This window comes from Pelmatolapia mariae, linkage group LG1, assembly GCF_036321145.2.
Source record: "Pelmatolapia mariae isolate MD_Pm_ZW linkage group LG1, Pm_UMD_F_2, whole genome shotgun sequence".
Classification (NCBI taxonomy): domain Eukaryota; kingdom Metazoa; phylum Chordata; class Actinopteri; order Cichliformes; family Cichlidae; genus Pelmatolapia; species Pelmatolapia mariae.
Genome location: NC_086227.1, coordinates 8,087,151 through 8,546,598, shown reverse-complemented (window position 1 = coordinate 8,546,598; position 459,448 = coordinate 8,087,151). Strand labels below are relative to the sequence as shown.

The 459,448-nt window shown below is 39.6% G+C and overlaps 1 protein-coding gene and 1 long non-coding RNA gene across 2 annotated transcripts; one reads left to right on the top strand and one right to left on the bottom strand.

Moving 5' to 3' along the window:
- Positions 1-51,445: 51,445 nt before the first annotated feature.
- LOC134625773 (protein kinase C-binding protein NELL1-like) lies at positions 51,446-331,749 on the bottom strand. The gene is made up of 20 exons (XM_063471060.1): positions 331,537-331,749; positions 330,949-331,077; positions 292,122-292,272; positions 274,598-274,768; positions 241,306-241,402; positions 232,085-232,157; positions 231,417-231,499; positions 226,580-226,714; positions 225,347-225,449; positions 223,142-223,215; positions 219,133-219,232; positions 215,967-216,095; positions 143,856-143,981; positions 115,472-115,594; positions 91,211-91,306; positions 77,121-77,261; positions 68,026-68,219; positions 59,135-59,311; positions 58,519-58,743; positions 51,446-56,452 (listed from the first exon to the last, which is right to left on the bottom strand). Exons 1-20 carry the CDS (start codon positions 331,583-331,585, stop codon positions 56,402-56,404), a joined length of 2,427 nt encoding a protein of 808 aa, XP_063327130.1. The 5' UTR covers positions 331,586-331,749; the 3' UTR covers positions 51,446-56,401.
- A 99,347-nt stretch (positions 331,750-431,096) lies between these two features.
- On the top strand, positions 431,097-431,819 carry LOC135933513 (uncharacterized). The gene is made up of 3 exons (XR_010573781.1): positions 431,097-431,209; positions 431,367-431,519; positions 431,800-431,819. It is a non-coding gene; the product is annotated as an uncharacterized LOC135933513 (long non-coding RNA).
- The last annotated feature ends 27,629 nt before the right edge of the window (positions 431,820-459,448 follow it).

Here is a 459,448-nt window from a genome sequence, read left to right as displayed (position 1 = left end):
TTGTTTATACCACCTCAGGAAAATGCAACTAAAATAGGCTGATATTTAGCAGGCTGTGTTCTGCCATGATTCCTGCTCACAGACACGCCATTTATTTTCATAAAGCTTATGCCTTTTGGCAAACTAAAACCATGAGAGCATGCTCTGAGATCATAAAGAGGCTTGCAGAAACACTGCAGCATGTCGCTGCCTGGGAACCGTGTCGTGTCGGTTGTATTTTTATGGCGAGATCTGCTAAAAGAAAGCTTGTGCACACATGACTTTCTGTGCATCACGTGCCGTGGTGAAGGCAGACAGGTGATGGGGGAGTTTGGAGGTGTTAAGTTACATGTTTGCTGCCAGAAAAGGATTTCTTCTTCTTTCTTTTTTTTTAAACAAATGTGTTCCAGCATAGATGCACTGAAAAATGTGTAGTGTAAACTGAGTATGGAGGTAAATTTAAACACTCTCAAAGTGAACAGGTAGATTAAAGCAGCAGGGCGGACATGGAGAAGACACACGGCTGAGATTTCTTACAGGTATAAGGATGTCTGTTTATAAACTGACTAGGAGCTCTAAGTCCATATCTCAGCAGAGAGGATGATGAGACAAAGGAGTTTAGAAATCTGTGAAATCTACACCTATCAAATGCAGGTAGAGGTTTGTTGAGATGGCCAGCTCCAGATAAGCCAGCAGCTGTTTTTAGGCCAGAGATGTGAAGTGGGCAGTTGAGGGAGCCTGGGAAACTGGAGTATTCCCAGGAAATTCTGAATTTGAGAGCAGCCAAATTGAAAGGAACTGACTGTAAGTATCTTAAATAGCACAAGGGGTGGGAATGGCACTTCCCAGAAGCGAGAGAAATACTGGGACACAGTATTTTGTAGCACTCATTGCTTTTTGTACCTCTTAAAGAGATTTCAAAGCTAATCTGATTCACACTCAAGCAAACTGGTCCAGTTCTCTCAGGTTTAAAGCTTGTCTATTTGTTTTGTTTTTTAATAGATGTTCCAATGAACTAAGATCAGGAGTTTTCAAATCCTGCCTTGAGTGCTTTTATATGCACAGCTGGAACAAAATCTTTATGAACTCAGTGGAATGACCTGGATTTCTCATTTGTCACAGAATGTGGTCAGATGTGGTCTTTTAGACAAATACAGTGATGCCAAGTTGGAATCACTGTATTTGTGTAAAAGCCCACCAACACATGTTCTTTTCATATCTTTGTTGAAAAAAATTGAGAACAAGTAGTTTTAGCTGAATTTCTTCCTTCCTAATTTTGTCCTCTCATCTATTTTCTTACCACTTTTATATCACCTTCCTCCACCTTTTCCTCACTCTCTTACTGGGGCTGCGGTCCCTCCTCCCACACTTCTCCAAGGTTAATGCTAGCAACAGTAGCTCCTGTGATTGCAAGGCATAGTTATTTGTTGTTTCTGGTACAACTGTTCACGGTGCAGCAGCAGCAGCTCCAACTGCTAACCTGTCGGTTAATTTGACACATTTTGCCGCAGTTATTTATTTATTTTTATTTTGCTTTCTAACCTTTTCAGCTGCACGAGCGTGCAGCGAAAGGACAGCGCCCAGTTGTGTTAAGAGATTTGATTGGGCAATCCAGTGCTAGTTATGAAAATGAACCAATGGGCTGCTGTCAGTGCTTGTAGGGCCGGTGCGCTGGGGCCTGCTTGTGAGTAATTTCAAACTGGATTTCTATCATGACCGTGGCTGACCTTCAGTACCTTTACGGCCCACCAGGGGGCCCTGTCCGACACTTAGTGAGTCAGTGATTTACAGTATTAAAACACACATTACCTGCATCCTTTTGTCCCTAACAACTCTGATGAACCCTTTGATTTTTCTAAGTGTGGCTGACTGCAGTTCTTTGCAGTGTTTTGGTTTCTGTCACATTTTTGACTTTTTTCACTATTTATGTTATATTTGTTTCTATTTATTCAACTTCTGTTGTTTTGGGTTTTTTTAAAAATTCAGTTTGTGTTTTGTTTTGTGTGTTTTTGCAGCATTTCTCTCTTTGCTGGTGTTTTGCATTTGACCTCTCAGGGTTACTGTAGCAAACACTCATGTGGCATGGTGAAAAAGAAAAGAAAGTTTAACCTTGAATTTAGTGGAACCTCTTGGCAGCATTTACCTCCATCTGGCGTTTCATGCAGCTGCTCGTGAGTCTTGGACAATAATGAAAAGTGTTTTTGAAGCATTCCTCTGTTTCAAATGGTTTCATTGATTAATATTACTGGGAGAGTCTTGAATGAGCAGCACTTGTCAGGTGATGTCACAGCATCTCATCTGGGTTAAGATCAGGACCTAGAGAAGTAGGAGCACAATGATTTTCTTTATGCTGTCCTTTCAATAACACTATTTTCAATTTTTCCTATGGTGGCTACAAGAACAAAGATTTAGGCAGTTTGAGGAGATTTCTGTAGGTGTGTTGCTGTTGGATTCATCAACTCTTTTATTGATTTCCAAAGAGCCACAAATTGCATTTGTAACCTTTACTAGCTTCGAGACATAGCTCACTGTGGCTTGACTTTCTTGAGCAGAGCAGACTTTGTCAGTAACCTGACTTTGTAGGATTTTATTTATAGACACACCTCTAAAAACCAGAGAATAAATACTTAACTGGAAGAGTAGCTTAAACAGCAGTCATTAGTGTAAAGGTTTTTACATCCTGGGCTGTGAGTGTTTACTAAGTGACAATAAGGAACCGAGCTCAGACCTTTATGTGTCACTCCAGACTTCCTTGATAAACTTTATTGTGTCCGGCACAGATTAGAGGGAATCTTTGTCAGACGCACAAAGAAACCCTACAAGTTAACTGAGTTTCCTTCATAGAGGTGCTTTGTTTTTTTTCTTTTAAAAGCATTTTTCCCCTTCTGTGAGCAAATCTGATGCGCTTTACCAGAAACGCTGAAGTTTTGTTTCATTTGTATAAAAGACATTTTCCCAGAAGCATTGTGACTTGTCACCAAGCATTGTAGTAAACTTCCTTTGCACTGTTCGCTTTCAAAGTCGGGTGTTACTGTGTGACTTTGATTCAGAACGCAGCTCATGATGCTGCACAGCTTGATCTTGGAGTTCAGCTTGTATCTATTTCAAATTTTCTTTGCTGTCCTCTACCATTCAGACTACCCCTGATTCAGTCTGGGGTCAGATCGCTTTACTCCAAGTGAAGTGGCTAAGATCCTACAGTAACCTACAGGAAATTTCCTAACAATGTTAGGTAACAGGAACATAAGGAGATGGAGATGCCCTTATGCCCTTTATCTTGACCACACTTGCCAAGTGTTTTTTCTATTCTGATTCCCTTGCTCATGTTCAGCGTGGCAACAGTTTTTGGTTATACCTGTATCTATCACAGAAATCCACATAAGGAGGAGAAGCAGTCAGTGAAACCGCTCAGCAACGTCGCTGGAGATTTGAATGTTGTATAGATGTAAGCTTCAGTCAGATCCAGGCTGACATTAACCTTCCTGGCTGTCCCCTTTCCCGCTCAGAGGTCTGTCCGTGATGGATGACCTCTCCTTCACACACAACACACGGATTTCTCACAGCTCATGCCCATTAAGAGCATATCCTTATAACGGGATTAGAGGGCCAGTAATGGAAACTCAGGGAACCTGGTCCCGTAATCTCCTGCTTGATACGTTTCGCTCTGATCAATCTTTGTTTGGGTGCCTGGGAGGTAGTTGAGAAATGTCATTGGCTGCAGTTTGAGAGGTGAGGGCGTGTGCAAGTGTGTTGTTGTGGATATTCAGTGTCACATGTCGGATTCATTTGTCTAACTTGTTGGGCGTAGATTCATATTGTGCTCTGGCTTGGGGTGTCGAGAGGAGTCATTAGTTATTATCTGTGAAGGGTGTTGCATCCATGATTTATTCGGTGCCGCAGCAGAGATTGTGCAGGTGCATTATGCCATCATTATAGCTTCAAGCGTGACCCAAATTTCCTCTGCCCCTCTCGCTTTGCCCTCCTCTCCTCCTTCTTGTGCCCCCACCCTCCTTCAGTGGTGCCTTCTGAATCCAGATGGGGAGCAGACTGTGACTGCAGCTTGTTATGAGCCACGCTGTGAGACCAGACCAGGCGGAGGGAAGGCAAGACAGAACAAGAGAGGAGTAACTGGGAGAAAAGCAAGTGGATCTGCACAGCACCAAATCTCAGAACGTGCATGAGTCCAATATTGTTTACTGCTGTGAATGTAAGGAAATAGCAGAATTTTAACAAATCACACTGGAACAGTTTAGCAGCCACATAATATGTACAGCTGTATGTACACACACAAAGACACACACAGTTGCTGCACATGATATGAATCTCCTGTTCCACCAGGAGCTTTGTGACATAGTGTGTGGCATGCAGGCAACAGAAGATGAGCACATTGTGGTTATAAAGGGATTGGCATGGTCAGCAACAATATTCAAGCAGGCTTTGTCATTTAAATGATGCTGAGTCAGTACTAAGTGGCCTAAAGTTTTCCCCACACTATTACAGCACCACCAGTCAGACCCTGCCGTCTGAATGTCGCAGGAGAAATGGAGACACATCAGACCAGAAAACAATTTTCCAGTCTCTTATTGTCTGATTTTGGTGAGCCCATGCAAATTGTAGACTCGGTTCTTAGGTGACAGAAGTTGCATCTGGTTAAGTCCATTTGTTGGTCAGGGGTAGTCTTTTGCCACTTTAGCCCATCTGCTTCGATGTTTGATGTGTTGAGCACACTTACTGGACAGTTTTTCTTTTTCAGACCGTTCTCTGAAAACCCCGGGGATGGCTTAGTGGGAAAATCCCAGTAGATCAGCAATCTCTGAAATACTCAAACCAGTAAATTTGGCTGCTCCCTTACTCACAAGGAGTGATTCACAGTCAGTCTGCATGTTTGATTTGTCAGAGTTTTACACAGAATACCATTCCTGTCACAATCCTGAAGGATTTGTGCCTCTTCCTAGGATCGAGCTGGAGCTCTTTAAGAGATACATGTGTAAACACTACGCTACAGAGCCACTGGAAACAACCGTGCAACATTCAAAGTCACTGAAATCACCTTTTCTCCCCATTTTGATGCTCGATTTGAACCTCAGCAGGTGTCCTTGACCACGTCCACATATCTAAATGCATTGAGTTGATACCATATGATTGGCTGAATAAATATTTCTGTAAACAAGCAGCTGAACCGGTGTAATGTAAAAAATTTAAAAAAAGACAGTTCAACAACAAAAAAATTTGCTCAACAAACAGACCTAACTAAATGCAAGAGCAATGAAGCTATATCAAAGACGCTATAATTAAAGTCAATACAGCAGATGGGTTGGTCCATTGTTAGGTGACTGTACTTCAACTAGCTTCCTTTGCTCTCTCTTTTGCTTAAGCTAACAAGAAATGCAAGCAATTTAAACAACTTGTCTAAATCAGTGTCACAACAACAGTGTCACAACGTGACAAATGAACTAAACCAAATGAATTGTATACTTTCATAGGTCAGTGACTTCAGCAAAAAAAAGTCTCTCAAATGTGAAGCAAGAAACCTGCAGTATGTATTAGTGTAATGCTGTATTTTTTGTGTGTAATATTTAATTTAACTGTGTGACTGTGAATGAGGCTTTCACAGTGAAAAGGGATGAAAAGTTATACAGGGGAAGGCAGCAGTTTTCTCTGGTCTTATCTGACCCTTACTGACTTATTCAACTACCTGCACCATCTTACCTTTTCCGCCAATCATTCACGCACACACACACACACACACACACACACACACACACACACACACACACACACACACACACACACACACACACACACACACACACACACACACACACACACACTCACAATGCGTCATGTTGTCAGATCGCTGCACTACCTATTGTTACACAGCACCACAGTCCTGCTGTGCTGCTGCCTACCTGATATCCTAACATAGTCTCTTGGCATTTTTTCTTTCTTTGACTCCCTGCTCTGTGTCCTAAGCTTTTTCACGTCCTTGGTTTCTCAAGGTCAGTCCCCGGCACAAACAGCAGCGGCGGGAGCCCTCAGCTCAGTCTGGTTGCCATCTCTCAGCACTTTCATGCCATGCTGGTGACCTGGGAAACATCCAGCCAGGCACGTCTGACTTAAACAAAGACTTTGCAGTCAGGATCAAGGTTGTGGGCTCTAACGAACTCTGCTTTACTGTGAAAGTGTGTTGGTACTTCAAAAGATGTTACCACTTTGGTGTTTTGATGATGATGACAATGCGCTCTCTGAAACAGTTAAAATCTTACATAGGTGTTCAACTGTGTTGAGATCAGGCCACTGTGGCAGGTTTCATATGATTTTCACAGTTTCCTTTTTGCCCCATGGATGCAGGCAGTGTCACTGGGACTGAAAGCTTTTATTATGTGATAACGGTGACTCCGAAGAACTTGTGTTGATTTAAAATGACCCTTCACTCTACAGGCCAAGTGGACCATAATCATGTTAGTGAAATGCTCCTCACAGCGTAACAGAGTCATCAGATTCACTCACTGCAGGTTCAGGCTTTCCTTTTAGTTTGTCACCTATGTGTACTGTCCACAGTTTATTTCCAATAAAAACACATTAAATTCCCCTCTTGGCAATGTGCAACAGAACTGTATCACGAAAAAAAAAAAACACCAGTGAAGGTGGCTCAGTTAGATGTATATCATTCAGTCATCGGTCTCTTGAGCTGCACGGTATGCATCAGAGAGCCTCTATAGAGTGAGGCTTGTTATAGGAAAGGTTCAGAGAAAGCACTGTGACTCTGATTCATCTACTCATCAGAAGGTTGGTGGGTCGATCCCTGATTCCTCTGGACTATGTGCTGAATTATCTTTGAGCAAGATACTGAGTTTGAATGTAGGTTGAAATGTTAGAATGCACGTACGCATAGATAAAGGCGCTGTGTGATCAGGTGAATGAGACCATTTACCATTTAACCAAGAAGCACTCATATATTTAGAATCACCATATACAGGTATCCATCCATCCGCTTCCGCTTATCCTTTTCAGGGTCGCGGGGGGCGCTGGAGCCTATCCCTGCTGTCATAGGGCGAGAGGCGGGGTACACTCTGGACAAGTCGCCATTCTAACACACAGGGACAGACAACCATTCGCGCTCACATTCACACCTATGGGCAATTTGGATTAATCAATTAACCACAAACTGCATGTCTTTGGTGGGAGGAAGCCGGAGTACCCGGAGGGAACCCATGCACCATCAGACCATGGCCTGATGGTGGAATTGAACTCAGGACCTTCTTGCTGTGCGGCAACAGTGCTAACCACCGTGCCACCATGCCACCATGCCACCTATATACAGGTACTATTGCCTAAATGCTCCCAATACAAACAAAGACAGCCGAATTTTCATTATATTTTTAAAGATAAGAGGAAAGTTTGACCTTATTTGACCTTGAAGAAGAGGTCAGAGGTCTAAAGTAATGCGATATTTAGAATCCCCATATATCCTTTCTTATATGTCATTGTTTTCAGTACAAACAATGGCAGTAAGAAACATAGTTTTAAATAGCTCTGTATAGAAATATTATTACTTTGACTTTTAGATCAATGTATTGACCTTGAAGGAGAGGTCAGATGTGACATGATACTTGAAATTTTTACACATCTTTCTACATGTTGACAATACATACACAGGTGTGAGAATCAAGTTCTAAGGCCTGCTGTCAATTTTGGACCAATACCTCTTTGAGCTGACCTTGAAGACCTTTGTGGATGTAAGCCAAACTTTAATGGATTGTTAACATGAGTCCACTCTACACCATTACAAAGTTTTTATCAGAATTCATTCTACAAGCTGTCGTGTTTACAGACAGAATGACACATATGCTTGCAAATGGTACCAAAATCATAACCTCTGTGGTGGAGATATAATAGTGTAACACTGACTACCTCTTATACTGACAATAAATCACAGATTCATTACATCACCCGACAATACTGGCCTCCTATAGCAAGGTTAGTTTATTGTCTGAACAAAAAATGACAATGAGTGACAATCTTCATTTGTGGGCCTCACTGAAGCTGTAAACACAGAGCTCTATTCCATCCTGTGTCCATGCAAAAGATCCCCCGTTTGAGACCAGGAGGAGACGTGAATCCCTGGGAGTGTTCAGGAAGGGCAACCGAGTAAGAATCGTCCAGATTAGAATATACACACTGATTAGCTGTAATGATCTCTTGCAAGTGAGGGAGAAGCCAACAGAAGGTAATGAACCTGTAAACATGCCATTATTTCTATCACCCAAGGTAATATGGCTGATAACACAGGGGTGTTTTTTTTAATACAATTTAAGCCCAAAGAGTCATGCTCATTAAATAAAACACAGTTTCTTTCTCATGTAGTAAAACTGAGACGTCACATGCTGTTGAAATTGCACTTGGTTTCTCCCACTGATCTATCGCAGGGATTAAATGTGCAGATAAACTTCTTTACACTGACATAGACCAAAGTGCGTTGCATGTGGCCTGTTGTATGTAAAATGAGTTTGACATCCCGTCACTACCACATCCCTCAAATACGAAACCAAATCATCATTAACATGAACCTATTGTATTTAATATTTTGTCTTATTTTCAGAGCAGTTTTCTTCTAGTTTCAGTTAACGCTCCTCTTTACTCACTAGCTAGTTGCTTATTTTGCTGTTTTGCCTTAGGTTTGAGTGGGTAATTATGCTGGAACTGGAACTAGGTGAACCAAAGCAGTAAATAACGATAAAAACAATAAACTGAAAGAGCCTGCAGTACTCTATGGAGCTGAATGAACTATAAAGCCAGGTGATGGTTTCACTACTTTCACTACTTGTAATTAGAGAGTATTCATTTAGCCCGCTTAATCTTTTTGGAATCCACCCTCAGACATGATATATACTCCAAATTATTATAATCACAGTCCGATAATGCAGGTGACCCACCTTAGCATTTTCATTGGACCACTGTATTGTCTGTTTCTTTAGAGTTTTTAAGTAGATTGGATTGGAGATCTTATGGGGGGAAGGTCATAGACACGGGGAATTAAAATAGATTTGCCCACTGCAGTGATAATTTAAAGAGGCAGGCTGAAATTACCAGCCACAATATCCACTTAAATACATCATATATCTTTTTTTCTTGTTTAAAAATGGATTTGTTTGGGAAGATAGCTCTCAGTCCGGGACAGGCAAGAGCTGGTCAGCCCTATGGGTTTTCATGACATAGCGATCACAGAGCTGTCGAAGAGGCCAGGTGAAAAACAGGCAAGGATATTGAGATTCCTAAAATGTGCCAGTGTGAAATGAATATTACACAAAGGATTTCATTTTATTTTTCAATCTCTTGGTTCAATTGCGTTCTTTCATTCGGAGTTTCCAGGTGCAGACGCTGAGTGATTAGAAGGAAGTGAAGTCAAACTGCAGGTGTGTTTGGTCTCTTTTCCTACATCTTCTTTTTAAACCCTGCGGGGACACTCCAGCACTCTCGCTCTCTCTCTCCCTCTTTCTTTAAGCCCCCCACATCCAGATGAATCATCACTTCAGAGAGAGGATTATCTCTCTGAGTCACACACGCTGCTAATATCACACCTTCATGAGGCTGCAGTGCGTCTTACAAGGCATTGTAAGAAAGTGCACGCCGCATTTTTCCGTGAACAAAAGAGCTGCCATGAAGTTCAAGGTCAAAACAAGCTGAAGTATTTTGAAAGAATGGAAAAGCGTTTTTCTAAGAATTAGATCCAAGGTTGTGGATTTTTTTTCTTTTTTCATACAAGCTGAAGTCTTTAACTACTAGAGAATAAAGATGGACTAAGTACTGTATTTGAACAAGAGAAAAAGTTGGGAAGACCTTTCTCTGAAAAAACCCCCCAAAACCATTGTGTACCTCCAAAGGGGGCATGACAGCTTTTAGTGGGCAACTGGTTATTTCTGCTGACCATATATCGGGCAAACATGCAGAGTTGCCTGCTAGAAAGTCGACTGTTTTTTGTTCGGTTTGGAGGTGAGCGTTCCTGTCCTTCGGCCTTGGTTGAGAATACAGAGCAGGTTGTTGTGAGTCAGTGGGGAAACACAGGTAACTTTTTTAGTGTCCAGAATAAGAGAGAGAGAAGGAGCCTTCCCCCAGCCAGGCAGCTACAACATTAAAGTGAATGATGACTTTAAGCAGTATATTTGATGCCATCTGGGCTGAACTGCTGAGCTTGGCAGTGAGATGTGCTCAGATGAAGCTGCCCTGACCTGACTGTCAATAAGAATGAGCTCTCCAGCTTGAGATGCCAGACCTTCACAGAAGAATTGAACTGCTCTGACAGAGGGAAACATGGTGAAAGCCGATACACGCAATTCACTCAGATGCTATATAGAGCATTGTGTGGTCTTCTTTCTGATGATTTATTTATTTATTGTACTGCGATCGTGCAAATGCATATGCAATGGCATATGACTGGTGGAATGGCTCGATTTTTTTTTTCCAGTGACAATATTAAGTACGCTAAATAGTACAAAATGACTGTGTGGTGGTTGTACTTTTCAAACCACAGCGAGGAAGAATCCCTATCCTGCCACAACAGCCTGCATTCCTCTGAAAAGGCTTTCTGAAGGATTTTTGATCTTGGCGGTAGGGATTTACTCCCAGTCGGTCCCAGAAGCATTAGTTAGGGCGGACAGTGATGTTGCACATTAAAGCCAGCCTCACAGTTGGCGTTCTAGTTCATCCTAAAGGAGCTGGATTGGGTTTGGAGCAGGGCTCTGTGCAGGCTAGTTCTAATGCTTCCACACCAGAGTGGGAGTACAATTTCTTTTTGGACCTGGTTCTGTGCATGGCTGGGATGTTAAACAAGAAAACAGGCAAATAAGGTGAATAAATTAACCATTTTATGAAGTAAGTGAAAGAAAGACTGTGGCTTAACAGAAGAACGCCATTTCTTTTTTTGTACGTCTCCTTATTAAGTCAGAGTGAAATTACTGAGAAGTGACCCTCATGTGTTGTTTCGCGTTGTTTTGTTGAGGGATACTGGCGTTTATTAACAGGATTGTCTAAAAGGCATACATTTCAAAATTTTGTATAATTACGTAAGGATTTGATCCAGCATAGACATGTTTAACCCATGTTATTCTTAAAAATGACCCTAAGAAGTCTGAGGACAATGCTCTGTCAAACTCTATTCTGTCGTTATCACTTTCTTGCCAGCCCTCTGCGAGCCAGTCAGCCTCTGTCCTGTGTGCTTTAAATATTAGCTCTTCTGTCATTCGTCCAAACCCACCAATTCTCCATCTTCATCTCATTCTGGCCAGAGCGAGGTCCTTGTCCAAGTCTCCACCTGCTTCATCTCTGCCACCACTAGCATCTAAACTCCAGGGGGGGGGGTCCAATCTGACGATAAGTGAGCTACTGGAACAAGGATTAGGCATAAGCAGACAAAACATGAGCTACTAAGTCAGGGGTAGGCAACCTTTCTGATGGCGAGTGCCATTTAAAATTTCCTCCGAAGTCAGAGTGCCATATGATTGCATTAGCAATAAATTTAATAACGCTCTATATGAACAGTTACACAATATATAGAACCACTTTATAGAATTATATTTGTTTGCAGATGTTGGCAGCTATCAGCGAATAGTTATCAGCTATTTTGAAACAAAAAAAGACACTTTTTATCCATAACAAGAACTCCATAACAGCAAATGGACTGTACAACAGAAAATACAAATGCTATTTATGGTCTCCTCACAACAATGATAAGAAAAATAAACTCAGCCAATATGGCATGTTTGTTAATACAGAGACACACATGTTAATGTGATCACTGGTCTCCCACTCAGAGACACAGGTCTCCGAGTGTCCAGCATTCAAGCGGCTACCTGAGGACACTCATGTGAGAGAAAATCTGCTCACACAGATATGTAGAGCCAAATACTGTCAATAAGGCCTCTGCAATGTTCTGAAGACAGTTAAACTTGTCAGGTAGTGATGTCCAGCAGGTGAAAATGCAAGCTCCATGAACACGCACAGCTGTGGATTCCAGCTGCTTCGATGTTGCATTAACTGGCATTAACTCAGCCAGCATTTTGACTAAAGACCGGCCCACCAGGTATTAAAGCCATAAAGCCTTTGAATGAAAACAAACACTGTTGTGACAGTGATGTACGCTGTCTTGTTGGTATATGTATGATTTCTATACATTTTACATCAGATAAAAACTTTGGTTGTAAGCTTCAGATAATTATTTAATAACAGCCAGACATTTTAAATGAGAATAAGAAAGTATTTCTTTGTGCCCCCCTTTCCCTGTTAATGCCCTACCTGGCCCCCCTGGCAAAACTTTGCTAGACCCGCCCCTGCACACTTACCAGCCGTCAGCTACTTAGAAAAGGCTCCTGGTGTTATTTGTCTCTCAGAAACAGTTCATAACTTCCCTTCAACTCATTCATGTCACCTAAAAGGTAAACCTGTTTCTCCATCACCTGTTCAGCTCTGATGATTAAGTAAGGACATCTCCTGGTTTCATCTTCATGTTTCCCTCTCACCAGATATACAAACCGATATCATGACCAGCAGGTTTTACAGCTGTGGCTCCAGCAAACATCAGCTGATACTAGAAATTAATATTAAATAAATTCTAACAACAGCTGATCAAGCTTAAACGTGCTGCTGTTGTTTAGCGCGGTTTCCTCTTTCTGGCGCAAAGTGGGCGATAAACAAACAAGAGAGAAAAGCCGATCAGCTGATCATTGATCAGTTTCATGATTAAAGTAGCAACAGGAGAGAGAATGAGAGAAGAAGAATCAGCTGTGCAGCGTAACGACAGAATAAATCCACCTTTGTGTCTTTTTCCATCCTAGCTGAAGTCCTGGCCAAACTGCGTCCCTTCTCAGCTCAACACGAAACGCGTAATAATTTCTCTGAATGCGGGACGATTGCGTCTTTTTACGGGATGGTTGGCAACTCTACGAACTAACCTTATGAATAAAATAACTATCAATTACTATCAGTAACATCATAGCACTCACCCAGCTGTATAGAAACTCTGTCATGCTAGCTAGCACCAGTACGAGTTATTGTAACTGACTGTAAAAAGTCAGCACAACGAAATTAAACTCCACCTAAACTTGGTTTATATCTGACCCAGATAGACTGCAGGTCATAACTTCTTACCTGAAGTTCAGTTCACCTGACACTCGGACCAGCCCTGCCTGGGGTCTCTCCTCCTCCTGCCTCCCTTCTCCCTCATCCACCTGCTGGCCTCCACCACTTGCTAATGTTACTGAATCTGTGGAAGCTCCACCATAGACAACACCAAACAATTGAGTTATTTTTTACACACCGGCCAACATCTGGCCAATCCACCACCTTTCATTGTTCATACCGTTACAAAAAAAAATAATAAAAAAATCATCGGGCCACCGAGCAAATGCCCGGTATGCCCGATGGCCAGTCCAGCTATGGTCGTGCCATCAGTTAACCCTTCGCGTGCCACTAGGGTTGCCGACCCCTGTACTAAGTGATAGAAACGTCAGGATCAAGGAACACAAGAAGATTGAGAATATATCTATACGCATTCTCTGAGCATTTTCCTTTGTTCTTAGGTCATTTTGATTACTTTCAGTTCTGCTGATGAAAACTAGATTATCATCTACTGAACTCCATATCAACAGCCCGGGCAAACATCAGGGAACATAAGACTGCAAAATGAGAAACAATGGAATTTCTTTAACCTTTAGTTAGTCTTGTGATCCCTTTCTTGGTGTCTTGTAGTAATACTGTACTGCTACAAGTAGCAGCCTCTTTGTCCTCTGCCTCCACTTTTATCTCCACTCTTTATAGCTGTCTGTCCACTTTTTGTCCCTTATATTTCTTTCCATGTCAGCCCTTCAGCTAAGTATCTTTAGACATACAGTTAGGCTCTTTGAGTGCTCTGTGGGTCTTCAGGTGTGTCTCATTGGCTTTGTATACAGTTGTGGGTCCATTTTATACACACACCATGTAACTGTACACCTGGGTTTTGACTGCGTATTTTATAAAAAACCTTTTTGTTACTCCCGTGGCTCTGGCAAATGGGGCCAAAAATTATGCATTTTTTCTATGGTTATGCTAAAACAATACATCCAGGTTACAATCAGCACATTAACCTCCTAGGGCCTGCCGTCCACATATGTGGACATCACATTTTTGGTTATTTTGACCAAAATACTCAATTTTGCTCTACATGGGCTGATATCCACTTACGAGGACATTATACTGCTACTGTTCTATCAAAATTTTAAATGAATATCCTCATTTGTGTCTCATATTTGTCTTAAAAACAAAAATAAGGTAAAAAAAAAAATCTGGAAATTCTTTGTTTTTACATTCATCGGGCCCCAATATGCCCAAATATCAAAGAGAAATTAGAAATGCATGTCGTGGAAGAGTTCGGGCCTTAGGAGGTTAAGGCATCACTGGGTGCTAGGAGTGTACAACTGGCCACTGTTTTATATGAAAACAAGAGTCTGATGCTGGCAGTGTGTTTAGCGTTTATTCCCAGTATTCAGGTTTGTAAAAGTGAGTTTCTTTCCTCAGCATTAAACTTTCCATGCCAATTAACCCCTAAGCCCTAAGTAGAAGATGCAAAATCAAAACCCCAAATTAAAAGTCCTGATTACAGGCTCTGATAACAGGTCCATAAAAATCAAAGGTCCAAGGTCATCTTCTCAGGAATGTCTAGACAACTTCCAGCACAGCTGCTATTTTGAGATAAGAGATATTTTGAGACTGCTTCCTTTAAGTACTGCTCTGATTGCCTCAAATACGTGCAGAGTAAACATCAACTTGTCTTTTAAACCAAAATTCCACATGAACGATCATTGGTGGTGATGATAGCTTGGTCTCCGCCTACAGCTGAGCACCAAAGACAGTGTGACAGCTGTGGCAGAATGCTTGTCATCTTTCCTTCAATATCCATGCTTGGTTCGAAATGCCATTTGTCAGCAACTTCAAGCAGGCGGTGTGAGCAGCTGCATTAAAAATAGGTGAGTCTAAAAAATGTTTTTAATGGGCAAAACATTCTCACAGATTTGCTCACAGAGCTGCTTAGAGTGTCCCCTCGGTAACCTGAACCTAGATAAACTGCAGAGAATGGCTAGATGGATTGCTAATGTTGTTGCTAGCAAAATATCTGACTGTGATTACTTAATCATTTATTGTTGTCCATAATGTTTACTGTGTTATCTCAAAGGGGTTTATTTTTATTAAAAAATAAATGAAAAAAATATATATAATGGCAAAGACGTATGACTCAACAGCTGCTTGCTAGCTAGCAACTAGCCAAAAGTGCTCTAAGGGGTGGAGGGCTATGGCTAGCTGTAACTTAGCTTAACCACTAATATTACCCTCAACTTTGTTGCCATTATATAAATAACATAGTAAAACATTTTTAAACACATGGGAAAGATGTCAGCTACGGTATAAACAAAAAACTACAGCTCTGAGTGTTTTTTTTAAAAAAAAATAATTTTAATAATACTTTAATTTTTAAAATATATATCTACCTACTCAACCCTCATAGCATTGGTCTCATATTGAATATGTCTGACAGAGAAAACCTCATATCACCTTATGACAACTGGTTCAAGGCCTCTGTGATAATTATGACAGCTGACAGCTGTGATAGCTGTGACAGTTAACGTGAAAAGGATATTTTTTCCAACTGAGCTTTCTCAGCGCCCGAATGCTTCTTTCATCTGGGTCTCAGACCGAAGGGCAACGTCACCTTCATCTATAAAGACAGTAAGGTTGGCTGCAGGCCATGGCTTAGCTTCTCCTCTATCATCCTCCTCCTTTAAAGTTTAGTTTAGTTCAGAGTCCCAACATTTTTCTTTTTTCTTCCTCGACGTGGTCGCCATTTCCATGGTCTACATATTTCATGACAGTCTGAGCTCACCTAAATCCACATGTATCATATACAGCTGACAACTAATGATGCATCCTTTATTTTTTTGTTTGTTCGATTTTTTTTTTTTTTGCACTGACATTGTTTCTGACCCGCAGCAGAATTTACAATATTACAGTTGCTTTCCTTTTTTGGTCGTGTTTCCCCCCCCCCCCCTTGCAGGAAATATCTGGCTGTTTCATTCTCTTTGCCAGCTGGTTGCCTCTTTTGTTAGAGGCTATTACTCAAAATGAGTCTGTTTTGAATGAACAAAAACAGTAGAGTTAAAGACTTTTCACATAATCCTTGACTGTCTGTCACGCACCTCTCTGCCTTTCACGTACCTCTCTGCCTTTCACGTAAAATGGCAGCAGAAATATCTTGACTCCTGGGGGTGAGACTAAGCAACAGCACAGCAAACAACCCACGTCTGAACAAATGCACGCTCCATTCTTTTCAAAGTCAAGTCAGAAAAACATTATTTATCCCCAAGGGGCAATTAAGATAGATGATAGCTTGCCGACCATACATACAATACACAAACCTCACATTGGGGAGACAGGTCAGGCTAGGTAGCACTGGCCAGTCGACCACACAAGCAGCGACCCGAACAGAAACCATAGAAAATGCACAACAGGAGGAAAGACGAGGAGAAAAAAACAACTCTCCCCAGACTGAGCTCCAACAGGGAGATCAGTTTGAGAACAGAAAAAAAAACACCTCAGCACATAGCACATGAATCATCACATCTCACAACATAGAAGACATAAGCTTCGAAATTACAATAATTTTATCACAACACTGGCAATATACAAATCAGCAACATTCCCGAGACGGTGAATTTGTCACCATCCAACTTGCCATCATCTCAGTGTTAGAACTTGCTAGGAGATGATGGTGAAAACAGACTGTAAAAATGAATGATTTTTGTTCCTGTGAACTGTTTGTGTGGGCCCGAGTGCTGCCACTCTTTCCAAATTTGTAAACTTAACGTTACAGAATATATTGTCAAACAAAATCGCTGCACAAATAAATCAGCTATAGCTTATGTCCCTTAAATGTTAATATGTACATTATGAAGCTGTGACGGATATCACCTCCAAAATTCAGTTATCTCTCATCTAGTTGTCTTGAGTTACAGCTTGATTCTGTTTTAGCCCTGCCCCCCCCCAGGTTAAAAGATATATATTTTATCTTGAACTTTTGCATTCTGATTAGAGCTACAAAATCTTTGACTTTTTTTACTCAGTGCTAAATGAACAGAAAAAATGTAGCTCTGGCTCTTAAAATCTACATTTTACTTGCCCCACTGGGTCCTTGCAAATTTAAATTACTTGGCATGAAATTACAGTCGAGAACTAAGACAGTTGTTTGTCTTGATAATCTCAGAGAGGAACAAGAATATTGTAAAAACTTTGTGGAGAGTAGCCAATGGTCTCATCTGTTATTCTCCCCTTGTCTAGCCATGATAAAACATGAATTATTCTGACCTGCTGTCAGATGTGCGCCGTCTTTCAAACTGCCACAGTAGTGTGCAGTTTGCTTCACATATTTCCCTTCATCTTGTCTAAGCTCTCCTCTGGGACAGCGAGACAGATTTCATGTGCTGGACATGATTCACTGTACATCTTGCTTCTTTGGCTGCGGAGATTCTCTCGGGGTGAAAAATTGTTGAAGTGACAGCACTTCTTCTCACAGCTGGAGCTGACAGAAAAGAGTTAGCCGTACTTCAAGTTATCAAGTAATAGATTTTTCTTGTGTATTAATATCTGGTAGCTGATAATATAGTAATAAAGTGTATAAGATAGAAAGTATTTTTAATCTGTCTCTCATTTGTAATAATAATTTGTAACTGCACCCGCAAGTACAGCGTGAACAAATCAGTACAAATCCTTCAAAATTAAAGCAAGTCACAGACCACCCCTACCTTCATCTTAATTCTCCTTTTTTCTTTGTAGAAAGTTATTTCCCCTGTGTGCACTGTGTTTTTAGAATGGTGGATAATGTATTGTAATGTGCGTGATATGCAGTTTTTCCATCATTTTTAATTGAATGTGGTGCAAACTGTCGAGAAATCGCAAGTGACACATATACAACTGAAGGCAGATATAGCCTTAGGCAGATCTAAGTCTACAAAAATACAAAAGACTTTTTGACTTGATTTGAACTCGAACTTTGCAAGACAGTTGATCCCATTTCCAAATCCAAAGGGGAAGGATATTGCCTGGAAGAGCAGCTATTGCAGACACAGAGTTAAACTTCCACACCAGTGTTCAAATTGTTGAACTTCTTGCAGCTTGGCTGCCCTGCCCTTGCCCTTGTTTTGACATTCTGTTGAATGAATTACTCTTGCAAAACAATTGGTGCCATGTCTGCAGTGATGAATGTGGTGTACCAAACTGTGTTTGTGAGTGGAGAGCTCAAGTGGAGAGTCTCAATTTATCAGTATCTGTTCTGCACTGACTCTGGCTTCAAACAAACAGAGTGAAATTGTAAAATGTAAAAGGCCAAAACTTGTTTGAGTTGTAGATTATGTGCTCTCATCCATGGGGAGCTCAGAGTATCCGTGCAGCTTATCTAAACTTGAATGTGGTGGTTTGGTATCTAGCAGGAGACAAGTGGATGGAACTGAAAACAGTGGGATAATGTATGAAAATCCAGGGATGGGATTTCTTGGGATTTCCTGAGGGATCCTGGAGGTTGCAGCTTAAATAAAGGACATTTGGACAAGCTGTTGCCAAAACTATCTATGTATGGTGTCATACAATGGATGGATGAATTGTAACTGAATAGGAACTCAGTTGACTTGAATATGACCTTCCATGAACGAGAGAGGGAAGACACGAGTTAGAGCAAAATGAGAGCTTACACTGATATCCTTTACCTGACAGCACACTTAAGGTTTGCTGTCTCATTGCATTGTTAGAGTTATAATGGGATTTGGGGCAGAAAAAGTTCAATGCAAACAGTATGAACTTAAACAGGACTTTCTTTTCAATCCACCTGACAGGTTCCTGTCACCTCATTGATTACAAAGAGTACGTGAACTAATAACTCCACCAGTGGCTTTTCCTAAATGCAAGCAGGTGGGGTTTGGTGTCTGCACGCAGTCTGTGTGTCAGAGCTGCCAGTCTGATTCTACCACTGGCCTCATTTTTGCAGAAAAAAAAATGGTAACAGTCATCAGTGCTGTGACCTCCTGTCACCAACAAGGTAATAACGGTACATGAGTGTATTATTTGTAAGGAGCTTATGTATATATTTGACATTACCGCAGTCTGAGACACTATAGATCACAATTTCTTCTTAGAGTCTGCAAACTCCCAGAAAAGCTTTATTAAAAGGAGTGATTTATCTAATCTGGAGGAAGGAGTGATGATGTGTGAAACCATGAGAGATGATTAAACCTCTCTAGTGTCAGGGAGATGGTGCCTGTCATATTCTGTTCCTCGTCAGAATTTAAGACCCCGTTGCAGTGACATGTCGTCCTCTAAACTCCGCACTCGCTTTCCTTTATTCTACCCTTTGTTCTTTAATCCCCAGTTGATGTGGCAGAAACACAGATCCATGAAATTAATTGCTGTAACGATTCACCTCGCAATGGGCTAAAGTGTCAGTTAGGGTAACTTTTTTTCCCCAAACTTTTCCATCAGTGGTACTTATTAGAAATGGTGCTCATTCAAAGACAACAAATTAACTGACCGATTATTAATTCAATTCAATTCAATTCAATTCAATTCAATTTTATTTATATAGCGCCAAATCACAACAAAAGTCGCCTCAAGGCGCTTTATTTTGTACAGTAGATAGCACAATAATAAATACAGAGAAAAACCCAACAATCATATCATATGACCCCCTATGAGCAAGCACTTTGGCGACAGTGGGAAGGAAAAACTCCCTTTTAACAGGAAGAAACCTCCGGCAGAACCAGGCTCAGGGAGGGGCGGCCATCTGCTGCGACCGGTTGGGGTGAAAGAAGGAAAACAGGATGAAAGACATGCTGTGGAAGAGAGACAGAGATTAATAACAGATATGATTCGATGCAGAGAGGTCTATTAACACATAGTGAGTGAGAAGGTGACTGGAAAGGAAAAACTCAATGCATCATGGGAATCCCCGGCAGCCTACGTCTATTGCAGCATAACTAAGGGAGGATTCAGGGTCACCTGGTCCAGCCCTAACTATATGCTTTAGCAAAAAGGAAAGTTTTAAGCCTAACCTTGAAAGTAGAGATAGTGTCTGTCTCCTGAATCCAAACTGGAAGCTGGTTCCACAGAAGAGGGGCCTGAAAACTGAAGGCTCTCCCTCCCATTCTACTTTTAAATACTCTAGGAACAACAAGTAAGCCTGCAGAGCGAGAGCGAAGTGCTCTAATAGGGTGATATGGTACTACAAGGTCATTAAGATAAGATGGGGCCTGATTATTTAAGACCTTGTATGTGAGGAGCAGGATTTTGAATTCAATTCTGGATTTAACAGGAAGCCAATGAAGGGAAGCCAAAACAGGAGAAATATGCTCTCTCTTCCTAGTCCCTGTCAGTACTCTTGCTGCAGCATTTTGGATTAACTGAAGACTTTTCAGGGAGTTTTTAGGACATCCTGATAATAATGAGTTACAGTAGTCCAGCCTGGAAGTAATGAAGGCATGAACTAGTTTTTCAGCATCACTCTGAGACAGGATATTTCTAATTTTAGAGATGTTGCGCAAATGGAAGAAAGCAGTCTTACATATTTGTTTAATATGTGCCTTGAAGGACATGTCCTGGTCAAAAATGACTCCAAGGTTCCTCACAGCATTACTGGAGGCCAAGGTAATGCCATCCAGAGTAAGGATCTGCTTAGATACCATATTTCTAAGATTTTCAGGGCCGAGTACAATAACCTCAGTTTTATCTGAATTAAGAAGCAGGAAGTTAACTAGCTTTAATGTGCCAGTTGACTAAATATCAGGCTTGGGAGGCAGCAAACAAAGATTCTGCTGAACGAATGAGCCAAACTGACCTTCAAGGGGTCGATTCATCCAAATAACACATTTTCTTACTTACCTATTGATCCCGTTAAAGTTCGTGATAGGAATTTTTTGAGGACTGTTTTTGTATTAGCTCACCAAGTTATGTAAAGTTTTTTAAATTTGTCAGACACAAGTCTGCACTAAAGGAGATAGTTCACTGGTTCTTTCACCAATGTCTGACAAGTTAAACTATAGATTAGACATGGACTTCAGCCTTGGGATGACATAGCAGTGAGATAATGACTATAACCATGGCTGGGGTTTTGCTATAATTCTAGCTGTGACACATTCAGCATTTTACATAAGAAGACTGGCTAAATGTCCTTTCAAACTCCTATTTTTCGGAACCTCTGCAATGTCTTAGTAACAGTAGGTCATAATGACAGCTGGAAACATTTGGGTAAAAAAGAAAAAGAAAAAAGAATTTAAAAGTATTTCAGGCCAGATGGAGACATGTTGGTATTAAATGCAGCTCAGCGATGACATGGAATCATGTAGACCGCCAAACAATATGATTTGTGGCAACAGATTAAAAATACTATTAGAATTACCACGCGCTGAACTAGCCAACGTTGTCTTAGCATTTTAAAATGAGTAAGGACTAGAGTTGTCACACTACCTGAATATTAATTTCAGATTTGATGCTGTTACACAGGAATGTACTTGACACCGCGAGTTGAAAACAGAGAAAGAGTGGCATTAAACTACATTTGGCTGCTCCCTTGCCAAAAGGGGTCACCACAGCGGGTATCTCCACGTGTTTGTTTTACGCCCGACGCCCTTGACACAACCCAAAACAGATTTGTGTGGTCAGCTGGAATCAAACCAGTGACCTTCTGCTTGCCAAGTGAATGCATTGACCTCTAAGAAGCAATTAAATAAAATAAATATTAGAACAATACAAAAACTAATATCAGTGACAGAACTGCTTTTAGGTTGTCTGTCATAGTAAAAGAAAAATACAGTAACATAAAGTATTTTGCATTATTTGTGAAGTGATTGAGAAGTTTGTCTAAAGGGTACAGGTTACTATGCGATAGCAGTATCTTCAAGTAATATTGTGAGATTTTATTCTCATTACTGACAACAAAACATTTCATATTTATTTGTTTTTCCATCTGTATTTTTTATTTTTACTGAATAATCAATTTTAAAGTCTAAAAGAATGGCAGAGAAGGTGATGAGTGGGTCTTGGACTGCTCACAGGTAAGCAACAATATTTTAGAGAAACACAAAAATAAAAGGGTGCCAGGATATCCTATCTGACATCATATCCATACAAAATATGTTTCTTTGTCTTAGCATGTGTGCGTGCATAATCAGGGCAAAATGCTGATCCCAGCATGAAGAAAGCAGGATTCTTTGTATAAATAATACAGCCCAGTGAGATTTCCATTTTCTCCCTGATTGACTCTGAATTGGAAAAAGCTTTCTTTGAACACTGCTGAGGTGTGACATCACACTGGAAGGCAGATTGCACAGTGAGAAGATATATTGAAGAGATCCAGCTATCCATCCATTTCTTAGACTGCTTGTATTGCTCAGAGCTGGAAGCCACTGAAGTCTACTCCGACAAGCATTGGATGAGAGGTGGGGATACACTCCTGGCAAATCAAGTACAGTCGACAGTAGAGGTATACGTTTACGGTGCTCACACTCACTCCTATGGGCAGTGAAACTGGCTCCAAAAACTGGTCACAGCTGAGCTGGAATATATTTAATCAGCGATGGGAATTGCTGCATTCTTATCAAGAGAACTAGAAACCATATTACTCATCCATAATGTATGAATAAACAATGACATTTAAACCCAACTTTAATGATTGCGGCATTTAAATTGCTGTGACTTATTTTTCTAGGGTAATCAGAGATGACAGATTGAGTGATTAAAAATAAGACACAGTCAAGTGAGTGTTTCTAAGGTCAAACTGGAGGTTTGGATAGGTTTCCTGTGGGTCATTTGAACATTATACAAACTTTTAGGCCAAATGACACTTGTAAACTTCTCTGAAAACACAATAGTGTAATCACTTATCCCACACTGGAGCAAATGTGAAAGCAGGCCAGCTTTAAGAGACTTGTCTAGTATTTTATCTTACATTGCCTAACGTTGCAATGTGAAACCTCAAAGTGATCCATGATATCCATAAATCATGGAAATTAAGATAGAAAAAAGTTCTTTGTGGCTGTACCCCAGAACGTGAATGTCCTCGATTTGGTACAAAGTAAATATGTCGACTCTTAAATATTTGGTGAGTCTGAGCTCCCAGATTAGTCGTTTGTTCAGCGCAATTAAAGTCTGAGGCAAGATCAGTGACAACACTGCTTTGGTCACGTCTGAAATATCTGAAGAGCTGACTGAAACAAATGGTTCCCAGAAGAGAATTGTAAAAAAAAGCAAAAAAACCAAAGAACAAAAGACAAAACTGGAGACATCTGTTAGACTGATTGGAACAGGGGCCTTTCTGTTTGGCTTTTGCATGTTCTCACTGTTCATCTCAGATCACAGATGTGATGGTTTATTATATATTTAAATAAGTGGAAGTAAGAAAAGTGACTTTTGAGCAAGACCTTATATAAACATTAGAAACAATAGCCTTTTTTTTTTTTTTTTTTTTTTACCACTGCATGTGAGATATCCTGCAAGGGATATGGTCTGGCCTACATTTAGTGAATCTCACACTGAAAATTAAATTTTTTATAGCAGCACATTTGCATATTAATCATTAAGTGCTAAAGTAAATCTTTTATCTGCTGATCAACAAAGGATGTGACTATCTTAGCCATCCTCTTTGATGTGGCACAACAAACAAATATCCCACTGCCTTAGTTGTATCACTGTATCACTAATTATAGATCATTCAGCTGTGAGCGTTAATATGTTGTCGATATACAGTGTGCCTTTGTGAGGTGAAAACAACATGAAGGGAAATTACAGTGGTCTCCACACCTTAGCGTGACCCCATGTGTTCATACATTTTAGTACCTGTTTGGTACCAGAGGTGTGTGCATGTACTTTCTTTGTGTGTTCATGAGTGTGTAGTCTCAGTTATAACATATTGGCCCATGGAGCGAGTCAGAGGATTGAAACCAGCAGGAACATAGCCTCCAGTCTTAACCAACAACAACCTGCACTTACAGTTGCTTCTTTACTGGAGAGTCTCTGTGCTTCAAATAGTGGGTAAAAAAAGGAGCAGGTGAAACAACAATATGACAGAGTAAAATTTATGTTAATACATGGAAAGTGAAAGAAGTGAGATATTAAGAAAATTTTCAGAAATGCATCAAATGAAACTACACTACATTTAATCTGTGTCTACAGAAATAAAATAAATGAGTTTAATTTTCAAACTCCAGTCCAGCTTTGGAGCCCTGCACTGGCTGCATATCCTATTTAATCAGATCAGTAATGAAGCTGATTGCGATCGTTTTAAATTTATTTTGTCTATAAAAATGGCTATTTTGAGCATTTCTTGCCTCTTCTTGCCATTTCTTTTTTTTTTTACAGTGCGCTGGCTTTATATATTTAGTTGATTTCTCATTCATAGGCTCCACCATCTATCAACTCAACACGTTTTAGGTCAGGTAAGATAATATTCTGTCCACTGATGACTCTGGTAGACCCAGAAGTCTTCAGTGTAATTGGCCAAAACCCTGTTGTTGAATAATGTAAGTTACATTTGAAAATAATACACAATGATTTCATTAATAAGGTTCCTCAGGGTGATACAGTTTCTTACCTGAGGTACTGAAAGACTCAGTTATGGGCATTGAATGCTTAATGGAAGGTTTTTGGATGGATATATGTACTTACACATCATAATATGTATCTACATCTAGTAGACCATATTAACATTCATTTAAAGCCACATTTATGGTCACTTCAGAAGTACCACTCCATATAGTGCTGTTTCAGAGTAAATTCTGTTCATGTGCTTCTTGATGCTTCTCTGTGTTCACCCTCATGTTTAGCTTTGCCATTTGGTGATGGGAAGTTAGTGTACAGCTGAGTAAGTGTACAAAAGAAATGCGTAAAAAATATGGTAATATGTACTGTTTTAAAATAAGGGAATTTACTCTATAAATTTTTCAAGGTTATTTTTTCCAGTATTTTTATTTATTTATTTAATTTTTTTTTTTTTTTTTTTTTACCACAAATTGAATTTGACCATTTACTCTTTACCATTTACAGAAGCCACAGTTAAATTGATAATGTACTGGCAGGAAATTACCAAACATGTTCTCCTTTTTTTTTTTAACACAGCTGTTTTTTCTTTTGTTTTTTGTTTTTTTTTACAGTGCTGCTTAACTGAAACTAGCCTGCCTTTGCTTTTAGTAACATTTCTGATGAATAATCACAATGATCCCAAACCATGGAGGCTTAAAACCCAAATGCTTCAGCTCAAAAATGCAAAAATATGTCATAAAGCTGAACTGCAGAGACAAAACAGAGATTATCTGTGGTTCTATAAGAACAACTGCTTTCACACTGTCATCTAACTGTTTGTTAGTGTATATAAATGACATGCCGAAGCATTTGCTCAATCAGCATCCTCTTCACTTACTGCTTATTTTCAAAGGGATCTTACTTGTTTTAAAACTGTCTCACTTATTTGAGACAAACAAAGTTACAAGTGCACAACAAGTGTTTGGTGCTTTGCCAGTTACTGAAGGAGTTTCTTAAGTTTTTGGATAACCTCGTTTGGTTTTGAATTTTGCCTCTCTACATCACCGCACTGGATTTTAAAACAATCAAAGGCTACCCTCTTAGTGAATGTTGCTGCGTGTGAAGATTACTGTCCTCTGACTGCATCAGGATCTCTGAAACGCACACAGAGAGAAGACTATTGTCATATCCGATATCCAAGGTGACCAGTGACCCCAGTAATGATCCTGGTGGTATCCCATTTTTTGCAAGCCTTTATAGTGACATGTCATTGTCCCAAACTCAATTTGACAAACAGGATTTCACCCAGTTGAATGCTCTAAGTGGTAATTTGAATGTTTATTGCGTGATTGGCTGTATCAGAGACCTTACTTGAATCCAAATCCCACTCCCCATTGTTTATCTAAATTAGGCCTTAAAATTTGGGTGAGCTAGCCTAGTGCCATTTTAATAGTATCTTAAGAAGTAAAACTTGATCCTTAACATTTGTAGAAACCTTGTAGAAATAGTATTCTCCACAATGTCAACTCAATGTTGAGCCTCTTGTGCTCAACAAAATATTGTAGTTAGTAAAAATATTGCAGTCAAAATGCCTTAATTTTAAAACATACATTTTTCTCACGTTCTATTGCTCCATATAGAGGGATTTTTTTGCCAGTTAGTTTGGGAATGGTTTTCCAAAGGTGGTTGGTGTCTCGTTTTTTAAGGCCCTTATATACTAGTTGATCTATTACAGCCTTGACATTGACATTTCAAGCATTGCATCTCAAGACTATAATTGAACCAGAGTAAGTGTCATGGTCCCCGTGCCTGCCCAGCCGGCCTCACAAGGCTACACTTGTGTTTTTGCTTTCTCTCTCTCTCTCCCCTACCTCTCTGCCTGGGCGGAGCTCACTGCTGGCCCCGCCCGTGGCTCACACACCTGTTGGCGATCAGCTGATTCCCGACTACTATTTGAGGCTGGGCCACAGATCTTCTCATCGCTGGATGATTGTGCTACTGACTTTACCTTCCCGGACCTGTGACCTCCCAGCTGTACGAACGTGTGTGAGTTGGATGTGAGGACGTGAGCGAGCGTGAGAGAGAGAGCCTTCCCTAATCCCTTGGAACCCTGGATTTTCCCCCGTCACTGTATATATTATCGCACTGGTGTGTAAATAAACGGTGCTCTGAGACGCCAACCTGTTCTGCGCTTGAGTCCCTGCTTTCAGATTGTGACAGTAAGAGCATGTTTATTTTGCGCTTTAGGGGTGTTATTTTAAAAAATGGTTTAATTTACAGCATCCTGCCATACAATTGCATTTGTCCCTAACCATCAGGAACCCTCACGTTAACTTTTATCGAGTGGAAAAAAGTTAGCGTTCGTACTCCAACTTCACTGTGTTTATATTATGCCAACCATAGCTGTGTAGCTAGCCACCACGCAGCACATCATTATATACCAGCTAGCCCAACTTCAGTAACCTGCTGTTTAGTTTTCTGTCTTCATTCATGTCGGAAGTGATAGCAGAGCTGTACATTTTAATTTATGCTGTGGCGGTTAAGCTGCCATCATGTGGTGGCCTCGCTGGATCCGCTGTCAACCCGCTGTGTGATGACCTTCCTCCAGGATCCCCCCACCATGGGAAATACACCGCTCTCAAGGCCCTGCTGCTGCGGCGCTGCTCCCTCTCTGATGGAGAGCGGGCCGAGACACTCTCGGGCCTGGGTGATGGTACCGCTCTCGAGCTCATGGAGAGCACGCTGTCCTTGCTAGGAACGGATGACGGTGGATTCCTCTTCACTCATGTCTTCCTCCGACAGTTGCCGGTGTGAGCTGGCCTCGCCAACTTCCAGCTGCTGGCCACAAAGGATTACCGCTCAATCGCAGAAGAAACGGATCGCATTCTTCCGGCTACCAGGAGCTTCAGCATCCAGGCGATAGTTCCCGACTCACCAATGGCATCTCCCGCGCCCCCACTGATTCTCCCAGGGGCCTCCGACTCATCGATGGTGGCTGGGATCGCGGCATGGTGGCACCGTGGCACTGCGGAAAAGGACTGTGGTTTTACCATCCCTTTTGAGATTAAAGTCAAAATTCCTGTTTTATAGAGCACTGATCAGCTGATCTTATCGAGATTACATTTGTGTTAAACTGTAAACGGCACATTTTGATTTTATTGTTAATAGTATTTCAAGTTTAATTTCAAATTTTCAACTGTATTTTCAGAAGGGAAAATTTTTTTTTTCTTAATGTGGCCCTAATACTCTTTCATAGTGTACAACACAATCATACCAAAGGACATTTTGGAAGAAAGCATGAAAATACTGCCAACGCATTCCAACATCTTTCCAGGATGTTGAATGCTTTCTTTAATGCAGGTCATAACCCGTGTATAACCTTGTATATTAAGGACTTGGGGGAGTTTTCAGAGTAAACAATGTTTCAGAGAGGCACAAATCCACATAAGAGTTTAAAAACTGTTCAGATTGTTCAGTCTTTGATACAACCCTCCTTGTTTTTAAATGTCAACAAAGGTTTTGCTTTGGTTATACTTTTGGGTCCCAGAGTACTCTTGTTTACATACCACTATTGCATGTCATTAACCTTTGTCTTCTCTCTTCCAAAGTTTGTGTTTTGTCCCATCTCTCTATGCTCTCCTTTTTCTTGTTTTCATTTTCCTTACCTCCTAACCATCATGGAAGATAGCAGCTCAGCTTCGAGCCTGGTTCTACTGGAGGTCTGTCCCTTGGTCATTAAAGTTTTGTCGTATATTGATACCTTGGGATCACTTTGGGACCACTGTTGTTGTTGGTGCTATGTAAATTAAATTGAATTGAATTTGGGTGGGATGATTTGGAGGTTTAAGAGGTTTAGTTATGTGTTGTCAAATGTTGCATAACAGGCATCGAAATAGTCTAGCTCATTTAAAGAGGGACTGCAAGAACTTCTAACCCACAGTCAGAATAGAAACCACAGTAAATAATGCCATGTACAGCTAAATGTGGTTCACTTTAACTGCCTTCAAACAACTCTTGCCAACAAGGAAGTGTAATCGTTACACTCCACCAGACTCTGCTAGTAATTTCACCTTGCAAAACACAGGACTTTTCATGTACTGCTTGTATTGATTGCTTAGTCCTTTTATTGTGGCATTTTATTGGGTGTGTTTGGATCCAAATTAACTCTTAAAACACAAACGTCACACAAGGTGACCAGCGATTTACTTTTAGATTTACCTTCTTGTTGCCACACATGCAGTTTTACCATTAATAGCTTTCTTTCAAACTTGAAGGAACTATTTGTGTCTCTCTTTATTGCAGGAGTGTCGGCGGGGCTGCATGAGTCAGAGAGTACAGTAACAGGAGGGCTGTAAACACTCGTACAGCTTTACTGAAGCTTTATTCCATGTAATAATATTTCTTGATCTCTTGGAAATATATTGATATATTTAAAAGAAATAAACAAACACCAACCTGGTGGCCCTGGTGACTGTTCTAGTAACAGAACTCTCACTATTGTTTTCATCTTTTCCACCTGATGATATTCATGTTTAATAATTATATATCTAGACTGTTGAAAATAACATGTTTATGCTACTGTTTGTTTTGTGTGTCTCTTGAGGTCTAGTTCTGCATTTTTACTAGTGCTGTGTCTTTGCATTAATCAGATTTTAACGTGAGTTATAAGAAGACATGTGGAGGGATTGCACTAAGTGCATTCAAAAGACTGTAATCCTTGAGATGTTACTGCAGAAGAACCTTCTTGTATCCTGAATATTGAACTCAAAATTGTTCTGTTCATATTATTTGCCATTACCAGACTGTGTGCTTTCTTCTGGTTCCTAGTGTATTTAAAAATAGAATGGGGGTCAGAGCCGTCTTTCAGGTCCCTCTACTGTGGAACCAGCTCCAGTTTGGAGACAAACACTCTTGCTACTTTTAAGATTAAGCTTAAACCTTTCTTTTTCCGTAAAGCATTTAGTTAAAGCTGGATCAGGTGACCCCGAAGCCTCCCTTGGTTATGCTACAATAGGCCTTGGCTGCTGGGGACTTTCCATGATGCACTAAACATTTCTTATCACTCACCTCTCTGTGTTTTTACACCACTCTGCATAAATCAGTAGTTATTATTAATCTCTGGCTGATTCTACTGCCTGTCTTTTGTCCATATAGTTGCCCCTCCCTGAGCCTGGTTTTACCAGAGGTTTCTTCCTGTTAAAAGGGAGTTTTTCGTTCCCATTGTTGCCAAGTGCTTGCTCATAGTGGGTCATCTGAATGTTGGGGTTTTCTCTGTATTACTTTAGGGTCTGTCACTGTAATTTGGTGCTATATACTATAAATGACATTGAATTGAAAATTGAATTGCTGTTCCTGTTTGGATCAAATTCGAGTCAAAACACTGTTTGACAGTCCAGCTGTATTTTCCAGTAAGTGGTCAACTGTTTCAGCTGTGCTGCCACAGTGTAGACACAGAAAATCTTTCCCACCTCATACCACAATACCTGCATTCATTTTAGATTTAAGCTCCTTATTGTATTATATCAGATTCAGATTTATTGAACTCTTAACTTTTTAGTATTTTCTATTTAACTCAGGTCCTTTTTTAGTGTATTTTTTTCTAATAATTCTCAGCTGTTTTGTTCTGTGAGTGTGTGTATATTTGTTTCAGTGAGCTAAGTTCTTGCTGTAACACATTAATTTCCCAGCTTTCCCGAGATAAATAAAAGATTTCTCATCATCTTGTCTAAATACATGTTTGAATTAAGCTAACAGAAAAGCTGATGAATCTTTTTGCGACAGACTTTTTACTCTGCCCACTGCACCAAATGAGGAGACTCTGGCTTGCTACCTGATTTCCTGCATGGGATATTTCTGCACATTTTTCTGGAAATACTCACTGTTTCTGCTTTACTGATTTCATATTTCATTTTAGATACAAAACAGCGTGTTACCCATTCCTAGTTACAAATATGAGCTGCAGCAAATGTTTCCCCGTAAATATACAACAGCCTGTATGCCAGGCTTGACCATATTTGTCATTGCCGAATTGGCAGTCCCATTGTTTTTAGCTGCTGGTAACGTATGTACCTCTCACTTTCAAGCTGGTAATGATCATGAACTCCTCTGCAAAATCGCATCATTAAACAGTGAGGTATTTATCAAGAGAAGAGTGCCCCTGTGGAGAGGGCAGACAACTTTTCATGGGGTGGCTGTTTTTTAAAACACTGGTTGCCAACTTGTCTTTGTCCAGTTCAGTGGAGTCATTTGACCTGAGCTGTTGAGCAAACAGCCTTGAGGTAATGGATAGGTCAGAGACTGAGTGCAAGGAGGAAGAAAAAAAGGTGTGAGATGAAGAGATCATTAATGCGTGCATGCATCTTGGATTAGAAAGCATTGATCTGAAAAGAAGATGTTGGCTTTGGCTGCCTCTGTTATTCTTGTCTTGGTGTGAAAGGGCTTTGGATGTTTTACCTTCAGTGTTCTGTTAGACACCCCGCAGAGTGATCACTTTTTCTCCTTTTTTTGTATCTTCTGCTCTTGTGATTAGTGTTAACCATTAGTTCTATCTTGTTTCTGTCTGCTTCTGCTCCTTTTTTCCGTGTCTTAGCAGCACAGCAGGGCAGTTTGTTATTTTGCTTAGTTATTTATCTCAGGCAAGTACTCTCGACTTTAAAAGGGCAGGTCACATCGCACTCGTGTTCAGAAAACACGGTTTACTCGGGCAGGCTATGACCTATGCCTCTAGCAAAGAAATGCATGCTGGGTGGAAGTTTCAGTGTGGGAGATATAGATCCAACTGGGTGCAAGTTGGCTCTAGGTGTATGTCCCAGTCGCACATCATTCACACTACTTTTTTGCATGAAGGATCTGCATTTTATAATGTATAAGGAGTGCTGGCAGTGTATTTCCCCGTCACTTAGGGTGCTTTCCAGAATAAGTCGGCTCAGCCCCACCTACCTGGCATTAACATCCGTTAATGCCATACATAAGTGTATTTGTGTCTTGCATAAGTTCTGTGCAGAGTGCTGACCAGGATCTAGCCATGAATGTGCTGCAGCGGAATTGGTAGTCCTACATGAATGTCTCTGGCTTTCTAAGGAGCATAACAAATCCTGTTTATTCTTGCTTTTCCTATTTTACTGCTGGAACCGTTCAACTTGGCATTGAGTTCTGACCTCCAGCTTCCGAGGTAACTGGAACCTCGGCGGCATAACTTCAGTTGTAATCCAGTACCTTCGATTCAGGTTCGATGAAGGGAGCATTTCCTCCCTTACTGCAGCTCTGGCCCAGCAGGGTTCATCTGTATATTTCCTTAGTTTTTACAGTTCTTGTGGTAACTTTTAGATTTTAGAAATGTGTTGATCTGTTTTTAAAGCCCTTTGTAGTAAAGTATTACTACAAATTTTAAACAGTTCTAAAGTTTTGAAATTACTCCACCTCTCTGGGAACATCTCAGGCTCTCCGAGGTATGGAGGCCTATCTCCCCCACCACACTCCCTGCCAGTGGCTGATGCCCTCAGACGTTGGTGTGTTGGTGGTTCTTGGTGTCTGGGGCTGGGCGCTCATGTATGCACCGACTCACTCCTGGTGGCCGGTTGACGGGGCCTGGCGCCTGTGGCCCGACTGGGCCCCTTCTGGGGGGTGGGGTGCCCTCAGGCCTCTGGCCTCTGGACCTGAGTCTCGGTCCTCTCTGGCACAGATGGCTGCCGGCAGAGCCCGCGGGCACGTCACTGCAACCCCCTCTGGCCTCTGCTCCGTGGCTACTGGGTGACCTCTCGTTTGGGGCTCTCCTCAGCTCTTCCCAGGACGGTGGCACGGTTGTCCCCCTGGTGGTCCTCCTTGGGTCCTCGTATTCTGGGGCCTCTGGGTGTCTGGGGCCTGGATCTCCTCCATACCTGCTTCATGCCCTGGGGGACGGGGCTATGGCTCCCCACACTCCCTAGCAGATCGCTACATGGAGAAACCTTTTGAATGCAAGCGTGCTGATCCACACAGGTGTGCACACAGGTGTACACACGAGTGTTCACAGTCACAAACTATACCTTTCTTGGCTGCACACACTGTGCGCCGTCGATCTTGCGTACTGCACAATAACATGTAATATTTAGTATCTACTGTTATCTACTGTTAGCTAGTTTATTGTGATGGTGTTGTATTTATTATGTTGCTCTTTTTTGTTTGTTTTCTCTTCTGTTTTTTCTTATCTCCATACAGGTGATCCAGGTGTTTTGTTTGTTTTTCTTTTTTTTTCTTCCCCCCTTTCTCGCCATCTCTTCTCCCCCCTATGTTTCTTTCTCTCCGTCTCTTTCTTTCATTCTTTCTCCCTGTCCTATCCCCCAGTCATGTCTGTCCCGTCTGTAACAACCGAAAATCAAATCAAATAAATACATAATTATAATAAAGGTAAGTTTTAATAATTACTATCAGCTCACAGTTCCTCGTAACGATGCTTGATCTAGAGCAGGGACATCAAACTCCTTTTACATTGTGGCCGACATGCAACCCACTTTGATCTTTAGTGGGCCGGACCAGTGAAACCCCCCTTTTATGTCAGTGTAAAGATATTTAATTAAACATCTAAAATCCCAGAGACAGATACAAAAATACAGTTAAAAGTCTAAAATCTATACCCCCTTTTAAATTTTTTCAAAGCCATCCAGTGGGCCAGGTTGGAGTCTTTGTCAGGCTAATACTTTCTTTAAAAACTGTATAAATGGACCAGCCTGTGTGCTCAGACCGGGTAGTGTGCTCAGCCTGCAGACACTAGGATAAGCGATGTTACCTTCATTAAAGGAAACCACACGACTGTGTGCTGCGCTATCAGGCACAGAAAGGCACGCCTGTTGTTCTGTAATTATGCAAAGCTCTGCACTCGAGCAGAAAGCCGTGGTAGTGTCCAAGGCTGCGCTGCCCTCTGTCTGTCTGCATGAATCCTCCCTCCTGGTGATGGCTGAAATGTCACCCTTGTATCAGGAGGAGAGTCATATCGCATGTCTTGCACACACTGTTGCACACAGTCAGACAACCTTTTTTCTCCCATTATGAATATGGATATTTTCCAGATTTCACACAAATGGGTTGGATTTGTTTCATGCCCTCACCCTCAGGCAGATTTAGCAGTGACTTGTCGGTGCGCAGGCCATTTTCAGTTTTTCATGAGATTGCCTCTCCCCCTGCCTCATTTCCTGCTCCCTCCTACTTCATGTTTTGTACTATATGCACTCACCAATCACAGAACCAAAACCTCTCTCTGGAAGTTATTTCCTTCTCCCTTTCTGTTCTTCCCACTGTAAATCAAAAGTGGCGTGCATCATCATTACTTTCGCGTTACAACGTCTGACAAAGAATGTGGCGGATGAGCGCTGTCATTCAATACGTTATGAGATGTATGACAAAGTGAAAATATGGTTGAAAACATAATTCTGAAGTGATGGGGTTGGAGGAAGCAATCTTTTATAAATTTTAAAACCTTTTTTTTTTTTTTAGCCCCGGGGCGTTGGCTGTTTGTAGCCATTTTAATTAATGCATACAGCCCAGTTCTGAAACTAATGAACGCTCCATTTACAAAAGAGATGTGAGCTATCTTAAGGAAACAACATGTGTCACTTTTTCCGCATTCAGACTTTGTTTTTGGTGTTACTGGTACAAAATACATTGGAAAAATATTTCTTTGTTCTGGGCAGCTTTCAAACTTTGCAAACCCATTGACTGAAACAGTTTGGACTCTTTGAAGGTCCACTTCTGCTGGCTGTGGGGCTGTATGTTTCACATCCATGTTCCAGCCTCTTAAAAAGGCTGACAAAGCTGGATCAATAGTGTTGATTTCATATTAGTCAGCTTATTGCCAAAAACAGCTCAAGCGAGCATTTATTTAATGTATGAGCCCTAATTAGCACTACTTAAACTACTTAATACATAAAAACATGCTAGAGTAAAAAAAAAAAGAAGAAGAAGCAATTAGTACTGTTTAATCAAGCGTCATTAGTGCTTGTTTTCACTTATGCACAGTAGCTGGCTGCTCTAATCTACCCTTTAAATAGGCAGTAAAGAAACCCATAATTATAATGTCAGACATCACTAACTGGCACCCCTCTGTGAGAAACTGCTAGGTGTACATGTCATGGTTCTTTCACTGTTGCTGCAACACATTTCTTTTTCTATCGTAGGGTTAAAACAAAGGGTAGAAGTTCTGGAGTTTAACTGTGAGGATAAAGAGATTTACAAAGTATTTTAGGGCAAGAGTCACCTCTGTTTTAGCTTCTGCGGCTTTTATCTTTATTTGGTAAAGGTGTCTCAACTGATTGTTGTTACACTTCTGTGTTAATATGTCTTCTTTCCCTGTAATCATGATATAAAGTCACAGAAATGGAAATGAAAATAAAGACCGTGTTGTATTAGTGTTGACTGATGTATTCACTGGCTCTGTATAAAGCCGCCTGTGTTGACACTGACCAGAAAGGCCTGCCTGTCCAAGATAAAGACTTTTCACTAGAAGTGCTGTTTGAATATTTAAATAAGTAGAAGTGTGCGAACAAAGTGAGAAGTTTGGGTCATTTCACAGAAAGAAATTATTATTGCATATGTTCTGTTTGATTTGTCTGTGGATTTTAAGTGACATATTCACTTTTTATATTACATCCCTGTGCAGCTTTCTTTCATTACTCGCTAACACATTGCGAAAATTCTTCACTCTGTGGTCATATCGCCATCGCTTTTTCATTTTAATATAAAGTATTTTTCTTCCATTTCATTTTGCCAGATAATACATATTTTTGAATACCCTGTTATTGTTTCCATTATGTTACCTAGATAAGTGAACACTGAGTCCGATTAACATAGAGCAGTGGCACATTTTTGTATTACACGTGGGCTGATTCCCAACATATTGTATTATCTTCTCTTGTGATACATTTATAGTCCTGTTTTTTGACTTTGCCGGCAACTTGAATAGCTAACTACCTGATTGGCAGATCACAATATGTGTGTCTGCACCTCTGTGTGTCAGACAGCGTGGTCAGCAACAATGGAGCCCTGCAGGAGACTGTCCTTTTTCTTTTCTTTTCACACTCTACACCATGGGCCTCAACTATCGCTCAGAGACCGCCCACCTTCAGAAGTTTTCTGATGACTCTGCAGTAGTCGGATGTATCAGAGGAGAGAGATGAGGAAGGCGGTGGTAATATGAGTAAAAGCCTGTGGTGGTAAACTTTAATACGCGGTGCTTGCAAGACCACGTAGTGTGGCAAAGACTAAGGAACCACCTGTGAACATGAAGCGGAGCAGAACTGTTTCCATTCATGGGGTCCATGTGAAGACAGTGGAGGGTTACGAAAACCTTGACACCGAACAATAAAGTGGACTTCAAGAAAGACTATGCTATGAACACCAACAGAGCCAAAAAACCCAGTAAAGTTGTGGTTGTTGAGATTGACTATGTGATGGAGGTGTCAGAAGGGAGCATGCTTATCCATACACACCCTCTCCATGACATGCTGATGACTCGATGACTACGATGCACCACACAACACCACAGGAAGTCACCTGACCATCAAGGCTTACAACTCGTGTCTATGACACCTGGATGTTTTTTCACTTAACATATCTTCTTGATATTGTACGTAGGACTGTTTAACACTTGAATATTTACTTTAACATATTGCAGCTTGATTGGAGCATCTTATTTTTATATTTTTCTGTCTTCCTATTTTTGTTTGAATTGAGTGTCTGTAACAAAGCATTGTCTCCCCTGCGATTCCAAAAGTATTCTGATTCCGATTTTGATATGCTGGCATGTAATGTTGATATTTTTGTTCTCTCTCTGTACTTAACACATGTGGCAGTTATGTGCCAACATAATCTAAAGCTGCTCTGGCACCCCATGAAGCTTAATTTCCTTCCAAATAGAAGGTCAGTCTTCTGTCTGTGCTGGTTCACTGTCCAGCGCTGTTAAGGATTGCAGGGTATTAAGAGGGATTCGGCCCACAGAAGGGGGCATGGTATTTACTAAGTGAGCGCAGAGGGCAAAGATGGACATAGCTCAAAATCTGAACCACACACCAACAGGGCACAGCAGCCAGTGCCTTAAAGAGGGGTATAATGTGTGTCTTTGTGCGCATGTAGAACAAATTGCCCAAATCCCAGTGGGTCGCATACATCGTCCAGTTCTATAAAACAATAAAATATTTTATTTTTTTATGGAACTGTTTTATATATTAAGCAGTGAAGCAGTCCTGCGCACTCGCACCTGCAAAGAAAGTGGTTAGTAAGTTTGTATCAATGCAGACTCAGGGTTTGGAGGGCTTCATAACCCCCTGACACTTAAGATTGTTTCAGTTGTGCTGCTGCTTTCCAGGCAAATACATTTGCATTTCAGGTCTCCAAAAACCCAATTAAAAAACCTGCAAAACTCCCATGGAGTTACAATAATGGTTCAAATATGATGAATAAATACAATATTATATTTAAAAAATTGATAGAATCATAATCAAAAGTAGAATAAAATCCAACAATTTAAATGTTTAAAATAAAAGAATGGAAAAAAAAATCTGATCATAACCATATAAACACCTGCAAAATACTGAAAAGTGTCTTTGTGGTAGGTTCTGCTTTATAACTGGTGTCTCATTTTTGTCATGCTCTCTCACATACATTTTCAGGATAAAAAAATACACTACCATTTTAAATTTGCATAAAAACACAAGGCTAATATTTGATTTGTATTCAAAATTATACAACTGAAATTAATAAATTCTGTAACCAGCCCACTAACATTAATATTGTGTACTGAATGCTCGAAATGAAAATGGACCAGAGCAGAAAGGGGAGACTAAAGCAAAAAATATGGTAGAAACCATGAATGTTTGGAGAGCGTTTTCATTTGGAACTAGTTGACAAGCTATTTTCAAACATGGAGCCCTGAACTTTTCTATCTGAAGCATATTAGAATGCAAATGTCCGAATCATTGGACATTACCCGGTTTATAACCTGCCAGCTCCATACAACAAAGTCCATATGGTGTGGGATTGTGCCGATGTGCTAATAGCGAGTCATTAGCTAGCGAGTGGTCATGTGCTGCCTCCAGGCAGCTACTTCAGCTAAACCACATTAAGTAGTGAAAAACACCCTGGACAAGGACAATTTCCTGGTGTGTGCATGTGAAAAAGAATAACTGTGGAAAATATGCCCACTTGATTTCCTCGAAATTTTAGCCTTGGGGCTATGCTAACAAGTGAGTAGAGGGCAACGCGAGGTCACTTTCTTTGCTAACTGCTTTGACAAATTTTTAAATGTAACATGGGGACATGTAACAAAATTTTATTTTGGAGATGTATTTGAATAATTTGGTGTAGGTATAAAATTCTATTTCTACTACTTTCTTTTTGGTGTTTTCTTTTTAAGGGAGAAATATAATGCAGAATGTTCTATGTCTACCACATGTTGAGCCTCAACTCAAGCGTAAGAAAATGCTCTTTTAAATGTGTGTGTGGGATTTCTGGCAGGTTCTTTCTTCAGTGGTCTTTCCTGCAGAGTGCCTGATAATGCAGCCAAAGGCCAGTAAATGTCAAATACTGTGGTCTCACTCCCTCTTCTCTTTCTTCCCATATCCTTCACTGCTGCACTGGCCTCTCTGAAGGTTTCATGCTGACTGAAGTCGTGCACTCATCCTGCTACATCCAACCAGTGTTACAGAGTGAGAGGGTAAAACAATCTTTAGGTAAACACACGAAACACAGAGTGGGACAAAATACCGAGCAGCAACAGTGTCTTAGCCCTTCTCGCTTCTGTAGATGGAGATTTGGGCTTACATCTACCCAGGTTTATCGAGACAACATTTCATGGATTTGGTGGTAATCAGTATTTGTTTTTGTTTTTTTGTTTTTTTTACAGGGAAATATCTGCGTAAATAAAGGACAGAATACCATCAAATTTGGTTGTATGAGAGGATGAATCCTGATGATTATTGATTTTTGTCTGGCACCATCAGTAGATTAAACTGACTGCTGGAAAACAAGTCTTACCCCACTTTTTCTAACTGCGATAGCCATGTATGATATGAGAGTGGACTAGAGTCAGTCTAAAGAGTGAAGAAAGTTAGTTACCCTTATGTGAGCCTCTGAGGGATTCTGCCGCGCTCTTTACACTGTCTCCTGCTGGGCAGTAGATTGTCTGTGAACCAGGCCACGGCATTTGCCATGGGCTTGAAGGGGGCACTCACAGACTGTGATGGGTTTGCACGATTGATGCCAGAAATATCGATGCAGATGGGTTGCTGAACAGTGTGGGGCTGACTGAAAAGATTCAAGTATCGAGTTACATGTCTCATTAGGAATAGAAGACAGCTGGGAAACAGGAAGAATAACATGACACAAAGGTGAGTCCAGCATAGTTTGTGAGAAACAACGCAGGCGTGAGTTTGAGCTGAAGATTCTCTTTCAAATGGAACAGGTTATTTGTTGAGGGTAAAGCTGTCAGCTGTAAATAGGCTGAAATGCATCATGCATGTGCTATTCTTTTCCTCCTGCTGTATTCACCCACCCATATCCAGGACACATTTTTAATTCAAAATATTCATGCTTGTTTCATATAATTGAAATTATCTCGGGGAAAATGGATTCCAACCTTTTTATCATGGAAAGCCGACATTATTCCTCAGGCTTCCCTTGCATGAAATCCAAAATTCAAGACAAGTTGATGTCTGGAAGCAAGTGCATTGCAACCCTCATCTATACAAGGTTAATTGACTCTTAGAATCCATTTTCAGTATTCGAATTTCTCTGTTGCCTGAGCCGTATAAATATCATTTCATTATTCCAGCAAACAAAACAGCCGTTCCAACATAACAAACCGTATAATAATGTTTGAACTCTCGTTGCTTGCAAGAACTTTGTCGAGACTGCATTGAGGTGTCATCGGTTTCTAAGGAGTGTACGGCATGTGTTCATTCAGATAGTATTCACTTTCATTTGTTTTGCAAGTAACACTTCCATCTTGCACTTCTGATATAATCTAAAGAAAAGAAAAGGAAAGGAAAGAAAAGACTAGGTTGTTGGAAACAAAAGTCCAAAGAGAGTTTCACCAGTCAGCCTTTGCTAAACCACTTGCATCTAGTGCATCTCTGCATAGAGGTAAAGTGAATGCACTCTGGTATATATTCAGGAGGGGGTTGTTAATCTTTCGGCAAACAAAAGTCAGATCAGAGGATAATGAAAAGGAAGAGAAATCACTCAGGCCTCTCAGCATTTCTGCCATGGGAGCTTTTATAAGCTACCATAACTTTCTTTCTAGAAGCCGTCCATATGTTGGAGCTCCCACTGTGGTATGCTGGCTCTCCTTTTATGAAAATGTGTCTTTTAATTAAAGTGGCTAGTGGAACAAATTGGAATCAGGGGTTAATGCTGGCGATGATCAATGTTGGCCAAGAAGTAGAGCTAAGCCACAATGAGGAGTAGCAGAGTGTTATTTTCAGACCTTTTTTCCACTTCCTGAGTCCTTGTTATCTATCATCCTGACTTTCAGGTACATCCATCTATCGTTGTGTGTGTGTGTGTGTGTGTGTGTGTGTGTGTGTGTGTGTGTGTGTGTGTGTGTGTGTGTGTGTGAGTGTTTGTTGGGAAGATGATGGTAGAGTTGGGTGCAGACAGGGTGGTTCCATTTCTACGGCCCATTGTCCTCCATCAGGCACGATGGGATGTTATCAGCCTCAGCCAGGCTCATGCTCCTACAATGCTTCATTACCTGTGTGTGCGCGAATGCATTTTCATCCTGCAAACAATGCTTCATTACATGTCTCTCTCAGGGCTCCCTGAACATTTCTTCCTGTCTCATTACCCAGCGTGAGTGGGCCACGTTATCTGTTCCAGTCATATTTACAGAGCAGACCTTTGCCTTCTAAGAAAGCGTTGCACACAGAGCTGTCGTGTTTGTTAGCAACATAATTGTGAAATACTTGTTTAGTTGTTTAGTTCTGTATGCAACATGAGACAATATAGAAATACAGCACTAAGAAAAGGTTATTCACTAAGTTTAAACTGAAGATCTGGACAGAGGTACTGGGCAGCCCACACATTACACCAACAGAAGCTGCTCTGCCACAGTAACCCATTTTTGAAGCTCCCAGTGCAGTTTTTCAGCTGATATTAATGCCAGAGGAGGTTTGGAAAGCTGCAGTTTGTGAGTCAGCAGCACATTGGCTCACTTCAGCACTATGCACCTCAGCACTTGGTGATCCTGCTCTTACAGTTACAGTACCATGCTCCTTTGACCATTCTGTCAGAAACATTTGTAAAGTTTTCGAGGGACTTCATGCATTCCTGTGAAGGATTAGGTACATAGTAATTAGAAAGGGTTAGTACCCAAGTGCTCCTAATCAAATGCACTTGATTTACTGATCATCTATAAGTGTAACTGCTTCTATAAAAGCAGATATTTTGGGAGTTTCTTGGTCTGGAGCATTCAGGTGTCTGCTAACACAATAGTGCTACAGTTTCCCAGTAGTGGACATCCCAGCAAATTCACTCCAAAGTCAGGCCATGCAATGCTCATAGAAATTGCAAAACCCTTCCAAGAACTAGTTACTACTACACTAGAAGTTAGCATGCTAAATATTCTTTTTTATGGCAGTAAAGGCAGAAAAAGTCTGAAGAAGCAGGGCTTGTTTGGAGAGGTTGCCAGGTTTATGTTTGCAGAGTTGCCTATGAACAAACTGCAAGACTTCTGGCCAGTATCACATTAGCCAAAATCAAACATAGAATATCAACATAAAAACCCCACACCAACTGCCAAGCACACCAGTGGTGTGATTATTGGACCTATTTTGGAGTATTGTGAAAGAAAATCATGAAATTCCAAATTTTTGGGATCCACACTTGTTGCATTTTTGTGACAAATTTATCATCAAAAAACGCATTGTGAAAAATAAACAGAGCATCATGAATGTCAACATCAAGCAATTATGAGCTGCTCCTGATGTCTGTAAACAAGAGAACTAAGAAACTGACATTCTGGGTTCATCCAATTCTGATGAAAAAGCAACAGCAGGGCGGATTTCATGATTTGATCCAGGAGTTGAAGCTGTGTCAGGATACAGGATATCAGTGGCGCAGTTAGAGCTCTTTGTGGCAGAGTTGGAATCATATCTGAAGGGGCAGCGAAATAATTTCAGAGCTGACTGACCCGAGTCAAAGTTTCCTAGTTACTTTGTTAAGTATTATATCAGCTGCCTGTTGCAGGTAGTGTCAAAACGCCTAAATATACAGTACCTTAAAGTTTTCGCAATACTCTTGATATTTATAATTATAATTTACATACAGTTGTGGTCAGAAGTTTACATGTCATGGTAATTTTCACGATCTCTATCAAATGTTTTCCTAGATGGAACGGTGTTACAGTATACATCTTTTATAGAAAAAAAAACAACAACAACAACAATTGGGCACAAAAGTGTGAAGAGACAGATATATCCATATCAGCTATATCTGCCTTTAAAGTGATTTAAATACCCCGGTGCAATGGGAAAATGGAATTTTCTCAAGGAAAGCAGGCCATTGTCAGCTGTAAGCGCCTCAAATGACATGTTATCCACCCTCTACATCTAGCTGGAGGTTGGAGTGAATATGCTGCGGTGACATATCCAAGCCTACATCCTTCTACTGTATGTGGAACTACAAATGCATCTGGTCTCAGTATCAATTGATGCATTTAATAGAAGTTACTCTTACCACTACTGACACATTCAGGAAATGAAGACTTCAGCAGAAAGGTGGTTTAGCTTGGATTCTGTCACAGTCTGCTTTCTTCAAACACAAATATTCAAAGTAAGTCAGAGCGAGCGCAGATGAATATGAAGGCAGGCCTGGAGGCTACATCCCATCACGTCTAATAAGACTCAGTCAGGTTATCATAGAAGGTGTATTGATCATCCATATTTGGCCCAGTTTCTCGCTTCAACCCACATTAAGGAATTCACTGCACACTCGATGGAAGACGAACAAAAACACAGAGAAATGGTGGGATGCAGAGAGTTGGGGGAACGTATAATTAGATGTAAATATTCAGCCTTATGTAATCAGGGTTTTTTTGGGTCATTTCAAGAAGCTGTGTGTCATGCTGGTGTAAAATACGCTTAATGTTTAAACGAGAAACAGCATCAGTTTAGCATCATTATGCAATTATATAATGCTGAATATTATTCAAATATGAACTTCAGGTCAGTATCCAGAAATGTAAACATTCCTACTTTATACACAGTAAATATGGTGGATGTGCTGTTACCCACAGTAACTGGTATTGTTTCCACCTTTTGACTCTGTGTGTCTGTGCATGTGTGTGTGTGGCATTATGGTAAAATGTAGTCCTGGAGAAACCTACTGTAGTGGGAAGTATCACACAATTCTGAGTCAGAGGATCACTATGAGTATTCAAATGATTTCTCTTTTTGTTTTGGGCCTATATGTAACGTCATGTTAATGTTAAGGTGAATGAAAACTTGTCTATTTACAGTTGCAAAAGTATTCGGCCCCCTTGAACTTTTCCACATTTTGTCACATTACAGCCACAAACATGAATCAATTTTATTGGAATTCTACGTGAAAGACCAATACAAAGTGGTGTACACGTGAGAAGTGGAACGAAAATCATACATGATTCCAAACATTTTTTACAAATAAATAACTGCAAAGTGGGGTGTGCGTAATTATTCAGCCCCCTGAGTCAATACTTTGTAGAACCACCTATTGCTGCAATTACAGCTGCCAGTCTTTTAGGGTATGTCTCTACCAGCTTTGCACATCTAGAGACTGAAATCCTTGCCCATTCTTCTTTGCAAAACAGCTCCAGCTCAGTCAGATTAGATGGACAGCGTTTGTGAACAGCAGTTTTCAGATCTTGCCACAGATTCTCGATTGGATTTAGATCTGGACTTTGACTGGGCCATTCTAACACATGGATATGTTTTGTGTTAAACCATTCCATTGTTGCCCTGGCTTTATGTTTAGGGTCGTTGTCCTGCTGGAAGGTGAACCTGCGCCCCAGTCTCAAGTCTTTTGCAGACTCCAAGAGGTTTTCTTCCAAGATTGCCCTGTATTTGGCTCCATCCATCTTCCCATCAACTCTGACCAGCTTCCCTGTCCCTGCTGAAGAGAAGTACCTGCAGAGCATGATGCTGCCACCACCATATTTGACGGTGGGGATGGTGTGTTCAGAGTGATGTGCAGTGTTAGTTTTCCGCCACACATAGCGTTTTGCATTTTGGCCAAAAAGTTCCATTCTGGTCTCATCTGACCAGAGCACCTTCTTCCACATGTTTGCTGTGTCCCCCACATGGCTTGTGGCAAACTGCAAACGGGACTTCTTATGGTTTTCTGTTAACAATGGCTTTCTTCTTGCCACTCTTCCATAAAGGCCAACTTTGTGCAGTGCACGACTAATAGTTGTCCTATGGACAGATTCCCCCACCTGAGCTGTAGATCTCTGCAGCTCGTCCAGAGTCACCATGGGCCTCTTAGCTGCATTTCTGATCAGCGCTCTCCTTGTTCGGCCTGTGAGTTTAGGTGGACGGCCTTGTCTTGGTAGGTTTACAGTTGTGCCATACTCCTTCCATTTCTGAATGATCGCTTGAACAGTGCTCCGTGGGATGTTCAAGGCTTGGGAAATCTTTTTGTAGCCTAAGCCTGCTTTAAATTTCTCAATAACTTTATCCCTGACCTGTCTGGTGTGTTCTTTGGACTTCATGGTGTTGTTGCTCCCAATATTCTCTTAGACAACCTCTGAGGCCGTCACAGAGCAGCTATATTTGTACTGACATTAGATTACACACAGGTGCACTCTATTTAGTCATTAGCACTCATCAGGCAATGTCTATGGGCAACTGGCTGAATAATTACGCACACCCCATTTTGCAGTTATTTATTTGTAAGAAATGTTTGGAATCATGTATGATTTTTGTTCCACTTCTCAAGTGTACACCACTTTGTATTGGTCTTTCACGTGGAATTCCAATAAAATTGATTCATGCTTGTGGCTGTAATGTGACAAAATGTGGGAAAGCTCAAGGGGGCCGAATACTTTTGCAAGCCACTGTAAATCAAATTATTTGGCCACTATTTTTCTTATTTACTTTCAAACACCATGTAAACACTGAACAAATAAAACAGTGAAAGACTTTCACACTATCTCTCAACTCTGAGGAACTTCTGGTTGGGCAACCAGGGAGGAAGGGTCTGATGGTCTTGCACTACCAGGGCAAGACCATGGTAGTTCCTTGGGGATGAGGAATTAAGGCCCAGGGGTCTTAATTATTCATTTCCTGTTTTCAGAATAGCTTTCAAGGCTTTTGTTCTCCTCTTCTTCCTCATTGTAATCCAATTCACCGATCAGACTGTGATCCTCTCCACTCTCGCAGCTAGTCTCAATATTTATGCAACTTGTCCAGGAATACTCCTGCCCTTGCCGTGTAGTTCACCAGAACACAGTTGATCCCAGTCTCTTGCCACCATATTTATTATGGGCCATACTTTTTACAGTGGTACTTATCAGAGTGGTTACCAGCCCCTCTGTCCATACTTCCAAGACCGTGGTCCACCACTTTATCCACCGTTAAATACCACTTTACTCTACACCACTGTTGGACTCGCCAGCCCTCCCTTGAGGGTGTCCTTGGAGCAATATATTTGGCCATTTCCAATTACATCAGTCACCTCATCCCTGTGGTGACCTTAATCCGTCCCTGGACTGACCTGTAGGAGATGATTAAAAAAATTGCTGCCGTGCCTTTAACACTGTGGTTTGTTAACTTTACTATTCAGACCAACTCTGCAGCGATGAATGCACTATCACAGTGAACCAGTCTTTCATTTATTTCCTAATGGGATAGTATACAAAAGATTTCTCCCTTGAAAGGGAAATCTTATTCTCAAGAGACTTCCTGGTTAGAAAGACATCTATACTAGCCCCAGGCCCAAGGCGCTATTTTACATTCTTCATCCTGTATTTAGTGGTGAATCAAACAAAATTCCTTTGAGGATACAAATTTGTGACTCTTAAGAACATGACATGTGAAATCAGCGTAAGAGAATGTAACAGTGCATTCACAGGGGGCATGTGCATGCATAATGCTACAATCATTTGTTTACTGGTGTCTTTTTGATATTAAAATGAAGACCAAGTTTGAAGGTGATGTTACTCACGAGTCCCAAGGGGCCATAATTGTGATACCGCAACTGGTATTATATTCACCTTGTCTGTTTTTGTGTTCCTCAAGATGCATGCTGTTGTGGAAAGCACCACTGAGTTGGTTGTTGTGTCCAGTGGTAGGTTTATATTTCTGGAAAGATATGCCAACACACTATCACAGCCATGCAAAAATCAGTCAGCTTTACAGGTGTGTAGTAGATGTTATGAAAGTAAAGGCCAAACTGGAACATACATGTGGTATATAAGTATTCATGTAGGTAATAACCTACAAGAACTAATGGATTGGAGCAATGAAGCAACTCTTTCTGTTTGCTTGTGATAAAGTACAACGAGACTGACTGAGGGGGTATTTCTCTCTTGGAATCTGTCTTTTCTCAAAACCTGCCACTGAGCGGTTAATGGAGCGGTTGAACAGCTGATTGTGAATTCATGTTTTTTTTTTAATAAGGACCAGCTGCTTGCTCGACATATTATCTGCATTCTCTAAACACAGTGATAAACAAGCACATTAGAGACGAGCACATCTGCTGTCACCTCCTGATATACAAGGTCTTTTCAAGAAATCGTTTATGTTGAGTTTTTTTCTAAACAGACTTGGCACACTCAGACGGCTGTGCTTCTGGGCTCTGTGCCCTCTCCGATTTAAATTTGTTTGCGTAATTGATGAATGTTATCACTTAATAAATTGTGACAGAAAATTAATGTGGCTGGTTGGGGCAGGTGTGTGAAGGTCGTGGTGAAAGCTGACGGTTGATGGTTTAATTGGGTTTTACTCAGCTCTCAAGTTGTTTCTAGTCACACATTGACCCTGCAGTCAGTACGCGGACAATTTTTTATGGTTTCAATGGACCAAATTAGTCAACAGACTGATGTGGCTTCAGATTTACTTTGTTAATGTAGTGTAATACAGCATCAGTAATCTGATGTGTTGGTCACATTTTTGTTGATATAAAGTGCTGCAATTTCAATATTACACATAAAGTTTTTTAGCTAAAGGTAGAGAAGAGCATTGAATTCTTATTTTTGACATGTAGAGGGCACACAGGGAGCGTGAAAACAATGTTGTAGCAAACATAAGACACATGTAACCACCAGAAGAAAGATTTAGCAGCTGAACAATCAGATACTTGATTTAGTCAGCAGTCAGGGATGAAATGCAAACTATAAAGGGACTGAGGGAAACTTTGAGGAAAAACTTGTCAAGTGAACCTTGAACCTAAATACTAATGCTGCTGTGTAAGGGGCCAAATCTTTGGTGACATGGCCAACAATAACACTTGCATTCTCATATCCTGTTAACCAGTAAGCTTACTCAAACTTACTTCAAGTACTCTATTATTATCACAGAAATATTCCATCCATCCATCTTCTTCTTATCCAATTCAGGGTCACGGGGCTGGATCTTATCCCAGCTGCCAAATATCGAGAGGCAGGGAACATCCTGAACAGGTTGCCAGACAAAACAACCATTCACATTCACATTGACCCAAATAACTGAATTACTTCATCTTTTAATAATCATATTAGCATTCGTAATGAAAGACCTAAATTCTTCAGTATAATCAATTAGTTAAAGCATTTAACTGGAGATCATTTATCTGATTTCAAGTGCAGGACCGCACCTGCATACAGTCTACACTTGATCTCTTCCTATAGAGTATATAACCCCCTGATGCTACAAGCTGTTTGTTCTCATTTCCACCCCACCCTCCTTCCCTTTTTTCATTCATTCACTTCTCATTAGTACATGGGGATCTGCCTGGCCTCGCAGCTATCTCCTGATCCCTCTGAGGCCTTCCTCAAACTGCAGCCTGGTGCCGTTATCTGCTAGAAGTGCTGTCAAACCTAAACGAGGATGTGGTCCCAGCTAGTGAAAGGAGCAGTTAAATGTTTAGCTGCACATGGTTCTCTATTTATAATCACCAAATTTTAACAAGTTGAATATAAAAAAAGCTCTAGTAACTTGTTATAATATTTATATTTTGTTTTATTTGCAAAAGAAGCTATGTGTAAAAAAAACAAAACACCTCTACTGTAGGTGAGTTGCCAGGTAGCAAGTAAGTGGGAAGGTATGTGAAAACCCCCAGAGACCAGAAACAGTCTGTGCAGAGTGTATCTTAACAATAAGCAGCAACGCACTTAAATAATGTGTATCCATGATGCTAAACATAACCTCTCAAAACACATTGCAATGTAAAGGTGTATGTATGTTTCCTTGTGATATCATCATTTTGTGCTTTTACAGTTAAGTCCATAACTTTTTGAGGCAATGACTGATTTTAAATAATTTGTCTCTATACACCGACACCATCGGAGTGGATTTAAATCAGGCAATCATGATGTAGCTGAAGCTCAGACCTTCAGCTTTACCTCAAGAGTTTGAAAAAAGAATTGCATTAATTGCTATATTTCTTTACACAGCCCCCTGTCACTGACATACACACAAACAAGCAGGACTGAATATCCATCTCATACAAGACGGACGAACAAAGAGGTGATGCGTGACGCGCTCAAGACGTCCTCACAGCCTCTGCTTTACAGTTCTCCGTATCTTTATTAGATCTTTCGCAGCTCCGTCTCATTTTTCCCCAACTTATTCATCCTTTCAGGAGCACTATGAAAAATTCATACTTGGGGATGGTGAACTGCCCGCTCTTATTTAAAAGAAACGATTCATTTTCACATCTGTTGGTATACTCAGACTACCTCTTTAGATCAAAATCTGCACTGCATAAAGAGGAGAAAAAGTTCTCTCAGTGAGGGAATAAATGACTCAAGGAGGCATTTCATTTGTATGCCGGTGCAGGCGTCTCCTACAGCGGGTTGTGGGCGCTAATACATTTGAAGCTCTTCGCTATGCTAACGAGCCTCTTGCTACAAGTAGAAAAAACTTCTGGTTTCTAAAGATCACTCTGGCTTGGACACAGAAAATTTGTATTTCTAATAATTAATATTGATCCCGTGCTGTGTTGTTGCGCTTTAAAAAAATTTATGCATGGATTTTGTAAAACTGCAAAACAGACGAGCAGGAAGGGTCAACAGGTCCTATACATAATACATTACATATGCAAACACATATGCGCCGTGACGGTGGTTTAAATAAACACTTAACTCTAGATCCATGCATGGGTCAGTAGTGACAGTGTGGCTCCACTTGTCACTAGCCCAGCTGCACTCTTTAATTATACACACATTGATTGGTCGGGATGTCGATAAGGCATTTAAGCGGCTTAATCCTTGTTGTTGTATTAACATGAGCAACATGCACATAGTTTATGTATTAATTCTCAGCCTGAGGTGGTGTACTTGTATTTTTTCTTCTTCTTTTTTGCTTCTTGCATTACAATTCAGCTGCCCCAGGTTTTTGTGAAATGTCAATAGAAAGAGGAGAAACTCATCGATTTGACTGCCGGTGGCAGGATGGGGAGGAGGAGGTGGCGGCGGTGGTGTTGTCGTGGCTGCTGAAGTTGCTAAACTGAAGCCAAACTCCGATGTTGTTCTCTCATGCTTAAAACCAACAAATCTATCAGAAAGAGCAACACATTAAAGACTTAGAGTTAGATTAGAGCCTATTGAAAAAGCAATTTTCAGTTCTGCACTGTTAAGTCAGTCCATTCATGGGTAAATACCTGCTCTAGCTATACAGTAGATTGTTGCAGCCCTCATGTACTGTATAGGCCCTCCATCCTCTCTGTGGTTACTTCCAGGTCTATTAACAGTAAATCCCTTTGGGTGGAGCTGTCCTCTGCTGAGGTGACCCGGGGCTGGGAGAGATAGGCCCACCATTGTTACCACTCACACTCGGCACAACACATAGCATAGAAAACAAAGCGCTTACTTTAGTGCTGACAGACAGCGGGCTAATTCACTGAATCTGCTCTAGTTCCCCACCAAGAGGCAACATGTAATATAAAGATGCTCAGACTGAACAGAGGCAAATGGAAATGTGCAGGGACTAATGATGGGATATTACTATATTATATTAAGAGTGTCTATGTGATAAGATTCTTTTCATTATCTCAGTGACAACCAACCTGTAGCAGACATGTTAGTCGCTTCTGTCGTATGTTATATATTTTAGGAACAACTTTGTTGGTCTAACGCACGCTCCTTTATCCACACACACACACACACACACACACACACACACACACACACACACACACACACACACACACACACACACACACACACACACAGTCCTGGGTTTGAATCCACCAGCCAGCTGCCTTTTTATGTGCAGTTTGCGTATTCTCCCCGTGTCTGTTTGAGTTCTCTCTGGGTTTCGGCCTCCTTCCACATGCCAAATATGGAAGTGTTCAATATATTTTGCTTCCAAAGAGCCAGAATTTCTTGTAACTTTTTGAACCAGTCCTGAGTAACACTTCTTTAGGCTTTCTGAAAGTCTTTCAAATGTTTTCTTTGGACATTAACTGCTTTTTCACTCATTTTCAGTGCAATCTTTGTACTCAACCATTACTGGAGAAACCATTTTTTTTATTTGTTAAGCCACTTAACACTGACCTATGAACCATCCAAGCATAAAAAAGACACAGGAAAAGCCCCATAAAAGGACCTGAATGTTAGAGACACAGGATCTGAGAGAAGCATCTGTCTTAATTTCTCAATTGGATAAATGGAAGAAACTGGATGGAGAATACTGTCAGAAATATTTCCTTTGTACACACACAGGAGAACGGAATTTTCAGCTATGCTATAGAAAGACATAATCGACACTCTGTTGTAAAGTTTACACAGAAAGAAATGGAATTTTTCAGTGGTGTTCCCATTCATGTAAATGGTGTTTTGAAAGTGTACAAGATGGATTGCCCACAAAACATCCTGTTGCTAGCAGTGAATGCACTAGACAGTTAGCAGCTCTGTGTCCACATAGTGAATTTCAGCGACACCTGGACTTTGCAGTTGGGAATTGGCAGGTTACAGAACCAAATCAGACATTAATATTCTCCTAAGCACCTCTGTTGGATGATGTCTAAGTTTAGGGCTCTGTAAAAACAGCATACGGTGGCAAATCCTCGAATGTTAAGACTGGAGCAAAGGTGGCTTTAAAAGCATAATAATCACGTTCTTTCTAAAACTGGCAGAGTAACCAAAATGTGGCAGAAAACCGTATTTTATGTTGAAATAAATGTGTTTGGGGAATAATTGCCTTTTAGGGACTTTGTGAATTTTGTACACTTTGTACACCTTGTGCCTGTGTTTTGTATTGATTGTGGTGTTGTAGCAAAAATATAAAACATTAGGTACGTTGTTCAACTTTAAGACTTTTTTTTCCCCCACAGCGTTGCTTCAAAAGCATCGCTGTACCGGCTCCTAGTGGCACAGCAGCGCTCCATTAAAGCATCAAAAGGATGTACTTATCTTTACTGCCACGCAGCCTTTCATACCTTTCCTGAAGGAAATAGAAAACAGCAGCGCTGATAAAAGTAGAAACATGAAAGACTTTTACAGGACTGTATCCTGATGCTGGGTTTGCTTTCATTTTTGAAAGCTCTGAAATCTTGCTTTCATTTACGGCGCCGGTGAATGACGTTGAGCTGTTTGGCCATCTGTCGTGATTGCCCCAAATATGAAATATATATTTATTTTTTAAAAACTTGACTCATCTACCTGAGATTGTAACGGTCGGCCATCATCACACTTTAAAGGCAAGTACTCAGAAGTAATAATGTAAACAACTAAAATGTTTATTAACCGAACTCATTTTTTTTTTCTTTTACAGCAAATTCTTATCACAACACAGTCTTCAAATGACACTTAACCCTTTGAGTACAATTAGGTTGGCCACTCTGATCTGAAGAGTAAGCAGTGAACAGACCAGGGGATTCCTCTGCCATAGTCCACTATAAAACATGAAGTGGCACATCAGGAGCTCGAAAGTCCTAAACTTGTGTTATTTTTTTTTTTAAAAAGTCAGACATAAAAGGATAAAACACAATGCCCCCCCCCATTCCTTCCTTCTTTCTTTCTTCTTTTTGTTTGTTTTTTTTTAGCAGAAACTGAAACAAGAACATTTTCAAGATTTTCAATTTTCTTTACATGTGTACATAGTTCTATGTTGTCTGATTCCCATGAAGTCATGTTTCACTTCAGATCATACAAACATGTTGGAGAAAAAAAAAAGCTAATGAATGCAGTGAGCAGCCTGTCCTGGCGCCTAGAAAATACGCTTATCTCTGCAGGTTCTGATTTCCGAGTCTGATTTCCACCTCTGCCGACTCTTAGTAAGGGACACCGATTAGAGATCAGAATATATACACACAGGCTAATCAAAACCGTGTTATTCTAAAACAGTGAAAAGACATGAATCTATGACGGATACAATACTAAACAGGTTAGAGCAAGAATAGAAAAATAAATAGTAAAAACAATAGAAATGTTGCTTCTCTCATATTCAGCTTGCAACGCTCAGTTCCAAAGAAGCTGTGGTAGTGAAAATTATCCTCATAGTCTTACTCTCTTTACAGTGACCTTCCCCTTTACACAGTATTTACAAGCAAAAACAGAGCCTATCCCACGAGATAAGAAATGTAGTCTACTAAAATGAATACATTTTTCATGAACACAATGAGAATTTTAAAAAAACTGCAGAGTTGTATCACATTGTCAGTATGTAAAAGCGCTTACACACAGTTTGCAAACAGTGGTTTTTAGTAGACATAGTTCATATCAAATCAGTCAACAGAGCAATCTGAAACTTTGTACAATTATCTGCTTTTGTTTCCTTTGATTTTTTTTGTTTTTGATGGGTACAGATAACATTTACATCATCTTTTTTCCCCTTCTGCATGTGTACTTTGTCCACAGTTGACAATTTCGGTATTAGAGTGTTTAGAGTGTAAGGAGAGGTGATACAAGGACAGCGTGGCTAAGGAGGACATGCTGTAATAATTGCTCTCAACTCCAAAAAGCGAGGTCATACCTAAAACTGTTTTAAATACCAGTTAAATTCCATAAAAGGTTTTTTTTAATATATATATATTAAAGCCAGTGCAGACTATAACAATTGTAACATGTCCCAATTTTACCATGAGTTGTCATATTGCTATGCAAGTGGGTTGCAGCTTCTGCATTCTTTTTTAATGGCAAACAAGGGGTGGGTCATCTTGTTGCAACACGCCTGATGGTTGTACAGAAATCTCTTTGAAAACAGCCCTCAGCTCAGTGAACATTTTATTGATGAGTTCATGGTTTTAATTGCTGGGTTTTGGTACAATACCTTGTCACTGAAAAGATTCCATATGAACTTATTGTATAGTATCTTTCGATTACAGGCAGATCCACTCCTCACTGACAGTTTAAAGAAAGCCAAGATGGCAAAGGTGGAAGAACTCACCAACAAAACTAATGACCTAGACCCTGAACCATCCCTTAGTTATGCTGCAGTAGGTTTAGACTTCTGGGGGTCAGGGCAGATGGCTGCCTCTCCCTGAGCCTGGTTCCGCTCGAGGTTTATTGCTGTTATGGGAGTTTTTCCTTCCCACGGTTGCCAAGTGTTTGCTCATTGGGGGCCACCTGATTGTTGGGGTTTCTCTGCATTATTGTAGGGTCTTTATCTTATAGTATAAAGTGCCTTGTTGTGACTTGGAGCAATATAAATAAAACTGAATCCCTCTGGTATTCTTTATAGTCTAGGATTTCTACAGAAAAATGCTTTTTTTTTTTTTAACTTGCCTAGAGAAGATCCTATGGATTGAAATGAAGCCTTTTCCAGGATCTCTTGCATTTGCAGCACTTGCAGTCATTTGCTCTTATCCTAAAGTTGTACAAATGAAAATGACAAGGCTGTTTTCTTTGGGTACAAGAGCCAATTTCATTATTATAGACTATGTACCTCTCCAATTTCTTGCCTTGGTGCCCTTTAGCCTCATTGGATTTTGTTCATTTCAGTCTCAGACCTGTTTACAAGCTGCTCCTCGATACCATCTTGTTTGCCGCTATGACAGAAATATGGTACAGCAAGCGGATTACTCATGACGATGGATTATTGTCTTGATAAGACAACTGCAGTAAAAGTTATGTATTTTGGACTAGGCTTTACACCTCCAACTTGGCAAATACAAGTAGATTTTTTGCAGCTCACCAACTGATTTCCATGTCCTCACATTTAAAAAAAAAATGAAAGTTTCATTTCCACTGTGAAGGATTATCTCAACCTGAAAGCTGTTTTTCATCCTGACACAGCGAATGGATTCTTCTGAAGGAGGAAAATGAGTCCTGATATCTGCACTGACTGAGTGCAGAAGAATCAAACACGAAGGAGAAATTGAGGGAGAAGGCCCTAACTGTCGGAACTTTGAAAAGAAACCCCAGTTATTATTACAGCTGCCAAAAATTAACTGAGTGGTAAGTTGATGCGCAACAAAGGATTACCTCATAACAATTTTTTTGCTTATTTGATCAGAGGGTGAACATGTCACATCAGATTTCTGTAGTTATATAACAATCATGTTATATAACTGCAGCATAAGTTGTGGCCTTGAAACTAATTTGCTTTTAGTACTCATTTAAAGAAAAAAGAAAAGAAAATAGTGTTGAAAATTTCCTCGGGGGGGGATACTGACTGACATAGGTCAACATTAACACTCTTGAGAAAAGCTTAAGGACAGTGCAGACAAGTGTGGATGAGGGCTGAGGGACAGGGTAGGGGAACAGGAGACTAGAGCATCCTTGTAGCTATGAACGTGTGAACTGTAGCAGTAAAGGAACCGGACTCTCCTGCCTTAATAAGCCTGGCTGTCTGTAAACAGATTCAGCACTTGGTGACCTTCTGGCATAATCAAATCCAGGCCTGCGTGACAATGCTTTAATTATCCGCATCCCTCTCCAGCGCTCACTTTTTGTGTCCCTGCCACCTCGGGTGTGCCATATGGTGCAGAGCCGAGGAGCCCGGAGAGACGCAGCAGAAGTCCAACCCTCCACGAGCTCAGATTTAATCAATGACTATGGCTGGCACTTGTTCTGGCCTGCAGGAATCCACTGTGCATCGCCACACACCTTTCAGATGCTTTTCATACCCTGACTGCCGTTTTTAAGTGTAGGCATCTGGCAGTCGTCCTCATTTGAAGACGAGATGCTGTGGTTGAGGGAGTGTTAGAAAACTGAAGTGGCTCAGAAGAACAGACATGTTGTCTGTCCCAGTTCAGAGCCTCAGGGATGCGGTTTAATATAGATGTGGCATTTATAGGGTTTGATGACTGAAAGCAGGACTGTTTTCCAGCTACATCTACCAGCAGTAATAAATACCTGTACCAAGCAGCCACGCTCAAAAGCGAGTCAACGTTATTGGTGGTGCACTGCATGTCATGGCTATTTCCGGAAAATCCTTTAAAATGGGACCGACGGTGTCAGAGAATTATAAATTAATACATAATCTCTGTAAACAGATACCTGCCTATCAGAGTCCGTAGGCAAGGGACAGTTTTTCTGGCTTCAGCTTGTAGTAGGTTGTACTTGCATCTGAGTTAAGAATCAGAATTACTGGCTATCATCTGAAAATTTATTGATTGATTTTTTTTTTACGTATTTTAAGTATTCATAAATGATGTTTGGCAAACAGGCACAGGAAGTTTTATCCGTTGGGTGTTATGCCCCAAGTCTACGTCAGCTGATTAGCTGACAGGTTTTTAGATTGTGAAATTATCAGTCTGCTCTAGACTCTCAAATATTGCAGATTTCAGTTTCTGGGTCCAGGGCCAGCTAGATGTTTTGATGAAACATTAACGATGTATGCAAAGCTAATGTGCACCACTGACATGGTTTATACTTCTACCTGTTTTGCCAAAGAACCACTCAAAAAATGTAAAGATGAAGATTCGTATATATTACGATGTGTTCAAGATGTGACTCTTGTCAAAGAAGAATGTAGTCCACAACTATTTGGGAAATATCAGTGATGGAAATCATGCTGACACCAGGACGTGAGGTCAACATGTTGTAAATTCATTTGGATTTCACACAAATCAGGACATCCAAAAGCTATTGCTAAGTTTTTAGCACAATATGGACAATATCCGTGACAGAAATAAAAAAACGCTACCCACAAAAAATCTGGTACTGAAATGAAAACTGACCCCACTTCATCATAACATTGTAACATGACACTGAACTACCTCCTGATTCAGTAACACAAAACACAGTAAAGTGGATGCATTCCTTTTGGTTACCAAAGTAATGGATGTTTAGTTTCCTGTAGGCGACCAAGCATTAAAGAGCCCGTGTTTAGGCAAATGTAGACAGACGGAGCCCCTCAGCATCCGTCTGGCTGTTTGTCTCTGGTTTCGGGTTTGAGACATTTAAAAAGGTTTCAAGACGTTTCGTGAAAGGATGGATTCGAACACAGAGACACAAACACAACACAGCGACTGTGGTGAGAGCAACTCGGGCCTCTGTCTCCTCCTGAGTCACGCACGCACACTCAGTCGCTGTTTGTCGACAGAGGTACAGCATAAAAGCACAGCCGCGACACCCCAGTCTGTCCAGTGTGTGTTTGCAAATTTTCTTTTTTTGTGCACACACTGGCATGCACATGTGCATGCGAGAGTCTGTCTGTCTGTCTGAGGGGAAGGGTCGTCAGATGGTTGAGGGGATGTGGCAGTCCCATAGTGAAAGGAGAAGAAGAGGACAGCACGTGGAGGAGGAGGAGGGAGGGCTTTAGTTGTTCTGAAGGCAGTCGAGATCCACCGAGCAGCAAACGTTTCCATTCTGAACAGAGAGGCATGACAAGATAGGAATGAAGAGAGAGCATTAAATAAGGTGAAATGTAATATACAGTTCCACACTGTGCATGGTAAAGCTAATAACTCACTTCACAGCCTAAATCACTTTTATCCACCTGACTTACAGAAGGATTTGGGGTGGTTAACCTCATGTCTCTAGTGTCATTACAGTGGTACCTAGTTATACAGTTTCAGCACTATCCCACTATACCTTTGAGATATCAGACTAATATCATGAGATTTATGCTTTCACTCTAGTAAGAATAAGAATAAGAATAAGAACAACTTTATTTATCCCGAGGGAAATTCTTTTGTCATGTACATGCTCAAAGCAGCAGGAGAGACAGAGGAACAGATGAATAAGATATAAGATATACAATATATACAATAAGAATAGTGTACAGTAATATACAGTAGGATAGTGCAAGACATAGTATCGGATAACTCTAACGAAGTAATATACATAGCTATATCCTGGAGAATAAATAACTTAACTATCAGTGCAGGCGATTCTAGAAAGTGACAAAGTATTGTGCAATAGAATAAAGGGAGTAGCAGCTTATGATGGGAGGATGAAACAAATATTCAATAAGTACTCTTGGGTAATATTGCACGGTCTGAAAGGGAACAGAATAACATTGGTAAAAGTCTCAGGAAAATCACCTACAGAGTGAGGAAGAGTTAAACAGTCTTATTGCCACCGGCACAAAGGATTTACTGTGACGGTCAGTTCTGCATTTCGGGGCAATGAGTCTTTTGCTACGTTTGCTCCGATGGTCATGGGGTGGGAGGGGTTGTCCATGATAGAAAGAAGCTTTTTTAGCATTCTCCTCTCAGACACCTCCTCCAGGTTCTCAAGTCTGACACCCAGGACAGAACCAGCCTTTTTAATCAGTTTGTTCAGCCTGTTGGCATCAGCTGTCTTCACCCCACTGCCCCAGCACACAGCTGCAAAGCACAGGCACGATGTGGCCACGTCCAAAAATCACATCAACGCAAAGACTGCTGCAAATATGTATCTAGTCTACTGATTCAGTTTATGTAACAACTATGGAAAAGTACAATGTAGATTAAGTTTTAGGTCTATGTATTTGATGTGCTCATTTCGCTCTTTTATGTATTCTGACTGCAAAGAAAACAAACCAATATAAAAAGCCAAAGTGAGGGGGCAGCAGCCTATCTTCACCTAATGAGTGGATCTGACGCGTTCCTGCTGCAGTCATTTGCATGTTCACTTCTTTTAAGGTAAAAATGCTCCTTACATCATCTCTGACAGTCATTTTTCTTTTATGCATTCATCTTCGAACACATATAAATAGACACTGCGTGCCCTCTAGCACACATTAGCTAAATTGATTATGCCACATTTTCAGTCTCAAAAATTTTCTGCTAACAGCCTGTAATGGCTGTCATTACTGGTAAAATTGTGATCTTTTGGAACAGTCTGACATTTTTACATCCAAAACCCACAAGTCTTATCCCATTTGCAGACCCCGGAAGAATATCAAACAGAGGTTTAGGGAAAGTGTTTTCAAGTTAGCGATCTCCTGTATACTTCAGCCTAGCATGTTTGCCATTATGGCGGCTCTTCTACGATCACGCTGGTTTATGTTGTGTCCGGCTGGCATACGTTTGTGCCTTGTAGAGCCGCCCCTAACCCTGCCAATCAGAACAACCCCTCTGGTTAGTTACTTTTTTACTCATTGTAATGGCTTTTTATTACAACACAGAGAGCTGACTGTTGGTCTTGGAGTTGGGGAAATTGGCTCATTTCTGTGTTTTCTCTCAGTCAGATGTGAAAACAATGATTTATGTCAGATCTTTTCCTAGACAGCAACACCGTGCTTGGCCTTCTTGCCCTGATGTACACTGTTTTTGTGGAACTCTGCCACAGAAAGTTAGCAGTCCCCATTACCCCTCAATAGCCTTAATAATAGCAATGCTGACAGGTTGAAATAAATTGAAATAGTCTCTTTACAAACAGGCAATTTGAAGCTCAAAAAGAGTTAAAAAAATCCACACAATTAGTTTGTTCATGCTGCATTGACCTACCTTGCACTTGCAAGTGGTGCAGGGTGATTTGGGCATATGCCATGTGTCTCCGCTGAGGCGGGCGATGCCTGCGGGGTCCTTGCATGTCTGCCGAATGTCATACGACAGGTTGTCAGCCAGGCAGGGGTCTGTGACGCAGCGTGGGCAACATTCGCCCTCTGCCACTGCCGTGTACTCGCACATCAACGTGGGGCAAACTAGAGGCCAGCAGTCGACCTCCCCTTCCTGCAGAGACACAGGCAGTGATGAAAAAAAGCACCAGAATTGCTATTGCGTGTGTGAATTTTCTTTTCTTTTCTTTTTTTAGTGTGTGTTTGTGTGTGAGACAGAGAGAGAATCCAGTTACAGATCTCACGCTGATCTGTTGCCACATCTCAAATTAGAGAGGTGGTAATTTTCTCAGCCCTCATACACAAACAGTTAACCAGCAGATCAGGGAGTGGTATAAAATAAAGCCCTGCTCTGAGCTTCATGTTGGAGAGGAGGGTTTTGTCTTTTTGATGTGATCTGTGTCTTCCAACAAAGCTCTTTACCACACTCAGCATGAATGCCTGCTTTTATTTAAAATGGACAATAGCTTCTGTGTGAATGTGTGTGTGTGTGTGTGTGTACAGACCATGCAGCGGCACTGCTGGCAGCCATACAGCCAAGATGCTCCGCTGCGGTAAAGTGTGCGTCCGCTCTGATCCAGACACTGGCTGCTGGGCCTGTTGTCACATCCAGGACAGCAGAACAGGTCCTCTTCTGGGTCTCCACAGTCACAAGGTCTCCGCCTGCAGTACGTCTGCCCATCCTAAACAACAAACGTCACACACATCAGGGTGCAAACTGGCTTAAATAATGTACGTAGCTTATCATCTCTGTATATTCTGGGTTGTAAAATACAATACCCAATACACAATAAAGGTGTCAATCAGTAAAACAAAGGGCTTCCAACTCACTGTGATTTATATAAAAATGAAATAATGGGTCTATAAACATGAAATATTACTGTGAACAAACACAGTTTGAGCACTTTCCTGAGGCAGATTTTTACTTTTGTGTAAATGATCCGTCATTGTCTTTGACAAATGGGAACACCCTGAAGTCGCCGTACCAAGGCACAGCCTTACAAACAATGCATTTTTTCTGACTTTCTCCTTTTCATATGTCTCCCACTCTCTCTCATCAATTTGCAAAACAATAACATGAACACAAAGCAGGCTTTTAAAGCATGTTATTTATTTTTTCTAAATTAAAATTTAATATCTGATTTATATAAATATGTCTGGCCTAAAATTAGTAACTTGTTAAGCACTTTTGACAACAAGTCTTGCTGACAGTCAACCAAACTGGGTGGGGGGCATTCTCTACTGAGAGCAGGTCTGGACCATGGATGATATAAAGCAGGTTTGAAAAGTGAGGATAATGCGAAAGTGCCTTGAACCTGCATTCTCTCTGAAGGCCACCGGATGGTAAAGCTGCAGTTGTAAAGACTTCTATGGGAAAGTCTATGGAAAAATTGCTACAGTATCTGTCTTGATCTCTGTAAAGAGTTTCCTGCTAGCTTCATGGCTCAGTCACTTGTTTCGGGTTCCATTTAATAAAGAATGACTTCTTTTTTATAGATCATGGTGAAACTCTGTTAAAAAATGAGGACTTGTCAGTCACAAGTCATTAACTAATGGGTTTCACAGTCAGACATGCTCCAGTTTGTTGAAACCAGAAGGGTGATGGTGAAAATGCTAATCTTGAGGCTTGAGTTCGAGACTTTAGAAATCAGTGGTTGATGTCATGGTAGATAAGCTCACCTTTTATACCGTCCATGGTCTACATCTGCATCTCTTTAACTTATCTTATTACCCATCTCAGCAAAGCCTCGCAAGAGCATGGTGCTTCCACCATCATCATCATCATGTTTGGTTGAAGGGATGCTATTGATTGGATGTTGATCAGTGTCTGGATTATTCCATTCCAGGTGTTTGGAATTGTCGCCACACTGTCCTTCTTTAACGTTCTCCCGCATTCACAAAGGAACTCTGGCTCTCAGTCAAAGTCACCAGTGGGTTCTTGGTTGCCTGTCTGTTATACAGGGTGGGCCATTTATATGGATACACCGTAATAAAATGGGAATGGTTGGTGATATTAAAGTCCTGTTTGTGGCACATTAGTATATGTGAGGGGGCAAACTCCTCAAGATGGGTGATGACCATGGTGGCCATTTAGAAGTCGGCCATCTTGGATACAACTTTTGTTTTTTCAATAGGAAGAGGGCCATGTGACACATCAAACTTATTGGTAATGTCACAAGAAAAACAATGGTGTGCTTGGTTTCAACGTAACTTTATTCTTTCATGAGTTATTTACAAGTCTCTCTTTGTTCACAGCCATTGACATGTCGAAGAGGTTAACACATGAGGAGCAGATCGAAATTGTGTTGATATCTGGTGAACACAGTAACCGGGTCATTGCAGCAGATTTCAATGCAAGACACCCTACGAGACCACCCATCTCCCATGCTACAGTTAGCAAACTGCTTGCTAAGTTTCATGAAACTGGTTCAGTGTTGGATTTGCCAAAATGTGGACGCAAGAAAACTGTCACTAATGAAGAAACATCAGTGGCTGCCCTAGCTTCATTCAGCAAGAGCCCACAGCGTAGCACTCGCCGCATGTCACTGGAGAGTGGCATTAGTCGAAGATCCCTTCAGCGGATATTAGCTACTCACAAATGGCACCCTTACAAACTCCAGCTACTGCAGCATCTCAACGAGGATGACCCAGATCGGCGCACAGAATTTGCAGAATGGGCAAAACAAAAATTGGAACAGGACCCTCAGTTCACGCAGAAGATTTTGTTCAGTGATGAGGCAAACTTTTATGTGAATGGTGAAGTTAACAAACAAAACCACCGCTATTGGTCTGACACTAACCCACATTGGATGGATCCCTCCAAGACTGTTGGAACAACAAAAGTGATGGTTTGGTGTGGTATATGGGGTACAACGATAGTGGGTCCATTCTTCATCAATGGAAACCTCAAGGCCACTGGATATTTGAAATTACTACATGATGATGTGTTTCCCTCTTTATGCACTGAAGCTGGCACGTTCCCTGAGTTTTTTCAGCAAGATGGTGCACCACCACATTATGGGTGCCAGGTCTGAGCATTCCTAGATGAACAGTTTCCTGGAAAGTGGATTGGTCGTCGTGGGCCAGTTGAATGGCCCCCAAGGTCTCCCGATCTGACCCCCTTACACTTTTATCTTTGTGGTCATCTGAAGGCAATTGTCTATGGTGTGAAGATACGAGATGTGCAGCACCTGAAACTATGGCTACTGGATGCCTGTGCTGGCATTTCTCCTGCGGTGTTGCTATCAGTGTGTGAAGAGTGGGAGACGAGGGTCGCATTGACAATCCAACACAATGGGCAGCACATTGAACACATTTTATAAGTGGTCAGAAACTTGTAAATAACTCATGAAAGAATAAAGTTACGTTGAAACCAAGCACACCATTGTTTTTCTTGTGACATTACCAATAAGTTTGATGTGTCACATGGCCCTCTTCCTATTGAAAAAACAAAAGTTGTATCCAAGATGGCCGACTTCTAAATGGCCACCATGGTCACCACCCATCTTGAGGAGTTTGCCCCCTCACATATACTAATGTGCCACAAACAGGACTTTAATATCACCAACCATTCCCATTTTATTACGGTGTATCCATATAAATGGCCCACCCTGTAGAATTGGCTGGGTGGACAGGTCTAGAAAGTCTGTTGGTGGCTGTCGAAAATTTTCAATCCTTCATCATCTCAGTAGATGATTCACACGACATATGGCTTGAGGTTCATACTGACTTGCACCAAAAACTTTGTAACTTCACTGACAGGGATTTACATTTCCTATTTATGTCCAGTTATTTCAGTTAGACACATTGTGTTCTAGTCAAGATATAAAAGCATCTCAAGTATCATTGATAGAAGTGGGACGCACCAGAGCTCAATAGTGTGTGTCATAACAAAGAGCCTGAAGAACAAAGAGCATAACAAAGAGCCTTTTTAACACTTTGATTAATAATTGAAAACATCTATAATAAAATCCTCTGGTGATGTTTGTCTTTCTTTTTCTTAAACTAAGTTTTTTTAATCTAATATAAGCATCAAGAGAACACTAAATGGCTAAAAGACACTAAAGATGTAGAAACATACCTATGGGTGATTTCATTGTCTTGTAACAAATTTTACATTTTCCCATTTTAAAAAAGCAATTTAATAGCGCTGTAAATGAGACTAGAAGGGGTTGGGCGGTAAAGTGAAATGCAGAAGAATCCGACTGATCTGCCTTTCCAGCCGCTGTGTCATTGGCTCCCTGTCTGTACCTGGAGAAAACTTTATGGTCCATTTTACTCAGCACAGCCAGCACTGTCTGGCCCCAGGACGGCAGTGTAATGGAGATGTAAAAATGTTACATAAAAAGGCTGTTAGAAAATGTATGAGGGCCATAAAGTCATTCTGCATACCATTAAAAGGGCAATACAGAGCCAATGTTTTATCGATGCATATTGTCCTGCTACAGTAACTTGTGAGTCCCGGGGTGCCGGTACTGATGGCCTTGGTCTTTACAGTTACAACCCTGGACTTGCTGGGGAAATTACTGCCAATTGTATCGCGCTGGCAGAAAATATGAATGCAGGCTGCTCTTTTTAGTACAAGGAATACGACCACGCCTGAATGCCAATGACATGCATTTGTGCCAATCAAAACAACTTTACTGCTTTTTTCAATAATAACTGTTTGATAAATTTGATGACTGCAGACAGCAGTCTTTCTTTTAAGGAGGTATGATATGTACAACATAGTCGTACAGAATTTTGTTTGAATTTTCTCAAATTAATTCACTTAGGGAGCTTGTTGATCTTTGTAGAACTTTATAGAACTCTAAAATGTTATTTATTTTTTTACTTAACTTGATTTTCTGTTTCATTTTTTTTATTTTGGTTTTTCAATCTGGATGACGCTGAATAAGGAAGATCTTTGGTTTTAAGTCTCACTTTCATTTCACATGGCAGTGTGTTTGCACAAATGTATTCCTCACTGCCATCTTTGGCTGTAGCTCAGGCGGAAGAGCAGGTCATCTACTGATTAGAAGGTTGGTGGTTTGATTCCTGGCTTCCCCTAGTCTGCATGCCAAATATTCTTGGGCAAGATATTAACCCCAAATTGCTCTCCGATGCATCCATAGGAGTATGAATGTGGGTGCGAATGTTAGTTAGAAAGCACTAAGAAAATGTGTGTGAATGTACAAGTTGTGTAAAGTGCTTTGAGTGCACAGAAAAGTAGAAAAGCACTATAAAAGAACCAGTCCATTTACCATCTTTCTAATTTGTGGCTTTTTCAGTCTGTTATTTCTGATATGTTCATCTTTAATTTCCCTCTCTTTTCACAGACTACACTAACTTTGTGGCTCCCCTACAGTCACAAGCGATTTTCATTGCTGGTCCCAAGACACCAGATCACTGCTTGCTTACATTCAGTGAGCATCCCATATCAAACTTCCCTTCAACACCCCTTCAACAGCTGGAATAAAAACCAACGTACCTGTGGATCCATAAGTAAGTGAAAGACTCTTTAGTATGTATATTTTAATCTTGTAGTAAAGCTTTTTCTTTTCTTTTTGTTTATGTCACTTATGGAACAGTCACACTACAGTAAAACTACAACAGTAAAGCCAATGATTTCCTGGGGATTGCATTGAATTATTTCACATCTGCAGCTGCTGATTGCACAATTGCAAGCATTTGGTTTTGGTTTGGTTTTCTGGCTCTGAATGTAAGATTTGTTAATTTGATGGTTTATCACAGTTAATCGCTACCAGACAAAGAGAGTTCAAAATGATCACCAGAGTGATTCTATTTCAGAAACATAAACAGGTAAAAACAGAGGCTTCAGTCCTGACAGTTCATCACTGCTTTTCCTACTTGTTGAAGTTCAGGTTCTGGCCGCTGGGCTGGGGTTGGCATGCACTCAACTATAAAATCACTCTGGGTTCTTGGCTAGCTTTCTGTTAGCATGCTGTCTGTGCAGATACTTGCAAAGACCTGCAGTTGTATTAGCATTAATCAGGTAGTTCTCTTTCAAACATTCGTTAGCTGTCTCGCCATTCCAAGCCAGCTATACCAAGCTTCCCTAACATGGCAGACTGCTGCCCAGCTGCCCAGAATTCCATCCCTGCGGTAGAAAAATCTCAGGTTCAGATACACATGACGCTTGTGTGATGTGCAACACGCCTAAGCGGCTGTTTCCACACCGGGTTCATGCGAACACTGCGCTCGCTTTACCCTGAAAAGCCTTTGTCAAAGGCTAGCCCACCAGGCTAGCCTGTCGAAGAAGAACCCAATGCTGTCTCCAGTCGTTGCACCGATGGAGCACATTGAGTCGGCCACGCAAGGCACCAGGACATCGTCCTCTTGCTGGTGGACGATGCCAAGGTCAGCTGCGAAAGCGATGTTGTCCTTTTCCCCCAAGGCTAACAATGAGCCACACAGTGAATTCTCTGATGGAGCATTGGAACATCTCATTTCGGACAAGGATGACAACATTTTCTTTGGCCCCTCTGGTTGGAATTCTGCAACACAAGGGGCCGATTGTGAGAACCTTGGCACACAGTCCCGCGGCATGGAGCTATTTGATGTTGTAAAACAGGCAGCTGAAAAGCTGCCAATCCCATGGCCCACTCCGCCATTTTCTTACTCCAAACACGAACTGAAATCAGTTGATTGCAACAGAAGGAAAAAAAAAAACATATTTGCCTGATGTTTAATTTTCTTTCTATCCCCTGCGTGTGCACATAACTGAAGAACCCTTGTAATGCAAATTATAATGTGATTACAGTAACGTACTCCCTTGTAACGCATTAATCCCAACACTGGCTGCATTATCACAAACATTTAGCTAATTTCCAACTTGACGCTAATTTGAAACGTAATGAAACATCATAACTTATAAGTACCAGAGAATGTTTACCCAAAGTTTTTAACGGGGCAGAAATTAGATATCCTAGTGGCAAACTTTAAAATATATAAGCTGATAAAGCATCGTTGAAACAACTGCTCTTAGCTGGTATTTCAGGCCAAATAACTCTCTGTCTGCTTTAGATTAATCTCACACTCCGATACTTTCTTCAAAAAGAAACATCTGATCAATATCCCACTTTCCTGCTGCAACAGTGCACCATCTCATTCTGGCTCCTGAGCACATAAAAGAGTCATTAAGATGCCAAAAATATTTGTCACACTGTAATGCAGGCTAATCATAAACAGATGGGAGAAGAGCGTGGGGATTTTTTTTGTATGAACGGTCAGAAATGTTTCATACTTTGTGTTTGTGTCATAACTTGGCATATATTAGCCAAATTAATCTACACACTTAATTGCTATGTGTACTAAATACTTAGGGAAGGTTTTGAGGTGTGTAGAAGGCACAATGTGTGGATGTTAAAGGGAATTTTTAAGTCTTATTTTTATAGTTTTGCCCATCCTTCTTATCAGTTGTTATAACACTGTAGCCACTAAGTTTATTGCTGATATCTCCACCTTTACAGCTTTGCTAATCTTTGATATGATTCCAATGGAGTTGTTTAGAGGATTTCGACAAACTGCCGGTAACAATGTAGCTTTGTTCCCAGATCTCAGCTTTTACTTAAGTATATTGTTGTTTTGTTACAAATAAAGGTTCTTTCAGACAGTGAATGATTACTGCTGGAATCAGCAGGATGCAACTTTGGCACAGGAACTCCTGGCTACTTCCTGTCCTACGAGCCTATAAAACACAGACTGATGCTGTCAAACTACTGCTCTGCATGCTGTTAAACAGAGCAGGTTATAGTGTGGAGTAGAGGAATTAAGCATAGAGATATAATTAATATATGCCTTGCCTACTGTTGTAAAATAATGAACCTTGTTTATAGATCCAGATGAGTAACAATAACAGACTTGACGCTGATGTTGCAAGCCTCTGTTATTGATCTGTCTGGCCTCTGCTGGCAAAGTTTTTATCATTCATTGAACCTCAGATACAGTAAAATTTCTCCAGGAGGTCAGAGACAAGATTATGGATGTCCAGCTGCATTGTTGTAAAGAGTGAGAGAGAGAAGCTGAAAAAGTTTAGCTGTCATGAACTCAGAATGCAGAGACAAAGCCAGCATGCATTAATGAGACTGGCTTCTGCTCTTCTCTTTGTTAACTCTCACCTGAGGAGCACAGTTGTGATAGAAATATTCAGAGTAAAAACAATGGAAGCACAGGAAACTGTGCGATAGGATCAGGCCAGCAAAAATTGCAAAACTAATTCACTGAAATTAAGAAAGAGGTTAAACTAATGGAAGAGGAGATTTTTCTGCGTTCCCTACTAACCCAACTCCACTTTCAGTGTTTACTGTTCGAGTTCACTGAACAGCCAGTGCACATGTTACTCATGTTGTGACTGTATTTTCAGTATTGTATTGCTCCCACGTTTATAAAGCCAGCTGCATTTCCAGTGCTCCTGTATTTTCTGGAATATCAAATGTATTTTATAGAATTACAATTTATTAAATTGATGAAATTTCATGAAAAATGACTGTCATGTCAATGATTTGATAAGTATCTGATGATAAGTGTCATTTTGTATTATTCGAATAGTAATTGTGGAATTCCACAGGGTGGTGTGCTGGGACCAATAATATTTACATTATACATGTTTCCCTTAGGCAGTATTACTGAAAGGCACAGCATACATTTTCACTGGCATGCAGATGATACCCAGCTTTATCTATCCATGAATCCAGATGACACACACCAATTAGCTAAACAGAAGGAATGTCTTAAATACATAAAAACATAAAAAATTAGAAACATCCTGTCTCAGAGTGATGCTGAAAACTAGTTCATGCATTTATCACATCTAGGCTGAACTGCTGTAATTCATTATTATTATTATTATTATTATTATTATTATTATTATTATTATTATTATTATTGTCTTTAAAGTGTCCTATAAAGCCTTCAGTTCCAAACTGCAGCAGTGAGAGTACTGACAGGGACTAGAAAGAAAGAGCATATTTCTCCCATATTAGCCTCTCTTCATCAGCTCCCTATTAAATCCAGAATCAAATTTAAAATCAATCTAGTCTGGGAGTCATTTCTCTATTATTATAGGGCTTTTACCTTCCAATATAAAGCTCCTTGAGGTGTAAGGATTTGGCACTGTATAAATAAAAATTGAACTGCATTGAATTGAATGTCAAACTATTGACTGGTGCTCACATGGTTTTATATCTTTTTTTTATTGTCCTTGGATGACCAAAAAGCTATGATCCACCCATAATACACCTGGTCATAATAAAAACTCATTCATGGGAGGTCAGAGACAAGATTATGGATCAGTTTCAGGTCCTGGTTGAAGTTAAAAAAAAAAAAAATAAATCCACTGTTAACAACAGTATTGCTTATTGCAATAAATGTGTATGCACGTGATCATGTTCTATACCTTGCAGGAGCATACAGCACAGCGATCAAAGCTGGGTTTCCAATCTTCTCCATTGCGCCTGATTCCTTCTTCCTGTGGGCAGTCACCACTGCAGCCTGGACCAGATGTGCACACACAGTCATAGCCTCCTGGGAGGTTCACACACACACTGTCATTCCAGCAGGTGTGTGTCTGCAAACTGCACTCGTCAATGTCTGGAAAACAGAGAGTAATCCATAGTAAATAAATACCGGTCTTCTGTTTAAAGTTAGTTCTGTGTGACTAACAGTAAGGGTTAATAAAAGATCAGTGGAAGAGAAAGAAACTGAGATCATAAAGTCATAAAACCAGTTAGGGATGGGGTGTGTTTGACTGAATTTACCAACTTCAGACGTTTTTGTTCGTGTTTCACTTTGGAAAGATGGACCTCATCACACCACATCTAAATACGACGATGTTTGTGAGAAGGCGCAGCAGTTTGGATAATGAAACCAGTGAAGTTCCCAATACACAAATGCCACCACCTCATTCATTTATTATATTTATTTCTCTGAAAGTGCAATTAAAGGCAGTTCTCTGTCTGAACTCTCAACGGTAATGATAATAATGAGGTAAACTTGGTCTAAAATCACAGGGATTATCTTGTTGATAAATCTGATTTCAAAGTATGCTAGTATTTACAGGTCTTCCATTCTTATTCAGCGAATATCCAAGCTTTTTTCCCCCTCACACATTAATCTTTATAATTCTGATTCTCTTTATTTTAGACTATCACACTCCTCTCGTGGGATGGTGTAATATTCCTTTTTCTTTGTCTTTTCTAACAGGACCATCTGCATACAAAAACAATATTATTTTGCTCTCTAATTATTTTTAAGATACATGACAAAGGGCATGTTTTGCTTCTAATCAAAATGCACTGTGCAAACTCTACTACTTTGCTTGTCTAAATTATAAATTTGCAGCCTTTCTTCGTGCCTGACACCTGTTAGTGGAAGCACAAGTACAAATCCAGTTTTGATTAATTACAATGAATGGATTATGTTCAAGATTAACCTTTTTTTTCCCCCGAAGAACAATCGTGTTCTTTTATCCGGTCCTTGATACCAAATGAAGCACATGTATTACAACACAAAATGCACTATTTTGCACATCTACACATGGGAATGTTTACCGTGTGGGGGATGTGGTGTACATGCACGTTCGATTTTTTTCCCCGCACATTATTGTGGATTCTGGAAAATATCTAATGTGACATTTATGATGTTTACAAATCTTTATTTTAACTCCCAAGTTATGCAGTCACTCCATCAAATTACAGCATTTAGTTATTTTAGTGGCAGCAACTGAATTGACAAGTTGTTGTGGTCAGTTAGGGAGGAGCAGCCAGAGTGCTGGCATCAGGCAGATTATACTATGCATACATACTGGAATCATAGCTTTAGCCACTTCGTTTATATTCTCTTAGCCGATTTGGCCGAATCATCAAAGGATCTGCTCAGTCAGCTTCTTTCCTACTTTTACCCACTAAAGATCAAATAAACTAATCATAACAGAGAGAGCGGATGGCATTTTTCTCTGCTTTTCTTTATCAGCATGGCACAGGAAGGAAGGTGCCAAATGTCTGTCCATAACTATTACCAAGCCCTATAATTTAACTCACTTTATCCCTACTAAATGTGAAGTAATCGGAGAAAAAAGGAAGAAAACAATTTTCTTTTAACAGCAGTTTGTTTTTTTCCCTCTTCCCTGCTAGCGCCTGCTGCCTGAAGTCATCAATCACACTCATTCGGTACTGGCCGCATGCTAGCAGTGTTACATGAGCAAATTGCAAAAGCAGAAAAAAAATTGAAACTACATTATAAGTAGTTAAATTGCTTCAATATATGTATATTGAAGCATTGTACTCCCACTGGGAGGAAAATAGTCAACAGGTCAATTTACATTCGACTCAAGGTGAGTGATGACCGTCAGCACGGTTAAGAAGACTGATTTCCACATCACCATGTTTCCTTGCTGATTCTTACTGTCCACATTTCCATCAGATGATTTTTGGGCATGCCAGACTGAGCTCTGCATGATAACACTGCCTCAGCTTTGTTTTTTAATTTGTATACAGTACTGTGAAAGTACTTGCCCCTTTGCTGATCTTATTTTTTTATTGTTTTGTTATCTTTTGTCACCTGTGTATGTTTCAGATCATCAAACGTATTGTAATATTAGACAAAGATAACACAGGTAAACACAAAATACAGTTTTTAAATGATTATTTTGTTTTTTGAGAGAAAAAAGCTATCCAAACACACCTGGAACCTATCTGAAAAAAAAAAAAAAAAGCCACAAGAAAGAGACTGGGCAAAAACGGCACCCCTGGGAGAGTAAAAGCCACCGCTGACCAAAAAGAGCACAAAAGCTTGTCTCCTATTTGCTAAAAAAAACACCTCTTGATCCCAAAATACTAGTTCCAAATAAAGGTTTTTGGAACTTTTTGTAAAGTTTGGCTCCTGTCACATCTGGCATAAAACTAACAACTAACACATCTTTAGAGTGGGGTACTCCGGCCTCAAATCCAATTGACGCATCAGTGGTAGGGAAGCATGTTATCATACACAACATCCAACATTTCACTATGTGACGGCTGTGGCTCAGAAGGTAGAGCAGGCTGTCTACTAATTGGAAGGGCAGCGATTTGAACTTCAGTGTCCTTGAGTGAGATCCCAAACCCCAAATTGTGCCTGAGTGTGATAATCAGAAAATACTTAAAGGCATAGACCAAAGTACTGTATGAATGCGGCTTGTAGTAAAACAGTGGTTTAAATGCTCAACTACAGTAGAACAAACATTTCTATAAATACCAGTCCACTTAATGTACAAATTCTTACATCTTACTTGCATTACTTTAACTATTTTCTGGTCTATAAAACCCTTTTTTTTGGTTCTGTCTCGATAGTAACCATCTGACTATGACTTTTCCTCACAAAAAGAAAGGTGGTTTCTATTCCATATCCAGAACTGTGTGCTTGAGATGACCATCATAGCAATATTTGCCCCCACTGACATCACAAGAGTAGAAAAAACTGTGTAAAACTAAGCATTTAGAAAATCTCAAGTTTTTCTTTTGCTTCATAGGAATTACATGTACAGAAAATGTAAGAAAGAAAATGTCGCCACGTGAATATTTCACGTGGCTCACTAGAGCCATGTCTTAATAAGGCCTTTAACTATTCCCATTTCCCCCAAATCAATAACAGACATCAACATCATGGTTCAAACAAGAAGGCATGTGCACAGTTTTAGACATGTCTTTAATAACACCAAGACACAGATGAATGGGGAGTTTTTAAAGCACAGATATTAAGAAGCTGACTGCAGTAAAGATCCCTTTATTGAGCTATAGCTTTGTGCATACTCACAAAAGTAAAGTTAGATGGTAAAGTGTCTCTTTCGCTCCTTGCCTCCAAATGGTCCTAAGCCAGGTTCTGCCAGAGGTTTCTTCCTGTTAAAAGGGAGTTTTTCCTTCCCACTGTTTGCAAGGGCTTGCTCATAGGGGATTTTCTGATTGTTGGGGTTTTTCTGTATTATTGTAGGGTCTTTACTTTACAGTATAATGCACCTTGAGGCAACTGTTGCTGTGATTTGGCATTGTATAAATAAAATTACATTGAATTGAATTGAAAAGGTATTTGTAGTGAGTGCCAGAGTGCATCTTAAATAATACAGCTGATCAGGGGCAGCTGTAAAGTTTGTACTGCTTTATGAATTGTGAGTGAAAAACACAGCCAAACAAATGTAAGGCGATTTATTGCTACCTCAATCAGTGCTTACAAGTTAATATTAACTTGCTATAAGAGTGTAATGTTATCAAAGGACACATTAAAGCAACAAAAACACATGACTTGTACCTTTGGAGTGCTACACTGACATTTTTAGCACCTCTGGCACAAGTTGCTCAGACTGTTAACACCATGCAACATATATTTATGTTACTGCTGGTGGAAAATGATGAGTGGTACCCAGCGGGCAGACCTGCTTTGTGTGGATACATGAATCTTGGCCAGTGCCTGTTGCCAAATCATCCCCAACAATGGTGACACTGCTTAATGTATAGCGCTCTAATTGGTTGCAGTATCAAGTTTGCACGATACAGAGAGATAGAGATCAGAAAGCGGCGCAGTCGGGAATTTATTGTGCCAGCAACAGACTATTTGCATACGCTAAATGAAATCCCCATCAGCCAGTCAGACACACTGTACCTCTGCTGGTGGAGGATTAATGCTCTTCATGCTACATTCGCCACATTCAGCCACAAGCTGCTGCTCACAGATGAAGCCTGTTCTCACATGTGGCCTACGAAAGATGACTAAATACAAAAAGCCCTTTAGAGTAACCATCTGAGCACAGCCAATCACATGTAGAACTTACACTCGCAGTTAAATGTGCTGTTACACATGAAAGCACTAATCCTGCGTATGTACATGATAACACACATTTACAACAAGCGCACAAATTACTAAATCCCTCTGACAGATGCTGGTAATTATAGAGCATCAGAAAGCTTGGGTATTTTAGTATTTACACTATTTTTCTTTGGTATGTCTCCAGGCAGTCCATATGGAAAAGGTCACGTACACCACAGAGGGAGGGAAAATGATGCAGAAACCCTGTCTTGCAGGGAGACAGTGCGAGTTTATGCGGTATTATCCTCATCTTTATTCACAATCTGTTTATTAAAGCCACCTGTCTCCCCCTAAAGCATTAGGCGTAATGAACGACTGTCAAAACGCAGCCCATGCAGCTTTCAGTCACAGCCTCACCACAGCAGAGTTGCGTGGCACAATGCAACACTATACAGTGTTTTGCCTGGGGCATCGCGACGTGGTGTAGCCAAGCCAACACACAGAACTAAGAATGCAGTGAAATCTATCGTGAGAAAACACAATATGACACAGAGAGGAAGGCAGACTATGCGGATGTGTTTGAAGCGCCTGTGTGACAGCTGATGAATGGCCCTCTCACGCCCAAACTGAGGCAGAGTGCACTTAGTGGCTTCACAAATAAAACACTCTTGTAGATCCATGTGTCACACAGCAGGATGCCCTCAGAGCAGCTGAGTCATTTGCTCTACGTTCAAAAACAGAAATTAATGCCAACGTTACAACAAAACACTTATTTATATAAAAAAAAGTGACACGTCCTTTTCATACAAGCCATTTTCACAGGGCACACATCCATCAACACTGTATAATTCCTTAATTTCCTTTTTTGCCAAAACACAGAATACTTCCGACTGATTACCACTTGAGTTATTTTTGCCACCACATAACCGGAACCTATTCCAGTTTATTTTAAAGTAATATGTTAAACTGAATTTATTTGAGTTTTAGATTTGTGTGTCCTAACCTCTTTGCCATATGCAATTACTTACACTTGTACAAAGAGTCTCTAATTCTTCTCCCTAGCCATCTCCTGCATGGCTGCAAGGGTGCAGGGTAGGGAACACCTCTGATATTTTTCCCTCCACATGTTTCCTGACTGTTTTGTTTGGCTAGGGTGAGTGTCAGTACTGGTGGCATGAGGGTGGCCTGAGGGCCCAACGTCCTCTAGTGGGCCCTGTGCTCACTGCCCGCCACCGTGGAGCCTGATTGGCATTTGCCGTAGAATATCAGAATTAGCACAGGTCCACCGCTGGCGACCTGTGTTTCTCACAGATGAGAGCAGGTTCACCCTGAGCACATGTGACAGACGTGAAAGGGTTGCACCATTTTTTCATTTTGATTTTTGGGGTGTCTTTGAATTCCGCCCTCTGTTGATCATTTCCATTTCCATCAAACAATGTAGCATCCTTTTGTTCCTATCACATTACTCAATCCATGTCAGTGTAGATATCATGAGTGTTTGTTTCCCTCCATTGAGCTCTGAAGTGTTTTCCAAGTGTTCCTTAACCCAATATAAGTAAAAGGACAGGATTTGGCATTTTATGCATAGATCTCAGTGGCTAGTGAAAAGAAAAACAAAAAACAAGTGAATGAGAAGCTATCCACATAGAAGCAGTTCTGTGTACGAAAATATGAGAGCAATCATATCTCATAGATATTCATTTAGGGAGGGTGCTGGTTCATCAAAAGTCTTTGAAGTTTTCCTTCTCCACAGTGTTGCTCCCACAAACCTTTATTGTTAATCTGTTGGATATTCTGTAAAAAAATAATGACGAGGAGTAACTCGCACAGGGTGTTTCATCCTGTGCGGTGGTGACACGCTCTTGGCAAACACAGAGCCAACAACGTAGTTAACTGACTAGTACTGCTGCTCCCTGCTTCGAGCTGGCTTTCTTATTACAAAATGCTACTTTATGTTCGGTTGACTCATGAAGGGCTGTTGGAGGGATATTGTGGAAGGGGGAAAATCCTGTTAAAATGTCATTTGTACTTATTTCCCCTGCCGGCTTCCAGCCTAATACTGTAAAGTGGGCGGAGAAAAGGTGGCGGATATACTATCTCTCCAACATGCACTCAAACGCATCAGACATGTACCATCCACATTTATGAAGCCTAGAAAGCAACACAAGTGCTTTCACTAATCACACCACTGCATACACCAAATTTCCAGTCATAAAGCCTCAGAACACAAGAAAGTTAACATCCAGTTAGACTTGCTTGAAGACTCATGACTGAATGTGCACATCAGAGTAACTAAAGACCATTAGATGAAGGCAATCAAACATATTTATGCATCATATTATCATAAAGACATCTCATTACACAGTGTTTTCTTGTTGTGCCACTAGACACTTGATCAAATAAGTACTACTTCTTCTGATAGAAGTACAAGAAAAATTATGACACCAAAAAAAGCGGTGCACTTAGGGAAGGAGCTTTGTGGAATGTGTTGAAATTAAGAACCAGAGTGGAGAAGTGGATTATATTGCAAGAAGGATTTTCTACAGCAGTTCCTGATGCTTTATTCACAACAACTCTGAAACCATCACGATCCACAGCAGCTGATGTGAGCTCTCTGCAGCTGCCAATATCCATGTAGAACCAAGCCACCATCATTTCAGAGCTGCAAGATTATATGGGCTGTATTTTTGATACCAAGCAGATAACTGTAGTCATTTTTTCCTTTAATATTACCACTGAGGGAAATAACACTTTCACTCCACTGTCTAAATACCTGGCAAAGGTATACAAAACTGCAAAAACCTGAAAAACTGGGTTTGAGATATTTCAAGTTTTTATTTGTATTTTTGAGACCAACATGAATTATATTTGCAGTCGGTGGTTGTGCTGACCTGCAAGTCACTGTGCATGAAAAGATTTAATCACTAATTGAATGAGCAAATAGGACATCATAATGGCAAAACATTTGTAGTGTGGCAATATGAGGTGGGTGTTCAGTCTGTGTGTTAATGTGATGCAAAGCTGTTGTCGGTTAAAGTCTGACATTTCTGGTACATCTCTCTTATCGCTTTCCTTCAGAACTGAGTTGAAGTGAAACCACTCTCTTGGAAGGGAATCTACTGAAATCATGCCTCTCTTCTTCAAGTAAATAAATCAAACCAGACTGCTGATGTTGCAATATGATTTAAAGGTTAAATCAAGGCAAAAGCATTTCACTCAGCCAAGCGATCCTGTCGCCACACCTATTACACACTGCAATGGTGCATGGGCAAAAAAAAAAGAAAAAAAAGCAAAGCAATGGCTTGAATTTTTTGAGAAATCTTTATCTGAGCTTCTGTTCTTGTAAAGGAAGAATGTGGGAAATAAACATAAAATGAGGCACTGATGTCACAGGATCAGGAATCAGCGAGCAGCTACTGTTTACTCGAGTTCTGTTGCTATTAACAAATGTGATCTTAATCAAATTAAACATTAGCTACATTATATTGCCAAAAGTCTTCAGTCAGCCATCCAAATCATTGAATTTATGTGTTCCAGTCACTTCCACGGGCACAGGTGTATAAAATTAAGCAACTAGGCATGCAGACTGCTTCTAAAAACATGTGTGAAAGAATTGGTCCCTCTCAGGAGCTCAGTAAATTCCAGTGTGGTATTGTGATAGGATGCCTCATCTGATAGATGAGGTACTTGTCTGACTGCACTGTGTAAAATCTAAAGTTTGGGGGGGTGGGTGGGGGGGTGGGGGGGGGGGGGGGGGTTGTGGTATGTTTCTTTTTTAAGTAGTTGTTCTCAGCCCCTTCCAGTGAAAAGAACTCTTAATGCTTCAGCATACCAAGATATTTTTGACAGTTTCATGCTCCCCAGTTTGGGGATGGCCCTGTCCTGTTCTAACATGTGCACCAGTGCACAAAGCAAGCTCCATAAAGACACAGATGACCAAGTTTGGTGTGGAAGAACTTGACTGGCCTGCACAGAGTCCTGTCCTCAACCCAACAGAAAACCTTAATTAAAGCAGAGACTGTGAGCCAGGCCTTCTCGTCCAACATCAGTGACTGACCTCATAAATCTGCTTCTGGAAGAACGGTCAAAAATTCCCATAAAGACACTCCTAAACCCTATGGATTAAGAATGGAATGTCAGTCAAGTCATATACATATGAAGGCAGATGAGCAAATACTTTTGGCAATGTAGTGTAAATCTGCTAAACACTAGCTCAAAGCAACCTTCTACATGAAATAGCCTCACAGTAACCTATGTAACCAAAGTGTGAGTCACACCCGGCCACTCAAAATTTAGGAAAAATAAACTTTTGTTTTTGTTCAGCCATGGGAAAAGCAAATAGCACAAAAAATGCCAATACTGTTTCTTGTTATTGGCTGGCGAAATTCCCCCAATGCAAAAACTATAACAATGGCACAAGGCCGACATGTGTTCCCATGAATAGCTCACACCAAGCGGTTGGATCTCGAGCTTTAAAGGTGACAAGACCTTTAATTAGACTGGTTGTCCCATAGAGGGCATGTTAAATCAAACAGAAATGTGCTAAACCAATACACAACATCGCATTCTGTGCTTAGGTTTAGAGATGGAAGATAGACAGTAACAGTATAATTAGACAGAGAAAAAGAGACGAGTCTACAGCTGCTAGGTGGCGGGCACACAGAAGCTGAGGAGGTGATGTTTCCAGTAGTGATAAGTTTCAATTCAGTGTATGCTCACCGATGCAGGAGCTCCCGTCGAGCAGGTAGGAGCCATTGTCATGGAAACCACTTCTGCATTCACAGTGGTACCAGCCAGGCAGGTTGACACAGCGGGAGTGGTTGTGGCACTCAATCAGGCCCTCTGCACACTCGTCAATATCTGAGGACACGAACACACGCAGCAACATCACTGTCAGTCAAAACATTTTCCTGGCAACAAGCGCGAACCTGAAACTTCAGCTCATTTTGTGTCATTTGATGTTCTGCCTGTTCTTTGATCTGCGCTGTGCAGCAGCGGCGGTTCAGCCAATCAGAACAAAACCACTGCCGCGACAGCAGAGCTGGGTCAGCGGATGCCCACATTAGACAGCCAAACACATCTCCAGCTTGTCTGCCGCAGCAGGGATCAAAGTCTCTTAGAAATCACACCATTTGGCTGCAGAGTTGTTTCCAGTTGCGCACTTTTTTTCTCCCCCTTTCTATTTCTTCTCCTTGCTCATTCACACTTTGTCTCTGGTGTGCAGCATGCATACAGAGGCTCAGCCCAGAGGTGTTAGGTCTTTGCACCTTCCTGGGAGAGTACATCTCTCTGATCCATTATTTACGGTGTGAGCACTGCACTGTAAAAATTAACAACCTAAATATCTTCCCAAGTCCAGCAGTGATATACAGTTGACTCGAGGAGGTACACACTATGTGACAACTCAAATGATTTACCAGTACATGACGATAATTACAGTTGGCAATATTTCTTGAAAAAAGAGAAACATATCTTTAGAAAAGAACCTGAGGCCCTGCATGTGGAGGAGCCGGGGACTGAGCAGCAGCTCTACTTCCTTAGCAACCGCTGCGTCACCTATATGTGCAAGTAATCTGAGTGAAAATGCTGGGGATTCCAAACTAACTTGCCTGTGTAGTGCATGTGGCAGAAAAGAGGCTTGTAATAGAAGTAAGTGGCAAATATACAGTGCTTCATCTTGCAGCTCTTGCTTGACTGTAAACTTGGATTTTGTTTCTTGCATGTCAATGCAAGAAACAGCTCCATGCATGACTTGTTGGTGTAGGGTAATATGATCAAAATAAGTCAATATCCACACTTTCTGAAATCTGCTGGGCTTTGTCTTGTTCAGCCTGATAGTGTTGCAGATTAAGCCTGTCATTAAGGGGAAGAGCAAAGTGCAAACAGTTATGCTCCATATAAGAGTGCCAGTGACAGGGCAATCCATTGTTCATGTATGTACTAAAACCGAGATACAGCAATTTTGTGACCACTGACGGGGAACTGAATAACTAATTATCTCTTGGCTCCTTTTAGTGGGTGGGATATTTTAGGGATCACGTGAACATTTAGTCCTCAGAGTTGATGTGTTAGAACCAGGAAAAATGGGCATGTGTAAGGATTCGAGTGAGTTTGACTAGGGAAAAATTGTAATGTTTAGCCAAATTGTAGATGTCTAAACTGCAGCTCTTGTCGGGGTGTTCCCATCTGCAGTGGATCCATCTGCCTGACACAGTTACACTGTGAAATGACATCTTGCCTATGATGATTTTTTTATAGCATTGTTGACTTCAGTATGCTGAAATACCACCAATCCCACCGTGCTTAAGGTTAATAGTTAACATGCTGTAACAAGAAAAACGGTATTAAAAAAAATTGATTTGGTATTTGAACAACGGTCATGTTTGCACTGCTCCAGCCCTGTTGTGAAAGTACACACCTTGCCCAGGACTTTAAACCACACACATATTTACTGGTGTATAAACACAAGGAGAGCTCAACACTGCAGCCTGGTGCGCTGTAGGTAATAAGACGTGACAGCTGCTGGGAGGGTTGCCCTCTGCCCGCCTCTCAGGTCAAAGAGCTGGTCAAAGTTACACCAAAAGATTCCCTCTCTGACATCTCACTTAAACAACCCAATATTAGAACTGACTGGTGGCTGAGAGAAGCAGACTCCTCCAACAAAAGAGCAGCACTGCGCAAGTACACGAGGGGGCATATGCTCAACGACTGTGTGTTGTCAAAACTAGGTAACTGCTTCATAATTATGCACATTGTTTTTGCATCCAGAAGGGATGAAAGAATGTCATATTTTTATTTACTGTAGACAGATATAGTTTAAGACCTGGCTTTGGTTAGTCAGTCAGAGTATAATCATTTGTCCAGATTTGTATTGTTTCCATTTTCCATTTTTCACTGAAAGCCATAAAAAACAAAGTCCACGCAGAGCCACCCAAGCACTCATATCATTTGCTTATACACACGCATAGCCACACTGATTAAAACAGACAGTTAATTTTCAAATTAAAGGCCCTTGGAAAAACACTGGAAAGAAAGTGTGAATTAGCATCACAGAAAGATTACTATTTGAAATCCATTTATGCTAAATACTCACATGTATAGTTTAGAACTCAGTATTCTGAATCATTAATACTGAAACTCATGGAATAGCCTTTATAGTTTTGCATTAGTAAACATGCTTATCTTCGTAATGGAAAAGGATTTGAAAAGATAATACTCTCTATGAAAAATCTACAGTACACAAATAACAGGCAAGAGTGCTGCCTGCTTTCTTAATAACAGTAATCCAGCATTGCTTACCAACATATTGCTCCATAATTGATGACAAAGGACGTATTCCAAAATGTCTTTCCACGCAACAAAAAATACTTCCAGTTACACTGTGAGTCATGTGAAGTCTTTTTTATTTCATCTTTGGCTAGAAATGTTCCCAATTCCCATATTTATTGTCTATTTAAATTTAAAAATGCATTCGAATAACAAAAAGCTCATTTTCTTCACAAGGTTACAAAAAAATATGATACCTAACTGTATTTTTTCATCTTGTTTTGGAAACGGAGCATGGAAACATGTCAGTCTCAAACAGTATTATGCCACCTAGTTTGAGTTTCTCTGCAGGGTAAGTATTTATACAGATATTGATTGTATGGTTTAAGAATGATGTATTTTAGGACAGCACAGCAGCAACACAGACATGGTAACTGGGGGCCAGTCAGTTGAATTTTCATGACATTAGTCATCTTGTCCAATACAAGCAATAAAGTCCTACATAGACATAGACAGAAAGAAAGTCCATATGGTGCAAGAAAAGTAGTTTGTACATAGTTATTGACATAGTTTTGTAATTTGGTAATGCAATGAATACTTGTGAGTTACACATCAACAGTGACAGAAACTGCTTTAGTGGATGTTGTGGTTCGCTCTGTTCCCTTAAAGGGCTGCACTTGATTTTATAATAAACACACTGTTTAGGTTATGTAATTATCATGGTTAAAAGAAACACCTTGAATCAGTGAATGCATCGCTGTCCAAAGTTTTGTTGACCTTCCCATCAACCCTCACCTCCTCCCGACATGGATTTTGTAAAGTATCATCTGTGACGTTCATTGGCTATGGCTATGAAGCTTAAATTTAACTCAGTGTTTCATTTGGAATCCAAAGTGCTGCAGCACACAGGGAGCACAGTCAGAAGTGACACAGAAGAAAGTGTCACTTCTGACTGTGCTGCATCAGTGAGCTATGCACTGAATAGGTCAGTGATTTTCAATGGGCAGACCATAATCTGGTAGTGGTCGTTGCAGGCTACAGGGCAAAGATGTTATTTGACAAAAGCTGACATCCGTTGCTAGAAGAGGAAGAAAAGTCTGAAAAAGTTTCTTAAATATTCTGCACTGATAGCAGTGTTGCTAGGAGAACTGATGGTATGCAAAAGAGTGCAAATAAGCAGATTCTTTAAAGGCTGAAAGATTGCTTTGGTACAGTATGCAGTGTAGTTTGGACACTAAAGCAATACTCGTCATCCATCTACTCTATTCACAGATCAGCCACAACAACAAACCACCTGCACTGTCTAGTGGAGCGATCCCATTTATGTCATCAAAGCAGCCCAGACACATTGGATTGTCTTGTAGTTTCTAGCTTGGAGGCCTGGGAGAGAATCCATCAGGTCATGTGGGTTGACTTATAATTGCAATGTGTCAGGGTGCAATATCCTGCTTCTTGGTAAGTTGGCAAATATGCATATCAATGTCAAGACCCAAGGTTTTCCAGTAGAATAAAATACAGAAAAAATAAAAGAAGATGACAAAAACCTCACATTGTCACCAGTAGGGACAAATATTTCTACAGTTTTAAAAGTCTCTTCAAGAGGTTATCTACACTGGGCTTTCTCTCTAAGAAGAGCAGAGTCAGATTTCGTAATATATGCACAGCGGTGCTGATTTGATCAAGGTCAAATCACATGCTCTCAACTCCTAATTGAGGTATTGTGCAAGAACAAAGGCACTGATCACAATCTGCTTCAGTTACATGACAAAGTCAGAGTCGGGATAAATGGCCATTGCATCAAGCTCGGTGACAATATGATTGGTTTTAATTTTTAAAAAAAAAACCAAACATACTATGAGCTAGGAGGAAGCAGGTTATATCTGAGGTTTCCTAGTTTATCACCCATAGCTGGAAGAAAGGATGGTAGTTTCATCACCGTTTGTTTGTAGACATAAAACCTGGGACAAGGGTCATCAGGAATGATCGAGTGTTTAATATGTTTTAAACTTGTGTTTTTTTTGGCTGAGCAATGAAACATAGTGCCCCAACCTCTCTGCTCAGGCCTCACTACACTTGCCGAACACATTTCTTGGTGAGGCTCGTTCCTACAATGACCTTGCTATGATAACAGAGTCACACGGCGTGTAAAACCCACTGCCTGTCACTCACTGCCGAGCACGTATTCTGCAAAATAACAAATGTTTGAGACTGAACGTGTCTCCAGATGTCTCACTGTCGCCAAGTTGAATATTTTATATGTTGTTTCTCCTTCTCTCTGTAATGTTTCAGTTTTCTCCTCTCACTGTGTCTTTCAGCAGCCCAACTTGAATTCACTGATGTGACTAAGGAACAAGTTTATTTTCAATTAAATGAAGGAATAAGCTCTGTCTTTCATTTTCTGTTATCTAAATAGCTAGGCCTGTATTTTGACATCTTTAGTGTAGGCATCATATCCTGTCAAATTACTCTCTGATTCTCTAATTCAATTCATGCCACCCAACACACGCAAACTCCTCAAATGTGTAGGGCTTTGGTTTTCACGATATGCACTAAGCTCATTATTTCCATATTTGACATTGTTGTTGTAAACAGACTCTCAACATCAAGGTGTGAAGAATGAGGAGGACACAAGAAGAACAGCAACAATGGGATAAAAGCTTTACTGCCATCATCACCTTTTCAAAAGCATGTGTGTTAGGACACTATTATTGTGTGTGTGTGTTTTTAATTCCAGGAAACAGGAAGAATGAACAAAATGATCACCAACTGACCACTACCCATCTAGACTGCATATTTTTTTCGGTCATCTCTGTTATATATATTGTCATGTGGAATGATTTAATTATTATTAGATTGGATTACAAAATTATTCCAAATGAATAAATACGATATCAACACTTTTATGGTAAGTACAATTATCAAATTCAGACACTAGAGTACAGGGAAGGTCAATTTGAAATGTACTTTATTTTTTATTTTGTTATCAGATTTGTAATTTCACTGTTTTCAACATCTTCACATTTAAAAATGACTGTAAAAATTATTTTCCCCTTGCTGCAGCATGGGAGAAATGTAAGCCTTATTTTTACATGGCAACGTCACATTTGGGTGTGAACACCCGAGTTTCTGAATACGATAACTCAAAAACAGGATTTTGAAATCGATATCCGAGGTGTAGCTAATAGGTGGCTGAGGGGCAGCATAGGCAGCCTCCAATATTTTTTATTATTGTCAGTGACAAATGTACAATTTTGGCTGGATGAGGACAGGCTATACTAATAATCAATAATGAAAAGTCAAGTTTATGGCTATGTTGTGTTTTTGAATTGATTCTTTTGTAAATTTGTATTTGGTTCTCTTGAGGACAAAATCTCCTTAAGCTGTTCCATCCATTTATCCATCCATCCATCTTCTGCTTATCTGGGTCCGGGTTGTGGGGGCAGCAGCCTAAGCAGAGAAGCCTAGACCTCCCTCTCCCCGGCCACCTCCCCAGCTTGTTCGGGGGAACACCAAGGCGTTCCTAGGCCAGCCGAGAGTTATAATTTCTCCAGCGTGTCCTGGGTCTGCCCCGGGGCCTTTTGTAAATTTGTATTTGCTTCTCTTGAGGACCAGATTTCCTTATGTTGCTTTCTGTATTGTGTCCTTTTGTCCTGCTAAGAATATTTCATCATGTGGCTTTCTGTTTTTTTTTCTATGTTGTTGTTCGTTTTTGTTTTTAACTTCCCTGTGTTCCCTTTCCCACCTATGTGATTGTTTTTACTCAGTTCACTCATGTCTCATTATCCCCCTCCCTGGTGTGTATATGTAGTCTGTGTTTCTTCATTCCCCTGGCTGCCCTGCCTTTGGTTTGCTCTTACTGTTTTGATTTTGCTAGTTTTTGGATCATTCTTTGTGATCTATTTTACTCCCTAGTTTGTTTATATGGCAAATACAAAAGAAGCCCTCACAGGCAGCACAAAGAGGCAGCTTTGAAATGAACTCTGCCAAAGTGGTTGAAGGACTTTCCTGAAAACTTTAAGGCCCAGCAAGTGTTAACCTCTGTTAACACCTCATAAATCTTTGTTATAGCCACAAAAAGGAAAAGAGAGCAGACTGCATTTCATGTTTCCTTCTGTTTCCTTCTATTACAATGCAAACAAGTTCACTTCTGCCCAGTGTGGATGTTCCCCGTGAGTAATGAGAACTTTATGACAACACAGATTGTGAAGAGCTGTGCACTTTAGCTCAGATAGAAAACTTGGAATTAACCCAAACATACTGTAGTTAAAATAATCCCAAAGCACTTGAGAGAATCCTCTGGCCTCTTGAGCTTTACATAATTACAGCTATTCCAGCCCTACTAACCTACTAACACAACATCATGGAAAATGTCACATGGCGCATTAACATTAATGTGTCCTTAGACAGAGACAGCAACCAGAGTTTGTGTTCATTGCTGCCTGATGGTCCGTGACCAGTAACGGTGCTTAAAGCTAACAGCATGTTGGATTAAGGGAGCAGTGGACTGACCACACAAGAGCTTAGCCTGTCACTTAAAGAACTGCTGTGTTGTAGTTTATATTCTGCAAGCCCGCGGGTTTGAGTAATATAAATTATGTGAACGTAGTGTGACTGCAAGGCTCAATGTAATCCCTGTTCATGCAGACACCACGCTACAATGGCATCAACTATACATCTGCTCTCCAGGGGAACTCCAGGTGAGGCAGGAAATAGCATAATAACAACAACTACTCATCCTTGGTGCTCACAGCTGTCCATGTGTGCACTTCTAAACAAGTTCATGTTCAGGTTACTTTATTTGTACCCGTTGGTAATTAGTTCTGTAGTCGTGAGTCAGCCAACCTAACATGCATAATACACAACAGATGATAAACAAGCATAGCACAAAATACCGAAAACAAGCACTAATAATGATCATGATTTTGAGCATGATGTCACCCATGAAGGCACAAAGTTATAATTTGCTCATCTGAGTGACGGCTGCTGGAATGAGGCTGTTTTTAAACCTTGTTGTTCTACACTTTGTGACCAGAAACCTTCACCCAGAAGGAACTAAAAGTCACTATGTAAAGGGTGCGAGGCGCTAAGGAAAAATCGAACCTGTCAACCGCTGGAACTGTCTGGTGTACAGGGGTGCAAGGTTCAGCAGTGGTTCAACAGTCAGGATACTCACCCAATTAAACTGTTAAGTGGTTTAACTTGCTAACTTTACATTGTCCTGTACTGCTACTGATACTGATACTTCTTAACTGTCAGACGTCAGCAATTTGGAAATGGTTGCATTTATTGTAGTTTTTTCTTCTTTTTTCCTGACTTCATTACAGCACACCCAGAAGCTACATTTAAATAAAATCACTGTAGTTATATATTACCTGCATGTCTACAGACTTGTCTTACTTAGATGCCAGCATCTTTTGATATTAAATGTACCGAAGGCAAAATGTGATTGCTCAGCAATGTCTGGCGATCATGAAGCATTCATTGCCAAAGTTGTTTCCTAAATAACATTTAAGTCTGAATCAATAATTTTGTGAAAACACTCCAGAAAAAGTCCTCATCATGTAATCATTACAGTGATTTATTCAAAATGAGGCTTCAGTATGAATGGCGGGGGTTCAGTTCTAGCTAATTTAACCTAATCTTCATGTGTTGTTTAGAGGTTAATGTAACGTTTAGGAGATATTGGACCATAAACCTTGAATAGTGACACTGGCATGGTTGGTTTTCACCCACGGCTGTTTCTGCTGCTTCTCTTATAAAGTCACACTGGTGACAACAGAAGTTGTCAGCTCTGTTCCAGCAGAACATACTCTAGTACATTACGTACTCAAACTATGCTATTTTTGACAATGAAGTTGAATATATATGAAGCGGGAGTTCATTCCTAGGTCGGCTGTTAAGTTTTTGACTCCTTTGGTGTAAAGACTTTCAGAAAGTAAAATCAGAGTGGTCCAAATGTGGATCAGTGGCAGCTATGTAAGCCCACTGGAGAAAGACAGGCAGCCCCGAAGAACACATCAACGTGGGAGAAGATGAAAAGATCAGCAGTAAGATCATCTCTTTTCCCGCTGGCTTTATATTTAGATGTTTTCAACCTCTCATTGAGCTACAGTATACAGATGAGTGTCAGTGGAGCAGCGTTATTGCACAGAAGGGGAGGGCAACAGAGAGCGAGATAGGAGTGGAGTCAGAAGATAGAGACAGATGTACATGAGAAACAGAGACAGATACTAAGAGAGTTCAACAGATGGGTAGACAGATTGAGAATGAAATGCAGCGACAGAGAATATGTCATGCACAGAGGTAAAACAAGAACCCTCTGCACTCCTCTTACACGTTGCCTATGGCAAGTCTTCTAGGGGAAACTCCAGCAACCCAGACAGCACTGTAAGGACATGAAAGTATTTTATCTCCATCTTTCCTCCCTACATCCACTGTTTCCATCTTTAAAAAAAAAATCATTTACAATAGCATATACTTAGTTTTGAGGCTGTGAAACTGTCGCAGAGGTGAATGGGGATACAGTTAAAGGAACAAACAGAACTGAAATAACAATATAATGTTGGAGATCAGAAAATACTTCACTCATTCTGAACGGCGAGATTGCAGCCGACACTTCTCACTCCTCTTGTCATTTACATTTAAGGTGTCTTCACATGGAAGATTAATTTCACAGCCTTTCAGCACTTAGACTTTAAGAGCTTCTTCAAATGTTTACCGATTCAACTTCAGCCGGAGTTTCAACTCAGAATATTTCTCTTATAAAAAATGCATTCAGAGATAATAATGAGCCTCAGACGCTGCAAACACTGCTTCACAAAAGGAGATTTTGTCAAGTAAGATGTAGTTCTTGAAAGCTGAATACTGGAAAGGCAGATAGCCTTTGCACAAACGTGCTCCAATGTTAATATTAAATGTTAATTGCAAGTTCTGTATCATGTTTTAAAAAAGTAACTAAGCAACTAAGTAATAAAGTAACTAATTACCTTTTTCAAGTAACTTGACCAACACTGTCTGTGACATTCTGAAGAAACTGGGCCGAAGGACAGTACTCCAACATGATAACAACCCCAAACACACCTCCAAAAAGACCAGTGCCTTGCTAAATAAACTGAGGGTAAAGGTACTTGACTGGCAAAGTATGCCTCCAGACTTAAACCCTATTAAGCATCTGTGGGGCATCCTCAAATGGAAGGTGGAGGAGTGCAAGGGCTCTAACATCCACCAGCTCCATGATGTCATCATGGAGGAGTGGAAGAGGATTGCAGTGTCACCCTGTGAAGCTCTAGTGAACTCCATGGCCAACAAAGTTAAGGCAGTGTTGGAAAATAATTGTTGCCAAACATTATTGTAGGGTCTCCCTTACAATATAAAGCGCCTTGAGGCGACTGTTGTTGTGATTTGGCGCTATATAAATAAAATTGAATTGAATTGAATTTAAAAAAAATTGACACTTTGGGCACAATTTGAACATTTTCACTTAGGGGTGTACTCACTTTTGTTTCCAACGGTTTAGACAGTAATGGCTGTATGTTGAGTTATTTTGAGGTGACAGCAAATTTACACTGTTATACAAGCTGTATACTGACTACATTGTATCAAAGTGTCATATCTTCAGCGTTGTCCCATGAAAAGATACAACAAAATATTTTAAAAAATGTGAGGGGTGTACTCACTTTTGTGAGATACTGTATAATATTGAATATAATATTGCATTCTTGGAGAACACGGCTGTGAAGCTTCACTGCCACGTTAATTAACTGATAGATATTTGATGCTGTTAATAGGGGAGTTAATTAGTTTCTGCCTGATTGCCTTTCAAAACATGTCCTGCATGCTAATGACTGCTGATTACCAAATCAATGATTCAACTCTGCAGAGCCAAGAATTACAGGAAATCGTATGATTTTTTTACCTCCTTAGCTACAAATTTAAGGAATTGGAAAATAAGTTAATAATTTTAATGAGATAAGTGGTGACTTTGTTTGCCGTTAACTCACTGAAGATGAAGATCTGAAGCTGAAGATTTGGCTGTGAGAGGAGTAAATTATAAGAAAAAAATGTGACTAAAAATGCGATAAAATCTGGAATATATCTCCTGATGCAAAAGCAGCAAGGGTTAATATAATAATTGTAATCAAACGAATTCCAGAAGAAGGAGCAGTGAATCAAAACTACACTGACTTAAGTCTTCAGCTCTATAAAGGAGAGAAATTTGGGCATAGACGAAGGTATTTTATTTCAAAATGCATTTGTAAAAATTTAAGGATGAATGACATGAACACAAAGTCAAAAAATTCAAGTTAAAGATGGACTGACTCTTTAAGCTCACAGAACAACACAGGCCAGTGCCAGTGATGGAAAATTAAAAATATGTAGCACAAAGCTAGAGACTCAAAAGGCCGAAACTGGGACGAAGCAAACTTTACACCCACACAGCTGAGGCTGGTGACAAAAAAAGCCCCATAAAAAACATTCAAAAGACTGCCAGGTTTTTATAACCTGCAGGTAGAGAACTGTCCTTATTATACAAAGATGAGCCTTTCTTCCCAAACCTTTTAGATAGAACAAACATTTTTATGCACTCAATTCTAAAGTCACACAATCCAGCTACCACCTTAGTCAATAAAAGCAAGAAGAATTTGTTCCAAATGAGAGCAAAGGTTTTTCTTTTTTTTTTTCTACCGCTTCCTGTTCGGGTACAGTATGATTATTTCATACTGTCTTTATATATTGCACATGGAGTGCAAGGATCTTCAGGGATAGCACTTTCAATGGACTTTGCATTTGTTCATGTTTTCTTAATATGAATACTATACGCAGAATCAACTAAAACTTAAAGGACGACCACTGGCGAGCTGCAAATTACCTGCACTGTTTTCACACAGGCACAAATCAGCACTGTTAGACATCACACAGACTTTGTCCTGGGGAGCTGGCAGGTTAAAGACCGTTAAACACTTTCCCCCTTGAACGCCTATTAGCATTGTTGTCAAATGTCGTCTTTATGGGGCAAAGAGTTCAACAGTCTTTAACCTGCCAGCCCCCCAGTACAACGTCTGTGTGATGTCTAATTGTGTTGATTTGTGCCTATTTGAGAACACTGCAAGTAATTTGCATCTCACGAGTGGTCGTCCTATGTCCTACCTCCTGCATGCTATCCCCCCCCCAAAAAGAAAAGCCTTCTCACGTGCACCTCCAATAGAACATTTAAATGACTCTACATAGAAAAATTGCATGTTTCAAACAATTCATCATGATATGAAACTAAATTAAAAACACTGATTTGATTAACAATTGAATATAATAGAGTCCATAGAGAAACTGAGTAAAGTTCAGTATTATAGAGACAAAATTATTCATGGTCAATACACTAAAATGTAGTGAAAATAAATCATGTTTCAGCATTTCGGACCTGCAAGACCTTTCATCCCATTAACCAGCTGTCCATTTCTGCATATCATCGAATGTGTGCCCAGCTACTTCCATATGCTCTTAAAGCCATTCTCTGCTCTTATAGCAGACGATGGATTAAGTGTGGAAACTTATATTACAGTAATTTTATGTAACATCGAAATCAGAGCTGATAAAAAACATGTTGCAGGCAATATTATTTGAATTTCAGTTTACATTCCTTTTCAGATCTGTGGTTAAGTCATAGAGATGAAGTAGGAAGTTATTCTTTTAGTAGATTGATGATTGCTATGAATTTGAGAGAAAAAAGTGGAGGATCATTCTGTGTCACGCAGTGATGTCTCTCTTTTGTGTAACTTACCTTCCAGTGCCTTTGCAACCCGAGTATCTGTATCTGCATGTTTTGATCCTGCATGTAGAAATTTAAGCCTGCCTTACATGTTTAATGAGGTCCAAACTGTAAGCTGTGGTACAGCGTATAGATGTATGACACAGCACAGTCCCCTTTCTCTCTAAACCCGGAAACACGTCTTGCCTCCTCTTGTTTGAACAAATGATTGGATGCTACACAGGTGTGTACTGAGACATTTGGCTCATAAAGTGTATGTGTTTTGGTTTTTTTTCATTTGATTCACAATCTTCAGGGAGTATCTGAGAATGATGTTGTGACCAAACAGTAAGGGTATACTCTGGATCAGAGCATCGCAGGGAGAGACGTGTCCTAAAAGAACATGGGATTGATTTTTAAGCTGGAAACAGCAGACCGGTCGTCACCAGGGGAGACCCAGTGCAGGAAACAAATTAAGCCTTTTTTCAATAGATAAAATGAACATTTGAAATCAAACCAATAGTGTCTCTGTCTTTGACGATTTCAAGCACGATACCTTTCTTCCTTGTCTGGTCTTGAAACTTTTATTTTTAATTGATTGGTTATCCTCGTGAGTAGCTGACTACAGTTTGGAGCCTGCAGAGCTAGGCTGCTTTCTGAGATTAGACTTGGAATGAGTTAAATTATCATGCCCATACATTTTTCCTTCCTAATGAAGATGTGCTATACAGCCTAATTAAGTCTGATCAGTTCAATACGCACAGTGTGGATTTAATTTCAAGACAGTGGTGCTGGTCTAAAATGTGTGATGAAGATAAGACACACACTCAATAAAACAGCAAAGAGAATCTTCCTCTGCATTACACTTACATATTAGGAGGCTGACTGACAGCAGCACAAATGATGTATTCAATATGTAAAAATATGAAGGTTTTGTCTGACCTACCTAAAGAGAAACCATGGCAACATGCTACAAATAGCTGACCCGTGACTCCTGTGCTCCATGTGAGCAGGTTGATCACTTCAGCGAAATTAGACCACAGAGACGGGAGGTTTAATGGCATAGGGAGGATGGGACAGGAGCGAGAGGAAGACAGAGGTTGTGTAAGTAGAGATAGATGGACAAGAGAGGTGAAGGAGTAAGCTGTGCGAGGAAGCTAACAGGAATAAAAAGAACAAGGGGAAAGCAAGAACAGAATCTGGGGAGAAAATGGAAGGGGGGGGGTAAAAAGAAAGACAAGGACAAGGGTGGAGGAGGAAAGGAGAAAATAAGCAAGCAGAGGAGAGCCAAGAAGAGGTCAGGGAAGGAGGGCAGAGGATGAAAGGAAGCAAAAGAGGTAAAGAGAAGTAGCTTATAAAACTGGAAAAAGACATAGGGAAGGAGAAACGAGAGAAGTTAGAAGACAAAGGAGGAGAAAATGAAAAGAAAGAAAAGAAAGGAGGAAGGACAACTGGGGGAAATGATGAGGAGAGGGAGAAAGGAAGAGGGAGGAAGGAAGGAGAGGAGGAGGGTAGGGAACAATTAGCTGACTCTTTCTATGACTCTCTTGGGAGCTTCAATCTCTGCAGTGTCCAATTTAAACAACACTTTAAAGCCAGAGCATGAAAGTGTGTGTGTGTGTGTGTGTGTGTGTGTAGAGTGAAGTAGGAAAAGAAAACATCTAATGACCATCCTGCCGATGTCATTCCTGAAAGTCAATAAAAACAATGTGATGCTCGTGTCGGATTTTAATTGGGACAGACAGCTGAACAAACTGGACAGATGAGAGGTGAGGGGTCAGGTGATGTCCTCAGGTCTTACCTGTCTCACAGTGGTGTCCCGTGAATCCCGAGGGACAGACACATGTGTTGGGAGACACACAGGTCCCGCCGCTTCGGCATCCCTCCTCACAGAAGGCTAGAAAGAGAAACCAAAAATTTATTAGTTCAGTTTTTTTTGTGTTTTTCCCCCTCTGTGGCCCGAATAGCACAGCCACAGAAAAGCCTTTGAAATCCTGCGGTTTGTGATGTTGTAAAAGCATTACACGCTACAAAAAGCTCCCCTGACTATCTTTACAAGATGCGTTAACAGTTCTGGGAGGGACTACTCACACTCACCATTCACACGGGCTTAGAAATGGTGGTTTTTATGCTGCAGTGTGTGTTCATTATAAAGAAGACAAAAAAAGACAGATCAAAACTGTAACCTTGCCTCAGATTTATATCTGATAGAAAAGTGTTCTTTCAAGTGGTCATGTAAAAGGCAGCTCATTTATAAAGCTGTAAAACTATCAAATTTCTGGGAGGATGGCTGAACATTGTGTTGCCTTTTTAAGGAGAAAGTTGCATGTTTTTGCAATTTGTTACGAGCAACGGATAAATGACTGTCTTTTGCTTTTTAAGCTTTACAGCACATTTACTGTACAGTTCAGAAAATCAGACCAAGTTAGTGACTGAGTAAAGTGAAACACGTTTAAAGAACCAGTAACCAGATGGCACTAAAAATTCTACTGTATTCTTCAGTGGATGTATGCACTTTTACTGACTATTGGACAGCAAAGGGACAAAATGCAGCAAGGCAAATATGTGTTCTTATCATGTGCGACTAGCAAATGGGGCCGATTTCATGTTAGCACATCTATCCACATAACAGCAGGAACACTTTACAGTTTCAACCACTCACACACACGGCAACTGTGCAAGGAGCTGACCTGCACATCAGGATGAGATCTGTGTCAAGGACAAAATGCAGCACCACCTGAGCTGCTGTTGTTCCCTACTTGAAAGAAATGTGATAAAATCCTAGCACGTGCTGAATTTCTGCCTCACTTCTTTTTTTTTTGTGCTTGGTCATTCTGATAAATTTTCCACCACGGTGCCAAGCAAGAATATAACACAAGTGCTTACATGAAAACTCTGATCATTTGCCGGTGCCTTGCAAAAAGATTGACACGACTGTTTCAAAAAAGCCCTGCTTGAATACTATACTTTCTTTAGATGTATAACACATTTTGGGGTCAACTTGAAAGAAAAGCAGACGTGAAATAGGAAAGTGAAGTCAGAGGCTAAACGTGACATGATATTTGGCAGCAAACTATAATGCTATGTTTATAATCCCCATATATCAGTATCATAAAACAAAGGCAGTAGGATTTTAAGTATAGTTTTAAAAATAAAAGACATTTTATGAGAATTTTGACCTCATTTGACCTTGGACAAGACATAGAGGTCCAAAGTAACGTGACATTTATTATCCCCATAAATCATTCCCTATATGCCTATATGTTATCAAAACCAAAGAAGATTATATATAAGATTATTATTATATTATCGTTGACCTTCAGCTCATGTATTTACCTTGAAGGAAAGGTCAGAGGTCAAATTTGACATGATATTTAAAATCTTTACATTGGTTCTTTCTATATGTTGGCAACACATACAAGTTATAAGGCTTTTTAAGTTGACCCTGAAGACCTTGATGGACGCAAGTCAAATTTTAATAGATTTCCTAATATGACCCCACTCTACACCCCTACATAGTTTCATCAGAATTTCCTTTAAAACTTTTTGAGCTATTCCATTTACAGACCAGTGACATGCAAAGACTACAAAAACACAACCTCCTTGACAGACGTCATAAGTTGCCGACACTTATTAAAGATATATGCAAACTTGTTACCTTCATTTAAGTTTGCGTCAGTTAAGGCAGCTTGTTCATTGTGAGGTGACAGCACTTTGAATGACTTGATTTTTCAGAGCGAGTCATACTAAATGAATTTGTTAATTATGTCATAAACGCCAGTTGAACTAATTCATTTAGTACTGCTTACTGGCACTCACAATGAACAGGTTGCCTGATTTAGCTATCTGAAGTAAACTGTTTTTAGTTCTTCTAATGCAGTGAGGTTGCATTTTTTAAAAACAATACTGGTAGCTTATTAGATTTTACAGTTCTTCCTGGCCTATACTGATAATATGGCTTTGTTTTCCATGAAAGGTCAGTACTAATGAAATGGTCTACTGTGGTCTGGGGTTATGTGGCGAGGCAATGTGAGAATTCACTGGTGTTCATCTGGTGTAGCTGATTCAGTTCAAATGAATTGAGTTTGGTCCAGGATGCTATTTGCTAGAATGCAATCCCAGCTATCATCAGATGTTTTAGCCTTTTATTAGATTTTTTTTAATTTTTTTATAATAAACCACCAGCATTTGTAAACAGTGATCAGTGGATTGAAAATTATTCTTGGCCTAATTAATTCTTGGTATATATCAGAGTAAGTTCCTGATTGATATTAGTATAACACTATCACACAGTTTAAAAGAGAGTCATTTTTTCACTAACACTAGAGGTCATCGGTCTGCAAACCATGTCCGCAAGGAAGAATCTAAAATAATTAAAGTAACTGCTCCTCATTTAGCAGTGATTTGGAAATCTCTCATGTGAGCGCATGTGTTCCCAACATTCTTACAGCCTTTTCCTAGAAGCAGGCTAGCAGCGGAAATGGCTATATTTTGTTCAACGAGTGTACACACTGTGAAGCACCAACACAAAGGAGAAGAGGATGTCTGAGGAGCGCTGGAAGAGAAATATCCTCCACAAAACAGACGTAAAGGGTGGGTGCAGGGAGAGAGAACAGTCAGTCAGTGCTTAAAGCGAGGATTAAACCAAAAAAGAGGGCAGACTTAATTGAGCAAGTTCATTAAGTATTTCTAAGCTTAATTAATGACACGATTAAAAAGATGAGCCTTAATGGGCAGGAAAAAAAAACTATTTAAAGTCACAGACATAGGGTATGTGAGTGTAATATCTGTGTGTAATCTGTGCAGCAGCTTGTCTCCATTTGGTTTATGAATACACAGAAAGCTCATTTGTCAGCACAAATGATCAACCCAGTGTTGGCCTAAATATACAAACAAATGCAGCAAATAAATAAAAGTAGATTCTACTGCCAGAAGCTATTAGAGCTATTAATCTGGTTGCACTATTTAAGAAGTTCTATCAGGCCCTCATTAGTAGCCTGATCGCCTCTGTACTAATAAACCTCACACTTAAAAATTAATTACACTTATATTGACTCAATCTATCTCCAGCTCTAATTATCATTTCACCGCCATCAGCATAATGCCGCCTGCCTGTCGAACTAATGACTTCCAAAGATGAGGGGGCTTCACTGGGGGTGGGCGTGCTGTATGACTGAAGGCAATAGTTTTCTTTCCAAAACACAAGCCTCGGTTTCAAGTTGCCTCCAGTATTTTAATTCCTGTCAAGAAATAGCTGGATGAATTAAGCCAACACTAAAACTTTTAATCCAGAACTTTTGCTCATGCTTACTGGTAATAGTGTGTTAATGAGTAAATGCGTGGAATCCAGTCCAACAGCTGAATGAAAATATGAAAAAAACCTATTGGACTTTAAAAAAAAAAAGCCTTTAAGCAGGACTGATAAAGTTAAATATACTGTAATAAACCGATATTATAACAAGAATAAGATTAGTGTAAGACTGCTGTCTTGAGTGAAACACAGTACCAGCCCCCCAAAATTAAAGCAATACCTGTCAGTGATTCCCATTTAAAAAAATGCAGTATAATAAAATGAGAAACCTCTGAGGCTGAAAAATTAAGTTGCTATGCAATTGCTGAAAACTACACTTCATCAAGTGACTACTTGAGGCACTAAATGTGACTCAATTACCATAAAGTACGTGTTAGAACGGCCACTTTTAGAGCACATGTTTATAGCCTATTATTAAAAAAAACTGTTACAGTCTCTACAGCTAATTATTTGCCTGTTCATGACAGCTGTATGGAAAGTGAAGTTTTACACAATTCATCCCTTTTAATTATATTGAGGCTTAACATTATGTATAATTAAGAACACAGCAGCTTTTAAGTGACAGGTGGGTGTGGTTTCATTTTCGGTATACTTGAGTACTAAAAGACAGTAAGGACTTGGCTGTATACTTTTCTCTGGAGGTACATCTTGCTCTAGGCCTTTTTTTTTCATTTGCCCTGATAGATCTTGTGGTGTCGGTACTCTCTGGAGGCGTTCTTTGAGATGAGAAGCCGGTTGTTTACAGCTCTTGTTGTTTTTCTACAAGCACCATACATATAAAGTATGGTACTGATGGTTTTCCATTTCCGAATAAGATTGAGAAAAGAATAGCAATGTGTCGCTCTTGTTCAACAAACAGCAGGGAACATCCCATTTCAATGGAATGGCATCATATAGAAGACAAAGAAGAGCAGTAGAATTGTATTGTACCCTGTGCCACCTCCTTAGATTGTGGTTGTAGAAAGTGATTCCCCTTTCCTCCCTTCTGACACCAAAACCTTATATTTACTGTTTGAAGGTTCAGATCTCAAGCCTCTAAAACTCTAGTCTCACTGCTGGCTTATACAAAGTATCTCACCAACACTTCACCTCTTTCCATAATCTCGCCCCCCCCTCCCCCCCCCCCTTTTTTAACATTCAATAAATTCTTCTTTTTTTTCCACTTTTCCACCTCTCCAGCTCTTCCCTTAATTGCCTCCTCTGCATTTCATTATGAGAACCCACCACAGCGACAAATAGACTGACCCAGAGCTCCAAGAAAGAAAGTGCCCTCCTTTAATTGTAAGTCTCTTGACCTCCTGCTAAACTATCTCATTGCTTAACTGAGCCTGTTGCTGACTCGTGACTTCTCAAGACATGCTTATACCCACAGATTTGCTATTTGAGTTTCCCATTACAGGCCTAGATTGCTTTCCAGTGGGTGGCAAGAATGAAATCATTCCACTCTGTGCCGTGGCTAACAGTCATATTCACGGTCGTTGGGTGTCCAAGGTTCCATCTCTGAATTAGGAGCAGGAATATCGTTGAGAAAGATGAATGCTCCACAAATTCAAGTAGGTGTGAACGGGAAAAGGCGACCTTTGGAATTCTATGATAGAAAAATTAAAACTGATAAGAACATTGTTAGCCTTTTGATAATGAAGTCATAGTAAGAAATTGCTAAATAAATATCAAATTTGAAATATCTAATTTTCAGTACTTTTAATTTTGCATGCTCCAATGCCGCATGTAAAGAGAAAGAGAATATAATTATATATGCATGCAACACAGGGCCTATGATCTGTGCCTGTGCCTCTTCAGATCCCTGAAGATGAGTTGGACTTTGCTCCAATCATTCATTGATTGCCCTCCGTCAGAGGGATGGGTAGGGGTGGGTATACTTGTATCCCCTTAGTTTGCTGCCTATATTTTGGGGTGTTCCCCACTGGATGGGAGGGTTGCTTCCCTACACCTTTAGGTGGGGTAATTGGCTCTGGCTCTTGTTCTGTCATTTACGCTTATGTGGAGAATGACAGTTCAGAGAACCCTGCCTTCTTGGATTTACCGAGTAGGGCACTGGAGAGTGCTCCACCGGGAGACTTGTGTTGGAGACACACACACAGGCCATAATATCGAGGCCTGGAAGGGCGCAATTGAGAAAAACAGCCTGTTTGATGTAGTCTCCGGTGTTGTTTTATTATTGTGCCTTTGTGCCAATCACAGTTTGTCCATAAGGGACACCTGATCAAGCATTAGGGTGTTTGTAAGTGCATTTGAGACCAGGACACCTTAGTTCACAGGTCAATCACTAATTTTGCATTTTCCCCCAGAGAACTGCCACTCACTGGATATTCTTCAGATTTGCGGCCACAAGCTTCGGACATTCGGGTGAAGTGAGGAAATGAGCTACCAACTGATCACCTGAGTTGGATATCAACTGAGTTGTATCAGTTGGTGGGGGAGGATACTGGACTTAGAGAGGTTGTGCTGGGAGCATCTGGTGCAGGTCCTGGTGAGCACTTCAATTCCCACCTCCAGCAGTAGTTCAATAAAATTTCAAGTGAGGCTGGGGCTATTGAGACTCAATGGACAATGTTCTCGATCTCCATATTAACCAAAGGGTGGTTGATGCTTGTTATGGTGATAATCACCAAACCTGAAGGTGGGCACCATAGCTGATGGGAGCCGTTAGCCTAAGAGAGCCTTATTGGGCTTGGTAAGTATTTGGGACTATGAAAGTGGGTTTAGGATGGAACAAGACTTTCAGTTGGCCACTAAGTGATTCTGGCAAATCATCAGGTGACTCAGGAAAGTGGTGCTCTGTTCAAATGGTGTACAGTGGAAGCTGGGTGCTACTGACTTCAGCTGACGATAAAGTTGGGTGGTAGACGAAATGCTATGAGGATCTCGTTAACCCCATTTACGTACCTTCCTTGGAGGAAGCGTCTTCAGAGACTGTTGTGCATTAAGAGCTGTTCTTCTGCACACCTTGATTGTAAGGAGAGGTCATTTGTTGTCTTCCTATCACCTCAAAGCAGCATGGCTTTTCTCCTCTGACTTCTGACATTAACAAAGAATTTTCTACCAGATAACATTATTTTTGGCCCATTCTCTGTAAACCCTAGACATTTACCTGCTTGTGCAGGTAAATCCCTGGAGATTAGTAGGTTGTGTAGTACTCACACCAACCTATCTGGCTCCAAGAATCATGCTACCTGCACAGAAGTCACTTAAAATCACCTTTCTTCCTCATTCTGATGCTCAGTTTGAGTAGTTTGTCTTGCACTGATCGTCTGCCATGTGATTGCCATATTAGGTGTTTGCACTGTAAAGCAGTTCAGTAGATGTTTCCAATGAAGTGGCCGGTGAGTGTGTTTAAAATGTTGAGTGGTCACTTAGAATAAGAAAACACTATATAAAAGTCATAATGTTCTCATGCTGCCAGAACTGAACTGTTATTGTTTCTTAACAGCTGTGACACAATACATGATGCAACATATCACTCATCAAGTTTAAGGAATAATGACATCACATACATTATTGATTATTAAAGGCTATTAATTATATTTTAAGTTTTTAAGGGTAATTAAACTACTAAAGATGCATTAATTATAAATTAACATATTTTTTTCAAGATCGTTACCAAAAAAGGGCCTTATAAGTAAAATCTTTCTTTTTACAGTTGGTTCAGTTAGCCACAGCTTCCAATCCACCTTATTCTTAGCATCCTCTTCAAAGATGTTGAACAGCTCTGGTCTGCAGCAATCAATCTATGCCCTGAAAGTTTTAAATGTAAACCTTAGCCTCCACTCTCAGATCCTTTCATATCTTCCAACAGGTGCTGATATCACAGAGGGAAAGAGATTATGCACAATATAAAGGAGCCTTCCTGAAAACAACATCTTCTATATTCTCTCTCTTCAACATCCTTATCTCATAGGAAGAAAAATGCCTCCTCCCTCTTTCTCCTGCTGCAGTGTGTGTGTGTGTGTGTGTGTGTACACACACTATCTGTCTTGCTCCCATTTATATGAACACACAGCAGCAGGCTTAAATGCAGAGTTAGAAGTCCACTGGCAGCCTGCAAGGAAGTGCTGAGCAGGCCAAAAATGCAGCTAAGAAGGAATTAATGCCAATCCATTTACTCATACAAATGCCTCACTTTACTATGCATCAGAGTAACAGTAGTTCACCCTTGGCTGTACTCTCTGTTGGGCATTTACTGAACATCACAGATAATGACTGCACTTACAAGACAATAAGGACTTGGGCCAGGCAGTCGGCATGGATTAAAGACACATTAAGGGAGATTTTTACTGCCATAATGTATCTGCAGAGGGTTGAAGGGGTGGTTGATCAATACTGCTGACACAACACTTAATTCTGCCAGGTGGTTCAGGAGATTCCACGCTCTGGAACGAGCCTCCTCACATTTCAGAATGCTCAGGGGTGGAGGAGTGTGAAAGATGGAGGTGAGTGACCAGCGATTTTAGGGAAACTTACAAAGCAGTTTTGGGGAAGGCAGGGGGGACCTGTCTACTATCTCACCGTGGATGTTGGGACGGTGAAAAGAAAGTCAGATACTTTCATTCACAATCATCATTACAAGCACGGCCTGATTAACCTTTCATTTCAGGCATGTTATAACTTGTCAGTCCTTACCTATCATTCTTGTGCATACCTAAGTGCACCTGTGAACACATGGCTAAAGTGTTTGAGCAAAGACAGTTTGAAAGGTTGCCTGCAGAAGCAGATGGCAGCAGAGGACTGAGCTAACGCAGAGGTGCCATTTGTTTATTCATCAGACAAGCAAAGAAAAAAACCCCCAAAACAAAAAAACCAAACCTCAAGCAAACTGACAAAGTTTTTTTTTGCCACATTTTCTAGATGTAAAACAGCTGTCAGCGCTTAAATGCTCCCCTGGGATTCTTGGTTTTCACTTTAAAAGCATTCAAAGCACTGTGTTCTCTCTCCAGGCATTACACTTCAGGCGCAGAAATACAACTCCATTTTCTTGTGTACACAGATATCCATTACCGCACGAGTCTGCATGATGCCACTATAAAATGAGCGGGTCCTTTACCCAAGATGCACGTCCACTTCCAGTCAACCCTAATACAGAGTCACACTTTTATAATATCCAAAAATAAGAGAGTGCTGTGAAAATATTTGCATTTGCTTTACCTTACACTCAGCTTTATACATGTACCTGATGAGATGCTGGGTTATGTACTCAGATTGAATAAGTATAAAAATGATATGCTCTTGTAATGGGTTTAAGTATGGATATAACTAATTATAGTACTTCTAAATGGGAAGAGTCAATTGAAATGAGAAAAAAAAGCTACAGGATATGAGATCTGAAAGTTAATCCCACAAAAGTGCTTATTTGAGACTAGAACAGACTAAGACGGTCGGGTATAATGCGAATAGTTTGTCAGGTGGGTGCAGACACATCTCCAGATGGATGATAGTGTCGCTGTGTCTCTGCCGGATTTTTAAATGAGCCAACGTTTGCTAAGAAATTAACAGGTGACGCTGTGTTGGTGTTGTCTTTTTAGCTCATTTCCACTTCTTACGAGTGGCTCAGAAACACACGTTTAAAGAAAGCTTTAAGCTTGTATTTAAAGCTGGGTTTTTAACATCCTTTTGCGTGGGTGAATACATTTATTAGGTACTGGCATAAAATTATGAAACTTATGTGCGATTCTTTAGGGTGATAACAAAGCCGGCAATTAGTATCAGTAATATTTTTTTTCTGCTTAGATGCTAGTGTGGGCGTAGTGATGACTGTATATTTACTTTATTTTTAAGTAGAAGCAAAGTCCAATATGAAGTTTGGGGAATACAAATAATAACCATGGTAAGGGAATTATCTCTGTTGTGTGAGTTTTGTCTGTTATACAGTTTCCTAAGTATTTTAAAAAAAATGCTATTGCTGAATACTGAATAAGTGAATAAGAAGCAAATAAAAATAGAAATATATTCAACTCACTGTCTGTGTTTCAACTGAATCAGTGTGTGGCAAACATTAACTGTCAGTTCACGCCATGTCTGGATGATTTTATCTATTTTCATCTGCTGAAGAGTCGTGGGGGCATGAACCTATCAGCACAGTGAGGGGGAGGGGAGGGGTGGGGAGCAGGGACGCCCTTGGCAGCTGGATGTGAGGAGCTTTCATAACAGAGGGCGGCACAGGATGTGCGACTCCCTGTATCTGAATCCATTACTGACACACACAGGTAGGCAGCTGACACCACTGTTTTCTCCAACCTCTGCTGCTGCCTCTGCCTCGCTGATAACATGACGCTTACTGCTGAGAGGCGAGATGTAGTGGCGGAATTACCCATGACCCATGCTGCTGGAAGCTGGAGGAGGGATGCATATCATATAGTGACGAATTCGATTTCACACAGAGGGCTGTGTTTAAAAAATTTCACTTATTTCAAATATGTCATTTTCTTCTCTCCTTTTTGTTTACATAACAATAAAAACGGACACTTTGCACTATAAGATCATTTCTTTTTAAAGTCCCACTCTTTTACAACACCAGAAACATCAAACACACACAAACTGATCGGTTTGAGATATGAGTCTTCATCCTCCACCCCACTGAAAGGCTGGGGTAGTATCCACATAAACTACGATCATTGGTTTAAAAAAGGTATATACATGAGACAATTATGCTGTCCCTAAACAAGAGAAATGAGATGAAATCCTGTACTTAGAATATTGTGCAAAACTCTAGAGCCGCTCCTCATTTCTTAACATTTTGTAGGAAAATAGGTAATAGCTGCAGTGGTTTATTGAAATGTGCAAAATGAATGGAAGTGCGTTATATATAATTCAGCAGTGGATCAAATAATTATTTTCCCTCTTCTTTGGATTATGGGTGCCTTCTTTACTATTCTTTGGCAAGATGAGCACACATGGCTTGAGGTCTGGGTTTTGGGGAAGCCAGTCCGTGACTGCTATTGTTCCATTGTATTCCTTATATCCTGGTATGCTTTTACTGCATTGGCAATGTGTTTACGATCGCTGACCTGCTGAAAAATGAAACTGTTGCCAATCATGGTGGTTTAGATGGATGGTGGATGGTTTTCACATGGTGCTGCATGGTCAGTCTGATGGTACTTTTCCCAACGTGAGTGGCTGAAATGCAACCCCAAACCATGATAGAGCCTCCACTCTGTTTTATGGCTGAAGGCATTCACTGCTGTGCGTCTGTCTGGATGCCTTCTGTACATAATGAAAATGATTTGAACCAAAAATTTCCAATTGATTCTATTTTCACACCAACTGGAAAAAGTGAGCTATGAGGATTGGACTGAAAGTGAGTGAAAAAGCAGCCAAAGTCCAATGAAAAACTCTGAAAGAGCTTAAGAAAGCCTGGAGAAATACTGCTAAAGACCACTTAACAAAATGACAGGGAAGTCTGATTGCTTCAAAGGAAGATATTAAAGAATTTGAGGCTTAAAATTTTTGCACAGTAGTAGTAGCAACTAGTTATGAGGATTAAAAAAAGGTGGGAAAAATAAGACCTCGCAAAAAAAGTAAATAATCAAATTTCAACCTAGGCGTTTGTACTTCAGGACTAGCTTATTGCAAAATCTTGACACTATGAAGATTTGCATGGCATCATTACTTTACAGTTGTTGTACAAAAAAGGTTTTAAAATCGAAATCTGTGAATTGCAAGGGGGCCGGGAGGGACTCACTTGCTGATTTTCATTGAATGACACATATGGAAGTAAAATCAAGGGAAACTTTAGTTATTAAGCTGTCAGTTGTAACTTTGTAGCACTGCTGAGCCATTTCCAACTCCATCCTACTGTACTCACTCGTGAAGTAAAATCAGTTTCAATACGTGTGGGACTTTTCGGTACTTCCTGCATCTTTATCGTCACTCCCCAAAAACTGGTTTGGAAAATTTGAGTAAGCTGTAGTTCTGTAGACAGAAACTGATTTAAAGTGTATCTGTATCTCTGCGCTGACTCACCACGAATACACTGAAAATGATAACAAGCAAAAAGTCTTACTGAGTAGTAGGCCTATCATCCTGACAGCACGTGGAATAGACAGATGATGGATTAGCAATGGGAAACAGATGATAAGACAAGAACGAGGAGAAGTAAGATGATTGAAGCGACAGCTTAGAAATCTGCACTGAAACAGACTGTGAATGAGACACTGATTTGGATGTGTGTGTGTGTGTGTGTGTGTGTGTGTGTGTGTGTGTGTGTGTGTGTTTGTGTGTGTGTGTGTGTGTGTGTGTGTGTGTGTGTGTGTGAGCCCCACAATGGTGAAAGACACATCAGGTAGAAGAGCAGCTGCTATTAAAAGCGAGTGAGGAGAACAGAAACGATCATATCATCCTCTAAGGAGATGGCTGCTGCTTTAATTCTTTCAGTTTGTCAAAAACAATGAGGTCTCAACTACATATCCATTCACTCCAGGTTTACCCCGTTTTTAATATGCTATCATAGCAGCATTGTATAGTGGGCCTGCATGTTGTTTGTGACTGAAGTATCTCTTCTTATAATGAATATCGTAGTCCAAAAACTCAAACAAACTTTTACACTTTGGGTTTATAACTTTTTTTTCCTTGTGTCCTGAGGATTCTGTCTGTAGAAAACATCCAATAATCAGTGTCTAAATCCAAGGCAAATATTCTTTGAAGCAACCCAGGGTATGCTATTTACCACTTCCAATATCATATGAATAAGAAAAAGACTGCTTTATTCTCCTTTAGATCCATTAAAGTGTGTGTGTGTGTGTGTGTGTGTGTGTGTGTGTGTGTGCGTGTGTTTGGCCTGCCAAATTTCCTGTTTGGCAAAAACACTGAATTAATTAGCTGAAGAAACCTGGAAAAACACAGACACACAAAAGCATGCACACACACACACACCACACCACATGTTGTCATACATCTATACACGGTGAATCCTGTCATCTGGACTGATGAACTATTGTCTGATTGTGTCTTTTACAAGTGCGCTTTTTTTTCTCTGAAAGGAGCAATAATTAGAACATACATGTGGTGTATAACATAAACAAATAACTAGTAGCAGGAATATAATTCATGGCTCCTTTTTCAGTAAATACATTTCCCTTATGGTAGGGACTGAAGCAGCGTTTGGCTTATTGACTTTTGTTTTCAGAATGCACCAGTGCACAATTAAAAGTGCACAGAACTAACACTTCTCAACAAGTAATTACAACTGAAGTACCTGTTTAAAGTAAAATCCACAGTAATAGCTGTGAGTAAGAGAAACAGCTACAGTCACACAGTATTCTCCCATTCAAATGCTTCCTCTACTTGTCTATTTGTTATTTGAGTGTGTGTGTGTGTGTGTGTGTGTGTGTGTGTGTGTGTGTGTGTGTGTGTGTGTGTGTGTGTGTGTGTACAAGTGAAGCCTGCAGTCTGCCATAAATCAGCCATGGCCTGCAGATTTGAACTAAAGTGTTTTGGAGCCTAGAGCCTCCGAGCTTTGTGCTTTTCAGTCCCAGATGAAATACTCTCTGTGTTTTAAAACAGCCTCTATTTTATGTACATATTTATTTATTTAAAATGTCAAAGCCACATACCCAGCAAATTTCTTAAGGCTATTAGAGCAGGTAGTAAAAAGTAACATACATACCTGCTATCTGAAGAGACCAGGATCAAACAGGATTTTTTTTTTTTGGGGGGGGGGTTAGTTAATATATAATATATATAATATATAATATATAATATAACATATAGCAGATTGTTTGCTTCCTTGGAGCGAACCTTGGATATGGTAGTTTGCATCTTAACAATAATGTGGGACAGGGTCTGGCTGAGAGTAAGCAACACAGCAGGTGTAAAGCTACAAAGGTGATCAAAGCTTCCCTATTAAAGACTGACTGACAATAACACAGTCATGCTGTTTTGAAGCAGAACTTGGTGGCTCTAAAATGTATATGCATAGTGGATCTCAAGTTATTATATAATCAATCAAAAAATTATATAAAATTATATAAAGAATTAATTGAGTATTTTTCTATTGGGCCAGTAGGTGTGCTTAAGGAATGCTAAGTGATGGTAAATTTTGCAACAGAAACCACAGTTGTCTCTTTCCTTCTCCCAGGTGTATTGGTATGCATTTTCCATATACAAACCTTTTACCTGGTGAAAATACAACTGCAAGCAGAAAATGTACCCAACATAAATTTTTTACTGTCTCTGAGCCACAGGGTTATTCTTTATTATGAACCTTAATTAGCTGAAATCTAAATGGAGACTTCAACAGCTTCAGAGCTACAGAGTGCCACACAGATCACTGCAGTTTACAGAAAAACAAAAACATAATGTCTATAAATTCAATCTGCACTTTGTGAGTAATTCAGTTTCTCTCTACATGTTCTGCTGTTGCTTTCCCACTGTTTGATTATTGGTGCTAAATGGCACTTTTAGAAAGACATCCATGTTGATTGACGGATTTGATTCTGACGCTGACGTTGTGCCATTTCGGGTTGCGTTGATCAGACGAAGATCAACATTAGAAACAGGAAAAATATATAGTTCTCTTTTCCTAATGTCAGCCCTCTCTCAGACACATCTCTGAAAATGTGTCAAGGAGAAGACGGGTTGTTAGACAAACTGGTGGCATAGTTATCAACACGGCATCAACCAGCACAGGATGAAGTCTGTTTGGGGTTTTTCATGCATTCATGAAAAACACTTCCTGCAGAGAAATTCTAATAAATGGTGTTACGGGATGTCCAGTCTGCTCAATCTTTAGTGGCTTAAGGCAGCAACCCTGATGGTTGTAGCCTTGTAAGTCTAGGCAAGTGAGGTAATAAGTAAGCGGGCTAATAAGTCCTCTACAGTGGCTTGCAAAAGTATTCGGCCCCCTTGAACTTTCCCACATTTTGTCACATTACAGCCACAAACATGAATCAATGTTATTGGAATTCCACGTGAAAGACCAATACAAAGTGGTGTACACGTGAGAAGTGGAAAGAAAATCATACATGATTCCAAACATTTTTTACAAATAAATAACTGCAAAGTGGGGTGTGCGTAATTATTCAGCCCCCTTTGGTCTGAATGCAGTCAGTTGCCCATAGACATTGCCTGATGAGTGCTAATGACTAAATAGAGTGTACCTGTGTGTAATCTAATGTCAGTACAAACACAGCTGCTCTGTGACGGCCTCAGAGGTTGTCTAAGAGAATATTGGGAGCAACAACACCATGAAGTCCAAAGAACACACCAGACAGGTCAGGGATAAAGTTATTGAGACATTTAAAGCAGGCTTAGGCTACAAAAAGATTTCCCAAGCCTTGAACATCCCATGGAGCACTGTTCAAGCGATCATTCAGAAATGGAAGGAGTATGGCACAACTGTAAACCTACCAAGACAAGGCCGTCCACCTAAACTCACAGGCCGAACAAGGAGAGCACTGGTCAGAAATGCAGCCAAGAGGCCCATGGTGACTCTGGACGAGCTGCAGAGATCTACAGCTCAGGTGGGGGAATCCGTCCATAGGACAACTATTAGTCGTGCACTGCACAAAATTTGCCTTTATGGAAGAGTGGCAAGAAGAAAGCCATTGTTAACAGAAAACCATAAGAAGTCCCTTTTGCACTTTGCCACAAGCCATGTGGGGGACACAGCAAACATGTGGAAGAAGGTGCTCTGGTCAGATGAGACCAAAATGGAACTTTTTGGTCAAAATGCAAAACGCTATGTTTGGTGGAAAACTAAAACTGCACATCACTCTGAACACACCATCCCCACTGTCAAATATGGTGGTGGCAGCATCATGCTCTCGGGGTGCTTCTCTTCAGCAGGGACAGGGAAGCTGGTCAGAGTTGATGGGAAGATGGATGGAGCCAAATACAGGGCAATCTTGGAAGAAAACCTCTTGGAGTCTGCAAAAGACTTGAGACTGGGGCGGAGGTTCACCTTCCAGCAGGACGACGACCCTAAACATAAAGCCAGGGCAACAATGGAATGGTTTAACACAAAACATATCCATGTGTTAGAATGGCCCAGTCAAAGTCCAGATCTAAATCCAATCGAGAATCTGTGGCAAGATCTGAAAACTGCTGTTCACAAACGCTGTCCATCTAATCTGACTGAGCTGGAGCTGTTTTGCAAAGAAGAATGGGCAAGGATTTCAGTCTCTAGATGTGCAAAGCTGGTAGAGACATACCCTAAAAGACTGGCAGCTGTAATTGCAGCAAAAGGTGGTTCTACAAAGTATTGACTCAGGGGGCTGAATAATTACGCACACCCCACTTTGCAGTTGAAAAAAAAAAATGTTTGGAATCATGTATGATTTTCGTTCCACTTCTCACGTGTACACCACTTTGTATTGGTCTTTCACGTGGAATTCCAATAAAATTGATTTATGTTTGTGGCTGTAATGTGACAAAATGTGGAAAAGTTCAAGGGGGACGAAAACAATTTTTAATCTTTGCTGTAAATATTGTTCATTCTGTTGGTTTAACATGGGACTTCACAGGCTTTGACTCGCTGTTGGAGACGCCCTCTGCAAGCATTCATTAGAAAAACTGCACTTCCACAAGTACTTCATTTGGGTTGCATGCCCCAAAACATACCCAATATCCACTTGCATGGGCTTGACTTGAGCAGATTGCTACCACAGTGAACCTGATAGGTTTCCCCTTATAGCTTCGTGTAACAGATGTGTAATGTGGCATCGGTGGGAATCTGACTGGATCTTTGCCTCGGTGATCTCAGGGGAGCTCGACTAGGCCAGGCACATTCACCACAATCACTCAGTCTACCACAGCTGACCTACTTCTCCTCTCTCACTGACTGAGTAGTGATTATACCTCACATCTTGCTTCTATTACAGGAGAGTAATTATGGCTAATATTGTTGCTACAGCAATGCTATGCCCCTTCGGGTGACTGTTAACGACACAATAGATTTGGCTGCTGCTGATATTATGAAAACACACAATAGAAGGAGAAGCGCAGCTATTGCTGCTATTTGTAGGTGCTGATTCTGCTCAGTCTTGCTGTGTTTACGGTTCAAAAACACAATTTAAGAACGCAGCTCAGGTGTTGATTTTGAAATGATTGTGTTCACTGTGGCTTGAAAGATTTTCTAATCTAAAATGCTACCTGCTACTACACTGGAAAACATTTGTGAAGCATACTTGCTATTTACATGCGAACATTTATTCTCAACTTTATACCTGATGAGACTTACAGCCTACCTGCAGCCACCCACCTTCCTGCCTAGTGCTACTGGGATGATTGCTGGAAACATACAAAAAGGCCTCCATCCCAGAGGCTCTATTTCAGTTCAACCAATTGCACAAACTGACTGTAAGAAAGAAGAAATGAAGGGTTAAGACTCCTTTTACCGTTACTTACTTTCTTTCCTCCACCCACTGCTCTGGTATTGTGGCTCTCTTGGGTTGACAAAGGGCTACCATTATGTCATCTCCCTTAGAGTCTAATAAATGGGCCACAATAGTTCAATCAAAGCACGGCAAAAGATTATAGATCAGCATTGTTCCCACTGCCAGCCTAATGATCAGCAGCCTATTGCAGAGCCTTTGTCAGCAGTAGAATGAGTGAGCTAATCTTGTTAATGGTCCGTTTCATTCCCTAGGACTGGTTTGTATAGACAAAGGGGCTTTAAATAGAGAGGATTTGAGTAGTGAGTCTAAACAGTGGCACAGAGGACAAAGGCACTGACTCGTGCTTTTCTCATTTTGCTATCGGACCTAATCGCAGAGGAACCATGTTGCAAGCAGCTAACAGCGAGCTGTAAACCCATGCTAATGTATTCTGGGAAATAGAGAATGGGGATGAGAGGGGGGATGAGAGGAAAAGAGAAATTGGGAGGGGGAAGGAGGGTACTTCAGTCTTCATTTCCTCTACAAGTATGAAGCATTTAATTTTCTGTTTACATAATTATTGCTCCCCTTCATCCTTTTTTGATAGGAACAACACATTTAGCAGTTTCTGCTGTGTAGTTGTGTGCTAGAGGGCACAGTGTTTTACAACATTTAATTGGCTGAAAACCACAGTATCTGAAGCTATGATTAATTGCAAATGTGGAAAAGAAAATTGTAACACGGAAAAGAAAAAAAAACAAACTCGCTACTTGTTTTTGAAGCTTTGTAGCAATTATCATTTGAGGCAATTATTTTTAGTCTGTGCCCCACTGTTAGATGTAGCAGCAAAGAGAGACCCCCCCCCCCCCCCGCCCAAAAACCCCCCCCTTGTGTTCAGCTCTATCACATCCACTCTTGTAATATAATTTAATGCACCAAGCGAAAATCCAGCATGCTGTCCTCATTCTATCATCTCTGTGATGTTTTTTTTGTCTTCAATCAGTCTTGTGCCGGTGGTACTCAACTATATTAAATCTGTGAAAAGTACTGTATACTCTTTGTTTAACAGATACTCTTGCTGGTAACGCAGAGTGCTATGCAGTAGAGCACACAGATGTGAACACGGACAAACGATGCTGATGCAGTTCTTTAATGTAAACTCTTTAATCTTTCCACCTCCCTGCCCCGGCAAGTGTAATTTTATTATGTAATATTATTGTGTGAGAATACAAATCTCTGCTTAGCAGGATCAGACACTGAACATACTTTCTCCTCTCAGCTCCCAGGCACAAAGCCCATGTACTGTCTGATTGCACCTATGTTAGAATATAGCAGGTAATTATCCAGTGAATTCACAGTGAGCAAATGGGAAGCATGTATAGTCTCCTGTGGTGTGCTGCAAGGAAGTAAGGGGACAGTCAGGTAATGGGTTAACTTTTCTGACTCTTCCCAAAATTGTCCAGAGTTTATGTGTGAAAACTCTTGGTCTCAGAAACCTACAGTCTTTAATGGGCATCTTGATTTTTGTCTATCTGTTAAGATTTATCCTCTGAAGAGATGTACTCAGATAAACGTAACCAGAAAATATACTCACTCTAGTTCTTAAGACGCAAAAAAAAGTTCAAATCTCAGTACATTTCCTCTTTTCAATTCAACATAGCAGAAAGCTTGCAATTAGGGCCCATTAGACAAACGGCCTATTGAATCACTTTCACACTGACTTGAATGCATCACCTGAAATAGCTCTTTTCCACAGAGTTTAATCCTTTAACTCTTTAATGATTCACACCCATTGAAATATTATCCTGTAAATATATCAAAAACCTTGTTTCACATATACAAGCTATGCAGTTAAGTCCATAAGTATTTGACAACAGCACAATTTTTGTAATTTTGCCTCTGTACATCACCATGGTGCATTTTAAACCAAACAAGCAAGATATGATTGAGGTGCTGGCTTTCAGCTTTAATTCAAGGAGTTTAACAAAAGTACTGAGTTAACTGTTTAGGAATTACAGTCATCTGAATACACAGTCCCCCATTTTTTCACGTGCAAGGCATGCAATTTTAAATTAAGGAAGCCATTATTAGGCTGAAACCAAAAATATCAAAGGACTATCAAAAGCTTTAGGATTTGCCAAATCAAAAAAACTGGTACATTCCCAAATGGACGGAACTGGCCAGCTCAGAAACACCAAAAGGCCTAAAAAAGAAAATTAAAAGATTGCAAACACTTCTCATGGGCATGAATGTTGTGGTAATTTTCCAGGGTGGAATGATTGTACACCATCTCCAATGACTTCAAAAAGAAAAAAAAGAATTGTTTTCAAGACTTTGAATTTATTTTGGATTTTCTCCAATCCAATGGAGTTGAAAGTACACATACAGGATCAAATATATACAGAAATTCTGGGGGTTCTACAATGTTTTTTAACCTGACAAAATCCAAGGCCTATTAACTTGAAGAGAAGTATAGATTTGGATAAGTTGGGAAAGTCTCTTGGAGCCATTTCTAAACAATCACCCATTCCAAGACCATCAGTTGAAAAAAACAACCAAAAAACCCAGAAAAAAAACAAATACTGAACTGAGAGGGTGTCGACTGAGAGTCAGTCCCCACTCCAAAATGACACTTTCAACATCGACTGAAATTTACAGCTGCCCACATGGACAAGCCAATTACCTTCTAGACGATAGTTTTCCGGTCAGATGAGACAAAGACTGAGCTATCTGGCCACAAAGAGATATGTTTGGAGGGGTAAAACTAATGTTTTGTACCAGCTCTCTGCTTGTTGGCAGTAGAATCATCCTCTGGCATTCTTTGTCTGTCAGTGATACTGGTAGACTGCACATAATGGATGGAATAATGAATGAGGACGACTACTTCCAAATGTTTCAACTTCATAAATTAATATCTAGATGACTGAAACTTGGACAAAATTGTGTGTTCTAACAGGACAATGGAGGCTTACATTTAGCCTCTGGCATCACCTTCCCAAAGCCCTGACCTCAACTCTACTGAACATTTCTGGACTACACTTAAAAGCCGGTTCTGTGGCAATAAACCAACCAATTTAAATGAACTCAACCAATTCTGCAAAGAAGAGTGATCAAATATCCAGCCAGAATTATGCCAGAAGGCTGTTGACAGCTACCAAAAGCATCTGGTCAAGGTACAGTTTGCTAAGGGACATTTAACCAACCAGTTTGGATTAGAAAAAATCCGAAATATATTCAAACTTGTGTACCCAATTCTTGCTTTATAAAGTCATTAAAGATGTATGCCGTACAATCATTCCACCCTGGGAAAACAACAGTTCAAAGCAGTCATTACAAGCCTAGAATGACCATGATATTCATGAGTGTGCGTAAACATCTGACCACCACTGTATAGAGATGTAATTGGCTGAAAACTAAGGTATTCACAAAAGTCTTGCCAATCTAATAATTAATGAAACATCACTTCATGACATCAAATGGGGTAAAAGAGGAGCTTTAATCTAAAGTCTAACAAAATGTGTGAGATTTTCAGTTCGGAAGTCACTGAGCATATAAACCTATACCTATAGCAGGTTTTACCATCCTCCAAGCCCTAACAAATAGTAAACGCCAAATTATACCTTTGCAAAAGAAAATGCTACCTCCTTGACAACAAATCCAAGAGAAGTTGTATTGTATATGTAAAAAGACATTAAATGTTGATGGGCACTTGTTGGCCGTTCCACCCCTCAGTTACCCATACATTTTCTGTCTCTGAAATGCAGTTTTGCACAGTCGGGTATGAACTCATTTCTCAAAGCAAGCTAAACTCACCTTTTTGCCTTATTAACATTAGCAGGGACAGGCTGAGGAGCTGCAGTCACACTCAGACTAATTCCCCTATTCCTAAGAGGGCAGTAGTGATGTATGAGGGGAATGAGATGGGAGGCACAGGTCGATTGGCCAACACTGTCACCATCACACAGTAATGAGATCTCAGGGGGAGGGGGAAAATAGAGAGAGATTCCTCAAACTCCCCTCTCACATAATATACTAATTGGCTTGCACAATATAGGTAAAATGCAGGAAGTTTTAATGACATTATTAAAACGAATTTCCCTACATGCCTCTGACAAATGTCATTAGTCAGCTGGATTGAGTGTCATGCATGGTCTCAGCATAATGACTGATCATGTATTAGCTACACAATGTGGGGTCTGGGTTAATTTCCCAGACTAGGAATATCTAGGCACTACATGAACTAGGTTTTTATTCTAGTTTGGTGAAGGAGTATTTGACCAGTTTGTTCAGAATCCTGATTTTAAACGTTTCCAGCAACTTTGGGGCAAATTTTAAAAAAGAAATCATCATTTAACAATAATGCCACACCTTCCTGTTGCAGCTAAAGTGGGTTTTTCCTTGCAGGAAATCTTTTGAAAGGATATTAGAGGAGTGCAGAATAAAGTCCACGGATGGAATTACATGTTCAGGAGCTAGATGCACATTTTTCATGTGCCTAAAAGTACCCATTTTTAATAAAGTGCATTTCTAATTCCAACATGAAAAAACAAAACAAAACCCACTATGTTAACTAATGTTTTCATATTTCATCATTTATATTCTAAACATTGTTTGATATATTCACCTCTCTGTTATATAAATTGCACATTGACCGTGACTTCTGGAGTGACAAATATGTAGGCTGTAGTTTAATTTTTATATTGTCCTCAAGCATTGTGTGCCTCTGTGTGTGTGTGTGCGTGCGTGTGTGTGTGTGTGTGTGTGTGTGTGTGTGTGTGTGTGTGTGTGTGTGTGTGTATGTGTGTGTGTGTGTGTGTGTGTCATGAGTCTGGAGACAATCCAGAGGCTGAAACTATGTGGAAGGCACTTTGCAAATTACATTGATCTCTCCCTGGACCTGCCTCCTACCTGCTGCTCATCCTAATGCCTGTTTTACAGATGGCTGAGTGAGTGGGGGTGGGTGACAACGACTTCTTTCCTTTTTTTTTTTTTATGTCTCCTGTTACTTTCTGGTTCTGTCACTGCATTTACCTCCTCTTTCACTCTCCTGCATTTGCTGCTTTTTGTTTCATCATTCACTTTCCCTACTTCTTGTCCATCACATACATGCAGATGTCAACCCACAGCACCATATGATACACTTACCCTCCCACTAATCATTTGTATTACTGACATGCTTTCCTCTGTCCTGTCCTAATTACAACATTATTAAGTTTCACGGTGATGAGCAGCAAGGCGGACGCAAAGTGTGGCTTCACTATGGAACACGGTGGGAAGGTCAAAATAAAGCATGGTTTTTAACCCTGAAAAATGATAGAGTAGATAGTAGTCCTGACATTCCCTGTTGATATTCGGCACTTTCAAGGAAATTACAGGAAAGCAAATAAAAGCCCACATCCTCACAGGCGGCATATATTGCCTTTTGGGGGGGATGTCAGCTTGTGCAGCAACAAATACATCCAACTGCAGCACATTTGCCAGAATTTTGTTGAGATCATGTTTAGGTAGGTTAGAATATCAAAGCGTAATTAGGCTTAATGACTCTCCCATCTCTTGGACAGCAGCCAAGCATATGCACACAGTCTAAAAAATTACACGAAAGCGCTCCATGCAAGCCCATGGGGTCTCTTTATTTACAAATCAAGCTGTAGACATGAGCAGGGCTGGGAGTTGAGCTGTATTTTAAGACTTGAGTTCAGAAGTACAGTATATTATGAGTAGGCAGCACCAAATCTGAGCAACAAAACACATTTTGAGAAATAAACCTCAAACCCTCAAACCCTTTATAATATAGAGCTCGTTATCTCCTACACATACACACAAAAAAATTTCAACCTGAGTGTTTTGCTCTTTGCTGATAAAAAAGGGACAAATTGAGCAATTAACTCTATTTTACCAAATCGCAAAAATACCCATAAAATGTAACAGGCAGAGTGCAACCTTAACACCCAGGCAAGATATACCTGCCATGTCTTTGTGTGTGACTAAAGATCTCTTATCAAACAGATACCGTAAATAAAAAATTTCCTGATTCCTCAGATTCTGAAATGTAGTATGTTTTCTTTCTCATTGACTGGTTGGCTAAAGTGAAAATCTGATGTTTCTGCAGCTCTGTTGGTGGATCCTAGCAATGTTTGTGGTATTTTGGTGACCTCAAGCCACAGCACTCCTCTGGACTGTAAAAGCTCTCAACCCTCTAACGAGCCTCTGCTGCTACGATTGCCCTGCATGGCCTAGAAATGGCTGCCCTGTTTCATCAGCCCTGAAAATATGCATTTCAGCAGAATTCATACTGCGCCTCGCTGATTGAACGCACGAACACGTCATCTACCCGTGAATAGGAGATTGATTTGACATAACAAAAAAGCACAAAGTCACTCTATTTGACCCACCACCGACTCCTGTTTTATACAATAAAATACGCAATATTCAAAATGTACACTGACTCTGACAACTTACTAAAATTAAGCATCTTACTAAGGTTAGACTGTTGGCAGGATCCTCCAAACTTAACATGTCTTAATACCTCTTTTTAAGACAAATGAGTCACAGTATATTTATAGTTAAAGAATACAGACCATATTTAAATATGGAGGTATCAATATCAAAGTGTCCTAACCAGAGAACCTTTCTAAGAGCCAACAGGAAGAAACTCCAGCAGCTGGATTGTAATCTCTCATCTCATTCAAGGAATACTTTCCTAATGCGCTTATTATCTTAACTTCTAGTTTCAGTTGCTATGATTGTGCAAGGTCCATTTTCTTTTTAGTAATATCCATGCCTGACCAAGATGCTAAACTCAAGACAACAAAACAGAACTTCACAAATTTCCCACAATTTTTGTAAAACGTGCTTTGCTTTGCTGACAAACATGTGCTACTGCAGACCAAGTAGTTGCAACTTGAGTCTTTGGTCTAATCTCTAGCAGCCAAACAACCATATCTTTAACATGCTTGCTGAAGTGAATGATCAACACTTCTAAGGTCTATGTGTAGATTTAATGGAGTCTATTATAAAGAATTGTAATTTTCATAGCTATAGATATGCAAAGGTTCTGATATTTTTTCCAAATGTTAATTTTTTGTGAACCTGAAAACAAAGCGTTTTCCTCTGTATGCTGTTCAATTGCTATTATATGCAGGCAAACCAGGAAACGTGCCTGGCAGGGCATCAGGTCAATGGGGAGCAGGGTGAGCAGCGAGGGGAAAGAAGCACACTTGGGCAAAAACTGGCTGAAAATGGTCCAGATTCAATTTTCACCATCTCTATGGCAGCTGCTGCCTGGTTAGAGGATATGAAGGAGGAGCGAACCATATGAACCGTGTTGTAATGAAGCATGCGACCTATCTTCAGAGGATGTGGGGCAAGGTTTTTGTTTCTGTGTCTGTGTGTCAGGTGGGATATTCCAGGTTCAGGAACTTACCTCTGCAGATGGTGCCATTGCCCACGTAGCCCGGCTTGCAGGTACACAGATGTCCCCTGATGGTGTTGGTGCAGATGGCGTTCTCATCACACAAATTCTGGCCGCTGGCGCACTCGTCATGCTCTGAGGGAGAAACCGACAGAGAGGAACTTCACATAGAGAATAGAGTGTGTGTGTGTTTGTGACTTTGCTGTGTGTGAAAGATGGAGGGGTCATTTCTTTTTGAGCCGAGAGGCCACCCAATCGCTACGCTCTGAGAGGACAGTCAACCAGCTGCTTGGCTCAGAATGAGAAGCCATAGCTGAGCCTTTCTTCTGTCAACAGCCACCTCTCTGAGCAACCATGTTTTCAAACACCAGTTATGCTTGGCATGCTCAAAATGGACTTGAAGTGGATTCTCGAAGGTGACTTCAAACAAACACACAAGCTCGCTTTCGTTCCAAGCCCGCTTTTACTTAAAAACTACCGCCCGTGGTGGAGAGGCAACAGCTGACACATGGCAGGTGTGCTGACTAATTACTGAGCATCAGAATTAATTAGCCTAATGATGTTGGCTTGGACACTGATGACTTGCTAGACACAATATCGAAAATATACCATCTCTTTACTTTAACATGTGAACACTTTGAGTTTTCCAGAAAGAGAATTCTTGACTCTACGAGTTGAATACAGTTGCTTAAAGTGTTGCAGTATTTGTACGCCAACATGGGGCAGAGTGATTAGACAGTAGGCTAACAGCATGGGCTGCTTCTGTTTTGTTCTCTTTCCCACTGCCAGAAGAGATTTTTTTTTTTATTATGAAGACAAAGCAGAAAGAAAAAAAGAAAAACAGTTTCCTTACCCACCCGTAAAAACTCTGCCAAAAACCTGCTCACTGCAATCAACGCTCTGCATCCCGGTAATGAGACAAGGTGAATGTCCCTACCGCTGAGTATGTGACAAATTCAGTACAAGAACATTATCACAGATAATGCGGGGAATATAATTAAAGCATGATATGGCCAGAACATATATAAGCCGTCTCGAGCAGGGCTGTCAGACTCATTGTAGTTCAAACAGAGCTCGGTTTGATCTTAAGTGGGCTGTCAGATTAAAACTGGGACAAAACAGCATGTTTTAAAAGTGTGCAGGAGTACAAGTACATTCTGAGAATGAACCAATTTAATCACTTTGTCTAAGTCTTGATTTTGATCTTATTTTTACTGCTGTTATTGCTTTATTGTTTTCATATTTATTAGTGGAGTTTGGAGGCCTATAATAGGACGTACCCCACCTCTTGTCCTATGACAGCTGGGATAAGCTTCAGCCTGCCCACAACTCTGAATTGGATTAGTGGAAGAAAATTCAATGGATGGCTGGATGTATAATTGAGTTTAGAGTTACAGCAGCCCTGCTTTGCAGAGAAACGTGAACCCTATGGCTCTCTAGGAGGTTTGGTTTGTGCACCTTTTCCACATTTTGTTTGACATGTGACATGGGATTGGGCTGTTTAGTGGGCTGTTTATGGCTTGAGGGCCAAATGTTTGACACTTGGATCTAGTACTTACAGTCGGGGTGACAAATCTAGTCCCTGATTGCGTTCAATATATCAGTTTAGAACAATATGAAGATATATTCATGATTGCAGTTTTTTTGTGATGTGCTCTAATTTGTCAAAACTATTTAACAATATGATGATCAAAACAATTGTCAGCTTAAATGTGTAGCTCTGAATGAACGAGTGGAGGTGCACTGATCCAATCACAACACAGAAAGTGGCCTTACAGCAGCTGATGATAATGACAGCAAGCATGATTTCTGTCATGTCAAACCCTTGAAAGAGAAATTATTGCCTTATTCACTCATTCTTTGACTCAAATAAAGGGGCAAACAATATTCTATGACCGCAAAACTGAGACAATTTTTTGTAATAGAAAACTGTGCAAGGTCAGCATTATGAAAATATGGACAGTTTTGTTAGAATCGTGAAATGATGACTTACTAATAAAATAGTAAGTGCTGCATGTAACGTACAATCTCAGGGTCGGTGTTTTATATTCTGCTGGGTACCATGAACTGCTCTCTTGACTTTTATATGTTTGCTCTTAGATAGAGGCCTGGGGGAAAAGGAAAGGGATTTAGTACCGCAGGCAGTGCATGATTAACCACCACTAAGAAACCTTCCACTAAACGGGAATTCCATTTCACTTCTCTGGCAACGTAGTTCAAATGTAACTGCATAGCCGAAGTTTAACTTTGGACTTTTCACATCTTTGATGGTTTGCTGCATTTGCTAAAGATAAAAAATATTTTTATATGATACAAAGTAACACAGGTAGCTTTTGTGGTAGCTTAGAAAATCGTAAATAGCAACTTGGATTTACAGCAAATTATGAATGCACCATATTTTATTGTAAAAAATGCTATTTTTTGGATCTGACTGAGCTACTATGGTAGTGATTTCTGTATTACAATGTAGGCTTTTCTGGTTTGTCGTCCTTTTTGACCCGAGTGACTAAAATGCAAGAAAAACAGAGCCCCATGGTATATTAAAGGCATGTGAAACTAGCTATTGCGACCTTAAACTCAACACCATGAGTTTACTTAGAGCGTAGTTCTCATCGGCCATAAAGACAAAGACTTCACCAATGAACAACAGCAAATTTGATTATGACACTATTAGTGGTTTTAAAACATTTACATTTGTTATTTTATGATCTGATGCACTGATCTTGGCAAGCCAGCCCCCTGGCAGTTTCTGTGCTTACTATGCATTTCCCTCTGGAATCAATACAATCTTCTCTTATTCTTATTTTTATTATTTTTTTAAGAACAGCTCAGCTGTAGTCCTCCAAAAGTAGGCTAACTTAACCACGTGCAGGATATTTTCAAACTTAAGCTGTATGCTAAGGAGAGATCATTTTTCTTTCAATTTGAAACAGAATATTTCTCCTTCTTTGTAATGTGTTTCATAGTAACCTGTGTGGCTCAGAGACCTGACAGGTTACCTCCATGATACTTGAAGACTAGAGCTTCTCTCAAATCCTAATAAAAAGGAGCATAATGAGGGAATACTTCCCAGTTTTCCCCCTGTTCCATTCACGACAGAGCTGACACCAGACCTGCTGGACTCACCAGTGTGCTGATGTATAACTGCCCATCGCTGCAAGTGGTCTTAGTTGGAAATCACAGCTAAGGCTGTTGTTTACAGCAAATCAAACTGCAACGTTTATTAGGACCTTTCACCCATACCTATTCTCCACAAATTAATAAACCTTGTGCGTAGCACACATAGAATATATTATTTAGGTTTATTTAAATTGCTGATATAACATTTATGCACACCGATGTGCTCAAAAATTCTAAAACTGAACCTAAAGTCACAGCACAGTTTTTTTTCAAAACACTATAGAAGATTTTTGTGTTCAGTTCTAAAGGAGCCAAAGGTGACACTTGTAACATTAAAAAAATGTTCAGGTGTCACAGTTAAGCCATTGCGTTATGATATTGAGGCAGCATAGACAGGTGAAAATGCACCAGAAAGCAGAAGCTTCTTACTACTATGAAATGTCAAAAGACCTACCGTGAAAAAAGGCATATATTTTTATCTCTGCTACTGAGGTGACAGATACATTTCTGCAACAGGAAAAAAATGTCTGATTGTCGTGTCACACTGTTAAAAGCAAATGAGCAACTGCTTGGATGAGCTCCTGTTTCTTTAAACCGCACCGGCATGCTGCAGCATTTTAAACGCCACAGAATTAACATGTTACACACATGTTACACACATGTTACACACATGTTACACTAACGAGACCCACTCTGACAGGCCTGTGTTACGGTTGACATTGGGGCATCATAACCCGGTGGTTGCTGTGTAGTTGAAAAGAACTAAATTATAACAACATGAAATGATAATCACAGGTGTCAAGTCAAGTCAAAAATCACACCAAAGTTCCTAAAACTGGGTGAAAGTAAGAAGCTCAAAGACCATGGTCACTGTCATACCCATGTAGAAGGTTGGGTTGCCCAAATAAAATAACTTCTTCATTTATGATCATGTATCTCTGAGAGTGTTCACCAGAGAACAGAAATAAAAACACTGATATTGATTTGTACTGGCAGATATAGCTGGAGATTACCTGGAACGCAGTGAAGTAGATGTGCTTTTTAAAAGTAAGTGCAGAAGGAAGCATAGGCTGATGAGGACAAATTTTTAGCCCCTGTATGAAATCTAAAGTTTTTGTCAGAATTCCTAAGCATTTTTTAAACAGTGTGGAGTGAGGAATTTTCAACGCAGCATTTCTGGACATAGTCATTTTGTATGAAAAGCATAAATTATATCTATTTGCACATTATAATTTCAGAGAAAAACAAAAAAACAAAAATTACCAGCTTCATATTATTAGCCACCTGAAAAACTGACCTTTTTATTGAACCATAACACAAACCACTGCTGTGCAATGATTTAACTTCAACTGTGTAATGCTCAAAGTTTCATCAAGTTAAAAATGAGGGTTATCTTCTGATTTACACACAGTATCATAACTTCAGCACGGATTTGAGCTGTCACTTGAGAAAGCATCATACCAAAAACAAAACCAGTTTAGACTTAAGAAAAAAGAATTGTTGATGCTCATAAAGAGGGAGATACGCAAAGTTATCACAGCGTTTCCAAGTGCCAAGAACTAGAGTGAGAAATTCAGAGAAAGCCAGACAGAACAAACCTGGCAGAGGTAGGAAGCAAAAGATTTCAAAGGCTCTGGAAAGGAAACTAGTGAGAGATGTGTCTAAAGACAATCACTACTGCGAGGTTGCAGACCAAAAAACCTCCACTTCTGCATAAGAGACATCTTTAAGCCAGACTGCAGTATGTTTAACATAACCTGGAGAAAGATTATCCATATGGGAAGAGGAAACCAGAGCTCTTTGCCTAGCTGCGAGGCATAGTGGCTGGAGCGACGAAGAGGCTGCTACACACCTAGCACTAGCATTGGAAAGAGATGCACTGCAGGTACTCCTTGACCTAGCCCCGTCAGAGCAGCATGAGCTCCAGTCCCTCACCATAGCACTCGAGAGGCGGTTTGGGCAGCGGCACTCCACTGATCAGAGCAGGGAGCAGCTGACCAACCGGAGCCGTCGGCCGGGGGAGAGCCTGGGCACCTTTGCAGCGGACGTGTTGCTGTATGCTCGTCGTGGCTACCCGGAGTTCCCAGCAGCGGCCCGTGAGGAGCTTAGCCTGCATGCTTTTCTGCGAGGACTTTTTCCAGAGTGACTGCGCCAACACGTCCGCCTGGCAATGCCTCAAACTCTCCGTGAGGCGCTCCTTGAGGCTGAAAGGGCCGAGCTGGTGCTCACCTCGCGACCTAACCAGCAGGTGTCCCCCCCAATCTACCCCCGAATCAGAGCCGCAGAGTACGACAGGGAGGGGGAGGTCCCGGAGATATGCCAGCTGCAGCCCTCGGTGCCCTAGAGGCGTCCCCGTCGACCAACCGACCGCTGCTACCGGTGCGATGAGCCTGGCCACGTGGCGCGCGACTGCCTGGCGCCCGCCCCGAAGACCAGAACTATGTGGCCTCAGGGAAATGAGAGGGGGAGCGGAGAAGCGAGGGGACCACCGCTCCAGCTTCCTGCCCCCCTCCAGGAACGATGCACGGTGGTGGGCCTAGTCGGGCGCCTCAAGGGACTCTACCTGAACTGCTGTGTTGAGGACCAGCCCTGCCGGGCCCTGGTGGACACGGGGTCCACCATTTCCCTAATACGACCTGGTGTGCTCCCTGGAACATCCGGGCCGCTTGTGATGGGTTGGTCGCCCACCGACACCCAGCTGATGACGGTGACAGGGGAGAGAACTGACATGTGGGAGAAGAAACCGTTGCGGATCCGAGTGAAGGATCTGGAGCTGGTGCACGACTTCTGGCTTGCTGACATCCAAGACCAGTGCATCATCGGCCTTGATCTGCTGACCCCCTGGGGGGCCTGCGTTGACACCGCGAAGCTGGCTATCACTCTTGGTACAGAGACTCTTTCCCTCCAGTGCGGTCAAAAGCAGGGAACAGAGGGAACCAGAGACAGACAAACCGGGCTTCAGGCAGCTGCCGCTCAACAGACTTCGGACGCCAGTGGCTCTGGACCAGTCTCTAGGCAAGACAAACCTCCTTCGACCAAGACAACCCAAGCTGTTGATGACCAGCGGCAGCGGTTGAGGTGCCTCCTGGACGAGAATGTGGACATCGTTGCCGCTAGTGATGAAGACTGCAGGCAGACGTGGCTGGTTCAGCGCACCATCGACACCGGCTCTGCTCAACCCATCCGTCTGCGCCCACACCGACTGCCCCTCTCGAAACGACAGGAGGAGCGGGCCCAGGAGGCACTGGGCCTGGCTACTGCTCAAGCCACAACTAGCAGAGGGGGATGGCTCCTGTTGACCATGCAGCAGCTGAAGTGGGAGCAGGAGTGTGACGTTGGTTCAGGTGGGGGCCTGGCTGGAGGTGGCACGACGCCCAGGCTGGACAGGGGTGTCGGGACAGGGGCTCGAAGTGAAGGCCTACTATTCCCAGTACAACAATCTGGAGACCCACGACGGCCTCCTATACCGGAGATGGTGGGCCCCCGGACAGGGCAAGGATCTCCTGCAGCTGTTGGTGCCTCAGTCGCTGCGGTCGCAGGTGCTCGAGCTTGTCCACGCCTCGGTGGGGGCCGGCTAACAGAAGTGGCGTACCGGATTTGCATGCCGGGCCTGGGGCGCACGGCGGTGTTGCACCAGGACAGACTCTCACCATACCGCCCGCCCGCTCCAGCAGCCGCCAGGGCAGGGGTAACGCTGGTGGCACCCCATGTTCTGATCCGAGTGACTCTTCCCCTGCTGGTAGAGAACAGCCTGCGCGCCGAAAGAAGACACATGGACATTTGCAGGACTTTGTGTTGGGTAATGGGGTTGTCGGGGACGACTGACCCCTTAGGTGGGGGCTATGTAGTGGGTCAGGGCTGTTCGGGGTTTTGTTATTGACAGTTATGTTCTGTTGTCATGTTGCCATGGTTACAGGTGACGCTCTCTCTGCGACTGGTGTTTCCGGGTGAGAGAGCGCCTTTTTTGTGTGTTCTAAGGAGCTTGGAAAGAAAAGCGTCTGGACTTCTTTGAGTTGCTTGAAGACGTTTCACCTCTCATCCGAGAAGCTTCTTCAGTTCTAAGGGTCAAATGGTGGAGAGTCCTAGATTTAAACCCAGTGAGAGTTTCCCCCCAAAGAGGGACAAAGAACCCCCTGATGATCCTCTACCTAATCACATGAGCCAAGGTGTGAAAGCGGGTGTGGGTCCCAATCAGCCAGGGTTTCGGGTGAGCTCGTTGTTAAACCTGGCCCCACCCTATCATGTGATTTCCTGAGGTCAGATGGCCCAGAATGTGAGTGGGCGTTAAGGCGTCTGGGAAGGGATCTCAAAACTGGATTATAGATGGCAGACAATTGGTGTCGTAAACCACCGCCTCTGTTCAAAGATGGTCGCTCACAGTGGACGTAAATGGCTTCTTTTACTCCTCTTTCAAACCATCTGTCCTCTCTGTCCAAAATGTGAACGTTGGCATCCTCGAAAGAGTGACCTTTGTCCTTTAGATGCAGATGTGTGTTTTTTGTGTTGTTGCGCTAGAGCTGCGCCGAGCGGTGGTGTTGGCGTTGTGTGCTCGTCTGCCGAATGCTAATAAACGGCTGTGCTCCCTGGCTAGCTCGCGGGAAGCAAGACCAAACGATACCTCTGTCTCCTCCTTGACTGAGCTCGCCACAATGTAACCTAAAGGTACTCCACAACTAACTGGGTACACAGATGCCAAATACTGTCCAAAATGGATAGAGAAACTCTTAACTGAGAAATATGACTTGCGCCATTTAAGGGCTTTCTCTCTAATTCCTACAACACAATTCAAAATGTGTCAGGAGAACGCCATGATCTACGTCGTCAAAAAGCATGATGGCAACAGAATTACTAGCATCAACAGTTAAAAGTGGGCCATTAAAAAAAATCATAAAAGGGCAGTTTCTGTGCTGCGTTATGAATTGTCGGAATGATGTCTGTCATTTATAAATGTGAGATTAATTAATCTTTGGCAACATGTTATTGATTTATGTCCTACTGCTGAGCTTATCACACTGATTAAGCTTTAGTAAATACATCTTCAGTTAGAATCTAACATGATTTAAGATGATTATAAACAATACATTAAAGAGCAGCCTGTGATGGTGCTGTGATGGGAATTTACAGCCCAGCTGCACTGCGAAAATATCTTTTTATATCAACTGTGTCTTTAAGTGCCAGTCAGTGCCCGGGGCTCACAGCACTCAAAAGATACACACTCCCTCAAACGCACTCCTCATTAATATGCAAACGCTTTGGTGGGAGTCATGACTAATACATTCCCCTTAATTAATGAGTGGTGCTCATAAAGCCCCAAAGCAAGTCGGCAAAATTATTTTGCTTTTCTCTTCCCAAGGATTTCCTCCTTAGGTTGAGCTGTAAAGTGGAGGTGAGTGTTAACAGTGCTTGTGGTATGTGTTAGAGTTTACGTGAAGGGATATGAAAAGTAGTCGACATTGATGGCAGGAAGAGTCGCGTGATTAAAAATTCAGGGTTCTAATAGCTGTGAGCTAATGGCGGTGAGAGCAACACAATCCAAACACTGATGGACACAGCTGCTTATTAAAGCTGTTTAATGTCTGCTGGCCAGTTTAAAATTATAAAGTGAAAGCCAACACTGACAGATAATGAGTAAGTGAAGAACTGACAAGCTGTAATAAATCCTAAAACACACTTAAAGGCTCTATTTTTGTGGCATTGGGATGGTGAGTTCGAGAAACCCTTCGACCTTTTGGGGGTTTCGTGGTCCTTAAATTTCACTTTGCCTGTCCTTGCAGTGTTTTTGTTCAACTCGAACAATGCTACAGGTAGGAAGGGAGGCCAAACAGATGGGAGGTTCATTCAAATGAGGCTGCGGAAAGCTAACTATTGGTGGAAATCATGCCAGAAATTGTGCTGAGAAAAGAAGCATGTCCTCTGGTGCGAATTCAATTTGCTTCCAATCTGATGATTGTATCAACAACAGCCAACAATAAATTGTGTATCAAAAGTATTTACATTTACAGCAAGAGTTGGACTCATTGTTGCACTTCCCTGCAAATCGAAAAAGTGATCACAGTTACCTGTTATTGACAGCATTTTTCTTTTTAAAATTCTAATTTAATTATTTAATATCTCATCTATGCTGGTTATGACGACTTTGTATTTATTCAACAATAAAACCCTGTGATCCTTTTCAACTTAACTGCTTCTGTTGCAGTCTGTGTCTAAAACAGCTGCTTCAGAAAGCCCACACAGTCTGTGCTTTGCACTTGTCGTTGCACTTACTGAAATAGAGCCTTTGCTCTTTAGATTTATTGTGCTTTTTTCCCCCCAAAACCTCGGGGACTTCTTTGTACAAGAGTACAGAGAGTAATGTCATATATATTTCTAGTGCCATTACACTGGAAAAATGTGGTTGCGGACCTTTGACTACCTTCTACTGCTATGGACTGGTACTTAAATAGTGATTTTCTAGTCTTCCCACTCAAAGTGCTTTTATACTACATTCACACAGTTTTTTTTTATTCTATTCACTTCTGTGCTTTTACCCATCGTGCACACTTATACACAATCATACACATCAGGGGCAATTCTGGGATTCAGTGTCTCAGCCAAGTACACTTTAACACGCAGACCTGGGGAGATGGGGGCTCAAACCACTGCTGCCCTCTAGCTGGGTGTGAGCGAGCATAAACAATTTTTGGTGTACATGAAAACAGCATTCCTGCATCCCAGATGGTCCAATTCGTTATACAGTTGGCAATGCTTTTGGCTTTTCTGTTTCCAAAATTTCTGGCAAGGTGACCATGTATATACCATATACAGTTAACAAGAGAACACTTGCAGTGTGTTGCTCATACCTGAGACATTTTACTGTAGTCAGAAGCAGCTCTAGTGTGGAAATAAAACCAGCAGGCAGTGGAAGCTGCTTATTTGCTGGGTCTTTTTGTCAGCAGGGGGATGAGCATGCACTGTTTTGAGGTCACAAGAGGCTATAAACCTGAACGGCTCACTCTGATCTCTGCTTTCTGAGTTATGGAGAAAGGACAGAAATGTGACCCTTTTGTGGGAAAACATTATTGTGTATAGAGTCCCCCTTTTACAGACTCAGTATAGGGTTTTGATGGCTAATGTTTAATTTTCTGAGTTCATGGAAAAAGAGTTCATGAAGAAATAAATGGTGATTTGTGCAAAGTTTGGGGTCTATTTTTTAACTGGCAAGACTATTTGGGGTTTCAACAATTTTAAAGTGGAAAAATGTAGAAGGGTGCCATTCAAAGAAATTTGACAGCCAAAGGGATTTCAGCTCTCAGGTAACTTTTACCAAAGTCACAGAAATTTAATAGGTTTGGACTTGGTGATTACAACTCCTATTAAACACTCCTCAAACCTTCTCTCAACAATCAGCAGCCACTTTATGCTCTGAAATTTGTAATTGTTGATGCCAACAAAGCAAAAGACCATAAAAAAGCAAGCACTTGGCAACAGTGGGAATGAAAAACTCCATTTTAACAGGAAGAAACTTCTGACAGAACCAGGCTCATCATCTGCCGCGACCGGCTGGAGGTGAAGGAGGAACCAATAAGAGTAACAATAACTGTAGGAAGTTTTGAACAAGACTGCTACAACTTTTGCATGGAAAGGCTCATACGTGCCGAGGTGTCAGTACCAGTTGTGTCTTACATTCCTCGAATGTTCTGTATATGCTTTGAATTTTATCATTGCACAGCTAGCCTATGTATCAGTCTTCACCAGCTTCTTCCATTTTTATTTATTTATTTTTTAATTGCAGGTATACCCTGCATGCCTCTTCACAAGTCAAGTCTATTTTCTTGTGACTTATGCATGTAACTACATGAATTGCATACTGAGCTATGAGTGCTGCCAAAAAGTGCTTGAGTGCACAGCAGGCCTCTGGATGAATGTTCTGTGTCAGATGCATGAATGACTTTTAACTGATGCTACTTTTGCTGCTGATGCTGCTTTCACTATGCAGCTGGTGTGGAGGTTTGAATCTTCTGTCTCGGCACTGCTACTTTTTTCTTGTGTCTGCCATCAAAAAGGAAAAAGTTAAAGTAGTAGATAAAAGTTTTTGGCAGCAGTTCACGACTTCATAAATACACCTTGCATTGAGTTACTACACAATAGAGTTCTTTAGACATCACTAACAAATATCACTGATTAGAAAGACGCTAAAATCCTCCAAGCACAATGGAGGGATCAAATAACAGAAAAAAGGATAACTTGAATTACTTTGGTAAAATTGTGTTCCATGTGCTCAATAAATCAACACCAAACAGTAAATGAACAACCGAATCTTGACTATCACACAGCACTCAAAATGGACATCCAAGGAAATACTTTTCATACTGGTTGTAATCAGCCTGGAAGCTCATAGTAGGCTGTTTTCTCCTGGGAAATCGTTTTGTGCATCTATTTCTAAATGTGGCGACACACAACCCTACCCTACCCTTTTGGACAGATTTTTGCGTTGCAGAAAAAGAACCCTGACAAAAAGAAAACACAAATGAATCCACAATGTATGAGAGTTCATATGATCTCCAAAGCATTGACTACTCTGCTACTGACTTAGAATCTTTTAAACTATTTATTAGCGATTAATTTAACTGCATTTTAATATAATTTCCAATGCTCCTATTTTGTTAAGCTAACACTGGCTAATATGGGAACTGTATTTTAATGTATTTACATCTAGCAGCTGTGGCAACTCTTATTCACTGATAACCATCAGTGGTCAGTTATAGTATCAGTTACAATATACAGTATCTGTATATAGTATTCGTTATAAAAGATCCATTAAGTTTCTTCAGTACAAGAATCTGTTCACTAATAAATGTTTCACTGGAACATCATAACACTGGTGTAGATACTTCAGTGATTCTCCAGGAGACAGCAGCTTAATATGAGCATGCTGCCCATCTATATCAGATTAATCTAATTAGTGATGATTATAGAGTGATGCGGTGTCAGATCTGGACATGCTGAGGTGACATCCCAAAGCACTGGGCTAATGATGCATAATAACTGATCATCAGAGCCACGGACAGTGGCCGCGGCACTCACTGCACTGTCAACAGACGCTAATAGGTGGATCAGAGGCAGAGGTTATTTTCTCATTTTGATGAGAAAATAACACGTTTTTCATCAAAACTAGAGTTATTTGAACAAAAAAAGTGAATGAGTCACAATGGCATGAACACTCAACATTTACGTTATTTTAAAAATCCACATGTAGAGTATTTCCTCTTACAAAGAAACAAATCTTCAGGGAGGCCTTTTTGAAAATGGAGACTGCCAAGTTAGAAACTTGGTGCGATAAACCTGAATACATCTGTGATCTAAACTTTATCATGCTCCACATAAAAAAGAAATATCAGAAATCTTATAATATGATTGTGTGACTTTAAAAAGATGGAAAAGACTAGTGGGGATATCATCTGAATTTCAGGAGTGGGACCACTCCTCCTTCACGCCCCCTCCGGCCTCAGGCTATAAAAACCCCCCCTCTCCAATACCTGCTGTTCTCATTTTCATGCCCCCCCTGCCCCCCCTTTTTCTTTCCTCTCTTCTCCTGTCCTCTCCTGTCTTCCTTTCCTCCCTTTATTTCTCGTTAGTACATGGGGTTCTGCCCGGCCCGAGAGCCATCGCCAGTCCCCTTCAAGGCCTTCCCCAAACCGCAGCACTATTCACACTCCTCATCCCTCATCGCCCATTGTTGCCAAGGATGTGGTCCCTGCTAGTGAAAGAGCAACTAAAAATCAGTGGATGCACAGCTGCAATGGTGATCAGGTAGAACAAGTTACAGGACTACAAATCACAGTTGTTGTCTGAAGGTGCTCTTTAGCACAAACTGCATGATGAAACTTTAAAAGGCCTGATGAATACATACTGGGGGCAGATTCCTTAGTCACTTGAGACCATGACACATTTGCTCAGCTTGGATCCATCCTGCTTACTGTCACTCTGGCCAGCACTCCAGTGAATGCATAGTCCTGACAGTGCAGGTGGGAGTATGATGAAATGGGGCAGCATAAGTACAAAAGGTGCTGGAGCGATGACATTTACAGATGGCACCATGAATGCCTGTTGGATGTACCAAAATGCTGGCTGACAAGTTGAGTCCCAATTTCGCCTTTGCAGAGGAAGAACATTCAAGCACGATAATGATCCAAAGCACACTGTCAAAATCACACAACAGTTTCTGAAAATGAAAAAAGGGAAACTGTGACATGGGCAGGTCTCATGACATAGATCCAGCACAATACCTTTGTGGTATTTTAGACCCCTCTGGCAAAAATGTCTGTGACTAATAGCAGAACATACATCTGAAATGTATGCAGTGTTTATACAGAATAAGGACTCACATACAGGAGACCTGGACAAGGCCGTAGATTGTCCCTAACCCATCAGCAGGACTGGTATCTGCTCCTTTGTGCAAGGAGGAACAGCATGAGTGCTGCCAGAGATACAGAATGACCTCCCACAGGCCACTGGTGTAACCCAACTAATCAAGCATTCAGAAACATGAGATGTCCTTTAGCAGGCTCTGTGCTTGTTCTCTGTTCTTGTTCTCACCATGCCGCCTGATTGGCATTTCCAATAGAATACCTGAACTGGCAGGACCACCACTGGCACTCTGTGCTTTTCACAGATGAGAGCAGGTTCACCCTGATTACGTGACAGACATGAAAGGGTCCGGAGAAGCTGTTAAGAACGTTGTGCTGCCTATAACATCTTTCAGCAGTGGTTCATCCTGGGGCATGACATTGCTTTCAACACCACAAGGTTGCACCTGAGACTGCCCGGGTGCTCAGTGATGGTATGGTCCAGATCTGATAGGAGATCCCCCAGGACACCATCCATTCTCTCGTTAGGAGCATGCCCCAACATTGTCAAGCCTTACAAACTACCGATTCTCATTTTAAGTTGCTACACTGTAATTTCAGTAACATGGCCTAGCCTGGTGAATCATTTTTTCACTCTGATTTTTGGGGTGTCTTTAAACTTCGCTCACTGTAAGTTGATAATTTTCATTTCCATCAGACAATGTGGCGTCTTTTCATTACCCAGTTCACATCAGGATAGATATTCAGCATGATCTTTTTCCCCCTTATTGTGATCTCATTGTGTTTTCTAAGTGTTCCAGTACTTTCGTACTTTCTTTTTTTCTTAGCAGTTTATATACACGATGAGCCACGTTGTTTCTTCAAGATCGAGTGGGCACTGTTCTGCTGCTATGATCTCCAGCATCAAAGACCTTAGACACACTCAGTTGTAATTAGTGTTCACGGTGAAGTGAAAGCCCACAGGCCCTGCTCAAAAAGCTCAACAAACTGACTAAAATTAAGGCTGGCAAACTGTAAGCAAACTAGATCAGGCGTAATGTCATTGAGTGTGCAGCACAGTTTTACCATATTTTCAAGATTTAAAGATGATTTTGTCACTTTGATAATCAGGTGAGAAGGTTTTCAAATGCGGACAATAGTAGAAATTAGAGCATATTGTTGTGTTGTTATTATTGAATAGACTCATAGCAGAAGCTGTAAATGAATGCCAAAAAGGCCATGAAAAAAACAAACAAACCCCAAACCCCAAAACGACTGAATTATCCCCCTTCATTTTTTTTTTCTTGTGTTAAGCCAGGCCATGATGGTGCTTAATGTAGCTTTCTCAAAAAATATGTTAAATGAATCCAAGGACTTCAGAGTGACGCAGCAGTGGATAAGTAAACATGCTTAATTACAGTTATTAAGGCAGTATACGCCAATGCATGTAATCCCGATGCATTTTTAACATATTTGCATTCTCATGTATGTTTTAATAATTACATTTCCTTTACTATAGCTCCATCAGCTGACTGAGTGGCATTTATGGAGAGCCTTTAAAAGCTCCCTTTTTCACTCTAATTGCTTAACCTCCAGTAAGTAAATACCACTGCAATCTTTACACCACCACTCAACTTTTTCTATGCTTTAAATGTTTACATGAAGGCCCATTTATCCTTGACTTTTGGTTTTCTTTTTTGTATTTTATATATTTAGTCTTTATCCTTCAAGCTCGAGTCCTGCACTAAACCCTTGCTGCTCCTAGGACTGCATGCTTCTGCACAGAGATCTCGGATGTTGTTCCTGGGATCTGCTGGAGCCACTCACCTAGCTTGGACTACTGTCCTAGTGTCCTATCTAAAAGTGTGCCTTCACCCTCCACATCTTCTCAAGCTCTTCTCTCAATTCAATTCAATTCAATTCAATTCAATTCAATTCAATTCAATTCAATTCAATTCAATTCAATTCAATTCAATTTTATTTATACAAATCACAACAGTTGCCTCAAGGTGCTTTATATTGTAAGGTAGACCCTACAATAATACATACAGAGAAAAACCCAACCCAATCATATGACCCCCTATGAGCAAGCACTTTGGTGACAGTGGGAAGAAAAAACTCCTTTTTAACCAGAAGAAACCTCTGGCAGAACCAGGCTCAGGGAGGGGCGGCCATCTGTAGCGACTGGTTGGGGTGAGAGAAGGATGACAGGACAACAGACATGCTGTGGAAAAAAGCCCTTGGTAGTTCTCAATCTTCTCATGTGCCTTCTTCCTGATGTTGCTATCACTTGTACATCTGTCATTTTCCTCTCATTGTACACCACTACTATGTCCGGTTGGTTAGCCATCACCAGTTTGCTTGTCTATATCTGGAAGTCCGACAGAATCTTAGCTTGGTCATTATCAACCACCCGAGGGGGCGTGTTTCTTCTCTCCGGCAGACAATGTCAATAGCAGCTGGATGGTGTAGTGGTAACACTACCCTTTGGTGGTGACCAGGGTGTCTGTATCCAGAAAGGGTGCCTAGGCTAGTAAAACTAACACCTCGTGATTCACTTTTACTTTACATAATAAATTTCTAAAACATGTCCTCATCTCTTAAGCTTCAATCGACACCTCGTTCAGTAATGTCACGCTGAACACTTCAGTAATGTGAAATTTAATGACCAGTGACAGGCCCATAAAACAGACCAGAGCATGGCAGAAATTTCAAGGGTTTTTTCATCTTTTTTTTTTCCTGGCAACACAAAGTCATCAAGCTCACTTTCCGCCTCAGCCTTGCTGCTCACCTTGACAAGATTCAAACTCAGCAGAGATCTGTTCCATGTCACAGGGGGAGAAATATTGACTGCCTGTCATAGCATTTAGCTTTGAAGGACATGGATTCCCTAAAATATGTTGCAGAAAATTCCTCACTTGTCTGTGGTATTCTACCTAGAGTTCAAGAGGCAGTTTACTTTTTAATTACACCTTTTGTTTTGATACTGCATGCAAGTCATATGTTTTTTGTTTAATGATTTCTTGGACTATTACTATTGTTATATTAAATGAAACAGTTTGTGCACCGTTCCCCTGCTTGGCCTTCATCAGGTTGGGAAATGATGCACAAATAATATTCTTTTACCATAACTTATTTTTTTTTAATGTTTTTTTTTCCATTTCCATTATACATTACATTCTAATATAAGACCGGTGATGCATTAGTAGTCCTGATCACTTATGTATTGCAGTATATTACAGTAATGGAAGTTGTACAACCTCCATCCCATTTTCTTTTCTGTCTGTCCTTGCTTCTTTCTCTTGTCTCTTTTCTTATTTTCTCTTGAGGCCAGGTCACTGTTTCCATCCTCTCAAACACAATCAGTATCAAAGTCACTAGACCATTGACCCCCTCTAATAAACAGGCTCCCTCCTTAGGGTCTAAGAGCTGTTTTCCTTTAGAGGAGGCATGCACTGGATCAGTTCCCCGTGTGTCTGGTCTAAAGTCATTAAAAACTGCACAACTGTTCTAAAAATCTAGATAGAAATCATGGTATATATTATAGTATACACTACAATGGAAACAAATGGGACACCTAAAACACAGCTGCTCAGCCACGGAAACGCCACGAAGCTCCTGGCACACAGTTTTTGTGCAGATGTTAATTTCAGAGGTCGTTTGGAACTCTGACTTTTATGCATTATGCAATGGGACTGAAAATACTGAATTTAAAGATCAAGAGGTGTGTCCCTGTACTCCCACGTCCATATAGTGTATCTTGCCCCCCCCCCCCAAAAAAAATACACCACTGGTACTTCACTATAATTAATGGGGCTTTAATTTTATTTTCACATCATATAATGTGTTATGCACCTAAGTTACATTTGCGTGCAATTATTGACCTCTTACTTTAAAACATAAGTGCCTCACATCATGCTGGATATAATATGTTTGTGTACACAATGCACCTGACCGCACAGTTTAAATCCTTTCTGTGCAATAGAGGCAGCTCATAATTGAAATACAACTCCTTTGCTACCCAATGAATTACACAGCTAAAGGCAATAAAGACATTCAGGTTGCAATTCACATTAATGAAAGCATGTTCCATTAATGTGTTCTGTCAGTAAACATCCCTCCCATGCATAGTCACAGTCACATATTACTCTACGCAGCTCAGTCTGTATTCAGCCAAGGGAACAGGAAGACAATGCATCAAAGAAGAAGAGACAGTCTTGGAGAAAAGGAGCGTAACATGATTACAGACATCACTTTGGATGGTTGTACAGTCTGGTGATGAGCAAGAAGAAACGCTCCTTACATTGAACCTTCACAGCAAAGCTAAATATAAACACCAGCTTTCTCAGAGGGAATTACAAATGGATGAAAGTGAGGAATATGGGAAACTTTTCTGGCCCCTTCCCTGCTTTCCCAAACTGCGTTTGATGGGCTTATTAAATTGGCTGGTGCCTGGCCAGTTTAACAGCATGACCCCTATTTTCGAACATTTAATGTATACAGGGAGAGTTGCCAAGGTTTTCAGGCTCGTCACACCTGGGCTGCACAATCATTAGATGTATAATTGGAATTCGATTTGATTAAATTTTCATTAAACATGTAATGCATCTTGGGGGGGGGGGATTTGACTTTTCCATTGCTGGCTTTAGAAGAATATATGTGGCAACTGATGCATGAAATTAATGGCAGCTTCTTTTGGTCAGCCATACAGCAACAACTGAGCAGATTATGAACAGCAGGATTTTTTAAAAAATCAAGTATTGATTATTAGAGTGCAGATGAGGACAGAAGAGAAATATACATGTCTTCATGTCACGGACCCTGCTCTGGAGGACTCGGGGGTCCGTGAGCAGGATGGATTACTGTCACGGACCCTGCTCTGGAGGACTCGGGGGTCCGTGAGCAGGATGGATTATTATTATTATTATTATTATTATTATTATTATTATTATTATTATTATTGGTGTTGTTGTTATTTGGGGATGTGTGTTTTTCTGCACTATGCTGTGTCGTTCGGTGTTCCACTCATATGTAGAGGCAGGGTGTGGGTGTGTACACGTGTGGCTGGAGGATGGAGAACAGCCACATGCAGGCCTGATGGGTGTGGCCCTGCAGGAGGACTGGCCACACCTGAAGTTCCTGCCACACACCTGTTGGTGATCAGGGCTCGTGGGGGGAGCTACTTAGGAGAGTGTTGGAGCTCCCACCGGCGTGGGATCATTGCGTTGTCATCCCAAGTTAGTGTGTGTGAGTGTAAGTCTGTTCGTGTGTGCCGCGGGGGTCAGTGTTGACGGCTGTTTCTGTGGTTTTCCTGCAGGAGGAAAAGTGGACCGGAAAGGCAGCACGCACGGGGTGTGCGGAAACACGACAGCGGGGAGCACGAGCACAGACGTCGGAGGGGAGCACACACACGGGAGTCAAGGGAGCGATGGGGAGTTATTGTGTTTACAGCCTTCACTGTAAATAAAGTGCACTGTTTGCATCGCAGAACCATGCGTTTTGGGTCCTCATTCCAACACTCCCCACGGAATGCCCTGGCATTCCGTGACACTTCATCAGCATGCTACTTAGCTGATGAAGCTTTTTTAATGTTATTTAAGTTAATAATGTAAAAATAGCACCACTTTTTATAAGCTGAAGGAGCAATAGGCTGACTAATGATATTGGTGTGGTTTGTTAAAAACATACTTATATTAAAAAACTGATAAAAATGTAACAATTTCAAGCTTGAAATCTTTCAAGACTGTGGAGATTTCTGTAAAGTGAAAATATTATGGTGCTTGCTCAAGGTCTGCCCTGATTGTTTTAATGTCATTCCAGGCACAGCTTACGCTTCTCAGAGCTGTCATTTCACTAGCTGGGCCTACGTCCTCATTTTGAGTTGGTCAGCGTTTTAGTAGGTAAAGGTGAATGCTTTGACATGAATTGAGCTGCGGTTTGGGGAAGGCCTCGAAGGGGACTGGCGATGGCTCCCGGGCCTGGCAGATCCCCATGTGCTAAATAGGAGTGAAGAAGTAAAAGAATGGAGAAGAAGGAGGGAGGGACGGTGGGGCATGTAAACGAGAATGAACAGATTGCAGAACTAGGTGAACCTATATAGATGGCTGCCGGAAGGAGCGTGATTGGAGGTGTGGTCCTGCTCCTGAAATTCAGATACATAATCTCCAATAGTGGAGATAAATGTTTTCAGATGAGAACAAACAACAAAAATTCATGTAATTTAAACAACAATATAATTTTTAACATAAAACTCATTGTTACAGCTGAATTTTACTTGCAGTCCTTTTTTTAAAAAACAAAACAAAAAAACAACAAAACAAACAAAACCCTTAAGTTATTGGATCTGCCATTATTTAGCTAACATAAGCTAATGTAAGTCAATTGATCGCAACTAACCAACCAACCTGGTGACATCAAGTTCTCTACTGGCATAAGAGCACACACTTCTAAAAACTTTAACTTAAATCCAGCTTCACAAAAACTTTTAAATCTTTGTCAGTTTTTGAGAGCAGGGCTCAATGGTGTAAATTGGCCTTTATACACGTACTGTTTCATGTCCACTGCGAGCCTTATCAGCACCTGCTTAATGCAGAAAGCAAATCATCTAACACCCAGAGATTATAAGTGCAAGTATAACATAATTATAAAGTGGTAAATCATAACATCCTTGTACTAGCAAAACATTTGACCTCTTGTTCACTTGTGAAGTTAAAACAAATTACCTTAACTATACTCGGTTTTGTTGTTTCATTTGATTCCATTAGTGCAGCTGGGGTAACAAAGGGATTAGCAGTCATCCATGTTACCAGGACAGAAACAAACCATAAGGACTATAATAACCAAAGCAGCCAATCTGTAGCCTAGAAGTGTCACTGCAATTAGCATGTTTGTGCTCACATTAACCAGCATACAAAAGCAAGGAATGAACATGCTGAGAGCTCACAATCAGAGGTGCCCTGAGGAAAAAAAAACACCACACTCACTTTCTAACTACCTGTTTGGTGTTATAATTACAGCAGGAAAGCCCCTGTTAGCTTAGCACTGAAAGAACATGAAAGTTACTAAAAAGCATAACAGAGACTACAAACAAGGCAACAAAGGGACATGCTCAAAGGAATGCCTAGGGTCAGTTATGTTTGTTTGTTTATTCATTTTTTTGCAAACTGAAAACTTGTGTGGTGATATAATACATGGCGGACACAAGTTAAGACTTTATTTGTGTGTATAAATATATGCTCACTGGCCACACACTGTAAAAAAATCCTAATATAAAAGTATTTTACTGTGCATTTTACAGTTTTGTTCTGTTCTTCTACAATATCATTAAATTTACATAAATAGACTGTGATTTCACATTTCAAATGTAAATTAACGTAAAATCACTGTAATGTAATAAAACATAATTTTCTTGTTTTTTAAATGTATTTGTCTGTACATATGCATATTTAGATTGTTAAAATATATTCACAAATGTATCATGATTTCACAAATATTTGTCTGTTATTTGAAAGATTGAACTGTTAAATTCAAATGTAATGCTATGGAAAAATATATAAAATGATTCTTATAAACTTTTTTGACATCAAATAATTATTATCATTATTGCTATTTAGGGCAATTGTGGCTCAAGAGTTGGCAGTTCGCCTTGTAATCAGAAGGTTGCCGGTTCGAGCCCCAGCTCGGACACTCTCAGTCGTTGTGTCCTTGGTCAAGACACTTCACCTACTGGTGATGGCCAGAGGGGCCGGTGGTGCGATATGGCAGCCTCGCCTCTGTCAGTCTGTCCCAGGGCATGCAATCCATTATTATTTAAACCAACTGTTAACTGTATATTTCTGTACATTTAAGTATTATTATTCATATTGCCACATTCATTGACCTTGTTTGTAGGTAATTTCATTGTTTAATCACATTAAAATGTTCCTAATTTAATGTTTAAAAGCACTTGAAAAAGGCAAAATCCCATGTAAAATTAGGGCAACAAACTGTATTGTCATTACTGAAAATAACCGTATTTTTATGAGAAAGTTATTTTCTGTTATTGTATGGTATTATTTTGGCGCCCCAGCTGCCGGAATATTACTGTTTTTTTAAGATGTTTTTTCAAACAGTGCAGTTGAGCAGGTACACTCGTTTAACTGACTGTTAATGCAAATATCTAAAGAGCCAGTCATAGAAAGTTCAAGGTGAGCATCATAATGGAGAAGAAAGGTCATTAAAGTGATTTTTAGTGTGGCATTGTTGTTAGTGCCAGATGGGTTGGACTCACATACTGATCTACTGGAACTTTCCGACATAACCATCTCTGGGTTTTACAGAGAATGGTATGAAAAAAAAATACATCATCCACTGCGGACCTGCTCTCTCAGTAAAAATGTTTGTTCATGTAAGAGGTCAGGTCAAGCTGGGAATAGGAAGGCACAGGTAACAACCACTCATTACGACTAAAGTATACATAAGAACATCTCTGAATGCACAACACTGGACAACAGGATTGGAAAAAACATAGTCTGGTCTGATGAGAATTTCTGCTGTGTCATTTGGATGCCAGGGGCAGAATTTGACATAACGAGAAAGTACGAATGGTTCAGGCGGCTGATGGTGCAATGGTGTGGGGAATATTCTCTTGACGCACTGAGCACACCACAGTCTACCTGAGATCATATCCATCCCATGGCCTTAATGTACCCGTCTTCCGATGACTGCGTTCACGAGTATAACACACCATGTCTTTAAGCTCACATCCTCTCAAACTGGTTTCCTGAACATGGAAATGGGTTCACTGTACTCAAACGACATCCAAAGTCACCAGATATCAATCCAATAGAGCATCTTTGGCAACTGGAAGTTCGCAGCATGGATGTGCAGCCAAGAAATCTGAAGCAACTCCATGATGCTATGCCGTGTCAAGTCAATACTGAAAAAAAATCTGTGACGAATGTTTCCAGCACCTTGTTGACAGGAAAAATTAAAGCAGTTTTTTAGTCAAACTTAGAATGTAGGGGCTGGTGAGTGTAAGTACCATGTTACAGCACAGAAACACTGCATACGATCCATGCAAGCAGGTGGGTTAGTGCGGGTACAGCACCTTTTTTAAAACATATGGTTTGACTGACAAGTGATCCCTAAGGTGGGGAGTGTGAACACCAGTGATAATAACAACATTATTTTACAAATCATGCACATATAATCCCTCCTACATCAAATGCCCTTTAAATAGGGACACCAGATGTTATTTTGAACATTCAGGCAGCAGGTAAACATCCCAGACTGCTTTAGGCTGAATACAAACTTCGAGAGGGGTACAGAAGTACAGAAGCCTCACACTTTCTGCCACCTCTCTTTCTCCCTCCATTCTTCCAGTGTTTCTGCAGAGCTGCTTGCTTACTTCTATAGAGGTGAAATCAAGTGGAACCCCAATTACCTTGGCCTCCTAGTGTTTATATGGTGCTGTTTTCACAAAGGACAATCCCCTCCACCAAGCAGGAGAGAGACAGCCGAGAAAAACTAAAGCAAAAGGTTATACATGCTGTGTAAGGGAACTATAGCCAGTGTTCCTCCAAGGAAGGAGCTGCTCATATTGTAATACTGAGGATGGGGCCTGTAGTAAAGTAAGCTTGTGGTCTGTGTGTGGAAGAAGTTGATAGATGCATCATGTCTGTTGAGACACATGTGATACATCCATGAACTCTGTCCAGAAGCAATGGCAGGAAGAAGCAAACAAACAAACATGCAAGAATGAAGGACATTTTTCATTTGCAGTCCCTCTCTGCTTCATTTCTGCTTGGAAAGTATATCTGGTAATTCCTTTTAGCATTTGTTTATTTTTCAATTCTTTCACCTTCCTGGGAGCTTGACAGCATCTGTAATTAACAGCTCAGTCACACTAGAGTAAAAACAGCAATGCAATCTCATTGTAACTACGAAAAAAATTCATGGATGCAACAACCGCTGGGCAACCACTTGCAACTGTGAGGTGACTGCATGACCTGCATGACTGGTGACTCGCATGACTCGTGTTTCCAGACTTGGTCAAACTTGGACTGGAATCACTTTCAGACAGATTGGAGAAGAACCACGGTTCCCAAGTAGCTAAACTGCCATCCTGCATCAACTACGCCATTACTTGCGGAGGGATTTTCCTGAGCGACTTCCTCACTAGCCAGACTGTATTCATGGTGGTCCTCAATATAATTCAGCTGCTTCTCTAAAAAGGAACACATCCACAAACTCTACCAAGCAACTGGTTAAAGCATTTGGCAATTTATCTATCTGCAAATATTTGAAATAATATTTGAAAAGGAGAAACGTATAAATGGTGAAAGTTTCTTGAAGAAAACTTGTGAGTGTACACAAAAGCAAGAGACATGCAAACCCCTATTACTCCACCCCACACAAACATAATCTGTGGGAAACACTGCTTCCATTATATTTAATAATTAAAGTTCCACAACTGCAAAGACTGAAGCTAATTTGCAGTTTACTGAAAAGCTTGGGTTCACTTTCTCCATGCTAATTGCCTGATAGAATAAGAGACAAGAAAAAAACTGGTTTCCAGTTTTGTGTCTCCTCCTCAATGCAGTTGCAACAATATCATTACCAAAAAACAATGCAGAATAACAATACAGATTCCAGCACAAGCAACCAATTACACTAGCTAAAGTGCAATTACATTAACATTGTGAAATATGAGCAGTCACCACCTTAAGCTGTGAACGCTAACTCTGTTTTACGTCCATGCACAAGATCTGACACCCTCGGGGAGAAGCTGAAGGAAAAGCAGGAAGTGGGAAAAGGGAGACAGCGAGACGATTTATCTCTCCCAGCAGATGCAGAGAGTGCTCCTTGGGCTCCCAGTCAGCTGCCAGGACAGTTTACAAGCTGCAAAATGGATTGATTGTCCATGGATCCTTGTCCCTGCGTTGCTGCCAACTGCGAGCTAATTAAAGAACACTTTCTCTGGAGGAACACCGAGCAGCAACCAAGCACATTCTATTTACTCTTAAGAAAACATGCTGCTCTAAACAAAAGGATCAATCTGTAGCCTGCAAGACACAAGTTACTAGAATGATTTTTTTTTACTTTGAAATCATGAATAAATATACATCTTTAAAACACAAAGCAATAGGAAAAACATTCGAGCGAACAGGGATGACACCCATTACCTCGGTATTGTCAGTCTGCCTTTGCAGGTGCATGTAAAACGCACAGGGCAATCTGTAACCTACCTAATGGAAAGAGAGGAAAATTTTAAGCAAGCTATGCTAGACCAGTAGTCAGTGCAATGTATACTGTAAAACAGCTTTAAATCTACAGATCTACATTTAAATGGAGCATTTGTGCTGTTAAACGTGGGCATATATTTTGCTGAAGCTGCTTCCATACTTTGTCCTGACATATACCTCTGAGAAGGTCGGGGAACAATGCTGTTATACATTTGTTCTTTTTAATCAAAAATATCTAGGGTAGAAAAGCCATTAAATGAATAAATGGCAGCAATCAGCCATTCTTATTCCATCACACGCTGAGCTTTAAAGCTTTAAAAAGACAACTGCTGAGGCATTTATCAGTTTGCATTCACTTCTGTGTATGCTTTAATTTCAGATAATGAAGTAAAAGTTTCAGCAGGACAGTTGCAAAGCAGCAGTGCCTGGTGGCTGATGGACACCAACATGTTTTTTTTTAAATGCATGTGAATCATTGGACCAGCAGCACGAGTCAGTGTGAAAGCTGCAGCAAATATTAAGAGCTACTGACACACATGTGAATCATAGTATTATCTGGACCCAATTACGAGAATCACTCCTTCATTTTTATTGTGTACTCTCCTCAAGAGCAAAATGTAAACAAGCGCCTTCACTAGGAGAGAGAGAAATCGAGCTGTTTCAATGTCCATGTCCAATTGGTAGATGGACATTGTCCTTTTCATTATATATATTTACCTGACAGCTACAGACCATTCCATTTTAGTCCTGCTTGACTTATCTGCAGCCTTTGATACTATTGATCATGCTACTTGTATTAACAAACAAAACTGGGTTGGCATCACTGGTAGTGCTCACAAATGATTTTCTTCTACTTATCAAACAGATACTTCAGAATTCATATTAATCAGCGTATGTCCTCATCTGCACTGCTAGTATGTGGAGTCCCCCAGGGCTCAGTCCTTGGACCAATTCCGTTTTCTTTATATGCGCCTATGGAATCTCCTACCATTGCTATGCAGATGATAAACATTATAGTTTGGCAGCCTCTCCTGCCTCAAAGAATGTATTCAAATTGCGTTCATCTCAATTCCTGTTAAACTGAGGTTCTAGTGCTTGGCCCAGACAATTTCTCTAAGGAGGTTAGTGATGTAATCATCACTCCCCTCACCAATAACATGAACCTTGGTATCTGTTAAAAACCTTGGCATCATCTTTGACCAACACCTGAATTTTGAAAACCAAAGGTCACACAGTCTTGTTTCCTTCATCTCAGAAATATTGTAAAAATCAAACCTTTACTGTCATTCAATCATCTTGAACTTTTTGTGCACACTTTAATTTTCTCCTTGATTATAATAATTCAATTTTCATGTGTGTCTCTCAGTCCTCCATAGCTCGTCTCCAATTAGCAGCCTTGCTGCTGCATTCTGCGCTAACAAAAACTAGCAGGCGGTCACATATTATACCTATCCTTGCAATCCTTCACTGGCTTGCAGTGAAATTTAGGATCCACTTTAAAATTCTGCTATTAACATATAAAGCTCTACATGGACAGGCCCCTGCTTATATAACAGAGCTTCTAAGACCTTTTCAGTGCAGCCGGCCTTTCCCATCGTCTAAACAGTGTCTCCTAAGTGTCATTCGCTTTGATTTTAAAACCAGAGATCATGCTTTTGAGGTTGTTGCGCCCACACTGCGGAACAGCTTTCCTCAGTGAATCGGTTTGGCTCACTCTGTTATTTCTTTTAAATGACTGCGGAAAACTCATTTTTATAGGTTAGCATTTCCTTAATCTTTCCCCCTTCATTTTTGGCCATAGTTTGCAACAGCTTGTTGGAATTCATGTCTGCCAGTATGGCTGATTATGTGTCTGTTTATGTGCCTGTATGTTTGAACATATACACTTATCTTAAATGTGTGGCTTTTATTTGAACTGTGAAGCCCTTAACTCTGTTTTGAAAAGTGCTTTACAAATAAAACTATAAAAAAAAGTAATACAATTATAGTTATTATCTGTTGTAGATTTATATTTCATGATTTCATGATTTTTCTGTTTATGGTTAAGAAAGAAGCTTTAACCTTTTTAACCGTTATGGATAAAATAACATTATAATAACATTATATGAATAATTTGGGACATTTTAATTCGTGGATCTCTTTCTGGGAGAGCCAAATTCAACAGATGTTACAGAGTCACGAGTACAGTCTGAGTCACCGTCATTAATTTTGTGTGTTGCTCTTTACTGTATCTTTGCAGCAGACAGACATGAAAAGGTGGTGAAACAGCCGATCGGACAGCTAGCTGCTTAGTTCAATATCCAGATTGGCAGCATAAACCCCTTGAAATATGGTATGTATTTTAACCATAGTCTATATACTAAATATAGACTGTGACAGCGACTGTGACATCAACCCATTTTTTTGAACTTGACAATGTGAAGCCTCAGCATTAATCTCACCACCACGTTAGTCTTTTGGATCCTGAGGCATGAAATTTAGATGAACAGGTGGATTTCTAAATTATCAGCTAATACTAACAAGCTTGGTTTGTAAGCGGCATTCTGCATGGTTCCAATGACACACTCATATCGGTTATTTAGTCCAGAGTAACATGCTAGTTAAATGCCAGAATTTCCATCACTTTTTGGGATTGGCCAAATTAAACAGCAGGTCATATTATTTGTCATATAATTTAACTTCCCAGAAAGGAACACACAGCACAGACACAGAATAGATGCAGTTCAGTGAGTCCAATTACCGGAGGTGAGGCCTAGCAGACAACACTCAGCTGTCTGTGTCGGGACATCTGCCAATCAAAGTGACATCCAAGTAGATGGTGAGGAATTTATGGATGAATTAGAAAAACAAAACAAAACAACTAAACATCCCCACTGTTGTTGTTATAAACTGGGAAACTATCCACAGAGGATAGTCTCTACCAGGCTGTAAACATGCTTTTTATAATGGTGCATTTTACCACGGGAGTGTATGGGACTCTACTCATTAGGTAAACCTAGCATACCACAAGTCAGCCAGTATTACAGCCAGGGGTAGGTACTGGGGTGGGTGGAAATGATTAGCACTGAGTGTATTACCATACATACGGATTTGCACTAAATACAATATCTAGTTAAGACTGAAAGTAAGGCGTATCTTGAGAGATATATATTTGCATATATCTGGTCGTAAAGAACTGCACTGAATACTCTCAGGATGATCAGTCATCCATAAGTTGCTGACACTGTAAACCAAAATGGCTGCCTGCTTGTGGTGCTAAGTGAAAGTTGCATGATTAGGGGAATTTCCTGGCTTCATCCTCTGGTTCCTTAGAATCCCTGTGCTAACTTTCAGGGCAATCTATCCAAATTTTCAATTAACAAAGCCAACAGACAACACAACATTGCCACAGATCCCATTGGCAAGACTGCAATAAATGAAAGAAAGTAGTAATAACCACTTACAACTTGCTATTCGCTACAGGTCAGGTGATTTTTTCCCTTTTGTCTCACAAGCCAAAGGAAAACTGTCAGCTAGCTCCAGTGCCATCGCACATTACACCCTGGATAACTCTTGTTTGATCCGTGCTCAACAAGTCAATTGCAAAGATGCTTTCATTTCTAAAACAAAAAACTTTCCTTATAACTCAGAAATTATGAAGTCATTAAACACCGGTACACTACTGGTCAGTTTTAATGACAATCCTTAATGTGAGTCAGTGACATATTTCCATGCATGCAGACGCACCGGTGCAAGAGTACTCGTCCACTCTGGTGAAGCCTGGTAGACAGTCACAGCGATGGCTGCCGGGCAGGTTGACGCACACTGTGTTGGACTGGCAGTAGTGCATCTGCGTCGCGCACTCATCAATATCTGAGGACAAAGAGAGAATATGCAGTGGGTTAATAATTCTTTAGGCTTCTTTAAAGACACACCTGCTCCTTTTGGAACTAACAAGTAAATTGCTTTTAATCACCTCACAAAGGAAAGGTGTCTGAGCCCCATCTTGATGCACAAGTTATTAATTAGAGTTTTGCACAACCAAAACTGCACCCACCGAAAAACCTCAGACAAACAAAGACACTTAAATTTAAGTATTGCTTGTATGGTTTAAATGGAACGGTCGTGCCCAGTACAATGGAGAGAGAGAGAGCGTGACAACTGACTGTGAATCGAGCACACCAGAAGCAATCACGACAAGGAGAAGAAAGGAAAGGAAAAGGCTGATGAGATAAGGACATATCAACTGAAGAGGACAGAGGAGAGCAGGGAGTAGAGCATCTTCGCTGACATCTATTATGTGGAGCTAATATCATGATATATTACGTCTTCTCTTCATACACACAGACTCTCTCCTCCTAATGTAGCTTGAAAGACATCGTATGAGCACTAAAACATGGAGCTCAGGGAAGTATTAGCAGAGCTGGATGACTGCTGATGAAATGGGATTGGAAACACACAAGGGAGGCGTTATGCAGAAGGGAGCCCTAAATTTGCGCGCGTGCGTTTGTACAGTGCCGAGTATTTATGCGGATGTGAGCAGAAGAGAACCGGTTTCCCGAGGCTAACAGGCCTTTCCACCACTTAAGGGAAGGAGAGAGTGAGGACAGCATTTCCATATCCTCTCCTTGGATAAATACATTCCAGCCTCGAGGTGTTCAGCTCACTCTTTCCCCTTACAATAGAATGAATGCGTATGAAGTATGTAATTGACTTACATGCAACACCCATTAGGTTTTTTTCTCGGTGAGTTTCATCCTTGGAGAGTGTACAGTAGGAGTGTTAAATTCCACAAAGAGAGGCCGATCATGTATTCAGGCATACAAAGGCTCGCCAGCCTTCGGTGTTAAAAAAAAAAAAAGCATTGATCTCCTGCATCAAAAACATGGAACTTATTTGAGCGCTTTGAGGCTGAGCGACAGCACCCGAATCTAATTTTCATTTTGTCCTGAAGCACTGCGCCGCCTAAAAAGCTTACTCATTTGATTAACCTTTATTGGCAAAAGGTGCCAAACTGTTGTTCAAAGGTTGATGACAGCCGACACGGAGACTCAATAACTCAAAGTCGAGCACTCACTGCTTTTGTTTCGCTTTCGCTTAAAGCAAGACGACCCTCTGGTGTCAAGCCTGAGGCCGTGGCAAGACTTTTCTGTTGTTTTAAGGCCCTGCATCCCCTGTGTTTGGAAAAGTCTGTGTGTGTATTCGCCCTCTGCTGCCTCCTCTGGGAGCATTGTTGCAGGTGAGGTCTGCTGACAGAACTGAAACTGTCATTTCACGGCGGGGGGATGGAGGAGAAGCGGTTCGTTTTTCTGTTCGTTTTTTGCCAGAGTGTGTGTGTGTGTGTATGTGTTTCTCTCTGCCTCTCTTCTCCCTCCACACACACCCATCTCTCTGCCCCAGACACCACACCCCACCTCCACCCTTCTCCTTCCCAATATGAGCTCACTTTCTTCATCTCTCTGCTGCTTTATTCATGCTGTGATGTAGGTCAGGGCTGGGTAGGGGAACAGCTAAAAATAAGGCAGGATAGGACTCTGTGCATGTATGAGTGTGCGCGTACTTGTTTACATTAGCTCATTTCTTTTTTGTGTACTTGTGTGTGTCTGGGAGAGAGATGGGTAAAAATGAGGGTGCTGTGTGCTTGGATGCTGTGAGACAGAAAGAGAGAAGAACCTTGTTCTTTTGCTGTTGTCTGTATAGTCTGTATATGTGTGCGCACTAGTACATTCATCACCTCTTACTGTAGGGGTCAATGGAAACAGCTTTCTATGTTACAACAATATTGTTTCTTGTTGATGGAAACTCCTTTATTTCCTTTACCCAGGTACTCACAGATCGTGTGAATGCATTACTGAGGGTGTCTGTAAATGCAAGCTTATAGGACTCAGCCACTGCAGCTGATCAGTCACCTTTATTTTCTCTGTTTGAAGTCCATGAGATGAAGCTGCTGCTACAGCCTCTGAATGAAACAGAGATGGAAATAAACTTTGAGATAAGTCCCTTTTGACTTCAAAAGTGACTGTCAGCAAATGTGAGACTTGCTTGATGCTTGGTGGAGAAAGTGCCCTTGTATGTGTGCTTCCAGTGAATGTTTTTCCAATGTTTTACATCCAGCAAACTTTGAATTGTTACTCAATTTAATTTTCAGGTTTGCATACTGACTATCACTCAGCACTAGGCCTTACATTTTTAAAGAGGGATAGAGTTCAGTTAAATGGGTTGCAAAGGATGAAAGGCCTTCTCAGGTATTGTTCTTTTAATCCAGATCACTGTTTAGCTAAGCAGTAATACAGCTTTTATGGAAAAACTCTTTATATCAAACAATTCACAACTTAAGTTCAACGTATAAATGGGGTATTTGGGTGAAAAACATTGTATTAGACTGGGTCCTTCATGTCATGTGGTTCATCTCACATTTGAACCATGCCCTATTACAGTCATGTGAAAAATAATGTTTTCAAAGAAGTCTATAAACTCCTGTGAAAAATGAAGCATACCCCATGATTCAATAACTTGTAGCAATAGAATGAAGTAATCGTTTTCAGTATGACTATCAGTCTCTCACATCATTGTGATGCAATTTTGGCCCACTCTTTTTCACAACGTTGCTTCAGTTCATTGAGGTTTGGGGGCATTGATTTATGCACAGCTCACTTGAAGGTTCAGTTGTATCATTTCAGTTGGGTTGAGCCTGGACTTTGGGCCATTGCAGCACTTTCATGTCTTTTTCAGCCATTCTTTTGCAGAGTTGCTTCCATGTTTGTGATCATTATGCTGTCATGTGACCGAGTTTCAACCAAGCATTAGCCGTCGGAAAAAAATCACCTCACATTCAACTCTAGGATATAAAGGAGCTTATTAAGTCAACTCAACGACTGCAAAGTGTCTAGGTCCCAAATCATCACCCCTCTGCCACCATGATCTTTAACATTTAACATGCTAACTGAGGTCTGTAGAGTCTGAGATGTAGTTTGTGGGGTTTTTTGCAGTTTATGTGAACATTGCACAGTCTGACCTTGGGGTGAATGTGCACGTCTGATTGTGGCATTATCTTAACTCACACCTGAACTCTCCAAACTGCCAAAATATCTCTTTCTATAAAAGGTGGCAACGCTGATGATCAGCTAACCAAGTGCATTTGATTATCAGCGCCTGGCTGCTACTTACTCTCTTACTCTTCCTGCAGAAGAAGAAAGGGTGTTCTCAGTTCTGATTCAAAAAGTATGTTTTCAAAGGCAGACCTGTGAAAACATTCTGACATTTTGACACCACTATATGTATATGTTTTGTATTTGAATCTGTACGTTGTTTACACTGTGTCCTTTATGTCATGTAGCTCAGCTCACATATGAACTTTGTGCTATTACAGTCGTGTGAAAAATAATATTTTCAAAGAAGTCTATGTATCATTTCATTTGTATTTCCTACTTTCCTGTCTTTTGATGCGAATGGAGGGTTAACTGTTCCTATTGTGAGCAGTTGTTTTGTGTTTATGCTTTATTTCAGATGGCACTAGCTAGCGCGAAACAGAATGACAAATGGAACAATGTTGTCATGTTTTGTGTTGAAGCTTTGCCAGAGAAAATCTAGAGAATTTTCTCCAACCCTTTTATCCCAGTGTACTTTATACCCAACCAAATAGATTAAAAAAAAAGTAGTGGTGAGGTGGCTAGTGTAGTGAGGAGTGCTTGGATCTCTACAGAGGAGAAACCAAACACACTCCACAAAATAGAGTTAATGCAACAGGACAAGCTGCACACTTGTACTCTTAAGGATGTCAATGTTCACATTTTGCCCCGAGAAGACTTGAAAGGTTTGAAAGAGGACTAAAAGAGGCCATCTATGTCCACTGCGAACGACCATCTTTAAACAGAGGTGGTGGCTTACAAGACCAGCTATCAGCCATCTTGAGAAACTTTCTTGGGTGTTTCAACCTCACATTCACACTTTTCCCTCTGTTGATCTTCTGTTGAATAGGCCACATTATAAGCTCTGGGGAGGCCTCACAGTGGTTTCAACCCTTAAGCCTGGGTAATAGTGATGACCAACACATCTTTTCACACCTTGGCTCATTTAATGACTCGCACTATCAGGTCATCGACCACCTCCAAAGGGGACAACCTCTGCTAAGGTCAAACACCTGGGTCTCTCAACCTTTTGTATTCCAAAACTGAAAAAGCCTCTTGAATAAGAGGTTACCCTTTTTCCAGCTCTTACAGCTTTATTTCAGTTTGTTTTATTGTTGTTTTTGAGGTTTTTTGTCTTAAAAGAAAATCAAAAAATATTGAGTCCAAAAAGAAGAAATTAATAATAAACATCTTACCACAGAAACAGAATTTAAGAGCAAATACAACAAAAGGAAAAATTGTATCAGTAACTCAATAAGTAAATAATAAAGTATATAAATGTAACTTAGAAAATTCTAATAAAATTATATTATTGTGTTTTGACACATGCCATTTTATCTCAGTTTTGCCAGTTTAGCTCTATAGATCAGCAACAATCATCTCCAGACATGGTTAGCAGTGTAATATCGACATGAATATATCCATAGATCCAAGTTACAGTTCAGACTATTCATGTCACCACTGATTCATGTGATCAACTTAAGAGCAAGAGCATTTTTTTAAATAACTTAATAAGAACTGTTTCCTTCCTTCCTTGAAATCATCATCCTTCTAGATAAACTCTCATCACTGTCTCAGCAGATTGCCTTCTTACACAATAACACACCTACATCTGCATTCCCCCGTTCTTTGACCTCTCTCTCATCCTCAATCTATTCTCTTCCACACCGAAGTGAATCTCAGTCTGCAATTACACACCATGATAATTGAGACTTGCACGGGGCTTTGCTTTCCGCACACAGACATGTGCTCAAACATTAAAAGGGATGTTTCGTTTATTTTTTCTATGATGCACTCTGTGTAAACAGCTAACCATTTTTTTTGTTAATTTTCACAGTGAGAAAATAAGGGTTTCCAACAATAGGCACTTTTACAGAAATTATTATGCTTGTATGCAAGTGTCAGTCACTGCACAGCACGTAGCTGCAATCAATTGAATGCATGAAATCAAATACATCAAAATCACAGCAACAGTTTCCAGCTTAAGAAAATACAAGAGTGCAAACAGTACCGCCTGTACTCATATAGCAGCAAGGTGATGACTTTTCTCAGTCATGCATAGCGTAAATCAGGACTAAGATTAAAACTCTCAAGTTATGCCAACAGTTTGGAGGCCAGCTCACTTGCTTGCTCGCTTGTTACTCACAGTTGGATGAGAGGATCATCATCCGTTTTGCCTCTGTGCAGGTCCAGATCAAGATCTGCTTGTTGTGCCATAAGAAAGAAAATTGCCCTCAACTCAGACAATAATTCCACACAAAAGCTAGTGTTACCTCAGACAGGTTGAGCCCTTGACACGTGTAAAGCAATTTGCCATGTTAAATACTGTTACGACAGACATGGTTTCATGTCTGTCTTCAAGTCTTACAATAAATATGAAGTTGTTAATATGAATAGTCCCTGCAGCCCACCAGGAAGTTCCCCATCTCCTCGAGTGTGACCCCTGTTCCTGTGACTCTCTGCTTCCATATGATAGGTCTGAACCCTTGTCCTGCCAACAGGAAGCTCCCCATCTCCTAGAGTGTGACCCCTGTTCCCATGACTATTCACTTTCTTTAACACTAATCTTTGTTGCTGTTGCTGGAGCCTGGTAACACATGGCCAGTGACCAGACTCTTTAGTGTCTTACCTTTTGTGCTTTATAATTATAGAATAATTATCAACCCTTCCACCAATCTCAGTTATTCCTGCTTGTAATCTTCTGCATAAATAGCATTCTTGTAGATGTCTCTGGGTTGCTTCATCTAATTACACCCACTCTTCTGTGACTGGAAACCCACCCAACATCAGGATACTTAATAAATACACCACCACAGCAAACTGAGAGACAGGCCTTGGAGTCATTTCTTCAACAGCTGCCAATCTCTTCCTGTGTGCATGCCCATTTGTACTTTAAATAAAAGCCGTTTCATGTTACAGATTAAATTCTGTCCCTCGTTTAAGCAGAAACATCATTCTGAATCAGACTTTACCATTCAACTGTTGTGTAGCTTACAAATACAAGTTGTTGCACCCACATACAGTATGCGCAGCAGACTGCAGAGCATCAGCAGTTACTGACACCCATTTGCAAATACAGAGAAACGCGTCTCTCCTGTATTGCAGCACTTTGAATAACGTGCTTCTGAACCTCAAGAAAAGTTTAGTTGAACTCGGAACCTTAATTTTTGCTACTTTGTTAGTGTATCGCGCAATAATCTGAATATTTATGAGCTGGGGTCATGTCTACATGGTGCCAACACAGACTCCATTACATTGCTCACTGATTTAGATACGCTCAGCTTGAGTGATGGCATGTCGTTGTTCAGCTTTAGTTGATGCTGTCTGAAACGTAACTTTCTTTTTCTCTACTTTTTCCCGGGGACATTTACTTTTTATTGTGTGTCAAGTGACAGACGGGTAGCATAGAATAATGTAATGCTTTTCGGATATGAAAACTCAGCACAAGAATACAACGATAAGGAAAAAACGTCCTCTTTCATTCCCGTGATGGACATTTATCCCTGTGTGAGCAATATATTTCACACTGTAAGTATAAATGGCACTAAAATGGCCTCCTCTGAAGAAAAAAACATAATCTCAGCCAGCAATTATGCACTACGATAATTGAGTCTTATGCACAGTATTGCTTTCCACAACTTCAACTTGTGAAGGAGGAAAGCGAGCCTGAATATCTCCCAATATGCTCCATTTTTCCCTTCTGCAGCAGGAACTTAGACCAGTGGCACAATCTTGAAAAGACCTGCATTGTCATCTTTCACCATGGACTGAAATTATTTTCCTCAAAGGGGGCATGCAGAGACCTCAGGTGGCTGAATTCAGTGACTAAAACCTGTTATCTATTTGTGGCGCAAACAAACCAAACACACAAAACAACAATCAACATGCAGCGCAGGACGGCACCTTTCTGATGCTGCCCGTCTCCTGTGGGTGTCAAAACTACCGGTGCATTTAATTAGAGCACCTTTAGAGAACAGCAGCCTTATCACAGAAGCCCTTGTCCTTCTAGAAGACGCACAGAGCAGGAAGCGCTCTGGCTGAGCAGATTAGAGCTTGTCCAGGAACATGCTGTTTGCATTGTCTGGCAGGGAACAGCTCGTGAGAAGGAGAACTGAATGGAAAGGTTCTCTATCAAAAGAAGGAAATGGTGTGAGAAAGGTGCTTTCATCTGTCTGTCATTCTGCAGCACCAACAAGAAGCTGCCACTCATTGAGCTGCACACTGACAAACTTTTAGACAGACACAGTGAAAACTGAAACTGTGACAGAGTCCTTCTCTTCTGTCAGACAGAGCAGAACAGTTTACCTAGATGACAGGTGCTGTGTGTGCGTGTGCAGGATGTTCTCACAGGTACACTTACTGCAAAGCTCAGAAAAGTACACCTGGGTGCCCGCTAACTGATATAAATCCATATCTCCGTCAGTAGGAGGCAGCGCAGTGTGTGCCTTCCCTTGCAGTTTAACAGATTACCGCACAGTTGAAGTCTTTTTTATTGCAAGTCAAATCAAAAAAGGAACACAGAAATTACTTTGTTGAAGCAGAGAGTTGTGCTGTATATATCACAGGGGACAAACAATCCACTGTGGTAGCCTTTTGATGTTTTATGATGACAGATTGGGTCCATCCAGGAATCAAACAATGCTCACCCAGTAAGTGCATCTGTAACAGGAAAATATTCTTTACTATTAACTATTAGTTTACTGAATATAAATAAAACCATGCATTTTTTAATCTAACATTTAATTAAGTAAAACATACAGTTTACAGTCTTTATAGTCTGCACAAAACTGCATATCCAGGGCAAAGACTTCCTTCAACTACTGCGAACAAGAAAAAGTCACAACATAAGTTCCCCAACCACTCTAAACATCCTATTTTTTTGGACAAAACAGAGTTTCCTCTCTTGGAACCACCATCCAGAAGAGATCCAAATTCAATCGCACATGCTGGGGAAAAAAGAAAAGATCCACTGAACTGTCCATGGACTCTATCTCAAATCCGGGGAGGAAGTCAGTCACATAAAACTCACATAAAAACTCTCACTTTTGGCTTTTTCTCAAAGCCCTCCCACCAACTGATGCAGATATAATATTGTGCACTTTAGATATTGAATCTTTGTATACTAATATTACCCAGGAGCAAGGCCTTGACATTTTCTTGACACTAGACCTACAAAATTACCATCTACCTCTTTCTTTATAACCTGGCTACTTTTGTTCTAAAGAGGAATTATTTTTTTTTTAACAACATACCATATCTCCAAATTTCTGGCACTGCAATGGGAAAAAATGGCACCAGTATGACCAGCAAAATAACCCTTTTCTACTACTTATTATGTCTTGGAAAATACATAGATGATGTATTTTTACTCTGGAAGGGGTCAGTTGCTACGTTACTGGAGTTTATTTTGTAGGCTTACGTTTTATCCTTAATTACAGCACTAAAGACATTAACTTCCTTGACATAAAAGTAACAAAAAAAGACAAATCTCTGTCCACCTCTCTGTACTCCAAACCTGCTGATCGGAATACATTACTTCGTGCTGGAAGTTTTCATCCTAGCCACCTCAAGAAAAGCTTACCTGTAAGCCAATTGATTAGACTTAAATGTATCTGTGAAATTCCAGAACAATACAATAAGAGCAAAGAAGAGATGCTGAAAAAATTATAAAGAGGACTGCCTAAGATCTGCAGAAAAGAAGCTATAGTCAAAAAGTAGGAATTTATACTGATGTGTTGCCACCTAATAAAGCTGTTCCCTAATACTTTGTCTTCACGTTATCAAGTCATCAACTACACACATAACATACCGACAAAAAATGCAATCATAGCCAAGTGAGCATTATACATATATGCTCTAAATAATGCATTCATATAACTACAAATATTTTCTCATAATCATAGGTCTTATATTTTATGTAAAAAACAAAAAAAAAAACCCAAAAAACCTATAACAACATTTAAAAAAGAAATAAATATTTGTGGATTTGTAGAAAAAATAGCTGCAAAGCAGGTAAAAAATGCTTGCTTGCACACTCCAGTCTGTAGAAAGTAGAAAGTAGTAGAAGTAGAAATATCTATAATATTAACTTTTTGTTATCTTTTTAGGACATATAAACTGAAAAAGCTTGAAAAATGCAGCATTTAAATGATAATTTTTCATATGATAAAGATACAAAATTCTACATTTGATGATTCCAACCCAAATCTCTGTAAACTTCATATCATCATCACGAACTCGTATAAAAAATTTTTTACTTGAAAATATTATTATGTTATGCAGGTAAACCCAACTTGGCCATTTGATTGTGGCTGACCTCTGATGCTACTGATGCTCACTAAATCAGTAGCTGGGCAGGATTCGTCAGTTTGGTCAAACAGAAAATGAAGGACAAACTTCTCATGAGGTTAAGATTAGGAAATCATGTATTTGAACCAAAATGATGATCTTTTCCAAAAACTAACCAAGTTGCTTGGTTATCTAAACCTAACCAAACACTGAGTTGAAATGAAATGTGAAAACATCAAAAACAGCATGAAAGTAAGTGGAAAAACAAAACTAATAATGATTTCTTGTTGGCATCACTTGTTGCAATTTTGTGCCATGACTTCCCAAGTCAACCTACTCAGAGGAAATTTGTCAGTCTTTTGAATTGTTAGGTCTTTTGTGGAGAGGGAAATAGATTTTCCTCACAAAACAAAAAAACCCAAAATTACTCACAATCCAGTTTATCGGTGTGTATTGAAAGCTGTTTTGTTGTACAGGAAATATGTTTCCCTCAAAATACAATGCACTTGAGAATAAGAATGCACTTTAGTTGTATGGGAACTAGGGCTGCCACAAACGATTATTTTGATAGTCGACTAGCCACCGATTATTTTTGCGATTAGTGGACTAATCAGATCATGCGTCCATTGGACGTACAACGTACAGCTTATTGCACCAGCATGCATCTGCTCTTATATAACTATCATTAGCTCACAGCTTTAAGTGTTTAAGGTATGTGCTAACTAAAAATAAAGACAAGATGATAGTTTATCGAATTTAAATGAAATTTGCAGATTGTTTCGGTGAAGTTTAATAAACTCAGCCCTCTGCTCCTTGCTATCTAAAATATAACAGGACACCGGAGTATATTCTCGAGCATCTCACACTTCTGATAATCAGTTGTCTGCTTGACGTTTATTCAGCTGTGTAAAAACTATAACTTTAATCTCAGCCAAACCGATTTACTGAGGAACAAATAAAATACTGAAAAAAGCCAAACAATAACATTTTTAAGTTATCTTAAGTTAGCTGGCATCCTTGTACATGCAGTGCTGCCATCTTCTGTTTCAGTCCGTTATTACACTTATTCCTGCGTCTTTTGGGATCTTACAAAGCTTCAAACGACGCATCGACTATTAAATTAGTCGTCGACGATTTTGATAGTCGACGTAATCGTGACTAGTCGACTAATCATGGCAGCCCTAATGGGAACATAATTTTGTTGAGCAGGCACATATCTGCACGGACACACACAAAATGTAGTCCTAGTGATACGATTATTAATGGGGAGTGGTGCAGATGCTGCTGTGTATGGACATGGTATTAGAAGGTAAGAGGTAAACACAGAAAATTGTGACAAAAGCTGCATGTAGTATATGTTCATGGCGTTACATTTGTTTATTTGTATTTATTTATTTGGTCCTGTAGACCAATACAATGCATGTAAAGTTGTCTGATGTTTCTAAATTGGCCATGGGTACTTGTTTTTCTCTAACGCCCAATATTTTTATATGAATGTGCCATAATAAAAAACAGCATACAAGTCAAAACTATGTCTTGCAACCTAAAGCAATAATTTATAGGTTTTTCATCAGCGCTTCCTAAAACAACCGGTTAAAAAAGCAATGCAAGGGTTTTCTGAGCTACCACGTGTGTACACCAATCTGAAAATGTTGCTCCTAAGACAAACCAAGCACTATTGTCAAGTGATATCTATTTACTGTGCAAAGATCATCTTAATGAGATCAATGTTCCTGGTTAGATAACCATCTCATTAGCACATATGCATGAGTACAGCATACTGATTCAGCAAGTAAAGTGACTACTAACAACTACTAAGTGGGAAAAAATCATGCTTAGGTTTCACCAGAGATATGTATAACCAGTATATGCACGCAGAGCATATATACCACACAACAACTTGGATTGCTATGTTTCATGCTTTAAACAAGGGACAAAGTAAAGCAATGACGTATAACACACCTACCATTGTGGGATGCTTTACAGCAGCATTGGCTATAATATTACTATACATTACCTGCAGCCAATTTGGGAATATTGCAAAATGATACACTTTATCCTGTAATTAATGAGCTTTTAAATCCTACTAGACACTGCTAGATGGGTACAAGGAGGCCAAATAGAAATTACCATAGTTAAATCAAACTGGTTTTACACTAACTATGCCTAATACTTGGTGGAGACATGGACAGCATTTTTTCTTATAAGGACAGCATTTCTTTCATAAGTACACACAGAATGTGCCCAAGCTACAATAAGATAAGGTAAATATTTACAAATGCAGTCAGTACAAAAATGTAACAACTATTGTACCAGGTAAACTGCAAAGTGCATTGTAGTAGATTTGGTTGATCTAAGGAATAAAGTGAATTTTTTTAACTGATTGAAAATACGGTATGATTTCAGTCAAACGAGATCACCTTTTGCTGCTACAGCCTTTGATCTACTTCCTATTCACCAGTGAAGTTTCAAGATGGCAAGCAAGAAAGGTAGTGCTAGCAGTATAATATAAAAATGCATCAGTTAAAACATACTAAAAGGAAAGCACTCTCTCTTTCCTTACATTTCAAACTGTTGCCTCCTTTAATTCAATAAATAAATGCCATGTTGTGGTTGCAACCTATAATTTCATTTTCATGGACATGTCCATCTCCCCTTTGGCGTTGGATAATCTGACCATATGAGCAAATTGCTCTGTAACATGTATTGTTTATTGATGGATTTGTCTTAGTTGATAACCCTGGCAAGCATGTATGCTGTAGAGGAATTATAGTGTAGTGTGAAGATGACTCCTTTAGCATGTTAGCACAAAAAGTCTTGATGATGGAGAGGAGACATCTATTCCTGCCATGTCCAGATAATTTAAACAGGCAGGTTGAAGAGGTGCAGACTGGAGGAAGCAAGTGCAGAAAGGTGATAATGTAGATGACGAGGTGCAGCATAAATAAAAGAATGGTCATCGGCTCTGCTTGCCCTTCTGTAAAAGTCACTGCTTGCAACTGCAGTTCACCTTATAAGTGATAGTAAAACAAAGCAGCACAAAGGTAAGTAAAAAGGGGTGGAGCTCTTGGTTTGGAGCACTTTTCGTTAGGATCAACAAAAACACTCACAAACAGCTTCTTCCCCTGGGCCATTCGCACTGTCAATAAACATTATCACCCCACCCCTGCCCACTCACCTCACTAACCTGGTCTGAGTGACAATAGGTCACTCGCATACGGACTGTACTCATACCAAGCCTTTTCTTTGCATTACTTCCAAGCACTTTGCCACTTGTTCTCTAATGTGTGCCTTTCTCTTATTTTTGCATACATTTTTCTTGTTTTTGTATATATCCCTCTTGTTTGTATATATTTCTCCTGTTTGCTATTTATTCCTGCTGTCTACCATTTATATGCTATTCCGGCACAGTTGGTGTGGAGCACCCACTATTTCGTTGTACATGTACAATGACAATAAAGGGCTATTCTATTCTATTCTATTGAGAGTTTCTGCATTTTATGAAAAATGACAAAGAAGTTGCAGAGCGACAGAATGACGCATCCAAACAGGAATGAAAGCAGACATTCACACAAGTGCAAGTGAAAATATAGACAAAAACCTAGACAAGAAAAAAAAAATACGTAGATGAAAAAAGATACAGGAACAAAAGGAAGACTGTGAGACACTGAAGATAAAACACTGCACTTGTTGTGCCTTCACCAGTGACAGGCAGTAATCATTTGACAGGCGAGCTGATATCGGGGTATAAATATTTGACAATGCAGTGTGGGAGAGCTTAATTAGCTTCACTGCTATTCTCATCCAGAGGCTGCTGCTACCTGGAGCCAACGCTGATACAACACACATAACACGGGTGCAAGTATACGCAGACATTAAATTAAGTTTATTTTCATATTATTTTTAATCTCAAGTTCATTTTTAATTTGATGAAAGTGGTGGTAGGTGTTAGAAAATTACTTATGTGATTAGTTGATGTTATTTACAAGTTAGTTTGAACTTGTGTGGGCGATCTGAGCAAGAAGGAAAAGAACTAATTTACTGCAAAAGTGATCACAGACTACATCACAAGTTACCGTGACGAGATATTGATGAATTCCACAGTCCATTTTAGATCAAATGCAATCATGTGAAGAGTTAAGATTAAATAAGATCAAATATTTCACACTAAAAAGGAAAAATCTGTCTTGTCTTACTTATACGATTCTTGCAAGGGTGGTGATCAGATTGATTTATTGAACTTGGTGAATTTAAAGTACAAAAGTAAAAATTACTTGCATCCACCAGTGCTACCCCTTCAGCCTCCTAGTAGATCTAGCATCTTTTTTGAATTATCGCGTTCATAAGACTTTCAGAAAACTTGACCTCTGAACTTGAAAAAGTGAACATGACATTAAAAGCACTGCCTATTATGCAGCAGCCTGTTAGACTGGTCAGTGGAACTGTCATGTGAGGAAAAATAAAGCAGCAAAATTTGGATAAAATTGGACCAAATTGGCATTTTGGCCAAATTTTTTCCAATTTTTTCTTTAGCTAGTCTAGAGACCAGATAACTTGCAAACATTTCCTTAATATTAATTACAAGGCACGGTATGCATAACACTATGAATGGGAGCTGAGCCCCTGTAAAGTTTCAACCTAGAATCTCCCCTGACTCCCAGTAACTCACCATGTTTGCAATGGATAAAGTTAACAGTCACTGAAACAAAATGTGATGCCTTCACTAAACATGTCAGCCTGAAGTTTACATTTAAATATCTCTTCAGCAGAAAAATAACGGCATTCATTAGAGTTTATTTTCATGTTGTTATGCACTCCTTCTATAAAAGTATACAAGGATATTATAATTGGCAGTGGTAAGCTCACGACATTAAACATGTTAGCTTAATCCAAGGTGACTGACGGCACAAAAACTGTTACAACAGGCGAATACAAGTCATTTTCTTTTTATTACACAATATGAAAATAACATAAACAACACACTGGCTCCTCTGCAGGTCAGATCCAATTATTAGATCTGACCTGTAGATGAGTCAGTATGTAAAGCACATGCACAGTGGGGCCATGTGTGTGCTTTATTTGCTGCCTTGTGCCAGGTTCATAATTGAACTCGTCTGCAAGCCCCAGCACACTCTGTGGTCTGCTTCTGAGGTGTATTTGTACCTCTGATCACATTAAGAGGCTGTGCAGTGGGGGAACCTGGGGGTAAGCTGTAGGACGCTTTCCCAGTCTGAAGTTAGAAACGACACTGGTATTTTCTGTGGCATCTTTCTAAACAAGTTAAAAGTCAAATAGCTATCTAACATTGCACAGTTTATCCAGAGTGGTTAAATAAAGCCACAGTTACAAGTGTGACAACATTAGCTGCAATAGATCAAGGACCAGCATCGCCCATTACCTGCCAACCTTTGTTTGCCTCACAAGATCACATGGCTAAACCTGCTCCATCCACTCTGGAAAGACCTGCTAATATGACTACTATGACCTTTAGCCACCATGAAGAGTGTTTTCTGAGACAGCAGTGTGATGCAAGTCCACGGCACAGCAGAAAAAATCTGCTACTTGACCACAAATCAGAAGGCAAACAAACTTAAATTTAGCTGCCTTATGATCAATGTTAATTCAATTCAATCTATTTATACACACCAAATCCCAAATAGAGAGATATTAGATCATAGATGGAGGGAAAACCCCAACAGATGACCCCCTATGAGTAAGCACTTGGTGACAGTGGGAAGGGAAAAAAACTGCCTTTTAGCAGGAAGAAACCTCCAGCAGAACAAGGCTCAGGGAGGGGCGGCCATCTGCCACACCCAGTTGAGGGAAGGGGGAGGGAGGCAGGACAAAAGACACACTGTTGAAGAAAGCGATCAATAATAATGATGTTGTTGGTTTTTTGTTAGTATGATTTTTTTTAAATACTTTTTTCTTCTTGCTTGTTATTCACAGTCACACACATCAAACCTTGTTCTTGCTGTATGGAGACCTTTATAGATATAATAATACTTTGGGGTCTTGAGTGTGTTGCTTACATGCAGGCGTCAATAACCCCCTAAATCATGTTATTTCAAGTTGTATCAGTTTGAATACACTGTATTAAATATAGAAGTATTAACACTTCATGCTAACTCATCAAAATATTTTTTAAGGTCCCTGGAACTGATTGACAATAATGACAAAGACTAGTCTGATGATTTTGTCGGTCTTATATGTGTCTGTCACAAAACCGCAAACACACTGAGGTAGTGACTAGCTGATGAAGCGTTCTCTCTGTATCGCTTTAGCTGCCACATTTGCTTTTACGAGGGATTCCACTAACGAATACCACAGCAGAACCAAAGAACGACTGAATACTGGATGACAATTCACCACAGACACAAATGAAATCTACTGTAACTCTTTGCGTTCTTGATAGGTAAATAGGCAACAGTTTACAAGCAAGTCGAGCATATTAATAAGTGGTTAATTACGGCCTGTTTTAATGCAGTTCCATCCATGCTGCTGCTCAACACAAAATAAAATAAAAGATTTTTACTTCACGCCTGCAGGAAGCCAGCAAAGCCACAAAAAAGCGAGCCTCGGGGGGGATAAACTCAGGAAAGTGAATATGTTTGCTTGAACGATTAGGCTCTTTCGTTCTTAGCATGAAATTGTACATAATTGAATCAAGATGTGGATGGAATAAGAGTTTATAATAAGTGTGTTTTAATATTTTAATTTATTATTTGGAGAAAGAGTTTTAATTTAAAGAAATACAGATTCAGCCAGTCGACCTCAAATGGGAATGAGAGCATGAACACTGAGTTGCTATATTAAGCAGACAACAATCATGTCATGATAGAACCCCCACCCTCTTCCACCAAGTACAACAAATACATTTTATAAATTGAGGCGTTTTTTTCAGAGGATTCTTCACAGACTCCTGCAATTTTAATTGAGTTTGTAAATGTTTTTACATTCCCCGCTGCCGCTGTGCCCCATTTTCCTGAAAGGTAGATGTGTCAGCATGTGGGCCCCAGCGGGAGAAATATTAAAGTGACGGTAGAGCAGCAGAGGAGGAGGCTGGAAGAAGCAGCTTTCACACACATGCACACTCAGGACTACTTGTCCATGTGCCCAGGACTGTTGGGAGGGCAATGGCAGCAGATGGTTTGCAATAGCTCTCATTGTCTCAGGATGTGGCAACAGGGACTGAGACATGTCCTGTTCGGCCCTGGCCTTGGAGACGCTATTGCCACGTCCTGCATCAGTGTCACATTCAACCTCTTCCCCATAATTAAGGCCAGCCCCTCTGGTTCCACCTGACAGCAGAGAGCAGCTGGAGGACAGAGGAAGAGGAGGAGAGGTCAAATCCTCCAGATAAACCACTTTACGTTCCAAGCACACACGCATGTCCCTCAGGGCGCATGAATAAGTCTTTGTTTCGCTACACTCGTCTGAAACTTCACAGCCTATATGTTCAGCACGTGACCCACAAATCTGAATCAAGTTCACATCCATAACCTTAAAATGTTCATCTTCACCCTAACCAGCACCAAACATGACTCCAGTCTTGTACAAAAAATGTTTTTAATCTTTACAGTTACAATTTTAAAATAACTGTAAAGTGGATGTTTTTCTTATAGCTCACTGGATTTTAGTAGCAGCCAAAATGCTAATCTTTTATATACAGTATTTGATTATCACATGGTTAAATACACTACCTCCACCACTTAAACTGGTGCTGACATCAAACAAATTGGTTTATACAGAAAACACAGTGCATACATCTAAACAACTTCAGGATGTTAATGTGTGGTCTCTTATTTCATTATGTTCATGGTGGCTCTAATTCCTGAGTTGGCCCCTTTCTTCTTATTGAAGTAATTTAATTGCAACCTCAAGAAACAAATAAAACAAACACTGTCCAAGCATAAAGAATCTTCAACAGAAATAATTAATACAACATAAGCTGTAATAGAACAGGTTGCATTTATAAATCTTGGTTACACAGGCCACAGATCATTAGCTAATGAAGCTCCATTACATTGACCATAGACATAGCTTCTGGGTTGGAAAAACAACGACAGTGCAAAAGTGCCTTAAACCTGTTCTCCATCTGCTGGCGACCAGATGGCGATCACTATCCTATAGAAGTCTGACTTGACCTTGTTTGTAAATGCTGTCTTATTGAGTTTGTTGTCAAAATAGAGGATTGTCTGTGGTATGAAAATGTACACTAATTGGCTGTCAAACTGTCAATCACAAGTCTTTAGCCAATGAGCATGAAGTTTCACTGTCAGATTCAACCTTCTTTGTCACATCCGTATTTTTACAACCAAGAGGATGATGGTAGAAATGCTAATCTCAGTGTGACTTTAGTAACCAGTTGGTATCGTCACACTAACTACGTCCATCTTTACCATCTATGTCTTTGACTGAACACACCAATGCATACATACAGAGGTGATGGCTCAAGCTTTATGAGTGGTTGTGTAATTAGTTTATTTTTGTATTTTCTCAGCAATCTCTCTGTTTTACTGACTGATTAAACCAGTTACCTAATGCTTCTCCATAAATGATCATTTTTTGGCATCTGTTGAAAAAAAGTTAAGAGCTGGCTAAGTTTAGAGAAATTTACCATTTTGAAAAAACATCTTAACTGCAACAGCTGTGACTAGATCACCAACACAAACTAAACTATGTGACAAATAAGAAGCGCTTCTGTCCTCATGACAGCTCAGTCTAATGGATATTTTCCTTCTGTACACTGCAGGGCTTCTTTTAAGACAAGATGCTGACAACCAACTTTAGGAACACATCATCCACACAGGAGACACCAAATCTGTTTCTGACAACATCCACGCCTGTCATGCGCTCTACCAGCTGCAGCACGGCCCGCTTTCAAAACTATACAGCAAAAGATGCATCATAAGCAGTCCTGTGCAGTTGGAGCATCGAAACCCACTAGTGACCCATGCATGTGAATAATATGTTGCAGATGCTCACACAACTCTGTGAGCAACTGCAACATATTATAAGAATTACGCTTGATAGGGGGAAAAAAATATTTATACACAATACAGAAGCTAATATATAAACATTTATCTCTTCATAAAAGCTAACTTCTGAAAGCTAATCTTAGCCTAGCAGCAGCATCTGGATTTTTCCTCACTTTATGTTACAGTCACACTAAATAGTGGCCAAGACTGTGATATGACCAAAATTATTGCCATGTGTGCAATGAATTTATAATTGTTGCCTCTGAAATGGTTGCTTCAAAGACAGGGACCAGGTCTGTGTCCACTCACAGTCAGTTCCCATCTTTGATGCGACTTCACTGTGGCAAAACTGCAACTGACTTCATTCAGTTTGCAACCAAATGAGGTCCAGTTAGTAATTACATGCAGTGTCTTTGTGATAATCTGGTGATTCAAGGTGATATGCTGTCCAATGACACAGATCACTGCCAACCATGCTTTTAGAATTGTCGAATCATTTTCTAAAACTTGAAACGAGGCCCCTATTGAAAAGCACGGTGTCGCAGACAGGTTTCGCACATCGGTGCAGACCGACTCGGATTGATTGCAATGTTTGGGCAATCTGTTTGTGGTTGTAAACTAGCTTGCAATTGTCTCCAGTGTATGGGACAGTGATTGCAGGTTTCTGAGCAGGACTGCATTTGCTTGGAAAACGACTGCCTTCCACCAGGCGACCTGTGTTTTGCAGTCAAAACTGGTTACCACAACAGCTGGTTGCTGACTGTGACAAAATTCAGTGCAACATTCCTAGCCGCAAGAAGGTTGCAATCGTATTTGTACTGTATTTGACTGAGTTATTATTGAAACTAATCCAATAATGTCTGCGTGAAGGGCAGGACTGTAATCTAAAATGGTTAGCAGTGATGTCAATTACTACAGAGGTAAATTATGGGCTAAAAATTATGAGCACCAATTTTGTGCTTGATATAGACTATGTAAAGATGAATAATAACTTTACAACTTATTTCAGTACACAGTAACCACCTCTTCTATTTTCTGCATCATATTTCTCATTAACGCCTCTCCCCACGTCCACAGTATCTGTTCTCGTTTATCTGGAGGTGAGTGCAGTCTGTCTTCGCTCACCCACCTGTGAGCTTGCCCTCCTTCCCAACCCAATCTGCCATGATGCTATCAGCTCCTGATTCACTGTAGCCAACTCAAAACTTATAATTGATACAGAATGCTGATGCCCCGAGCAGCTGACATTCAACACAATCTGAAGGGCAGCTAGGGAAATGAGGAGCGTATAATGGAATATGCCGCCAGCACAGGAGGAGGAAGAGCCACTTGTAATGTGATCTGCTCCAGCGCTTAAATATCAAGTGCAATTAAATGCCAGTGTTGGCGGCAGAGACGCGAGCTGCATGTGTGTGTCTGGAAACAAATTTGCTCTCAATTGGTGGCGACATCCTTTATACAGTCAGCTATCATTTACTGCGTGCAAGTGAAACAGCAGGACTGTTGCTGTCACTGTGGCAGTAGGAAAACATGAGGCCAAACTCAGAAAAAACACAACTATATCTTCTTTTTTTTGCCCAGACAGGTGACATTACTCTACCTGTACTGCATCAAGCATTAAGTGCAGCTGAAATCGCCTAACCTTGAAGAGTCTTTAGGTGTAGCGAAGTTGAGGTTTTCATTATAAACTTCATCAGCCTTGCTACAATAAATCTTACATCCTAATCATGAAGTACAAACTTGCCCATACATGTGCTTGAATATTCTTTCCATGTTGTATGTGTTTGGAACATTCCATCAAATCCAAGGTTATTTACAGGATATATGAAAGTGACCAACATCCTGGCTTTAACACGTTGCTGTGAAACACTCGAGCTATGCACAATGTGGTCACCAATTGCAGTGACTCTCCCTGCAAAAAGAAATTAAAATATAGATAAATAAATAAACATACCCAATTTAAATGTGAAGGATCTATCTTTCTCCTTTTCTTGCCCTTGTGCATATCTGGATCGTTCAAATCTGAGCAGTGACATTGAACACAATGCGTCCATTGTGTCAGTCTCATAATACTAACTGTGGTGGAAGTGGTCCAGAGATGCACAAGGACACAACCTCAGTGAGAAGATTGCCAACACACTTTGTAAATAAAGACTGTAGTTTTTGCTACTATTAATCAATTAATTTAATTATACAGAGTCAAATTTTTAATATCTGCCTGATTTTAAGAAAAACCCTGAACATCTAACGTAGAACGTAAATAGGCTCTAGGACAGTTCAGGAGATTAAGATGCTATATTCCCGCAATTAAACATTATTTCCAATGTTGTGAAATATTAAAGTTAGTGCTGCTCTGCTTTTGTCCTGTAGCTTTTATTTTTCTTACTCTCTAGCTGTAAACTCTGTACTTTTACTCGATTCTGTCCTTTCCTGTCCCCTGTCCTCAGCCCCACCAGTGAACTCTTGTCAGCCCCAGCAGGAGAGGTTGTCTCTGGGCAGGGCAGGGTAACACAGGGAGGGTACACTCAGCCGAGCACTAGGTCAGCCATTTCATACTCATCTATTTTTCATGTTCCAGAAGTTGTATGCTATAGGACCTTACCTGTGTGCGAGGGAGGTTTGAGGAAGTGTGTGAAGTGGCGCACGTGTGTCTGTGTGCGCGCGTGGGTGCATGAGAGTGTGTCTTCGCATGCGTGAGATCTTTTGACAAGGGCACAGAGCTCAGGAGGGTAGACAGAGATTAATGATAGGAGGTGACAACTCTTTCAATATTAAAGGGGAGGAAGTTGTGTCAATGTGTGGACAGGAGATGAGGACACAGAGAGAGCCCTGCAGAAGCAGAATTCACTCTTTACAGTTTTACACGCAACGGTACAGGAAGAGTGCAAACTCCACACCGAAGCTCATCAGAAGTGTAAAACCTCAAATCTTTTTGCTGTGATATGACAGTGTTTATAATTATGACTCCTAAACTATGATCAGTATTAAAAAACAAAACAGAACTACAATTCCCATGAAATGACATAATTGAACATGCTGCAAGTACAGAAGCGCCTCAGTCATGTGGAAAGTTATGGAAAAGACTTTACAACTTGTGTGAGACTTTTACTGTTCGCTAGCAAATTAATTTGGGGAGTTTGTGTCCCTCTGATATATCAAGAATCAGCACGCAAGATTCATTTCACCATGCAACACAAGGCTTTCATTTTGCATCTTAGGAAATGGAAAGTAGCAAGCACCCTTCTGGATTCTTTTGGAAAATAATATGGCTGACATCGAAACATTCAAAAACCTAGGTAAACAAAGCTCTTCACTTTCAGTTTGAGCATCAATTGTGAGTTTGTCAGTGCAAAAAACAACAGCAACAGCTCGAATTTTTATTTACTGTAACACTTTCCACTGATCAATATGTCATTATCACATTTGGAATGATTTCCTTATACTGCGCAAAAGTCTTGAGTCGGGTCCGTTTATATTTTGCTAAGAACATAGTGCAGTGATTTTTGAAAACGTGCAAACACTGACGGTACTTTTTTAAAATTCATAATTCCATCAGTTTGACAAACCATGAAAGAGCCTCCACCATGCTGTAGGCACTCACTGATGTATCCTTCCATGAAATTTACTTCATAAGACCTTTTGCCACAGATATTCAGTCCAGTTTTTGTGTAATTTGGCATACCTTAGCCTTTCCCTGCATTTTCCTTCATTAAGATCATGCATCAGGTCTTTGCTGGATTTATTTTCTGTTTTTTTAAGCACATATCCATATTTTTTTAAGACGAGCCACTTCTTTTGTCCTTCACTGATCCAGTTTCCTCAGATTTTTTAATCTGAGGAAACTGCACACTATGCTAAGATATTTTCAACTGCGAATAATGTATTTTTTCTGGTTGGCTGCTAGTAACAATGTGCCTCAATATAAAATATAAAGTGGCGCTTTGCAAATTGGTCTGTATTGTGTAGACACAACATTGATTTATCCCTTGAGTTAGGTTGCTTTTTGTGCTTAATTTGATTCATAGGTTGTGTTCAGTTGCTTAAAAAATGAAAATGTCAGGTACATAGACTGGACTGAAAATGAGTGAAAACGCAGCCGAAGTCCAAAGAAAAACTGAAAGTCCATTTTAAAGAATTACAAGAAAGTCCAGCTCCTTGGAGGAAAAATATAAAGAAATAAGAGGCTCAAGCCTTTTACACATTACCGTATGTGCTGCTACAACTTAGAATGTGTTTCAGTAATTTAGATGCAGTTAAAAAAAAGTGGTAGAGATGTTACTCACGGAGTTGGCTTTTTTTTTTTTAAGTTGCAGTTTGTTCTCACTTTTCCATCATCAGTCCATGCAATCCACTTACACTCCCCTCTAAAGTCATCTTTCCATCGTTTTGGCTCCTCTGTGTACATGAAATCATTTATAATAGTTTACATCCGCATCACTTGACAGATTTCATGTTTCTTATTTCTGAAACTGAATGATGATGGTCTCAATTTAATTCAGTTTGATCCAAGAACTCTGAGTAATCTTCCCAGAGGAAAGGACTAACACTATAGGCTGAATATGTTGCTCGTCATGCAGCGCAGCAGGAGAAAAGGGACTCGCATCACTCCGTTGTTAAATATTCATATTAACGATCCCTTTGGGGCAAATAACTTTCAGGTAAAACCCAAGCTGTTAAATGAAAAACTTTCTGCATGACGCAAGCACCTTCTTCCCAAGTTGTGCTCGATTGTGAAAAGGATGGGATAGCGTTTTGACATCCATCACCATGAACCTGCCAGATTCTTCTAATCACAGCCAGTATTGCTTGTCAGAAAAGACTTCCAGTGCAAATGACTAAAGTCTCCGGTATTCCCATAAGTAACATGTTTTTTTTTCACATAATTCACACAGTTTTTCTCTTTTAAGTACTGCTACTTGGATGCATTCAGTAAAAAAGTAAAAACAGTACAAAATTACAAATCTGCATTGAACGCCACAATTTATAGCATACAGAGTTGCTAATACTACCGAAAGTGGAACAACAGTAAAGACAATTTGTACTGAAAGAGTTTTCTCTTTGAAATTTTTATGTAAATGAGGTGGTTAGACTACAATTTCAGCTGAACTGCAATGTAGTCCATATGCAGTCAGATCGAGGGCTGTATCAGCACTGGAAATCCAAATCATCACAGGTATTGTTTGCCAGGCTACAGGGGGTAAAATTATGAATATTTAATGCAAAGAATATGTTTTTCCTGGTAGGGTAGTCCATGGGGGCTCTGATGTTTGAGTTATTTGTGGCTCACATGGGAGGCTGTGCTCCCTTCAGTTGTAATCATGTGGAGCAGCCTGGTCGTACATTGTTCTGTCTTTTTCCTGAATGCATTAATCTGGGTGCCAAACTTGTTTCCTGGCAACAGGGGTAAACAGCTGCCTTCACTGACAAAAGGATGCAGTGGCCTCTTCTATTCAACAGTAGTAATAAGGACCTTTTCAAGCTGACTGCGGTGGGGGTAGAGGGGGGGTCCAGTGGCGTGGGTACACAATCAACCTCTGATTTATGCTCTAACAAAACAAAACAAGACTGGAAACTTATCCGAGATCTAGAATACAAGTTTTAGATACATAAAACAGCACACTAATGATACTGGTAATATTATTCTAAGAACCCTGTTGCTACTGCAGGTGAGTGAATCTCAGTTTGGAGCAACATGGTACCCCTGAATAGAAACTGCATGCATTGGCAGTCATCTTTTATGACGGCCTGACCAGGACGCATACACTCAAAAAATATTTCTGCCCAAAATGTTGATTTTAATTAAAATTATTACATGTAATCCAATGAAATTTTACACTGAAATGTTACATTTCAAGGAATAATGTCAAATGAAATGTGCTTGATTTGTATACATTCAATTCATACCAACCATGTTTTCCTTAATGATCAATTATCTGAATAAATACACTTTGATTTTCTATATGTTAGTTGCTTTACTCAAAGTGATTGCTTCATATTTATTAGGACAAAGAATACTTTTTTGAAGTTCACATCAGAAAATGAGCCTACACATGTTATCATAGGCAAGACTTTATTTACCTAATGTACACTTACCATGAATTATTATAAGTATTCAAGAACACTGGATGGAAGCTAATCTGAATCAATATGGGTAACCTCCTGGAGACAATAAAAGTAAGGTTTTCATCAGTTTTAATCATTTTAATAATTTTGTTGTAACTTTAGCTATCAATACCATTATTTTCAATCAACTGAATAACTTATTGAATTGATCTGCACCATGAGTCCATAGACTGCAAGACTGTGTTTTGAAATTGCTTCTTTTGTCTGATCAGTGGCACAAAGTGGCTCCATTCCCAATGGCATAAAGCAAACAAACAAAAACATAATATAAAATTAAAAAAAGCAAATCAAGCAGGGAGCCAGAATGAATGAGTCATCCCTGATGGTTAAACCAAATTATCAATCCATTTTATTCAAATGGCTGATTTTTCTGACAGTTATTCAATGAAATAATGGGTGATATGAGCATTTAAATAAGAGCAGCAAATTTGAGTTTTAGACAGTTTTTGAAATTTTGGCCCAAGCATGAAGACAGTTAAAAGATTAAACGTCACCACCATCAGAAGGGAATATTATTTATAAAATAAAAATAAGCAAATCTTTGCATTTGAAAAAATACATAATTCGTTTACACATGACAGATTTGGTGTGATAGTAGTATGGCTCAAGGGTGAAAGCAAAACTAAACAAGAAAACAGCGAGTCATCTTCTGAGCTCTATCGGCTGCAGTGGTTTTTTAACAATCTGGTACAATTTTTGTGAGGCAGTATTTATGGCCAGTAGTCATAAAGATAACTTAGACCTAAGTGTTGTTCATAGTGATCAACCCACTCACAGAAAGGTCTTCTGCCTTTCACACAGAAGGGCAAAATACTTTTATATGGGTACTGTAAATTCACATTAGTGCTCCTGCCATTGCCCTTGCACCTGCCCTTGTCCAAGAAATAATTCCTGGCAGACTTATTTCAATCCCGAGGAGCTCAGGGCCCACTCTTATCCATACTCGGTACAAAGAGTTGTTGCTGAACACTCAACAGAGACATCACCTTCTCCACTTCAAGGTCATCCGCGGGTGGGATTCAGTATCAGGCAGATTTCAGCATTAAACCTCAACCTGCTTTTCCCTGGATGATTTCAGTTCAGCAGTCCATTCACACTCCATGTGTGTGTGTGTGGTCTCCATCACTGTGATGTCATGATGAATGGGTGGCCAACAAAGCGGAGAAGAGATGGGGAGAGGAAAAGTGATCTGTCCTCTGTCTTTTTATCGCTCTATTTCATCATGGAAATCACCTCATTTACTTTGAGCACTTCTCCATTCATCTCTTATTGTCACGGGCAAAACCCATTTTGTATGTGCTCCAACGGGGTGTATATGCAGAAGTGTGTGTGTGTGTGTGTGTCTGAGAGACAGAACAGGGGATAAAAACAGCAAGCTTAATACACGCGGCTGGGTTTGTATGTGAGCGGCTGCATTAATGGACTGCACAATCACCTGTTCCCATTAAGAACTTCAAACTTAAGTTTTGCAAGAGTGAATATTCCTTTCAATCCAGTGCTGTATAGTGAAATATCACATGTAGTCCATCTAGGATACTGACAAAAAACAAAGAATAAAAATAAGTTATTAAATAACTAATTAGGCCAAAAAATAAAGCTATTATTTGTGATGAAGTGTGGGCGGTGAAGTCAGTAATCTCCTAATGGAAGAAACTACTTTCAAATCTGGTGATATGGAAGGGGATACATTGCTTGTGAGATGTCATTAGGGAGAAGAGGCTGAGGCCGGGGTTGGTTTTATAATTTGCTGTCCTTTGGGCTCTGCACACACTGCTTGTAAGACGATACTTCCTAAGTTTCCTTTTCTCAGCTTTCTTTACTGTGGTGGGGAGATGTGATGACCATGACTGGTTCTCCATCAAAATTATTAACAGAAACCTTAAACCTTCTCCACCTTAGGTCAACTTATGTAAACACACACAGTTTTTTCATCAGCTTCTTAGTTTTTTTCGATGTTTAGCAGCAAGTTGACCTCTGTCCATTATGAGCGCCCATCATCATAACCCTGCCAGTGACAGCGGAGTCATCTGCAAAACTCACAATAGAGTCTTCTCTGCATATGGCAATGCAGTCATTGGTGTACAGGGTGAAAAGGAGGGGGCTGAGCACACAACCCTGGGGAACTCAAGTGCTGAGCACCAGAGTGGAGGAGATGTGACTGCCAATCTGAACTGAAAGGGTCTGTGTGTGACAAAGCCCAATTTCCAAATGCAGAGTGTAGTACTCAAGCCCAGAGTGCTATGTTTGCCAATCAGTTTCATGGGGGGATATTGAACTGAATGATGAGCTGAAATCAGCCAGGCTTTTGGCATGGTATGGCATGCCAAAACTCCAGACTAAATTTGCTCTCTTCCAGTCTCGGTGTAGTCAAGAACTACATCAAAAAGCGTGTGGATACTTACTATCTAAACAAGTCACTGCCAGTTCCTAGCAATTATGAAAATGTGTTTACTTTTTACAACTGAAACTAGGACCATAAATGTGAGCTAGAGGTGAAAAAAGGACAAAACCATCTGAAAGAAACAGTTTTTTTTTTTAAATGTTCTTCCCTTTCTCTAGCAGTTTTACCACTTTACTGTAAATTTTGCCTTAACCCCTCATTCAATTTCCAGCCAACAATTTCTTGGAAAATTGCACGGTTAATTAACCTCCTGCATCTGATAACGTGACTCTAATCATAGCCTACTCATTATCTAGTGTTTTTTCCTTAGAGGGTCAGCATCTGCTCATTTTCAACCATCAAAAAATGAAAGTGTATTTCACTGGCAAAGTGTGTAGTAGTTGGTCTCCACAGACCTTTGCAATCTTATTGTAATGTCTGCCTCTAAACTGTGCTTCCAGATCAGTTTGACCACAGATGCTAAAGTTTGCACAAAGGCAAGCACCAAATTACTAAAAATGTAAGTGTTAACAGACACTGAAACACAGCAACAATGTAAACTTGGATACTGTTGCAACTCAGGTTGCTATGGATACAGCTATGCAGCATTGTAAGCGGGGATGCTATATATGGCTGCAAATAAGATGCCTGAAGCTGATCTTCGAGAGGATGAATTAAGACCCTTGTGTAAATCTCTGAGCTTAATGAATGGGCCTGCATATATTACATATTCTGAATAATGTTCTTTCAGACAAAAAAAAAGAAGGACAATGACAGACACACTGATGTTGTGTTAAGCTGTGTTTTGAAAGGTGCCATAAAAATACGGCAGAAGGTTGGAGCTTCGTATGCTGAGAATCTAATCAGTGCCTTGCTGTTTCCATTCCAAGTCAAGCTAGGGGTCCTGTTCTAGGGAGGCTATGTGAGCTGGTTAATGACATGAATACAATTAATAATTCAAAACAAACCCTATGTGGGTCTAAACAGAAATGTTCCAGTGTGCTGGTACCTTCAGTGAATAGCAGGAGAGCAGCAGCATAGTTTATAGAGTAATCCAACATGACAGCATTCACCTCGGATGACAGAGAGTGGAAGACAACTATCAAAACGCTTATAAATATCTCATATAGCCACTGAGGAGCACAGGAGCAGTGGAGGAGGCAGGACTGGTGAGAAGGCTTTCAGATGTGCTGCAGCTCCTGCTGCAAAAGCAAATATCACGGTACACCCAAGGAAGACTACATTTATCAGTGTTTACTGTGTGTGCAATTATGTGTGTATGTAGCATAGCACAGTGAGCGATGTAAGCGGTGGATTCAGAAAAGCAGCTGGTAGAGGAAAAGTGTCTGTGCCTTGACAGCGGCACGGGCTCACAAATGGAAATAAGAAATTTCAATGCCTGGCTTTATGTTAGTCCGCATATATTAGTGTGTATAAGTGACCACGCTCTACACTGCAGGAGGATATGAGCTGTAGACAATAAGAAAATAATAAAACCTGAAAGTAGCAGTAGAGCGCCACAGCTAAATCTTTTTACCTCCTGGCATGAAAAAGTAACACAGCTAAATTCTTTTTTTTTTTTCCTATGAGTTGTAACATGGTCTCCCACAAAGAAAGCCCCAGGTCAGATATTATGAGAATACACAGGACTGCTCAGATATGAACACTTCACCCTCGAGTGTTGTACAACAAAAACCTGGAGCAAAACAACGGTTTCAGCCTCTGGTTGTGGGAGGTGGAAGAAAGGAGGTAATAAGGGTGAAGCATCAGAGGATAAGAGTAAAACTCTTGAGGGACCCACTCCCCCTCCCTTTCCTTTCTTTCTTTTTCTGTGTCTCAGTGTGTTTAGTAAAAGAAAACAAGTGGTTCAGGACAGAGCTACAGCTTTCTTTTCCCTTTTTGTACTGTAGCTGTGATCACTTGGGTTAGTCAAACAAAACTGGGCAACTGATCATCACAGAAATCATCACAGCCTTATTCCGTAATGGATTTGAATTAATTTGTCAACTAAAAATCCTATATACAATACCCCATAATTACATAATATATGAGAAATAATATGAATAATGACAAAAAATTAAACATGTACTCAGCCTTTGCCATGGGACACAAAATTGAGCTCAGGTGCATCCTGTTTCTACTGATCACCTGTCAGATGGTTCTGCATGTGACTAGAGTCCAGCTATAGTGAATTCAGTTGACTGGGCATGACTTGGAAAGGCAAACATTTGTTTATATATAGCCCTACAGTTGACAGTGCATATCAGTGTACACATCAAGCCATAAAATCCAAGGAACTGTCTGTCCTCCAAGACAAGATTGTATCGAGGCACGGATTTGGGAAGGTCCCAGTGAGCACAGTGGCCTCCATCATCCATAAATGGAAGAACTTAGGAACCAGAAGGACTCTCCCTAGAGCCGGCTAAAGCCCTTCTACCCCAAACAATTGGGGTAGAAGGGCCTTAATCAGGGACATGACAAGGAACCAGGTGGTCACACTGACACCAGTGTTGCTCTGTGAAGAGAGGATAACCTTCCAGAAGAACAACCATTTCTGCAGCACTCCATCAATTGGGTACGGTAGAGTGGCCAGACAGAATCCACTCCTAAGTAAAAAGCATGTGACAGCCAATCTGGAGTTCGTCAAAAGGCACCTGAAGGACTCTCAGACCATGAGAAACAAAATTCTCTGGTCTAATGAAACAAAGATTGAATTCTTTGGCCTGAATGCCAAATATCATTTCAGGAAGAAACCCGGCGCTGCTCATCACCTGGTCAATACCATCCCTATAGTGAAGCATGGTGGTGACAGCATTATGCTGTGGAGAAATTTTTGGGGCGCATGAAATGGCAGACTAGTAAGGGTCCAGGGAAAGATGAATGCAGCAATGCAGACATCCTTCATGTCCATCCTTGATTCTCCAGAGCACTCTGCGAATGTGCTGTAAGTGAGCCCAGACTTGATCCTGACTGCCCCCCCCCCCCCCCCCCCCCCCCCCCACCACCACCACCACCACCACCAGGTTCTGCAAAGGAGAAGGGGAGAAACTGCCCAAAAATATGTGTGCAAAACTTTTAGAATCACACTCAAAATTCCTGCAAAAGGTGCATTAACAAAGTATTGAGCAAAGGCTGTGAATATTTATGGATGTGTTATATTTAAATGTTTTATTTTTAATGCATTTGCAAGAATTTAAGCCAAACTTTTTTCACTTCATTATGGGGTATTGTGTGTAGAATTTTGAGGTGAAAAAATAATTTATTATATTTTGGAATAAGGCTGCAACATGACAAAATGTGGAACAAGTAAAGTGCTGTGAATACTTTCCAGATGCACTGTGTTTATATGTATCAACTGTTGGCAACTATCCTTTCAAAATTCTCTCTGATGAATAATTGGCATTATTTTGGTATTTTTGATCTACTCCCACCCTGTTATTTCATTAGTGCATTGCCACTGTTCATACAAACTCAACACTTCCTTTATCTGTTTCAAATGTCAAAGCCCTATAGTGTTTCAGTGGACAGAAACAAGGCAGGGTAAGGAATTTATTATAAACTGTGTACAGGAACATGCTGTGGAAAATGTTAAACATTAAGATTATCAGGCTAACAGGCTACAGCATTTACTCTTTGATAACTGCTTAATATTTGCGTGTTAGTCTACCACACCAGAGAGTAAGTGAGGGAGAGAAAAAATATCTAGGGAATAGCAGCAAGATGTGAGAGACAAACTACTCGCTGATCCAGGCTGTCAGACCGGCAGAGATGGAAAGGATGCCGGAGGGACAGATGAACTTTCCATAAATTCAATATAAAATTTCACTGTGTGGGCAGTTGTACTTGCCTAATATATGTAAACTTGCCACTGCTGGAAGAGTGGTTACATAACCTTTGTAAAGGCATTATGAGACAAATGTGTGATCTCAAGCTTGTGTGCATGTGCACATCTTTTGCCCCAGCCGCAAACGTCCTGGAAGCCTCAGCAGAATGTATAGAGGAAGTCTAAACTCAATTTAAAACCATCACAGCTCACTCTGTTTGCAGCCAATTGTTATGGGTTTTTTTGGTTTGCCATAGATAAATGTAATATAACTATGACTCCTCCTGAGCACTAATCCTGGTTTCTCTCGTGTCTTTTCCTAAACTAGGTTAGGCCTCTACAATCTAGGCGCGTGTGTTTACCATAATAGAATGGCCTTTCAGACTTTGATGCTACATCTCAGGATCAAACACCGACCAGCAGTGAGGGGATATGGCTCCTTTCTCTTTAAATCTCTCGTCTGCCAGATTTAAAGAGAAAGGCATAATGTGTCCGGACCAACCAGGCACATTATTGATCACAGGAGGTTTCCCCGCTCAGGCTAGAGCTTCATTTAAACTAGCTTCATTGTTTCCAGATAACACCCCTCGCAACAGCCTCCCGCTGACTGAATTTAATGCAAGCTGCTACTTTCAAAGCCCATGACTCTTGCTTCTGTCAATCCCTTGCACTTAGAAGCCTTTCTTCGTCTCTCACCAGCAGCCAAAGAAACCTGCAAATCAATCAGGTTCCCTCTCCTTCTCCCCTCTGCGTGAGAATTCCCAAACTTAATAGAACTAGATGAAAACCCTGAAAAGAGCGAGCATGCTATTGACGCACTCAAATCTCATCTGTTCAAATCTCAGATGTCATATGCATGCTGACAGAATCAGATTAGGTGAAGGGTTACAGCAGGACAGAGTGCACTCTAAGTATGATTAATGCAAAAAAAAAAAAAAGTTAAAACTCATATTCTGTGTAATATAATAAACAAGATGTAATCATTCGTAGACAGGATGGTTCTTAAATATCTACTAAACCAATGTGGACAAAACTGTTTTGGCCATATTACATTGAAGCCTAAAGAGTGGAATCTTTCCAGCCACAAGACGCAATGTTACCATCGCAATTTTAAGTAGGTTGCTATCTAAAATAGTGACATTATCTGTCCCACCACTGCTAAACACTGACTGTTCCCTCCATCACCATCTATATCCTACCCACACGATGATACCACAAGTCTTTACTGGGTCATGAAACTGTCATCTGTCCCCAGTCGACCTCCAAGTGAGTCAAAGCACCGGAACATAACGGGATCAAAGAGGAACGCATTTCAAACACACACCACCGCCTGTATCCACCACCCTGCTTTCTCAAGCCTTCTGCTTGATTAAAAGAATCGCAGCTTCCTTTCTGCTGTCAAGTGACAGTGCTTCATATTGTGATTGCCATCTAATCAGAAAGTGTGTCGACATGTCTGAGCAATGAAAACAACAACAGAGGTAACATGGTTGGGAAAAAAACAACAACCACAAAAAAATCCTTTATGAGAACAACGGAGCGGTGCGAAGAGCAAGAATCCAAACAAGCATGTGGAAACACAGGAATATGTGATGAATAAATAACAAGGACAGACTACTTACAATTATGTCTTTAAAATGAAGACAAAGGCAGCGAAGGAGAATTACAAATGCATTACCGAAACGGCGACATACAGTAGGAACAGCAGCAAAGCTGTTTGCCATTTTGCCAGATATAAAGGGCCATTTCAGTGTGGCTCACATGCCTGGGGCTATGTGAATTATACACAGTAATGTGCCTCTCACATTACTCTAAATGTACATTTCTACACTGGCTGATTGTTAGGTGCTATAGAGACTGACAAATCCATTTAGCATTGTTGGATAATTAGGGCCGAACGGAGCAATTACCTCAGATGCTCTCCAGGACAGCAGAGTGTGTGCAGCAGTGCACGAACATTACATGCTATTTCCTTCTGTGGCTTGGGGAGGTCGAGTCAAAGGGGACCCATCTGTTTCTTCAAACAATGGCACTCGATTTATGCTCTGAAAAAGGATCGCAGGCTGTAATTTTCACACGATTGCTTTAGCACTGATTTAATTTGGACTAATCCAATTGAACTATAGCATTATGCATACATTTCTGATTAACTTATAACACAGGCTATATCGTGTGTTCAAGGCAATGAAGACAATGAAGACCACATCTGAAAAAGCAAGAAGTACGTAGGTGGAATATTAACATGTTGACAAGTGTTGAGGCTGTGATCCCATCTCGTCTATTTTGTCTGTGATCCACACTTAAACCTGTAGTCATTTGAAGCACGTGTCTCTCGTGCGAATCAGGCAACTTGAACGTATAACATACTTGAATTTGTGTAAAAAGTATTTACAATGATAAACATTTTAGGAAATGTTAAAAAGGCATTAAAGCTTTTCGCTTGAGACATTTACTGATCCTGTCCTGTCCTACCTCTGACAGTGACATGACATTAGTGACATAAGCTGTGTATAGAAATAACCATGTGCAGAACATGTACCCTGTGATAACAGCAGTTAAAGTTGAACTGAAACAGCTTTCTCATTATGTAGTGAATCCACGTCTCATCGCAGCAGAAACAGTGGCTGTTTAAAAAAAAAAAAAATGCAGACGCTTTTCCTTTTTTGGTTGCTGTCAAAAAAGCTCAAGGTGCATTTGTCTTGATTTGCAAATGTAAGATTCAGCAAGAGAAGATAAAAATATGAGGCCAAGTGTATACATCACATTTCGATTTTCTTTGTAAGACCAACAGAGCTAGTGCTTTAAAAAATAATCCATATAACTCCATAAGCAAAGATTCATTCCAGTGTTTTTGTATCTTTTGGAATATAGAAGTCATTGAGGGAGTTTTGAATGGTGCTTTTCTACTTTGCTTGAGCACTGAAAGTATTACTACAAGTCTCATTCATCCAAGCACTTTTTTGTATTTCCAAAAAAAAAAAGAAAAAAAGAAAAAAAAGCATTCACACTAAGAGCAATTTAATGTTTAGTGCTCCATTTAAGTTGGTGGTTTGTGGTTTTTATCCACAAACCAACTTACCAGGCAACCGGCTCTAAGTCCTGAGCCACAGCCACCCTGGTCATGGGTAAAAGTAACTGGTTCAAGATGTCTTAAACTTCTCCAGTTTACAATTCCAATGATGTTTTAAGCCAGTCCGCTTATTCCTTGAGAATTTTTTTTTCAGAATAGCACGAGAGATTGCTTATCGGGCAAAAAAATAAAGAAGAAAGAAGAAAGAATAAAATCCAACAAAGCTGATTTTATAGAATTGAGCAAACAACTTGTGAACCGTCTCACTGGGATAACCATCTCCATACCATGTGTGATTGCTGCATTTTTCCACAATGCACTAATGATGCCCTGGGGCTAAAAATATGGCTGTAAATGGAGCATTCATTGAGCAGTCTTGCAGTGAACAAAATCCTTGTTCAATGAACTTTAAGTCCTTCCTATAGAAAACGATATTCACAGACAATTAGGCAATAACATCTTGACATGATGCATTCACACATTCACTACATAGAATAAGGAATATGCGCTGAACAGGCAAACATGCAATATATTGCATAACCACTGGATAAATAACAAGTGCTATAATTTATTCATATTTGTTCATATCTGGCATGAATGAAAAAACAAAACAACAAAATGGTGCATCTTTTTTCAATATCCAGGCTTTTCTAAAATGCAAACATATGGGACGGCAGCACTTCTGTTAACTAATTCATGTTCACCACATAGACAGTACTCTAAGTACTCTAAAGTGTACCTAACCTTTTTTGTATCTTTTAGCTTTTAAAGGACATTAAGATACATCGTGTGAGAATTAAACTGTGAACTTGTAAAGAAACAGCTAAATATAAAAGAGAGTGTAATTAGAACTGATGTTACATGCTTACATTCAAGGTTTACATTATCAATCCTAATGACCCTCATTTGGTTCTCTTCATAGATATATGTTCCTATCTATGTTTGTTCAAACAGAACAGGCAGGTTTAAGAAGAAAGGGTAAAAGTGCACTACTTCAGATCTGGTTGTTGCGCACACAGTCAGCTTAAAGCATAAACTGAATCGCCATTTGAGCCTTAGGGTTTCGCTCCAAGGGAGAAAACTGATAAGAAAAGTGGCCAGCTTGAACATTTAATGAGGTCCATGGCTGTTACCTTTGGAAGTGCTTTTATCTTCTATCGTGCTTTCTGTCAAACTGCAATGTGACATTTTTCCAAATTGCTCTATTCATGGTGAATCAAATACTGGTTGATCTTGCCAGTGAAGCAGGAGGATATTCACTACATGCTGATAACAACCCTGATTACAGTCCATAATCAAGTAAGGTCAGAAACTGGATGCGTCGCCACAAAATATTGGTTTAATATGATATTTCTGATAACACCCTACAGACTAAACGTAAATCAGTGTTAAAGCTGGAAGAATTTTTGTTTACTTATGACTGAAGGTGAAATGTGATCATCCATCCATCCATCCATCAATCCATTTTTAGTTATTTTAAAAGATAAAATTATGAGTTCAATTCAATTTTGTTCATATAGTGCCCAATGGATTCTATATCACCTCACAGTACTTTATATTATAAAGTAAATTTCCTACAATAATGCAGAGAAAACCCCAACAATCAGACTAGCCTCTCTGAGCAAATACTTGGAGACAGTGGGAAAGAAAAACTCCCTCCTAACCGGAAGAATTTTCAGGCAGAACCAGGCTCAGGGAGGGGCACCCATTTCTGAAGTACTGTTTTAAAGCACTGAGAATAGCAATTTCACCATTGCCGTCAAGTGATGTCTGAGAAACTGCTTGCTTATTGGCCGACAACAACAATCCAATCACAGATAAGCTTCAAGCCCATAAAAACACCAGGAAAGTTTTTACAGAGGTCAAAACAGAAAGCAACTTTCTCATAAACTTTTATTGGAATGGAAACCTTTTTGTATCTAAAGCTATTGCCATTTGGCGGCCTCAAGAAAGAATGCTAGTTCAAGGCACTTCTGCACTGGCTTCATTTTTCTAAGCTGAAAGCTGTCTTTTTCATGTTCATATCTACATATGGATCATACCATTAGTTCTGGCAGGAAATGACGTGAAGCTCTACCACAGGGGTGTCAAACACTAGGCAATTTTGTCCCTCTCACACTGGGAGGCTGCTTTCCTAACTGCAGATAGAAAATAATCTTCTATTGACAACAGTGGTTCTGACAGACCTATACTTCTGAAAACAGATTAGTAATGAAACAGAAGAATAATGAGATCACAGTACATGGAAACCATTGATTTAAACAACACTTGAAAGTACAAACCCTTCATCTGCAAGAAAATTGAGGCTAACTTGTTGAACACAGACTATGGAGCTGGCTGATATAATAGCAAGCCCGAGGTGTGCTACACAAGACGAGTGTGATCAGAAAGCGTTGAGAGCGGGATGCACGGAGAGCAAATGAGAAAATAGGGTAGAATAAAATAAAGATTGGTGTATGGATGAGCAGAAGGCTATGCAGCAGTGAGAGCACAAATCCTTGGAAGCCCAGAGTGCAGCAGATGTTGCCGACTTTGTCACAGTAGTCTGAATCATTCATTCTCCTTTAGTTTTTATGGGAATCACAGTAAACATCGGCCTTGTGGTGTGTCAAAGGAGTTGTTTTCTCCCACCACTTGTGAGTGCCGCTAAGAGATGATGGATGGTAAAGAACACTCCTTATCTGTGCTGCTGTGATCCTTCTGGATTTCTTTTAACCCTTTATCTCTTCGTCTTAGGCACGCCACCTCACTGTGGATCATGAAAGTTTTAGAGACTTGTCATGAAGGGATCATCATCATGAAACTCAGTCAAGCCTGTGTCTGCCGGCAGCTGAAAACAAGGGAAGGCTTCCAAATTGATGCAATATGCATTGCAGTATCTCCTAAATATACATTTCCTCTGAGGAAACAGCTATCAAGCCTGCACACACGTTACTTTTAGTTGTTCCACACGACTTAACAAAAGTACAAAGACAGCACAATTACTCTGATCCCTTTCTTTTCTTTTACTCCTTTAAAAAGAAAAAAAAAGTACAGCAGTCTGGGTTTCTCAAGGTCAATACCACAACACCAGTGATAGTGTAAATGATCCCCCTTTTTTATCCCCCAGTCTTAATACAATGTAGGCCTTTCTGTGATGACCCAGATGTAATCTACCATGACAATATTGCTTTCATTTCTTTAAATTTTTATTTATGTGTATCAATATATGATAAATGTATGTTTTTATACACGCATACAAATGAATATACCTCTTAATTGCTAATAAAATTCAAGGTCACAGGGAGGCTGGAGCCTATCCCAGCTGACATAAGGTGAAAGGTGGCGTACACCCTGCACAAGTCACCAATGTATCACAGGCTAACAGAGAGAGACAGACAACCGTTCACACTCATATTCACACCTACCCACAAATTAACCAAACATGGAGGTCTTTGGACTGTAAGAGGAAGTCAGTGCACCTGGAGATAACCCAAGCATGCTCAGGGAAAAACACACAGTATCCAAACAGAAAGGCCCCATTCAACCAGGTTGGAACCAAAACTCCTTTACCCTTTTCCTCCTTCACTCAATTAAGCATGGATGGAGGTTGTATCAGCACCTCAAACACCCCCTAAAACTCTCACAGAGGACTTGCGACATGTGTCATCGCCATCATTAACTCCTCCCACACAGACACACACACACCAACACCACCTCCTGTCAGCGGGGCTTAGAGAGCAGCACACAGAAGTGACATCTATAATGTGTATCACTTGGAGGCCCGTATTGTGGCTGCATCCATGTTTTATCCTGCAGCAGAGAGCACTGTTTTACATTTTCAAAAGCATGCAACATTAACACAATAAATGCTGAATCCGGGTCCTGAAGTAGTGCATTCATCTCTCTCTGTTGGAAAATGACAGAATTTGTTATATACTTCATGATTATCCATCTCTAACCACTCTACAGCAAACCCGATTGCAGCTTTTCTCATTTTCTCATAATGCTTCCTCCCAGTTGCAGATTTTGCCTGATTAACCATCATCTGCTGGGATTTCTGAGAACAATGTTATAACATAGCCACAATGTGTAAGAAAAGGTGAAAATCAAATGCACTGCCATGAGAAATTCTAAGAGGATCTGCGTTTGCTAAATGCTTGACAATCTCAAAACAATTAAGAACCATAGTGTTAGGGCCATTTTATACATTTCAACCAGTGAAGCACGGTGGCACAATTGTTAGCACTGTTGTCATGAGCTAGAAGGTCCTGGGTTTGAATCCACCACCAGGGCCTTTCTGTGGGGTGTTTGGATGTTCTCCCCGTGTCTGCGTCGGTTCTCTCTGGGTACCTTGGCTTCTCCCACAGTTTGAAGACATGCATTTAGTAGGTTTAGGTTAATTGCTGATTTTAAATTGGCCATAGTTGTGACTGTGAATGGTGGTCTGTCTCTTTATGTTAGCCATTCGACAGACTGACAATCTGTCCAGGATGTACTCCATCTCTTGTCCTAATGCAACGGAGATAGAGTCCACCCACCCACGACGCTGAAGCAGAAGCAAATGGATGAATGGATGAATACTTCCATCCAAATTCTATTCAAACTGGTTTAGATTAGTTTATGCTACAGGTGTTTCTGGAAAGAACTGGGCCTCCTGCTAACCCTCTGCATGGCAGAACTTCCATGTAGTTGATATAAATAAATAACGATGCACAACTTATAGTATCTTGGGACATGGGGCAATGAAAAACAAATTCACAGAAGGCAGAAATGTGAGTAAAATAGGACCTTTAAACAGAATCTGAACTCACAGCTATGACAGACTGAATAATTCAGGACCTGTTCATGACTCTGGCTGTAAACAGAACGCCCGAGTAGGTTTTACAAGCATTTGCCACTTGCACATTTTTGTGTTTGCCGTGTAATGAGAAACGTGGCAAAACCTTTATCAAACATGAAACTTTCAGGTCATATATTCTCATCTTAATTACACAAAATACAAACTATGATATTAAAAACTAAAACACCCTGCTCAAAAATACTTTAGTGCTTCTTTTCTCGGAAAAACGTTTGCAAAGGAAGCAGCCAAACCGTTTGACGATGACCTTCTAAACCTCATCACTTGGGCTTCCTCATTCAGTCCTTCAACACTGTCGAGAGAACCTGGATTTTAAGAGCGAGTGGGAGTTTATTCAGTCTCCTCACCGAGGCTAACACCACTGTCTTTGAGTTTTAATGGGGAAGGTGAAGCAAGGTCACTCAGTAGTTGGCTGGTCAGACTCACAGCAAATAACAGAGATGATTATGAGATCCCTGCACTTCCAAACACATTAGTGTAAGCTGCCTTGCCCACGCAGCTGACAAATCTGCTGTCTTAGATAATAGTAAGGCTGCTAAACTCACATATCAAATACTTACCCACCATGCTTTGCACTTTGCAAGGTAATAAAAAAAGCAACTACTCACTAGCATGAGAATGGAATTACATCTGATAGATGATGATTGTACCACACAAGATTAAAGCAATGTGGGCTGCTGAATGATGATATTTTCTATGTGTGGCTTATGGTCAACAAATTAATTGAGATCAACAGCATGCCTCACTTAGAATGATAATAACGTTAACAGCAACAATGAGCAGATTTTCATTTCTTCACAACATTGCATTTAGAAGAAAGCCTAATCATAATGAGTGATGAATGAATACAGGAAAGCTACCTAAGCGCACTAGCAGAGACTATAGATGTCTGTGCAAAGCTGATAAACGTTCTCATCCTGTGGCTGAAGAGATGAGGGATCCCGGGGATGCTAGATCCACATTTATGCCACAGTGCAACCATGAAGTCTATAGCAGTGCCATCAGAAGTTACACTGCATTCAATTTGTGATCGGTTTTCATGCCATCAGTGACACTTTTCTTTAGTCAGAGAAAACAACAAAAGATGAGTTTAATCAAACCTTCAGATAGCCAGTACTAAATACGCCTAACACCAACACCTGGGAATATCAGGAAAAGGTCCCACGATTCATCTTAAAATGACAGTGTTAAATAGCTCTATATAGCATTATTACTGAACTTCAGATCAATCTGTTGGCTTTGAATGAGGGATAAGAGGCCAAATGTGACAATATTTTAAATCCACCACATTTGTGAGAATCACAGTTTAAACAATAAATGATTAAGTTGACCTTGAATGCCTTGGTGTGTATAAGCCAAATTGTTATGGATTGTTAACATGACCCTGATGTACACCCCACAAAGTTTTATCAGAATTAATTCAAAACATTTTGAGTTACAGTGGTCTCTCGTTTTTCGCGGGAGTTACGTTCAAAAATTAACCCGTGATAGGTGAAATTCGCGAAGCAGCCAATTTTATTTTTTACAATTATTATAGATGTTTTAAGGCTGTAAAACCCCTCACTACACACTTTATACACTTTTCTAAGGCAGGCAAGAACATTTTCACACTTTTCTCTCGTTTAAACACCCTCAAAGTTCAAACCTTCGTAATAAAATAAGTCCAGTAACCGGTGCAAAACGTTTCGTCGACATTATTGTGTCTGTTGAGGAGAAAACTTACAAACTTACAGTACTGCAGTTCAGAGTGCAGTACTGTAAGTCACACTGCTCGAAGATTTATGTAAATCTGGCAAGTTGGACGCATTCTGTACTGTACAGGAGACACGGCACGAGATTGAGTGACAATGATCTACAGCCAATCAGGACCAGAACACAATACGCCGTAAAAAAACAACAACAAAAAATAACATGCAAAATTGCCCACAAAATAATCCGCGAAACAGCGAGGCCGCGGACCACTGTATTGTATTTATAGACAGAATGTAGACATGCAAACGCGGCCTAAAACATAACCTCCTATGGTGGAGGTGATTATTTTTTAAGAAGAGCACATCATACTCAAAGTATGGGTTCAATTCAATTCAATTCAATTCCATTTTATTTATATAGCGCCAAATCACAACAAAAGTCGCCTCAAGGCGCTTTATATTGTACAGTAGATAGCACAATATTAAATACAGAGAAAAACCCAACAATCATATCATATGACCCCCTATGAGCAAGCACTTTGGCGACAGTGGGAAGGAAAAACTCCCTTTTAACAGGAAGAAACCTCCGGCAGAACCAGGCTCAGGGAGGGGCGGCCATCTGCTGCGACCGGTTGGGGTGAAAGAAGGAAAACAGGATAAAGACATGCTGTGGAAGAGAGACAGAGATTAATAACAGACATGATTCGATGCAGAGAGGTCTATTAACACATAGTGAGTGAGAAGGTGAAAAGGAAAAACTCGATGCATCATGGGAATCCCCGGCAGCCTACGTCTATTGCAGCATAACTAAGGGAGGATTCAGGATTCATGGGTCACGTTAATATAGTTCTTCCTCACTCTTGCATCTCCAACTCTATCTTTGGGATAATGGACGAGGGGGAGTAGAGGTCTAATGTGGTATTACTGACATTAAATATGGTAGTAGGTCATTTTTGAAAAACAAATCATGTTTGTGAGGATTTTAAAAAATGCATTTTGTTAGTTTGATAAAAAATAAATAAATACATATATACACCAAAACGTGTTTCTTTTTTGTTTTTTAATAAACACTAGCCTACATATATTCAATCAAATAGGAACTGAATACAAGTGTTTATTCCTGAATTGATCCCACACTTTGCCGCGCTATAAATTGATTATCTTCGTCATGAAACCAATTCAAAGGATGCCATTTATTTATTTATTTGTTAAACAAAGGGTAAGAGTCGCAGGGACCTGCAGTTCATTAAGTTTATCAACCAATCCCAGCAGCGTGTCGTTACGCGAGCCAATCGAACTGTGTTTTCTTTTAACTATATGGTAAAAAGTAGGTGGGACATCTTGAGAGAGTGACCCCCGGGTAAAGAACGGGGTGTTTTTGTGTGTATGTGTGTCTGCTGAGTTGGGCGTCAGTTGAGTGTAAGGAACCTCTGGGGAAGGTAACTCACCGCTCAGACTTTCTTCCAGAAGGAGAATACTCCAAAGCGATGTTTCTTTCAGACTCTGACAATGAATTGGCACCACTCTCCTCAGAGCTGGACTCTGAGAGCGAGTATAGCGACTGCAGTCTCGACGAGGACTACATTCCAAGTGGTCATGCCCGGGGATCAAATAAGTGAGTACCAACACTCCGAGCTGGCTTCAGTCCAACAAATTGCCCCTGCTTACGCTATGTGTGACGCGTCGGGCACACATACTGTAGAGGTCATGGGCATCCCAAAGTGATAAGCAGAACAGGTACACCAGTACACTGCAGTGCTGTGCTCGTATGTACAGGCTGCCCTTTTGTCCCTGCTTTAAGCTGATACCGGTGGGCCAATCTGCAGCAATCACGCAGAGGCCACGTAGATATCACCCATTGTGCCTGCACATTGTTCGATATGAAGGTGTCTTTCATGCACCGCTCGCGCCGCACCGCTGCCGTAATAAGCGCGTGCAGCCAAGACACGGGGCGCGTGCACAACGCCACGCCATACAACTCTAACCACATATAGCTGCCATGAGAACAGATTGTCTTTGTATTACTCCCAGTGAGCAGTCATCTCTGAGGCTAAAACCGCAATTGTTTATAGTTTCGTGCCATATAGCATGGGCGGCCATAGGTTTTACAAGACAGTGCACCAGGGAAGGTCGGGGTGGGGTTTTTTTGCTGCACATTTACATATATTGGCTATACTTAATCAGTAAAGATGATAAAATGCTTGTAAGTAAGTTAAAAATACTGACTAACAAGGCACATGGAAGCGTGTTTCTGCCACTGAAGAAAAAAAAAATATCAAAATTTCAAGTTAGAATCAGAATCAGAGACACTTTATTTATCCCCAAGGGGCAATTAAGATACAACAGAACAGCATGACGTTAAAAATAAGGACAGGGCACAAACAGGCAATAAGAATGAGATACAAAATACTTAAAATATAAAATATATACTTAACACAGTTTTAAACTTAAAGTGACTGAATAAGTGAATAAATAACTTTAAGTGTATAAAGTGTCGGCAGTATAAAAAGAGTGTAGAGTAGTTTATGTTTATGGGTGTGGGAAATGGTCTTTTGGCTGGAGTTAAAAAGCAGAGTGGCTTTGGGGACAAAGGTGGCTCTCCTCCTCTTACAAGTTAAGTTGAAATTCTCACACAATAATAATATGAAATTTTGATAAACTAATAATTACGACTTATTTTCTCGAAATTTCAATTAATATGTTGAAATTTTGAGTTAGCTCCACCAGTCAGGAAGCTCAGTGAAGGGCATAATTTCTTTGTTAACTGGAAGCAGATGGTGCAGACACATGCACACTCAAAATCATATAGTGACAGCATCAGTGAGCCACCAACATATATCAAACATGAATAAAGTGGTGCCAGGTTTTTCAGCCCTTCTAGTGAATGATAACAGCACAAAAGGTATAGAATCAGTGTGTTTATGTTGAACTGTTGGACAGCTGATGCCTTCGCTTCTGGGTAAGGAGTTTTTGTGTTCGCTGTGTGCCAGCAGTTTTTAACCAGCAGGTGTACTGTGGCCTTAACAGAGCTTCCTGGTCGGCAGATCTCATTTGAAATCTTTACTTATTAACTTGAAATTTTGACATATCAGACTCGAAATTTCAAGTTATGGATGCCATTTTTTTTTCTCAGCGGCCGAAATGAGCTTCCATACTAAGCCACTAGTAATGTCAGGGCAACAAGTTCTAATGGGATTAATATGATTACATTGTTACAACTTTTATAATATAATTATTGAGGTGGCAGCACTTCAGTGAATAGCAGTACTATTATTTTAGTCTGGATAATAACCACTTTATTCACTGTTGTTTCACTCTGACTTGCTAGAAGAGTAGGGTTGCAAGTCATAATTATAGTAAGAGAAAATGCATCACCTCCAATTTTACTAACCCTTATCCATCTGCTTTATGTTTAGGGACGACATCACTGAGGAATCCAGTTCGGATGACGACTTGTATGTAAGGCCAAAGAAGCGAAGGGCTTCAAAGAGGCGATGCTCCTCTGTATCAACAGTATCATCACCGCTGAAATCTGCATCTAACAAATGGGAGCAGAGTCCCCTTCGTAAGAGGCTTCGCTATGCATCTACGCCCAAAAAAGACTCCTCCTTCTCCGGCCCCAAGACTCGCAAGACACCTTCCACACCACATAAGAATACTCCAAAAAGAAAGCAGCAAGCAGAAAGTCAGCAAGTGGAAGCAAACGGGGGTGAAGCAGACGATGGAGAAAAGTGGCGCAGTGTTGAAGAAGAAGACATTGAGCCTCCTCAGCCGCGGTTCAGACCCGGGAGATGCGCTGGGCCGCAGCTGAACAGAACAGCGCATTACACACCACTTGAACTGTTCCAGTTGTTCTTTTCTGCCACCGTCATTGATACCCTGGTGAAAAACACAAACGCCTATGGAAAAATCAAACACCAAGCCCAAAAGGAAAAGTGGGTTCCAGTCACAGCAGCAGACATGTACTCTTTCATCTGCCTTGTCCTCTACATGGGTCTTGTACCGCTGAAAACTCTGAAGGAGTTCTGGAGAGGATCTGAGCTCTTCCGCCTGCCATTTCCTGCCTCTGTTATGCCTTGCAGACGCTTCCTAGCCATTTCCCGCAGTCTACACATGAATGACCCTGCTGTGGAAGCGGCCAATGACCAGAAGAAGGGGACCCCCGGGTTTGACAAACTGTGCAAGATAAGGCCACTATATGAGCAGATTTTGGAGGCCTGCTGCACATTCTTTCACCCCCACCAGCATATCTCTATAGATGAACGGATGGTGGCGAGCAAAGCGAGGATAGGGTTAAAGCAGTACATCAGAAACAAGCCAACCAAATGGGGCTTTAAGCTTTTTGTGCTGGCAGACTCGGTGTGTGGCTACACCATTAACTTTTTTGTGTATGGTGGAAGAGAGAGTGAACCAACTGGGAAGGGTGCAGGCTACGACGCTGTTATGAGACTCCTGGACATCCCATTTCTTGGTAAAGGTTACAAGCTCTACGTGGATAACTATTACACTAGTCCTACTTTATTCCTTGATCTCCTCAAGAGAAAAATCTGGGCGTGTGGCACAGTTCGTTCAAATGTCAACGGTTTTCCCAAAACCAAGCGGGATAACGTGCCAGAGAAAACACCAAGGGGAACAATTAAATGGATCAGAAAGGGAGAGTTGTTGTTTGTTAGGTGGTTTGACACCCGGGAGGTAATGATGTGTTCCTCTATACATAAAGCGTACAACCATGACGTAGCAAAACGCAAAGTGAAAAACTCAGATGGACAGTGGACGGTGAAGCACGTGCCTATTCCGGGTTGCATCAAAGATTACAATCGTTACATGGGGGGTGTTGACTTGTCAGACGCGCTGATCGGCTACTACAACGTCCTTCATAAAACCCACAAGTGGTACAAGACTCTGTTTTACCACTTTGTGGACATAGCCACAGTGAATGCCTTCATCCTTCACAAGGAAATGTGCAAGCTGCAGAGCCGGCCTATGCTCACGCAGAAAAGGTTCCGGGAGCAGCTCATTTTGTTACTGGCTGAGATCGGTTCTGGACCAAACCGCGCGCCTCCTCACAATTACATGTTGCCTCCCTCTCCTTTTAAACTGACTGCTATTTCTCCACGTAAAGTCCCTGCTTCTCCAACCCCAGTGCCTCCTGTCTCCCCATCCAAAGTGGGCCAGTGCTCCTCAACCGATGCGCCGCTTACCTCCTGCCCTCCTGCACCCTGCGTTAACTCATCCCCTGGCTCATCTGCTCCTCTGTCTGCCGACACCCCACCTGCTAAAACCTCGTATTCTCTGGGGTTGGGTCATCTGCCCGCGTACTTTGTTGCGAAAATGAGCAACGTGGCTTCGAGGTATCGAGCCACTGTTGGCAGGAGAGTGTGCGTGGTCTGCAAAAAGAAGTCTCCAATCTATTGCAGCACCTGCCACAAAACACTGTGCATCACTTCTTTAAGAAATTGCTACTCCGAGTGGCACCGGAGCAATAACATCTGTGTGTGAGTGACTAGAATTACTGTGAAATACTCTGTCAACTGCATAAATATGTGCCTTTAATTGTCAATAGTGAAAGAAATGGCAATTTACATTTAGTTCAGGGGGTCTCGAACTCCGGTCCTTGAGGGCTGGTGTCCTGAAACTTTCCCATGTGTCCCTGTTGCAACACACCTGAATACAATTAGTAGGTCATTAGCAAGACTGTATAGAACTTGACTGCCTGCTGAGGTGGCAAATTCAGCCATTTGATTCATGTTACAGCAGCTCATGAGTGAATGAACATGGTGCAATAAAAGTACTTTTTAAAGTACATTTTTTCAAACACTTACATTTACTTAAATTTACTTGAGTAGGGTTAGGGTTGCCACTTCAGCATGTAGTCAAGTTCTGTACTGTTGCTAATGACCTACTAATTTTATTCAGGTGTGTTTCAACATGGACAGATGGAAAAGTTTCAGGACACCGGCCCTCGAGGACTGGAGTTCGAGACCCCTGATTTAGTTCCTTTGACAAACTACCTAGGTAGTCAGTTTTTTATAATATTAAACAGAGTATTTTACAGTTTTGCTAAAACGGTTTCTGAGTTGCATAAGATCAAATAGAATAGCATGTAGACTGAAAGATAAACTTGAAAGCCTGTGGTTCTATCTAGAAGAAGATGTAAATGTAGATAAAGGTTATCTTGATGGGGAGTATTAACCTCTCAAATGAAGGTATTGTCCTAAGTGCCACCTGCTAACGAGACTTTAGCAGGTGGCACCTTTGCAGTCAACACCCAGATACCTCAATCTGTGGTTTACAGCAGCGGTCCCCAACACCCGGGCCACGGACCGGGACCGAACCATGAGTCGTTTGGTACCAGGCCGCAAGAGTTGAGGCTCGGGTGTGAAATTTATGGTTTTCCGGATTTTTATCGGTTTTATCGTTAACTCGGTTTCCCTGGGTCTTTGCCCGTGTGTTATGAATAAATCTTCCTTTTTTTGGTACTGGTACTGGTTTTATATGTTGTATTTATCTGCAACACTCTAAAGGCCACTCTGTGAAAATATTGTCGGACATAAACCGGTCAGTGGTGCAAAAAAGGTTGGGGACCGCTGGTTTACAGTTTAAAACACCTGTGTTTGCCTCATGCTGGAACTTGTCACAGTACTACTGTGTTAACTTGAATTAGAGCCCATCATCAACTTTGCTCCAGCCAAGCAGAGGAGGAGATTTTGAACACTTCCACTTACCAGCTGTAGTAAGTTTTCTGCATCACAGTGACACTGAGTAAAATTGAACATAGTACTCTTCAGGAGTAGGTGCTGGACAATTTTATTCACAAATCTTATCCCAAAAATCACGTCTGTTCACACAAATTACCGTCTACAGAACTTTTTGGACTGAAAAGCGGACTGTCATCTGAACCATTATGAGATGATGTCTCGCACCCAGACTTAGTTGGGAATGAGTAGGTCTCATTTCTGTCTAGCTCTACCTCAAAAATGGATACAGGTTCTCATTTGATGTTTTTAAAATACAAGCTCTTTTCCTAAAATCACTGACACTTGAAATGACTTTGCTACCATCCCAGATTTCAGGAATGTCCTTTGTGTGATTTACAGCAGAGGAAGCTCTACATCAAAGGAGAAACGGGACTGACACTTGAATATAACATATGATTCAGAAGAGTTTACTTAGTCTGCCAATGAATGTGTTCAAATCAGTTTTGATATTTAGAAGATAACTAAAAGTTCAATTTGTTGTTGTTGTTTGCGTGGTAGATGCTTTTTTTTGACCATTTCAGTTATTTTGGCTGGATTCTGCTTCTTCAGCTTGATCTCCAGCATAACGTGGACCAACTTGATACACCAGCATAAACTACGTGCAGGCAGCTATAAGAAATCCATATGGGGTATTTTGATAACAAAGTGCTTAACAAAGAACTTGTCCTTTCCTTCACTATGTACCAACTTGCATTCCTGCAAACTTTGTACATTAACAGCACACTGAAGACACTCATGGGCTAGTTTCCTACTTGATCTAGAATTTACAATTGTTTATGCATATGTAAGAAGATCTGTGTTTGCTGAATTATTGAAGCTTTATGTGTCGCAAGATGAAAAAGAAGCGACCTTAGAGTCTCATTTTAATGTCCTTATTTTTGGAAAAGATATCGCACGCTGTCATCTGTGCCTTATATGAAGTCATTTCCAGTGTTAGTATCTAAACTGGTACAGACTACCCAAGTACCTATGAACGAATACTTTATGTAATTTCCATGTTGTCTATCGTTAACTGGACCTGTTTTGTCTTTTAAGAGTGCACTCTATTTGTATGTGGGATGTAGTAGGAATTTAGATGTGTTTTTCTACATGTCTTTTTTAAAATAAAAGTGACCAATTATTTTAAATATGTGGTTATTGTTTTGGAGTATAATTTGTGTTTGGGTAAGGGCCCATTATGTGATTAGATATGTATAAAGGTCATCTATAGCGCTGATTTTGGCATATTGGATGAATAACAGGATCCCATGCATGGGTCATTTTGGCACTTGGGAACAGATGTTTGAGAGACGAAGTGATCCTCATCCTCTGTTACAAAGCCAGCACTTTTTCATTACCATAAAAGCTTTTTTTGGATAGATTTGGACCTTTTCGAGATATTTGGCATAGCCTTTAGTGGAAAAATTACAACTCAAAGCCAGCATAAATTTCTAGATGTAATATTTTCATGGTGGAATGATGTAAATACAACCATTATGATACCAATATGACTAATTAATTAATTTCCATATACATACACACATATATATATGTGTGTGTGTGTGGAGAGAGAGCGAGAGAGATTGCCTTTATTGATTATTTGTGCCAAAAAAAATCCATAGCAATGTCACATACATTTACCTGGTCTGGTGAGTCAAGACTTGCGTGACATTCAGGTGGGAGGGTTAGAATTTGTCATGTATAACATGAAAGCTTTTATCCATCATGCCTTGAATGAACTGGTTGCAGTGGTGGTGTAATGCTGTGGAATATATTTTCTGTGCACAATTTGGGTACCAGCTGAGCATTGTTCAAGCACTACAGTATTACCGAATACTGTTGCTGATCAGTGTTCCTGGCTTTTTGTATAGTATCTTGCTATTTGCCCAAGTTACAAACCCCAAAGTTGATCTCCGATGCATCCATCGTTATGTGGATGTTAGACAGAAAGCACTTAAGCATAGGAAAAAATGCTTATATTGATTGGTGTGAAAGGATGAATGAGGCCTGTTGTGTAAAGCGCATTGAGTGCTCAGGTAGAATACAAAACCACTATATAACAGGCATTCCATTTACTATTGCCACTCCTTTATGACCAAAGTGTATCCTTCTGCTCCAAAGTCACCAGATCTCAGTCCAACAGAGCACATTTGGGATGTGGTGAAATGGTAGATTCACATCGTAGATGTGCAGCTGACAAATCTGCAACAACTGTATGATGCTATCATGTCAGTATGGACCAAATATTTGAGAAGTGTTCAAGCACCCTGTTGAATCTATGCCTTGAAGAATTAAGGCAGTTCTGAAGAACAAAGAGATTCCAGCCAGTACTAGCAAGGTGTACCCATTGAAGTGGCCAGTCAGTGTATGTCACTGCTGCTGTTCTAAAATTACAGGTTGGTGGAATCAGTCATCAGCAAAACATCTTGGCAATGACCTTTAAGAAACTAAGTAACCAGAGTCATTGAGTGTGTCCAATATTCCAGCAGGCTTTTGACCTGGAAGTTGGGTGGCAAGGCTTTTCAAAACTTTCCACCATTGCTGTTGTGATTAAAAAAGGCTTAAACCTGACACTGTGCTCTTTTTTTTCAAAGTAAAAATAACAAAACCAGTGGATTACTGTAATGAAGACCTCTCAATATTATACCAAAGGCCTTTTGAACCTGACTGAGAGGTAGGGGTGTAGAGGTTTGGGGTTGTTCGTTTCCAATGAAGATATGAAACACTGAGATTGACCACTGGTAGCAAGAGTTGCATAATTTAAATGGCAGGAAGGTTAATGTACTGTAATAACTACAGATTACACTGCACTGGTGATGCAAATAGTCGTGAGCTTTATAGAAAATCATTGACTCAAAAACCCAATTACTGTTAAACAACAGAATGGCCTGCGTATGCAAATGTTGCCCCTGACATTTTGCCCACAAATAAGATAAAGTGTGCATGTTCTCTTTAATAATAGCCGGGTGAAAAGAATAGAGAGATAGAAGGGGGGGTGAAAGCTGGGTTAAGCAATGCGAGTGAACCTTGAACTGATCCAGCTCTGCTGTTGATGGAAGCCGTTAGTGAACACATGCATTAACAGCCAGGTGGCAGCTACAGCACTGTGATTAATAGCCTGATAGCTACCCTTGCAGAAGGCCTCTGCAGACAGAGCATCCTCTCAGGCGGGGCGGGGCGGTGCGGCGCGAGCGTCACTGTGTGATTATATACCCTGCTTCTGCAGATAAGAGCCTGTTTAACCTCCTGCCAATCACAACCCCGGACATTATTTGGTTTTCTCCTGAACGTTAAATTGGGAGCAATTCTGCAGCCGCTGCACTGAACTGCATATCTCAGTCTATAAAGCAGAGACTTCAGGCAGGCAAACTTTTGTTTCCATTTCACAGAAGATTAAAAATGTTCGGCAAGGTAAAGCGAGCCCTGTCTGTGACAAAATTTAATGTCTGCAGACAAAATAGACTCTGAGCATTAATAACGCACACTGCATATTCAATCCTTTTGCTGTAGTTTGGAAATGGCTGTGAATATTTAGCGGTGGCACTGAAGCCGAGTACGGTAGTTATCGGCTATTGTGCACTCTGGGATGCGCTCCGAATCCAGTAACCGCCTGTTGCGATGACCCCTAAACTTAACGACAGCCTCCACCTTGGGGAGCTTATTTGAGATGCATGCCTGCGTGCAACAAAAACATAAACAAAGAACAGAGGGTCAGTGTGTTGCATTTATTACTGTTTCATTGAATGAGGAAGAACAAAAGTAAACAAAGGAGACTTAAAAAGAAGCGACGCAACATATCTGCAAAAACTTCAGTTCTCGGTTGTTACGCTGACATTATCCAGTGTTGTTTACAGTCAGCCTTAATGAGCGATGCCTGTGTTTGGACCAAGTGGATTCTAGGCAGTGTGTTACAGTAGCCATGGAGGACTTTGGGATATTTGCAGCCATGAAGAAACTATGCCCTTGGAAAGGTGGAGAGGGTCAAAAGTGGAAACCCGCACCTTGTCCATTGGATGCTATGATATAGCGTTATCCTCACATGACCTTGAAAGACAAAGGCTGTGGCAGAACTTGAATGAATGGAGCTTACTGTAGATGGACACCATACACCTTTACAATATACTGTGCCCTCTCATTATGTTAATGGTGGAAGGCATCAATGTCCTGCTGCTGGATTTTGACGGGAAAAGGCATTATCACATCATTACTGTTTGTATTGAAGTCAACAACTCCAAGCACAGGACACCCTGTCCACTGTGGGACTCATTAAATAAGCTCAAATGTGACTCACCCAGAAATCAATTATCCACTCATTCGACTGCCCTCACACCCGTTCACCTGATCCAAGTTTTCTGTTAGAAATTTTCCATTTGGCATTACAGCAATTCATCTCTGCCAGTATAAGCGAGGCACTCCAGGGGGAAAATAAACAACCCTGTCTCTAAAAACAAAAAGAAAGAAAAACTTGTTTCTGACCTCCTCGGTTATGAATTAGACTACAAACCTATCATGAATAGATAGGTCACAGCACTGTCATAAATGGAAAAGGTAAAAAATGATGAGCTGATAATGGGAAAAAAGAGGTTTCCCCTCTGAATGCTGGAGGATGAAGTTTGGTTGCATGGAAACGTAATTTCTCAATTTTCAGAAATGTGGTTCAAATAAATAATATCATGGTTTGTTATACGCTGAAAACCATTTCAGTTGAAGACACTCAGTACATAGGCTTAGCCAGACATCCTTATTTGTCCTCATTCATTTCTGTTTATTGCTGCCATTTACTCTTTGGGCAGAATCAGAATATAGATCTCATGCAGTGGCCAGTCATGAAGCTGGTTTATCACTGTTGACTCAGACCCAACACACAATAAAAGAAAAATGAATTTGCACTGTCTACATAGCATAATTAAAAAAATATTTTTAAGACTGCAAAATTCGTTACATCCAATTCATATGCTTCATTTTATTAGATTCATCCACCCAACCAAATTTCATCAGGTCAGCTACCTGATTTAGTATCTCTAACTTTGTGTGAAAGGGTCAATATGGGTCGCTAAGTCTGCTATAGTGGTTATCCGACAAACCTGTTTACAATGAAAGGATAACTCACTGTGTATGTGTGTGTCAAAAAAAATGCAGCGTAGCCGGACAGGCAACTTCCACTCATGAATGTCTTTCAATGCAGAGTGGACTCTTGCTTGGAGAAGGATTCTGTACTTTATAATGACCAAACGTGTACAGAAACACTCTACCAATGTGCGTGCATGTCTGTTCAGTAGCTGAGTGTGTATGCCATCCATCAGAGGAGTTACACACTTGTCATCAGGGGACTTCTTCTCTGCTCACACAGGACGTTCGTCAGATGAAGGTCACAGCGAAACTCCACCAGCGGCTCTTTATTTGCTCTCTATCTTTCAGTGCAGTCACCTCATGGCTATACAAATTTGAACACTTACCTTGACACCTGGTCTTTCACACACAATTTTTTTTTGAATAGTGTCACTCCTTTAATTAGCCAAAAGGACTTGTGGGGATTTTTAATACACTCATATGTTCTGTTAGATAATCTGAAACTGCAGACACACGTGATCATGGTCACACAACAGCTTTCAAGAACCGAAGCCCAAAGTTAGATGCATAAAGACCACGAGCAATATTATCTGATTACATTAAATTTAATTAACTAATTAAAGAAAAAAGATACATCTCCAAATTTTTTTTACATTGACGTATTAATAGCTTCAGAAGTTCAGAGATGAAACTCAGCAATTTTCTAATTAAGGGTCACACATTTAAAGTTTAAAGCCACATATTTAAAAAAAAATTCCAGTTAATGTGTATCATATTCATTAAAGGATTTTTCTACATATGTGAACAATCTTTTTATAAATGACTCAAAGCAGGGGACCACCAGGCACAGCTTTGGCAACCCAAAGGTTAATGTTCAAAACTGATAACAAAGCACTAGAATGTAATCCACCTGTTAAACAAATAAAGGCAGACTGAACCTCAACAGAGAGCAGTACACACACACACCCCTACATTACCAGAATCACTCTGTAGCTCTGAGATTCAAACCTATAATCTAACATGCGATATTCTGGGCCAACAGCGGTAACTGTGAGCCAACAAAAACTGTCAAATTTGTTTCAACTTGCAAATAACAAATGATTATCTCTCCTCCCCTACACCTGTTTCTTTCTGGACTCCATTAGTTGGCAAAGCTTGTGCTACACAACAGAAGAAAACCAAGATTTGCCTGAATTATAAATGATAACCCTGCCTCAGCTTTGATCATGGAAACATTGAATAAATCGATGAACTCTTTCCTCGTTGTGTCGGCAGCCTGAACTGCTGCACTTCAGCTAAACTACACTCCTCAAAGAAAGACTGAGTTGACATGCTTTGGGTTTCAGGTGCTGAGAGCTGAGGCCCTTTGTACTTTGAGCATCTGTATTATAGCTCGGAGCGCCTGGCAGATATTTTTGGGGAACCACTAGATGAGGCTCCCTCTGTTGCTATGAAACTGTTGAAAACCTCTTTGAAGCTTGGCACAGTTGAGTGCCACGCAGTTTCTTGCGCTTGGTGCTGTTGACACCAAAAATCATTCCAAGCATTTAGAAGTGAACAGATCCAGCACACAATGCTGTGTGCTCATACCATCAACATATCATGCAACATATCAACACAGAGACCGCAACAACAATGTTGCTAAAAAAATGAGAAGAGGCATATGAAACACATAAACAAGCAGGAGAAAAAAAGGATTACATGAGAACTTTTATTTCATCCAACAAGTGCTTATGCTAAAAGAATTCCTGCCATTTGTTCCTACAATCTTAAGTGACCAATGTATCAATGCATTGCTGAAATGATATAGGAGTGTTACCAGTTCAAACAAACAGGAAATCAACATTATGAGTCTACACCATACTTTATACCAGGATTACAAATTAGATTCTAAGTATGACCATTTATTTGGTTTTGACTCACATAAATTTGATGATCAGTGAAACACTAGAGCATCCAGCTCCAATCCATGACAATTTGTAGGATTTTGTTTAAAACTATGCAAAAAAATAAATTGGGGTTTAAACAGATAAACAAAAAAGGAAGAAATGGGTGGCTCAAGACTTTTGTATAGTACTTTATGGGGGAACAGTCTGGGTTCATGTCGATTGACAGCTAGCATTGTTAGCCATGCCCCAATTCCCTCAGGCAAGTCCCTAAAAAAAGTAACATTATGATTCTCCAGTTACTGTCGATATTAGATATCAAATTTAAGCTTTTAAAAAAATCTCCTTTAAAGACTCACAGGTTGATTTTTTTCTCGCTGTTTACAACAGTTGTTAACTTCAGGAAGAGCTCAATGGCCCACACCCTACTGCACATCAACGGAACTGCTGTTAAGATGGTCAACAGTGTGAAGTTCCTGGTTGTGCACATTTCACATGACCTCTCCTGGAACCTGAACACCACCACCATCATGAAGAAAGCACTTTCTTAGGAAACTGAAGAAAGCCAGTCTCCCTCCTCCCATCCTCTCATCATTTTACCAGGAAACCACTGAGAGCGTCCTCTGCTGCTACATCACCATCTGCTACGGGAACTGCCCCTTCGAAAAGAAATCTCTGCAGCGGATAGTGAGGACAGCAGAGAGGATCATTGGAGGCCCTCTCCCACCCATCTCCCAACTCTATGACAAACACATCATCCGACGTGCGAACAGCATAGTGAAGGACACTTTCCACCCCTCACATGCACTGTTCTCCGTCCTTCCATCTGGCAGACGGTTTCGCAGCATCAAAATCGCAACGGCCAGACACTGCAAGAGCTTTTCCCCCCAAGCAGTCAGAGCTCTCAACTCACTACCACCAAAGGACTAATAAACACAAAATATTTTACAAACACCTTACAATACTCACCAAAAGACTCAAAAACAACACAAACTTCCACAAATCTACTACAAACTGGAGCCTGGGAACAATATGCTTATTTGCACACCTCAGTCACATGGTTACTGAACACATCTAAATTATACTATATTTGCACATTTTGCATCTTGCACTTGTTTTTGTCCTGTCTTGTCTACAACGTCCTGACTCATAACTTGAACCTGGTATTCGATACCTACTACACAATCATCTCACTTTACTGTAATTGCACATGATCACTTCATATTGTCTCTGTCCTGTCTTGTTTATTGTACATAGATATAGTTAGTAATAGTACATTTTTATCTCTTAACTTTACCCAAATTTAGTGAGTTATTATTTATTTGTAGTTTCTAGTCTCATATCTCTTGGAGATATATCTTTTATATTGTTAAAATGCACCTCGGGGGGCTTGTGGTGAAAAGGCATTTTGGTATGCTGTATACTGTGTATATTGTTGTACTGACAATAAAGACCTTGAATATTGAATCCTGAATCTTGAACACAACTTCAGAAATCACCTTTTAAAATGTGCACTAGTGTGTTCCATCGGGTCTGAAGCAACTTTCAGTGTTATCAGCTGCCCTTCATCCTTGTGTACGCCTTTGCTCAACAGAAATGATGTGTGTGTGGCATCATCCTCACTTCCATATACTGTCACAGCTCATCTTGGCAGCACTGGAGCATTAAATTAGTGCTGTGACAGTTACAACGAAAGGTTGTTGGCGGGTTTAATTGTCAGCCGTTAAATATGGTGTGAATGTAAGGCAGCCTGGCAGAACATTCGGGTCATAAACCACTCTGAGGTGTCGCGCTTTGTGGAGCCGAGCAGAAAATCACTACTCCAAGGGAAAATCCTTGATGCCTAGTGTACTCTGGCAGATAAAATCAATTCGTGAACAAAGCTAAACTTCAGGATGAAATTTAGAGACTTGGCACACAACCCATCTTATCTTATCTTAAGAAAAAAAATAAATAAATAAGACTGAGCATAAGTATACATCACTCATTCATGACTTGATATGATGTTCTGATTTTCTGGGTTTTTTTTTTAATCAAAATTCCAGTATCCAGTGCTGCATTCACAGGATGCAGCACTGAATACTACATTTCATCTTTCAAAAAAGCCCTGTCAGTTAAGGAACTTTGTGCAAGATGGTAATTTAGTTCAATGACATTATGTCATTTGAGTTTTTGTCTTATTCAGTAGTCTCTGTGTGTATATGTGTGTGTCTGAAAGGCCAAGGACACTGAATGAGCTAATTGGAGATGACTGATATCCTCGGAGTTATAATTGTGTCATTACCACCCTGTGGAACATGATCATTAGTCCCTGCGGTCACTGTTGTAATTAACGGATTGGCAATGGCTAAAGGGAAGACTGAGGAGGAGTGACTGTCCATGTCCAGACTTGACTGAAGTCATGTCTTCACCTTCTGGCCAAAATATGTAGGAGATGTCTTTTTGTATTTCTAATTATCTGTATTCATATGACAGCTATGTGCTATTTCAAGAGCTGACCCCAAGCAGCCTGGCTACGTTATCCACTACTCCACTTGACAATAACAGGTTATTGTAACTTCTTCATAATCGTGATTAACTGGGCATACTACCAGTACTGACCACATCAGACTCAACAGAGTTGATAAATGTTGCAGATGTTTGCACAAGGTGTCTTTAGGCATGAGTACCTTGATGAGTACCTTGACACACATTTTAAGAGGTTGAAATTCCCATTTGGTGGTTAGAGTGGTGAGTAACTCAGGATTTTGTAAGCCAGGAGTGTGGTAGGTGGATTGCTCTTAGACAGGCAGAAATAAATTAAAAGCAAGATTTTTTTGCTGGTTATTCTTGAATGTAGAATATCCAGGAAAAAAACAGGCAGCAAACCCAAGAATCCAAAACTCACAGTACAGGGAATCCAAGCTCAGAAAATACACAGCAACGCAGACAACACAACAAAAGACAAAGAAAGATGGAGACACAAGATACACAAGAGGTGAAGAGGGAAGAGGAAACAGGTGGTAACACAACACAGGATGGTTAAGAGAGCAGAGACAGGAAGTAAAACTATTCAAGAAAAACAGAACCTGTAACATTAAAGACAGGAAGTAACTAAAGGGAACAGACACAGACCAGAACACACACACACAAACTCAAACTAAACAAAAGAAAAGACTGAACATGACACAATGAGACTACACGCTGAAGACAAGGGAACACTGCAAGACAAAGATAAGTAGAGATGAGCCATGAGAAACAAAAGGGAACAAACTAAATGAACCCTCAAAGTCACTGGTGACTAAATCTAAGAAACAAGGACCCAAGTAAACATAAATATCCCACACAAGGCATCAGATAATAAGACTTGACCACATCTAAAATATATGCATATGCTATAAATATCTAATGCACAGATTGATCTATTATCATTATCCAAAAATATCGCTTTTTGTAAAGTTTTTAATGTAAAATGTAAAAATTGTAAATTTTTTTACAATTTACAGTTGTAATGATGTAACAAGTTAAGAATGAGAGACACGCCTCACTATTTGCCATAACTCTGGGCTTCACATTGCTGACAACAAAGGACACATTGTACATATCTGTGAGATGCCTGTGGTTTTGGCAGTATTTAGTGCCCGAGGGAAAGAAAAAAAAAATCACTTCTTAAAGAGAATCCTAAAGATACAGTGATTCGGGTTTTGGTGAGGCTACATTTTCACTTTTTTATTAGAGGAAGCAGTAGCAGATTTAGGACAAAGACAGTGTTGCAAAGCACTGAGAGCTAGTTTGTAGTGAGCATGTTCTGACTACCTCTCTGCATTCATGCCTGCAGCACATTTGGCAACAGATTCAGCAAAAAATGACGCCAAAACGAACGCACGCCAGTCTCCACACTCAAGCTGCATCTGCAGTTAGAGTTCACTAATGTTTAGTTCTGCTTTTGCTTTAAGGATGTCCCTACACCAGAAAGCACTGTAACATTTATTTAACCAAAAAAAAAAAGTTTGAGTCCTACATCTTGCTGCAGAGCCAATTGCCTGCCAGGGCTCACTATAGTTGAAGTTGATTTTTTAAATTGAGTCGGCCCAATCTGCAACTGAGAGATAAGTTAAGATGTAAATGGCCTCAGCTTTAAAAAAAACTTGACACTTAAATTGAGAAATTCTTAGTAGAAGTTTTACAGTATTCCAGTGTAACTCTTGTTGTAATATAGCACAGTATAGATGTGACTTTTGGCTTGAAAAGAAAAGACTGCTCTCAACAGAGGAATAAGAATAGGAGAATACTGAGAGAAATAAAAGTATTGTACCCTCCCTTGTCTGAAGGCTGAGTAATTATGAGGCATTGATGTCACTTTGGCAGATGGCTTATTACACTGAGGGAAATGTGAAAATTCTGATCAATACATAAATAACTTCAAAAGGTAATTTAAGGCAAGTCCCCCAAACAAGGCAGACTTCATGTAAGAGCTAAAAGACAGACACACACACACACATGCACACACATGCTGAGACATGCCAATGAAAAAACAGACCTTTAGGTAATCTGAATTCGCTCCCATTAGAATGCTTAGAGAAAATAAGTTTTCAGGCTTGCACTGCAGCTTTCAGGCTCAATTCCAGCAGAAATTTGATCACTTTAGTCCACAGACCATACAGAGCAAGCAAGCCAGGAAACCCTTTGGCTCGAGGATTACCAACAGCCCGATCCCCAGCAGCTCAGAAATGGTCAGCAAATGGAACAGAAATAAGTGGGGGCTGACTACGGCGTTAGGAATGAGGCGACCGAAACTAGCCAAGGAGCCGAGGACGACGCTGGCTTGTGTTGGAACACACGCGGTCGGTGAAGTGCAGATGGCAGAGATGGATGCTACCCAGAAGAGAGTTTGAGAAGTGGGACGGGGAGCGAGAGGAGGGATTCAGGAGCAGCAGTACACTGACTCGCTGTAGACTGTTGTTGAGTGAAATAACTGTAATTCATTACAGGTCTTTCACTGGCCTTTTAGCAGAGTGCTCACCCACTGTGCCTCCAGCAGACCTCTGACAGCGCTACACGGTAGCCTGAGTCAATCCACTCGCTCGCACACAGACGAGCTCTCCTCACAGTCTCAGACTTTAAGCGTTATGGACAGAGCTTGGCAAGCAGTCCTGCTTTCACTTTCCAAGACTGTCCTCTCTTAGTCATTATCTCTGTCTCAGCAGCGAAAAAGAGCTTGAATCTTACCTCTCATTTCCTGTCTGTCTCTTTGATTGTCAGCAACAAGATGCTTTCCTCTAACCTTTATTTTAAAGGCTATCTGCATAATAACACTGTACACACCAAGTTAAGTGCAAAATTGGGCACCGATTTCCTCAAAAGGATTTGCTGAATGTCGAGGTTGGCCTGTAAACTATGATATTCCTACCTGTGTGCCTCTCCTTTGGTTTCTAAATACATTTTAGAGATCTGTCTGAAACTCACCACTGCCTCTCTGTTTGAGGGTTTTGTTGTTTTTTTGGCACAGCTGGACTTCTCAGATCTCTGCAATTAATTTGCCGAACAAAATGTTGTGACGGAAGATTTAAGCGGCAATAAAATTATTCTCTGCGAGCAATAGCAGCGCTCTTTTGTTCAAGAAGTTCACACTGACACATTTGCATAAAATCATACTTGGAAGCTGCCAGGCGTGTCTGCAGTCTTATTTGTAGGACACTGACTGACTCGGTGGAGCAGTTGTGAGTCAAGGGCACTTCAGCAGTGACGACAAGGGTGGAACAAGTGCCACTTCCTCTTTTTTTTCCAATTTATCCCACGAGTTAGGGGGGAGAACTAGCCCCATTCTGGATAGATTGGCAGACAAATGTCTCTTGACCCCCGGTTCAGCTGGTGAGACAAAAACGGTAGGATGATCAACGGTTGATGTTGTGCTTCTGAAACAGAGTTGAAAGAAAAATGTGAAAACACTGAATGAAAGGCAGTTCTTTGTAGGCACAAAGATGTTGTTCTAGATTCATCACTGAACCATTCTGTACAGGACGACAACTACTTATTCTTTTCTGTCCTGGATGGATGACAGCATCCGAAGAAATCTGACATCATCCTGCCTGCTAGCAGAAACCTCTACTATGTTTGTTGACCACATGGTTTTCTGGGGAAAGGAAGCACAGCAAAGTTTTACGAAGGCCACGGCTTCCATTAGTCTGCACTGCCGCCTTTTAGCTCATCCTTGTCTTTATAAACCCAACCTGCTGTCTGTTTGTCTTCCCATTTGCATTTTCTCCACTAATTCCACGTCAACTCTCTCTTTATACAACGTGCAAAAACAGAGGACGAGCAGACACAACTGCTCATTCATTCTCTTGCATTACACCCTTGTTTTAACACGGCCGAGGCGGCATTCCCACAGAAAAACCTGATTGATTCGCGCAAGTACAAACTCAGCCAATTACTCTTTAATGCCGCTGAGTGAGAGCCAATTCAGCCGGCAGCCCTCGCCAGTGCCACGAGAGACAAACGCATGCCGCTGCTTCCATCGTCGCAGCCTGAATAAGAACAAGTAAGGATTATCTGAACAGCTTCCAATCGATAAGTCACTTTCTTTTGCATTACGCATGTCAGCACACATCATAGAACAGCATTACACACCAGTGCAGTATAGCTTTAATGTCACCTTACAGTTATACCATTACTTCTAAGTTGAACAGTAATTTATTTGTTCATTTAAGTTTTACAAGATTAAAAATGCAAGGTCCACAGTAAGAACTCAGTGCAACACAGGCCAGGACGCCTCCTAATACGGAGACTGGTTTTCTTCTTCAGTACTTTGTAAGGTGACCTTTATAGAACACTGTCTCTTAATAAAGGGGTTCTGATTCCCTTTAAAACTCCAAAGCTAAGATTCAAGTCTGGAGAGTTGACCATTACGTGGTTTCCCTTTTTCCATCTTTGGTTCACAATACAATACTCATCTTCTGCAAAGCTTATGGAGACTAGGATATATCCTGTCAGCTAGTATTTTGGTGAATCCACAGGAATTCCTGGTGCGATCTGTAAATGTCATATCTCCAACAAATTCTTGAACTAATGCATCTCCACTTCATCACACTCCCACTACTGCTGTTAGAGTATTTGCTGATGTAGGCCTAGTCAGCTTGCAGCAAACATGCTGGAACGCATCTCAGGTATTTTTACTATTTAGCTCATGATCTCACCTGACTGAAGAATGTGCTCTCAGTGTGCATTCATCAGGTTTCTTGTTGTGTTCTTAAAGGGGACATAACATGCCAATTTCCAATGCCACATTCTTCTTCTTCTTATATTATTATTCACTAGCTGGGCCCACGCCCTCATTTTAAGTTTGACAGCATTTTAGTAGGTAAAATTGAATGCTTTGACATGAATTGAGCTGCGGTTTGGGGAAGGCCTTGAAGGGGACTGGCGATGGCTCCCGGGCCTGGCATATCCCCATGCACTAAATAGAAATGAAGAAGTTAAAGAATTGAGAACAAGGAGGGAGAGAGGGTGGGGCACGTAAATGAGAATGAACAGCTTGCAGAACTGCGGGAACCTATGTAGATGACAACCGGAAGGAGCCTGTTTGGAGGCGTGGCCCTGCTCCCGAAATTCCGATACATAATCTCCAATTCTTGGGCTCTACTGGAGTGGATATGCATAATTTACCAGTTTACACTATACTGGGCCTTGATGCAGACCCTCATTTCACACTTTTCTGAAACAAGCCACTTTAGCCCCTTTCCCCTCACTTTTAAGCCACTTTAATGGCAAAATATTAGCTCATTTTGAACGGGGAAAGGCTGTAAAAATAAGTGGTATCAAAATCAAACAACCAAAGGAATGTTTTGTAACTAATTACTTTAATTGGAAACAGGTCAGTGGCAGGATTGGGTATAAAAAGAGCATCTCAAAGAGGCAGTTTCTCAGAATTAGAAATTGGCAGAGGTTCATCAGTCTGTGAAAAAAAAAACCCAAAAGGCTACATCGATAATTTGTGGAACAACTTTAAACCAGTGTTCCTTAACATGAAATGAATGTCTCATCAGTTACAGAAATAGTATCATCAAAAGATTTTAGTAATCTTTTGATGATATTATGTCCGATACTGGTAAAAATACTGATAAAAATACTGATAAAAATATTCAATACTGGTGGCATTGCATTAAAAACAGTCATGATTCCGTTTTGGAAATCACTGCATGGGCTCACAAACACTTCGAGAAATTGCCACACAGTTCACTGTGTCACCCATAAATGCAGCTTAAAGCACTATCACGCAAACAATAAGTCATAAGTAAACATGATGCAGAAACACTGCCGTCTTCTCTGGGAAGTGAAATTCTAAATTCTTTTTGGCAAAACATGGATGCCACATCCTCCAGAATAAAGAGGGACCATCTGCCTTGTTATCAGCACTCAGTTCAAAAGACTACATCTCTGATGTTATTAGTATATTAGTGACTATGGAATTGGTAGCATGCATATCTGGAAAAACACCATCAATCCTGACAGGTAAATATAGTATACAGATATGCTCCCATCCAGGGGACTCTTTTTTTAAAGAAGATCTTGGACATTTAACTAATATAACACTAAACCACTTACTGCATTGATTACAACAGCATGGTTTCATAATAGAAGAGCTGAAGTATGGAACTGATCTGCAGTCCAAAACATTTTTATCAATGTAAAACATTTGTCATTGTCAGCAGACAAAGTCTGGGACAACATTCCCCTCCCAAAAGTCCAGAAACTGGTCTTATCAACTCCCAGATATTTGGACTTGTGCGTCAGACATTTGTTGCATTGTGTTTTAAATTTTGGATTTGTGTTTGTAACAAAGTCTTTTGCATTACTGTTAGGAAATGCTCTACTTTGAAATAACAGACTTACTGAGAATTTATTTATATTTATAAATCATTTGACATGTAAGAGAAACTGATTTAGGATGCACTTGGATGAAGTTCTCTATACTGTATCAGCTCATCAGTGCTACACTGAGAACAAGAAATGATCTGTAATACAAAATGGGAAAAACTTTTCAGGTAACGCACGTGTATATTGCCATATTTCCTGGGGCTGGGAAGTTGTTATGTGTGGTCATGCTCAGCGGGAAAAAGTAAACAAACTGTCAGGTTTTCAGTGGATTAGTTGTAGCACGTGGCAGGTGCTGCACTCTGGGTGGAGACGCACCGTGTTTTTCTGAGCTTATCTGAAAACCCAGGACAGCTTCACACACCACACACACACAAGCAGACCTGTACTCACACAGTCACACGCACACAAACATCTTCATTCCTACTGTGGAGCTCTGCAGGCAGCCGCTACCCTTCACTGGCTCATTTTCACTCTGAGGGTATGGTTCCTGCGGGTTTGAACTCCCAGTGATCTTTCTGTAGTGCTGTTTGTAGCTGCAATTTCCCATACTACCATGCAGCTCTTCCTCAATCTGACTGTCTGTTAGTCAGTTTACTGGTCTGCCCCATCCAAGCCAAATGCCCATCTCATCCCAGTTATTCTGCAAAAACATGATAACGGCGGCTCAGCAATGCAGACAGACAAGATGGGTAAAGTCCAGCACAAATAACTTCCTAAATCCTAATTCATCTGTCCCCCTGGTGTAGCACACAGATACACCTCGATGGTATGTGAACATCTCAGCAAGTAGGAGTCAAGACACGAGGCCACGCTATGTTCAGAACGCTGGAGGAGATAGTGAAACGACTGATCTAGTAACGCAGGAAGTCTTACAAACCACATTTCTTTAGACTTCGGCCACCGCGTCAAAAACCAGAGGCGAGACGATGAATTGTGGCCCCAACAGCAGTAAGAAAGAGAATGCTAAAAGTCACCATGAACTATTCTCACAAGAATTATTGCTACAAAGGAAATGATCTCTAAGGCTGTGATCCACTGCAGGGTCCACAGTATATTAGTAAGAGTGCAACGCTGTGTGTGTGGAAATATGTGATTCTCTTCACATTCTCGATTTATTTCAAGGTTTCACAGGTATCTGGGCAAAAATCTATTCACAGAAAACTCAAAAAGTTGTAGCTGTGAGCGAAAAAGGCAATTATTTCTGGCTATTATTTCATAGTTCAAGCTTTAAAGGGCTAATCTGGATACCTTCTTCTTTCAGAGATTGTGACACAGGGGCAAATAACGCCTACTTTCTGTTTCATTTTGTTAAACTGGAAAAGGAAGATTTAATTTCACGATCTTACAAATCTAAGCAAAAACATTTCACATGGTAGAATTTTCTTAAAAAAGACTAATCTCAGGCAGATCAGCTACATTCACTGGTAGCAGTGGTGTTTAGCCTCATTTGAAATGAGTCATCACCTAAGATGACGAATCAATATTATCCCAGCAATACCATTACCATAAGAATGACACAGATTTTCTTTTCATATGTGCAGTGAGGCCTTTTTCCCCCCCGTGCTCTTTATCAAAAGATTGCCTCTTTTTATAATAAAGTTCTTCATGATGCATGAAATGGGTAATACTAACACTTAGACTGATGTATCGCCTTTTTGTGCCAGCCAGAATCTGTCAAGAAATATGGCAACACATCAGCCGAAATGGTTGCACCAACTCCGGTGGCAGTAACTGTGACGCTATTAGCACCAAAGTCACACCATATTATCAGTAAGAGGTAAGAGCTAAGAGGTGAGAGATAAAGCAAAGGAAAAGATGAAGAGAGAAATGTGCTGTGGTGTCAGTGGAGATTGACTGGAGATCGGGGACATCATAAAAAATAGCTCCCAGGAGCCTGTTAGCTTAGGGGACACATCAGAGAGCAAGTCGGTGAGCCCGGGGAGTTTGGCTGTTCCAGTGCTAAATGAAAGCGAGCAGAACAAACAGAAATAGCCCTGTTAGGTTTGATGTGTCGGCCCCACGCTAATCTTATTACCCACAGCAGGAAGAAAAAAAAACTGCACCAAATAAAACACTAAAGAAAAACAAAATAAGCGAGCCAGTGACTGACAGCCATAAAAGACTTAGGAAATCACAATATAAATTCGATCGAGCGCTTGTTAATTACCCTAAACTGAACTTAGCAACTGAACTCTGACCACAAACGCCCAGCTGATGAGGTGGTGGAACAAATACACCTTTCTGTGTAAAGCAAGGAGCGAGTCGGTGTTTGAGCTGCACATAAGAGCCAGAGAAGAGTTACAGGGCACAGCAGGAGCTAATGCTGCCATTAATGTGGGCAGAGTGACCCACGAGGGCTCTTGACAGCAGGAGAATTCTCCACAACAACCTCCTGAGACCATTTCTATGGAAATAAGCTCCAGCTCCGCATATGTGAAAATCCTCGACTCGAATCGAGCGCCTTGCTAACTGCTCTGACTTTTCCCTGATGTGCTCACCCATAAACATTTCCAAGGACGCAGTGTGGCGATAGCGCCTTTAATTTGAAACATGAAAGAGGAAAGAAGTGCACAGAAAGGGCACTTGAGAGGCTGTAAAAAAAATGAAAGAAATGTATCCACTATCTAGGATGCACTTTTGTTCAGTATTGGGCGCATGCTGGGATTTCTTCTACCACACATACAGAGCAGACTCCTGGGGTAACAACAGGCCATTTGGAAGGAGGGTCCCTGCAGCACTCAGCCAGGAGAATGGGGAATCAAGTTGATTGTCCTTCGATGATGCAACTGCATTTCCACATCAGCATGTCTGCTTTATTTAGAGCGGATTCAAGCCAAAGTGTGTCAACAACACAGGAGATTTTTTAGGCTGCGATTAACAAGCTGTCAGCAAAACAACAGCAGCAGCGGCGTTAATGTTTGTATCCTCTGGAGCTGAGCAAGGATACAGTAGATCTACTGGGACTGTAAGAATATCACTGACAGCGTAAACAAGAGCTGATGAGGATAATAAGCCTTTGATAAGCCCATTAGCACAAACGTTAAAACACGCAGTGCGCTGAATGGAGGGGCATCATATGGTGTGACACACCAAGCAGCTAACAAAGCATGTGTAACGCAAAACGTAAGTCGTAGTTAGCATTTCTTATAAATGCAATTAGCATTTAAGCATCAGATTGAATTTATCTGACTATACCCTCGCCAATAACATCCCACTTCTGACTGAATGTATGTGAATGAGACATGCTGTGTAAAGCACTTTCAGTGCTCGGGTAGAAAAGTGTTACATAAAAACCTGTTCGCATATTGCCACATTTGGACCAGCAAATGGAAATTTCAGTTTCATCAAGTTATAATGGACTTAGATGCAAAGCTAGGAGATACATATGTTGTTACACAGGAAGAGGGAATCCTCAGTGCTCTTTATTTTCCTATTTTTCAGTGACTTATGTCACACATTTCTGAGTTTTAAGCTAAATCAATTAAATCAAGCCACATGTAACAATCATGAGTCATGTCATGTCAAACAGCAACAGTGCCTCTAGCCAGCTTACCAGTTTATTTCTTATTAATTTTTTGTGTAACTCCTGTCCTGTCTCATAGCTTTTGCAGTCACATTTATGATATGAATGCACAGTTGTGCCAAACACATTTTGCTTTTCCAAGATCAGCTCTATAAATTCTCTTCAGTTTATAGTTTTTACCTGTTGAGACAATCATTTAAAGGCCTGGTTGTTTTAGGTGGCCACTGGACACTGAGGTGACCTTAAAAATGGCCTTATCAAAAGAGATGTCACTCATCATCATTTCAACATTGTTTCTTTTATTTGTTTTATTACTAATTTTAGTCATTTGTTTTGGTGTCAGGTTACGTTGCTGTTTTCCAGCATGGTGTTCCCTCTGAATCACACATGATGAATGATGATGAATGAGTTTCATGAATATATATATATATCTCCTACATATAGAGTATTCATATTTTTGCATATTTTTACAGTTTTAAATCCTGCTTATTTACACTGGACCTTGGCCTTCAGTGCATCCAGTGTTTGTTACAAGCTGTTTTACCTGCCATCCACCTGTTAAACAGATGGCTGCAGCAGCAGGTGGGTGGGGCTTCTGTTCTATAACGATCCACTCTTAATGACATGCAGAGCCAAGAAGAGAAAAAACATGTGCTTTTGCCTCTACAGGGATTACTTGTACATATAGTCAAAGAATGTCCAAAAGGCTTACTTTAAGTCATCTGATTACATGTAAATGTTCCATGTATTTTGTTACGTGAGTAAAATGTGAAGCATTAAACTTCATGGAATCTGGTCAAATGAAATATACTTGATTTGTGTATATGTTGCTTAATGATTCATTATTTAAATATAAAAATCTTTTGATTTTATATTTTTTCAGTTTACTCCAAATTATTGCTTCACATTTAAGACGGCAAAGAATCAGTTGTTTGAGTGTATGCTGAACTCATTATCGGAAGGTTTGGTAATGTTTACTATGAGACTCTACCATTTTAACATTATGTATACAACAGAAAATAAAGACGAACACAGTAAATATACTGTAAGGTCAGAAAGCAACAATGCTTTGAGAAATTCTGGTTAAAATAAAAACATAAACTGGAGAACAGCGGTGTCGTGTGTAATGTTGTCATACTGGTCAGAGCTTGATGATGGAGGTAATGAAGGAAAACGTAAAGGTTTTTTAAGATAACAATGAGCAGACCCAGAGCAACATTTTCAAGTAGACCTGGATCTTTAATGCAGAAAGATATCAGTTCAAATGCAGTAATACATTTTAAAGTAAACAGCCACACAGGGACAGACCATCATCGGGGTGTGCCCATGTTTGCATTTCTATATATGTTCATAATGTGCCAAGTAGGTGCCTTCCTGTTTTTGCTTAGATTAGACATGTACCTTCAAATATTAACACATTCACCACCACTTTCTCGCTGGGTTTAGAAATCAGGTCTGTGTCACACATGCTTAAGGAGATACACAAAATATGCTCCAACTTCTTGAACTTCTATGCCTGAAAAAAGCATTTTCATTCAAAGAGATCCCCCTTTCTTCTCAGGACAGAACTTAATTTATTCTTTTTTTTAGTGAACTGCCCCTTCTCAGTTCAGATCTAACTTTTTTTCTTTCCCAGAAGAAAGCAGCAGCTAACTCGCTGACCTCAAAAAGCAGCTTTAAACCGGATTCTCGTATTGCCCAGAAATGGATGAGAAATGCGTTGAAACTCAAAAACTCATCTTCACAATTAGAGATTCAAACAATAGCCTTTCACTGAATGCTAAGACAAAAAGAGGAGTGCTTTGCCTTTGTCTGATCTTAGTGATCTCCAAAATCAAAAAGCTTGGATCTTTCTTGTTATATTTAGCCTGCAAGTCTAAAAAAAAGTAATTCTAACTTTTTACAGTTGTACAAAAGAAAATAGATTAGTTCAGTAACAAATTAACACTTTCCTGGGCAAGGAAGCATATTTGGTAACATGAACATGAAAAGAGTCCTCCACAGCCAATCAGCAAACATCAGGTTTTGTGACAGTCAGTGACATTACTGATTCTAACCAATCAGTAATGGTCTGGAGCATGTCAAATTTCAGTGTTATTCCTAAATCTGGGAAATTGGGTTTTTCACCCCTTCCTACTCCAACACTTGTGGTCATAACATCAAAACTAACTGGGGTAGGTTGATTAAACCCATACAGCACATAGTTCAAAAGTGTTGTGAAAGCAACACGTTCTGATCCCAAAACGTAACATACCAACGCTACGTGACAAATCGTTGGTATGTTACGGGTTCGGAAAAATGAGAACCGTTTGGAATGAATCTAGACATGTACATTTATTTTACTTTCTCATCATGAATCACTTTGGAAAACACTATCTAATATGATTGAGGTTGTGGTCAAGGTTAGGGATAAGGTTAATGTTAGAGTTAGGATTAAGGTCAGGGTTAGGGCTGGAATACACGGCTGGAATGAGTGTTACCGCTGGGCGCGTCATTCTATTGAATTCCATCCACAATCCGGCGCATGTCATAGGGATACGGAAGGTTACCTTTTGCGTTACTATGAGACGCCTCGGGACGTGACAAATCGTCGGTATGATACACGTTGGGAATGAGAACGGTCTGTGTGAAAGGTGGCGATTGTGTTCAATCAATCAATCAATCTTTATTTATAAAGCACTTTTCATACAAAACAAACTGTAGCACAAAGTGCTTTACATGGTTAAAAGCAGCCCACCCCACCCCACCCTCCCACTCATTCCCTGTGTTGACTTCTAGACATTTGATCCTACGCCCTACTCATCTAAAGCGCAAGGGATAATAAATTCATTTTTAGGCATGCACCAGATGCACCTAGTGAGCCATACTTGTGTTTAAAGAACCCTCTTGTAAATGTAGAGCACTGGTAAATAGGGTATTGGATGTTGCTACACCTTTGTATATCACGAAACAGTGATGCAGTGAGAAATTGATCCCATTTATAGACATAGTGAAATATGATGTTTTGTTTGTTTTACAACTTAATTAATACTTAATTTGCATCTGCTGGTGTTTATTTTGACTGTAATTCCTACTGCTAAAATTAATTTAGTAATCCAGTACTTTTAATTTATTTACTTTTGATTGAAATACATATAAGAAATAAACAAGAAGTCTCACCAGTAGTTATAATTCATAGAATGCTATTTTTTGTGTCTTGTTATAAATTTAAATCTTCTATATCAATACATTTATTTTCACTAGCTCTACATTACACTGTTGTTGACACTGTTATTTTCACTGGATAGTGACTTTTAAATGTATACTGTTTTTAGTTGTTTTTAGACACTTTTTGGAAAAATGAACACCCCCTAAACCACAGGTGTTGAACTCCAGGCCTCGAGAGCTGGTGTCCTGCAGGTTTTAGATGTGTCCTTGATCCAACACAGCTGATTTAAATGGCTAAATGACCTCCTCAACATGTCTTGAAGTTCTCCAGAGGCCTGGTAATGAACTAATCATCTGATTCAGGTGTGTTCTAAAACCTGCAGGACACCGGCCATCAAAGCCTGGAGTTTCGACACCCCTGCCCTAAACGATCGAGGAACCATGGACGGTCACTTCATTGACCTTTATGTGCACCATAAAAATGAAAACATTTGAAAAAAGTCACACAAGTTAAAAAAAAAAAAACGTCCTGTAATAGTCTCCAATAACACTTGTTATTAATAAAAAATGAACATCCATTTTAACAAGTGCCCCCTAAAGGGTTAAGTTATAGATTAATCAGTCATTACTCTGAGGCTACAAAATATTTATTGACTTGTTAGTTATTTAATGATATTTAAATGGAAAGAGAAGGTTAATGGAACACTTTACAACAGACAAGGTGTTTCAGTCAGAGTTTATCCAAAGTTGTGAGCCAAATATCAACAATTTCAGCTAAAAAAAAAAAAAGGACACGATAGATGACTGAATGCAAGCCAGAAGGCTCAAAAGCAGCTCTGCTTAAATCCTCTCATCCTTGCTCAAACAGCCCTCTGTTTGCAAGTAAATAATCTCATCTTCACTTATTCAGTGGCACATTAAATCATTTATGAGGATGTAACGGTCACATTTAATGACAGCTTAGTGCCACAGCTAGACACAATCTCATGTTTATAAAATACAAGTGGAGAAATTAATATGCTCTATAAAACAACTATTAGGACGTGAGGACACACCATTGCACTGTTGTGCTTTGATTATAACCCACATATAAAGATTCAATTACTCCAGTCTGCTTGGAAAAGGCATAAATCTAAGCCAATTTAAGTTGGGAGGTGATATTGAAGCCAAATCAAATATTACCGTGATGTACGTCTGGATCCCCGTTAATCCAGCAACAACAGAAATTTGCGATGCCTTCAGGGTATCGCAGGGATAATGCCGAGAGCCACGGCTCCACGATTTACATAGTTGATCTAACAATCAGCGTTTCCCAGCCTTTCCTCATACGGTGTGGGACTGTTTGTGGACTGAGTGGTGCTCTGGGTAAACCTCTTTACCATGCAGATCAAACAAAAGCAGACAGACTGGAGGGCTTGTGGCTACACAGCTCTCAGCACATTTAGTGGATTTAGTCTGTTGTGGCGGCGACCCAATGACAACTTCACCGAGCGCTGAGCAAATCCTTCAATCCACAGATTGACACTCCCGAGCCTCTCAGTCAAATAAGGCCATTAGTGCCATCGCAAGTAATCTGGGCCTCCAGCACCCACAGACTGAGCCTTTTGCTCCACCGAAAAAACCCACGCGGTGGAAGCGCCCCGATGACCGACTTTTTCCAGACGGGCTGGAAACCCCTGAAAATGAGCGAAGCGATGGCTCCAGACTCAGATGCCATGATTCACAGGGAAAGCCCAGCGTGCAGCGTAAGGCGGCAAAATCCTTCCAACAGCAAGCGAAGTTTACCAAAAAAGCTTGATTTTAGCAAAAGCTTGAAACTATCCTGAAAGGCTGTGTCAAAACTTCCTGTAAGTACATATTCCACCACTGTTGGCACATGGCTATCTTATTTTGTTTGTTATTGCCACCCTCTAATCATACTGACTGTATCACAATAAGCTCAAAACAGGAGTGCCAGAGCTCTATTGTCAAACTCCTATGAAAGAAGCAAATTACTTATAAGTTTAAAAAGAAAATCTATTTTAACACCAGCCCCAATAGCATAATCAAAGTCCCGAGCCTGGTTCATAGCTGCTCTTTAACCGAACAATCCTTGTTCTCTTTACAGCCAGTCATCATCATGTCATACCCAGAGCTCATAACAAATCTCAGTCTGCAGCCCACGGCCTTCATAAACACCCTCCTAAAACAGAACAATGAATTTAACGCTTCAACGCGCTGCCACCCATTCTGCTTTTAACATCCTGTGCTAATAGACATTATGAGAAAGCCACGCTGGCCCTGGCTCACCTGAGCTGGGGAAAAATATGGTCCTACCTTCACAGTAAGTAGAATCCCCGTGGATGGAGGCATAGCCACTCTTGCATTCACACTCTGCTTTAGTATTCCTGTTTTTACACTCTGAGTTTTCCCCACAAATGAGTCCCTCTGCGCAGAAGTCATAACCTGAAAGAAAGGAGCAAAGGAAACCTTAAAATCTGCTCACTCAAGGCTATAAAAAGTTGTGTACAGACACACAAACACACATGCACGCCCGTAACACAGAGATAAAAGCAGATAAATGCACAAAGGAGCAACCTTGTTCCTGTCACCTACAACACTGTGGATAACAGGGTGCCTGAAGTGTACGGTGAGTTTACAACTTTGAATAAATCTGGTGTATTAATGAAAGTTCTCATGCAAAAGTGCACGTGTTAACGAGACAAAACATGCAAATGCAGACACACACACACACACACACACACTCTGCTGATGTAGGAAGATCTCCAAGTCATCAATTTACTCGGCTGAGTGAGCCACGGTGCTCTTACGGTATTTGAAGACATCCTTTTAATGAAATTTCAATTTCTGAAAAACCACAACTACCACAACAGGTGGAGCACTGCATCAGTTATGCAGAATGGACAACTTTCAAAATTCAAAACACAAATACACACACATACACAAAACTGCAGTATAACAAGCTTTGCCATGTAATTAAAATATTGTAGAGTGTATTCTGTGTGTGCAGCTAAGATGCTATCTCAAGGCAACATGGAATAATTACAGCTGCGTTTACAGAAGAGTAGCAATCCTTTGTATAGAATTCAGCACTGAGGGAGTTCCTAATGGAGTGAAAACTTCCAAGTGCTGACTTCCCCAATGACCAGCTGTGTTTCAGTCCTAGAGGAAATTGTGCCCAGTAGTTTAACTCTTCTCCCCCTATCGCTGCTCCACCCAAGCAGCCACTGCCAGGGCTGAAAAATGAAGCCAAACGATGAAGTGCCAGTTCCTCAAATGGCCACTTGAGACTATCTACAAAAGCCAGTTAATCTCCACTGGGTACGCGTCAAAGTGCCCAACTTGCTAGGAGGAATAAACATGTTTATGCCTAGTACAAAAGAAGAAAAAGGTTCTGTCATGGTAACAGGTGGATTTCTATGTAAGTCACCCATTTAAATATTGAAGTCCTGCATGATAAAGGGGCCTCTTGGTTACAAGTAGATGCTGGCACAGGTGGCTGGAGCCGCTAGCTGCCTGCTAGACATTACCTCAGCTAACTGGAGTAGCTGAGCTGGACCTCTTGACTGTCCTTTTGTGGTGCTGGTGCTGTTTGGAATGTTTTGATGTGATTATCTGACAAATAACAGGGCTTGCTGTGAGGTTAATTGCACTGATGATATTGATGTTTTTTTTATTAATTTTTTCCCCTTTAGCAATAATTAACAAGTACCTAGTTGTAGCTAGTAGCTAGTTAGATGATAACTTCGAACTCTGGTCTCCTGCCTGTGTGTGATCATTTCTGCCTACGTAGATAGAGAACAGCTACATCTATCATTCATCTGTGCTCTGTGATCTGAACCAAGCCAGAGTGAGACTCATGCACATGCACAAAAATGTGACCCGACAGAGAGACAGACAGACAAAGAGACAGACAGACAGACAGACATAGATGATTGTCTCCTGCTCAGTAGGTATGAGTTGATATAGCCCATCATGTCCTGTAATGAGTGACAGACTGGCTGCACATAAAAGCCCTGCGAGGCAGGGAGCCCGGGGAGCTATTACCGAAGAAAGACTTGTGCCTGCATTATTCTTCCTCTCAGTCCTTACATCATCTGCAGCGGGTCCTCACAGGATCATGTGTACATGTTACAGAGAGACCAACTGTGATAGCGTGTTTATGTAAAAGGGGAGTTGTTGCTGGATTTTGATTTGCACTGCACTGCGCGCTTGCACGAGCCCCTCACACTGTGCAATTCTTTGTTTTCTTTTCCCGGTGAAATTCTACCTGGTATGAAGACTATGTGACAATTGTGTAATTACCAATTTAACAAAGCCAGCATGACTCCGAGGACTTTAACAGCGAGGTACAATTACATCTCAGAGTGGTGGTAAAGGACCAAGTCACGACGCGGTAAAAAGAGGCCTGGAGATGATTTGGAAACAATGATAATGAATAATGACCGACTTGGCTTTTTAGCAAGTGTGTGTGTGTGTGTGTGTCGGAGAGGTAAGAAAAGGTTTGGAGAGAAGAGGCACTGAGACTTTAATCTTTAATTGCTGCTCCTTACTGTATTAAATCTACTTTTCTGTTCTTCCTTCCTCAGCTATATTTCCCTTAATACTGCATAGCTTTCTTTTCTCTCCTTACTCTTTTCTCTTACTTTCCAACAAAAGGAGTTCAAGTCCTTTCCTTCCTTTACTCTTAAGTTCCTCTCCTGCTTTCTCTTTACTCTCTCTCTCCTCATTCTTTACCTAACACTCACAGTATTATCAGTATATCAGTTTGTAGTCGTCATCTCTTTTCCTTTCATTTCTTTTAAGTCCTCTTTTGCTGGCATGTGCGTTTTACCTTATTTACCTCCCATCTGCCCCCTTCCTTCTCTTCATCACAGCAAGTCTAAGACTTCATTTTACCTTCCCTTACCTCTCTGCTTTTTGCTGTCTTATGCTATACTCATTTATCTTTTCGCCTCCCTCTCTTTCTTATTCCCAAACATGTATTTTCCTTTCCATTTCATCCCCGTCCTGTGTGAATACAGTGAGTCTAAGAAATGCTAGCTTACCTAAACAAGAGCGCAATTTCCTTCACTCAGAACCTGCCCCGGGATTCTTTCATTATGTCTCTATAGATGGCAGCCTCCTGTAGTTTGTTTATTCAATGTATTTACTGAATTACCAGTGGCTATTTACCCCGTAGCACTTCCCTGCCAAAGCAGTGGGGTTCAGGCAAATAGGCATAGCAGGTGCTCTATGGCAGAAAGACCAATCTGCTCTGAAAGGTACACGGGCCAAAAAGCATTCACAGTGGATGGCAAGGGAGAGAGACTAAATTATTGCAGAGGCACAGCCTGAATCAGCACCGGGAAGACGGCTGTGTTTACTCCTCACAGCAACACAGTACCGGTGTGTGTACATGCAAAAAAAAAAGAAGAAGAAGAAAAAAAAGTAATTCATGCAACTGAGAAAAGTGCAGTGGGAAGTGGAAAGAAACATGTACCTCTGCAAACATTGCAGCATCTGCCATCTGGTAAGATCTGTTCACTGAGGGTGCAGTTTAGATCTGGACAGGTCTCTGTGACTTTCACCATCAGGCCATTCTGGAAGGACAGGACACAGGCAAGACATCATGATTTCAGAGATGGGGTCAGATGTGTGAAGGGCTATATATTAAGAGAGAATCAGTTTTCCACCAGTTATACAATCTGATCTCTTATAATATTTAAAACTGCAACCTCTCATTCACAGGACTGCTTCTTCAACCTTTAGGCCAACTTTTTTCTTATCAGTCCCATTTCCTGACTTTAAACACTTAAACCAGCTGTTTTTGAAAGGCCATACTGGGTATTGAGTAAAATCCACCAATAAGAAGCATAATCTGATGACTCATTTGGTGTCATTTTATGTGAACCTTTCCAAAATCTTAAAAAGGATATGATTTTTTCTGATGTTAAAAACGTCTGAAAAATGTTTTAAGATATCCGGACCGAGCCGCACTTCCATGACGACACACGCAAAAGCTGCATGTGCTACTCCCATTCAAAAGAACAGCATGTATACAGATAACAGTTAGGATGCAGATACCCAGCACCAAAGAAAGGAAACAAAGGCAGATACAACTTTGTGCCATCCTCCCCTGGGTCTTTAAAACAAACAGCAGCAGGCTGCCAGCATTCTGGTGGCCCCACAAACTCTCTCTAGGTTCAACAATCGACTTGAATCCCTGAGATGTCTTTGTCCTTCACATCTTTCCTCAATGTCATCCCTATCTAGGAACCATTTCAACTGCTTTCTCATGTCATCTGTAAATAGTCCAGTTTCTTGGTGAACCTCTCATCCTCTGTCTCACCATCTGATCGTGCTATTTTTCTAAAAATGTATTCTGTATTACAGTTAATTTATTAAAGCTGCACTATTTCTGCTCTACTGACTCAAACAGTAGACACATAAAAAAAATTGAATGAGGAAAAGCCTAAATGAGCCAAATAGATCATTTGTCTCTGAAGGAGCCAAAGGAACCATGGAAATAAAATGAATATTAGACTTTAAAACTTGAAAATTAATAATAATGTTGCTCTGTGTGTGACCAGGGTGGAAATAAATATATATATGGTAATATTTTAGCTAGCTTCATAAAACAATTACATATCTAACTGTTACAGCGTTGCCATCTGTCAAATAAATGAATATATTCATCACTAATTAATAAAACTACCAATTTGGCTTAAGCTTAGTCTGTTTGCTCAATCTGCAAAATCTCAGAAAATACCAATAAATGCCGAAAACCTTAAAACCACGTACTTTATTTTTGAAAAGCACTTTTTACTCTATTATTTTTAACATGCAACTATATGTTAATGGTTGTCAAATCAATTCTTTGAATACTGGCATTGTTTGGTGCCATCGACAGCTATGATGAGCTCAGCAACACCTTTGGCAGGAATACAGCCTGAAATATTTTTGTGTATGATGCTACAAGCTTTGCACATATATTTTTGGCATTTTCTCAAATTTTTCTTTGCAGAACTTCTCAGCCTCCATCAGGTTGGTTGGAGAGTAATTTTAAGCCATTTTCAGATCTCTCCAAAGATGTTCAATCGTATTGAAGTCTGGGTTCTGGCTCGATCACTCAAGGACATTCACAGAGTGGTCCTGAAGAACCTCCTTTGTTATGTTGGCTGTGTGTTTGGGGTTGTTGTTTTGTTGGAAGATGAACCTTCGCCCCAGTCCGAGGTCTAGAGTGCTCTGGAGCACCAAGGATGAACATCAAGGATATCTCTTTACATTGCTGCATTCATCTTACCCTCGACCCTGACTAGTCTCCCAGTTCCTGCATCCCAAAAAACATCTCCACAGCATAATCCTGCCACCAACATGCTTCACTGTATGGGTTTGCCCACTCTACCATACAGGCCAAGCTGGTGGAGTGCTGCAGAAATAGTTGTCCTTCTGGAAGGTTCTCTTTTCAAAGAGCAAAGCTGGAGCTCTGTCAAAGTGACCATCAGGTTCTTGGTCGCCTCCCTGAGTAAGGCCCTTCTACCCTAATCAATCGGATTAGCTTGACTGCAAGCTCTAGGATGAGTCCTGGTGGTTCCAAACTTCTTCCGTTTAGAGATGATAGAGGCCACTCTGCTCATTGGGACTTACAATGATGCAGAAATGTTTCTGTACCGTGTCCCAGATCTGTACCTCGATACAATCCTGCTTTAGAGGTCTACAGTTAAATCCTTAGACATCATGGCTGTCACGCACCGTCAACTTTGGGACCATATATAAACTTTGGGACCATATATAAACCAAATCATGTCCAGTCAACTGAATTCACCACAGCTGGACTCCAGTCACATGCAGAAACATCTGACAGATGATCAGTGGAAACAGGATGCACCTGAGCTCAATTTTGTGTGTACATGTTTTATTATCATCATTATTTTATTCAGTTGTTTCACTTTGTCATTGTGCGGTATTATGTGTAGAATTTTGAGGTGAAAAAATAATTTTTAAAAATGTATTTAATACATTTTGGAATAACATAACACAAAAACATTGTAAATTGTAGACTGAATACTTTCCGGACACACCGTTTTTAAGACTGTAGAGGCTGGAGGAGTGACAGGTTGTGTAGGGCAAGTAACTCGGATCCTGAATGCTGATGTTTTGGATTTTAAATTGTGTAAAAAAAAAGAAAAAAAGTTGAGGTAAACTAAAATGATCAGTACTGAAATTAGCCAGAAGTAATATAAAGAGATTAAAAAAAAGTTACTTATATTGAACGTATGATTTTCAAGTTAAAGGCTTCCTTATATGGCACTGCTGTATGCTGGATCGGTGAATACTAAAGAAATGGAAATTCTCTGTTTTTGTCGGTGACAATTTTATTTAGAGTCCCTAAGAGTTAATCACCCCTAGAGGTGACCTAGCTTTCAGTTGAAAGCAGTGGCTGGCTCAGAGGTCGTTAATCAAAGTAAAAAGTGATGACATGCTTTTGGCAAGTGATCAAACACACCGGATTTGTAGTCAGTGGACTTAAACATGTGAACACACTAACAGAGTTTTAAATGAACACTAATGGTTTGAAGCTGCCGAGCATAATGACTAATGTTACGCATCATAATACTTCATAATTTGGCCTAGAGTGGTCCTCTCTTTCCTTCTTTTCTCTTTCTTTTTGTGTTTGTGCCTCATGTTGTATGACACACATACAGATATGTCATTGCTTTTCCCCATTCTCCCCCTCCCAGGGTGAGAGGCCAGAGCAAAAATCTGAAGAAGGAGGGTTACAGATCAGATCAACGCTTCTAAATCTGAAATGTCACCACAAAAGAAAAAAAAAACATGCACATATTGACTTACACACATTAAAACTATCAGGCTGTCTTTGTGCCAAGAGGGCTAAAAAACAACAACACATTTTTAACCCCTTTTTAAATATAATATGCCTAAATTGGACTTTTAGCAGATCTTACGTCCAGGAGTAAATGTGATTGTAATTGCTTGAAACAAAGCTTCCAAACATTTGTTGTTTAATGATGTTTCAGGGTCTCTAAGGGCTAATAAAGAGTCCAGGAATCCAAATGTCTGGGTCTTTGTAAGCAATTAAATGCATAAAACACTAATTTTCTCCTTAAAATAGTGCCTTTAAAGATAAATGGCTTCTCAGTGGAGAAAGCCCACCTCTGTTCTATGCTGAACTGGAATAATGAGTTCAATTATAATCTACGCAATGATGAAGCTCTGATTCAAATCAGGCCTTTGTGTTGCCGTGTTCATAAGTTATTCTAATTACCTGGCTATCTAGCCATTAGAGCGGTGGGGAAAAAAAGGCAGATTGAACAGATTGCAGGAGGGTGGGAAAACTAATAAGGCCTGCTGGTTAATTGAATAACGCACCGAGCAGTCCACCGCACACATGAGCACTGCATGTTCAAGTTCCAAAGAAGCTCTGTCTGGTGGTTGCACGATAAAGACTAAACGCTGGGGAGAGGATGGAAAAATAAAAGACGAGTTACCTTGCATTCCCGGCAGCTCCTGGACAAAAACCGCTGTCCCTCAGAAAATGTCTGTTCCATGTAGGTACATTTTGCTGCAGGCAAAAAAAATAAATAAATAAACAACAAGACAGGACAATTTCTATATCACTTTGTTTGGGTAAGCACAAAAACTATAAAATACCAGAAATTGAATAAATTCTTCAGCTAACACTGAAAATTGGAGGTTGCCTGCAAAAAAAAAAGTTTCCAGGCTGAAGTTTTGCATAGTTAATTCCGTCTGAAACAAAGTTGTTCTTGGCTAGTGTGCACAAGCGGAAAGGAACTGTAACAGCGCATTAAGAATACAACAGAGGAAGGCTCTTCTGCATATTCCTCTGGTGATAAAGCAGAAATAGAAAGTGAAGCATATGATATGAAGTCCTGCTTTTTCTCCTCTCCGGGGTGCAGGACTGTGGAGCACTCAGTCGCAGCTCCGGAGCGCCGCTCCATCATTCGTTTGTGCCAGAGCTCTGATGTTCACAGGGGAGGAAGACGAGGAAGGAGTGAATGGAGGGAGAGGCAGAGGAGGCTGAAATTATTCAAAGGCTGTCTGTACTTTGGGGATTCAGTGTTTTTGCAGTATAGTAAGAGAGACACAGTTGTCTCTGAGCAGTAACCAGACCCCTGTGTGCTTTATACAGTGATTCCATTTCAGCTTCCATAAAAATCAGATGACTGTGATCTTCGCTCTCGGCCCATAGCTTACTCTGATTTCACTGTGTCAGAAGAACATTGCCCAGAAACAACAGCCCAGCCCAACACATTAAAAAAACAAAAGTTGCACCTATCTATCTGGTTAGATCTGGGGTAGGGAACTCCAGGCCTCGAGAGCCGGTGTCCTGCAGGTTTTAGATGTGTCCTTGATCCAGCAAAGCTGATTTAAATGGCTAAATTACCTGCTCAACATGTCTTGAACTTCTCCAGAGGCCTGGTAATGCACTAATCATTTGATTTAGGTGTGTTGACCCAGGGTGATATCTAAAACCTGCAGGACACCGGCTCTCGAGGCCTGGAGTTCCCTACCCCTGGTTTAGATGTGCAAAGTTTCTGCTTTGCTGATTTTGCTAATTTCGAGGTTTGTGTTGTTGGTTGGACCAAGTAAACACTGTGAATGCATCATATTTTCAAACAGACCTGCAGTAATCCTTGCTGCTTTCAATCATGGCTACAAAATTGCTTATTAGAAGCAAGCACCAAAGCTTTTGGTAAAAAAAACCCAAAAAAAGCATGAAAAAGCAACTTAACCAAGTCCACTGCTAACTCTTATAGCTACAAGTGCATCAGCATCACAGCCTGATACTGAAGCGACCAGTAGGCAACAACTGGTTTTCAAATTTAGCCCCTACTACTGAGTCAGTCTTTAGCTATCCATTACAGTGAATAGTGAGTCAATAAGGGGATTTTTTAAGGCACAACACTAGTTTATCTAACCTAAAAGCTATATTTTGTGGCTGTGCCAATTGCTGTCTCTCTCTAGCAAAGAACAGGAAGCAATGTGACATTGTTACACTGCTGCAAAAAGGCAACACCAGAAATCTTCTCTTGCTTTGGCACTTCAAAAGTAATGGTGTAGATGGTGTCGAAAGCATAAGATAGCAAGCTAAGAAGAGCTCATTCCAAAAACTGACAAATGAACAAAGCAAATCAGGCACTTCTCAGCCACTTATAGCCTAAAAGAGGTGGCAGATACAGGCCACGCCACGTTTTTCCTAATTTTGAACCCAATTAACATACAGTCTCGACTTCATAGATTTATAGGTGTTTTCTAATATCGAACATTACTGAAAATAATGAATGCTGCATGTAGACTCAGCAGTAGCTATTGCAAGTAGTTGAGATGCAATGGTAGACTGGATTTGAACCACTACTTAAATCTGCCAATTTAAAATAATAAATAGCTGAAAAAAATTCTATATGTCGATGAAGGATGTAGCTTCCTGGTTGGAAAAATGAAACAAATTCAGAACCCTTTAAACCAGCGCTCTATCCACCAGAGGGCAATAGCTGTGGATACAAAAAGACTTCCAGTCCTATAGAAGTCTATGTAAAAATGGCTCTTTTTCTTGACCTCTGTAAACACTTTGTTCCTGAGTCGTAGTCACTCATTTTGGATCATAATGACTACAAAATGAACAGAAAAATTAACTTCTGTTCACGGGCTTGGTTCTTACTCATTATACTTACGTCTGCATGTCTTGCAGCAATTTCCATCCACATGTACAGGCAACAAGTCTTCTGAGCAGTTTGCCAGAGGACAGAAAATCCTGCGACACTCGACCACACCGTTCTGTAAGAGCAGGTGATATTCTTTTAAATGAATAAAAACAAACATTACAAGGAAAAATCCAAAGCTCGGTGTGAACATAAGGGTCTTGCCTATGGCACTGCTGTAAAATTCACTTTGAATGTATGTCTCCTCCCTTCTGTGTCTCAGTATAGGATACATTTGCTTAAGTATTTATGTCATTTTAAATCTTTAGCTTGGGGGTTGGGGACTTTTTTTTTTTTTTTACCACTAAATCTGTAACACATATAGTGTGATATATGTTTTTATCCACTAAGGTTTGCAGTAGTTGAAATTTGTTGATTACACCTTATTTGCACCAATAGAGGACTTTTTTAACCTTAGCTAAGGTTTAAAGAGCTCTTCGCGACGTGTTCATACACACAGCAAAAGCAGCAAAGTTTTCATTCCAAGTGTCATATAAACCAGCTAAACTATTCATAACCCTATATTTAGAACTACTCTTAAACTGACAGCTGTGCTATTTAAAAATAATGAACAAACGATGATGCCATGTAATCTGAAAACAGATTATTCACACAGTAGAGACTGAATGAGGGTAGCCTGATGACAGTCGAGGTCCTGAAGGACTGTCTTAATTTTTGAGGCTGATACCTCTCTCTCTGCCATCGCCTCTTCATTTCAAGAGTCATCTGAAATGATTCCCTGGGACACCCTGGTTATCAGTTAATGGCATGTCCATGGGAGGAAACCAGACTGACTAAACTTCACCCTGTGCTTGATGTGCAATGATGCAGCAAGTCTAATTCTCCCAGGCCAGCGATGGCCTGATTCACTGCATTTTAAAATCTGGCTCCTATGTATGAGTGCAGGCAGTCAGGCTGATTAGGGGGCACTTATTAGGAGGCGGGCAGGAGGCAGAGAGAGATGATGCTCGGGCTGGGTGAATAGGAGGTCTGATGGGAAGGCAAGTTAAGAGAGCTAAGTGGCAGGTGTGGTGGTTGGAAAGACTGCATTAAAGAGAGAAAAAGGACCCTAAGATGCTGCTGCACTATTATGTGTCACCAGTGTGAGATTAAAGTGCTTGATAAGGAGGTTTTTAGGGTGTGATAATTGAAAGTAGATAACCAAAAGCCAAGGTCTCACTCTTTGAGGATGAGGTTGGCACTCACCTTGCATGCGCAGTTCCTGCAGTTCTCAGGTTCTACCCACAGCTCCTTATCCCGGTAGACCAGACCGTTGGCACTGCAGGTCCTCTCGCAATGACATCCTTCCAGCTGGGTCAGCCTAGACTCAGCATAGTTCAGCTGTACACAGAATCACCAGAGTCACAAAACGAAATCAGAAGTCTAAGTGCGCATGCTGGTTTTACCCCTCATCCCCTCCCCATAATCCCCCTGGCATGCCCTGGATGGTTTTCACCGAGAGGTGCTCCGCCGGGAGCCACTCATTAGTAGGGCACATAGAATAATAAGCCGTCATCATTCAGCTCATGCTTGAGACCTTAGGCTATAATCTACTGAGAAATGACAGGACTAACAGCTTCGATCCCACCTCACCCTTCTTATATTCCTACACACTGATCAGCCCCTTCTTCCTCAGCTTATTTCATGCTTGACACTCCTCACAGCTGTCTCTCAACACAAGTGAAGCATCTTTGACTGACAACTGTGTGGTGACGAGTGTCCCAGAGACAGGCACACGGGTTGAAGTAGACCAAAATCAGATTTTTTTTCTCTTTGAGATATTTTATTCCACTCAGTTAGCCTAGATTTTCGATTTTTTGGCTTGGGATTACCTGTACATTAACCCACTATCCTTAAGTCATTATTTGAAATTTGTTGGGTTTATGTGTATATTACATGCGCCTAAAAAATACAAAATATAAACACGCACACACACAAAATCTGAATTCTGTTTCATAGATGGGAAGTTGGAGAAATCTGAAAACTCCAACTGATCTGAGCACTCAGAAATTGTAAGGTCTACTTAGACGGTTTGCAACCCTGCCTTTTCACCACTTCACTCCTCCGAGAGCTGCCCAGGTCTCAGTGTCAAAAAGACAGGAGTAGCTGGGAAATGATAGACGCTTTTCAGGAAAAAAGAAAAAATGCTGGATGTCACAGAGGCTTTTTACTTCATTTAGAGAAGTCTCAGCTGGCTGCTGGAATGCTGTGCGAGTTATGAATAGTAGAGATATGTCCTGTCAAAGCCCAAAAACAAAATGTTTGAAAAGCAATTTCAAAGGCTCGGAGGCTGCCTTGAGGCACCGCAGAGGAATACCTTTCCTGTACAGTGTGAGCATCAAATGGTGCCGTGACGATGCATAAAGAAGTCACAGGTTAACAGGCATGGATCTCCTATGGTGGATACAACAGCCTGAGAGAGGTGTGAAATAAGGAAAAGTCCCAGCTAAACACAAAGTCGAAACACCGGAAGCCTCACATTATGATATTTACCTCATTCATCACTTGTTGCCATTCCTGCTTGTCTGAAAGATATGTCAAGCACGTAAAAGTTCAATCTTATCATATTCTGGGGACCAGTGAGTCTTGGGCCAATGAACATTTAATTAAATTTTGTTTGTAATCAAGATCTGAATTGTCTGTCGTTAAGCGCTTATCATATTTTAGTTGGAACAATGAAACAAACACACATTGGGATTTGGTTTGAAACTCAATGCATCAGTGCATCTATAATTCAAGTGATGGTAATGCTTTAGTACTTGGGATTACAGTAGTGACAGAAAAAAACCCACTTTGCAGAGGTTAATAAAGAGGATTTTCGCCACATTAAGCTGGTATTTAATTTGCTAAAGGGCTCATCTGCATATTTTAGTGAATTAGGAAGAAATTAATGAATTGTATTTTGGGTTTCCATAGATCATTATTCATATTAATAGTAAAGCCATTCTATTCTGCCAATTAACCTAACCCCATGGATGTCTTTGGACTGTAGGAGGAAGCCGAAGTAAACAGAGAGAACACTGAGAGAACATGTATATATTATAGAAATTTATATTAAAAAATAGTTATGCTTTGGATTTAATCTTCTAAAACTGCAGGATCAGACCACTGGGTTACGCTTACTAATAACAATATTAGTAGTGATATTTATAGCAATAGTTATTATTTAATGGTACTTATACACTAATTAAATTAACTTACAATGTAATTATTTCTTCTTTCCTGTAAAATACATTATGTTATGCACAACTTAAAGTTACTTAGATAGTACTTACAACAAAGTACCTACTTACAGAAAAATTTCTGCCTCCTTTTCTTTAAAATACCTGATGTTACGCAATACTTAAATTTACTCATGTACTATGTAAAATTACTTACATATACTTCAGTTTACTTACAGTATAATTATTTCTGTTCCCAGTAAAAACCTGACTCATTACCCCTTATTCTAGTATGCTTACCTTTAAGTATTTGTAGATATATAAATAAACATATTCAAATAGATTTGTATTATGAAAGTATAACTACTTTGTAATTTCAATAAATATGTACTTAAATTTATTTTAATTACAGGGCAATTGCTCCCTTAGTCACGGCCCATATTATAAAATGTTACCTATTAATATTATTATCATCATTTGGATTGTTTTAGTTGCCTCTGTGAAGCTTTGAAGCTGGCCCTGCGGTAATGCCCAAGCAACTTCAAGCAGTCAACTTTTTACTAAATCTATGTGAGCAAATGTTTTAAAGGGAATATTTATCTTAGCTTGAATGGTTCATTCACGATGCTTTATGATAAATAAAATAAAGAACATATATATGCTGCTCCACAAAATAAGGAATCTGTTTGAAAACTCAACCCAAAATGCAGAGATGTCTAATATCTGCCAACTTCAAGAACTGAAATGACATAGATGTGTGGATGCCAAAGGGTAGTTTGGATGTATCCGAGAAAACGTTTTTTTTTTTTCCTTCCTTTTTAGTAACTGGAGTGAATCAAAATTTTAAATATGGGGAAACAAAACTGGATCATTACTGATACTGCATGCTGTGGTATCACAAAACAAAGGTCCTGAGCTTTGTCTAGTATACTTTTTGGCACAAAGACATCCTCGGGCTCCATCTCAGGTGTAATGCATGCAAATGCGTTGTCATCTCACACCACCTTGACACTCCATGTCACACGCTCAGGACCAAGCAATTATTCACCTCATGCTGAATTCCTCTATTTTCTACATCACAGAGGCAGACAGCCATTTAGCAGTGGAGATGACTGCATTCTCCCTGCTGCGACTTGTACGTGCAGTGAGGTCACGTGGCAATAGGTTAGGCTGCGCTCATGTGAAGTAGGAGGTACCGACGCAGCGGTGGGGTAATGTTCTTCATCTCATCCTTATTTATGCCGAAAATGACTCTACAGCTCAACCACCCACCAAGACGTCTTTGTTTCATCCACTCTCACCTTATATCACTCACTCATGCAGTGTGCACGCACACACAAGTACACATTCATACGCATTCGTTTATGCAGATGTTCAGTCTTAGAAATGGGTCATGCTTTGGCTGTAAGGTTGAATGCATGCTGGCTGGTAACCTCTGATTGTACCAGTGCAGTCATCATTTCATGACACCTTTATGAACCCTGGTTCGCATGTCCGTTATGTGTGTGAAAAACCTAATATCAAACATGCTATCATGATGTAGAAAGCCTTTATACTGCTTAAACAGTTAGCTACTACTAAAAACAGTAAAGGTGTGGCATAGTGTGAGGCCTTTGTCCAGGGTGTAAAACACCAAGAAAAAGAACAGTACATTGGAAAGCAATAAATAAAGATCATTATCAAAATCATAATCTCATAGCTTCCAATGAATGCTACTGGTCAAAAAACACTGCCAGTGCTGCTGCCCTCAGCCTCCAAGCAGGTGATTTTCAGAAAAGTTGACCTCTGATGATTTTGAGACTGAAACTCGTACGGTATGAATTTGAAAATCCTAGGTGACATCTTTCTCGATTTATCGTGTTCATAAGATTTTCAAAAAAACGTGACCTACATTTGAACATGTCAGAGATTTTAGGAGATGCACTAATGGCATCAATTTGAAAAATCCTACAGCACCTTGTTCTCAAGATATTGTATTCATAAACTTGGTGGCATGGTGATGTGGTGCTAAGCAATGTCGTATAGCAAGAAAGATCTGGGTTAGGTATTTGATGACTTTGCTGGTTTCTCTTTTAAAGGTGCACATTTTATAGACAGCTCACTTTCATTTTTTGACCAAATCTAAATTTTGTTTAGACGCTGAACATTTGCTAAGTGGGATTAACTTTGTCCCTATGAGGTTTACCATCAACGTTTTTACTCTATAAACAGGTAATTTGCATGACCAAGGAGCTTCAACAAAGTGCGTGCATTCACATTTATTTCTATTGTTGTGGAGTAATTGAATTCAAAGTGAAAACTGTAAAAACAGAACGACCATTTGGGACAAAGTAACTGTCTGTTTTCTGTTTCCTTTCCCGTGCACATTATTATCTTTTGTATTTTTATTTTTAAAAACTGCTTCGATTCATGCTCGCAATAATAACAGACGGAATAATCATATTTTCTAAAGACAGATTATGGTTTCTTTTTTGTTTCCCTAACAATAACTTGTGTCTTTACTGGGCACCATGTTGCTGAAATTAAACAAAAACGAGACGCTGACTTCAGAAGAGACAGAACAATGTGCTTCAGTGAAAGTGGCAACAAAATCAAAGGGGCTGGATTTCTCCAGCTGCACTGAAGAAGGAAGTTATTTATTCATTTTCATTTATTTTTTTATTTACATGTCAGATTGCAACTTGAAAAAGGTATTAGTTGGTACCTTTATTCAAGTCTTTAAGACATGGTTGCCAGCATTTTGCAAATTGGCTGTTTCTTTTATCTGAAAAACCTCTCTTTACTGCGGTGGTACACCATACTGTACATTCTCCTAGGGTTCTAATTCTCTTGTGACTCAGTTATAGCAGTTTTCTGTGTGGGAGGTTATTCTTTGCTCGTACCTTCAAGGTCATCTTAGCCAGTAGTTCCTGAAGGTCCATGATGCCTTGCACCAGGCTCAGGAAATCACTGCAGGTGGGACAGGCTCAAGGGATGAACAGCAAGCACCAAAACAAAGAAGAGACAAAGAAAAGCAAAGCAACAGGAAAGCATTTAGATAGGAGATCAACAGAGGAGAAGACAGAAATCATTAGAATGACAACATTTATTTGGCCACAGTTCACCCAACAGTAAACAAAAGGGAAGCTTTACATAGCTGTAGACTCTTTGTCTTAGGATTGAGCCTGTTAGTAGTATCAGCAATAAAGCACCCAGGTGTGATTGCCTTATTGATCAAGTGACAGAGACAGTAGTGCAGCGGTGGCCCTGTATCTTAATCTGTTTTTTGACAGTAAACAGATGGAGGAGCCAAAGAAAGAGGAGGCTGCACTGAATCTGAAATACAGCACAATAAAGCCACGCTGCCAGAGCAGAGGAAGGAGACAAAAATGGAGAGAGGTTTTATCCGAGGAGACGGAGCCTCAAAGCTTTTCATAGAGGTGACCACCAGCTGACACACAGCCCATTACAGTTTTTTTTTTTTTAATAGCACACAGCAATGGGAAAAAGTTTTTTTTCTATCATGTTGTTAATACTCAATACTATGCATGAATGTAATCACGGTACTTACTACGGTTAAGGTTTGGACACTGTGTGATGTAGCCGTTGGGAGCAAAAATCAGCTTCACATCCTGAATAATGCCCTGGCAACAGAGAGGGAGGGTGAAGTGAAAAGAGAAAAGGAGACAATATAAATAAAGACATTATATTCATTTCCATCTCCACAATCACACTCTTGGGCTTGACTAGTGTAGCTTTCATGATTTAGACTTGGAAATAACCTCTAGTTATCTTACACTGGGCCTTAATGCAAACCCCGTCACTCCATCCACTGTATGAAACATGCCCTTATAGCCCTCTTCCCCTCCCAGCTATCTTCTGGTTAGCTGCCAGTGTTGTGCCAAAATTAATGTTTCTATGTGTTTTTTTATGTGAAATGTTTTTATATCGGTAAACAGAGTCATTCTACCCTTGTGACAGGAATGTTGATTGTGGCTCAGAATGACTTTTCATCATTCAAGGGAGATGGGTTTGACATATGTTTCACAGATTACAGGCCAACAAGTCATTTACAACAGTTTAAACACAGCCTATTGTTTTTTGGCAAATACCGGGACAGGAGATTTAAACAGTACAAAAAGTACTTCTGTTTAGCAGGTATATGTTTGATATTCACTATCGTCAATTACCACTAAAAACAAACAAAAAGAAAAAAAAGTAAATTTGGTCAATAAATAAAATAAATCCATTTAAAACTGTCAGTTATTTAGACTTTTCACTCAAAGCTCACACATGCAGCTCATGAACATCGGTTGGCTAGGCAGAGAAATTGAGCTGGAAAGGATGTGCAGCAGATTAAGGTGATTAAGGACAGAGATGAAGAGATGATGTGTTAATAAGTGAAGAGAGTGCTGAGAAGATGGAAGGACTACTTTGAGGACCTGATGAAGGATCAGTAATCAGGACATAAGGGCTATGATCAGGATGAAGATGTCTAGGAAAGAGGGCGATGGACTTTTTGACAAGATTGTTTAATATAATTTTGAAAAGTGAGACTATGCCTGAGAAATGATCTGCTGCAAACTCACAAATACTCTTTACAGATTCACCAACATTGCGACTCAGAGTCTAATAAACGTTGAACTTTAATTTGCTGCTGTTTGGTCATCGCCAAAATAATTATTACTCAATCTATAAGAATATAGGAGGAGTAATATTTCTACTAAAATTATGACTAACTATAAAATAGTTGTAGTTGGGACGTTTCACCTCTCATCCGAGAAGTTTCTTCAGTTCTAAGAGCAACTGGTGGAGAGTCTGTAAGAGACTAGGGCCACGTCCACACTAATGAGTTTTCATTTGAAAATGCATCGTTTTCTCTCCGTTTTGGCCTCCCGTCCACACTAAGACAGCGTTTTCCCTGAGGAAAAAGCAGCGTTTTGAAAACGCTCTCGTAAACCCATACATTTCAAAACGGAGCTGTCCCGTAGCAGTGTGGACACTCGAAAACAGACTTTCTGAAATGATGATGCATTTTAGTCATGTGATGCAGTCATGTGACCAATTAAACAAAGATAGCGGAGTGCATTATACAGCAGTTGTTTTGATTGCTCTCAATTTTGACAGCCCTAAAAAAGATTAATATCAGTTTGTACATGCTCCAGATAGCTTTTCTTCAAATTCTTAAGTCTCACTCGCTTTTGCGCATGCGCAGGACTGGAACGTAAGCGTTTTTGGCCGTTTCAATGTGGGCGCACAACTCGGTGAAAACGACTGAAAATACTAGTGTGGATGCGGAGCATTTTCAGACGAAAACGCCGTTTTCAAATCTATCCGGGCTATTGTGGACGTAGCCTAGGTTTCACAATGGGTTCACCTGAAACCTTGGCTGATTGTGACCTACACCCATTTTCACACCTTTGCTCGTGTGATTAGGCAGAGGATCAATAGGGGGTCCATGACCCTCTTGGGGACACTCCCATAGGGCTTAAAATCTGGGACTCTCCACCAATTGCTCTTAGAACTGAAGAAGCTTCTCAGATGAGAGGTGAAACATCTTCAAGAAACCTAGAGAAGTCCAGATGCTTTTCTTTCCAAGCTCTTTAGAATACCAAGGAAGAAATTCTACTTTATAGGAAAGGAAAGATATCTGCTTACAAATAACAAAAGGGTCTGTATTCTCATTCTATTGTTTCCAAGTGGAGTGTTTTCATTCCACACCTGAACCAAAGAGGACAGAGAGCTTCCTTGTTTGAAACCGCAATGTTAGAAACTATGTAGAACCAGCATTCAACTACAGACAGCAATTTAAAAACAAGCTTGGAACTGACTGCTGAAGAACCAGTGTCTACTATTTCAGAAATGGTCAGAATTCACAAGCGCAGCTGTTTAAAAACTAACTCTTGTACTTTACTTACAGCATCATTTTTAACTGAACTAGAGTAAAAGCCACACACAGGCAGTAGTATATGGCTTATAACTGAGAGTTCTGTCTTTTAAAATACTGGCTGTCAATCACTCTGAATGACAGGCTATCTCTAGAGGTGGACGACTGGTAAATAGAGGCTTCATGATGACCACAAGGAACAATCTTGGAAAAAAGGCACCCTCTCTAATGGAAAACCGAACTAGTGACACGCAGGTTTGCCCACACATACACGCACCACAGGGGGTAATATACTCTCTCCATTCCTTCGAAGTGGTGCCTGATAACACATGCTGGAAGGACATTAGAATTCTATACCGCAAGCACAATCTGCATCGTCCTCTCTGCTATTTGTGTGTGTCAAATCTATTTACAGTGCATTTGGTCTGGCCTGGTGATGCAAGCAACACCTGCCTTTATTTCACAGAGAGAAAGAGAGAGGGAGCCTCTAGGCAAACAGGATTGCAGCACAGAGTGAGGACACGCACACACACACACACACACACACACACACACACATACACACACACACACACACCCACACTTTCTCTCACACATACGGGCAGTGTGGGCAGTGGATGGTGAAGAAAAGATTGTCGGTGTCACATCGAATGGAAATGAAGGTGTAGATCACAGATGCCTGTCCCAGTGGTGTAATACAGCAGCTCTGACCGCACATCACTGTCAGTGATCAGTGAGCAATTTGAACAGAGGTCATAAAAACTCCCCTCTCTCTCACGTGCAGACATAAAACATACACGTATATAGTACATATGTTGCACTGTCAAACTTTGTGAATATGTTAGCATTAACAAATCATGTCCACACTCTCAGTGTTGCAGTATGAGAGCATCACACAGCTGTATTTTAAGCTGCAGACAGTATAGGACAGTGACACCTTTCTCTGTTTTTTATCTATGCACATTGGATTTGAAATGAATAAGTGGGGCAACTTAGCGGTGCAGCGGTTGACCTCTTGTCCGGGCATAATTCCCCGTGTTTGCAGGCGTGCTAGCAATAACTAATGACTGCAAACTGACTCACGCAAGTGGACGCATAAGTGTTTGTGTCTCAGCCCTTGATGGACTTGAGACAGATACCCTAGGCTTCTGAATGGCCTGCTGGTCACTGATTACAAATGCAGACATATTGAAAAGAGCTACAGTAATTAAACACTGATGGTAATTTTTTCCACTTCACTAAATGGATAAGTTAACAGTTTGTTAGGACTAGATTACCTTCATGATTTATCAGGACAGACAAACGCTATTAATATTTCGATTCAAAACTGAGGTAAAGACGAGTGCATATCAGACTGTGTGCTTTCAGCTTGAAAACATTGTCAACATCACATCAACAATGTTAATGAACAAGACGATACCACTGAGATATAGATATTTGCAGTGGGGTTTTCTTTGATACAATGTAATATTGAGAATAAAAGATTTCTATAAACAGAAAATAGAAAAGAAAATACTCTCTCAAAACATTTTTCAGCCTGTGACCTGCTTTAAATGTGTGAAGACTGGCCTGAGCTGACTCCAGATTGTAGGACTTAATTAGTATTTCAGCCTGGCCCTGAGTGCAGACTGGAGTTCCTACGCTGTTCATCTGATGTGAATGTTAACATCTTTCGAATAAAGCTGAAAATTGTCAGTTCAGCCGCATTGAAGTCAGTGTGCTTCACTATAGAGAGAAAGCAATTAAAAAATACAGTTAAGTTTGGTAATTTTTCTAAAGTATCACCTGTTCAATTATATTTGGTCCCTTGAATTAAAAAAGGGGTAATTCCTGAAGCCTTCCTCAATTTGGGTATAAAACTGTCCTCTAAAATACTGTTAAACCAAGGCAGGGAGTCCCCATGTCAAGCTCATACTCGTTCTGTGCCTGTAACTTAAATACTTTTGCAAATAATTTCAAATGTAAAAATGTGCAAATGTACTAAAAACATGCACAAACAAAAAAGGCCAGTTTCTAGAAATATATGGCTCAATCAGCATGCCCAAATAATTAAAGATGGCACACACAGACTGTGTGTGTGTGAGTTTTCTGCATTCCTGAGCAACCAGTGACTTTCCTGCAACCTTGGCTTTCTGGGCACCTTTAAGTTTTGGTTGGCCTTTGGGATTTGAATTCAAGGGAAGGATTGATTTAAAGTTTGGTTCTGACTAAGGATGGGGAAAAGGAACGAATATGGCTGATGAAAGTGGTTATAATGCTCATCCAGGTATGGAAGTATTTGTGTCTATGTGTCCGTTCAACAATTACTGCTATGAAATTACAGTGGAGAAAATAATTATTTGATCCCCTGCTCAATTTGTAAGTTTGTTCAATTCCAAAGAAATGAACAGTCTCTAATTTTTATAGTAGTTTTATTTTAACAGAGAGAGCCAGTATATCAACCAAAAAGTCCAGAAAAAACACATTACATAAAAGTGATGAACCGATTTGCATGTCATTGAGTGAAATAACTATTTTATATGCAAGCAAAATATGACTTAGTTCTTGGCAAGCACAGCGGTAAGATGGTTTTTGTAGTTGGTCATGAGGTTTGCACACATCTTATGAGGGATTTTTGGCCCACTCCTTTTTACTGAAACTCTCTAAATCCTTTAGGTTTACTGGCTGCTGCTTGTCATTCATGTCATTCATGACCCATCTTCAGTGTTCTGGCTGAGGGAAGGAGGTTGTCTTCAAAGATTTTATAGTACATGGCCGCTGTCCACTTGCTCCTCAATTAGAAGTCATTCTGTAGCAGAAAAACAGCCCCAAAGCATAATATTTCCACCTCCATGCTTGACTGTGTGGTTTGTGTTCTTTGGGTAATACCCAGCATTTCTCTTCCTTCAAACATGGCGTTCTTGGGGACTGTGGTCCGAAATGCCTTCAGATCATTAACAAGCTCCTCCTGTATAGTTTTGTCCCGTATTGTAATGCAAAATCTTTCATGGAGCTGTAGACTGAGGGCAATCGGTGGCCATTTCTTGCATCCCTGGATAATCCCTCTGACAGCTGTCACTTTCTCACCAAGCTTCTTGCTGATGGTCTTGTAGCCATTCCAGCCTGGTGTAGCTCTACAATCTTGTCCCTGACTACCTTTCATAGCTCTTTGGTCTTGCCTACAGTAGTGAAGATGTGGCAATGGAAGAAATTGATCCTGTAGACATGTGTGCTTTATATAGGAGTTGAGATCCAGAGTATCTGCAATTGACTGTCATTGATTGAGATTACAATCAGTCAGTCAATCAATCTGTGGGAGCCAAAATTCTAGCTGGGTTATAGAGTATCAAACACTTATTTCACTCAGTGACGCCCTAAAGGCCAGGTTGGCCAAAGCTTTGCCTTCAGGCAGCACTGACAGACGTTTATTATCCTGGAAGAGATTTTATTCAGCAGTACTTTTTCCTCCATTTGATCATGCACAACATGACATTTCTGTGTTCTATCGGGGTCTGAAGGCCATCAAATGTTATTAACTGTGTTTGTATTGACCTATCAAAAGGGCATAAAGGAACAGTAAAAACTTTGACCCCCATATGCAGACTTGAGAGACAGCTCATTGCACCCTGCTGTAATGCCACACATAGGTAAGTAAACAGTGGATTGTTCTGTTTTCGAGCAAAAAAACCCAACAACCCACATACACACACATGAACCTCTTATGCTGTGAGCACACACAATTTCTTCAGCTTCAATTTCAAACAATGATATTTGAAAAGTTTGCTTAGCTGTAAAAGTCGTCCAATTGCATGGAAAATTATTTTGCACTAGAACCTAATGGGAGCCCTCCTGATATACACACTCTGTGACATAACAAGGACGTTAACCTAAATTTAAGCACATAGAATCGTGTTTTAAGAGTTGAGAATTTATTTTATTTTATGCGCTTATGGTAAGGAAACTTTAGAAATGAATAATGGCAGAGTCTTATTTATCTGTCCAGCAACTAGTACTTTCGAAAAAATACAAATGATTCATACACTGATATAAAACTCTGTAAGCCCTAAACCCTACTCTTAAACTATGAACAAGGGAATGCAGAGCAACTACAAGGAAAACATAGAGGATTTTTTAAAGTTCAGCTCTTCAAAAAATTCAAATTTATTCCAAAATATGCAAATTTCCCGTTCATCCCAAGAGTTTCTTTTCCATTCTACTTAGGCTGAATTAACCCCAGCCTGTATTGTATTATTACTGTATTACCACTGATACTGGGTTGAAGAGAGCGAACATATCAAAGGATAAAATGGTAATGTTTGAGTGATGCACTGAAAAAGATGAGGTGCGTGAAGAAAAGATAAAGAAAGTAATTTAAACAACCGGGCAACAGAGGACAAAGTGAGACGCAGGTAAGGTAAAGGAGACGTTGACTCCTGAAACTTCACACTGCCTTATGTAATGCATTCAGGCTTTCCATCATTGTCCATACTAGATTCATTATTGTCCTGTAGTGCATGAAACACAGAGCATTTCACAAAAGCAGCGGTTCCAAACAAGCTTGCGGTGTCCCTGAGGAGTCAGCATCCTTGGCACAATGGATTCTAGATAAAGATAATTTATTACAGTTGCTCCCTCAGATGGAGAGGTTCCCTGGAGGAGGAGTGTTGAGAGGATGAAGAGCATCCCAAGCTACTGCAAGGGCTCAATATGCTTTATTTAAAGGCCTAGTTAGCCCGTCTTATCATTATCCCATTCCCGCACACTGAATGCGATAGATTACAGCTGCTGCTTTATTTCACCCCCTATCTCTATCTGCAGTGTTACTTCTATAGCTCTTGGCTATTTTTCTCTTCCCTTCACCTCTTGCCTCTTTATTTATTTTTTTTTCCTCTCCCGTTTCCCAACAAGCCCTTCTCAGCTTTAGACATGAGGAGACCTAAGTTTATCCCCTCGTCTTTAGCAGGTTAAAGGAAGGAGCAATAGGGAGTGTGTGAGGAAAATAGCAAAGTAGTTGGACAATGCCACATTTTCAAACTTTCTACATTCTCTTTGTGCACAGATTAAACTAATGACTTAGAGGTACTAATGGTGTATTGTTGGAGGCATGCTGTGTCCTTGTGCTTTAAATACAGGTATATAAATATTAAAGACTGGGGAATAAAAAAACAACAGCTTACAACTGGTATATTTAACCACATTTTCTTTTCCAACAACACAATCAAAGGAACAATAATTAAAAAGAAAAGGAGAAGTAGACAAAGTGGGTTTAAATGTAAGTAGGTAACTCGCCTCCTTTAGCAGGACCTTGGATGCTAATTGGAACACAAACCATTGTTACGATTTCAGAGGTTGCTTTATGAGCAACATGTGACCTGTATGCATGCAGGCAGGGAAAAATATACAAGGGCGTCTAACAGACCGGATCCAAATTCTCCTACATTTCTATGTAAGCCTGGAAGTAATCATACAGCTGGACATTTATAAGTAATAACAGTAAAATAAAGAACGCATCTCTGCATTATTTCAAAACCGCAAAACGCATTTGCGGCAGTGACCGTGTTAATTCCCTCAGACTAAAGGACACTTTTGAGCTGCATCCCTCACAGGAATTGCCTTCCGTTGACATGGATTTGACCTACCCGGCTTGTATAAAACTACATAAACTTGTAGCTATTGTTCATCTGCTAAAAATATGGCTGCACCTCAAGTTTCCAGCTAAAACGCTGCATACTAAGTAGCACTGTGATAGTGGGAAAGATAGCAGAAGAATTGAGGGGAAGTGTCATCAGTCGAGAGGGGTTTTCTAAGCGTGAAATTGTGGCTACACTGAAGTGTTCAAAGAGAGCAGCACAGGAAGCTAAGGATTCTTGACTTCATAAGAAGCTCTTTGGAACAACATGAACAAAAAAAAAAGTTGTACCGGTATGAGTTTGTGTGAATTCCATGCAATCAAAAAGAAAACAGGGTTTTGAATTGTTCATCTAATATTATCAACTGCAATGTAAAAAATAACAGCACTACATTTTAAAGAAAAGGTGAATAGCATCTGGAGGTCTCAGACATCTGAACGTCACTTTTCCTGTAACAACTAACGATGTGAACAGGAGGGGAAACGCACAGCTCTAAATAACCTTTATCATGCACAAAGCAGCAGGTCACTGATACAGTGAGCTACAACTTCACTTGTCAGACACGATCTCTCATCTTAAATTTGCGTCAGTCTGAAGGAAGAACTTCCTCATTCCCTCAGTCTCTTCACACAAGCTTTCGCTCTTCCACACTGTCTGTCTCGGCTGCTGACAAACACTTTTGAGTGCTCCCTGCACAAGGAAGGCACCGAGCTGACTGCAGGTAGGGAACTGCCTGATGGGGCTCTGTCTTTCAAGACCAGAGTCTTTGACTAAAAGAAGGAGTTCCTTGAAGTGTCGATGCAAGAAGGGATGAAGGAGGAGGTAAACGGAGAAGGAACGGTGCTCATGTGCAGCAGCGATAGTGTCAAAGCATGAAGAGGAGAAATAAATCACACCACAAAAGGGCCTATTGGCTAATCAGTGTTACAAAGAAAAAAAAGGCCCATTGATTGCATGACGGGTGGGCAGTAGAGGTAGGAATATCAAGGGAATGTGCACGTCCTCGTGATTCCCTGCCATCTCTGCTCCCTGCTCCGAATGCATGCAGAAGCTGGAGAAAACGAGCACAGATTAAAAATCGACATCATTGTGATGGGCTTGGAAACAAGGGAGGAAAAGCTCAAGCTGAGCTTTTTGCAGCTCCTCTGTAAGCCCTCCATACTTTACTCTTGCATCTTACAGCTGGCGTTCTTCCCCCACACAACCTACTGTAAATCTGCCCAATTACACCCGGCAATGTTGAATGTGAAACATGCTAAGGTGCATAAAGTGTACGTATTATCTGTGGAGTCTTACCTTAAACAGACCATGTCTGTGGCTATGCTGGCCAAGCCACACTCCACTGCCTGGGGTGAGCTCCATCTGGGGAGGGTCTATCACCCGCTCATAAATTCTGCAAAAAAACAAGAAAAAAAAAAAACAAGAAAAAAACATTTATAGTTTGATAACAACACAGATACAGAAAGGTTTCTCTTTTTGTCCTGGCCTGGCACGAGCACTGATCCAACACAACTGAATGGAAAAGTAAATCCGACAGAATATGTGTCCCTGCTCCTTCCCATACACCCCCTTCCTTTCATAGAAAGCAGACAGTGCAAAGCAACGGCTGCTCTCCTCAAGCATGACAGCCAGTCTCGCCCAACAGTTCTCAAACACGGCATTGATATCAGGACCTGGAATGTAGGCTGGATTAACCGCCCGACTCCTGACACAGACACAAACAGGCTTTGGCATTATCAAAGCAAACATCCTCAGTGTCATTCGGCACCATTTATTCCTTCCAGTAAGGTGGGCTTACAGATGCCAGTGAGCTGCAATGGGCCTCTTTGAGGATGTCAGAGAATAATTTGACAGCTTTTCCTTCCTCTTTCTCACAACAGGAGCCAATATGAGTAGAAAGCTGATTTCTTTATTGTGTTCTGTCTCAAATCTCATACTTCCATACTTAGACTTGCAGTTATGACTTCATACTTTAGTTCACATAGACAAGTGTGGGTGGCTACATGTAGCAAATGGTTCCAGTTAATTTTTTTAGCCACCCTGGTTATTTAGCGGGCAATGGAGTATCAGTCAAATTTTAAAACAACAAACAAGTCGTCAGCCTTGATGGCGACGCTAACGCTAGCTAGCTGCCTAACAGGATAAACTAGAACTTTAAAATTAGATGTGGACAAACGCCTGCCTAGTTATAAATGTTCACTACCCTACCGAAAGCAGTGGCAGTACACCAGCACTACTTACTAAGTATCCAAACTGACGCACCTTTGAACTTTCCTGAATGTTAGCCCACAGAGTTTACTGAAAGTAGTACCAATTGTGCTTTCTTTTTGGACCATATACTACACAACAACACTTCTGTAATAGAGGAGGTGGTATGCTGAGGACTCATCAAAATGAAAAGCAGATAAGTCATCACCCCAAATATAACTTTTTCATGTGTTGGAGAGTGTGTCCATAGCTGAGTACAAAACAAAAGTGACACCTGTGAGCTAGAAAGTTCAGTCGATGGACAAGCAATGACTGTGCCCATCACACTTTTATCAAGGCACAGTCATTTTTTAGTCCTTTGATTTATACTACAGGGTGGGCCATTTATATGGATACACCGTAATAACATGGGAATGGTTGGTGATATTAAAGTCCTGTTTGTGGCACATTAGTATATGTGAGGGGGCAAACTCCTCAAGATGGGTGGTGACCATGGTGGCCATTTAGAAGTCGGCCATCTTGGATACAACTTTTGTTTTTCAATAGGAAGAGGGCCATGGGACACATCAAACTTATTGGTAATGTCACAAGAAAAACAATGGTGTGCTTGATTTCAACGTAACTTCCTATTGAAAAAACAAAAGTTGTATCCAAGATGGCCACAAACCGGACTTTAATATCACCAACCATTCCCATGTTATTACGGTGTATCCATATAAATGGCCCACCCTGTACTATACCATACTACAGCAGCATTTTTGTGAAATGCCTGCTCGTTTGTGTCAAAAGATCATTACTACTCTTAATTCATGCAGCTTTGTAGTGTTAGCTCCTTATAATAAGCCAGTGTCAGCTCATCTACATTCCCTGGACAAAAGGAAGGTGAGATATTTAGCACAAAGCTAGCAAATTGTGGCTACGACAGCTTCTTGTGAAAAAAATAAAATAAAACATAAAACAAAATAAAAACCTAACATAGTGGGTAGATTAGCATTCATTGATTTTGTTAAATATATGTTGTTACATGAACACATATTTTGTTTTTTCCATGCTGGGGTAAAAGTGGTGCAGTATCTCAAGGCTATTTATACCATAGGTGTTTGATTTCCCACCTGCAGGGCAAGATGTTGCCGCAATACAGAATGTAGAGGTTATGTGATCATACCTTTTTTTTTTTTCTCAACCCAGCCTTTTCCCAACCTCCAACCTTTCTGTTTTTGGCTTCCCTCACCTTTTCCTATCAACAGCTCAGCAGCGATCAACACTGGGAGTTTCACACAAGGAACACTGGAGAACAGCAATGCCAATTAGAACAGTGATGTGCTCCCGGGTGTATTTGCAGTCTGGCTGCTGATTGTCACAGGACATACACTAGTTAGCATAGGGTAAAGTGTGATTAACGGTGCACGTCTCTCGCCAGGATTTCATGAAAACGGGTAAAGTTTTGTAGTCAAGCGCACAAAACACTTTAAGAATGAATAATTGCAGTGACTGTGTTTCTATATATTTATATATATTTACCATGGTGGTACCCAGCCATGCAGATGACTGTGGTTTAATTTGATCTAGAAATCATGATCATAAAAGGAAAGGTAAATGGAGGAAGAAAGGAATTTAGTATCCAAAAGTGTGAATTTTTTAGTATGTTGTTTCTTCCGTCTTTGATAACTCTATCCCTTTGGGCACCAGTTTAGTTCGCCAGATTCAGCAGACAACTCATATGCTTTAAAGCTATTGCGATGGCCTGGGTCTGAATCTGCGCTGAGCCATTTGCTCAAGGCTAAAAAAAAATACTCTAAAAAAACTCTGCATCGGTAGCATTATCAGAACTACATTCTGCAAGTGCATACTGAAAAAATTCCTGCAGCTTCTTACAGCTTACATTTTACAGTAGAAGTTTTCAGTGGGGTACATTCAGAAAGCTTTTACTGTGAAACAGTCACATGAGATTACCACTGAGACTGGCAAAAATGTATAGGGAAATAAAAAGAATCCTTAAACAGTCACTAGGACATGTTTTTTTAATGATTAGCTACAAGTATTGCAGGAAATATGTGAACACAAAAGGGCAAGAGTAAGCATATGAAGGGCTGCAGGCAACTCATCTTCAGCAGTGTAGCCAACTTCAGGCCATTCTGTCATGTACAAAACTACTTGCTATGTATGCTACATGTAATGTAGTTTTAGTTGTATATGGCATGATGGAAATAGGTTAATTATAACCCGAGGCCTTCATTTGCACAACACCAATCATCCATTCTCTACACAGATGTATTCTGACAAAGTAGTTGAACTTAACACCGCTACTAAACTCTAGTAGGGTTGCTTTGTATGATTCGATCCAAAGCGATCCTTAGTTATTTTCATGAACTGTGTGACTTCATGCAGTCCCTCATCCTTTGGCTGAAACATTTTAGCTCCCTACCCTTCTCATCAACTTTCCTCAGAGTGCCTTCCCTCCTGCAAATAAAACATTTGAGCAGAAGGTGGGCGAGGGTTCTGCACTCAAAGTCAGAGCTGTTTCCCTGACATGACCATGTGAATAATATCCACTCTCAGTGGCATTATTCACAGCCAAGTGTGAAGAGACCCCCCCCCCCCCCCCCCCACAGAATATCAGACAAAGTTTAGCAATAAATGGAAAAGGTCTTACATAGTGCTTTTGTACTTTACTTGAGCACTTTATACAGTTTATACAAAGTGCCTCATTTCCCCATTTACCTTTTCTCTACACCTAAGTCCTTTCTATCTAGCATTCACACTCCACTGGATGCATCAGAAAGCAATTTGGGGTTCAATAGCTTGCCCAAGGATACTTGCACACTGGAGCAGTCAGTAATCAAACTACCTACCTTCTGATTAGCAGATGAGCTGCTATACCTCCTGAGCCACAGCCATAACAGGACCCCATTCTAATTGTAGTTGCTGCTATGAGTTGTAACAGGTCTCCATTAGAGCTAGCTCACCACTTAATCCATAACCAGGAAGAATGTAACATAGCTCCAGTTAACCTTTATCATTGTCTGTCTATACATCACCAAGAGTTAAAATAAGAAAGAGTCACATATAGACATAGAAGAAAGAGTCAGGCAGCTGTGGAGTCACTCGCTATCATTCATGGTAATGGAGAGGCTGAGGTGAAGAGAAAATTCTGAAATGTGGAAAGTACCACCTTATGGCCTGCTGGAAGTGTGGAAGCACCGTATGGCAGGCTGTATATATCTACGTCGTACCGCAAAGCACATATTTTGTTGACAGTCAATTTCAATAAGCTGCCAGACCGCCTCATTTTCAACGATTTACTGACTGAACTGAATAAAGTACATGTAATCTTGGGCAGTCAGGATTTCAGCAATACTGGTTTACTGCATCCAAAGTTCGTATTCAATACTGATAAAAGTAAATATAAAGAAATATTAGGCCACAAAGGCTAAGAAAAAGTCGCGTCTGTCTGCCTTCACAATCAAAAATCAATAAAGCAAAAGAAAAAAAAAATCCAAAAAAGATAGTTTCTTTCTTCAAAATTTAGACAATCTATTTAGGTCTGACAGCCTTCATGGCTTTACTTCAAAAGAACAGTCTCAATCACAGCCATCACTTTTGCGCCGCCAATATCTGCCAACCACACTAAACTCCAGACCACTTTCAATTTTCCACTATTTGAGCCTGAGACATTTTCTGTCATGTTTGTGTCTTTCTTCTGGCAGAGAGATGAAGTCCGAAATTGGGAGTTAATGTCCCTTTTGAATCACTTGACTCACCATGGGACATAATTCTCAAAGCTCTCAGTTTATCCCCTGCCAAAAGCACAAGCTGGGAAATGCCAAGTCACTGAAGGCGGGTGGCAGATTACTGGTGACTGTTGCAGGCAACTAAAAAAGAAAAAAGAAAAAAAAAACTACAAAAAGTTCCCAGTGTGTATGTGTAACCTAGATTGGGTTTCAGGGTGCTTATCATATTATAGTCCAGTGTATAAGTCCAGGGAGCGCACGAAACCTTATGAAACCTGATTTTTCTTTTTAAAACAACCACGAGAAAACAGCTTTCATAACAAACGTGTTCAGACTGAAAATGTGTTTTCTAGGTGATCATATATCTACATGTTTGTTTTGTACTTCCAATTGTACCATAAATGAGTCTACTGCTGCTGCGAATAGATTTTCACTTTTGTTGGAATCTCAACCATTTCATGTTGTACTTTTTACCCCATTTTTATTTTTATTTTTTTTCAAAGAATAGAGCCAGAATCCATTGATCAGCCAGAATCTTTTGGTGAAGCTGCATTCCTGATGGTTGTAGATGGTGTTTGTAGCACCAGTCACACCAGGAGAATCTTTCTAAATTTAGGCACTGTAAGACTTTGTTCATAAAACCGTTTCAGTGGGCAAGCTGTGGCACTCTTTCACATTCCAATGAACGACTGTTTTGGAATCACAACCAAATACATTCAGTATATACAATATACACAAATGATGACCAACATTACAGTCTACACCCAATCTAAGAAGTCCTTGAGACAATCTGTATGTTGCTACTCAGAACGAATTGTCTAGAATGTGCAATGTTCTGTGTGAGCCAAGCCTACACATTCATCCTGCTATCATGCTAGACTACAGGTGTATTACACAATCCACATCACAGTCTATGTGGACAGGGAAAAGGGGATATATTGTGAGCAAAATGTATATGAATTACCACGAGACAACCCTTCCTTTGTGAATACAAATTATGCCCTACTAACTGTAATGTGCTCATAATAATTGGGATGATTCTCAGTTACAGTCCATTTACTCTGATTGGATATGAATTCCAGCTCATTTACATGTGGATTTCTACTGTGCTGTGCAAGAAGAGCTCTGCAATCAGCACTTTTCTACATGCCAGTGTACTGTATGTTCCATAGATATGCTTGTAGCTGTGTGTAAAATTACAATAACTGTAGCTGACCCCCCTACAATTTGCATTACAGTTCACATAAAACATTTCCTTTAGCTATAGGCAGAAAAAACGGTTGTCTTCCTCCTTTATATACAGTGCTTAGGATGCTTCAGAATAGAGAGCCTGGCATCAGAAGGGAATGATTATGTGACTTTATCTCTCAGTAACACCTCTGTGACAGCAGTGATTCTAGGTGCTAAGCTGTATTGACTGTCTCACACAGCGTATCATTGTCTCTACTATACATACACATAAAGTGAGAAAGTGACAAAATTTGCATGTCTGTCCCTTTGGAGGCATCACTTTGCAAAACCTCTGTAGGAATTTTCTTTTCAAAATTTCAAAATTTTCCAATTTGGGAAACAATACATACACATATACTTGTAAATAATTTTCCTGTAATTTGAAGTAATCTGCCACTCAACTGCCCACTGTCACGCTCACCCACTTCTCCTCTGCTAGAGGTTATGTCTGGAAAAACAGATGCTTGAATCTCATGTGGTTTGTTGTAGCAGAACTGCTGTCAACCAACATAGGAAGCATTAAAAAAGCATGCACACACACACACACACATGCACACACACCAAAAACATACACACCGGTCATGAAGCTGCTATATTGTCAATATGCCTTCCACACAATGACAAATTCTGGTCATGCTGAGGAATTACACTGATCTGACGGCACAGCAGCTGTAATTTATTTATGCAGACACATGGACATGTAAGATACTCCTATAAAGACATAAAAATAATGGAAGTAAAATTCTTTCATGCATGGTGCTTTCATTCATTTAGGTACCAACCTGAATGAAGGTGTTTGGTTGTTTGTATTGTATCCCTACGCTTCTCTGCCTGTGTACTGTCAGTTTGATATTTCTGGCATTTTATTTTTAATTCTGTGTACTTTTATTTTTTAAAGTGTAAAGATTTTTTTAAACGGTACACCATTACCTGTCCACCTTTCTTTCAGTTTCTCAAACTTTTATGTCCAGAATACACCCTACTGTCTTTTTTTTAATATTTAAAAATATATCAACATATATTTGTTTTTTATGTTTGTGGACTACAGGCTAAATGTCTGGATTAGTTTGACATGTGCAATTTTGGGGGTAAATTGCATTGAATTGGCATCTACACACAGGCAAACATTATTCTGCATTTTTTATTAATATTTTAACCACATCAGGAGTCTAAGTTAAGGTAAATGATCAACTAATGACCCAAAAATATTCAGGAATATTCAGGAAATATTTTCCTTTAATTTGTAATTTTTTTATGGTGCTGTTTTTTCATGCATTTAATAGACTTTGAGAACCGAACTGACCAATACATTGACTACATGTAATACAGGAGGCTCAGGATGCAAAAACATTTTTTTAAATGTCATTAATATGAAATTCAACTGCTACAATAAGAAAATATAAATACAGGCTCTATCAAAAACAATCATCTGACTTTAAAAAGGCTATTTAAAAAAAACATTGGACATAGAAACTTACAGTAAATTTCAAAATACATGGCTGAAAATCGTTTGTTACACACAAAATGTCCAATGTTCACATGTAACATGTCCATATGATAGTGAAAGTCATCTCATACTTTTGCAAACACGTCTGGAGTCACTGCAGCCACTGCTGTTGCTACCTACCAGCACCCATGTGAAAGTCCGCTCTTTCTAATAGACTGTTTTAATCATTACCAGTGGGCAACTGTGGAATTACAGCATTTTGAAATACTTTTTGATACACCCAATATATCATATCCTCTGCATCACTGGTCCGCGGTGGTGTGAGGATGGTGAATTGGGCTGTGATATAACGTGCTGGTTTTCTTTCTTGTTTCCCAGTTTTTCTTTTTACTTCAGTGAAAGTACTGCTGCAACTTTGGGCAGCTGTCATTGCAGCCTCTACTTCTAAAAGGGCATCTGTAAGTTTCTCTCATGCCTCTTAAGTGCTGAAAATGAACTGAACTTTACCAGCTCAGACTGGAGCTCTGCCACCCACAGTGGTTGAAAGATGCTGCCATTATGCTCTGTGATGGCAGACATGTGATTTGAATCGATATTCCCATTCGCTTTTAAATCCAGGCCAAGTAATCTTCCCGCAGGAACGAAAGAGTCAGAAAACCTTAAGGGAAGAAAGAGGATTCTTTTAACAGTGTTTTTGATTTTTGTTTTTTTTAACGTGTACAAAAAAAAAAGAGAAAAAAGGGAGAAGTGGAGAGGGTAAAACTAAATGAAAAGGACTGGAGCATCTTCCCTGAAAAAGGAAACTGCTACCATGAAACTAGAACATATCCTCACAAGATGGCAGATGTATCATGTTTAATGGATAAAACGACCCAAATTCTTTTACCTCCCTGTTGGTGTGTGTGTGGGGGGATACGACTGGTTTTACCTACAAGTATGTATATGAAGATAGAGTCTAATCTAGCATTGTCACCCAGTTCCCAGAGGAAACACATGCCTGCGACCATGCTGTCAGATATCTATAATTACTTCACCTCAACAATGACCTTATCTGGTGATAGAACCTTGTGTCCTTTTGTGATAAGGCACTACTACTGTACTGTATCTGCAGATATACTTTAAAAAAAAGAAAGAAACTAAGATGGCGAGGATGGTAAGATGTGGATGTATGGCTGTGTGCGTGTCCCCTGGGTCTCACTGGAGTACAAAGCTCCTCTTCTCTTCCTCGTCCTCACCACCAGGGGTCTGAGCCTGACCACCTGCCTGAAGGAGGTGTGTTGGACCCTGCTGAGCTCAACAGAGGAAGGCTGCAGTAATGACACACTCCATCACACTGGACACAAAACAACGGTGAACTTCAAACAAGAAAACTACTGGGAGAACTAACAGCCTCATATCTGTCCCTGAAAACAAAGCCAAATATTTGAGTGACAACACTTTTCATTGCACAGGCCATGACGGCTGCATGTAGATATATCCATCATATAAAAGCAGACAAAAAATATGGCATCAGCAGCTTCGAATATTAAGCAGGAGTACAAAGAAATAACGAAACAAGGAGAAAGCTTCCAGTGTCCTGATGATTTCCTTTTAGCATAGTTTACATTGGCTCACACTTACAAAAAGAAAAGGAGTTAATGATCCGTAGTAGCCCTGTGAGCTGTGTCAGTCCTGTGATAAACTAGCGATCTGTCCAGATTGTACTCTCACCCTATGTCAACAAGGATAGGCTCTGGCCCGTCCACGACCCTGAATTGGAAAAGCAGTTAAGAAAATGGATGGCTGGAAGGAGATAATGATGTTCAGAGGATTAAAGTGGCATGCTATCTTGTTCTAGGCAAAAACAAATGATTAATATGAGGATCAACATGTAAACTCGCAAGGGGTAGCACATTAGTGAAGAGTGGGTCATACCAGGGGCCTGATGAAGATACAAAACAGCATTGCTTTTCTGCAGGCATTAGCTGTTTGTAATTTTACAGGCTATACAGTATATGTTTTTGCATTGAGCTTCAAATGTATTGTTTTAAACAGGACTCACTTTAATGTGAAAACAATGTCAACAGAAGCAATATCATGTTCCTACTAATCAATGAACTTTCTGTCTTTGTTGTTAGAGTAGATATCAGATTAGCCTGCACACCACATTGTTACTGTGCACAGTGAACTTGCTACTTTGTTGCCTTTGAAATGGTTGCTTTGGAGATGGGGATCAGGTCTGCGACTACTCGCTGTCAGTTGCTGTTTTAAAACCCACTTTGGTCAAGATGGCAATGAAAGACAGTAAGATGGAGTCAGTCTGCTATCAGTTTGCTAGAATGAGGTCAACTTGAGAACTACAGTGCATACAATCTGTTGATAATATAGTGATAACTTGACAAAAAAAAATCTGTAGGTGTCAACATAGACAGAAATTCACATTAAAAATAAATTCATATGAACTATTGATATCCACATTCCAGCCCAAACCGATTTGAAACAACATTTCCTCCAGAAATACTGTAGTGACGGAATTGCTGCAGGACAGAGATTTAGCTGTAAAATGATGTAGCTGCTCATCAACCTCTATATAAACTCAATACAACCAGTGGAGTGCGCTCATCTGTGCAGACTGACTCAGGTTGGTTGCAATTTGTTGTCTTTTCTTTTTAGCTCAAACTTGCTAAGTACATCTAGCAGGTAATTCGGGTTGAGGTCTGGTCAAGTTCACACCATAAACATTCATTTGGAACTAGACCGAAACAACCTACTCCAAAGGGTCTTGGAAAAAAAAAACAAGAGTTTGATTTAAATGGACTCAACACAGCAGGTGTGAAAACACCCTAAACTATTATCTTTTGATGTCAGTCAGTTTTAAAACTTTCCTCCCAGTTTATGTAACGCACTAGAATTCTGGCTTCCACAGATTGGCTGTGTGCCCATGAAAATAAGTCATAAAACACACCTATCCACTAGTGCTGGGCGATATGGAAAAAATATTTATCATGATATGAATTATTTTATATCACGATAACGATATATATCACGATATACGACCTGACCTGTGGTCATCTAGGTACGCAGTCTGTAAACAGCGAGTGCCGAAGGTGCAGTCTTTGTTTTGAGTTACCGTAAAGTATGTGGCAAATCCGGGTGCACGTACAGCAGCACCAGCTCGCAAACCACGAGACGGAGTTTCTTTGCGAAAAATATATATTTTTTTTATACTTTATTTTTTCTTGCATAAAGTTAAGAGCATGTATAGTGAGAAGACAACACTAATATATTTGCCACAGGCTATTTAACCCTTTAAGACCTACCATAGAACCAAGTCCGCCAGAGCTTATCTTTATGTTTTTACATGCTGTAGTGCCACTTGTGGGAGTATTTCAAGTTTCCATATATCAATACAACCGTTTTAGCCCAAATTCTAATAATATGTATGCATTAAGTCCATAGTAACTACATAAATTGCAAAAACTTGCAGTGCAATAAACTACAAAAAAATTGAAAATCGTTTTTGTTTTGTTTTTTACATATATTTCTAGTTTAAAAAAAATTTAAGAGGTGTATCCCTCAAAACTGTAAATACAAAAGTTTCCAACCACGAGAAATTTATTTTGAGTGTCTTCATAGTTTTATTTTTGAGATACACTAATTTTTATATACTACAGGAAAAATGAAAATAAATATTATAATGCATCAAAATAAACTATTTCCAACAGTGTAATTTGAGTTCTAAGCATCCCAGAAACGATACAGAAAAGCATAAAGTCAAACATGTCTTTTAAAAACACCAACATAGGCTTATAAGGCCCTTTCGCGAAAATGTCGTCACTTCCGGTTTCGGGCAGGTAATGGCGGACATGCGATAGTTCGCGCTGACGTATATGCCAACGTAGGAAGTCTTATGAACGTCGGCAAAGCGTGTTTCTGGAATATTATGTTTTTGTTGCAGCAAGTGCTTCTTATGCAATTTTTGCAAAGTTATATGTGGAAGGAAACCGTGACCTTGGACAAGCTAATGGCATTAGATGTAAGTACAACTCCTCCGGTTTCACATGCAAAAAAAAAAAATATTGCACTACCTTACGTGGTTCCAGTTCTACAGGGGTTTAAAAATAGTTAGGTAAAACGGAGTGTGCCTGCTCTGACCGGTTGTAAAGGGTTAATTATATATTTTATGTAATAATTTATAAAATTTGGGTTAGTACGATATAAACGATAGAAGACAAATGGCACGATAGACACTTTTCTATCGTCCACACGATATATATCGTCATATCGCCCAGCACTACTATCCACAGAATCAGGTTCTTCCATTCCAACCTCTCCACCACCAAGGGCAGGACCAAAGAGCTGACAGTGGATGCCAGGGACAAGACTGTAGACCTGACCAAGGTTGGAATGGCCTACAAGACCATTAGCATGAAGCTTAGTGAGAAGGATTATTATTAGAAAAGGGAATGACCATTGATGTCCCTTTGTCTGGAGCTTCATGCGTGATCTTGCCTCGTGGGGGTGAGGACGATCATGAGAAAGGCAGTTGGGACCAACATTAGTAACATACTATGCCATAATGGGTTTGCCCTGCTCAAGTGTGCAAACCTGGTTACCAACTACAAAAAAATACCTTACAACTTTTCATCTGGATTTTTCATGGATTTTCTGTCTCTCTCATTAAAATGAAATCAGAAACTGTTCATTTCTTTGGAAGCGAGCAAACTTACAAATTCAGCAGGGGATCGAATAATTGTACCAACACCGACACGTATGATTAAAGGATTTTTCTGATTAAAAATTTAGATCAGGGGGAAATAGTTTTGATGCAAGCAGCACCACAAAAAAGCTGATCAGCACCAGATTCATACACATCAGGACTGCTAGTTTACCAGTTCACGCCTTAAATTAATTTCAAGTGCGCCCAGAGGGAAAATAATTCGCTTTTAACAGTTGCGTCATTTGAATGGCTGGATTGCAACACTGATTGAAAATCCCAGTCGGATGTTAGAGATGGCTCTATGTAGCCTGACTCACATGGAGAGCACACTGCAGAAAATCAAATGAAGAAAAGGCTTTACAACCACCACCACCACTTCATTGACATTTAAAAATTTCCTTCATTAGCTTGCCAAGTGCAGGAGGAGTAATTACTCAGAGGTTTGTGCGAGCTGCTGCCCTGGAAGAACAGCCACCCATGATCTAAACGCATTTTATTTTGCTGGAGATACCCTGTTGATTAAAGAACCAAAGGCCACATATAATTTCCTATCTGCTTTCACTGTGTGTCCTATGAAGCTGGGACAATACACCAGCGCAGTCAAACAAAAGAGCTTTCCTGTCAGAGATGCTGTGTCTCCAGCGGAAACCTTGCCAACGACAAGGTCATCAGTGCCAAGGTTACGGGTTACAGACAGCGTCATGTAGCATTATTAACCTGATTTTAACTCATTATTATTCTTGGCAGAGTACCCTCCTCTTAGCTGGGGCGTCAATGATCAGGTAATAAAGTAATGAATGGTTGCTGCTCTGCTGAGCGGCACTGCCCTTCACAGGAAATTAAAAAGGTATACCTGAATTCCTCATTTGGAGTAACATTTATATTCTTTCTCGCTTTTAATATAAGAAGGGCTTGGCTATCATTTAAAACCTGTATAATTTATATAGAAACATCACACTGCAATATTTGGGAAATACAAAAGGAAACAAAACCATATTTTCATAAGAAGTTAGCTTCCTTGCACCTCTGTCATTAACCTAATGTTCCATTCCACTCTAACGGATTTTTTTCCCACCCTTATCCTAATGATAGTTTTGGCTGGGCAGATGAACTGCTTAACAGGTAAGAAAAAAACCCTTCCAGCTCACTGGCTTCTTTAATGAGCAAAGCAGAATGTCATTTTCTGGCTGCTGGACACAAAAATATCATATTATTATGAGATCTTTAAGGGGGGGAGCTCCAAGTGTCCGTCTTCCTTCATTAGCTAAGTGTGTAGTGAAATGGCCAATATTTCACACTGTATGTCCCAATATATATTTTATTTTGAAACTGTATAGATGTGAAGTAGATCACGATGGCTTCAGAAAAGCAAAAAAGTATTAAAGGTTTTCCTCCTCTTGATTGTAAGGAACAGTGTACTTCTCAGACCCACTGCACATATTTGAAGCACTGGAGAAGCTGTAACTTCACTACAATGGAAAGATAAATAAGATAAACAAGGAAACAAAAAAGGAGAACATAGTTCCACTCAAAGGAGAAGAAAGAGCAGACAGCACAACACATTTCCAAATCAAATATTTATCCTGATTATTTAAATATAAACCAGGAAGCAAGTCCAAATTCCAAGTTCTTAATTTGCTAAACCAACAGGCAACTTTACAAATTTGATGTTTTCTGTAATGTGACACAAAACAGAGAAAAAGATTCAATCTGTGGTTCCATTTGTGATGCTACAATCAGAGAATTTTTGGTAATTTGCCTGTAAATTATATGAGCAATTGTTCTGATCAAAATGATATTATGTGTTTACAAACAAATCAGTTAGAGAACTAATCATTGCAGCATTTCTTCCATGCAAGCTCTATCTGACCTTCCCATGTGTCAGCCAGGTTAGAAAGTCAGTTTCATATTATTTGCATAATCTTCTATTTTGTACAAATTTCCCGACATTTAATCAGACTCTGTGTTGCAACTAGCAATCAGCCCTGATATTCAGCTGTTTTGAAAGCATAATTAGAACATCACTCAACACAACCATCACAAGTCAGACAGAGAAAAAGAAGCATGACGCAACTGGCAACAAACTTTGGGCCAGAAAAGCCAAAAAGACATTTTTTTAAGCAACTTTTCACTTAGCCTCTGGTTAATTCAGGCCACATACTGTAAATGCTTTTCCATTACCATGTTCCCACATGCTGTTCATGCATCTGCTCCTCTAAGTCTGTCTTGACCCACTATCCATTGGCTTCTATGATAATTGTACAGCAGGGAATTTCAAAAAGAAATACGATTGCTCAAAGACACAATCAACCATGTGCTAATAATCCCAACCACTACATGTAGGGGGAACCTTGAGAAGCTGATGTAACATGCAGTCTTTATCAGCTCACAGCTGGCCCAGTTAGACATTACAAATTTGTTGCTATTTGGAACAAAGGGGCCAAATTTTCATCTCATGCTGTGCAGCTGTACTACACTGAATAACAAAGTATACCTTTCAATTCAAAGGTTTTACATATCAGGAGGTAATAAAAATTAATCTGGCCCTTACCATGCTCTAAAATTATTTAAATACCACCTCACATAACATCAACACATGACACATTATACCAAGGGATTATTTAACAAAACCTAAGCCATATTATGACAGTTTATGTGTGTGAAATACACCCCACGTTTCAACAGTTTGTAGATCTACCGCAGCAATAAGTTCAAGTAATCATTTTCTACATGACTTTATTGGTATCTGGCAATGCTGTGGAGGAATTTTAGCCGAGTCTTACTTACAGCATTGCTTTAGTTCATTGAGACTTGTGGTCTCACCACAGCTTTTCAGTCAGGCTGAGGTCTGAATTTTGATTGGGCCATTACAACACCTTGATTCTTTTCTTTTTCAGCCATTCTGTCGGTAGATTTGCTGATGTGCTTGGGATCACTGTCCTGTTGCATGACCAACTTTTGGCCAAGCTTTAGCTTCTGGACAGATGGCCTTTTATTTGACTCTAGAACACTTTTGCTCTACATAGGTGGTCATGACTGTTCCTGTGGTTGTAAAACAATCCCAAACCAAATAATCTCAAATAAGTACCCCACCACTACCATGCTTGACAGTGTTTGTGCAGATATGCTGTACTTGGGTGTCACCAAACGTGGTGCTGTACATTATGGCCCTTTGGCACTTTAATCTTGTCTGTCCAAAGGAAATTGTTTCAGAAGCTGCTCAGATGCAGTTTTGCAAACCTAAGCCTTGCTTCCATGTTCTGTTTTTAAAGAGAAGAGGCTTTCTTCAGGCAACTCTTCCAAACAAGCCAAATTTGTTCAGTCTTTTTCTGAGGCCTGTAGGGTCTGAGATGTAGCTCCTGGATTTTTTTTTTGCAATACCTCTGACCACTGCATGCTCTGACCCTGGACTGAATTTGCTAGGACATGCGCTCGTGGGTAGATTGGGAACTGTTTTAAATGCTTTCATTTTTGTATATTTCTCACTGTAGAAAAATGGACTTGACACTGTTTGTAAATGGAATTATAACTCGTCCCAGTTTGATCGACATGAACAATTGCGTCTCTGTCATTGCTGATGTCTTTCCTCCTTGGCATTGTGTTAATACACACCTGAATGTTTCAGACCAGCAAACTGCCAAATCACATTGCTGATGAGCAATTAATCTAGTGCATTTGATCCACTGAACCTGGCTGCTATTGACCCTCTTTATTCCTATGGACATAGTAAGGGTGTACAGTACTTTGGTTTTGTTGATGTTTATCTAATCATTGTATTTACCTAACTGTAAGACCTGCTAATGAACAGATTCATGGGGAGAAAGTTAGTGGCACACGAAGGAAAAGTAGGAAGTATCATCAGGGAAAACCTATAGGAAGTCTATAGATAAAACATACATAATTCCCAGGTCTCTGGACTGAGGATGGAAACCAGAGCATCCCAAGATCAACCATACAAACACAGGAAAAACATGCAAACTTCAGATAGTTGTCAAGAAACTTAAACCTCCTGGCTTTAATATTGCTGTAGCACAGGTTCCATATTTATTGCCTATGATAAGTAAATTTAAACACATCAAACAGTTAAAAAAAACAAAAACAGTTTCTATTCAAATAAGAAAAAACAAAACAGCCTGATGTTAGTGCTAAAGTAAAGGGATCACCAAAATTGTTGAATCATCTCACAGATCTCTGAATCTACTCTATACCCTCTACAGTCTCACATCATTGTCTCTGGTGTTGTCATTACAGTATAGTTCAGGGGTCAGCAACCTTTAAGACCCAAACAGCCATTTGGACCTGGTTTCCACGCAAGAGAAAACACTGGGAGCCGCAAATACTTTTTGACATCTAAAATTAAGATAACACTGTATATATTGTTTTTTACCTTTATGCTATGTGTGAACAACTAAGGTGTGTTGCTTATGAAATCCATGAAGTGCTACAGAGAAAATTACATTTTATTTATGTAATTAACACATTTTGAACTCTTAAAGAAATATAACAAAAGGAAAGACACCAACCTGAACTAAAATGATCCATGTAGCAAACAAAAACTGTTGTGAGCCGCCACCCTTATATCGCCTTTGGGCTTTTGGAGCCTTGACCTGACTTTTAAAAAATAATTGGAAAAAAAGCACTATGCTGCTAAAAAAATGAAAAGTAGATATTTGCAAAATTCTGCCTAAATATGTATTTTACCAGGTTAATGTGTGTGGCGGGGCGTGGTCTGCAGTGCCGCTGCAGGGGAGGCGCACGCACCTGAGCGGCACCCGCAACCACGCCTCGCCGCCTTAACGTCTGTGCTATCTATGCTGTTGTTGGTATATTTCGGGCTGTGAGCTGAAAAGCTACAGCCGGCTGTATGCGTACAGCAATCGTGTGTGAAAAGTGGTCAATAAAGAGATGCTGAAAAGCATATTCATGGAAACATCGTCGGGTTTGCCGTGATATGTTTACAATAGGACTTCTGCTCCTGAACCTCTGCGCATATTCCATATGCGCACACCGTCTGCAAATTAGTGATGTGTCGGTCGCGAACGAAATGGCTCTTACGGTGTGTTCACACCGAACGCGATAGGCGCGAGCGAAAACGCCCCAAACGCCCCTAATTTGACGCGTGCACATTCGCACCTCGACGCGTGTCCAACAGAAATCCATCGCGCCTCAAAATTGCATATTTTGACGCGCGTGAACCGGAAATGTGGGAGGGATGTGGGAGGAAGTTGTGCCAGACGGTATCTTTGCTAGATGGCAGCTGTAGAGCTAGCGCTTGAAGAGAGAGTCTCCCTTCTCTATTTACTGTGGAGAGCAGATCAGCGGCGCCTCCAGAGGCGTGAGCAGTTTGGTGAGTTTCACCACTTGCTCCAGGAGCTGCGCCTGGATGACGGCGATGACAGCGATATCACTGTCTTTCACTTGCCCAGTTTGAGGACCTGCTGTCCCGCGTCGGTCCCAGAATCACCCGCCTAGACACCAACTACAGGCGCTCAATCCCACCTGCAGAGCGCCTGTCCATCTGCCTGAGGTTAGTAAAAGTGTTTAATACGGTAGTCCTTTATTGATATCTGTGCTAATATATGCTAAACCATCCGTTTATACACTGCTAACATGGATGTGGTATGCTAACAGTGAATGCTGTCGGTGTTTACTGATAGCAAACTGTGGTACGGACGACTGTTTATAATATTTCTAGTGATACTCGAAAGGTCTCATCAAGTCCCGATTTAATTTGATTTATGCTGTTATCAGTGTTAGCAATGATAGCATGGCTGTGGTTTCTATCAGTGTATGCTCTCGGTGTTTGCTGATATCAAACTGTGGTACGAGGATCACTGAGAGTTAATCTTTGTAGTGATACTCACTCCTTTTTTTTTTTTTTTACACCTGGTTTAATTCTGGTATAGTTGAATATTTGTATATAATCCTTGCAGCTGTCAGACTCTATAACAGGGGTCACCAGCCTTTCTTAAAACTGAGAGCTAGATGAAATTGTGAAGTTTGGTTCATCTTTAGTTATATGGTTCTATCTAGCATATTCTATCTTGATATGCTGTCTTATCACAGGTTAATTTTTCAAAAATATTAACAATGATTTAAGAAAGGAAAGGGCTACATGTCAACATACAACTCTTTATTTCTATTAATGTCTTACTTCATTCCTACCTGACTGACATGTTGAGGAATTATAAGTGATTGGCTCACTGTAGTGGTAAAAGTTGCTACCAATCAAATTATGATATTTGAAAGTTAAAACAAAACACAACTGACTGTTTTATATTATATCTAATATATATCATGTAATTATCCTTATAATTACAAAATGTTTTATGTAAGATTTATGTTTTGTAATTTAAATCTGACATCACAAAAGTATTTTGGAATTTGAATAATGTATTTTGTAACTGCAGTACACATAATACTAATTTTGAACAATTTTGTCCAGGTCCCTTGCCACCGGGGACTCCTTCAGGACCATCTCGTTCAGTTTCAGAGTCGGTGTGTCCACGGTGTGCCAGATCACCCCCCAGGTAGCGACGGCCATCTGGGACTGTCTAGTGGACGACTTCATGGCTGTGCCTTCACCTGGAGACTGGCGGTCCATCACAGAGGGATTCCAGGAGCGCTGGAACTTCCCTCTCTGCTGTGGAGCTCTGGATGGGGAGCACGTCCAGACAAAGGCACCCCATATATCATATAGGAGACACACACATTGATATACACTAAATATTTATTCCATTTCTTTTTTGTGGTGCCCAAATTTATGCACCTGCTTGATTTTGTTTAAACAATTATTGCACACTTTCTGTAAATCCAGTAAACTTCTTTTCACTTCTGAAATATCACTGTGTGTGTCTCCTGTATGATATATTTAACTGACATTTTTTATTGTAACAACCAACAATTTATACAGGAAAATAATGGCTATTAACAAGGTTGCCCAAACTTTTGCATCCCACTGTATTAGTATATTTTGTCATTAGTATAATATGAAATAAATTCTACATGTGTCAAGTCGTGTGTCAACATTTGCTGTGTAGTAGAACTGAGACATTAGTCATTATAAAAATTTATTTGAAATAATATTAAAATTCTCAAACAGAAAAAACATTAAACATAAATATATAAAATATAAGTATTTACAGAGAGACAGGAATAAAAAGGACCCAGCTGCTCTCCAGAGCAGGAACAAGGCTGAGGAGGAAATGCTCCATTGGAGACTGGCGTGGCCTCTTCAGGGACACCAGGATGGCCAGCTCCACCGCCGATGGACCGTCCTGGGACCAGTCCCTCATCTGCCTCGGAGCCGTCCTCCTCTCTGGGCCTGTAAAACAGCACAAAACACAAGGAACAGAGAAGGCTGATGCTAGATTTTCATTTCAACATTGAAAAAAAACAACAACAGGATATAATCAGATTAGTTGTAGATATTTAGTAAAGTGATCACAAGGGAATCCCACCGAGTAAAAAGCTATCAGTGTGTGCTGTACATCTGATGCTACAATTGCATACCTGTGGGTGCAGCAGCAGGAGCTCAGGGACTGGGGAGCAAAGAGAAGCAACAGGGGATGATCTGCTGAAGAATCAGCTGGTTCTATCAAGACAATATTAAATGTTAACAGGTTTTAAACAATAGTCACAGAGAAAGTATATACAGTGGTCCCTCATTTATTGCAGCAGGGGTTCTCAGAATAACTAGCCCTTCACCACGCACTTTATACACTTTTTTCCCCCCACACACGAACATTAGTCACAGTTCTCACAAGTTGATTCTCAAAGTGCAAACCTTTGTAGATTTCAAAACGTAAAAGTATTATTATGCCGTGTTTTGTCTTCATCTGCCTGCCACTTTCGTGCGCCTTTTTCCCTCGCGGTGCAGGTGTCTATTTCTGAACGAGGGTCATAGTTATGAGTGTTTTTGTGCTGTTTCATCTATTGGATGTGATGGTTATCAAAACCAAACATGATAAATTTGGCAAGCGCAGGAGGCTGCAGAATGCAATGCTGTACTGTGCAATAAAAAATCAGCGAAAAAGCGAGGCAGTGACGGATGAGCGGGACCACTGTGTGCTGTTTATTAATAAACAAAATATATTCCTATATGACAACATGCATAAAAGCAGAACGGTATTTGTACATCAGTGGGAAAATAGCGGTGGCTTGCTAGCTTTTGTGCGGCTTCCCCGGGTCAGTGAAAAATGTAAAAAGAGAAATGAATGAACTTACCAGGTTGCCCAATCTCTTCACATTTCTTCCTCCAAGCTCGGTCCTTTATATTCCTGTCTGGGTACACAAAGCAGCTGGTGTCGTACAGCTCCGGGTTGTTTGCTACAGCGTTGATTAGCCTTCCCTCCATTGAAGAATGAAGGGCTTTGGCTGGATCTGCCCCTTTGACCTAGGTTACAGCCACGTCACCAGGCTCCTGATTGGTTGTCGCGGCGCGATTTGACGCTGGAGTTCAGATTTTTCCAACTCTAGCGGTAGAGGCGAAACACGCGTATGCACAAAATGCAACACAAAAACTCACGCATGGTTTTTTTTCGTGAGTCAAACGCACCAGACGCGGTACACTGACGCGCGTTTCACGGGTTTTGGCGTTTTCGCGACGCAAATATGCTTCCGAATTTTCGCCGGACGCGCAATCGCGTGTCATCGCGCTCTTTCCATTGACTTTACATGTAAACCTGACGCTCTGGCCGCCTCTATCGCGTTCGGTGTGAACACACCGTTAGAGCCGGATCTTTGACGTGAACGACACGAGCCGGCAGCTCATCGCGAGCCGTCGGTTTGTTTGTTTCTTTCTCTCACCCTCTCTCTCGCACTTTTTTTCGCTTCACTCCGCACGCGAGCCTTGTGCTTTGTGCTGGGCAGAGGGGGGAGGGGCGGTAGTTACACTCGCAGTAGCACAGGAACAGAGCGGGAGGGAGAGAGAGAGAAAGAGAGCCAGGGACAACAACGTCACATTAGAAAGGTATAGTAATCATCCACAACTATTTTCAGTTGCGGATGATAAAGGATTCAGAAAGTTTATTCATGCAGGCCTATATGACAGAGAATATGCATCTTCTTTTTGTTTTCATATTTTAATTTATATTTAATTGTGTTGTGGTTTGCAGTGTTTTGTGTTGTTTCACTTTAAATTTGTTTAAAAGGAAAAAGCTGAAAATTTAAATAGTTAAAAGTTGAAATGTAAATAGTTGGTTTTTGTATTATATGATTTATTTATTACATTTTATGTGGCGTGAATAAATAAAGGTATATTTACGGTGGCCCCTAGAGACAAAGCACGTACAAACTCCAAAACACGTACAAACACAACAGATTCTCTAAAAAGAGCCGGAAATCCCATCACTACTGCAAATCAGGGCTGTACGAAGTCACTTTCATCTTTACGCAGGACTGTAAGCTGTCATCTGTGAGGCGTGAGCGGTGTTTGTTTTTAACATAGTTCACGGTGGAGAATAGCTGCTGACATAATGTGGATCCGAAGATCCATAATTGGCCTACCTGGGGTTGAAAGTCTCGATAAATGCACGGCGTTTCGGCGGGTACACCGGCTTCCGCGAGTGTGACGCTTATTTTGAGCTTTGAAAAAATAATAAAATATAATTTTATTTTTATATTTCAATATCACAATCTTCCAATTTAGAACTACAAGTTAAAAAAAAACAACTAACATAAATAAAACACACTTCAGCTAAATACTTCTAATTTATTTTCCCAAACCACCGGAGAAGCACTATAAGGACTAAAGAGCCGCATGCGGCTCCGGAGCTGCAGGTTGCCGACCCCTGGTATAGTTGAATCCAGAGCAGTTTTTGTAATACTTCACTATTAAGATATTTATATTTTATGCAGTATCAGGCAGTTGCCTCATTCCCCAGCTAAATAAAGCTGTGTTCTATAACTGTCAATGAAGTCATTCAACCACTCGCTGCAGCTAATGGAGCAGTATCAATAAATCTATGTCTTCAAATCCTTGACCTCATATTACAAGGGAATAAATAATCCTGTCAGAATTCATACTATACCTGAGTATAGTGAAGTATGACTAACACAAAGCCTCACTGAACTTCTCACTCCACAGCGAACTTGAAAAGTTCTAAATCAGGTCCAATTGTTATTCAGTTATTCAGCTTATCCGTAAGTAAAGTTTTTCAGTGATGAGTGTTCAAAGTCTGTTGCTGTGACACCCACACGCTCTACAACAAAAACCTCCAGGAGAGAATACAAAAAGTAAGCACACGCAATGATGCACCCCTTTACATAACTGTTTAAATGTAAAATGATCTGTAGCCTCAGATACAAAAACACAGAGACAAAAAAAAACAAAGCATTCATTTTTGACTGTAAAATAGCTAAACTACTAAAATGTAACATACAGCACAGTTTAGATAGCGAGGCCATATTTCATCTTTGACCATAGTTGTGTCCAAACTTCTGACTTCTATATATCACATTAACTTTAATTATATAATATTTCTGATTTGCACTGGATTATAAGCCACAGTGTAAGTGCACTTACTTTCAGTTTTGTAGTAGAGATGTGGCTCTGCAATTTTTTAGGAGTGATAAAAGTCATGTACAAAAATAAGAATGTATCCATCCATCCATCCATCTGCTTATCCGGGGCCAGGTCATGGGGCCAGACCTCCCTCTCCCCGGCCACCTCCTCCAGCTTGTGCATGGGGACACCAAGGCGTTCCCAGGCCAGCCGAGAGATATAATCTCTTCAACGAGTCCTGGGTCTGCTCCAGGGCCTCTTCCCAGTGGGCATGTCCCGGTGGGACACCTCACCCAGGAGGTGAGGTGTTCCAGGCACAGAATATTTTTTTACATTTTTTAATTTTCCTTTGCTGTGTTTCATTTTGTTGTGTGCATCTCTTTAACAGGAATTCAACTTAACTAAAACAGTGTGACAAAACTACATGTACCGTCTACACTGTGAACACAACTCAGATCTGACAAAAGTATGCACTGCATATTGATACAAAGTGCAGCCAAAAAAAAGAAAAAATATTTTCACTCTCATCCACAAAGAAGAACTCAACTGAGCTGTCTATTTTTTTCCATGTCATTGGTGTCTCAGATCTTTATTTTAATATGTGTCTTTTTTCCAATGATGCTGTACCAATACAACAAGAACTAGAAATGAATCTGCATTTGTGTAAATAGCATTGTAAGTTGCATATAGACAACTTATGATGTTGTTCTTGTTCTGACAGAAAGACCATCAAAACAAGACAAATGGACCATTTTAAAAATGCTTTCTTTGGTAATACAGGAATTATGTTATAAACACATATATTATATTTTGTGTTTATGAAAGTATCATCTTTGCTGGAGGGGTTTTCCTCTGAGAATATTGTTGTGCACTAATTATGGCAAAAGCATGACCAAATAACAGGATGCAAGTTTTGCCCAGGCCTGTTTCCATGACAACCAAAGAACAAAACCCACTAATGAAGACTTAAATGCAATTATGAGCTCAGGATAAAGCTACTAACCTTGTATTAAGACAGACCTGTGCATTGCACTGCCCCAGGCCACATCCGGTCAGTTTGCCATCCCTGACCATCCCATGTGAGGTCAACAGGAAATTAAGATTGAAATATAATTAAATACAAATCATGCACTTTATTCCGTTTTGGCCACCAAATATCATCATCATAGAATGGCTTATTGTAGTTTGCAGTTTTTTTGGAAATCAAAATAAAACTTTAATGTTTTCATTTTGAAGGTGGTCATTTTTTTTTTTAATTTACATTTGCAAATGTGTGCAAGCAAATACAGTTTCACCTTAGAACAGCCCTTTGTTTGCTAACATTAAACAAACGGATGTCATCTTACATTGAAAAAGAAACATTGATGCAATTTAGAGTTTTTAGCAAAACTTGAGTTTCTAAGTAGTTAGAGGTAGCTAGAGGTAAAGCCATCTGTTTAGCTTGTGGAGAGCAGATTGCTATGTTTAAGGATTAAAGTATAATGCGCCACTAGGAGACTAAATACGCAGAGAATTACAAGAACTCGACTCATGTAGAATAGGAATGGACATCTAAACCTTTGTCAGACTCAGGACATTATGGCAAATCTGGATCTTCAGTCAGTGGACAATTTTGTCTTTTTTACCATAGTACTGCACAAGAGCTGTGATGGTTGGATTCTGGAGACAGACACTCGCTCTACTTTTAAGATTACTATGAAACTTTTCATATTCCTGTGTGTATTAAAGTGTATATTAAAGCTTAATTAGGTGACCCTAAAACATCCCTTGGTCATGCTGCAATAAGCTTAGGCTGCTGAAGGGGACATATGTTGAACCTGGATGTAAAAAGTCAAGAATACTGGACATGGTGACATAGGCTACCACACATCTGTTGGGTGGATCAGCCTCGACCTGAGCACAGAAATTAAAATAGTTTTCACTGAAATAAAGACAATGATATTCTAGAGTGCTCAGAATGAAAGGCATCTGGCATTTGCTGTTGATGTGATTGTCCTTTGAATTTCCACATAAGATACTAAACCTGAGTTTAATGCACTTGTTCAAGTACAGATTACAGTTATCTCACTGTACAAAAACAAAACAAAGTTGAAAAACATCAACAAAGTGATGATGAGTTTATGTTTGCAGTGGTTACTGAGATCAGAAAACAAATGAGGTACTCCTAAACAATCAAATCAACCAGTAGTCACCCCTTTTAACCACTGTGAGGCATACATTTTAATGTTATATGGCTCCACCCTGAAGGCGGCAGTGGAAGAGAACCCGGTTAGTTTCCAGGTTGACTTTCATCTCACATCTAAAGATCACACATGCAGCAGAGCCCTGGCTATGAGAGTCAAAGAATAAAAAGAAAAAAAAACAGATCCAGGAGTAAGAACGAAAATACTGAAAAGAGGAAAGAGCCCCTGGGAAGAACAAGCCAGGCTGTGCACGACATGACCTTCTGCAAGTAGGGGACAACCACATGGTAGTGTAATTGTCATTACTGCAATTAGGTCCAAACACAAAAAGCTTACCAAGTGTGTAGAAAGGGTGTGTGTGCTGGATGTCTGCCTATAATTCAATTAGGAAAAATTAGAAATCACAATTACTGCACCTGACCTTGTCTAGGCTCTGCAGTGGCACTAATGCAAATATTACAAATCAAGGTGTGGGAAAAACAAATACCTAAAATAACACACTGGTCTCACAAAACGCATTTGATAATAAAATGCTAGGTGGAAGTAAGGGCAAATAGGCAAAAAGAATGTGGCTGAAGGAGTTGAGGGGGTTGTCCACCAATCAAAAAGAGCTCCAAGTTTGATGCGCAGCGCTTTCATGTGCATGTCATGGTGTCCTTGACCAAGAAACCAAACCCCATCAACTGGAGTTCAAGTGTGCATGTGATAGCAAGAGAGAAAGAAATAGTTTAAGGTGACATAATAAAAACTTTATGAATATGTGTGTGAATGGGTGAATGTGGCTTCTAGTAAAAAATGCTTTGAGTGTTGCGTGAGAGTAAAACCACTATATGTAGGCACTAGATAACTGACCAAAATCATTGACTTTGTTTAAGGGAAAATTCATCTTTCATCCTGACAGGTAAGCTATACCAAGTTTTGTTCACAAAGCAGCCAACAGACAGAACAGCACGTCTTAGACTAAATGTCTGTGACTTTGACTTTTAGTGAGACTATCATTGTAAGTTATGATAATGAACTAAAAGTAGAATGGCAATGACATCATAGTAATTGGAGGATTCAGTTGTGCGTCTAAGTAGTGATGAGGTTTTGTGTAGTGTACAACTCTGATGAATGTGACCCTGAGAGAAGGCAAAAAAAACCAAACAAAAAAAACTGTTGACATGCAGTCCGGGGTGTACTGCTATTTTTTAAAGCACCGATACACAAATGATATTTACATACGTAAGAGTTGTGGCTTGTTTCTAAGGTAACTGCTGATCCTTGAGTGACAACTTTAAATACTTTCATCAAAAATAACTGATCACACCAAAAATAGTCTTTGAACAGTTCATTAAGTCATTGCTCTCTCTGAAGCCTCGTCTTCTTCTTGGGCTGTCTGACCCTTTCATTGGCTACAACAGACCACATTCTGCTCCTCTCCCCACATTTATCTTATTCTTTCTCACCCTTATTCTTTCCATTTCAGAAGGTTATAGCCTCATTATTCTTTGGTATGGTGGAAAAACAGCTATATAATTAACCAGCTGTTTAATGGTAACCATTCTACCTGAGGATAATTTATATTCATTTACGTATTTACATGTATTACAAGTAAAGCTTTTTTCACAGCATGTTCTGAGTCTTTCAGAATAAAAGTCTTATTGTGAAATTAAACGAAATCAAATTAAATCAAACTGAAAAGCTTTTCCTTTTAAAGGGCTACACAAAGTGTCAATGGCAGCAGCCTTGTGCGAACTACATTTAGCAGTTGAGCACTATTAGAGGAAATGTCATGTTAAAGTAAATGAATGGAAAAAAGGAACAACAAAACACTCACAACATTACTGTTTTTTTATATTATTATTTCTTTTTTTTGGATATACAGCAGAAGTATAGTGGTGATAGAGCCTCGTGGTGTCATATAGTACTCCTTCTGCCAGGCCCAACCCAGATAAATGAAAGAGTTCCTACCCGGAAGTTCATATAGTATAAAATCTGAGCCAAATCAAATATGTGGATTCATTCGATGTGATGACCCCAAATGAAAAAAAGTAGCTGCCAAAAGTACCTTTAGGTTAGGTCAGAAAAATACAGGTAAGTTGTCTTTTTCCCCTTTTCAATATCTCGTTTTTGTCAGTTTTAACAACAACACAACTCTCACTTTCATGTATCTTTCATATATAACCGTTTCCTTTGGCTCATGATCCTTTCAAGGTTATTCTCTATCTTTTATCTGGTGTTCACAGATGTATTTAAGAATCAAGAGACAAGTGAAATTGTTCAGATTCACTTAATGTTTAAGGGACAATAAAAAGGAGTGTAGCTTTGCCAGACTTATAAAATAAATCTCCATGCAACAGATTGGGAGCATTTATTAGGTTGTTATTGAAAGAAAAAAAAAAGATGTGAACAAACTGTGCTGAGCCAAGCTGATAAGCTTTGAGGCAAGCTACATTAATCAATGCACAGAAGAAGCATAATTACTGACAGAGACTGAGTATTGTCAGATAAGATGAGGATGAGTCCACAGAAAGAGTTCATAGCAGTACACATGTGGAGGAAGCGAAAACACTGAGGTCAAGCACTTCTAACCCTGGATTAATCTGGATTTATTAGTGTAATAGACACTGTTAGGTCAACACCAAACAATTGTGAGGTGGTGATCATAGCAGAGCAAATATTTAAAGTGATACACTGTTGGGTCTTTAGAAGTTCTCAAGAATTAAGCTTTTTTTTTTAAATTATGTCTGATCATAGTCCAGACAAAAGCTTGGACACTAAATTTCAGAGCTAAATTTAAAATTTAAAATACAACAGTCATTTGAGCCAAAGTGATAAATCTAACAAACTAAATTCAGACAAATATGGGTTCATCTGGGTGTCATTTAGAATAAGCTACAGATTTTCTAAAGAACAACCAGCCATAACACACAAATGAAATGGAGGCAAAAATGTACTGATTTTGTTGTTAAAAGGATTGGCTGGACGGTTGTCTGCTGTAACTTAATGGATAGGCTGTGTGGCAGAAAGCCTATTTCCAAAATCTCTGCATTGGAGCAACTAAGATATATATTTTGTGTGTTTGAAGGACAGAATATCATCACGCTGTCCTGACTGAACAATAACAATGAGGGTGAAAAATCCTTATATTTACCTCCAGCTCCAGTAACCTGACACCTTCAGAAGCATTAGCATTTTTTAATTTAACATTTAGTTATCATGGTTTATTAACCAAGTGTTATTAATTAGCTATAAAAAGGGCAATTCCCTCTTAGAGCTGTCTTTATAAAATAGGTAGGACCTACTAAGTAGTACATACGAGTTCAACATCTATACTTTAATATCAATGTTTTCCTTAAAATTACTAATATTAAGTTTCACTATTTTTTTTAATCTTTGTGATTGTCAAATCAGTCTGAACTCTCAACAGTAATTATACTGGAATCATTTCAATTATTATGCCATTAAGGTGTTTTATGGTTAACATTATCATAACCATTAGAGTTCATTTAAGTATCAGTTATACCGTTTAATAACTTCAAATGTGGCATAATATATAATCAGAACTTTATTATGCAGCACTTAATAAACGTCTTATGTTTATTGACAGGCTTCGTCCCACTGTGTATAGTCCACATGTTCTTCAAATAATATTTTCCTCTTTTTCAATCAATCTTACACAAGGACAGCAGAGGAAGAAAGGAAAATTCCATGAATTTTCAGGACTCTGAACCACCATCAGAGTAATTCTAAATCCTAACCCAAGGTAAGAGCCCTCCGTTTGGGCATAGGGACCTGCACAAGGAAGTCAAATAAGATGACATGTAAATGCTGAAGCTGCTACCCTCCACAATACCAGAGGAATTTCTTCTTGTATCAAACAGGGCATGGCAGGGACATCTAAATGATTGCATTCAGTCAAATAGAGGATATAGTTGCCAGTTCCTGTCTTTTCCATGTAGCAAATCTCAAATCTTAACTGTTACAGTAACTACTAGGGATGGGTACCGGTGTGGCACCGGTTCTGACATAAACGGTAGTAACCAGACCGAAAAGCAGCGCACATTTCGGTGCTTTATTTCGGTGCTTTTTTTTTTTTTCCCGAGCCAATTCTAGCCAGTCATTTTACGTTTCCGAGGATAGTAGGCGGGCCCAGGTACGTACGTTCTTTTAGAGCAGAGCTACAGATTAAAAATGCCCAAGACGAAGCGGTCAAAAGTCTGGCTGTACTTCACATCAAAAGATGCAAACTCAGCAGCCTGCAACAAGTGCTTTAAGCTGGTACTGTGATACTGTCAAAAGAGGTAACACCTCGAATCCGATGAAACACCTGGCGACGCATAGCGTTTTTTTTAAAGCCGAGAAATGCACCGTATTTGATAGCTTGCTGCGAGACCTCACACCATGCACATCTACTGCGGGTGTGGTACCTGTTATCGGACCTGGAGTTAGCAGCATCCCCCAAAAACTCGAAGAGTACAGTCCTGGCCCCTAGCCCTGCCAGTGTAGCAGAAATGATGACGGATGATGATGGCAGCAGCAGCCGTTCTTCTCTGCGTGAGTAGCTTAATGTAGTTCATGTGTAATTTACGTTGAGTAGGCTAACCACGTTATTACATTAATGCACGTAAGGTGAACTAGCAAACACCGTCGTAGTTACATGCGGCTGTCTTCTTGTTTGATGGCAGATACTCCCTTCACCCTGGCCAAAAAGGCTAAAATGACCAAAAGAAAAAGTGGAAAACAGTTAAACATGAGAGGTTTTTGGACCAATTTTGTGTTTTTTCCATTGTTTAAGCACTGCTTCCAGCCCAGAGTGATACCATATATGCCCTATAGCTGCAGAAAAGGCTAACATTGTTATCTTTTTAAAAAAACAGCTGAACATGAGAGGTTTTTGGACCAATTTTGTGTTCTCCATTCTTTAAGCACCGGTTTGAGCACCGTTTAAGCACCGTTTCAAAAGTACCAGTTTGGCACCGGTATCGGATAAAACCTAAACGATACCCATCCCTAGTAACTACTATTTTAAAAAATATAATTATTCCACTTAATGTGTTTAAAAGACTTAATAAATTAAAAATGTATCCTGTTTTTTACTTATTGCATTTTTCCCTCTTTCTACATAAAATAACTGTATAAGTATATAAGATATGGAAATGAGTTCAGAAACACATAAAAAATATTGTTCACATGGATCTGTCAAACTTCATGAACGGACAGCAGTATCTAGAGAACAGGGCATTGATGAACAAGTCTCTTTTCCCAACTTCAACAATGTCCAAAATATGCGTAAGGGAACATTCAGTTCATTTAAAAAATTATTATGGTGATGAGCGATGTGGGTCAAAGACATTTAAACTGTGTCTGAATACATTACTGCAACTGAAATTATTATTTTAAAGCCATTCATCGGAGCAAAAGCAGGAGAATGAAACGTGACATTGGGGAGGGTGATATTAATTTCCTAGAATGTCCTTTGGTAACCTCCAAAGAGAAGGTACATCAAGTCTTCTGCTTCATATTCAACCGGCAGACATGAAGGTGATATTGATTTTTTTTTGTCTAATGCTTGCCAATAAAGCAAATCAGCATATTTCCCCCAAAATAAAACTATGTCTTTGATATTTCATTTATAATTTCTTTTATATCATTACTCTTTGCACTGTAACTCTGAGCCCTATTGACTTACTGACTTTGCAGTTAAACATGAGTCTATGAGACCCAACAACATCTTGTGTTTGGCTCTAAAATAGACATCAATAAAGGAAAAGCCAAAGGAGCACTACACGTTTAAGTCCACCCGAGGATGTGACGATAAATTGCTCCATCTCCCATTTACAGACACTTAAAAGCATTTAATGAACCTTGAAATCAATAGAGTGTGGTTTAGTGCAGAAATCATACTCTTAAAAATTCAAGGCTAATGGGTCTGCTAGTTTGAATAAGTAAATATTCTTAACACAAAGAATATGAGCAGCTCAGTTTAGATGGATATGAATATGCAATTTTTATTTTGCTTGTTTTGTCAACCCAGATTTACTTCCTGACTATTATTTTTTGTCTAAGTTTGTGTGGCATTAAGCTAATTGGTGTTATTATTCTAAACAAACATGAAATATAACTGTAGCAAAAACATCAGACTGCAGACTTACTATTAAAACGAAAATCTGGCAACTGTCTTTCTTTGTGATGAAAACTATCCTGTATATAAATCAATACAGTGTTTAGATTTATAGACAGCTTTGTCTGATTGGCCATTCATTGATACTAAAGTTTTTATCAGAAAAAACATACAATTTCAAGCTTTATCAATGCACACTTACAGATAAAAATATCTAATAATATTACAGATAAAAGTCAGTGACATGAAAGTAGATGTACAGTAGTTTGGTTTTGTGGGTTACCATTAGTTTTTTGTTTTTGGTTAGACTGTTTATTGCATAAACCTTTTGGTTTCTTGTATATACCCAGCACTGGTGATTTAAAATTATCTGCCCCACAGACTCACAGGCAATTGCACTTGTAGATGAAAGTCAAATTTAGCGTATTATAGACAAGGCCGAATTAACAGTTGTTCTGTTTTTGTTGTTTGACACTTTGACAGAGCCACAACTAGGTTTCACCATGTATTCTGAGATTATAGTGGGAGATGAGATGATGGTGACACTTGGGGCAGCTGGGAAAAACATCCCCTTGTTAGAGCATCACAACGGACTAAAGTGTGGTGTTGTTGCTCAGATGAAAGGCATCATGAGCTGTGATTGCTACTTTAAAGACATTCTGAAAACTGAGCGGCAGGTGGCTTTAGCTGGCATTGCTGCAGATGACAGTGAATTCAGATGAGCAAACAAAGGTAAGAGCTGAAAGTGTCTGTTGATGAGGTGGTGAACCTGACCCAGACACATGGAGTAAGTGGCTTGGTAAGCATGTTGACATTCACACTCTTACTTGCTTTGACATAACAGTTCTAAATATAGGCCTTCAAATTCCTTGCATGTCTTGGTAAATGAGAAAAAGGGGATCAGTGCAATGTTAATGTTTGTATTGTTGAATGACCTGATTAAGTATGTGTATATATATATATATATATATATATATATATATATATATATATATATATATACTGCGCAGGACCCTCAAGCTCCCAGGCCTCTGGTACAGGACCCGAGCTTGAAGGATAAAACCGCCCGCAGGGGCGAGATGGGTGTTAGTTTTATATATATATATATATATATATATATATATATATATATATATATATATATACATATATATATATATATATATGTATATATATATATATATATATATATATACATATATATATATATATATACATATATATATATATATATATATATATATATATATATATACATATATATATATATATATACATATACATATATATATATATATACATATATATATATATACATATATATATATATATCAGATTTTCAGAAAACCTGACCTCTGGCCTTGACCTTGAGGTCGGGATCACTGATATTTTTACTCATTTAAGATGTTTGACAGATGCACCTGTGCTATGAATTTCAGAATCCTACATCACCTTGTTCTCGAGTTATCACATTCACAAACATGGGTGTCCACGCTGCCCACCCACCTCCCTGGCAGGATGCCCATCAGCCTTTCACAGCTGAGGGGTAAAAAAGCATTAGTGACTAGACTCTGTAAAAATGAGTAGGATTTAGACACAGTTACAGGCACTTGCTCAGACAGTTACGCTAAGTATCAGGCTTCACTTTTATACCACACACAGCCACAAGCTAATGACTAATAGCACCAAACCAACCCATTCAATTTCACTGTATTAATTACATCAGCCCTGCTCAAAATAACAGCTTAAGCAAAACGTTTTGATTCAAATTATGTTTTGATCTTTTTCCATCCAATAACACTCTGATGCCCTCCTTCATCTTCACCAGACTAACGTCAGAGAGACAGCCACTGCAGTGATAATTAATCGACAAACCACCAGCCTGATGGGTATAATAGGCATCTGGGAAAAATCAATATTAGAGCACAATCCTCGCGTGCATCGTACCGTCTTTCATCCTCAAGTGGTGACAGAGCATTACCTCCACTCAAATTTAGCCTGCTTGTTCTGTCTAGCAACTGTATTTAAAAAAAGGACAAGTGATGCCTTCCTGGGTCTCAGGAGAGAATGTGAGGGCTGAGAAAGACTGTCACAACTGAAGTGCATGTTTATAGATCAGCCTCGAGTGTTCTCTTTAGATAAGGGTATTCACTGGCCAATCAATGCGGCGATTATATCATCATACCTTCCACTTCATTAAACAACGGTGTGAGCTGAAGACACATCCTATACAGAGGCACACAGGATGTTATATCAGTATACAGCCTTTCTCTTCGTGAGCCTGTCCTTGAATGTTTTACTGTCAGCCATGCTAACACCCTACTCTCCACAAGGAGAATGCACTGAACAAATATTTACCCTGATAAAAACAGGCAGCTCATTAGACATGTCACTTCAAAGGAGCATGGTAAAAATTACTCAGTGCAGTCTCTTGTGATAGAGATGTCAAGATGCTCGAGAGCGGTATGTGTGTGTGTTACCTGTTACAGTCAACGTGCAGAAGCAGGTGGGAGGCACTGATGGTAAGGGCGATCTTGTGCCACTGGCCATCAGCGAGGCGGTAGGGGAAGGATTCAGAACGTGGCTTGCCTTTGAAGCGGTAGTGATAGCGGATCTCCTCTCTCACCCCGCTGCTTTCCAGCTCAAAGTAGCTGCAGGGGGAGAAGTCACAGGTCACAGATGCTCAGTTTCCTGAACAAAGGAAGGGGAAACTCAAAGAAAACACATTATGTGTACAAGGTTTTATCCAAAAGCAGGTTGGAAGATTTTTCTAAACTTTTGTTTAACGATAAGGATGAAAATGATAAGAATGATGATATTTCCTTTTTGGTTTTGGACAAAGTGTTACTGAAGGTAAGACTTGAGAAGAAATAGCAACAGAAAAGGTAGATGGAGAGTGGCTCCAATGCAAATATGGCTGGATCACTATCTATCCCACGGAAATGAGTATGCGACCCAAATATGTCTCTATCAGGCACCAGAACACAGGTGTCTGTGTCGCCCTATCTGAAAGTCTCAGAACTTTCTGAACTGTAGAGAAGGAAATTTATCCATCACCCTGCTCAGTACATAGCAACTCACAACTCACAGCAAAAATACCCCCAAGAGGGTAATTGTGCACTGTAAAAGTCTCAGTTTTCTCTTGCCCAGACCATAACACATACCCAGAGTTTAAAACTAAAACTGGGTCAGCAACAAATTCTAAATTTTGGTGTTTCTGAAATGGCAGAGGAGAGTGGACCTTGGGCAGAAATGCGGCTGAAAGATGAACAGATTGCTCGGTGTAACCTTAAAGCACAAAGTTCATCTAACAAACAAAGATTGGGGGGGGGGCTTTCTCTCTCAGTTTTACCTACTACCCTCACTTTGCAGTGTGACTGCAGGCGTTTAACTTTAGCTCTTCTCTGCACCATGTGTGCTCTACTCTCCACCCTCATCAGGCACGCTAAATTAAGAGCCAACCAGGCACAAACAGCAGCAGCAGCCCAAGAGCCGCAGGCAACAAGTCGTGACATTTCAGCTTCCCTGCGGCTGAAAGTGACCCCAGCTCTGGAACCTCTGGCCTTAAGCACACATACACATTCACACACAGAAAGTACACCGCATCTGGCAAACACAGCTCTCTAATATATAACCAAACATAGCCCAGAATGTCACCTATCCCAATATATTCAGAAGCAAAAGAAAACCAACCCAAAAAACACAGACTCACACAGGGATCAAGCCAATTCAATACCAAAGCTCAACAGCTCTCATGCATATTTATGAAAAGGGAGAGTGGACCTACTCCACAGAATATCAATCGGAATTATGGGGCAGGAAGAGCTCAGAAGAACTTGACAAAAAAAGAAAAGAAAAGGTGTGCACACATACTGTAACTATGTAGGCGCAGTGGGTCAAAGTTGAACTGAGAAGTCAATCTATAAACTGAAGACTGCTTAAAAGATTACACTCCTGTATGCTGTAGCTTTAAGGAAGACTGACGCTGCCACCCACATGCAAAGGAGTTTCATGAATGTGTTTTTCTTTTAATGATGTCATTTTGAATACAAATGACATGCATTTATTTGGTATTAACCAAGGCAACATTATCTTATCATAAACAAAGTTATGAGAGTTTACTATCACTGTTGTTGGGTTTCAGATTGGCTGTTGCGTGAGTATTGTAATTAAGTCATGAATTGCTTGGCATCAAAAACCCTAATCTTTCTCCCAATACCAACCAAAACCTCAGGTTAATGAAAATGGACTGGCTCGTATATAGTGCTTTTCTGCTATACAACATGTCTCATTCACCAGTGCATTTATATAAGCACGTTTTTCTATGTCTGAGTGCTACCTAACATTTACACACCTTCACACTCTGTTGAATGCATCGGTAGCAACTTTGGGTTCAGTATCTTGCCAAAGGACAACTAATCTTTTATTAGCCGATGACCTGCGTCACCTCCTGAGCCGGAGCCACCCTATAATGTTAGGTTGTAATAAAAAATGCATCTCAATAAATGTACAGTTTGCGTTAAAAATAAATGAACTAAGTCACTGAAACTTCGTAAAAATAGACACTAAAATTTATAGAGACTCCATCCCACATAGCAAGCAGGTCTGGCCCGGATCTGGTATCAAGCTGGCACTTTTGACTGACCAGTGTCATGGCAAAATGTATGTCAACCAGATGTGGGCCAGGTCTGGCAATGATGGCACTATTTATGCGATGGCATGCCATATCTGGCCTGGTTGTGGTTTGGTATATGTGGCCCAGGCCCATAGAAAACAGGTCTTCCCTGGATCCGGCATCAAGCTGACACTTCTGACTGACTGGTGTCATGGCAGGGTGTATGTCAACTAGATGTGGGCCAGGTCTGGCAATGATGGCACTATTTATGTTCCTATTTTTCTATTTTAGTTAGAAGTACCAAATGCCATTTGCAATACTATACTGCTATAGTAGCCAACGTTTCAAATGCAGGTTTGACAGGTTTGTGAGTGTACACTTTATCCAAAACCTAGTGACGGTTTACTCCTCTTTGCCAGTGGGTGACTGTAGCTCAGGAGGTAGAGCAAGTCACCTACTGATCGGAAGGTTAGAAGTTCAATCCCTGGCTCCTCCTGCATGTCAAGAGTGTGAATGTGTATGAATGTAGTCAGGAAGCACTCAGTTTAGAGAAAGTGTGTGATTGGGTGAATATGGCATGTTGTCTAGAGCGCTTTGAGTAATAAGGGGGAAAGGAAGTGTGCTATAAAAGAATCAGTCCATTCACTGTCCGAACAGAGTTCTGTCACCTTACTTTTGCGCTATTATGTTCCGACACATGTTGTTATTACATGGCTTGATTAAGGTACACATTAGGCTGACATCTGGGCCAGCACAGGGCCAGCAGTGTGTTTGCAACTGGCCCGTGGCTGCACACAACTTACACATGGCCCACATACCGCAAAGAATGACGGCCCTTTGGTTCAAATTATTTAAATGTCTTATCTTAAAAGTTCCAAACAAATAGAGTACCTTTGTTAAGTTGAATGAAACATTTGAACTGCTGCAACAAAACAAGAAGACAAAGGAAAGGAGATGGTGATGATCAGTACATGCTATCTTAGGGTAGCGCTCAAACCTCTTCCACACGGCTAATGATGGCCCATCAACCCCCCACACAGCAGGCTGAATTAGTGCTAAAACAATTATCACGCAGTAATTTAACAGGCATCATGAGGAAATGTTTTTCTACAACATTAAATTGCATTTCCACACTTCAAGTAGAGACGGCTTCATTACGAACATGTGTGCATGTGTAAGAGAAAGGGTAGGGTGGGACTGGCCGGTTTGGAAGGTTGACTTTGTACAGCGTGTCACCTTTTGTGGAATTAAATGAATACATCACTCTAGGCCTACGACGGGCACCAGCCTGACAGCCCGACTCCATCATGCTGCAGGACACGGAGCCACTGATACTTGGAGCTGGAGAAGAATCATTTGCATTGAACGAGGTGCAAAAAGAGAATGAGAGTGCTCCAGCTTCGCCTCTTTCACTGATGGAAGCCTCGTCTGAGCTTCAAGAGGCCTGAAATCTCTGAACGAGCAGAAATCCTGATTTGACTCATGAAATAATCATCAAAGGCATTAACTCCACTTCACAGCGAGCGTTTATTTTATGAAGTATTTAGTGGTAGCTATTGTATCCTCGCATTACAGCATATTTAATGAAGGGGAATAATCTATTGGCAGGCAGTCCATTTGTTATGAGCAGCGCAGGCTGACAGCTAATAAAAATGACATATCTGTTTTGGTGCTCTCTGTACAAAATATAAAAAATGAGCCTTATCACCATTTAAATGCTTTCTTTTCATTGCTGATCCTTTAATAACCACCATTGTACAAAGCCACTTTTTTTTTTAACTTATAGAAACTGCCGTGCTCAAACAGACTTCTAATGTGAGTATGCATAGCTTTCAGGGGAAAAAAATGTTTGCATATCAAACAAAAGTGAAATCTCGTTGGCAGGAATAGAGGGAGGCTTGTTTTTATTAGAATAAGTTTAGATTTGATAGTAAAATATTAGACATTACAGATCCTCCATTTTCTGAACCAAATTTCATGAAACAATTAAAATTTGTTAAGATACTAAAGGGCAAGGCTTAAAACAATCCCAAACTTTGCTTTATAAATTAAAAAAACAAGTACATGCCATGATTGAATAGCTAATAGAGGTACTTTTAGCAGTACTAGCTCAAGTCATTGCTTTCTATATTAGTTTATCAGTTTCTCACATCATTCTGGAGGATTTTTTTGTATAGCAATGCTTCTGTTATTTAAATCAGGTTAAACTCTGAATGTTGAGGGCTATCGCAATACCTTGATTCTTTTCTTTTTCAGCAGTTGTGTTTTAGATACAGAAGAGTTCCTGGTTGACTCAATGACTGCAAGATATCCTGGTCTTAAACCTGAAACCTCAAATTGTTAGCCCACAAACACTGTGCTTTACAGTTGGTATGAGGTGTTTGTGATGATATGCTGTGGATTATGGCCAAAATCACCACTTAAGTCCTGGCAACCCTTCCAAAGAACTCATGCGTTTTCAGTGTTTATCTAAATGCACTGTCGTGAACCTTTAACATTAGACACATGAGCTGAGGCTCGCAGAGTCTGTCAAGAAGTGTCTTATCTCCTGAGACATTCACCCCTGGGAAAATTGTGTATTAACACAAGACAAGCTCCAACTTCTGCTTTTATAGTGGTGTTCACACTTGCTGATGATTAGCTAATCAAGTGCATTCGATTAGCAGCATCTGGCTCTTCTGACCCTCTTTATTTCTATAGCAGTAGGAGTGCACTTAATTTTTCACAGGGACAAAGACTTGTACAAAAAAAAACGTGCACTTCTAAGCAGCATTTTTGTTGTCCTGTGAAAATGCAAAAAAAGCTCTTGGAAAGACATTTCTAATAATTACACTGTGATTCCATAGAAAAAGCTGGAAATTTACCTATTTACAAATCTGTAGAGACATAGAGCAAAATGAACATATTTACCATATGGGACCGTACACTGATTGACTGCTGAAGCCAAAAACTACACTGCTGAGAGAAAAAGAGACTCAAACAAAGTATTACATTTGCAGACTACAGAGCTAAGGTGGAACAGCCTAGTGTGTGAGACATTTCTCCCTGGGTTTGGAACAAAAACAAATAGTCCAGTGATCCATTATTAATTTTGAAAAGAAAAATGCTTTGAACCATATACACTACTGCACAGTGAGAATACTATTTTGTTAGGCTCGCATCTCACTGTCAAGAAAGAAGATCCAGTTATCATTCATATATTCTGATGCCCTGGATGTTGAAGGTAGTATGAAGAGACACACAGATAACATAAAGAAATTATTCTGCACACTGACACATGGCACAAACACTCAGTGATTGAATGTACTCTGATATATTTTTCTCTAGAAATTTCTCATGTGCCTTAAGGACTGTATTGGTACAAGTTCAGTCCTTGTACAAGGTCGTGGTCATCGTATCTTAAACCTAACACATGACTTGAATTATATCTTAGAGCATATACTGTAAGAGTTTCCCAGTTCTTGCTTGTGGGATCCTGAATTATAATCAGATTTCTTCAACTTTTAAATGTGCAAATTTTCCTTTGCCATGAGCATCACAAACAAAATTCTATTTGCCTCCACTGTGATTAGGTGGAGACATATTTTAATGATTTGATGCAGTGCTAGAAAATCCAATCGATTTGATTTTCATATTTATCTGTTAAATGTTGTACCACTCAAAAGTTTGTGGTCACGTAAAAATGTGCCCACATTTGTTGTTTTATACAATTTAACACACTACCTTGTCAATAATAAAGAATAATTATTCAAATCATTAATCATTTATTATCTACACAAGTGTACAGCGGCTCCGGTGTTCTAATGGCAAGTTGTATTATGTTGAAAGGAAAAGTTTGGGAAAACATTTTTTGTGTGTTAGCAGAGTTAGCACGACTCTGGTTCTGATTAAAGAAATTCAAATTCTGCTTTTCAGAATTTGACATTAACGCCAGAATCTGAGACTGATCTGCTGTATCAGTCTCTATGGGTACTGTGCATACTGCCCTTTTCACGTAGTATTACCAACTACCTCTGACCAGAATCAAAAGAGAAGCTGGAGACATTGGTGGCTAAAAGAGCAAGAAGACAACTACATCAGTTTGAAATATATAGTATCATATATCATATGCCCCACTGCTCATCATCTAGCACCTTTATTATATGGTACTCATAAGAGACAAGAAAGTAAGCAGAGTCAGAATCAGAATACTTTAATAATCCCTAAGAAAATTATGTGGTTACAGTTGCTCCAAGATAAATAATATAATATATTACAAAGTTTACAAAATATAAAAAAAATAGCTCTAATTCATACAAATAGCTCAATAATGAATATCCAGAATATTACAGAGGTGAAATCTATATGACTAGCATTTTATTCTAACTTGTAAAACTTTGTTATTTGTTATTTTTACTGTAGAGCATGTGCAAAAGGATGTAACTATTGCAGTGTGTGCAGTGTACTACATGGAGGAGTTGTACAGACAGGAATGATTTCCTGTGTCGTTCAGTGGTGCATTTGGGTAATCACAGTCTCTCACTGAGCGTGCTCCTGTGACCGGCCAGCACGTCATGGAGTAGGTGGGAGGTATTATCCAGCATTGTCCTTATCTTGGACAACATCTGCCTGCCCAACACCACCTTAAAGGAGTCTAGCTCCATCCGCACCACATTGCTGCCCTTGCAGATCAGTTTGTGATTGCGACTCTCAAGCTTGCTGCCCCAGCATACAACAGCATAGAAGATGGCACTGGCCACAACAGACTCGTAAAAAATCCTGAGCATTGTCCGACAGATGTTTAAAGACCTCAGCCGCCTCAGAAAATAGAGATGACTCTGGCCCTTCCTGTAGAGGGCAGTGGTGTTTTTAACCCAGTCCAGGTTATTGTCTATGTGTAATCCAAGGTATTTGTAGTATTCGAAACAGAGGTCACAGATTTCCTGGTCCTCCTAAAGTCTATATATATATACTGCTGGATGAAAATTTTGTTGTTTCTATTTTGATTATTCAGCTTAGAAGTATCAGAATAAAGGATTTCTTTTTGTAGATTTTGTTTGTTTGATGTAGATTTGTTTTAAGTTTTTACACTAAAAGCAAACCCTGAAGGATTTATGCTCCGGATATGTAATTAACCAAAATGTATTGATTCTTCAGTGCATACATTACTAGCATGACAGTTTTCAGTTGTGCTAACATGATCAACGAGTCTTAACGCGATAATATTGCATTAGGCAACAAAATGTGCTACTTGAACACAGGATTCTAAATTTATATCACAATAAAAATCATCAAAGATTAATGATTTCAACAGTCACTAACAGGATTTATTATTAATGCAATCAGAATTAGTTAGATTTTTTATTTTTTTTTTGAAAACTTACTTTCAAGAATGAGTACTCTCCTAAACATTTGACTGGTATGATTTGACACAGCCATTTAATAATAATATGATTACGCACATTACTACAGCAAAATAATTAGCAAGCTACGTAAATCTAATTTTTTCAAATGCATGAAAAAAAGGTGAAAAAATGTAAATGTGGGTGTGGTTGTTTTCCAGACTATGTTTGGTTGTTAGCAGCTGCCAGACAACCAGCAGAAACTCCAGGATGTCAACGGTTGCAACAATCATAAACCGTCATATCAGTTTTCAAACTCTTAGCCTAACAAGGCAGCAAATGGACAAATAATTCCTTAAGTGGAAACTGCTGACTTTTGACTGAATAGTCAAAGTGATAAGTGGTGGTATGAGTGTTAATGGGGGATATAACACTTAATACCAGTACAAATTCCTCTAGCATCTTTTTCTATAGTATTATGAGTCTGCTAAGACCAGAGGAGACAGTGGTTCAAACTACTATGTGATAAATAAACAGCCACAGTGGCAGGGTTGCAGGCTGCATCTCCTGAGATGGAGATTGTGGGCTGTAGAAAGTCTCGGAAGTGCTGTGACAGCTGTGGGAGGAAGCTGTTGAGGTGACAAGTGTTCTTTATCAAAATCCAGTGGCATCGTCTCTGGGAGAAAAGTTTTGGAAATGAATGGCTGCCAGAGAGTTCTGGGTTAGCTGTATATCATCCTGCCCTTTTTCTTCACCTCCAGTGTCATGCAGCTATTTCATAGAAGGCAGATGACAGCCAATTATCTGCTATATAGGAAGGTCAGCACTCTGGAGCTTGTCCATAGAACGGGAGGAGAAGGAGGTAAAGCAGATATGACGATGGCAAAGCACGCCGATGCCTTCTCTACTGACCTGTAAAGTATGACCAGGATTGGTTGCAAGGCGTTGTGCTTCAGTTGCCACAAGAAGGCTATGCTTGATTGGAGATTGTGGATTTAGCAAATGTTGCCATCAGGTCAGAGGGTGGTAGTGGAAAGGTGCAACTTTACCACCAAAGCACAGCTTGAGGTATATAGATCAATGGGATGTGATGTGAAAGAAGAAATCAATTCTCATTTTCACAGTTTGGAGTGTGTTCAGCACGACATTAATACCAGCCAAGCGCTGTGTGAGGCAGGCCACCTCAGGTTTGTTATAATGAGGGTGACGACGATGTCAGGTCTAAACAGTCAATGAATCATTTGGGTACAGGATGTAGTGGAGTGAATAAAACATAAACAGAGGGGAGTGTCTGCCAAAAATTAAAAATATGCCTCATGAATGGCTTTCCCTGAATTTATTATTAATATTTTGTTTTACTTTGGGCACCAGATTTCTTTGACTCAGCAAATATCGTAGCCCAAGATGTGCCTCTTTCCCTTTCATGGCCCCTGGTGGTACTATGCTATATTGATTCCTCCCACCTCCACCCCCCAGTTTTCTAGTAGTGTTGGAGAAATCAATACAACAAAGTATCAAGATATTTTGCATGGCAATATTTTATATATAGGGATATCAAATGTTGTCATCTTATCAAAACTGCTCATACAAATTGAACTTTTTAGTGCTACAATAATATGTACATAAGCTACAGTTATTATAGAAAGAAGGTGGTATTGTAATCTCTGGCGATTCCAATCTTCTTTTGCCACACATAGTCATAGAGACAAACTGCTTCAATAACAGAGAAATGACAGAAGAAACATTCAATTACTGCATCACATTCTTAATTCAAAATGTACTTTTTTCTCACTACAAACAACAATTATAAGCTATAAATTTAATAGAGACAAAGTGAGACATTCAAGTTATCAATGTTCTTACTTCTATAGAACAGATCTAGAGATTTTCTGATGTAGCCAGAAATTGTTTTGGCCACTTTTCCCTAAATTATGAGGAGGAAGTAGCCAGCCAAAACGCTGAAGGTCCCTGCAGTCTAAAGATAGCTGGACAGGTGGAGATGGTCTGGCTGTTTCAGGACTGTTTGGGGGGGGGGGTTCCTGTCATTCAAACTAATAGCAACCACAGAGGTTTCTGGGAAGTTTGAGAGAGACTCCCAATAAGAATGTCTTTTGCTGCTAGAAAGCAGGCAGAGCCACCGCTGTGCTATGTGAGTAATTTGTTTTCCTGAGGGACTCACGCTATCGAGGCTGCTTCCCTGCAGGCTTCTTAGCCAGACAGGGAGCGGCACTGCCCAATGACATGTTTAGTTTTCAAAGGCGGCATCACAGAAACGAGAGCAGCAGCTGAGAAAACCAAATGTTGATGTCAAAACTATCTTGAGAATATAGGAGCTTTGATGTATGACTTAGTTTTGATGCCTTAATGCTCTGCCTGAAAACCACATCATCCAGGTTGAGCATTATTTTCTGGTAAACCTCAGTCACTGCTGTATGAGTGTGCAGTCCTGCCACTATCAGAAACAACACTTCGTGTGTGCGTGCGTGTCATCATTCTGTCTGTAAACATAATAGCCTGAAATGTTTTGAATTAATTCTGATGAAACTTTGTAGGGGTTCAGAGTGAGGTCATGTTAACAATCCATTAAAATTTGTCTTACATCCACGAAGGTCTTCAAGGTCAACTTAATTATTTGTTGGTCAAAAATGGACAAAAAGCTTTAGAACTTTGAAACTATGATTATTACAAGTGTGCTCTTTGTTAAAAATACATATTAAATATTTAAAATACCATTTGACCTCTGGCTTTTATTTAAGGTCAATAGATTCATCTGAAGGTTAAAGTGATAATAATCACTTTTAACACTTTTTGGCTCTTTTTAAATGTACTTTAAGTACTTAGTCTTTAGTTTTTTTTATTTTCCCTGTTGGCAGATGTGAAATGCAAAGTGAGGTCAGAAGTCAAATGTAACATGTAGTGTGATATTTAGAATCCCCACATATCATTCCTAATATGCTTTCAAGACCTACAGTGGCAATAACAAACATAGTTTAAATAGTTTCATACAGCATTATTATCATTTTGACCTACAGCTTAATCTGCTGGCCTTAAAGGAAAGTACAGAGATCAAATGTGACATGAAATTAAGTATCTTTCTACATGTTGACAAAAAACAACCACACTTATGAGAATCATAGTTTTTAAGTTATTAGGCTTTTTGTCAATTTTCAATAAATAAATCATTAAGCTGACCTTGAAGACCTTGGTGGATGTAAGCCATGATACCATGATCCCACTACAAATTTTATGAGAAAAACTTTTCAAACTATCATGTTTACAAACTTAATGGCATGCACACACAAACAAATATTTATATTTAAATTATATATTTAAAATGGCTTTCAACAGGGCAAATAACAAAAGCCTCCAGTTCAGTGGCATCAACGTGTCTTGTAGAGCAGCGGTCTCCAACCCCCGGGCCACGGTCAGTACCAGTCCGTGAGTCGTTTGGTACCAAGCCACGAGTGTTGAGGCTCGGGTGTGAAATTTGTGGCTTTCAGGGTTTTTATCGTTATTTTTTTTAATCGTTTTTAACATTAACTCGGTTTCCCTGGGTCTTTTCCCGTGTGTTATGAATAAATCTTTTTTTTTGGTACCGGTACTGGTTTTATTTTGTTGTATTTATCCACGACACCTTAAAGGCTGGTCTGTGAAAATATTGTCAGACATAAACCGGTCCATGGCGCAAAAAAGGTTGGGGACCGCTGCTGTATAGAATCACTCACCTTACAATGCTGCCAGGATGAAAGCTTTCAAAGTACGGACAGCTCCATGTATTTTTGATGTATTTCTAGAAGAATTTATTCATCATTAAAGCAAAAGTAACTTCTACATAGCTAGCCTAAACAAACTACCCCACGTAAATCTGGCATTTTGGTGACTCTCTCTGACCTTTACAGTTTACAGCCAAAAAAGTTCTGGTAGTATTATTTTTTATTTTTATTTTTTATTTTTTTTCTTTCTTTGGTAATATTATTTTTTTTACATTAATGTCATGGCATAACAGTAAAGTTGACCGAGTATTTTTCTGATGTCAGGTAAATTATTCCTACAGTTTAAATGAGTCACTGCTGACAGCCTGGATTGCAGTGGAGAAGAATGGATTGGTGGAATTTGAGATGTAAGGCAGTGTTAAGACAGGTGTGCTCACATGTTGGTGCCACATTTTACACAAAGGAAAATTCAAAAGAAGGCTGGAGGGCAAAGGACCGCAGTACTGTTTTTGCCCGCCAGGTAGGCGTGTCCCAGTAGCACTGACGTCACGCAAAAACTATGGATTGAACGTGTACAGAACGCCAAATAACTGCCACTTTGAAGATGTTTGCGACAGGAACTTTGTAGCCCTTCTGATGCACTTTAAGGTGTAAAAATAGTATTCCAGTAGGGTCCAGTACTGTTCACATAATAAGCACATTGTTCCACATTTGATATCAAGATGGGTTGAATACATGTGTAAAATGGAAACAGTAACTGTAGAGTGAACTGTAATTCTGGGAAAGTATCTATTAAGTCCAGACAAAGCCAAAGACAGCATTTGTACTGTATTGCACACCTTTAAAGCAAACCCTGCAAGGGAGTGCACTTTCTAGAATAATCTAGGGAGTTCATTGAGGAAACTGGCATCTGTCGGAGGTGAGAGGCCATGGCTCATCCTCAGCGCTGCTCCACTGGAGAGATCAGGAGTTCAGGATCGCAGCCAGCAGGTTATTCTTCTTCAACATTCAAACACAAATCCCATTTGATGGCAAAACAAGCTTCTGTGGATCAAACTATAGCACGAAATAAACAGGCTGGAGGTGGACGCAGGAATTTTCTATGGCAACACTTAGTTTTAGGATCATTTTAGGATCATCTGGCAGGGAAAGACGAAACCAAATTGTCAGTGGCAGTTTTACCAAGTAATGATGATCGATCATTTTGTTTTGTCAATATGCCATCAGACCTGCTTTTCAAAGGTATAATTTATAGAGAATCAGATGCTATGAATTAATTTTCTTAGGCTAAAATTGAACAAAATGAACAACATTAACATTTTTCTTCCAGTAATACAGATTGAAGTATTTAGAACTGCTAACAAGTCATGAGGTGGATAATAGTCAATGTGGGTATTGGTACAACTGTCTTATAAAAGAAATCTTCCATTGCCTTTGAGTTTAGGCAGGGATTTTCTATTCTACACATGACCTGTACTTTTACTAAGGCACGGGAGACTGAAATGTTCACCTTTACACCTGTGTAAAGGTAAAATATACATAAATATGCTGACTTCTGTTAAAACGTTTGACAGAAGTCAGTATCTGAAAATCCTGGAGAGCCAATTTATCGCTCCCGTGTTCAAGTAACTGCTGATATAAATAGAATTCAGCAGTAGGCCAGGCATTTTCTGCATTCAGCTTCCCTGCACTCACCAACATTCACAAACTTTTACCAGGAAGCCAAGCTTAACAAGTCCCTCTTCTTTCCCAGCATGTTTCTTAAAAGAGAAGAACCTGTGAGTGCTTATGAAGTGAGGCGCTGAGGGAGAGGCAGACCTGTAGAGTGACAAAAGGGCAGGCAGATGAACAGAGCAGCTGGAGGAGAATGGCTGAGCATCTTTGAGTGCACAGGTGGGAAGAGCAGTGGAGAGACCAGGCTTTGAGTTACTTCATCACAGAGCTATTGCCACTTGCTGACAATAAGAGCGTTACTGGTACCCAGAAAACTGCTGTCTAGGCAGAAATGGGATTCTTTTGTTCTATTCAGTCTAGTGGAGCAGCAATAAACCTTCCTCCTCATTCCCCAGTGCTGGGTGCAAGAAAAAAAAAAACTTTTTCTGCTTTAGCACAGGCCACCGAGAAATGCTTGCATTCAGAAGACGTTTTCACTTTGAGGATGAGGACAGTGGAGGAGGAGAGGAGGGGCGAGAGAAAGGATATTATCATATCGGGAAAGCAGAGTTAGCAGAGTCAGTGGGAGGGAGGAAAGACAGGACCGTTTGATTGTGCAGGGAGAAAGATGAAGAAGGAAAGGAAAGACAGAGCGATAGAGAAGGAATGTCTGATTGGATTTGGCTGAGCCGTAGAGCTACAGTGGCTGTGTGTTAGGTGGCTGAATGGGAGACTTGTGTTATAATGGGAAAGAATGGGCATCGGCGGAGGGCTAATAGGGCCTTCAGAGAGGATTCAGAGGTTCAGAACAAATCCTCAGTCACAATGGAGCACAGGTCTGCACCAAGCCAGTCAAGGCTGCGCCCATCTCACCAAATTTAATTACGCTCACAGTGTGGCAGTCTCTCTCAGAAAACAACTCGTCTCAAAATAACTTCATCCTGCTGTGGCTTAGCTGGGCTAGATTTGCATCCAAATCTCTCTCTTGCAATACCTGACAATGCACAATATATGAAGAAAAATGACTGAAAGTCAGTTAAACGGTTTGGTGGTAGTGGTGAAGAAACATTTATAATTATACTATGTCTGAATGTTACATAATGAGTTTCATCCAAAATTACAGGAATGAAAGTCTTGCTATGCCAATAATGTTAGCTGTATGGTAATACTATCTAGCTACATAGGCATGCTTTAAAGGCATAAAGCCCTGGATGGCCTTAAATTTTCTTCTTTTAAATTTGGACAAAACTGGAGTTATTGTACTTTAAGTCCCTAAAAACCTCAGAAACATGGTGTTTAACCAGGCACTTTCTCTGAATGGCATTACCTCGTCTTCCTTGGAGTCATTTTTGACCTGGATATGCCCTTCAACATGCAAATTAAACAAATATGTAGGACTGCTTTCTTTCATCTGTGCAAAATTGCCAAAATTACAAAATCTCTCTAGCGTGCTGAAAAGTCACTCTACAATCACAGTAAGGTATTCTGAAAAGCCTTCAGTTGACCTAATGTGCTGCATTCAGAGTGCTGACAGGGACTAGAAACAGAGCTTAACGCTCCCATACTGGCCTCTCTCTTCATTGGTTCCCTATTACATCCAGAATCAAATGTAAAATCCTTTTTCTAACATACAAGGTCTTAAGTAATCAGGACCCATCTTATTTTACAGACACGATAGTATCATATCATCCTAGTAGAGCTCTTTGTTCTCAGACTGCAGGCTTACTTGTGGTTCCTAGGGTATTTAAAAGTAGAATGGGAGGCACCTCTTCTGTGGAACCAGCTCCCAGTTTGGATTCAGGAAAAATACACCCTCTCTACTTTTAATATTAGGCTCAAAACCTTCTTTTTTGATAAAGTTTATAGTTAGGGCTGGATCAAGGGACGCCTAAGCATCCCTTAGTTATACTGTTATATGCTTAGGCTGCTGGGGGCCTTCCCATGATGCATTGAGCACTTCTGTTCCACTCCCATCCTTTCACTCCCCGCATGTTTATACACTACTACTGTATGGCATTACATTTCTCCCATAGTTCATGTTTTGTCCTGTCTCCCTATGGTCTCTTCTCTCATCTCTTTTCCCCTTAACTCCCAACCGGCAGATAGCTGCCCCCTTCCTGGTTCTGCCGGAGCTCTTTCTAACACTGCAGGTACTGTACCTAAGGTGCTTTTCAATATAACACACTTTAAGCAACTGCTGTTATGACTTGGCACTAAATAAAACTAAACTGAACTGAACTGAAATTTCAAGAAATCTGTATAATGCCTGCCTGATCTGTTTCTGTCCAGAAGCAGTATCTTCGTTACTGCGTAATAAAGTGTGTTCAAGGATCTCACTGTGAACAGACAATTCAAAACCCGACAAAGACATAGAGGTGATGCATAATGAAACACATCTGACTTAAAGTAGGTTTTGACTAAATCCAACTAAACCTTAAACACAGCACTAGAAGACATGGAATAGTAAAAAAGTCATGAATAAGTTGAAATGGATGTGGAAGGAACAGTGAAAGCTAGTATAGAAATAGAGGTTTGGGAATACAGACCAACTGGCAACTTTTGATGCCGATAATAAATTATGTACTTTAGTGTTTGGGTTGGAAGACTGTTCTAAATCTGGTAAAACAACACATATGTGTAAATGCAGTTACAACATTATTTTTTGGTGGACAGACCTATCCTGAACATTTTTAGAGCAATATACACTATAAGTGGCTTAGCAATTAGTATATCTAACTGGGTGTGTTTGAGTGTGGCTGAGGGCCTTTAATGCAACATTTGCTTAGTCCCAGCACTCCTCAGGGCTACATATGTTGCATAGAGCATGTCATTGTGCCTGAAGGAGGAGGGCAGTACAGTCATCTGGCCCCATTTAGCTTTGCTTGCTGTTGTTCGGCCAACCCACTGTGCAGCAATTATGCCTGAAGGTAATGTGAGAAAAAAAGTGAGAAAGAGAGAGAAGAAGAGGGACTAAAGAGGAACTCTAAGGGTCACCTTTAAAGCACAGTAGGAGGCAGCGCATTTCTCTTCAAGTGTGGATCATATACAGTACTACGTGCTTGAAGAAATAAGTACACGGGCACTGACATACACTGCAATATACTTAGGCTGAGTACTCAAAAAAGATGTCCTGAAGAACTCACTCTTTACTTCCATGCATTAAAACTTTAAACCAAAGCTTATATCATCAGCCAATTTAAGATCATGTTGCCTATATGGTAAGGAATGCATTGAATGGATGCAATGTCTTGGGTTAACATGAATGCAACATTTAATGTTGTAACCATTAAGGATAGAACTTAATGCCTGGACCTCACAATTATTGAAGCAGTGTGGGATAATCTTAAGACAGAAAAGAACAAAAGGCAGACAACATCCAAAGAAGAACTTTAAATATCCTTCAAGAAGCCTGGAGAACTATTCCAGACAATTCCTATTTAAGGAAATTAAAGTAAAGCTCAACCAAAGAGAGTTCAGGCAGTGTGAAAGAATAAAGGTGTTAGGACTGTACAACTTCTGTTTTCCCCTGTATACTGTATTTTCATGTATGTTTACGCATATTTTTACAAAAATCACTACATCAACGTGGGACAACTGTGGATCATCTGGAAGAGTGGGTCGTCTACCAGTTGCAGGATGAATCCCCAGCTCAAGTCATAATTTCCCTAGGCAAGATACTGATCCTAAGTTTTTTTTTTACCAAATATCTTGAGGATCACACATACACTGCTTTTTTGAAAAGATTATAACTGGGTAAATGAGACTTTCAGTAGTGCTCAAAACTAAAAAGAAAGCCACTATATAAGTACCAGTCAATTTTCCTAGCAAAATATAAAGAAACAGGACACGGCTCAAGACCTTTGCATAGCGCTGTACATCTATTAAAACTTTTCAGCAACTGTATGTCTTGTTTGCCTTGCTTTAGAGGACCAGCTATACTTCACTCTCCCATTGTGTGCAATTTTGCCCTCGTATTGATCCTCAGCAAGAAATTATAATCTCTACCTCGCATGCTCACTTGGACGACATGTTTTACAGAACTTTAAGGCTTTTACCTTTAGAGCACAGGAGGAAAATCATTGTCGCCTGCCCTTTACAAACAACTCATAGCTTCTCTGGGGGCCACAGGGTGATCTCACTGCTGCCACTCACTGATATCTTACATCACCTTCAGGGACAAACCTTACAATCCACTGCCAGGAATTCATTAACAACTAAGAAGCCATTAGAAATATTCCCACATTTTGTCAGGAAAAACAATCAGCTTTTTCCCATATTGGTAGTTCACAGCAGCTCAATTACAAGGCCATATGTTCCACATTTGTATATGGTTGTTTGTACAGCATTGTGTGAAAGAAGGGGTTTGGGGATTTTTTTGGCATTTTTCTATTTCTTTATACCTCACAGTGATCTTATGAACACTGAACACGGAACGTTATCTTTCTGCCCATAGTGTACAGGTTGAAGGGCTCTATTATTCCAGTGACTGGCCTCCCATCATGCTCTGGCTTACACTGGTAATGCTGTAATAGTACACTGCTCTTTAATTTACTCATCAACAGCCTTCTGCAAACAGCTAAGAGTAAGATGATAAATCCAGTCTAGGTTTAATTTAAAACAAGCACGCTCTGTAATCCATGGAAGAAAAGTTATACAGAAAAGCAGCCATGGGCCAAAATGAAGAGGATTACAGCTGGATTACCTGTGTTCTGACTCGTGGATGGAGAATATGACTCCTGACGTGGAGGACTTCTGCTGGATGGAGGCCAAGAAGGTAAACTCACTTTTACTCCTGAACAGCTGTACCACTTTTTCTGTGATGTGTGCTGGGGCGTGAACTGCTCTCCCAACATCTGAAGGAATAAAATGAAATGGAAAGAAATCATGAGCTTGTGTCAACTCTTTTCACAGGCGATGTGCCGTCTGCCTCCTCCATGCACACTTGGCAAAAGCACAAGCAACATATTAAGTGAGCTAATCACACATGGCGAAACACAAAGTAACACCTTTACACTTTGAAATATCTCTGAAACTGCTTTGGCAGTTCTGTCTGGCAAAAAAAAAAAAATCTGTTGATGCCAGCAGACTTCATCCACAGCTTCATACGCATGCTTAGACAGCAAACTTTGCATAGATGTGTGTGCGTCTGTGATATAAAAGAGCTTTATGTTCCCTTAAAGACAGAAAGATAAAGGAGAACCAGCAAAAATCAAGATTTTCCCTTGGCATATCCACTTGCATTCGGGTAGCGCTCTTCCCCACAAGTTCATAGTTTGAACAAATATAACTATACTAATTTCTAATCTCATTCTCATAGTAATTGTGATTTAAACTTATTTATGTAAGTTTAAATCATAGCCTCTTTCATCCCTAAATAACAGCTGTACCGAAGGGGAGAAAACCTAAGTGAAAAAACATGACCAGTTACAAAAAAGTCAAGAACATGTCAGCACGCCTTAAACTCTTTAATAGACTCTTATTGCTATCGTACATCAAGGATTTCCCATGTTAGCGCTGTTAGCGTGGGGATATAGTCACTGACCTACCAACATTTTAAATACTGCATTTGCAAAAAGGACTGAACTCTCTGTTTTATCATTAACGTCATGTTGGTAGATTTCAAACACTGAGTTATTTGCAGCTTTATACTGTTTGAAGCAGCAGTACATTTTATTGTATGTAAAATTATTGGAACTCTAAACAACACTGGGTTTAGAGACACTAAGCTACTAGCAGCTATAGCTTATTGTAGAATTAGCAAGTCTGAACCTGTAATGAAAATCAAAAACATCAAAATGGGACACTGCCAGGATCCAAATCATTTTTATTCGGCAGAGTCAGGCACACTGGTCTTCACACTTTAGACACTGTATTCCACCTGGAAAAGCAAACAGTGTCAAATTTTAAGAAAGCTGTTGTGTGTTCACATCTTAGTGTGCAGCATCTGTCTTTGTCCTTGCTTGTAGTTTTTGTATTTGTTGTTTATAGAAATAAACCTAAATGTATATGTCTAATGAGGTTCACTATAGTCAAAAGAAGATTCATATTCTGTTTGCAGTCATTCACCTTTAGTGGCACAGCTTTGTGCCACCAAAGATAAATGACAGACCCCCTTTCTTTTTAGAACAAAACATGAAGCAGCAGCAACACAGTAACAACAGCAAGAAGGGGTGGGTTGCAAAGCAGCTTGTAGAAATACAATATCTGAGGCACACTAAAACAGCTTCAACACCTAGTCCTATTTGCTATCTGGATGTGTAGAAGGGTTGGTTCTGAGAATTTCTTAAATTTCTGGTCTCCCTGAACTAATACTAGGCATATTCTCAATGTGCCTGCTGATGTGTTCACATTTCAGTCACATGCTTTTCATTGTTATCTCCCTTAAAAGTCAGCTTTGAAACTCTCCTGGTGTGGCATTAGGATGCACTTCCTTAAAGTTAATTACTAGCCATGTAAATCTATCTTGGTGGACAAATAGTTAAGCTATGTTGTTTAAAAACGGAGCATTAAAATTGTGAATTAAGTATCACATATTATATTCCTCTGCTCCAATGTTCCCACGTTCAATATTCTGTTAGTAACAAATGTATTCTTTCATCATTTCCAGGCCAACGTTGCAAGTCAAAACAATAGATAAATCCCTTAGTGGCCAGCTTCACTGACCTCTCAAGCTAAAACAAGCCTATATATTACCCACAACTTAAAGGACTTCTTAAAGGATTCCCTGACTGGTCTTTGGTGCGGCTTCAGAGCGTAGTGGAATGGTGATGTCACGACTCATTGTGAATGAAGGAGCAGCCGAAAGCAGTTTTACTTTACTTTGGCATCAGATATCTGTGTTTTGATGCTTTTTACGGACATAATACCGAGGATCAACACCACATTAGGCAGGGCTGGCTGTAATATTTTGCTCAGTATATCTGAATACAGGTAAGAAACCCAAAAAGAAGATAATCACAGTGAGAAATCTGAATGAGAGGTTGCCATGGTTCCACATTCCCAGTTGTAGCCAGCTGACAGACAGCCCAGTGGAGAGGAGCGCATGGTTGTCTCAGCACATGGCTTTTAAACCTCCCCAGGGTGACAGTGGCCTCCCTGACCTCGCACTTAGCCTCCTCACCATCACAGCCCTGTTAATAGAGAGCTACCCGCACCCCTCCGGTTCGATATGCAGGCTCCCTGAACAGATTCAGCCATTAGATCACCACTTCAAATCTATGGAGACACAGCACTGTTTTTAAGATGTGACGATACTGTTAGATTTCATGTTTTTCTTTCCTTCACTTGACAGACAAGTAAAATCCTAACTCATACAGAAAGCAGCTGTAGTAAGTCACGTTCGCGCTCCTCACAGCTATGATCAATACCAGCAAATTGTCATAATGAGTGCCACTCAATACAAACAGCAAACAAACCAAAGCAGCCACTTTTTCTTGTGCAAATGAGTTTGACTGCAAATGAGAATGAGAGTTAACAGTAGTTTATCTTCAGTGATGAACACTTTCTCCAAAGCAGTAACAGTGGACATGCTTCAGCTTGCATGTTAAGCAGCAGACACAGTTTTAGCTTTAATATAGCAGGCATGGAACACATATTCGGTAGCTACAGCTACAATAATCATGAAATGTAAGTTGTTATGACATTTTGCTTCAACTCTTTGAGCTTGTTCTCTTAATCTCCAGTCTTCATTACTTACTTTCTTACCTGACAGTCTTTCGACTTTCTTCTGTCAGGTTGGAGGCCCACAAAACTTTGAAACAACTGGTCTCTTTCTTCTCTTTAGCTTTTTAGCTAAACTTTTCCCTAAAAGTTAGGATGCTACGTAGTCAAATATTACTGTATTTTGACATGTCAAGAAAGATCTTCACAGACTTTTTAAACACAAGTTACTTTTCACAAAAACATAACCTAAGCTGTGTTTTTCTAAAATTTAAAAAGATTTTTCACGACATAAAATTTCTATGCACTTTAAAAATATGTTAATAAAATAATTTATGAGACAGTATACTTAGCGTGCTCCTTCCAGTGTAGCAGGAAAACTGCTCTGAATATAAACACTATTAATTATTAGGTATTTAGCATTTTTTCACCTTAGCTAGTTTGTAGCTAAAGATCAGGTTGATTCTTGAAATTTTCTTAAATTAAATGAGGGGATTCGAGTGTGACAACCATTCAACATCTTTTTTGTTTTGTGTTTTTTGTAGACTGAATTTATTTTTAGGGGAAAAGGCCAGCTACATTACAAAACAAGTTTAATGATCTAATGCAAATGTTGACTGATAGCAGTAGAGAAGATTTTGTCATTCAGGAAGAAAAGATATTCTGACTTCTATTAGCTTTGTGACGCTTTGCTCATATGAGTAGGCCTGCATTGCAAATTGCCATCTCAGTCATCACATTATCATACCAAGTCTTCACTCATGCATTTCCACTGAGCACACAGTTGACAGCAGTTAAAAACTGCCATCACCACATTTGCTTTCAAATCCTGGTTTACAGTTTCAATAGATTTTCATGACACACTGACGCTTTAAAGGCTGAAAAGGTATCATTTGCATTCAGCAATTCTGCAATACAATGCTTTTAAAATTTAAATAAATTAAATATAGTTTACTTTTGCAAATATTCAACATTTAAATGCATATTAAACATTGAATTATAACAATTTTATAATTTGCTTTAAATCCCAACTGCTTACATGTAGAGACGCCTGTGTAAAGACTGAACCACAAAATGCTAACAGATGCTAACTTTCACATTTAAAGGTTTAACGTACCCTTCCCACACACACAGTCCAAAGATTTTCGCAAACGCCTCTCAAAGTCTGCTGCACTTAAAATGACAGTGAAAACCACAATTACAAAGAGTATCCAAACAATAAAAGCTGTCAGTGTTATAACTACCCGACAGTCGACTAATTATGATGGATCAATAGTATGCAAGGAGCAGAACTGAAGCGAGGAATTCTAGCAGTCTACCATATAGCAGTCTTGACATTGTAGACATAAACAAACCCATTTACAGTGACAGGGGGAGCAGGTAGACCAGGAAGGTTCGTCTCCCAGCAGACAAGATGAAGCTCAGTGTAGCAGGCAGGAGCCAGCTGTCACCCCCCCTTCCCTTTCAATTTTACAGCTCATCACTTTAATCAGGAGCCTGGCGGGTCCTCCCCCAGCTTGGCTAAATCTTACAGATGGCCTCTTTAAGTGGCAGTGAGGAACAGGAGTTCAGGTGCAGCCCAGAGAGACTGTACACACCAAAGACACAGCCAGTCATGTCCATGTAGACTCCTGGCTGGCCAGATATGGAAAACCTATGTCACAGCCAGATAAGCATGTTACTGTACTATGTTCAACTCTTTGCCAAAGGCACAAAGTAGATCAGAGCAGAGTCCAAGAGGCCAGCAACCAGCAAGAAAGTCACACTTTGCTGTTCAGTGGGAGAAACAATAATATGCATCTGCATGTCAGCATGCTAGCGCTGCCTCCTAAACATTGCGTTCTCATACAAATACATTGTTAGTTACATCTAGAGGGAAAAATACCTTAAATTTAAAAGACAATTAACTTCTATCCAAGTGGCTAGCGCTGACTCCAATCAGGGACCATTTTTAAAATCCGTTGGATCCAAGTATACTTGACGGGGAAAAGTATCACAAAAATATGCAGGCAGAAATAGAAATTATTAACAATGTGTTCATTAATAAACAAAGACACAGCTAAATCATCAAGGCAAGGCAAGGCAATTTTATTTGTATAGCACACTTTCAGCACAAGGCAATTCAAGGTGCTTTACATGATTAAAATTAAAACACAGAAAAAAGAAAATAAATCACTTTAAAGGTTAAAATACAAAAAACATTTACAAGAAAGCATTTACAATAAAACAATAATCAACAAGCAAGTAAAAAGCCATAATAAGATCAGTTACTCATAAGCAAGTCTAAATAAGTAAGTTTTAATTTTAGACTTAAAAGACTTCAGTGTCTCTGCAGCTTTGCATTCTCCCGAGTGTCTCTAGTGTGTTCCAGATGTGAGGAGCATAGAAACTAAAAGCTGCTTCTCCATGTTTAGTTCTGGTTCTAGGGACAGTCAGTAAACTAAAGCTGGAGGACCTGACTAATCTGGATGGTTTGTACCATGATAGCGGATCTCTAATGTACTCTGGTGCTAACCCATTCAAGGATTTATAAACTAATAAAAGCACTTTAAAGTCTATTCTCTGAGCTACAGGGAGCCAGTGTAATGACTTTAGAACTGGGGTAATGTGCTCTATTTTCTTGGTTCTAGTGAGAACACGAGCAGCAGCGTTCTGAATCAGCTGCAGTTGTCTGATTGATTTTTTAGGTAAACCTGTGAAGATACTGTTACAGTAATCAAGGCGACTAGAGATAAATGCATGGATGAGATTTTCTAGGTCTCCTTGTGTCATTAGTCCTTTAATCCTAGAAATGTTCCTCAGGCGATAAAAGGCTGACCTTGTTATTACTTTTATGTGGCCCTGGAGGTTCAGGTCTGGATCCATTATTACACCTAGATTCTAGTCTCTAGTTGGACCAGTTTAAGCTGATTACTGATATTTAGTCGATCTTTTTTGGGTCCAAAGATAAGTACTTCAGTTTTGTTTTTGTTCAGTTGAAGAAAATTATGAGACATCCAGTTGTTAATTTGCTCAATGCATTTATTAAGGGTTTGGATAGGTTCAACATCAACTGGTGACATTGAGATATAAAGTTGAGTATCATCTGCATAATTGTGGTAGTTAATATTATTGGTGGTTATAATCTGGCTTAATGGGAGCATGTTAATGCTAAATAAGAGGGGCCCTAGGATGGAGCCCTGGGGGACCCCGCATGTGATTTCTATATTTTGTGATGAGAATTGGCTAATTGACACATAGAAGTTCCTGTTCTTAATTAAGGTAGGATTTGAACCAGTCGAGTGCCGTACCAGAGAGTCCGACCCAGTTCTCTAGACGTTCCAGTAATATATCACGATCAACGGTGTCAAACGTCGTACTAAGGTCCAATAGTACCAATACTGTGGATTTACCACGGTCAGTATTTATACGGATATCGTTGAACACTTTGACGAGGGCTGTCTCGGTGCTGTGGTGCCTACGAAAACCAGATTGATAAATATCAAAGCGGTTGAAAACCTGTTGGTAAGATATCCAAGCAGCAGGTGGCAGAGCTTAGCTTCTCAGTAATTTTATCAAGGCTTGATTGATTGATTGTTTGGAAATTAGTCATTTTCTCTGCATGGGTGTTGATTGGGCTTAACATCAATAATGACTAGCATTCTACAACGAAATTAGCAGTTCCAAAAAGGACCAGACCCTAACGAGGGTTCATAAGCACAGGTTGTAGTTCTCTCCAGATACAGTGCAGTGGATAATTAGAGCAAGTAAGAGGAAGTTGATATCGTCTTGATCAAAGAATTTGCTGAGGACTGTGTCCTTGTAGGCTGAAACAGTTATTCTCAGAGCACACGATTTATCCAGAGGTTGGATTACAAACTATGCCCCCCTAAAAACCTGAAATCTATATGTAATAGTTTACCTGAAGTGTAGAGGGAGATCATTCACAGTGAGGTCCCGACCCATACATGTATTAATTAAGTTGCATTGCACATACATAAACGTCTGCACTGCCCCCCCAATGCCATGTCAGACTGATGTCTGATCTGATGTCGTCAGCCGTTTCCACGTCCAAACTTCTCTTCAGGTCAAGTCAAACAAACACTGCAGCATTACAGAGAGTTAAAAACTGTCTAAATTCTTTCATCTTTAATAAAATGATCAGTGTGGCTGCTCTATCAGGTGTAACAATACAGTTTAACACCCAGACATCCATGACAACAGGGTTTATGAAGTTTAACAGAGTTAGAAGTTTTTAGAGGGGTAATTCATCCACAATATGAGGTTAGTTATTAATATACTGTTGCAATGGTTTGGATTACTTGCTATGAAAAATTCCTGATTCTCCACTTCATGTACCCATTCAAATCTTTGTTAGCCTCAGAGTGATTATTTTCTGACCTGATCAAGTATTTGGTGACTGCCAAACGGTGAGCCACTTGGATGTAGTTACATCCAAAAATTGACCTTTAAAACGTGCTGCAGATGAATAGTGGTAATAAAAACCCAGAGAGGCTGACAGTGACTACTGACTATTTTTATGGGCTTGTTCAGATTAAATAGAACAAGATAAAAAGCATTAAAACATGCTGAAAAGAAAACAGCCTTAAAGAACCCAGTGTAGTTTGGACCCAGGCGCAAGGTTCATTCGTCATCACTAAACAACTGGCTAACTGTACAGAAAAAAAACCTCCTACTCCCTATAATGACAAATGCAACACACATCTGACTTGCATCTTGCATTGGGATTCTTGCCTTTTCCTCTGCCGCTTCATGTCCAGTTTGCTCTGTTTTATCAAATTACCAGTATTACTGAGAGTCACTGAAGGTGACACAACCCTGATAAGGATAAGTGAAAGAGGACAGATAGACAGTCTACAGTAAGCCTGCCAGATACCTTAGTAAATCATGTTTGAATGATTGCTTTAAATACTCTTGCATTCTGAAAAGGAAACCTAATGCATGTAATTTTGAGATGAAACTAAACAATCTGATGAGACAGTCAGAATTCTAAGAGGGAACATCCTGACAAGAAAGTGATCATTCGAAGACAACGTCCAGAATTTTGAGAACCAGGTGAGAATTCTGAGATGAAAATCTGAATCTTGACATAACAGGGAGAATTCTGTGTATTATTACTCCAAAAATAACATTATAATAATGTTAATTAATTTTCATTAATTTTTTTCATAATTTTCAGACAAAAATTAGTATTCTAATGAGACAATCAGAATTCTAAGAGGCGGCATTCTGAGAAGAAAGTGAAAATTCTGATGTAAAGCCCAGAATAGAATTCTGAGGACAAAGTGAGAAATCTGATATAAAAATCAGAATTTTGAGGTAAAAGTCAGAATTCTATGTGCCAATATTCCAAGGATTCTGAGATCCGGGTAAGAATTCTGAGAAAAAAAGAGAATTTTTTATGTCAATATTCCAAGGATAACATGACAATTCTGAAAACAAAGATAGAATTCTGAGGCAAAAGTTAGTATTCCGATGAGACAGTTAGAATTCTAAGAGGCGAAATTCCAACAAGAAAGTGAAAATCCTGAGGTAAAGTCTAGAACTGGGTGAGAATTCTGAGATAAAAATCTGAATTCTGAGGTAATTCTGTGTCAACAAGAATAACGTGAGAATAGCATATGCAATAAGACCAGCCATAAAAATATCTGTGTCCTCATCTTAGAGGTGCAAAACTGAAACTGCATCTCGTCAGTGATTCCCAGCAGTAGTTTTTTAACACCTAAAGAGGGTTTTGCACTAACACAAACAGCTAGAAAATGTGGCTCTCAGTTTTATATTAATTTTTAATTTAAATTTTCACTCCTGGTTTGGTTCAAGCACAGAAGCACTGTGTGAATAGATTAGAAAAAGACCAGAATTTGGTCTTTGGCTAATCCTTGTTCTTTGGCATCTTAAGCAAGGACGACAAGCTCTTGAAAGCCTACAAGCGTGAGCAAAAACAATAAAAACTATTGTTGATTTAGTCCCCACAGTTTCACTGATCCCAAGGTTATATAGTCGAATGTCTGTCTTTTTTTTTTTTTTCTTTTTTGGGGGGGTGGGGCTAATCACTGAGACACAAGTCCATTATAATTTTTCATACTAGCCTAAAACTCATCGCAAAGCTTTAGTCCTGAATAATAACTAATGTAGTTTAACCTTTATCTGGACAAAGTGAATGATATATCTATTTATGCAGATATACAAACAGACCATCTGTACTCAAGCGTCAGATCAAAGAGCATCTTTGGCTGTCTTAGGCTTGCAATCCTAACATCAACATATTTGCCATTACTGACAGCTGCTCAGAGGCCGCTGTTACAGTAAGAAACAACATTAAAAGTGCAAGAGAGATAATAAGAGAAGAACAACACATCAAAGTTTCCTGGCATGAGTTAAAGCCAATTAACTGAACCCACGAAGGATAGAGTGATGTTTGTAAGTAACATTAAAAAAAGCAAAAGTGAAAAATATTTTTCACTGACCATCAAAGCACTATCAGTCATTCTTAAGGCAAGATGCAGTTGACAGAACCCAAATTTGTGTCAGTTATCCAGCAAAGTACTCACCAACTCAGCAGGTAAATTTCTTTTCCATTTGGAGCATGTTAATCCTAATAACATTGCAAATATTGCAAGACCCACAACATTTGACAGCTATGGATTATCTTGAAAATGTATGAAAAACAGAATTAACAAACGGGAGGTTCCCTAGCATGGGCAATCGAAACAAATGAAAAAAAAATACAGTATAAAAAGATAACCTAGAAAGAAATAACTACATTCGACAAAAATGAACTAATGGCGTCTTTTATGTCAAACTGACCTGAATCTTTAAAGGCTATATGATAAAAAAAAAGAGTATAAAGCTATGACAGATTCAGAAGTCCCGAACTCTATGAAGGCCCAGAAGGCGAGGAAGCATGACATCTGTCCACCCCTGCACTGCAATCCCATAATTTTCCAAATTTCCTTTTAAATTCATTCTTAAATTTCTTTCAAAAGCATTGCATGTTGTTCCTTCAGTATAGTATCTATTCACATTTTTTAGCGTGTATGTTAGAAGCTGCTGGAACAGTCTGCTGCTGGACCTATGAACAGCTGGAAACGCTGAAATCTTTAAAACATTAATTCCACACCTACCTTTCTACCCGACTGATAAACTATGGTTAAATGACAAAATTTACTTTATTTTTCATTTAATTGTTTTATTTTTCTTATATTCTTTCCTTAATTTTTTAATTCTGTGTCATTCTCATTCTTGTCTTGTTTTAGCTCTTGAACTCTTTGACACACTGCCAGATGATTTTATCGTAAAACTCCTGATTTCAATTCTTAATACAAGCTATTAAGTATTAGTTATGATGTAATGGCACATTTGGCTGCGTTTTGGCACTGGAAAACCAAATGTGAGATGATTTTGGCTTAGAGATGCCTGCCAGATTTGGCCTGGTTTTCAAATCTGTGAACTTGGGCCAATAGTAACTGTGACGTCCAATTAGCAGAACTCAGGGCAGCGGTGGGGCAATTTTTGTAGGCTGCGAGTTCACTCACTTGGGCTTGTTGGCCACATTGTTAATTAATACTATGAAGTACCACAATGAAATTTATCCTCATAATTGACTGGCTAGCCACCTGTTTTAGTGTCTTTACAGCAAATAAATTATACAGAGTGCTGAAATAAAAAGCCCCAAACCAAAGCTCATGGAGTATCAAGATTAATTATACACTGAATAATTAAACACATCTGCTTTGCATATTAGTATTCAAAGCCTATATGCATGCATATCATTTATCTCGAGTCAAACTAGTATCAGTCCTGTCAGAAGACTTATCGTGTGCATGCCGTTTATCTTTCTTGCTCTGCTGTTGGCGTTTTTTGCCCTGACACATTTTAAAGTTGTACATCCGCTTCTGCTGCTTCAGACTTTTATCTTTCAAGCAGTTTGACTGGCTAACAGCAGTAACATGAAATCGTGAGATTTGTAACTGAGTTGACTTAAATCAGTTTTGTAAGGTGGTCACTTTTACGTTAAAGTTTTTACATGGATCAGTGTTTTTCACAGCTGAGTGACAACTAATGTTCTTCCCGCAACTGAGAGACAGTGGGATGTGGGAATGACTTACTAACACATTATTATATATTACATTTGACAGTACATCCCATGGCATACTTTGCATGTTATCACTTAGTGGCTAGTGACTAATAGTTGCATTTGTAATTGGAGAAACTACGTTCTATATTCCCTAATCATCGCCTAACTTATAGGCAAATGTCAGTGACATGGTGACCAAAGAGAATGCAGTGTTTGGCGCCGTTCAGCGACTTCAAGTGATAAAGATTAAAATAGCAACTGGCAGCATAAAGTATCCTCAGCATCGATGCAAGCAAGGCTTGGGTAGGATCAGGTGACCCTCCCATGATGCACCAAGCATTTTTTCTGCACTCACCTCTTTTCACTCTCCTTGTCTTCATACACCACTTTGCATTTATTCATTAATTGTTACTCTCTGGCTCTCTTCCACAGTGTGTCTTTTGTGCTGTCTCCCTCCCCTGACCTTCAACCTGTCACAGCAGATGGCTGCTCCTCCCTGAGGCTGGTTCTCCTGGAGGTTTCTTCCTGTTAAAAATTATTTTTTCCTTCCCACTGTCGCCAAGTGCTTGCTCATAAGGGGCCATCTCATTGTTGGGGTTTTCAGTCTATTATTGTAGGGTCTTTACCTCACAATATAAATCACTTTGAGGAAACTATTGTTGTTATTTTGTGCTATATAGATAAAGTTACATTGAATTTGTCCACTGGAAATCAACCATAAACAACAAAACGATGCACAACGCGTGAAAGGCTTCCAATGCGGATGCCCCTTAATTCATAAGCTCCCAGTTCTGTATGACAGCTCACCTTCCTGAAGTGAACTACACCATGTCATTGTTTGTTAGCTTCTGATCTCGTCTCCATGTCAGGGATAATTTATATAACTAATTAATTATGTTATGGTGTTGTGCAACTGTGCGCTCAACTTGCTCGCTTTGATGGATGAATTCTGCTGCTGTCTGATCCTGCAGGTATATAATAAATTCAGGGGGAAACCTGAGTCATGCTATAAAGCTGCAACTTCCTAAAATGGCTGGAAGCAACCAACCAATTTCAGATCCTGTACTAGTGAATCTCGTTAATCTGACCTGTCACACCTCCAACGTGGTAAAGACATAACTCTGAAGTTGTAGTTTGCAGATATTCTAATCTTAAATAGACGTAAATTCATGGAGCAATGTGAATGAAGGAAACCAGCACACATGAAAAAAGTTAAAAGTGGTTTATTTGCACCCCTGGCAACTAAAGACTGCATGTTTTGCACCCTTTATGGACGACTCTTAGTGCTGAAATGTGGAGAAAAAAAAAACTGATGGCTTCCTCAAAGCACCAGACTGCAAGACCGAAAGCAGCCAAAAGCATGAGATTTGGGAACCCTGTTTTTTTTTTCTGTTACTGCTGTGTCATTTAGCTAGCTGAGCAACTCACAAGAGGCAAGACAGACATTCACATTGTAATCCAGTGCGTGCCTATCTGTCAGTGTGATGCACACATTCAGACTTGTGCTAAACTGACAGTAATTTGCATATGTTGAGGATGCTATGTTGGCATTTATTGAAAAGTGACCAGGGTGTGCAGTCTGGCATGTTCAGATGCCATCAGATTAACAGAAAGGGAAGGTTTAAAGGGGGTTAAGTCAACTACCAAATTACTTAAAAAATGTTGGAAAAAAATAAGAAAAAAAAGCTGACATAAACAACAAGTCTGCCATTTATATGCCCTCAACTGTGAGGCTTTACATATGCGAGCAAAAATGTATGTGCCACTTGTAAACTTTCACAGGGGGTTATTCCCCCTCTCTCTGATCCTGAAAGAATGTAGTCATCTTTATTTCCTCACTTGAAGCTCTCCAGTCTGTACTTCCACACATGAAGCTAGCCAGCCAGTCATCCATCCAGTACACAGCAGACCGTCCCTGAGGAGCTAGCCTGTTTTCAGCTGCTCAAGGCAGGTCTGCAGTGGAGAGTAAAAAGCAGAGAGAAACCCGATTGCAGAAGAAGGGCTGGGCTAGAAGTGAAGATAAAGGACTGAGGCATGACTAGAAATGGAAATAAAACAAACACACACACATGCACACACATACACACACACACACACACAAAGCTGTCAAAGACTCAAGTTTAAAACAAAAAACTGTACATCAACAGCAAGCACTGATGGCACTTTGCTTTGCTTACAGTTGAAGCAAAGCTGCACCAAATTCAGTGCATAGTTTCTCATCTGAAGCAGAATGCAGAAAGAAATGGAAAAAAAAAGACACATTGAGACACTACAAAGGTCAAATGAATAACTCGACAAGTGGCTAAGTTACTATAAATGTAAGGAATATTCAGTTATAGTACAAACTGGCATGGTGTTTGCAGAAAAAAACAAAAACAAAGGAAAAGTACACTTTGATGCACGTGACAGAGACTGTGAGTGCATGTCAAACAGCCTACAAGCACAGCAGAGCTCTCAGCAAGCTTCTCCTAAGTCAACTTGGCTTGCATTTCAAGAACTCCCCAGCTGCTGAAAAATTCATACACACGAATCGATAAAACATTGATGATTCAGTTCAAGCTTTCCTTCTCTTTGCAAGAAAATAACCTGACTGTAAACATTAAGCATCCTGCAAGTTCTAACTGGTAGGTTATTGGTGCGATACCATGTGTCACGTATCCAACAAGACAGCCCACCAAAAAGATCCACCCCATGTGGTCTCTGCTCTGACCAAGCTGACAGTTCTTTATTATGAGCCACAAGATTGAGGGCAGCTTGATTACCATAAATAAGGATGAAACTCAGATAAATAAAGGCCATTCGTCTGAGGGCGAGTCACCGACTTGTCACTTAAAGAAAAATAATGCTAAACACTGGCGCATAATCCAGCAAGAGGGATATTAGATAGTGGTTAGAATAATGAACTTCCACTTTGATTTCCTCCAGGGGCAACAACATTTGCACGTTGTATCTCAAACGCGTGTGCTGTAAGCCGGTGAACCCAGTGATGAACTGTGTGTAGCGTTAAAATATGTGTGCAGATGCATGTGTCAAGAACTGAGATTATTGCCAGAGGAGATGGTTCTTGAACAGAATGAATTTAAATTCATCATGCTCACATTAAGTTACGGAGTAAAACAAAAGAGTTTTATGAAATAACGTGAAATGACTGATGAATACGAAAATGTCTTTAAAGTTAGTTTAGTGATCACATTCAACATTCAGTTTCCTGAACCAATAATGTACATTTTTAGATGTTAGTAATAGATTTCAGTCACCACTGTGCCTAATTGCAAAATTAAAGTTTATTGAGATTTTTTTTAAATTCTTTGTAGGATTTTCTTTTTCTCACAAACATCTTGCAGGATGCTGTCTTTTTACTTTCTTCCCATCATCAAGATGCGATGGTAACCTCACACACACACACACACACACACACACACACACACGCACACACACACACACACACACACACACACACACACACACACAAAATAAAAACATGTTCTCATTGTAGTCACCTAAATGTAAAAATACTGTAGATTTTTTAAAAACTCAAGATATTCGCATTTATGCTGCTCGAGTACAGCCCCACTGGGGACTAATCTCTCTCTATAGTGTAAGCATTTGTGTGTCTCTGTGTATGTGCACATGTGTTTTGTTAACAACTCTCTAGGCTTAGATCCTATCCATAATCAGCTCCACCCCCCTACAGCTTTACACAATCCCCCTCTGCTGTGGGCAGGTTTTAACACCAGAGCTGGCACTCCAGGCTTTAAACTGCTCACACTGTACACATCCAGCATCGAGACACACACACATACACACATAAAGAACACAAATTCACACAGGGGAAATAGGTGGAATTGAGATGTGAGCTAATTTAGCAGACCATAGAGAGTGTTGAGGTGCTGTATCAGTATCCGCCAGGCCTCCAGTAGATCCACTGCTGGGAGTGTTGCTAACTCTAAGGGTATGCACAGCTGTATAGCCAGGGACCCTGCGGAGATTCAGGGGAGCTTGAACAGCAAGTTCCACACATTCACAACACAGCCAAGCTTAATTACCTCTTCATACTGCTCCACATGACAAACAGCCATCCACTGGATCCGAGAGCGGGACAACACCAGCCAGCAGGCTTGCCAACCAGACAGCCTCCATCCTATCATCAGCACTGCTTGCACAGCTATTTGTCTCAATTAGCCATGCTCTGCATACTTGAAAAATATGATGTCAGGATATGGCTTGACTAACAGCGTCCATAAGTACTGTACCCTTATATTCATGATAAATCATTCTCTAAGAGCTCTCAGCCACTGTGTCGTTAAATGTCGAATAACGCAACAAATCGGCAAATAACCTCATCATCACACAATCATGTGTATGGCAGGCTCCTTAATCATATGTTCATACGGACAAGCTGACAGCGACAGCCAGATTGTTTACCTCTGCATGAATCCTCCTGCATTCCTTTATCCTTTAATAAGAGCAAAGGTGGATGACCAAAAAAAAAAAGAAACAACCAACAAAACAATGGGGGTAGTGCAAACAAGTCGTGCAGCGTGGACAGCAAGCAGAGCAGAGGTGGGAGATAGAATCAGATCAGGACATACATGAAGGTGACACACGGGCAGATAATACAGCCAAAGGTCGCCCAAGGGCACCTGGCTACTTTACCAGGAACCATCTCTTAAGAGCCCAGCAGCACTACAGCAAACACCTGCAGCAACCACATATATCATAATTTACACGTGTCAAATCTGACATTAAACACTGGGCTGTGATATGAGAACGGCCAGTTTTCCTTTTTTTTAATCCTGTTCTATATTGTGAGCAATGGCATTTCTTTTAATGTTTCAGTCATGCAGCTGCTTCCCAGTTTGGCAAATAAGAACTCTTATGTGAAAACATGACAGGGCATATTGCTTGAAAGCTTTCATTTTATAGCAGCTGCCGTCACAGAATGTAGCCGCTCTGAATACAATGTGGTGCTGGGCATTAAATGATTAAGCAACTTTTTGTTATCAAACCAGAGTAGGTTGCTGTTTCCATAATCCATGCCAACTTAAAAACAAGTTTCATCTTAAACATATGAGAAATAAAAGAAACATTTTTAAAAATAAGTCTACAAGAAGGCAAACTACAGCCTATTCTTAAGTCACCAACCACTTGGCAACCACAGGTCGTTAGGGAAAAATGTGCATTCCCTGACCAGTTGGCGAGGGGTTGCCGGCTGTTGCTAGGTGAAACAGGTTATAAAAGGGTGCTGCACTAACAACATCAACTAACTAATTTAATCAACATCCACTCCAACCCAGTAACACAGCAAAATGTGTAATAGACATGCCGGTCCACTGTGTCCATTGCCTCTCCAAAGCATGAATGGACACGCATGCAGAGTTAGTTTGGTTATCATTAAACTAAATTGTAACTGTTTATATTTTTAATTAAAATTATCAGAAAATACATCAGCTTGTCTAGTTTTGTGCTTACATTTGACTCATGCTGTGTCACTGGATATAATTGTTTGTTACTACTCTTGAAGCAGTAGATTCACACCTTGAATTAGATAGGCTGTCATCAACGACAGTAGCACATTGGAAGAGAAGGATGAAAAATGGCCTTCATATTGTTGTCATTTATAAATGCTGCAGCCTGTATGCTGCAATCACTGATAAAACATTGTTCAGTACTTTTTTTCTATATTGTCAAAAATATCATTATCATAAATTTCCTTGAAATACCATGATCTAATTTTGAGGCTATATTACCCAGCCCTATTCAGTGAATAAACAACTTTGATACAATTACCGAGCTAAAGACATACTGTTTTGAAAGGTTTAGGCAAGCATAAGCATGGCGACTAAAGAAACCACATACAAAACTCTTCAGCACTACATGCAGCTATGGCAGTATCTGAAAACATTACAACCCTGCCAGAGAGCACACAGACTAATACTTTTCTAAAAAAAAGAAAGATGCAGCAAGACAAACAACACAAACCGTTCCCTCCCTCTCTTATCTGAGCAAATGGAGCATCAATTCACACACAGGCAAAAAAAAAAAGGGAAGGAAGGCGCTAGCTCATCAAATACAGATGACTGGAAATGTAAACTAGTTGATGCGTGTGGAGCAATATCTGTATGTGTACTCTCAACATGTATCAGCAGCAGATTATTCACATAGGACTCCATTTGGAGAGGAAGCTACCAGGTTTAGTGACTCCCAACTGTGTCGGGGTTGATTATGAAGTCAGAAACAGTGAATTATTAAAACAAATGGCACTCCAGATTTTTCCTCTGTCTTCATGACAAACGCTATCTCCTCTCAAGCGTGGAGAAGCGAGCTGTGTATAACACGAGCATGAAAAATCTCCACGGCCTTCCTCCCCCTGTGTGTGTGTGAGAGCGAGTGTGAGGCGATGCTTGGCGCGCCTTCCCTTCTCTAGAGGTAATGACATTGTGATACATTACCAGGCCTCAGTCATTTAGTAGTGTAAAGTTGAACCTTTAGTTTTCATAAACTTCTGGTATAAGGCTGGTAGGTAGTACGCATCCTGCTCATGGTAAAGTTGCTGTAATATTTTGACTTTCACTCAGTGAGGAGTAATAAAAAGAAGAGGTGGTGAGCTAAGTAACACTTGTCCTAGTAATGACAGATAGGTTGACTGATCAGTTAGCTGATTAGGGGCAATAAAATAGTCACGAATACCAACAAATACAGGTATCCACTTCCATAATGACTCAAATATTTATGTAAATGGAAAGAAGAGCAGTATTCTTACAATAAATATTTTCTACCTTATTATTTTGTTTCTTTTATTTGTTATGTGTTACCTTACATAACTGCAAGCAACTGCAAACAAATAAACGTCAACATTATATATTTTTTCAATCTCCTGACAGCCAAAAAAATTTGTTAACAGACAAATGTGATCAAGAGATATAAAGAACTAAGAATGAAACATCGGCAACTAATCAGTAACTGAGTGGGTAGATCACTATTATGGGAAAATGTAGAATTATACTTACAAATAAGCACTGATATATGTTTCCTGTCCAAAAGGCAAGATGTTTTTTTTTTATTTGGACTGTAAAACCTTTCTGGATAGTTGTCTTTGTATTATGATCATAACTAAATACCAAATGCATTCTTCTAGAGCTTTGTTTTTAACTTCTATGGTGCATAAATGTGTCCAGCTACATAAATCACTATCATTTTTTAGAAATTACATAATTTATAGTGTAAATGAATACACTGAAAAAAAGATTTTGACATCACTTACATGAACAAACTGCCAAAAAATTGTTGGTTTTTACAGTAAGGGGACTATTGCCCATGAAATGGAGGATTAAACCTCAGTTAGGAGAGCTTATAAATGTGTGTTCTTCAAATTAGCCAAACCTCTGTGTCATCCATTGTAAAAGTACACATACGCAGAGCTGTGTAACTGTGTAACTGCCAACAAATGCACTGAAACCTATTGCAATAGAAATAAAATAAAATACAATACAAATGTAGATGAAGAAAAAAAATCCTTTCATCTGTGGTCAGTAAAACTGCTAAACACCACATGCAATATTAAGATGAGCCTTAAAATAAACCCTGCATGAATCTGAGTTTTGTAGTCCAAAGGGCACTTTGTGTGGTGAAAATTATCTTCTAAATGCAGTGATTTCAAAACTGAATTGTAGAGAAGTTTTCTATGAGTTTAGATTGTAGATCGATGTAACCAATCAAGCCTCAGCTCTATGATGCTTTCTGGGTGAGGGAGGAGATGGAGCTCAGGAATCTCCACAAGCCAACTTATCTGTTAGTTAACTGAAATACATCAAACTGGAAAACCAGGCCCATGTTACCAGTGTTTTTCCAAAAAGTAATTGTCTGCCAGAAAGTGATTTCTGGTAATTGCCAAAAAATATCATCCCCCATGTTTAAACTGTTGTAAATATTGACCTATAATCTTTCAAACATGTGTCAATGATATCAATGAATGATATAAGAAAAAAACCCTAAAAAACAAAGCTCTAATCAGTTTTTGGCAAATCTCACTGATATTAAAAATGCTTTCAAGAGAGCTCTACCCAACAGGGCAGCAGAAATTACAACAATTATCCCAGGTGAATGATTACAGTGTAGGTACAATAACAGAGTCATAGTCATAAAGACACAAAGCAGATCATTTCTTTAACTTGCCTACAGTCTATTTACCAGTATAAGTGAAGGTGTTATACATAGGAAACACAGAGACATTAAAAATCACTTTTTGGTACAACACTGGACATGCTGACCAGTCCAGCGGATCAGCCTCAGAAATACTTGATCCTCTGGTGATCAATTTCGGCCAGATAGTTTGTTATCCAGAAAATTAACTACATGTCAATGTAATGCATACCACAATTGGTAACAACATGTCATGTAAATGCCTAAATTAGTATAAAAACACTGTGCAAATATATTTATTTCGCATCCTTATAAGACTAATGCACTAACGCAGTAGCATTAGTAGCATTAGCACAGTAAAGGGAATGCCACCAAAGCACTGCAGACATATCCTCTTGAGGACCAGCCTATTCATTTATATCCTCTGTAATGGACTTTTGCTTTTGGTCTATATCTTCTGACTTATTTGAGCTACTGTACTAAGTCCTGATGTACCAAATAGAGGATATCCTGGGCTTTCCATTGATATCTCATGTGTTTGGGTGGCCACTATTAGCTCCAAAGAGGCAGGAAATCACAAAAAGAAGTTGAATGGGAAGATTTGTTTTTCCTCGGGAGGATATAAAGCATGTTAAACACAGTGAGATACTGCAATTAGTTTCAGCTGGATTTTATTTTTACCAAAAGCTCTGTTCAGCAGTCTGCATTTTGATATTTATCAGTGTTAGATTGACACAAGGTTGAGGTGAGAAACTCAGTTTCACTATTGGTATAACCCAATACATTATGGCACTGATATTAAAGGGCATACTGTGCATGTGACAACAAGCTGAGAGAACACAGTACAACCTACTTCCTGTTTAATGCTAGATATTCAAGTTAAAATTGTCTGTTGAGATGCAGCATGCAGTGCACAGCGCAAAATGATAAATTCAGAAGCTATGGAATAAAAAATCTGAAGTCACATGGTATACGATAAATCATGTTTTCTTTTGCTTACAAATTGTCTTGAAAATATATATTTATCCCTCAGTTTCATATTCATGTTGTGATGCCTGCTGAAGAAGCAAATAACAAGCTCATTTTATTGAGCCGCTGAATACGCCTCTTCAGCCTCCATCAAAGCAACTTGCCTCAGAGACACAACTGTAAGACATGAAAAGCTTGCAGTCAAGCAGAGCAGCAGCATTTCTAACTGCATTTTGGTATCCTTTTTCCTCCTTTAACCTGACATAAAACAAAATGACAGGTTGCACTCACATGTTTTTTTTTTTTTAATTCCAGCGTACTTTGATCATTTACTGGAGAAGTTTATGTTCGGCCCTTCCTCGTGCTCAAGCTAAAAATCACTGCGAAAGGTATAGTACATGTCTTTGCTATATAAAAATATCAATAAATAAATAGCACTGCTACTACTAATCAAAGATACCTCAGATCTTTTTAAGAATTTTGTTTATTTTTTGCCTTTTTTTATATTTAAGCAGGAGATGACTTAAAAGAAAAAGGTAAGGGAGGAGAGTGAGAGTGGGGGGAGGTGGCCTGCAGCTAACAGTCTGAGGCAGCACAGACTTTGAGCCTTTGTGCTCGTGCTCTGCCATGTGAGGTACTGGTGCCCTCCTTCAGTAATGAAAGAAGGCCTGATAACAAATTAGGACCCACAAATGTTGTTCTTCTCAGTCTGACCAGTGGGGGAAGACCTTTCTATTATATTCTACAGCCTATATTTTGTAATGAAATTACAGTTACTGTGCCAAAATGTACCACTCATCCAACTTCAATTAAAGTCCCACCAATCATGTCACAGATTTTTTTGCAATACAAAGTTGCAATGTGTCCCTTTTCTGTTTCTATAGCTGCAATTAAAGCCACAGTATCTTCCACATTCATAATCTGAAATATAAAAAGAGACTCTCAATGGTGTTTAAAAGTTTAAAACTACCAATTTCCTTCTTGAAAATCAAATATACTTCTAGTGCATTAATTTATCTGTGACAAGAAAATTTACAGATGTTTCCACAATATACAGATGTTTATACAGATGTATGCCCATATTTATGTTTAGCCACATGAATGATCATAACCAATCCTGGTTCATCCAATCTGTTGGACAGACTGGATGAACCATGTTCTCATTTGTTCAGCATTTGACATTTCTTGATATTTACATTACCTTAGAGGAGAATAGGAATGGACACAAGACTATCAGAATACCTAAAGTTAAATGACTAACAATAGCTCCCCAACATAGGAAAACCTTCTGAATCAATGCTTTCAGTGGCTGGAAATGCATATGATTGCAAATGCATGAAAGGAAAGAGAAAAAAAATGAATAACCGACACAAATTTAATTTAAAAAATGAGTGGTATCAACAGAAATATTGGAACATTTCATTTTTATGACGCATTGACACATGTCTGGTAAATCTAGGGAGATACAGAATAAAAAAGTTCTAATTATAACTTATTGTGATCCAACAGAAGAGCAAGATTTGGGTATAAACATTGGCTCAGAAGCATTGTGCATAACAAATGAAAGAGAAACAGTGTTATCTATGTGTATTTTGAGTACTATTTGTAACAGTCCTGGAAGAGGCTGCAAGATTATTTGAATTTTTTCTATGAATAAATTTTCTCTTTTTACTCTCCTGTGAAAAACGATCACAGTTTGAATCCATTGTTAACCGCCATGAACTCAAGCTGACCACAGCCTCCTAATTACCCTGTGAAGAGCTGAATACAAAAAAACCTCCTGAAATAAGGATGCAAATTTCATAAAAACACACAACTTCTCTGAAAACAGTACGAGTCATGCTGCACTTCAGAGGAAATATTAAACTCAATGAAGTTATTATGACACACATGAGAAAACATTTTTCTCCGTATTTTAGGGGACACTTATGATTGTTCCTTACTGTGTTGTGTTCTGCCTCGTCATCTTGCTCCAGTTGGGAAAATTACACCCTAGCATTTTTTATTTTAAGGGACCTGTAATGCCACCTTTTGGGTGTGTTTTTGCTTGCTTTGCCCATCTAGGATGTAAATTTTTGCCATCGCCTTATCAGGTTGCTTCACACAGTCCCACTGTGGTCTCTCTCAGAGATGTTTGGTTTCCAAGTACAGTAGTACCTTGACTTTTGAGTGGCCCAACTAACAAGTTTTTCGAGATACTTGGCCGATTCTTTGCTTTGAGTTGAGAGCTAAAGTTTGGGTTGCGAGCCAGCTTCACACACCCCACTGCTAACTGGTGCAGCGAACGCCGCAACATCCACCAAGCATATGTCTCATTCACTTTAACCGGTTAGCTAGCAGTGGAAGCGTCAATGCTGTGCTCGCATTTGTGCTTGCAGTTACTTTGCAAACGTAATTTTTCCAACCATGGGTGTGAACAAAATTGGATGCGAACGACAGTGGTGAGAAGAAATGGATGATGTGCATTGAATTAAAGAAACAACTTATCTAAAAACATAACAAAGGTGTGTTTGTAGTCGCCTGTGCAAAACAGTACGAGCGTAGCACTTTTACATGTATTTACATGTACAAAATTGCTGTGTTTTTGGAGGGTCCGGAACAGATTAATGACATTTCAATTAATTTTAATTGGGAAAATTGATTTTGCATACGAATAATTTGATTTACTAGCTCCATCACAGAACAAATTAAACTTGTAAGTCAAGGCACCACTGTCCATCTTCAGCTACTTGGAACCACGGTAGCCTCAACCAACTTATGCTGAGACATGATTCACTGAGGCTGAAGCCTGCTGACATCCCTGATTCAGCTGAAGTCATAACTGAGGTATCTTTGGCTATAAATTTTAACTCTTTTTTTGTTGTTGCTTCCCCATCCTGTGTCCATCTTCCAAATGTTATTATCATTTTTCCAATCAGCCTTTGATAACACTGGGTGAATGAACTTCCCTTTGACTAGAAAATTAAAAGCCAATAATATGATCAACAAAAATTAAATTGACAGCAATACAAATGGTTAAAACAGAACCATATAGCACATCTAGACTTAACTGAAAGCAATCAATTTGGGAACCACTGCTCCAGAGGAGGGATTTGTTCCTCCTGTATTCCGCTTCAAACTTTCGTCATCTCAGTTTCAATGCAATCTAAACCTGTGTGGACATGAATCAATATTGCTGCCCTATTGCACCAGCCTTCTGAGCTTTTTTTAAATGTTGCATTACAGCTCGCTACAGTAGCAGATGAATTTACAAGCTGCCCCTAAATATCAGCCCTGGCATTCTCAGAATGTCATCCTGGGTTACAATATCAAAGATTAAGTAATCACTGGTAAATCAGAGGAGCACCACAGATGTCATCAACAATCAGCAGAACTGCGACACTTAACCAACAGAATTTATGTTGGTTCATCAAAGTGATCACATACACACAACAGCATAAAAACATTTAATATACTAGACTGCTGTAACATTCACTACACTGACTAGTAAACTGACAGTCAACCAACATTACAGCACTATTAAAAGCCAAAGATGTAATAACATTACAGTTTATTCAGTCCAGGTAAAATACATAACAGCAATCAAATTCAATCATAACTAATGTGTATGTTACTCATGTATATAGATTTATGCATACAATATAGTACAATGTCTGAGTTTTCAAAGTGAGTGTAAGCACTGTGACATCCTATCTACCCAAACACCAAACATACACATACATACACATGCACCTGTTAGTTACAAATGACAGTGTGAGGTGCTGCTAAGGTGCATATAAGCATAATGAAAAGGTTTGACAATCACCAAAGGTCAAACTATGTCTTCCACATCCATACTCCTTAGCTACAGTGTTATAGAGATGAAAAGAGGCGAAACTTGTAAGCATCCTATCTGAAAAGAATTTATAAGATAGAGCAGTGATGAAGAAGTTGTCTAAAGGCATTGAGAAACTTCTTCATCTTCAGTGAGGAAAATCATCCAGACTGTGCTGGCAAGGTGTTCACATGGCAACAGCGATAGGATCAGCATTCGCTCCGGCAAGTTAGGGGCCTCAGCTTGAGTTTAAAGGCTGTCAGTAACACTTTTTGCCTTGAAGCTGCCATGGTTGCATCTTGCAGTACGGTAAATTACCAGCAATGCGAAGCTATAATGGTGTCAGTGTTGTCTTGGTAACCACCACGTTGGTGTTGACAGCTAATCCATGACCAAATCATGGCAGATGAGCCCAGTGGATGCCATCTCCCAATATACTTTACTTCGGTACCATCACTAAAGATCACTTTCTTTATGTTTTGGTTGAATTTGGGAAACGGGTGCAGCAATGTACTAAAACATGTGCAAACATACACGGAAAAAAATTGCATATAAGAAAAATTACATTAGTTTGTACAATTCTAACAAGCCAAAAAATTAAGTATTTGGTGTTCCCTTAGTTTCTCACAGTCCAAATTTGTAATTTCTTCTCCAAGCTTCTTGAAAGACAGTCCAAATCTTTTCTTTAGATGTTGGCGGCCTTTTGTTCCAGTCTCTATCACGATGATCCTACACCTCTTCAATAATATTTTTATTATTTTACTGCATTATTAGCGTGTTGTTACTTTTTTCAAATTTGGATTTATTATACTCCATAAGGCATGTTGTCATGTCTATTTCTTGTGTAAAATGGCATATCTGTCTGTTTTCTCCTTGTTTACCTAATTCCTAACAGCCATACTTTCTGCTACAATTCCTGGTGACACTTCAGCAAACAGTAGATGGATCAACTTCGGTAACACTGGCAGCATTACAGCATCACTTAGTTTTGGTGTCACAAACAAACAAACAAACAAAACTCACAACAACACCAACAACAAAAATCTATTTCTTAAGGACATCTCTTTCAAATACTGTTGATCTGCTGTAGATAGTTTTTAGGCCTGCCACTTCTTTTGTCCTGTAACTTGTCCAGTTTCCTCAAATTTTTAAGGGACAAACTGCACACGACTCCAAACACATCAAAGTATCACTGATAATTCAACAATAAAATAGCCTTAATAGCTTTGTGGCCATCACAGAGTGTTTTCCAAACCGATTCAGGATCTGAAAGTGAACAGATTTAACGCACATAATGCTTTGTTATGTTTATTATTTTAATTTCACACATAAAACACATTTATAGATTCATTCCGACCTGCTCTCATTCCCAACACGTAAAATACCAATGACTTGTGACAATCGTTGGTATTTTACACGTTGGGATGAGAGCATGTTGATACCAAGATATGCGAAATAATGAAAGTTAAATAACGTATTATTTTCATTGACATTATTATCAAAATAATGGGGTGTCTGTAGCTCAGGAGGTGGAGCAGGTCATCTACCGATCAGAAGGTTGGTGGTTTGATCCGTGGCTGCTCCAGTCACATGCCAAAATATCGTTTGGCAAGATACTGAACCATGAGTTCATCTCTGATCCATCCTGATTCATCGGAGTGTTAATATGTGTGAATGTTTGAGGGAAAACAAGCATAGAAAAAAGTTATTGTGTAAATATATGTGAATGGGTGAATGAGACTTGTAGTATAAAGCGCATTTATTCTATATGCTACAAGCCTCTATAGGCTCAAGTAGAGTAGAAAAGCACTATTATTTATTTTATTTTTTTATTTTAAATATTTAAAAAAAAAATTATATTCTTTAAATTTTAATGAACGTGTAACGGAAACAATTTTATTTGTTTCCAATCATTCCTCTGGTACCCCAGATGTTGACTTCACTGCTCTAACCCGCACCTGAGAGCTTGGTTACTAATCTTGGGGTAAAAATCAACCCTGCACTTAGTTCTGATGACCATTTAAATGGGGTCTTGAAATCTTCATTCTATCACCTCAGATGTCTGTCAAAGGTTAAGCCTTGTCTTGGACTTGGAAACTGTCATCCATGCTTTTATAACCTAATGCTTGGATTACTGCAACTCCCTTTTAATAGGAGTTGGCCAGGGCACTCTGTCACGTCTGCAACTGGTGCAAAATGCTGCGGCACGTTTTTTAACTGGTAAAAGAACATTTGAGCATATTACTTCGGTTCTAGCCTCCTTACACTGGCTTCCAATTAAATTTAGGATCTATTTTAAAATCCTTTTACTGGTTTTTAAATCCTGTAATGGTCTGTCGCCTATATATTTGTCCAATCTGCTGAAGCCCGATGTCCCCCCTCGTGCACTCGGGTCAGCTGAGCAGTTGTTGCTCTCAGTTCCTAAATAGCGGCTGAAACTTAGAGAAGACCGAGCATTCTCAGTTGTGACCCCGAAACTTTGGAATGATCTTCTTCTTCACATTAGGCAATCTACTTCAGTGGTGGTCTTTAAATCCAGGTTAAAAACTCATTTTGATTCGCTTTCTTTTGACTGACACTGTTATTTTATTGTTATTTATTTACTATATTTATTGTTTTTATTGTACTTTTATATTTCAGCTGTATGGCACTTTGGTCGGCCATGTGTTGTTTTTAAACTGCCATAAAAATAAATTATGGTATGGTATTAGTATTATTATATCCTTCTTCTTTGCTGCTTTTTGGGTTTGTGTGTGTTTAGGTGTTTAGGCGCTACCAAAAGGTCATTAGCTGTAATTAGCCATAGCACAACAAATTCTAGATCCAATCTGTGATGGGTTACAAAGCCACCAGAGTGAAAGTGAATGCAATTACAATGTGAGTGTGATACCATCAAAAGAAAGACAATGGCCCCAGGCACAACAAAGCAGGGCTAATTATATCAGGATTCTGATAGAGATTGGAAGGTGCTGAAGGCTCATTCTTACACCTTCCATGAACAGTTTGAGACAGCGATAAATAGACAGGGTTTAATTGCTCCATGCTGAGGTTACTCTGCTACTTTCCAGTCATGCAGCTGTGGAATTAAGCATGAGCATGTTGTATCGTAGATGACATTTCCCTGTGTGCGATAATTAACCAGACTTTTAAGACCTTTTAAGGTATAAGGTATGATAATGCAACATCAACAGTCAGTTTCATACTTACATTGTTCATAAAAGAAAAATCTAAGGGCTCCATATAGACAAAGAAACGCTGTTGACTACTGTCTGAATCATAAAAATAGACTTCATGATTCGTTAAAGGAGAAAACAATCCAGCCTCCTTCTGTGCAGTGAACTCTGTAGGGATGCTGCAGTGCGTGGTGGTATTATTAAAGAAGTAACTATCAACCGTGTATGTGTATATATGTGTTAGTGTATACGGTGCACAAGAATAAGCTAGATGAGCCAGGCTGACAATTTCTGTGACCACATGTCCTGCAGAGATTAGAACCAACTTTCGAGCGAAGACGATCTTTAAAAATGTTGATTTAAAAACCAACTTTTCTGGAACATTACATATGCAAGCAGCATATGTATAGAGGATACAGTTATTCCAAAACTAACAGGGGCAGTATACTTGTACAAGTGTTCTAGTCTATCGTTACATGGTAAAGAAGGAGAAAAATGGTACCCTCAAGCACAGCAAAAACTGCACATGGAAGAGTGTGATTTGTACAGTTATGGTGATCATTCTGTCCTCACTTACTGGTAAGAAAACCACTAAGATTTGGATAAAAGCTGATTCACAAAAGACAATATAAATTCAGTGTGGTCATGGTTTTTAGACCAAGAGAGGAAATGTGTTCCTTTTAGTGAAGTACCTAAAAGACCACTGAGATATGTTCAATGAATTTAAGGTGAGATTCAATTCAACAACAACAACATCCACAGTATTATCGTTTTTATGTTATCATGAAATACCTTGAAATTCCACCTTGAGACAGCTGGTATGTAAAATCTCCTATGTTCCGTAGACTTAATTGTTCGCAATGGCTAATGTTAAATAAATGCTTAAGCTTATGTAATGTAATGTAATGTAATTAACATTACATAAGCTTAAAACTCATAGTAACATTAGTAAGCTACTCAGCAATGCTTCTAACATTTCAGTGATTTCATAAAAATATAACACTGACACAAATATAACACTGACCCACACCCGTTTTCACACCTTGGCTCATGTGATTAGGTAGAGGATCATCAGGGGGTCCTTTTGTACCTCTTTGGGGGGATACTTCCACTGGGTTTAAATCTGGGACTCTCCACCATTTGACCCTTAGAACTGAAGAAGCTTCTCGGATGAGAGGTGAAACATCTTCAAGCAACTTAAAGAAGTCCAGACGCTTTTCTTTCCAAGTTCCTTAGACTACGATGACCTGGATGACTGAGAACCTTCACAGACAAACACTGACACTGTCATTTTGTAAAATGACACAACTTTTAAGCTTCAAGTTTTATTTTCAGGAAATGCAAATTTTACACCATTTATTTTTAACAACTGAAAACACTCAAAATTATGTGTAATGTTACATTACACATAATGTAACATTTACATTCTGGGTGAGCTCTACACAATGAAGGCCAATTAAAACCCAAATTCTGCATGTAGTGTATGTTAAAACATTTACTTAATAAAATTGGTATGTTGTTTGCTCTTTTTTAAAGGCTAACCTTGCTAGCATGCAATTTCGTTGTGCGTGTACAATGACAGTCTGTCCCTTTAAAAGATATCGCACTCATGTACAATGAATTATTCAGATGGAATAATTCCATGGAGGTTCCTCTGAGGTGGGACCAGTGTCTCGCCTCCTCTAGCAGTAGGACAGCCAGGAAACTCATACATAAAAGATGAAAGGTTTGATAGCCTCCATTGGATTCAGCGGCTGGGATTGTGCACTGTAGACTTTAGAGTTGTAGCCTGCCTTAGCTGCTCGTAGCCTGTGAACTGCCCACAGCCTCTTGGGCCTGGCAGCATGGGGCTCCCTCTGTAATATGTGTGCCATATGCAGCCCAGCTCTGCTCTGCAGTTAGAAGAGGGGGGGAGGTATAAATAGCAACACCATGGATGCAGAAGAGAATGAGACCTCACTGAAATCTCCCAGTTTCTAGCCATCATGCTATAAACCTGCAGAATTAGTACAGAAAACAACCTGTGACAAAAATAGAACAGCATATTTTGCCTCTGGTGTGTTTGTATTTATCAAGATTTGTAAAATGTTTCATCACCTATTTCTCCTCCTTATACCACCTACTGTCTAATTTCAGTACAGGATCTGTAATTATGAGCTAAATCTGGCTCTTTAATTTGCCATTTTTCCTTTTCTGTTTTGTTATATGCAGCTTAGTCTTCTATCCACCATGAGAGAACAGACAGATCCGTTCGAGTGGAGCCAAGCCTTCTGCCTGCCCAATTGCCTGACACAAGCATGATAACATTTCACCAGAGCACATCAAAGATTGGCATATTTTCACTCTCTAAAACAGGAGTAACATGCACAGTGCTGATATGCTCAGAAGAAAGGAAACCTGCAGGGTGGGATGTGAATGTCTTGTTAACCTTCCACCCTCTACAGTTACCTGAGGGTAAACCTGCAATAGTAAAAAAAAATGTAAAGAACAAACATTTTAGGTTCAAGGCATTTCTGTTTTTGTCATGGTTCAACAAGCTATCTGTAAAGAGACAGATAAAACTGGCCATCAGTTCAATCATGAACTCTGTTACTTACGCAGAGTTGATGGATTTAGTCACTGTTGATACTAAATGAGCCATCGGGTGATCACATTAAATTATTTACAGACACCTGTCACCAGAAGTTATGACAGCAGTTGAAGCACTGCTTAATATATTAAAAGACAATTGGTAGTTAAATGAGGCTCTGCAGGAGAATTAGTAGCACAGAAAATGCAAAGAATTAGGAGAAACTACGCACAAAGGCAGCCTCTGTGCTTATTATTTGGCTCTCTTGAAGGTCAACCCCAATTGTTTTTAGGGACTAAAATTAATTCTACTCTGGGTTGTTTAAGAAAAACAAAAGATACTCGGATACTAAATCAATACTGAAATTACTATGGGATTAGCTACTCATTTGCAACAGTATCGAGACCAACAGCTTTGTCTTCGCCTCCTCACTGCATAAGTGATGGAGTGCACGACCCCACGATGCTTCATAAATGCAGGCAGACCGGCGCAATCCCTCCTTCTTTAGCAGCTAAAGTAGCTGATGTTCACAACACTGGACAACATTTTATGAGGAATTTCAAGAGGTCAGTAGTTCTTCAATAATATCGACATATTAAACACTTAACATAAATTTTAATCCGGCTAGTACACACACTAACATTAGCTGTATAATTGTTAGCAAATACTTGATAGGCCAGTTAGCCGTCTGGTATCATTAGCTAGCGGCTATGATAAAACGATAGGCTTGGTAGCAAATATTATCAGTCCTGCACTCTGTAACATTAGACAGCAGTAACCTAAGATGATACAAATTCTTTGTGTCTAATATATGTGTTAAGTTTCTTGAGAAGTCCCAGATTGAAGCTGACAAATATTATGCCAGCAAGTTACAAGAGACAATGGCAGCCTAGCCAAATAGCTCTGTTTGGTTACCAATAAAATAAGTTATGTTAAAAATGAAGCTAAACTATATTATTTGGGGGGAGTTTAAGCTTGCTAAGTACCGAATAGAATCTTAAAATATATATCCCCTACAGTTACTAGATGTTTTAAAAGTTATTATATACAAAAAGGTTCTTATTTTTTTGTCATTCCCCTTTCATGTTGAAATTCTAGTATCATGACAATCCTACTCTACTCAAACACTTTGTATTCTATGATCAAGCAGAAGTCACCTACACATCATTAAATGGCATCAGTTGTTGTTTGTTTATTCTTATAAGTGATACAAGTGTACTCCCAGGCTCTGAATACTGATGATCTCACAGCTTTTACTTCATTTAAACCCATTATATAAAGACATTTGTGCTCCAATAGTTCTCATGGAGTAAAGTTGGTCTTGTTTCTGTACTACCACACATCTTTCTAATAATAAAATCCTAGTTGAAGCTGTGGATTCCAGTAGTATTTCTCTGCAAAGTAAATTTGCTTTCTTAAAAGGTTTCTCTTAATGTTAGCCTGAATGTAGAAACCCGGATAATTTAGGAGTATTATGTTATGTCTAGCTTTCATAATAACTTCCAACTGTGGTTCAAATAAGCCGCTCTAATTCCGGTTCCTCTTTCTTTTTGTTTGACGCTTGAAATTTCATCCCGACTTAACTGCAGTGAGTCTGGAGAGGAGCTGTTCACTCTGCTATGGTGCTGATTACCATTTTACACATAGCTGCTCATTTTCTTTGACTTCCATGGCTGAAGCACAATACGCAGTGCCAACCGAGGATTATGACTGTGACACTAGTTCTTAAAGCATGATGGAAACATTGCTATGTTTAATGTTAACGAAAGACTGCAGTTATGCGAAATAAACTGTCTTAAGATGTGGTTACTGTTCCCTCTAGTTCTTCCTTCTTTCCTCTACGGGTGGACGTCTACCTTTCTCTCACTTTCAATTTTCTTTACTAATTCTAGTTTAACAAGATGAGAAATCCTACACATTCACGTTTCAGACCTCACTATATAGAACCAATTATATGACTGCACAGTCAGTCCCTTGATGCTCTTTAAATATACCTGAAATTCTGCCATTTTGTCCTCTGTTACACAATCTACCAACCCCCCATCACCATGATCTCCAGGTGTCTAAGGATGTTCGAATTTCCATGAACCACCTGCTGACTTTACTCGGGGGATCCTGGCTTCCTATCTTCACGTGGATATATGTGGAAAGAATATACATGAAGAAAAAGCATGTAACTCTAGTAACTCTGGCTAACCTTAAATATTTTCATGTAATTCCAATTGGTGTCTTGTTTTTATTGAACTACATTCACTGCAGATTCATAAATATGTTTTAACATTGCAAAAACAAAATCTGTTTTTGTTCATCTTTTCTTTTTTTTTTATCAAAAACTCCACACCATTTAACTAGTGCTTAATTGAAAGGAATGAAATACAGGTACAAGTTGAGTAACAATATCTTGCTTCCCAATGTTATTAGCAACCTCAGCTGTATGAATTTTCATACAGCTTACCAGTTTGTAGTAAAGGTAGCAACTGTTTTCTGTCTTTCTAAATAGTTTAAATAGTTTAACATTTAGTCAGTCAGACCTATACCACATCCAAACAAGGAAAACATGAGCAGTTTTACACACAGCATCTGATGGGGTGTCAGATCAGAGTTATAACTTCCTTCTTTCTAATTGTTGTGAGATGCCGTTAAAGAAAGCGTACACTACTAGAGATGATTAGGAAGCCTTCTAATCCACGGGTTCGGAGAAACTATCATTGTATTCCACAGGAATTGTCATGCCCTGCCTTAAGGCAGGCATAAAAACTACAGGGAATCACTTTCCCAACTGCACTCAGAGAGCATTATTATTAAAATTCTGACCACTGTAATCTAGAGTGAAGCACATAAAAGTCTATGTTTTTCTTTTAGTAAAGCTGTGGTTCCACGGTGCACAGACATCCTCAGGAAAAGAGCTACAGTTGCCATATTCCTGATATCAAGTCTTACCCGAACCAGAGACGTCATCAGAGGCAGTGTTAAATTTGAACGCAGCTTTAGAGTTGACTGAGTTTTAGTCATCAGACATCAAGTGTTAAAAGTGTTCATATGTCTGCTCTTCTTTTCATCCCAAAATGATTTTGCCACGTTTTCATGAGAAACAGGGAGCATGGTAGCTCTACTATCCCCCTTTATTTAATTTCCTTTTCCAGCAGGTATTAGCACCTGCCCACTGCGTCAAAACTAATACCAAATGATTTAATGATCATGTTATTAATGTGCAGGACTGGCAGTCCAACTCGTATTTCAAGATTTTCTTGTTTTGACTTAATTTTTTGTCTGTTTTTTTTTCTTTCTTTCTTTCTTTTTTTTGCTTGTCTGCTTTTCAAATTTACTCTCACATCATTTGCAACAAATTTTGCATGTACAGAAGAAGCCAAAGAAGCTTTGAACTAATTTGTAAAATTAGAGCCCTTGGAGAGATGTTACTTACATATTTATACAGAAAAAAAAGAAAAACCTAAAGCAACATAAGTATTCCCTAGTCTTCCACCTCTTATTTTTCTTTTTTTAAATACTGATAGACAACATATGTTTATGACATTTTTTTTTAAAGAAGTTGGAAATAAAGTATAAAAACAAACACCACGAGACTGGTTTCTAGAACAGGCTCCTCCATGGTTTTAGGCTTCAGCTGGGATTTTTACTACGAAAAACAGAAAAAACATTCATATTCTCTAACCTCTAAGTATAAGCAAATACGTTAAATCATGTCTATTGTAAACCCAGTCTCATTCAAGATATAAGGCAGTTTGCAGTTTGAGGATTTATGGCCATATGTATGTCATATTCTTAAAAAACCCCACTTCATTTGATGCTCCTGCAGTTTGACCTCCAGTTATTTGGCCTCCTTGTAACTACATTAGTTGAACAAACTATATGAATAAAATGAGAAGTTGTGACTAATAGAATTAGCTGAGGCTGATTCACATTAACCTTGATACCTTTGTATCGGTGCTGGTATTGAAATTCAAACTTGTCCCATCGTGCCCTCCCGGTTGTTTGAGAGGGCACAGTGGAAACACAGAAGTTTGTTACTATTGGTGCTGTTAATAAAATGCTGTTACTTACATATTTATACACCTTTCTTGGATTCACAAAGTTTTCCTTCCAAAAAGCAGTGTTCCAGAACAGTGCAACAGAAGCAGCAGGTGCAGCTTCTTGCAAAGTGATCTAGTAAAGAAGCTGGATATTTAACTTTATTTTTTTTCACTTCACAATTTCGTATTCATTGAATCAGTGCAAAAACTGATAAGTGACAAATAAGTCTTGATGAAACAGCAACTTGTGATTTATAAACTTTATTTGTTGTACAGATCAAACACAAGAGGTGGAGGACATTAATAGGAGCAGATGAGTCAATGAGAGTCCATATAAGCGATGTGACAATAAACCAACTAAATGCATTTGTTGACTTATTTTTCCCACAACCTGCTCATCACGATCCTCTGCATTACTGAAAGACTTCTTATATTTTCTGGGGTAGAAAAAAAAAGCAATTTTCTATGATTTTTTTGCAAACGACACCAGGCTCAGACTAGAGGAGTTTTGGCCCAACTTCTTCTTAATTGTCCCACCTCCACTCTGCACCAAAACCCTGACTGAATGAAAGCTCAAGAAAGCAGACTGAAGGGTGGAGCTGCAGCTGATGTTTTTAACTGCAGAATTTTTCTGCAACTAAAATTCAGTGTAGCGTGTTTTACATGCTTCATTTACCAGTTATTTACAGGATTAAAAACAAGTAGTAATTCAAATAATAAAATGGTAATCCAAGTGAAATAAGCATAAGCCACAGATTTTTAAAGAAAGTATCGAACAGTGCCGAGGTGCTGCAGTGTCAATTTCTATTATAGAAAAGGCTGTGGGGAAAAATGTTTTGAATAGACAGAAAGGTCAATTAAACGTTAATTACAAGCTGTCTATGGTCCCAACTATTGGACTGTAGCTTTGCTATATGTTAAGGATAATTGGCTTAAAATGTTGAAAAAAGGCATGTTGATAGATCTCAGGTATATTGGAATCAAAGCTTAATTCGTTGTTACCATTTAACTATTTAACATTAATGATTCTAATCAGAGCAGTCAATGAAGAAACACAGGGGTTTAAAATGACAAGAGATATTCAGAGAATGCCAAGTTCACCGCAAGATATATAGCAGAATATTAAACGTGTAATCAGGAGATATTGTAATATTGCACGAAAGTGTATTTCTCTTTACCTTAGCTTCCTAAGACCCAAACTCTTTCATGGCATGCATTTTTAATTTCTCTTTGCTATTTGGGCTGATTGGGACCTGATGAATGTAATGATTTTTGTTTCAAAAATGGGATCCACATATGAGGACATTCGTTTTAAATTTTGATAGAACAGTGGCAATATAATGTCCCCGTAAGTGGATATCAGGCCCTTGTAGAGCAAAATTTAGTATGTTGTTCTAGACAACCCAAAATGTGATGTCCACATATGTGGACGCCAGGTCCTATTAAATAAGAATTTTCTCATTCTAAGAATACTGCATAAAAAAAGAAAAAAAAAACAATTCAAATGAATGCAAAATATAAAAGAAAATAGGTTCTAATTTCTAATTACTTGAAAGTGTATAACATACGAAGTTGGTTCTGATTCATGCAATTAAATAAGATTTCATAACGCACACGCTCAACCAAAATTAAAATTATGCATGGCAAATTCCCTCCATCGTGTGACTAAAAGACATGTTTCTGGCCCTGTGAAGATACCAAAGAAAACGGCTGGGTGGATAAAAAATTAAAAGAAGATTTGCTTCAGAGCCTTGTTATTACAAGGAAAAAATAAATGTCTTGGATAACAGTGATGATGTATCCGCTTGTATTTAGGGGTTTGATTTAACTTTAACTTAAACAATATGGTTTCCATAATTCCTTAGCCACACTGACCTAGCGACTAGCTGCCAGTCTTGATAGACCAAAATATCCATTCCCTGACCAACTGCTGAGTGGTTGCTGGATGCTGGGCAAAACAGGTCGCAACTGCGCCAAAAACCTCCTGGCAATTGCTTTGTTCCTATCAGACTGCATCCAGACAATCAGTCACCGACTGGTCTCTAGGCCTGGGCAATATAGGCTTAGCAACTGATATCACAGCAATTGCCACCACCACTCAACAACCAATACTCATGTTTTCCTCACAACCGGTGGTTCCCAGGCAGTTACGAACCAGTCTCTAGGGCTGTATAACTGGGACTTAAAAAGATAACTTACCCCAATAGTGGCCAAAAGACACGCAGACTGTCCAGAGAGCATAAACAACTACTGCATCCAGTCCACTAGTTCAGCCCAAAAAGAGATCAACACTGCACCAGCCTGATGTGGCACCAATTAATGAGCAATCATATTTGATAGTACTATAAGAATATAAATGCCTTTTCCCTTACAATTCACAGCTCACAAAACACTCTTCTTCATCTGGCAGTAATGATGTACTCATGATCAAAGCTGCCTATAAAGTATGGTTGGCTCCACATGAAATATTGAAAAATCAACAGCAATACACCTCGAACCGACCTATTTAGGCCAGACATTATTTGGATATGGCCTAATTTGAGTCTAGAGACAGACTTATGAAGACTAGGCTTTAGTTTTGAACAGCTATACTTATGCAGGTTTAAACTAAATGCTTTGAGCTGAGCTTCAGAAAAATATCAGGGTCTGTTCACTGGGAAGTAAGAATGTCTTGTAATGTACTCAACTGTCACTCAGGTGTTTTACAGAACATTCATACTGTATTTTCAAGCTCTGAGTGCACTTCTATCAGACTCACAGGGATGGTCTTATGCGGTGAGATATTTCAGTCTAGACAAAAGTGACAAACCAACAGAAGCAAACTATACCCACGGGGAATACAAGAATACAAACTAATAATCACCACTACTTTAAATGTAAACCAACACTGGGACAGAGGGGGGTCTGAGTAATGAGGCTGACAATCTGGGTTCCAATGTAGGATGAGAAACTAGGTCAACACTTGTCTGGGCAAACTAACTTTATTCAATACATCACAGACGTTCCAGCAATGTAAACAGTCCTGTTCATAAAAGGTTCAAAATTTAAAAAAGAAAAAAAAATATGCAGAGATCTTAGAAATTAGTTGAGTTTTGTTCCCTGCTCTCAGCGCACAGTGGAGAGCATTATTAGCATCTGTGTTTCTTTTCATCACAGCATCAAGTCTCAAATTCAACTAAGAACCTTTTAGCAGTGGCTGCACCTGCTTGCCTCTCAGAAACTGGATTTCAGTGTGTGGTGGTACGTTAATATTATAATAACAGAGAAGTGATATTGAAACCTATTTTCTCATGAAAACCATCTGTTTTGTTTTTTTGTTTTTTGTTTTTAAATCAACTGCCAACTGAAAGATGCTGAGACTGGTACCAGCCAAAGACACTCCCCTCAGCATTATCCACATTAACTGGAACGCCGCTTTGCCCCAGTTTTCCAGCCATTTACCCAACATTTCAATTTCACATTAGTCTACAACTTATGCAATCTAACAAATGAAATAGATTCAGACCAGAGCACAATATGATTGCTCAAAATGTAAATAGGTCATTTCGAATAATCACTGACCCAATCGGCTACAGTGGCTCAAGAATCAACTTTTTTTTCCTTTTATTTCACAAGAGACCCAGTAATTGCTACATCTTTGGCTGCAGCCATCTGGGTTACAGGGCCATGAAAGTAGTGGGAGTTTAGGCAAAGTGCTAAATAGGTCTCAACACAAGCATCCTCTCCAGCAGTCACAGGTCCAGTTTTCCCCATTGGATCGACCTCCTGTTTTCCTATCTGGCTTCTGCACCTCGACCCTGGAAGCCTAGAAACTGTGGGGAGAACAGCTTGGAGTAGGATTGCGGTGTAGGCCTGTGTGGGTCGTGTAAAAAGTAAGGTTCCCGTATGCCCACCAGCCCTGAATCTTGGATAGCTTCAACTTGAAAGACTTGGCCAAGCTGCTCTGCACTCATTCATACAGGGCCAGTTGCTCATCCAGCCAAACCCTCTAGAAAATAAAACTACTTGCACACACGCACACACACAGATACACACAAAACACTGCCACTCTGCTTTATATGAGTATCAACACCCAGAGCTACCAAATTTGAATTCAAGCTGCTGGTGTTTGTGCCCATATCTTTAAATTTGAATAGTAATGAAAGAAAAAAAACCTTACTAGTTTACCTCCAACAAACGCGTGCGCGCGCACACACACACACACGCACACACACAAGACTTGAAGCCTCTTTGAATATCGGGAACGTAAAACATGAACAAAGACTGATTTTCACTCAATAGCTGTTAACTTTTCTTGCAGAAGAGGGAATCAAAGCACACAAACACATATAGAGCAACTCATCACCTAAAAAAAACCCTCCTGTAACTTTCTTAGTAATCTTGACTCTCTTTCTGTCTTCTATCAGTGCTGTGCATCACACTCTCTCCTCTGTGCCACAACTCTAACAATTCCACCTCTGCAAAGCTGACGGCACTACAGGAAGACGGTACGAGTTGTGCCAAATAGTCTTTATTTTTTTGTAGTGCAGAGAAGCAAGCCAGCAAAGCATAGGAAAACAATTTGGTGACACCGGTAAGCCCTCTCAAACCACAACAAAGCTCAAATTTAATTTAAACTGGTTGATCATTTTTAAACTACTGCCATTTGAGTTTGACATTTTTCTTCTTTTAGGCTTTAAACGCTGTAGCCATGCTGTGCGTCCTTCAGGATCCTCACAGTGAAAGCAGCCTGGTTTCCATTAACCACCAGTTGTTGGCATTAGGCAGTGGATATCACTGGGAGCAATCAAAGTGCTGGAGATATCTAACACAGACTAAGCGCATCAGCGTGCCTGAAAGAGTCTGAGCATCTGCTGCATGGGACAAAATGAGAGTGGAGTAATTATGATAGAGGCTCCCCGGAGTGTTCTCTCTCAGCATCCCCGCTAATCCGGTGACACCAAAAGGTGTGGCGCCGTGTGGCTTTCCTCACACTTACTAATAAACAAAGAGCGTGCGCGAGTGAGTGCGCGTAATCATAAAGAGAGAAGACAAAGCCATTTCTTGAACTTGAGCAGCGCGACTGATGGAGAAAACATCAGAGTGCATGCATTACCTCGGAAAAGGAAGGCTTTGCTGCTGTTGTGAAGACCCGCCACTTGGGTAATTCCATAGGTGGCATTTGCCAGGTCAAGTTCATTGATGATATCAATCTGGTAGTCTTGATCTGAACCGAAAGCCAAAGCTGTGGACGAGAATTTGGAGGTGAGAGGACAATCTGCTGACAGAAGTGAAGCTGACAGTGTTTTAACAACAATGTTGATTCACTTTAAACACAGACCCGGTCACTGCTTTCTGCATTTATCCACTTAAAATGGCTGGTTGTGGAAAAAGTCACGCAGTTTTTATTTTTCACGAAAGATGCTGGTAAGGCTGCCCACTAAAAGAAAGGGGGGAAAGCGCTGTATGTGTCCACGACCATCACCTGTCTTCTAACTCTGCAAACTGTAGATGATTGAAAATAAAAATAAATGAAATAACACTGAAAAATTAAAGGCACTGCCACAATTCTGGAATCCTTGCGCTCAATGTGCAAACTGGGAAGCGTAAAGAAAAAGAAATTAAAATATATATATATATAAAGAAAAAAAAAGCTTCTGCTACAATAAGATGCTACAAGAGTGAACACGGGCTTTGTGCTTACCTGGTGTGGTAAAAAAGAAAAGGGATAACAGAGCCACGTAAATATCCATTTGTGTTGGAGTTGCGATGTACAGAGTCCGTGAGTGTGACGCGCCTCCGTGTACCCACACTAACCCGCTCCGGTCCGTCTGGTGCTCTGCGCCGCTCTCACCTCGCCTGGATGTGGAGGAACGGAGGAATGGTCCACAATCCGTGAGCAGGGGTTCTCTAATTACAACACCGGGAGAGTTAATGGGCTTTAAACGTATCCAGTCAGTTGGTGGACGGCATTAAAAGTGATCCACATCCGCGTTCATGTGCGACTCCTATTAAACTGAGCTGCCGATGTGAAATTCGAGGATATTCTCATCAATCGAACTGCGAAGTTCCCCTCCGCTCAGACAACAGAAACTTCCAGTTTTTTGGAGGTGAGAAAAGGGTTTTCAAAGGGAACTTGGTGAGTGGAGGACATGGGGAATGTCTGTAGAAGGCTGCTGTTATTTGTCACAACAGAGAAAAGATGTTTTTTTTTCCAGCCTCAAGGGGCAATTTGACACAGCAGTTCACAAAGTGGAGCCCATTATATTAGCCACATGAACATACCGTAGCTCAGGGAGTCTTCTCTAAATGAGAAGTTTGTATAACAAGAATTTGCGTCACAACTCTCCCAACTCAGAAAATCCCTGCTGCTCCAGTGCTCTTTCCTCTGGGGCCTGTCCTTATTGAGGTCCATTAATCATACCATTCCCCTGCCTGCCTTCACTTTGTCTACATTGTCAGGTTGTCTGGGTTACCTGCGTCAACTCAAACTAGGGAGGGCAAGAACAGAGGTATCTGCTCAGAGACTGCAGCAGCATGCATCGCCTGCTCCAACAGTGCTTGCCTTTTCCACACCGGGGACGGTGCTTTGGGATGCAGGTCACTCCTCCACCTATTCAAATTAGACTGTAAACAACACTGCCTATCCACTGATCCAGAACCCGAAAAAATTGAAGGGTAAAACAACATGTAATTTGAAATTACAGGTTGCAGAGCAGCCAGCAGAAAAGGGAGGGAAAGAGAATTTAAATTGTTTTTAGACAGGCGGTGGTGTTTACAGGCTACAAAATTCCTGCCTCTCAGAATATTAAGTGGAGGGAAAAGAAAGCCAATTAAAATGCACAGTGTTGTCCACTTCATTTATTTATCCGTCTGTTGTTTCTTTATAAATATCAGGATCATGTATGGAATTATCTACTGAAGCACAGCAAATTTATGTAGGGGTTCCTATTCCCACCCACAGGCAGCCGAGGAAAATTTAGAAAAAGAATGTGTCTGTGTGAGATTAATACAGATTTTTGTTAATTCACTTACATTTCTTTTTCACGTGAAATGCCTCTGTCGATTGCCAATAGTCAACCACATAGTGAGCTCAGAGGTGCTAGTAGGCAGATTGTATTACCTGCGGACAAAGTCAGGTCAGTTGATTCTCCCTGTACTCAGTTACTCTTTGTATCTACTGTAGCTTGATAGTTACACTGGCAGTCTGTTTATCTAAATCTAGAAGTCTATGGGTTATGACATATAGTTCTATTTTAACAATTAAACTCTCATGTGAAATAAGGATAAGGATAAGCTTTATTTGTCAGTTGCAGTTGCCTGCAGCTGAAATGACAGACCTAGTCGACCATACAGGCAATACATACAATATACAAACTTACATTGGGGAGACAGGTCAGGCTAGGCAGCAAAAACAAAGGGATAGACAGTGAAATATGTAACATATAAGGGCAAAGTCAGGAGAAAAAAAGGGTTTCTGCCCATGATGACTTCCAACAAGTGAGTCATCATGAGGAGAAAACACAAAAAACTCCATGGCACATAAAGAAGCACAGATATCATCACACTATATGCCATGAAACACAGACAAGCAACATAAGGGCGAGGGTACACCGATGTACACAGTGGTCGCCGTAAACATGCACCTGTGTCATGAAATTGGGCAGAATTACTCAAATGAGCATACTAAGTTATGTTTAATGTTGCAAAATGATCACTTTTAACTCAAATCACGATTGTTTCCTAATTGCAACTGAGTAGCAAATTTAAAAAAAAAAAATAGTGCCAGATAATCTTAGACTCAATTCAGTTTGATTTATATAGCGCCAAATCACACCAAAAGTCACCTCAAGACACTCCATATTGTAAGGTAAAGATCGTCACACAGGGAAAATCCCAACAATCAGACACCCTCTATGAGCAAACATTGGTGACAGTGGGAAGGAAAAAGTCCCTTTTAACAGGAAGAAACCTCTGGCAGAACCAGGCTCAGGGCGGCCATCTCCCATGACTGACTGGGGGTGAGGGGAGAAAGATGCAACAAAAAAAGTCAAACACAATCTCTTGCTTAGTATGTGTCTTTGCCTCAGACTTTCTTCTTTAATTTATTTAAAATGCAAATACTACTTGATCTGCTTTTAGGAATGCTTAGATTAGTTTTTTAATGGTAAATAACTAAATGACTATTTCATTTTCTCAACCAAAAGAGCTTTCAGATGAAAATAATATGCTTGTTTAAGTTTAAATCTACGGGGCATCAAAAAGAGGTTTGCAAGCAGGTGGGTAGACAAATGAACCTAAAGGGTGACAGTGAGATTGTGGGAAAATGGTAAAAAAAAAAAAAAAGTTTTCAGGCAAAAAAAACCCCTGGAGCTAGAAGAGTGCTTCAGTCAATGTGACAGTGTTAGAAACACGATGAAATCATGGTGTAGTTCTTTCAAATATAAGTGGAGGAATTACTCAGAATGTGCAGTGTTCTCAGAGTGTTTACAGTAGCAACAGGCAGATGATCCTGTAACATCTGTGAAGACTATTCACTCTCTCCCTTTTTCACACATTTGCAGCACATTAAATGCTCTGAGATATATTACAGAACTATTAGCTTCTTCTCATATATAAAGTAACGTCCATTAGTTATTGGACAATGACATAATTTTTGTAATTTTACATCTGTGTACCACAGGGGAGTTTTCAATCAGAGAATCAAGATGCAATTCAAATGCAAACTTTCAGCTTCAATTCACGGTGATATACAAAAATAATAATGATTATAATAAATGTAATAACAGCTATTTTTATACACAGCACCCCCATTTTCAGGGGCTCAAGTTAACTGGACAAACTAATGCAAGTTTACATCTAATGATTGTATTTTAATGCTTGGATGAAAATCATTCGAGCAAACTTTCTAAATCATAGAACATGTATATCATCTGTGTTACCTTGACATACAGTGCTCTGCTAGGCCTTTACTGCAGCCCTTCCATTGCTGTCTGTATTCAGGTCTTTGCCTTTAATAACTGAAAAGTATATATTTTGCAGAATGCTCTGGGTCATTATCCTTTTGCACTGTGAAGTGCTATCCAGTTTTGAAGCATTTGGCTGAATCTGAGGAGAGAGTAGAGCCCTCTACACTTAACAATTCATCCTCCTGCTTCTATCCAAAGTCACATCATCAATAAACACTTGCAACCCAGTTCCAGTAGTGTTTACTGCCACTTTCTACTGAACATGTTCATGTCATCACATCGTCTTCACCATGTTTGACAGATAATGTGATATGCGTCAGCTCAAGCTGTTCCTTTCCTTTTCCACACCTTTCTTTTTCCATCATTCTGGTTCAAGTTCATCTTGTTTTCATCTGTCCAAAGTTTTATCTCTTTTTTGTTTCAAAAACGATGCAGATCCTTTTAGATATTTGCAGGAAAAGTTATTTTTTTTAGTGTAACCAGCAGTTTGTACCCTTCTGTATAGCCTGCAATATAATATTTAGTTAAGTAAAATCTGCAACCATGTCCAATAAATGTCATTGCATATCAGCTTAGAGAGATTTTAAACAATTCCAGGTCTCAGAAGGCAACTCACAACTCTCCAACATTGGTGGGTATTCTCAAATGAACTGCTAGAGTCCGGCCGTTCCACATCATGGGTGGTAACGCAGGTGTTCCAAAGCATTAACTTTATTCTTTTTTAGCTACTTTCTGGTGTGACAACTTGTGGTCTAGTGGAAAACACATTTGCTTGGCAAGCGAAAGGTTGCTGGTTTGTTTCCAGCTGGAGATGCAAGTCCCCTTTGGGGATGTGTCAGGAAGGGCATCCAGTGTAAAACCATGCTAAATTAAACATGTAGAGCTATGGGTTGAAAGTGGAAAGCAGCTTTTTTTTTAATGGTTTTTTTTTTGGGGGGGGGGGGGGGGGGGGGGGGACTTGTGGCTGGGGATTGTTGTTTTGTATTAGATTTGTTTTTGTATTTCTGAATGAAAAATGAACGATCATGACTGAAAACCCTAAAATTATTCTGCTGGCACACAGCAGGTGATATAAACATCTGTTCAAGAAAATGACACAAGCACAAGGAGTCCTCATTTGCAGCTCCTGACACCAGAAGCTAAATCCAAGTTTCATTCTAGTTAGTCAGTTTGTGCTGTTAAATCCACAGACAGCTTTTATGTCTCATGTTTTGACTGTCTTTTTCAGCAGATTAAATCTTCTTGTATGTGATAACCCTGGCAGACATGAAAAGAAATATAGTGTACATTGTGTAATGAAGAACTAAGCTCCTGATGAGCCGCGTTTGTTGAACGACTGCCTGAATATTACAGCCCAGGGAATAAAGCCATGCAGCAGTGTCCCGCTGTGCCTGCTGAAAGCCCATCATTACCCATTAATCACAGCGTTAAAGTACTCCCTATGCAATGCCCAAATTTGTAGCTCTATAGCAGACTGGCGGATGTGCCTTCATGAGTGCCACTGCTCTGCATGCCGGGCTTGGCACCCTGATTTCTTTCCCATGCTTGACAGCCTTCATCTAGGACTCAATCAGTCAGGGGCAACCTTGGCTATTTAAAAATACTTGTGTTTTGTACTTGTGCTGTAATTTGGCAGAGGAAACAAATATATACACCAGTGGCAAAACTTCACTACAAGAACTAGAGAAGGCCGGAGGTGACTTAGAATTAGCTAAAATGAGAGAGGGGCTTAGTATTTCTTTTTGTCCTTTCCTATTTTCTCTTGTTGTGCTAGCGTTAACACAAAAAAGAGCACATCAACTCAAACACGATTTCAGATATCCTTGGTCCGATTAGAAACCCGTCTTTCTTTGCTCTAATGACTTGGGCAACACCCGAAGTTTCAGTGTGTTATATGTAGCCAGAAGACAATGGATAACTCTAATCAAGGCCAAGACTTCCTGTTCCATTCATTTAGAGTCACACCATGAGCTGATTAGCTAACAAAAAGCTAAGTTGTTGTAGACAACAGCCAGTGCTTTTGAAATGATATTTCACCAAGATGTTTTTCTTTTGCTCTCTACATTGACTACCTTGTATATCAGTCAGCCCAAATTACCTGTACTACAAATGGACCACATGCAAAAAAAGAATACTTTTAAGTGTCTCTTTACTACATATATATGCTTGCATAGTTTACCTTTGGTGGGCCATTGTTATGCTTGCACTGGTTATTGCACAAACTATAATGTAAACAGTGCCATAAGTTTTTATTGTTGATACTTTTATATGTGAGATGTGCATTATACACTTAAATAATTGATGTTGCTGCTGAAAGGAAAACATATATATATATTTCTTTTCAACTACAACAGCAGAGGTTACAGAGGTGAAGTAGTCAAACAGACAAGTTTTGCAGAAAATATCTTGCTTTCCAGTTGTTGCATCAATCTCCCTCCACAAGTCTGGGCCTTCTGGGAAACTCTCCCATATTTAGAGTTGCATGCAGACACTGACCTGCTCAAAGACTTGCACCTCGAGCTCATTCATTTTGCATATGAGCCAAAGCTGGGAGTTAAGAAACTGGTCAAAATACCACCAAAGTGTAACATGCTAGCATAAACTAATCACAGTGTTAACTTCTACTGTGGCCTTCTATCTATCTTAAAAGACTCAGTTATTGATGAGGGAGAAAACATGGTAAAGGTTTCAGGGTGATCCAGATTAGTGTAGACCTGACCTCTGCTTTATCACAGTTCTGGTCTTATTTTCTGCCCTGTGGAAGGAAAGGGATTGACAGTTCATGGCCTGGTTTCTACAGTATTTGTACCTTTTCAGGTGGTAGAGTTTTGGCTCTTGTGTGACTTTAACAGGCCTTGTTAACGGCAGACAGGTTGGAAACAGTGAGAAGGTTATGAGTTAGCGATATCAGAGGTATTTTAAACCCATGTCAACTCCAGAGGGACACCTTAATGGCACTCAGGGGAATCAATGCTTTAACGTTATTTTTGTAGGCCACAGTGAAAGACTCGTAGACTGTCACTTCTCCAAGAATGTGATTTGTTTCTCACAGGTCTTTAAAAAAGAAGGACAAATTTAGCTTCTAAACTGCTAAGTTGTATATTCTATTCAATATGACAGCAAATGAGCTGCAGTTGTTCCAAAAATTATCCTTTTTTATGGAACGCGAGTACTTGTTTAGCACCACAGTCTTAAAAATATGTGTCTTCATTCAATAACAGAGCAGGAAATGTTGGGAATGACTATTTTTCCCTCCATGCTAACCTGCTGCGAGGGCAGAATAAGTTAAGGACCAAATTGCTAACACTGGCTTCTGCATTGTTTACAAAATCTGTGGCTGGAAGGCAATTATGGGGTCACACAGAAACTGTCAGTAGTGGACGTGATGGACAATTGTCCCTGCAAGTTTTTGTGGTTTGATTTCTTTGACAAATATAGCAACACTTATCCCAAGCATGACCCACTTTTGCTCTCAACTTTCTTCAGAAAGCGGTAAACACATTGCTACAATGAAACATACACACAAACAAACACACACAGTGAGTCTCTTGCAGAGGGCAACAACAACGTGATTGGAATGATAACTTACTGCTGTGTCATTGAGATCAGATCTCTCAAAAATGTAACAGAAGTCAGACAAACTGCAGACAAACATCCTCTAATAGCAGTGAAAAGGTATACTCAAAGACGTGACAAACACTCTTCTAAACACTATTCTTTTTCATTGTGCAAACAAATACTAACAATATGTTAATCCTACCTGCAAATATTTCCATTAAACTATATGGCTTTTCTTTTTCCCAAGGTCTGGCGCCATTCATAATTTTGACTTCATACTCACTAGAAGTGCTGTCACTATGCTGAAAGTGGCCATCAGTGGAGATGTCTTGCAGTATGATCTAGGATCACTGTTTTGAGCTGACAACCACAGTTGCTACATTTCTGTCACCGTATTCAAAATGTACTGCGTGACAATCACTTAATGATCTTGGACAAATGGAAATTAAGATGATTCTTCAGCTAAATATTATTGTTTCAGTTGAATGTTCTTCCTATAGCCATTACGATGTGTCATCAGGCAGCCGTGAATTTTTTGGTACAAAGTTTGGCGCATGGTCACCAAGGAGATTGACCCTGAACTTTGATGCTGTGGAGAAGGACAGAGACTGGCCGATGTTTTTAGGATTCTTCATCTGAACCAAGGTTATTGTAGTTAACTAAAACTAAACTAAAAACAAAAATTATATAAAAAAAACATTGTAGTTAAATAAAAAAAATATATATAAAGTAGACTTTTGAAAAAAATCAAACTAACAATTTTACATGTTTCCAAATGTAACATTTCCATAAATGTAACCATTTTAAAAGAATAAAAGCCAAAATGAACCAAGAAAACACAATATGGAAACCAATTGAAACTAAACCAAACTAAATAATAAGTATAATCATTTTATATCTGTGTCCTGATTGAGGGCGTTGGGCTAAAGGTCAGTAAAAGTCAAATTAAACTAAGACAGACTAACCCTCTGACGGTTTTAGTGTTTTTGATGGAATTTGTTGACAGCAAGAAAGCTGTCAAATAATTTCAACATTATTTGCTTTTTTCAATTTTTATCATGACATAAAATGTTGATTTGTTTTGTTTGGGGTTTGTTTGTTTGTTTGTTTGTTTTTTCAAATGTATGATATGTAGTAGAAGAATTCTGGATGTGATTTTTCCCATTTCACCTTGTTCATGTTGCCCACATACTGAAATTCAACTCCCAAAAACTCAGTAGCACTGAAATGTTTCCTTTTTGTTTTTTCAGTAACTTGAAGAAACTCTATTTCAGTGTCCGGGCACTAATTTTATTCTTTTTTAACTTTTCACTGTGATGAATAATACAGTCCAAGCAAGTGGAGAATCTGATGATTTTCATACAGAAAGGAAATACAGAGCAAATAGTGAGTTCCAGTGTGTAGAGCTGTCTGAACACCGAGCTTTTGCCTTGGTGTTCAGACCGGGGCAAAAGCTCATTTAAACATAATACTGCATTCAATTGCTGTTGTCCTACAGAAGTTGTTCTCAGTGCTTCTTCTCTGACACATTGCTTATGAATGTGTGATGTAGATGATTTTAAAATAGAGCTTCTTAAAAAAAGAGCTCCTGTTTACTAGTTTTCAAGTAAAATGTGCTAATTTGTCTACTTTGTAGCGATACTGAAAGGAACAGACAGAACAGCACATCTTCACTGAGACACACAAAGAAAAAAAAAACTTGACATGAAGAAAAGTGTATCACTAGGTGTGATGAAAACTGCTTCTCTCCTTTTCTTCATAAGCAAAGGCTTACCTCTCTACTCACTGTACCATATTATGTTAGAGGTAAACTTCACTTGAGAAAGATTAAGCTCTGTTTTTTCTACAGTGCAAAGGCTAGACAGAGACATTGGCTTTATTGCTTGATCCCTGAACTGTTATTTAGATTGCTGCCTCCTGGCTGGTATGCATTTACTTAGTTTGCCAGATACTCTCAGGAAAATGCGGCACTATTGTATGGATCCTCTGAAGGATGTGTCTGTTTTAAGGCAGTGAATAAGTTGAAAGCTTTTGATTTTCTCTTGAAACAACACGACAGCTCACTTTTTGCTTTGTAGCTTGCTACGTCCTGTAAATGTCATTAAAGCCTGTGGTCATAATGAAACTATAATCTGCACAAATTAGTTTGAAAATAGAAAAAAAAGGATGTGCTTTCATCTGGCATAATTACAGTTTCAGCTCGTATGGGGTATGAAATGAGATTGAACATTTAGGTAAATACCCTTTTTACTGCCTCTCACGATAAGACTTGTACATCTCTGGTGTCTTTACAGACACACAAACTCCTGCAGAAATCATCTGAAGTTGCCTCTGCCAGATATCATCTAAACTTTTTAAGACTCTGGAAGCCATCTGTTCCATAGATTCCTGCAGCGTTAGCATTCACATCAGAGTTATATCCTCCACATTAACATTTAAAGCCGATCTTGTGCATTGTCTGTTCAACAACACGTATAATGGAAACAGAGGAAACAAGGAATTGAAGTTGCTGTTTGAAATACTACGAGGACTGAAAACCTTTTAAATGTTAAATACTTCAACAGCCAAAGCACAGTGCATTAATAAACCATTAACTGGATAATGCTGTTCTGATGCATTAACTTGCTTCCTAAATTTGCACAGTTAATCAGCTGCTGCAAATCATGAATTCTGGAATGCAAGGACTCATCTTCACACATTATAGCTAGCTAACACCAGTGTGGAAGATGGCAGCGTGTTCAGTGTGTGATATGTGTCATCTCTGGCACCATGGCCCACTGAACCAACTCATTAAACACCCCCCACCCCACCCCCATCCCACTGAATTTAATGCCATTTGAAACATTTAATTCCAGCTTGATATTCTTTCTTTCAAAATTTGAAATACTTTTATAACTTCATAGCATGCAATCTACAGAAATGGAGCTTTGATTATTAGCTGTTGAGAGCAGAGCTATTAAAGCTGATTGACCCTTGAATGTGTTTCTCTGGTCGCAGTTATTATTACGGTACAAACGGAGGAGTGTCTTACAGTAAATACAGAGTGTGGACATTTCATTTCCATACACCCAAATTAGCTACTTAGAGGCAGCGGGGTGCCGTATACTAAAATAGCGCTCAGCAGATCTGCTGAGGAGCATTAAGGGCCATATGGACCATGCAATTTAGAGACTTCACACCCTGCACAGGCCGCTGAGGTGTGGAAAGGACCATATCGCATACAGATAGTAAACCTTATAGACAGCAGTGTTGGGGGAGTCTGGCTTTATAACCTTCAAATATTGTCACTAATGATGTTAAATAATTACAAGTTTGATCAGGAAGAGGATGGGTGTCAATTCAAGAGCTCTGTATTAATTTTTCATAGTTCCCAAAAGGTTGATTCTGATGTCTTGTATGAGCCGACCCAGTAAATTGAACTATGAAACGTCTTGATGCATGCGCAAACAGGTTGATTCTGTTCATCTGGGCATGCTGAAAACGCTATGTCCAGATGAACAGAATCAACCTTTTTGGATTTACTTACCTCGGCTCATACAAGACATCAGCGCAGACTGTTTATTCAGAGTACAAATAAATTGTTTTCTAATCGTAAAAGTTTTGTTTTCCAACCACAGTTCAAGTCTGAGATTTCAGAATTTGTTTTTTACAACACAGAGACCAAAAGAATGACTCTTGCTGAGTTTTCTTTACAGAGTGTTATACCATCATGTGATCTGTAGTACTGACTGCTGAAATGTGAAGGAGGAAGAGTTAAAATCAATGCAGATCCTCAAGCTTCTAGTGATGACCTGCCTGTTGCTTTTCCTGTTTTCTCCACTCCCTTTGTCTCTTTGTCTCTTGTCTCTGTGCGGATTTGTCTGTGAGGATTCCTGGGCGTGTCTGTCCTCCATCTCCAGCTGGATCCTCAGCTGGCACACCTGATCTGCGTCAACTAAACACCTGCAGCAGCGCATCTATCCTGGCTCTTCCTGCCTCTCTGCTGGATTGTTCTGTCACCAGTCGTGGCAGCTCAGCAAGCTCCTCACGTTTGCTTGTCCTTATGTTAACCAAGCCTCATTTACTGTGCTGCAGATCCTCCTGGTGTGCCAAACAGTTTTGTGTAAAATCCTGGCAAGTCAATCTCTCTCTGTTCTGACAATGACCCACACCTGCCAGACCAGCCTTTCCAGCTAAACTGGGCAGCAGCTTTGCTCATGCCATCTCATCATCCATGCAGCATCTCATTGACATAAACAATGGAAAGAGTGAGGAATCCAAGATTTATCAGCTGTGAGTAGGCACAAAAAAGACCTACCATGCATTAGTTTAGTTAAGAGCAGAGTCAAGTGTAGGATACGGAGGCAAACAAATAAGTACATAACAAAAATTAGCTTGTGCTGGACATTGCAAAAATAAAAAGTTCAAAAAAGCAAATCTAAACAGTAATTCAACATCAAAGTGCAAACTGGCAAAGCTGAGGACAGGAATGCATGTACATATATACACAGGGGTGACAGGTGGGAAGGAAACAGGTGAAGATAATCCAACATGGCTGTCGGTGAAAAGCTAAAGGCAGACACTCAGAAAGGAGGGAAAGCAACAAAAGCAGGAAGCAAACAGTGGGCAGGCTACAAGAGAGAATCTTCAAAATTAAAACAGGATATAATGAAAAGGATGTAATTAACAGAACAATTATAATGGCCTCAAAAAACAGTAAAAACACAGGCCTGTAGTGTTTCCCACATGTGGACATGGTCAAAGACTAAAAACTTTTCAAATGCAGATCTTCATTGAACTGTTCTTTAAGTTGGAGACTGAACTTAATCCCTGTCTAGGAAATTGGCTGAAAATATCTTAGTAAGGTATTGGGCAACTGCCAGAAAGGCTTCAACGTGCCTCGGCATTGATTTTCCATATTTCTTAACTCTGCTGAATGATGGTGGTGTAGAGTGGTGTCTAAAGTGTTGGTGAAAAATCTCCTGATGGTTTTCAGCTGGTATCTGGTGAAAACAGAAAAGCTCAGTTATCCAATTTAGGGGAAAGAGAGCGCTGTAGCGTTCTAATAGTGCGATTGCATCGTAAATGGTAAATGGACTGATTCTTATATAACGCTTTTGTACTCTCCTGGAGCACTCAAAGCACTTTATACAACATGCTTCATTCACTTTATATCTACCAATTACACAAATTCCTACTCCGATGGATCCATCGGAGAGTATTTGGCATGCAGACTGGAGCAGCCAGGGATCTACCAACCTTCTGATGGATAGATACCTCTTTTTTTTTTTTTTTTTTTTTTCCACCTGTCCCGTTTGGTTCTTTTGCCATCAGAATTATTGTCTAAAGGCAAAGAAAGATGCCCAACGGATTTACTTAACCAAATGAACCATCCCAGCCTTGCCGTATTGGTCTATTTGATTCACCTTTGCTTTTATTGTTTATTTTATTTTATTTTCACTTGCTACACACAGGACAGACATGACTGGGGGAAAGAAAAGGGAGAAAGAAAGAGGGAAAGAAAAACAGCGGGGAAGAGGAACGATGATAAAGGGCAAAAAACAAAAACCAACAAAACAAACAGACAAAAAATACATATGTCAATCACCTGGATCACCTGTTGAGAAAGAAAAAAGAGAAAACAAGCAAAAAAAGAGCAATATAATAAACAACATCATCGCGATGATCTATGTGAATATAACAGTAAATACTAAATATTGAATATTATTGTGCAGCACGTAGGATTGACAGCGCACAGTGTGCTTTGAGGTAGGAGCCAAAAAGGGTGTAGTTTGTGTGTGTGAGCACCCGTGTGTACACCTGTGAGCATGAGCGCGCTTGTATTTAAAAGGTTCCTTCATGTAATGATCTGCTAGAGGGTGTGGGGGAATGGAGGAGATCCAGGCTCCAGTCATCCATAGGCCCTCAGAGCACAAGAGACCAAGCAAGACCAACGGAGGGGCAACCGTGCCACTCTCCCGGAAAGAGCTGAGGAGAGCCCCAGATGAGGGGTCACTCAGCAGCCGCGGAGCAGGAGCCAGGGGGGGTTGCAGTGACGTGCCCGTGAGCTCCACCGGCAGCCAGCTGTGCCAGAGTGACCGGGCCCCAGGTCGAGAGGCCGAGGGCACCCCACCCCCGAAGGGACCCGAGCGAGCCCCAGGCTCCAGACCCCGACAAGCAGCCACCAGGAGTGAGCTGGTGTGTACCTGGACGCCCATCCCCGGACACAAAGAACCACCAATGCACTGATGTCTGAGGGCGTCTGCCACTGGCAGGGGGAGTGGTGGGGGGAGATAGGCCTCCATACCTTGGAGGGCCTGAAATGTCCCTAGAGAGGTGGCGTCTGATACCCGACGTGACATATAGACACAGACAAACAGGCACACACAGATACAAACATCCATTCCCACCCTCATGCTCTCATATGCAATTACTCAGCACTCACCCAACGTGGAGACAAACATAAATAGACACTGTACACACAATCACACTCCCCAAGCGTACTCTATACCCCCAGGTCCATTCAGTAATGTATATACCTTTACATATTGTACATATATTTATTACTTTTTAGATTAGCCATTTTTATATTTTGCTTGTTTTACATTATTGTATTTTGCACAACTCTGTTGCTTGTGAAGCTCGCACACAAGAATTTCACTCACATGTACTGTACCAGTGTACCTGCACATGTGATGTGACAATAAAAGTGATTTGATTTGATTTGATTTGATTTGAGGTCTAGGTACCCTTGCCCCTGGAGGGGGAAACTGCACCCAGACCCAGGTAGTGTTACCCTCTTCCCTGGGGTGGAGAGAAGCAGACCGCCCCGACTCCGCAGCAGCAGGGAGGCCCCAAGAGGTATCCAGGTAGATACCTCTTGAACTACAGCCACCCCACCTCATAGAATATGACTACAGCTATCATTAAATCATTCAATCAATTCAGTTTTATTTATAAAGTGCCAAATCACAACAACAATCATTGCTAGAAAAGGAGCTACATATTGAAAGGTAAAGACAACACAGTAATACAGAGAAACTACAACAATCACTCGATCACCTATGAGTAAGTACGTTGTGAAAGTGGGAAGGAAAAACTCCCTTTTAACAGGAAGTAGCCTCCAACAAAACCAGGCTTAGTGAGGGAGAGCCATCTGCTTTGAACATTAAGGGGTGAGGGGAAAAAAATCAGTGGTTACCTGTACTATTTGTAGTCACTATTATTTTAAGAGAGACTCCTCCCATATCAGGATAGAAGTATTTCAGCACAGGATAAAGATGAATTACTCAGAAACACACTATAGTGACCTGCAATAACTCTTCTTCCCTCTCTAGGTGCTAAAGGTGGCAGTTTATTGATTTATTTTAGTAGAATTTGGGAGACTTAAAAAAAAATAAGTCTCTGTCCAGAGTATTTTCAAAGCAAGGCATTCATATCTGAACCATCTGAATAGAATTGAATGCAGCAGCCACTGTACAGAGCCAGGCTGACAGGAATGCTTTTTTGATATTCTGAGGGGTACCACCCATTCAGTGTTGACACATCTTTTTTTCTCCCAGTGTAGCTTCTGGCAGTGTGAGTGGTCTTGACTACCAATGTGCACATAAATGACACTGACGGGACTTCCTGAATAATTGTGCCTCAGATCAACTTCTCTCCACAGTGAAGTTCCGTTGTGAGGCAATGAATATGCTATAAGCCCTGTTCTATTGAATTCAAACCTTTGTAAACGTTACACTTCTTATTTTAAGTGACCATTACTTAAGTCTTTCAGTAACGAAAACAAATTACAACCTAAGTGACACTGAATGCACGGATAATACAGCAATCACAGGGTAAGCAGTAAGTGCTTTTTTCCCCAGTAGAATGACATGCTTTTATATTATTCGGACAAAAGGGCCTTGCATAAAGCAGCAAGTGGCAGAGACCTCTGTTAGAGTGGAAGATTAATGGATGATTCAGGTAGATAGTCCCAGGGGCTAGAGGGCCACTCTGAAACTAAATGACCTCAGATGGCACAATGAAGCCAGACTGCTTTTTCATATAAGCAGCCATACTGAGATAAATTGCTTTTCCCCCTCTTCATCTAATTATAAGTTCTTCTGGAATTAGTGCAAGTTCCTGGGTTTGAAAAATATCCAAGGAAAAGAAGAAAAAAATATCAAACTCTATTTCCCTAGGACTTTGTATAATAATACATATTATTTAAAGAGATTTGATGTAATCTCTATCTTTGAAATAGGCAGGTTAGATTTCCAGTAATCTACTAACTTAAATGGCTTTTCTTTGCTGACCTGTGTTCCCTCAACACAGCAATTTTTTTGACAATAGATGAAGGGATGTGGCTCGCAAAGGACTGACAGGAACATTTCTGGCACACAGACACACGCACACCTATTCCCTTTGAAACACTTAGTTTGTTCCACATTTTGCCAACACTTCCAGTTGACAGTTTTGTTATTAAAAATTAGAAAGCTATAGGAAATAAATGATGTGATTCACCCAGCTCTACATGTAGGAGAAATTTAGCGACACTGCAACTATAAACTGACATTTTTTTTTTAAAACAAAAGAATACATGTTCATAAAAATACAGAGCCTTATCACACGTGCCTCGAGTAAGAAAAGACATGTTTGGAAATGTTGTTTAATGTAACTGAGAAAAGAACTCCATCAGCTTACAATGCTTTTAGCTGATGGAGGTTTGATTATGTGCAAAGTCAATTATTCTGTACTGGCAATGTTAATTATAAAAGAAAGTGTTCACTGCAGTCTCACTCCACTTGCTATTATTGTAGTAATTGCACTGATTGTATTTCTGACTAAATATAGACGGGCTCAGTGCTTCGCTAGCAGAAAAAAAGATCTTCCTAATATCTGTTGCTCATTTTGTTTTTCCTCATTTAATAAAACTGGAAATAATGAACCTTTTTGGCAATCTCCACTTATCCATGTAGTATACCAACAAAGATCTTTCCTAACACTTTGCTACCCCTCCTCCAGCTTTATGAGAGGTACTTCATTACACATACACTCAGCTGCTTTGCATCAGCCATCCAGACATTGTGTATATAATCAAATCAAACTGTTTATTGTCTTGTCATTTATTCTGGCAAACTATAGTCTGGTTGAAAATAGGAAGTTTGTTAGAAACTACACTCAAAAGAATGATTCTTCACCCAAAACAAACATGATGCAATGATTTTGAGTAAAAATCAAAAGTTGTTTTATTCAAATACTTAATCTTTAAGGAAAATGTGCTTGGCATAAACTGAATGTGTATCAATAAACAAAATTTCGTCTTTACCAGATTCCATTGAATGTAACATCTTACATGTAACAAATTATAAGGAAAAGTTACAGGTAATAAGATTAGTTAAAGTCAGCATTTTGGGTAGAAACTTTTTTGTATGTAAGTGTATGCTACCAAAGTTCACCTGTCATAACACATATGTTTACTTTTCATGTCTGATCTGCAAATATCCATTAAGGTTTTTTTTGTTTTGTTTTGTTTTGAACATTTTACTACTTAGAATTTGTGACACTACTGAGGTTTTTTGTATCTTCAAGTTTAACCTTGCAAGCTTTGGCTTACTTCTTGGACATCAGTATATACGATGACTTCATGCAATGTCCTTTTCACTGCATCAATAGCTTTTTAATATCTATTTGTACAATAACATAAAAAAACAATCAGTGAAGGGAGATCAACCCCACACGATTTGGTAATCGTTCCGCCTGTCTGCCTGTTTGTCTGTTGGCAGTCTAGCGTTCGCAGTTTTCAAGATATCATTTTCAAACTTTGTGTGTTGGTAGATACCAATAACAGCTCGAGGTGACTTCATTTTGAAAAAAATTGGTTCATGGTCAAGGTCACATAAATGTGAAACTCATTCTAGGCAGTGGAGGACATGAGTACCTAAGTTGGCTAACCATTTGTCCTTGACTTTCGTTGTTAGCACCCAAGGTCAAAGCTGACTTTAAAAAAACATTTTCAAGAGTAATATAGTATATGAAATGACAACACAATTTTCAATACTCTGTTTTTACCGTACAATGTCACTAAGATGTCATAATGTTTTGCAAAAATCACACATTGCATGAATATATCTTAAAATGTCACGTTTTTCCAGCTTATAGAAGCCAAAGATTTCAGCTAATTCTTCTCAAAGGTCAGGGTCGACTGAATTATAAAAAATTATAAAAGAAATTGGTTTCCAGTGGCTTATCTCCATACTTTAAAGCAAATGTTACTCACTGGGAGACATTTGCACTTTTGTTGCTTGAGTTCTTTAAAACCTTTTCTCAATACAACATTATAAGAATTCACAATGACACAAAAAGATTACTATGCTAGATCATTTCAGTATTAACAATGCAGACATCAGCATAACACATCAAGGTTTTAGTATACTCCTTGCCCTTCGGGAGCAGTTGTGCTCTCTGAGTTCTCCTGTTGTTGTTTTTGCTTTTTGTTTTTTTGAGGATGGCGACCCTGATGCGACTCTTTCATTCCTAATATATATATAGATTACCTATAAAAAAAATCTAAATCATATTAAGTTGATGTTTGAAAGAGCAACAAGAATGACTGCTTTCAGATGCTTTTTCATATATATATATATATATATATATATATATATATTGCTACTGATGAATTTTAAATTAAACTCAAATTGGTAATCTTCTTTTATCTTAGAGTTTATACTTTGCTTATTAATGCGTAGAGCCGCCGGACCATAATAACCTAAGTTAATTAGGGAGAGATAACTGCAAAAATGATGTTGCTTTACTTAAGTAATTGCTGAGTCAGTTCTGAAAAAAATGCCTGAAAAAAGAAAATGCTTTTGGTGATGATAATGTATTACTGTGTAACATCAAGAAGAACAGAGCAGCAAGACCTCTTAGCTTTAGCTAATTATAACCTAGATACACTTCCATTTCCTCATCAGGAAAACAGATTAAAATAATCATGACACTTTGGCATAAAAAAGGGTGAAAAACATAAACAAGATGTACAATGCTTTATAATATTAATTTAACCTATTTTATTATGTTAAATCAATCAGTGGCTGGCATTACTGGTCACAGTAATTGAGTGTGGTGTTTACATCCTCTCCTCATGCCTGTGTGGGTTTTCTATGGGAGCTCTGGTTTCTTCTGCTATCGTCAAACATTTATGTATAAAAACAGTTTTAGGGACCGTGGGGAGCTGAAGCTTCTCATAGTGTGGGAGGCAAGGTGCATCCTGGACAGAGAGACAGACGACCATTCTCACTCGCATTCACATCTATGGCACTTTTAACAAAACTGATCCAGTGATCTAGGGTTGCACCCAAATTTAATGTTTACTTATCCACTGAGTTTCATGAATTTTGTGCAGGGAGGTGTTTTTCTGAAAAAAACATGACAAAAAGACACAGAAAACTTTCCTAACTTTAAATAAAGAAAAGGTTTCCATGCCTGAGAATTCTTGTTGCTTGCACTGTTAGCGTCAAACTCAGCTATTTCTGCCTTAACTTATAGTTTAAATGTACCAAACTATATGTCTGCCCATTCTGTCTGTTTAATGGTTAAACTATTAAACAGACAGAATTACTGTTTAATGAACAACTATCAATGTTTGAGTAAGAAAATACTTTTGAAAGGAGGCATTTTACCTAAGAAGTACTTCCATATTCAAAAATCGAGTGTCAAAATACATGAAACGTTGAAAGGTATGTTTTGTTGTGTTAACTAATCATTGTGGAAAATAAAAATCTCAGTGATTTAGTGGTCATTAAATTCAAATTGATGGTGATTCATCTCATAAACCATGGCACACTGCTCTCCCCTAAGCTCCCTTTATAAGTTAAAGGTATCAGTGTAGGCATTGGTATCAGTAACACTGGCCCTGTATTTACAGCACGGTTTTTTCAACCACAATTACTTTGTGAACTTTATTTGTGAAAAAATACTCTACATTTTCTAGGAGTTTCAGTATCTTCTGGTAAGCTTGGAACTTTTATTTTATTTTTCCTGCAATGCAAAATTGCCCTCAGCACGCAGCAATCACTGCACTCACACTGTATAAGTTTAAAAGAGTTTAGCTTTTAGAACATCACTTTGCTCATAATGTTACCTGTCTCCCACTGACCAGCAAAATCAGGAAAGTATGGGATTTACAATACAAAAAAGAAAAATAATCAACAAATGTGTGAGAGAATTGCTCTAAAAATTAGGTCATAGGTCTCTTCTAGTGCGAAACAAAAACGACTAACTGTACATAACCAAAGAAACAATTAATATATAATCTTTGCATTATTGATGCATTATTGATATTTTATTTTTAAACATTATGTTAGTGCAATGATTATCCTGATCCAGTGTACACACAGCCTACTGACAAGTATGGACACCATCATTTATATGTTGTAGCCATTTACTGTCACCAGGGGGAGTGTCACAAACAACTGATCTATGGGCTACTCTTGCTTGTGCTGTTGATGATTGTAAACTGAAATAATAACACGCAGCAAGCTAAAGTGAAGCTGAGTGTTAAACAAATTTTTAAAAAGTGTCCACAGCAGCCACCATCTGAGCTCCTCATGCTGAACTTTTGATCTTTGATATTTTTCCATGTTTCTCCCATTTGTAGTGAAAGCTGCTGTCGCTCCCTGCCCTGTCCGACCAATCATCTTTCAGTGTGCTTTTCTGTAGTCTCTGCAGAGTCAAATACATATGCGAACAGACACAAACACTGTACTATGAATTTAGCATTAGACATTAGCTGCAGAACAGCACATCCATCATAACTGCTGAGCCCCCATGTTTAAATAACTTACATGAATACTGCAAAATTCATGTAGTAGGCTTGACTGCAACAGAGTTATAAGAGTTTGTGAACTTGGAAAAACTGGTCAGGTAAATATTTGACTGGGACAGCAGGAGTAGAAGAAGAGAAGTGTAGCATGATGAAGGCAACAAAACATTATACACTTGGGTTCTTCTCCTGTCAAGGGGCAACCTGAGGTGACAGACTGATGAAAATCTGTGACCAAAAGGCAAAGAAGCAACTAAATGACCAGTTGTTCCCAGCAATATTGTGTTGCTGTAATATTCCACATAGGCTCAAAAAAAAAAATAACTATTTAAATGAACATAAAAAAATCATGGAAAGAATTTCCATGTGATTAAATTGCTTTATTTTAGCATTATGCAATTCTGTTATTCCAAGTTAATGTACTCAAGTTGGACCAACTGGATTAATAATTGATGAATCAACTTATTTACTGCATTTGAATCCAATATAATTTAATAGTGCTGATCCACCTTAAAGGGTTTTGTTGTTCTCTCCAACTAATTTGCTAAATTTGGTTCCAACCTAAGTTAATTGAGTTGAACCAACTCATACAAATTACGTTAGTCCAACACAAGTGTTTAATGCTAATAGAAAGCCATTTAATAATGTGGAAGTTCTTTCCATGATTATTTTAAGTTCATTTAAAGAGTATTTTTTTTGGAATGCTTAACAAACTCTAGAGTCTGGTTAGCATGGATACACTATTACTACATTTAAAACTTAAATAAAAATGTGTGATACAGATCTTTTTTTCTCCAATTTATTGGATTTATAACAAATTTCACATAAGGTGTGAAGCATACATAAAATGCAAGTGCAAGTTACATCACAGAAAAACAGTAGTGGACATAGGGGTTACTTAACCTGTTAAAATCATTTGTTAGCCACAATGAATGGCTGAATCAGGTGATTTTCTGATTATTAATAATACAACTGCTTTGAAGGTCAAACAGATGCACATTCAAAAAACAAAGAGCACCAATTTTGTTTTTCTGAAAATGTATTTAAAAATGCATGGTATCATCTTGCTGCAGTTATTTCAGGTTCATGGTCCAGATACATGGTGTAGCTGTTGTAGTGGCAACATTTCTCAACGGGAAAGTTGTCACGGCTGCGGTAGCAATCGTGTGTTCTTTGGAAAAGGAGGACCCAAGGAAATGACACACAGCTGAACCTAATGACAGGGAGACAAGCTGAATACACAGAAGTCACACATGATCACAAAGTAAAACAGGAAGTTCGCAGAGTATTTAATAGAATACAAAATCAGAATAAACTAGAAAATAATAACAATAAACTCAAAACGCTGCAGGATCAGCGACCCATGACCATGACCATGACAAAAGTAGTGTTTTGAGAACCTGTACTTTGTTGGATAGTTTGTGTACATCCAATTCCATAAGAATCTTCTGCAAAACCTGAGTTCCGGATGGTAGCTCAGGTTTAGTGAATAGATAAGACCAAGCAACATTGCCACTGCAAAAGCTACAGTGCCCAACTCATCCTGAGGGTCATTGCCAGGCTCCACACCTTCTGATCGAATGACACAGATTGCAAAGACTGTCTCTGCCATGGCAGTGGCGGTGCTTTTATCAACATCCTGTGACCAAAAAGAAAAACAAGAAGATAGATAATGACTTTTCACTTATGTCCATTGCATACAGTTTTAAAAGCACACATTTGCTTTTACATTAATGTAAAAGACCTAAAAGCGTTATTCATTCAAGCTTTACAATAATGTAAATGTAATCAAAAATGACTGCCTGATATTTTTGCTGACTCAAGACAAGCTAATTCAATACCTCAACAAGTCTTTTAAAATTTGGAGTTGTGATAGGGGTGGCTATGGCTCAAGAGGTAGAGCAAGTTGTCTACTGGTTTAATCCCTGGCTTCTCCAGTCTGAATACCAAAACTACCCATGGGTAAGATGCTCAACCCCAAGTTGCTCCTGATGCATTGTTAGATGCATTGATAGATGCATCAGGAGCATTTATACTATCTGTAGTTTATCTGTTTTAGTTCTATTTGTACATATTAACCGGCATCTGTGTGTGGACAGCAGAGAAAGAATTTCATTGCACAGAGAAATGCTTTTCTTTGTACACATGACAATAAACACTTTGAATTTGAACCTAGGATTTCCCCTGCTTGTTCGCATGAAAGGGGTGGTGTTAGCAGTATCTAACCAATCTAGAAGGAGGGCTATAAGTACTCTGGAGCCATTATTAGATGGTGATTAAAAATCTATAAAGAAGATTAAAATATAACAGCAAAAAGCACCCATGCTGTTTACGGACAAGAGATGTTTGGTGCAGCAAGTGTTGAATCTAATGATTTAATGAACAAAGCAGTAAAATAAACATTGTAGTTCTAGTAGATTGTATCATGTCATATCAACAAGAATAAATTTAAGAGGTACTAAGTTGGTGAACTTCATGCAGATCGTATATGATTTTATTACGTTCACCTTAGAAACATAAATTTATTTTGTTCCGATTTTTCAAAATCACTTTTTTGAGTGTCGTTAAATTCTATGAAGTGACCTAGTCTGCCAAAAAATCAGCATCTCCCTTAAATTATTTGTACCTGTTGATTGATAATTCAACATATTTGCCATGGAAAAAGGTGTTTAGAAATAGAAGATTTTTCTTTAATTTTTCCAAAGACATTTTATGAGGATAAGCAAAAAATTGCAATGCATTGGGGGGTTCCCATTCTCTCTAACATCCAGCATGATTTCTACCAGCTTCCACTGGCTTAGGCAGAGGTGAAGGATGGGCTTTTTGTCACTTCTCAAGCTTCCACTGATTCAAGACAGGTAGCTAATTGGACTGTAGCTTATAGGAAAAGACAAAACAAAACAAACGAACAAATAAGCAAAGAAACAGGAGAAGACAGGTCCCCAGACGAGCTCCTGCTCTGTAGGATGTAACAAAGCACTTTACCATATACAGATGAAATACACATTTATATAACCAAGCATGAGTGAGACCAAAGTGACATATGAAAACACTACTTAAGGAGAAAACATAATCAAAAATGCAAAAATTAAATAATAATGAAAAAAAAATTAATTACACCTATTTTAGCAATTTAAATCCACTGCTTAAAAATTATTATGTTTTTAAATTAAAGATTATTTAATTTACAAAAGAAAAAATAACACTTCCTGATCAGAGTATAGCATCAAGTCGGTTAAACTGCTGGGATATTGCTCTGGACATATCTATCTATCTAAAGATGTTATGTTATGTTATGTTAAAATTAAATTGAAATGAATATCATTTGTATGAGACACTGTCAGTGTGCTGTTATATAACTCAGGTATTTTTTAAGGCCTGACTTGTGGCATTGATGCCCATTGCTTTACTGTCCTGTTGGGTGTGTATATAGGCTATCCCTTGTATCTGAGATTTGATTAGGGATCACTGTGTTGCTATGGCATGATCCTGGTAGTTATTGTTATTAAAACAATAACAATAACAAATTCAAATTCAAAGAATGCAGGATTTTCCTGCATTCTTCTATCACTGACAATTCCAAACCTGCACTCAGTCTCCTCATTACACTGGTACTGAACAGACACAACATTGGAGCTCTTGCAAACTTTATTCAAAAACTGTGACTATTTGACACAAGTCTGCGACCGACAGCAAGCACAGAGACTTCAAACAAGTCACTGAAGTAAGGATTGAAAGATTTACTTTTAAACAATAATGATTAAGACCTTTTTCGTAAGGTTGTTTTACCTTGATTGCCAGCTGTTACTGTTTTTATCTTCATTTCTTTCATATTTATCCACCTAAACAATACTTTAATGATACAGTTTGATTGGATATGCATTGTTGAAATTGACTTGAAAATGTATGACAACTGTCCTGTAATGTTATACAGAGAAACCAAATTCTTCGTGGATCTTTGCCTTGACAGACGCCTAAAATGGCTCGTGCTGTGGTAAATTACCCTTCACTGTGTCTGTTTCTAAACATTAAATCATATAAATTCTTAAAGAAAAATACAACAATAATAATAATATGTAACGTTTTTAGGAAAATCAACATCTTAAGATGTTTGACTCAGAAACCAACTCACATGTCAGCACTGACAGGTATGTTGCTATTCAATTTTTTAAAAATTAAGGACATTAAAACATCTGTTTGCATCATATGTTTCAAAAATAATCAGCTGCTGATTTTTCTCATTTTGTGTGCAGCAAGTACTTCTTCCAAGATGTGGGGATCTTACTGCCACCACCAAGGGAATACTATTGTGTGTCCTTTGTTTGCGAGGATTTTTTGGAACCAGAGAGCAAATGCCAAATGACCTGAATGATCCTCTGCAACACAAAATCCCTTTGGCTCAAAGTCTGCCTCCTCCACAGACAAAAAAGAAGCACCCAGACTCACCAAATGAAGACCTTTGTGCTCTGGACAATGAAGTTCCCTCCTTCATGTTTAGACCTATCAGCGTACCTGCATGTGAGGTCCCAAGTCCTCCACCTACTGATGCCTGGTTTCATTCAAAGGACACTCATAAGGTCATGCATCCAGATTTTAAATATGATTGTTCTTCCCTGGATGATGAGGTGGCCTTTTTCATGTCTTCTTGTGGGGTTCCTCTGCCTCCAAGACCTCCACCTGTTAAAGCTTTTGGTCACTGTGGAAAACACCGAAGTTCAACAGTGTTGTTTTTGGATGATGAAGAGGAACATTTGATGCCTAAACGCACTAGGCTGATGCCTTGTGATGTTCCACTGCCTCCAAGTCCTCCAGCTGCTAAAAAGAGGTATGCTTGCCTTGGTTTTCCTGAACACGAGAGATCTGAGTTGATGCCTCTCAACGTCCTGGCTAATATTCCACTGCCTCCAAGTCCTCCACCATCACCTGTGAATGCTAATGACACAGATCTAAAGTGTACTAGCCCACTGCCTCATGAGGTTCCACTGCCTCCAACTCCTCAGCCATCACCTGTGAATGCTGATGACACTTATCTAAAGTGTACCTGCCCACTGCCTCATGAGGTTCCACTGCCTCCAAGTCCTCCACCATCACCTGTGAATGCTGATGACACAGATCTAAAGTGTACCAGCCCACTGCCTCATGAGGTTCCACTGCCTCCAAGTCCTCCACCATCACCTGTGAATGATGATAACACAGATCTAAAGTGCACCTGCCCACTGCCTCATGAGGTTCCACTGCCTCCAACTCCTCAGCCATCACCTGTGAATGCTGATGACACTTATCTAAAGTGTACCTGCCCACTGCCTCATGAGGTTCCACTGCCTCCAAGTGCTCCACCATCACCTGTGACTGCTGATGACACTTATCTAAAGTGTACCTGCCCACTGCCTCATGAGATTCCACTGCCTCCAAGTCCTCCACCATCACCTGTGAATGCTGATGACACAGATCTAAAGTGTACTAGCCCACTGCCTCATGAGGTTCCACTGCCTCCAAGTCCTCCACCATCACCTGTGAATGCTGATAACACAGATCTAAAGTGCACCTGCCCACTGCCTCATGAGGTTCCACTGCCTCCAACTCCTCAGCCATCACCTGTGAATGCTGATGACACTTATCTAAAGTGTACCAGCCCACTGCCTCATGAGATTCCACTGCCTCCAAGTCCTCCACCATCACCTGTGAATGCTGATGACACAGATCTAAAGTGTACTAGCCCACTGCCTCATGAGGTTCCACTGCCTCCAAGTCCTCCACCATCACCTGTGAATGATGATAACACAGATCTAAAGTGCACCTGCCCACTGCCTCATGAGGTTCCACTGCCTCCAAGTCCTCCACCATCACCTGTGACTGCTGATGACACTTATTTAAAGTGTACCTGCCCACTGCCTCATGAGGTTCCACTGCCTCCAAGTCCTCCACCATCGCCTGTGAATGCTGATGACACTTATTTAAAGTGTACCTGCCCACTGCCTCATGAGGTTCCACTGCCTCCAAGTCCTCCACCATCACCTGTGAATGCTGATGACACTTATCTAAAGTGTACCTGCCCACTGCCTCATGAGATTCCACTGCCTCCAAGTCCTCCACCATCACCTGTGAATGCTGATGACACAGATCTAAAGTGTACTAGCCCACTGCCTCATGAGGTTCCACTGCCTCCAAGTCCTCCACCATCACCTGTGAATGATGATAACACAGATCTAAAGTGCACCTGCCCACTGCCTCATGAGGTTCCACTGCCTCCAACTCCTCAGCCATCACCTGTGAATGCTGATGACACTTATCTAAAGTGTACCAGCCCACTGCCTCATGAGATTCCACTGCCTCCAAGTCCTCCACCATCACCTGTGAATGCTGATAACACAGATCTAAAGTGCACCTGCCCACTGCCTCATGAGGTTCCACTGCCTCCAAGTCCTCCACCATCACCTGTGAATGCTGATGACACTTATTTAAAGTGTACCTGCCCACTGCCTCATGAGGTTCCACTGCCTCCAAGTCCTCCACCATCACCTGTGAATGCTGATGACACAGATCTAAAGTGTACTAGCCCACTGCCTCATGAGGTTCCACTGCCTCCAAGTGCTCCACCATCACCTGTGAATGCTGATGACACAGATCTAAAGTGTACCAGCCCACTGCCTCATGAGATTCCACTGCCTCCAAGTCCTCCACCATCACCTGTGAATGCTGATGACACAGATCTAAAGTGTACTAGCCCACTGCCTCATGAGGTTCCACTGCCTCCAAGTGCTCCACCATCACCTGTGACTGCTGATGACACTTATCTAAAGTGCACTAGCCCACTGCCCACTAGAAAGCACGGATATTCAAGCATTTCTTCTGTGGATGATGTAGAGGAACATTTGATGCCTAAACGCATTAGGCTGATGACTTGTGATGACTTGTGATGTTCCACTGAAATCCCATACATGATGGAGATACCTCCATTTATCTACTGTTTCCTTGCCTTGACGATTAAATATGTGTTTATAGTAATAAATTAATTTTTGAGCAAATACATGTTGAGATGATTTGGTTGCTTATGATGGTTATAATTATTCAAACAGCATTATTGCTAATAAGATCTTTACTTATTTTCTCCATGAACTATTTTGATGTCTATTTTGAAGATCCATTCACATTATTACAATATGCTTATTCTCGGTAGAGTGTATAGCCACATCTGAACAAAGAATAAATTAAATTCTACAAGACACTCATTAACAAGTTACCACATAAACCAGAGCTGAATTCAAGATGTAAGCAGATGTTTCACAGATATCTTGGTTGTCTTTCCATTTCCTACACTAACAGTATACTGAGAATTGTCTTTGACTAGTCCATATACAGCCGATATAAAGGTGAAATTTGGTGACTTAATCTAAGCAACATCAGCTTAAATGCAAATTAATCCACTATACTTGAGGTAACCTAACACTGACCATGAACGCCACAATCACTGTGCGCCAGTCCAACACACTGCTTTACTGTGAACTCGCCACAGTACTGCAAACTAAAGTGTTTATCCTCCAATCCAATCCAATCCATCTTTATTTATAAAGCACTTTAAAATACCCAGGACAGGACCAACGTGCTGTACAGTAAACAAGTTAGAAACAATAGAATAAAACAAAACAATAAAAAAAATAAAACACATAATACATGAAAATTAAAACAGTCCTATATTTAAAAACAAGATAAAACAGCATAGAATCAACTAAAAAACTAAAACTAAAAACCAACATCTTACAAGGAGTCAAAGGCCAGGGTGAAGAGATGAGTTTTAAGGAGTGATTTAAAAACAGGCAGAGAAGAGGCAGATTGTTCCACAGTTTTGGAGATGCTACATCAAAAGCACGATCTCCTCTAAGTTTATGCTCAGTAATGGGTACATTCAGGAACAGCTGATCAGCTGACCTGAGAGAACGGGTGGGTGTATAAGGCTGTAGCAGCCTTATTGGTGAATTTCATGCAGATCGTATATGATTTTATTACGTTCACCTTAGAAACATAAGTTTATCTTGTTCAAATTTTTCAAAATCACTTTTTTGAGTGTAGTAGGTTTGTGTTTTGATTTCCCTGGACAATTTTCTGTGGTACTTTTGCTCTGTGCAGTGTTTTTTTTCTGTTACTTTAACTGCTACACACTGAAAATCTAAACATGCACATTTTCAGACAATAGAAGATACTACAAAGACAAAAGTTTACCTTAAAACATTTTGGTGACAGTGACCATCTTGGGAAATGTGTCTTTACCAAGGAGAACTTGTATGTTTGTATAGAAATGTGTCAAAGCAACTGAGGACTCTTCAATTTAGGATTCACTGAGTGCCATATCTGTCTCATATAGTGTCTCTGATTTAATGAAATCCACTGTATCACTTCAAGCCTAGTAATGCTAATTCAGTCTACACCAGAACCTGAAAATACAGGCATCTAACTTGCTCACATTACCCACGAGACAAGAAGGATTAAAAATTCATTATGTTTAGTATTCATTTGTTTCCACAAAGCCTCAGATATGAATAAGTCTCACACCATTTCACACACTGTAGCTCTGACACAAGAGTTGTTCTCTCCAATCAACACTTTTTAAATCAGAAGATGATACGTCCAGCTCTTAGTTAGTGAACAACAAACACACTGTATAAACTGTTTCCACTTATAAAATAATTTTCTTTTCTGGAGTCCGCATTACTCGAAGCTCGACACATTGTGGCTCATTGACTCTGTCACGAGCTGCTTTTTTCATTCACACGTCTGAGGCTTTGAAAGGGCCAGCTGAGATCAGTATATTTTCTCAGCCTCAACAGCACAACCGAGGCACTTGGGACTGTGTTTTGCTCTTTGACTCAAATGGGTTTTTTCCCTCAGAGCAGTCACAGTCTGCTGATGGTCTGCTAATAATCAGATATATGACCCAAAGCAAAATCTGCACTGCAAAGTGAGCATTATCTAATGAGAACTTAACAGCCACCAGGTTCATACTGCAAAAATATCGCATTAGCAACCAGAGCTCTTTGAGTTCCATTGATGTGATCTCATTTGCACCCAGAGGGATGATAAGACCAAGATTGCATTGCAAATTAAGTAATTTATATATATATATATATATATATATATATATATATATATATATATATGTATGTATAATTTTTTTTTTTTAGCCATGTGCTTCCATCGCCTGACACTTTGCTTCAGCATTAGAAATTTTGGACAACTATATGGATACCATAATATTTTTCTACAAATATTCATGATCCCCAGTCCTGAAATCTGTAGCGGTGTTTCCATGTTTCATGTTACCACATCAACAGGTCAACATTTTCTCTGTCTGAGTTAAGTCTATAGTCAATAACAGTATTCATCATATTAAAAATCTAAGCAAAGTTTGAACAGAAAACATCCTAGCATGGAGCCAAAAATAGAACAAAAATTCCAGATGCATTTTTTTTTTTTTTGGGGGGGGGACATTTACTATCATGCTAATGCTTTGTTTCATTGCTCACTTAAAATATAATTGTAGAAAATGTATTGCCTCCTGAGGCTTAAGGCAACACAACCATGCAATTTTCTTAGCTGTCTCCCCTGCAAAGATGTATGGTGATTAAAATCTATAAAAACCTGTGTAAGAAATAAACTCGACCAAAACCTCTTAAAGTACTGAATCACCTGAAATGTCCTCTTCTCTGTGCAGTATATTTGCTTTAGTGCACACATAAGGTGTTCTCTGCCTCTCTGTGGGCCATACCAGCAAAATGGAGGATGGCCTACATTTTACAGCTAATCCTAATGACATTCTCATGGCTGCCAGTCATGCACCTCTTTCTTTGCCCCTCAGCCAACATAGTGAGAGTTACACATCAGTAGGAATAAGATTCTGCTCAGTTACAAAGCCCAAGATCTCTACACCACATTTTCTCTAGCCTTGAAAGTATGGAATTGGGGGGAAATAAGGCAGCCTTGTTTTATTTTTTATTTTTGTTAATAATGGATGTGTTAGAATTCTAGGCTTTATATTAAGATCTAGTATCTAGTATAGACTGAAGTATCTCAACAACTGAATGGATCTCCATTAGTGTTTTTACATAGAGTTGCGAAAAAGAAAGGTTTAAAAATCATTATGCGGGTCTGTCGTGCATGTCAGTACACTCCACGATTCAATAGCTTGTAGAAACACCTGCAGCAACAATAATCTGACATAATTGTTTTCTGTGTGACTTTATCAGTTTGAAGATAAATTTAGGCCCACTCTTCTTACCAGTGCTGTTTTTGCAATTTCAGTGACCTGGGATGTCCATTCCTGGAAAGGCTTTGGCATTGTGCTAATACAGAAGATTACACTAGACTTGGTTAATATTAGACATTTAACGATTAACAATTACCCAATTTCCACATTAGCTATCACCAACTAGTAAGTATAGCTAAAACTATAAAATTATCATGTCAGTGTTGTAGCAGTGCATCATTATTAGTCCTACCCATCTGTATTGTTATTAGACAGTGTTAATTTAACAGGAGAACACAAGTCTATAAAGTGTGATTCTACAAGCAACCAGACAGAAACAGTGGCACACGTTACCTTAATAACTCTGCAATGAAAATATGCTGCCAAGTTGCCAAAAGCACAAAAAATAAACAGGGCTGTAGCTGAATACATTAACGTGAATTAGCATCGTTCCAGGCTTCCCTTTTCACGTGTAGCATTTTTCCACTGCTGAAGCAATAAAGCATAGACACATATAAAATAATAACTTAAAAACTGATGCCTTTTACAGTGAGCACCAGAATAACTTGGGTTTTTTTTGTGGTTATTGTTATTCTTAATTACTGCATGACACAGACTTACAGTGGGGTCTATGATGTCTAAGAGCACTACAGTATAACCAGCAATACAGTCAGTGGTGCTCATGCTGCTGGTGCAAGCACTGCTGACATTTGCCACATACACTATTATGCATATGGCAAAGTAGCACATGTCGACATTTAAAACTGTGTTGACATGTCTGATGTCAGATTTCATGACAATACAATTAGAAAAAGAGTGAAATAACATGGCTTTTTGGGACGCACTGAAGGAGAAAGCTTGGTCAAAACTAGGTCATGCAACAGGACATCAATTCCAAGCACACCAACTGTGTCAAATGGCTCTTAAAAACACAGTATTGGATCTTTTGTGTTCAATTGTGTTTAGTTGTTGACTATTTTCTGAGGGTTATATTACTTTTCAACTGGTTAGATTGTTTCCTCCCACTCCTGACAACTGGAGCCAGGGACATCCCCGCTGTAAAGAGTGATCTAATCCAGTTTTGGAAGTGAAAAGTATGGCAATGATTTTCAACTGGTGACCTGAGTTGTACATAGTTTACTTATCATCCTTTGTTACTGTTGGGAGGTTACTTTATTCTATCTGCAACAAGCTTGCCCTCCATTTTCTTGGAAAATAGGGGGATGGGATGAGAGTGATGACATCATCACATCCGTGTAAACAGAATTCATCTTTAAGTCCTTTAAAAAATGACCACTGCTGTCATTTTTGTGTGTTTGAACCAGAATCAAAATGACTATTACTACATGATTCACTTTCCTTTGTGTTTGCTCCATCCCTGACCACAAATCTAACTTCTTTAAGCAACAATGTTTGTTTTGTTTTTTTTACAGAAAGGGCAGCGGTGAAAGAATTGCTTTTAGATGGCACTTTTGCAGTCTTATCGACCACTCAAAGCACTTTAACCACAGCTTATATTCACCTCTTTACACACACACACACACACACACACACACACACACAGGGCAGCTTCGTTTGAGCACCAGTACCTGGCGGGGAAAAACTCTCGCAAAAGATTAAAGAGATTCAAATTAGACCAGATGTCTGATGTCTCATGTACCATCACTAACGCAGACGTAAGAAATCTTTATGTCTTGGTGTGTAGTTAATTTTCAGCTGAAATGTAGAACATGAAATATAATTATTTGAAACCGTATGACTGTGTTAAAACATTTTCTGGATCCTGAGGTTCCTAAACAGCAGTGAGAACAGTGTCAGTCTACTGACTTTGAATTAAACTTTTAGGACAGTCAGTGGCCTCTCTTTCTGTTAAATGTTGGCAGTGAGCTGTAGGATGCTGTACGTGTGCTACAGAGTTTTCCCGTGAACAGTTCTGGTAGTCTTTCTTCACAAGGTGAAAAGACTCAGCACTCCATCTCTGACAAACAACCCATTTTGCTGTTTCTCACTCAGAATCTTAATCTTACCAAGTACTATCACTTGCAGCTATTACTGTTGCAGAGGGTCGGGCTAAGAATAGGGCTCAGAGCAACATTTACATGATTTTTTGGTGGAGGTGGTAGTGGTTATTTATTGTTTTTTCTGCGTGAGAGGATGAAATCAATCTTTCTACCCTCAAACTGAAAGTTTCAGTGTGACCTCTGTTCACTCAGCATCCAAAAGGTTTTCTGTTAAGTAAAAATATCCCAACAAAAAAAAATGTTGCTACAGACACTTAATGGTTTCTCATTTATATACACTAATCTAGTGTCTATGCATTAAATTAACAGTCTCTAGATAGTACTTCTAAAATACACACCAGCGCTTCAATTCAAAATATAATTATTACTATATAAACTGTATTATGGATAAAGTCATTTTAATCAGCCAGCTGAAAACATTGGGATCAATTATATGGCTTTAAAGCTGTTGGCATATTACCTATAATATTAGATGTTTCTTTTCTCATCTTTGTAAAGACTTATTTTGGGGATTTTTGCCTTCATTTGACAGTTTAGAAGAATTGAGAGCAGGGAAAGACATGCAGCAAAGGGCTGTGGGTCAGACTCAAACCTGGGCCACTGCATTACAGCCAAACACCCTTCCATCTCTCAGTTATACTGTAGGGTTCTCCAAGGGTCTGTCTTGGGTCCTCTGTTTCTGGCTATGTGCATATTACCCAAGTACACAGTCATCTGATTTCAGTTGCTGCAGAGATGAACACCGAACAGTATTCCCTGTACCTTGCACTGTGTCCTGTTAAATTAGAATAAAAGTTGGATGTCCAAAAAAAGATTCTTTAGCTATACAACTCAAAAGCAAAGGCGATTATAACTACCCTTTGTGCCATATCCATCAATATGTTTTTTTTTTAAGTCCTTTGGTGGCCAGGTGATAAAAGCAGTGCAGTCTTGCTTTGTCAAACTGAGCTGATTCAAAAATGCTGCTTACAGGTTTTTACCACCGTTACCAATCCTTGCTGTTGTTAACAAACTTCCTGTGAGGTTTAGAATTGACTTTACAGCTTTGCTGCATGTTTTAAAAGCTTTAAATGCTCTGACTCCTGGTTATGTGCAACCTTTTTAACTTTCAATGAACCTGAGCGCTACTGCTCAGCCCGAGGCAGTGCTTTGCTAACTATTCTCAAGTCTGTTTTTGTTTCAGTTTTGCAAAACAGTTTTATTTGTTTTTCAGTTTTCCAGTGGACTGCAGCATATCTTTGATTTTTACTTTCAGGAAATTGGTTTATATCCTACTTTGCTTTTTAAACTTCAGGATATAAACTGAAAGGAAACTTGATTTAATTTTTTAATTTAAATTAATGAAAGATTGATATAAATGCATAGAAAAATGGTGCCATACTGTAATACATTAATATGAACATCTGCTATCTTGTTGAATGATGGTAAACTGTGTTTCTGTTGCAGAAGTCCACTGGGTCTCTGTTAATTGTTTCTCACTGGGAGATGAAATGCTGCAGGTAAAAAAATTGAAGGTAGGTTTTTTGATTGCAGTACTTAAACTCCTAAGAAAGCTATATAGAAGCAGCTGTCAGAGCCTCTTCAGTGGCCACAGGGCAAAACCAAGAGTCGTTCTTCTTCAGAAGTCCACCTCAAATCTAGGAGGAGATTATCACACAAGCATATGATTTAAGGCTAGTTCAGGGAGTAGGAAAGCAGCTCTCTTCAGTCTCACTCTGCTACAGCTACAGACATTTGCACCTGCCTGCAAGTATGTTTGGCTTTAAGTATAAAGCTTAACCCTAAAATACTATCAAATAGTACAATCACAAGGTTGGACACACTCACCCATTCATATAAATTTAAAATGCTGATGCTTCACTTCAACTAACACAGATTCCTTGTATTGGAGCAACTGTAAACACATAATGTCTTTGGGATTAATCAAGTATTCTGATTTAAGAATGTACATTTCAGTTATTTAAATGAGTTATATTCTGATATTCTTCTGTGTGTTCACTGTAGATCTGATTGTAGATCATATAACATATGCAAAAACCATGAGAAGTTTTTACAAAATAAATAATTAAAAAATAAATTAGTATCTGAACTTGAACGTGACAGTTTTGTCATAATGGAAGCAATAAACAGAAAATTACTCACAAACTGTAAAAAGTGTATTCCTGAGTGCTTTCAGAAGTGACAGTGACACAGTGATGGTGAGAAATGGAAAATAAATTAGATTATTTTTTTTAACCAGGTGCTGGAGGTAGGCTTCTGGATGTGTTTATATGCCGTTCACTGATCGTTGTTCAGTGTATGAGTGAGCTAAAGTAGGCCATCTGAGCAAGAGTCATTGATTTGCCGAGTACATCAGACTTATTTTAGAGTCCTTCTGTAGCTTCTGTCCCTGGAGAACTATAAGGCAAAGATCCAGCTACAGACTTTGAAAAGGGAGGCCCAAATGGTTTCTGTCCTTGACCTGAAAATATCTCATAGTTCAGTATGTCTATCAGATTTGGGACTTGGCTGTTTTTGTCCATTTTTGGCACTAAAAGATGGACAAAAACCGAATTTGTAGCACTGTTTAAAATGAGAAAAACAAGCCACTTAAAACTAGAGATCGTGTGATTATAATGGACATAAGCATTGTGACATCATCTATTGGGATTGGAATACACACTTTGAAGTGTCAAAATTAGCATTTTGACTGCGGGCATGTTGTATTTATAGAAACTGAAGATGCTCTTTATAGAATGTCCTGAATAGTGCTAATTTCACATCACATCATAATGTTAATGAGAAAGTTCAGAGGTCCAGGTAAGTCAGCACAAGTGAGGCCTTGTGAATCAGCTCTCTCCAGTTGCCTATGTCTATAAAAACAGCCACACAATTGCACCTAACTGGACATGCTACCTCCAATGTCGAGGTAGAAAAATTCACCATCTAGAGTTGTTATGAATGGAAATACCATTTTTGGCATTTGCATTGGCTTAATTTTCCAGCTATGGGGGATGCCACTTTCTTTAAACTAATCCGAAAACATTCTTGAAGCATTTCCACGAACGGATCCACATTTATGAATTGTTTTAGGTCTACGAGGTATTCAAAGTAGTGAACTCCTATTGCTATCATGTCAGGGACCATATCCTACCTGTGTTGAGGTTTGCTTGCAGAGGAACTTTGAAACTGTAACCAAATGCTGTCAGTGCCAATAATCCTACAGCTACTATAGAAAACTGCTCTACAACACAATGAATATAATACTGATTAATATCGACACGTTTGTGACATTCCCAAATACATTAATTAGAAGCAATTCTGTCATTTAATATATATATATATATATATATATATACACACACACACACATATATATATATACACACACACACATATATATATATACACACACACACATATATATATATATATATATATATATATATATATATATATATATATATATATATATATATATATATATATATATATATATTAGGGGTGCAACAATACTCGTATCGATACTGAACCGTTCGATACAGTGCTTTCGGTTCGGTACGCATATGTATCGAACAATACAAAATTTTTAATTTATTTTTTCAACTTTTCTTCTGACGATGCTGTCTGTGCTGAGAGCTCAGTGGATCTGCGTTCGACTTATCCGCCTAGGCTGCACTGTCGAGCGCAGATCCACTGAGCGCAGCGCAAGCTAGCGAGACAGAAGTTAAGCTCGTTGCAACATGGCAAATTGAACCTCCCCCACCCTAATTCAGATCTGGCGTTTGGAACTATTTTGGTCTTCATGTGAAGTATGACCCTGAAGGTAAGCGCGTCATGGACAAAAGTAAAACAGTATGTCGGATGTGCCACGCAATGCTCAATTACATTGGTGGGAACTAGTATGTCAGCGCAGTTAGCTTGTTAACGTGTTGACGCCGTCCAGCCCCACGCACGGGGCGATCCGCGGTAGCTCATTAACGGAGATTTTTTCCGTGTTGTGGCGTTAACGTCATTTCAACGAGATTAACGCTGACAGCACTAGTGGGAACACAACGAATATGACTGCACATTTACTCCAACATCATCCTAGTGCAAAGACAAGTGGAAGCAGACAAAAACAACAAGCACGCATGCTACAAACTTTACCCGAGTCATTTAGACAGCCGTTAGCACATGATTCTCCTTATGGGGACCTGATATGTTTAATATGCTGCTGAGAGTATACCCCAGAAGAAGCTATAGTATAGCTTTTATTTTGGAAAGAGCCATTTCTCTGTAATAAACTCTCTTTTTCCAAAGATGAGTGATTTCTCGATCAGATAGATTTATTACTTTGTTGTTTCAGCAACATTAAATTTAAAAACTGTACTTTTGAGTTAAAATATATATTTATAATTTTAATAAATGACAAATTAAAAAGGCATGAACATTTTTTTGTATCGAAAAAATATCGAACCCTGACACCAAAGTATCGAACCGAACCAAACCGTGAATTTTGTGTATCGTTGCACCCCTAATATATATTTATTAAGCAGCAAGCAAATGAATTAGCTTCACAACATTTTTGGTGTTATAATTTATGTGTACAGAAACATATTTCTGTCATGGTTGTTAGCGGCAGACTGCAATCCCTCCAGGAGAAACATTTCATTTATGTATAAAAAAAATGCATAAACCTAATCTGACAGTGTGTCTGTTTTGTCTTTAGTGTGAAATGTTTTTTTTTCCCATTGTACAAGCAAAATAGGGATGAAGGAAATAGACCTAAGAGTGACAACTACATTAATTTAAAGTCAGACAAGCAGAATCAATGGATGCTTGCGCTACGAGATAACAACATCACAGAGCTATCCAAAAGGATTTAGCCTCATGCCAAGTGCGAGGCTGAGGTAAAGACTCACCACCAGCAAAATAACATTTTCCAAGAAAATAATGATCATTAATGTAACATAAGGAAGTGCCTAAATGTAAATTAACCTTTAATAACCAGTGAACCTGAAGGCATTTCTCAATTAAGAGTCAAAAAATAGAATTGGATGAGGATGATGCTCCAAAAATGGTTGCAGATAATTCCTCGTGCCCTACAGCTGAGGAGACAAAGTAAGATATAAAAAAGATTTACTCTTGAGTGCAGAGCAGAGTGGAGCATTAATTTAAAGCCGGAAGTAGAAAAGACGACAAAAGCGATAGTATCAAAAGTGCTGTAGCAGAATATATTGATGGCCACCCTGTTTGCCTTGAACAAGTATTATTAGGCATTGTATAGAGCAGGCAGGTAGGCAGGAGATGCAGAATGCACGGCTTAATTTGCTTTCTGTTAGCTCATGTCACTGGCGGTGAGGCCATGGAGTTTTGCCACGTTAAGTTGAGTCATGACTTTTATCCTTCGCTATGTATCTTCCAGTCTTCCTGCTGGAAACGATCCAGCGCTGAAATTGTGTGGAAGGCACTTTGCAAATTGCATTGATCTTTCCCTGGACCTGCCTCCCACCTGCCGACCCATCTTAATGCCTGGCTCATTTTCTACCGGCATTGCATGGAGAAAGGCAATGACAGCTCGAGATAGCGCATACACCAAAAAAAAAACTCGATCTAAATTGCTCATGAATGCAAAACTATTGTACAAGCTTTGCAGAAATGCACAATGTGCTCCTGCATCTGATGATCAATAATGTCTTTTTTTTTTTTAGTATTTATGTTACAAGTCATAATTGTAGTGTGCTGAAAGACATTACCCAGTATATTATAATTAAAATGGCTTCACTGCTAAAACTTTCTGTGTTAGAAAACTACAGTTACAAGAATTGATGTCCAGGATCATGCTGCCTTTTTGAATTTGGCAACCTCACCTTAATGACACATAGTGCATTTTCTCATTATCTTTGCAATGCCTAAAATTGCTCTCTTGTGAACTTTAATAAAATTGTGTAACATAATCATATCTCCTATTGATCTGATGTGTATTTATTCTTCAAGCTAAGTGCATTCACTAGAAACTCTTTCTGGCATATGTAGTCCATAGCCATACTTGTACATGCATGAATACCGTGGCAGCCATTATTATCATATATTTATGCATTTCAAGTTTAATTCAATAAAAGTGGTGTGCACTACTTCAGATTTTAGTACTGGTCCGATACCAAGTCGATACAGAGCCAGTATTACCGATATCGATAACCTATAAAGGCAGCTTATGTAGGGGAGGAGCAGTGTGTCATAGTTTATAAGATAAATTATCAGCTATTACTGAACATATTTTAATGACCACTAAATAAGTGTGATATTTACTTCCCACACTAATTAGTCAATATAACAAAACACTTCAACTTTTGATGTATTTTGAAACAGTCTTTTGAAGGCCTGGAATGTAAACATGCCGCTAAAGCACTTTGGGTAATCTTCTGTTGTTTAACTGTGCTATAGGCCAGTGTTTCCCAACCACATAGGTGTGCCGTGAGAAATGATCAGGTGTGCCATGGAAGATTATCTGGTTCCACCTGATTAGTAAGCGATTGGCATGAGTAACGGGCAGAACAATTATATTCTTTTCCACTAGAGGGCAGTACAACTACCTGCTCTAATTAAATGGATTGCCAACTGCCAGTAAAACAGAATAAAGCAAAAAAGGTATACTGGGGACAAACAGAGCCAATTCCGCTATACCTGGTCCACAGAGAAAAATTATCAATATACTTTTTGTGACATTTTTGTTTGATGGTGTGCCGTGTGATTTTTCTAATATGAAATATGTGCCATGGCTCCAAAAGGTTGGGAAACACTGCTATAGGCTATTAATAAAATAGATGTGATAGTCAGCACAACACGTTTCAGGCATTTCTTGTAGTGCATGTTTTAGGTATATTTTTTCATTTCCAAAAGCAACATTTATTTAACACAATGGGCTTAGAGAACTTAGAGAATAGAATCAAAATATCAGTTCTACTGTTCTAGTATAGATCTGATACCAGTACCAGCATTGGTATTGATACTATCAATGTCTAATTAAAAGCCTTTTTTCTTTCAGTGTGCAGAGCAACAGAGTGGAAGACACGGGGCAGACTGCTTGCCTGTAAAACTTTGTTTTCAGCAAAATTCTGCATGTTGCCGTGTTTAGCTTTACCTACCACATAATAATGGTTGTTGGTAACTCAGACAAGCACAGACTCTTTTACTGGGCTTTTACAAAGTCCCAATAAATACCTTACTCCAGTAAGGTATTTGAAGTTAATTGGCAGGGGAACCACACTACCACTCAGTGTACCTGGCTCCTAATGAGTCTCCTCAGGCTGCACGAGGCCCCTAACATGAAGATCCCATGGCACTCATTGAGGGTTATTGACCACCTTTCTTTCTTCAGCTCGAATCACCAATGGCAGTCCCACTGCAGCAGCAGCAGCACTCAGCACTGTCACTCGCCTCTCCCCACCACCCTCCCTTCAGATATACAGAGCCTCGAGCCTGAATGCACAATGACAAAGTACACACTGATGCCTTACACACTACAGCACATGCAACAGAATTAATGCTGCTCTCAGTGTATTTTCTCTGCAGCCTTTCATTTACAATAACGTATCTCCTTGACACTTGCAGAACAAAAAAATGTTGCAAGTGCCAAAAGCCTCTGGATTGGCACAAGGATGGTGAGCAGAAGCAGAGGAGTTTGGAAGTAAAGACAGGGGTGGTGAAGTGATGAAGGGTAGAAGAGGCCTAAATAAAATCAATTACCATCATTGCCATGTGCCAGGAAGTGATAAATAAGCAGGGCATGGTGTGGACAGCCGCCAGGGTGGATCTGATGGTGTGACTACAGATGGCATTCTTGCACCAGCCCTGCCCACTGGCGTACCGCAGATTGAGTGTGTGTGGCTCAGATACAAAGGAGAAAGCACACAGATGGACTGAACAGCTGAGGTGGATGCTAACATGGTTTCTGGTGCTCCATGCAGGCTGACAGTGCATTGTCCCTTTGTTCCAAATGGAAAGAATGATTGTGCAGGTTTTCCAGGAGAAGAGGACGAAGAAATCGTCACCCTCCACTCTCATCAGTATTCAGGCTTCATATTAATCAGCACTAATGCATTTCCCTCCTAATGAGATGAGTTTATTGAGTCCTAAAGCAATCTTTGCACTAATAAGCTGTTTACAAGCAGATCAATTATGGAAGAAAAGGACATGCATAGTCAATATGCAAAAGACACTATCAAATCATAGGAGATGACTGTGAACATTTGAATAATCATCTGACTCTGCAGTGATTTTTTTCAAGGGTGTATCTGTTGCAATAATTAACTCAGTCAAGCTCAATGAGCAAAAGGTTAGAGGTTTTATAAGATAAATTAAAAGTTTGAATCCTTATTTAAATGCTGAATATTTTTTCTGCGGTCCCTGCATGGAGAAAAGGGCACTGAATGGTGGATGAATTAATTAACACCATGTTTTTAAAGCGGCTCCAGAAGAAGGCGATTCTACTCTGCTGCTCACATTGAATGCATTCTCAATGACAGGGCAATTAATACAATGAAGTTTGGCAATTCTTTCGATAAACTTCTTCCTCCTGTGGCACTTATAGACCAAACAATCGAAAAATGCTTGCAGAGTTTGTTCTGCTCTCTCATTGCTGCAGACCTCCCACTGTCAGGCTCATTATATTAAACTCGGATGCAGATACAGGCTCGCTGATCAATTGTGATCAGCTCTGCAGAAATCTACCTGTGCCATATGAAAAAACTGGCGCTGACTGCTATTGACCGAATGTCACTGCACTTAGGTCGGGGATAATAGATTCACATCAGATCCATATATTCCTTCTACCTGCAAAATAATCCATCCAGAGTTCAAGAAGCAGGTTTTTGGTAGCTCCAAGGTTCATTGATTTCATTCAATCAATGAACATTCAATCATTCATTGAGTTCATTTAGGGTGTGCCTGTGTGTTTGCATGCTATAATATAGAGAAAAGAAAAGGATTAGGGAGAGGATGAGATGAGACACTGCTTTTATTCATGCATGCAAAGACAAAATTAATCTTGTGATTCAAATTAAGGAAAAGTAGTTCAACAAAACTGGAGGGGGTTTGGGGAGCTGACAGGTTCATTATGTAAGTGTTGTTTTGGAAAGAAAAATACTATAGATTCTAATATTACTGCATGACGAACAAGACATTCAAGGTTTTAAAGGAGCTAATGTGAAGTTATAATTCAGTTCATGAGATAATTGGGTTTGAGTTGTTTTCTCTACGAGGATTTAATCAAAAAATATCTACAATAGGTTTAATGTGGCTAATTCATAAAAGTTTAGTGCTACATTTTAAAATTACAGAGCGGAGATTTTTATTGTTAAACACAACAAGTGCTAAACAGGAAGGACTAGATAAAATGGAAAAAATTAACAGTTCATGGCAATCTGCCAGAGATGGCAAAAGTACAGACAGTCTGTACTTAAGTAGAAGTACAGTAACTAGCGTTACTCCAGTAAAAGCTGTAGTACTGATTCAACTTCTTTACTCAAATAAAAGTAAAAAAGTACCAGCTCTAAAATGTACTCAAAGTAAGAAAATAATAATGAACTCTCTGGAGGATGTTTCTACCAGATATTTTTGTGCAAAGCTAACTGAACCTTGTGTTATATTAGTATAAAAATAAAATAACATTATTACATAGGAATACATATTTCAGTCTAAACTTTTAAACTCTATTCAGATAAATAGAACATGAGCAGAGAAAAAGAAGGAATATAAAAAATTGCTGAAAATGTTTTCTGCTTCCTCCACTGTAGAGGAAAACTAGAAGGGAAGAGGCCAAAATGGGATTCAGCAGGTGGGAGAAATGTTAAATCCATCACAGTACAGCAAACTAACCAGTTTATCCTGCACTAAACCACTGAGTATTTTTCATGCAACCTTTAAATAACACAGTTAGTCTACCTCAGTATGTTTTGCAACATAATGTTACATGTACAGACCCAATATCTGATTTAAAAACATAGGGACTAACATGTGAGCTTTACATTTATAGTTTATCAAATGCCACTGAGCAGTCCTTACCTTTAAATCTAACATCTCTTCTTCCTCTCCTCTCCTGTCTTTCTTATCTTTCTCCATCTCTGAGTGAAGTTAGCTTTTTCTTTTCTCTCCCTTTGAAATACAGCAGCTGAACCTTTAGCTAGCAACACACTGTGTGACAAACTGCACACAAAGAGTTTGTGTGTTTGCTGATATTTGTTGAGCTGATAGAAACGTATTTGAAATTACCTGCCACTCTTTTGTAGCACTAGCTCGATGCTGAAGTACTGCAACTACAACTTATGGACAACTGCAGTTGTTAAATATTGCTAAATAAAAACACCAGCCCACTTTAACCCCTGACTCTGATACATGGTTTTGCCTCTTTCATCTCTTTTTACCTGGTGATTAGTACACAAACAGGACTGCTTTCATGTCTTACTGTACTCAGATTGGTTTGATGTTTGAAGGCCCGCAGTGACGTGAAATAATAACTCCCCTCAAATGCTTTAAACCAAAAGTAACAAGTCTGTTTTGAAATGTAAGAAGTAGAAAATACAGATATTTGTTTAAAAATGTAGGGGATGAAAGTGAAAAGTTGTCAGAAAAAAACTACTCAAGTAAAGTACAAATACCTGAAAATCCTACTTAAGGACAATACTTCGTTACTTCCCACCTCTGCAATCTGCCCACTCAGTTTGAATATCTTTAATGTTTACCTTTCTAATTCCAAGTCTGAAATCTTCTCAATCGCTTGCGGCAGATGGCTGCCCCTCCCTGAGCCTGGTTTTACTGGAGGTTTCTTCCTGTTAAAAGGAAGTTTTTCCTTCCCACTGTCACCAAGTGCTTTATGATAATGCTCATATGGGTTCCAATTTGCTATTTTACAGTAATAGCAAAACTTGATATGTGACACAGTAGTTAGGGAAAATCACCAATTTATAATAAATAGTAACACAGGCATACATACAGATTAGAGTTTAAATGCTTTTGGCAAGCTGTGTTCTTGTCATCAGCAGTCAGATAACTACACCAAAGCTCTGACCAGTGGACACATGGGTCAAAGTTTTGGTAATGGACACATTACCCATGCGAGTGTCTCCATGGCTCCATAGTGTAATGGTTAGCACATATGTGTTGCATGTAAAAGATCCTGCGTTTGAGGCTGGGAGGAACACAAATCCAGCCTCAGGAGGTAATGAGCTAGTTTACTCTAGTGCTGGTCCCAAGCCTGGACAAATGGGAGGACTGTGTCAGGAAGGGCATCTGGTGTAAAATCTGTGCCAAATCAAACGTGTGGCTCTATCCACTATGGGGACCCCGTGGGAAATAAGGGAGCAGCTGAAAGTGTCAGGGTGGGTGTCCTGTGGTGCTGGCAGTAGCTCATTTGGGTCCTATGGGGTTCTCTGTGGCTTTTTCTAACTTAATCACAAGGATCCTAATGATGCTCCATAATACTGGGATCTATTTTTTAAGGCAACATTTTGGGCTCTCTGACATGTTCCCAGTACATTTGTAAGTTGTGTTTGTGGCTTGGTAGGGTGCGAACTGCTCTTGGGCAATTGTAGCTGAGACAGGCTAGGCCAAACTCATCTTTTACTCGGATATGGCATTTTTTTTAAGTAGGCCAAATAGTTGGCTTTATTGTGGAAATAAACTTGCCATACACAACCTCCAACTAATTAAAAATATAGATCATTTGCTTAAATTCTTGTGTTATGAATGTTGATAACATTCACAATTACTGTTTGAATGGGTGAAAATGTATAAAAAGCTTGTGTCTAATCAGTTTTTGTTGAAGGCTGCTTAATTTTCACAAAATCATAAGCAGTTTGTGGTCAAATATGTTATCTCTGTTATTTGACTTTATTTCACTAAACATCAGTTGTTGAACAAGACTTTTGAAGTGGATTTCCTTAAGTAGCTATCCATGCAGCCAGCCAGCCAGACAGCCCTGAAATAGTATTACCACTTGAGGGTGCCGGGTACACCCTGGTCAGGTTGCCAGGCTGTCCCATTGAAATATATTGAAATGTAACAATCAAACAAAAATTAATTAAGTCAATAAATATGATGTGAGGGTGGATTTAGAGCTTCTATCACTTAGAAGCTCTGATAATGGAGCATTTTTGACGATAACACTGGGGCTTGTGATCACTGAGGGATATCTGCAAGTTTAGACATACTGTAGGTGAAGAGAGGCCCTGGCATCAGAGGACTTATGTGTGGGAGACTTGTAAAATAGCTTCAGGGTGTGGGACACAGAGTTGAAGCAGAGTGACCCTAGGAATAGTTTAGAAGACTCTGTGCCATTCCTGTCCTCTGCATCTGCTCTGTGCAAAATGATGCAGTTTGTTTTTGTTTTTTGGGTTGTTCTGTGTGTGTGTGTGTGTGTGTGTGTGTGTGTGTGTGTGTGTGTGTGTGTGTGTGTGTGTGTGTGTGTGTGTGTGTGTGTGTGTGTGTGTGTGTGTGTTTGTTAAGTAATATGGCCACTGCTGGGAGGAATGTTTGATGGAATTAAAATCACTGGCTCAAGTGGCCACATCTGTGCCGGAATGTGATGCAGCTGCAGCTGGTGTATTCCCTTGGTGAAAGACACTGAATGATCTAGAGACCAAGGCAGCCAATAATGATTGTTCCACAAGTCCACCTAAAGAAACCTTTTGAGTTTTACTTCCTTTAGATAGATCTTTTTTCAGTTCTCTCTTTTAGCCATTCTGTCTGCAGTTAAACTAACCTAGCATTGCAATGGGGTGTGTAGGGAGGGGCAAAAAGCACACTGCTGTAAAAGAAAGAAGCATGAGGAAAAAAATGACTGTAGAAGAGTAATTTTGTTTTCATAATTGTTGGAAGGCAAATTCATAACTGAAATTAAAATTAGACTCATTGCCCAGCCTTGCCTTATGTTAGCTTTTCTTCATGGTAGTCCACCCAGGAGTAGTTCATCCAAACCAATACGTTTCACAGAATGTACCAACATTAAAGTACGAGTAATCACGCCTACATTTTAAACTAACCATAAATTATGATACTACCATTAAAGTAGCAATGTTGTTAGTATACCATCATTGATTTTGGATTGTTTTGCATTCAAATGCCCAATGCATTAGGTGCTGTCTTTCTTAGCTATCAATATCCTGTCGTGTCTAAAGATGTTCAAGTAGATTTAGCAGAAATGTAGCTCATTTCAGCTCCCTTTTCTCCATTTCATTGCTGGCCCATGCAGTTTTGTGTGCGTCACCACCATGCGTCATTGAAAATGTGGAGATTAGTTGAAGGCATCTTTTCCTCTTTTTGCTAGTTCCCCAAAAAATATTCCACAATCTCCAAGATCCAATGGAGCTCCCATTGAAGAATGTTACTAAACGAGATAATAAATGCATTTTAATCATCTTCACCTACAGAATATAACTTTGTACTTTGCATTCTGACTTTGATTGATTTTTTCATGTTTGGTTTTGCTTTAAAACAATTAACTTTTGAATTATATTCATAAAATGTTTGACTAGCTTTCTTGGCAAATATAAAAATTAAAAACAAAACCCTGCTACATATAACTTTGTGTTCAGCGAGTTCTGTATTCAGACAGAACACAAGCTGATACCAATCTGTGATTCATAAAGGGGCACATTGATCAAAGAGCTGAGAAGTCTGTGTTTTCCTGCACAAAGGAATATAAAGTGAATACAAAGTAGTCACGCAGGGAATTGGTTTTACACAACATAATAAATTAGTGTAACAGAAAGAAGATTAAATCTATAGAAGGAAGTGCAGACCTACAGCCTTTAGAGGCCACTAAGGTGATGTTGTGACTGTAGTCTGAGGTGTAATGGTAAAAGGGAGGATGGGGCAAGATTGTCCTCATCTGTTCCCAGAAGCAGTTAATGTTGCTCGATGGTTTGGTGAGAACCACTGGGAAAATTTAGAATAGGAAAAATGGATCTTTTGTCCAAAGGCTGGACAGTCCGCAACCCAATTTTACTGCCAGCTATGACCTAATTAAACAGTTCTTCTTCAGATCAACAAAAAACAGGCCAATTCTTCCTTACGTCCATTCCATCTCTGGATATGCTGCATAGCTCCAAAGACAGAAACCATGGTGGGCACACCAGAGGTGTTTTCAGTGATGGCTAATTGTCTGCTTCCCCTCAGTGATTCCCAAGCCCAGCATTGATATTTCCTTGGCTGAGCTGAGAGGTCGAGCATTGCAATTACCTCCTGCCTTGTAAACAAATTGTCCTCCAAGACTGTCTCCTGCCAGGAGCCATAGAGCAGAGAAGAATTAACTGCTCTATGCTCATTATATTAAAAAAAAAAAAAGAAAAAGAAAAGAAAAAGCCCTGCCTTTAGAGCCAGAGAAATCAGCACCACTTTAGAATAGAAATGGAAAGATGCACATTTAACTTGATTTCAAGCTAAAACTGCTTCTTGTCAAGAAATATACCACTAAAGCACACTTTTACACTGATTGTCCTCACTAATAGACCATTAAAGTGAGACTTTAGTACCACAGTTTAGAGATCGTAATTTATCTAAGCGTTTTTTGATGAAAACCGATACATAAGTGGAAGAAACAGACATGTGCACATCCAGCGTGTCAGTGAGTGTTTCCAACTGCACTAAAGTTGTTTGTTCAAGGCTTAGTCAAATGGATGCACAAAATAAGCAGACGGCAAGATAGGAAAATGTTTCCAAACAATTATAGCATTAGCGGTGACACATGTTCTCAATGTAAATGGTTCTGTCATGATGGAAAAGTAGCGTTATACCCTTTAAGCCACCGAAAGTTGTCATTTAATTACAGAATAGAGGTCTGCTGCAGCTTTGTATCAAAGGAGTAACACTTACTGCAACATTAACCAACAATAAAAAAAATTTTTAAAAAATTGTGGAAAAATCCAGAGAACTCCTGTTTTGAAGCTTTGCTGTCAATTACATGTTATCAAAAAGGCGAAAAAAGAAGAAAGAAAATGAGTTATAACAATGTAGTATTACAATATGAGCCAAACTCAATCACCAAGAAGGACTTTATCATCTTTCACTATACGGTCAAATTAACTCAACTGACTCCTTTCTAAAATTTTCCCAATCCTATGGATTGGCAAGTCTATTCATTACTGGTTTTCCTGGTTGTAAGAATCATGGTTTCTAAGTTACGTAAGGCTTTATGTCCATTTTTGAGCAATAAATCATTAAGTTGATCTTGAAAAGCTTTTGTGGATGCAAGCCAAATTTGAGTGGATTGTTAACATGACTCCAGTCTACACCGCCACAAAATGTTATCAGAATTCATTGAAAACTTTTTGAGCTATCATGCTTACAGACAGAATGAGATGCACGCGAATGCTACCAAAACATAACCCCTTGGCAGACCTAATGAATAGCACAGATGATCACCTAAATTAGAACAGTGAGGCTTTCTAATCGTCCGAGCAATCAGGACTAGTACTCACATGCTGGAAAGCTACGGAACCAAGTGCACCATCTAGGTGACATTATTCTCTCATATAGACATAAGTGATTTTTATTTTCTTATATTTGACATACCCACAGCATTGTCAAAATGAGACATGGGCAATATGACATGTGCAGGAGATTTGAAAGTAATTGATAAAATAACATAATCTTATCTCATATTCTCATATTTCTTTTACCTTCATAGCTATGTTGTGATTCTTATGTCCTATATGCAGTTTTGGGAACACAGCCCATGCACAGTTTAGCAAATGAAAGGGACACTTAAACTGAAGTGTAGCTTATAACCTGCAATCCTGCATGACAACACAGCTGTCAGAAGTGAGGGGAAATCATCTGATTTGCTGGTAGCTCCCGAATGATTGTGTTTGATTGTCAGGTTAATGAGTTAACACTGGTGTGCCACGTACATTCACTCATGGTCCAAAGTTTTGGCAGCAGCACACATTTTGTGTTTCATATACTTTAACACTTAGATTTTTATGATATAGTGAAAAGTAATCTCACAAGTAATTTCACAAGTTTCAAAGACTCTGGAAAATAAATCAAATTTGAATAAAAAGTCAGTATTTACAGCATTGATCACAGTCTGCTACGCTATCTCCTTTTTAAGGATTGACACACTACATAAACCATATCCTCAAATGCCAACTTTTGGCAGTGATCCAGGAGTGATTATGTCCATTTTACAGCATGATGAAGCAGTATATTACAAGGCAAATCCACAGTCACAAGACCAGGAGGTCTTTGCTTTGAAACCGGTAGGCCTTTCTATGTGAAGTTTGCACATTATCCCGATGTCTGTGTTGGTATTCCCACTCCCTTCCGCAGTCCAATAACATGCACAGGGTTAGTCACATTTTTGATTCTAAATTGACCATAGGTGTGAATGTGAATGTAAGTGGATGTCTGCCTGTATCTGTTGGCCCTGCGACAGATTGGTGACCTGTCCAGGGCGTACCCCGCATATGATAGCTGGGATAGGCTCCAGCTAACCTCCCGCAACCCTGAATTGAATAAGCGGAAGAAAATGGATGGATGCATCCATGGGCAGGAAACTCCTCAGATCTTAATCTGATTGAGAGTCTAAGGTCAATCCTTAAAAGTGGGTGGACAAGCAGAAGCCCATAAACTGTTTAACTTGGAGCACTGTTAAAGCTCCAAGAATGGATAGCACTCCGTCAGGAGTGGAACAGATATCCCGCATGCCACAGACACATGAAGACATGTTATAGAAGAATCAACAATGTAAATATTGACTCTTTGCATTAGTTTGATTTATTTGCTGATACAAATCTTTGAAACTCATGAAAAGCTAATGATTGTCTTTCACTATATCATTCGTATGAACTGCAAAATCTGTCCCACTGCCAAAAGTTTCGGCCACGACTATAAAGGGATGCAGCTGACTGGACTTTGCTCATGGATACTGACGGATACAGTCTGATGCTGCAGGTATATGAAACTAAACAGAAAGGCTCCTAGTAACAACTGGGAGCTAACTTACAAAAATTTCCTGTTTATGTTGCTTTTGGGCCTTCTCATTTTAAAGTGTGATTGGGGCTTGGACTCAAATGTGGACTTAAATGCATAATTTAACAAAAGAGAGATGCTATTACTGAGCTGAATGCAAAATGCAGCTTGAGAACACAAGAGAAATCCAAAAATAAACACAGGTAGTACCCAGGGACATGCACTTTGATAAATGAAAGATAGCTTTCTATTATCTGGCTTCACTTATTCTAATCTGTGATCGGATTTCCCAGGTTTTTCTAATCCAGCTATGAGCACGTCCACATGAAAGGGGTGCTGTATGTAGCGTATGACTAGGCATAAACATTGATACTGGCAGCAGAGTGGCTGACTTTACAAAAACAGAGAACACTAATCACATGGGGAAGATACACAAAAAAAAAATTAAACACATAACCGAGACTGAGACCAACACAGCTGCACAGCAAACAAAGCAGCATAGCGACTGTGTATGTGAGGAAAAGCACTGTACAGTAGTATAGTATTGAAGGCTCTATGAAAATGTACTTTTCATGTACCAGGAAGACTGGACCAAGCCTGGAACAAGTTTAGCTTGTCTGGAATTAAAGCTGGCAAAAATACAGACTGTAAGTTAATTGTTATTTTATCAAATTAATATTTAAATGTGTGAAAGACAGTTTTAGTTTTTATTCTTTTATTTTCAACTGTGGTCTCAATGATGAGAGCATGGAAATGAAATAAAATCAGAAATCAAACACAAGCTTAGCCGGCGTGAAAACTGGATATATGGTCTGAAATTACAAACAGGAGTTCCAATATAGCCACTGGGTTGAGCAGGTGGCCCATATGCCAGCCCATCTGCTGTACGACTATTGAAACCTGAGGTTCAACTCTTCTCTTCACTGACAACAATAAAGGCCAAAAGCCTTAAAATATTGATTTAAGAGATAAATTACAAATAGGTGACCTGTTTTAGGATCGCACATAAATGCTCATACAATGATAAAATTGTGGTGTAAATCTGGGGGGGAAAATTAAGGACTAAAGTTGCACCTTATGCATGTATGAATATACATTTATATTATTTATATTTAATTGTTCAGGAAAGGACAAAGACTTGCCCATCTCTAAACTTGACCATTGGTCTGCAGCATAAGACACTACATTGATGTAAGGTGAAAAGAAGCTAACTGGCAACTGAAAACCCAGAGTTAACGCTAAAGTTTCCTGGATAATTCTGCTTCATAGTACAGGCCTCTGGGAAAACAAGGGGAAACCAGAGGAGCAATAATAGATTTTTTGTCAGAGGGGTGATGAGTCTATGAATAGACTGAGGACAAACTGAGAATGACCAAGAGTAGGGGAATATATTATCTTTAACTATAAGTAGTTAAAGAATAATGATTTTACAGCTATTCCTTTTTCAATTAATATAAATATCATAGACCGCGGTCAGTCTATGATAAACCCAATATGGTACATTAGCATATTGGGTTCACTATTTCATACGCAGTGTGCAGAAAATTTCTGGGAGCTTGTCATGAACTGGCAACATTTTACATTTGCTTGTGACATTTACCTAGCTAGAAAGGGCACACATGCGCTAGTACATGACAGTTAGTAGGAGTGCATGCTATATAAACTGTGAGGCGCATGCCTGGGTGGACATGTAAAATTCCAGTCATTTTAATAAAAACTGCTGACTTTCCAAAATAAACCTAGATTTTACCATCTTTTTACTCCTATTCAGAAAAAATAGGCCCATGTGTGTGAGATAGATTTGGTGGTAGGTTGGTAATAGAGCTCCAGCTCACAAGGCAAACTCATTTCACTAGATCACCCTCCCTCTATCCACCTTCCCTCCCTTTCTGCCCATCTGTCTCTGTTATTGTCTGCCCTCTGCTGCTTTCTACCTCTCCCTTCTAACTATTTTTGTCATTACTTCCAACTCTCTCTAATATTTCTTTACCCTCATTCTTACCTTGTCTCTTACCCCTTTCTAGTAAAGATATAAGCTCACCTGAATGCTACTAAAGGTGATCACAGTGTATGTAGTTTTATTGCAGCCTGTGTAAAGATCAGCAAAGGATTTCATCTTATTGATAGGGGCACACTACAAGCAGATACCACATTATTATTTTTTGGTCTTGAGGACAGCGGTTATCTTAGGATGAACCAGGGGTTTATATTAGAAAAGCAGAACACACACATTCATGGCCACACACACGCACAGCTAGTGATTCCAAAGTCTTCTTTGAATTGCATAAGCTGCATATGTGATTCTGGTTGTCGCCTATTAGCAGATCAAAGTCTTTCAGCTGCAGGAGCACGTTAGCAGATTTGGAGTATGAACCCAACCCAGACTGGCAGGCAGACATAGTGACAGTCAGAACACCAAAATTAAATGGGTGAGTGTTTGGGAAAGGGGCAGGTCACACACTGCTCTATCTGCGTTGCCATGGCACCCACAGGCAGAAGAGCAAAGCCCCTCATGTCATGCTCTGCGATGAAGGCATTCATCACTACACTGACATCTGTCAAGGCACTGATTTACCACCACCCAAATTCACACATCTGCAGATGCTGTTATTTCAGGATGAAATAAAAATACAACCAACAATAAACCCTAAGAAATGTGACTATTTCTATTCCCAGCTTAAACAATAGAAATTTTGGAGTGTCAAGTATTCAAATCAGACCCCCTTTTTTTTCTTGCTAAAGACTCTAAAGACTGAGATATAGAGCCTTCCGAAAGGCTGTGCATAATTCATGCAGCACTATCTTTTTGCTACAAGGCAAGGGCTTGGCAAATACAGGTCAAGCCTAACTTTGAGCAAAGTGACTGAGCAGATCCTTCTGAATAAAAACAGCTCTCTGTTTCACATGTTGAGCATACAGTGATTGGGGAAAACCTCTGACAGCATGAAATACAACCTACATGACAGCACTGGAATGAATTCATCTCCCAGTTGATTGATTTGTTTGTTTGCCTCCTTGCTCATTTAAATTTGAGTATGTCAGTGTTGCTCCTATATGCATTTTATAGTGAGAGCAATGGCGTCATCACGACCAGTCAGTCTTAAAACTTTGTGCTGTATTTTTCTCCTACCTAAAGTGAAGATTCAGCTGCATCTGTGCTGTGATAAACAGTGATGCTATGTTTCTCCAACTCCAGAAACTCGCCTCAATAATTCAGTCCGACTGAGTGTTGGAAAAGTAATGACACCAGAGGTCAAGTGAAGCTGATGCTAACAAAATCTGGTCTTGTCCACTCTCAACTAAAGTCAAGATGATGAATAATGTGAAGGTTTAGGTGTAGAAAACACTTGCTTTGAGCCCACTGAAAGAATTTATTTCATTGATTTTTGGAATGATAACACCAGTGTTTGGGTTCAGTCTCTAGCCAAAAGGTCCTTGCGAATGAATTAAAAACCTCAGAAAGCTGTTCACGTAGTCTTTGAATGTTGCATTTTCAAATAAGTGAATACTTTTTTTTGTAAAAACCCATAGATGTTAAGGTGATGATAACTGTACTTTAGAAATAACTAATATAACACTTATAAATTAGGCTCAGTCATGTGTATATCAGTATGATAATAACATAATACTTTTTATAAAGGTTAATTGTTGAGATCTATTTATGTGGAATACAACTCAAAGCTCCGTGGCCATAGATACAGTGTCATCTGAAGTCACCCCACATTTCTTAGTATTTTGTATATAAATGACCTTTTTTGTTTGTCTCTTTAGTCATTTAACACTGACCAATGAGTCACTCAAACATAAAAAAGCACCTAATCAAGGCATTAATCAGACAACTTAGAGAAGAACCAGTTTTAAATTGTGTCTTCAGCCACTTTATACCTGCAGCCTGCCACAAAAACACACCATCGTGTTCCTGTATCATTAGCTGAATCTTGAATTACATAAAATATCTTGCATAAAATAGTGTTTTGCACCAATGAGGTTAGTTTCCAAAAGCCGACGACTTGGTGTATCTCAGCACTGAGTGCAGTGTGTCCTCAAAGAAATTTGAAGAAACTGAACAAGTGGAGGATGAAAGAAGTAATGGTAGACCTAAATATTCTCCAGTAGATAAACTGTGTTGAAGTCACATCTTAAAAAAAAGGTCCAGCAGAGACCTGACACAGTACCCGAGGGACACATCTGGCCCTTCAGTTGATCCATCTACTGTTTACTGAAGACCATCAAAAATGGCCTCAGTACAAATGTAAAGTTTGTTAGAATTGTATATATACACTGTATTAACATGTATGCCTGCACGTTTGAATAAATTAATGACCCAATTTCAATTTTCCAAGCAAAAAATAAATAAATGGGGGATAACACAAGAGTTTTGCACAGTACTGTATTAGTGTATTTACCTTTTGGAGTAACTCATAATCCTGTTTAGAAACTGTATTAATGTAGTTAAAAGGAGTACGTTTGTCAGTCTATTTTCAGAAACAAATTTTTTAAATCTATAATTATCACATTTCATATCTAATATACGCTTGCCGAACTCATTATTATGTACAAGTTGTTGGTGCCAGGTTGAACTTATTCTACTTTCAGGACTGCCTTAATTCTTGGAGTCATAGATCCAACAAGGTTTTGGAAACATCTCCGAGAGATTTTGGTCCATATTGACACTATAGATTTTCAACTGCACATCCATAATATGAATCTCCCATTCCACCACAACTTAGTGGTGCCATATTGGATTGAGAGCGGGTTACTGTGGAGGCCATTTGAGTACAGCGAAGTCATTGTCCTGTTCATGAAACCAGGCAATAATCCTCAGGTAGATGGTGACATTTAAACAATGCTCACAAAATACTGAGGCTCAGTTTCCTACTCTTAGATGACAGAGGTGGCACCTGGAGTTGTTTTGCTTCATGGTTCAACGTGTTTTGCATTCAGAGATGGTCTTCTACATTCCTTAGTTATAATGGGTTTGAGTTGAGTTGCTGTTTCCTACCTATCAGCTCGAAGCACTCAGGCCATTCTCGTCTGACCTCTGGCATCAACAAGGCATTTTCACCCAGAGAGCTGTTTCTCTCTGGATATTTTCTCTTTTTCAGACCATTCTCTGTAAACCACAGACTTGGTTGTGTGGAAAAATCCCAGCAGATCAGTTGTTTCTGAAATGCTCAGACCAGCCTGTCTGGCACCAACAACCATGCCATGTTTAAAAGTAGCCAGTGAATAGAGTTTCCCTATGCAAATGAAGGACTACAAACATTCAGATACATTTGAGTGTCCCTCAAAACAAAGCAGTTTGGACAATCTGGCCTTCTGGCTGGATGCTTGTAACCTGTTATGATTATCTGAATACTTCTCCAAACCCAAGATTCAAGATGTCATAACGCAGATTTATGTTTCTTTCTGGGTCATCCATTTATATACCCATCACTGTTGTTTGACTTGAATTCCAAGATCTTTTTTGGGTTGGGGTTTTTTTTTCCATAATTTCCTCATAAAGTGTCATGGCACTGAGTTATGTCATGTCCCTACCATTAAACACTCAATGATGCCTCTCTCTCATTCCCGCAAATGTGCCTACACCTCGTTCAAAGATAAATTTGCCTTTCCGCTTTCATGTACACTCACCCTTTCCCTATCGTTCTACCTAAAAATGTGTGGTGGGGTCCCTCTCTCCATCCTCAGACTGTGGTAAAGAGGATGACAGTGGGGAGATTTAAAAAGAAACACACCCATCACAAGTGAGGTCTCACAAACACATTTGGTTGCCCAGTGTGACAGTGTGATATGATTGGCTACATTTTCCCTGGATTATTTGTAATTAAAGGAGCACTGCTTCTCATTGTGAATGGCAGCATCCTGATAAAACCCTGCCATCCCACAGATCACACCAGGCAATCAACTGTCACTCGTGGCTGGCATGCCCTGCCTTGTTATCTGAAATGACTTCTTTATTTGATTCAGATTGATTGAGGTTTTTTTCCCCAGAAGCAAAAACTGTTGCATCACTGTTACTTCTAACATGCATATTTGGAGAACTATAGTAAAGAAAACCCAAAATACATTATTCTGCCTATACTGAGTCTTGTACTGGCTTTTTTTTTTTTTTTTCAGAGGAGGAACAGAGAATTACTCATTCACGGTTTGAAAAGCTACTGTCAGACGCATCTCTCTTCTCTGGGGATCCCAGGTGAACATACTTTTTACTTTGGGTAGATTAAAAAGCCAGAGCTGCTGTGATTAACAGCTCATTATCTGTTAGATTAATTTTCAGCTGCTGAATATTTCAAAATGCTAGCGTGAGAGGACCTATAGCAGAATTCAAATTCATCCTCATTATCGCCCTCCTTGGACAATGTGTGAAAACTGTCCAGAAGATGGTGAGAATAGAATGTCTACACATCAAACTCAGCAGTTTCTGCCAAAGAATTGAACTAATTAAATGCAAAAATGCTCTACAAGGAAATGTAAAAGCTGCCTCTGCATTTACTTTGCCAGCAACATTTATCTGAACCTTGTCTGCATTTTAACTGCGGGTATTCCAAAGCTTTGCTTTCCTGGGCAAAAGGATCTGATGCCCACAACATTACTGCTCCAGAAGTAGTAGCTTCTCAAGTCAGAATAACAGGATGTGCATCAGTATATAGCTGTATACACACAGTCACAAAGGTTAACATTTGCTTACATTCAAGTTTTATTATGCAAACATTTGTGTCATTGCGTTCTGCCAATAGCTTGGGGAGAGAATTTGTTTATTTCAACTTCTCATTTCTTGAATACTTTCACAAACACCTGCTGGAGCATGTCAACTGCCCTTGGATCCATTTGCAAGTAGTGGAAGTTTCAGTTTATATGGTCAAAGTATAACAAAGTATTACAAGGTCATTACAAATTGTCAAGGACATCGCAATTTGGCCAAATTTAATCCTGGTAGGATTGATTTGTTGTGTCTTTTTTCAACAGTTTCAACCTACAGGACTGTCTATTTACCATAAATTTGCATCTCATTTTGTTATTTTACCTCCTAGGACCTGGCGTCCATATATGGGGACATCACATTTTGGGTTGTCTAGACCACAATACTAAATTTTGCTCTTTCAAATGGCTTTCAAATGAGCCATATTGCTCAAAGGGGCAAAACTGTTGTTTCTCATTTTGTTTTTGTACTCAGGAAAAATGCTGCTGTGTTCAGACACCAAATAAAGAGTTTTGCACATCATTACTCAATTGTGACTTCATAGCGTTATATAGAACGCTATAAAGCCAAATAGCAAAGAGAAATTAAAAATGCATACCATGAAGGAGTTCAGGTCTTAGAAGGTTAAGATTAAGTGTTCAGAATGGAAACCATAACTGGGACAATGATCAACTGAGTGTGAATGAAATAAGTTCAGGGTTAGGCCCTGAAAGGTTTTTCAACATTGGCTTCAAGTAATCTAATTTTATTCAAAAGAACTTGAAAAGAAATCCCCACTGCTTCCAATTGGGCAGCTTGTGGCTCAGGTGGTAAAACAGGTTGTCTACCATTTGGAAGGTCAGTGGATCAATCCCTAGCTCCTTCAGTCCAAGTGTTAAAGCATCCTTAGGCAAGATACTGAAACCCGAGATACCCCAGATCCTCTCTGTGTGCATGTTATATAATATGTGCCTAAGAATAGATAAAAGTTCTATGTGATTGAGTGGTGAGACATGTAGTAAAGAGTGCTCAAATTGTGTGTGATAATACTACATTCATACAAGAGTGAAGTGTGGCATCTTTTTTTCCCCATCCACCCATTTTCTTCCGCTTATCCAATTCAGGGTCGCAGGAGGCTGGAGCCTATCCCACCTGTCTTAGGGTGAGATACCAGTCTGTCACAGAGCTAACACATACAGACAGACAACCAGTCACACTCACATTCACACATTCATGGGGAATTCAGAACAATCAGTTAACCTAACCCCCCTAACTACATGTCTTACCTGGAGTACCTCTAGAGGTACTCCAGGTAACACAGGGAGAACATACAAACATAGTGGAATTGAACTCAGGACCTTCTTGTTGTGCAAGAGCAGTGCTAACCACTGCATCACTGTGCTGCATGTTTGTTTCTTTGTTTGTTTAATGAGAGTCCAGACTGTCTATAACCGAGAAAGAATACACAACTGAACAAGGGACTGGGATATTTGGAACAGTCTGCCCTTTCAAAGTAGGACCTCACAAGGACTCAAGATCTTCAAAACCCATTTGAAAAGTAATTTTTATTTCCTGGTGTAAAGACGGACCCAACACACTGTCACAATTATGAGTTTTTATTAGCACTACTCAAGTAGGATCTCTCTGTTCACAGCCGGTCTTGGCACACACACTCTCCAGATGTCTCATTAACCAGATCGTCACCACCTGTGGCCTCACCTACCTCCCTGGCACCACCCCCTTGAGCTGACTGCACCACCCCTCCCCTGCAGCTGAGCCAGAGACCACACCTCTCCCACACCTGGCATTTAAACCTGACTGAATCTTGAGACTTTCTTTTTTTTTTTTTTGTCTGTTTTTTCCATTATGTTGTTTTATTGCTTCTTTTTAAAATTATTTTTAGTTTGACAGTACTTTGGTCAATGCTTGTATATAGATAGTAAATAAACTGGTCGTGACCTTAAAGACCAAAATTCCAACTACAAAATCAACAGCTTGAAATAAACTGTTTCAGCCCCTCTCCCATCATGGCTGACCTCCCTCACTTCTTTAAAACAACTTTCCTCTGATTGGCTAGTGAGTGGAACTTTTGTACTCAGAATTACTGAGACCTCAGAGTGGATAAAACTGTTGAAAATATTCAGATCAATCAGAAGACTGAGCTTTTAGCTCACTGAGCTTTCTTGCCCATAGTCCATATTCATTATTTAAAACGATTAAGTGCTTAACAAATTTATTAAACCACCATCCAATGTACGGTATATGCCCTAAACCAGGGGTAGGGAACTCCAGGCCTCGAGAGCCGGTGTTTTGCAGGTTTTAGATGTGTCCTTGATCCAACACAGTTGATTTAAATGGCTAAATTATCTCCTCAACATGTCTTGAAGTTCTCCAGAGGCCTGGTAATGAACTAATCATTTGATTCAGGTGTGTTGACCCAGGGTGAGGTCTAAAAGCTGCAGGACACTGGCTCTCGAGGCCTGGAGTTCCCTACCCCTGCCCTAAACTATCAGTATTGGTAGTTACCAAAGTCATTTTTTATGTTTCTTTAATGGTTAGTCCATCACTATGCACAGGCTCTTTTCTCAAATTATATTTTTAAGGCTAAAATATAATTATTGTTGTCATCTTCTTCCAGTTCATGTTGAATGTTGTTGAGGTTATGCCACCATGCAGTTCAACCAAGATCAACCAAACAAAACTTGCTTTGCACATATGCCATGGTTACATTAAAATATGAAAGTATTTTTTTTACTGTTAATAAGACATTGCTCATTTTTTCAGTTACAAATTAAAAAAAAAAAAACCCAGCCTCGTCCTAACTGAAAGTAGCACAAACATTTTCACAAGCATGTTTTCAATATTTTTTTTTCCAGAAACATAAAACATGGACATCAGCAGAACACAAAAATGATAACAACAAAGAACATTTGTCTCCATAGACTAGAGATGACCTTAAGGAAATAATTTGTGTCAACACTTTTGAGGAGATAGACTTTATCTTATCAGATTGCTCCTGCTGAGGACAATAAAAAGAAAAGATGAAGAGGAAAGAAGGAAACAGATAAAATCGCTGCTATTATTGATGGCATAGTCCTCTCTTGTTTTGTCAGCATTTTGTGGTAGGCAGCCTGTGGGATTCAGACTGTTTGCTAAAAAAGCAAAAAAGGCGGACCCTGATCATGACCACAAAACTAATGTGTGGGGTGAAAGTCAGAGTTTGTCCTTTTAGTAGCAATTATATATCTGTACCAAAGTCAAAAACGCTGTAGTTTAAGCTCATCATACACCACAGTCAGGGAAATGATAAAATAGTGGTTACTATTATTTTCATTAACCATAGGAGCAGAAAATCTTAGCTGATAGCAATACTGATCTACTACTCTACCCACCTAAAGTGGAACCTGCAATCTACGTTTGCAAAACCATAACATAACCTCCAAATTTACATGCTTTAATAGATGCTAAAGTTGGGTTTAGACTTTTATGGTAAATAGATGTCACAAAATTAGTGAATGTAGTGTCAGTAATTAGCATACTGGAGTTTTGTTAATTAGGAGTCTGAACTATCTATCAACTGCTTTTAGAACTGTGGATTCAGAAGTGTATATACAATTGAACTAATTAATGTTGTCTAAGCGCTTTGATTAAAAAAGAGGGCTTGAGTGGTATCGTTGATTCTCATGAATTTTACAAGATGGATAATTCGGTAAACTTACTTTTTATACTACACCTTCGATGCAGATTAACACAGTTCAAAGTGTTTTAAAGTTGTCTTACAAGTTGATAATGAGATAGACCAAAATTTAATGAAACTAAACTAAATGCAATTATAAGCTGCTTAAGATAACATCAGAGATGGTAACACTGTTTAAAAGAAAAAAACTAGAATAATAGAATAATAGTCAGTCAATAAAATACTGGAATAATGCTGGAAGCAAAGACTTAGGGCCAGATTTACTAATGCGCTGCACCAGTGCAAACTGAGTTGGAATTAAAAAAAGTACTGATCGGTATTTCCAAAGAGAGTGCAGTGACAAGATTGAGTGTTGGAGGTTTTTCTGACTGACCCTGTTGCATATGTATTTCTGGGAGTTCCTTTCTCACGGCACAAAATATAGGGAGGAGAATCAGGCTAATAATTGCAACATGTACTTTACTGCTAATTTAACCCTGAATAACAGCAAGTTACTTTTTCATTTGATATTGAAATGAACTGACTGCATCTATGTTTAGAAAACAGTGCAACTTTTTTGAACCACCCATTAAACTATTGACCACATCTATGAGGGTCCAATAAGGGGCTATTTGGAGATTGCAATCACACATTACTTAGAGCCAATGAAGTAAATAAAAAAGTAAGTCGTGTGTTTATTGCTTGACAGAAATCAACAAAGGTCAAGATACTTAACTTTAGCCTTGGGGATTACATGCATTAGATCTCCTTATCATATGCAATATAGCTCTATTAGGACATGTCTAAAAGAATATTCACCACTAATCGATAGCACAGTGATGCGAATAAATCACAGAAGTGTCCTTCAGACAGGCTTTACTTTCAGAGAGGAAGTAATCAACACTGCTAAAAGAAAATCCCAGCCTTTATACTGCTTCTCTAACCTTTCATTGAACTAAATTGGAGACTTCAACTATTTGATAACAATTCATACTGATTACACTGAATACACTCAATGATTCACTCTGATTCAACGCTATGAATTGCAGTGGTGCATATTCACTTTTATTTTGCCTGAATAGAATCACCTACTTTTTCTTTTTTGTACTTTTCGGAGAAACCTGAAGAAGAAGAAAAAGAAGATGAAAAGTAGACATGAACGAGAATAAAATCAAGTTTTACTTTATATTCTTGGATACACAGCATGAGTTATAGCAGTGTGTTTGCAAATGATTGTAGCAACAAATTTAGGGTCTGTGTGACCCTTTATCTCTGTACGGGTTAGTTTTTATGAAAGGTTTTAGTGTTGTTTTTTAATTGTTCAATCAAAGCATTTTAGCCAGAAAAGAAAACAAATAAGAGTGTCTAGCCTGAAAGGAAGTAACCCTTGACTCACTAGGGACTGATCAAAAATCCTTTCAACTCCTGCTGATGTATTGTAGTAATCTTGTTGTATAGATCAATAAAAAAAAAACATCCACATTGCCAAGGGTTACACTGGGATTTGTTATTTGGGGGAGCTTGCCCTAATTCATGGAGCATGGCATTTGCAGCAGGGCAGCAGCAAGGGTGTGGCAGAAAACAAAAAAGACTTTTTATGTGAATACTTGATAAGCTAGAGTGTATTTTGTATGCTTACACAAACAACACTTTTACTTTGAAACAACTCATTGTTTTTCTGTAAATTCCACACTTTACTGATCATAAATTTTAAAATGAAAATTATAGTGTAATTTGGAAGACAATGGTCTGCTAGTTTAAAATAATCTGAATATCAGCCTGCATTCTTTTTTTTCTTTTTCTTTTTTTTCTTTTTTTGTTTTTTTGTTTTGTTTTTGTTTTTTTTGCTTTTTTTGTTTTTTGTTTATCAGCCTGCATTCTAATGCAGGTTAGAGCATAAATGAAGTTCTGGACAAACAGTTAAGAGGGTAGTTTCTGATGTTTATCCTCTCTGTCTATTGTTCCAGCTCAGTGAAATCTCTGTTTGAGATGAACAATTACACTTGCATACACAAGAGGCTTTATGTTTACATTCTGTGGCTAAAGCTTTGCTCTCTGTTCAACTGCGGCTAGCTGTGTGATTGAGACTTGAAGCATAACAAGCAGAGGCGATAATTATACATACAGGGAAAAGTTGGGTTTCAAACTCACCACCCTCAAGACCAACATACAGAACGTCTGCAATAATGATAAACAAAATCAGAGCAAAACTAGTTGCAATGTGGTGCAACAATTATGCATCTACAGTTATGACCTCATGAAATTCTTCATAAAGCCCAGGTCAGTTTTTAAGATGCTTTGCAAAGTCTGTTGCGTTACCTCTCATGTGTTTAGCTGCTAATGAGGGGAGAGTCAGTATGGAGGTCTACAGATGCTGTTTGAAGTTATGTGTCAACTGTAGGGGTATGAGAAGGGTACTCCTGGCATCTATACGGTTGCAGATAAGTATCTAATTTGATAGTCATTTTTAGTAACTGAGTATTAGTTTTTTTGACATCCCTACTCATTACATATGCCGCCAACAGTACTGAAACAACAACAACATCAGAAATGAAGCACTGCCACATAGACAGAATTTTGAATGTTGGCATTGAAAGGTACCAAATGTGTCAGATCTGGTGATCTGAGGGGGGGGGGGTTGTTTTTTAACTGAAAACAAAAACTGTGTAACTGTGTAACAGTAACTGTGTTCGAAAACATTTGATCACAGGCAACAAAAAACTTTGTTATTTTAATGGTAAAAAAAAGCACCAGGTGGAACATTTCACAATTAATCAGGTTAATTGAGAACGTGAATAGCCTGAGACCACCACGCGCCACTGCCACTGATTCACTGTGGACAAGTGGCTTGCTGACTGGCTGCCAGTCATAGACAACTTCTGCCAACAATGTTGATGGCTGACCACAGATGCTCAACAACTGCTGTCTGTCAGCATCGAGTGCCAAGGCCCTCACAGCCACTCTGGTATCTGTCTTTTGGCTTGTTTGTGCTTGTTAGTCATGTGCATCAGAAGCATTAAAAAATCCAAATGAGACTCGTTATAATGTGTTAACAATATGTACCAGATTTATGCTGCCAAATTACAGTTGTCTATAATCTGTCTGATTTAAATTTAAATTCATCATCTGTAATTGTTTTGTTTAAAGAAATATATATATTCCCAAATATATACTGGTGATGTACACTGTTAACCAATTTTAGTTAAAAGATGTTCAAAGCTCCATTTTGAATAGGGGAACTCCTGAGTCAGGTGATTTTTCTTTGCATTCATCCCATTCGCACTGTTGCCCATTGATCCATTGTTGACATAAAAATCATTAGAGTAGTTTCTCTATTGTTCTTGACTTTTCTCTGACTTAGTTCCACTTCTAAAGAAACCCGTGTTATCATCAATACTCCATCCAAGCCCAGATTTGCTGATTGACAAGAAATCCCAAGGTCTGGGAGCTAACACCAGAGAAAAAAGAGTGCTTCATATCAAAGATGGAGACATGCTAAACAGAACCAAAACTTCTTCCAGTATAGCTTTAAGGGAAGAAAGTAATACTGACAAAATAACTTCATCCAAATAGGCCAAAGCAGACAACCCATATTTATGCCCATATTATATTGTTCTGATAATAACTCTGATCTTTTTGCAATTCGTGCCAGTAATGAGAGCAGGAGTTTATTACAGATGCAGAAAGTAAAGCTAGAAGGTTCCTGAGGTACTGACATTGTGCTGTCTAGGGCAATGTACAGAGACAGTGCTGCTGTGTGGAAATCAATATAAATCATTACCATTGCTGTAATGAGAGCTTGAAATGATGCAGCTACTTGGCATTTTATTAGCCACAAACTGTGAAAATGCATGTTTTCTGAGAAAGAAACCCATCTATGATATTATATGATTACCTAAAATTAAAGTGTAATTTAATTACCCCAAATTTATACGTGTGTGTGTGTGTGTGTGTGTGTGTGTGTGTGTGTGTGTGTGTGTGTGTGTGTGTGTGTGTGTGTGTGTGTGTGAGTGTGAGAGAGAGAGAGAGAGAGAGAGAGAGAGAGAGAGAGAGAGAGAGGAAAAATTATTATTCTTTTGCTTTTACAAGCCAAACTCATCTTCTCCTAATTAAGGTTTCAGAGAACCAATGTCTTTTTCATTCTTAAAGCACACTCAGTTCCACACAACATGCCTTACAATTTCCAGTCCTGTGCACAGGGCATGTTGTGCTTGTCCAAGCAGAAAAGGAAAATGGCATTAGTCTGGCTTTGGTGGCAAGCTGCAGAGGTTGGTTAGATGGCAGTTCCAAGTCTACCAGGTTCATTCTTCACAACTTCTCTAATGAAACCTCTCAGGATAACCTTAGAAACCTGTGGTTCACTGGTTAAGATGACCGTATAAGTGTCCCTGTTTGAAAAGTCAGAAAGAGATGAAAGGGAACAGAGTTTAAAGAATGGTATTTCTCATTAGCAGACACAAAAGCGGCATTAAAAACAGTGAAACGACAGCTAGTAATGGCCTATAGGGCCAGCCATTTCCTTCAAATGGACCTTGAAGGACGTCTTTATACTTTAAAAGTTCATTGCTGAAAAGGCCACAGGGATTGCCATTTTCTATTTTAGCCACCAACAAGAGCCTTACAGATAAGCAGTGGGGATCTGATTTGGTCAGGTCGGATCTTGCGGCAGAATTCAATCAAATCTCAGTAGTAAACATCTTGGTACAACTCTACAGTGGGATATTAGCATTTGTATTGTACAGCTCTGTTGTTGACCAAAGCGCTCTGGCTTATCTGTCAACGCAGGCTTGTCAGGTCTGCACCACACAGAGAGACGCTGCTGGTGCTCCCCATTCAAGGCTGCAGCGCTGGGAGCACACACTGGCCTGGTTTGGAGCTCCAGTCTAACAGCAAAAAAGAAGAACAGCATCCAGTCACAGCACACACACAAATACACAGATTCTCCTCCAGATGCTGCCAGAAATACACTTCCCTTCAGGCTTGTTAACTTCAGCACTAAACAAACATTTCTACACCCTTCAGCTAAGAGGCCATCCAGCTCCACTGCAAGGCTGTTCATCGATCTTTAGTGCAGTGGATATTTTAATGGTGTTAAGTTTTAATGTATGACGTGCACCTTTTTGAAACTCATTTTGTTGGATGATGAGCAAATACTAACATAAATTTGTTTTCTTCTAATTACATTTTCTTGTAGTTATAGGATAATTATTATTAATTTTTTTGTATTTTATAAAATTTCTAAATTTTTATTACATCTTAATAATGGAAATCCACATGACTGAAGCCACTTGCAGTCAAGTTTTTCCTTTGTAAAGACTGATCAAAACACACTTGGGCTGTTTTTGTCATTCCTACTTATAAGTGGATAACTGCCTGCAAGAAGTGTCTTGCTAAGAGCCATTTGAGGTTTTGAGCTATGGTGGATTAATAAGGTTTCATTTAGAAGAATTGGACTGGGCATTGTATTTTTGCCAGGGGTTTAGAACAAGCAGGAAGCAATGCTATAGGAGGACATAACACCGATATGTAAAGTGTCTTCAGCTATGCTTGGTATAATAACTGTTAATTGAATAGCATGACTTCCAGACAATGTGGATGACCCTCAGAATTGATCATTTGAAGTTAGATTATTATCATAGTTGTCTTGAAGGAGTTCTGACTGCTGTCACTTCTTCCTGTTTGGAGAGTTTGGTTCATGAGCCAGTCTGACAGGAGAGTTATATCAGCAGCAATAAAGGGCTGCAAGTTACATTTAATTACACTCTGAATTTTCAAGGGTTCTGAGGCATGATTGGTTTATCTCGTCAGCTTATGCACAGACAAATAGGAGGCAAAGCACTTTGTGACTGTGTGGTTAATGCTGTCTCTAAGGAATCACACCAGAACAGCTATAAACAGCTAATTTTCAATTCCTTTAATACGTGCCTTGGTAGTGATTATGAAGATTATTGTTTCATTCAGAAGTAAAAGTGCTTTCATAAAGGTGCATTTTGGGATTAGCTTGAATGACAGGTGTGTCTCATGAAAGTTTTAAAACAGCTACTTATGGCACAATGATCCAGCTTTGCAGCTAAATTGCCCTAGTGGCCAAACACACCAATAAATGTTTTAAGGAGATACATTAATGCACACGTTATCATGGTCCTGGCAGGCCAGAGGTTCTTCCTTCTTTTCCTCTCTCCTTTCTCTCTCAGGTGCAGTTGTTAGTCAGACTCTTTCCAAAGGCATGCCTGCAGGCGGAGTTTCCTGTTTCCCCAGGCTTCAGCCGTCTGACCTGTTCCACATTCCGCTCATCACCTTGCTGTATTGAAGAACTCATTTGTGCCCTCACTCTCCACCAGATTGCTGGTGCCTCTATGGTGGGCTTGGGCAATTAATTTTCTCAAGGGACCACATAAAAAATGGGGATTGATGTGGAGGGCAGTTACCACCATGACTACATCTGTCCCTGTCATAGTCCCTTTCATTGAGTCATTGCTGCCAGCTCATCCTTAATCTGAAGCTCTTCTCGTTATCCCACGTACAAAGATGAACAACTAGGCTGTATCACGGACAACACTGACATCACAGCTCTCATACAGAGGCAAGAAGAAAAAGTTAAAATTGTCCACTTTTCAACTGAAGCTCCAGATTTCCCACATTCACCTCAATCCATCTTGCTACTATTTGCCTGCACAGGGGTACATTCTCAAATGCTAAGCTGTTCTTTGATGGCGAGTTTGTCAAAGAGTCTGGTGGCTAAAATGGGACAAACTGCATTATGTGTATTTACATTTGAATCCTAATTTCCTATTGGCCTCAATTTCCTAATATTTTTTTTTTTGACTGGTCAGTGACACCAAAAAAACAGATGTGGACCAGGTCTCCTCGATGGTTTAAATTGCCTGGTGTCACTATTACTGTAAAAAATCCCCCAAACATCTGCAAGCCTGTAGAAATCCTAATTGCTTCTTCTCATCCAACCTCTCAAATTGGTTGCCTCCTCCTGCAAAGGAAGGGTGTTTTGTTAGGCCAATATGAGCAGGTGCTCTACTTGCTTGTAGAGCAACAGCGGTTCACTCACCAGCATTTAGATCAAATTTCCAGTATAATCCAAACCATCAATTCAAAACTGCCCCAATCTTGTTCTACCAGAGCTTCAGTTCTTGTCCCAGCCAGCCAAGGCAGAACACCTGGTTGCACTTTTTCCAACCTTCACCAACACAACCTCAGTCCCTTCATAGCCATTTGGACACGGTTTAAAGTTTTTAGCTGCAGTGCTTTTGTGTGCTTAGTCTTATCTACTGGTAATAATAGAGGGGTGTTCCTGATGTTTAACCCCACTGATTCCATCACCTGTAAAGTAAAGTAATGTAAAGTTTGTTGAGAAATTTGAGGTTTTTGACCATCTTCTAAGTGAGATTTTTCTATATTCTGCAGCAAGGTTTATTACCTTGAGGCTAAATTCCCTATAGATTTTTTATTCCTTTCAGCAGAAACCGGTTAGGATGTGACACTAAAAGGGTTTTTTTAGTACTCACTAAATGGCCAACATAAAGATGAAGACCTAATCTCACTGGCTATTGATAGCTGATAAACACTTTAGTGACAGAGTCCGGTAATTAAGCTACAATTTCCGGGGGCCTGTCGTGGTTCCATTACAATATGTTTTCCAGTGTCGGTGCCCCCCCTCAAGGGGCCACCAGCAAGCACTCAAGAGCCCTGGAGGTACAGAACGGACATCACGACGTAGGCCAACCGACCCCACGAGGTCGAGCGGCAAAGTGGGCACAGACCACTCCCATGCAAGGAGGGACCTAACCAGAAAATGGGCAGTTATTCCAGACTTCACCGGATTATTAGCTGAGTGGTAAACGGGCTGGTTCAGGTCTTGTGCTTGTTTACAATGTCACGTGTGTAATTCTGTTTTTTTCTCCCTCCTCCAGTAACCCAGCCAACCCTGGATTGCTTCCAGACGCTCACCTTTTCATGAACGCCATTTTCTCTGCTGCTGCTCCGGTTCAAACTCACTCACTGGATCGCCACCACCACTCCCTGAGCCTGCCCACCCTTTCCTCGGTAACTCACGGATTCAAGGTCTCTCCTCTGACACCCTCCCCGTTTCTTACTCACCTGGATTCCAAATAAGGCTTCTCACAATAACACTCTGGATAACACTACCCAACTCTCACCCTGGATTCTCTGCTCCTCCTGACCTGTCCTTTCCTTCCCCAGATCTGGCATTCCTCATGCTGTCTGCCTCCACTCCACATGCCTGTCTCTCACCCAGCTAATTAAAGTCTAGTGCCGAGTTTTCTGTCTATGCTCCAGTGAATCTTTGTTTCTTTATGCTCACATGTTTAAGAAATTGCTGCTTGCCTCAGTTATGTGTTTAATTGAATAAAGCACTTCTAAGCATATCCCACATCTCACTGTCTTGCCTGGGTCCTGCACTTGAGTCCAACTAAGTACTTAATAAACACAACATCGACCTTGAATAACAAGACCTTTTATTCCCTTTTCGTGCCATGGCGGAAAGTTTTGTATCTTCTTAATCTGGCATATAACTGGATTGTTTCAAATAGGTGTTAGTTTAAATGAAACAAGTGGAGATTTAGTTATTTTTAAAATTCCCACCAGGCTGTTAGAGAAGTGTTGATGCTTTTAAAGCAGTTATGATGATTAATGCTGAAGCTTATGAAAGGCAGATTAGAGATTTTTACTTTATCAAAAAATGCTTGTTCTAGGTCCAGCCATGGGCTGTCTAGGGAGCTTGATTTGATCCATTTTAAAACAAATAGCAATCTATCGGATAAGAAAAAGGTAGTTCTAGACCACCATTGTGTTTTGACCTCTGGAGAGAGTTTTCACATTTATTTGTGATGATTTGTTTTTTCCATAAAAATTTCAAGATGTTTAAGTCCAGTGACTAAAAAGGCCTTTTCACATAGGACGTGACATGCACAGCACTGTGCTTTGAAAACCATTCATTTCTATTTCTTGCACCGAGCAATAATGGTTTTAAGCATGCCAGCAACCCACATAGCAGACAGGTCTGGCCCGGATCTGGTGTCAAGCTGGCACTGCTGGCTGACTTCTGGCATAGTAAGTGGTATGTCATCCAGATATGGGACAGGCCTGGCGTAGATGGCACTGTTTATGTGATAACATGCCACATCTGGCCCGATTATGGTTTGGTTTATGTGGCCCAGGCTCATAGAAAACAGGTCTGGCCCGGATCCGGCATCAAGCTGACACTTCTGACTGACTGGTGTCATGGCAGGGTGTATGTCAACCAGATGTGGGCCAGGTCTGGCAATGATGGCACTATTTATGTTCCTATTTTCCTGTTTTAGTTAAAAGACCCAAAGGCCATGTTGCAATACTATAATGCTATGGTAGCCAATGTTTCAAATGCAGGTTTGACAGGTTTGTGAGTGTACTCTTTATCCAAAACCTAGTGAGGGTTTACTCATGTTTACTGCTGGGTGGCTGTAGCTCAGGAGGTAGAGCAGGTCACCTACTGATTGGAAGGGTAGTGGTTTGATTCCTGGCTCCCCCAGTCCGCATGTCAAGAGTGTGAATGTGTATGAATGTAGTGTGTGAGTGTTGCATAGAGCACTTTGAGTAATCCAAGAGAGTAGAAAAGCGCTATATAAGAATCAGTCCTTTCACTATCTGAGCAGAGTTTCGTCATGTTACTTTGGCACTATTATGTTCTGGCACATGTTGTTATTACATGGCTTGATTAAGGTACACATTAGGCTGACATCTGGGGCCAGAGCTGAAACTGTTCTGGGGCAGCACAGGACCAGCAGTGTGTCTGCAACTGGCCCTTGGCTGCACACAACTTACACATGGCCCACATACCGCAAAGAATGACGGCCCTTTGGTGGCCCAGATCAGGTTTGCCAGAGGTAATCCACACAATAGCCAGCACAGGACCACCAGTGTGTCTGCAACTGGCCTTGTGCTGGCCAATGTGTGGGCCACCTCTGGCAAACCAGGTCTGGGCCACCAAAGGGCCGTCATTCTTTGCAGATTGTGGGCCATGTGTAAGCACATTGTGTGGGCCAGATCCGGGCCATACCAATTTCGCTATTTGGGGAGGAGTACTTGCGCATGCTGCGGTCAAAGTTGAAAAAAGTTCAACTTTGACCGCTGCGGACTGTGACTTGCCTTTACGCAACCAATACAAATGAGGCCTACAGCTGTGCCAAAGTCAACCTCATGATGAATGAAAACATTCTGTGCATATCTGAGTTTGGTGAACTTTTTGACACAGGTTTATATGCATATATAGGGACCTCCAGAACCTTTAAGTCATTCCTTTCAACTGCTCTGTAGCCCTCGGGAGGAAAGCAGTCTTGTCAGTGAAAACAAGTAGTTTATTTTAGGCAATGTTCCCCACTTCTTTTTGAAAAAATGAATAAAATTTTGTTCTTTAAGTAATGATGTATTAAATCTCCAGCTCCTTAGTCTATAGTCCACGACTATAGACTGCCAGTTCCTTTGACTCACTGCTGTACTGATCCTGTCAATTTCTGGATGAAATACCCGGTTGAAGTCTCCTCCTATTACAAGCATGGTGTCAGAGCTATCTGATTCACGAAAGTGAAGTGAAGAATGTATGAAAAAAGGAAGGGTCATTAACATTTTGTCTATATATACTAGCAATACACAGATGCATATTTTGAATACATAAATTAGTATTAGAAATCTGCCTTCTGGGTCTGTTATAGTGCTGCTAACAGTGAAGTGTATTCTTCTGGTAGTTAATATGGCTACACCTCTTTGTTTGGAGTTGTAACAGGCAGATTATGTGTGAGGGAACTGTGGAGAAGTGAGTGTGTGTGCAGATGTTTTGGACATGAAAAGTGACAAGTGAAATAAAACGTGCAGCCAGCAAATAACTATTCTAGAGTGACCTAAAAATAAAATGAAAAAAAAGAAAAGAAACAGGCTATGCTGATCAGAGCGGCATTAATTCTTCCATGTAGACATTTCTATTAGTGGGAAAGGATAGTAAAAAAAGAGAATCAAAAATAATTGTTTGTGTAGATACAGATCACCTGACTCAGTACAGCCAAGGCATGATGTTTTCGTCACAATAAAGCTGCCGGTTGACGTACAGCTTATATACTGCAATGACAGCTCGGGAGCCTGAATGAACTTTTTTCGGATGGGCAACAGGACCTTGTGTCGCTCCAGGATCTCTTTGGGAAACTTAGTGTTCACACCAAAGTCCCAACCACAGACCCTTTTGTTTGAAGTGTTCGAATTTGGCCACTATCATTCTGGATCTGCATGCATCTGGACATTTGCCTCCCAGACGGTGAACCCGATGCAAAAACATGGTTTTAATTACATCCCCCAGAGTTTTAAGTGGGTTTGGATGAATTCTTTCATACTGTTTCTGGATCTTCTGGTTTAAGTTTAATTCAATTTCAGATGCAACAATGAAAAAACATTTCTCTATAAACTCTGATTCAAAACATGTCTCTTGAAAGAATGCTATAGTGTTTAATATTATTCACTGAATGAAATATCTGAGAATAATCTTCACTCAAGTTATTGTTTCAATGTCTTTCCACTTGAGGGCAATTTCATAAAGTATGCAAAAGGCCATTATTCAGCTTGAAAGTACTTAAAATGTCAGAAGAACCTGTGTAATGACAGTACAAATCAGGTTCAGCATAACCTTGAGTGATAAAACAAGCCATTTAGAAGGTCCAGCTGAAAAGGTAATACTCTCACACATCCTAGCAGCTGGGGATTCTGATTAAAAGCAACATCCACAGATCCACAGATGATCTGCTGCAGGTTATGATGGTGATGTGAGTGAAAGTCTGTCTCTGAACTTTTGTTTTTTCCATTTAAGGCTGAACGTAAAAGATGTAAGAAAAAAATAACCTAAGGCTGAGTGTAAGTAGTAACCAGCCTTTCAGACAACAGACTGCATTGTGATGCAAACTGCATGGGTACTTTTCACACAAACATTTGCTGCAATTATCTCAAAATTAGTTTAATGTGTATTATAAAAGCTCTAAGCGCAAACCAATAATTAATAATCTGTATTATTAAATCAATGTATTCAAGTCAGGTCAAAAAACTACATGCAATTAAAAAACAAACAAACAACAACAACAAAATCCTACAATAGCACACTAATATATTCTTAGACCTCCCTCTGGGCTTTGTTGCACATTGGAGAATCTAAAGATAGAATGATTACAAATTACAGTTATCAGCATTTTTAAATAAATTAATTTAACTGAAAGTCAGATAGTGAGCAATAACTTGAAAAATAAATGATCACAGTAAAAACTTCAGGTCTTCCAGACTCCAGCTGAAGGTGTATGGTAGCAACTACCTGTCATGTATGAGTCATGGCAGGTAATTCCACCAGGCCTTTGTTTGTTTGACAGCAGCACACTGCTGACTGCACCTCCAACTGCTCCTCTGATAATGGTGTTTATGTACTTTGGCTCCACAAGGCAAGGCAAAATGGCCATACTAACAAGAAAGGCAGTGGACAGAGGCAGGCAGAAATGGCACTGATTCATCTCCTCAAAAGCATTCACCGCATTGTAGTTGACGAACACTGATATTTTTTTTTCTGTTAAACACTTGTATACATTTTCTTTTCTTAGTTTGCACTTGTAGAAGCAGAGGGCTAGTTCTTGGTACTGAAAAACTGGATTTCCAGCCAACTGAAGTGGCACCAAAGAGGAGGGGCAATCATTTTGCTCCCAGTAGACTCTTAAAAGTCAGCACTCCATACATTGTTAAAACTACTGCTCACATGGCAGTAAACAGCAGAGCATTCTGTGACTGTTACGCAGAGGATTTCCTGCATGTGTCTGACTTCATAATCAACACTGCTGAGCAGGAATGCCCCTAAAATTTCTCTGTATTAGGAGAAAGACTCCCCTACACACAATATGTGTGCAGGTGACCTCACCTTCAGTCGTATAGAAGTCACTGAGCCACTGTCAAAATATCTAACAGTGACCTACAACCTGAAATTAATGTCACTGTACACTGAGCTCAAAGACACTGCTTAAGTGCTTAAAATGCTGAGGGCACACAGACCTGCCTGTAACAGGTTATTAATGAAACTCAGAAGAATGTGATCAGGGTTTCATAATATATTAGCAAGAACTGGCAGTTAAATTATTTGACCTTTAATCATAGATGCTGGACATGTGATTTTACTGTTACCCCTGCTAAATTTATTTTTTCGGCAGCACAAAGTTATCTCACTAATTAGGCAATTAAATAACTAATTAACTAATTAAGTAGTTAGAGTTAGCTCTGTTAGGGGATCTTTGCAAGTAATTGACTATTGATTAGTTCTCCCTGTTTACATAAAGACAGCAATTTTATTAAACTAATAATAATGTTTCAGTTTTTGTAATTATAAGTTATCTAAAAGAAACACAGCCAGGGTACATTCTTATGTGTAAGCATGAATATACCTCAGGCCAGTAACTAAAGTCTTGCATACAATAGATTATTGGTTTCCAAATGATGTCCCAAGGCATACTGGTTTGCTGGTTTGCCTTGAGGCAAGTCCAAGTATGATGTGGGATTTCGTGGAAACCATACGTAATTATCACCAAAAAATAAATAAATAAATAATGACAGAAACTACCTGTCTTATACTTAAGTTGAACTGAACTGAACTGAACTATTCACAGACCTTAGCCCAAGTGTGTCATGTGGTGGGAGAAAGCGGCTAATAACATAGTGCCAAGCACACTAAAAGGGAACTTGAAAACCAAAAATCTCCTGTAAGAGAAACCTGACCAGGTATACCCCTCCACTTTATAGACTATGGTGGTTCTGTTTATTAGGACAGATTAGGCCTCCGTTCAGTTGAGTGAACTTTTGCTAGAAGTTAAATGGGATAACTAAAATATGTTTTAAGGATTAATTGACAAATTTGTCCAAACGCAAATGCCATTTTAGGTCAATGGAAATGTACCTTTTAGACGATTTTAGGGCAATATTAGACAGATAACCAGAGTAAATACACAATGCAATTGGAAGAAGCTATCCAACATTAGCTATTCAACCAACATTAACATCATTCAAAAGTGTAATTTGTTCACGGATACTTTTCATTATTGTTTGAAGGATTCAGGGTTTGACACTACGGCAGCTATTTTGAAAACAACCATACTGTTTTCAGTATGACCTGAAAGACATTGTCACTATTAAGACTGTTTTCTCTTGCCATCTAATTTTGCAAAAGGATGCCTTGTGCATGTCTCTGTGACATCAGTGGCATCTGTCAGAATTTGACACCCTGGAATGAAAAGCAATGGGAGTGTGGTATATAAGCACAGTTCTCCACATCCAGTCACACTGTTGGCTTTTTTGCTTATGGACAAATATTATAATGATTCATATTTATTTTCTACATACCAGATCTCCATCCAATAGATTGAACATTTGGCATCTGATGAAATGGGAGATTGGTATCGTGGATATGCAGCCGACAAATTTGCAGCAACTGCATGTCAATATGAACCAAAATGTCCGTTTCCAATCCATTGCAGTGAAACTGTGTTACAAGAAGTACGGCCGACTGCAAAGGCAAAAGGGGTCCAACCTGGTACTAGCAAGGTGCAACTATGGAAGTAGCTTGTGAGTGTGTATGTACTATTACTCACTACAGTGTTCAAAAAGATGCCAACTCCAGTTAGTTTAGCAAAATAACAAAGTTACATTTTGTAAATCAAAGGGAATGAACATGAGAAGCAAAAATTCATATTTAGGAACTCGTCGATCACAATTTGAGAAATTTTTGGAATTTAAAGCTTCAATAAAGTAGGATGAGGAAACGACATCAGTAACACACTAGAGTTTTTGGTGACATTTCTACAAGTTGTTGGGAAGGCCACAGCACAATTAACATGTATTAAAAATTCACAATTTCACCTCCCCACAGAATTAATATGACATTTGGCGGTGCCACAAATTGTGATATATTAAAGACAATTACCTCGGGGTCAAGCAGTACAAGGTCTGTGCTCAATGAGGACATGACTGTCTGAAAGTTCCAAATAAGTTTTCACGTAAGAGATAAATTAGAAGGATTATTGCCTGAGCCCTTGGGCACAATTTTAAAGACAGGCTTCTCTTCCATCTCCTCCATATGGATAAGCCTGAAATCCTTCAGCCTTTCAGTATTCTTTGTGACAGCATGACTTTCATAACATGCACTTAGAATAAAAGGTGCTCTTAAGATTCATAAATGTGCACTCACAGTGGACAATCCATCATAATCATGGTTGCATACTGTACATAGCTCAGTGGGCACAGCAGTCTCTTTCTATCTCAGCTGCTGACATTCAAACAAAGCACTGGCTCCTCCACTCCTCTGCAGGATCCCAATGAAAAACAACAACAAATGAATCACAGGCAACAGCAGCCCACTTTGCTCCCTTCACAGCATATAAAATGTCAACGCACACAACAATCCCTTACAGTGATGGATGGGTTAGAGTCACTGCTCTGTTCGAAACACAAAGCACCAACTACACCTCGGACTACCTACACATTTCACACTTCTTTGTAAATGCCACACAGAGGATTCATGAACAAATGTCATTTTATTGTTTAAAAGATGACCCGATGGTAGAGGTGTAGCTTTGCGGACACGCCCAAATCAGCACCCCCTCTGCGTGTGATCCACAGTTAATTTTCAGACAGAATTTCAAATGCACCTGCCTCTCCATTTCCATGTGTGATTTTTCTGTCTGGCATAACATAGTGTCAAACAAGGACACCCTAGTCATGACCCGGTGTCATTGCTGTATGTCTGTGCTGAGAGCACTTGGCTCTTTTTACAGCTAGCTGAAAACCAAGTTGATGATGTGTAATGTAGTGCACACAGACATTGGCAAGGTGACTCCCAAATCTGATATTAACCTTGATTGTACAACGCTAATGTACAATCAATCAATCTTTTTGATAGCAGATAAGGTCCTGTGGTGTCAGTTTTGTAGAATTAAAGTCTACTTTGACTAATCTGTGGGGCTTCTTCAGGAGGTTAGCGAGCTATATAGAACTCTTTCGCAAAGAGAAAATCTGGCATACATTTTACTTTCTTCTTCACTGCATATTATTAGGGAAATCAGGGTCAGTCTGCCCTATTTGCCTTATAAAGATATAATGTTGCTCAGATAGGTAGTAGGAAAAAGCAGTAAAAGGACAGGGGAACATCAAAAATACTCACAGAGCTTGTTTCCTGTCCTTGAGATTTTAATTTGAATTTAGAAACTATGTGAAAATCCTTGTCTCTGTGCTGCAGGGTGTAAACTGGGTACGGTTTGACCTGGAGGACCTTATTTCTCACCTTTTCTTTTAATAAAATTAGAGGAGATATTTTCTTGATTTCCATTATTGATTTACCTTTTCAAGGCCAGTGGGGAAAAATAGACCTGACAGGTATATATATAGATAGATATATATATATATCTATATATATATATATATATACACAATGTGATTGGTCTAATGAGGCACATAAATAAGTATTTTATGGCATATTCATAGCTTTTTTTGTCTTTGCTTTACAGCTGGCACTGTTGTGTGACAGAGGAGCACTCCAGGCAGCTAAGTAAATCTGCTCTAAGTGGTCACACTGCGACCCTCACTTACTAAGATGCTCAATCATTGCTATACAGCAGCATTTGAGAATAAAAAACAGTATTTTTGGTCATTTCATTACTGTCTTGCCTCCCTTCCTTTTGTCTCTCTTTCAAATATGACACTTTCTCTAGACAAAAAAAATAAATTAATAAATATGTTTGTCATTACTTTCAAATTATGACAGATGAAAACATTTTTTGTCTGTCACCCTATTCAGAAAGAAAGCACTATTATCAGCTTTGTGCAAATGACAGTCACAGAAAACAGTTTTTTGACTGACTGCCACTAAGGTTATAATTTCCCTGAGATTTTACACAAAAACCATTTTCTTAAGGTTAGGAAATTAGATTACCTTTTTTTTTAAGTCCATGAATTCTTATGGATTAAAGATGGTACCTTGGTAATATACTCTCAGCTCGTTGTGTTTGGTGCTCTAATTTATGCCATGTTCTAAGCTGGAGTCTTGTTTGTGAGCAGCGACAGTATTCTGGAATGGCTGGCCAGAAAACGACTTGTCTTTACTGAACCTAATCAAAAATTAATTAAAAAAGCAATCATAACTAAAGGGTATGCAGCATCCAGAACAATATACCTTATATTTTAACACCACAGTATGTGTGTGTATGGTTAAGAAGTATTTTGGGGCCAGTGTTTACCACATCACCTCAAAAGTTCCTGGAGCCAAGTTAACAGGTAAACAAATATACCTGTCCACACACTGATAGTAGTAACAGGATGACTCTGCAAATGGATCAGAGATGGTTGTGGCTAACCATCGACAATGGCAAGACTGAAACTTTTACTAAATTTTACTGTTGTGTGTTTTATCAACAGGAAATTAGGAGGCATGTAGTGGGGCAACAGGACATCGTCCATCATTCGGCAGGAAATTACACAAAAAAATAATACACCGAAAGCCCTTGTAAGTTTGTAAAACTCATTTGCACAAAACAGGAACTGTCTGCGAGCATGTGACAGAAAAAAATGGAGAATCTTGTATTGGGCACATATAGTTGTTGTAGTCTAGAATGAATTGTGACCTGAGGTTATTCTCTCACATTGATAGTGTGAGCAGTAATACTTAGCTTCACAAAATGCTTTTGGGTTTCTAAAGTTTCGAAAAGAAAAAAAGAAGAAAAAGCATGCACAAACACAGACAAACATCCAGCACTGCCTATTATGTTTGAGATGTAGTCGACCAGAAAGGCACGCAAAGGTAAGAGTGGGTGACATCTCTACACTTCCAACAACTCCTCTGCAAATGTGTGATGAATTAAAATAAGGAAAGCCAGAGGTGGCCCTGACCTTTAGGAAATGTATGGGCACACTACTAAGGCATTTATCATTTTCTAATTAAGTTATGTGGCAAAAGCATATCTGTGTGCCCAAAGTCTGTGGTAAAATGGGTCTCTATCAGTATGAAATTATTACAAAGACATGTTTAATTAATGAAATATGCCCCAGTGTCAGAGCTAATATATCAAAAAGAGTTACTATAGTCTCAGACTATTTTGTGGCAAAGGACAAAGAGGAATGAAAGGAGGAAAGAGTTAATTCTTTAATTCTGACATATGCTAATTTGACCCAATACATTTTATGTGTTTCAGATTTTATATTTTGAAAGCACTCCGTATCTTTTTAATAAAACAAATGTGGAAAATGGGGCAAACAATGACTGAAAGTAATCCAGCAAGCTGAAAGAACTTTAAATTCCCAAATCAACTGGATTTTTTTTTCTTGTATGCAGAGTTAGATAACTATGGAGCATGCTTTGATTAAGAATCTGGAGAATAGAAATATTATTGACATAAAGAATAAACTTGTTTGTGTCAATGTTGCACATTTCCCTTTATTCTCTACAGCACTACCCTATGTTCACACTTGTCACAGGGTGATGCGCTACAAATCAAAGTTGAGCTGGCCTCATCTTGTTGGGTGCTGCAGTGATGGATAAACAATCAACCATCCTATGTAGTAGCCTGCCACCCATTATCATTTTGTAAACATGGCTCAGTGTGAACAAATGACGGGGAAGAACACAGTAGCTGGTTATAATCACCTTTATACGTGATATGAAATGATGATGGTATTTATTGGTATACTGTCACTGGAGTTGTTGTGACTGGTTATGTGTGCTGTTAACATCTTTTTATTTCACCATCTGCCTATAAATAATGATAATATCACATATAACTCACAATGCCAATAAATCTGTACTTTTAGTGCATACATCACTGCATTGTTGTTTAGCTTATTAACCTGTGTAACTTAATCACAGCTACAGTACACTTTGTTACTGAATACTAGCTGTGTGTGAAACTATATTTTGTATTTCTCAAGCAGCTTTCAGTTATTAGGTTGTTTTGACTTGGCTGTGATTGCTATTTTTATATGTTGATCTTCAGGGCTGTTTCCACCCTATGATTTCTTTTTATTCTTGGATTCCTACTGGAAATGTCCCTGACCATCTTTGGTGAATATAAAAAGCATTCGCAGGCATTATTGGCAGAACACACACACACACACACACACACACACACACACACACATATACATATATATATATATATATATATATATACACAACAGGGTGAGAATTAATACAAGCTAGGATATGGCTTTGTTCTATTTTCAAAAATCCAGGTGTGCGCTGTGGCAATCTAATGAGTGTGCTGCTGCAATGCAGATAATGTGTAAGGCTTTTAAGATCTAGAGACTCACAGCCACTGTTCAAGCTACAGATTGGTTGTAATGCACAGTATACTGCACAGATTGCTTTATGTTTGCTACAGTTTCTCACCAAATTCACATCACAATAACTGTTTGAGTATATATAAGAAATTATTTAGATGACATCTGATTGTTATTGCCAACAAGCAACTTCAGGTTGTGAAAAGGAAACTTATCTGGTGCCACATTAAAACCAGGTTGAGAAACAAAGTGTAAGAATCCAAAATTAAGGCATAGCAATTCTTACCAATTCTGTTGGTGTCACTGTGGAATGGATAGGGACTGTATGGTCTGTTGTTCCACCAATTTGATCTATTTGAACAACCTTTACCATTGGCTTTTATGTTCCCAAAATATATTGTGATGGTTTTGGAGTCCTCCTAACTTGGTTACTATGAGATTAGATACAGATATTCACGGTGTCCTTTTAATAAATCCTGACCACTTTGTTTGGACCCAGTCTTTTCTACTATTAGTAGCCTTACTATGAACTATGTACCTAAGGGTACATCTTTCGCCATCTTACAATGCTGTGATTGCAGCCATTCCCCAACTCTCTGTGAATGGTACTCATGGCCATTGATCAGTGGTCTTTGATCAGTGGGTTTTGGTCAGTGGTTGTTGATCAATGGTCATGAGAATTTGCATAATTAAGATTAAGGGACTGACCTCCCAGCCCATTGTTCCTTCAGTGGGCTGGTTTCAGTCATTATGCAAATGTGCTGTTTATAAGATTGGGGAAACCTGCAGTCAGCTGAGACTGAAGAAGTCACTTGGATGAGTGACGAAACGTTTCTCCCACAAAACGCTACGTCCAGATGAACAGAATCAACTTTTGGAGATTTACTTTCCTGGATGATTGAGAATGCATCAAGATATCTATCGACTGGAAAAGCAGGCCAATTTCAACTCCATTACGTTTGTTTGAACTTAGCAAATACTTAGCAAATAGTAGCTTGCTAACAAGACAAACTACACTATAAACATTCAACTTGCTGATCATCAATACCTTAGCAATATTAGCATGCTAATGTAATGCTCAGGTCTCAGAGTGTCTGACATGTGAACTCAAAGTTTTGTAAATGTTTCATAACTAATTTGTAGTTCCTTTTTTTTAACATTCAGAGATGTGATTTTACTGTGATGTTTAAATTGTTTCATTGTTGTTTGTTCGTTCTAATGTCTAAGCCAGGACCATATATATGCCTGACCATTTAAAAAAGAACAGACTAAACTTACTATCTTACATTACATATTCCATGTCAACACTCATCTGTGGGTTCAGAAAAAGAAATCAGTTCAAATAAGAGCCACGACTTCATAACGCTCATGATTACAGCAAACTCGTAATCAACCCCAATCAGATGAACAAGGGACTTAAGGCTGAAATGGGTCTGTTGTGCCCACAATGAAACTTGTAATTATGCCAACATAGAGTTCAAGGTCTTTGACCTGTTTCCTACACTAACACCCAGTACAAGTGGCCCTTAATGGAGAGTTACATATTTCCGATACAGCAGTCTGTGATCAGTTTCACATTAACTACTTAACTATTGTAAATGAAACGTTATACAGGAAGAGGAGAAGCACAAAGAAAAACAAAAAAACCACAGTGAATAAAAGCACCTGATTTACAAGGGATATTTTTACTTACATTTAAATGTATTTAATAGATGAGCATTCAAGCCGCAACTGCCCATACTATTTGTTTAGCTTAGTATGACAAGTTTATTCCATTGGTGTATCCATATTTTGATAACATTTAGCACTTTAACATAAGACACTTACTTGTGAAGTCGCGTTGGCCGACTTTCTTGCTTTTAAATGTGCTATAGAAATAAAATTGACATTGACGTTGACACAGAACAAAACAAAATGAGACAACATGCAAGATTTGAAACATGCCGAGCAATGGCCAGATGAAGCCTCATAAAGCCTTAAACCTGTCAAAGTCTGGCTGGGGCAGACTGTATGTGTTGCGAAAAAGAACTCAAGTGCAGACCAAAACTATGAAACGTGGCGTGGATTAACAAAAAACGCGCAGTTTATTAAGGCTGGCAAAATAAATACAAACAAAGGGCATGGGCGAAACTAAATAATAACCTAAACCATGAAGGGCAAGGGAGACTTAACAGGGGTTGAAAACACAAATGAACTTAGATAACCTAATGAACTTAAACATAAACCATAAACATCAAAATAAACTAAAACTCAAAACGCTGGGTCAAAAGACCCAAGATCGTGACAAAACCTTTTCATCCAGTTCTTTCAAAATAAGGTTTATCTCTCTGTTGGTCAAAACCTTTGTTATTTCAACTATTTGTGATGGCCTCTTGGGTGTGCAGGACTAATCGTTGCCACGAATAGCAAAAAAACACCCTAATTTCATTTTGTGTAGTTCATTCATTCACCCAGATTAGATTAGGGCAATCATAATAGAAGTTTATCAGTGTCAAAAAACTTGTAAATATGATTTCAGGCAATGTTTAATAAAGCACATAGGACGTCTTATCTTAAAACTGTTGCAGTGTTTTCAAAAGATAGGACAGTGATTGTGCTAATTAATACTGGGGTGATGACTTTTTTCTTATGAAGTGATGTTTATTCCATGGAGGGCCATGAGTGCCAAAATGAATTAAATAAATACATCAGTAAACAAGTAATTAAATTTGTCATTAATTAATTAAAATAAGAAATAATTAAATCAATATATAATTGATTAATTCAAATTCAATGAAATTGTTTGTTATGTTTTCATTCATTTTATTTTACTTTTTAAATTTAATTTAATTTTAAAATGTTTTAATTTAATTTATTGCATGTACTAAATTATCTATTTTTAGTTATGGTATATGAGTTATGATGGTTTTTTACCATTAAGTAACCATTCCATCAATCTGTTACATTGAGAGCCTTCGTCACACAGACAAAAGTCACTTATGTTCATCTTTCAATCAGGCTTCAATCAGACATTCGCACAACATTAATGAAATGAGATATCGTTCCTGAGTGAAATTATTTAATATATATAGAGAATCCCAGTTTGAATCTGGGAGACAGACAAATGCTCTACTTTTTAGATTAGGCCTAAAACCTTCCTTTTTTTCACTCACCACCTTTTTTTATTCTCTTTGTTTATTCAGCACTTTGCATTCAATCATTAGTTATTATTAAACTCTGCTTCTCTTTCACTGCCTTTTTCCCTATCTCCCTCCCCTTATGCCTATCATGGCAGATGGCTACCCCTCTCTGAGCCTGGTTTTGACTTTTTCCTTCCCACTGTCGCCAACTGTAGGGTCTTGATGTCCCTTGATGTGACTGTTGTTACAATTTGGTGCTATATAAATTAAACTGAACTGAACAGAATATGCAAGATCTGGCTGTACATTATTACATGTAATGTATTGTATGAGCTATCTTAGCATGGCACTGTTTTTGATTTATTTTGATAATTAGAGGAAACCTCATATAAGTAGTTATTGGAATGCTTCCATACACACTTTAGAAAACCATAATAATCGCATCAGACAATTATTAAATTGTATCTTATTAAGTGTGACTCTGATAGCTCAGTAGTCTGAAATGAAATAAGCAATTTGCTATAATAAACTCTAAAGAAAGGCTTATTAAAACAGCAGGATACAATAATTTTCAGAACTTGGATTATAGTCATTACCGGCGAGTGTAGTTAATCTGGCCTGTCACATACTCTGTGCCCATCATGGTAACCATCTAATTTTATTAAGAAAAAAAACAAACAGAAAAGGTTTTACATGTTACAGCTGTGAAACTGTAGGGGAAGGTAAATGAGGAAAAACTCCAAATACGTGAAATGAGTGTTAGGTTTTTGGAGAGGTCTGTGGAGAGTGTGCTGCAGGCAACTAATGCCACCCAAATTGTGAATTTTGTGTTTTAGGCCCATGTCATTTTTGTGGTCCAGCATTGGTGCTTGAAAGAAAAACAATGTGACATTTCAGACATGATTTGAAAAGCAGAAAATTATTTGCCATATAACCCATTTTTTTCATTACGAAGCTGCTCTGATAATTCTTAGAAATTAGTTAGGGCTAATACTTAAGCATGGTGTCCCCACCAAAAGATAATTTTCTCATTTTACTCATGTTTGGAAAATTCTCCAAAATACTAATTTTTATTGTATACATAAACTAATTTTTCATAGAAATGGGTGCTTATTCATAGAAATGATTCATAGAAATGTCTGCATGTCTGTAAGGCGCTTTATTGTATCATCTTTAAATCTTCCATAGGTGTTCATCCAGTTTGGGATTGGTGAAGTGGAATGGTTGTAAGTACGCTATCAATAATTTTTTTAACTAATCAATAATCTCTTTTGCCTGGTTGTGAAAGCATTTGCATTTCTTGTGTTCTCTTTAATTAACTTGTCACCAATCATGGATTGGATTACTTTTTTTTCATTTTTTTTGTTGTAATCCAAATAAAAGCAAGTCGTCTGTGATGTATGGCTTGTCTTTTCAATAATTACAAACGTACAGCAAACAGAAAATTTCTCAGATTCAGTTTACCTGCCTCGATTCCTGATTGATTTGTGGCAAAATAAGTAAAACAATCAACACAACAAGACTTTCAGCCAAATTTAATGTCCATACGGCTGCTCATAATTCATACTTACTGATGTCCAAGTGTACTCTAAGCTCTCTATGTGTAAATGGAAGAAAAGTTTTCTCTGAAATGCCGACTAGTACATAAATGCATATCACAAACCATCTTTGATGCAGAGTTTTTTTGACTGATATTGTGTTACTGGATGTTCTATTTAGTTCTTTTAATATTCATTCTTTGTAGCTTAAGCTTTTAGTTTTTACTTTCAGTTTGTTTCATTTGTATGTTGTGTATGTTATTTTTAGTGCTGTTAGGATGCCTGGGTCATTGACCCAGGGTTTTGAGTTTATTATATTATTTATCATTTCTAGTCTTTGGTTTCTTTGTTAGAGTTCTGTCTTATGGTTTATGTCCAATGTTCCCTCTAAGCTGCGCGCGTGCGCAATTGCGCACTGCTGGCACGGTCTCTGTGCACAGAAAATCTATGTTGCGCACAAAAAACAAAATCTAACCTGAATTGAAATTAAAGTAAATACGTTAACAATTCTGTTTTGCAGTGTTAGTAAGTGACTGGCTGCTCCTGTATGGGATTAGAACGATGCCACCTTATCCCATAGTCCAGCCAATAATGCGATTCACATTCTGACAGGCTATGACGTCCTTATGTGCCGACACCGGTGTTTTAGCTAGCAAAGCGGCGTGGCTGATGTGGAGTGAAGCCACGTTAGTGTATAACCATTGGAGATGTGAGCAGGACAGACAGAACAATTGACGGGAAAAGTGTGGACTTTATACCAGTTTTTAAATTGTGTTGATAAGCCATGTAAAACCAGAGTTATGATACAAATATATGCAATGTTTGGTTTTCCTCCTGAATACTATGGTTGTTTATATTTACTGCGGGAAGAAACGGTAAAAACGGCGTTTTATAAGGAAAACGCTCGAAAGCACTCTCCGCCTGTGAGCAAAGACAAAACAGACAAAAAAAACTCCACCCTTTCCTATTCGTCGAAAAATGTACCATGTCGACCAATCAAAAAATGATATGGCAATATAGCATTTAGTTGTTTAGGAGGGGGCGGGGGTGGGGGGGGAGTTGCGGCGGTGTCTTGAGATGTGACAGATTTGCGACGTTTAGCGCAAATCTTGTGTAGTTAGTGTGTAGTGTAGTCAATAGTTTTGTTGTGTGTGTCAGAACAATGAGGCGACTGCTGAATGTTACAGGTGTTACAGGAGCAGTGTTGGGAAGGTTACTTTTAAAATGTATTCCATTACAGAATACCGAATACATGCCCCAAAATGTATTCTGTAACGTATTCCGTTACGTTACTCAATGAGGGTAACGTATTCTGAATACTTTGGATTACTTAATATATTATCATGTTGTTTACAACTACGTGAATGTACTATTGCTGTGATTTATTACTGTTACTGAAGGTCCGCGGCTCCAAACCGTAGTAAAGGGACCTCTGGCTAATACGTCTGGTTCGTGTCGGGCTCGTAGCTGAAAACTAGCTTTACTTTGTTGTCTGGGTCAACTTTGCTAGCGAGAGACAAAGAGAGGCGTTGAAAGGCTGCTCCAACGGAACTTATTGTTTCGGAGGAAAACACGAACACAGTGTACAGTTGAGTCTTAATAGCTTACTTACAAATGGGCTCGTCAGGCACTCTTCTTGGCTGCAGTGGTTATTATTATATTTACATGCTTCCAGCTCCCGTTTTTGCTCCGTGACAGCTCAGACTTTTCCTTTCTCTCCCTCCCTCGCTCACAGACACATAACGTGTATGGCAGTCCATTCTCGCTGCAGCACGGACTACACTGCCCATGAGGCTACATTCTTTAGGGCCATGCCTGTAGCATTCTGCCTTTTAGCTTAGCACAACAACAACAACAAAAAAGCGCTCTCTCACCCAGGAAACACGCAGAGAGAGAGCGCGTCACCCTGTAACCATGGCAACCGTAACGCTGCCGCCTGGAACAACAGAGCGTGTCTGTCAAACAAACCCAAACAGTCCTGACCCGCCACAATATGAAACAGGAAAGTACCGCCGTGTAATCCATTTATTTCAACAAAGTAACTGTATTCTGAATACCACCTTTTTAAAAGGTAACTGTAACGGAATACAGTTACTCATATTTTGTATTCTAAATACGTAACGGCGGTACATGTATTCCGTTACTCCCCAACACTGTACAGGAGTGATACATCTCCTGTTGTCAGGCCTGCAGGTATCAGACTGTTGTTCTCCTTTATCTCATAGTGGACAGAAATTATTTTTTGGAGTGGCACAAATAATTTGTGTGGCATCAAATTTGATGCAGAACAGCTGATTGTTCTGGAAATAGTTTGAAATGTTTATTTAAAAAACTGCCTTGGCTGCATTTTTAGGTAAACAGCTGCAAAAAACTTTGTTACTTTTTTGAAGAAGTAACTATATAATTAATTGCCCAACGTTGGTTATTATATACTGTATTTTGCAGACAGAGAGTTACAGGACTCTCTCCCAGACCAGACTCATACTCATAATACAAGTCAGAACTTTATAAAAAAAAAAAAAGAAAAAAAGAAAGTTGTGTTTTCAAAATTGGAGTTCAAGTTATTTTTACTTCCAATAGTGTTAACATACTACACAGGTCATGAACAAGATTTTTTTTTAATTTTCATTGTAAGTGGGCTAAAGCAGTTAATTAAAACTAGTCTAACATAAATGTAAATGCTGTAATTTGATTATTTTAATAAACCATGTAACTTGGATGGATTCGATGCTGGCGTGACCACAGTGCACACGTCTGCTGTTGCTCACAGTGGTCCAAGGGATCACTCAGGGAGTTTGTGTGTTCGCTCAGACACATGAAAAATTAGAGGGAACATTGTTTGTGTCTCTGTGTAATCCTTAGTTGCTGTCTCCCCTGTCTGCTATATTCCCGTGTCCAGTCAGTGTCAGTGTCTGTGTCTGCCCTGGTCCCACGTCTCTGTTCCCTCTGTTGTAGTGCCTGCCTGTGAGTCTGTGTCTGTAAGTTCAGTCTGTGTTATGTTTCCTGTTTTACTTTGAAAGTCCGTGTCTCATGTAAATGCGTCTGGTTTTGCTTCCTTTGTCTCGTTAGGCCTGATTTGCCCCAGCTGTGTTTCCCTCCTGTTGCCCATTCCCTGATTGCTCCCTCTATGTATTTAAGCCCTGTGTTTCAGTTTGTCGGAGTCGCGATCTACCCTTATCTAGCTGTGTGTTCTGTCTGTATAAGTTTACATGGAAGTCTCAGTTTTGTTACCTTTTGGAGTTCAGCATTAAAGCTGTATTTAAGTTCACCTTTTGTCTCCGACTGTCTGCACTTTGGGTCCTCCTTACCACCACTCCTGCCTGCACACAGCCGTTTCATAACAAGTGCTGTCAGCATTAACGCGTCAAAATTGGCAAATCCCCATTAATAAGTTAACGCAGATTAGTCCGTGTGAGGGGTTACTCGGCGTTAACGCATTAATACATCTTAAGCACGTTAACGCCGTCATCATGACTAACGCATTTACTAATTAACTCATCTGGAGCGCAGACTGACTCAAAATCCCTGGAATGTCTCTGTCAACGCATTTCGGGCAGTTTGTCCGACGTTTGTCCATTCTGCACTCTTCTCTGTATTAAGTTAAATAACTTAATACAGAGGGGGTTTGAATGTAGGGTTTTTTGTGGCAGTCTTTTGTCTCTTGTTCTTCATCCTTAGCTTTACTGCCTTTGTCTTGTTATCCCTGATTAGTCTCACTTGAATTCATCTGCTTCTTGTCAAGTGGTCTCTGTGACAAACATCTAAGCTGTGTAAAACGCAGTGCAGTCCAGCTCATAAGTACAAATTACTCGTGAGTTATAATGTCAACACCTTTAGAGGCACTGAACCTGTACAACTGCATTGCAAAAGGGTCTCTAGTTACATGCTTATTCCATGGGTCGGATAATACGCATTTCCAAACTTACCTTCATTTGAATTCAACTACACACCTATAAAGTTTATCAAAAGATACTGCCACAGTTGTCACACTGTCATGTGGAATCAATATACCTTCATGTTAGTTCTGGATATGATAAGTGTTTCTAGGATCACCACATTTTGCCACAATATACACAGACAAAACAATGTCATGCACAGATTCACAGCTGGTAATAAGTCTTGTATTTCAACCCAAACCACTACTTTTGAAAAAGTGTAATCATGAATATAATTCAGGTTGTTTGAGATGAAAAACTTACAGAGGAGTACTTGTTCAGTCTATTTCTAAATATACTGTCATAAACTTTAATATTTAACATTCTGACTGAGGCCTGTAGTGACTGAAATGTATTAACACACTTATGAAAGAGAACTTCAGCACATAAACTGTTTCATATGAAAAGTAAGAAAAACACAGACGTTCTTAAGCACCAGGCCTTCCTCAGTGTTGAGGAAAGCCTTGCACTGAAGTGTTGCCTCGTATTACACCTGCCAGTTTGTTTACTTGCAAACTGTTATGCATTAGTAAGGCCATTTTCCTCACATACACTCTACATTTGTTTACATTCAAGCAAGGAGACTGATGGGACTTATAGTTTGTTGAGTGCCGCTGGCTGAACAAGTTTATTGTTTCAGGAGTTAGAGGAGTTAGAGTCGCACTTATAAAAGAACCAGGTGTTGACTTGCACAGAGGGAGATAAAATTCACAGGAACAACTGTTTTCATGTAGCAAAACAAGTTGTGTATTGGCCTAAAATTTCTTGTTAATCTTTTGCTTATACCCTGTGTTTTTGTAAACGTTAGTTAACGCAAAATTGAAGTTATATGTCTACATAAATGAAAAATGCAAATGCAAAGGAGTCTCCTTTTAACTTTTGTTTCATGTCTGTTAATAAATAGAAAAAAGATGGTGTCTGGAGCAAGTAAATAATCTACCATCATCAAAACCTAGTCACTTAGAGTATATTTGTCTGTTTGCTGATTGGTGCAACACATGGTATGGCTCCCCAGAGCCCTGATTACAACAGTCAGCTGATGAGCCAAAATGCTGCAGTGAGAGTACTGATAGGGATAGAAAGAGAGAGTATATTTATCCCATACTGGCTTCTCTTCACTGGCTTCCTTCCAGAATTGAATCTGAAATCCTTCTCCTCACACACAAGGTCTTAAATAATCAGGGCCTACCTTATCTTTGAAAACTCATAGTACCATATGACCCCAATAGAGCATTTTACTCTCAGACTGATGACTTAGTTGTAGTTTCTTGAGCATTTAAAAGGAGAATGAGAAGCAGAGGTTCAGCTTTCAGTCCGTTCTTCTATGGAGTGCGCTCCCGGTTTAAATTTGGGACAAAGACACCCTCTTTACCTTCTCGATTAGATTCCTGTTTTATAAACCATAGTTAGGGCTAGATAGGGCTGGATCAGGTGACCCTGAATTCTTCCTTAGTTATGCCATAATAGGCCTAGGCTGCTGGGGAGTTCCCATAATGCACTGGGTGTTTCTTCTCTTCTTCTCTCACCTCTTTTCACTCTATGTGTATATACACCACTTTGCATTTAAAAATTAGTTATTAGTTATTATTAATCTCTGGCTCTCTTCCACAATGTGTCCTGTCTCCCTCTCCTCACCCCCAACCAATTGCAGCAGATGGCTGCCCCTCCCTGACCTCCCTGGTCACATCAAATATTGGTTTGACCTTATTTTTACTACTTAACAACAACTTGTATGAAATTAATAGGTGAATTAAAAAGTGATAAAACTGCTTAAAATGAAAAATACCAGATGAACTTTGAACTTAATGTTCCCCGTGTTTTCATTTAACAATATATTAACTGAAACATTTTCTCTTACTTATGAAAACAATTACCTTGGAAACTGGATTTTAACCTAATGCATGGTTCAAGCCGTAAAATGTTCTGTCCTCTCTGCTTTGGTATGCACTTGTGTTGACATTTTTAAAATGCAATTCCTATTTTTTTTTTTTTCATATGACCAAGTATGCACATTAGGGCTTACCCGTGGGAGCGTACGCCTAGTCAAATGTGAGTTTTATATCCTTATTATCATTTCCTGTATCACTTCTTGCATGTGCAAACTAGTGATGTGCATCTGTGTGTGGAAGATATAAGCCTGAGAAGAGAAAGGAAGGATTTCTCCCCTTCACTGCTCCACCTGGTTTAGCTATGGGTTTTGTGAATTACATTTCTACTCTCGGTCTACCTCTTGGCTGTGCAAAGGATTCCTAACTCCATACCAATTAGGCTCATAATCCAGCTGACATTGGCATTCACTGGACTGAGGACCAGATAAAATCAAGAGCTCACTTTGGGTTTGAGGTGGTGGGGCAGTCGGGAATTGGGTTGGAAACAATCAGAGGAAATAAAATGAAAAAATGTCTGGGATGATGAAGTCAGCAATAATAACACTTTCACACTTTCACTGTTTGGTCTGAAAAAAGTAGATGGACAGTAATGGTCTCTCTCTCTCTCTCTCTCTCTCTCTCTCTCTCTCTCTCTCTCTCTCTCTCTCTCTCTCTTCTCAGGGTTATTTTTGCATTGATGACTCAACAGACGAAATCAGCTGCATAATAGAGGACTGATTTATTTCCCCCACCTGCTTTCTATTCAATCAATGCACAGAAAATTTGATTTTCAGACATAATGTTCTAGATAATGAGACGAAGACAAAAAAAGAAAAGTAAACCCTTAAAGGAATACTCTGACATTTTGGCGAAATAAGCAAGATTTACTGGGAATTAGATGAGAAGATCGATGTTATTCTCTTTGTTCTGAGATTGGCCAGTGATTGCAGAGGGACGACTACAATCAACACTGGTTACATGGATAAGGGAGACAAACAGGCATGTATGGTATTAAAAACCGAATACCAAGAGAGAACTCAGTTCACTGACTCATACACCATTCAATTCTATTTCTGTGTTTTGGGACCAAAAAACTGGTCCGAAAGTCCTCCTTTTGGATCCCCAGTGTCATGATTGCAATTTGAAGAAAATTGTATTTGTTGTTTTATAGCATTTTGTTAAAATTGTGCATGACAAGCCAGCATTCTAATTTCTAGTTGGCCAAAACGGAAGGAACTATAGTATTATTTATTATAATTTCATTAGTGCAGTCTTCAAGTGCCCCAGTGTTTTCTTTTGGACAAAACTTACTCACCAAAACTGTGTATTCTAGAAATTATCCTGAGTGTAATTCCTTCCTCAAAACATTGTGTCATAGTTTTCTCGCTGTGGCTCGTGCAGTATTGGTATCTTATGTTGCCACCACCTATGGATGAGTGGGAGAGAGACACAAAAAAAACACACATCCTGGTGCACGTACATGGTATAAATAAAAAGCTGGCTCACACAGAAAAAACTGTTTTATAGTGCCACGGAAGGTCAGAAATTCAACCCTAGACTTTACCTGTGGTCTTAAAAACAAGGTTTAAAATATCTGTGGCCCAGCCAGCCAGAACACTGCAAGAGAATGCCCTGCCAATACCTTCAGCTTTCTCCATCTGTCATGTACCCATTGCCTTGCAGGCTGTAGTAGTCCCTTGAGAGTATCCTTGTCATTTCTTCCCTCTTCTCAGGTCTGCACTAAGCCAGGTTAAACTTCAGCACTGAATCTTTAGTCTTGTTTGCAAGCACATAATTTTTTATGTATACCTTTGAACAACAGACAAAAGTGTAAATATTGGCACTACAGAAGAAGAAATTAAGCATGAGTTTGATTATCACGAGAGAAGTGAAAATTTGCTTTTTGGATTTAATTAACAAGCATGACAGCAGATGCAGAAAATTAGTTTTTAAAATCAAACTCTTTTTCAAAGTGGATATGTTTCAGCCAGGGATCAGGCAGACAATCGGGTCCTGTACTTGCCATTATCTGTTCTCACTCATCATTACTAGAATGGTGAGTGTGCATTGTCTGGATAAAGGTTTTGCAATACAAGAGTCAACACTAAAAAGCATTACTTTAGCAGTAATATCCTGCTTCTCTTTATGTTTTGTATTGATCACTTCCCCTACTACATTAAAACCAATGATAAGATCATATGCCACATTCAGATAATTTGAAACAAATACAGGCACTAGAAAACCATCATTAGAGTCCTTTGACCCACTAAGTTATCCAACCCACAAATGATATCTCAGTCCGAACTGAAGCAAGTCCATTAAGTGGTACTGGGCCTAAGAGTTCATCTATAGCTCTCATAGTGCTTTTGGGCAGGCGCTCCACTCACCATTTATCACCAGTTACTGTTGGTTGAGCCACTATGTTCTATGGTGCTGTTGTGAGAACATTATCAAAAGTGCATTTCACCATTTTAAATTTTCCTATCAGTCAGATAAGTCCTTACCGTGTTTTCATCACAGTCAACCACAGTATTACATCATCGTCAGCAAACCATTTGTTAGTAGTCAGGGCGCTGTAGAAAAGGAAATTGCATCTTCGTAAAGCTTATCAGCCTGACACATGCATAATTGCTCTAAAATCTCAGGGAAGACAGCAGAATTGACTTTGAACACAGTTGACAATCACAGACAACCAAATGCTATTAACACCAGACATAGCACCCCAAATCACTATAGACTGTGGAAACGTCACACTAGACTTTTAACGCCTTGGATCTAAATGCCGAAGCTTTTCAGTCAGGTCAGGCAAAAGAGAAAAGAAAAGGGAGGACACAAAAATAAAAAGTGATGAATATTCCAGAGGCAGGAAGCAAAAAGTCATCAAACAAGAGACATGCATTAGAAGCAAGCGAAAGAAGTGGAAAAAGGAAATGAAGATCTCTGCTGAAGCAAAGCCAAAACAGGCAGTTTGAAACATGACTATGGCCCATATGTGCAGTGGCACTGATCAATTTTCAGCAAGAGAAAAGACACCAATTAGATTCTCATGTTTCCATCCAAGCCTGAAAATGTATCAGCAGATCTCATAAATGAAATAAAGTCCTAGAATGGGATTCAGAGGATTATCCATACTGATATCACAGTAAAAAGTGTTGCCATGCACACAGCATTTTCAAATACATATACAAGACAATACTGATTATGTCAGTAATTAAATATTTAATTTAGCGAACATATGAGAAAGACTGCCTGTAATTAATTTTAGATAACATGCTCCCCCTTCCTCAGGTGGCAAATTCTCAGCTGCCCTCCAGTTTTTTTGTAAAATTTAATCTTGTTCAAAATATGACATTGATGAAATTGCTTCCCCATCTTACATCATTATAGCTTGTGTAGCTAGAATAATATACAAGCATATCAGATGCTCTGTCTTGCCTGAAGATGAACATTAGTCCCAGTTGGAGGAGTTGGAGCGTCTCCTTTCTGAGATGCTCCCCCCTGGCCTCCTGCTATTGTCAAGCTGGGTTTGCAGTGCCACTGGTGGGCTGAACACAGCTAAACACAGTGCTGGGAGGCCACAGCAACAACCCACTCCATAACAACTGGCAGAAGAACACAATGCGGGAGACAGCTATTATTGTAGTGAAGGCCAAGAAACCACAAACCACATTCTAGTATGTGAGCCATATCACTAAAAATGCTCAAATGGAAAGCTAGGATATATACTAATCTTAAAATAGAACACATTTTTGAGATCATATACATTATGCATGAAAAGTAAAACTATAAAGACTCCAAAAACAAGTGTTTTAGTAACATGTCAGGCATGCCTCAAGAGCTTTGATAATAAACCTGCAACTAAAATCCTTGCCTGGACAAGCATATTCATTTTCTTTCAATTACCCAAACTTTAAAAACAAAATAAATATAAAATGACAATACTTTTGGTGTTAATTTAAAGCTCACATTGCCTTGAATTAACATTTAACTCAAGTCATAACCTTTTCCTAACTTTAACAAAAGTGTCTCGACATGGTTCTGCAGTCAGTGTCCTGCACGTTGTACTGTATGTCCACCCGCTATCCCAACCATTTAGCTGCTACTCCAGTGCTATAGATAAATGTAAGATTTTCCGCTGTTGCCTCTGTAAAATACTTTTAAAAGCACGAAGTATCGTAAAGTACAAGTTCTGCAAAATTAGTACTGGAAATAAGTATAGGTATTGGAAATGCACAGTGCTTACAAAAATCAACTATTAAAACTGACATATGTGAACAAGGAGAAAAAACATATCAAATCCATTCTAACCTGAATGAACAAACAACAGTTCAATCATCTCAAATTCTTTGCAGTTTTATTCGCACCACACCTGCTTTTTTGGCCAGACACTCCAAGTCTGAATGATTGGGCCAGACATCTGACAGTGATGAAGGAGAGAAATCATTAGTTTTTATGAACCAGTCTCTTTCTGGCAAAGCATAAAGCACATTGCTTGGCTTATGTTTTGAGATTTTCTTCACTTTCAAGGGAGAGACCACATTCACAGATGCAGTGACCATGTGGGGCTGCATGAAAGCGCTTTCAGAAAACTCACCTTAGACTTCAACTAAAATTTTATACAATCGCAACAAATGCTGTCGGGCTTTTGTTGTTAATTAATGAACTTTATGTTAACAATAGCTATGAGGATCGGTGCTTAGAGCCATGAAATAATTGTAAGCCACAAATAGTTATTGTTTATTGTTATTGCAACTTAGGGTATATTTCTGGTACTTTGTCATCACTTAGTGTTCATAATTCATGTTCTGACATTTAAAGTTTGTCATAACTAGGCTTCACAGGATGGGAGGGAAAATCTACTGCTGTACTGATGCTGTAGGCACAGATGTCCATTCATCTGGCCTTTCGTTTGTCCTACTGAAACTCCCTGTCATTGGATCACAGCCCGAGTCATTTGTTACTGTAGTGTTTGCTGTGTGAAACCATGAAGCGTGTCAGCCCATCTGGACTCAGCACAAATCAAAGAGCCCATAATACAGTAGACAGATGTTGTCCTCTGTTTGCCCATGCGCCTTTCTATGCTGATGCAGACAAATATTTGATTCCATTCACATATTCAGACTATGACAGGGACACATTTTGTTCTCAGACAAGGTTAAAATTGTTAATGTAATTGGCAAATTTCACACACTAGACTCAGAGCCAATAATGTTGATTTCATTTCTATCTCAGTTATAATAGAGTCAAATTAAATATGGGTATAATCCAAAATCTATAGTGGAAAAATAACACAAAACATCTGGAAGTGGTACTGGAAGTCCCATTCTATTCATTAAATACAACTTAGCAGTCAAAGCACAATTTTGTATTTGTGTTTTGATAACTACTTTTAGAAGTCGTCCTTCTCAAATTATTCAATCTGCAGAAACAAATCAGGAAGCTTTCTTTAACTGTTTTTTATTTCATTTCAAGAGCTTGTGAATGAATTTAAAGACCAGGGCAAACCTGCCTCAATTCTGATTCTGACACATTCTGACTGATTCCTGTGCATTCCTGCAGTATATTAAAACAGTAATTTAAATCCAGAATGATTATATTACAATAATGACATTAACTGTTGTTTACTACACAAATTAAAAATACCGTGCAATCTTTGTGTTACAAAGAAATAAATTGTCTGCACTTCAGACAAACAAAGGAATAGTGGAGATTACATGTTCAAAAGATCTGTCATTTCAAATCATCTGGTTCTTTTATATAGCAGTTTTACTCTATCTGAGCACTCAAAGCACATTATATAACTCGCCTCATAGAGGCATTCACACTCTCACACACATGCGTTTTCTTTTTCAGTGCTTTCTGGCTAACATTCACACAGATTCATAATTCGATGGATGCATTGGAGAGCAACCTGGGGTTAGTATATTGCCCAAGGATATTTGGCATGCAGACTGGAGCAGCCATATATATCGAACCACCAACCTTCCGATTAGCAGATGACCTGTTCATTCTCCTGAGCTAAGGTGAGTAAGTAAAGTAATTTCCTGAAAGGATTTTGAAAATGATGAGAAACAGTTTAAAAATATATGTGCCATTTATCAGTGAAGGGGTTGCAGTTGAAATATGGACTATCATATTCACAATTTTACAAGTCCAAGACTCTTTATTAAGGAGAAGTTAAAGAGCATGCACTGACTTATTCAATATCTGTGGTAGAACTATGAATCAGCCAGTGTCAAAAATCCAATTAAAACTACGTATATATAAAATTTTGGTAAGGGCCACAAGATAAATGTACAAGGTAGAGAAATACTGGAAGAAGAATTGTGCATACATCTGAGTAATTATCACTGGTGTGCAACAGGCAACCACACAGAACTGCAGTTTTTCTCAGAAAGTACTGTCATTCAGAGATAAACTAAATGAACATATTATAGTTTATGACACTAATTTTAAGAGTGACATCTGAATGTGAATGCTTTAGCCACAGTTCCATCTGAAGACATTTAGAGATATATATTCATAATACTCAGAAAATTGAATATTAAGAATCAGAATTAAAACCGTTTTACTTTTGATGACATGAAACCTGCCACAAAGATCATTTTTAAGCTCTGGCACAGTCTCTCAATACATAATATCAATAACATCTCTTCATGTAACCAGAGAATCTCTGTGCTTTAGGCTATTGGTAGCCGTCCTTCAGATGACAGCTGTCGCAGCTTAAAACACAGGCTGCAGAAGTAGATCCCTGAGCATCCCTTTGAGGCCAAGCTTATTTAGTAGTATACTTTTCTATACACAAAAAGAAGATTATATAACTATGAAATAATCACACCAAAAACTGAATTTAATGGGGTAGGAAGGTTAAGAGTTTCAACATTTTAGTACAAGAGTTTATACTGAAAGGTGTCCTTTGCCAGCTAACACAGGGCCAGAGGTGGAGTACATCCTGGACAGGGTTGCCAGTGCCACATCTACACCAACAGCCAATTTAGAATCATTAGTCCGTTCCTCTCTCACTTTTTGGGCTGTGAAAGAAAACCACAGCAGGCACACCAACATGCAAACTCCACATGGAAAGATCCCAGGTTTCAAACCTGTAACCTTCTTGCTGTAAGGCAGAATGTAGAGACACTGATTTAAACTCATGGCAGCCTTATGGTACAAAGGTTTGCTGAGTGTTATCCACACCTCCTATAAAAACGCAAGGTTTGGAGCAACAGTGATAATTCCTCTTGATATAGTTCTGTGATGAGTACCCTCAATCACTTCTTATACAAGGGAAATGCCATTGATTTCTCTTGGACATTGTTGCTGCAAAGTACCAGCCCATAACTCATGCGTGCTAACTCTAAAGAAAAGTGCATGCACATTTAAGTAAAACTCTACGTTCAGAGGGATTTGGATATTGGATGTGCTTGCCTCCTAGCCTTGGGCCACATTGTGGAAAAATGAAGGTTTCACTGCTTTAACCATAAAGTCAACAGCTATTCACTGTAGCTTCAATCATGTGATTTCATGCAAATAGTCATATATTGTTCTCTTTCTCAAATCATCTAACCATTATGATAAACAGGAAAAAAAATTATTTCAAATGTAGTATCTCAAACTAAATGGCAAATCAATCTGTTAATTGTTTCTTAATCCACTGAAGCATTAGTTTCATAGTTGCGTTATTTTTTCATAGCAGCAACATGAAAGTTTGCAATGAAGTGCAATGAAGAAGCCTAATAACAAAATGAGCAAAGCTGAAAAGCAAAAAACAACTTTGTCTTCAACTGATTTTCTACCATGAAGCTAATGGTGTAGAGCAGAAAGTGAAATAATGACTGTGTCTGGGCTAATTAGTTTCCTACACGCCTTCCTAACAGTTATTCAGCTCATCTGTCAGTGAATCCACTCACTGACTGCTGTAGAGACACAAAAACAGACACACACACAAGGCCTGCACTATGCATCTGTTTATATGCTTATGTGCCTTTTCTCCCCTTGGGTTATTACAGAATAGTTTTTGGACACTGCATATAAACACATCTGTAATTTGCAAAAACACAATAAAAACTACTTGATTATGTTCTGACCAGAATTTTACAATTGCAGATTGTGAGATAGCTTGGCCCAAGTGGCTGAAGAAGGGCTGGAGACAGATGCTGTCCAGTGTAGCAGGGGATTTATTTCATAATCATTGTGACCAAAAATATTTACAAAAATTAAAAAAATTCCAAAGTTAAGTTGGTGCAAATAAACATAATTGAACTTGAACCAACCAAAATTAACGTCAAGTGCACTCAGCTATACTGACCAGACCTTTGCAATCTCTGATGCAACAACAGGCTGAACGTGATGCTAGAACTGGAGGAGGAGCACAAGCTCCAGGAAGATAGATGGAAGCAAATCCGGCATCAGTTTCCCCAACTTCAACAGCAGGTGCAGCAGGAGAACCGTGAGCGTCAGTTACTGGAAGTTCAAGCATCTACATCTGCTTCCCCAAGAGGACCTACACTGAAAAAATGGGAATTGGCAGGCTTTTGAATTTGCACAAATGAATTTAGTTAATGTCACACAAGCCTTTCATGTTTCTCTTATTTACATGATTGAATAAAGTACCATTTACTTGATTATAAACAATACTGAGACTACTCATTTTTCTTGCATTGATTTAAAGTGACTAAATTAGAATACTAAAACCATTGTAATCATGTTTGACCACAACCGGAAATGATGCAATATATTCAAAGACAACAACTAAATATGATTGGATAATAAGACCTAGAGTCTTATCCAATAAGACAACAACATAATTTAAGGAGAGCGCAATTGACCGCCAGATTCTGGAAGACTGTTTAGCCACATGCAACCTTTGGCACTGAGTCAGGCATACTGAGAAGGTAAGTAATTTAAATACATTTGTTTTAGTTGGGTACGTTTTCACAGAATTGTTGTAGTGCATGCTATAGGAAAAGTAATCTGTAATGCATCTACATGTTTTTACAGTGCTAGCTAAAGTTGGTATTAGCTTTGTTGCTAAAGCTGAAAAATAGTAACAAATTGCACATAGTCGGGAGAAAGCAGCTGTTGTCGGTCAGATATGGAATTTATGTATGTGACAGAGAGCACTGGCGTTTTTGATGGCTTAGCAAGTTAAAACGTCACTGAGAGAGCGCAATAGTGTTTGTGTTACTCGTGCTAGTTATGGCTACAGTGGCTAATTAGTCTGGCTGTAACGTCAGAGTTTAAGAAGCTGGGAGCGCCACAGTGCCGTACCTTAATTCTTGCTGCTGACATGCACTCGAGTTATAATAAGTGGGTTTAAGAACCTGTGCCCATAAATGCCAAATCATTTTTCCATTTAGTCATTGTTTTAGGTGAAGTGTCACTTACTTGACTATTCTATTGGTCAAGCCCAAATAATACAGCAGATATCTACAAAGAGATAAGTCTGTTCAACAGAGTATGTCTTATTAAGTGATGTATTGTGAATTTTCCAACATTGTCCTAACAAAAATTAGGACCCTTTTTTCCCCCTTTTTTTCTACTTTGTGTAGAACATATGTGAGCTGCTTCCCAAAACATTATGTATAAATGAGAGAAAGATTGGTACTTTAAAGAAACCATTAATGCTTTTCTGGACTGGAATACCTTTTTTCAATTAAAATTAATATTTTTTGTGATGGTGGAATTTTTACCTTTATGATTATAGAAGTCAAACCATCAGATGATGATAGCTTACCATCTAAACTCCCCATCTCTTGGCAAGTCTGAATTAGAGGTCTCAGCTGTATCGGCCTTTCTAGTGGATTTGCTTAAAGAGGAGATATCTTAAGTCATTAGGTACATATTCCCTGACATTCTAGAGGTCAACCTTGCACAGTGTGTGACATTAAAGGGCATAACTTATAGAAAGGGAATGGTACTGGCCCAAAGGGCAGCAGGTGGATTGCCAGAATACTGAAAAACCTTATCTGCATTGTACCACAGCATATTCTACATCGTCAGAGAGCTTGGTGGCTGGTACAGAGAGCACGACAGAGCTTTTGAGCTCAGCCCAGTATCCACAAGAATATTCACCCTGGTTTCACTCTGTGAACTCCTTTATACTTATCCATTGGTTGACTATAAGATTGGATGAGTCCACATTGTGACTTTAAAAAGGCATATAGAAATAAAAGGTGTTCAGATAAGTGTAATAGGTTCAGTCGCATGTATTTCATTAGATAAATTCTTCTTTTTTAATGTCTGATCTTTATAACTTTGACTATTGGGTATGGATAGCTGTATGAAAACTAAACTGAAATGATTCTTTCTGAATGTATGATATGTAATTCTTTTTTGCCTACAGAGTCCTGTGGTCCTAAAGACTGTTTTGGCTGACGGAACCTGTCGAAGGCTCACTCTCTAATGGAGCGCCTGAATCAACTGAGGATCTCATCGTTGAAGTCAAGAGACAGTGTTGTCTTCAGGGCAGTTTCAGTCTTCAGTTTATGGATTCCTTGTTTGGGAATGAGTTTCTTAACCTTACCTCAGTTTCAAAAGTAGCAGACAAAGGGACTCTTAAAGCTATTGACATGTCAAAGCCCACCACATGGACATAAAAAACAGTAACGAGTTGGTGAAACTCAAGATGGAAAAGACTTTTTCATACAGAAGACATGAAGTTGTTCGTGATGCACCAATGGTGGAGGCTTTCATGGCAAGATGGCCTGCTCTATTTGATTTCCATGAGGTAAGGTCTGCCTCATACACGGTGTTCTTGTGGTATTAGCCTAAAATGGTTAAGGCACAGTTGTTATTTGACAGCCCATTTCTTCAGCATGAGTGATTGCAGCCTTCTTCCAGGTATTAAACCTCTGAAGCTCATTCCTCTGTGCTCATGTTTTCAGATCAACGCTGAGTTTAAGAGAATTGCCACCATCCCCCCTCAAACAAAGTTCCTGGCTCAGCTGGATCTCCACTTGGACAACCTGGTGAAGTTGGTCAACAGAAGAGGAGAGCTTGGACTAATACTGAAAAGAATTGTGGCACAAATGGATAATGTAAGTGATAAAGCCTCAACACTCACTTAACATGATCCTCTTTGGATGAAACTTTATAATTGTGGAAGATTTCAAATGTTTTCCCATGATAAATTCTCTCATTTTGTATTTTTACATCTGCTTGTTTTTTTAACCTTCACTTTGTCAACTTATTATTAATTGCCAGTATTATTAATTTGTGTGCCTTTACTTTAAAAACATTCATGTAAAGTACACTATTAAAACTTAAATGAAGGACAAGGGCTGAATGAAGATGCTAATTACATACATTTCATTTCAGTGTGAAGATGATGATGCTGAGTGTGTATCTACATGGGTGAAGACCCTGGCATGCTTATCCGGGAGTATGTGGTATGTACTTGTCTTTTTTTTCTTTTCTTTTTTTTGGACTTTCCACAGTGTGTCATATTACTTACTTGGCATGAAATGACTAACATGGCTTCTTTTTTACAGGGCATGGAAGAACGTGCCATCAATGAGACTGTTGAAGACACCACTGTTCGAATTTATCTTCTTAAAGAGCAAGCTTCAGCAGATGAACAAGAGTTGTCCTTGCAGGCATCAGGGTGGCGAAAAATTTGGATAATGAAGCATTTGCTGTGATAATGCTATTTGGACTCATGTATGCATTAAACCTTGCCTACCCTGCTGACCTCCGCTACACCTTTGACATTTTCCAGAAGGTTTTCATGGAACTGGATGGAGCTAAACTCTCTAAAGTTCTTGCTTTCAAAAACCATCTGTTTCATTGAGAAGTCAAAGACTGCACTTCTGCAATTCTTTGCAGTTTTTCATTTTGTGTTCAGTAGCGTTATACTGCTTATGTTTTTATTGCTTTCCCCTCATGTGACTGCAATGCAGGATGATTTTTCCTTTTGGTATCATGTTGTAAGAAATTTTTACAGACGATTTTTAGCAATATGTTCTGAGTCAACCTTAATGTCCTGCTTACATGTTTAAAAGGACGATTAAAATTCATGTAGGTGTTTGGTATTAGTTATGTAACAATGTCATTTAAGGCTCAACTTAGTTGAAATCTTGTACAGGTAAATACTTGTACAGAAGCTGAAACTGTTGTCAAATAATAATATTTGTGTAAATCTGTTTATTCATAAAAGCGTGTTGCTTTTTTTCAGGTAGTCTTAATTTAGTTTAAATTTTCAATTGTGTAATTAATACAAATGTTATATGTAAGAGATGACAGGATCATCTATAAGCACTTTCTTTTATTTGCTGCTAAGGTCAGTTTTTTGTGAAATATTTGCAAATGTTTTAAATTTTTCTTTTAGTTATTTCTGCAGGCTATCTTTAAAAATATGTTAACAGGTTTATATGGATGTGATTTTGTTCATGGCAGCTTGCTGTTTTCACTGCTGTTACAGTTTAATAAAGGTGAATTGTTCAGTAGCAGTCACAGTCTTTGCCTTTTTTGTCAATAATGATCAGTTAATATTTCAAGTGAAAAAAATAAGTAGGATTTAAAGCCATAATTTGTGTTGCAGGAACATAATTGCAATGTGTTTACATTACACAATATCATTGCGTACCACTGGCAATCAAAAATAAGTTGGTGTTAAACATTAAAATAAATTGACATTATGCAATACATTGATATTATGGTAACAGATTAATATTAGTACATCAAACGTGATTTTTTAAAGTAATCTGATGTAAATAAAATACTTTGATTTGACAAGCATTAATTACTTGAGGGAAAGTGGAAAATTAAGTCAGCAATACTTATTCATATTATGTGGGACCGATGTACACAATAAAATCAAGTAAATTGAAAGAACTTTTTTTTTCAGTGTACTCCAGAGCTACCTTACACAGATTATTTGCAATTGTTTTGTTTTTTTCTTTTAAAAATATATGTCCTGATGCATTCTCAATCATCCAGGAAAGTAAATCTCCAAAAGTTGAATCTGTTCATCTGGACGTAGCGTTTTGTGGGAGTTTTAAAAATATATATTATTTGAAATATTCATTTCTTTTTGTTCTCCAGTTAAAACCGTCTCTAGTGGAGAACACGATCCTTGCATCAGCACATAAAATGGTTTCAGTTGTTCTTGAAACACATTGTCAAACTACCACTAGAAATTAGTGGTGTGCAATACTGCATATTTTGGTATCGAGCCGATACCAAGCAAATACAGGCCAGTATCGCCGATACTGATACCGATATTTTTCAATAAATAAGGTGGATGCGTCATTGAATTGCTAAATTTCAATTAATTTTCCTTAATTAATTTTAAGTTTCCTTTTATTATTAAATAGTTAAAACCCAGGACATAATTAGGACAAAGTTTATAATTAAATAGAAAATGCTTTATTATCAATTTTCTTTTAGAAAACTCTTAAATAAAAAGTGCACGCAAACCAGTAAACAAATTAAAACAAACAAGTACTGTGGAGAAACTATAATACAAAAATTACAATTAAAATTCTCAACAACAAAAACAACAACTGGTGAAAATATAAATAATATGTAAACAACTTAACAACCCCCAAAGCGTCTTGCTGGGCTCACACTGTGCGATTTTTGGCTCATTTTGCGCCAGTTTTTCAGTCGTGCAACCGTTTGGGGGATCGGCCCGAGTTTCGCCTTCATCATGTGTCGTGCATCGTGTAGTATACATGCGGTAACGAGAAGCGATTAACACCTCACGACCAGCTCCCGATCATCAATCTCTTGGTCGTAAGAAAATCAAACCTGTTTGAAATCCTGTCGGCAGTCGTGATGGTGTCACTGCAGCCTCTCACACTGCGCACGCGCAAACACAGAAACTAAAGTGAAAAGACAGAGTAGCATGGCAGTGCAGCGTGTGATCTGGACACAAGCGATTGAGGCACAACTTGTAGAACTTTGGCAAGCCTTGCAAAGTTTGAGCCTTTTCCATGTGGCCTCACAAAATTATCATGACCACAACAACTGTGAAAATAATTGGATGGACATTGCTGCTCAATCACAGCTGCCTGATCAATGCTTTTTATTAGCAATTTAGCAAAGTTGATGGTGGCGGTGTGAGTGAAAGACAGAGAGGGAGAGAAAGGGAGAGAAAGGGATAGCGAGCGACAGAAATGGACGCACAGTGTGAGCACTCAGGTCACATCAGAGCATCGGGCCGTATAGTGTGAGACCCTGCATCGTGATCTGCGAACTTCTAACCCCTGCGAGTCAATCGTGCAGTTTGAGCAGAAGCTGAATAATGCGACTGAAAAAATCGCACAGTGTATGCCCAGCTTAAGTCATGTCACTTGACGGTACAACATCTAAACACAAGAGGGGGGAGGGGGAGCAAAGTGTGCCTGCTCTGTGCTGAGCATTGCAAACAAGAGTGGAACTTAAAGTAAAGAATCAATCTCACCAGGCTAGTATCAATCCGATACCAATGTCCACTTGGTGTTGATACAATTGATATTTGGATCAATCTGCCCACCATGGAGTAAACAGGTCAACTTCAAAACTGCAATTTTATGATGAAGGTATAATTCCTTCACAAATTGCTGGGATAAATGTGGAAAATGAAATTTGTCTGTTAGACACAAATATAAATTTCATAAACAGGCAGTTTAAAGGGGATACAGCTATAATAAAACTATCGGTCCTGTCCATGCTTACTTGTAAAAGAAAAAGCTGTTTTGTCTTGACAGGTAATATATTAAAAAATAACTCATTGCATCAATGCAATTTTCACATTTATGATAATGATGTTGGAGTAATTACTGAAAAAACAATGTATTACACATTACTTGTGACTTTTTTTTTTAAGTAATGCATTACGTTAAATAATTGCTCCCTGGAGATATATTACTTTTGTGTTACTCTCTAGCATGGCTTTAAAAGCGCTGTCACATTATTACATGTTAACAATATAAGCCATAGGCTACAGTCTAAAAGTCTAAAATTTATTTTGGGTATACACAAGGGTATAACTATCAATAACCAGTGGCAGACATTTCATTTTGTACAAATCCACTCTTCCAAGTCTGTGTTTTTCCATGTAACCCGAGGTAGTTTTCTGTTTTTGTGTTCTGGATGAACTAGCGCTTTACTATTGTGTTCCTCTTTTGTGCAGTAAAAATAAAAGTAATGTTTATATCTCCAGTTCTGTTTTTCCCCCTCCCTGCACACCACCTGAAATCACCTGATTGTAGTGCAGATGAACAGGCAGAAAAAGTTGTTTTTTGATTTTTTTTTCTTTCTATCTGCCCATCTTGTGGAAAACTGAAGAACCTCTGTAATGCAAGTAACAACCTAAGTGTACCCGTAATGAGATTAGTGAATTAAATACAGCAATGTGTTACATTACTGTGTTACTAAAAAATGTGATGTGATTAACATGTTAATCCCATGTGTGTTGCACCCAATGATGATGATGACTTATAGCTGAAACCCTTTTATTTGTTGCAGAACAAGAAAAAAGAAGATTATTTATCAATTAATTTCAACATGGTGTTTGTTTCCATAAGCTGGTGCTTAAACCAAGCAAGCAGATTTATTGTTTAAGATTTCGAGTGTAGCATGGTGCAACTTTTTAAGGTCCACTTGAACCCTAGACAGAAAGGTCACTGCCAATCAATATAAAGTTCTTCTGAGTGATTATCCTTTGATGAAACAATACCACCCTGATTGGAGTGCTCTCTTTCAGGCTGACAATATCCCCAGTGAATAGTTTTATGACAAATTATGTCTGGCTTTGCGATCATTAGATCTCGACCCATTTTAACATGGGAGACATGTTTGACAGCTGTTTCCACTCCCACCACATGGAGACCGTCTCTTGAAAGTGTGTGTGTGTGTGTGTGTGTGTGTGTGTGTGTGTGTGTGTGTGTGTGTGTGTGTGTGTGTGTGTTTTTTTTCTAACACAGTGCTCAAACTTGGAGAATCAATGCAAACTGAAGCTGTCCTGCTATTCTGTTGTGTGGCCATATATAATAACAGGATTCTAAAATGTTTCTCCAGATATTGTCAGCCTCAGTGTTTTGTCAATATCTAATGACAAACATTAAAGAACATTACAAATTTGATTTTCCACTATAGTGTATTTTCATTTTTGACCTGTAGCAGTAATAAGAGTTTAAATTATTACGTGCTTCATCCTTTCACTTCCCACAGGAAGCTAAAAACAGTTGATGGAATCCCACCATTAACTCATTTCCTACCACCTGTTCAGACCATCGTGTATTAATTAACTATTGTTTACTTCCAAATACAAGCACTCACTAGATTTCTGCCAAGGCTTTTCAAGTACTGACAAAACTGCCATATCCAGAGAGGCAACACTCTTGTTTTGCCAAGGCAATTTATTTTGAAAGACTCATTCCAGGATAACATTGTTAATTTCCCAAGCATATTTTTACTAAACACCCCAGGCTTGCTGTACTACTAAATCATCATTCCCTTGAAAGAGTGCATGGATTTACAAGATATAACCTGTAATTCATTTGGCCAGTCAAAGTTTTAGTAACTAATGCTAATTTAATGTCTATATTCCTTTATGACTAACACAGCTTAGATTAAAAGGGATGTAATATCATACCCATTTTTTTTAATAAAGAGAAAAGTTCAGTACTCACATAACTACTTTTAGCAATGAGAGGAACAAACTACAGTTGTGTGAAAAAGTGTTTGCCTATTTTTTTGTATGTTTTTCACACTTAAATGTTAAAGATAATCAAAAAATAGGTAGTAAATAGAAGTAAAGTTAACAGAAAATGGAGTTTCTAAAGGAAGGTGGTTATTATTAAGGGGGAAAAAATCCAAACCTACATGGCCCTTTGTGAAAAAGTGATTGCCCCCATAAACCTAATAACTGGTTGGGCCACCCCAGGGCTCTAGACTAACTTTTTGCCACGGTTGCACTGGTGTGCCTAACGTTTTTTTCTTAGGTGCACCGCAGCTTTACATCTTCATTTTTTTAATAAAATTGCTGTCCATATAGACAATATTGATTTGTAAATGATTAACTAACAATCTTGTCAACACAAAGTTCTTTATTTGGAGCACATTTCTACAAGAAAGATAAGTTACTGTATTTTTTGGACCATAAGGCGCTCCCGGATTATAAGGCGCATTAAGCGAAACCAAACAGTCAGATAAGTCAAACTTTACTCAACTCATTCTTCTTGCTTCCTCAACTTCCGTACCATTGATTCATTAGTGTTGAATTATCTCTCAGCTGCTCTATTCCCATGTTCTACTGCGTGACTGATAGAGTTTGAAATCCCCTTTGTAAGCATGTCTCTTAACAGGTGCCATTCTGTGGTCCTTATATACACACAATGCGATAATATTATGATGAATATTATGATATTACTCTGTGAGGCTCCTGACTACAGTGCGACCTAGGATTTTTTTGGCGGAACATTGGCACATTGGCGGAATGTCCCTACATCATTTCCCCTTTCTGCGCGTCTGTGCAGAGACACGCATGACAAACAAATCGATCGAACAGCAGCAGCACAGAGTCGGTGCTGCAGCACTTCAGCGGCGCGTTCAGCTACTCTAAGCAGCACCTTCATGATTGGTTTAGGCCACTATATGGGCATAATGTTGTCTGCTGTTGGCCACACAGAGGCTTTCAGAGTTGCGGAGACTTTTTTTTTTTTTTTTACTCGAGTGGCTGGTTGCACCTAGGATTTTTTCTAGTTGCACCATTGAGAAATTAGGTTGCATTTGCGACCAAATTGGTCGCACTCTAGAGCCCTGCACCCTTAGCGGCAACAACTCAGTCAAGCATTTGCAGTAACTGGCAATGAGTCTTTCACATCACCGTGGAGGAATTTTGGCCCTCTCGTCTTTTAGAATTGTTATAATTCAGCCACACTAGAGGGTTTTTGAGCATGAACCACCTTTTTGAGGTTGTGCCACAGCATCTCAGTCAGGTTCAGGTCAGGACTTTGACTAGGCCACTCCAAAGTCTTCATTTTATTTTTCTTCAACCATCAGAGGTGGACTTCCTGGTTTTCGGATCATTGTCCTGCTGCAGAACCCAAGTGCGCTTCAGCTTGAGGTCATGAACAGATGGCCCGACGTTCTCTTTCAAGATGTTTTGGTAGACAGCAAAATTCACAGTTCCATTTACCACAGCAAGTCTTCCAGCTCCTGAGGCACCAAAACAGCCCCACATGATCATGCGACCACAACCATATTTTGCTTGTTGTTATGATGTGTATTTTCTAAAATGCCACAATGACACACACCTTCCAAAAAATTTTACTTTTGTCTCATCAGTCCAAAGACTATTTTCCCAAAAGTCTTGGGGATCATCAAGATGTTTTCTAGCAAAACTGAGATGAGCTATTATGGCTCTTTGCTCAGCAGTGGTTTTCGTCTTAGAACTCTGCCATGCTGGCCATTTTTTTCCTGTCTCTTTTTTATGGTGGAGTCATGAACACTGACCTTAACTGAGGCAAATGAGGCCTGCAGTTCTTTGGATTTTCTTCTCCCAGCAATGACTCTTGGATGAGTCATTGCTGGGAGATTCTATTTAAGTGATTTCTTGATTAAGAACAGATGTGGCAGTAATCAGACCTGGATGTGACTGGAGAAATTGAACTCAGTGTTCTAAAGATGTGATACACCGCAGTTCATTTATTAATGGTGGTTGGTTTTCCCTTAATAATAAACACCTTCATTTGGAAACTGCATTTTCTGGATGGCAGTTTAGCTTAGTGGGATAAGCAGGTGCCCATATGCTTTCCTGTCTACCTTCACTGTACCTATCAAATAAAGACAAAGAAACTGCATTTTCTGTTTACTTGTGTTATCTTTGTCTAATATTTAAATTTATCTGATGATCTGAAACATTTAAGTGTGACGAACATATAAAAAATATCAAATCAGGAAGGGGCCAAACAATTTTTCACACCACAGAACACTCATGTTAATTATCCATAAACTAAATGACACTGCATCAAACAAACGGCAACAGTTTGCCAAAAATGTAATGTAGACTGCAGTATTTTCTGTCATATTCAGCTGCGTGGAATGTAGTTATATTGTGAAGACTGAAGAGTAGAAAGCAGGAGACAGAAGTCAATCACAAAGCCAGTATTTAATACTAATTTAATCCAAACAACTACAAAATCCAAATCCAAGAAAATATGCCATGTGCCTACAGTATATCAAAATATAGTAGCTGATAGAAAATGAAAAATATCTGTGTTTGCCATTTTCACCATCTGTTTGTTATGAAAGTATGCTACAGTTGAAGGATAACTAACTAACAAATACATTTAACCAGTCACAGCTTTATAGGATTAATGGTGGCCTGACTGTCTAGGGCCAGAACTAAAGAAACAGCCTTTGCTATAAATTCCTGTTTTAAATCTACACATGGCAAGAAAATGAGTGAGGAACATGGAGCACTGCATGCTAACAGAGCTCACAATTTACAAAATCAATGCCACATTTTATCCAGTAAGACTCGAAACTAGCAATTGAGACTATAAATTGATCGCTACAACATTTTTTGAGTCATACATCAAGGGAACCATTCCTATTGACTTCTAATATTCGGTCTTCTATTTGGAACTAGAGGATGCCCCGTGCTGACCATTAGAAAGAATGGTCAGCAGTAACTTTAACCCTGCTGACCATTCCTCAATGGTTTCACTTTGCAGGCTCAGAAGGCATCTCTATTTTTTAGGTAAAGTACATGTAACAAACCTGGCACAGCCACATAGGGCTGCAGCAAATCAAAGCCTTTCTTTGAGAATAATCACCTGAACATGTTACCATTGTAATGTGCGATGGCCAACAAATAATACCTCAATCTCAGACAAAGAAAAGGCCAACATAAACATGATGTCAAACTGATTAAAGGGAAATGTGAACTGAGTCAAATTAGCCTGCTAATCTGGTCAGACTTCATGTTGATGCCAATTTCATCCAATTAGCACATTCTGTTGCCCATGCTGTTTTCCCACTTGTGCAGTATTTCAGATTTAAAGTCATGACTTATATTACAAAGAGCTACGGACAATTCAGAGATGAGGCTTTCTAATCCTTTGTGGTGATACTGATCTCGATTTAAACAAGCTAACAGAATTTATAAAATATTAAAAAATGTACCATAGCAATCGTCCATCCATTCATCCATTTAGTGCTTATCCAACTCAGTGTTGTTGTATACTAGTCATCAACATCTTAAAAATGAGAATGTTTCAAATCTAAAATAAATAAATAAGGCATGGTTTGCCACCTTTGGCAATGTTTGGAACTCTGCCAGCCAATTTTAAGTTAGACAAGCACCTCCAATCATGTAATTTGGTTTTGCTTGGTGGAGGAATCTTTTAATTTGCATTTGCATTGAGCATAACTTCTTCAATTTTCAGAATGTTGCTGGAAAATTCTGACATATTAGTTATGAAGGAAGAATGTGATGTATTATGGTATTTTGGTCGTGGTCTAGCACTAGTCTCAGTAGACTTTCTGTATCTCTGCACAGCACACAGTTCACAAGACATCAACAATGTGAAGAGTAGCTTTGACCTCGGTAACAGCTCAAACTCGGCATGCCAAGATGGGCACATCTGCTCTCTCTGTTCTCGTTACTAAAGGAGACTATCGGAGATTTAATATCCTCTTGTCGGCTGAGCAGGTGCAGTCTGTTGAAGAGCTGTATTACACACAGTGGCACACCTCACATGTTTTGTCTCTGCGGTCGGATGGATTGGTAGCAAACACATATTTTTAGCTCTGCTCTGCTTTCTTTAGGTCACTTTAAGCAGCTCAGGATTTAACAAAATATAGATGATGGAAAAAGGGCTTTGGAGTATTTTGAAATATTGTACTGGTTCCCGGCAATTGTTCGTAATGCTATTTTCCATCTATCAAAACACAATTTAATACACCTTTTGTTATGCATTTTAGTCTTTACAGGCCAATGTCTGCACAGTTCTCTATTCCCACAGCTGTCATATTGAGAAATGACAAATGAATTATCGTTTCACGAATTTCATCATTGGATTCACATTTCAGTTAAAGCATGAACGTTAATCTCGCAGTAGTTGAGTGCTATTGTCAGAAGCACCAGAAAGAGCCGACAAGTAGTCATCAATAGGATGCTACAGTGCTAAGAAAAAAAACTCAGAATCAAGTGAAAAGTAAGCGACATGAAATTTCAGCAGCAGGAAATGGGAATGTCTATTGCTTGTTCATATGGCAGTCAACTTGTAATTTCCTGTGGTTAGGTTAGGGTCTTAAAATTGGTAAATCTTTGAAAAGACAAGCACACGCTATAAAGGACAAACCCAAGACCTTTCCAGGTTATTAGCCACCTCTCCAACAGAATGCAGAGTGCAGTCCAATAATTGTACACATGTGGCGGCTTTTGAGCACACCCTCTGTTTAACTTAAGAGTTCATGTCTGCACTGAGATCAAACATTTGTGGAACTGCAGGTTCACTCGCAGTTCCACATAGTTCAGTTCCTCAAATTCAAATGTAAAACTGATGAAAGTGCAAATTTTATATTTAAATCTTGATAAATATTACATCTCAGATTAGAGCAGGGCGATATGACCAAAAATATTTATCACGATATACATTTGAAAATTTGCGATAACGATATAACTGACGATATAATTGACACTAGACAAAATACTTTACAACTCCACAACTTTGTTAGTGCAAAAAAAACCAACCAAACATCAATGTATTTTCACTTAAACAAGCAGCTGTTTTTTATGTGCATTAAAGTTATATAAAAAAATTTTACAGTGCAAATGCAAATTCCTTGCTGACAGTTTAACCAAAAGGCATTTCCAGTGGAAATTGGCCAACATATCCTCAGCATAACCATGTATAATATCCACAAAACTTAAAAAGAGGTTATACACACACAATACGGTAATATTATGTTGAAGCACAGTACGTATCACTCCGCGAGGCTCCTGCCTACGATAGCCGTAATGCTCCGACAATCCATCAAGCGGTGCGGCTTCGTAGCTTAGCAAAGTCGTACCTAAAACATCTGACAGATTTTCGAGCGCGTTGTACCACAGAAAATTGTTTCGAGGTCAGTAAACACAACCAGAATTCATACATAAGGCACACGGGATTATAAGGGGCACTGTCGATTTCCAGAAAAATCAAAGGATCGATTTTAAGTGTGCCGTATTTTCCAAAAAACACGGTAATAACGACGGCCCGCTAGCATGCTCTACCAAAAATAGTGCTTTGTTGTGTATCTGACGGACGAATGCCAAACCAGTTCCACACCACTGAAGTTGTAGCATTTCTTACAAACCAGTTCTGGTTCATCCGTTTCATTCAACGATCCGCTTTCACCCTTCTCATTCTCCATCTGTGCGTATGAAAACAAAGGCACTGCGCATGCACGTTTTACACATATTCTATCGCGATATTTCATTTTCTTATCGTTGCCCAACATTATACCAGTATTACCGTGAACGGTATGATATGGCCCAGCCCTATCTCAGATGTAATATTTATAACTGTTTTTGGAAACTGGGAGGCAATAACATGCTGTAGCACTAACATTGCTTTTTAAGAATGATATGCCAAAATTATTAGCACATAGTTATTTACACACACAGCAATTACAGATTAAGATTAGCTTTAATGTGGAGGCATGTTTCTGTCAGTGCAATATTTTTAACTTAATTTATAGTTAATATTTTCATTTATGCATCAAATTATCTTTTAAGATACCCAAATTTTGTACTGTTAAATGCGTTCCTCGACTACTTGCTAACTTGCGCGAGTCTGCTTTGGAGCTAGAAAGGGCAGTACTGTTAATTTTGGTTATTACAGCTTTTAGCTGCTGAAAATATTGTTGTGAGAACCAGAATATTGAACCAGAATGATTGATTAATAAACCAGACAACTAAACAATTAGCTGAAACTGACTGTAAAGTAGGGCTGCTCAATTAATCGAATTTTAATCTAAATTATGATCTGGGCTTTCAACGATCATTAAAAATGACTGAGCCAATTATTAGCACCTCCCTCGTGCTTTACTCTCGCACTGCTCCGTGTGGCAAATCGAGCACACCTCTCTGCGTTTCGAACACGCGTCACAACAATTAAGAGGACCCGAGGGAAGCTCGGAAAGCTCGGAAAGCTAAGCAGAAGTTATTTGGAGAGGAGAGGATAATGGCTGCTGAAGAAAGAATGCCGTTGGTTGAAAAGAGACGTAAAATGACTCCAGTGGTGTGGAAACATTATGGATTCGCAGAGTCAGACGTGGATCAAGTAGACATAGTGTGGAAACTTTGCTACAGTGTCGTAGCTGCACCACAGAGCAACACTACAAAATTATTCAATCATTTGAAGATCGCTCACAAAGTGACATACGATCAAACAATGAAGGAGCATAGAGAAAAGCTCTCGACAACACCTGCTTCATCCAAACAGACCTCCATTCATGCTACCCTGTACAACGCGATTAAATATCCCACCAGCTCCCAGAGACACAAAGAGATAACAAACGTGGTAACGTTTTTCCTCGCCAAAGACCACTGCTCAATTAACACAGTGAACAACCCCGGCTTTAAGAAACTAATCAACACTTTGGACAAACGGTATAACTTCCCATCTCGTCACTATTTTAGTTGAGTGGTGATTTCCGCTTTATATGATGAGTGTCATGATGGTGTCGCAAAGGAAGTGGCTACAGCCCAATATTTTGACACCACAACGGACTTGTGGTCAAGCCGCACCATGGAGCCGTATTTGAGCCTCACGCTACATTTCATTGACATGGATTTCAACATGAGAACGAAATGTCTCCAGACATCATTTTTCCCAGAAGACCACACGGGGCAAAACATAGCTGCAGGTCTGAAACAAGCACTGGCTACGTGGGATCTGGAGGAGAGTAAACTCGTCTGTATAACCACAGACAGCGCTGCAAATGTCATGCTGGCTGCACAACTGAATGGCTGGATGAGGCTCCAGTGCTTTGGGCACAGATTACATTTGGCCATAGGTGAGTAGGCCTAATTCCTACTGAATATGATGCATAATGTGAACCTCTTCCCACGACTCTCCATCCTGGCAAAGAAATATCTTTGCATCCCAGCCACAAGTGCCTCATCAGAAAGGGTCTTCAGCACTGGTGGAAATGTTGTCAACTGCCTGCGTGCAACCCTGAAGCCTGATCATGTCAATAGGCTGGTGTTTTTGGCTAAAAACCTTTGAGAGGTTGCAGGAACCATGTTTTGTTGAGCCATTTTGAGATTGTATGGGACTTGGGCCTACTAGTTTTTATTTATTTCTTATAAAAGTTACTACTTTCAGTATTTCATTTTATTTTTCTTCAGGCAGCAACTTTAGTTGACATACCTCAATGTCAGTTTGATGCAATTGTGCATTGTGTGGCTACACAGCTTGCCTTGATGTTTGGTTATTTGTATGCATAAATATTATGCAGTATTTTGAAGTTCACTAATCATAGATGTTTACATTTTTCATTTATTTTTTATATTGCAAACATTTGCACTGTTATCAGTATTTCCACACTATTTTATATTTTTTTGACAATCTTTAAAGCCATTATTCAATACATTGTTATTGTTAAATAAATATCGTCAAATAATCGAGATCTCAATTTCAGTGAAAATAATCGTGATTATCATTTTTGCCATAATCGAGCAGCCCTTCTGTAAATTTCATTCGGGCTAAACATACCTCTAATTTTGAGTGATAGTTCTCTATATGTTATCGCTACCACAAATTCTCAACTTGTCACATTATTATTTGATACACTGGAATTGTATTACTTGCAGACATTGTAAATATGCCCTTTTTCACTATATAATAACTTAAAGCCCCACGTAATAGGCCCTTTTTCATGGCAACCAGGTTGGCACAAACTATTTTGCAATTGCAGGGCAACCACAGATGTAAATTAATAAAATTAAAAACTGCTTCCATTTGTTTTGAGGTGCCATTCCCACAAATAAACATGAACCTGGGAATGGGCCTATTTAAGTGGAACAGGCCATAATTAAATGTTAATGGTACAAATGTTACTAATTACACCTGTATTTACTCTCCATTGATGTGTCAAAATAACTGCTGTAAAGAGTATCAGTTATTTGTGGCTTTAAAGTCCTGCACTGCTTCAGGCTGCCGTGAAAACATATAAAATGACTGTATGTTCATTACAACAGGACTTGTCCCCCAAGTAATAAGAAAAACAGGCATGTAAGTGTCCTACTTAATGGAAGTGTCTGCACTTTGTTCAGCCAGAACATTTCAGCACAAGGCCTTCATCAAGGTGTTTTATGAAGCTGTTAAGAGTGTGTTTGTAAAGTTTTCAGACCCTTTCAACTTTGCCACATTTTGGTTGGTTTTTTGTGTGTGTTTGTTTTCTTAGAATCAAATGGGGGTTTTTTTTCTTTTCAATTTGCACACTTTGCTCTACAATAACAAATCCACAACTCCCATAAAATACAAAACTCCTGCTATGAGTAAGAGTCGAAGAAATTAAGATTGAGAAATTATATTTTCAAAAGGTTGCATTGCAAAAGGTAAACTGTACTAATGAATCCTAAAACAATGACACGTGTGTGTGTGTGTGTGTGTGTGTGTGTGTGTGTGTGTGTGTGTGTGTGTGTGTGTGTGTGTGTGTGCAAAAAATGTAATCATTTGAAGACTGGTGTTTTTCCAGATTTGGGCGTACTCTGATGTACCGCCTGAATGAATTCTAAGGATAAACTATAAAATACACAAAAGCATGTCTTTTTTTCCAGAGTCCCATAAGAGCACTGTTCACTCCAGCCTAATGAATAAATAAAACAAACACTGTTGTTGATAAACTGTAATGTTGATAAATGATGGTTAACAAACTAATAAACAACAAGACAACATAATAGAGCTACTTTAAAAGCTATTTTTAGTTCACCAGGAAAAACATGCTGTTAGCCTCTTCGCTGCTACCAAATACCTTTAAATAGTAAACAATTTGCATTGTGTGTTAGCGAGCACTCTGAACTCCTGATGTGGTAATATTGATGGCACAGCTAGCAAACTGCACCTGAGTTCATAAAAGTAACAAGGCAAGATGACATGTAGCAAAGCTTGTGGAATTACCTCTGTTGTGTTGTGCACAAGCACTTCTTCTGTTTTTCAGAGCAGAATACCCCAATGCTAACTGTTACCAAATCTCACGCAAGCACAATCAATATCAACACAGCTTCTCTACTCTCATGCTAACCCGTCTACCCTTCCTTATCTTCATGTGGCCTCACCCCATCATCAGCCTCAAGGTTCTAGAGAACGAACAGCAGCAAAAGTGTCACAGCACCTTCCCGAAGGGCCTGGCTATTTCTCCGCCTTGCGTTTTTTTCATAGTTTTATAGTATCGTGGGTAGATTAATTAGAATAAAATGAGGAGAATCCATATTCAATTTGACACAAAGTGTGATAAACTTAAATATCAGTTGAAATATCAGTTGGGAGCAGTTTAAAAAGATACTATTCCAACCATGCTGTCAAATTAATAATATTTTGATTATATTTTAAGAGCAACAATGCTTTTTTATGTTAAGACTTATCAGATCTATTGTGCAGTTTCTTTCCCATTATGCTCTAATTTAATCAGGTGTATCTAAATATCAGCAAAGCAATTTATCATTTAGCAGAGTAAATCTAGCTTGGGTTATCATACTTGCAGGGCTACACATTAGAAAATGTGATCATTGAGAAGATTACACATATGGTGCCATGAGAAACAGAAGTAGTACAAAGAGGAAAGAAAAGCTACTTCTGGTGTAAAATGAGTTGGTTGCATCATGTTTCTATTTACAAGTTAACCTCTGCACAGTAAACAGAAATAATTACAGTGTATGGAGGACGACATTTGAAAGTACCATTGTGCAGGGCTGGACTGGGACATAAAATGGGCCCGGGCATTTTGACTAGAGACCGGCCCACCAGGTATTAAAGCCATAACTGATAGTGAACAAAAGTTCACTATCAGTAACATCATAGCACCCACCCAGCTGTATATAAACTCCATCATGCTAGCTAGTAGGCAGTACGAGTTATTGTAACTGACTGTAAAAAGTCAGCACAATGAAAATAAACTCCACCTAAACTTGGTTTATATCTGACCCAGATAGACTGCAGGTCATAACTTCTTACCTGAAGTTCAGTTCACCTGACACTCGGACCGGCAGCCGCCTCGGGTCTCTCCTCCTCCTGCCTCCCCTTTCCCTCATCCACCTGCTGTCCTCTGTGAAAGCTCCGCCATAGCCACCACCAAACAACTGAGTTCTTTTTACACATCGGCCAGCATCTGGCCAATCCACCACCTTTCATTGTTTATGCCGTTACAAGAAAAAACAAAACAGCAAAAAAACAAAAAACAAACCATCGGCCCACTGGGCATTTGCCTGGTATGCCCGATGGCCAGTCCAGCTATGCTACTGTGACATTCACAATACAATTCTGGGGTCCGTTCTTCGTACCTCGCTTACTACATCCAAGATCAAATGACACATCCAAGATCAAATCATCGCGCTAACTTTGAGCTCGCTAATCCGGTTCTCCAAACACACCTGTTGTTGACGATTAGTATAGCTGGATGAAGTAATCTGAGATCACTGGGTGGCTTAAAAGGGGCTACGCATCGATAGTAGAAACATTGATCGGCAACCCTGTGATTGGTCGGCGAAGATGTCGAAGGAGCGCGCTCAGTATTTCACGGCAGCAGAGCAAGAACTCTTGATTGAGGGATTTCAGGAGTTTCAGAGTTTAATTAAAACGCAGGGGAACACTGCAAAGGCTGCAAAAGCAAGGAGAGAGGGCTGGCAGAAAGTTGCTGACAAATTAAACTCGTAAGTGATCCATGATATTACATTATATCATGTGATATTATATTATACCACATTATATTATATTACATCATATCCTCTTTCACATTAGAGCCACAACAGGACCCACTAGAACATGGGAACAAGTAAAAGTGAAATATAAGAATATTCTACAGAATGGTAATATTTATCACTTATATTGCTTTTAGTCTCTTGAAAAGAGACCCTGCAATAATCTGTTTGTTTGTTTATAACAGCAACCAAGAAAAGGGCAGAGCAAATAAAGACAGGTGGTGGTCCTGCACCCCCTCGTCACACCCCGGCTTTTTGTACCGTGACATTTATTGACATTGTGGGGTTTTTTGTGTGTAGTTTTACAAAACACTCCATCACTTTTACCTGTTCCCATGCAAGGGGTGACTGAAGCATGCACAGTAAGTTGGGAGATCTATCTATCTATCTATATATATATATATAGAGAGAGAGAGAGAGAGAGAGAGAGTGTGTGTGTTAAGTAAATAACAAAAAAAGCGATATCTCTCTATGAGCACACTGTCGCGCTGAGCTAAAGGATCCTGTCTATCCCGTCTATGCCACAATATACGCTGAATTCTGAAAACTCTCCTTATCAATCTTGCACCTTCCGCAATGGGTTGCTCGCGTACAAACGGACAGGACATGGCTGCGACAGACTTCCCAAATCCACCTTCGCTTTTATAGCCGTGGTCTCTCATCTTGATTACACAAAGTAATTTACTATTACTACTCTAAAATATGAATTACATCTGAAATAATCAAATACATGAAATGGAATGATTAATAGTACATTTCCCTTTTTTTAGGAAATGACCTGTATGTATCTGTATGAAATCAATAAAAGAATCAAATACTGCATTATCTTTAGTTACATTGATAATATTTATTTATGGAAAAACAGTGGAGAAATATCACTGTTGCTTTCGTATAACTGAAGCGGACATACCTGAGTGGCCGCGATCTAATCCTGTTTACATAAAGTAAGCCTGCTATGACAGCGAGTCCCGGATGAGCTTCGGAGAACCGAATGATCCAAGATCACGCGAAATCGTCAACAATCAAATCCGGCTAACTTACTTAGCGAGGTACGAAGAACGGACCCCTGGTTAAATGCATCGTCTGCTTCAACATGCAACAGTTACCAGAAATATCTTGTGGATATGTCATGTATTTGTGTCTGTGCACGTTTGCCAAAGAGATGATTTGTTTGTTTATTTTTTATCACATTGAGAAAATTCAAAATACAACCGCTTATTGCTATTATTATTATTGTGCTTATTGTATGTGTCATAACGGTGATAATTTTTTTTAAAGTACTTTAATACATCCTGAAGTTTGTAAAATTATTTTTAGTACAGAAGCGAGCCAGGTTTAAGACTCAGGAGTCATTGTGTACATGGGAAAACTTTGCTTTCAGGGATTTTTACCAGAATTTTCTTGCACATAGCAAGCATTGTCTGAATGAGTGTAGTTTAGCCCAAAGCATCTCTTTTTCTACAAATCTAAACTAGAGATTTTGGAGACCAAATCAGAGCCAAAATGAGGCTGGATATAACACTTATCAGGTGGACAGCAGAAAAAAAAACACTTATTATTCAAGCTAATGCTATTGTTCATCAGTGCCTTGATCAGCTTTCTTTCTTTATCCTCTCCCTGTGATTAGCATTATACACAAGAAGCATTACATTTCAATCTAAAAGATAGGATAACTCTGCTCAATTTACATGGTTTTCTGGCTTACAAGTTTAGTGCTAGCTACGTAAGCATGTAGGTAGTTACAAGGGAATAACAATCTTACATTAAGAAATGGCGTAATAATAGCTCTATATATTGTATAGATACACAGTAAGCACAAACATATTATAGTATAAATAAAAAGTTTTAGGCTATATATGTGGGTCATATCTAAATCATAAAAGCTTAAGCTTAGTCATCTTGGACAAAGTTGCATGTTTAGCTAGCTCCATGTTCAAGTTCCTGACGTAATCTTCGCCTAAATATAGTATTGCCATATTTTTGTACTCAGCTTTAAGACTGTGTACTGGATGAGACATTTTACTTTTTATGTTGGTAACTTAATCTGTTTCCAGTTGCCTGGTAACCAGACTGAGCTATTTTCGTTTATAAGTTTCTAAAGCATGTAAATTAATTAAGTCAAAGCAGTAATTACATGAAACACAGCATTTGCACGTAGTTGCTAATTAAAGCTCAAACATTTGTAACATTTGCTAATTTAATACCTCAAATTAGCCATAATTTTGGATGAAACTTTAGAGGTTTAGAGGTTTTTGGATATAAATTCCAAACAACATACTGTGGCGTGTTGGGGGAGCAGCTAGTTCTCTCCCATCATGCCTTGGGACATGTGCTGCTATTTAGATGTTTTTTGTTTTATTGTTTATGGTTATGTTACTTTTAACTGTTCTCTTAACTGTTGTGTTTATCCTGCGGTACAAAGTCACTGACAGTTATTATTTTATAGAAATAATGCAGTTCCATAAGTGAGTTCTGTTGTGCTGTTATTGACCCTTGAAGCACAGTGTGGCACAAGCATTTTAATAAAGGGCTCCCCCTACCCTACCAGCTTGGGGTCAAACCGCAAGCTTAATTCTTGTGTGGTGCTTCCTTGTTAAGATTCTTCTGCTTGCCACAAAACAAAAAGGATGAGAACCAAAAAGGGAGAAATGTGTGAATGAATGAGGGAGACTACAATCACAAATGTGCACTGTATTTTGTAGGCTGAATTTCTGTATTTCCCATGTGATTTCCTGGGTGCAGGTTTCATGACCTTTAAAGACTGATACAGAAATCCAAAAAAGGTGCACAAACACAGAGTTAAAAAAACACACACACAAAAAAAGAAACTGGACACACGTAAGAGATAACAATACACACCAGGCTGATTGGACACAGGTGAAAATAAGTGGATTATTTTTTATTAACAAGTAAAACCAAAACTAGGGGAAGACAGGGAAACTAACACAAACACAAGAAACATTCACTTAGAAAGATGAGAAAGAAATCTAGACAGATAAACAGATACTAAAACTAAAATACTGAACACAACCAAGCCTGTGGCAGGTGTATGGTAAGCTGCAAAAAAAATAGATTTGTTAAAGTTCAAAGAAAATCTAAATCTAAAGAACGAAGATGAAGAAGTCAGTTTTAAAAGGCAGGACCAAAGATAAATGAAACAGGAAGCATAGAGAATAAACTAAACTTAAAAAACAAAAACCTGACACAGACTTTAAATAAATTTCCTTTAGTTGGTAGAAGTTTGTTTCATTTAAGGAAAAGTAAAAGCCTTAACCTCACCAAGAGTAGCCTGGGTAGATGAAAAAACAAAAGCAGAGCATTATAATTTCATGCACTAAGCACACCTTTAATGTTTTCGCATGCTTTCTAGTGACTGTCAAAATGGTGTATTGTAGATCATCTAAAACAAAATTCAGTAAACAGTTTAAGCCTTGCTGCAAATTAGACTCCTGTGTTTATTACATGTGGAGAAACCATAGCAACACTGCTTCTGATAGCTGCCCTAGCAAATATTGACTGAAACTGATGAAATTTCAAAAATGGATTGACTTACACCTTTTTTTGTGGTAAGAAGATTTGTTCTAAGTGTGATGATACAACACCCATTATATAGGTGAGTTTACTGACTTTGATCTTTCACTGGTAACATGCTGAGACCACTGTTATAATTTCTGTTCACCAAAGAGGGACAAAAAAAAACCCCACAAAACATCGAGCCAAATAAAATGAGGGAAGAAAAAGGTGGCTTTAACAAACATATGGGAGAGAGTAAAAGAAACAGGCAGGAAAATACATTATAACTAAAGGCAGCTGGGGAGACCCAGTTAAAAACAAGCTTTGTCAAAACAATAACCCAAGCAAAGAGAAATCCTGGCGGACACTTAAACCCACTGGGAGTAACACAGAGATGCAATGCTGCAAAGAATGCAGAAAACACAGGCAAAACTAGAAAGCAGCTAATAACTGGAGCCCATTCTCCATTTCAAGATCAACTAAGTGATCCATGATCAGCTAATTGTGACTATGTTAATCCAGTTTCTTCCTCGTTCCTTAAATCCCACAAAAAAAAGCCTAAATTGATTAAGTCTTCAAACACTGCCTTTATTCTAATTATCTAATGTGTATTTGTCGATAACAAAAGTTACGGTCAAAGAAATGGAAGGCCACAAAGCTATAAGGCAGGGGTGGGCAATCTCAGTCCACGAGGGCCGGTGTCCCTGCAGGTTTTAGATCTCACCTTGGGTCAACACACCTGAATCACATGATTAGTTCGTTACCAGCCCCGTTTCTCAATATGCGTACTTGCGTTCTCGTGTACTCGTGATACGTCATCAGTCGGAGACCAAGTACTGTTCCAATTCGAAGTACGCATCAAGCCGAGAACGCGAAAAAGTCCCGGATGTGTTCTCGCTCCGCCCGTTTTATCGAGCATGCATCGGTGGTGACTTGTGTGGACTTGGTACAGCTAAATATCCCAGGATGCATTTCGTCCAAAACTCAACAGCGGACTCCCGGCACATCGTTTTCAACCCCCCCCCGCTCGCGGTCTTCTCACTACTCAGGTTAAAGAAACCCCAGCAACTGTCTATAGTATTGAGTGTCCACTAAAATAAAAATAGAAGCGTTCCAACATCTCACCTGCTTGTTTTTATTAAGGTATGTACACGTATGTACATGTACACTATTTTTATTAATAGAGGTTTCACTACTGAGGTTAAAAATGATATATAAGTCACTTAGATCACTTCTAAATGTTAATGTTTGGTTTATTTCAGTGTTTTATTTGTCCCTGAGTAAACCGGTTTGGCTGTGATTAAAGTTAAGCTTCATAACATGTTACTCACAGTCAGTGTTGGGGAGTAACGGAATACATGTACCGCCGTTACGTATTTAGAATACAAAATATGAGTAACTGTATTCCGTTACAGTTACCTTTTAAAAAGGTGGTATTCAGAATACAGTTACTTTGTTGAAATAAATGGATTACACGGCGGTACTTTCCTGTTTCATATTGTGGCGGGTCAGGACTGTTTGGGTTTGTTTGACAGCTACGTTCTGTTGTTCCAGGCGGAAGCGTTACGGTTGCCATGGTTACAGGGTGACGCTCTCTCTCTCTGCGTGTTTCCTGGGTGAGAGAGCGCTTTTTTGTTGTTGTTGTTGTGCTAAGCTAAAAGGCAGAATGCTACAGGCATGGCCCTAAAGAATGTAGCCTCATGGGCAGTGTAGCCCGTGCTGCAGGGAGAATGGACTACCATACACGTTATGTGTCTGTGAGCGAGGTAGGAAGAAAAAGGAAAAGTCCGAGCTGTCACGGAGCAAAAACGGGAGCTGGAAACATGTAAATATAATAATAACCACAGCAGCCAAGAAGAGTGCCTGACGAGCCCATTTGTAAGTAAGCTATTAAGACTCAACTGTACGCTGTGTTCGTGTTTTCCTCCGGAAAAAATAAGTTCCGTTGGAGCAGTCTTTCAACGCCTCTCTCTGTCTCTGGTAAGCAAAGTTGACCCAGACAACAAAGTAAAGCTATTTTTCGGCTACCAAGTACTCGCGTACTTGAGAATTGAGAAACGGCCCAGGCCTCTGGAGAACTTCAGGACATGTTGAGGAGCTAATTTAGCCATTTAAATCAGCTGTGTTGGTTTGAGGACACATCTAAAACCTGCAGGGACACCGGCCCTCGTGGACTGAGATTGCCCACCCCTGCTGTAAGGAATACTTCATACAACAGATTCACAGTATAAGTGAAATCACAAAAGTAGCAAAACCAGTGAAAAAACTGCTGGAAAAAAACATAAAATGCATTAAGAAATCATCTGATATGTATGGCGTTATTTTTGTGCCACTATTCTGAGCACACGTAAAGAAAAAAATTGAGCGCACGTAAAAAAGGTTTGCAGGTGCAAGTGTTGCATTTTCAGGAGAAATTTATTTTGAGCGAAGAAAAGCTGAATTTGAGTGAACGAGATTCATTGCTGCGTGCAAAAAATTTCAGTGTCTGCTATTATCCATACACACACAATAGCAGCCCCTCTCGCTCAGTTTTTGTATTTGCGCTCACTCGCAATGTGTTGCTCGCGCTCTCAACATTTCTGCCCGTGCGCGCTCAACTCTTTGGCCGTTTATCAATGCCCAAGTACGCGAGTACGTACTCGCGTGCTCGGTGAGTACGTACCCGCCGAGAACGCGAGCACGGACTCGTGGGATGTTTCTCAATTCTCAAGTACGCGAGCACGGACCTGTGATTTGTACAGTCGGAACACCTGCGTACGTGATGATGTCACAGGTCCGGAGTTTTTACTGCCATCCCCTCCTAATTTAACTGTGAGTAACATGTTATGAAGCTTAACTTTAATCACAGCCAAACCGGTTTACTCAGGAACAAATAAAACACTGAAATGAACCAAACATTAACATTTAGAAGTGATCTAAGTGACTTATATATCATTTTTAACCTCAGTAGTGAAACCTCTATTAATAAAAATAGTGTACATGTACATACGTGTACATACCTTAATAAAAACAAGCAGGTGAGATGTTAGAACGCTTTTATTTCTATTCTAGTGGACACTCAATACTATAGACAGCTGCTGGGGTTTCTTTAACCTGAGTAGAGAGAAGTCCGCGAGCGGGGGGGGGGGACGATGTGCCAGGAGTCCGCTGTTGAGTTTTGGACGAAATGCATTCTGGGATATTTAGCTGTCCCAAGTCTACACCGATGCATGCTCGATAAAATGGGCGGATCGAGAACACATCCGGGACTTTTTCGCGTTCTCGGCGTGATGCGTACTTCGAATTGGAACAGTACTTGGTCTCCGACTGATGACGTTTCACGAGTACACGAGAACGCAAGTACGCACAAGTACGCATCTTGATAAACGCCCTTTGTCTACACCGTTATATTTGTGCCACAAAACCAGCCAATCACAGACTTGGATGCAAAAAAATCTGATTGGCTGTTCTGGTCTCCAATCAGCTCGAAATGACGAAATGCAATATCCCAGAATCCATTTCGTCCAAAACTCAAACGAGGCAGTGGCGGAGGAGCACAGAGTGGCGGAGTTTGAAATATTACTCTTTAATTTGTACCAATCTGAAAGTGGTACAAATTAAAGACATAAACAAATTTTCTCAGGTAACTCCCAAGGATCATGCCCTCAAGTCAAGAAGAAACAATTAGAACCGGCTTTAAGTGTGGACAGAGCAGTATTCTCTAATGCAGTGCCATTTAATTATCTGAGCTTCTTTCAGGGGCAGAAAGGCAAATAAATAAAAGAGTGTATAGACAGACATCACTCAGTAATCTACACCAGTGGTGGAACAATACAAGTGCTCGCAGGAACAGGTAGTAAATCAGGTTGCTCTTTAACCATATGTTGTTCTTAACAGTGTTCTTATTTGTCAGCATAACTTGACATTGAGTATTTTACAGGCATAATATCATTTTCCCCATCTGCTGGTGAAGTCTTCTGCTCACTAAGGTCAGCTCAGTTCCTGACTTATCTCATGAGTTTTCATCATCTGATGAGAGAAGTCTTAAATAATTTTATGTCAGATGAATACAGGCAGGAAACTGTGATCTGAGTCTAGTGTCATCTAGCCATTGGGCAGGCAACTTTTAACTGATGATGAAATAAACAAAGACGCTGCCGGGCAGTGAGTGGGCAAGACTGCCCCAATCAGAGTGATAAATGTCTGTATGTCACCACCTACAAAGAAGGAGATAAAGTAGCGTCTAAAGCATTAAACTTTTCTTCTACTGTAAAAAAGTGTAAAAGTGTAAGACATATCTGCTGCATGAGGAGAGGTACTAGCACTTGTACTAAAAATAGAAAAGAAAAACTTTTAATTTGTATGTGCTTTCAACAGATGGTAAATGATGCTAACCTGAAGCAAACAAAGGAAATTTCCCTTCCGGTTTGCAATAATTAGTCCGTTTTTGTTTGTTTGTTTGTTTGTTTGTTTGTTTGTTTGTTTTTTTGTTGTTGTTAATGTGAATCTCTCATTGGATAGTAAAGTAAAAAATTCCACAGCCAGTGACATCTGATGAATTTAGTTTAGTAAATCTGGCCAGGTTGTGCAATTTAGAAAAATGTGTGTACTTTATGTTATTAATTTTGTGGGGGTTTTAATGCAAAATTATTCCAGACTTGTACTTCTGTATCCTCTGTTTATACTATCAGTTATTACTCAGAGTGATTAAACATTTTGGAGAAAAATCATAAAAATCAATTAAAAGTGCAGAATATCAAAAGACAAGAGAGATAACATTCACATGCAGAAAAATCAAAGCATTCTGTAGTAAAACAGTTGAACTGACTGTGCAAAAGTCTCTCGTTTCCTTTACTTTTTAATTCAAAAGTTCCCTCTTTGCTCCTGCTGAGTGACTGCTGGGAGTTTCTGAAACAAAGCACTTTCAAAGAGAAAAACATTAAAGGCAATGAGGCAGATGTTGATTTTTTTCTCTTTGCTTGATGCTGGACTTTTCATGCTGCAGTACAGCATCAAAGGAAGCATGTAAAATATATTTAAACTGGTTATTACAATAGATGTGTTAGTAACACCTTTGTATTTCCCTATGATTTTGCTTTAAAAATCTATCCGGTCATTTGCCTCTACATTTGTTTTACATTATAGTTCCAGAATTATTCACTCACCCATCCAAATCATTGAATTCAGGTGTTCCAATCACTTCCATGGCCAGAGCAGACTAAGTGGATGCTAAACTTTCTGCAGAGCCAACTGCTACAGACCATAGAATGGATATCCATGACCAAGCAGCTGCCATGTCCAAGCCTTACATTACCAGCTGCAATTAAAAGTACTGGATTCAGTGTAAAGCACACCACCACTGGACTCTAGAGCAGTGGAGACGTGTTCTCCAGGGTGATGAATCACGCTTCTGGCGTGATTGGATCTGGCAATCCAATGGATGAGTCTGGACTTGGAGGTTGCCAGAAGAACAGTACTTGTCTGATTGCACTGTGCCAAGTGTAAAATTTGGTAGAGGAAAATTATAGCGTGGGGTAGTTTCTCAGGAGTTGGGCTCAGCCCCTTATTTCTATTAAAAGGAATTCTTCCTGCTTCAGCATACCAAGACATTTTGGATAATTTCATGCTCCCAACTTTGTGGGAACAGTTTGGGGATGGCCCCTTCCTGTTATAATGACTCCCCACTAGTGAATAAAGCAAGGTCCATAAAGACACGGATGAGCAAGTTTGGTGTGGAAGAAAATAACTGGCCTGCACAGGACTAAGAATATCACTCAAGTTCATATCCATGTAAAGGCAGAGGAGCAAGTATTTTAGCAATATACTATACTTGTAAAAGCCTGCAAAAAAAACATGCTGTGCTCACAGCTCTTCTTGTATTTAGCCCTAATTCATGCTTAGATGTTAGCATGTTCAGTTTGATGGTGAGCCTGACAATTCTACCAGCTAAACATGAGCAGGTCAGCAATCACCTCAAACTGCTTCTATCACCTGAGTTTGCATTCGTTTTAGTTTTAGCTAAACATAATCAAATATGGTTTTCATTTTTTTTGGAAGAAAATATATTTGAAATGCAATTTAAATGAATTTTGTTCGCACATATAAAGTGTTTGCGTCAATGATAGTTTTGGCAATACTAAACTATATAAATGTATAAACAAAGACAGTTGAGCATTAACTTGTAGTCTAGTCTTACTCAACATTGCTAAGGTCCTCTTAATTGTATGTGTGATACATAATAATGCACTATAATAATCAGTGTGTTGTGTTAAACTGAACAGGAACTGCAAATGTGTTGGATGTGAAAATATGCAGATTATCTACTATAGTGAGCAGCATTTGTATCATCAAAGTTGTAGAGTGTTATCAGCCTGACCCAGTGAATGGCTGTTATCAGTTTTTATCACACCAAGTATCACCCGTAGGCAACCTCATTTACTCCCTAACAGACTCAGTAAGTTGTTATTGCCTCATTTAACAGTGGTCCTGTCATGTTGCTGAAGAGAAATAATGGATGGCTTGTTTCCACTTTAAAAGTGTGTACTCGCTGATGCCGAAAGTGTTACACTATATAGGGTTCCACTATAAATTAGCCGAGTTCAAGATGTGTCCTCTGTTTTAAATTTTGTTTTGACTGACCCATTTCTTGATAAAGTTTTGGCACCACAGTAATTGTTTGGGGTCAGAATAAAGATAATGTGTCAGGGTTAAAATGATCCTTGCACAACATTAGCCACATGTCAGAACACTTGACATCCACTGGAGAATTTGTGTATATACATTTACAAAACCAATCAGAGTTTTACTTAACTAATAGCAGCCTGTTATATAATCAGGGATACTTGTGTTCGTTAATGAGCATGATGGAAGATGAATCACCTATTAAAATACTAGTAGGGTACAAGAGGATGCCTATTAACCACACCTATAGAAGTGATTACATCAGATAATGGCCATTCAGTCAGTTGAGGGTATTCAATATAGGTCAACGAGTGACATGCTTGCAGGAGCTTTTAAATTATTATCATTATACTTTCCACTTCTTTGATTGTGATTTCTCACTCGACAGCAAACAGTATGATATATTTTCATATGGCCATGATGCCTTCAGTACTTTAGCGGCTCAGTGTAAGAGCAGACTGATTTGCAGAGGGGATTTATTGTCTCAGCCAAATTTCCGTTTTGTTATTGTTCATAGCTCTGCAAGCTCAGCATGTGTGCTGTCTGAAAAGAAGCCAGTGACAACAAGGAAAACAATAACATTTATTTATTGATTCATAGGGTATATATTTCATGATATAATAGCGATATATTATAATTGGCAAAGATACTATAATCCAATAGCATTTCTATACATAAATACAAAATCTGAGGTAGAGCCTCAAAGATTGATGAAGTTGAAAATAAATAAATGCATTTCACATATATGATATATATTTTCTTTTCTTTCTTGTTTTTTTTTTTTTTTTTTTGGTTTTGTTTTGGGGGGTTTACACACATCACACACATTTTAAAACATAATTGTTATAGTGTATATCTACTCTTAATTTTGAAATTAAATTGATGTCATGG

What these genes read in the sequence shown, in the direction of transcription:
- LOC134625773 (XM_063471060.1), bottom strand. Translation starts at nt 331,585, where the DNA reads ATGGATATTTACGTGGCTCTGTTATCCCTTTTCTTTTTTACCACACCA. An exon ending in GGGACACCACTGTGAGACAG is followed by an intron (nt 77,262 to 91,210) that starts GTAAGACCTGAG and finishes TCGTGTCCTCAG; the next exon opens with ATATTGACGAGTGTGCAGAG. An exon ending in GCCAGCAGTGCCGCTGCATG is followed by an intron (nt 58,744 to 59,134) that starts GTCTGTACACAC and finishes GTGTCTCTGCAG; the next exon opens with GAAGGGGAGGTCGACTGCTG.